We start from the raw sequence: 576716 nt of genomic DNA, 5'->3' as shown, positions 1-576716 counted from the left end.
CAAGCTATGGTTGGACAGAATGGAAATCAGAACGGTCATCACTCAAAGCTGTCGGATTTTCAAAGGACCAAGCCACCTAGTTTCAGTCAGATTCTTGACCCATTGGATGCAGACGATTGGTTGCGTACCATTGAGAAAAAGCTTGAGATTGCTCGTACTGAAGAAAATGATAAAGTTCCATTTGCAACTCATTACCTTGAAGGCGCAGCTGCCATATGGTGGGAAAATGCAAAAGCCATGTGGCCTGTTGATGAAGAAATCACCTGGGAAAAGTTTAAGGATCAGTTCCGAAAATATCATATCCCTACTGGAGTTATGAAGACTAAGCAGCGTGAATTTCTCGCACTCGTCCAAGGAAATCAGTGTGTGGGTGAATATTAGCAAAATTTCAATCATCTGGCCCGTTACTCTCTTTATGACGTGGCCACCGAAGAAAGGAAGATTGACAGATTTCTTGGCGGCTTAAATCCGCAACTCCGGTGTACTCTCAGTATGCTTGATTTCCCAGATTTCCAAAGTCTGGTGAACAAGGCTTTCATTGCTGAACGGGAGCACAAGCTTATATCAGATAATAGGCCTGTTAACAACGACAACAAGCATAAGTTCGAGCCAAAGAAGGATGGGCAACCAGTGCAAAAGGCTCGTACCTGGCAGCAGACTCAGGTGGAATACAAGCCAAATTGGCAACAAAATGTTAACAAGACCATCACTCAAGTCAAGAATGTCGTGACCAACCCAATGCATGAGGAGTGTCAGCGCAATAATTCTTGCTTCAGTTGTGGGCAGAACGGACATTATGCCAGACAGTGCCCCAAGAACAACAAGGCGGATGCCCTAATCAGGCCACAAGTCAACTTTATGGAGTCATACCCGACCCAGCAAAACTTCACTGGGCACGTGCGTCATATCTCAGCCGATGAAGCCCAAGAGAACCCAGAAGTCGTCATCGGTATGTTTTCTGTTAATGACATACCTGCCGTAATTTTATTTGACTCAGGGGCTTCCCATTCTTTTATTTCTCGGAGTTTTGCTGCCCAAAACAAATTTCCTTGTACGCTTTTGGGCAAAAATATGCTGGTACTGATACCTCCATTTTGCATCATGCTTTTATATCGATATTTATTGCATTATGGGCTGTTATTACACATTTTGTCACAATACTTATGCCTATTCTCTCTTATTTTACAAGGTTTACATAAGGAGGGAGAATGCCGGCAGCTGGAAGTCTGGGCTGGAAAAGGAGCAAATATTAGAGACCTATTCTGCACAACTCCAAAAGTCCTGAAACTCCAGGAAAGTCATTTTTGGAAATAATAAAAAATACTGAGCGGAAGAAATACGTCAGGGGGGCCACCACCTGTCCACGAGGGTGGGGGCGCGCCCTACCCCCCAGGGCGCGCCCCCTGCCTCGTGGGCCCCCTGTTGGCTCTCCGGTGGCCATCTTTTGCTATATGAAGTCTTTCGTCCAGGGAAAAATAATAAGCAACCTTTCGGGACGAGACTCCGCCGCCATGAGGCGGAACCTTGGCGGAACCAATCTAGGGCTCCGGCAGAGCTGTTCTGCCGGGGACACTTCCCTCCGGGAGGGGGAAATCATCGCCATCGTCATCACCAACGCTCCTCTCATCGGGAGAGGGCAATCTCCATCAACATCTTCACCAGCACCATCTCCTCTCAAAACCCTAGTTCATCTCTTGTATCCAATTCTTGTCTCCAAGTCCGGGATTGGTACTAGTAGGTTGCTAGTAGTGTTGATTACTCCTTGTAGTTGATGCTAGTTGGTTTATTTGGTGGAAGATCATATGTTCAGATCCTATATGCATTTTAATACCCCTCTGATTATGAACATGAATAGGCTTTGTGAGTAGTTACGTTTGTTCCTGAGGACATGGGAGAAGTCTTGCTATTAGTAGTCATGTGAATTTGGTATTCGTTCGATATTTTGATGAGATGTATGTTGTCTATCCTCTAGTGGTGTTATGTGAACGTCGACTACATAACACTTCACCATTATTTGGCCCTAGAGGAAGGTATTGGGAAGTAATAAGTAGATGATGGGTTGCTAGAGTGACAGAAGCTTAAGCCCTAGTTTATGCGTTGCTTCGTAAGGGGCTGATTTGGATCCATATGTTTCATGCTATGATTAGGTTTACCTTAATACTTTTGTTGTAGTTGCGGATGCTTGCAATAGAGGTTAATCATAAGTGGGGTGCTTGTTCAAGTAAGAACAGCACCCAAGCACCGGTCCACCCACATATCAAATTATCAAAGTACCGAACGCGAATCATATGAACGTGATGAAAACTAGCTTAACGATAATTCCCATGTGTCCTCGGGAGCACTTTTCTCTATATAAGAGTTTGTCTAGGCTTGTCCTTTGCTACAAAAAGGATTGGGCCACCTTGCTGCACTTTATTTACTTTTGTTACTTGTTGCTCGTTACAAATTATCCTATCACAAAACTATCTGTCACCTATTATTTCAGTGCTTGCAGAGAATACCTTGCTGAAAACCGCTTATCATTTCCTTCTGCTCCTCGTTGGGTTCGACACTCTTACTTATCGAAAGGACTACGATAGATCCCCTATACTTGTGGGTCATGAAGACTCTTTTCTGGCGCCGTTGCCGAGGAGTGAAGCGCCTTTGGTAGGTGGAATTTGGTAAGGAAAAGTTTATATAGTGTGCTGAAATTTACTGTCACTTGTTACTATGGAAAGTAATCCTCTGAGGGGCTTGTTTGGAGTATCTTCACCCCGACCAGTAGAGCAAAGAGTTGCTCCTCAACCTACTGAACCTACTGAAAATGAAAATGTTCCCTTTGAAGTTCCTTCGGGTATGTTAGAAAAACTGCTAGCTAATTCTTTTGCAGGAGATGGAACAAAGCATCCTGATGAGCACCTAATATATGTGGATGAAGTTTGTGGATTATTTAAGCTTGCAGGTATACCCAGTGATGTTATTAAGAAGAAGGTCTTCCCTTTATCTTTGAAGGGAGATGCATCGACATGGTATAGGCTATGTGATGATACAGGGTCATGGAACTACAAACGATTGAAATTGGAATTTCATCAGAAGTTTTATCCTATGCATCTTGTTCATCGTGATCGCAATTATATATATAATTTTTGGCCTCGCGAAGGAGAAAGCATCGCTCAAGATTGGGGAGGCTTAAATCAATGTTATATTCATGCCCCAATCATGAGCTCTCAAGAGAAATAATTATTCAAAGTTTTTATGCTCGGCTTTCTGATAACAATCGCACCATGCTCGATACTTCTTGTGCTGGCTCTTTTGTGATGAAGACTATTGAATTCAAATGGAATTTATTGGATAGAATTAAACGCAACTCTGAAGATTGGGATCTCAACAAAGGTAAGGAGTCAGGTATGCCACCTAAGTTTGATTGTGTTAAATCTTTTATGGATACCGATGTTTTCCGGAAATTTAGCACTAAATATGGACTTGACTCTGAGATAGTAGCTTCATTCTGTGAATCTTTTGCTACTTATGTTGATCTCCCCAAGGAGAAATGGTTTAAATACCATCCTCCCATAGAAGTAAAAGTAGCTGCACCTACTAAAGTTGAAGAAAAGACTATCACTTATAATGATCCTGTTGTTCCCACTTCTTATGTTGAGAAACCACCTTTCCCTGTTAGGATAAAGGATCATGCTAAAGCTTCAACTGTGGTTCGCAAAAGCAATATTAGAACTTATACACCTCCTGAGCAGATTAAAGTTGAACCTAATATTGCTATTGTTAAAGATCTCTTGGTTGATAATATTGATGGGCATGTTATTTATTTCTGCGGTGAAACTGCTAGAATTGCCAAACCTTGTGCTAAAGATAAACATAGACCTGTGGTAGGCATGCCTGTTATTTCTGTTAAAATAGGAGATCATTGCTATCATGGCTTATGTGATATGGGTGCTAGTGCTAGTGCTATACCTCATGACATATACAAAGAAATTATGCATGAAATTGCACCTGCTGAAATAGAAGGTATTGATGTTACCATCAAACTTGCTAATAGAGATACAATATCACCCATTGGAATTGTTAGAGATGTTGAAGTCTTGTGTGGGAAAACTAAATACCCTGCTGATTTTCTTGTTCTTGGTTCCCCACAAGATAGCTTTTGTCCCATTATATTTGGTAGACCCTTCTTGAACACAGTTAATGCTAGGATAGACTGTGAAAAGAGTGTTGTTACTATTGGCTTGGGTGATATGTCTCATGAGTTTAATTTCTCTAAATTTTGTAGACAACACCGTGAAGAAGAATTGCCTAGTAAGGATGAAAGTATTGGTCTTGCTTCTATTGCCATACCTCCTAGTGATCCTTTAGAACAATATTTGCTAGACCATGAAAATGATATGTTTATGAATGAAAGAAGGGAAATAGATGAAGTATTCTTTAAATAGGAACCCATTCTGAAACACAATTTGCCTGTTGAAATCCTAGGGGATCCTCCTCCACCCAAGGGTGATCCCGTGTTTGAGCTTAAACCGTTGCCTGATACTATTAAATATGCTTATCTTGATGAGAAAAAGATATATCCTGTTATTATTAGTGCTAACCTTTCAGAGCATGAAGAAGAGAGATTATTGAAAACTCTGAAGAAGCACCATGCTGCTATTGGATATACTCTTGATGATCTTAAGGGCATTAGTCCCACTCTATGTCAACATAAAATAAATTTGGAAGAAGATGCCAAACCAGTTCGTGATCATCAACGACAGCTGAATCCTAAGATGAAAGAAGTGGTAAGAAATGAAATACTAAAGCTCCCTGAGGCAGGTATAATTTATCCCGTTGCTGATAGTCAGTGGTTAAGTCCTGTCAATTGTGTCCCTAAGAAGGGAGGTATTACTGTCGTTCCTAATGATAAAGATGAATTGATTCCACAAAGAATTATTACAGGTTATAGGATGGTAATTGATTTCCGCAAATTAAATAAGGCTACTAAAAAGGATCATTACCCCTTACCTTTTATCGATCAAATGCTAGAAAGATTATGTAAACATACACATTTTTGCTTTCTAGATGGTTATTCTGGTTTCTCTCAAATACACGTGTCGGCCAATGATCAATCAGAGACTACTTTTACTTGCCCTTTTGGTACTTTTGCTTATAGAAGTATGCCTTTTGGTTTATGTAATGCACCTGCTACCTTTCAAAGATGCATGATGGATATATTCTCTGACTTTTGTGAAAAGATTTGTGAGGTTTTCATGGACGACTTTTCCGTCTATGGATCCTCTTTTGATGATTGCTTGAGCAACCTTGATCGAGTTTTGCAGAGATGTGAAGAAACTAATCTTGTCTTGAATTGGGAAAAGTGCCACTTTATGGTTAATGAAGGTATTGTCTTGGGGCATAAAGTTTCTGAAAGAGGTATTGAGGTTGATAAAGCTAAGGTTGATGCTATTGAAAAGATGCCATGTCCCAAGGACATCAAAGGTATAAGAAGTTTCCTTGGTCACGCCGGATTTTATAGGAGGTTCATTAAGGACTTCTCAAAAATTCTTGGCCTCCGACTAATTTATTACAAAAAGATATACCATTTGTCTTTGATGATGATTGTGTAGAAGCATTTGAAATACTTAAGAAAGCATTGATCTCTGCACCTATCGTTCAGCCACCTGATAGGAATTTACCCTTTGAAATTATGTGTGATGCTAGTGATTTGCTGTAGGTGCTGTTCTAGGGCAAAGAGTTGATAAGAAATTAAATGTTATTCAATATGCTAGTAAAACTCTAGACAATGCTCAGAGAAATTATGCTACTACTGAAAAAGAATTCTTAGCAGTTGTATTTGCTTGTGATAAGTTTAGACCTTATATTGTTGATTCTAAAGTAACTATTCACACAGATCATGCTGCTATTAAATATCTTATGGAAAAGAAAGATGCTAAACCTAGACTTATTAGATGGGTTCTCTTGCTACAAGAATTTGATTTGCATATTGTTGATAGAAAGGGAGATGAGAACCCCGTTGCAGACAGCTTGTCTAGGTTGGAAAATGTTCTTGATGACCCACTACCTATTGATGATAGCTTTCCTGATGAGCAATTAAATGTCATAAATGCCTCTTCGTAGTACTCCATGGTATGCTGATTATGCTAATTACGTTGTTGCTAAATTTATACCACCTAGTTTCACATACCAGCAAAAGAAAAAGTTTTTCTATGATTTGAGACATTACTTTTGGGATGACCCACATCTTTATAAAGAAGGAGTAGATGGTGTTATTAGACGTTGTGTACCTGAGCATGAACAGGAATAGATCCTACGCAAGTGTCACTCGAGGCATATGGAGGGCACCACGCTGGAGATAGAACTGCACATAAGGTATTGCAATCCGGTTTTATTGGCCTACTCTTTTCAAGGATGCCCGTAAGTTTGTCTTATCTTGTGATGAATGTCAAAGAATTGGTAATATTAGTAGACGTCAAGAAATGCCTATGAACTATTCACTCGTTATTGAACCATTTGATGTTTGGGGCTTTGATTATATGGGACCTTTTCCTGCCTCTAATGGATATACACATATTTTAGTTGCTGTTGATTACGTTACTAAGTGGGTAGAAGCTATTCCAACTAGTAGTGCTGATCATAACACCTCTATTAAGATGCTTAAGGAAGTTATTTTTCCGAGGTTTGGAGTTCCTAGATATTTAATGACTGATGGTGGTTCACATTTTATTCATGGTGCTTTTCGTAAAATGCTTGCTAAGTATGATGTTAATCATAGAATTGCATCTCCTTACCACCCGCAGTCTAGTGGTCAAGTAGAATTGAGTAATAGAGAGCTCAAATTAATTTTGCAAAAGACTGTCAATAGATCTAGAAAGAATTGGTCCAAGAAACTTGATGATGCATTATGTCCCTATAGAACTGCATATAAAAATCCTATGGGTATGTCTCCGTATAAAATGGTTTATGGAAAGCATGTCACTTACCTCTCGAACTAGAACATAAGGCATATTGGGCTATTAAAGAGCTCAATTATGATTTCAAACTTGCCGGTGAGAAGAGGTTATTTGACATTAGCTCACTTGATGAATGGAGAACCCAAGCTTATGAAAATGCCAAGTTATTTAAAGAAAAATTTAAAAGATGGCATGACAAAAGGATACAAAAGTGTGAGTTTAATGTAGGTGATTATGTATTGCTATACAACTCTCGTTTAAGATTTTTTGCAGGAAAACTTCTCTCTAAATGGGAAGGCCCCTACGTTATCGAGGAGGTCTATCATTCCGGTGCCATAAAAATCAACAACTTCGAAGGCACAAATCCAAAGGTGGTGAACGGTCAAAGAATCAAACATTATATCTCAGGTAATCCTATAAATGTTGAAACCAATGTGATTGAAACCGTAACCCCAGAGGAATACATAAGGGACACTTTCCGGAACGTTTCAGACTCCGAGAAGGAATATGTATGTGGTACGGTAAGTAAACCGACTCCAAAACAGTTTTTAAGGCAATATTTCTCCGTTTTGGAATATTTAGAAAAATAGAAAAATAAGAGGCAGTCCGGGAAGGACACGAGGCCTCCACGAGGGTGGAGGGCGCGCCCTACCCTACTGGGCGCGCCCCCCTACCTCGTGGGCACCTCGTGTGCTCTCCGGACTCCGTTTTCTTGCACGATACATATTTTGGTCGGTAAAAATTCATTATATAATCTCCCGAAGGTTTTGACTCCCGTATCACGCAATTATCCTCTATTCTTGTTTCGAGCTGTTGCTACTGCAGATTAGAGCAAGATGTCTTCTCAAGAGTCAGTCGGGGAGAGCCGAGTGTCTCATCCAGCATCGGAACCAAGGGCAAACAGTGATGCTGACCAATTTGGGCCAGCAACGGGGGAAGAGATGGAGGCTGACTTGATGAGGATAGATGCCATGGAGGATCAAGAAGTCACTTCTCGCTTCCGAGCTGGGTTCACGATGGGGGAACTACAGAGCTCAACTATTCCAAACTCGGTTATCCCTTCCAATGTTAGATTTCTTTCTTATGAAAATATGAAGAAAAGTACTACTTGTTCTCCCGCAGCTATGCAACACCCTTGGGTGCAAGGAGCTTTAGCCATTACAGGGAAGCTTCGTAAGGAGATAATGGATCTCAAGCAGCAACTCAATAAGCTCGAGGAAGAGAATCGTATCCTGAGGGGCATTATCACCAAGAATATCACATCACCATCACCAAAGAAGGAGACATAATCACATGGGTATGGGCACTCCCCTTGGCAACTGCCAAGCTTGGGGGAGATGCCCCGGTATCATATCACCATCACACTCCTATCTTTACCGTTTTCCTTAGTTTGATCCTATTAGTAGTATCTTGATCTAGTAGAATAAAGTTTATGGCATGATCTAGTTTTGAGTTTTGCTTTATGATCCCTCTTTGTAATCGAGTCCGTGAGCTATATATAATAAAGATTAGTGTTGACTCAAGGGCTTGATTATTTTTCTATGATCTTGAGTGAATAAGAGAAAAAGAATAAAAAGAAATAAAGAGATCGTATTGATCTTATTGAGAGTAATGACTTCACATAGAAAGAGTATGATGATTAAAAGTTGTTGAGAGTTGGCAAACATAGCTTTGGTCATCGTTGCAATTAATAGGAAGTAATAAAGAAAGAGAGGTTTCACATATAAATATACTATCTTGGACATCTTTTATGATTGGGAGCACTCATTAAAATATGACATGCTAAAGAGTTGATGTTGGACAAGGAAGACAACATAATGGGTTATGTTTTCTTATATCTGAGATAAAGTATATTGTCATGGATCATACAACATGTTGAGCTTGCCTTTCCCCCTCATGCTAGCCAAATTCTTTGCACCAAGTAGAGATACTACTTGTGCTTTCAAAAACCCTTAAACCAGTTTTGCCATGAGAGTCCACCATATCTACCTATGGATTGAGTAAGATCCTTCAAGTAAGTTGTCATCGGTGCAAGCAATAAAAATTGCTCTCTAAATATGTATGATTGATTGGTGTGGAGGAAATAAGCTTTATACGATCTTGTGATGTGGAAGAAATAAAAGCGACGGACTGCATAATAAAGGTTCATATCACAAGTGGCAATATAAAGTGACGTTCTTTCGCATTAAGATTTTGTGCATCCAACCCTGAAAGCGCATGGCAACCTCTACTTCCCTCTGCGAAGGGCCTATCTTTTACTATTATCTTCTACCTTATGCAAGAGTCATGGTGATCTTCACCTCTCCTTTTTACATTTTATCCTTTGGCAAGCACAGGGTGTTGGAAAGATCCTGATAGATATATCTAATTGGATGTAAGTCAGCATGAGTTATTATTGTTGACATTACCCTTGAGGTAAAAGGTTGGGAGGCAAAACTATAAGCCCCTATCTTTCTCTGTGTCCGATTAAAACTCCATAACCATAAGTATTGCATGAGTGTTAGCAATTATGAAAGACTAAATGATAGTTGAGTATGTGGACTTGCTAGAAAGCTCTGACATAGACTCTTTCCGATGTTATGATAAATTGCAATTGCTTCAATGACTGAGATTACAGTTTGTTAGTTCTCAATAAAGTTTCTGATTCATACTTTTGCATTGTGAGTAGATTATTACTTGAGCATAAGAAATCATATGACAATATTCATATATGTTGCTGTTATGAGAATAATCATGATGCCCTCATGTCCGTATTTTATTTTATCGACACCTCTACCTCTAAACATGTGGACATATTTATCGTTATCGGCTTTCGCTTGAGGACAAGCGAGGTCTAAGCTTGGGGGAGTTGATACGTCCATTTTGCATCATGCTTTTATATCAATAATTATTGCATTATGGGCTGTTATTACACGTTTTTTCACAATACTTATGCCTATTCTCTCTTATTTTACAAGGTTTACATAAGGAGGGAGAATGCCGGCAGCTGGAAGTCTGGGTTGGAAAAGGAGCAAATATTAGAGACCTATTCTGCACAACTCCAAAAGTCCTGAAACTCCAGGAAAGTCATTTTTGGAAATAATAAAAAATACTGAGCGGAAGAAATACGTCAGGGGGGCCACCACCTGTCCACGAGGGTGAGGGGCGCGCCCTACCCCCCAGGGCGCGCCCCCTGCCTCCTGGGCCCCCTGTTGGCTCTCCGATGGCCATCTTCTGCTATATGAAGTCTTTCGTCCAGGGAAAAATAATAAGCAACCTTTCGGGACGGGACTCCGCCGCCACGAGGCGGAACCTTGGCGGAACCAATCTAGGGCTCCGGCAGAGCTGTTCTGCCGGGGACACTTCCCTCCGGGAGGGGGAAATCATCGCCATCGTCATCACCAACGCTCCTCTCATCGGGAGAGGGCAATCTCCATCAACATCTTCACCAGCACCATCTCCTCTCAAAACCCTAGTTCATCTCTTGTATCCAATTCTTGTCTCCAAGTCCAGGATTGGTACTAGTAGGTTGCTAGTAGTGTCGATTACTCCTTGTAGTTGATGCTAGTTGGTTTATTTGGTGGAAGATCATATGTTCAGATCCTATATGCATATTAATACCCCTCTGATTATGAACATGAATATGCTTTGTGAGTAGTTACGTTTGTTCCTGAGGACACGGGAGAAGTCTTGCTATTAGTAGTCATGTGAATTTGGTATTCGTTCGATATTTTGATGAGATGTATGTTGTCTATCCTCTAGTGGTGTTATGTGAACGTCGACTACATAACACTTCACCATTATTTGGGCCTAGAGGAAGGCATTGGGAAGTAATAAGTAGATGATGGGTTGCTAGAGTGACAGAAGCTTAAACCCTAGTTTATGCGTTGCTTCGTAAGGGGCTGATTTGGATCCATATGTTTCATGCTATGGTTAGGTTTACCTTAATACTTTTGTTGTAGTTGCGGATGCTTGCAATAGAGGTTAATCATAAGTGGTATGCTTGTTCAAGTAAGAACAACACCCAAGCACCGGTCCACCCACATATCAAATTATCAAAGTACCGAACGCGAATCATATGAACGTGATGAAAACTAGCTTAACGATAATTCCCATGTGTCCTCGGGAGCGCTTTTCTCTATATAAGAGTTTGTCTAGGCTTGTCCTTTGCTACAAAAAGGATTGGGCCACCTTGCTGCACTTTATTTACTTTTGTTACTTGTTGCTCGTTACAAATTATCCTATCACAAAACTATCTGTCACCTATTATTTCAGTGCTTGCAGAGAATACCTTGCTGAAAACCGCTTAGCATTTCATTCTGCTCCTCGTTGGGTTTGACACTCTTACTTATCGAAAGGACTACGATAGATCCCCTATACTTGTGGGTCATCAGTACAAACCCCGGGATCTATAATCAAGAGCAATCTGGTCTGCCGTGACCTGGAAATCAATATCAACGGAGTCTATTTTCCAACCTCTCTGATAATCATTGAGTCTGAAAAGTTGGATATTATATTGGGTATGAATTGGTTGACCCAATATCAAGTTTGCATAAACTGCGCAACACGAGAATTCACTTTTTGACTAGTCTGAATGGGCAGACTACCAAATTCTATGCTCGCAAGAATATACCCAAGCAAGAATTGGTTTTCACCGCTGTGGCTGAGTTGGAATTAATTCCTGTGGTCAGCGAGTACCCTGATGTATTTCCAGAAGAACTGCCAGGCATGCCACCAGATCGGGAGCTGGAATTTGCAATAGATGTTGTGCCCGGAACTGCACGTTATACAAGAAGTACTGCCAGATGCCCTCATCAGAATTAGTGGAGCTAAAGAAACAGCTTGATGAACTGCGCCAGAAAGGATATATTCGTCCCAGCTCTTCACCATGGGGATCACCTGTTATTTTCGTGGACAAAAAGGATGGCAGTCTCCGCATGTGCGTAGATTACTGCCAGCTGAATAAGGTCACCATCAAAAATAAATATCCGCTGCCAAGGATTGATGATCTGTTTGATCAGCTCAGTGGGGCTAAAGTATTCTCTAAGATCGATTTACGGCCGGATATCATCAGCTCAAGATTAAAAAGGAGGATATTCCTAAGACCGCATTCACTACCCGGTACGGTCTTTATGAATATACCGTGATGTCCTTTGGTCTCACCAATGCCCCTGCCTTCTTCATGCATACGATGAACAGAGTATTCATGGACTTCCTCGACAAATTCATGGTAGTCTTGATCGATGACATCCTCATTTACTCCAAGGGTGAAGAAGAGCACAAGGACCACCTCCGAGCAGTGCTACAATGACTCCGCAACCATCAACTATACGCCAAATTCAGTAAATGCGAATTTTGGCTCAAGCAAGTTGGGTTTCTCGGACATGTACTATCCGCTGAAGGTATAGCCGTGGACCCGAGCAAAGTAAAGGATGTACTCGATTGGGTGCCGCCCACGACCGTGACGCAGATCCGGAGTTTTCTCGGATTAGCTGGATATTACCGTCGTTTCATTGAAGGGTTTTCCAAGATTGCTAAACCCATGACGGAGCTGCTCAAAAAGGATAAGAAGTTTGAATGGACGGAGGATTCTGAGAAAAGTTTTAATGAGCTAAAGATACGTCTGACAACCGCACCTGTATTGACTCTTCCAGACATTTATCGCAGTTTTGATGTGTACTGTGACGCCTCCAGGCAAGGCATTGGTTGCGTACTTATGCAAGACAGCAAGGTAGTAGCATATGCATCGCGAAAGCTACGACCCCACGAGGGAAATTATCCTACTCATGATTTGGAATTGGCTGCGGTGGTTCATGCGCTAAAAATTTGGAGACACTACCTCATTGGAAAAAGGTGCCAAATTTTTACCGACCACAAAAGTCTCAAATACATCTTTACTCAGCCAGATTTAAATCTCTGTCAACGAAGATGGCTAGAGTTGGTCAAGGATTATGACTTTGGAATAAATTACCACCCGGGTAAGGCCAACGTGGTTGCCGATGCACTCAGTCGAAAACCCGTCAGCTTAAATGTCATATTGAAATCCTTGCCTCCCGAACTCCAAGAGGAGATCGCTCAGCTCAACCTGGTCATAGTGGATGTTGGCCTCGCTAATTTTTTGGAAGTTACCCCCACACTTGAGGTAGAGATCCGCAAGGCCCAGCCAGCTGATGCCGAGCTGCAAAGACGTGCCAAGGGCCAGATGGCAGAGCAGACCCCAGATTTCTCCAAGGACAAATTCGGTACCCTCCGATTCCGTGGACGGATTTGTGTACCCAATCAACCAGACTTAAAGAAGAAAATCCTGTCAGAAGCACACGAATCCTCATATTCCATTCACCCGGGAGGTACGAAAATGTATGAGGACCTTAGACAAATATTCTGGTGGGATGGAATGAAGAAAGACATTGCCTATTTTATGGCCTGTTGCGACATATGTAACAAGGTGAAGGCAAAGCATCAGAAGCCAGCCGGACTCCTCCAACCGCTGCCAGTTTCACAATGGAAATGGGATGACGTTTGTATGGATTTCATTACAGGATTGCCTAAGACTCAACGAGGCAATGATGCAATCTGGGTCATAGTGGACACCCTAACCAAGGTTGCTCACTTCATTCCGATCAGCACCAGATATAGAGCAGATCAACTTGCACAGTTGTATGTATCCAGGATAGTCAGTCTGCATGGAGTACCCCGAACTATCACTTCTGACCGAGCTTCCCTGTTCACCTCCGCTTTTTGGTCACGCCTCCATCAAGCGTTGGGGACAGCACTGAAATATAGTACTGCTTATCATCCTCAGACGGATGGACAGACAGAACGGGTAAATCAAATACTTGAAGATATGTTGCGAGCCTATGCTTTAGCACAAGGACCTAAATGGGAAGAGTGCTTGCCATATGCCGAGTTTTCCTATAACAACAGCTTCCAGGCCAGTCTAAAAATGTCACCGTATGAAGCTCTGTATGGCCGTAAGTGCCGCACTCCTTTAAATTGGTCTCAAACTGGAGATAGCCGTATCTTCGGAACAGATCTCATGATGGAAGCTGAGAAACAAGTTAGGGAAATCAGAGACAGATTGCAATTGGCCAAATCTCGACAGAAAAGTTATTATGACGCAAAGCACCGACAGATCAATTTTGAACCCGGAGAACACGTATACCTCCGAGTCACTCATATGAAAGGAGTCAAGAGATTTCAGACTCGTGGAAAGTTGGCACCCAGATTTATTGGTCCATTCCCGCTTATGTCTCGAGTGGGTACTGTTGCATATCAATTGGAACTACCCGCTGAATTGGCAGACGCGCACAACGTGTTTCATGTTTCACAATTGAGATGATGCATATCCCCGCCTGAGAAAAGGACTGGTGGCTGAGGTAGAGTTGGCAAATGATTTAACTTATGAAGAGAGACCGTTTAGAATTTTGGATCAGATGGAAAGGGTCACTCGCAGTAAAGTAAGGAAATTTTACAAAGTTCAGTGGGAGCATCACACAGAGTCAGAATCAACTTGGGAGCGGGAAGAATTTCTACAGTCACATTATCCAGAGTGGTTTTCCCAAGCAACCGAATCTCGAGGACGAGATTCATTCTAAGTGGGGGAGGTTTGTGACAGCCTGGTTTTTGCCCTCTCTCATTTGCTTGATTTTTATTTGGAGTCAATTTGAAATTTGGAGTTTTTGAATCTTTTCATATGGACTTAAACACTTGGGTACCATTGGCTTTCACCCAAGTGCTTCATTTCCCTCCCTAATCATCATTCCCCTTCTGATCCACCCCAAAATAATCTTTGGAATATTTTTCTTAAATGAAAAATATTCATTTTTCTCCCAAAAACCGTAGCTAGATCAATATGCTCCAAAGCAACCCCAATTTTTATGGCCCAGAAAAAACTGAGATAATTCACAAATATTCTTTGAACCCTAGGGCACCTTCTTGAGCAAAAATATTTCATCACTTTTTGGAATATTTTTGCTACAGAAAATATTTTCTGTTCTGGACAGAAATGGTGGTTTCTACAGCAACTACCATTTTACTTGCTCCATTGTGCCTGGGTTTTCTTGTGCATTTTCACCTTAGTAGATCATGGCTAACCTCCAAAGCACAGCCCCCAACTCCCAGCCGTTTGGCCTCAGTAACCTCTCAAAGTTACTGACCAGAAACTTACTTGGCATGTAAAAACTCCTCTGCTGCACCTGGATCCAAACCAAAGCGTGGTAAACTTCAAAACCACCACGAACAACATGCCAGATATGATTTTTGGATGTAGGCTGGCCTGAGGGAAGAGTTCGCGCGGTGACCACGCGTGTCCACCATGTCATGCCTGCGTGTCGACGCACTTTGAGTGCCGCCGAGCGCTCTGTTCGCGCGTGCTCGCTTCCCCCGTCTGCCCGAGCGTGCCAAACCTCACCACCATCCATGTCTCAACACCACTAACTCCCCTCTGGCGCTCGCCGACGCCGGAGCTCGCCGCAGCAAGCACGGGCACGGTCCGGCCAACCCAACAATGCGGTGCGCACTGTGCTCGTCGCCTTCTCCTCGTTCCTGTGCTCGTCCCCATTTGCCAGCAGTTGCCGCGTGAGCTGTGTTGCCTTCTCGCCCTCTCACTGATGCCGCTCGTCGCCGGGCGCCATGGACAGGTGTCCACCGGCGGAGCCCGAACCCCCCTCTCCGCTCGCCTATAAATGGAGCCGCCCCCAGCCTCCTCGAGCCCCATCCACCACTCCCACACACCCCACAAGCGCGTAGGAAACCGTAGCCCGGCCGGGCAGGCCGCGGGCCGCCACCCTCGAGCTCGAGCTCGCCGGCGATCCTCTCTGGTCGCCGCGGTAGCTCCAGCCCCTCCCAGGCTAGGGCGACCCTTCCAGGGCCTCCGCCTCTCTCTGGTGAAGCCATCCCGACACCCTGGAGCCCCTGGAGTTGCCTCTGCTCGCCGTCTTCCTCATCTCCGGCGACCACCGCGTTCTGCCTCCGCTTGCGAGGTCGATTCCGGCGCCGTCCGACCACCCCTAGCCACGCTACAGGTACGGGCAGGTGCGCCTCCGTCCCCTCTTGCCATCCCTCCCTCTCGTTTTGGCCAAGGGGCCCTCGTCGCCGGTGAGAGCTCCGGTGAAGCCGCGACTCCCTCTGTTTTCTTCTCCCCCTCCTCGTCACCTGACTAGCGGGGCCCGCTAGTCAGCCACTCTGTACGTGCGCGAAGTGGTACGAGTGGTGGCGCCCCTGGGCTTTACGCCTTCGACGTCACCCCCCCAGTTTTTTTATTTTTATTCAAATTCATTTGAATTTACAGAACACACTTAAAGTTATTTTCTTGCATAAATAAAATAGTAAAATATTCTAGAAAATATTCTATTAAGTACTTGTTTAGTCATTTTACTTGCCTTACAGAATGTTTGAACCTAACTTGGTTGGTAAAGAAATGAGGATTTGTTTATGGTATCATCTTTGCTATGCATATGAGAAATTAATCGAAGTTACTTTCTTGCATGAGAAAATAGTAAAACTTGCTGCAAAATATTTTGGTTAAAGTGTAAGCTACCCTGACCAGGAAAGTAATATAAGTTGTTGATGTTTATGCTTAGTGTGAATATGGTTGACATCAGTCATTTTCGTTAATAAGTGATGCATGTGTAGTTTTGCATTTCATGGCATGCTATGACACCGGTCATTTTCATTTTAAGTTGAACCTGAATATAACTCAACTTGAATATATCGTTGACTGGGTCATGGTGCCGCTGAATCGAGTTTTTCCTAGTGCAACCACATTTGCCTTTGTGGGAAGGCCTTGATTCGGTCCATTGACATTGCCTCTGGTCGGTGCCTCCAACTAGGGAAGGTTATGGCATGCTTACCCTGGCCCGGTAAGCAGGCATAACCTTGTGTGCCCGTTGTTGAGATTATGGTACCGGGTCCCCGAGTGGGATCGTTTTGGCCACGACGGTGGTCGTTGTGTCTTTGGTAGACACGGGGCCACCCAGGACTAGCCCGTTGGGGATTGGGTCGGAGTGGCCGGGAGAGTGTCATGGCAATGGAAGGGTTTTGTCAGAATGTTGTTGGTCCACCCGAATGGGAGTGCGAGGCCATGGGTTCCGTGGTGTGGGTACAGTGTGCTACCTCTGCAGAGTGTATAATCTATCGATAGCCGAGTCCACGGTCACGGACACCTCGTAGTAGGTCCCACCATGAGTCAACGTTTAATAAAATTTGCACACTAAGTTATGAACTTTGCACTGTTGATGATGGCGGAAAGGCCATCGAGATGTTCGGGACCAAGTATTGGTCGTGGTTGTGATCGCCGTAAGGATCACGAGTTACTCTTATCAAGACCACGATGGTGGTTTGTTTGTGATCCGAGAATGATCACGGTTGGTAAGTCCGTCCCGAGGGACGTTCGAGCATGAGCACAGCATTTTGGACATATAGTGTTGCATTTTATTATTAATTGGTTAATTATCATGATATTGTTTGCCATTATGATTATGCCTATTGTGAGCTTGCAAGTACATTCAATGTACTGACTTGGCGTGTCATGCCAGATTTCAGGAAAGTCTCGTTGGAAAGGAGTGCTGCTCGAGTCTAGATCGTGTCCACATCGGTGTCCCTGTGATATGGAGTTTCCGCTACGACGTTGTTCCGCTGCCGCGTAGTTGTTATGATCGAGGCCCCTTTATGTTCACTAAATAATGTACATATTGTTCAGCCGCACCCGGCGTGCCGCTTGGCCTCGACAACTGTTGTAATATAAACTCTGGTTCGCTAGCATCAATAAAGCGGTTGTTTTTGTACCAAGATGTTGTGTGTTGCCAGAAGACATGGTCTCTGGGCTGGCAATGCATGGTAAACTAGTCGCTTTGAGCCGGGGTGCCACAAGCGTCCCGTGCGTCAGGTACTCCTTGAATTCCTTGGTCCAACATTCCTCCTGGGGCTCGAGCGCCAAGATCAGCCGAGCTCCTGAGGTCGGGCCACAGGCTGGGGCTCCCGTGGCTGGAGGCTGTGGGAGCTCCTCCCGAGGCTGGGTCGTGCTTGAAAGTGGCGGTGTAGCCGATGGCCTGAAGAGCCGCTGCTCAAAGACGCCGGGTTCTTGCGGCTGCCGCTTGGATGCCCTTCTGGCAATGTCGTCGGCTTCCTTGTTGGTGCCCCGTGGCACGTGCTGCAGCTCCAGGCCCGAGAACTGCTTCTCCATCTTACGCACCTCCGCGAGGTACGCCTCCATGTGCTCGTCCTTTGGCTCGACTTTGTTGGAGAAGTTGACGAGGAGTTGCGAGTCGCCTCTGACGGTAAGGCGCTTCACCCCTAGAGCCGTCGCAGCCTTTAGGCCAGCTATGAGGCCTTCGTATTCTGCGATATTGTTGGAGACCTTCTCACCGTGCTGGAAGCAGAGTTGCACGGCATAGTAAAGCTTGTCCTGAGTGGGCGAAATGAGCACTGCTCCAGCCCCCGCGCCTTGGTGCATGAAGGCGCCATCGAAGTACATGACCCAGCCGTCTGGAGCCCCGCTCCCTGGTGAGGTGGATCGGTCTTCGCCTTCTTCAAGCGTCGGGGCATCCGTCCATTCTGCCAAAAAATCAGCGAGCGCGGCCCCTTTGATGACCCTGGTAGTGCTGAACTCCAACTGGAATGCTTGCAGCTCGATGTTCCACTCAGCGACCCTTCCAGCCGAGTTGGGGCTCCTGAGCACCCTCTCCAATGGGTAGGCCGAGACGACCTTGATGGGGTGGCCCTGGAAGTAGTGTCGCAGCTTACGTGAGGCCACCAAGAGTGCGAGCAGGAGTTTCTGAGGCATGGGGTAGCGTGCCCTCGCGTCCCGCAGCATGGTGCTAACAAAGTACACCGGGTGTTCGACGAGAGCTGGCACACTGTCGAGGCCCATGTCCTGCGGAGATTGGGGCATCTCCTGAGGTGGAGGGGTTCCTAAGACATGACCGCCCTTAGGAGTTTCTGCGACGTTGACCTGCTGAGCTTGGTCTTCTGCCGCTGAGGCCTTTGCTGCGCCTTCCTGACCCTGCACCACCTTGGCTCCGTCTTGGCGCAGCGTGCCCTCGGCTTGGTGCTCCTCCCGAACCGCCACCAGCGCCGCGCTGGCGGAGTACGGGGTGGCGGCAAGGTAGAGTACTAGGGGCTCGAGAGGCCGTGGTGCCACCATCACCGGTGGCTGGTAAGGTATTTCGTGAGGTCTTGGAAGGCCTGGTCGGCCTCCGGGGTCCACTCGAACGGGCCCTTCTTCTTCATGAGCTTGAAGAAAGGTAAGGCGCACTCTCCCAGTTTGGAGATGAAACGCCCTAATGCGGTCACCCGCCCTGCTAGCTTCTGCATCTCTTCCAGGGTCTGTGGTGGGCTCATGTCCTCGATGGCCTTGATCTTCTCCGGGTTCACCTCGATCCCTCTATGGGATACGAGGAATCCCAGCAGCTTGCCGGAGGGGACGCTGAACACGCACTTCTCCGGTTTAAGCCTCAAGTTCACTTGGCGCAGGCTCTCGAAGGTCTCCTCCAAGTCTTGAATCAATGTTCTCGCCTCGCGAGACTTTACCACTATGTCGTCGACGTAGGCCTCTGTGTTTCTCCCGAGCTACCGCCCCAGGGCGATGTGCATCAGCCACTGAAAGGTTGCGCCCGCGTTGTGCAGCCCGAAGGGCATGTAGGTGTAGTAGTACACCCCACATGGTGTCAGGAAGGCTATCTTCTCCACATCTTCCACCGCCATCTTGATCTGATGATACCCTAAGAATGCATCCAGGAAGCACAGCAGGTTGCACTCAGCGGTGGAGTCGACAATCTGGTCGATGCGCGGGAGCAGGAATGGATCTTGTGGGCAGGCTTTGTTAAGTTTGGTGAAATTGACGCACATCCGTTCCTTCCCGCCTTTCTTCGGCACTACGACGGGGTTCGCCAGCCATTCGGGATATCGAACTTCGCGAATGGCACCTGCCGCCTCTAGCTTACGTGTCTCCTGGACGATGAAGGCCTGCTTCTCGACTGCCATCTCGCTTGCTGCTTCACGGGGCGTACGTTGGGGCATACCCTCAGATGATGCTGAATCACCTCCCTCGGGACCCCTACCAGCTGATTAGGCTCCCATGCGAATATCTCCTTGTTCGCGCGCAAGAACCTCACCAAGGCTTCTTCTTGTCCCGGGTCAAGGCTGGCCCCTATGGTAAAGGTGGCTCCTGAAGACCCATCCTTGTTGACCGACATCTGCTTGGTTTCCGCCTTGTCTTGGGTGAATAGCTGCTTCTTCTTGGTAGGCGCGGTCTCCTTGGCCTCGGGGGTACCGGCGTCGGCTGGCTGTGCTGCTGTGCGGTCTTGAAGGCGAGCCTGAGTGCCTTCACGGCCTCCTTAGTGTCCCCCTTGATGGCAAGGACGCCCTTGCTCCCTGGCATCTTCATGAGGTTGTAGGCCGGGTGAGTCGCCGCCATGAACTAAGCGAGAGCTGGGTACCCGAGGATGGCGTTGTACGGGAGACCGATGCGGGCGATGCCATAGTCCACAAGCTCGGTGCGGTAGTTGTCGCGTGTGCTGAAGGTGACAAGGAGGCGGATCTGCCCCAGAGAGTGGGCAGCTCCACCACCCACTCCCGAGAAGGGCTTGCTGAGGATGAGCCACTCGAGCGGCACGTGAAGAAGGCTGAAGGCTTCTATGGAGAGCAAGTTGAGGCTGGCACCGCCATCGATGAGGGTCTTGGTAATGGCCACGTTGCAGATGGTGGGCGTGCAGAGCATTGGGAGCATGCCGGAGCCAGCGGTGGAGTCGGGATGGTCTTCTGAGCCGAAGGTGAGGTCGGCCTCTGGCGCAGCCCAACCCGGCGGAGCCCCCGGGCGCTTGGAGGTGGCCCCGATCTGACGGAGGAACGGCTTGACGTGGCGATCTGAAGGCGGTGCTTGAGAGCCGCCCAGCAGGGCCGCGACTGCGTGGTGCACCGGCACCGCGTAGCGAGCGGTGAAGAGGTCGCGGAGTTCCCCCCAGGAGGCCACCGTGGATCCCAGGAGGTTGAGCAGCCAGGCGCGCGGCTCGCCGGCGAGGGCCATGGGGAACCAGTTGGCCATGATCTTGTCGTCGCCTCCGGCCTTGAGGACAGCCTCCTCGTACGCCAGCAGGAATGACGATGGGTCTGCCGCGCCGTCGTAACGCGGCGGCATCTCTGGCTTGAACTTGGTCGACCATCGCACCCGCCGTAGGGCGGGTGCCAGGGCTCGGTACCCAGATGCTCCGCTGTCGATGTCGGCCACGGAGGTGGATGGCGGGGCACCTGCCATGGGGGTAAAGTGCGGCGGCGCGGGGCGTAGGCTGGTGGAGAGGAGCTACGACGTACCCCTACCTGGCGCGCCAAATGTCGGATGTGGGGTTCCGGCAAACCCTTAAGGTTCGAACTCTGGGGTGCGCGCGAAGTCTTTCCCTCCTACCGATCTACGCCCTAGCTCGCTAAGATCTCGCGGACGAACTCGACGAACTATCAGCACAGAAAGACACGAGATTTATACTGGTTCGGGCCACCGTTGTGGTGTAATACCCTACTCCAGTGTGGTGGTGGTGGATTGCCTCTTGGGCTGATGAAGAACAGTACAAGGTGGAGAACAGCCTCCTGAGGTTGAGGTGTTCTTGTGCTTGGTGAACTTAGCGGGTGAGAGCTGGGTGAACTGCTCGACCCCCCTACTGTGGTGGCTAGCTCTACTTATATAGGCCCTGGTCCTCTCCCCAAATGTTGAGCGGGAAGGGAGCCAACAACGGCGGGCAAATTTGAAGGGGGACAGCTAGTACAAGCTATCCTTACAAAAGCGGTCTTCGCCTGCTAAAGGCTCTGGTGCTGACGCCGTCTTGGGCTCCACGATGACCTCCGTCTTGCCGTCCTCCTAGTCTTGGTCTCGTTGCACCAATAAGGCAACCTTTGCCTGATGCCTCGGTACTCCTCGCCTGCGCTGGCCTCCTTAGCACCAAAGAGGAAACAAGGACGCTGCGCGCGCTGGCGCCCGCCTGGTACCGATCGTCATGGCTCACGTCACGAGAGCCTCGTGAGGTTTGCCCCGCCTTGATATCTCTGCTCCTCGTGAGACTGCCTAACTAGGCCACTCCTGAGGTCTTGCGTCATCCGCCTCGCGAAGCTTGGCCCCTCGTGAGGGTCTTGGATGTCTTGTTGATGAAGATGGGCCATACAGCCCGCTGGCCTGGCCACACCGTGGGCCACAGGCAGGCAAGTCTGGGGACCCCCGTTCCCAGAACGCCGACAACTGCTACCTCTTAAGCACTGCGTCGGTTTTCCCTTGAAGAGGAAAGGGTGATGCAGCAAAGTAGCGTAAGTATTTCCCTCAGTTTTTGAGAACCAAGGTATCAATCCAGTAGGAGACCACACACAAGTCGCCTCGTACCTACACAAACAAATAAGAACCTTGCAATCAACGCAATAAAGGGGTCGTCAATCCCTTCACGGCCACTTGCAAAAGTGAGATCTGAAAGAGATAATAAGATAATATTTTTGGTATTTTTATGATATAGATTGAAAGTAAAGAGTGCAAAATAAACGGCGACAGAAATAGCTAGTTGACAGGAGATTAATATAATGGAAATTAGACCCGGGGCCATAGGTTTCACTAGTGGCTTCTCTCAAGATATCATAAGTATTACGGTGGGTGAACAAATTACTGTCGAGCAATTGATAGAAAAGTGCATAGTTATGAGAATATCTAGGCATGATCATGTATATAGGCATCACGTCCGCGACAAGTAGACCAAAACGATTCTGCATCTACTACTATTACTCCACACATCGACCGCTATCCGGCATGCATCTAGAGTATTTAGTTCATTAGAACAGAGTAACGCATTAGGCAAGATGACATGATGTAGAGGGATAAACTCAAGCAATATGATATAAATCCCATCTTTTTATCCTCGATGGCAACAATACAATACGTGTCGTTTCCCTTTCTGTCACTGGGATCGAGCAACGCAAAATTGAACCCAAAGCTAAGAACTTCTCCCATTGCAAGAAAGATCAATCTAGTAGGCCAAACCAAACTGATAATTCGAAGAGACTTGCAAAGATAACAAATCATACATAAAAGAATTCAGAGGAGATTCAAATATTGTTCATAGATATTCTTGATCATAAACCCACAATTCATCGGATCTTGACAAACACACCGCAAAAAGAGTTGCATCAAATAGATCTCCAAGAAGATCGAGGAGAACTTTGTATTGAGATCCAAAGAGAGAGAGAGAGAAGAAGCCATCTAGCTAATAACTATGGACCCGAAGGTCTGAGGTAAACTACTCACACATCATCGGAGAGGCTATGGTGTTGATGTATAAGCCCTTCGTGATCGATTCCCCCTCCGGCGGAGCGCCGAAAAAGGCCCAAGATGGGATCTCATGGGTACAGAAGGTTGCAGCGGTGGAAATAGGGTTTCGTGGTGCTCTCGGATGTTTTCGGGGTATATGAGTATATATAGGCGAAAGAAGTCGGTCAGGGGAGCCACGAGGGTGGGGCGCGCGCCTCCCTGCCTCGTGGCCTCCTCGCTTCTTTATTGACGTCCACTCCAAGTCCCTTGGATTGCGTTTGTTCCAAAAATCACTCTCCCGAAGGTTTCATTCCGTTTGATATTCCTTTTCTGCGAAACACTAAAATAGGCAAAAAAACAGCAATTTGCACTGGGCCTTTGGTTAGTAGATTAGTCCCAAAAATAATATAAAAGTGTATAATAAAGCCCATTAAACATCCAAAATAGATAATATAATAGCATGGAACAACCAAAAATTATAGATACGTTGGAGACGTATCAAGCATCCCCAAGCTTAATTCCTGCTCGTCCTCGAGTAGGTAAATGATAAAAACAGAATTTTTGATGTGGAATGCTACCTAGCATATTTTTCAATGTAATTTTCTTTATTGTGGCATGAATATTCAGATCCGAAAGATTCAAGATAAAAGTTTAATATTGACATAAAACTAATAATACTTCAAGCATACTAACTAAGCAATTATGTCTTCTCAAAATAACATGGCCAAAGAAAGTTCATCCCTACAAAATCATATAGTTTGGTCATGCTCCATTTTTGTCACACAAGAATGCTCTCATCAGGCACAACCCTGATGACAAGCCAAGCAATTGTTTCATACTTTAGTAATCACAAACTTTTTCAACCTTCACGCAATATATGAGCGTGAGCCATTGATATAGCACTATGGGTGGAATAGAGTATGATGATGGGGGTTATGTGGAGAATACAAAAAAGGAGGAAGTCTCACATTGATGCGGCTAATCAACGGGCTAGGGAGATGCCCATCAATTGATGTCAATGCAAGGAGTAGGGATTGCCATGCAACGGATGCACTAGAGCTATAAATGTATGAAAGCTCAACAAAAGAAACTAAGTGGGTGTGCATCCAACTTGCTTGCTCACGAAGGCCTAGGGCATTTGAGGAAGCCCATTGTTGGAATATACAAGCCAAGTTCTATAATGAAAAATTCCCACTAGTATATGAAAGTGACAAAACAAAAGACTCTCTATCATAAAGATCACGGTGCTATTTTGAAGCACAAGTGTGGAAAAAGGATAGTAGCATTGTCCCTTTTTATTTCTTTTCCCTTTTTTGGGCCTTTCCTTTTTTTATTTGGCCTTTCTTCTTTATATATATATATATATATATATATATTGGGACAATGCTCTATTAATGATGATCATCACACTTCTATTTATTTACAACTCAATGATTACAACTCGATACTAGAACAAAATATGACTCTATATGGATGCCTCCGGCGGTGTACCGGGATGGGCGATGAATCAAGAGTGACATGTATGATAAATTATGCATGGTGGTTTTGCCACAAATACGATGTCAACTACATGATCATGCAAGGCAATATGACAATGATGAAGCGTGTCATAGTAAATGAAACGGTGGAAAGTTGCATGGCAATATATCTCGGAATGGCTATGGAAATGCCATAATAGGTAGGTATGGTGGCTGTTTTGAGGAAGATATAAGGAGGTTTATGTGTGATAGAGCGTATCATATCACGGGGTTTGGATGCACCGGTGAAGTTTGCACCAACTCTCAAGGTGAGAAAGGGCAATGCAGGGTACCGAAGAGGCTAGCAATGATGGAAAGGTGAGAGTGCGTATAATCCATGGACTCAACATTAGTCATAAAGAACTCACATACTTATTGCAAAAATCAACAAGTCATCAAAAACCAAGCACTACGTGCATGCTCCTAGGGGGATAGATTGGTAGGAAAAGATCATCGCTCGTCCCCGACCGCCACTCATAAGGATGACAATCAAAGAACACCTCATGCTTCAAATTTGTTACACAATGGTTACCATACGTCCATGCTACGAGACTTGCAAACTTCAACACAAGTATTACTCAAATTCAAAATTACTCAACTAGCACAACTTTAATATCAATATCTCCATATCTCAAAACAATCATCAAGTATCAAACTTCTCATAGTATTCAATGCACTTTTTATGAAAGTTTTTATTATACCAATCTTGGATGCCTATCATATTAGGACTAATTTTATAGCCAAAGCAAATTACCATTCTGTTCTAAAGGACTCTCAAAATAATATACGTGAAGCATGAGAGATCAATAATTTCTATAAAATAAAACCACCACCGTGCTCTAAAAGATATATGTGAAGCACTAGAGCAAAATTATCTAGCTCAAAAGATATAAGTGAAGCACATAGAGTATTCTAATAAATTATGAATCATGTGTGTCTCTCCCAAAAGGTGTGTACAGCAAGGATGATTGTGGTAAACTAAAAAGCAAAAACTCAAATCATACAAGACGCTCCAAGCAAAACACATATCATGTGGTGAATAAAAATATAGCATCAAGTAAAGTTACCGATAGACGAAGACGAAAGAGGGGATGCCTTCCGGGGCATCCCCAAGCTTAGGCTTTTGGTTGTCCTTGAATTTTACCTTGGGGTGCCTTGGGCATCCCCAATCTTAGGCTCTTGCCACTCCTTATTCCATAATCCATCAAATCTTTACCCAAAACTTGAAAACTTCACAACACAAAACTCAACAGAAAATCTCATGAGCTCCGTTAGCGAAAGAAGACAAACCACCACTTTATGGTACTGTAATGAATTCATTATTTATTTATATTGGTGTTAAACCTACTGTATTTCAACTTCTCTATGGTTCATACCCCCCGATACTAGCCATAGATTCATCAAAATAAGCAAACAACACACGAAAAACAGAATCTGTCAAAAACACAACAGTCTGTAGTAATCTGTATCAAACGCAAACTTTATGTAACTCAAAAATTCTACAAAAATAGGAAAACATAAATAATTTGATTATTGATCTACTGCAATTGGAATCAGTATTTTATCACGCTCTGGTGATTTTTAACAATTGTTTTCGTGAGCAGAAAGTTTCTGATTTTTCCAGCAAGATCAAATAATTACTATGCAAGAAGATCCTATAGGTTTTACTTGGCACAAACACTAATTAAAACATAAAACCACATATAAACAGAGGCTAGATCAAATATTTATTACTAAGCAGAACCAAAAAGCAAGAAACAAAAATAAAATTGGGTTGCCTTCCAACCAGCGCTATCGTTTAACGCCTCTAGCTAGGCATAAAGGCAAGAATAGATCTAGGTATTGTCATCTTTGGTATGCAATTCTTCAGTTGAACACTTATAAAATTTAGGAGTTTCTTTCTTTTTATTGATGATCAAACTCCTAGGCAAGAAATCAAGAAATTCATTTGTAGCGAAAGGTTCCTTAATGATAGCGAAAAAATTGGGGTGAACACTTATTGATTTGAGATCCGCAGTTTCCTTGCTAGAAGATTCACCCTTATTTTTAGGAACATACATAAATTTGGAAACTTTGGTAGTAGGAGGATTTGAAGTATTTCTCACGGCAGAAAAAGCAGACCCTAAGTTGGTAATAATATCCTCAAGTTTATCAATTCTAGTGGAATCTTGATCTATTTTTTCATTAACTATGGGTTCTTTTTCTTTAAAACTTTTCAGAGTAACTCCTACCTTAGATCCGTATTGGGTAATTTGGTTGTGGATCTTTTTATCCAGATTCTCAATCAACTCCATAGTGGCAACTTTATTTTCAATAATTTCAAGCCTTTGCATCACATGTTCCAAAGTTAACATAGTTCCATTAACCAAAAGAGGTGGCGGGCCAAACAAATCTATCATAGCATTATAAGAATCAAAAGTATGGCTACCCAAAAAATTCCATACGTAATGGTATCAAGAGTATATCTATTCCAAGGAGTGATGCCTACATGAAAATTGCGAAGAAGAACGGAAGTAGATTGCTTCCTAGTAGATCTATTTTGAGCATTGCAAATTCTGTACCAAGCATCTTTTAGACTTTCTCCCTCCCTTTGCTTAAAATTAAGAACTTCATTCTCGGGAGTACTAATAACGGTAAAAGGACTGGCCATGACGGCGAAACAAGCGATCTTAACACAAGATAAAAGGCAACGGAAAGAGGGCGAATAAAACGACAAAGGTGAAGTGGGGGAGAGGGAAACGACAGGCAAATGGCGAATAATGTAATGCGAGGGATAATAGTTTGTGATGGCTACTTGGTATGTCTTGACTTGTGCGTAGACTCCCCGGCAATGGCGCTAGAAATCCTTCTTGCTACCTCTTGAGCACTGCGTTGGTTTTCCCTTGAAGAGGAAAGGGTGATGCAGCAAAGTAGCATAAGTATTTCCCTCAGTTTTTGAGAACCAAGGTATCAATCCAGTAGGAGACCACACGCAAGTTGCCTCGTACCTACACAAACAAATAAGAACCTTGCAACCAACGTGATAAAGGGGTTGTCAATCCCTTCGCGGCCGCTTGCAAAAGTGAGATCTGAAAGAGAAAATTAGATATTTTTTTGGTATTTTTATGATATAGATTGAAAGTAAAGAGTGCAAAATAAACGGCGACAGAAATAGCTAGTTGATGGGAGATTAATATAATGGAAATTAGACCCGGGGGCCATAGGTTTCACTAGTGGCTTCTCTCAAGATAGCATAAGTATTACGGTGGGTGAACAAATTACTGTCGAGCAATTGATAGAATTGAGCATAGTTATGAGAATATCTAGGCATGATCATGTATATAGGCATCACGTCCGTAACAAGTAGACCAAAACGATTCTGCATCTACTACTATTACTCCACACATCAACCGCTATCCAGCATGCATCTAGAGTATTAAGTTCATAAGAGCAGAGTAATGCATTAGGCAAGATGACATGATGTAGAGGGATAAACTCAAGCAATATGATATAAACCCCATCTTTTTATCCTCGATGGCAACAATACAATATGTGTCGTTTCCCTTTCTGTCACTGGGATCGAGCAACGCAAGATTAAACCCAAAGCTAAGCACTTCTCCCATTGCAAGAAAGATCAATCTAGTAGGCCAAACCAAACTGATAATTCGAAGAGACTTGCAAAGATAACAAATCATACATAAAAGAATTCAGAGGAGATTCAAATATTGTTCATAGATAATCTTGATCATAAACCCACAATTCATCAGATCTCGACAAACACACCACAAAAAGAGTTACATTGAATAGATCTCCAAGAAGATCGAGGAGAACTTTGTATTGAGATCCAAAGAGAGAGAAGAAGCCATCTAGCTAATAACTATGGACCCGAAGGTCTGAGGTAAACTACTCACACATGATTGGAGAGGCTATGGTGTTGATGTAGAATCCCTCCATGATCGATTCCCCCTCTGGCGGAGCGCCGGAAAAGGCCCCAAGATGGGATCTCACGGGTATAGAAGGTTGCGGCGGTGGAAATAGGGTTTCGTGGTGCTCTCGGATGTTTTCGGGGTATATGAGTATATATAGGCAAAAGAAGTCGGTCAGGGGAGCCACGAGGGGCCCATGAGGGTGGGGGGCGCGCCTACCCCCTGGGCGCGCCTACCCCCTGGGCGCGCCTCCCTGCCTCGTGGCCTCCTCGCTTATTTCTTGACGTCCACTCCAAGTCCCCTGGATTGCGTTTGTTCCAAAAATCACTCTCCCGAAGGTTTCATTCTATTTGGATTCCGTTTGATATTCTTTTTCTGCGAAACACTGAAATAGGCAAAAAACAGCAATTTGCACTGGGCCTTTGGTTAGTAGGTTAGTCCCAAAAATAATATTAAAGTGTATAATAAAGCCCATTAAACATCCAAAACAGATAATATAATAGTATGGAACAATAAAAAATTATAGATACATTGGAGACGTATCAGGCACAACCCACCTTGGCGTGCCTGGGCCCCTAGGTGCGCCCTGGTGGGTTGTTCCCCCCTCGGGGCACCCCCGAGGTGCTGCCTTGGCCCATCTTGGGTGTTCGGGTCCATAAAAAATCTCCAACAAGTTTCGCGGTGTCTGGACTCCGTTTGATATTGATTTCCCGCGATGTAAAAACAAGAAAAAAACAACAACTGGCACTAGGCACTGGATCAATAGGTTAGTCCCAAAAAATGATATAAAGTTGCTAAAAAATGATTGTAAAACATCCAAAAATGATGAAATAATAGCATGAATACTTCGTAAATTATAGATACGTTGGAGATGTATCAGCATCCCCAAGCTTAATTCCTACTCGTCCTCGAGTAGGTAAATGATAAAAGAAATAATTTATGAAGTGTGAATGCTAGCAAAGTGCATAAGTTTGATCAATGAAAATTTCAATCACTTTTCCCAGCATCATAACAACAATTCTTTCTTATAAAACTTCTCATGTTATAGTGGCAACCAATTCACATGTTAAGGTTCAAACAATGAATTCTCTTGAAACTCAACAACCTATGTTCTCATTCACCAAGAAATTGTAATTCAACTTATTCAATAGAGTTTAAGTAAGAGCTCCACATACTCAACCATCTTATAGTCTTCTATGATTGCTAACACTCACTGCATACACATGAACAAAACGTTTCAACTGGACACATAGAAAGATAGGGGCTTATTGTTTTGCCTCCCAACGTATTCACCTCAAGGGTGATGTCAACAATAATAACTCATGCTACCCATATTCAACTGGACATATGTGCCTAGATCTTTCCTCACCACATGATTCTTGCCAAAGGATAAAAATAAAAAGGAATAGAGAGAAAAACTTTGACTCTTTGCATAAAAGTAAATACATAAAAGTAAAAGATAGGCCCTTCGGAGAGGGAAGCAGAGATTGCCATGCGCTTATTTGTTTGTATGCTCAAACCCTTAGTGCAAAAGAACGTCACGTTATATTTCCCCTTATGATAGCAACATTTATTATGCAGTCTGTCGCTTTTATTCTTTGCCACCACAATTTCGTACAACACTCAATTTTCTCTTACACTAAATGATCTAACACTTTTAGAAGAAATTTTTATTGCCTTATTGCACCGATGACAACTTACTTGAAGGATCTTGCTCAATCCTTAGGTAGGTATGGTGGACTCTTGAAAATAAGATTTGGGTTTAAGGGTTTTTGGATGCACAAGTAGTATCTCTACTTGGTGCGGAATTTTTTTGCTAGCAAAGATGGGGGGCAAGCACCACATGTTGAAGGATCTATGACAATATAAATTCTACGTGAATATGAACAAACATAAATCATTATGTTGTCTTCTTTGTCCAACGTCAACAATTTTGGCATATAATATTTTGATGGGGGCTCACAATCACAAAAGATTTCCAAGATAGTGTATTTGCATGTGAAAGTTCTCTTCCTTATACTAATTATTCGTGAATTGCTTGTATGACCAAAATTGTGATTGTCAAGCCTCAAAAGATTTCACTTTCTAAACCCAATGTGAAGCTACCACTAGGCATGATATGATATCAACTCCATGACATTCAATTTATTCAACAATTTACTCATAGGATATAAGTGAAGCACAAGAGCAATTCCAAAGAAAAGAGCTTCGTTGACGGGATGTGAATGCCGCTTACTTAGCCTCCTTGGCAACTATTTGAGGACTCTATTTTATTTTAGAAAAACATTCAGATCTAAGTATTTTATTGAAACAGCAAGTAAAACAAAAATAAAATTACACTCTAAGAATAGCACAACTCATGTGAAGAAGCAAAAACTTAGGCTCAACCGATACTAACCGATAATTGTTGAAGAAGAAAGGTGGGATGCCTACCGGGGCATCCCCAAGCTTAGATGCTTGAGGCTTCTTGAAATATTATCTTGGGGTGCCTTGGGCATCCCCAAGCTTGAGCTCTTGTGTCTCCTTAATTCCTCTCATATCACGGTTTTCCTAAATCTCAAAAGCTTCATCCACAAAAAACTCAACAAGAACTCGTGAGATAAGTTAGTATAAACCAACCTTATCATTCTCTACTTTAGCAAATCACTAAAATTATTATTCAACATTGAATACTAAATGCCTTTGCATATTTAATACTTCTATCCTCAAATAGAATCATTAAACAAGCAAACATATGCAAACAATGCAAACATAACAGCAATCTGCCAAAACAGTACAGGCTGTAAAGAATGCAAGAGTATCAATACTTATTCAACTCCAAACATTATGAAATTCTACCACACTGTAGAAAATTTATCAGAGCTTATTATGCAAAAAAGATTCAACATTTTATCACATTCTGACTTTCCTCGGGAATTTTTGCAACAGTGGTAAACTTTCTGTTTTTAAACAGCAACATGTAGACTTGCAAAATAAGCATAGTAAAGGCTATCAATGCCACTTTTATTGAAATAAAAGATGAAAAACATTATTATAAATAACAGCAAGCAAATCCTAACAAAATAAATTGACGCTCCAAGCAAAACACATATCATGTGACGAATGAAAACATAGCTCCAAGCGAGATTACCGATAATGTTAGAGACGAAAGAGGGGATGCCCTCCGGGGCATCCCCAAGCTAAGTGGCTTGGATATTCCTTGAATATCACCTTGGGGTGCCTTGTGAATCGCCAAGCTTAGGGTCTTGTCACTCCTTATTCTCCTCATATCGACATCTCACCCAAAACTTGAGAACTTCAATCACACATAACTTAACGGAACTTCATGAGATAGGTTAGTATTGTTGGAAATATGCCCTAGAGGCAATAATAAATAGGTTATTATTATATTTCCTTGTTCATGATAATCGTTTATTATCCATGCTAGAATTGTATTGATAGGAAACTCAGATGCATGTGTGGATACATAGACAATACCATGTCCCTAGTAAGCCTCTAGGAGACTAGCTCGTTGATCAATAGATGGTTACGGTTTCCTGACCATGGACATTGGATGTCGTTGATAACGGGATCACATCATTAGGAGAATGATGTGATGGACAAGACCCAATCCTAAGCCTAGCACAAGATCGTGTAGTTCGTTTGCTCAGAGCTTTTCTAATGTCAAGTATCACTTCCTTAGACCATGAGATTGTGCAACTCCCGGATACCGTAGGAATGCTTTGGGTGTACCAAACATCACAACGTAACTGGGTGGCTATAAAGGTGCACTACAGGTATCTCCGAAAGTGTCTGTTGGGTTGGCACGAATCGAGACTGGGATTTGTCACTCCATATAAACGGAGAGGTATCTCTGGGCCCACTCGGTAGGACATCATCATAATGTGCACAGTGTGACCAAGGAGTTGATCACGGGATGATGTGAGTTACGGAACGAGTAAAGAGACTTGCCGGTAACGAGATTGAACAAGGTATAGGGATACCGACGATCGAATCTCGGGCAAGTAACATACCGATGGACAAAGGGAATTGTATACGGGATTGATTGAATCCCCGACATCGTGGTTCATCCGATGAGATCATCGTGGAACATGTGGGAGCCAACATGGGTATCCAGATCCCGCTGTTGGTTATTGACCGGAGAACGTCTCGGTCATGTCTGCATGGTTCCCGAACCCGTAGGGTCTACACGCTTAAGGTTCGATGACGCTAGGGTTATAGGGAAAGTATGTACGTGGTTACCGAATTTTGTTCGGAGTCCCGGATGAGATCCCGGACGCCACGAGGAGTTCCGGAATGGTCCGGAGGTAAAGATTTATATATGGGAAGTCCTGTTTTGGTCACCAGAAAAGTTTCGGGTGAAATCGGTAATGTACCGGGACCACCAGGAGGGTCCCGGGGGTCCACCAAGTGGGGCCACCAGCCCCAGAAGGCTGCGTGGGCCAAGTGTGGGAGGGGACCAGCCCCAGGTGGGCTGGTGCGCCCCCCCCCACCAAGGCCCAAGGCGCATGGGAGAGTGGGAGGGGGCAAACCCTAGGTCCAGATGGGCCTTAGGGCCCATCTAGTGGGGCGCCCCCCTCTCCTCCCCTTGGCCGCCCCCTTGATGGGATCTAGGGCTGGCCGCCTCCTCTTGGGGGTGGAAACCCTAAAGGGGGCGCAGCCCCCTCCCCCCTATATATAGTTGAGGTTTGGGCTGCCCAACACACAAGAACATCTCTCTTTCGGTGCAGCCCTACCCCTCTCCCTCCTCCTCTTCTCCCGCGGTGCTTGGCGAAGCCCTGCGGGATTGCCACGCTCCTCCATCACCACCACGCCGTCGTGTTGCTGCTGGATGGAGTCTTCCCCAACCTCTCCCTCTCTCCTTGCTGGATCAAGGCGTGGGAGACGTCACCGGGCTGCACGTGTGTTGAACGCGGAGGCACCGTTCTTCGGTGCTTAGATCGGAATCAACCGCGATCTGAATCGCTACGAGTATGACTCCCTCATCCGCGTTCTTGCAACGCTTCCGCATCGCGATCTACAAGGGTATGTAGATGCACTCCCCTTCCCCTCGTTGCTAGATTACTCCATAGATTGATCTTGGTGATGCGTAGAAAATTTTGAATTTCTGCTACGTTCCCCAACAGTGGTATCAGAGCTAGGTCTATGCGTATTTTCTATGCACGAGTAGAACACAAAGCAGTGGTGGGCATCGATGTTGTCAATTCTTCTTGCCGCTACTAGTCTTATCTTGTTTCGACGACATTGTGGGATGAAGCGGCCCGGACCGACCTTACACGTACACTTACGTGAGACAGGTTCCACCGACTGACATGCACTAGTTGCATAAGGTGGCTAGCGGGTGTCTGTCTCTCCCACTTTAGTCGGAAAGGATTCGATGAAAAGGGTCCTTATGAAGGGTAAATAGAAATTGGCATATCACGTTGTGGTTTTACGTAGGTAAGAAACGTTCTTGCTAGAAACCTATACAAGCCACGTAAAAACTTGCAACAACAATTAGAGGACGTCTAACTTGTTTTTGCAGCATGTGCTATGTGATGTGATATGGCCAGAAGATATGATGAATGATATATGTGATGTATGAGATTGATCATATTCTTGTAATAGGAATCACGACTTGCATGTCGAGGAGTATGACAACCGGCAGGAGCCATAGGAGTTGTCTTTATTTTTTGTATGACCTGCGTGTCATTGAATAACGCCATGTAAGTTACTTTACTTTATTGCTAAGCGCGTTAGCCATAGAAGTAGAAGTAACCGTTGGCGTGACAACTTCAAGAAGACACAATGATGGAGATCATGATGATGGAGATCATGGTGTCATGCCGGTGACAAAGATGATCATGGTTCCCCGAAGATGGAGATCAAAGGAGCAAAATGATATTGGCCATATCATGTCACTATTTGATTGCATGTGATGTTTATCATGTTATGCATCTTATTTGCTTAGAACGACGGTAGTAAGTAAGATGATCCCTCACTAAAAATTTCAAGAGACGTGTTCCCCCTAACTGTGCACCGTTGCGAAGGTTCGTTGTTTCGAAGCACCACGTGATGATCGGGTGTGATAGATTCTAACGTTCGAATACAACGGGTGTTGACGAGCCTAGCATGTACAGACATGGCCTCGGAACACATGCAAAACACTTAGGTTGACTTGACGATCCTAGCATGTACAGACATGGCCTCGGAACACAAGAGACCGAAAGGTCGAACATGAGTCGTATAGGAGATACGATCAACATGGAGATGTTCACCGATGATGACTAGTCCGTCTCACGTGATGATCGGACACGGCCTAGTTTGACTCGGATCATGAATCACTTAGATGACTAGAGGGATGTCTATCTGAGTGGGAGTTCAATAATCAGATGAACTTCATTATCATGAACATAGTCAAAAGGTCTTTGCAAATTATGTCATACGCTTTAGTTCTACTGTTTAAGAAATGTTCCTAGAGAAAATTTAGTTGAAAGTTGATAGTAGCAATTATGCGGACTGGGTCCGTAAACTGAGGATTGTCCTCATTGCTGCACAGAAGGCTTATGTCCTTAATGCACCGCTCGGTGTGCTGAACCTCAACGTCGTCTGTAGATGTTACGAAACATCTAGCATACACGTTTTGATGACTACGTGATAGTTCAATGCGTAATGCTAACGGTGTAGAATTGTGGCACAAGAGACGTTTTAGAAACGTCGCAGAACATATGAGATGTTCTGAAGACTGAAATTGGGATTTCAGACTAGTGCCCACGTCAAGAGGTATGAGACCTCTGACAAGTTTCTTAAGCCTGCAAACTAAGGGAGAAAAGCTCAATCGTTGAGCATGTGCTCAGATTGTCTGAGTGCCACAATCGCTTGAATCGAGTGGGAGTTAATCTCCCAGATGAGATAGTGATAGTTCTCCATAGTCACTGCCACCAAGCTAGTAGAGCTTCGTGATGAACTATAACATATCAGGGATAGTTATGATGATCCTTGAGCTATTCGCGATGTTTGACACCGCGAAAGTAGAAATCAAGAAGGAGCATCAATTGTTGATGGTTAGTAAAACCACTAGTTTCTAGAGGGGCAAGGGCAAAAGGGATACTTCATGAAACAGCAAATCGTTTGCCGCTCTAGTGAAGAATCCCAAGGTTGAACCCAAACCCGAGACTAAGTGCTTCTGCAATGAGGGGAATGGTCACTGAACCAGTACTACCCTAGATACTTGGTAGATGAGAAGGCAGGCAAGGTCGACAGAAGTATATTGGATATACATTATATGAATGTGTACTTTACTAGTACTCCTAGCAGCACCAGGGTATTAGATACCGGTTCGGTTACTAAGTGTTAGTAACTCGAAATAAAAGCTGCGGAATAAACGGAGACTAGCTAAAGGTGAGATGACGATATGTGTTGGAAGTGTTTCCAAGGTTGATGTGATCAAGCATCGCATGCTCCCTCTACCATCGAGATTTGGTGTTTGCGTTGAGCATGATTGGATTATGTTTATCGCAATACGGTTATTCATTTAAGGAGAATAATGGTTACTCTGTTTATTTGAATAATACCTTCAATGGTCTTGTACCTAAAATGAATCTCGATCGTAGTGATACACATGTTCATGCCAAAAGATATAAGATAGTAATGATAGTACCACATACTTGTGGCACTGCAATTGAGTCATATTGGTATAGAACGCATGAAGAAGCTCCATGTAGATGGATCTTTGGACTCAGTCATTTTTGAAAAGATTGAGACATGCGAACCATGTCTGTTGGTATATATGCATGAAGAAACTCCATGCAGATGGATCGTTTGGACTCACTTGATTTTGAATCACTTGAGACATGCAAATCATACCACATGGGCAAGATGACTGAAGGGCCTCGTTTTCAGTAAGATGGAACAAGAGAGCAACTTATTGGAAGTAATACATTTTGATGTATGCAGTCCAATGAGTGCTGAGGCATGCAGTGGATATCGTTATGTTCTTACTTCACAGATGATTTGAGTAGATGCTGAGTGTATTTACTTGATGAAACACGAGTCTGAATTATTGAAAGGTTCAAGTAATTTCAGAGTGAAATTGAAGATCGTCGTGACAAGAGGATAAAATGTCTGTGATATGATCATAGAGATGAGTATCTGAGTTACGAGTTTGGCACACAATTAAGACATTGTGGAAAGTGTTTCACAATTAATACCGCCTGGAACACCATAGTGTGATGGTGTGTCCGAACATCATAACTGCACCCTATTGGATATGGTGCATGCCATGATGTCTCTTATCGAATTACCACTATCGTTTATGGGTTAGGCATTAGAGACAACCGCATTCACTTTAAAAGGGGCACCACGCAATTCCGTTGAGACGACACCGTTTAGAGAAACCTAAGTTGTCGTTTTCTTAAAAGTTTGGGGCTGCGATGCTTATGTGAAAAAGTTTCAAGCTGATAAGCTCGAACCCAAAGCGGATAAATACATCTTCATAGAAAACCCAAAACAGTTGGGTATACCTCCTATTTCAGATCTGGAAGCAAAAGTAATTGCTTCTAGAAACAGGTCCTTTCTCGAGGAAAAGTTTCTCTCGAAAGAATTGAGTGGGAGGATGGTGGAGACTTGATAAGGTTATTGAACCGTCACTTCAACTAGTGTGTAGCAGGGCACAGGAAGTTGTTCCTGTGGCACCTACACCAATTGAAGTGGAAGCTTATGATAGTGATCATGAAACTTCGGATCAAGTCACTACCAAACCTCGTAGGACGACGAGGATGCGTGCTACTTCAGAGTGGTACGTGATCCTGTCTGAGATATCATGTTGTTGGACAATACTGAACCTACGAGCTATGGAGAAGCGATGGTGGGCCCATATTCCGACAAATGGTTAGAAGCCATAAAATCCGAGAGGATCCATGTATGAAAACAAAGTATAGACTTTGAGAGTACTACTTGATGGTCGTAAGGCTGTTGAGGTAAATGGATCTTTAATAAGAAGACGGACATGGACGGTAATGTTACCGTCTATGAAGCTCGACTTGTGGCAAAGAGTATTTCCACAAGTTCAAGGAGTTGACTACGATGAGATTTGCTCATCCGTAGCGATGCTTAGGTCCGTCGGAATCATGTTGGCATTAGCTGCATTTATGAAATCTGGCAGATGGATGTCAAAACAAGTTTCCTTGCCAGTTTTCGTAAGGAAAGGTTGTATGTGATACAATCAGAAAGGTTTTGTCGATCCTAAGGATGCTAAAAGGTATGCTAGCTCCAGCGATCCTTCTAAGGACTGGAGTAAGCATCTCGGAGTTGGAATGTACGCTTTGATGAGATGATCAAAGATTTTGGATTTATACAAAGTTTATTAGAAACTTGTATTTACAATAAAGTGAGTGGGAGCGCTACAACATTTCTGATAAGTATATGTGAATGACATATTGTTGATCCGAAATGATGTAAATTTCTGGAAAGCATAAAGGGTTGTTTGAAAGGAGTTTTTCAAAGGAAGACCTGGATAAAGCTGCTTACACATTGGGCATCAAGATCTATAGAGATAGATCAAGACGCCTGATGATACTTTCAAAGAACGCACACCTTGACATGATTTTGAAAGAGTTCAAATAGATCAGCAAAGAAGGAGTTCTTGGCTGTGTTACAAGGTGTGAGTATTGAGTAAGACTCAAGACCTGACCACAGCAGAAGAAAGAGAAAGGACGAAGGTCGTCCCCTATGCTTCAGACGTAGGCTCTATAGTATGCTATGCTGTGTACCGCACATGAAGTGTGCCTTGCCATGAGTTGGTCAAGGGGTACAATAGTGATCCGGGAATGGATCACATGACAGCGGTCGAACTTATCCTTAGTATCTAGTGGACTAAGGATTTTCTCAATTATGGAGGTGAAAAGGAGTTCGTCGTAAAGGGTTACGTCGATGCAAACTTTGACACTAATCCGGATGGCTCTGAGTAGTAAACCGGATTCGTATAGTAGAACAATTATTTGAAATGGCTCCAAATAGCGCGTGGTAGCATCCACAAGATGACATAGATATTCATAAAGCACACACAGATCTGAAAGGTTCAGACCCATTGACTAATAACCTCTCTCACAAGCATAACATGATTAAACCAGAACTCATTGAGTGTTGATCACATAGTGATGTGAACTAGATTGTTGACTCTAGTAAACTCTTTGGATGTTGGTCACATGGTGATGTGACCTGTCAGTGTTAATCACATGGTGATGTGAACTAGATTATTGACTCTAGTGCAAGTGGGAGACTGTTGGAAATATGCCCTAGAGGCAATAATAAATAGGTTATTATTATATTTCCTTGTTCATGATAATCGTTTATTATCCATGCTAGAATTGTATTGATAGGAAACTCAGATGCATGTGTGGATACATAGACAACACCATGTCCCTAGTAAGCCTCTAGGAGACTAGCTCGTTGATCAATAGATGGTTACGGTTTCCTGACCATGGACATTGGATGTCGTTGATAACGGGATCACATCATTAGGAGAATGATGTGATGGACAAGACCCAATCCTAAGCCTAGCACAAGATCGTGTAGTTTGTTTGCTCAGAGCTTTTCTAATGTCAAGTATCACTTCCTTAGACCATGAGATTGTGCAACTCCCGGATACCGTAGGAATGCTTTGGGTGTACCAAACGTCACAACGTAACTGGGTGGCTATAAAGGTGCACTACAGGTATCTCCGAAAGTGTCTGTTGGGTTGGCACGAATCGAGACTGGGATTTGTCACTCCGTATAAACGGAGAGGTATCTCTGGGCCCACTCGGTAGGACATCATCATAATGTGCACAGTGTGACCAAGGAGTTGATCACGGGATGATGTGAGTTACGGAACGAGTAAAGAGACTTGCCGGTAACGAGATTGAACAAGGTATAGGGATACCGACGATCGAATCTCGGGCAAGTAACATACCGATGGACAAAGGGAATTGTATAAGGGATTGATTGAATCCCCGAAATCGTGGTTCATCGGATGAGATCATCGTGGAACATGTGGGAGCCAACATGGGTATCCAGATCCCGCTGTTGGTTATTGACCGGAGAACGTCTCGGTCATGTCTGCATGGTTCCCGAACCCGTAGGGTCTACACGCTTAAGGTTCGATGACGCTAGGGTTATAGGGAAAGTATGTACATGGTTACCGAATGTTGTTCGGAGTCTCGGATGAGATCCCGGACGTCACGAGGAGTTCCGGAATGGTCCGGAGGTAAAGATTTATATATGGGAAGTCCTGTTTTGGTCACCGGAAAAGTTTCGGGTGAAATCGGTAATGTACCGGGACCACCGGGAGGGTCCCGGGGGTCCACCAAGTGGGGCCACCAGCCCCAGAAGGCTGCGTGGGCCAAGTGTGGGAGGGGACCAGCCCCAGGTGGGCTGGTGCGCCCCCCCACCAAGGCCCAAGGCGCATGGGAGAGTGGGAGGGGGCAAACCCTAGGTCCAGATGGGCCTTAGGGCCCATCTAGTGGGGCGCCCCCCTCTCCTCCCCTTGGCCGCCCCCCTTGATGGGATCTAGGGCTGGCCGCCTCCTCTTGGGGGTGGAAACCCTAAAGGGGGCGCAGCCCCCTCCCCCCTATAAATAGTTGAGGTTTGGGCTGCCCAACACACAAGAACATCTCTCTTTCGGTGCAGCCCTACCCCTCTCCCTCCTCCTCTTCTCCCGCGGTGCTTGGCGAAGCCCTGCGGGATTGCCACGCTCCTCCATCACCACCACGCCGTCGTGTTGCTGCTGGATGGAGTCTTCCCCAACCTCTCCCTCTCTCCTTTCTGGATCAAGGCGTGGGAGACGTCACCGGGCTGCACGTGTGTTGAACGCGGAGGCACCGTTCTTCGGTGCTTAGATCGGAATCAACCGCGATCTGAATCACTACGAGTACGACTCCCTCATCCGCGTTCTTGCAACGCTTCCGCATCGCGATCTACAAGGGTATGTAGATGCACTCCCCTTCCCCTCGTTGCTAGATTACTCCATAGATTGATCTTGGTGATGCGTAGAAAATTTTGAATTTCTGCTACGTTCCCCAACAAGTATGATAAAGAGCAAACCATTTCACTTTGGTACTGTCAAAGACAAGATTCATAATTGTTTCCACACAATTCCTACTGTAGCATATCATTTCTGCAATTTATATTGAGCAATATAAGCCATAGAAACTAGAAAACAAGCAAACTATGCATTGAAAACAGAATCTGTCACAAAAAGAACAGTCTGTAGTCATCTGTACTCAAACCATACTTCTGATACTCCAAAAATTATGAAAAACTTAGGACCACGTGAGCAATTTGTATATTAAACTTCTGAAAATAATCAACTCAAAATAACTCTTTTGTTAAAAATAAGAATTATTTCCGTGAGCGCAAAATTTTCTGTTTTTCAGCAAGATCAAATCAACTATCACCCAACATGATCCCAAAGACTTTACTTGGCACTTTATTGAAATAAAAGCAATAAAACATGATCAATATAGTATCATAATCATGTGAACACACAAAAAGTAGGTAAAAGTGTTGGGTTGTCTCCCAACAAGCGCTTTTCTTTAATGCCTTTTAGCTAGGCATGATGATTTCAATGATGCTCGCATAAAAGACAAGAATTGAAACATGACGAGAGCATCATGAAGCATATGACTAGCACATTTAAGTCTAACCCTATTCCTATGCATAGGGATTTGGTGAGCAAACAACTTATGGGAACAAGAATCAACTAGCATAGGAAGGCAAAACAAGCATAACTTCAAGATTTTCAACACATAGAGAGGAAACTTGATATTATTGCAATACCTACAAGCATATGTTCCTCCCTCATAATAATTTTCAGTGGAATCATGAATGAATTCAATAATATAACTATGACATAAAACATTCTTTTCATGATCCACAAGCATAGAAATTTTGTTACTCTCCACATAAGAAATTTATTTCTCATCAATAGTAGTGGGAGCAAACTCAACAAAATAACTATCATGAGAGTGAAAGTTAAAATCATGATGACAAGTTTCATGGTTATCATTATTATTTATAGCATACATGTCATCACCATAATCATCATATATAGGAACTTTGTTGTCACAATCAATTGCAACCTCCTCCAAAATAGTGGATTCATCATTAAATAAAGTCACGACCTCTCCAAATCCACTTTCATCATTATAATAGTCATAAATAGGAGGCATGCAATCATTATAACAAATTTGCAAATCAAATCTTGGGGGACTAAAAATATCATCGTCATCAAACATAGCATCCCCAAGCTTATGGCTTTGCATATCATTAGCATCATGGATATTCAAAGAGTTCATACCAGCAACATTGCAATCATGCTCATCATTCAAAGATTTTTTGTCAAACATTTTATAGAATTCTTCTTCTAACAACTGAGCACAATTTTTCTTTCCATCATTTTCACGAAATACATTATAGAGATGATCAATAATATGATGCAACCTCAATTCCATTTTTATGTTGTTTTCTTTTATAAACCAAACTAGTGATAAACAAGAAATTAAAAGATTCGATTGCAAGATCTAAAGATATACCTTCATGCACTCACCTCCCCGGCAATGGCGCCAGAAAAGGGCTTGATGTCTACTATGCAACTTTATTCTTGTAGACACGTGTTGGGCCTCCAAGCACAGAGTTTTGCAGGACAGTAGCAATTTTCCCTCAAGTGGATGACCTAAGGTTTATCAATCCGTGAGAGATGTAGGATGAAGATGGTGTCTCTCAAACGACCTTGCAACCAAATACAAGAAATATCTTGTGTCCCCAACACACCCAATACAATGGCAAATTGTATAGGTGCACTAGTTCGGTGAAGAGATCGTGATAAAAATGTAATATGGATGGTAGAAATATATTTTTATAATCTGAATAAATAAAAACAGCAAGGTAGCAAATAGTAAACGGGCACAAAAACGGTATTGCAATGCTTAAAAATGAGTCCTAGGGTCCGTACTTTCGCTAGTGCAATCTCTCAACAGTGCTAATATAATTGGATCATATAATCATCCCTCAACGTGCGATGAAGAGTCACTCCAAAGTTCCTATGTAGCGGAGAACATAAGAATAAATTGTTTTTAGGGTACGAAACCACCTCAAAGCTATTCTTTCCGATCAATCTACCCTAGAGTTCGTACTAAAATAACAACAAGCTATTCTTTCTGATCGATAACTAAGAGTTCGTACTAAAATAACACCAAAGCAAATTCAGATTCATAATACTCAACCCAACACAAAGAACTTCAAAGAGTGTCCCAAGATTTCTATCGGAGAAACAAAAGAAGAGAACGTGCATCAACCCCTATGCATAGATTACCCCAATGTCACCTCGGGAATCCGCAAGTTGAATGCTAAAACATATATCAAGTGAATCAATATGATACCCCATTGTCACCACGAGTATTCATATGCAAGACATATATCAAGTTCTCTCAAATCCATAAAAGTATTCAATCCAATAACAACTAAATCTCAAAGGAACAAACTCAATTCATCACAACAAGATAGAGAGGGGAAAACACCATATGATCTGACTATATTAACAAAACCCGCGATACATCAAGATCGTGACATCTCAAGAACACGAGAGAGAGAGAGAGAGAGCGATTAAACACATAGCTACTGGTACAAATCCTCAGCCCCGAGGGTGGACTACTCCCTCCTCATCGTGGTGGCCGCTGGGATGATGAAGATGGCCACCGAAGATGATTCCCCCCTCCGGCAGGGTGCCAGAACGGGGTCTAGATTGGTTTTCGGTGGCTACAGAGCCCTGCTGCAGCAGAACTTCTGATCTAGGGTAACCCCGAAGGGTTTTGGAATATTTGTGAATTTATAAGGTAAAGAGGGGGTGCGGGAGGCCAACGAGGTGGGCACGCCTGGGCCCCCCGGCGCGCCCTGGTGGGTTGTGCCCCCTCGGGGCACCCCCAGGTGTTGCTCTGGCCCATCTTGGGTGTTCTGGTCCATAAAAAATCTCAAACAAGTTTTGCGGTGTTTGGACTCCGTTTGATATTGATTTCATGCGATGTAAAAAACAAGCAAAAAACAGCAACTGGCACTGGGCACTGGGTCAATAGGTTAGTCCCAAAAATGATATAAAGTTGCTAAAAAATGATTGTAAAACATCCAAGAATGATAAAATAACAGCATGAATACTTCATAAATTATAGATACGTTGGAGACGTATCAGTTGCGCCGACGCCTTTCCTAGAACTCCTTTGCAGTCATCTCTGTCACAGACATGGCCCTAGGCTTGGGCTTATTCGCAATAGTCTTCTTGGGCTGAGAAGGAGGGGGAACACTTGAGGATGCAGCCCCTGACTCAGAAGTGCGATAGCGCTTTGAAGTAGAACGCCAGGGGTTGACATGACGGATAGGTTGCTCTGAAGGGCCATCACCTGAAACCAAACACATGAACACAAGAAACAACACGAAAGAACGAGCATAAGCCACCAGAGAAAGCAACAAGGATCAATAGTTGGTACGGGTATGATGGAAGTTGGCCTCCAGCGGTAGTACCGTGATCAGGCAGCGGTAGTTCCGCTCAAGCGGTAGTACTGCTCTAGGCGGGGAACGGCGGTTCCTCTACCGCCGCTACCAAATCCGGTACTACTGAGATGCCAAGTTCGAAAATAGACCTACCAAACATCAATCCAAACGGTCTAGTAGCCTTCACCATCCTACTCAAGCCTCGATTTGGCCAAAAATCGATGAATACAAAGCCTATTGCCCCTAAAGCCTAGATTTGAAACCTAGGAGCAAAGAGGAAGAGCAGGGCAATACCAGCATCCATGGCTAGAGGAAGGGGTGGGGACTGATCCCACCGGAGGAAAAGGTGAAGAACAACCCGGAAGAGGCGGCCCACCGGCACCCTCCCGTGGTGAGTTCCTCGCTGGCGCACGAAGAGGACGAGACAGTCGAGTGAATGGGTATGGCGGAGAAAGAAACTCCCCCCGCCCCGACATAACCCCCTAGTCCTGCCTCGCAACGGTAGTACCGCTCGGGTGGGCGGCAGTACCGCTTGATGTACATAAGCGGTAGTACCACCCAGCCAACAACTCAAAGACTAGACAAGGAAAACGGACTTAGCTCAAGCAAGGAGAACACACGAAGAAGTGAGGGAGCAAACACAAAGGCAGATAAACGCCCACGAGAGGACAAGAAACAAAAACCACACAACTCTCAAAGAGAGGGCGGTGGCTACCTATGTTTGAGTCAAGTGGTATGGCACTGCGAAGATTTTAACCTTGGGCCCATGACGAAAACTCATCTTTGAAGCACAGGTACCATAAAAAATGGCTAATGTGAAAGAGGTGATCAATTTATGCATAATGGGGGGAGGAAGAGTTCATTGAGAGAACAATACTCCCCCTATGTGCATGCCCACACCTAAACAAGACATCACGATGAGTATGGTGGGGTGTGCAAAGGTTCAAGCCACATTGCTCGAATCAATGATATTTAGCTCATGCCTTAACTCGTGAAATCTAGCTTCATCCAAGGGCTTCGTGAAGATATCAGCAAGGTTATCATGAGTGTTGACATAGTTGAGCTCGATCTCCCCTCGCCTAATGTGATCCCGGATGAAGTGATACCGAATCTTAATATGCTTCGTCTTGAAGTGTTGCACCGGGTTGAGAGAAATCTTGATGGCACTTCATTGTCACACCAAAGAGGCACTTTCTCACAAATGACACCATAATCCTTTAAAGTTTGCCTCATCCATAGAAGTTGAGCACAACAACTACCGGCGGCCACACACTCTGCTTCGGTGGACGAGAGAGACACACAACTTTGCTTCTTAGAAGACCAACTCACCAAAGAGCAACCAAGAAATTGGCACCCTCTGGAAGTTGACTTCCTATCCACTTTGTCTCCCGCCCAATCCGAGTCCAAAAATACCACAAGGTTGAAGTTTGCTCCTCTTGGGTACCATAAGCCAAAGTTTGGGGTATGAGCCAAATATCGAAAGATTCGCTTGACCGCCACATAGTGGCTTTCCTTAGGTGCGGCTTGAAACCATGCACAAATTCCCACACTCAACATGATATCCGGTCTAGATGCACAAAGGTAAAGCAAGGAGCCAATCATGGAACGATATACCTTTTGATCCACCGCTTTACCATTGGGATCTATGTCAAGTTGGCATTTGACGGGCATTGGAGTGGAAGCCGGCTTGACATTACTTAGCTTGAATCTCTTGAGCATGTCTTGAGTGTATTTGGCTTGGTTGATGAAGGTTCCTTCTCTTCTTTGTTTGATTTCGAACCCGAGAAAGAACTTCAACTCTCCCATCTTGGACATCTTGAACTTCGAGGTCATGAGAGCGGCAAACTCCTCATTGAAAGCTTTGTTAGGAGAACCAGAAATAATATCATCAACATATAATTGCCATACAAACAACTCCCCTTTGACCTTCTTAGTAAAAAGAGTGGGGTCGATTTTCCCAATTTCAAACCCATGATCTTGCAACAACTCGGTAAGGTGCTCATACCACACACGTGGGGCTTGTTTAAGGCCATAGAGTGCCTTATCGAGTTGGTACACATGATTGGGGAACTCGGGATCCTCAAACCCCGGGGGTTGTTTGACATACACCAACTCATTAATAGGACCATTAAGAAAAGCACTCTTCACATCCGTTTGTTGCAACTTGAAGTTATGATGAGAAGCATAGGCAATCAACAAACGAATAGATTCAAGGTGAGAAACGGGAGCAAATGTTTCACCATAGTCGATACCCTCGACTTGGGAGTAGCCTTGTGCTACCAAACGAGCCTTGTTGCGAACAATAATCCCATGAGCATCTTGCTTGTTCTTGAATATCCACTTGGTTCCAATAACATTATGGTTCTCCTTTGGCCTTGGTACCAATCTCCACACCATGTTGTACTGGAAGTTGTTGAGTTCTTCATGCATGGCATTAAGCCAATCCGGATCCTCGAGCGCCTCATAGACCTTTTGGGGTTCAACACAAGAAACAAACGCGTGATGTTCACAATAGTTTGCTAATTGCCTACGAGTGCTTACCCCCTTTCTTAAGCTTCCAAGCACATTCGTCATGAGATGATCTTTGGTAGTGAGCTTGGATGCAATCTTGGCGGCACGACGCTCCAATTCCTCCTCAGGAGAGAGTTGAGGAGCGGTAACTTGATCATCTTGAGCGTCGTCTTGAGCTTGTTCTTGATCTTGAGCTTGCTCTTGATCTTGAACTTGCTCGGTGGTGAGAACTTGACCTTGGGCATCACTTGGTGGTTCACCACCATCTTGAGGTTGATCTTGCCCTTGATCTTGTTCATTTGGTTGAGGGCCTTCACTTTGTTCTTCGGAAGCGTGTGGGTCTTGGGTTGGTGATGGTTCCACCTGAGTGGAACATTGTCCTTCTCCTTCGGCCACAAGGGGTTCCTCAATGGGTAGGATATGACCAACACCCATTATTCTTATGGCTTGGGGAGGAATTTCATCACCTACATCACAAGTACCACTTTGCTCCACTTGGGAACCGTTATTCTCATCAAACTCCACGTTACACGTCTCAATGAGTCCGGTGGACTTGTTGAGGACACGGTAAGCATGAGAGTTTGTAGCACAACCAACAAATATGCCCTCATGAGATCTAGCCTCAAATTTAGACAAACGAACACCTTTCTTGTGAATGAAACACTTACACCCGAACACCCGGAAGTACTTGAGGTTGGGCTTGTTGCCGGTGAGTATCTCATATGGAGTCTTGTTCAAGCCTTTGCGGAGATAGAGCCGATTGGATGCATGACAAGCGGTGTTGATGGCTTCGGCCCAAAAGTTGTATGGAGACTTGAACTCCGCCATCATGGTCCTTGCCGCATCCATCAACGTTCGGTTCTTCCTCACCGCTACACCATTTTGGTGAGGGGTGTAAGGTGCGGAATATTGATGCTTGATCCCCTCATCACTAAGAAACTCATCCAAGGTGTAGTTCTTGAACTCGGTGCCGTTGTCACTTCTTATTGTCAAGATCTTTGCATTGTGTTGACGTTGATCTTCATTTGCAAAGTCGATGACAATTTGTTGGGTCTCACTCTTCCTCTTGAAGAAATATACCCAAGTGTATCTTGAATAATCATCCACAATCACCAAGCAATACTTTCTACCCCCAAGACTATCAAAGGATGGAGGCCCAAAGAGATCCAAGTGAAGGAGCTCCAAGGGCCTCTTCGAGTAGATGATAGTCGTGGGAGGGTGAGCCTTCTCATGTAGCTTTCCTTCGATACAAGCACTGCAAGTACGATCTTTGGCAAAACTAACATTTGTTAGTCCACGGACATGGTCCCCCTTGACAATACTTTGCAAAGATCTCATATTGACGTGGGCTAAATGGCGATGCCAAAGCCATCCCATGTCAACTTTAGCCATTAGGCATGTCGCGGTCTTAGTGGGTCGCTCTGAAAAGTTAATCACATATAGACCGTTCTCGACATGCCCAACAAAGGCTACTTTAAGAGTCTTGCTCCACAAGAGGGCCACTGTATCAATATCAAAGAAAGTGGCAAAGCCAATGAGTGCAAGTTGATGAACGAAAAGTAAGTTGTATGCAAGGGACTCAACAAGCATGACTTTCTCGATCGTGAGATCATGATAAATGACAACCTTGCCAAGACCCAATACCTTAGAAGATGAGGCATCACCCCACTCAACATTGGTGGGCATAGATGAAATCTTGTGCATGTCCACCACCAAGTCCTTGCTTCAGGTCATATGATTTGTGGCTCCACTATCGAGCAACCATGATCCCCCACCGGAAGCAAACACCTACAAGAGATCAATGCTTGGTTTTAGGTACCCATTTTGTAATGGGTCCTTTGATGTTAGTAACAAGGGTCTTAGGAACCCAAATAGACCATTCAATGTACTCATAAGGAGAACCAACAAATTTGGCATAAACATGCCCATCACTAGCACGACATAACACATAAGAAGGGTTAAAGTCGTTGGCTTTGTTGGAAGGGGTGGCATTGTCCTTCTTGACACCACCACCCTTCACATTGTTCTTCTTCTCCTTAGAAGCACCCTCCCCCTCCTTCACAAAAGTTTGCTTGAGAGGAGGAGGTCGTTAGGCTTTGCCATTCTTCTTCTTATTCTTGGACTTGGGTGCAAACCCAATTCCCTCCTTGCCCACAACTTCCTTTTGATTGCTCAAAAGGTCGTTGAGGTTCTTCTCACCTTGTATGCAAGACACAAGGCCTTTCTCAAGTTGCTCCTTCAACTTGGCATTCTCCTCCTCAAGATGCACATGCTCACAACACGGGTTAGTAGCATTTGCATTATCAATTAAAACCATATGAGGAAATGTGGCTTTCTCCTTTGTTAGCTTCACTTGGAGTTGATCATGAGACTCTTTGAGGTTAACATGAGCACTATTGTGAGCCTTGTCAAGTATATCAAACTACTCCTTGAGTCTAGCATGGTCAACCCCAAGTTTAGCCTTCTCGGAATTGAGCACACGAGATACAACAAGAGCATGATCAAGATCTTTCTTTAATTTAGCATGATCATCGTTGTGTGACTCCTCAGGAGCCAAATGATGACCACGCTCTTCCTCAAGCGCATTAGAGAGATCCGATATCTCATCAGCATAGTCACGACTATGCCCTTCCATCTTAGAGATGGTTTCTTCGTGAGCCTCAATCATGTCATTGCTTCACCAAGTTGTTCCTAGAGAGCAACAAAGTGCTTCTTGGATTTACCCTTGAGCTTACTCATAAAAGACTCAAATTCATTTTTCTCCTCCTTCGCCCCCTCACTTTCATCAATGCAATCCGCCAAGGAAGGATTAGTAATGATGGTAGTTTTGATGTTGGGGGTTACCTTGTTGGTGGCTTTAGCCATGAGGCACTTGGCGGTGATGTTCTCATTGTGTGAATCGAAGAGGGACACCCGTGGAGTTGTTGCAATGGCAACAGAGGCCATGGCAACCGTCCCACCGTCTTCTTCATCATCATCATCCTCATTGTACTCTTTTTTTGCCACCAACCCCTTGGGAGGAGTCTTCTTGGTGAAGTTGTTCTTGTTGGGGAAGGACTTGGCCTTGTCTTTTCGGATAAGCTTGCCACCATTGTCTTCCCTCTTCTTGTATGGGCACTCCGCAACAAAGTGGCTCACATTGCCACAATTATAGCATGTCCTCACACGTTGCTTGCCCTTGGCGCCACTTGAGTTGTTCTTGTTGAAGTTGGTCCTTGTGTTCTTCTTGCTCCAAAATTGCCGTGAAGCGAGAGCCATGTGCTCATGATAAGCATATTTTGTATCGTCGGGGCAACACTCTTCTTCTTCCTCTTCACCCTCTTATTCCACACTAGCCTTGGCCTTCAAAGCAAGGTTGGGCTTCTTTACTCGTTGAGAATGCAACACCGCATTGTCGGCAGTCTTGTCCAATATCCTCATTGCCACAAACTCATCCAACACTTCACTTGAGGACAAGGCGTGGAAGTCCGGACTTTGACGGATGACGGAGGACATGGCCTTATGGTAAGGCATCATGGCGTTGAGAAACTTGCGCTTGATCCAATTGTCATCCGTATTCTTTCTCCCATGATCTCGGAGTGAGACTGACGATGACATGTACCTAGGGTAGGGTAATAGACCTGATCTAGACACCCTTCCCAAGGACACTGCCTTACAGTCAAAGGCATTCAAAGAACAACAATTACCGACTGAAATCACCTCTGAGTGCAGTCCACTCGACCAGAAGCATTCCACTCGGAAACCCAATTCCATTCGACCAGGATATAATCATTTGACCATATCAGAAATCACTCGGAGTACAAAAGATCTAAAGCCACTCTGGATGGCAACGGTCGGGCGTTCACTCCGTAGTCTTAATGATCATTTATATGACTTTAATGCCAACGTTACCAGTAGCGTCCCCTGTTTATGTACATTGAACCCTATGTAACGGGGGATGGCTGGGGTCCTGGCGCACTCTATATAAGCCACCCCTCCTCTGGGACAAGGATTCGCACCCCCTGTAACTTCACGCATAATCCAATCGACCAAACCTCCGGGCACCAAGACATAGGGCTGTTACTTCCTCCGAGAAGGGCCTAAACTGATAAACCTTGCGTGCACAACCTCATCGCAGCTAGGATCTTGCCTCCTCATACCTACCCCCATTCTACTGTCAGACTTATAACCACGACAGTTGGCACCCATAGTGGGGCCGGTGTCTTAGCAACTTTCCGGTGAGGTTGCGATTTTTCTCATTCCCATCTGGTGGAATGGCTGAGGGCCGCGAGATCCGTCTCGGCGCGCTCGTCTTCATTGCCGATGACTCCGCCTGGCTCCAGGAGGCCCCCCTCGATGTCGAGACACTCCCCGTCCGCGTGGCGACGCACTTTCGCGCGTGCGTTCGTGGCGTCCTTCTGCGGCAGCCGTCGACCCAGTATCGGTCGGCTCCCGCGGTGTCTTCGCTCCCCGCTGTTCGCCGGCGCAAGCGATCTAGTCGATCACGGCTTCAGCGGTGGGTGAAGCATGCGGTGGCACGTCAGTCGGCCACCCCTCAAGTCGCAGCAATCGAGCCCGACGAATCTCTCTAGGGCATGTTCGACTGGCTCCGTCGAGACGCTTTCCGAGTGCGACAGCAGCGACCCTGCGGCGGAAGTCTTGGTAGTCAACGCGCCGCACAGCCCACCTGGTTTTCGTCGCAACAACGGCGGCGACGGCGGTGGCGATCCATCGCGTGTTCATGAGGAGTATCATCCCGAAGCCCTCACCTCACAGCAGAGGGAGGAACTTCACCGCCGCAACGTGGAGGTGCTCCACACGCCCATCATCGGAGAGACCTATGAGGCTTGGGCCTTGGAGGTGGCGCGCCTGGCCACTTTGGCTGAGCGCACTCGACTGGAGAACCTTCAGCATGCACTCGACGAGCGTGCTTGGCGGCAGATCCCTGAGTCCAGTCGACGGCAGTGACAACTATTTCCGCCTGAACCACAGGTATACCGCACTCCGATTCAGAATCTTACAACTGCAGCCCGTATAGCAGAGTCTATTCAGCCGTCCCAGTCGGAGGCTGGAAGAGGTTTGATGCAGATCAGAGCGTTGCTCCGGGCAGCAGGAGAGCAAAACACGGCAGTATCTCGGTCTTGTAACATAATCCATAGCAGATCTATAGTGGCTGACACAGTTCAGTCGGCTCACAGCCCAAGATCGTCCCTGCAGCATGAGGGACGCGGGCATCGCGAAGAGCAGTACGTGGGTCGGAACCATGAGCAGTATGATCACCGACTCAGCCGCGATGACCGTCGTCGAGTGCCTACTCCTCCTCCGAGGAGTGGATCGTATGTGCCTCGGCAATATGATGACAGACGCCCGCACAGTGGCGAGCGGAGGGTACCAGTCGACCCAAGAGAGCCAGGTTTTGATGTGAGGTCGATCCTCGTTCAAGGTCTGGTCGACAGGAACAGAGCACACAGAGCAGGACTCGACAAAGATCGTCCGACTGGCAGTAGAGTTCATGTTTCCGGTCCAGAATGTTTCAGCAGAGCCATCAGGGCAGCTGAGATCCCTCCCAAATTCAGGTTGGCTACTAGAGTTAGTAAGTTCACCGGTGAGTTGAAGCCTGACACTTGGCTTGAGGATTACCGAGTGGCTGTGCAGATCGGTGGTGGTAATGATGGGGTGGCTATGAAGCACCTCCCCCTGATGCTTGAAGGATTAGCTAGAGCTTGGTTGAATCAGTTGACTCCAGGCAGTACATTCAGCTGGGAAGAGTTAGCCCGAGTGTTTGTCAGAACGTTTGAGGGTACATGCAAACGACCTGCAGGGTTGGCAGAATTACAGCATTGTGTGCAAAACCGAATGAAACTTTGAGAGATTACATCCAGAGGTGGACCACTTTGCATCACACAGTGGAGAATGTGTCTCAGCATCAAGCAGTGTGCACCTTCAAGGAGGGCGTTCGGTATCGAGAGTTTAACCTGAAATTCGGTCAAAGAAGAGCACTACAAAAAAAGACACATCCGTGACATTTTGGGCCGAACGAATTTTTTTTCTGTCATACATATGACACTTCATGATGATAATTGTGACAAAACCCGGTATCATCATAGATGTGGTGGGCTCCTACTTCTATGACAAAAAATCATGACAAAAAATGGGCTTTTCGTCCTGGGCGGGCCGGAGACGCAGCTGCATGACATTCTTTGGGCCGTCCATGACGGAAAAAACCATGGTAGAAGCGAGGGGGAAGAAAATTTCGGGGAGTTCCCGGTTACGGTGGGAGGTCGGGGGCCGAGCGATGCGCATTTCTCTCGTACACGTACGCGCTTGTGTGCGAGGCGTTGGCTCTAACTGAACCCGAGCGAGGCGTTGGACTCTAACTGAACCCGAGCGATTGCACTGCAGGCTACGCGTTACTGAACTCGAGCGATCGATCGATGGCTGTTAACGGAACCCGATCAAACGATTCCTTCGCTACTGTTGCTAACTGAAGCCGATCGATTGGATGAACAGTGAGTGTTGCGGGGGGAGGGGGGCTTGGATGAACAGTGAGCGGTGGCATTGCCTCTGGATGAACAGGACCCCGTGGTGGTGGATGGCTGGATGAACAGTAGACGATAGAGGGGTTCCCGTGGAGGGGTGGTTGAACAGGACCCCGTGGTGTGGAGGGCTGGATGAACAGTAGATGGTGGAGGGGTGCCCGTGGAGGGGTGGTTGAACAGTAGCCGGTGGAGTAGCGCGCGGTGGAGGCTGGATGAACACGAGCCCGTGGAGGCTGGAGGAGGTCGACGGTAGCCCGTGGAGGCTGGAGGAGGTCGACGGTGGAGATGAACATTATCCCATGGAGTCCCGTTTTGCGGTACGCCACACCCCTCCCGATGAACAAGACCCCCGTTTCGACCGTAGGAGGTCCGTTTCGTCCGTTTTGCGGTACGCCACACCCCTCCCGATCAACAGGACCCCCGTTTTGACCGTAGGAGGTCCGTTTCGTCCGTTTTGCGGTACGCCACACCCCTCCCGATCAACAGGACCCTCGTTTCGAACGTAGGAGGTCCGTTTCGTCCGTTTTGCGGTACGCCACACCCCTCCCGATCAACAGGACCCCCATTTCGACCGTAGGAGGTCCGTTTCCTCCGTTTTGCGGTACGCCACACCCCTCCCGATCAACAGGACCCCGTTCTAAATGTAGGAGGTCCGTTTCCTCCATTCTGCGGTACGCTAGGCCTCGTTTCCATCGCCTGTTCCGTCCAAGCCCTCCCGATGAACACGACCACGCATTCCGTTCCGACCCAGCCGGTTGGCTCCCACGCATTCCGTTGCCTCCCAATGAACACGACGCATTCCGTTGCCTCCCGATGAACATGACGCATTCCGTTGCCTCCCCATGAACACGACGCATTCCGTTGCCTCCCTATGAACACGACGCATTCCGTTGCCTCCCCATGAACACGACGATGACACTGTTTCTCCGTTCCGACCCAGCCATGTACACGAGCCATGGCCGTACGTATGCGCGAGTAGGCGTTCGAGACCCTGCCCGTATGTACACATACGTGGCCGTATTTTCTTTCTTGCACCCTGGCCGCTGTACGTACGTGTACATGCTACGTGCGCGCCTCTACTACGACACGTGCGCGCCTCTACTACGACACATGCGCGCCTCTACATCGACCAGTATGTACGTACACATTCGCGACCAGAATGACAACGCTACGAACGCTTCGACCTGGTGGGTCCCGACTGTCAGGCACTTCCTTGCCTGCGAAGATGTAGCTAGTGGGTCCCAGCAGTCAGGGGGTGAATCATTTTGTTTTTTTGCCCGGACGCACTTCCTTGCGTGCGAAGGTGTAGCTGCTGGGTCCCAGCAGTCAGGGGGGCGAATCGTTTTTTTGCCCGAACGCACTTCCTTGCGTACGAAGGTGTAGCTGGTGGGTCCAGCAGTCGGGGGGCGAATCGTTTTTTTTTCGGACGCACTTCCTTGCGTGCGAAGATGTAGCTGGTGGGTCCCAGCAGTCAGGGGGGCGAATCGTTTTTTTCGGACGCACTTCCTTGCGTGCGAAGATGTAGCTCGTGGGTCCCAGTAGTCAGGGGGCGAATCATTTTTTCGCGAAATACGATGTCCCGTCCGATGGGTCCCCGCTGTCAGGTGGAGGAATAATTATTTTGCGCGTAATAAGGAGGCACTTCCTTGTGGCTGCCGTGGACCCAGCTGTTAGCCTCTCCATGTACAGTCCACGTCCGATGGAAGTCGTCCCTTGACCACGTTTACCACGCCGCGCCGAGAGCACCAGGGCGGTGGACGATGGTGAGGCCAAGGAAGGGGACGACGCGGAGCCGGGGAAGACGCGGCAGTGGATGCACACGCGGAGAGGAGTACGAGGGTTCACTGGTTCGGCTGCGCTGCCGTCGCCGCCGAATAACAGGGGGTGTGGGTGAGTGGAGGGATGGCCTGGCCAGCGGTGGGACTAGTAGGGGGCGGTGAGGCCTCCGCGGCAGCACAGCCAGCCACGGGAGGCAGGAGCAGGCGGCACGACCGGCGCTGCTTTGGGCGGCTGGAGCAAGAAGACTAGAGGTTGAAGAAGCACGACGGCCGTTGGATGGACATCGTACGGTCACTACAGCTAGAATCGTTTATATTGACTAAGTTGACAAAGCCCTTGGTACGTCAACTTAGTAGGCCCACAGGTCAGCTTCCGAAACGGTGCGCCCCAGATGTTAGGGGGAGGAATCATTTTTTGAGCGGGTGAAGCTAGAATATCCGAGATTGAAGAAGAAGCACGACATCCGTTGGATGGACATCCAACGGCCACTGCTGCTAGAACCGTGTGTTGACTATAAGTTGACAAAGCCTTGCATATGCGTCAACTCTGTTTTTTTAGGGGACGCGTCAACTTAGTAAGGCCAGAAGTGTGTGGCAGAGAACTTATAGCCCATTTGAGATTTGTAAGAATGTGTAGCCCATTTTTGAATTCTAATGGAATTTACTACAGCCCATTTACAGTTTGTTAAAAGTACAACCCATTTCAACCAACCATTCAAAACAGAATTCAATAAAATTTCCCACATTTTGATGGGATCCGAAATATTTTTATCCCGAAATTTCTAGTCAGATTAAATACAATTTCAACATAAATTTATATTACGTAAAAATGCAACAAAACATTACGCTCGCAACAATTAATGAAATTAAAATTTTCAATATCCAAAAATAATATTTTATAAAGTAATCACGTGTTTGGTGCATTTTTTATAGTTACTGCGCAGTTTTTATAATTACATCCCATTTATTATTTTTAAAGCCCATTTTCTTGTTAAGCCTAATGCATACCTCCTAGGAAAGATTTGCAGCCCAGCGGGGCGGAGAATAACAACTTGACCTTGCCTGGGTATTCCTAAAAAAAAGTATAGTTGGGCTAGCCATTTTCAGCTTGAAAAAAAATTAATATCTGGGCTGGATATCTGGCCTGGGCTAGACGGGCCACAGCCCGCCCAGTTAATACCTGCAGCGATGTTTTCGTTGTTGTTCAGAGGAGAAAAATTAATGTCTGGGCTAAACATCAAAAAACTCTGCAGTGCTCACACCTCAAAAACACAAATACTGCTCGAGCTGCTTGGTCCCAACTGTCGGCTGCTTCTTGTGCAATTCTCTCGTTTATTGACTACTACATAGGTTGACAATGGTGTGGGACTGTGATGTTAGGAAACCAGAAGGAAGCAAAATAAATTATAGTTATATATATATATATATAATAAGGAGGCACTTGCGTACGTGAGGCTATGGACCTGGTGGGTCCCCATTGTCATCCTCTCCAAGTAAAGTCATCTCCTCGCCCGCGCGCGCTTTCCGCCCGAAACAGTCAGCGCCGCCCGCCCCGCTTCCCGGTGCAGGCGATTGCTCCGCCTTCAAACGACACAAGTGCCGTCCGTTCATCCATCTGCCACCCACATTAATGATACGCGGTTGCCGAGGTGGCTACTCCGGCGCCACACGTCCGTCCCTCCGCCCGCCCACCATTGCTATATAAACTGCTGTGCCGGCCATAGCCGCAGTCATCCACATCCGTTCCCTTTCTCCTGTCCACACCACTACTGCCCACCATGGCTTCCTCGCGCTCCAGCGCTCTTCGGGACGGGCGGACGATGGACCACAAGGAGATGGCAGCCATTGCTGCCGACCGGCTGGCCGGCAGGCAGCTGGAGGACGACGACGTCCCAATGGAGAACATGGTAGTTGACGATCCGGTGCCAACCCCCTCCTCCGTGCCATCCTCGCCGGTGCATTGCACCATGACCATCGGCGAGGCCCGTGCCCAATATATGGACAGGGTGAGGCAGATGCGTGAGGAGCAGTTCCGGGAGGCGCAGGCCGACGCCGCCTACAACCACCATCTCCTCCAGGAGCACCTGCAAGCGGAGGAGCAGATCGCCGCGGAGCGGGCGGAGCAGGAGGCGCTGCTCGACTCATACCGCTCCGCCCGCAAGGGCCGCCTCGAGCGCTGGCGGTACCGCATGCGGGTGGCGGAGGCTGCGGCCGCCTACAAAGAGGCTAGCAAAGAGGGCGATGAAGCGGGCGAGGCGCTGTTTGGAGAGACCGAGGACGAGGCAGAGGACAATGCCGGCTCCGACGAGTCCCCGCTCCGCTAGCGTCGACGAGGCCCTGCTTCGCCGAGGCCCCGCGGCGCCAACAACGAGGCAGAGGACACCGCCGGCTCTGCCGAGGCCCCGCCCCGCCAACAACGAGGCAGAGGACATCGCCGGCTCAGCCGAGGCCCCACCCTGCCGGCAATGTGGGGGAGGGTTTCCACCGCTCCGCTGAGGCGCCGCCCGCCGGCAACGAGACAGAGGACATCGCCGGCTCCGCCGAGGCCCCGCCCCACTGCCAACGAGGCCGCGCCACACAGAAAACGAGGAAGAGTAGAACACGGTAGGTCGCCGCCGCTCGGGCCCAAGTAAGGCCACCGCTGCTACCCTCCGGTTGAAGCCAAGCTAGGCGGGTTGACCATTGACGGCCGGTTAGCTTCTTGGCGGCGCCGTGGAGTCGGAGAGCTACGCTGGAGAAGAACGCTGCTTCTACTTAACTGCTGGTGCAGTTGGCTGACTAACACGTGGGCCCAATAGGCCACATGTCAGTTACGCAACTGCACCTGCAGTTAAGTCACTGAAGCTTCTGTTCGGCTCAGCGGGACACAGGTGGGTAGCTTCAGTTAATTAATTATACCTCCAGCGCACCCCTTTTTAGTTGAAGAATGTATGAAATGTAATGAAATCTGGCATGTTTATATGAAATCCGACCATGTATGAATGAATTTATTTCGATTAGTTCGAATTCCTGTATCACTGGCATCGGATGAACATGCAAAACAATACGTACTAGCATTATTCCCAGGGTGATCACCTCGTTTGCAGCAGTTTCACATGTACTCCCTCCGGTCCTTTGTAGTCGTGCATACAAGTTTTGTCTGTAGTCAAAGTATCTCTACTTTGACCAATCTTATACAAAAAAGTATGCACTTTCACAAGGTGCGAAGTAAAAAGGAATAGAAGGAGTACAAAGAGTTTGAGCAGCTTTTTAGCATTTCTGTACATTGCAATCAAACACACAGGCCTGGCAATTCATAGAGAACATTCAAAACAATCGATGATTATGCATCTCAGCGACTCACATGTCAGAGGCAATATTTACTTCACAACTAAAGAATAAAGAAAAAATTGATCGACGCTGCTGACAGCAAAGGGCGTTCCATTCGAAAATATCAAACGCATGTCTTGCTAAAATCAATGAGCAAAATTTGACAAGGTTGTCCCATTCCAAAATATCAAATGCCTACGATTGTGGAATGGGCAGGGTTTGCCATCAGTTCGGACATTGACATGGCACCTCGTGCTAAATAAACCAGCTGTTCTTTTTGTGCAGTTCCACCAAAATCAACCAAATTCGCGCGTAGCTCGTATGATTTCGCCCTTATATGTTGCAACGCCTTGAACTTATCGGCACCTCCTTTCTTGTGGTGGAAATGAATGATTCGATGTATTCATGAACATTTTGTGCAGTTCCCATTGAAATCAAGCTGAGCACCCCTGTTTGCACAAATACAAAAAAGTGATTAGTATAAAGCAAACTGTACTATGAATTGACAGTTTCAACAGGCACATACATGGTCCATGTAGAGCACACTTTTAGAAAAATGGAACTCACCAGAAAGAATCCTAGAACAACATTGTACTCGCGCATCACAGCAAAAAAATGGAGATTTTTCAGTCCTTCTGAGCTGAAGTTAGTTTGGTCTTGTGGGGAGTAATGTAACCATCCTTCAACTGCTCCTTCTGATGAGAAGATAGACAGGGCTTCTTCATCCTGGCATAATCGGAACTAGTCACTTCACGTACTCCATATTCATCTTCAGAGGAAGATGATCCTATTGTGCAAAGACAAGAGGACTACTAAATGCTAGCATCCTTGTTTGCTCGAAAAAAAGGAAAGGAATATTTAAAACAGCACAGATGAAGCACTTCTCAAGGACAATACCACTTTTTCATGACAGTATCTAAACAGTAGCACAACACCGATAGAGATGACAAAGCTCAATCATATGGATGAAATCAGTGGGCGAGTACCAACCTTTGTTAGGAGGCTTATTGTGTAGAGCATACAGATGAAGCACTTCTCCGGAACCATCTGTTGCTATCTACGGTGGTGGCCATGCTTACTATATACTCCTCGATTAGTTTAATGTTTCCAACATCTTCTTGTGCAGTTCCACTAAAATATATGGTATCTTCAAAGAAGATCCCTGTTTGCACAGGTAGAGATAATTACATATGACATTAAGAGTGGCATCAAATCAGTGGCAAAACAATTGCTCGTTCCAGCCATAGCAATAAATTAAGATGCAAAACTATATCATTACTCGTGTCATCACAGTTCCAGTGCTTCATTAGAGCACCAGGAGTTGATTTTTGTTTTTCTTCCGCTTGTTCTTCCCCTTCATCACTTGGTTCAATAACAGACAAGCTTCGCCTTCAATGTAAGATTTGGCATGTCAATTAGGGAGCACAAGTATAGTACTAAACTTAATTTTCTGATGAAAGTGGAAAAATACAGGCCAGCAGTTGTGAAATATCCTTATCTTACCTCAATGGGATATTACGGTGCACATACAGATTGGAAGTCTTGTCTCCATTTGTGCAGTTCACTAAAATCAAGCAACATTATCGTACAAGTAGCACAACATATGAAAGCAAACTGCAGAATCATGTGAAAGAAGGCTAGTACTGACCTCTCATGATGCAGAATTCAAACAACTCACAAGAAGAAGATCTGAACCAAATTCGCCTTAACGGATAGGAAGTAAGATCTCCTCTTGTGCAGTTCCACTAAGATCAAGCAATCAAGCAACGTTGTCGGTGTGACATTTTGGTTGAACTGCACAAAACACTCTTAAAACAAAAGTGTTTTGTGCAGTGCAACAAAAGGTCACAATGGCAACGAGGTGAAGTAGATAACCTTGTTTACACAGAGGTGCAAAGGAAACAATTAGTGGTCAATAACGGTGGATGACACAGAAGCCAACAAAAAGAAGCATCTACCTTATCTAAATGGGAAAGAAAGCAAGACAGTAGCATTTCTCAAACGGTGGCATTGATTAATATTAACATAGAGATTATATTAACAGTAAAATTCATTAAACATGTAATTTGCTTTTAACTGTGGCATTGCATCAATTTTCCAGCGGCATTATTAGAGGGTGTTTGTTTACAGGGACATTTTGGTGTAGGGACTAAAAAAACTCCGTGTCAGTGCCATCTAAACCAAACAGGAGGGACTTTTAGGGACTAAAAGTGGGCATTTGGGACTAAAGAAAGAAGACCCTGAGGGAGTCTTTTTGGGACTTTTTCCAACAGTTGCCCCTGCCACGCATCACACCTTGTCTCTATTAGTTCATTACTAGGGGTAACATGGTCTTTTAGCATGTCATTTAATAACCTCTAGTCCATGTTTAGTCCCTGGAACCAAGAAGGTAGGGACTAGGGAGTTTTTAACCAAACAGGGCCTTAGATTAACAACAACTAATGAGTTGCACGGGATAGTGGATGCACCAGCACCATGTGCATCTACCGATGTACTGTGGTCATGCACAGTCTGTTGCAACAAAGAACAAACAACCAAGGAGCATATTTGTGTTGGTCCCAGTTTTGTTATCTTTAGACACCTTTCCCTATGTGAGCGCAGCAAATCTAGTCCTGCTCAAACTCTACAGCCTTGTCCCTTCCTTTCCTTTTTGAACTAGTACTTTCGCCCCTTCCTTTCCTCTTTGAACCACGTCCTAGATTTATGCGATACAACTTTCCCCACTACTTTCCCCCATTCCTTTCCTCTTTGAACCACGTCCTAGATTCATGCAATACAACTTTCCCCCTTCATTTCCTCTTTGAACCACGTCCTAGATTCATGCTATATACAACTTTTCCCACTACTTTCCCCCACTCCTTTCCTCTTTGAACCACGTCCTAGATTCATGGTATACATGCAGCTAGAGCAATGCATGTGGAGTAAGTAAATTATACCTTAAGGTTCTTGGGGCGTGGTTCGGTGGGCGACGGGACGACGGTGAAGAAGAAGGGGTCGGATGCCCTCCCGCGCCGCCGTTGGGTGGAAAGTGAACAGCTGCACCGGTAGTCCCTCGCCGACAGCGACAACGTTAAGCCTCCTTCCCTTCCCGGCGGACGGATCCTGCCGGCTCTTTGAGCAGCAGTGAGGGGAGAGAGAGAGGCCAACGAAGTCGTGTTTAGATCTGGAGAGGTCGAGAGAGTGTGAAGAGAGCAACTACAAGCGCTGAGACTCCAGCGGGAGAGAGCGAGAGAGTGTTAAGAGAGCAACTACAAGCGCTGAGGCTCCAGCGTGTATAGATATACCGGAGAGAGAGTGTGAAGCGTGCAAACCCTAGAAAACATTTTGACCAGTCAAAGAATCCTCCTGGCACAAATTATGCTCAAGTGTAGTTATCGAACCCGAGACCTCAAGTTTGATGAGCGAACATGCTAACCAGCTACACAACCCTCCCGTTATGTTCAACGAGAGGGAAATAACCTTTTATACATTCCTGCATTCGTGTGACAAGCATGCCGTGTTTTTTTTGTGTGTGTGGGAGTCATTGGGATTTCAATCATAATCGTGTCATGTGGCTTTGGTGGTAAGACTATCCACAGTGGTGCAGAAATAATGCAGCCTTAGTCACCTTACCTCTCTCCACGTAGTACGTTGGGTCCCACCAGTCAGAGGGTGAAACAAACAAATTAATAAGAAAAATTAAAAGCGCCAGCGGTGTATCTTACCTCACACATCTCGCTACTGCTCGGGAACATTGTCCAATTGATCCCTCTGTTCGCTCACGTACTATTTTAAGTGAATCCTTATTATAACATGTACACAAATTTTGGGCACTTGTATTCGACTTAAGTCAGTGTGCCACCGTATCTCGTATACTTACTACTCCCTCCGTCTAGGTGTAACAAGTCACGTTAGAAGGTGCAACGGGACCAAGGTGTGTGTGTGTGTGTGTTTAACAGCATGTGTGTGTTAGAGAGAGCGACAGATCGACCTACTCCTACAGAGAGATGTTTTGTAGTGTATGATTTTAGCCGCGAGAGTCGGTGCATCCTCTCGTTTCCGGGCGTGTCCGGTAGGGACATGCGGACAGCTGCCACGCCCGCTCCTGACCAGCCTGACCCACCCAAAGCCCCTCCATCGCCCGCGCGCGCTTCCCGCCCGAAACAGTCAGCGCCGCTCCAAAGAATCGGTGCCGCATTCATGCCCGGGCAGAGCGGACGCGACCTCTCACTGGCGCAAGAGTGATGGTTGCTTCGTCCGTCCAACTTACTGCTGGGTCTATGTGATTTGACGGCTCATTGGTCTTTATTACTGAGGTGGTAGGACTGCTCGATGTCCCACGCTTTCGGCGAAAGGAGGTACTACTACTAGATTACAATTTTCTCCATTCTTACAGCGGAGGCGTGGAAGAGCAGTCAAAACACGCAGGCTCAGTGATTACATGGCCCACCTCACACTATCACCGTGCGACACCTAACTCTTTACATAGTACTCCCTCCGTTCCTAAATATTACTAGATGAGTCCCCGCGCGTTGCCGCGGAACAGCGGTATATCTCTCTGCGCAAAATTATAGATTTCATAGAACTAAAAAAAACTCTATAACCGCATGAAAAATGTGGTAGCCAAACTAAATAAACTCCCATCATCATTTAGATCATCCCACGTAAGGAAAAAAGATCAGCCAACTCCTACTGCATAATGGGACTATATTTTTCTTTTTGACATGTTAATGGGACTTAAAAGCTCACTTACATGCATGCTACCGGTGCATGCTTGCATGCAGACATGTTGATGTGATTTAAAGCCCACTCACATGCATGTGCCACGGTATTTCTGCATGCTTGCATGTGGCTTAGTGGGGAGCCTCTCAACGTCTAGATCAGACGGCTATTATGGATTGATTTACTTCATCTAACGGCTACATCAATTTTGATGATGTGGCTCAAGGAGAGGATAGAGAATTCCTAGTAGTGGGGGCTAGCTATTACTAGTAGATAAGTCTTTGTAGAGATTCCACTACATACGGAACAAAATGAATGAATCTACACTTAAAATGCATCTATATACATCCGCATGTGGTTCATGGTGAAATCTCTACAAAGACTTATATTTAGGAATGGAGGAAGTACTAGTATAGTATGTACTGTAATTTATCAGCGAGATAAATTTGTACAATGCTATGAAGCTTCCAGCTTCTGTTACATGTATCTTGCGTCCAAGGTTGCCCGTTGCAACATTTCATCAAATACAAAGGAGACTAACATGCATGCTATTGCATCTCAATGATTGACAGATCATAGCAAATATGTACTCCCTCCATTCCAAAATAAGTGTCTCAACTTTGTGCAAACTTTAGTACAAAGTTGTACTACTACTAAAGTTGACACTTATTTTGGAACAGAGGCAGCTAAAGAAAAAAACGATCCATGCAGTCCCTAGCCCTTGAACCATGAACCCTGACCAGGCTTCAATTTGCTGGCAACGTTCGAGCTTCCTAATAAATGAAGTTTGCAACCTTTTGACCATCGGATCATTTTATGCAGTTTCACCAAAATCGAGATGAGCATGCCTGTGGCAAAGAAATTGAAGAAGTGTGATTAGAATAAGATTACTGGGACTAGTTGATGAGACATAAACTCATCACAAATACAGTATGTAGAAGACAGTAGAGGTATGTGCGGGGCAAAGAAGTAGAGAAATATCCACAGGGAGTGATGTGGGCAGCTGGAGCAGTGGTGCAAGCCGACTGTAAAGGGAGTTGTACCTGAGGGATGTAGCTCAACCTTGAGGAGGGCGGCGGGAGGCGGCCACTCCCCACATCGCGGCATTGAGCAAGGGACGAAGGCAACCTCACTGGCTTTGTGAGAGAGAACGGCGGGGACCCCTGATCGGGACATGCCGACAGTGGGTTTTCGCCGTCGGCGACGGCCACCGCATCTACACTAAGCATCCACCCCTTCCCCAAGCGGACGTGATCCGCCGGGATGTTAGAGATGTGGCCACAGTCGTTTTGTGCGAGAGAGTGTGAAGAGAGCAACCCCACCAAGCAACCATGTAGGCTGGCCCGTCCTGACTATGTATATAGTGCAGCGGTTTCCTTTTCTCTCCATATGAACCTATCATATTGCGTACGTGCCACTGAAGAAAAAAAACTTTATTTATAAATGACGCGGCACCTACTACTCGTTCTCCTATAACCTTGCGCTTGGCATCTCCAAAATATTAACCTTGCGATTGGCTCTTCGCCTCTTCGGGAAGTCGAGCAATAATGGTAGTGCAGTATATATCGTTCTAGCTATATGAGACCGAATGAATTGCTGCACATCCACCACGTGGGCGAGGGTCGAGGGGCGAGGGAGAGTGCTACATACGGAGCAAAATGAGTGAATCTACACTCTAAAATACGTCTATATACATCAGTGTTTGGAGTATGTACTAGTAGTTCATATTGAAATCTACTAAAGGACATATATATTCCAAAACAATATGATATAATCTCTATAACCAAGGTAGTAGGGACGAGGAGTAAACAGAGGGAGTAGTAAATTTTTCTCCTCGTCCTGCGAGCCACCGCTCGCATGGGCGAGGGAGCGGGCGTAAGGCAGAGCAAGCTTCACCTCATCCTGCGAGCCACCGCGCCCGTGGGCGGGGGAGACGGTGTACTAAGCAAGCTTCTCCTCGTTCTGCGAGTTGACGGGACACATCAAAAGTACTCCAGTGTATAGAGCCTTGCCTCTAAGGTAGGCCCCACATGGTTTGCCTCTTTTTTTAACATAACACGTCAAGTCGCAATTTGTTTGTTCACCCGTGGTAGATGATCCTCCCTCCACCAAGTGGACAACCAGTACACGTGCCAAATTACCACGTGGGCTGCCTTTTTGCACAGAAATGAGCTCCACCGTGTACCCGTGCGGGTGTGGTTGGGAAAGAGACGGGAGTACGTGTGCCGTGCATGCACCTCTTCTCTTCGTGCACGTCCCCCACCAACGTGTGTGTGTGTGAGAGATACAAACCGCGTTCGTGAGTGTTTTTTGTTTTGGGGTGGGGGTTGATTTCGTGAATTATTTGTGGGAATATGTGTCGATGACATCTCAAACAAAATTTTGCATGCAATGTGTGTGAAATGGAGGCCTATCCATATCATACATAGAGGGTCGGGCAATCCACGAGAAGAGAGGGAGCGGTCATAGCTATCGATAGAGTCGAAGAGAGGATCAAGTGGGTGGGTGCGAGATCGATGAAGAGGTCCATCGAAATTGTGTGTGTGTGTGTGCAAGTCAAAGATATAGGGCGACTGGCCTACCGGAACGTTAGAGGGCACATGTCAAGTTTGTGTGTGGCAGGGAGACATGACTAGAGCACTCGATGTATCGGTGTGTGTGGGGGGAGGGGTAGGCAGAGGCCTAACTATAGAGGTAGAATGACTCGTATATGTGTTGAGAAGGAGAGACCCAGCTATGTCTTGAGGGAGATCGGTCGACATCCATACATAACTGAAGGACGGGAAATATGATGGGACAGAGAGAGAGAGAGGAGAGAGAGGGAGGGAGAGGGAGGGAGAGGGGTAGAGTGCTGGATGGGTGATGGAGTTGCTTCTCGAAGATGGTGGGAGAGGCCTACTAGACAAACTGAGGGTGGAACTGCAATGTTATCAATAAGAGTGGGGATGTGTTTCTGTGTGTGCCCGTGCGTGATAGATCTGTCGGGACGCATCCATGGATGATGAAGGGGAACCATGTGTTTGGTAAGCAAACCTAACTAGATCGGTAGATCAATTGTTGTTTGTGGAGGAAGGGAGAGACACAACTAATGAGGTAGATCGATTGACGTGTGGGTAAAAATGAGTTATAGGGACCTAGCTAGCTATATGTATAGCGAGAGATCGGTCGGTGTACGTCCATTTGTTAGAGGCAAATAAGGCCCAGCGAGACGGATAGACAGAGAGAATGGAGCTAGGAGGTGGTGCGAGAGGCCCAACTACTAGCTAGATAGGGGGAGGAGTGTGCGGTTGTGAGATCGATGAAAAGAGGGGCGAGAGTTTACACGTGTGTCTGACCGTATGAGAGACACGAGGCAAGGACACATAAAGGAGGAGATTGAAGGTGTGTGTGTATGTTGTAGGCATGCATCGCTGGAGAGGTTTATCGATCGGTGTGTGTCGGAAAGGAGTTGTGGAGACTCTGGGAGAACGACCTAAAGAAAAAAATGAATGTGCCCGGTGGATAGAATGCCGAGGGAGGGGGAGTGCGAGGAGGGCGTGTGCATGCACGAGAGAAAGTTAGTGGTAGCTACAAAGGTTAGAGGATTGTGTGGGTGTAAGAGACTAACAAATATCATAATTTGATATGAAAGTGGATTCATATATTTGAATAGGAGATCATAGTGTTTTAAACATTGCATGCATGAATATAGCGGTGATACACGTGTTGTGCACATGTTATACCATAATGTGATAATGCATGGCGTTTGCAACTCACAGCTAAATGCCGAACAATCTAAACCATACTATACATCAAACAATCTCACATTTTATTTGAATTTGTGATAATGTGTGGCGTTTGCAGCTTACAACTAAATATCGAACAATCTAAACAATACTATATATCGAACATTCTCACATTTTATTTGAATTTGTGGTAATGTGTGGTGTTTGCAACTCACATCTAAATACTTGTAGGCGTAGGGGGCGGGGCACCATACATAATGTGATAAACACATTATACATATGAGACATGGTTTAGATTATGAAGATCTAGCTAGAGCTAGAAATGTAATGTGATTTGAAATCAAAATAAAGTGGATTCAAAAAATCTAGTTCGAGTTCATATAGTACACATAGTTCATATGTAACTCGAGACTAATCATGTGGTGTGCTGTGAAGATAATACATAAACGATGGTTTAACTTGACAATAATGATGATTGTAGATCTTATTAAAACAGAGAAACGAATTCAAATGCTTTGACCTCACAACAATCATTACTGTAGATCTTATTCAAATAGAGAAACGAATTCAAATTTAGTTCATATTGAAGCGGTAGTATATACGTTTGGAATGCACTAAAACGTTCATTTGAGTAGTAGGTTGCATGCATTATACACGTAGTGAAATATTTTAATTGAACATAACATGAATTCAAAGTTTAGAATGACTACAGTACACGTTAGGCTTGTCCGGAAATTTCAACCCGCGCCTTGTTAGCCCGAAATATTTAAGATATATCTTTGTCTCGTTGTGCTCCGACAACTCCCTCCATCTCAACCCGCGCCTTGCTATTCCGAAATTACAACGCGCGCGAAAACTCCCACCTCCTGTGAAATCCCGACACGCGAAATGCCTGTGGTACCCCTGAATCGAAAGAACCACCTCAAATTGGTGGGGGTACTTTCGTAACTTACCCCACATTTCGGACAAGCGCGTCTCTAAGCCATGGTTCCCCACTTCCATCCCATCCGCCCACCCATTCGTACACCGAGGCCGTGAAAACCCGCGACGAAACCCCACACCCTGCTCCGTCCGCCACCCAGCCAGAGCCTCTTCCCCGACGACGTCGTCCACAGCAACACCTCGACGTCCCTCATCCACCGTACCGGATGAGGATCCTTCGTCGATCTCATCGTCCCGCCGGTTCAGCCACCCCGTCCTCCACCTCCAAGGAGCTGCCCCGACGTTCCCCTCGTCTTTCATGCCACCTCCATTCCCACACCGCCGTCTTCACCTGCACCACCGGAAGAGCATCATCATCACCATTTCCTCAGATGAAGCTGCGGCCTAATCGGCGCCACCAAAGAGGTTGTACATTAATCGCCGCATTTTCTTCTTGATTCGATCTCACGGTGCTGCCGGCGCTCGGTCCCGAGCCGACACGGCGCGGCTCCATCCACGGCGGCGTCGCCGGCCACTTCCTCCACGGCGTCGCTCCCTCGGCGGCGACGTCCACATCAGTAGGAGCTGCTGCTGCTTTAGCTCTCGCTCGCGCTGCTGCTCTGCTCTTGCTCTCGGTCCCCTGCCTGGTCTGCTCTTGCTATTGCTCTTGCTCGCGCTGCTGCTCTCGCTCTTGCTCTTGCTTGCGATGCTGCTCCGATTTAGCTACACTTCAGTCGACTGAATCGACTTTTGGGTCAGTCGATTTTCAGGGGGTGGGGGGGGGGGGCTCGCCGGGGTGAAGGAAGAACCAGCCACAACGGGGAGGGGGGCTCGCCGGAGAGGTACCCCACTATCTATCTTAGGGTTCAGGATGGGGGCGGTGGTCATCGGCGGTGGCGGGGCGGTGGCGTGGGGATCGCCGGAGAAAAATCTCAGCACGGGGGGGGGGGGGGGCTAGAGGGATGGCCGGGGCGGCAGCGGACCGGCGATGGGGAGTGTTTTTGGGGCGGGCGGGGCGGTGCACCGCCGGCCGCGGGCGGCGGGGGGCTGCTGTTTGGCCGGTGGTGGCTGGCGGCTCAGGGGGTGGAGGTTGAAGATGAACCGCAGGCCCTTGATTTCGTATCCAACGGCTGCAAAATCGACTGACCAGAGATGAAAAAGTCAGTCGACCGACGTGTAGCCTCACCTTGCTAGTGCGTTCAGTTTCGACAGCAAAATTTAGTTTTGACAGCAAAATTCAGTTTCGACAGTTAAGTTCAGTTTCGACAGTTAAGTTCAGAGATGAGCGGCTGATGTATTTTACATCTAGCACTTTGTGGTTATGTATTTTACGTCATGTATTGGAGATGCTATTAGAATTCCACTTAGGTTAACGTTGTTCGTTGTCTCTCTTGTCCTGCTTCAGCCTCGGCGTCGTACAACTCACCGGAGCTGCTCCAACGATGAAACCCTCCATCACAGCAGAGCAGTACCTCGGGCTCCATCTCCAGACGCCTAAGATCTTATTCCCCTCCTCCGACAGCAAAGTCAGCCGGAGCATCCTCACTGGCCAACCCAATCACGCTGAGATCGACATGGCTTCGCCAAAGAGGTTGTACACTTGTTGCATCTCTTTTTTACTCTACATGTTATATATATTGTCCACTGAGCACACAGATTTGTTCCTTTAGTGTCTCCTTGAAAGAAAAAACGTAGGAATTTTAATTTTCACTTGTCCTCCTTTTCAAATTCCTATTCATGAAGCACAAGACTAAGAGATAGTAGCATAATAGCATTATAATCGTACATTTTCTTGTGGTTTGACTTAATCTCGCCATGCTTCTTTGCATCCCGTGATCTTCCAATTGTTGTGAATCAAACACCCAGATTGGGAGAAATCCTGTGTTTTTAAATTCTCTGTTTTGCACGTGCATTCCTATCCTATTCCTGTCTATTTCCTATCCCTGCATTGTTGGAATCCTCCAATTCAAACGAGCCCTTATAGAATTACTTCTCTTACAGATAGTTGTCAAAGAAAACCTTGCATGGTTTGTCCCGCTCCTGCTGCGCCGTCGTCCACCCCAGCTCAGCTGCTCCAACGACAGAAGGGTCCAGCACAGCAGGGATCCGGCCTCCAGACTGTCTTTCGCCGCCTCAGATCTTCTTCCCCGCCGCTGGCAGCCATGAAAACTGCATTACCATCATCAACCGAGCAGATGACCTCGAGGATTACACGGGTCCGCAAGAGAGGTCGCACTCTTTCGTGTCTGCTTATGTTATGCATCGCTTAATATTACATGCTACTTTATCGTCCTGTTCACCAATTAGACTCTGAGTCAGCTCCAAACTAATGGTCAAACTTGAGTTTTTAAATGGGTGTGGGGTACATATCGGGGCCGCTATCAACAGTATCTATCTACTATCTAGTTAATCTCCGGTGTCTACTATGAGTTTCATGTTGGGTGGGAAACAAACAGTAAAGAAGCCATTATCTGTATTTTTTAACTGAAGCCATTATCTGCCTGCTATTATTGGTTTTGGGTAAATTATTCCTCCACCTGACAGCAGGGACCCACCGGACGGGCCACCGTATTTGGCGAAAAAAACGTTTCCCCCCTGACTGCTGGGACCCACCGGACAGGCCACCGTATTTTGCGAAAAAAAGTTCCCCCTGCTGTCAGCTCAGACCCACCGGAAGTGCCGGCTTATTACGCACAAAAAAATGAATACTCCCCCTGCTAGTTGGGACCCACCTTGGTGGGTGGCTGACTTGTGGGCCTACTAAGTTGACGGAGATGGAGTGCTTTGTCAACTTAGTCAATATGAATGATTCTAGCTCCAGTGACCGTACGATGTCCATCCAACGGCCGTAGTGCTTCTTCAACCTCTGGTCTTCTTGCTCCAGCCGCCCAAAGCAGCGCCGGTCTTGCCGCATGCTGCTGCCTCCCGTGGCCAGCAGTGCTGCTGCGGAGGCCTCACCGCCCCTACTATTCCCACCGCTGGCCAGGCCCTGCAGCGACGGCAGCCTCACACCGCAGCCGAACCAGTGAACCCTCATACTCCTCTCCGCGCGGGCTTCCACTGCCGCGTCTTCCCCGGCTCTGTGTCGTCCCTTTCCTAGGCCTCGCCGTCGTCCACCACCCTGGTGCTCTCGGCGCGGCGTGGTCAACGTGGTCAAGGAATGACTTCCATCGGAAGATTACTGTACGTGGAGAGGCTGACAGCTGGGTCCACGGCCGCAGCAAGGAAGTGCCTCCTTATTACGCGCAAAATAATTATTCCTCCACCTAACAGCGGGGACCCACCGGACATGCCACCGTATTTCGTGAAAAAAACGTTTCCCCCTGACTGCTGGGACCCACCAGCTACATCTTCGCACACAAGAAAGTGCGTCCGGGCAAAAAAAATGATTCGCCTCCCTGACTGCTGGGACCCACCAGCTACATCTTCGCACGCAAGCAAGTGCCTGACAGTCGGGACCCACCTGGTCAAAGCGTACGTAGCGTTGTCATTCTGGTCGCGAACGTGTACGTACATGTTGGTCGATGTAGAGGCAAGCACGTGTTGTAGTAGAGGCGCGCACGTAGCATGTACACGTACATACAACGGCCAGTGTGCAAGAAAGAAAATACGGCCACATCGTACATATAGGCAGGGTCTCGAACGCCTACTCGTGCATACGTACGGCGAGGGCTCGTGTACATGGCTGGGTCGGAACGGAGAAACTGCATCATCGTCGTGTTCATGGGGAGGCAACGGAATGCGTCGTGTTCATCGGGAGGCAACGGAACGCATGGGAGCCAACCGGCTTGGACGGAATAGCCAATGGAAACGAGGCCTGGCGTACCGCAGAATGGAGGAAACAAACTTGTGTTCGACCGGCCATGTTCGAAACGGGATCCTGTTCATCGGGAGGGATCTGGCGTACCACAAAACGGAGGAAACGGACCTCCTACGGTCGAAACGAGGGTCCTGTTGATCGGGAGGGGTGTGGTGTATCGCAAAACGGAGGAAACGGACTTGTGTTGGAGCGCTACGGTCGAAACGGGGGTCCTGTTCATCGGGAGGGGTGTGGCGTACCGCAAAACGGGACTCCACAGGATACTGTTCATCTCCACCGTCGACCCCCTCCAGCCTCCACAGGCTACTGTTCATCCACCGTCGACCTCCTTCAGCCTCCACCTGCGACTGTTCATCCACGGGCTCCTGTTCATCCAGCCTCCACCGCGCGCTACTCCACCGGCTACTGTTCAACCAGCCCTCTCGACGGGCTCCTGTTCAACCACCCCTCCACGGGCTACTGTTCATCCAGCCCTCCACTGTCTACTGTTCATCCTGCCCTCCACGGGGTGGTCCTGTTCATCCAGCCCTCCACGGGGTCCTGTTCATCCAGCCCCAAGTGGCTCGATCGATCGGGGTCCTGTTCATCCAGAGGCAACACCACGGGGTCCTGTTCATCCACCCCCACCGGGAACTGTTCATCCAAACCCCCCAGCAACACTCACTGTTCATCCAGAGGCAGCATCGATCGGCTTCAGTTAGCAGTAGTAGCGAAGGAATCGCTCGATCGGGTTCAGTTAACAGCCATCGATCGATCGCTCGGGTTCAGTAACGCGTAGCCTGCAGTGCAATCGCTCGGGTTCAGTTAGAGCCCAACGCCTCGCTCGCGTTCAGTTAGAGCCCAACGCCTCGCACCCACACGAGTGCGTGTACGAGAGAAACGCGCATCGCTCGGCCCCGACCACCCACCCTAACCGGGAACACCCCGATATTTTCCTCGCCCTCGCTTCTACCATGGTTTTTTCCGTCATGGACGACCCAAAGAATGTCATGCAGCTGCGTCTCCGGCCAGCCCAGGACGAAAAGCCCATTTTCTGTCATGATTTTTTATCATAGAAGTAGGACCCCACCACATCTATGCTGATACCGGGTTTTGTCACAATTATCGTCATAGAAGTGTCATAAGTGACAGAAAATTTTTCGTTCGGCCCAAAATGTCACGGATGTGTCTTTTTTTTGTAGTGATGCTTGCGTCATCCCGCGGTGAATAGTAAAGAGGCGGCTCACGTCTTCCCGATAAAAAAAGGAAAACTGCAGGCCCGCTGCTCGTTTACTCTCCCCGCCTTGGAACCGCCGTTCCACGTTTCCCACCATGCCCGCCCTTTTCACCACATACGCCGCATGCACGGCGTGGGGTAGGTGGTAGACTCGCCTTCCCATATCACGGCGCGCTATGGCCAACACTCATGCGCCTTTGATTGGGCGGAGAGGGCGGTCGACGACCTCACCCGTCGCCAACCTAATGAGCCGGTCTCAAAAGGGCTCTTCGTAGGCGTAGCGCCAGTCTTGAGCCTTCCCTGCTTGGCTATAAAAATGAACTCAGGAAGAGGAGGAGAGGTATCCTCTCGTGTCCTCCCTGCTTCCCCATTCTCCATCCACTGCCATGCCGAGAGGGCGTGGCCGCGACCATTCTTCTGCGGAGGCGACCAGGTCCTCCTCTCGCCAGAGAGCCGCGGCTATAAAAAGGAAGAGCCAGCCGCCCAAGGCGAAGGCCACGCTCAAGGCGAAGGTGCCGGACAGGGCCGCGGTCGGTGAGGCAGTCGAGGCAGAGGTGGGCGCAGAAGGGGGACACCTGCGACGTCACCATCTCCGCCACCATTTCCTCCCGCTTCGTTGAGTGGCCATGTCGGGGGCTGGAGTTCATCCTGCAGCTGCGCGAGCCACCGCGTAGCCGCCTTCGCCTTCCCAAGCGTTCACGAGGGTGCTGGAGATCGACCAGCCGCCGAGGCTGAGGCTTCACATGAAGGGGTGTTGCAACGGCGACATGTGGGCGAACACAAGGTTCCCCGTCCCTCATGTAATGCTCCTCTGTCAGGGCTGGAAAACCTTTGCACGCGCCCATTGCTTGATGAAGGGGCACATTCGCCTCTTCAAATTAGTGGAGAGTGACCTGCTCTCCGTCAAGGTCTTCGGGCACTCGGGACACAGGTTAGGGTGTTGCGCGGAGAGCTCGACCGACGACGAGAGCTCCTCCTCGAGCGACAGAGACGAGGAGGGGATCAGTGGGGAGGACGACGGGGACGGGTCCGACTAAACGTCGGACGCCCCGTCCCTAGGCGGAGCCGGCAGCAGCACCATCTGCACGTGGCCTTCTCTCCGGCAGGACGACTTGCCGGGGGGCAGTTCTTGGCGGTGGCTCCTCGAGCCAGCTCCTTAAACTTCTCAGGGCCGCCGCTTCTGGCGGCTGGCGCTGGAAGGCCGGACAAGACGAAGAAGGCGGGTGGCGGGCCGTCAAGTCAGAGTACGATGGCATCGACGCCTTCATCGCGTATTGCCGGCCCGCTGCCTCATCTTTCGGCTTCTTCCCCGTCACCGTCATCACCAGCCTTCTTCTGGACGGCCACCGGGATGTTATCTTGGTGTCTTATGCTGCTCGTACCTCACCTAGGCACTCCTTTTGCCCCCCTGCTATCCTGATCCGCTTCCTGAGGAGAGGGACAAGAAAGGGATTACAGGCATCTTATCTTTTTTTAGATCTTAAGCCCGCGGGCACTTGTTGAATTTAGACTTTGTAACCGCTTGCTTGTGTTTATGTTTCGTATGAAATGTACTTGTTTGACCAACGTATTAATGAAAAAAGGGTGTTTGCCGGGTTCTTTTGTGCGTGAGTGAGGCCCACACCAAGGAGCGAGCCCTTGTTATTTTAAGCAAACAATGTCGCTCGGCAACAAACCTCGCCGTCCTCCCGCTTTATAGCCCGACCACACTCACGCCCTTGGCGGAGGCAGGGGCAAAGTAGGATTAGGCCCTTCGCTCGTTCCCCTTCCACCGCAACTACAACCATATTCTAGCCTGGAAGGGATTTTGGGCATAGGAAGAAAGGAGCACAGTGGCATAGGAACGAACAAAGCTTCGTATGTTTAAGTTTCATACGGAAGTAAACAACGGGGGAGCAAAGACTTATCTGAATCTTCAGCCCCCGGCAACCTTGGCTTGCCAGGGTCAGGGTGTCGATCCATCTTCTTTTCTCCAAATGGTTCTGCAGAAACACGTGTGCAGCCTGCGAACCAAAGAGAGGACCGGAAGAGACAGAAAGACATGCACTCGACCTCTATGCTAGAGGTTAGTTGCCGCTATGCACTACCAACCCTAACAGAGAGAGACTCAACCTAGCATGCATGCTAATTCTAGGGTGCCAGCGCTTCATTTATTTATTTGTTGCTCAGGGTCTGCGCCTGGCTTTGTACAAAGGGTTACATGCCTTGCCGGCAAGGCTTGTACAAAAAGTGGTCTGCCGGGAGGCCCGGCAACCGCGCCCTATGGGTAAAACTTACGGAGATGTTCGATGTTCCAGGAGTTGCTCACTGGAATTCCATCTTCGGTCTCCAGGCGGACTGCGCCAGGCCTGGTGACTCGTATTACCCGATAGGGGCCTTCCCACTTTGGCGTCAACTTGTTGGAATTCTTGGCGGACTGAACTCGCCTAAGAACAAGGTCGCCTTCCTCAAGGCTTCGGGCATGAACCTTGCGGCTATGGTAGCGGCGCAAGGCTTGCTGGTAGCGAGTAGCTCGCACAGCGGCCCGAAGACGATCTTCCTCAAGGAGCGTTGCATCATCTTGGTGCAACTGCTCTTGCTCAAGCTCATCATAAGCGAGCACTCGAGGTGAACCGTATATGAGTTCCATGGGGAGAACTGCTTCTGCCTCGTATACCAAGGCAAAAGGTGTCTGGCAGGTGGCTCAATTTGGCGTCGTTCTGATCGACCAAAGAACCGTTGGCAACTCATCAATCCAGCACCTTCTGCACTTGTGTAGCCTATCAAAAGTCCTGGTCTTGAGGCCTCGCAACACCTCTGCGTTTGCCCTCTCAGCATGGCCGTTACTTCTGGGATGAGCAACAGAAGCAAAACAAACCTTGCTGCCGAGGTCTTGGATATACTGCATGAAGGTGCAGCTCGTGAACTGCGTGTTGTTGTTGTCGGTGATGACTCTGTTCGACACACCAAAACGGTAGACTAGCCGCTTGAAGAACTTGACGGCTGATTGTGCTGTCACCTTTCTCACCGGTTCTACTTCCGGCCACTTTGTGAACTTGTCGATCGCGACGTACAAGTACTCAAAGCCCCCGACAGCACGGGGAAAGGGGCCCAGTATGTCGAGCCCACAGACCAAAAATGGCCAAGAAAGAGGGATTGTCTGGAGAGCCTGGGCTTGTTGATGAAGCTTCTTCGAATGGAACTGGCACGCTTCACACTTGGTTACTAGTGCTGTCACATCCTGGAGAGCGGTGGGCCACAAGAAACCTTGCCGGAACGCTTTTCCGGCAAGGGCTCTCGCCCCTATGTGGGAGCCACACATGCCTCCATGTATCCCTGCCAACAGCTCCACTCCATCCTCCCGAGGAATGCACTTCAATTTCACGCCATTCGGTCTCCTTCTGTATAGGGCATGACTGGTACATGCTAGACCGACGGGCTACTTTCTCCGCTTCTTCCTGTTCCTCAGGGAGCTCCCCCGTTTGGAGGAAACGGACGGTGTGCTGTGCCCATGCCGGAGCCTGGGGCTTGACGGCAAGGACCAAAGGCTCATCTTCGGTCGTACGGGCAGCCGCCTCTACGGTTAGGGCTTGGGGCCCTGCCGGAGGTTGCTGCTCTCCGACAAGCTTGGAGCATCCGACAACGTCTTTGTCGGCGGGTCCTGGGAGCTCGGCGGGAAAGTACTTGCCGGGGCCTGCCTTCCTTCGCTTGTTTTTCCCTGCTGGCGGATCAACGGATGGTTGAGTTAATAGAAGCACAAAGGTACCTAGTTCCACAGGCAACTTGAGGGCAGCGCGTTTTGACAGGTTGTCGGCAATGCTGTTCTCTGCTCGGGGAAGATGCTATGCTTGCAGTCCGTCAAAATGCTCTTCCAACTTCCTCACTTCATCCACGTAAGCCTACATCAACGGGCTCTGGTAATCCTTCTTAACTTGCTTAACGACGAGCTGCGAATCACCTCTGATGATGAGCTTCCTGATCCCGAGGTCTACCACGATCTTGAGACCGGCAAGCAATCCCTCGTACTCCGTTGTGTTGTTCGTTGATTTTTCCCGGGGAAACTGCATCTGGACTACGTACTTGAGGCGCTCTCCGGTGGGTGCAACGAGTAGCACGCCGGCACCAGCACCTTGCAGTGAGAAGGCTCCATCAAAGTACATAATCTAATCACGGGTGGCCTCCTTGCCGGGAAGGGTGGATTCTTGAATCTCTTCGTCGGGCGTTGATGTCCACTCTGCTATGAACTTTGCCAAGGCTCGACTCTTGATTGTCGAAGTGCTTTCAAACTTGAGGCCAAAGCTCGACAGCTCCAACGCCACTCCACAATCCTCCCAGTCGCATCTGGGTTGTGCAGGATTCGTTGCAAAGGGAGGCGGGTGACGACGGTGATCTCATGTGCTTGGAAATAGTGGCGTAGCTTTCTCGAGGCCATAAGGAGGCCAAAACGCAGCTTCTGCAAACTAGAATATCTTGATCTAGCCCCCTGTAAGAGGGAACTGACAAAATAAACCGGGTGGTGCACCACCTTCATCTTCTGTTCAACTTCGTCCATCTGTGCAGACTCTGTCTTGCCGGGACCGGGCCTTGCCGGGGGTTCCGCCTTGCCGGCGTCAGGCTCTGTCGGGGAGGACTCCGACCCATCATCCGACGGCTCCGCTGCCACTGCCGCTTCTTCCTTAAGTTCCCTCTCTGCTACCAGCGCAGCACTGACCACTTGATTCATTGCTGCTAAGTATAGCAGCAACGACTCTTGTGGTTTAGGCGTGACTAGTATTGGCGTGGAGGAGAGGTACCTCTTCAAATCTTGCAGTGCTGCCTCTGCCTCGGGAGTCCATTTCACTGGACCCGCCTTTTTCAAAATTTTGAAAAAGGGGAGGGCGCGCTCAACAGATTTGGAGATGAACCTACTCAGGGCAGCAATGCAGCAAGCGAGCCTACGGACGTCTTTGACCCATTTGGCGCCTCAATCTGCTCAATTACTTTGATCTTGTCGGGATTCGCTTCGATTCCGCGTTGAGACACAAAGAACCCAAGAAGTTTGCCAGATGGGAAACCGAACATGCACTTCTCTAGGTTGAGCTTGAGGTTGATCTTGCACAGATTTGCAAATGTTTCTTCTAGATCCTGCACGAGCGTGGCTCTGTCCTTGGTTTTGACCACTATATCATCCATATAAGCTTCCATATTTCTATGCAGCTGGGGTTCAAAACCAATTTGGACCGCTCGGGCAAACGTCGAACTGGCGCTCTTCAACCTGAAAGGCATTCATACAAAATAGTACGTACCACATGGGGTGATGAACGCGGTCTTTTCTTTGTCTTCCTTCACCATGAAGGTCTGGTGGTATCCTGAATAGGCGTCTAGGAATGACAGCAGGTCACGCCCGGCAGAGGCTTTATTGATATCTGTGTAATCAATACACATCCTCCACTTCCCATTTACCTTACGCACTACCACCAGATTGGCCAACCACGTGGGGTGGAGCACTCCTCTAACCAGGCCTGTCGCCTCCAACTTCCTGATCTCCTCGATGATGAACTCTTGCCGCTCCAAAGCTTGCTTCCTGACCTTCTGCTTGACGGGCCGCGCATGAGGACAAACAAAAAGATGGTGCTCAATCACCTCCCTGGGAACGCCGGCGATGTCGGATGCTTGCCATGCAAACACGTCGACATTCGACCGCAGGAAGGCGACGCGCGCGCTTTCCTATTTGCTGTCAGGGTGGAGCTTATAGTAAAAGCCCCGCCTATGCCGTCCTCCTTGATGGGCACCTTCTTGGTCTCTGGTGATGCTGCCTTGGATCTCTTGCTCTTGCTGGTGGAGCTCTCTAGCATGTCCTCGACGGGAGCACTGCACTTCGAAGAAGCGCGCTTGCCGGAGGGGTGCAAGAGGTCTTGCCGGTCTTCTTCCCTCCCAAGGCTTGCTACCTCTTGAGCACTGCGTTGGTTTTCCCTTGAAGAGGAAAGGGTGATGCAGTAAAGTAGCGTAAGTATTTCCCTCAGTTTTTGAGAACCAAGGTATCAATCCAGTAGGAGGCCACGCACGAGTCCCTCGCACCTACACAAACAAATAAATCCTCGCAACCAACGCGATAAGGGGTTGTCAATCCCTACACGGTCACTTACGAGAGTGAGATCTGATAGATATGATAGGATAATATTTTTGGTATTTTTATGATAAAGATGCAAAGTAAAGAAAGTAAAAATAAAAACGGCGCCAGAAATAGCTTGTTGTCGGGAGATTAATATGATGGAAAATAGACTCGGGGGCCATAGGTTTCACTAGTGGCTTCTCTCAAGAGCATGAGTATTTACGGTGGGTGAACAAATTACTTGTAGCGACCCGACCCGAATGGATCAAGTCTCTGTGCTTAAGTGTCATCCCTGGATCGGTATGCTGACACACACAGTACTCGAGGATTTATAACAGAGGTAATTCACATGCATAAAGTAACGTAAATACTATTACCTCAATCCAAATAGCGGAAGTAACAAGGTTGTGGATTCCCATCAACACCAACGGCAAAGTTGAGTGTAGAAATCGTAACCCTAACGTATCACTTACTCGTCCTAAGATATCCTGCAACATGAAACGTTGCAGCCCGAAAACGGGTCAGCACATGGAATATGCTGGCAATGTAACACATAGAGAGTAATGAACAGAATAATGCTATACTACATGCATATATGGCTGGTGGAAAAAGCTCTATGGTTATGGTTTTGCGAAAAAGCCAATTTTTCCCTACTTCAAAGGAATAAATTTTATTTAACTATCATGGTGGTTGTGAAACATTGAGATGGTTGACAGCATCTCAATCCCAATTAAGAACGTGATTAAACCCAAATCAAATTTAAATTAAGTAACATGATGAGATCAACGGGATAATCCAAGAACTAGATACTCAAGATGTCCATAACCGGGGACACAGCTAATCATGATTAGTTTGTACACTCTACAGAGGTTTGCGCACTTTTCCCCACAAGACTCGATCGCCTCCGCTTGATTCTCGCACTACGTGATGTTTGAGAAACGGATGACCGAGACACAGCCTTTCAGGAACAATCACTCTTTACTCCGGGTGGACAGTTACACCTACTTTCCCCTACATCTGCTAGCCCACCTCTTCAAGAGATCATGTAACCTACTCAACTATGCTAGAGCCCATAATAGCTTGTGGCTGCACACGGAAGTTTCTAGCATGAATAATCTTATGATCCCTTTGAGCCTGGGTGGCGGTCATTATACAAACAGACAACACTGGATTCTCCAGGTGCCTCAATCCACCCATATGTGATTTTTAGTTGCCACCTTAGGTAAACCATTATTAACATTCTCACATCTGTCATGAATTTCACTCAACCCAATCCACGTCTACAAGCATAGCATGGCAATATAATAGCAACGTAGAAGTAACTCCCAAGGGTTTGATAAATAACACAGGTAATGGGTACTACCTCAACTACTTCCCAATTCCCACAATTTAATTAGATCCTAATCATGCAATGTTTGAGGAAATAGATCTAATGCAATAAAAACTGGGTATGGAACGTATGATCAAGGTGTTACTTGCCTGCAATGTTGATGAAGATGATTTGCACTCAATACGCAGGATAGATCTACTCGTCACACTCCGGTCAATCTATCGTAAGCAAGCAACGGTAACCACACATAAGCAATCACTCAAAAGATCAGAAAGAACGAGGAAAACAATTCGGAAAACTTCAAAACCAAGCAAATAACTCTTGCAACATAAGACAATTTCTAACAGTACCAAAATTATGTCAATTTGGCCTTATCAGAAAGTTTAGGTCAAGAGCTTCGATTAGCAAAAAGAATCAACTCAAACGGAGCTACGAAACTTAAGTTATGAACAAAAGAAGTTTGAATACAAATCTGTTTGAATTTCAAATTTTAAAACTTTCAAAAACATGTTTAAGTTGTTTTACTGGATAGAGGGGATCATAACGAAGACGTGGGCGTTGGTTTCGTTGGATTTGGACCAACGAGCAAAAAGTTGTAGACGTTTGAAGATCAGGGGCTAATCTGTAAATAAATTATTCACAGATGGGTCCCTGGCCGAAAATAACAGAAAAAGAAAAAGCTAAATAGTGAACGTTCGTTTATAGGATCTAAACAGTGGACGTTCGCTGTTTAATAAAACCTAAAAAATCAGATCTAGGTTTTCTTAATAAAACCAAAACGAATAAAAAAATAAACCGGGGCGGTTCACGGTTTATACCGGTTGGGTTTTCATCGAAAACCGGCGGTTTTCGGCGGCGGATCAGTTCCGGCGAGGTCGGGGCAGTGGCGTGCTCCCGCGAGGGCGGCGCGCGGGGAAGGCGAGGGCGGCGAGCTCCGGCGCGGCGGCGGCAGCGGGCGGAGGGAGCGGCGCAGGCGACGGCAGCGAGCGGCGCGGTGCAGCGGCGGCGGCGGCGGCGTGGTGCAGCGGCAGCGGCGAGATGCGGGAGCGGGCGGCGGCGGGAGCAGAGGGAGAGGCGGGGCCCGGGCGGCGCTATTTATAGGCGTGGGAGGCGAGGCCTGCCGTGGGCGAGGGGCAGTAATGGCGTGGCGGCGCCGGACTCCGGGAGGAGTCCCGGTCGGGGACGATGGGCGAGGCGGCGCGGAGCTGGGCCTTGGCCAGGCTTCGGTAGGGCCGACCCAATTCGCAGGAGAAGTTTTTTTTTAAACATACAGAGAAAGAAATAATAAAACAAAAGAAAATGGAAATATTATATAGGCATATAATATATGAAAATTTTCAGAAAAAGATTTCCTACAGCGTGAACATATTTGTAAAATCAAATAAAATCCACACAAATTTTAATAAATCAAACAGTGCTACTGCCTTAATAAAATCCAATAAAAATCATTTTAAAAATACCAAAATGATTTCAAATTTATTTTTCTCCAATTTTCTGATGTAGGGAATCATGTTACCCTATTTTCTGTATATTTTTATTTTGGAGAAAAATAATTTGAATAAGACTCAATTAACTCCAAATTAAAAATAATTTCCAAAAGGACTTTGAATTTGACCTTTGAAACTCCAAACTCATATTTCATTCGTTTTGAAGAAGTCATTTTATCTTCTCTCGTGAAAATCATTGAGTTGCATAAAGTTTCAGAAATGGGAAATATTTTCAAATGAAATTTAAATATTTTCAACACCCCTTTTCATTTAAATAAATGGAAGAAGTCATGTCATCTTCTCTCCAGGGTTTTGTGATGAAAAGAATTTGAGTTCATGGAGATCATAAAAACAAAAATGAAAGTTTGGGAAAGTCCTTTTATTCCCTCTCATTTAACTTTCAAAAAGTTTCGAATTCCACTCACTTTCAGCCAATCAATGAAACAATCAATCCAATCTATCTGTTATTATAACATTCCAAAATTTAGAATTTTGGGATGTTACAAATCTACCACCCTTAAAATGAATCTCGTCCTCGAGATTCGGAGAGGCTAGCAAGAAATAGGTTAGGGTTTGGGGTCTTCTCAAAATCCATCGATTATCACCGGGGTCTGGGGTGCTACCACCCTTAGAAGCATGGTTATGGTCGCATCAATACTCATATACTCCATCCTTATCCTTGACAGGGTCGGTCTTCTCAGATTCTCGGAAAAATTCCTTCTCTGGCTCTTTGGGTAGCGGCATAACCTTTTCCTCAATTCTTCCGTCTTTCATCTTGGTAAGGTTCTTCCATGACTGGGCCTTCTTAGCTGACGGGTCTGGCGCCAAAACTAAACAACTATCGATATCTCATGGTGGTCAACGATTTATGGTTTCTCCTGCAGGAAATGGGTCTGGTTGATCCTCACCGTATAACCTACGATTGGCATCAACTGCCGTGTACAAGGGAAACATTCTTATACCATTCTAAGGTTCAAACAAGGTTTAATACCGTCGTCTCTCTACTATAGGTAGGTCACTCAGATTTACCATCCCACATAGCAAAGCGAACAATAAGAGTAAGTCGGTATGGTGATCAATCCATCCCGCACCCAAATCATTACCTTGTATATGGTTTAGCGAATCTCGCATACTAACACTCGGTCATCCTCGCAAGCATTGCAGAATTTCTCTTGTCGACGAACCAAGTTCGGATAAATCCATGGATTCTGCAAGCCAAACAAACATCTATCGTTCCTTCCCAACCCTCAGGTTTTGCGTAACTCCTATAAGATCGTCTGTCGATAAAAATCGTAACTTCTTCCAGGGTCTTTCCTTCGGCAAGAAAATGCTTGCTTCTTGGCAGGTCCTGGGGCCTGTGGGTTATGGCCCATCTCATCACTTGTAGTTCCTTGAACTTATCATCGGGCAACTGATCCTTAATCCAACATCCAACTTCCTAGTATTTCTTAAATCCATCCAATTGTATTGTCTTCCTTCCTTCTATTGGCACCAAATTAAGACATGATTACTCAGACTCATCATGGAATTTCCATTGATCCATATTTCCAACATCATACCTCCTTTATATCCAATAGTAATTCATCTCTTCATCCTCGGGGAATATCCCACATATCGAGATAAAAAACTTATACTTATGAAGTCCATACTCCACTTCGTGGAACATCATTATCCTTTCCAGGGTCAAGCATCCTTACAGGGAAATATTGGCCATCTCTGCATGGCACTTCTTCAACTGGGAAACGTGAAACACATCATGAACTCCTGACAGTCCTTCGGGTGACTCCAGCTTGTTGGTCACTTCTCCCATACGCTCCAAAACTCGGTATGGTCCTACAAATCTCGGGGCTAACTTTCCCTTAACTCCAAATAGTTTAACTCCTCGCAGAGGGAACAGACGAGGACATGCTCTGTCTCCAATTTCTTAGACTACCTCCTTTACATCCAATAATACTCCATACCCTCATATTCTTGGGGTATCCAACATATCGAGATAAAACTCATACTTATTTTGTTTGAAATCCACTTCGTGGAATATCATTACCTTTTTCCAAGGTTCAAGTTTCCTCACAGGGTACTACCACCTTTAAAATGCACAATATTCCATAGACCATATTTCTCATATCCTCGAAAATGGTCAAAATCTTTCTTCATAGAGTAACAACTCATAAAATCCAAATCAATACCAATGATGCTAACTTTATTGATTCTCAAATTATTACAATCTCCTGCATTCCATTACATGCCTCAACCCGACACCTCACTAATAAAAGAAATGTCCACACTACTACTACTATTTTTCTCGTTGCACTCAACTATTTGTCACAAGTCTCCGTCTCCTTGGGGCATTCTCTGGCAAAGTGCCCTGCTTCATCACAACGGAAACATATTACTTCTGACATATCTCGGGGTTTCCTTGTGATTATATAGCCTCCTGGGGTCCTCATCTTCCCTTTTGGGCAATAATTATGGTAGTGTCCTGAATTTTTGCACCTGAAACATGTGATATGACTCAGGTCTCTCTTTGTAGAAATTGGGTTGTTCCTGGGATCCAATCTACTTCTCTTCCTGCACTTTTCCGTTCCAATCAGGGCTTCTATTTCCTGTGGGTCATACTCTACTTCCTCTGTCGGGAATTCTACTAAATCCCATTCAGACAATTTTGGGAGATGTGTCCTTCTTCTCCACATGAATAGCATGACTTGGTGCAGGGTTTATTTCGTTCTTCTTTGGGTGTGTCCTCCACCTCTTCCTTCATCACATATTCCTCTAATATTTCCATGAGGGCTCTTTTCATTGCTTCTTTCTTCTGCTGGATAGTCCTTTGTACCATGGGGTAGATGTGACACTGAGCAGGGTAGTGGGTAGTCCGTTCACACAAGAAACAAGTGATCTGCCTAGTTCGGCATTCCTCAGCTGGGTGACTTCCTTCACAATTAGGGCATTCTTCCTTGTGTTCCTTATGGTTGTGTCCTATTTCTCCACAAGGCTTGCATGCACAAGGTTTCTTCATATCCTTTCCATAAGGCTTCAATTTCTGGGACACAAGACGAGATCTTTGTAGAGTCCACTTAAATTCTTTCCAAGTGGTTACTCCTTGCCATCCATTGATGGTTTGGTACATCCTCCACCAAGTAGCAGCACCTCTTTCAAAACATTGAAGAGCATGCCGGGTCATATCCTTTCCGACCATAGGGTTATTCTCCATGTGATCCTCCATGTTCTGAATCCATCGGTCCGTCTCCAATTGACTCATCGGTCCATAAAATACAAGCTCATCTCCATTCATCCTCTATTGGGTCCATGGGTTTGGGGTGAGATAAGAGAGGTCGAGAGGGATACACACAATGCAAACAATAGTTTTGAAAAGAAAGATTTTATTGTGGCTGTCGGAAAAACAACAAACAAATGACAGCTCACAAACGTCGCATCTAACGTAGGTATAACAGGGGTTTGGTCTTCTAAAGGTCAAAAATCTTCAAAGTCGCCAAACTCTTGAAGTCTTGTTAATGTCTCCGATGGCTTCTTCCAATCATGCTTGTCCTTCTCAAGTTCTTTTGCCAAATCATCTCTGTTGACGCGAAGTCTCTCGTGACGTCCTTTAATATTTCTGGAGTTGCGCTCCAACTTCTGGGTCTCAACATCCTTGGCATGAACCATGGTACTACTGCCCTTCAGTTCCTGACGAGCCTCCGTTATCTCGAGGTTTTGCTTTCCCAGCTTGGCTACTTTCAGTTTCTGGGTTCTGAGTTCTTCACAAAACACTTCTTTGTCAAAAACTTCTTGATGTAATACTCCAGATCCTGGTGATACACCGGTCTAAAATTAAAACTTCATCTTGCTGATAGGTGCTCCATCAGCCTTCTACCATCCAATCCTTCCATGCATATGCATGCTTAACTCGACACGGTGACAATAGCATAAGCGGACGATAACATCATGGATAGCCGTGTTTATGCCCATGTTACTGCCATGAGCTTTCATTCCATAACGGATATCTCCTGTCTTTGGGTTTTCTTAACAAAAACTTTGAGTTTCTAACTCTCCATGTTTCGGTTTTTCTCCGATACACCTTGATCTCTGGCATTGACGGCTTCCATAGTCTGCCAACTTCCATAGAGGTAGCCATTCCTAGGTCATAAAAAAAATCTGGGAATTCTTCAGAGCCTTCAAATTCTCCCAGTCTTCGGAGTCTTCAACCGTTGTAGTTTCCATCATAATGCACGGTAAAATCCTCTTCATTCCGAATGGTCTTAGTTGTCCAATATCCTGTACTTCTTGCAGTGGTCTTATCCGTCAAATCTTCGAGTGGTCCAAAAGGAAAAAGGGTATGGTCTCACTTAAAGGGAATATTTGAATAAGACTCGGAAAAGAAGAGAGGTAAAAGATCTTTTTTGAAAAGGAAAGTTTTAGGGAAATTCCTTCCTATGGGCTTGCCAGTTTCTAGGGTCACGTCCTACAGTCAACATGTGCTCTGATACCATCTTGTAGCGACCCGACCCGAATGGATCAAGTCTCTGTGCTTAAGTGTCATCCCTAGATCGGTATGCTGACACACACAGTACTCGAGGAATTATAACAGAGGTAAATCACATGCAGAAAGTAACGTAAATACTATTACCTCAATCCAAATAGCGGAAGTAACAAGGTTGTGGATTCCCATCAACACCAACGGCAAAGTTGAGTGTAGAAATTGTAACCCTAACGTATCACTTACTCGTCGTAAGATATCCTGCAACATGAAACGTTGCATCCCGAAAACGGGTCAGCACATGGAATATGCTGGCAATGTAACACATAGAGAGTAATGAACAGAATAATGCTATACTACATGCATATATGGCTGGTGGAAAAAGCTCTATGGTTATGGTTTTGCGAAAAAGCCAATTTTTCCCTACTTCAAAGGAATAAATTTTATTTAACTATCATGGTGGTTGTGAAACATTGAGATGGTTGACAACATCTCAATCCCAATTAAGAACGTGATTAAACCCAAATCAAATTTAAATTAAGTAACATGATGAGATCAACGGGATAATCCAAGAACTAGATACTCAAGATGTCCATAACCGGGGACACAGCTAATCATGATTAGTTTGTACACTCTGCAGAGGTTTGCGCACTTTTCCCCACAAGACTCGATCGCCTCCGCTTGATTCTCGCACTACGTGATGTTTGAGAAACGGATGACCGAGACACAGCCTTTCAGGAACAATCACTCTTTACTCCGGGTGGACAGTTACACCTACTTTCCCCTACATCTGCTCGCCCACCTCTTCAAGAGATCATGTAACCTACTCAACTATGCTAGAGCCCATAATAGCTTGTGGCTGCACACGGAAGTTTCTAGCATGAATAATCTTATGATCCCTTTGAGCCTGGGTGGCGGTCATTATACAAACAGACAACACTGGATTCTCCAGGTGCCTCAATCCACCCAGATGTGATTTTTAGTTGCCACCTTAGGTAAACCATTATTAACATTCTCACATCTGTCATGAATTTCACTCAACCCAATCCACGTCTACGAGCATAGCATGGCAATATAATAGCAACGTAGAAGTAACTCCCAAGGGTTTGATAAATAACACAGGTAATGGGTACTACCTCAACTACTTCCCAATTCCCACAATTTAATTAGATCCTAATCATGCAATGTTTGAGGAAATAGATCTAATGCAATAAAAACTGGGTATGGAAGGTATGATCAAGGTGTTACTTGCCTGCAATGTTGATGAAGATGATTCGCACTCAATACTCTGGATAGATCTACTCGTCACACTCCGGTCAATCTATCATAAGCAAGCAACGGTAACCACACATAAGCAATCACTCAAAAGATCAGAAAGAACAAGGAAAACAATTCGGAAAACTTCAAAACCAAGCAAATAACTCTTGCAACATAAGACAATTTCTAACAGTACCAAAATTATGTCAATTTGGCCTTATCAGAAAGTTTAGGTCAAGAGCTTCGATTAGCAAAAAGAATCAACTCAAACGGAGCTACGAAACTTAAGTTATGAACAAAAGAAGTTTGAATACAAATCTGTTTGAATTTCAAATTTTAAAACTTTCAAAAACATGTTTAAGTTGTTTTACTGGATAGAGGGGATCATAACGAAGACGTGGGCGTTGGTTTCGTTGGATTTGGACCAACGAGCAAAAAGTTGTAGACGTTTGAAGATCAGGGGCTAATCTGTAAATAAATTATTCATAGATGGGTCCCTGGCCGAAAATAACAGAAAAAGAAAAAGCTAAATAGTGAACGTTCGTTTATAGGATCTAAACAGTGGACGTTCGTTGTTTAATAAAACCTAAAAAAACAGATCTAGGTTTTCTTAATAAAACCAAAACGAATAAAAAAATAAACCGGGGCGGTTCACGGTTTATACCGGTTGGGTTTTCATCGAAAACCGGCGGTTTTCATCGAAAACCGGCGGTTTTCGGCGGCGGATCGGGTCCGGCGAGGTCGGGGCAGTGGCGTGCTCCGGCGAGGGCGGCGCGCGGGCAAGGCGAGGGCGGCGAGCTCCGGCGCGGCGGCGGCAGCGGGTGGAGGGAGCGGCGCAGGCGACGGCAGCGAGCGGCGCGGGCGGCGGGCGGCGCGGTGCAGCGGCGGCGGCGGCGGCGTGGTGCAGCGGTGGCGGCGAGATGCGGGAGCGGGCGGCGGCGGGAGCAGAGGGAGAGGCGGGGCCCGGGCGGCGCTATTTATAGGCGCGGGAGGCGAGGCCTGCCGTGGGCGAGGGGCAGTAATGGCGTGGCGGCGCCGGACTCCGGGAGCAGTCCCGGTCGGGGACGACGGGCGAGGCGGCGCGGAGCTGGGCCTTGGCCTGGCTTCGGTAGGGCCGACCCAGTTCGCAGGAGAAGTTTTTTTTTAAACATACAGAGAAAGAAATAATAAAACAAAAGAAAATGGAAATATTATATAGGCATATAATAGATCAAAATTTTCAGAAAAAGATTTCCTACAGCGTGAACATATTTGTAAAATCAAATAAAATCCACACAAATTTTAATAAATCAAACAGTGCTACTGCCTTAATAAAATCCAATAAAAATCATTTTAAAAATACCAAAATGATTTCAAATTTATTTTTCTCCAATTTTCTGATGTAGGGAATCATGTTACCCTATTTTCTGTATATTTTTATTTTGGAGAAAAATAATTTGAATAAGACTCAATTAACTCCAAATTAAAAATAATTTCCAAAAGGACTTTGAATTTGACCTTTGAAACTCCAAACTCATATTTCATTCGTTTTGAAGAAGTCATTTTATCTTCTCTCGTGAAAATCATTGAGTTGCATAAAGTTTCAGAAATGGGAAATATTTTCAAATGAAATTTAAATATTTTCAACACCCCTTTTCATTTAAATAAATGGAAGAAGTCATGTCATCTTCTCTCCAGGGTTTTGTGATGAAAAGAATTTGAGTTCATGGAGATCATAAAAACAAAAATGAAAGTTTGGGAAAGTCCTTTTATTCCCTCTCATTTAACTTTCAAAAAGTTTCGAATTCCACTCACTTTCAGACAATCAATGAAATAATCAATCCAATCTATCTGTTATTATAACATTCCAAAATTTAGAATTTTGGGATGTTACAAACCTACCACCCTTAAAATGAATCTCGTCCTCGAGATTCGGAGAGGCTAGCAAGAAATAGGTTAGGGTTTGGGGTCTTCTCAAAATCCATCGATTATCACCGGGGTCTGGGGTGCTACCACCCTTAGAAGCATGGTTACGGTCGCATCAATACTCATATACTCCATCCTTATCCTTGACAGGGTCGGTCTTCTCAGATTCTCGGAAAAATTCCTTCTCTGGCTCTTTGGGTAGCGGCATAACCTTTTCCTCAATTCTTCCGTCTTTCATCTTGGTAAGGTTCTTCCATGACTGGGCCTTCTTAGCTGACGGGTCTGGCGCCAAAACTAAACAACTATCGATATCTCATGGTGGTCAACGATTTATGGTTTCTCCTGCAGGAAATGGGTCTGGTTGATCCTCACCGTATAACCTACGATTGGCATCAACTGCCGTGTACAAGGGAAACATTCTTATACCATTCTAAGGTTCAAACAAGGTTTAATACCGTCGTCTCTCTACTATAGGTAGGTCACTCAGATTTACCATCCCACATAGCAAAGCGAACAATAAGAGTAAGTCGGTATGGTGATCAATCCATCCCGCACCCAAATCATTACCTTGTATATGGTTTAGCGAATCTCGCATACTAACACTCGGTCATCCTCGCAAGCATTGCAGAATTTCTCTTGTCGACGAACCAAGTTCGGATAAATCCATGGATTCTGCAAGCCAAACAAACATCTATCGTTCCTTCCCAACCCTCAGGTTTTGCGTAACTCCTATAAGATCGTCTGTCGATAAAAATCGTAACTTCTTCCAGGGTCTTTCCTTCGGCAAGAAAATGCTTGCTTCTTGGCAGGTCCTGGGGCCTGTGGGTTATGGCCCATCTCATCACTTGTAGTTCCTTGAACTTATCATCGGGCAACTGATCCTTAATCCAACATCCAACTTCCTAGTATTTCTTAAATCCATCCAATTGTACTGTCTTCCTTCCTTCTATTGGCACCAAATTAAGACATGATTACTCAGACTCATCATGGAATTTCCATTGATCCATATTTCCAACATCATACCTCCTTTATATCCAATAGTAATTCATCTCTTCATCCTCGGGGAATATCCCACATATCGAGATAAAAAAACTTATACTTATGAAGTCCATACTCCACTTCGTGGAACATCATTATCCTTTCCAGGGTCAAGCATCCTTACAGGGAAATATTGGCCATCTCTGCATGGCACTTCTTCAACTGGGAAACGTGAAACACATCATGAACTCCTGACAGTCCTTCGGGTGACTCCAGCTTGTTGGTCACTTCTCCCATACGCTCCAAAACTCGGTATGGTCCTACAAATCTCGGGGCTAACTTTCCCTTAACTCCAAATAGTTTAACTCCTCGCAGAGGGAACACACGAGGACATGCTCTATCTCCAATTTCTTAGACTACCTCCTTTACATCCAATAATACTCCATACCCTCATATTCTTGGGGTATCCAACATATCGAGATAAAACTCATACTTATTTTGTTTGAAATCCACTTCGTGGAATATCATTACCTTTTTCCAAGGTTCAAGTTTCCTCACAGGGTACTACCACCTTTAAAATGCACAATATTCCATAGACCATATTTCTCATATCCTCGAAAATGGTCAAAATCTTTCTTCATAGAGTAACAACTCATAAAATCCAAATCAATACCAATGATGCTAACTTTATTGATTCTCAAATTATTACAATCTCCTGCATTCCATTACATGCCTCAACCCGACACCTCACTAATAAAAGAAATGTCCACACTACTACTACTATTTTTCTCGTTGCACTAACTATTTGTCACAAGTCTCCGTCTCCTTGGGGCATTCTCTGGCAAAGTGCCCTGCTTCATCACAACGGAAACATATTACTTCTGACATATCTCGGGGTTTCCTTGTGATTATATAGCCTCCTGGGGTCCTCATCTTCCCTTTTGGGCAATAATTGTGGTAGTGTCCTGAATTTTTGCACCTGAAACATGTGATATGACTCAGGTCTCTCTTTGTAGAAATTGGGTTGTTCCTGGGATCCAATCTACTTCTCTTCCTGCACTTTTCCGTTCCAATCAGGGCTTCTATTTCCTGTGGGTCATACTCTACTTCCTCTGTCGGGAATTCTACTAAATCCCATTCAGACAATTTTGGGAGATGTGTCCTTCTTCTCCACATGAATAGCATGACTTGGTGCAGGGTTTATTTCGTTCTTCTTTGGGTGTGTCCTCCACCTCTTCCTTCATCACAGATTCCTCTAATATTTCCATGAGGGATCTTTTCATTGCTTCTTTCTTCTGCTGGATAGTCCTTTGTACCATGGGGTAGATGTGACACTGAGCAGGGTAGTGGGTAGTCCCTTCACACAAGAAACAAGTGATCTGCCTAGTTCGGCATTCCTCAGCTGGGTGACTTCCTTCACAATTAGGGCATTCTTCCTTGTGTTCCTTATGGTTGTGTCCTATTTCTCCACAAGGCTTGCATGCACAAGGTTTCTTCATATCCTTTCCATAAGGCTTCAATTTCTGGGACACAAGACGAGATCTTTGTAGAGTCCACTTAAATTCTTTCCAAGTGGTTACTCCTTGCCATCCATTGATGGTTTGGTACATCCTCCACCAAGTAGCAGCACCTCTTTCAAAACATTGAAGAGCATGCCGGGTCATATCCTTTCCGACCATAGGGTTATTCTCCATGTGATCCTCCATGTTCTGAATCCATCGGTCCGTCTCCAATTGACTCATCGGTCCATAAAATACAAGCTCATCTCCATTCATCCTCTATTGGGTCCATGGGTTTGGGGTGAGATAAGAGAGGTCGAGAGGGATACACACAATGCAAACAATAGTTTTGAAAAGAAAGATTTTATTGTGGCTGTCGGAAAAACAACAAACAAATGACAGCTCACAAACGTCGCATCTAACGTAGGTATAACAGGGGTTTGGTCTTCTAAAGGTCAAAAATCTTCAAAGTCGCCAAACTCTTGAAGTCTTGTTAATGTCTCCGATGGCTTCTTCCAATCATGCTTGTCCTTCTCAAGTTCTTTTGCCAAATCATCTCTGTTGACGCGAAGTCTCTCGTGACGTCCTTTAATATTTCTGGAGTTGCGCTCCAACTTCTGGGTCTCAACATCCTTGGCATGAACCATGGTACTACTGTCCTTCAGTTCCTGACGAGCCTCCGTTATCTCGAGGTTTTTCTTTCCCAGCTTGGCTACTTTCAGTTTCTGGGTTCTGAGTTCTTCACAAAACACTTCTTTGTCAAAAACTTCTTGATGTAATACTCCAGGTCCTGGTGATACACCGGTCTAAAATTAAAACTTCATCTTGCTGATAGGTGCTCCATCAGCCTTCTACCATCCAATCCTTCCATGCATATGCATGCTTAACTCGACACGGTGACAATAGCATAAGCGGACGATAACATCATGGATAGCCGTGTTTATGCCCATGTTACTGCCATGAGCTTTCATTCCATAACGGATATCTCCTGTCTTTGGGTTTTCTTAACAAAAACTTTGAGTTTCTAACTCTCCATGTTTCGGTTTTTCTCCGATACACCTTGATCTCTGGCATTGACGGCTTCCATAGTCTGCCAACTTCCATAGAGGTAGCCATTCCTAGGTCATAAAAAAAATCTGGGAATTCTTCAGAGCCTTCAAATTCTCCCAGTCTTCGGAGTCTTCAACCGTTGTAGTTTCCATCATAATGCACGGTAAAATCCTCTTCATTCCGAATGGTCTTAGTTGTCCAATATCCTGTACTTCTTGCAGTGGTCTTATCCGTCAAATCTTCGAGTGGTCCAAAAGGAAAAAGGGTATGGTCTCACTTAAAGGGAATATTTGAATAAGACTCGGAAAAGAAGAGAGGTAAAAGATCTTTTTTGAAAAGGAAAGTTTTAGGGAAATTCCTTCCTATGGGCTTGCCAGTTTCTAGGGTCACGTCCTACAGTCAACATGTGCTCTGATACCATCTTGTAGCGACCCGACCCGAATGGATCAAGTCTCTGTGCTTAAGTGTCATCCCTAGATCGGTATGCTGACACACACAGTACTCGAGGATTTATAACAGAGGTAAATCACATGCAGAAAGTAACGTAAATACTATTACCTCAATCCAAATAGCGGAAGTAACAAGGTTGTGGATTCCCATCAACACCAACGGCAAAGTTGAGTGTAGAAATCGTAACCCTAACGTATCACTTACTCGTCGTAAGATATCCTGCAACATGAAACGTTGCATCCCGAAAACGGGTCAGCACATGGAATATGCTGGCAATGTAACACATAGAGAGTAATGAACAGAATAATGCTATATTACATGCATATATGGCTGGTGGAAAAAGCTTTATGGTTATGGTTTTGCGAAAAAGCCAATTTTTCCCTACTTCAAAGGAATAAATTTTATTTAACTATCATGGTGGTTGTGAAACATTGAGATGGTTGACAGCATCTCAATCCCAATTAAGAACGTGATTAAACCCAAATCAAATTTAAATTAAGTAACATGATGAGATCAACGGGATAATCCAAGAACTAGATACTCAAGATGTCCATAACCGGGGACACGGCTAATCATGATTAGTTTGTACACTCTGCAGAGGTTTGCGCACTTTTCCCCACAAGACTCGATCGCCTCCGCTTGATTCTCGCACTACATGATGTTTGAGAAACGGATGACCGAGACACAGCCTTTCAGGAACAATCACTCTTTACTCCGGGTGGACAGTTACACCTACTTTCCCCTACATCTGCTAGCCCACCTCTTCAAGAGATCATGTAACCTACTCAACTATGCTAGAGCACATAATAGCTTGTGGCTGCACATGGAAGTTTCTAGCATGAATAATCTTATGATCCCTTTGAGCCTGGGTGGCGGTCCTTATACAAACAGACAACACTGGATTCTCCAGGTGCCTCAATCCACCCAGATGTGATTTTTAGTTGCCACCTTAGGTAAACCATTATTAACATTCTCACATCTGTCATGAATTTCACTCAACCCAATCCACGTCTACGAGCATAGCATGGCAATATAATAGCAACGTAGAAGTAACTCCCAAGGGTTTGATAAATAACACAGGTAATGGGTACTACCTCAACTACTTCCCAATTCCCACAATTTAATTAGATCCTAATCATGCAATGTTTGAGGAAATAGATCTAATGCAATAAAAACTGGGTATGGAAGGTATGATCAAGGTGTTACTTGCCTGCAATGTTGATGAAGATGATTCGCACTCAATACTCTGGATAGATCTACTCGTCACACTCCGGTCAATCTATCATAAGCAAGCAACGGTAACCACACATAAGCAATCACTCAAAAGATCAGAAAGAACGAGGAAAACAATTCGGAAAACTTCAAAACCAAGCAAATAACTCTTGCAACATAAGACAATTTCTAACAGTACCAAAATTATGTCAATTTGGCCTTATCAGAAAGTTTAGGTCAAGAGCTTCGATTAGCAAAAAGAATCAACTCAAACGGAGCTACGAAACTTAAGTTATGAACAAAAGAAGTTTGAATACAAATCTGTTTGAATTTCAAATTTTAAAACTTTCAAAAACATGTTTAAGTTGTTTTACTGGATAGAGGGGATCATAACGAAGACGTGGGCGTTGGTTTCGTTGGATTTGGACCAACGAGCAAAAAGTTGTAGACGTTTGAAGATCAGGGGCTAATCTGTAAATAAATTATTCATAGATGGGTCCCTGGCCGAAAATAACAGAAAAAGAAAAAGCTAAATAGTGAACGTTCGTTTATAGGATCTAAACAGTGGACGTTCGTTGTTTAATAAAACCTAAAAAAACAGATCTAGGTTTTCTTAATAAAACCAAAACGAATAAAAAAATAAACCGGGGCGGTTCACGGTTTATACCGGTTGGGTTTTCATCGAAAACCGGCGGTTTTCGGCGGCGGATCGGGTCCGGCGAGGTCGGGGCAGTGGCGTGCTCCGGCGAGGGCGGCGCGCGGGCAAGGCGAGGGCGGCGAGCTCCGGCGCGGCGGCGGCAGCGGGTGGAGGGAGCGGCGCAGGCGACGGCAGCGAGCGGCGCGGGCGGCGGGCGGCGCGGTGCAGCGGCGGCGGCGGCGGCGTGGTGCAGCGATGGCGGCGAGATGCGGGAGCGGGCGGCGGCGGGAGCAGAGGGAGAGGCGGGGCCCGGGCGGCGCTATTTATAGGCGCGGGAGGCGAGGCCTGCCGTGGGCGAGGGGCAGTAATGGCGTGGCGGCGCCGGACTCCGGGAGCAGTCCCGGTCGGGGACGACGGGCGAGGCGGCGCGGAGCTGGGCCTTGGCCTGGCTTCGGTAGGGCCGACCCAGTTCGCAGGAGAAGTTTTTTTTTAAACATACAGAGAAAGAAATAATAAAACAAAAGAAAATGGAAATATTATATAGGCATATAATAGATCAAAATTTTCAGAAAAAGATTTCCTACAGCGTGAACATATTTGTAAAATCAAATAAAATCCACACAAATTTTAATAAATCAAACAGTGCTACTGCCTTAATAAAATCCAATAAAAATCATTTTAAAAATACCAAAATGATTTCAAATTTATTTTTCTCCAATTTTCTGATGTAGGGAATCATGTTACCCTATTTTCTGTATATTTTTATTTTGGAGAAAAATAATTTGAATAAGACTCAATTAACTCCAAATTAAAAATAATTTCCAAAAGGACTTTGAATTTGACCTTTGAAACTCCAAACTCATATTTCATTCGTTTTGAAGAAGTCATTTTATCTTCTCTCGTGAAAATCATTGAGTTGCATAAAGTTTCAGAAATGGGAAATATTTTCAAATGAAATTTAAATATTTTCAACACCCCTTTTCATTTAAATAAATGGAAGAAGTCATGTCATCTTCTCTCCAGGGTTTTGTGATGAAAAGAATTTGAGTTCATGGAGATCATAAAAACAAAAATGAAAGTTTGGGAAAGTCCTTTTATTCCCTCTCATTTAACTTTCAAAAAGTTTCGAATTCCACTCACTTTCAGACAATCAATGAAATAATCAATCCAATCTATCTGTTATTATAACATTCCAAAATTTAGAATTTTGGGATGTTACAAACCTACCACCCTTAAAATGAATCTCGTCCTCGAGATTCGGAGAGGCTAGCAAGAAATAGGTTAGGGTTTGGGGTCTTCTCAAAATCCATCGATTATCACCGGGGTCTGGGGTGCTACCACCCTTAGAAGCATGGTTACGGTCGCATCAATACTCATATACTCCATCCTTATCCTTGACAGGGTCGGTCTTCTCAGATTCTCGGAAAAATTCCTTCTCTGGCTCTTTGGGTAGCGGCATAACCTTTTCCTCAATTCTTCCGTCTTTCATCTTGGTAAGGTTCTTCCATGACTGGGCCTTCTTAGCTGACGGGTCTGGCGCCAAAACTAAACAACTATCGATATCTCATGGTGGTCAACGATTTATGGTTTCTCCTGCAGGAAATGGGTCTGGTTGATCCTCACCGTATAACCTACGATTGGCATCAACTGCCGTGTACAAGGGAAACATTCTTATACCATTCTAAGGTTCAAACAAGGTTTAATACCGTCGTCTCTCTACTATAGGTAGGTCACTCAGATTTACCATCCCACATAGCAAAGCGAACAATAAGAGTAAGTCGGTATGGTGATCAATCCATCCCGCACCCAAATCATTACCTTGTATATGGTTTAGCGAATCTCGCATACTAACACTCGGTCATCCTCGCAAGCATTGCAGAATTTCTCTTGTCGACGAACCAAGTTCGGATAAATCCATGGATTCTGCAAGCCAAACAAACATCTATCGTTCCTTCCCAACCCTCAGGTTTTGCGTAACTCCTATAAGATCGTCTGTCGATAAAAATCGTAACTTCTTCCAGGGTCTTTCCTTCGGCAAGAAAATGCTTGCTTCTTGGCAGGTCCTGGGGCCTGTGGGTTATGGCCCATCTCATCACTTGTAGTTCCTTGAACTTATCATCGGGCAACTGATCCTTAATCCAACATCCAACTTCCTAGTATTTCTTAAATCCATCCAATTGTACTGTCTTCCTTCCTTCTATTGGCACCAAATTAAGACATGATTACTCAGACTCATCATGGAATTTCCATTGATCCATATTTCCAACATCATACCTCCTTTATATCCAATAGTAATTCATCTCTTCATCCTCGGGGAATATCCCACATATCGAGATAAAAAAACTTATACTTATGAAGTCCATACTCCACTTCGTGGAACATCATTATCCTTTCCAGGGTCAAGCATCCTTACAGGGAAATATTGGCCATCTCTGCATGGCACTTCTTCAACTGGGAAACGTGAAACACATCATGAACTCCTGACAGTCCTTCGGGTGACTCCAGCTTGTTGGTCACTTCTCCCATACGCTCCAAAACTCGGTATGGTCCTACAAATCTCGGGGCTAACTTTCCCTTAACTCCAAATAGTTTAACTCCTCGCAGAGGGAACACACGAGGACATGCTCTATCTCCAATTTCTTAGACTACCTCCTTTACATCCAATAATACTCCATACCCTCATATTCTTGGGGTATCCAACATATCGAGATAAAACTCATACTTATTTTGTTTGAAATCCACTTCGTGGAATATCATTACCTTTTTCCAAGGTTCAAGTTTCCTCACAGGGTACTACCACCTTTAAAATGCACAATATTCCATAGACCATATTTCTCATATCCTCGAAAATGGTCAAAATCTTTCTTCATAGAGTAACAACTCATAAAATCCAAATCAATACCAATGATGCTAACTTTATTGATTCTCAAATTATTACAATCTCCTGCATTCCATTACATGCCTCAACCCGACACCTCACTAATAAAAGAAATGTCCACACTACTACTACTATTTTTCTCGTTGCACTAACTATTTGTCACAAGTCTCCGTCTCCTTGGGGCATTCTCTGGCAAAGTGCCCTGCTTCATCACAACGGAAACATATTACTTCTGACATATCTCGGGGTTTCCTTGTGATTATATAGCCTCCTGGGGTCCTCATCTTCCCTTTTGGGCAATAATTGTGGTAGTGTCCTGAATTTTTGCACCTGAAACATGTGATATGACTCAGGTCTCTCTTTGTAGAAATTGGGTTGTTCCTGGGATCCAATCTACTTCTCTTCCTGCACTTTTCCGTTCCAATCAGGGCTTCTATTTCCTGTGGGTCATACTCTACTTCCTCTGTCGGGAATTCTACTAAATCCCATTCAGACAATTTTGGGAGATGTGTCCTTCTTCTCCACATGAATAGCATGACTTGGTGCAGGGTTTATTTCGTTCTTCTTTGGGTGTGTCCTCCACCTCTTCCTTCATCACAGATTCCTCTAATATTTCCATGAGGGATCTTTTCATTGCTTCTTTCTTCTGCTGGATAGTCCTTTGTACCATGGGGTAGATGTGACACTGAGCAGGGTAGTGGGTAGTCCCTTCACACAAGAAACAAGTGATCTGCCTAGTTCGGCATTCCTCAGCTGGGTGACTTCCTTCACAATTAGGGCATTCTTCCTTGTGTTCCTTATGGTTGTGTCCTATTTCTCCACAAGGCTTGCATGCACAAGGTTTCTTCATATCCTTTCCATAAGGCTTCAATTTCTGGGACACAAGACGAGATCTTTGTAGAGTCCACTTAAATTCTTTCCAAGTGGTTACTCCTTGCCATCCATTGATGGTTTGGTACATCCTCCACCAAGTAGCAGCACCTCTTTCAAAACATTGAAGAGCATGCCGGGTCATATCCTTTCCGACCATAGGGTTATTCTCCATGTGATCCTCCATGTTCTGAATCCATCGGTCCGTCTCCAATTGACTCATCGGTCCATAAAATACAAGCTCATCTCCATTCATCCTCTATTGGGTCCATGGGTTTGGGGTGAGATAAGAGAGGTCGAGAGGGATACACACAATGCAAACAATAGTTTTGAAAAGAAAGATTTTATTGTGGCTGTCGGAAAAACAACAAACAAATGACAGCTCACAAACGTCGCATCTAACGTAGGTATAACAGGGGTTTGGTCTTCTAAAGGTCAAAAATCTTCAAAGTCGCCAAACTCTTGAAGTCTTGTTAATGTCTCCGATGGCTTCTTCCAATCATGCTTGTCCTTCTCAAGTTCTTTTGCCAAATCATCTCTGTTGACGCGAAGTCTCTCGTGACGTCCTTTAATATTTCTGGAGTTGCGCTCCAACTTCTGGGTCTCAACATCCTTGGCATGAACCATGGTACTACTGTCCTTCAGTTCCTGACGAGCCTCCGTTATCTCGAGGTTTTTCTTTCCCAGCTTGGCTACTTTCAGTTTCTGGGTTCTGAGTTCTTCACAAAACACTTCTTTGTCAAAAACTTCTTGATGTAATACTCCAGGTCCTGGTGATACACCGGTCTAAAATTAAAACTTCATCTTGCTGATAGGTGCTCCATCAGCCTTCTACCATCCAATCCTTCCATGCATATGCATGCTTAACTCGACACGGTGACAATAGCATAAGCGGACGATAACATCATGGATAGCCGTGTTTATGCCCATGTTACTGCCATGAGCTTTCATTCCATAACGGATATCTCCTGTCTTTGGGTTTTCTTAACAAAAACTTTGAGTTTCTAACTCTCCATGTTTCGGTTTTTCTCCGATACACCTTGATCTCTGGCATTGACGGCTTCCATAGTCTGCCAACTTCCATAGAGGTAGCCATTCCTAGGTCATAAAAAAAATCTGGGAATTCTTCAGAGCCTTCAAATTCTCCCAGTCTTCGGAGTCTTCAACCGTTGTAGTTTCCATCATAATGCACGGTAAAATCCTCTTCATTCCGAATGGTCTTAGTTGTCCAATATCCTGTACTTCTTGCAGTGGTCTTATCCGTCAAATCTTCGAGTGGTCCAAAAGGAAAAAGGGTATGGTCTCACTTAAAGGGAATATTTGAATAAGACTCGGAAAAGAAGAGAGGTAAAAGATCTTTTTTGAAAAGGAAAGTTTTAGGGAAATTCCTTCCTATGGGCTTGCCAGTTTCTAGGGTCACGTCCTACAGTCAACATGTGCTCTGATACCATCTTGTAGCGACCCGACCCGAATGGATCAAGTCTCTGTGCTTAAGTGTCATCCCTAGATCGGTATGCTGACACACACAGTACTCGAGGATTTATAACAGAGGTAAATCACATGCAGAAAGTAACGTAAATACTATTACCTCAATCCAAATAGCGGAAGTAACAAGGTTGTGGATTCCCATCAACACCAACGGCAAAGTTGAGTGTAGAAATCGTAACCCTAACGTATCACTTACTCGTCGTAAGATATCCTGCAACATGAAACGTTGCATCCCGAAAACGGGTCAGCACATGGAATATGCTGGCAATGTAACACATAGAGAGTAATGAACAGAATAATGCTATACTACATGCATATATGGCTGGTGGAAAAAGCTTTATGGTTATGGTTTTGCGAAAAAGCCAATTTTTCCCTACTTCAAAGGAATAAATTTTATTTAACTATCATGGTGGTTGTGAAACATTGAGATGGTTGACAGCATCTCAATCCCAATTAAGAACGTGATTAAACCCAAATCAAATTTAAATTAAGTAACATGATGAGATCAACGGGATAATCCAAGAACTAGATACTCAAGATGTCCATAACCGGGGACACGGCTAATCATGATTAGTTTGTACACTCTGCAGAGGTTTGCGCACTTTTCCCCACAAGACTCGATCGCCTCCGCTTGATTCTCGCACTACATGATGTTTGAGAAACGGATGACCGAGACACAGCCTTTCAGGAACAATCACTCTTTACTCCGGGTGGACAGTTACACCTACTTTCCCCTACATCTGCTAGCCCACCTCTTCAAGAGATCATGTAACCTACTCAACTATGCTAGAGCACATAATAGCTTGTGGCTGCACATGGAAGTTTCTAGCATGAATAATCTTATGATCCCTTTGAGCCTGGGTGGCGGTCCTTATACAAACAGACAACACTGGATTCTCCAGGTGCCTCAATCCACCCAGATGTGATTTTTAGTTGCCACCTTAGGTAAACCATTATTAACATTCTCACATCTGTCATGAATTTCACTCAACCCAATCCACGTCTACGAGCATAGCATGGCAATATAATAGCAACGTAGAAGTAACTCCCAAGGGTTTGATAAATAACACAGGTAATGGGTACTACCTCAACTACTTCCCAATTCCCACAATTTAATTAGATCCTAATCATGCAATGTTTGAGGAAATAGATCTAATGCAATAAAAACTGGGTATGGAAGGTATGATCAAGGTGTTACTTGCCTGCAATGTTGATGAAGATGATTCGCACTCAATACTCTGGATAGATCTACTCGTCACACTCCGGTCAATCTATCATAAGCAAGCAACGGTAACCACACATAAGCAATCACTCAAAAGATCAGAAAGAACGAGGAAAACAATTCGGAAAACTTCAAAACCAAGCAAATAACTCTTGCAACATAAGACAATTTCTAACAGTACCAAAATTATGTCAATTTGGCCTTATCAGAAAGTTTAGGTCAAGAGCTTCGATTAGCAAAAAGAATCAACTCAAACGGAGCTACGAAACTTAAGTTATGAACAAAAGAAGTTTGAATACAAATCTGTTTGAATTTCAAATTTTAAAACTTTCAAAAACATGTTTAAGTTGTTTTACTGGATAGAGGGGATCATAACGAAGACGTGGGCGTTGGTTTCGTTGGATTTGGACCAACGAGCAAAAAGTTGTAGACGTTTGAAGATCAGGGGCTAATCTGTAAATAAATTATTCATAGATGGGTCCCTGGCCGAAAATAACAGAAAAAGAAAAAGCTAAATAGTGAACGTTCGTTTATAGGATCTAAACAGTGGACGTTCGTTGTTTAATAAAACCTAAAAAAACAGATCTAGGTTTTCTTAATAAAACCAAAACGAATAAAAAAATAAACCGGGGCGGTTCACGGTTTATACCGGTTGGGTTTTCATCGAAAACCGGCGGTTTTCGGCGGCGGATCGGGTCCGGCGAGGTCGGGGCAGTGGCGTGCTCCGGCGAGGGCGGCGCGCGGGCAAGGCGAGGGCGGCGAGCTCCGGCGCGGCGGCGGCAGCGGGTGGAGGGAGCGGCGCAGGCGACGGCAGCGAGCGGCGCGGGCGGCGGGCGGCGCGGTGCAGCGGCGGCGGCGGCGGCGTGGTGCAGCGGTGGCGGCGAGATGCGGGAGCGGGCGGCGGCGGGAGCAGAGGGAGAGGCGGGGCCCGGGCGGCGCTATTTATAGGCGCGGGAGGCGAGGCCTGCCGTGGGCGAGGGGCAGTAATGGCGTGGCGGCGCCGGACTCCGGGAGCAGTCCCGGTCGGGGACGACGGGCGAGGCGGCGCGGAGCTGGGCCTTGGCCTGGCTTCGGTAGGGCCGACCCAGTTCGCAGGAGAAGTTTTTTTTTAAACATACAGAGAAAGAAATAATAAAACAAAAGAAAATGGAAATATTATATAGGCATATAATAGATCAAAATTTTCAGAAAAAGATTTCCTACAGCGTGAACATATTTGTAAAATCAAATAAAATCCACACAAATTTTAATAAATCAAACAGTGCTACTGCCTTAATAAAATCCAATAAAAATCATTTTAAAAATACCAAAATGATTTCAAATTTATTTTTCTCCAATTTTCTGATGTAGGGAATCATGTTACCCTATTTTCTGTATATTTTTATTTTGGAGAAAAATAATTTGAATAAGACTCAATTAACTCCAAATTAAAAATAATTTCCAAAAGGACTTTGAATTTGACCTTTGAAACTCCAAACTCATATTTCATTCGTTTTGAAGAAGTCATTTTATCTTCTCTCGTGAAAATCATTGAGTTGCATAAAGTTTCAGAAATGGGAAATATTTTCAAATGAAATTTAAATATTTTCAACACCCCTTTTCATTTAAATAAATGGAAGAAGTCATGTCATCTTCTCTCCAGGGTTTTGTGATGAAAAGAATTTGAGTTCATGGAGATCATAAAAACAAAAATGAAAGTTTGGGAAAGTCCTTTTATTCCCTCTCATTTAACATTCAAAAAGTTTCGAATTCCACTCACTTTCAGACAATCAATGAAATAATCAATCCAATCTATCTGTTATTATAACATTCCAAAATTTAGAATTTTGGGATGTTACAAACCTACCACCCTTAAAATGAATCTCGTCCTCGAGATTCGGAGAGGCTAGCAAGAAATAGGTTAGGGTTTGGGGTCTTCTCAAAATCCATCGATTATCACCGGGGTCTGGGGTGCTACCACCCTTAGAAGCATGGTTACGGTCGCATCAATACTCATATACTCCATCCTTATCCTTGACAGGGTCGGTCTTCTCAGATTCTCGGAAAAATTCCTTCTCTGGCTCTTTGGGTAGCGGCATAACCTTTTCCTCAATTCTTCCGTCTTTCATCTTGGTAAGGTTCTTCCATGACTGGGCCTTCTTAGCTGACGGGTCTGGCGCCAAAACTAAACAACTATCGATATCTCATGGTGGTCAACGATTTATGGTTTCTCCTGCAGGAAATGGGTCTGGTTGATCCTCACCGTATAACCTACGATTGGCATCAACTGCCGTGTACAAGGGAAACATTCTTATACCATTCTAAGGTTCAAACAAGGTTTAATACCGTCGTCTCTCTACTATAGGTAGGTCACTCAGATTTACCATCCCACATAGCAAAGCGAACAATAAGAGTAAGTCGGTATGGTGATCAATCCATCCCGCACCCAAATCATTACCTTGTATATGGTTTAGCGAATCTCGCATACTAACACTCGGTCATCCTCGCAAGCATTGCAGAATTTCTCTTGTCGACGAACCAAGTTCGGATAAATCCATGGATTCTGCAAGCCAAACAAACATCTATCGTTCCTTCCCAACCCTCAGGTTTTGCGTAACTCCTATAAGATCGTCTGTCGATAAAAATCGTAACTTCTTCCAGGGTCTTTCCTTCGGCAAGAAAATGCTTGCTTCTTGGCAGGTCCTGGGGCCTGTGGGTTATGGCCCATCTCATCACTTGTAGTTCCTTGAACTTATCATCGGGCAACTGATCCTTAATCCAACATCCAACTTCCTAGTATTTCTTAAATCCATCCAATTGTACTGTCTTCCTTCCTTCTATTGGCACCAAATTAAGACATGATTACTCAGACTCATCATGGAATTTCCATTGATCCATATTTCCAACATCATACCTCCTTTATATCCAATAGTAATTCATCTCTTCATCCTCGGGGAATATCCCACATATCGAGATAAAAAAACTTATACTTATGAAGTCCATACTCCACTTCGTGGAACATCATTATCCTTTCCAGGGTCAAGCATCCTTACAGGGAAATATTGGCCATCTCTGCATGGCACTTCTTCAACTGGGAAACGTGAAACACATCATGAACTCCTGACAGTCCTTCGGGTGACTCCAGCTTGTTGGTCACTTCTCCCATACGCTCCAAAACTCGGTATGGTCCTACAAATCTCGGGGCTAACTTTCCCTTAACTCCAAATAGTTTAACTCCTCGCAGAGGGAACACACGAGGACATGCTCTATCTCCAATTTCTTAGACTACCTCCTTTACATCCAATAATACTCCATACCCTCATATTCTTGGGGTATCCAACATATCGAGATAAAACTCATACTTATTTTGTTTGAAATCCACTTCGTGGAATATCATTACCTTTTTCCAAGGTTCAAGTTTCCTCACAGGGTACTACCACCTTTAAAATGCACAATATTCCATAGACCATATTTCTCATATCCTCGAAAATGGTCAAAATCTTTCTTCATAGAGTAACAACTCATAAAATCCAAATCAATACCAATGATGCTAACTTTATTGATTCTCAAATTATTACAATCTCCTGCATTCCATTACATGCCTCAACCCGACACCTCACTAATAAAAGAAATGTCCACACTACTACTACTATTTTTCTCGTTGCACTCAACTATTTGTCACAAGTCTCCGTCTCCTTGGGGCATTCTCTGGCAAAGTGCCCTGCTTCATCACAACGGAAACATATTACTTCTGACATATCTCGGGGTTTCCTTGTGATTATATAGCCTCCTGGGGTCCTCATCTTCCCTTTTGGGCAATAATTGTGGTAGTGTCCTGAATTTTTGCACCTGAAACATGTGATATGACTCAGGTCTCTCTTTGTAGAAATTGGGTTGTTCCTGGGATCCAATCTACTTCTCTTCCTGCACTTTTCCGTTCCAATCAGGGCTTCTATTTCCTGTGGGTCATACTCTACTTCCTCTGTCGGGAATTCTACTAAATCCCATTCAGACAATTTTGGGAGATGTGTCCTTCTTCTCCACATGAATAGCATGACTTGGTGCAGGGTTTATTTCGTTCTTCTTTGGGTGTGTCCTCCACCTCTTCCTTCATCACAGATTCCTCTAATATTTCCATGAGGGATCTTTTCATTGCTTCTTTCTTCTGCTGGATAGTCCTTTGTACCATGGGGTAGATGTGACACTGAGCAGGGTAGTGGGTAGTCCCTTCACACAAGAAACAAGTGATCTGCCTAGTTCGGCATTCCTCAGCTGGGTGACTTCCTTCACAATTAGGGCATTCTTCCTTGTGTTCCTTATGGTTGTGTCCTATTTCTCCACAAGGCTTGCATGCACAAGGTTTCTTCATATCCTTTCCATAAGGCTTCAATTTCTGGGACACAAGACGAGATCTTTGTAGAGTCCACTTAAATTCTTTCCAAGTGGTTACTCCTTGCCATCCATTGATGGTTTGGTACATCCTCCACCAAGTAGCAGCACCTCTTTCAAAACATTGAAGAGCATGCCGGGTCATATCCTTTCCGACCATAGGGTTATTCTCCATGTGATCCTCCATGTTCTGAATCCATCGGTCCGTCTCCAATTGACTCATCGGTCCATAAAATACAAGCTCATCTCCATTCATCCTCTATTGGGTCCATGGGTTTGGGGTGAGATAAGAGAGGTCGAGAGGGATACACACAATGCAAACAATAGTTTTGAAAAGAAAGATTTTATTGTGGCTGTCGGAAAAACAACAAACAAATGACAGCTCACAAACGTCGCATCTAACGTAGGTATAACAGGGGTTTGGTCTTCTAAAGGTCAAAAATCTTCAAAGTCGCCAAACTCTTGAAGTCTTGTTAATGTCTCCGATGGCTTCTTCCAATCATGCTTGTCCTTCTCAAGTTCTTTTGCCAAATCATCTCTGTTGACGCGAAGTCTCTCGTGACGTCCTTTAATATTTCTGGAGTTGCGCTCCAACTTCTGGGTCTCAACATCCTTGGCATGAACCATGGTACTACTGTCCTTCAGTTCCTGACGAGCCTCCGTTATCTCGAGGTTTTTCTTTCCCAGCTTGGCTACTTTCAGTTTCTGGGTTCTGAGTTCTTCACAAAACACTTCTTTGTCAAAAACTTCTTGATGTAATACTCCAGATCCTGGTGATACACCGGTCTAAAATTAAAACTTCATCTTGCTGATAGGTGCTCCATCAGCCTTCTACCATCCAATCCTTCCATGCATATGCATGCTTAACTCGACACGGTGACAATAGCATAAGCGGACGATAACATCATGGATAGCCGTGTTTATGCCCATGTTACTGCCATGAGCTTTCATTCCATAACGGATATCTCCTGTCTTTGGGTTTTCTTAACAAAAACTTTGAGTTTCTAACTCTCCATGTTTCGGTTTTTCTCCGATACACCTTGATCTCGGGCATTGACGGCTTCCATAGTCTGCCAACTTCCATAGAGGTAGCCATTCCTAGGTCATAAAAAAAATCTGGGAATTCTTCAGAGCCTTCAAATTCTCCCAGTCTTCGGAGTCTTCAACCGTTGTAGTTTCCATCATAATGCACGGTAAAATCCTCTTCATTCCGAATGGTCTTAGTTGTCCAATATCCTGTACTTCTTGCAGTGGTCTTATCCGTCAAATCTTCGAGTGGTCCAAAAGGAAAAAGGGTATGGTCTCACTTAAAGGGAATATTTGAATAAGACTCGGAAAAGAAGAGAGGTAAAAGATCTTTTTTGAAAAGGAAAGTTTTAGGGAAATTCCTTCCTATGGGCTTGCCAGTTTCTAGGGTCACGTCCTACAGTCAACATGTGCTCTGATACCATCTTGTAGCGACCCGACCCGAATGGATCAAGTCTCTGTGCTTAAGTGTCATCCCTAGATCGGTATGCTGACACACACAGTACTCGAGGATTTATAACAGAGGTAAATCACATGCAGAAAGTAACGTAAATACTATTACCTCAATCCAAATAGCGGAAGTAACAAGGTTGTGGATTCCCATCAACACCAACGGCAAAGTTGAGTGTAGAAATCGTAACACTAACGTATCACTTACTCGTCGTAAGATATCCTGCAACATGAAACGTTGCATCCCGAAAACGGGTCAGCACATGGAATATGCTGGCAATGTAACACATAGAGAGTAATGAACAGAATAATGCTATACTACATGCATATATGGCTGGTGGAAAAAGCTTTATGGTTATGGTTTTGCGAAAAAGCCAATTTTTCCCTACTTCAAAGGAATAAATTTTATTTAACTATCATGGTGGTTGTGAAACATTGAGATGGTTGACAGCATCTCAATCCCAATTAAGAACGTGATTAAACCCAAATCAAATTTAAATTAAGTAACATGATGAGATCAACGGGATAATCCAAGAACTAGATACTCAAGATGTCCATAACCGGGGACACGGCTAATCATGATTAGTTTGTACACTCTGCAGAGGTTTGCGCACTTTTCCCCACAAGACTCGATCGCCTCCGCTTGATTCTCGCACTACATGATGTTTGAGAAACGGATGACCGAGACACAGCCTTTCAGGAACAATCACTCTTTACTCCGGGTGGACAGTTACACCTACTTTCCCCTACATCTGCTAGCCCACCTCTTCAAGAGATCATGTAACCTACTCAACTATGCTAGAGCACATAATAGCTTGTGGCTGCACATGGAAGTTTCTAGCATGAATAATCTTATGATCCCTTTGAGCCTGGGTGGCGGTCCTTATACAAACAGACAACACTGGATTCTCCAGGTGCCTCAATCCACCCAGATGTGATTTTTAGTTGCCACCTTAGGTAAACCATTATTAACATTCTCACATCTGTCATGAATTTCACTCAACCCAATCAACGTCTACGAGCATAGCATGGCAATATAATAGCAACGTAGAAGTAACTCCCAAGGGTTTGATAAATAACACAGGTAATGGGTACTACCTCAACTACTTCCCAATTCCCACAATTTAATTAGATCCTAATCATGCAATGTTTGAGGAAATAGATCTAATGCAATAAAAACTGGGTATGGAAGGTATGATCAAGGTGTTACTTGCCTGCAATGTTGAAGAAGATGATTCGCACTCAATACTCTGGATAGATCTACTCGTCACACTCCGGTCAATCTATCATAAGCAAGCAACGGTAACCACACATAAGCAATCACTCAAAAGATCAAAAAGAACGAGGAAAACAATTCGGAAAACTTCAAAACCAAGCAAATAACTCTTGCAACATAAGACAATTTCTAACAGTACCAAAATTATGTCAATTTGGCCTTATCAGAAAGTTTAGGTCAAGAGCTTCGATTAGCAAAAAGAATCAACTCAAACGGAGCTACGAAACTTAAGTTATGAACAAAAGAAGTTTGAATACAAATCTGTTTGAATTTCAAATTTTAAAACTTTCAAAAACATGTTTAAATTGTTTTACTGGATAGAGGGGATCATAACGAAGACGTGGGCGTTGGTTTCGTTGGATTTGGACCAACGAGCAAAAAGTTGTAGACGTTTGAAGATCAGGGGCTAATCTGTAAATAAATTATTCATAGATGGGTCCCTGGCCGAAAATAACAGAAAAAGAAAAAGCTAAATAGTGAACGTTCGTTTATAGGATCTAAACAGTGGACGTTCGCTGTTTAATAAAACCTAAAAAAACAGATCTAGGTTTTCTTAATAAAACCAAAACGAATAAAAAAATAAACCGGGGCGGTTCACGGTTTATACCGGTTGGGTTTTCATCGAAAACCGGCGGTTTTCGGCGGCGGATCGGGTCCGGCGAGGTCAGGGCAGTGGCGTGCTCCGGCGAGGGCGGCGCGCGGGCAAGGCGAGGGCGGCGAGCTCCGGCGCGGCGGCGGCAGCGGGCGGAGGAAGCGGCGCAGGCGACGGCAGCGAGCGGCGCGGGCGGCGGGCGGCGCGGTGCAGCGGCGGCGGCGTGGTGCAGTGGCGGCGGCGGCGGCGAGATGCGGGAGCGGGCGGCGGCGGGAGCAGAGGGAGAGGCGGGGCCCGGGCGGCGCTATTTATAGGCGCGGGAGGCGAGGCCTGCCGTGGGCGAGGGGCAGCAACGGCGTGGCGGCGCCGGACTCCGGGAGGAGTCCCGGTTGGGGACGACGGGCGAGGCGGCGCGGAGCTGGGCCTTGGCCTGGCTTCGGCAGGGCCGGCCCAGTTCGCAGGAGAGGTTTTTTTTAAACATACAGAGAAAGACATAATAAAACAAAAGAAAATGGAAATATTATATAGGCATATAATATATCAAAATTTTCAGAAAAAGATTTCCTACAGCGTGAACATATTTGTAAAATCAAATAAAATCCACACAAATTTTAATAAATCAAACAGTGCTACTGCCTTAATAAAATCCAATAAAAATCATTTTAAAAATACCAAAATGATTTCAAATTTATTTTTCTCCAATTTTTTGATGTAGGGAATCATGTTACCCTATTTTCTGTATATTTTTATTTTGGAGAAAAATAATTTGAATAAGACTCAATTAACTCCAAATTAAAAATAATTTCAGAAAGGACTTTGAATTTGACCTTTGAAACTCCCAACTCATATTTCATTCGTTTTGAAGAAGTCATTTTATCTTCTCTCGTGAAAATCATTGAGTTGCATAAAGTTTCAGAAATGGGAAATATTTTCAAATGAAATTTAAATATTTTCAACACCCCTTTTCATTTAAATAAATGGAAGAAGTCATGTCATCTTCTCTCCAGGGTTTTGTGATGAAAAGAATTTGAGTTCATGGAGATCATAAAAACAAAAATGAAAGTTTGGGAAAGTCCTTTTATTCCCTCTCATTTAACTTTCAAAAAGTTTCGGATTCCACTCACTTTCAGCCAATCAATCAAACAATCAATCCAATCTATCTGTTATTATAACATTCCAAAATTTAGAATTTTGGGATGTTACAACTGTTGTGCAATTGACAGAATTGAGCATAGTTATGAGAATATCTAGGTATGATCATGTATATAGGCATCACGTCCGAGACAAGTAGACCGACTCCTGCCTGCATCTACTACTATTACTCCACACATCGACCGCTATCCAGCATGCATCTAGAGTATTAAGTTCATAAGAACAGAGTAACACTTTAAGTAAGATGACATGATGGAGAGGGATAAATTCATGCAATATGATATAAACCCCATCTTGTTATCCTCGATGGCAACAATACAATACGTGCCTTGCTGCCCCTACTGTCACTGGGAAAGGACACCGCAAGATTGAACCCAAAGCTAAGCACTTCTCCCATTGCAAGAAAGATCAATCTAGTAGGCCAAACCAAACTGATAATTCGAAGAGACTTGCAAAGATAACCAATCACACATAAAAGAATTCAGAAGATTCAAATATTGTTCATAGATAAACTTGATCATAAACCCACAATTCATCGGTCTCAACAAACACACCGCAAAAGAAGATTACATCGAATAGATCTCCACAAGAGAGGGGGAGAACATTGTATTGAGATCCAAAAAGAGAGAAGAAGCCATCTAGCTAATAACTATGGACCCGAAGGTCTGAGGTAAACTACTCACACATCATCGGAGAGGCTATGGTGTTGATATAGAAGCCCTCCGTGATCGATGCCCCCTCCGGCGGAGCTCCGGAACATTCCCCAAGATGGGATCTCACGGGTACAGAAGGTTGCAGCGGTGGAATTAGGTTTTTGGCTCCGTATCTGGTAGTTTGGGGGTACGTAGGTATATATAGGAGGAAGAAGTACGTCAGTGGAGCAACAGGGGGCCCACGAGGGTGGAGGCCGTGCCTGGGGGGGGGGGGGGCGGGGTAGGGGCGCGCCCTACCTCGTGGCTTCCTGGTTGATGTCTTGACGTAGGGTCCAAGTACTCTGGATCACGTTCGTTCCGAAAATCACGTTCCCGAAGGTTTCATTCCATTTTTACTCCGTTCGATATTCTTTTTCTGCGAAACTCTGAAATAGGAAAAAACAGCAATTCTGGGCTGGGCCTCCGGTTAATAGGTTAGTCCCAAAAATAATATAAAAGTGTATAATAAATCCCAATAATGTCCAAAATAGAATATAATATAACATGGAACAATAAAAAATTATAGATACGTTGGAGACGTATCAAGCATCCCCAAGCTTAATTCCTGCTCGTCCTCGAGTAGGTAAATGAAAAAAACAGAATTTTTGATGTGGAATGCTACTAGGCATAATTTCAATGTAATTCTTCTTAATTGTGGTATGAATATTCAGATCCGAAAGATTCAAGATAAAAGTTCAATATTGACATAAGAACAATAATACTTCAAGCATACTAACTAAGCAATTATGTCCTCTCACAATAACATGGCCAAAGAAAGTTCATCCCTACAAAATCATATAGTTTAGTCATGCTCCATTTTCGTCACACAAGAATGCTCTCATCATGCAAAACCACGATGACAAGCCAATGTAACATCCCAAATTTTCAATTTGGAATGTTACACATAGATCATTCCGGCATATCATATTTTGCTGCATTTTGTTTCGCGATCCTCGAAATTCTAACAAACTCAAGGACCCTCAGAGAGAGTTGGGGATTTCACTGTTTTCATATTTGAATTCTATCAAATATTGAAACGAGGATTTTTGGTTTTAATTATTTTTCTCTCCGAAAATATTTCATATTAAAATATATGAGAGGAGATGAAATGACTTTTCCAAAATAAATGAACTATTGGAGGAAAAATATTAAAATCAAATATTTGTTTTTATTCGGAGTTTATTTCTATTTTATTTACATTAAAAAATTGCACATTTTTCAAAGTTGTATTTTCGGGCCAAGAAAATGTTCATCTCGTTCTAAATATTTTATTTAGACGGTGAAAATTTGTTTTGGCAATTTTTAGATTTTATTTTATTTTCTAGGATTTATTTTAGTTTCGGCGAAATTATTAAAAAAACTTCAGCGCCCGACTCGGCCAAGGCCCAGCCGAGCCAGGCCGCTAGCCCGCACCACCGCCTCCCCGTGCCCGAATCCAGCCAGGACACGGCCGCCGCCGCCGTCGCCGCCCGGGACTCCTCCCGCCCCCTCCCGCAAGCCACCCGCCCCCTCCCCTTGATAAGCCGCCGCCGCCGCCCCCAAATCGCCACCCCGCCGCCGCAAGCAAGAGTTGCAGCAGTCGCTGCCGCACGGCGCCGCCTGCCGCGCCTCGCCTCGCCGCCAACCGCGCCGCCGCCACACCACCGCCGCCGCGCCGCACCACCGCCGCCGCGCCGCACCACCCGCAGCCCCACCCCGCCCCGCCGGAGCCGCCGTTTTTTTTCGGTTTAGGTAAAAACCGTCGTTTTAAAAAAAACCCTAGTTATGTTTTTTCTTCGGTTCGCCGGTTTTCTCGGTTTAGTTTATTTAGTGGACGTTCGTCCGTACGTTCGCTTTTACGAACGGTGTTCACTCGTTAGCCGCAGACAGCGAACGTTCGTTCGTTAGCCTGTTCGTCATTTTTTCTTTTTCTCGGGTTTTCACGATTATTTTTGATCGTGATTTCTGATCCGATTTTCGTTTCAGTTTATCTTTTCGCTCGTTTATCGGAATCAGGCGATTCAAGTGCCTAGATCTTCTTCTCGAAACCATCTTTCTGTTTAATCAACTTGAACAAGATTTTGGTACTGTAAAATTTGAATTTAGTCCAGATTAGTAAACAGATCTTGTTTCTTTCGCAGTTTGAGTTTCGTTGCTCCGTTTGATTTGATTCTTTTTGCAAACCAGAGTTCTTAAGTTGAACTTTCTGGTTAGTTCTTCTTACTTGAGTTTTACCCGTGCTTCTTTTCTTGATTGCTTATGTATGCTATTGTTTGTTTGCGATAGAATTCCCGGAGTGCGAAGCGTGCTACTACGAGTCCCTAGGTTTTGCGGATCGCCAGCAAGGCAAGTAACACATTGATCATACTCTTTTCATACCCAGTTTTTATGCATTAGCTCCAATCCTCAAACATTGCATGATTAGGATGTGATTAACATGCGGGTTGGGAAGTAGTTGATGAGGTAGAACCTATTGCCCTGTTATATTCAAACCCTTAGGAGTTACTTCTACGTATTGCTTATATTGCTATGCTATGCTCGTAGACGTGGTTTGGGTGAGTGAATCCATGATAGATGTGAGATGATTAATTAATGGTGCAACTTAAGGTGGCAACTTTAATACACATCTGGGTGGATTGCTTGTCGGGCACCTGGAGAATCCAGTGTTGTCCTAGGATATCCCGGAGTACCCGTGTGATCATCCTAAGGTCCGCCACTCGGCTCAAAGGGAACTGAGATATTTTCATGCTAGAAACTTCCGTGTGCAGCCACAAGCTATTATGGGCTCTAGCATAGTTGAGTAAGTTGCATGAGCTCTTGAAGAGGTGGATCAACAAGTAGAGGGATGTAGGTTGGTATGGTCTACACGGAGTAAAGAGTTAATGTTTCTGAAAGACTGTGTCTCGGTCATCCGTTTCTCAAACACCATGTAGTGCGAGAAATCCAACAGAGGCGATCGAGTCTTGTGGGGAAAAGTGCGCAAACCTCTGCAGAGTGTACAATCTAATCATAGTTAGCCGTGTCCCCCGGTTATGGACATCTTGAGTATCTAGTACTTGGAGTATCCTATGTATCTCATCACTCTAAGTTAATATTGTTGGGTTGATAATTACTTTAATTGGGATTGAGTTGGAGGAACCTTCTCAATGATGTTTCAACTACCATGATAGTTAAAATAAAACTTATTCCTTTGTTGTAGGGAAAATTTGGCTTTTCGCAAAACTGTAACCATAGAGCTTTCCACCAACCAAATATGCATGTAGTGATAGCATTATTTTGTTCTTGCTCTACTGTGCTATATTGCCAGCATATTCCATGTGCTGACCCGTTTCCGGGCTGCAACGTATTATGTTGCAGACTTTTCAGACGAGGAGTAAGGTTCGTTAGGTCGTTGCCGTGAAGCTCAGCTATGCCGTTGGAGTTGATGGACTCACTTTATCTTCCAAGCCTTCCGCTGTTATCGTATTAGATGGCCTTAAGCCATATTTATTGTAATAAATTCTCTTTTGAGACATTCGATGTAATAAGTGTGTGATTGCTACTCTGTTATAAATCCTTCGAGTACTGTGTGTGTCAGCATTACCGATCCAGGGATGACACTGAAGCACAGAGACTTGACCGTTTGAGGTCAGGTCGCTACAGCCAAGCAATTGTTTCATACTTTAGTAATCTCAAACTTTTTCAACCTTCACGCAATAAATGAGCGTGAGCCATGGATATAGCACTATGGGTGGAATAGAATATAATGATGGGGGTTATGTGGAGAAGACAAAAAGTAGAAAGTCTCACATCAACGAGGCTAATCAATGAGCTATGGAGATGCCCATCGATTGATGTTAATGCAAGGAGTAGGGATTGGCATGCAACGGATGCACTAGAGCTATAAATATATGAAAGCTCAACAAAAGAAACTAAGTGGGTGTGCATCCAACTTGCTTGCTCACGAAGACCTAGGGCACTTGAGGAGGCCCGTTGTTGGAATATACAAGCCAAGTTCTATAATGAAAAATTCCCACTATTATATGAAAGTGACAAAACAAGAGACTCTCTATCATGATAATCATGGTGCTACTTTGAAGCACAAGTGTGGAAAAAGGATAGTAGCATTGTCCCTTCTCTCTTTTTCTCTCATTTTTTGGGCCTTCCTTTTTTATGGCCTTTCTCTTTTTTATTTTATTTTACCTCACTTGGGACAATGCTCTAGAAAATGATGATCATCACACTTCTATTTATTTATAATTCAATGATTACAACTCAATACTAGAACAAAGTATGACTCTATATGAATGCCTCCGGCGGTGTATCGGGATATGCAATGAACCAAGAGTGACATGTATGAAAGAATTATGAATGGTGGCTTTGCCACAAATACTATGTCAACTACATGATGATGCTAAGCAATATGACAATGATGAATGTGTCATGATAAACGGAACGGTGGAAAGTTGCATGGCAATATATCTCGGAATGGCTATGGAAATGCCATAATAGGTAGGTATGGTGGCTGTTTTGAGGAAGATATAAGGAGATTTATGTGTGAAAGAGCGTATCATATCACGGGGTTTGGATGCACCGGCGAAGTTTGCACCAACTCTCAATGTGAGAAAGGGCAATTCACGGTACCGAAGAGGCTAGCAATGATGGAAGGGTGAGAGTGCGTATAATCCATGGACTCAAAATTAGTCATAAAGAACTCACATACTTATTGCAAAAATCTACAAGTCATCAAAAACAAGCACTACGTGCATGCTCCTAGGGGGATAGATTGGTAGGAAAAGACCATCGCTCGTCCCCGACCGCCACTCATAAGGAGGAAAATCAAAGAACACCTCATGTTTCAAAGTTGTTACATAACGTTTACCATACGTGCATGCTACGGGACTTGCAAACTTCAACACAAGTATTTCTCAAATTCACAACTACTCAACTAGCACAACTTTGATATCACTACCTCCATGTCTCAAAACAATCATCAAGCATCAAACTTCTCTTAGTATTCAACACTCATAAGAAAGTTTTTACTAGTCTTGAATACCTAGCATATTAGGATTATTTAAGAAAATTTCCATGCTATTTAAGACTCTCAAAATAATCTAAGTGAAGCATGAGAGATCAATAGTTTCTATAAAACAAAAGTTACCACTGTGCTCTAAAAGATATAAGTGAAGTACTAGAGAAAAAACTATATAACTCAAAAGATATAAGTGAAGCACATAGAGTATTCTAATAATTTCCGAATCATGTGTGTCTCTCTCAAAAGGTGTGTACAGAAAGATGATTGTGGTAAACTAAAAAGCAAAGTCTCAAATCATACAAGACGCTCCAAGCAAAACACATATCATGTGGTGAATAAAAATATAGCTCCAAGTAAAGTTACCGATGGAAGTAGACGAAAGAGGGGATGGCTTCCGGGGCATCCCCAAGCTTTGGCTTTTTGGTGTCCTTATATTATGGGGTGCCATGGGCATACCCAAGCTTAGGATATTGCCACTCCTTGTTCCATAATCCATCAAATCTTTCACCCAAAACTTGAAAACTTCACAAAACAAAACTTAACAGAAAATCTCGTGAGCTCCGTTACCGAAAGAAAACAAAAGACCACTTCAAGGTACTGTAATGAACTCAATTTTTATTTATATTGGTGTTAAACCTACTGTATTCCAACTTCTCTATGGTTTATAAACTATTTTACTAGCCATAGATTCATCAAAATAAGCAAACAACACACGAAAAACAGAATCTGTCAAAAACAGAACAGTCTGTAGTAATCTGTAACTAACGCAGACTTCTGGAAATCCAAAAATTCAGCCAAAATAGGAAGACCTAGACAATTTGTTTATTGATCAGCAGCAATTGGAATCAATATTTTATCACGTTGTGGTGATTTTTAACAATTATGTTCGTGAACAGAAAGTTTCTGGAATTTTCTGCAAGATAAAATAACTATCATCCAAGAAGATCCTATAGGTTAAACTTGGCACAAACACTAATTAAAACATAAAAACATATCTAACCAGAGGCTAGATCAAATATTTATTCCTAAACAGAAGCAAAAAGCAAAAAACTAAAAATAAAATTGGGGTACCTCCGAAGAAGCGCTATCGTTTAACGCCCCTAGCTAGGCATAAAAGCAAGGATAGATCTAGGTATTGCCATCTTTGGTGGGCAATTATTCAATGAGACATCTATCATCCTTAGGAGTTTCTTTCTTTTTATTAATCATCAAACTTCTAGGCACATAACCGAAAAATTCATTTGTAGCAAATGGTTCCTTAATGATAGCGAAAAGATTGGGATGAATACTTATAGATTTGAGATCCGCAATTTCCTTACTAGAGGATTCACCCTTATTTTTAGGAACATACATAAGCTTGGCAATTTTAGTTGGAGGACTTGGAGTATTCTTTACGGAAGAAAAAGCGGTTCCCAAGTTGGTAATGATACCCTCAAGTTTATCGATTCTAGTGAATCCTGATTTATTCTTTCATTAACTATGGGTTCCTTCTCCTTAATATTTTTCAAAGTGACTCCTACTTTAGATCCATATTGGGTAATTTGGTTGTGGATCTTTTTATCCAAATTTTCTATTAAATCTATGATAGCAACTTTATTTTCAATAATTTCAAGTCTTTGCATTACATGCTCCAAAGTTAACATAGTTCCATTAACCAAAAGAGGTGGTGAGCCAAACAAATCTATCATAGCATTAGAAGAATCAAAAGTATGGCTACCCAAGAAATTCCCTCCGGTAATGGTATCAAGGATATATCTGTACCAAGGAGTAGCGCCTACATAAAAATTGCGGCGAAGAACAGAAGTAGATTGCTTCCTGGTAGATCTATTTTGAGCATTGCAAATTCTATACCAAGCATCTTTTAGATGTCCCCCCTCCCTTTGCTTAAAATTTAGAACTTCATTCTCGGGAGACAACGGAGAAGATAGAGGACAAGCCATAATGACCAAGCAAACGAAAAAGAGGCGAACGGAAAAGAGAGGGCAAATAAAATGGCAAGGGTGAAGTGGGGGAGAGGAAAATGAGAGGCAAATGGCAAATAATGTAATGCGGGAGATAAGGGTTTGTGATGGGTACTTGGTATGTTGACTTTTGCGTAGACTCTGGCAACGTCGCCAGAAATCCTTCTTGCTACCTCTTGAGCACTGCGTTGGTTTTCCCTTTAAGAGGAAAGGGTGATGGAGCAAAGTAGCATAAGTATTTCCCTCAGTTTTTGAGAACCAAGGTATTAATCAAGTAGGAGGCCACGCACGAGTCCCTCGCACCTACACAAACAAATAAATCCTGGCAACCAACGCGATAAGGAGTTGTCAATCCCTACACGGTCAATTACGAGAGTGAGATCTGATAGATACGATAGGATAATATTTTTGGTATTTTTATGATAAAGATGCAAAGTAAAGAAAGTAAAAATAAAAACGGCGCCAGAAATAGCTTGTTGTCGGGAGATTAACATGATGGAAAATAGACCCGGGGGCCATAGGTTTCACTAGTGGCTTCTCTCAAGAGCATAAGTATTTACGGTGGGTGAACAAATTACTGTTGAGCAATTGACAGAATTGAGCATAGTTATGAGAATATCTAGGTATGATCATGTATATAGGCATCACGTCCGAGACAAGTAGGCCGACTCCTGCCTGCATCTACTACTATTACTCCACACATCGACCGCTATCCAGCATGCAAATAGAGTGTTAAGTTCATAAGAACAGAGTAACACTTTAATTAAGATGACATGATGGAGAGGGATAAATTCATGCAATATGATATAAACCCCATCTTGTTATCCTCGATGGCAACAATACAATACGTGCCTTGCTGCCCCTACTGTCACTGGGAAAGGACACCGCAAGATTGAACCCAAAGCTAAGCACTTCTCCCATTGCAAGAAAGATCAATCTACTAGGCCAAACCAAACTGATAATTCAAAGAGACTTGCAAAGATAACCAATCATACATAAAAGAATTCAGAAGATTCAAATATTGTTCATAGATAAACTTGATCATAAACCCACAATTCATCGGCCTAACAAACACACCGCAAAAGAAGATTACATCGAATAGATCTCCACGAGAGAGGGGCAGAACATTGTATTGAGATCCAAAAAGAGAGAAGAAGCTATCTAGCGAATAACTATGGACCCGAAGGTCTGAGGTAAACTACTCACACATCATCGGAGAGGCTATGGTGTTGATGTAGAAGCCCTCTGTGATCGATGCCCCCTCCGGCGGAGCTCCGGAACAGGCCCCAAGATGGGATCTCACGGGTACAGAAGGTTGCGGCGGTGGAATTAGGGTTTTGGCTCCGTATCTGGTAGTTTGGGGGTACGTAGGTATATATAGGAGGAAGAAGTACGTCGGTGGAGCAACAGGGGGCCCACGAGGGTGGAGGGCGCGCCTGGGCGGGGGGTCGGCGTGCCCCCTACCTCGTGGCTTCCTGGTTGATGTCTTGACGTAGGGTCCAAGTCCTCTGGATCACGTTCGTTCCGAAAATCATGTTCCCGAAGGTTTCATTCCGTTTGGACTCCGTTTGATATTCTTTTTCTGTGAAACTCTGAAATAGGCAAAAAACAGCAATTCTGGGCTGGGCCTCTGGTTAATAGGTTAGTCCCAAAAATAATATAAAAGTGTATAATAAAGCCCAATAATGTCCAAAATAGAATATAATATAGCATGGAACAATAAAAAAATATAGATACGTTGGAGACGTATCAGGGCTACAGCGGCAGGAGCAAGTGCCTTAGCGGCAGTCGCTGCAACTGCCTCCCGGTAGAGTTGATCGACGCAGATGAGTGCGTCTTTCTTGTCAGAGGGGACGGTGATGATGCTCAGTTGTCCGGGCATCTTCAACGTGTTGTAGGCGTACCAAGGAGGATAGAGATCACCTCTTCTTTCAATGTAACTTTAGTTGCAGGGTTTGGAATTATCTTCAAATCAATTGGATGGCAGGAGATGATATGCTTGCCATTGCTTATCATGCAAGAAGGGATTTTGGCAAGCCTTTCTTCTCTGAAGTGGTTTTCCTGGCATGCTGGAACATCTAGAATGTTAGGAATGATAGGGTTTTCAGGAATATTAGACCTTCTTTTCGTACGTGGAGGTCTTCTTTTATTTTGGACATTTCCCTTTTGGTTCATAGGATTAAGCCTAAGTTCAAAGAGGAACTGCTTAGATGGATTTCCTTTTTGCCACCTTGAGGTTAGCATGTTATTTTTTCCTATTTTTCCTTTTTGGGTGTCTTGGACCTTGTAAGTTTTGTACATATGTAAACTCTTTATGGGAGGAATAAAATTGCTGTGGGGTCCATACCCTACAGTTTTAGGTTAAAAAAACGTGTTGTAGGCGTAATGTGACGCCACCATAAACTTGGTAGCACTGGGCGACCAAGGATCCCATTGTAGGGCAAGGGGATCTCGGCGACATAAAAACAATCTTCTCCGTCCTATAGTTCAGCTCGCCCCTGAATGTAACGGGCAACATGATTTTACCTTTCGGCTGACTCCTCCCCAGGTTGACCCCTTGAAACGTGCCCGCCTCCGTGAGGTCTCCATTGGGGATTTAAAGCCTCTTGATCACGGTAGGCGAGATCAAGTTCAGTCCCGCCCCACCATCAACTAGCACTTTTGTTATCGTGAGGTTGCGTATTGTTGGTGAAACCAACAACGGCAAACACCTGACCGCAATTGTGCGATCAGGGTGGTCCTCGGTGTAAAAAATGATAGGGGTGTTGGACCACTTCAGTGGCTTCTGGGCGTCGAACGATGGCTCTGCCGCAGTGATCTCACGCGCCCACTACTTTAGTTGGCGGTGAGAGGTGTGCAGCGAGGCTCCACCATCGACGCACATGGCCTCCGTAGCTTTCTAGAACTCGCGCTCGCCGGACTCGTCGTCCTCATCATGATCATCTCTTCCTCCTTCTTATCACGGCCCTGAGTGGGCCTCTCTTGTTGATTGTCTTTGCCGCAGTGACCTCCTTGGCCACCACGCTTCTTGCCGGACCCCTCAATACCATCCTGGCCCTTCTCCTTGTCCCGCCTTTCATATTCAGCTTTCTGCTTTTCTGCAAGCAGCTCGACCTATTGGCAGTTCTGGAGGTCATGGCCCTTGGTGCGATGGATCTTGCAGTACTGCTTGTCGGAGCCTCCTGGCTTGTCGGCAGCCGCCAAGCCCCGGCAGGCAACACACCCGGCAACTTCTTTGCTGGGGTCGTCTGCCTTGGCATTCTTGGCGGCGCCGGGGTCGCCAGATCCCTCAACGGCAAGCACGGACTTGCCCTTACGCTTCCTGTTGCTGCGTCGGCCCTTCTCCGTTGGGGCGATGGCGTCCTCATCCGTGGAGTCGGTTTCCGCGCCGGCGTCCTCGCCGGGGTATTTCCTTCCTTCCTCAGCTCGAGCACATCTATCAGCCAGAACATAAAGTTCGGCTACATCCTTAACCTTGTTCATCGCTAGCTCTTCGCGCATCTTGCGGTTGCTTACATTCTGATGGAATGCACTGATGACAGTGGCGGGGTGAACATCTGGGATGGTGTACTGTACACGACTGAACCTTTGTATATATTTGCGCAGGGTCTCGCCGTCCTTCTGGGGGATGACATGCAAATTGCTTGCCTGGCCAGGAGCTTGGTGGCCTCCGGTAAAGGCGCCAACAAACTCGTGGCACAAGTCCGACCAAGAAGAGATGGAATCCACTGGCAGGTGCATCAACCATGACATGACGTTGGGCTTAAGTGCCAACAGAAAGTAGTTGGCGAGCACCTTGTCATCGCGAGCCTCGGCGGCTTGCATCGCGATGGTGTAGATGCCGAGGAACTCCGACGGGTGAGTCTTGCCGGTGTACTTTTCCCCAACATCAGGCTTGAACATGCGGTGGGAGGGCCACTGGAACTGCCGCAGTTCTCGGGTAAAGGTCGGACAACCCACCACGTAAGGCAGGCCGCCGGAGCCCCCCAGCGCTGGGTGGTCCAGGGTAGGCCCTGCGCGCTGATCTGACTAACGGCGCGCGTCCCGCCGCCGCTCGATGGTGGTTCGAGCGTCTTCCTGAGCTCGCTCTCGAAGAACTCGACGTTGGTCGCAGCGGGTTCGTGGGTCGGAGGACGCCGTAGAAACGTTGTCGCGGGCGTCGGCCCGGTGAGCCAGCGGCTGTTGTCGCGGCCGTGGAGGAGGAGAGTGCACCGTGGTCGCAGCATCCCCGGTCCTCCCACCACCAGCATGCACCGATTCGACAGAACACCGGCACGAGGGTCCCGCTGGGAGCGGCTCGTCTTTGTTGGCGAAACTGATAAGGCTTCGGATGGTTGCCCTCCACTCGTCGAGCTTCTCTGCAGCGGGAGGGAAGTCGAGGAGCAGTTGCACACGCGCCAACGCTTCCGCTGGCGTGGGTGGCGGCAAAAGCTGCATGGACCGTGACGTGCTCCGACTTCTAACTATGTTAGAAGGGGCTCTGTCACGGTCTCGCGGTCGCACGCCGCTTCCGCCAGCGTTAAGGTGCGCCAGCCTGGTGCGTCCTGAGAGTGACACAAAGGGCTCTTCCCGCGGCGGCGCTCAGGGGTACCGACGTCGCGGTGTTGCCCGTCGCACACAGCCTGAGAAGCTCGCGGCACGGATGCTGGCTGGGGCGTCCGGGAGGTCGCGGCGCTGCCTGTGGGCAGCACAGCCCCGTCCCCGGGCCCAGCGGCGTGTGACTCGTCGTCTTGGGCCTGAACGACGTTGCTCGTTTGGCTCCGATTGCCAGAGTGTTGTGGATGCTCGCGGGCCGCGCCTCCGGCACCATCCGTGGCCACCCCGTCGCCCGCCTGTGCTGGTGCGTACGGGCCAGCTCCGGACGACCCGATCGCTGTGATCCCATTCTTCTTGGGGGCCATGGTGATGATGAAGTCGATGCGCTAACTTCCAAACTGGATTTTCACAGCTTGCGCCCCCTACCTGGCGCACAAAGATGTCGGTGGAAACGACACCTATGGGATCACAGGGAATCCCTACAACAGTTGACAGGGCGCGGGGCTATGGAAAGAGCGGGTTTAGAAGATCAACACGGGGGTATTTTATCCAGGTTCGGGCCGTAAGCGATGCGTAATACCCTAATCCTGCTTTGGTGTATATTTGGTGTTCTTGAGCTCTTGAATTAGATACGGTGCGTGCGTAGTCCAAAAAGTCAGAATCCTTCCTCAGTATGCCTCGGGCCTCCTTTTATAGTCAAAGGGGTCGCCAGAGTGGCACACAGGAGGTGGAGAGTATGTACTGTATACAAGCCTATCGCCTGGCACCGTAGGACAAACGCATTTAATGCGCTGCCGACGTGCCCTCTTGCTTTATCGGGGACGGTAAGGCAGCTTGTCCCATCTGTCGCCGCTTCGCCTCGCTCCAACGAGCGTCCATGATGACGAGGCGTGCTGCGCCACGCTGGCTGGCTGGCTGCTGAGCTGGTGCGGTGGCAGGGTCTTCACGAAGATCTGCATGCCACCACGCAGGGCCTAGAAGCTGCATGCTGCCACGCAGGCGTTTGTCTAGTTGGCGAGCTGATCACTGTGTTGGAATGGCCCCGGGGCGGCGGAGCCTTGGTAGGTGTGGGCCTAGCTGTGGCCCTGTAGATGTCCGTGGTAAGGGTCTTGCCGGGGTCTCGTGGGCATCCCCGGCAAGGGTCTTGCCGTGGGCCTTCGTCTTCTGGTTCTAAACTAGTCTTGCAGGCCTCTGGTCTTTCACAAAGATCTGCATGCCACCATGCAGGCACCTCCCGAGCCTTGGTTCCAATGCTGTCGATGGTTTCGGAAGTCTTAGGCTCAAGGGTGGAGGCCTTGCTGGGCAAGTTTCCCTGGCAAGGCTCTTGCCGGGGCTTCGTAGGCAGCCCCGGCAAGGCTCTTGCCGGGGCTTCGTAGGCAGCCCCGGCAAGGCTCTTGCCGGGGGAAGCCCATCTTGTCCCTTTGCTCCTTGCGCCTCTGGCTTGGGCGCTGCTCTGGTAGCCTTGTGTCTTCACTTCCTCTGCCCTGCCAAGCATGGCCGCAGGTGTGGCTACAACTGCCCGTGCACAAGTAAAGGGGTACAAAAAGGGCCCCTACTTTTGTACACCGACAAAGAGAGGAGCACGGGTACCGGCAGTGTTTCTGTGCCCTTCCGACACTAGTAGAAAACAGGGCACCTGTCCCGGTTCCAGTGGGCCTTTAGTCCCGGTTCTGCAACCAGGACAAAACGAACAAGATTAATACCCACCACTTTTAGTCCCGGATGGCTTACGAACCGAGACTAAGGAGCTCCATGTGCCCGCTGTGGGGCGCCCAGGAAGGAGGACCTTTAGTCCCGGTTGGTAACACCGACCGGGATTAAAAGGTAGCCACACGTCAGCAACTGCCAGTCGCTGGGTTTTTTTATAAAGGAGGGGTTTAGGGGTTTTGGAGGGTTTAGGGGTTTTCATATTGTTTCTACCCCTTTTATTTTTGTGTTTACCCTTAACTTCTTTTACATTTAGGGTTTCATTTTTATTTAATGTTTTCCATTCAACTCGACGCTAGCCACTACATATAGCAATGAAGGAACCATTACACAAGATCGTCATGCATGAACATATATAGAGAGAAGTGACCTCTCTTTCTCTGTGCTTGGTCGAACAACAATTTTTCGTATATCTATCCGATAGTACTACATATATACAATATAACATCTCTTACGATCCCTGACATCATCTACCCAAATCATGCAATTCCGCATGGTATTCTCCGTCTTTAGGTATGACGTGGTCAACAAAGAATCCCGCCAAGTCCTCTTGAATTGCTCGTATGCGATCATGTGGTAGGAGTTCGTCCCGCTTCTCCCAGATCTAATTTAAAGAAGGAGGTCAATACATATATATGAATGAAACTCAACACAACTGATGGCTATAAAATAAAATTGTGAATATTGTTTACGTACTTCAAATTGTTTGTTAGATAAGCCCTGCTCAGAGGTCGAGTGGCGAATGAACTCGCAAACGTAGTATCCACATAAATTATTCCCGGGTGCCTACCACAAGCACTTTATGAGAATAGAGTTCAATGAAACTGATAAACAAGCATGATAATGGTATTGATGAAACTAGAATCAATGAGAGATGCACGGAACTAGCTAGTACTACTTACTTTTGGGGTGTGTAAATCGCAGCTCCTTCTTCTGTAGACCCGGAACCATTCCAGTGAACTTGTTCCAAACCCTGCCCGACAAAGAAAATGATTACTTGATATCAGTAAATGAACAAAAGTTGCCAATATGATGCGATAATGATTGAACTTACTTCTGGAGCATTTGACTCATGTCATCCCACAGCTTAGGCTCTTTACGTCTCGAGTCTAAGACAATTACTACTCCCGCGTCAAGCTTAATGGATAGTAGAATAAAGTGGAAGCTACATATGCATAACTCAACAATTACAATACTTAACCTCGAGTAAGCGAAACAGAATATGCACAAGGTAGTAACACTCACTTGAAGTTGTAAGGAAAGAGTATTTCCCTTTTGTTTTGATGTCGAAGGAACGCGTTTAGCAAGTTTTCCTCAGTATCTTTGGCCCTGTTTTGTACTGCCCATTCATTTATGATATTTGGGCTAATGAACCCAATGTCATAGATTTGTCCTCTTTTGCATTCGACGATCTTCAATCTGCATAATATAGTGAGGATAATTATATATACATGCAATGAACGAGCTGAGCTAGAGACTTAATTACAGAAATAATACTTACAGACAGTAGCAAGTCACGAGAGTTTTGTCGATGGCGTCTTGATTGAATAACTGAAATAATTCCACAAATTCAATGTACATCATGTCGACTCCAATGAAGTCGTTATCGTGTTTAATTCCCATCAAAAAACTGTCGATCCTATCCTTGCTGCAGGTTTCCAAGTACCAGTTATGCAATGTTCGCATCATCGTTGGTAGATGCGGGAGCTGATCAGGTTTGGCGAGAGGCTTCCCGTGCTCGTATATAAAGGGCGCTACTACCTCAGCCATTTCAAACTGTACATCATCGCTCACGTAATCACCAAGAGTGGTACCGTGCGCTAGCTCCGGATGATTAGCGACATCGGTAAACACCTTGAGCGGGGGGGGGGGGGCACGATTACTTGTCCTGTTCGCCGAGCTTGGGAATTTTTTCCCACTTCGTCTTGCAGCACTCTTAGTACTTCCCGACTGCTGTGCTTCATCAAATGTCTTTTTAATACAGCGGTCATAGTGTGATATCGGCGAAGGCGGCGGCGGTCGCCTAAGGGCATCCAGAGAGCGCTTCGCTTTTACCGATTCTATTATTTCCTTTGGAGGTGGAGGTTTCCGTTCAAAATGGGCCTTCACTTTGGTAGCCATGTGTCCTTGTTTTCTTCGTCAATCCTCTCATATGGTAATTTGGCAGGAGCCTTGAGGCTTGGAATAGCTCTGAATTTCTTTCCTGTTATACTACTAGCCACCGGAGCGACAGCGGCTCTCTTCCATCGTTGCAGAGGCGGCAGAGGAGGCGGAGTACGTTGACGCGGTGGAGACAGCTGAGGCGGAGGCGGATTCTGCTGAGGGGCCTCCTTCGTCGGAGTGCGCTGACGCGGCAGAGACGGCTGAGGCGGCGGAGACAGCTCACGCGCCGGACATGACTAAGGCAGCGGAGATAGCAGAGCTGGACTGTGAGGAGTCTGCTAAGGGGCCTCCTCCGGCTGAGTCTGCCGAGGCGGCGACATCTAGTTTGGAAGCACAATGTTTTCCTTCCTCCATAGACAGGTAGTCCTTAAGGCATTTTCCAGAAAAATCTCCCCTTCACCTGTAGGGTACTCAAGCTCCAGCCCCTCAAATCCGTCCATTATTTCATCCACCCCTACAATAGCAAAGCCATGTGGAATCAGACGGCAATGGAAAGTTCCCTCAGGTCGAGGAGGTAAGACATAGCCAACCGCCACCTTCAAGTTCAAGTTATGGCATTTCGCCATTAGGACACAATGTTCATTCTCCGTGATACCATCCACGGGGTAGCGAGGAGCCGTGATATCAGGCTGAACAAGCTTAGTGGAGGCCACACCCCTTCTCCGCTGAGATGGTGGGGTAGCTTCATGGGTAGTGTCGAATGAAGGATCTTCATGCCGATGAGATGGTGGGCCGGTAGCTCGTTGGCTCTCAGGTTCCTCTAGTTTCGCTATTCTTTCTTTTATCATCTTCATCTGGTCTGCTTCCTCTTTCTTCTTTCTCCCTCGGCTTCTATAACCAGTGCTGCCGGGAAACCCATGCACCCACGGAACGGAGCCTGATGTGCCTCGTGTTTGTCCAGGGTGTTCAGGATTCCCGAGGGCTTTTGACAGCTCGTCCTTCTCTCTGTCAGGATGGAACCTCCCTTCCTGTGCTTTCTTGATTGCTTCCTCAAGCTTTTTGATGGGTGTTTCAAGTTGAGCTTTCATGAAAACACACTTCCCTGATTCTGGGTCGAAAGTTCCCCCAACCACGAAGAACCATGTCCTTGCCCGATCTGGCCAGTTCAATGTCACTGGTTGGACCCCTTTAGCAAGCAGGTCATTCTCAAGTTTGGCCCATGTAGGCCGGGCTTTGCTGTAGCCACCTGATCCCATAACATGGTGATACTTCTTCTTTGTAGCATTTAGGTCATTTGTCTATGACCTTTGCTTAGCTTTCTCAGATTTCTTGTACGCCACAAATGCGGGCCAGTGATCTTTTATCTTCGCATATATACCGGTGAATTCTGGAGTCTCCTCTTTGTCCACAAACTTTGTGTTCAATGTTTTCTTCTAGTTCTTTAATAGTTCTGCCATCTTCTTAAGAGCCACGTCTTGACCTTTGGGAGAATAAATGGGTTATTCGGATCCTCCTCTAGCGGTAGGCTAAAATTTGTCATCACACAGTTCCAAAGGTCATCTTTCTGTCTATCGTGGACATAAGAAACTTTAGAGTCCTTCTTCTTATTCCATTCTTGGATACTGATCAGGATGATGTCCCTAACAAAAACTTCGCACTGACATACAAATGTGTCTTTGCTCCGCTTGGGAGCAATCGGTTGGCCATCTGGAGCGACTTCTTCGATCATGAACCTTTCGTCCTGGCCCAACTTTTTCTTTGGGCCACGTCTCGTTACAGAAGTTTGGCTCGATCCGGAGTGCTAAAAGAAGAAAGAAGCGTAATATTTGTACATACCAAACAATTAATGCATCTAGTCAGCAGAGGCTTAATTAATATATATATACCTCGCCGGACTTTGCAACAGTTAAGGCTCCCTTCTCAATTCGATCACCGGAGCCGTCATGATCTCCTTCCTCCTCCATTGGATCACCGGAGCCGTCATGATCTCCTTCCTCCTCCAGTCGATCACCGGAGCCATCATCCTCTCTTTCCTCACCATCGGTGTCGTTGAGAAACGACAAGGTGATATCACCTCCATCGCGGATTATATCCCCCAACAACTCTTCTTTTTTAAGTCTTTGTCCATAGTTTCTGCAAATACTACAACATGGCAATATACAACCATGATCGAGATGGATTAGTGGCAAACATAGACCTAATCACAACAAGGAATCATATGCATATGTGTAATGGATTAGTGGTAAACATCATGCAAAGTTGACAAGTTTTATAACAGTCGGTTTCACACGATCGTCGAGGACTCCTCCGCCCTCATGTCTGATGAGTCATCCTATCTTTAGGAAGAGGATACTTTGCGGACCGCCTCTCTCATGCCTGTCCGACGTGCAAATCATGTTTTCATATGCCTCAAATCAAAGTTATCGGGGTTATGTTTTAACGAACCACCCCCCTGCCCCCTCATGTCAAAGTTATCAGGGTTATGTTTTAACGGCCCCCTCCCTCATGTTTTCATATGTCCCAAAATCACAGTTATCGGGGTTATGTTTTAACGACAAGATGAACACAAGATTTATACACAAGATGAATACACGATTTATACACAAGATGAATACACAATTCAACAAATGAATGAACCATCATCCTATGAACAAAACTCAACATACAACAAATGGACACCTTTTGTCGAACATGGAGGGACGATCAGGGACCAACTCCACGGAGATGCCACACCACAACCTGTAATTCCACCGAGCGAAAAAAATTAGGCAGACTTAGTGATATTTGCATAGTGGCAGAAAATAAATTCATGATGCAACCTTTGTGGCAAGGAAAATATATGCTACAACAGTTTTTCATGGCAACAAAGAGCATGGCAAGCATGTACTAATTACCCTCAATAAAACACCATTACTGATCATGATCCAAAGATGCGCAGATTTGTTGCCAACCTCAAGGAAAAATGCAAAGTGTTAATACTGCCAGTTTCAGACTTGGAGAAAGATAGCATGTCACTTCAAACTAGGTTACACATAAAGCATTGACACTTCAAACTAGCTATCACATAAAGCAAAAGAGAAGTATATTTGTCACCAAAATACAACACTTGACAGAGTTTCCTCTATTTCAAAAATAGTTCTCTGTTTTCAAAAATCATTCCCTCCATATAGAAACTTTTTGTAAAATAATGTGGGTTTTAAAATTTTCTCCCAATCCTTTTAGTTATCTTATAAACATCAGTAGTACTCATTTTCATAATGATTTGGCCTAAAAAATTCTTTTATTAGTATTTTCAAACTCTAGAATGACCCTGTTGCACTAGAACTATTTCAAATAATTCTTTTCAAATGCCACATTTTAAGAAGTCCTCTAGATCATTTTTATGCAAAAACCCACTTTGGTCATTTGAAAATTCTGAGCACAACTTCCAATTTTTTATTTTGGTCCAATCTTGGCATTGAACTACAACCCTTTTTTTCTTGCTCAAATAATTCTGATTTTTTTGCATCTTATAGTCCTTCCAAATAAACCCTTAAGTCCAGATGGGCAGCCCCAATATCATCTTGCAAGTCCACCAAAAAATTCCCTACAGTTTCTGTCCAGAACTAAATTCTAATAAAACTTGCACTAACAAGTTTTTCCTTATATCAAACCAACTTGACCATCATCACTAACATCCAAGGAGACATCATCCTGCCAAGTTTCACATACAACAAAGTTCCCTAGCTAGCCCTAGCATTTCATCAAACACCTTGTGGACATGGCTGAAACCATGCAACTCTCTGAACCAACTTGACCATCATCACATACATCCAAGGAGGAAGGAGGGAGGAGAGGGGTGGGAGGGTGGAGGGAGTACCTGGCTGGCCGGCTATGGAGTGGCGGTGTCGGGGGCAGGGCAGGGACGCGGCGGCGTCGGGGCAGGGCAACGTCGAGTTAGGGCAGGGGTGCGGGGAGCGGCGACATCGGGGTAGAGGGGCAGGGCGCGGTGAGGGCGTCGACGGTGAGGTCCGGCAGCCTAGCGGCGTCGAGGTTGTCGTCAGCGCTGTCGGGGAGAGGAGGATCGAAGAAACTGAATGGGGTTTGAAATTTTTCACAATTGCTGCTTATATACACAACTCTTTAATTCAGGTTGGTGGCTTCAACCGGGACTAAAGGCCCCCCTTTAGTCCCGGTCCGAGCCACCAACCGGGACTAAAGGGTTGGTGCTGCCGCAGCAAAAAGTTTAGTCCCACCTCGCTAGTTGAGAGGAGCTTGGAGTGGTTTATAAGTGCTGATGTCGCCACCCTCTCGAGCTCCTCTCTAATGCAGGCAGCACATGCCTATCCCACGCCCTGTTGGGCCTGCTTGCACCGCGGGCCTGCATCCTGGCCCATTTGTAGGGTTTCTAGTCGTATGTAGGTCGTGGTGGCTAGTAGGCGGGCTTTTTTGCATATGTTATGTTTTTTTTAAATTTTAGTGTTATTTTTGCATATGTTATTTTTAGTTATATAATTTTAGTTGCATAAATTTCATATAATTTTAGTTGCATAAATTTTATATAATTTTAGTTGCATAAGTTTTATTTTTTATTGATTCTTTTTAGTTGATTCCTTTTCCTATTAGAGTTTTATAAAAGCTTTTTAGTTTGCTATTAAAGTTTGTAACAAAAAATACTTTATGAAAATTCTTTTTACTATTAAAGTTTGTAACAAAAAATACTTTATGAAAATTCTTTTTACTATTAAAGTATTTAACAAAAAAAATACTTTGATAATTTTAGTTAATATATTTTGATTCTTTTTCCTATTGAATAATATTATGTTTTAATTGATTCTTTTTAGTTCATTCTTTTTGCTATTAGAGTTTTATAAAAGCTTTTTAGTTCATTCTTTTTGCTATTAGTTCATTCTTTGAGCTAAATGACCCTGAAATTGAAAAGAACTACAAATGAACTCTGAAAAGGTTGAAACTTGGCATGGTATCATAGTTTCACCCACATAGCATGTGCTGAAAAGTTAAGAGGGTTACGGGAAAAACTGGATGCACTTTGTGTACAAACTGGACAATCTCCTTCGAGGTATCAGGGTTTCAGACGAAAACTCATCTATTACAAAAGGGATTTCATTTTTAATGTATTTTAACTCCAGACATTTTGTGCATTCAATATGCACCATTCAAAGGCACATCATCAATTTGCAGCCCTTTTCTCACTTCATTTGCTATTTTCCATGCATTTAATGATTTATTTTGAGCTAAATGACCTTGAAATTGAAAAGCACTACAAATGAACTCTGAAAAGGTTGAAACTTGGCATGGTATCATAATTTCACCCACATAGCATGTGCTAAAAAGTTGAGAGGGTTATGGGAAAAACTGGATGCACTTCGTGTCGTTGCAACAAACCCTGGGTCTGTTGCCCAGACTGTGCACAGGCACGACGACAAGATTGAAGCACCAACCTGAGTCAGAGTCCAAGAAATCAAGATCTCCAAAGGACCAACATGCAGATCAGAGGGACCAAGACCAAGCCAAAGAAGCAAGACACCATCAGGAGAAGGGCCTCCTTTGCCAGGCAGGTGAGCTCGGCAAGGGGCAAGGCCACCCCCGCAAGAAGACGTCCAAGACGTCCCGGCAGGCCCGCTGGGACACACGAAGGCAAAACCACCTCACTGACTACTCCGCCACAACCCACGTCGTCAATCAGTGCGGTGTCAAGCCGCAAAGTGACTAAGTGGCAACCATTCACCACATGGCAGCCTCTCCCTATAGGAAATACCTGCAGATAACACCCGTCCTGCAACATGTCAAGCGAGCAGGCGTGGAGTTGGCGAGATAGCCCGGCAACCCTTGCCAAGTAACCAATGATGCGACGTTGAGCGGTGCATTTAGTGCGCCCTGTCAGCCTGCAGAGTTTGGTATGATAGCACTGTTTGCTATCATATCAGTGCATAATGACTACTTTGCCATTATGGTAACCCCTTGATCTATAAAAGGAGGCCCATGGCAACCATAGAAAGGGTTAGAAGATTGGATAACTCACACCCATACGCGTGTAGCCACTGCCCCCCTGAGGCAACCTTTGCCGGGCAAATGTACTGCGCTCCATCACCACCTTTCCACCATCTATCCACCAAAGCAGGAGTAGGGTTTTACGCCTCACGGCGGCCCGCACCTGGGTAAAAATGCCTGCGTGATCTCTGCCGTGCTGCCACATGCTCGTCTGCTCTTTGTGCAACGCGACACCCCCCTGCCGAACTAGCAAGGGGCCTCCTGGTCCCATAGGTGGCCGTGGTTTCCCGTGACATCATTGGTGCGCCAGGTAGGGGGTTCGCTTGCGCGAACCTAAAGACGTGTGCAGCACGTCACCTTCATCACCATCTTCATCTTTGGCGACGCCATCGACCATGGCGCCCAAGAAGAGACCCGCTTCTTTGGCTCATCCCTCCACCTCGAAGGCTCCGCCGCCCGCAGCCTCTAATGCTGCGGGGGGTGCGGAGGCACGCGAGGACGCGGACACTGCTGGGGATGTGGTCGGAGTAGGTGGCACCGTGACCACTTCCCTTGTGGCCGATGCAGGAGACATCGAGGGAGAGCAGCATCAGCAACATCCCGGCGGCCACGCTCCACAAGGTCTGGGCGGACGGGCTACTCCATCTGCACCCCTTTCTCCTACCGACGGGCACAGCTGCAGCAACGGCGCTCAGACCGGGACGAATCGTCGCCCTCCGGCCGCTCCCACCACGGGTGCGGCCACAACACGTGCACCTCCCCCGAGACGGGTCGATCAAGCCGCTGCGCCCGATGGAGCCAGTGGCCCTCGAGCACCTTCGCCGCACCACCCTACCATCCAGGTGGTCGCCTCGCAACAGCGGGGGCGCAGTGCTGCCGCCGCTGGCACCATCAGGAGCCGAGCGACGGTGCGATCGACTTCACCATCACCCATGCCAAGTACAGCCTCGGAGGCCATGGCGCGGGCTCAGCTGCTACTGAGGTTTTCGCCAGCGGCCGAGCAGATGGATGAATGGCGTGCCACCATTCAAAGTCTGCTCGGTTTTGCCGAAGCTGGGGGCTCACGGCAAGCTGACCCGCCACAGCCTCCCGAAGCGACAATGACGGCTTGTGCTACTGACCGTACGAAGGGAGCCGTCCCCACGGTGCATTCCCCGCCACGGTAGCCAGCGCGGCCGAAACAGAATCAAGACCCCGACGATGTTTCGATGGCCTCTTCTGACCCTCGAGCGCGTCCGAGCCAACGACGAGCCCCGCAGGATAGGCAGAGAGGAGACGTGCGTGTCGCCATTGAGTAACGACGGGATGACCTCCGCCGAACCGATGGGTACGGTGGCCCCGACGTCGACGAGCCCGCGCTCGGTATTGGCGGGTGCCTACCTTTTGAGGTTGGCTGCCCTACCTTTACCCGTGAGCTGCGACAAGCCCGTTGGCCGTCTGTTCGCACGTTCAAGCCAGAGATACCTCAGAAGTACGATGGGAGGCTGAACCCGGCAGAGTTCCTGAGCATCTACACCATCGCTGTTCTGGCTGCCGGGGAAAGAGATGAGAAGGTGTTCGCCAACTACTTCCCTTTGGCTCTCAAGTCCAATGTGAGGTCTTGGCTGATGCACCTACCGGAGAACTCCATTTCGTCGTGGGCAGACCTGTGCCATGAGTTCATCAGTGCCTTCACCGGTGGCCACCAAGAGCCGGGACGACCCAGCAACTTGCAGCTTCTCCAATAGAAGGAAGGATAAACCCTCCGTAAGTATTTACATAGATTCAGCAAAGTTCATAGAAACATCCCAAATATCCATCCGACAGCCGTGATAGCCACCTTCCAGTCCAATGTGCGCAACCGCCGGATTCATTCCAAGATGAACGTGCGGTTGCCCAAGACTGTGAAGGAGCTTTACACTTTGGTGGATAAGTGTGCTCAGATGGAGGAGGGAAGAAAGTTGCCCGGAGAGGAAGATTGCACCAATGTTGATTCAGAGGATGAGGTGAATCAACCCGTCAGAAGAAGAGCAAGAAGCGCATTAAGAAGCGGAGGGATAAGGCAGTGAAGACTGTTGAAGGATCGGGTACACCTAGTACCGGCAAGAAGGCCAAAGCTGAGGCCCCCGACAAGGAAGCTGTCATGTGCACTGACTGCCGAGAAGCCGCTGCTGCCGAGAAAGCCGGGAAAGGTGATGGGCTATATTGCAAGATTCATCGGACCAAAGGCCACGACCTTCAAGAGTTTTATTAGGTTGAGCAGCTTGTCAAAAGGCAGAGAGCAGAGTAGGAGAAGCGTGAAAAGGAAAAGGGTCAGAATGTTGCTGGCGGTAAGGGCCGAGGTGGTGAAGTAAATTGCCCCGGCAAACCCCTTCGGTACCAAGGAAAGCCCGCCAGAGGTCGAGAGAAGTAAGCCTGTGATGATGAGAGTGATGGAGGGGATGAAGAGGAAACCAGTGAGCAAGAGTTTCAGAAGGCCACTGACGCCCTGTGCATTGACGAGGGTGCATCTCTACACACCTCTCACTGCCAGCCCAAGCATTGGGCGTGAGAAGTCAATGCCATAGAACCAGTGCCCGAGGCCCGAAAGCCGCTCAAATGGTCCTGTACGCCCATCATCCTTGACGAGGAGGATCATCCTAGCCACATCTCTGCGGTAGGGTGTTTGCCATTGTTGGTCTCCCCAACAATTCGCAATCTCAAGGTCTCAAAGATGTTGGTGGACGGCGGGGCCAGGTTGAATCTGATTTCCCCAGCAGTTATTACTAAGCTTCATATAGTAGAGGAAGAACTAGAGGTTACTGACACGTTTCAAGGAGGTAATCCCGGCAGGAGCCATCCTAAGGGAAAGATCACGTTGCCGGTAACGTTTAGGGGAGAACTGAACTACCGGACTGAGAGGATTGTGTTCGACGTGGTCGATCTCCCCCTGCCATACAATGGGATTCTTGGACGCCCGGCTCTGGCTAAATTCATGGCGTTATCCCACTATGCCTACAACACCTTGAAGATGCCTGGGCCACTGGGAGTCATCACCATCCCATCAGATGAGAAGGATGCTATCATTTGTGTGGACAAGTGCTACCTCTTGAGCACTGCGTTGGTTTTCCCTTGAAGAGGAAAGGGTGATGCAGCAAAGTAGCGTAAGTATTTCCCTCAGTTTTTGAGAATCAAGGTATCAATCCAGTAGGAGGCCACGCACGAGTCCCTCGCACCTACACAAACAAATAAATCCTCGCAACCAACACGATAAGGGGTTGTCAATCCCTACACGGTCAATTACGAGAGTGAGATCTGATAGATATGATAGGATAATATTTTTGGTATTTTTATGATAAAGATGCAAAGTAAAGAAAGTAAAATAAAAACGGCGCCAGAAATAGCTTGTGGACGGAAGATTAATATGATGGAAAATAGACCCGGGGGCCATAGGTTTCACTAGTGGCTTCTCTCAAGAGCATAAGTATTTACGATGGGTGAACAAATTACTGTTGAGCAATTGACAGAATTGAGCATAGTTATGAGAATATCTAGGTATGATCATGTATATAGGCATCACGTCCGAGACAAGTAGACCGACTCCTGCCTGCATCTACTACTATTACTCCACACATCGACCGCTATCCAGCATGCATCTAGAGTATTAAGTTCATAAGAACAGAGTAACGCTTTAAGCAAGATGACATGATGTAGAGGGATAAACTCATGCAATATGATATAAACCCCATCTTGTTATCCTCGATAGCAACAATACAATGTGCCTTGCTGCCCCTACTGTCACAGGGAAAGGACACCGCAAGATTGAACCCAAAGCTAAGCACTTCTCCCATTGCAAGAAAGATCAATCTAGTAGGCCAAACCAAACTGATAATTCGAAGAGACTTGCCAAGATAACCAATCATACATAAAAGAATTCAGAAGATTCAAATATTGTTCATAGATAAACTTGATCATAAACCCACAATTCATCGGTCTCAACAAACACACCGCAAAAGAAGATTACATCGAATAGATCTCCACAAGAGAGGGGGAGAACATTGTATTGAGATCCAAAAAGAGAGAAGAAGCCATCTAGCTAATAACTATGGACCCGAAGGTCTGAGGTAAACTACTCACACATCATCGGAGAGGCTATGGTGTTGATGTAGAAGCCCTCCGTGATCGATGTCCCCTCCGGTGGAGCTCCGAAACAGGCCCCAAGATGGGATCTCACGGGTACAGAAGGCTGCGGCGGTGGAATTAGGTTTTTGGCTCCGTATCTGGTAGTTTGGGGGTACGTAGGTCTATATAGGAGGAAGAAGTACGTCGGTGGAGCAACAGGGGGCCCACAAGGGTGGAGGGCGCGCCTTGGGGGGGGGGGGGGTTTAGGCGTGCCCCCTAACTCGTGGCCTCCTGGTTGATGTCTTGACGTAGGGTCCAAGTCCTCTGGATCACGTTCATTCCGAAAATCACGTTCCTGAAGGTTTCATTCCGATTGGACTCCGTTTGATATTCTTTTTCTGTGAAACTCTGAAATAGGCAAAAAACAGCAATTCTGGGCTGGGCCTCCGGTTAATAGGTTAGTCCCAAAAATAATATAAAAGTGTATAATAAATCCCAATAATGTCCAAAACAGAATATAATATAGCATGGAACAATCAAAAATTATAGATACGTTGGAGACGTATCAAGCATCCCCAAGCTTAATTCCTGCTCGTCCTCGAGTAGGTAAATGATAAAAACAGAATTTTTGATGTGGAATGCTACTAGGCATAATTTCAATATAATTCTTCTTAATTGTGGTATGAATATTCAGATCCGAAAGATTCAAGATAAAAGTTCAATATTGACATAAAAATAATAATACTTCAAGCATACTAACTAAGCAATTATGTCCTCCCAAAATAACATGGCCGAAGAAAGTTCATCCCTACAAAATCATATAGTTTAGTCATGCTCCATTTTCGTCACACAAGAATGCTCTCATCATGCACAACCCCGATGACAAGCCAAGCAATTGTGTCATACTTTAGTAATCTCAAACTTTCTCAACCTTCACGCAATACATGAGCGTGAGCCATGGATATAACACTATGGGTGGAATAGAATATAATGATAGGGGTTATGTGGAGAAGACAAAAAGGAGAAAGTCTTACATCAACGAGGCTAATCAATGAGCTATGGAGATGCCCATCGATTGATGTTATTGCAAGGAGTAGGGATTGCCATGCAACGGATGCACTAGAGCTATAAATATATGAAAGCTCAACAAAAGAAACTAAGTGGGCGTGCATCCAACTTGCTTGCTCATGGAGACCTAGGGCATTTGAGGAAGCCCATTGTTCGAATATACAAGCCAAGTTCTATAATGAAAAATTCCCACTAGTATATGAAAGTGACAAAACAAGAGACTCTCTATCATGAAAATCATGGTGCTACTTTGAAGCACAAGTGTGGAAAAAGGATAGTAGCATTGTCCCTTCTCTATTTTTCTCTCTTTTTTTTGGGCCTTCTTTTTTATGGCCTTTCTCTTTTTTTATTCCTCACTTGGGACAATGCTCTAGAAAATGATGATCATCACACTTCTATTTATTTACAACTCAATGATTACAACTCAATACTAGAACAAAGTATGACTCTATATGAATTCCTTCGGCGGTGTACCGGGATATGCAATGAACCAAGAGTGACATGTATGAAAGAATTATGAATGGTGGCTTTGCCACAAATACTATGTCAACTACATGATTGTGCTAAGCAATATGACAATGATGAACGTGTCATGATAAACAGAACGGTGGTAAGTTGCATGGCAATATATCTCAGAATGGCAATGGAAATGCCATAATAGGTAGGTATGGTGGTTGTTTTGAGGAAGATATAAGGAGGTTTATGTGTGGAAGAGCGTATCATATCACGGGGTTTGGATGCACCGGCGAAGTTTGCACCAACTCTCAATGTGAGAAAGGGCAATGCATGGTACCGAAGAGGCTAGCAATGATGGAAAGGTGAGAGTGCGTATAATCCATGGACTCAACATTAGTCATAAAGAACTCACATACTTATTGCAAAAATCTACAAGTCATCAAAAACCAAGTACTACACGCATGCTCCTAGGGGGATAGATTGGTAGGAAAAGACCGTCGCTCGTCCCCGACCGCCACTCATAAGGAGGACAATCAAAGAACACCTCATGTTTCAAATTTGTTACATAACGTTCACCATACGTGCATGCTACGGGACTTGCAAACTTGAACACAAGTAATTCTCAAATTCACAACTACTCAACTAGCACAACTTTAATATCACTACCTCCATGTCTCAAAACAATCATGAAGCATCAAACTTCTCTTAGTATTCAACACACTCATAAGAAAGTTTTTACTAGTCTTGAATACCTAGCATATTAGGATTATTTAAGCAAATTACCATGCTATTTAAGACTCTCAAAATAATCTAAGTGAAGCATGAGAGATCAATAGTTTCTATAAAACAAAAGTTACCACCGTGCTCTAAAAGATATAAGTGAAGTACTAGAGCAAAAACTATATAACTCAAAAGATATAAGTGAAGCACATAGAGTATTCTAATAATTTCCGAATCATGTGTGTCTCTCTCAAAAGGTGTGTACAGAAAAAATGATTGTGGTAAACTAAAAAGAAAAGACTCAAATCACACAAGACGCTCCAAGCAAAACACATATCATGTGGTGAATAAAAATATAGCTCCAAGTGAAGTTACCGATGGAAGTAGACGAAAGAGGGGATGCCTTCCGGGGCATCCCCAAGCTTTGGCTTTTTGGTGTCCTTAGATTATCTTGGGGGTGCCATGGGCATCCCCAAGCTGAGGCTCTTGCCACTCCTTGTTCCATAATCCATCAAATCTTTCACCCAAAACTTGAAAACTTCACAACACAAAACTTAACAGAAAATCTCGTGAGCTCCGTTAGCGAAAGGAAACAAAAGACCACTTCAAGGTACTGTAATGAACTCATTCTTTATTTATATTGGTGTTAAAATTACTGTATTCCAACTTCTATATGGTTTATAAACTATTTTACTAGCCATAGATTCATCAAAATAAGTAAACAACACACGAAAAACAGAACCTATCAAAAACAGAACAGTGTGTAGTAATCTGTAACTAACGCAAACTTCTGGATCTCCAAAACTTCAGAAAAGATAGGAAGACCTAGACAATTTTTTTATTGATCAGAAGCAATTGGAATCAATATTTTATCACGTTCTGGTGATTTTTAACAATTATTTTCGTGAACAGAAAGTTTCTGGAATTTCCTGCAAGATCAAATAACTATCATCCAAAAAGATCCTATAGGTTAAACTTGGCACAAACACTAATTAAAACATAAAGACATATCTAATCAGAGGCTAGATCAAATATTTATTCCTAAACATAAGCAAAAAGCAAAAAACTAAAAATAAAATTGGGTTGCCTCCCAACAAGCGCTATCGTTTAACGCCCCTAGCTAGGCATAAAAGCAAGGATAGATCTAGGTATTGCCATCTTTGGTGGGCAATTCTTCAATGAGACATCTATCATCATTAGGATTTTCTTTCTTTTTATTAATCATCAAACTTCTAGGCACATAACCGAAAAATTCATTTGTAGCAAATGGTTCCTTAATGATAGCGAGAAGATTGGGATGAATACTTATAGATTTGAGATCCGCAGTTTCCTTACTAGAGGATTCACCCTTACTTTTAGGAACATACATAAGCTTGGAAATTTTAGTTGGAGGACTTGGAGTATTCTTTACGGAAGAAAAATCGGGTCCCAATTTGGTAATGATACCCTCAAGTTTATCAATTCTAGTGGAATCCTGATTTATTCTTTCATTAACTATGGGTTCCTTCTCCTTAATATTTTTCAAAGTGACTCCTACTTTAGATCCATATTGGGTAATTTGGTTGTGGATCTTTTTATCCAAATTTTCGATTAACTCTACGGTAGCAACTTTATTTTCAATAATTTCAAGTCTTTGCATTACATGCTCCAAAGTTAACATAGTTCCATTAACCAAAAGAGGTTGTGAGCCAAACAAATCTATCATAGCATTATAAGAATCAAAAGTATGGCTACCCAAGAAATTCCCTCCGGTAATGGTATCAAGGATATATCTGTACCAAGGAGTAGCGCCTACATAAAAATTGTGGAGAAGAACAGAAGTAGATTGCTTCCTGGTAGATCTATTTTGAGCATTGCAAATTCTATACCAAGCATCTTTCAGTTCCCCCTCCCTTTGCTTAAAATTTAGAACTTCATTCTCGGGAGACAACGGAGAAGATAGAGGACAAGCCATAACGACCAAGCAAGCGAAAAAGAGGCAAACAGAAAAGAGAGGGCAAATAAAACGGCAAGGGTGAAGTGGGGGAGAGGAAAATGAGAGGCAAGTGGCAAATAATGTAATGCGGGAGATAAGGGTTTGTGATGGGTACTTGGTATGTTGACTTTTGCGTAGACTCCCTGGCAACGGCGCCAAAAATCCTTCTTGCTACCTCTTGAGCACTGCGTTGGTTTTCCCTTTAAGAGGAAAGGGTGATGCAACAAAGTAGCGTAAGTATTTCCCTCAGTTTTTGAGAACCAAGGTATCAATCCAGTAGGAGGCCACACACGAGTCCCTCGCACCTACACAAACAAGTAAATCCTCGCAACCAACGCGATAAGGGGTTGTCAATCCCTACACGGTCACTTACGAGAGTGAGATCTGATAGATATGATAGGATAATCTTTTTGGTATTTTTATGATAAAGATGCAAAGTAAAGAAAGTAAAATAAAAACGGCGCCAGAAATAGCTTGTTGACGTGGATTGAGAGGATTGAGAGGATTTTGTTCGACGTGGTCGATCTCCCCCTGCCATACAATGGGATTCTTGGACGCCCGGCTCTGGCTAAATTCATGGCGTTATCCCACTATGCCTACAACACCTTGAAGATGCCTGGGCCACTGGGAGTCATCACCATCCCATCAGATGAGAAGGATGCTATCATTTGTGTGGACAAGTGCTACCTCTTGAGCACTGCGTTGGTTTTCCCTTGAAGAGGAAAGGGTGATGCAGCAAAGTAGCGTAAGTATTTCCCTCAGTTTTTGAGAATCAAGGTATCAATCCAGTAGGAGGCCACGCACGAGTCCCTCGCACCTACACAAACAAATAAATCCTCGCAACCAACACGATAAGGGGTTGTCAATCCCTACACGGTCAATTACGAGAGTGAGATCTGATAGATATGATAGGATAATATTTTTGGTATTTTTATGATAAAGATGCAAAGTAAAGAAAGTAAAATAAAAACGGCGCCAGAAATAGCTTGTTGACGGAAGATTAATATGATGGAAAATAGACCCGGGGGCCATAGGTTTCACTAGTGGCTTATCTCAAGAGCATAAGTATTTACGGTGGGTGAACAAATTACTGTTGAGCAATTGACAGAATTGAGCATAGGTATGAGAATATCTAGGTATGATCATGTATATAGGCATCACGTGCGAGACAAGTAGACCGACTCCTGCCTGCATCTACTACTATTACTCCACACATCGACCGCTATCCAGCATGCATCTAGAGTATTATGTTCATAAGAACAGAGTAACGCTTTAAGCAAGATGACATGATGTAGAGGGATAAACTCATGCAATATGATATAAACCCCATCTTGTTATCCTCGATGGCAACAATACAATACGTGCCTTGCTGCCCGTACTATCACTGGGAAAGGACACCGCAAGATTGAACCCAAAGCTATGCACTTCTCCCATTGCAAGAAAGATTAATCTAGTAGGCCAAACCAAACTGATAATTCGAAGAGACTTGCAAAGATAACCAATCATACATAAAAGAATTCAGAAGCTTCAAATATTGTTCATAGATAAACTTGATCATAAACCCACAATTCATCGGTCTCAACAAACAAACCGCAAAAGAAGATTACATCGAATAGATCTCCACAAGAGAGGGGGAGAACATTGTATTGAGATCCAAAAATAGAGAAGAAGCCATCTAGCTAATAACTATGGACCCGAAGGTCTGAGGTAAACTACTCACACATCATCGGAGAGGCTATGGTGTTGATGTAGAAGCCCTCCGTGATCGATGCGCCCTCTGGCGGAGCTCCGAAACAGGCCCCAAGATGGGATCTCACGGGTACAGAAGGTTGCGGCGGTGGAATTAGGTTTTTGGCTCCGTATCTAGTAGTTTGGGGGTACGTAGGTATATATAGGAGGAAGAAGTACGTCGGTGGAGCAACAGGGGGCCCACGAGGGTGGAGGGCGCGCCTGGGGGGGGGTAGGCGCGCCCCCCTACCTCGTGGCCTCATGGTTGATGTCTTGACGTAGGGTCCAAGTCCTCTGGATCACGTTCTTTCTGGAAATCATGTTCCCGAAGGTTTCATTCCGTTTGGACTCTGTTTGATATTCTTTTTCTGCGAAACTCTGAAATAGGCAAAAAACAGCAATTCTGGGTTGGGCCTCCGGTTAATAGGTTAGTCCCAAAAATAATATAAAAGTGTATAATAAAGCCCAATAATGTCCAAAACAGAATATAATATAGCATGGCACAATAAAAAATTATAGAGACGTTGGAGACGTATCAACAAGATGTACCGGGACGCGGTCGCGGCAGCGGCAGCTCCTGCCAAGGAAAGCAAAGGAAAGAAGAGGGATTGTACGGACTCCGGCAAAGAGTCCGGGAAGCGTGCCCCCACCGAGTGCACGTCACCCGTTGACGTCGTGCCGGAGTGTTCCAACAACAAGAGATCTAAGGTCGCTGCACCCCAAGTGAAGAAGGTCCCGGCAGGGCTGGCTAGCGTTGATGGTACTTTCACTATGAGCGCCACCCTCGATGACAAATAGGAAAGTGCACTCGTTGCCTTCCTGCGGGCGAATATTGATGTGTTTGCCTGGCAACCATCTGATATCCCCAGTATTCCCAGGGAGGTAATCGAGCACCACCTTGCTGTCTGCCCACATGCCCGACCTGTCAAGCAGAAAGTCCGGAAGCAGGCCTTGGAGAGGCATCAGTTCATTGCAGAAGAGATCAAGAAACTTGAGGCAGCTGGTTTGATCACAGGAGTGTTGCATCCCACGTGGTTGGCAAATCCAGTGGTGGTCCAGAAGGCTAACGGGAACTGGAGGCTTTGCATAGATTTCATAGATCTCAACAGGCTTGCCCGAAGGACCCGTTTCCCTTGTCGCGTATCGATCAGATTGTGGATTCCACTTCAGGTTGTGATTTGCTCTCCTTTCTGGATGCATATTCTGGGTATCACCAAATCTTCATGTCCAAGGAAGATGAAGAGAAGACGTCGTTCATCATTCTGTGTGGTACGTATTGCTTTGTCCGCATGCCATTCAGATTAAAGAGTGCCGGGTCCACTTTTGCAAGGGCAGTCCAGATTGGTTTTGAGCCACAACTGCACAGAAACATAGAAGCGTATATGGATGACATTGTGGTCAATACCAAGGATAGGAGCACCCTTATTCAAGATTTGGAGAAGACATTTACTAATCTGCACAAGATCAATTTGAAGCTCAACCCGGAGAAGTGTGTGTTTGGTGTTCCCTCCGGCAAGTTGCTTGGGTTCTTGGTGTCCCATCGCGGGATCAAAGCCAACCCCGACAAGATCAAAGCTATCGAGCAGATCCAAGCACCAAGGACAGTTAAGGATGTGAGGCGTCTGGCAGGATGTGTTGCCGCGCTAAGCAGATTCATCTCCAAGTCTGCCGAATGCGCCCTGCCGTTCTTCAAAATTTTGAAGAAGGCAGGGCCCATGAAGTGGACCCCGGAAGCAGATGCAGCTTTGCAAGAGTTGAAGGCCTACTTGTCCTCTGTGCCTACCTTGGTTTCTCCCAAACCCCAGGAGCCATTGCTGCTATACTTAGCGGCAACCAACCAAGTGGTCAGTGCGGCCTTGGTAGCGCAGCGAGAAGTGGATGAGGCAGAGAGTGAGCAGCGACCGGCAGAATCAGAGAAGGATCAGGACAGCAATGAGCACGGCAACGAGAGCAACCCCAAGGACGAGGAAAGGAAGAAAGTGGTGCAGCGCCCAGTGTACTTCGTCACCTCCTTATTACCGGGGGCTAGATCGAGGTACTCTGGCGTGCAAAAGTTGATTTTTGGTCTCATCATGGCTCAAGGAAACTGCGCCACTACTTCCAAGCCCATGAGATCAAGGTTGTCACTCGTTTCCTGTTGCAAAGGATACTCCGAAACCCTGAGGCTACTGGCAGAATAGTGGAGTGGGCTTTGGAGTTATCCGGTTTTGGTTTGAAGTTTGAGAGCACATCAACTATTCCGAGCAGGGCATTGGCAGAGTTTATTGCAGAATGGATGCCAAACCCTGATGAGGAAGTGACAGAGATAGTTATCCCCGGCAAGGAATCACCCCAAGAATGGATTATGTATTTTGATGGTGCTTTTTCCCTACAAGGTGTAGGAGCTGGCGTGCTTCTTGTCGCCCCCTCCGGGGAGCACTTGAAGTACGTCATCCAAATGCATTTTGCCCGGGAAGAAGCAACCAACAACACAACAGAGTATGAAGGGCTCCTTGCCGGACTCAGGATTGCAGCTGAATTGGGAATTAAGAAGCTAATCATTCGAGGAGATTCACAGCTTGTGGTGAGACAAGTCAACAAGGATTACCAAAGTCCATTGATGGACGCATACGTCGAGGAAGTGAGGAGATTAGAGGAACGCTTTGACGGATTGCAAATAGAGCACGTACCCCGTGCGGAAAACAGTATAGCTGATCATCTATCAAGGTGTGCTGCGCAGAAGCTTCCCATGGAACCAGGGACTTTTGTTCTCCATCTCACTCAGCCCTCCGTATCGCCAACAAGAATGGCCCAAAAAAGGAGAAAGTTGGACTCCGGTAAGCCTCTCCTGGTAGAGCTGTCCGCTCCTGCTAGAGACCCTGCCAGAAATAACTCCTCGCAGCCTGCCGGACCGCACCCTCCAGCCAGGCCCATGGACCCAGCGATCAAGGCTTGCGCGCCCGCAGCAGAGGAGGTGCCGCTAGTCCTCATTGCCGAGCCCTAGGCTCCAACTTGGGCAAGGCACATGGTCCACTTCCTCCAAACTGGAGAGCTTCCCGATGACCAAGATGAAGTAAAAAAGTAGCCCGGCGGGCCAGTTTGTCGATGACACTCTATACAGAAGGAGGCCCAACGGTGTGAAATTGAAGTGTGTCTGCCGAGAAAAAGGAAAGGAACTGCTGGCTGAGATACACAAAGGCATGTGCGGCTCCCACATCGGATCAAGGGCATTAGTTGGGAAAGCATTCTGGCAAGGATTCTATTGGCCCACAGCCCTCCAAGATGTGGTCGAGCTAGTCACCAAGTGTGAATCCTTCCAGTTCCATTCCAAGAAAACCCACCTGCCTGCCAAAGCTCTTCAAACAATCCTTTTATCATGGCCATTTTTCGTCTGGGGGCTCGACATCCTCGGGTGAGGGAGTCCTGGACTAAGGGGTCCTCGGGCGTCCGGCCTGTTAGCCATGGGCCGGACTGATGGGCTGTGAAGATACAAAGACCGAAGGCTGCACCCGTGTCCGGATGGGACTCTCCTTGGCGTGGAAGGCAAGCTTGGTGACCAAATATGTAGATTCCTTTCTTTGTAACCGACCTTGTGTAACCCTAGATCCTCCCGGTGTCTATATAAACCGGAGGACTTAGTCCAGAGGGGAGAGATTCATTATCATAGTCATACAGGCTAGACTCCTAGGGTTTTAGCCATTACGATCTCTTGGTAGATCAACTCTTGTAATACTCATATTCATCAAGATCAATCAAGCAGGAAGTAGGGTATTACCTCCATAGAGAGGGCCCGAACCTAGGTAAACATTGTGTCCCCTGCTTCCTATTACCATCGACCTTAGACGCACAGTTCGGGACCCCCTACCCGAGATCCGCCGGTTTTGACACCGACATTGGTGCTTTCATTGAGAGTTCCACTGCGCCATCCCCAAAAGGTTTGATGGCCCCTTCGATCGTCAACAACAATGCTGTCCAAGGAGAAACCTTCCTCCTCGGACAGATCTTTGTGTTCGGCGGCTTCGCACTGTGGGCCAACTCACTTGGCCATCTAGAGCAGATCGATAGCTATGTCCCTGGACATCAGGTCAGATTCGGAAGCTTGAACTACGTCGCGGACATCCGTGGAGACTTGATCTTCGACGGATTTGAGACCGCGGCGACCGCCCCTTGTCGCCCCGATGAACATGACTTAGATCTGTCATCGGACCAGGAGATGGCTTCCGTAACTGCTCTGGCTTTAGATCCGGAGCAGACCGCACCCTCCGAAGACGCGAGGCTCAATCCCGCCACAGAGGTCGCAGATTCCGCGACGTTGGAGCCGCACATAGTCTTGACATCACCCGATATCTGTGTTACCGGGATTCCGGACTCGTCTCCGGCTATGAGTTCCGAACCACGTGAGTTCGCGGACACCGAACTTGATCGATTACCGATCTTCGAATTCAGCGCCACAGACATCTTCCAGCATTCGCCCTTGGGTGATGTGCTAAATTCCTTAAGAAATCTGTCCTTGCCGGGGGACTCACAGCCGAATTACGTCCGGTTTGAACTGGAGGCTGATGATGGGGGAGAATTTCGCTTCCCACCCGCCACCCACTTCATAGCCACTATCGAAGACTTAATCGACACACTTGACTATGACTCCGAAGATATCGATGGTATGGGCGACGACGCCGGAGACGAGGAGGCCCAAAACCCGCTGATCACTGGACGATGGACGGCCACTTCCTCGTATGACATATACATGGTAGATACACCGAAAAATAACAACGGTGATGACAAGGAAAACCCAGCGAAGGAGGACCCTCCTAAGAGACAACCAAAGCGCCAGCGTCAGCGGCGCTGCTCTAAACCACGCCGCGGTGGAGACAGCAACACCGACACAGGAAACGACAACACTCCGGATGATGCCGAAGACACAGAGGAACCCGATGAACAAACTGCCGAACGAGACAATCGGGAAGATGGGCAAGTCAGCCCCGACGAACAGGCAATAGAAGAAGACTCGGAGGACGGTAGTTACCATCCACTCTCTGAGGAGGAAGTGAGCCTCGGCAACGAAGACTTCATCGTGCCTGAGCAACCTCTCGAGCAGGAGCGCTTTAAGCTTCAGCAAATAGCCACTGCGAGGAGCCTGAATAAGAAGGAGTAGCAGCTTCAAGCTGATCAAGACATGCTCAATGACAGATGGACCGATGTCCTGGCAGCCGAGGAATACGGCCTTAAATGCCCAGCCAAAAGTTACCCGAAGCACAAATTGCTACCTCAGTTCGATGATGAGGCGCCAGAGCCTGCACCAGCGTCACGCAATGCGGTTGATCGGCCACCGCGCGGTCGGGATAAAACGGCAACCTGAGCCGAAAACTAGACTGTCCCACCTCGCTGTAAAGGCATGGATAAGACAGCTCGGAGCGATACATATGACCTTCATCAAGACCTGGACAATAGAGCAGGACATACAAGATCAATCTACGGATCGTGAGGACGGGCCTTGACATACGAGGACGGCTATCTATTCAGATGTGACAAACCCAGTCACGCCCGGGCCGAAAACCGCAGATGGACTCCATCGGAGCTACGCCGCGATGCGGCCCGATATAGAGGCGCCGCACACCCTCTTTGCTTCACTAACGAAGTAATGGATCATGAATTCCCAGAAGGATTCAAACCTGTAAACATCGAATCATACGATGGCACAACCGATCCCGCGGTATGGATCGAGGATTTCATTCTCCATATCCACATGGCCCGTGGGGATGATCTTCACGCCATCAAATACCTCCCACTAAAACTCAAAGGGCCAGCTCAGCACTGGCTAAACAGTCTGCCTGAAAATTCCATTGGCAGGTGGGAGGACTTGGAAGAAGCTTTCCTTGACAACTTCCAAGGTACTAATGTCCGGCCACTAGACGCCGATGACTTAAGCCACATAGTCCAAAAACCTGGAGTGTCAGCCAGGAAATTCTAGACTAGGTTCCTAACTAAAAAGAACCAGATCGTCGACTGTCCGGATGCCGAAGCCCTAGGGGCCTTTAAACATGGCATCCGTGACGAATGGCTCGCCCGCCACCTCGGCCAGGAAAAGCCAAAATCCATGGCAGCCCTCACGACACTCATGACCCACTTCTGTGCGGGAGAGGATAATTGGCTGGCCCATAGCAAAAACACAGCAAGTGATACGGGCACCTCCAAGGCCAAAAATAGCAACAGGAAGCTCCAACACAGCAGACACGAACGCCGAAGTAATGGTGACAACACCGATGACATGACAGTCAATGCCAGATTCAGTGGTTCCAAGTACGGTCAGCGGAAGAAGCCATATAAAAGAAAAAAAATTAGGGACCATCAAGCTTGGATCGCATACCCGATCGTTCGTGCCAAATCCATGGCACCTCTGATAAACCAGCCAATCATACCAACAGAGATTGTTGGGTTTTCAAATAGGCCGGCAAGTTAAATGCCGAGAACAAAGAAAAGGGATCGCAAAGCAAGGACGATGATGAGGATCCCCGGCAACCGAACACAGGGGGACAAAAGAAGTTCCCCCCCAGGTCAAATCGGTGAACATGATATATGCTACACACATCCCCAAGAGGGAGCGCAAGCGCGCGCTCAGGGACGTCTATGCGATAGAGCGAGTCGCCCCAAAATTTAATCCATGGTCGTCATGCCCGATCACTTTTGATCGACGGGACCATCCGACCAGTATCCATCATGGCGGTTCAGCCGCATTGGTCCTTGACCCAATAATCAACGGATTCCACCTAACGCGAGTCCTTATGGACGGCGGCAGCAGCCTGAACCTGCTCTATCAGGATACAGTGCGCAAAATGGGCATTAACCCATCACGGATCAAGCCCACAAAGACCACCTTTAAAGGAGTCATACTAGGGGTAGAGGCTCGCTATACGGGCTCAATTACGCTAGAGGTTGTCTTCGGATTCTCAGACAACTTCAGAAGCCAGGAGTTAATCTTCGACATCGTCCCTTTTCGCAGCGGCTATCACGCACTGCTCGGACAAACCGCATTTGCTCGATTCAATGCGGTGCCTCATTATGCCTACCTCAAGCTCAAGATGCTCGGGCCACGCGGCGTCATAATAGTTAATGGAAACACGGAGTGCTCCCTCCATACAGAAGAACACACCGCTGCCTTAGCAGCAGAAGTACAGAGCGGCCTTCTCAAGCAGAACCTTAATTCGGCGGCCAAGCTCCCGGACACTGTCAAGAGAGTCCGGACCATCCTGGAGCATGATAGCTCGGCTCGTCAGGAGCTTGATTAGCAATTCGGCCTCCGTCCCAGTCCCAATCAGGTGGCGGCACTAGTACCGCGCGTACATAACTATGCACTCAAAATACCATGGGCATAGACAGAGGCATAACTAGCCGGTGACCCACAATACGGCTCGACCGCTCCCGGACACATATACTTTAATGGTTTGCTTTTTTCAGGTTTCTTTGCCGCAGACCTTCCCTGATGGCTAGATCACCGGTCCTCTCGAAAGACAAATACGCCAGGATGGCAAGAAGCACAAGCGTATTGGGGAATCTCAAGGTGGTTTCGTTAACAATCACCCTACGTGTTTTCAGGACCCACATGCAGCTCTTCGTTGGTTTTTGGCATGTTAAATAGCATGTTGCTTAACGCACTATTTGTATCAATGCGCTTTGACGTATTAATAAAATTGCAATGAAAACAGTTCGCGGCCCAAATTCTGCAGCCCTAGCTCATTAAATTTGCTCATTTTCCGTTTTCCTTTATTCTTTGTTAATAAATCTTATCTTCTAGCACCCGTAGACTTTGGTACATTTCATATTTGCCAGGGGCTCCCTAGCGCCCCTCAATATGACAACAAAGTCCGAACACTTCTTATGGAAAAGTTCGGCACCCCGAATTTAGCATTATATGCATTGGCTCCGAATCATGTCTTTGGTCAATAGTTGGGTTGCCCGGCTCCTGTGCTTACTACCTTACGTTCCGCTATATCGGCTAGGGTAGTAAAGGGAGAACTACTGCGATTGTGCCCTGGTTCATCCGGATGAGCACCTCAGTAGAGAAAGCCGAAAACTGAGTGTCATGATGCGGTGAGAGCCGGTCAGTTGTTCGGAGGTTGCAAATCGTTGGAGATTTCTTCCACATTACGTGAAGGATCGGTACTTCCCGATCAGACGCTAATAGCACTCTAGTACGGATACTAGGGGCTACACCCATGTTTTTATTGTCGAACTCCTATGGCTAAGTGAGGGCGTTAAAGCTGAATAGTCTGTTTGCCTGGTTCGTTGCGCTAAACAACTCCTTTAAGGACCATATAATTGGATCAAGATTGTTTAGATTCCACCCCGAACATCTCCATACTACCTACGTGGGGGCAGAATCCGACGACTGGCCAACCCTCAGATTTCATACGACACGGCCGCATAGGAGGTAAAATTAAAAACATAACAAGCATTATATCACAAACCCGCTTTGTTTTATCATACAAGGTAGAGGCAACTTGAATACATTCATTCAAAGATCATGTCTTTCGCATAATGGTCCGCAACAATGCGGGACCCCTCCAAGACGTCGCCAAAGTATCGCTCGGGTGTGCGGTGCTCCTTGCCCTCAGGCGGCCCTTCGGTCGCTAACTTGACGGCGTCCATCTTCGCCCACCAGACCTTGACATAGGAGAAGGCCAGACGCGCGCCCTCGATGCAGACGGACCACTTGACGATGTCCAACCGAGGACAGGCATCCACCAGCCGCTTCACGAGGCCGAAGTAACTGCTGGGTATAGCTCCGGCTGGCCACAGCTGGATTATTAAATCCTTCATGGCTAGTTTGGCCACCCTGTGCAGCTCGACCAATTGTTTTAGCTGATCGGTGAAGGGCACCAGATGTTCTGGCGCAAGATATTGCGACCAGAACAGCTTCTGCGTGGAGCTCCCTTCTTCGGCTCGGAAGAACTCCGCGGCGTCGGACACACTACGTGGAAGATCGGCAAAATCCCCTGGAGAACTCCGAATCCAGGTTAGTAAAAGATACTTCTTCCTCACACATTTGCTTTACATACTGAAGGCCTTACCCGCCACGATCTTCCTGGCCTCCTGGATCTCTTGGAGGGCTCCCTGGGCCTCATTCCGGGCCGTCTCCGCATTCTGACGAGCCTTGGCGAGTTCGGTCTCTTGAGCCGACGCATCACGCTCCAAGGTCTCGCACTTCCTCACCGCGTCCTGGAGCTCCTGTTGGACTTCGTTGACCCGGGCCTTGAGCTTTTTACAGGCGTCCCGCTCCTTGACAGCCTTCCCCTCGGCTTCTGCCAGGGCCTTTCTCAAGGCCTCGATCTCGGTCGTCGCTTCTATACATATCATGACACTTCGGTCAGTGCATGTCATTTTACCTTTTTCGAACATATATCACATACCTTGCTTCTCCTGGAGCTGTCTCCTCACCTGGCCGAGCTACTCCTCGGCCCGCTCCAGTTTCTGCTTCAGTCCGGAGACTTCGGCTGTGTGTGAGACCGCGGCCAGCAGCGACACCTATGTAGTTATTTAATACAAATTTCGTTAGTTCCCTGCAATAAAGGATTGATCCTATGTCCGGCTTTTCTTTCTGAACACCGGACAGTGTCTCAGGGGCTACTGGCTATATTGGGATTTTTATGCCGCTTACCTCAAAACTTGTCAGCAGGCTGCTGCAGGCTTCGGTCAGTTCGCTCTTGGCGGACTGGACCTTCTCAATCACCGTACCCATAAGCACAAGGTTCTTGTCCACAATGGAGGCGCCTCGAAGCGCTTCCATCAGATTATCCGGTACCCCGGGTTGGACAGGTGTCACCGGAGGAATTGGCGCACCCCCCTCTTTCGGAGGAGGTTGTTCGCCGGATTCCGGAGCCATATTGGTCTCCGGAATCGTATCCGGATGAGGGCTGAACTGAATGGACTCCAACCCCTGATGAGGAAGTGACAGAGATAGTTATCCCCGGCAAGGATTCACCCCAAGAATGGATTATGTATTTTGATGGTGCTTTTTCCCTACAAGGTGTAGGAGCTGGCGTGCTTCTTGTCGCCCCCCGCCGGGGAGCACTTGAAGTACGTCATCCAAATGCATTTTTCCCGGGAAGAAGCAACCAACAACACAACAGAGTATGAAGGGCTCCTTGCGGGACTCAGTATTGCAGCTGAATTGGGAATTAAGAAGCTGATCATTCGAGGAGATTCACCGCTTGTGGTGAGACAAGTCAACAAGGATTACCAAAGTCCATTGATGGAGGCATACGTCGAGGAAGTGAGGAGATTAGAGGAATGCTTTGACGGATTGCAAATAGAGCACGTACCCATGCGGAAAACAACATAGCTGATCATCTGTCAAGGTGTGCTGCGTAGAAGCTTCCTATGGAACCAGGGACTTTTGTTCTCCATCTCACTCAGCCCTCCGTATCCCCAACAAAAATGGCCCGGAAAAGGAGAAAGTTGGACTCCGGTAAGCCTCTCCTGGTAGAGCCGTCCGCTCCTGCCAGAGACCCTGCCGGAAACAACTCCTTGCAGCCTGCTGGACCGCACCCTCCAGCCGGGCCCATGGACCCCGCGAACGAGGCTTGAGCGCCCGCAGCAGAGGAGGTGCCGCTAATCCTCATTGCCAAGCCCCAGGCTCCAACTTGGGCAAGGCACATTGTCCACTTCCTCCAAACCGGAGAGCTTCCCGATGACCAAGATGAAGCTAAAAAAGTAGCCCGGAGGGCCAGTATGTATCAGTTTGTCGATGACACTCTATACAGAAGGAGGCCCAATGGTGTGAAATTGAAGTGTGTCTGCCGGGAAGAAGGAAAGGAACTGCTGGCTGAGATACACAAAGGCACGTGCGGCTCCCACATCGGATTAAGGGCATTAGTTGGGAAAGCATTCTGGCAAGGATTCTATTGGCCCATAGCCCTCCAAGATGTGGTCGAGCTAGTCACCAAGTGTGAAGCCTGCCAGTTCCATTCCAAGATAACCCACCTGCCTGCCCAAGCTCTTCAAAAATCCCTTTATCATGGCCATTTTTGGTCTGGGGGCTCGACATCCTCGGCCCCTTCCCCCGAGCAATCGGGGGCTTTAAATTCTTGTTCATTGCATCGACAAGTTTAGAAAGTGGCAGGAAGTGATTGCCGTGAGAAAGGTGACTGCTCAGTCAGCTATCAAGTTCTTGAAAGAATTGGTGTGTCGTTTTGGAGTTCCGGCAAGGATCATTACTGAGAATGGCACCCAGTTCACGAGCCGCACCTTCATGCAATATGTTCATGCCCTCGGATGCAAGATCTCATTTGCCTCTGTGGCACACCCCTGGAGCAATGGACAAGCTGAGAGGGCCAACGCTGAAGTGCTGTGTGGACTCAAGACAAGAACCTTTGATACGCTGCAGCAGCACGGTAGGCGGTGGATCGAGGAGCTGCCGGTTGTTCTCTAGTCCCTCAGAACGACACCAAACCGAGCTACCGGGCATACTCCCTTCTTCCTGGTCTACGGGGCAGAAGCAGTTATCCCCACGGAACTCATTTACGGGTCGCCTCGAGTGCTTGCCTACGATGAAGTAGCGCAAGATCAGCACCGGCATGACGACTCTATGCTACTCAAGGAGAACCGTCTCCGGGCTGCTACGCGTGCTGCACGCTATCAGCAAGCCCCGCGTCACTATCATAGCCACAGGGTTCACGCCCGGTGTTTGAGGAAGGTGACCTTGTCCTTAGGCGCGTTCAGTCCGCCAAGGGTATAAACAAGTTTTCACCAAAGAGGGAAGGCCCTTACCAGGTAGTACGAGTCACCAGACCTGGCGCAGTCCGCCTGGAGATCGGAGATCGCATTCAGTTTCCAAACTCATGGAATATTGAGCATCTCCGCAAGTTCTACCCGTAAGGCGTGGCTGTCGGGCCCTGCCCGGCAGCCACCCTTTTGTACAAGCCTTGCCTCAGCTGCATGTAACCCCTTGTACAAAGCCGGGGTGATGACCCCGTGCAAGAGAAAATAAAGAAGCGCTGTGGGGGGCCCCCAACCAAGATTGCATGCATGCATGAGCATTCGAAGATCACTGCATAAGCATTTCATGAGCATTTGCATATGCATATAGATAGGGTCGCATCCTGCATTCATTCTCATCTGCATGAAGTTGCAGGTTCCTGCCGTGAACTTGGCTTTGACAAGGAGTTGTGAAGATTGCCCGGCACTGTGATCCCCGGCAAGCCAAACAGATGAGTTCTACCTCTTGCCCATTAGTGTTCTGTAAGCTATGACTTGTGCATAAGAAAACCTCACCGTTCTTTTGTGACTTAGATGCTCCCAACCCTGGCTCGAACATTGCTTCGGCGGGATGGTTGTAGTGGCCTTTGGTAGGAAGAAGTTGGCGGGGGGCTGGTCCCCTTTGTCTGTTCCCCAGTAGATGTAGCTCTCCGGCAGACAAAAAGGGTGTCGGCAGGATAGCCTGCCGGGGAAAACTCATTTATTTACATTAAAGAGGCATCTCAACTCTGCATGGACATACAGATGCACGGGTTCCCGGCAAGGTTTGTCTTTTTCATTAATATGCTAATACAAGTACAAGCATTACAGAGCACAAACATGGACTCGAGGGATTACATTATTTGAATTAAAATTTGGCAAGTGCCTACATAGATAAGATTGAAAAAAGATAAGTGCCCCGTGATGCCCTGTCTTGTCCCTCTCCTCCTAGGCACGGCCGTCGAAGGCGAGGAGGGCAAAAGGAGCGCCTGGCAGGAGCCCAGCGCACCCCCCTCGGGCTCCAGGAGAGGTAGCCTGACGGAGGCGGGAGCGCCGGGGAACGCGTCGATGGAGAGCACGGCGGAGGCAAACCGTCGACCACCGCCATCAGGGCCAGCAGGACACGGCAGGGCTAACAGAGTTGCAGCCCGAGAGGAAGCCTACCGAGATCCAGCTGGAAGACTGCTCGAGGAGCCCTGGAGCACCATCCCCACCTCTGCATCCAACTCCCCGGCAAATCGCGCTGCCGAGAAGGAGATGCGGATGCAGATGATGGTGCTGCCGCCTGATGAAGATGGTGCGGGCGGCAGTCAGCCAGAGTCAGAGTCGTCGCTCTCCCGCCCGCTACCGTCGTCATCACCGTCACTGTCCTCCTCGTCACTCCCGCTCGAGGAGGAGCTTTCGTCGTCGGTCGAGCTCTCCGCGCAGCACCCTAAGCGATCTCCCGAGCGCCCAAAGATCTTGACAGATAGCAGGCCGCTCTCCATTAATTTGAACTGGAGAATGTGTCCTCTGAGAAGCCATGAGCACGGGCGAAAGTCTTCCAGCCATGGCGGAGGTACATGACGTGAGGGGTAGGGACGCCGACATCAACCCGCATGCTGCTGTTCCCACTGCCCCTCATGTGCAACCTGAGAGCGCGTGGTTGTTCAAGCTCCATATCCCGCGCAAAGGGAGTCGGAAGGCGAAGATGACCACACAAGGGTTTGTACAGCCTGATGATGAACTCCCAAGGTTGGTCCCCGACGTGGCCTTCCATCGGGGGAGGAGCCGCGGCGGGGGCGCAGCCAAGGCGCCGCCCTGCCCTCCTCCTCCTCGAGCACCGTGGCGACCTCGACCTCATCCCCTTCCTCCTCCCCTCGCGGCGAGTTCTGCCACTACGGGATCCGGAGGAGGAGGGATGCACTATCGAGTAGAAGCCCTCGTCGCCGCCGCTGGGACACCACCGCACCCGCGCCCTCTCACCATGGCTAGAAGGGAAAGGTTGCGGAGAAGAAGAAGAAGAAGAAGAAGAATTGCGTGCAGAGAGGCACCGCCCCTGCCCCTTTTTATAGGGGGACGAGGCTGGGGGCTGGCTCCTCATACAGGAAATGGCCGCCCCGCTCCTCCAATATGGCCTCTCTTCACCCTCTATGGCTCTAAGAATCAAGGCCGACCCTCTACTCCAACCATCAGCATCGGTTTTCGGCTGTGTTACTCCTCCCTGTGCCCTCCGCATCCACCACCTACCACACCCAATGCATGCGGAACACGTGGCAGGTGCGTGCAAAATGGGAGGCAAGTGGGATGACAGTTTCCACCCCATGATCATGGGGCAAGGAGAATCTGCAGGCCACGATCAAAGTTCTTCCACAGCGTTGCACACGACGCGGGGAGAAACCGGAAACTGGCCTGGAATCAAGGCTAATGAAGAAGCAAAGAAGACCTCGAGAGACCAGCCTCTTCGGTAACCACGCCTGTGCACTTATTAGGCCCTACCCCGACGACGCTCGGCAGCACATTCGGGGCAGGCCCAGGGGCTTCTGTCGGTGCAACAAACCCTGGGTCTGTTGCCCAGACTATGCATAGGCACGAGGACAAGATTGAAGCACCAACCCGAGCCAGTCCAAGAAACCAAGATCTCCAAAGGACCAACATGAAGATCAGAGGGACCAAGGCCAAGCCAGAGAAGCAAGATACCATCAGGAGAAGGGCCTCCTTTGCCGTGCAGGCGAGCCCGGCAAGGGGCGAGGCCACACCCACAAGAAGACGTCCAAGACGTCCCGGCAGGCTCGTCGGGACACACGAAGGCAAAACTACCTCACCGACTACTCCGCCACGACCCCCGTCGTCAATCAGTGCGGTGTCAAACCACAAAGTGACTAAGTGGCAGCCATTCACCACATGGCAGCCTCGCCCTACAGGAAATACCTGTAGATGACACCCGTCCTGCGATGTGTCAAGCGAGCAGGCGTGGAGCTGGCGAGATAGCCCGGCAAGCCTTGCCAAGCAACCAACGATGTGATGTTGAGCCATGCATTTAATGTGCCCTGTCAGCCCACAGTGTTAGGTATGATAGCACTGTTTGCTATCATATCAGTGCATAATGACTACTTTGCCATTGTGGTAACCCCTTGATCTATAAAAGGAGGCCCATGGCAACCATAGAAAGGGTTAGAAGATTGGATAACTCACATCCATACGCGCGTAGCCACTGTCCCCCTAAGACAACCTTTGCTAGGCAAGTGTACTGATACGCCTCCGTCGTATCTACTTTTCCAAACACATTTGCCCTTGTTTTGGACACTAACTTGCATGATTTGAATGGAACTAACCCGGACTGACGCTGTTTTCAGCAGACTTTCCATGGTGTTATTTATGTGCAGAAACAAAAGTTCTCGGAATGACCTGAAACTCCATGGAGCATATTTTTGGAAAATATTAAAAATACTGGAAGAAGAATCCACGTCAGGGGGCCCACACCCTGTCCACGAGGGTGGGGGCGCGCCTGCCCCCCTGGGCGCGCCCCCTACCTCGTGGGCCCCCTGACGCTCCACCGACCTCAACTCCAACTCCATATATTCGTGTTCGGGGAGAAAATATCAGAGAGAAGGATTCATCGCGTTTTACGATACGGAGCCACCGCCAATCCCTAAAACCTCTCGGGAGGGCTGATCTGGAGTCCGTTCGGGGCTCTGGAGAGGGGGATTCACCGCCGTCGTCATCATCAACCATCCTCCATCACCTATTTCATGATGCTCACCGCCGTGCGTAAGTAATTCCATCGTAGGCTTCCTGGACGGTGATGGGTTGGATGATATTTATCATGTAATCGAGTTAGTTTTGTTAGGGTTTGATCCCTAGTATCCACTATGTTCTGAGATTAATGTTGCTATGACTTTGCTATGCTTAATGCTTGTCACTAGGGCCCGAGTGCCATGATTTCAGATCTGAACCTATTATGTTTTCATGAATATATGTGAGTTCTTGATCCTATCTTGCAAGTCTATAGTCACCTACTATGTGTTATGATCCGGCAACCCCGAAGTGACAATAATCGGGACCACTCCCGGTGATGACCATAGTTTGAGGATTTCATGTATTCACTATGTGTTAATGCTTTGTTCTGGTACTCTATTAAAAGGAGGCCTTAATATCCCTTAGTTTCCATTAGGACCCCGCTGCCACGGGAGGGTAGGACAAAAGATGTCATGCAAGTTCTTTTCCATAAGCACGTATGACTATATTCGGAATACATGCCTACATTACATTGATGAATTGGAGCTAGTTCTGTGTCACCCTATGTTATGACTGTTACATGATGAACCGCATCCGGCATAATTCTCCATCACCGATCTAATGCCTACGAGCTTTTCACATATTGTTCCTCGCTTATTTACTTTTCCGTTGCTACTGTTACAATCACTACAAAACCCAAAAATAATACTTTTGCTACTGTTACCGTTACTTCCATATTACTTTGCTACTAAATACTTTGCTGCAGATACTAAGTTATCCAGGTGTGGTTGAATTGACAACTCAACTGCTAATACTTGAGAATATTCTTTGGCTCCCCTTGTGTTGAATCAATAAATTTGGGTTGAATACTCTACCCTCGAAAACTGTTGCGATCCCCTATACTTGTGGGTTATCAAGACTATTTTCTGGCGCCGTTGCCGGGGAGCATAGCTCTGTTCTTTGAGTCACTTGGGATTTATATCTGCTGGTCACTATGAGGAACTTGAAAGACAAGAAAACAAAAATTTATCCCTCAACTATGAGGGGAGGTAAGGAACTGCCATCTAGCTCTACACTTGATTCACCTTCTGTTTTGAGTAAGCTTGCGACACCTAAACCTGCTTCTGCTATTCATTCTGATATGTCGCATGTTATTGATGATGAAACTACTTCTATGCTTGATACTACTGTGTCACTCGGTGAATTTCTTGATGAACAACTTGCTAGGGCTAGAGAGAATGAAATTATTGAAACTGATAATATTGAAGATAGTGATGATGAAGACTCTCCCCCTAATAAATATGAATTACCTGTTGTGCCTGAGGGTTATGTTCTGGATGAAGAATCTGCTAGAGCTATTTTAGCCTGCAATGATAGAAGTGATCTTAAGAAGTTATTAGCTAAATGGAAGCAGCAATCTCTTAATGCTAGAATGAAACATGACCCTACTTTTGCTACTTCACCTATCTGTGTTACTGATAAGGATTATGAATTCTCTGTTGATCCTGATATAATTACTTTGGTTGAATCTGATCCTTTTTATGGCTATGAATCTGAAACTGTTGTGGCACATCTTACTAAATTAAATGATATAGCCACCCTGTTCACTAATGATGAGAGAACTCACTACTTTTATATCCTTAAAATATTTCCGTTCTCATTAAAGGGTGATGCTAAGATATGGTTTAATTCTCTTGATCCTGGTTGTGTGCGTAGTCCCCAGGATATTATTTATTACTTCTCTGCTAAATATTTCCCTGCTCATAAGAAACAAGCTGCTCTAAGGGATATATACAACTTTGTGCAATTTGAAGAAGAGAGTCTCCCACAAGCTTGGGGGAGGCTTCTCCAATTACTTAATGCTTTGCCTGATCATCCTCTTAAGAAAAATGAAATACTTGATATATTTTATAATGGACTAACCGATGCTTCCAGAGATTACCTGGATAGTTGTGTTGGTTCTGTTTTCAGGGAAAGAACACCGGATGAAGCTGAAATTCTATTGAATAATATGTTGACAAATGAAAATAATTGGACACTTCCTGAGCCAGCTCTTGAGCCACTTCCTGAGCCTATTCCTAAACCAACTTCAAAGAAGAGGGGTGTTCTATTTCTCAGTCCTGAAGATATGCAAGAGGCAAAGAAATCTATGAAAGAAAAGGGTATTAAAGCTGAACATGTTAAGAATTTACCTCCTATTGAAGAAATACATGGTCTTAATTTACCGCTTGCTGAGGAAACATATGATCTTAATCCATTACCTATTGAAGAAACTCATGGTCTTGATAACCCGACACAGGTAGTAAAGGTAAATTCTCTCTATAGATATGATAAAGGTGATATACCTCACTATAAGTCTGCTAGACAATGCTTAGAATAGTTTGAGAATTTTATGTTCAAACAAGAAAACTTCAATGCTTATTTTGGTAGACGATTGAAATACAACTCCGATATGCTTGAACACTTGGGTGATTATATGTCTAGAGTTAAAGGTGAACTTAAACTCATTAGTAAACATGCTTCTATGGTTACCACTCAAGTAGGACAAGTACTTAAAGCTAAGAATGATTTGCTCAATGAATTCAATAGTAAGAATAATGATTATGCTGTTAGAGTGGCTACTAGAACTGGTGAAATGACTCAGGAACCTTTGTATCCTGAAGGCCACCTAAGATAATTGAGCAAGATTCTTAGAGAAATAATATTGATGCACCTAGTCCTTCTAAAAAGAAGAAAAAGAAAAATGATAGGACTTTGCATGCTTCTAGTGAACCTATTGCTAAACCACCTGAGAATCCAAATGATATTTCTATTTCTGATGCTGAAACACAATCTGGTAATGAACATGAACCTAATGAAAATGTTAATGATGATGCTCAACCTAGCAAAGATAATGATATAGAAACTGAACCTGTTGTTGATCTTGATAACCCACAATCAAAGACTCAACGTTATGATAAGAGGGACTTTGTTGCTAGGAAACATGGTAAAGAAAGAGAACCATGGGTTCAGAAACCCATGCCTTTTCCTCCCAAACCGTCCAAGAAAAAGGATGATGACGATTTTGAGCGCTTTGCTGAAATGATTAGACCTATCTTTTTGCGTATGCGATTAACTGATATGCTCAAAATGAATCGTTATGCTAAGTATATGAAAGAAATTGTTACTAATAAAAGAAAGATACCGGAAGCTGAAATTTCCACCATGCTTGCTAATTATACTTTTAAGGGTGGAATACCTAAGAAACTAGGAGATCCAGGAGTACCAACTATACCATGCTCTATTAAAAGAAATTATGTTAAAACTGCTTTATGTGATCTTTGGAGTCGGTGTTAGTGTTATGCCTCTCTCTTTATATAGTAGACTTGACTTGAATAAGTTGACACCTACTGAAATATCTTTGCAAATGGCTGATAAATCAACTGCTATACCTGTCGGTATTTGTGAGGATGTGCCTGTTGTTGTTGCAAACGTTACTATTTTAACGGATTTTGTTATTCTTGATATTCCCGAGGACGATAGTATGTCTATTATTCTTGGAAGACCTTTTTTGAATACTGCAGGGGCTGTTATTGATTGCAATAAAGGCAATGTCACTTTTCATGTTAATGGCAATGAGCATACGGTACACTTTCCGAGGAAACAACCTCAAGTTCATAGTGTAAACTCTATTGGAAAAATTCCATCGATTATTTTTTGAAGGTTTTGAATTTCCTCTACCTACTGTCAAGAAGAAATATGATATTCTTATTATTGGGGATGTGCATATCCCCGTTGAGGTAACATAGTGTTATTCGAAATTTCTTCGGTTCCATGTTATTCGGAATGAGATTGTTAACAAGACCTCATCAACCTTGTTAGTGGATTCCTTTTGATGAGCATGAGATGGATGAAACTAGAAGGCACAACCTTCTGTACCCTCCTTCTACTTTCTGTTATTTAGTTGAAATAAAGTAAAAATAGTATTTTTCTGTCCATTTTCTGATTTATCCGTGCAATATAAAAATACCCCGAAAATAAAAGTTCTCCAAATGCCCTGAAATTAAAATATGATTTTTTCTGGAATATTTGAGAACATCTGGCACAGAAAACACAGCAGGGGGAGCAAGCACCTGGCCACGAGGGTCCAGGGCGCGCCCCCCTGCCTCGTGGGCCCACGGTGGCTCCCCTCCACTTATTCCTGCACCCACACACTCCTTCCTCCCAAAAAAAGTCACCATCCAGCTCAAGCACGAGTTCTAGCTCATTTTGCTGCGATTTTCGATCTCCTTGCTCAAAGCACCTCTCATAAAACCCTTGGGGGGGTTGTTCCTTGGTATGTGACTCCTCCATTGGTCCAATTAGTTTTTGTTCTAGTGCTCTATTCATTGCAAATTTGTGCTGCCTAGGTGACCATGTTCTTGAGCTTGCATGTCAAATTTATATGGTTCTATGTAGTTCTAATGTATGATATAGGCTCTAGGCACTTGTAGGAGTAGTTGCTATCAATTTTGTTGAGCTTGGTTCACTTTTGTTTGAAGTTACTAAAAATTTCAGAATTTTTCAGAAAATAATGAAGAGATTTTTGAGGGGCTCGTCGAGCCGGAGCTCGAAGGAAAAGCAGAGTGAAGAAGCACAGAGGCCCAAATATAATTTGCCTCGCACCGCGGAGGTTCGGCCGTGTGAATAGCCTTCCGATGATTTCTTGAGAGCAGCCGGGATATATGATGATTTTTATGAATTGGCTGAGAATGCAGGCCTCACCGACTTCCTCCACGACCAACGCGAGCAGTATCTCTTACTCACCAATACTTTTGTGCAAAACTTCTACTATTATCCTAAGGAAACACCTCCTTCAGTAGAGTTTCATTTATATGATGTGGTTAAGAAGATGCCACTAGATGAATTTTGCAAGGTTTGCAAAATACCTTTCGAGGGTAGTTTAGAGGAACCACATCGTAAAGATGTGGACGGGTTTATTGACACTATTACTGTAGGGGAAACTAGGAAGGTTTCCGATGCAATAATCACTAGCATACATTTTCCTGTTTTACGCTAGTTTACCATATTTGCTAGTCGTTGCTTAATTGGTCGCGGAAACTGTGCAAACCTTAGTGTTCCTGATATTATGATTTTGTTCCATGGTTTATTCTGCGATAACACTGTTACTATGGGCGGTATTATTGCTAAACGGTTAAGTTTGAACCGTACAAAGGGCCCCATCTTTGGAGGTATTTACGCTTCACGCCTTGCTGCACATTATAACATACCTATTAGGCACTATGAAAAAGAAGAAAAATTGTTGCCCACTGCTTATTTAGATTATAAGAGTATGGTAGCGCATGACTTTATTGTTAAGAATAGGGAAGGGGCGCTTAAATACAAATTGTTCTTTGATAAACATCACCCTGAGACTATTACCTTGCCTGCTCCCTCCTTGTTTAATTTATCTGCAGGTCTGTATCTCGTTCCGCTAGCGGCCATTCATGCCTACCGGAACCCTACACCAGCCACGGAGCCGGAACCACAATTTGAACCTCCACGACAGTCTAATTACCAGTGGGATCCGGAGACGATTGCCAACCAGTGGCAATCAGGGTCTTCTTCATCGAAGTACGACCCCAACTACAACTATGGATATCCGCCAGGCCATCCGTGGCAATAAACCAACTTAGGCCAAAAGCCTAAGCTTGGGGGAGTACGTATTTCCCATCGACATTACATTCATGTTCACACACTCACTGCCAGATGTCGGTGCTCATACTTTTTCACTGTAATATCCATGCTAGTTTATTTTCTTTTTCCTGCTTCCTTCTTGTGTGTTTAATAAACCTTAAGAAAAACAAAAAAAATTAGTGTAGCTTTTAGTTAGTTTACTTTTCTTGCTGTAGTAGTAATAATTAAAAAGAAAACCCAAAAAGATTTCCTATTCTTCTTTTTGCTTGTTGGGAGCTTTCCCGTGTAAATAGTTTTATTTCTTTTCTTTTCTTTGGGGGTCGATAGGAGAAGACCATAATTAAATTGTTGAAGTGGCTCTTATATGCATTATTGTTGATTTAACCAAGAGCCCATATTGCCTTGTCTTCTCCTGTTTATTGGATGCTCGCAGATTCCAGCTTAGTCCAATGCACGTGCACTCTTATTATTATTCACATCATTCGGTCGTGCAAGTGAAAGGCAATTATGACGATATATGATGGACTGACTGAGATGAGAAAAGCTGGTATGAACTCGACCTCTCTTGTTTTTGTAAATATGATTAGTTCATCGTTCCTAATTCAGCCTATTATGAATAAAAATGTTTGCAATGACAATTAGAGATTATAGTTGCTCGTGCCATGCTTGATTAGCTATGAGTTATAATGGTTTACCTTGCGTGCCAACATGCTATTAAAATGGTTGTGATGTGGTATAGTGGGGTGGTATCCTCCTTTGAATGATTTAAGTGACTCGACTTGGCACATGTTCACACATGTAGTTGAAACAAATCAACATAGCCTTCACGATATTTATGTTCATGGTGGAGTATATCCTACTCATGCTTGCACTCAATGTTTATTAATTTTAATGCATGTTCATGACTGTTGTCGCTCTCTAGTTGGTCGCTTCCCAGTCTTTTTCTAGCCTTCACTTGTACTAAGTGGAAATACTGCTTGTGCATCCAATCCCTTAAACCCCAAAGTTATTCCATATGAGTCCACTATACCTTCCTATATGCGGTATCTACCTGCCGTTCCAAGTAAATTTGTATGTGCCAAACTCTAAACCTTCAAATGAAATTCTGTTTTGTATGCTCGAATAGCTCATGTATCAACTAGGGTTGTCCGTATCTTCCATTCTAGGCGGGTTATTCTCAAGAGGAGTGGACTCCGCTCCTCACTCACGAGAAAATGGCTGGTCACCGGGATGCCCAGTCCCATGCTTTATGCAAACTAAATGAAAATAATTGCAAACAAAACTCCCCCTGGGACTGTTGCTAGTTGGAGGCACTCGTTGTTTCGAGCAAGCCATGGATTGATGCTTGTTGGTGGAGGGGGAGTATAAACTTTACCATTCTGTTTGGGAACCGCCTATAATGTGTGTAGCATGGAAGATGTCGCCATCTCTTGGTTGTTATGTTGACAATGAAAGTATGCCGCTCAAAATATTATTTATCTCTGCTTTAAAACCGAGCTCTGGCACCTCTACAAATCCCTGCTTCCCTCTGCGAAGGGCCTATCTATTTACTTTTATGTTGAGTCATCACCCTCTTATCATAAGCACCAGTTGGAGAGCACTGCTGTCATTTGCATCCATTACTATTAATTTATATTGGGTATGACTATGACTGGATCTCTTTTACCATGAATTACAATGTCTAGTCAGTACTTGATCTTTAAAGGTGCTCTGCATTTATGTTTTACGGTCTCAGAAAGGGCTAGCGAGATACCATCTTGTTATATCATATAATGATTGTTTTGAGAAAGTGTTGTCATCTGAGATTTATTATTATTGCTCGCTAGTTGATTATGCCATTGACATGAGTAAATATGAGACCTAAATGTTAGTGTGAATGTGGTTAGTCATAATCTTTGGTGAAAACTTGAATGCTGGCTTTACATATTCACAACAACAAGAGCAAACAGAGTTTGTAAAAGTTTTTCTTTATCACTCTCAGTTTATCAACTGAATTGCTTGAGGACAAGCAAAGGTTTAAGCTTGGGGGAGTTGATACGTCTCCGTCGTATCTACTTTTCCAAACACTTTTGCCCTTGTTTTGGACTCTAACTTGCATGATTTGAATGGAACTAACCCGGACTGACGTTGTTTTCAGCAGACTTTCCATGGTGTTATTTATGTGCAGAAACAAAAGTTCTCGGAATGACCTGAAACTCCACGGAACATATTTTTGGAAAATATAAAAAATACTGGAAGAAGAATCCGCATCAGGGGGCCCACACCCTGTTCACGAGGGTGGGGGGCGCGCCTGCCCCCCTGGGCGCGCCCCCTGCCTCGTGGGCCCCCTGACGCTCCACCGACCTCAAGTCCAACTCCATATATTCGTGTTCGGGGAGAAAAAAATCAGAGAGAAGGATTCATCGTGTTTTACAATATGAAGCCGCCGCCAAGCCCTAAAACCTCTCGGGAGGGCTGATTTGGAGTCCGTTTGGGGCTCCGTAGAGGGGGATTCGTCGCTGTCGTCATGATCAACCATCCTCCATCACCAATTTCATGATGCTCACCGCCGTGCGTGAGTAATTCCATCGTAGGCTTGCTGGACGGTGATGGGTTGGATGAGATTTATCATGTAATCGAGTTAGTTTTGTTACGGTTTGATCCCTAGTATCCACTATGTTCTGAGATTGATGTTTCTATGACTTTGCTATGCTTAATGCTTGTCACTAGGGCCCGAGTGCCATGATTTCAGATCTGAACCTATTATGTTTTCGTGAATATATGTGAATTCTTGATCCTATCTTGCAAGTCTATAGTCACCTACTATGTGTTATGATCCGGCAACCCCGAAGTGACAATAATCGGGACCACTCCCGGTGATGACCATAGTTTGAGGAGTTCATATATTCACTATGTGGTAATGCTTTGTTCCGGTACTCTATTAAAAGGAGGCCTTAATATCCCTTAGTTTCCATTAGGACCCCGCTGCCACGGGAGGGTAGGACAAAAGATGTCATGCAAGTTCTTTTCCATAAGCACGTATGACTATATTCGGAATACATGCCTACATTACATTGATGAATTGGAGCTAGTTCTGTGTCACCCTATGTTATGACTGTTACATGATGAACCGCATCCAGCATAATTCTCCATCACCGATCCAATGCCTACGAGCTTTTCACATATTGTTCCTCGCTTATTTACTTTTCCGTTTCTACTGTTACAATCACTACAAAACCCAGAAATATTACTTTTGCTACTGTTACCGTTACTTCCATATTACTTTGCTACTAAATACTTTGCTGCAGATACTAAGTTATCCAGGCGTTGTTGAATTGACAACTCAACTGCTAATACTTGAGAATATTCTTTGGCTCCCTTTGTGTTGAATCAATAAATTTGGGTTGAATACACTACCCTCGAAAACTGTTGCGATCCCCCATACTTGTGGGTTTTTTTGACAGAAAGACTGTAAGGGAACCCCCTACAGTATAATTGGTGCAACAAACCCAAATTGCAAGTACCTTGCCTTGAACCTGGGTGGGTGGGAAGGCATCAGCTTGTGGGTTATCATGTATTGCGCTCCATCACCACCTTTCCACCATCAATCCACAAAAGCAGGAGTAGGGTTTTACGCCTTACGGCGGCCCGAACCTGGGTAAAAATGCATGCGTAATCTCTGCCATGCTGCCACACGCTCGTCTGCTCTTTGTGCAACGCGACGCCTCCTTGCCGAACCAGCAAGGGGCCTCCTGGTCCCATAGGTGGCCGTGGTTTCCCGCGACACTTCGTGTACAAACTGGACAATCTGTTTCGATGTATCAGGGTTTTGGACGAAAACTCATCTATTACAAAATGGATTTCATTTTAAACATATTTTAACTCCAGACATTTTGTGCATTCAATATGCACTATTCAAAGGTACATCATCAATTTTCAACCCTTTTCTGACCTCATTTGCTATTTTTCATGCATTTAATGATTTATTTTAAGCTAAATGACCTTGAAATTGAAAATCACTGCAAATGAACTCTAAAAAGGTTGAAACTTGGCATGGTATCATAATTACACCCACATAGCATGTGCTAAAAAGTTTAGAGGGTTACGGGAAACACTGGATGCGCTTCGTGTACAAACTGGACAATCTCTTTCGAAGCAAGAGGGTTTCGGACGAAAACTCATCTATTACAAAAGGGATTTCATCAGTCTTCACTTTTTCTTCACTAGAGAGAAAGTCTTTACTTTCTACTTGCGTGTGTCCCTTGCTTATTATTACGCCGTAACCATGGATAATCTTCATCGTGTAATAGGATGCTTGGGTCAGCCTCCACTTTGAAGGAAGGAATTTCATGAAAATTTTCATAATCTTCAGACATGTCTGTCTTTCCCTCCACTCCCACGATGTTACTTTCCCTGAAAGAACTATGTGGCGCTTTGGCTCATCATATGATGTATTCGCTTCCTTATCTTTTCTTTTTGTCGGTTTGGTAGACACGTCCTTCACATAGAAAACCTGCGCCACATCATTGGTAGGACAAATGGTTCGTCTATGTACCCAAGATTGTTGAGATCTGCTATTGTCATTCCGTACTGTGGGTCTACCTGTACCCCGCCTCCTGACAGATTGACCCATTTGCACTGAAACAAAGGGACCTTAAATTCATGTCCATAGTCAAGTTCCCATATCTCCTCTATGTAAGCGCAATATGTGTCATTTCCCCTATTGGTTGGTGCATCAAAGCGGACACCATTGTTTTGGTTGGTGCTATTTTTATCTTGGGCGATCGTGTAAAATGTATTCCCATTTATCTCGTACCCTTGGTAAGTCAATACAGTCGAAGATGGTGTCTTGGCCAACAAGTACATCTCATCTCCAACAATGTTGTTACCCATGAGGTGTGTTTGCAACCAACCGCCGAAAGTACTGATGTGTTCACATGTAATCCTGTCGTCAGACTGCTCCAGGTGTTTGGAGTGTAGAATATTCTTGTGTTCATTGATATATGGGGTCACCAAGGTAGAATTCTGTAGAACTGTGTAGTGTGCTTGAGCCCAAGAATGCCCGTCCCTACATATTATTGAATCCGCTCCTAGCGTTCCTTTTCCAGTCAGTCTCCCCTCATAACGCGATTGAGGGAGACCAATCGTCTTAAAGTCAGGAATAAAGTCAACACAAAACCCAATGACCTCCTCTGTTTGATGGCCTGTGGAGATGCTTCCTTCTGGCCTAACACGGTTATGAACATATTTATTTAAGACTCCCATGAACCTCTCAAAGGGGGACATATTGTGTAGAAATACAGGACCCAGAATGGCAATCTCGTCGACTAGGTGAACTAGGATGTGCGTCGTAATATTGAAGAAGGATGGTGGGAACACCAACTCGAAACTGACAACACATTGGACCAAATCATTCTGTAACCTTGATAGGATTTCTAGATCGATTACCTTATGAGAAATTGCATTGAGGAATGCACATAGCTTCACAATGGCTAATCGAAAATTTTCTGGCAGAAGCCCCCTGAATGCAACCGGACGCGGTTGCGTCATAATCACATGGCAGTCATGAGATTTAGGTTCTGGAATTTTTTCTCTGGCATATTTATTATTCCCTTTATATTCGACGAGAAGCCAGACGGGACCATGATACTGAGCAGGCATTCAAAGAAGATTTCCTTCTCTGCTTTCGTAAGAGCGTAGCTGGCAGGACCTTCATACTGCTTTGGATCCATGCCGTCTTTTTCGTTCACATGTTGTTGGTCCTCCCATGACTCCAATGTATCTTTTGTCTTCTCGTACATGCCCAACAAGCCTAGAAGGATCACACAAACATTCTTCGTCACGTGCATCACGTCGATTGAAGAGCGGACCACTAGGTCTTTCCAATAGGGTAGGTCCGAAAATATAGATTTATTCTTCCACATGGGTGTGCGTCCCTCAGCGTCATTTGGAACAGATTGTCCGCCAGGACCCTTTCCAAAGATTACTTGTAAATCCTTGACCATATCAAGTATATCAGCACCAGTACGGAGGACAGGCTTCTTCTAGTGATCTGCCTCACCTTTGAAATGCTTGCCTTTTTCTCTTAAGGCATGTTTGGTCGAAAGAAATCGACGATGTCCCAGGTACACATTGTTCTTGCATTTGTCCAAATATATACTTTCAGTCTCATCTAAACAGTGTGCGCATGTGTTGTATCCCTTGTTTGTGAAGGAAATATGCCCTAGAGGCAATAATAAAGTTGTTATTTTATATTTCCTTATTCATGATAAAGGTTTATTATTCATGCCAGAATTGTATTGATTGGAAACTTAAATACATGTGTGAATACATAAACAAATACCGTGTCCCTAGTGATCCTCTACTAGACTAGCTCGGTGATCAAAGATGGTTAAGGTTTCCTAACCATAGACATGTGTTGTCATTTGATAACGAGATCACATCGTTAGAAGAATCATGTGATTGACAAGACCCATGTGTTAGCTTGGCATATTGAGATTATGAGATTATGCAACTCCCAGATACCGAAGGAATACCTTGTGTGCTATCAAATGTCACAACGTAACTAGGTGATCATAAAGATGCTCTACAGGTATCTCTGAAGGTGTTTGTTGAGTTGGCATAGATTGAGATTAGGATTTGTCACTTCGAGTATCGGAGAGGTATCTCTGGGCCCTCTCGGTAATACACATCATAAGAGGCCTTGCAAGCAAAGTGACTAAGGTGTTAGTTGCAAGATGATGTATTATGGAATGAGTAAAGAGAGTTGCCTGTAACGAGATTGAACTAGGTATGAAGATACCGACGATCAAACCTCACGCAAGTAACATACCGAAAGACAAAGGGAATTACGTATGTTGTCATAAGGTTCGACCGATAAAGATCTTCATAGAATATGTAGGAGCCAATATGGGCATCCAGGTTCCGCTATTGGTTATAGACCGGAGAGGTGTCTCGGTCATGCCTACATAGTTCTTGAACCTGTAGGGTCCACACGCTTAATGTTCGTTGACGATATAGTGTTATATGATTTGGTGACCGAATGTTTTTTGGAGTCCTAGATAAGATCACGGACATGACGAGGAGTCTCGAAATGGTCGAGAGGTAAAGATTGATATATAGGACGATGGTATTCGGACACCGGAAGAGTTTCGGGATGCACCGGTTAGTCACCGGAAGGGGTTACGCACACCCCCGACAGGTATATGGGCCTATTGGGCCAAGGGGGGACAGACCAGCCCAAAGGGGGCTGGTGCGCCCCTCTCCCTAGCCAGCCAGCCCTAGGGAAGGAAAGGGGGAGGGCTAGCCCCTCCTGCCTTTCCCTTCTCATGGGAGAAAGGAAAGGGGGGGCGCCTCCCTCCCCTGCCTTTCCCCCACACCTATATGTTGGGAAACGTTGCAGGGAAAACAAAAAAATTCTACGCACATGCAAGATCTATCCACAGAGATGCATATCAAGGGGAGAGTGTGTCTACGTACCCTCGTAGACCGTAAGCGGAAGCGTTTGACAACGCGGTTGATGTAGTCGAACTTTCTTCGCGATCCAACCAATCGAGTACCGAACGTACGACACCTCCGCGTTCAGCACATGTTCATCTCGCTGACGTCCTCCGCCTTCTTGATCCAGCAAAATGACGAGGTAATGGATGAGTTCCGGCAACACGACAGCGTGGTGACGGGGATGATGAAGCTATCTCCGCAGGGCTTCGCCTATGCACTATGAAAATATGACCGGGGGAGTAAGCGGTGGAGGGGGCGCCGCACACGGCTAGGCAATTGTCTGTCGTGTGCTAGGCGCCCCCCTCCCAGAGGCCAAGGGGCGCCCCCCTTCCTTCCTCAAAATGGCGCCCCTTCTTTATTTGGAGTGCAGGAGGAAGGAAGGAGGAGGTGGCGCCCCCCTTTCTTTTCTCTCCCGAGGAGGGAAAAGCAGGAGGGGCCACCCGTCCCCTTTCCTTACCCTAGGGCTAGCCACCCAAGGGAAGGGGTGCACCAGCCCTCTTGTGGGCTGGTCTGTCCCCCCCTTTGGCCCATAAGGCCCATACACTTGTCGGGGGGCCCGGAACCCCTTCCGGTGACCCGATGAGTACCCGGTGCACTCCGAAACTATTCCGGTGTACGAATACCATCGTCCTATATACCAATCTTTACCTCTTGACCATTTCGAGACTCCTCATCATATCTGTGACCTCATCCAGGACTCCGAACAACATTCGGTCACCAAATCATATAACTCATATAACACTATATCGTCAACGAACGTTAAGCATGTGGACCCTACGGGTTCGAGAACTATGCAGACATGACCAAGACACCTCTCTGGTCAATAAGCAATAGCAGAACCTGGATGCCCATATTGGCTCCTACATATTCTATGAAGATCTTTATCGGTCGAACCGTTATGACAACATACGTAATTGCCTTTGTCCATCGGTATGTTACTTGCCCGAGATTCGATCATCGGTATCTTCATACCTAGTTGAATCTCGTTACCGGCAAGTATCTTTACTCATTTCGTAATACATCATCTTGCAACTAACTCCTTAGTCACTATGCTTGCAAGGCTTCTTATGATGTGTATTACCGAGAGGGCCCAGAGATACCTCTCCGATACTCGGAGTGACAAATCCTAATCTTGATCTATGCCAACTCAACAAACACCTTCAGAGATACCTGTAGAGCATCTTTATGATCACCCAGTTACGTTGTGATGTTTGATAGCACACAAGGTAATCCTCCGGTATCCGGGAGTTGCATAATCTCATAGTCGAAGGAATATGTATTTGACATTAAGAAAGAAATAGAAATAAACTGAACGATCAATATGCTAAGCTAACAGATGGGTCGTCTATCACATCATTCTCCTAATGATGTGATCCCGTTATCAAATGACAACACATGCCTATGGTTAGGAAACCTTAACCATCTTTGATCAACAAGCTAGTCTAGTAGAGGCTTACTAGGGACACGGTATTTGTTTATGTATTCACACATGTATTTAACTTTCCGATCAATACAATTCTAGCATGAATAATAAACCTTTATCATGAATAAGGAAATATAAAATAACAACTTTATTATTGCCTCTAGGGCATATTTCCTTCAGTCTCCCACTTGCACTAGATTCAGTAATCTAGTTCACATCGCCATGTGATTAACACCCATATTTCACATTGCCATGTGACCAACACCCAAATAGTTTACTAGAGTCAATAATCTAGTTCACATCGCCATGTGATTAACACCCAAAGAGTACTAAGGTGTGATCATGTTTTGCTTGTGAGAGAAGTTTAGTCAGCGGGTCTGACATATTCAGATCCGTATGTATTTTGCAAATTTTCATGTCTACAATGCTCTGCATTGAGCTACTCTAGCTAATTGCTCCACTTTCAATATGTATCCAGATTGAGACTCGAGTCATTTGAATTGGTGTCAAAGCTTGCATCAACGTAACTCTTTATGATGAACTCTTTACCACCTCCATAACCGAGAAATATTTCCTTAGTCCTCTTAGGTAACTAAGGATAATTTTTACCACTATCTAGTGATCTACTCCTGGATCACTATTGTACCCCTTTCCAAACTCAGGGCAAGGCACACAATATGTCTGGTACTCAGCATGGCATACTTTGTAGAACCTATGGCTGAGGCATAGGGAATGACTTTCATTCTCTCTCTATCTTCTGTCGTGGTCGTGCTGTGTGTCTTACTCAACTTCACACCTTGCAACACAGGCAAGAACTCTTTCTTTGACTGATGAACTTCTTCAAAACTTTGCCAAGGTATGTACTTTGTGAAAGTCCTATTAAGCGTCTCGAACTATCCCTATAGATCTTGATGCCTAATATGTAAGCAACTTTACCGAGATATTTCATTGGAAAATTCTTATTCAAGTATCCTTTTATGCTATCCAGGAATTCTATATCATTTCCAATCAACAATATGTCATCCACATATATATATATCAGAACCGCCATAGAGCTCCCACTCACTTTCTTGTAAATACAAGCTTCACCATAAGACGGTATAAAACCATATGCTTTGATCACCTCATCAAAGCGTATATTCCAACTCCGAGATGCTTGCACCAGTCCATAGATGGATCGCTGGAGCTTGCACACTTTGTTAGAACCTTTAGGATCGACAAAACCTTCTGGTTGCATCATATACAATTCTTCTTTAAGAAATCCATTAAGGAATGCAGTTTTGATATCCATTTGCCAGATTTCATAATTATAAAATGCGGCAATTGCTAACATGATTTGGACTGACTTAAGCATCGCTATGGGTGAGAAGGTCTCATTGTAGTCAACTCCTTAACTTGTCGAAAACCTTTTGTGACAAGTCGAGCTTTGTAGATGGTGACATTGCCATCAGCGTGTGTCTTCTTCTCGAAAATCCATTTATTCTCAATGGCTTGCTGATCATTGGGCAAGTCCACCAAAGTCCACACTTTGTTCTCATACATGGATCCTATCTCGGATTTCATGGCCTTAAGCCACCTGTCTCAATCTGGGCTCATCATAGCTTCTTCATAGTTTGTAGGTTCGCCTTGGTCTAATAACATGACTTCCAAAACAGGATTACTGTACCACTCTAGTGCGTATCGTGCTCTGGTTGACCTATGAGGTTCAGTGGCAACTTGATCTAAAGTTTCATGATCATTATCATTTGCTTCCTCTCTAGTTGGTGTAGGCTTCACGGGAACAGATTTCTCTGATGTGCTACTTTCCAATTCGAGAGAAGGTACTATTACCTCTTCAAGTTCTACTTTCCTCCCACTCACTTCTTTCGAGAGAAACTCCTTCTCTAGAAAGGTTCCATTCTTGGCAACAAAGATCTTGGCTTCAGATTTCTGGTAGAAGGTGTACCCAATTGTTTCTTTAGGTTATCCTATGAAGATGCACTTCTCCGATTTGGGTTCGCTCTTATCAGACTGAAGCCTTTTGACATAAGTGTCGCAAACCTGATCTTTAAGAAACGATAGCTTAGGTTTCTTGCCAAACCATAGTTCATATGGTGTCGTCTCAACGGATTTAGATGGTGCCCTATTTAACGTGAATGCGGCTGTCTCTAATGCATAACCCCAAAACAATAGTGGTAAATCAGAAAGAGATATCATGGAACGCACCATATCTAATAAAGTACGATTATGACGTTCGGACACACCATTACGCTGTGGTGTTCCAGGTGGTGTGAGTTGTGAAACAATTCCACATTGTTTTAAATGAAGGCCAAACTCGTAACTCAAATATTCGCCTCTGCGATCACATCGTAGAAACTTCATTTTCTTGTTACGATGATTCTCCACTTCACTCTGAAATTCTTTGAACTTTTCAAATGTCTCGGACTTTTGTTTCATCCAGTACATATACCCATATCTACTCAAATCATGTATGAAGGTCAGAAAATAACGATACCCGCCGCGTGCTTCAACACTCATTGGACCGCATACATCGGTATGTATTATTTCCAATAAGTCATTAGCTCGCTCCATTGTTCTGGAGAACAGAGTTTTAGTCATCTTGCCCATGAGGCATGGTTCGCAAGTATCAAATGATTCATAATCAAGTGATTCCAAAAATCCATATGCATGGAGTCTCTTCATGCGCTTTACACCAATATGACCTAAATGGCAGTGCCATGATGACCCACAAGTATAGGGGATTAATTGTAGCTCTTTTCGATAAGTAAGAGTGTCGAACCCAACAAGGAGCAGAAGGAAATGACAAGTAGTTTTTAGTAAGGTAATGTCTACAAGTGCTGAAATTGTTAGTAGCAGAGTAGTTTGCTAGCAAGATAATTTGTAACGAGAAAGTAACAATAGTAGTAACAAAAGTGCAGCAAGGTAGCCCAATCCTTTTGAGGCAAAGGACAGGCCAAAACGGTCTCTTATGATAAGCAAAGCGTTCTTGAGGGTACATGGGATTTTCATCTAGTCACTTTCATCAAGTTGGTTCGATTTGTGTTCGCTACTTTGATAATTTGATATGTGGGTGGACCGGTGCTTAGGTGCTGTTCTTACTTGAACAAACCTCCTACTTATGATTAACCCGCCCGCAAGCATCCGCAACTACGAGAAAAATATTAAGAATAAATTCTAACCATAGCATTAAACTTTTTTATCCAATCGGTCCCTTACGGAATAGCGCATAAACTGGGGTTTAAGCTTATGTCACTCTCGCAACCCATCATCTAATTGCTACTCCACAATGCATTCCCTTAGGCCCAAATATGGTGAAGTGTCATGTAGTCGACGTTCACATGACACCACTAAGGGAATCACAACATACACACTATCAAAATATCGCACACCCATCAAGTTCACATGATTACTTGCAACATCATTTCTCCCGTGACCTCAAGAACAAAAGTAACTACTCACAAATGATAAACATGTTCATGATCAGAGGAGTATTAAATAGCATAATGGGTCTGAACATATAATCTTTCACCAAATAAACCATATAGTAATCAACTACAAGATGTAATCAACACTACTAGTGACCCACAAGCACCAATCTATAGTTCCGGTAACAAGATTGAACACAAGAGATGAACTAGGGTTTGAGATGAGATGGTGCTGTTGAAGATCTTGATGGAGATTGGCCTCCCCAAGATGGGAGAGTTTTTGGTGATGACGATGAAGATGATTTCCCCCTCCGGGAGGGAAGTTCCCCCGACAGAATCGCTCCGGCAGAAGGCAAAAGTGCTCCTGCCAAAGTTCCGCCTCGAGGCGGCGGCGCTTCGTCCCGAAAGTCCTCTCCTTATTTTTTATAGGTCAAAATGACATATATACCAGAAGATGGGCACCAGAGGTGGGCCTGGGTGAGCACAACCCACCAGGGCACGCCTGGGCTCCCTGGCGCGCCCAAGTGGGTTGTGCCCAACTGGTGGGCCACCTCTGGTAGTTATTTTCTCCAATAATTCTTTAAATATTCCATAAAAAATCCTCGTGAAGTTTCAGCTCGTTTGCAGTTGTGCAGAATAGGTGGCCTGACGTAGCTTTTCTAGGTGCAGATTTCCAGCTACCGGAATTCTCCCTCTTGGTGTGTACCCTGCAAATTATGAGAGAAAAGGCATTATAATTACTCGAAAAAGAATTATTATGGATAAAAACATCATAAATAACAGTAAGAAAACATGATGCAAAATGGACGTATCAACTCCCCCAAGCTTAGACCTCGCTTGTCCTCAAGCGAAAACCGAAATCGAAAAACATGTCCACATGCTTTGAGAGAGAGGTGTCGATAAAAATGAAATACGGACATAGAAGCATCACGTTGATTATTATAACAACAACAAAATAAAACATAGGACTTTTATCATAGAACTTTTATCATATACTTCTCATGAATAAGTAATAGTTCATCCCACAATCGAAGTATAAAGCAAAAACTCTATTAGAAACCAACAAACTATGTTCTCAGTCAACTTTGCAACTACAATTCATCATGTTTTCAGGAAGGGTCACATATCGGAGCCTTTAGGCAAGTCCACATACTCAACCATCATATAGTCTTCTATGATTTCTAACACTCACCTCGTACCCATGAGCAAAACATTTCAACCAGACACATAGAAAGATAGGGGCTTAAGGTTTCGCCTCCCAACTTATTCACCTCAAGGGTGATGTCAACAATAATAACTCATGCTATCTATATTCAACTGGACATATGTGCCTAGATCTTTCCTCACCACATGATCTTGCCAAAGGAGAAAAATAAAAAGGGATAGAAGGAAAACTTTGACTCTTTGCATAAAAGTAAATGCATAAAAGTAAAAGATAGGCCCTTCGCAGAGGGAAGCAGAGGTTGCCATGCACTTATTTGTTTGTATGCTCAATCCCTTAGTGCAAAAGAACGTCACGTTGTATTGCCCCTTGAGATGACAACCTTTATTATGAAGTCCGTCACTTTTATTCTTTGTCATCCAAGTTCGTACAACGCTCAATTTTCTCTTAAACTAAATGATCTCACACTTTTAGAAGCAATTTTTATTGCCTTTTTGCACCGATGACAACTTACCTGAGGGATCTTGCTCAATCCCTAGGTAGGTATGGTGGACACTTGAAAATAAGATTTGGGTTTAAGGGTTTTGGATGCACAAGTAGTATCTCTACTTAGTGCGGAATGTTTTGCTAGCAAAGATAGGGGGCAAGCACCACATGTAGAAGGATCTATGACAACATGACTTCTATGTGAATATAAACAAACATAAACCATTAAGTTGTCTTCCTTGTCCAACGTCAACAATTTTGGCATAAAATATTTTGATGAGGGCTCACAATCACAAAAGATTTCTAGGATAGTATATTTATATGTGAATCTTCCCTTCCCTTATTAATTATTTCATGAGTTGCATCATTGACTAATGCTATGTTTGTCAATCTCTAATAAAATTTTCTGCTTATACTTTTCCTTATGTGGTGCCATCACCTACCATAGGATTAGTATATGATCTTATTGATTCATTTACTTTCTTTTATTTATTTCCTTTCGCTTTTTCTTTCTTATTTCTTTTCTTTTATTTGCAACATGAAAGTAAAGAAAGCAAAAACTCAAACTAAAATTTATTATATAACTTGCACATGATTAAATGGATAGATCACTAAGCAAACTCTCAAGGAAGAAAGGATCGAACTAACTTTTATTCATCTAAAGCAAAAGATCGAACTAAAATAAGTAAAAGCAAAAAGATAGTGGGATGATACGATACCGGGGCGCCTCCCCCAAGCTTGGCGGAAGCCGAGGGGAGTGCCCATACCCGATACTCAATTCTCCTTTGGTGGTGAAGAAGATGGTGGTGATGATGACAATTGTGCCTTCAACTTTTTCATATTGCAGTTGAGGAGAGCAATTTCCTCCTTTAAATCATCGACTTCCAACTCCAGCTTCAAGATCTTGTCACATAAATCCCCTTTGCTTTTCTCCCGAAAACGAGAAGGAATAGATTGATTTTTAGAACAGTTAGCTCTCTTAGGGATACTTGACTTCTTAAACTCCACGTGCATATCCCCAGGTTCAGGTAGAGGAACATCCTCCTCCTCTGAGCTTGAATCATCAATCCTCATCAAGTGAGCATCCTCCTCGTCATCTGTAGTTCAACCATAAGGGGAGAGGTCCCCATAGGTCTTTGGGTCAGCAATGAGATGTGAGACATAGCTCTCTCCGTCAGAGTATTGGGACGACATATTTTCAGAACTGCCCAGAAAACAACAAGAGAAGAGAACAGAGGATTTCTCTGCCATACGGTGATCAACAGGTTCGGGAAGTATATATAGAATTTTTTATCTTGGGGGACAAGCATACGGAAGAAAAATGGAGTACTGTAGGTGTCCCAGGTGGGCACAACCCACCTTGGCGCGCCAGGCTGGTGTCTTGTGCCCACCAGGGGACGCTTCCTGGAAGTTTCTTTATTTTCAAAATTCTTAAATATTCCATAACTGATAAAAAATATTTTGCGGTTTTTTCGGAGTCCGTTTACTTACCGTATCACGTACCTCCTTATTTTCACGATTCTGGAGTGTTCCGAAAGGACTCTTTTATGTGTTCTTCCGGTGTCAAAGTTTGGATAATATTACTTTCAACATTAATGGGCGTACCTGAGATATAATGTTTTATTCGTTGCCTATTGACAACCTTCAGGTTAGTACCTTCGGAATTATTTATTTTGATGGCTCCAGACCGATAAACCTCCTCGATGACATATGGGCCTTCCCATTTTGAGAGGTGTTTTCCTGCAAAGAATCTGAAACGAGAGTTGTACAAAAGAACATATTCTCCGACTTTAAACTCACGCTTTTGGATTCTTTTGTCATGCCATCTTTTAACTTTTTCTTTGAATAATTTGCATTTTCATAAGCTTGGGTTCTCCATTCATCTAATGAGCTAATATCAAATAACCTCTTTTCACCAGCAAGTTTGAAGTCATAATTGAGTTATTTGATTGCCCAAAATGCTTTATGTTCTAACTCAAGAGGCAAATGACAAGCTTTTCATAAACCATTTTATAAGGAGACGTACCCATAGGATTTTTATATGCTGTTATATAAGCCCAAAGTGCATCATCTAATTTCTTAGACCAATTCTTCCTGGACCTATTAATAGTCTTTTGCAAAATTAATTTTATTTATCTATTGTTAAATTCAACTTGACCACTAGACTGAGGATGATAGGGTGATCCAATTCTATGGTTAACATCATACTTGGCAAGCATTTTACGAAAAGCACCATGAATAAAGTGTGAACCACCATCAGTCATTAAATATCTAGGGACTCCAAACCTTGGGAAAATAACTTCCTTAAGCATTTTAATTGAGGTGTTGTGATCAGCACTACTAGTTGGAATAGCTTCTACCCATTTAGTAACATAATCAAGAACAACCAAAATATGTGTATACCCATTAGAGGAAGGAAAAGGTCCCATGTAATCAAATCCCCAAACATCAAATGGTTCTACAATAAGTGAATAACTCATAGGCATTTCTTGACACTTACCGATATTACCTATTCTTCGACATTCATCACAAGAAGAGACAAACTTACGAGCATCCTTGAAGAGATTAGGCCAATAAAATCCAGACTACAATACCTTATGAGCAGTTCTATCTCCAGCATGATGGCCCTCCATAAGCTTCAGAGAGACATTTCCGTAGGATTTGTCCCTGTTCATTCTCAGGTACACAATGTCTAATAATACCATCTACTCCTTCTTTATAAAGATGCGGGTCATCCCAAAAGTAGTGTCTTAAATCATAGAAGAATTTTTTCTTTTGTTGGTAAGTAAAGCTAGGTGGTAATATTTTGCAACAATGTAATTAGCATAGTCAACACACCAAGGAGTACTATGAGCAACATTTATTGCAGCTAACTGCTCATCAGGAAAACTATCAGCAATGGGTAGTGGGTCATCAAGTACATTTTCAAGCCTAGACAAATTATCAGCTACCGGGTTCTCAGCTCCTTTTCTATCAATGATATGTAAATCAAATTCTTGTAACAAGAGAACCCAACGAATAAGTCTAGGTTTAGCATCTTTCTTTTCCATAAGATATTTAATAGCAGCATGGTCTGTGTGAACAGTTACTTTGGAATCAACAATATAAGGTTTAAATTTATCACAAGCAAACACCACTTCTAAAAATTATTTCTCAGTAGTAGCATAATTTCTTTGAGCACTGTCTAGAGTTTTACTAGCATAATGAATAACATTCAGTTTCTTATCAACTCTTTGTCCTACAACAACACCAACAACATAATCATTAGCATCACACATAATTTCAAAAGGCTAGTTCCAATCAGGTGGTTGAACGATAGGTGCAAATATTAAGGCTTTCTTGAATGTTTCAAAGGCTTCTAAACAATCACCATAAAAAACAAAGGGAATATTCTTTTGCAAGAGACTAGTGAGAGGCCTAGAAATTTTAGAGAAGTCTTTGATAAATCTCCTATAGGAACCAGCATGACCTAGGAAACTACGAATACCTTTTATATCTTTAGGACATGGCATTTTCTCAATTGCGTCAACCTTTGCTTGGTCCAGTTCAATACCTCTTTCAGAAATTTTATGACCCAAGACAATGCATTCATTAACCATAAAGTGGCACTTCTCCCAATTCAAGACAAGATTTGTTTGTTCACATCTCTGCAAAACTCGCTCAAGATTGCTTAAACAATCATCAAAAGACTTCCCATAAACAGAAAAGTCATCCATGAAAACCTCAACAATATTTTCACAAAAATCAGAGAATTTAGCAGTCATACATCTTTGAAAGGTAGCAGGTGCATTGCATAAACCAAAAGGCATACGTCTATAAGCACAGGTTCCAAAGGGACAAGTAAAAGTGGTCTTTTCTTGATCAGGTTGAGAAACAGGTATTTGTGAAAAGCAAGTATATCCATCAAGGAAGCAAAAGTGTGTGTGCTTAGATAAACTTACAAGCATTTGATCAATAAAAGGCAAAGGGTAACGAATTTTCTAGTTGCTTTGTTTAATTTTCTAAAATCAATTACCATTCTATAGCTTGTAACAATTCTTTATGGAATAAGTTCATTCTTATCATTAGGAACAACAGTAATACCTCCTTTCTTAGGAACACAATGAACAGGACTTACCCATCTACTATCAGCTATAGGATAGATTATACCTGCTTCCAGGAGTTTTAATATTTTCGTTCTTACCACTTCTTTCAACTTTGGATTTAACCGGCGTTGGTGATCAACAACGGGTTTAGCATCAGGTTCCATATTAATTTTGTGCTGACATAGAGTGGGAATAATGCCCTTTAAATCATCAAGAGTATATCCAATAGCAGCTCGGTGCTTCCTTTGAACTTTCAATAATGTTTCTTCTTCATGTTCTGAAAGGTTAGCACTAATAATTGCAGGATATATCTTCTTTTCATCAAGATAAGCATATTTCAAAGTGTCTGGCAATAGTTTTAATTCAAAAATAGGATCACCTTTAGGTGGAGGTGGACCTCCCAGAGTTTCAATAGGCAAGTTGTGTTTAAGTAGAGGACATTGTTCAAAGAAATTTTTATCTATTTCATTTCTTTCATGCATATGCAAATCATTTTCATGATCTAGCAAATATTGTTCTAAAGGATCAATAGGTGGTACAACAATAGAAACAAGACCAATTAATTCATACTTACTAGGAAATTCTCTTTCATGAAGCTTTCTACTAAACTTGGAAAAATTACACTCATGAGACTCATCCCCAAAACTAACACCGACGGTTCGTTTCTCACAATCTATCTTAGCATTGACGGTGTTCAAGAAAGGTCTACCAAAGATAATGGGACAAAAGTCATCTTGCGGGGAATGAAGAACAAGAAAATCAGTAGGGTATTTTATTTTCCCACACAAGACTTCAACATCTCTAACAATCCCAAATGGTGATATGGTGTCTCGATTAGCAAGTTTAATAGTAACATCTATGTCTTCTAACTCTGCAGGTGCTATGTCTTTCATAATTTCTTGATAAAGGGTGTAAGGAATAGCACTCACACTAGCACCCATGTCAAATAAACCATGATAACTGTGATCTCCTATTTTAACTGAGATGACAGGCATGCCAACAACAGGTCTATGTTTGTCCTTTTTATCAGGTTTGGCAATTCTAGCGGCTTCTTCACAGAAGTAGATAACATGACCATCAATATCTTCTTCTAAGAGATCTTTAACCATAGCTATGCTAGGTTCTACTTTAATTTGTTCATCAGGTTTAGGTGTTCTAATATAGCTTTGGTGAACCACAATTGAAACTTTAGCATGTTCCTTTATCCTAACAGGGAAAGGTGGCTTCTCAATATAAGCAGAAGGAACAACTGGATCAACATTATAAAGTATAGTTTCTTCTTTAATTGGTACTGGTTCTTTGATTTCATCTTTAATAGTTGGGTGATATTTAAACCACTTCTCTTTAGGGAGTTCAACATGAGTAGCAAATGATTCACAAAAGGAGGCTACTATCTCAGAGTCAAGTCCATATTTAGTGCTAAACTTTTGAAAATCATCGGTATCCATAAAAGATTTAACACAATCATACATAAGTTTAATACGTGACTCTTTACCTTCGTCGAGTTCCCAATCTTCAGAGTTGCGTTTAATTCTTTCCAAAATATCCCACCAGAATTCAATAGTCTTGTTCATAAAAGAACCAGCACAAGAAGTATCAAGCATGGTTTGATTATTACGAGAAAGCCGAGCATAAGAATTCTGGATAATAATTTCTCTTGAGAGCTCATGATTGGGGCGTGAATATAACATTGACTTAAGCCTCCCCCAAGATAGAGCGGTACTTTCTCCTTCATGAGGCCAAAAATTATATATATAATTCCGATCACGATGAACTAGATGCATAGGATAATTTTTTTGGTGGAACTCCAATTTCAAACGATTCCAATTCCATGATCCAATATCATCGCATAGCCTATACCATGCTAATGATTTTCCCTTCAAAGATAAAGGGAAAACCTATTTCATCACTTCATCTCCGGGTAAATGTGCAAGCTTAAACAATCCAAATATTTGCTCCACATATATCAAGTGCAGATGTTCGGTTCCATCTCCTGCATAAGGATTAGCTAGCAGTTGTTCTATCATACCCGAAGGAATTTCATATTAAATATTTTCAGTAGGTGCAGTAGGTTGAGGGGTAGCTAATTGTGGTTCCGGACGAGGTGAAGATACCCAGAGCAAACACCTCAAAGGATTGTTTTCCATAGTAACAAGTGACAATAAGTTTCAGCACACTATATAAATGTTTCCTTACCAAATTCCACTTACCAAAGGCGCTTCACTCCCCGGCAACGGCGCCAGAAAATAGCCTTGATGACCCACAAGTATAGGGGATCAATTGTAGCTCTTATCGATAAGTAAGAGTGTCGAACCCAACGAGGAGCAGAAGGAAATGACAAGTAGTTTTCAGTAAGGTAATGTCTGCAAGTGCTAAAATTGGAAGTAGCGGAGTAGTTTGATAGCAAGATAATTTGTAACGAGCAAGTAACAATAGTAGTAACAAAAGTGCAGCAAGGTAGCACAATCCTTTGGAGGCAAAGGACAGGCCAAAACGGTCTCTTATGATAAGCAAAGCGTTCCTGAGGGTACACGGGATTTTCATCTAGTCACTTTCATCATGTTGGTTCGATTTGTGTTCGCTACTTTGATAATTTGATATGTGGGTGGACCGGTGCTTAGGTCTGTTCTTACTTGAACAAACCTCCTACTTATGATTAACCCGCCTGCAAGCATCCGTAACTACGAGAAAAGTATTAAGAATAAATTCTAACCATAGCATTAAACTTTTGGATCCAATCTTTCCCTTACGGAATAGCGCATAAACTGGGGTTTAAGCTTCTGTCACTCTCGCAACCCATCATCTAATTGCTACTCCACAATGTATTCCCTTAGGCCCAAATATGGTGAAGTGTCATGTAGTCAACGTTCACATGACACCACTAAGGGAATCACAACATCCATATTATCAAAATATCGAACACCCATCAAGTTCACATGATTACTTGCAACATGATTTCTCCCGTGACCTCAAGAACGAAAGTAACTACTCACAAATGATAAACATGTTCATGATCAGAGGAGTATTAAATAGCATAATGGATCTGAACATATAATCTTTCACCAAACAAACCATATAGTAATCAACTACAAGATGTAATCAACACTACTAGTCACCCACAAGCACCAATCTATAGTTCCGGTAACAAGATTGAACACAAGAGATGAACTAGGGTTTGAGATGAGATGGTGCTGTTGAAGATGTTGATGGAGATTGCACTCCCCAAGATGGAAGAGTTGTTGGTGATGATGATGACGATGATCCCCCCCCCCCCCGGGAGGGAAGTTCCCCCAGCGGAATCGCTCTGTCTGAGGGCAAAAGTGCTCCTGCCCATGTTCCGCCTCGAGGTGGCGATGCTTCGTCCCGAAAGTCCTCTCCTTATTTTTTTCTAGGTCAAAATGACTCATATACTAGAAGATGGGCACCGGAGGTGGGCCTGGGTGAGCACAACCCACCAGGGCACGCCTGGGCTCCCTGGCGCTCAGGTGGTTTGTGCCCACCTGGTGGGCCCCCTCTGGTAGTTATTTGCTCCAATAATTCTTACATATTCCATAAAAAATCCTCGTGAAGTTTCAGCTTGTTTGGAGTTGTGCAGAATAGGTGGGCTGACGTAGCTTTTCCAGGTCGAGATTTCCAGCTGCCGGAATTCTCCCTCTTGGTGTGTACCTTGCAAATTATGAGAGAAAAGGCATTAGAATTACTACAAAAAGCATTATTATGGATAAAAACATCATAAATAATAGTAAGAAAACATGATGCAAAATGGACGTATCATGCGACAAGTATGTTGCACTATCATTGTCAACTTTGCATCTTTTGGCATCAATATTATGAATATGTGTATCACTATGATCGAGATTCAATAAACCATTCACATTGGGTGTATGACCATAGAAGGTTTTATTCATGTAAATAGAATAACAATTATTCTCTAACTTAAATGAACAACCGTATTGCAATAAACATGATCTAATCATATTCATGCTCAACGCAAACACCAAATAACATTTATTTAGGTTCAACACTAATCCCGAAGGTAGAGGGAGTGTGCGATGGTGATCATATCAACCTTGGAATCATTTACAACACATATCGTCACCTTGCTTTTAACTAGTTTCTGCAACTCCTGTTTCGAGCTACTAATCTTAGCAACTAAACCGGTTCAAAATACCCAGGGGTTACTTCGAACATTAGTAAAATACACATCAATAACATGTATATCAAACTTTGTTCACTTTGCCATCCTTCTTATCTACCAAGTATTTGGGGCAGTTCCACTTCCAGTGACCATTTTCTTTGTAGTAGAAGCACTCAGTTTCAGGCTTGGGTCCAGCTTTGGGTTTCTTCCCGGTTGTGGCAACTTGCTTGCCATTCTTCTTCAAGTTCCCTTTCTTCCCCTTGCCCTTTTTATTGAAACTAGTGGTCTTATTAACCATCAACACTTGATGCACTTTCTCGATTTCTACCTTCGCCAATTTCAGCATCACGAAGAGCTCGGGAATCGTTTCGTTATCCCTTGCTTATTATAGTTCATCACAAAGTTCTAGTAGCTTGGTGATAGTGACTAGAGAACTCTGTCAATCACTATCTTATCTAGAAGATTAACTTCCACTTGGTTCAAGCGATTGTAGTACCCAGACATTCTAAGAACATATGCTCATTGGTTGAGCTATTCTCCTCCATCTAGTAGGCAAAGTACTTGTCAGAGGTCTCATACCTCTCAACACGAGTATAAGTCTGAAATACCAATTTCAGCTCTTTGAACATATCATATGTTCCATGGCGTTCAAAACATTTTTGAAGTCCCGGTTCTGAGCCGTAAAGTATGGCGCACTAAAATATCAAGTAGTGATCATATCGAGCTTGCAAAACGTTCATAACGTCTGCATCTGCTCCTGCAACAGGTTTGTCACCTAGTGGTGTGACGGTGTCCTCGACTAGGGGGTACTCACCACGTCGTGTCCCAACCAGTGGGTCGGGCCGAGGACCCCCATGATGATTCACTAATGGGCCACTTCGGGCAGCCCATGCCAAATACAAGGAGGATTCCACAAGACTTGGCGCACAAGACAAGGACTCTCCTAAACCCCAGGCCTCTGGTGTGTTATATAAACCGAGGCCAGGCTAGTCAATAGACAATCTCATATTCATTACTACAATCTCGTGGTAGACACATGTACTCTGCACTACACCTATATCAATACATTCAAAAGCAGGATGTAGGGTATTATCTCTTTGAGAGAGCCCGAACCTGGGTAAAACCCTGTGTCCATGTTACCATCGCTCCAAGACGCCTAGCTTTGGACCCCTACTACGAGATACGCCGGATATAGAACCGACATTGGCGCTTTCATTGAGAGCCTGCTAGGTGTTCGTCATCGTTCTATGGGAATCAAAATCAATGCCAAATCAGGTGACATTTTTTCAATTAGATGCGTTCCGCGTAAACTATCTTGTTTTTGAAAAATTAGGGCTGCTTCCTCATGCTACCATATTTGCAGTCAGATCGAGATCAGGGAGAAGTGTCCGGCTTCCGGCACGTCAGGTCGGAACTCCGCTGTGGCTTCCACGCGCCATGGACGTAAGCGGCATGCCGTGGAAGGTCTGCGTAAAAAAATCCATCAAGGAGCACTCCAACTGAGGGAACCACGCCGGAGTATTTACGCACGGCAGCGCACGTGAGGCCAACGCAAGCAGATCGGCAGCCATCAGGGAGCTCTCCCTTCTCTCTTCCTTTTTTTCTTTCTTTTCCTTTCTTTATTCGGCACCTAGGCAGTCACTGATCGTCCACTAGCGGTGTCTTTTACTAATGGCATGCGTAGGCCTAACAAAGTACTACTGATCCATTTAACTACTAGTATTCAGCACGATACCCTAGATTCGGTCAGTGGATTGTAGTAATTCAAGTACTACTACTTCACATAGATCAGAAACGAGTCTTTTCTTGGTACTAGCTTATACTAGTTGGTACAGACCGCTTCTTTTTATTTGCTTCGGTCTACTACGGTCATCGCTCGTTAAAACAGGTTTTTTTTCTTGACTATTCGTTTACCACATGAAATTATTACACATAGAATATTTTCTGTCCATTTGTACTGCATTATTTTTTGCAGAGATATTTTGTTGACGCTTATACATGCGTTTTCCATCTGCGTCAATCGGGCGAGCCGACCTACGCGTCAGAACCTTCGCGTTCGGATCGATGCAGTCTTGAGTCACTCCGGCCAGGACATCCCACGTGCATAATCACCTCATCCACCATCAGTTCAGATGTTGTCGGATAAATCATCAGGTGCAATTGTTCTAGTTATTCGTGATGCGCCTATTAATAATATTTCAAAGAGTATTTTCTGCTCGTGAGCGATTTTTGGTGCGGCAGGTTTTACAGTCTGGTCTACACTGAGGCCGATATTTTAGGGTGATCCGATATGCCATCGCTGTCCCTGCGAATTCGGATTTTGTCACCTCCTCGTGCCAATGCCCTGTAATCAGCTTTGACTGCGTCATGCGGTCAACTCTATGAGCCAACATCGTCGTCCTGCCTGCGGCGATCAAGTTGTGGCGTCGCCTCGGCGCACGTCTCTGTGTCAGCATCTTCGTGCGGCCACTCCGTTGGGATGACCGTTCTCATAATCAATTGGAACCTCTTCCGAAATAGTGGATTCATCACTAAATAAAGTAATGACCTCTCCAAATCCACTTTTATCAATATTATGAAAAGATTCAACACCCTCCAAAATAGAAGGATCATTAGTACCTAGAGTTTACACTCTTCCAAACCCACTTTCATCATATAATCATCATAAATAGGAGGCATGCTATCATCATAATAAATTTGCACATCAAAACATGGGGGACTAAAAATATCATCAAACATAGCATCCCCAAGCTTATGGCTTTGCATATCATTAACATCATGGATATTCAAAGAATTCATACTAATAACATTTCAATCATGCTCATCATTCAAAGATTTAGTGCCAAACATTTTATTGACTTCTTCTTCTAACACTTTGGCACAATTTTCCCTTCCATCATTTTCAAGAAAGACATGATAAAGATGAAGCATATGAGGCAAACTCAATTCCATTTGTTTTTGTGGTTTTCTTTTATAGACTAAACTAGTGATAAAACAAGAGACTAGAAGATTCAATTGCAAGATCTAAAGATATACCTTCAAGCACTAACCTCCCCGGCAATGGCGCCAGAAAAGAGCTTAGTTGACGGGGCGTGTGTTGACATATAATGTGCTGCTCTTGAGAGACCCCCAACTCTCTCAACAGAGACTATACCCAAATGAGCTCAGCTGTGGCATTGGCAACCACCTTATACTCTGCTTCAGTGCTACTCCAAGACAATGTGGCCTGCTTGCGCGCACTCCAGGCAATCAAGTTGCGACCAAAGAAGACAACATAGCCCCCCGTTGATCGCCAGTCATCCAGACTCCCAGCCCAATCTGCATCAGAGAACGCCGAGAGAGCACTCGAAGAGGTATACCGAAGATGCAAGCCATATGAGACAGTATGAGTGATATAGCGCAGGATACGCTTCATAGCTGACCGGTGTGAAGTCTGAGGAACATGAAGATACTGGCACACGCGATTTACCGCATAGGAGATGTCCGGCCGTGTGATAGTCAAGTACTGCAAGCCACCAACAATATTGCGGTACTCAGTAGCATCATCTGAAGGAAGCAAAGCACCATCCAAGACCGATAACCGATCAGTTGCAGACATAGGAGTGGTAGCATGCTTGCACTGCAACATACAAGCATGGCGCAGCAAGTCCAAGGAATACTTATGCTGAGTGAGAGTCAGGCCAGCAGGGGACCGTGAAACCTCCAGACCAAGGAAGTAATGGAGAGCACCCAGATCCTTGACAGCAAAATGACAACTCAGAGTAGACAGCAGACGATCAGCGGCGGTCACTGAGGAGCTGATAAGAATAATGTCATCAACATAAACCAGCAGGTACATAGTTACCTCAGTACGATGGAACATGAACAGAGACGTGTCAGCAGTGGACGGAGCAAATCCAAGACATCGAAGAACTGAGCCAAGTCGGGCATGCCATGCACGAGGAGCCTGCTTAAGTCCATAAAGCGCCTTAACAAGATGGCACAAATGATGTGGACGAGCAGGATCAACAAAGCCTGGAGGTTGCCGCATGTAAACCTCTTCCTCCAAGACCCCATGGAGAAAAGCATTCTGAACATCAAGCTGACGCAGAGACCACCCTTTGGCAGCAGCTAATGACAGAAGCAGACGAATGGTGGTAGGTTTGACAACTAGATTGAAGGTATCCTCATAATCAAGACCATATAGTTGTTTAAACCCTTTGGCCACCAACCGTGCCTTGTATCGCTCAATAGAATCATCAGCATGCTTCTTTACCTTCAATACCCACTTGGAATCAATGATGTTGACACCAGGCACATGAGGAACCAAGCGCCAAGTATCGTCCCTTTGTAGTGCCTGAAACTCCTGCTCCATGGCACCGCGCCAATGAGGAATCCGAAGAGCCGCCTGAAAATGCCGAGGCTTGGCAGTGGGGTCAGCATCTATCTGTGCCATACACGCCGCAATCCACGCAACCGTGCCGTCAGTGCGCTCCTTCGGCCGAACAATACCGCTCTGACTGCGCATACGAGGATGCAGAATAGCGGGAGGCGGCGGAGGTGGCGGCGGAGAAGGGGTTGATGAAGATGGCGATGACGACGCAGACTGATCCCCAGACGCAGAGCCAATCACGCCAAGCGACCGGCCTGGCGAGGAAGGCATGGACGTTGGCTCGGCCCTGCAACATAGGCTGGCTCGGGTAAAACTAGCTCGGCCACCTCGACCGGCTCGGCAGGCGCATGAGCCAGCTCGACTAGCTCGGCCGACGCGTGGCCAGCCCCATGCTGGACCAAGGTGGCAGGGCCCGGGTCGGCCAACCCCGTCGGCAAGCCAGGTGACGGAGCGGCGTCGCGAGCGGGCTCGGCGGATGTCCGAGGGGACGCGTGCGGCTACTCATCGAGAAGATCGAGGCATGCTCCGCACCCAGTACCTACACCATGGTTAGGTAGCAACAAGGGGGTATATGCAGCATCAACAAATTGACCAGGCAAAGGTAAAACAGATTTCTCAGGTGTAGTGGGAGTGGTGGAGGTGACCGGAAGTGTGGAAAATGGAAAAACATTCTCATCAAACACCACATCACGTGTGATGTAGACGCGGTTAGAAGGGACATGAAGACACTTGTATCCTTTATGAAGAGAACTATAACCAAGAAACACACACTATTTAGACCGAAACTCCAACTTTCATTGGTTATATGGACGAAGATGTGGCCAACACGCACACCCAAAGACCTTGAGAAACGTATAATCAGGAACTTCATTCAGCAAGAGCTCAAGTGGTGTTTTCATCTGACGAAGTCATGTAGAGAGTCTGTTAATGATAAAGCATGCTGTGGAAAACACATCATTCCAAAACCGGAAAGGAACGGAGGCATGGGCAAGCAAAGCATGACCAGTGTCAACTATATGGCGGTGCTTACGCTCAGCTACACCGTTTTGCTGATGTGTATGAGGACAAGACACACAATGTGTAATTCCAAGCTTATTAAAGAATGCATTGAGGTTGTGATACTCACGCCCCAATCGGATTGGACATGAATGATTTTGTGACTGAGCAGACGCTCAACATGCGGTTGGAATTGCAAGAAAACATTAAACACGACAGACTTGCGTTTAAGAAGATAAAGCCAAGTGAACCGACTGTAAGCATCAATAAAACTTACATAGTAATTATGACCACTAACAGAGGTTTCGGCATGGCCCCATACATCCGAAAACACAAGTTCAAGCACTTTATGGACTACATGACTCGACTCAGAAAAAGGAAGCCGATGACTCTTGCCTTGCTGACAGGCATCACAAAATGCATCAACATGTTTATTGGACACGACTGGAAGCTCATGATGATGAAGTACATGGCGAACGATGGGAGTGGTAGGATGACCAAGGCGTGCATGCCAATGTGATGGAGACACACGAACAACACTGGAAGCACTAAGAGCTGGTGGCAGATCAAGTGCATATAGACCATTATTGCGCAATCGACCTCTAAGGAGTACGTCCCTTGTGTCCCGGTCCTTAACAAAAAAATGAAAAGGATGAAATTCGGCAAGAACATTATTATCACAAGTAAGTTTCGGAACTGAAAGAAAACTACATGAAACACAGGGAACCCGAAGAAACATTAAGAAGACGTAATTGTGTGGACCGACGGGTAAGAAGTGATGCCTGACCAATATGTGAGATGTGCATACCTTCCCCATTAGCGGTGCGAACCTGATCATGTCCACGGTACGGCTCCTGTGTAGAGAGCTTGCCCATCTCACTCCTCAGGTGATTGGTAGCGCCCGTATCCATGTACCAAGATGCATCAACTAGATAGGAAGGATTATGTCCCTGCTCATGACTCTCCATAGAAGCCTGCTTCTCATTACCCTTGCCATTGTTCCCGATCCCCAAGAAATCCTGTTTGAAGAGACGATGACAATAGGAGGCAAGGCGACCATCAAGTCCACATAACTGGCAGGGGACCTGCGCACCACATGAAGGGCAGCAGGCATGGACTCGACCTCCCATGGAGGTAGTGCTGTTCTGCGAATTAGGCACGGGCGGCAGAGGTTTGCCACCAGTTGGTGGCTTGTAGCGCTTGCCCTTCCCATGCGTTGCAGCGCTGGCAGAAGGGAAACTCGGTGTAGAACAAAGAGTCTGGATGCGCTGTTCTGTGGCAAAAAGACGCACATACAACTCATGCGGCTGGATGGGAGTGTCACGACGATTGACATTCTCCACCAAATTATCATAGTTGTCACTTAGTCCATTGAGCACATAAGAGGTGAACTCCTCCGGATCAAGAGCCTTGCCGATGGAGGCAAGTGTGTCAGCCATACCCGTCACCTTGTTGAAGTAGTCAGTGACGGTGAGGTCATGAAGTTTCACCTCCCCAAGCGCAGTGCGAATAGCATGAGCACGCGCCTGGGACTGCGAAGCAAAACTATATGAAGAGCCGTCTACACGTCTCGAGACATAGCGGTGAAGATGACCAGCGACGAGACTCCCTCCGTGAGAGAGGACTGGATAGCGGAGAGGATGGCTTGATCTTGAGCCACCCATGGATGATGACCCGGATGATAGGGCAGAGGGCATGACAGAGTACCATCAACAAAGCCCTCCAAGTAGCGACTGCGGAGAAGCGGCAGCACCTCTGCATGCCATGACAGGTAGTTATCCGTCGTGAGCTTCACCGGGATGAGGTGCGCGAAGTAGAACGGTGCAGCAACGGCGGCATGATCCGGCAGAGGTGGCGTATAGTAGCCCTGATGCAGACCACCTGTCGGGGATATACCCCGCGGTATGACCCAGCCGTATATATGACCCGGCTGAGACTTGGCGATTCATCGGTAACCCGCCTGAAGTCTGGCGACTCACTGGTCTGGCGATTCACCGGTCTGGCGACTCACTTATGACCCCGATGGCGGGTCAAATAGATGACAAGGCCCAAGGCCCAGAAGGCCGGCTCATGCTATGGTGGGCCGGCTTACGATGAAAGGCATAAGGAGTTTTACCTTAAGGGGGCAAGACTAGGATTCCGCTTGTTATAGAATATTCCTAGTCCTTCTAGGACTCCACATGTAACCCGCCCCGCCAACTTATATAAGGAGGGGCAGGGCACCCCAAGAAGGGGACGAAAAATAATCTAAAGGGATAGATACAAATCGAGGAGAGCCGGCTTATACAGCAACTCCCTCATGAGCATAATGAGACCTAGCCACAAACAACATGTAGGGCTGTCAAAACTCTGTCTTGTGTGTTAATCCGCTTCACATCTCTCATCCAGATCAACCCCTCTCAAGCTACCACATAGATGCGTTGGCCTCACGACTAAGTCCTCACACTAGGACATCTGCCGTGACAAATCCACGATGGCTTGCGATATTTTTTTATGCAGGACAATTGTTCACTACAGAGCGATGGTTGTGTCATGGATATATAGCTCACGCCACCATTGTCATGCACTAGCATCTAACTGTGCCATAAATGAATATATGTGCAAATCACTGTCTGGGCGGCCCAATTTACATCAATATGATGCAGTTGCCTTGCCTATCCGCATGGCTTACCGCGCCTATGATTGACTCGCCCGTCCGCACCGGCTTACAACGTCGCGGCCGGCTCATCCATCTGTTCCCGCGGCCGACTCGCCCGTGATTGATTTCAGGTTCACCATAGTGATCATCAACTCCGCGGTAGATAATTTCCAGCCTGACATATCAGGTGAAATCCATCCGTTGTATATTTATATTACATATTAATTTCTTTAAAAGAACAAGTAATCTGGCTTGTGATATTTTTTGATGCAGGACAATTGTCTACTTCCAAAGTGACCATCATTTTATGGGGTTTTTTAAATGATTTATGCTGGGAATATGCATTGAGCATTGCGAGGATGGTCAATTCACCTCAAGCCTCTGGTTTACATAAAATTTCAGCATTCCGCTGTTTAACTATATGCCGGTTTATATCACGGTCAAGTATGGAGAATCTCAAGCCAACTCCTTGAGTTGTCTTTAGACTCGGGGGCTACATGGACATGACTCAGTAAATGTTGCCAGTTTCAGCAATATACAAGAACCCCGGGTCATTGGAGGGAAAAATAACCCGGCCCTGGCTACTGTCCTATTGGTGAAAATTTGAAGGCCGTCAGAAAATTTCCGGCTTAAAAGAAGAAAAGTGTTTGGCAATCAAAAAAAGTTCCGGGTCAATAGAAGAATTCCGGGTTATCATGAATGATTCCGGTTCAAGATTTGGTTCAGGGGAAAATCTGTCTCCCATAAAGCTTTGAAGCTCTCAATATCCGGTTTAAAATTCCGGTTCAAAAAGAATCTATCTCTTGCAAGTTCGAGTTCTCAGGAAAAATTAAAGGTTGCCAAAGGGAACTTGCTGCCATGATGCGTGGTTCAAACATGGGTATCCTGCCTTATGGGCTTATCTTATTGGTCACTTGGGGGCTTCCGGCTCACTGAGCATAGCTATGTCTACCCTTTTGATCCGGCTTATACGCCTTGTTACAAATAACATGGGGGCTTCCTCCTCACTGAGCATAGCTATGACTACCCTTTTGATCCGGCTTGTACGCCTTAATTGCAAATAAACTTGGGGGTTTTCTGCCCAAGATGAATTGTTGCCAAAGAGAACTTGGTATAATGTGCAGTTCAAACATAGGTAACCTGCCTTGATGGCTTGTTAAAGGTCACTTGGGGGCTTCCTGTTTAATGAACATAGCTATATTCACTCTTTTGATCGGCTTGGATGCCAGGTGTATTCACCAAAAATCCGGGTTATCCTTTCTTTGTATGTCTGCCACTCCGCCCAGGTAATCCTGGAATGACTCACCGTACTCTTGACAGTCAATCTTATAAAGACCCTGAACTTGTCAAAGTTAAAATGACGATTGGTCATGTGAGGCCCAGCTTACAGGTTTGAATAAATGACTAACTCAGTGGCTGTGCAGCCCTTGAATAGCACTTGACATTGAGGCTTGGCAGCCTATGAATGCCTTGGTTTTTTCTGATTCATATTGACTTTGAACATTGTTTGGGTTCATCCTTTGTGCCATATTGATATATGGTTGAATGTTGGTTAGGGCCATGTCGCCTTAATCCTTATGATTCATATTTGAGTCTATCCGGAGTTTTGCTAACCCAGCCTGGCTTTGGACGTTAAAGTCAACAGTGTGTGATGAATATGCACTTAGAGTTCTGCACTCTAGGTTTTGGGATGTTACCCTTTGCTGCGTCTGGCATTGTAAGCCGGCAGTATGAATAAATTGAACAAAGCACTGTGCTCTAAATTTTTGGGTTGTTACCCTTACTGCATATGGCGCTGTAAGCCGGCAGTATGAACCAATTTCACAGGCCATGTAGCCTTGATTATATGACTCTTCATTAAGCATCTTTGGGTTTGATAACCCGCCCTGATAAGCAGACTTTAAGTCGCCAGGATATTTTTCCTTGAGCAATCAAAATGATGATATTTCATGACTTCGGGTTGATACTGGCCCCAGATTATAATTATGACGGCATCACCATGGTAATAATCTACAGGTATGTCTTTCAATAATGATATGAATATTTTGGGTTTGGTAAACCGCCATGGCTATGGACTTTAAGTCGCCAGTATACTTTGGATTGCGCAATTCAGATTATGCGCTTATGAATATTTGGGTTGTCACCCTCACTGGATGTGGCGATGTAAGCCGGCAATATGAGCCAACTTTCTAGGTATATTTTTAAATTGTTGGATGAATATGCGAGGTTTGATAACCCGCCCTGGCTTTGGACGTTAAGTCGCTAGTAGATTTTGGATTGCGCCATTGGAATCATGCGCTTATAATTCATTGAATTATTGCCCTCATTGGATATGACGATGTAAGCCGGCAGTATGAGCCAATTCTACAAGTATGTTTTCCTGGTTATATAAATATGCGAGGTTTGATAACCCGCCCTGGCTTTTGACTTTAAGTCGCCAGTATGTTTAGGCTTGAATGGCCTTCATTCTAGTCTTTTCCATAATTGCGTAAGGCTGTATTATGTTTGGGTTGTTGCCCACCCTTGGCTTTTGACGTTAAGTCGCCAGGGCATATGTTGTTTAAACTTTGTGTAGGAAATTCAGAGCTTTACACATAAGAATACTGCTATTGCTCATATGAATCATTGCGTTTAAACCCATCATCTAGCCATCTGAAGCTATTGCCGGGTTATCCAGCTCCGCGTTATAATGTTCAATATTGAATTTATGGACGCTATGAGTTGCCAGAGTGATCTTTCAAAAAACTGGACATGACTATGAGCCGCCATGGATGGGGTTATCAATTCCTGATCTTTGCAAAGGTTATAAGCCGCCAGGTTGCATCCCGAAGGACAATGGATGCACATTAAGTCGCTATTGGCCAAGAGCCCTCGGATTTTATTATTTCAATCTTTAATAGCCAACTTGTGTGGATTTTCATTATGATATTGAATGATTGAGGTTTTCAAAGTCGCTTCAGCGCAATGGCTATTATTTCTTTATCAATGGATATGATTTATTCTGCACTGGAAGGAATAGTCCCGAGTCGCTGCAGGCTTACGACCCGGCACTTGGGGGCTACATTATTCAACTCATGATTATATCCAATATGGAGGTCCCATGTCGCTGCAAGCATGCACCATGACACTTGGGGGCTAATGCAAGGTCATTTTTTACTTGCCTTATTGAAGACACGACTCATCACATCGTAATGAGCCGGCCCTTGGGGGCTACCAATTGCTCCTGTCAAAAATTCAAAGTACACAAGCCTCAATCCATTATATTGAAGGGTCCATTGCTCAGTTGGTAGAAAACAAGGCTCTTAACCTTATGGTCGTGGGTTCGAGCCCCATGGTGGGGGTTACATCATATGATGTTATTTTCAATGAAGTATATATAAAGTCCCAACTCAGTATTATCTTACTGAGCCAGCCCTTGGGGGCTACAGGTGATATGCATATATGGGAGGTGAACTTTCAAGCTTGGTGTTAGCAATAATTTTGACCCGGTGCCATCAATATTTACAAACCGACAATTTTGGCAACCATAAATCGCCAAGATCAACATCTTTAAGCCGGCTAAATATCAGTTGATTATTTCAAGACCAATATTTTTGTCAAGTCAGAGCATTGAAGGCCGACTCAAATGGATTCTTTTTTACAATATTTCTTCTACAAGCAAATTGACTATGAAGTTGGTCTATTGACCCGGACTTTCCAGAAGGAGGAAATAACAAGGACTTAAGGATGATTAGTTTAACATGGATAAATCCAAATTAAATAGGGGGCTAATGTCGGGGATATACCCCGCGGTATGACCCGGCCGGATATATGACCCGACTGAGACATGGCGGTTCATCGGTAACCCGCCTGAAGGCTGGCGACTCACTGTTCTGGCGACTCACTGGTCTGGCGATTCACTGGTCTGGCGACTCACTTATGACCCCGATGGCGTGTCAAATAGATGACAAGGCCCAAGGACCAGAAGGCCGGCTCATGTTATGGTGGGCCGGCTTACGAGGAAAGGCATAAGGAGTTTTCCCTTAAGGGGGAAGACTAGGATTCCGCTTGTTATAGAATAGTCCTAGTCCTACTAGGACTCCACATGTAACCCGCCCCTCCAACTTATATAAGGAGGGGAAGGGTACACCAAGAAGTGGGCGAGAAATAATCTAAAGGGCTAGATACAACTAGAGGAGAGCCGGCTTATACAACAACTCCCTCTTGAGCATAATGAGACCTAGCCACAAACATCATGTAGGGCTATTACCGGATGATGTTTCCCGGGTCCCGAAGCTGTCGGAACCCTTGTCTTGTGTGTTAATCCACTTTCCGTCTCTCATCCCGATCAACCCCTCTCAAGCTATCACATACATAAGTTGGCCTCATGACTAAGTCCTCAAACTAGGACATCTGCCGTGACAAATCCACGACACCACCACCAGGTGTCGGCGAGATGTGAACGAGCTCTGTCGAAGAAGCTACTGCCAGTGGAGGATACGGTGTCGGGGAAGCACCATAGTACGGCGCGATCGGAGGAGCCGGCTGGTACCCGCCGTAGATCGCCGGTGCAGCATCGTAGGGCACCACAGCAACCACATGTGCGTTGTAAGAGGCCACGGACGACGCGTCGTGTGGAGCCGATTGAGATGGCGCGTAAGGCACAGATGACGCGGGCGCGGGCGCTGCACCGTATGCAGTCGCGCGCGCTGCGCGGTAATCGGCCGCAGGCCACGCCCCGTATACGTCCATGGGCGACGTCCCGTGCGCAGCCGCATGCACAGCCGCATATGGATCGGTCGATGGATGAGGCACGACGTTGGGCTCCGCAGGAGATGGCACCTGCGGCCGTGAGGCCAGGAATGGAGAGGCCGGGACGGCCTGGGCAGCGGCGTCCGGGCCGGCGGCCCGGGCGGCGTAAGCGGGGACAGATGCCACTGGGACGTGAGCAGCGGCGGCGACAGCGGCTTGCGGCAGCGCTAGCGTGAGGAGTAGAAGTGCATGCTCTAGCCAATGCAACCAAAAGACCGATCTAATGGAAGAGACTAGGCAGCACATTATATGTCAACACTCCCCCTCACGTGTGGCTCCCTGAGGCCTAAACATGGACCGAAAGTGGGCTGCAATTTAATTGCGCCAGCCGGTCTTGAACTCAATACCTCTTGGCTCTGATACCATGTAGAACTGCATGCTCTAGCCAATGCAACCAAAAGACCGATCTAATGGAAGAGACTAGGTAGCACATTATATGTCAACAGTGTGAGTGCCACTTACCTAGCCTCCCCGGCAACGGCGCCAGAAAAGAGCTTGATGTCTACTATGCAACCTTCTTCTTGTAGACGTTGTAGGATAGTAGCAAATTTCCCTCAAGTGGATGACCTAAGGTTTATCAATCCGTGGGAGGCGTAGGATGAAGATGGTCTCTCTCAAACAACCCTGCAACCAAATAACAAAGAGTCTCTTGTGTCCCCAACACACCCAATACAATGGTAAATTTTATAGGTGCACTAGTTCGGCGAAGAGATGATGATACAAGTGTAATATGGATGGTAGATATAGGTTTTTGTAATATAAAAATACAAAAACAGCAAGGTAGCAAGTGGTAAAAGTGAGCAAAAATGGTATTGCCATGCTTGGAAACAAGGCCTAGGGTTCATACTTTCACTAGTGCAAGTTCTCTCAATAATGATAACATAATTACACTAGTACACGGTGGTGCTATACAAACGGTTTTTAACCCCTTTCCGCAACGGCATTTGGAACCGTTGCCAAGTGAGTGTGGACAATAGGGGGGTCCTTCCCACACGACCTAGAAATCGTCGGGGATAGGCACTCCTGGGACACAGGCTGGGGCCATGTGCAGCCGGGCGAGGCATCGAAACCCAATAATTTCCGTTCGTATGTACATCCCGCACGGTGAATCCCAGAAAAATATTTCCGTTCGTATGTATATCACACACAGTCAATCCAAGGAATACGTTTATGTTCTTATATACATCCCACACAGTCAATCCATGGAAAACGTTTCTGTTCATATGTACATCCCACACAGTTTTATGTATACACTCGTGTGTGAAAGGTGTAACTATCACACACGCTCTGCCTTGGTTAACTATTTGCTTTCATGAACTACATCACACATGATTTGATGTAGAAAACTGTGTGGCATTGGGCTATACATCACAAGCACTTTTACTGCTAGAATCATTTGCAAAGTTCCATGACCATCTGTTCTCTTTTTATTTTTGCCTGTAATTTATTATTCGAATTGGAAATTTTGAAATATGAAACGTGCAATTCAAATTCTCAGCACAATGGTTCAACAACGAATCCATAAATAAATTGCCAGTACAATATGTTCAGTAATTACAGGATTAGGCAGCAATTAACTATGATGAACCACAATATTTAAAGGCGGTAAAGGTGAAGAGACAAGTGTAAATCATTTTGACTGCCGGCGGTGTTGAAGAAGCGGAATGCCCATAATGTGCCTTCCTGCATGCCATCGGCACGAACCACTTTTGTCCAACCCCTTGTGACGATCGCCCGCCCATCATTCACCGCCTTCAGGAAGACTTCTAGAGCATCATCATGGTAGCATGAATTATATACTTTAACCTTAGTTGCCTCAACTCCGGTCATGTAATTTGCAAGGTAATCATTAGTAAATAGCTTCGGAAACCACTGAAAAGAGAAAAATATCAGATATTGAGGTCTAATAGAGTAACTTGTTGTGGGCAGGGGGAAATGCAACACATTACTTACCATCCTAAAGTTCACTGTTGTCTTCGACAAAGTGTAAATAAAGAGCTTAATTCCAATCACCCGTTTCTTTCGCCTAACAATCTTTCTTAGTTTCCTCACTTGACGCTTGTTCATGAATATCTCATTGCCCCATATGCAAAAGGGATCGAAGCGTGGATCAGTACCGCTCATATATGTACCTACAAGCAACTAGTAAATGTTAGAAGCTAAACTGAGATTGAACAAATGATGTAAAATACAACTACCTATGTTCCTAAGTACAAGTATTTTTTTAGATTTCAATATGAACTACATACGGATATATATAGAATTATAGATATAGTTTAGATTAGAATCTAGATTCACTCATTTTGCTCCTTATGTAGTCTATATTGGAATCTCTAAAAATACTTATATTTAGTAATAGATGGTGTATAAGACATGGGATGCAGCTAACCTCGACGGCAAACAACAGTATCGCCCATTGTAGCCCTGTGTAAGTACATGGAAAGTCCATCTTAACTACAACAGGGTTAACATCCACCAAAAATAGCAAATGGTAATAAAACGGCAGCATGTGTAGTGATATCTTCATTGCGAAAGAGTAGCACGGTAGCAAAGGGACGGATTAAAAATGGATACAACTCTTAATTGCAATAGGCTTAACAACATCCTAATTCATGTTTTGTAAGTTTGTAGCCATTGAAATAAAACTCTTTAAAAATGGATACAACTGTTAATTGCAACAGGCTTAATGGCCATTGAAACGGGTACTGATAAAAATGCAATTGGCAGAGTTAAACATCATAGGGCAGGTGCTGCCAGAGAAGATAACGGCCCAGTTGTCTATAATAAGGTAGGGAAAATAGCTAAAACGTGTTAGGCATGTCTACTACAACCTGCTTAATACATCGACCGTACGAAACATAGGCATTAATTGCAACTGGTATTGGTAACATTGAACTGGTGAGTACATACTTGGTAAGTCCTAAGAGGAAGTTGCTGGGGCAGTTCGTCTTGGCCAGAGCCTGCCCAAAGTCAGCGGCGGTGGAGGCGAGATGTTCCTCCGGGTCGAAGCGTGGATCAGTGCCACTGACATGTGAACCTACGGGCAACAAGTAAATGGTAGAAGTTAAACTGCAATTGCACAAATGATGTGAAATACCGTAAGACATGGGATGAAGCTAACCTCGACGGTGTCGGGTGGTAGGTGCGACATATGCCAACGGGTGGCTTATCATTGTGGGAGCCAGTAAGACGTCGCCGGTGCCTGGAAACGGGATGAGGCGAAGACATGCACGCCAGCGGATCTTACCCAGGTTCGGGGCTCTCCATGGAGATAACACCCCTAGTCCTGCTCTGCGGGGTCTCCGCATGATCACTAGATCAATACAAGTAGCTACAAGTGCTCCTTGAGCTGTCTGGCTAGGGGAAGAAGAACGACAAGGCTAGCTCTCCTTTTTCCCCTATGTGGTGTGCGAAACTCTATGACATCAACCCTTTGCATGGGTGCCCTAGGGGGTTTATATAGGCCTACCCCACAGGGGTACAACGGTAATCCGGCTGGACGCGGGTCCCAGCCGTCAGTGCCTATGCTCCCCGGCTTCTCCGCCGGTCATTGGGCCCGCCGACTGGTGGGTCCCGCCGGCTGCCGGCTTCTTGGCCGGCAGGCCGGCCCCACCGCTTGGGGGCTTTGTCGGCGGCTGGTTACTGTTGCCTCGCCTCTGATGACGAGGGCTTTGTCGAGGTAAGCGTGGCCACAATATCGCCACCTTGCGAGCTCTCACTGTAGCCTTACCTCGTCTTGTCTCCTTAATGGGGCGCACACTTTGAGGGTGGGAGGTAGCCGGCTATTGGGTGCCAGCCACATCCCTGGCCGGCTAGAGGAGGCCAGGCCGCCTTTGGATGTCTCTCTAGCAAAGGGGCCCGCCACCTACGGGCCATACTGGCACCTGTCGTGGGTGACATCGAGGCCAACATGGCTACAGTGCCGCGCCGGACGGGAGATGGCTGGTGCGTACGGCGCCCTATGGCCATGCCTGTTCCGGGATTCGGGGGTAGTGGGATGTACTTTGGCTACACCCCATCGTACCGCCGCTATGTGGGTACAGTCTTGGTGGGTGCAGTCTTGGCCGGCTTCTGGGAGCCGGCTTTCTTCGTGGCCGGCTTCTGGGAGTCGGTCTTCTTGGGGCCGGCTTCCTGGAGTCGGCCATCTCGTATCTTTCTTGGAGGAGGTTTCTGAGGCTGGGTCGCCTTCTGGTAGTCGGCCCCGGGGATAGCCTGCCGGGGGAAGGCGGCCCTATGCTTTGTATGCTTGAAGGCTCGAATGGCCTGATAATTTTTCCAAGAGCCAGGGGGAGCCGGTTAGGCTACCCGTGGCCATTATCTCTGACAATAGTCCCCGAAGCTGGTTGGGCTTCGAGGCTGAGAGGAGGTCGAGAAGCTCGGTCAGCTTCTTATCTTGACGAGTCCGCAGCTGGGAGCCGGCTTCAGTTGGGCGCGCCGTCTTGGCGAAATTTTTAATGTCCGAGGGCGGGAGTCTGTTGGCGCGCGTGCCGGGCTGTGGGCGGGCCGCTCGCCGCCTGCGAACCACGTGGCGTCCCTTGGCTGAAAAGACCCTGCCAACCCACGCGCGCGATAAGACGGCGCCGCAGGCCGAGGGCCCGCCACTCCCATGCCTAGGCCCAGGCGCGGATTCTTTGCGGCCCACAACTGTCCGCACGTCTTCCGGCGGCGGTTTCCACTTGCTGTTTAGGGCGTAACCATCGCGAGTCGTGGGGGAGTGGGTGCAGTTAATCCCACGTTCCTCCCCATGCCTCACCTCCTCGGCTTCGCCACACGGGGCTATAAGTAGGGGAAGGAGGGGAAGCGGCGGACGCTCGCACACTCCTCTCCTTTCCGCCATCTTCTTCCTCCTGCTTTCCCTCATAGCAGCGACTCACCGCCGCGCCGTACCACCAATCTTCACTTCGCCCCGCAGCTTTGCCGCCGCGAGGCCGTGCTTTCTCCGCCGCTGCACTCTTCCTTGCTGGCCTCTTGCCACCATGCAGTACGGCGGGGATTGGGACGCCTCCAATGTCCATATGGACCACATCGAGTTCCTCCGCAAGACGCGGCGGTTGCCCGGCGCGGACCAGGTGCGGGTCCGTCTCGCGTCTGCGAAGGAGATCACGCCGGAGCCGGAGGAAGGCGACCGGGTAGTCTTCCGCTCGCATTTCCTGCGCGGCATCGGCTTGCCGGCGAGCACTTTCTTCCGCTCCTTCCTCGACTTCTATCAACTCCAGCCGCACCACCTCACTCCGAACACGGTGGTGTTGTTGTCCGCCTTCGTCACCTTGTGCGAAGGCTTTCTTGGCGTTCTCCCCAGCCTCGAGTTCTGGGGGGAGTTCTTCCAATCTAAGCTGGGAACCCGCGTGCAGGGCGTGCCGGCCCAGAGCGGCGCTTTCATCGCAATGCGGAGGCCGGCGGCCGACAACCCCTTCCCCGTCATCACGTTAATCCAGTCGGTGAAGCTCTGGCAGAAGTCATATTTCTACGTGAAGAACGTCGCCCCACAAGGCGACTACGTCAACTTGCCGGCTTTCGTAGCTGGCCCGCTGGCTGGGAGGCGGCCCCAGTGGTCCTATCGGGCCGTGACGCTGTCGCAGGCTGGAGCCGCGGCCGTCGCCCGACTGCGGGTGATGATCCAGTCGGAGGGCCTGACTAGGTCCGACTTGCTGGCCGCCTTCGTCGCGCGCCGGGTGCTTCCGCTTCAGAGCCACCCTCACCTGATCTGTCAGATGAGCAGCCAACTCGATCCGAGTCGGATGTGCACCAAGGACATGCCGCATGACGAGGTGGCCCATCTGGTGAATTATCTTGCAAACTGCAAGCTCTCCGCGGAGTGGCGGTTTGGCAAGGAGCCATATTCCCGTGCACATCCTCCGCCCACGGTATGTTCTCTTTTTCCCCTTCTTCTCTTAGTTTTGTCGCCGAGTTTGTCTTTTATCTCACGTGGGGGCGCGTCAGCGCACCCACAGGGTGTAGTCCCCGAGATTCGGGCCGACTGCTAAGCAGTCGGGTCGGATCTTCCTCGACGACTTCTTCCTTATTGCTTTTTTCTTTTCTGACATCCCTGCAGCGGCCAACGCCAGTCTGAGGGAACAGCTGGGCGGGGCTCAGGCCGTCCTCCGTGCTAAGGAGGCCAAGTTTGACGCCTTGGCACAGGAGCGTGACCGCCTGGCCAAGAGGTTGGCCGACCAGGAGAAGAGCCACAAGGCGGCCCTGAAGGCGGTGCAGGACAGCGACGTTGCCCTCCAAGCCGAGTATGAGACAGAGGCGGCCAGCTGGGCCGAAGTGAAGCAGGCGCTGATCAACGGCTATGGCCAGATCGAAGACTTGGTTGACGGTAGGCCGCCTTCTTCTTCGTCCTTGCTTGCCGCTTGCCATTTAGCTCATTTTCGGACTTGGTGTTTTTCTCTTCTTTCTCTTTCTTCCTTGTGCAGAGTACTTCCCTGGCTACTCTACCGCCGCCAACCAGGTCGTCGAGGCCCACCGTGAGGCACGAAGGCAGGCTGGCGCCGAGATCGTACCAAACGCTCGCCGGTCGCTGGAGGAGCAGCTCTTGGCGATTCAGGCCCGCTTCCAGCCGGCTCATCGCATGCTCTGCCGGCTTCAGCGTGCTGGGGCACAGGTGTTGGCCGCTCTCTGGCCTGGTGAGGTGATTCCCCGCACTCCCAGTCGGACTGCCGACTGGCTGGAGGTGGCGGTCGGCCGCTTCGAGGCCTGGAAGGCTTCTGCGGCTCGGTCCGGCGCCAGGCGGGCGCTGGAGTTCGCCAAGGCCTGGTATCCCGAGCTGAGTCTGGACCAGCTGGCCACCTGGCGGCAGGAGGCCGACACAGAGCTGGAGCCGGCGTGGCCGGCTATCATCCAGCGGGCTTCGGTGATTGCCGATTACACAGACACCAGCGCCTTCGCTCCTGAGGTGGACAACAACGGTGTTGCCCAGCCGGAGGAGTGGTTGGGGCTGAACCCGGCAGACGGCGAGGACTCGGCGGAGGAGATCGACTCCAGCGACGAGGGCGAGGAGGAGGAGGAGGGTGAAGACGCCGCGCCGGATGGTGGAGCGGCCGGTCAGCCTCAGCTTGACCGTGCCTCCAGCAACAAGGCACGCGTGGGTGCGCCGCCTGCAGCCGGCGATGAACAAGCCGAGACCCGCCAGCCGGCCACTCCTCCAGCCGGCGGCGCCGTCTCCCCCGACCAGCCCGGCTCCCCTCCTGCGCCTTTAGTCTAGTCTGCTGCCTCCACTTTCCTGTTTCACCATTCTTGGAACAGTGTTTTGTTAAGTTTGCACAATTCCACCCACTGGGGGTGTATTCGAACTATATTGACTGCCGGCCTGTTTGGGGCCTTATGTGTAAATATAATTATGCATGCGTTTGGCTTTCCCTTGTTCTTTGCTTTTCATCCTTCGGCTGTTTCCTTTGCCGCCCTCCCTTTGTTGCCGCCTTCCCAGCCGGGCAGCTCCTCTGCAATCTTTGGCTGGGGAAGTGCTTGGGAGGGCAAGTACTCTAGCTTTGTTGGATTATAGCGAAGTGATTGGGAGGCCTGCTAGCCAGCTGTTTCGACAGCCGATAGGCGTGGTTGGAGGCCGTTTTTGCGTTATATAAGTTCTTTTTTTCTTAGCCGTTTTTCGTGTGGGCATCCTTTCTGCCTTTGGCTCTTGCCAGTCGGACAGTCGGTTCTTCGAGCTGCGACTTTCAACAAGAGAGGGCTCGGGTGCCGGCACACTACTTGTCTGACTTCAGGTAGAACTTTTAATATAACTTAAGGCGGCCAGTCCCCGGGCCGACTAGTCGAACCCGGTGCCAGACAGAAAATCGAATGTAATAATACATTCATGAGTATGACGCTCGTCATTCATAGATAAAGGAGGGCAGTCCCCGAGTGCTCCTCGGGGGGCCCGTTTGTCTCATATTTAATAAAAACGGTAGCATGGTACATACTGCTTTCAACTGTAAAATCTTCTCAGGAGGTTCGCGTTCCATGGTCGCTCCGACTCCTTGCCGGAATCATCCCTCTTGCGTACTCTTGGTTTTTGTGCGTCGATCAGGTAGTAGGAGTCGTTGCCTAGTGCCTTGCTGATGACGAAAGGGCCTTCCCAAGGGGCCGAGAGCTTTAGCTGGCCGGATGTTCGCTGGATCAGCCGAAGCACAAGGTCGCCCTCTTGGAAAGATCTTGGCTTGACCTTTCGGTTGTGGTAACGGCGCAAACCCTGCAGGTAGATGGCGGACCGACTGAGTGCTAACAGCCAGCCTTCTTCCAGCAGGTCGACGCCGTCTTCTCGCGCTTCCTTGGCCTCCGCCTCCGTGTACATGGTAACCCGAGGCGAGTCGAACTCGATGTCAGTTGGGATGACAGCCTCGGCACCATATACAAGGAAGAACGGAGTGAAGCCGGTTGACTTGTTTGGGGTAGTACGCATACTCCAGAGGACAGCCGGCAGTTCATCGAGCCAGTAGCCGGCCGATCGCTCCAGTGGTACGACCAGTCGGGGCTTGATGCCGGAGAGGATGAGTCCGTTTGCTCGCTCGACCTGGCCGTTTGACTGCGGGTGGGCAACGGATGCTAAGTCCAGTCGGATGCCCTGTGTCGCGCAGAAACGTGCCAGTGCTCCTTTGGCAAAGTTTGTGCCATTGTCGGTGATGATGCTGTGCAGCACGCCATACCGAGTAGTGATGTCAGCAATGAATGTCAAGGCAGTCGGCCCGTTCAGCTTCTTGATCGGCTTCGCTTCGATCCACTTGGTAAATTTGTCCACGGCGACAAGCAGATGTGTCAAGCCACCGCGGGTTGTCTTGAATGGGCCCACCATGTCCAACCCCTAGACGGCAAAGGGCCAGGTGAGGGGGATGGTTTTGAGTGCAGAAGCCGGCAGGTGTTGCTTGGAACTGAAGACTTGGCATCCTTTGCAGCTTTTGACTATCTCTTTGGCATCTTCCAAAGCAGTCGGCCAAAAGAAACCATGGCGGAAAGCTTTGGCCACAAGTGATCTTGAGGCTGCGTGGTGGCCGCATTCGCCTTGGTGGATATCCTTGAGGATTGCTACGCCTTTCTCTTGCTCGACGCAGCGCTGGAAGACTCCAGTGACGCTGCGCTTGACAAGTTCTCTGTTTATTATTGCATATGCTCCGGCTCGGCGTTGCACTAGTCTTGCCAAGATCTCATCACTCGGCAACTGTCTGTTGACTAGGAAGTTGAGGATGGGCTGGGCCCATGATGGAGCTGTGACTTCTTCTATTGTTAGTACGGCCACTGTGACTCGGGTGGGTGGGTTGGGTGGTGGGGAGCTGGAGTCGGCCACCGCTTCTTGTGTCGCTGCAGTCCTCGGGCCGATTGCTGCAGTCCCCGGGCCGGGTTCTGAAGTCCCCGAGCCGAGTGCGACTACGGCAGTCCCCGGGTCGCTTGTCGAAGTCCTCGAACCGCCTGCTGGGTTCCTCCAGTCGGATCCGGCTGCATCAGGGGCGGGCGGTACAAAGATAGAGTGCAACTCTAGAGACGGCTTGATAGATGGTTTGAGGAGGCGCTGGAGAGAGACACCGGTTGGTATAGCCTGTCGGGTGGAGCCGATCCGTGCCAGGGTGTCTGCTTGGTCGTTGTCGGCCCGTGGTACGTGAAGGAACTCACACCCTTCAAAGTACCCACTGATCTGCTGGACGAGGAATCGATAGCTCGCCATGTTTGCATCCTTGGCGTCCCAGTCGCCAGATGACAGCTGGACCACCAAGTCCGAGTCGCCATAACACAGGATCCGGCGTATGCCGAGCTCTTTGGCTAGCCGGAGTCCGTGTATGAGCACCTCGTACTCAGCCACGTTGTTGGAGGCGGCGAAGCGGATTTGCAGCGTGTATCTGAGCTTGTCGCCTTTGGGAGAGGTGAGGACGATGCCGGCTCCCAAGCCGGTGCGCATCTTGGACCCGTCGAAGTGCATCCGCCAATGAGTAGAGTCGGGAGCCGGCGGTAGGTATTGGGTCTCGGCCCAGTCGACAAGGAAGTCGGCCAATGCTTGGGACTTGATGGCGGTGCGGGGCTGATAGAAGATTGTGTAAGGTGCAAGCGCAATGGCCCATTTAGCCACCCGGCCGGATGCATCCCGGCTGCCTATGATCTCGGCAAGCGGGGCGGTACACACGACCGTGATGGGATGCTCTTGAAAGTAGGGCTTCAGTTTCTTGGCGGCGAAGTATACTCCATAGCACATCTTCTGGTAGTGTGGGTAGTTTTGCTTTGAGCTGGATAGTACTTCGCTTAGATAATATACCGGCCTCTGGACTAGCTGGGCTCGGCCTTTTTCTCGGCGCTGGACCACGACGACTGTACTGACCACTCGGCTAGTTGCGGCAATGTAGAGGAGCATGGGCTCCTTCTCAGTCGGCGTCGCCAGGACAGGTGGAGTGGTCAGCATCTTCTTCAACTCATGGAGGCTTGGTCTGCTTGGTCATTCCACTCGAAATGTGTGGATTTCTTCATGAGTCGGTACAAGGGGAGAGCCTTCTCTCCTAGCCGGCTGATAAAGCGGTTTAGGGAGGTCAGGCACCCGGTGAACTTCTGAACATCTCGCAACTTGGTGGGAATCTCCATTCTCTCAATGGCCTTGATCTTCACAGGGTTGCACTCAATGCCGCGTTCGGAGACCAGGAAGCCTAGAAGCTGGCCGGCTGGTACTCCGAACACGCATTTCTCGGGGTTGAGCTTGATCTGGAATCGGCGCAAGTTGGCAAATGTTTCTTTGAGGTCTTCCAGCAGGGTGCCGTGCTTTTCTGTCTTCACCACAATATCGTCTATGTAGACGTGGGCATTTCTGCTGAGTTGCTTGAGTAGGCATTTCTGCATGCAACGCTGAAATGTGGCACCGGCATTCCTCAAGCCGAATGTCATAGTCAGGTAACAGAAACCTCCGAATGGTGTGATGAAGGCGGTCTTCAGGCGGTCTGCTAGGTCCAACTTAATCTGGTGGTATCATGAGTAGGCATCCAAAAAACTTAACAGCTCGGATCCGGCTGTGGAGTCTATTACTTGATCAATCCGTGGCAGAGCAAACGGATCTTTAGGGCAAGCCTTGCTGAGGCTAGTGTAGTCTATACACATACGCCATTTGTTATTCTTCTTCAACACCAAGACTGGGTTGGCAAGCCACTATGGGAAAAACACTTCCATAATGAAGCCGGCGGAGAGGAGCCGGGCTATCTCTTCTCCTACGATTCTTCAATTCTCTTCTGACAGTCTGCAGAGGGGCTGCTTGACCGGCTTCGCGTTCGCTCAGACGTGTAATTTGTGCTCGGCGAAATCCTTCGGAACACCCGGCATGTCCTTTGGGGACCATGCAAAGATGTCTCGATTCTCACGGAGGAAGTCGACGAGCTCGCCTTCCTATTTACTGTCCATGTTTGCACCAATGACTGCAAACCTCTCCGGGTTCTCCGGGTCCAGAGGTATCTTCTTCGTCTCCTTGGCCGGCTGGAAGGAGCCCTGCGCATCATACTCCTTGGGGTTGGGGGACAGGGCCGGCTGCTTGCCGGCCATGGCCACAACTCGATCCAGCATCTTCTTCTCTTCTGCCACCACGAGGGACTCGGCCAGTCGACTGCTGGCTGTAGCGCACTCGATGGACTTCTTGTAGTCGCCGGCCACTGTGATGATCCCGTTTGAGCTCGGCATCTTCATCTTCAGGTAGGCATAGTGGGGCACAGCCATGAACTTGGCTAGAGCAGGTCGGCCGAGCAAAGCGTGGTAAGGGCTTTCCAGATCCACTACCTCGAACCAGATCGCTTCTCAGCGAAAGTGATCCTTGTCTCCGAAGAGAACATCCATCTTGATCTTGCCGATCGGGGAACAGGACAGGCCGGGTACGATGCCATGGAAAACGGTCCGGCTCGGCATAAGCTGCTTCGCCTTGAGGTTCAACTTCTCCATGGTGTCGCGGTACAGTGTGTTGATACTGCTCCCGCCATCAATCGGAACGCGGGAGAATCGGGCAGCCTGCCTCTCTGTTGCGAGAGTGACATCCAACACCAATGCGTAGGAGCCAGGGGATGGCATCACATCTGGGTGATCGGCCCGGCTCCAGTTGATAGGCCTTTCGGACCAATGCATGAACTCGGGGCTGTTGGAGGCGACTGCGTTGACCTCTTGATGCTGTCGGCGCCGGCTGCGCTTGACTTCAACCTGGCTCGTGAAGACGACGTAGGCGGCGTGCTCATCAGGGAACTCATCTTGAATGGCTCCAACTGTTGGTCGAGCAGCTGGCTGCTGGGGGGCTGGAGGCGGCGGGCCGGGAGGCGGAGGCGGCACCAGCCCCTCGCCCTTGGAGATCTGGGTGAGCCAGTGGCACTTTCGGGTCGTGTGGTTGGATGGCTTCGCGCCGCTGTGGAACTTGTAGGGGGCATCGAGAGTCTGCTCGTAGGAGAAGGCCGGCTGCCAAGCCGGCCTGCCACCCTTCTTCTTGGGAGCGGGCCACTCTTAGGGCTGCTCGTCTTCGACCGTGGCCACCTGCCGACTGGTGGAAGGCGGCATAGGGGCCTTGCGCTTGTGGTCGTTCTGGTAGGGGCGCCGATTGGAGTCGCCAGCCGCCGTCTTAGGAGCCGGAGCGAGCACCTTCCCAGAGGCGCCTACTCGGAGTTCGGTCTTCATCGAGGAGTCAGCTGTGGCGTACTTGTCTGCAATGACCAGTAGCTCGTCGAGGGTAGCCGGCTCATCGCAGAGGAGTCGGTGCTTGAGGAGGGTGCCCTCTTGGCACCCGGCGGTGAAGTATTCGATGGCCTGCACCTCGTGCACCCCCTCGCAGGAGTTGCGGAGCTCGGCCCACCGCGTGAGGTAGTCGCGGGTCGACTCGTTGGGCCCTTGGACGCATAGGGAGAGCTGGCGGGGCTTGGGAGGCCGCTTGTACGTGCTGGTGAAGTTGCGGACGAAGACTTCCGTGAAGTCCAGCCAGCTGTTGACGCTGTAGGGCTTGAGGCTGTTGAGCCAGGTGCGTGTCGTGCCTTGCAGCATGAGAGCGACGTACTTCACGGCTATGCGCCTGTTGCCGTTCGCTATGCTGACAGCGGTGGAGTAGTCGATGAGCCAATCTTCCGGCTTCACAGTGCCGTTGTACTTGGGCGTGTCTCTGGGGAGCGAAAACCCTTTGGGGAAGGGCTCGTCGTGGATGCGGGGGCCAAAGCATGGCGGGCCGACATCGTCTTCTTCTTCTAGCGCCAGGGATCGAGCTAGGCGGTCGATCCGGTGGCGGGCGTCGTTCTCGCTGACTCCTTCGCGGTGGCCTAGTCGGCCACCAAGAGTCGGATGTGTGACAGGTGGCGGGGTGGGATATCTCTCGCCCCCAGGCAGGGGAGGAGGCAGATTGCCTTGGCGCTCCACTGCTCGAGGGCGGCCTTTCGCATCGCGCTCGATGGTGATCCGAGTCCGGCTGCGGCTAGCAGCCGGCTCCTTGTCTTTCCTTGCGCGGGCGCCGCTCGCAGTCGGCGACCGGGATGTTGCGGCGTTTTCTCGGCGTGGGGGAGGACTCTCAGCGAGAGCGCCGGCTTCATGCCATTCTGCGGCCGCGTCGATCAGCTGCTAGATGCGCCTTGTCATGTAGGGGAGCTCATCAGCCCCCAGCCCATTTAGCTCTTCAGCGGCCGCCTGAGCGGCTCGCAGATTCTCGAGCGGTGTGGCGTAGACGGGGCGGTCTGCCGCTAGCATGCTGGCGATGGTCGCGTCGCGCTTCTTGATGAGGCCGGCTCGGCTCGGCCCGTCATGAGGCGGCGTAGCGAAGGTGGCGCGGTCGACTTCGCGCTGGTGAGCCTCGGTGAGGCATCTCATGCAGGCTATCTTTTGACCCTCCGCGATGAGGGCAAGGCGACGTGCCTCCAGGGTCTCGGCGTCGGCGTCGGCCGGGATGGGGACGGACAAGTCATGCATCGCCGCTTGTAGGGCATTGTGGGCGTTCTCGTCCGAGTCGGCGATGTGGCTGATGACCAGCACCTCAGTGACAGCGCTGCTGCCGCTGTCAGCTCGAGGGAGAGGGTCGTTGAAGACTACCACGTCGGAGGGGTAGGCGTCGAGCGATGCCGTGTCGGAGTCGACAAGCATCGGGTCGGTGGAGCCGACCGACTCCAAGTCTACAGCAAGCTCGCTGGAGACGTGAAGTTGGTCGAGGAGGCTGACCAGGCGACTCTCGGGGTAGTCCGTGCCCGCGTCGGACGCGGGCTCGTCGGAGATGCGAATCTCGCCAAGAAGATCGGCGAGGCAGCTCGTTGTGCAGGCGTCGTCAACGCATTGCAGCGCGTCGGGGCAAGCGCCATCGGGTGCAGCAGGCTGGCTGCGCTCGCGAGGGAGGAAAAGGGTTCCCGTCCAGAATAGGTCTCCAGACGACGGTGCACCTAGCCCCATGGTGGGCGCCAAATGTCGGGTGGTAGGTGCGACATATGCCAGCGGGTGGCTTATCATTGTGGGAGCCAGTAAGACGTCGCCGGTGCCTGGAAACGGGATGAGGCGAAGACATGCACGCCGGCAGATCTTACCCAGGTTCGGGGCTCTCCGTGGAGATAACACCCCTAGTCCTGCTCTGCGGGGTCTCCGCATGATCACTAAATCAATACAAGTAGCTACAAGTGCTCCTTGAGCTGTCTGGCTAGGGGAAGAAGAAGGGCAAGGCTAGCTCTCCTTTTTTCCCTATGTGGTGTGCGAATCTCTATGAGATCAACCCTTTGCATGGGTGCCCTGGGGGGTTTATATAGGCCTACCCCTAGGGGTACAACGGTAATCCGGCTGGACGCGGGTCCCAGCCGTCAGTGTCTATGCTCGCCGGCTTCTCCGCCGGTCATTGGGGCCCGCCGACTGGTGGGTCCCGCCAGCTACCGGCTTCTTGGCCGGTAGGCCGGCCCCACCGCTTGGGGGCTTTGTCGGCGACTGGTTACTATTGCCTCGCCTTTGATGACGAGGGCTTTGTCAAGGTAAGCGTGGCTACAGTGTCGCCGCCTTGCGAGCTCTCACTTTAGCCTTACCTCGTCTTGTCTCCTTAATGGGGCGCACGCTTCGAGGGAGGGAGGTAGCCGGCTATTGGGTGCCAGCCACATCCCTGGCCGGCTAGAGGAGGCCAGGCCGCCTTCGGATGTCTCTCTGGCAAAGGGCCCCCCACCTACGGGCCATACTGGCACCTGTCGTGGGTGACATCGAGGCCAACATGGTTACAGTGCCGCGCCGGACGGGAGATGGCTGGCCCGTACGACGCCCTATGGCCATGCCTGTTCCGGGATTCGGGGGTAGTGGGCTGTACTGTGGCCACACCCCATCGTACCGCCGCTATGTGGGTACAGTCTTGGTGGGTGTAGTCTTGGCCGGCTTCTGGGAGCCGGCTTTCTTCATGGCCGGCTTCTGGGAGTCGGTCTTCTTGGGGCCGGCTTCCTGGAGTCGGCCATCTCGTATCTTTCTTGGAGGAGGATTCTGAGGCCGGGTCGCCTTCTGGTAGTCGGCCCCGGGGATAGCTTGCCGGGGGAAGGCGGCCCTATGCTTTGTATGCTTGAAGGCTCGAATGGCCTGTTAATTTTTCGAAGAGCCAGGGGGAGTCGGTTGGGCTACTCGTGGCCATTATCTCCGACAGATGGCAAACAATAACATCGGCCATTATGAGCCTGCATAAGTACATGGACACAGCATGTTAAGTAGAACAGGGTTAGCATCCAGCAAAAATAGCAAATGGGAAGCATCTCTAGTATATCTTCATTGCGGAGAGTAGAATGGTAGCAAATGGACAGATTAAAAAATTGATACAGCTTGTCGGTGTACAAAAGTAGGGGCTCTCCTTTTGACCCCTTTACTTGTGCGCAGGCAGTCAGAGCCGCGCCCATGGCCACACTTAACATGGCAGAAGAGGGAAGCCGAAGACACAAGGCAATCGAAGCAACGCCAACACCAGAGGCACAAAGAGCAAGAGGGCGAGGTGGACTCCCCCGGCAAGACCCTTGCCGGGGAGCCCCCCCCCCCCCCCCCCGCCCCGCAGCCCTGGCAAGATCCTTGCCGGGGCATCTTGCCCTGACGCCAACAGAGCGCGCCACCCTTGAGCCCAAGGGTTCCAACACCATCGACCACATTGGAACCACGGCTCTGGAGGCACCTCCGTGGTGGCATGGAGATGTTTGTGAAGATCATAAATACACAAGATCAGATGAGGACCCGAAGACGACGATCCTCGGCAAGATCCTTGCCGAGGATATCCACGAGCCCCCGGCAAGACCCTTGCCGGGGACGACCATGACGGCACGGCAAGACCCTTGCCGGGGCCCCGGAAAGACCCTTGGCGAGGACATCAGCGGGACCCCCGGCAAGACCCTTGCCAGGGACGACCATGACGCCACGGCAAGACCATTGCCGCAGCCAGGCCCACGCCAGCCAAGACTCCACCGCCGTCCCCATACAGCTGCCAGCCCAACTAGCTGGGCAGGCACCTGCGTGGCAACGTACAGCTTCCAGGCCAGCTCAGCAAGCACCTGCGTGGTGGCATGCAGATCTTCGTGAAGACCCTACCACCACGCCATCTCAGCAGCCTGCCAGCTTACATGGCGCTGCATGCATCGTTGGCCTAGACGCGTGTCGGAGCAAGGCGGGGCGGCGACAGGCGGGAAGGGCCTCGTTGCCATCCCCAAGAAAGCAACAGGACACCTAAGGGATCGCATTCAATGCGTCTTGTCCCGTAATGACATGCGATAAGCTTACGCACTGTACTCCTTTCCACCTCCTTTATGCCACTATGGCGACCCCTTTTTCCTATAAAAGGAGGCCCGAGGCGTCCAGGAGAGGGATTCGGATCTTTTGGGCAAGTTACACCCCGTAGCTAGTTCAAGAACTCAAGAACACTCAAATACATACACCAAAGCAGGACTAGGGTATTACGCATCCTCGCGGCCCGAACCTGGGTAAATGATCCTTGTGCTTCCTGCCAGGCCCGCTCTTTGCACAACCCCACGCCTGCCAACCGTAGAAAAGATCCCAGTGATTCCATAGGTGTCGATTTCCCCCGACATCTTTGGCGCGCAAGGTAGCGGGTGCGAGTTGTGGAAATCCGGTAGCAGTTAGCCTAGCAATTCTTCGTCGCCATGGCTCCCAAGAAGAAGACGATCACAATGATCAGTTCATCCGGAGCCGGACGGCCCGTACCAGTGCGGGCGAACTGCGGGGCGGTCACGGACGGAAGCCGAGGCGCGGCCTGCGAGCACCCACATCGCTCTGGCAGCCAGAGCCTGGCGAGCGGCATCGTTCGTGTGCGAGACGACGGGCCGCGCGCCGCCAAATCCAAAGACGGAGCTGGGCCCCCCGCAGGCGGCGCGGGGCCCTCCAAGGGCGGCGCCGTGCCACCTACAGGCGGCGCGGCGACCTCCAAGACGCCCACACCGGCACCCACGGCGCGCTCTTCCCAAGTTGTGCGCGACGAGCAGCATCGCCACGCTGGTGACCCCGGACGCCGCCGTGGGAAGAGTCATGTGCATCATTCGCGAGACGAAGAAGGCCAACATGCCCACCGAAGCGCTCGCGGAAATGGCGCGCAGCCGCAAGGCCGTGATGGAGCTCCTTCTAACATGGTTAGGAGTCGGAGCGCGTCGCGGTCCACGCAGCTTTCGCCGCCGCCCACGCCAGCAGAATCTTTGGCGCGCGCGCATAGTTGCTCCTCGACTTTCCTCCCGCTGTGGAAAAACTCGACGGGTGGAGAGCCACCATATGGAGCCTCGTCGGCGTCGCCAAGAAAGATGAGTCACGACCAGCGGGGCCCTCAGGCCGGCGCTCCGTCGAACCACCGCATGCCAGAGGTGGAAGGACCGGGGGTGCTGCGGCCACGGTGCACTCTCCTCCTCCACGCCAGCCACCGCGGGTGTCGATCCGTCGTGATGATGCTTGTGATAACATTTCCATAGTGTCGTCCGACCCACGGACCCACCGCGATCAGCGCCAAGTTCTTCGGGAAAGAGCCATGAAGATGCTCGAACCACCATCAAGCGCCACCGTGATGCACGCCACCAGTTAGATAGGCGGGCAGGGCCCACTATGGACCACCCAGCACTGGGAGGCTCCGGTGGCCTACCCTATGAGGTGGGTTGCCCAACCTTTACCCGTGAGCTGAGGCAGTTCCAGTGGCCGTCCCACCGCACGTTCAAGCCCGACGTCGGCGAGAAGTACAATGGCAAGACCCACCCGTCGGAGTTCCTCAGCTCTACACCATCGCGATGCAAGCCGCTGGAGCTCGCGACGACAAGGTGCTTGCCAATTACTTCCCGTTGGCACTTAAACCCAATGTCATGTCATGGTTAATGCACTTGCCGGCGGATTCCATTTCTTCTTGGTCGGATCTGTGTCATGAGTTCGTTGGTGCCTTCACTGGAGGCCACCAAGCTCATGGCCAGGCAAGCGATTTGCATATCATTCCCCAGAAGGAAGGTGAAAACCTGCGCAAGTACATACAGAGGTTTAGTCGAGTGCAGTACAACATCCCAGATGTTCATCCCGCCGCCGTGATCAGCGCATTCCATCAGAATGTGCGCAACCGCAAGATGCGTGAAGAGCTGGCGATGAACAAGGTCAAAGATGTGGCCAAACTTTATGTTCTGGGCGACAGATGCGCTCGGGCTGAAGAGGGAAGGAGGTACCCCGGCGAGGACGCCAGTGCGGAAACCGACTCTACGGACGAAGACGCCGCTGCCCCGACGAAGAAGGGCTGGTGTCACAACACGAAGCGCAAGTGCAAGGTCATGTGTGCCGTCGAGGGATCCGACGACACCTACGCTGCCAAGACGGCCAAGGGAGATGACCCCGGCAAGGAGATTGCCGGGTGCACCGCTTGCCGGGCCTTGGCGGCTGCCGACAAGCCAGGAGGCTCCAACAAGCAATATTGCAAGATCCACCGCACCAAGGGCCACGACCTTCAGAACTGCCGACAAGTTGAGCTGATTGCTGAAAAGCAAAAAGCCGAGTATGAGAGGCGGGACAAGGAGAATGGTCAGGATGGCGCCGAAGGGTCCGGTAAGAAGCGTGGCGGCCAAGGAGGCCGCCGCGGCAAGGATAACCAGCAAGAGAGGCCCGCTCGGGGCCGTGACAAGAAGCAAGAAGATGATGGTCATGATGAGGACGACGAGTCCGGCGAGCATGAGTTCCAGAAGGCTACAGAGGCCATGTGCGTCGACAGTGGCGCCTCGCTGCACACCTCTCACCACCAGCTCAAGCAGTGGGCGCGTGAGATCACGGCAGCAGAACCATCCGTCGATGCTCGGAAGCCACTGAAGTGGTCCAGCACGCCTATCATCTTTGACATCGAGGACCACCCTGATCGCATAAGTGCGGTCGGGTGTTTGCTGTTGTTGGTTTCACCAACGATACGCAACCTCAAGGTGACAAAGATGCTAGTTGATGGCAAGGCCGGTCTGAACTTGATCTCGCCCGCTGTGATCAAAAGGCTGCAGATCCCTGATGGAGACCTCGAGGAGATGGGCATGTTTCAAGGGGTCAACCCGGGAAGGAGTCAGCCGAAGGGTAAGGTCACACTGCCTGTGACGTTTGGAGGTGAGTTGAACTACAGGACGGAGAGGATTGTTTTCGATATAGCCGAGATCCCCTTGCCCTACAACGGGATCCTCGGCCGCCCGGCACTTGCCAAATTCATGGCGGCATCACATTACGCCTACAACACGTTGAAGATGCCTGGGCCGATGACCATCATCACCGTCCCCTCCGACAAGAAAGACGCGCTGATCTGCGCCGACCAACTCTACCGGGAAGCGGTTGCAGCGACTGCCGCCAAGGCACTTGCTCCTGCCGCTGGAGCCCTGGGAGGGAAGAAGACCGGCAAGACCTCTGGCACCCACTCCGGCAAGCGCACCTCTTTGGAATGTTGTGCTCCCGTCGAGGACGTGCCAGAGAGCTCCACCGGCAAGAGCAAGAAATCTAGAGCAGCACCACCAGAGACCAAGAAGGTGTCCGTCAAGGAGGATGGCATGGGAGGGGCTTTCACCATAAGCTCCACCCTCGACAGCAAATAGGAAGGCACACTCGTCACCTTCCTGCGGGCGAATGTCGATGTGTTTGCATGGCAAGCATCCAACATCCCCGGCGTTCCCAGGGAGGTGATTGAGCACAATCTTGCTGTCTGTCCTCATGCGCGGCCCGTCAAGCAGAAGGTCAGGAAGCAAGCTTTGGAAAGGCAGGAGTTCATCACAGAGGAGATCAGGAATCTAGAAGCGGCATGCTTGGTGAGAGGAGTGCTCCATCCAACGTGGTTGGCCAATCCGGTGGTGGTGTGCAAGGCAAATGGGAAGTGGAGGTTGTGTATTGATTACACGGATATCAATAAGGCATGTCCAAAGGAACCTTTCCCGTTGCCGCGCATTGACCAGATTGTTGACTCCACGGCCGGGTGTGACTTGCTATCATTTCTTGACGCCTACTCGGAATACCACCAGATCTTCATGACGCGAGAAGACGAAGAGAAGACAACGTTCATCACCCCAGGTGGTACGTATTGCTTTTTGCGGATGCCTTTCGGGCTGAAGAGTGCTGGATCAACGTTTGCAAGAGCAGTCCAAATTGGTTTTGAGCCCGAGCTACATAGAAATATGGAAGCTTATATGGATGACATAGTGGTCAAAACCAAGGATAGGGCAACACTTGTGCAAGATTTAGAAGAGACATTTGCAAATCTGCACAAGATCAACCTCAAGTTGAACCCTGAGAAGTGTGTCTTCGGCGTTCTGTCCGGCAAACTTCTCGGGTTCTTTGTGTCACAGCGTGGGATCGTGGCGAACCCAGACAAGATCAAGGCTATTGAACAGATTGAGGCACCCAAGCGGATCAAGGATGTGCGTCAGCTCACCAGCTACGTTGCCGCCATGAGCAGATTCATCTCCAAGTCCGCCGAGCGTGCCCTTCCCGTTTTCAAAATATTTAAAAAGGCGGGCCCAATGGAATGGATCCCAGAGGCTGAAGCAGCACTGCAGGATTTTAAGAAATACCTCTCCTCGACACCAATACTAGTTGCACCTAAGCCACAAGAGCCATTGCTGTTGTATCTAGCGGCAACGAATCAAGTGGTCAGCGCCGTGCTAGTGTCGCAGAGGGAGGTCGACGAAGAGGCAGTGGCAATGGCATGGCTGGCGGATGGCGAGCTGGAGCTCCCCCCGGCAGGGCCTGGTGCCGGCAAGGCAAGGCCCCCGGCAGAGCCTAACGCCATCGGGACGGGGCCCGTGCGACCAAATGAAGTGGTGCAGAAGAAGAAGATGATGCAGCACCCGGTTTACTTTGTTAGATCCCTCTTGCAGGGGGCTAGGTGATGGTACTCCGGTGTGCAGAAGTTGCTCTTCGGCCTCCTTATGGCCTCGAGGAAGCTGCGTCATTACTTCCAAGCCCATGAAATCACCGTTGTCACCCGCCTCCCGTTGCAACGGATACTGCATAACCCAGACGCAGCTGGGAGGATCGTGGAGTGGGCTTTGGAACTGTTGAGCTTTGGTTTGAAGTTCAAAAGTACTTCGACAATCCAGAGCAGAGTCTTGGCAGAGTTCATTGCGGAATGGACCACAACGCCCGACGAAGAGATCCAGGAGACCACCCTCCCCGGCAAGGAAGCAAGTCACAACTGGATCATGCACTTTGACGGGGCTTTCTCGCTACAAGGCGCCGGTGCTGGTGTACTGCTTGTTGCGCCCACCAGAGAGCACCTCAAGTACGTAATCGAGATGCACTTTCCCAGGGAGATGTCCACGAACAACACTGCTGAATACGAGGGGATGCTTGCCGGTCTTAGGATCGCGGCAGACCTCGGGATCAAGAAACTCACCGTCAGGGGCGATGCACAGCTTGTCGTCAGGCAAGTCAACAAAGACTATCAAAGCCCGTTGATGAAGGCCTACGTAGATGTGGTGAGGAAGCTGGAGGAGCGCTTTGACGGTATACAGGTGGAGCATGTCCCCCGAGTGGAGAACGACATTGCCGACTACCTGTGGAAGCGTGCTGCTTTCAAACTACCTGTGGAACCAGGTACCACTACAAAACAAAGACACATCCGTGACATTTTGGGCCGAACGAAATTTTTTTCTGTCATACATATGACACTTCTATGACGATAATTGTGACAAAAACCGGTATCATCATAGATGTGGTGGGCTCCTACTTCTATGACAAAAAATCATGACAGAACATGGGCTTTTTGTCCTGGGCGGGCCAGAGACGCAGCTGCATGACATTCTTTGGGCCATCCATGACGGAAAAAACCGTGGTAGAAGCGAGGGGGAGGAAAATTTCGGGGAGTTCCCGGTTACGGTGGGAGGTCGGGGGCCGAGCGATGCGCGTTTCTCTCGTACACGTACGGGCGTGTGTGCGAGGCGTTGGCTCTAACTGAACCCGAGCGAGGCGTTGGGCTCTAACTGAACCCGAGCGATTGCACTGCAGGCTATGCGTTACTTAACCCGAGCGATCGATCGATGGCTGTTAACTGAACCCGATCGAGCGATTCCTTCGCTACTGCTGCTAACTGAAGCCGATCGATTGGATGAACAGTGAGCGTTGCGGGGGGTGGGGGTGGGGGTGGATGAATAGTGAGCGGTGGCTTTGCCTCTGGATGAACAGGACCCCGTGGTGTGGAGGGCTGGATGAATAGTAGACGGTGGAGGGGTGCCCGTGGAGGGGTGGTTGAACAGGACCCCGTGGTGTGGAGGGCTGGATGAACAGTAGACGGTGGAGGGGTGCCCGTGGAGGGGTGGTTGAACAGTAGCCGGTGGAGTAGCGCGCGGTGGAGGCTGGATGAACAGGAGCCCGTGGAGGTTGGAGGAGGTCGACGGTAGCCTGTGGAGGCTGGAGGAGGTCGACGGTCGAGATGAACAATATCGCGTGGAGTCCCATTTTGCGGTACGCCACACCCCTCCCGATGAACAGGACCCCATTTCGACCGTAGGAGGTCCGTTTCGTCCGTTTTGCGGTACGCCACACGCCTCCCGATCAACAGGACCCCCGTTTCGACCATAGGAGGTCCATTTCGTCCGTTTTGTGATACGCCACACCCCTCCCGATCAACAGGACCCCCGTTTCGACCGTAGGAGGTCCGTTTCCTCCGTTTTGCGGTGCGCCACAGCCCTCCCGATCAACAGGACCCCTGTTTCAACTGTAGGATGTCTGTTTCCTCCGTTTTGCGGTACGCCACACCCCTCCCGATCAACAGGACCCCGTTCCGAACGTAGGAGGTCCGTTTCCTCCGTTTTGCGGTACGCCAGGCCTCGTTTCCATCGCGTGTTCCGTCCAAGCCCTCCCGATGAACACGACCACGCATTCCGTTCCAACCCAGCCGGTTGGCTCCCACGCGTTCCGTTGCCTCCCGATGAACACGACGCATTCCGTTGCCTCCCCATGAACACGACGCATCCGTTGCCTCCCCATGAACACGACGCATTCTGTTGCCTCCTCATGAACACGACGACGACGCTGTTTCTCCGTTCCGACCCAGACATGGAGCCCTGGCCGTACGTATGCGCGAGTAGGTGTTCGAGATCCCGCCCGTATGTACACATACGTGGCCGTATTTTCTTTCTTGCACCCTGGCCGCTGTACGTACGTGTACATGCTACGTGCGCGCCTCTACAACGACACGTACGCGCCTCTACTATGACACGTGCACGCCTCTACATCCACCAGTATATATGTACGTACACGTTCGCGACCAGAATGACAATGCTACGTACACTTCGACCAGGTGGGTCCCGACTGTCAGTCACTTCCTTGCGTGCGAAGATGTAGCTGGTGCGTCCCAGCATTCAGGGGTGAATCATTTTTTTTGCCCGGACGCACTTCCTTGCGTGCGAAGATGTAGCTGGTGGGTCCCAGCAGTTAGGGGGCGAATCGTTTTTTTTGCCCGGACGCACTTCATTGCGTGCGAAGATGTAGCTGGTGGGTCCCAGCAGTCAGGGGGAAATGTTTTTTCGTGAAATATGGTGGCCCGTCCGGTGGGTCCCCGCTGTCAGGTGGAGGAATCATTATTTTGCGCGTAATAAGGAGGAACTTCCTTGCTGCGGCCGTGGACCCAGCGGTCAGCCTCTCCATGTACAGTCCACGTCTGATGGAAGTCGTTCCTTGACCACGTTGACCACGCCGCACCGAAGCACCACGGCGGTGGACGACGGCGAGGACTAGGAAGGGGACGACTCGGAGCCGGGGAAGACGCAGTAGTGGATGCCCACGCGAAGAGGATTACGAGGGTTCACTGGTTCGGCTGCGGTGTGAGGCTGCTGTCGCCGCAGAATAACAGGGGGTGTGGGTGAGTAGAGGGATGGCCTGGCCAGCGGTGGGAGTAGTAGGGGGCGATGAGGCCTCCGCGACATCACAGCCGGCAATGGGAGGCAGGAGGACGTGGCACGACCGGTGCTGGTTTGGGCGGCTGGAGCAAGAATACCAGAGGTTGAAGAAGCACTACGGCCGTTGGATGAACATCGTACGGTAACAGGAGCTAGAATCGTTCATATTGACTAAGTTGACAAAGCCCTCCGTCCCCGTCAAGTTGGTAGGCCCACAAGTCAGCCTCTCACTATGCTGGGTTCCAGCTGGCAGGGGGAGTATTCATTTTTTTGTGCGCAATAAGGAGGCACTTCCTTGCGTGCGAAGATAGCTGGTGGGTCCGACCTATCAGCGGGGGCACCTTATTTTCACGAAATACAGACGCCCTTCCGGTGGGTCCCAAATGTCAGGTGGAGGAATCATTATTTTGCGCGTAATACGGAGGCATTTCCTTTTGTGCGGCCGTGGACCCAGCTGTCAGCCTCTCCACGCACAGTCTACTTCCGATGGTGTCGTTCGTTGACCACGTTGACCACGTTGACCACGCCGCGCCGAGCGCATCCAAGGTGGTGGACGACGGCGAGGCCCCGGACAGCAACGAGCCGGAGATGGGAAGACGCGGGAGTAGAGTCGCAGATGGAGAGGTGTACAAGGGCTAACTGGTTCTAGTGTGGTGTGGTTCGGCAGTCGGTGGAGAAGAACAGGAGGTGTGGAAGGGTGGAGGGATGGCCTGGCCAACGGTAGAGTAGCGCTTCATAGCGAAGCGTGCTAAGCAGAGCTGCTAGCAGCAGCAGGCGGGAGGTGGTCCCGGCGGCGCTGGAGGAAGAAGACGAGAGATTGAAGATGGATGCCGGTCGTTGGATGTAAATCCAACGGCTAACATGTCAGAATCATTTGTTGACTAAATTGACAACGACTTGCGTTAGCTTCGACCTATTGGCCCACATTTCAGCCTCCAAAAATGTGGCACGTATTCAACCCATTTTTTCAGAATTTACAGTCTTTTTTTTGCGCGGTAGAATTTACAGTCAATTTGATCTTTTTTTGAATTACAGCCATTAGCTGGGCTGGGTGAACAAATAATGTAGCGTCCATGCGGCCCATTTATTTTATTTCCTAAAAAATTACAGGCCATTTGCACTTTCTCGAAATACACGATTTTGCTGGGCTGATTCTAATTATAATGTTGGGTTGGGCCAGCAATGTTATAAAAAAAATAAAAAGGGGCTGAGCATTTTGTTATAAATATATTTAAATAATAAGTGATATTATTACATTCGTCCTTAAATCTTACCAAGCTTTTGTACACAATCACTAGGATTTCCGTTCCAAAACAATCCAGGATTTTATTTGTTAAGAAATTATTTTTATAAGTTAATAAGATGTGGGATATTTTTTTCTTACATATGTAAGTATCTGTTAAATATATGATGACAATAAAAATAATATATAATAACATATAAAATAATTTAAATATATATAATATAGTTAGAAGGGAAACATAAGTTGGACCTGGCGTTCCTATTCTTATATAGAAAATAGAACAGACCTCTGCATTTTCTTCAAAAAATACATAAATTGGGCTGCCAAAAATAAAACCTCGGATGGGAGGTCCATAGGCCGATCGATACATGATGGCCCTAAGAAAATACAAACATGCCTATGGACCTCCCATCCGAGGCCGTGGGCTGCGCAAGTTAAAAATGAAAGCCTAGACGGGGCAGCCCAAAACCACGTCCAACACTTGCCAAAACTTCGTCCCTCGTTTTCTGTGTGTTTCGCACACTCGACATTGTGTGGGCATTTGGACTGTGCATCATATGAAGATGTGCTATGCACGAATGTTGATCAGCATGATGTTAACTGGCTGGTAGTTCCATTTTCGACCATGAATAAAACTTGCAACATGATGTTAACCCTGTTTGAAAAGGCCGTATTAATACTAATGCTCTGCCTCTAAAAGTTGAAGTTTCTTATCTGAAACTGAACTTGTAGTTTCTTATCTGAAACTGAACTTGCAGTTTCTTATCTGAAACTGAAACTTGCAGTTTCTTCTCTGAGAATCACATTGTCTGCACTTTTATACTCCTATGAAACTACATTTTTTTAAGTGCTAAAAATAGATCTCTAGAATTCATAAAATACTTCATATGCTCAATACTGCAAATCTGAAATTCGAAAGACATTCATATTTGAAAGTACTCTCAAAATACACAACACAAAACACAATTCACAACCTGCAAATACTGACAACCCTAAGCTACTCCAGACAATTCACAACCTGCCCGACTATTGGGCTGGGGGGGGTAGCCCCCTCCTATTCCTCAGCGGCAGACAGCCGCCCCGTGAGACGATGTGAACGGCGAGGGAGACGATGGCGGGGAAGCGTCATCGGGCCAACTGCTTTTCTCGTCTTGCAGTTGGGTTCGGTCGACGAAGAGTCCACCGGCTCGCTCTGGCAGGACACCCGCACAAACGGCACCATGTAGATGCTCGATCCTTCAACCTCTGGTGGATGCTCCATCTGGGATCGATACTCCCACCACCGCTCCGTCACGATCGGATTCGGTGAATCAGTTTACTCCATGACCCAGAGGAGCAGCTCTATGTACTCCGGCGCGACTCCCTCCGGGAGTATCGCCGCCTTTTCACTCTGTTGCAGATATTTGGCCATGGATGTCGCCGTCGCCGCTAGTTGGTCCTTGTTGTCAAACCAAGACTGTATCTCCAACATCCTAGCTAGCTTCACAGGGTCACCGTCTGTGATCCTCACGCATCGGTTGTACTCCTCCATCGATCTACTTCTCCACAGCACCTTCACTCGCCGGCGGTGGTTTTTGAATGGAAGAGGAGAGGAGCAGCGCTGGTTTTGGATTAGAACGGGAGAGGAGCGACGCTGGTTTTGGACTGGAACAGGAGAGGAGGGGCGGTGGTTTTGAAATGGAAGAGGAGAGGAGCGGCGCTGCATTTAGATTGGAATAGGAGAGGAGCGGCGGTTGTTTAAGAGGAGAAGAGCGGAAGAGCGGCGCTGGTCTTGGAAGTATTTTTTTGTTGTTTTGCGTATTTTGGGTCAAAGTTTGACCACGTACTATATTTGACAAGCAAAATGTGAATGCATGTCACCAAAAATTGTATCGCTTGGTTCGTATCTAAATGTACTTTCAAATTATATTATTCTTGCAACGTATAACATATATTTTATGTGCGAAAATCATGGTCAATTATGACCCAGAATAAAAGGGAGACTAGTTAATGTGGGGTCGCTTTCTTAATTGAAGGGTAAATTGATTTGATTTTGATCCAGTCACAGCGCGCCGGCCCTCTCGTCCAATCCTAAATCGCTGCCGCACGCTCCTCTCCCTCTTCTCCATTGCAAAACCACCTCCTCTCCTCTCCATCATCTCCATTCCAAAACCATCGTCTCGCCTCTCCCTCTTCTCTATTGCAAGACCACCGTCTCTCCTCCCATCTTCCAAAGCTAGCACCGGACCACTCAGAAGGACATCTATGGAGAGGATGCAGCAGCGAATCAGGCAGATCGCCAGCGGCGACCAGGAAAAGTTAGTCAGGTTGAAGGAGATCCTTAGTTGGTTTGACAATGAGTGGGAGATTTCGTGGACGGTGCGGGCCATGTGGCAATGTATGCGAAAGAGCGAGACGGCGGCGATGAGGGCGGCGATGTACATGTACTCCTCGGCGGCAGTCACGCCGCAATCCTCCGAGTTCATCGAGTATCTCCTTTGGGCGATGGAGCAGATAGATTCGCCCGAGGCGACAGTCAGGCGGAGGTGGTGGGCGTACAGGTCGAAGGTCAAGCACCTAGAGGATAACGAATCGATCGAGTATGGTGCGCCGTTCGTGAGGGTGCAGGGCCAGCCAGAGCCATAGGAGTATTCATTCTCCCACCGCAAGAGGAGTTCGGATGGCGCGGAGTCTCTTCCCCGCCGTTCTCCACGGTTCCCTCGACACTCGCCTCGTTTCAACGGCGGCGGTAGGGTTTAAGGTAAGCTTCGCACTAACCTAATCTTCCACCTGCTCATGCTTACAATCAGTGTGACAGCTAATGAAAATCATGGTTACAATCAGTCTCCGAGTACTATGCCAATCACCCTAAAATAGCTCTGGACCTTTGGGTCAAAGTTGTGACACAGTGTACAAATAAAGAAAAATAGATTGGTGCTTCTTTCAGAAAAGAGTACTCCCTAGAAAACTGCCAATATAAGCTACTAGTATTTGGTTAGATGAGTTGCTACCGAGAAAGATCCGTCCACAGAGAGCGCCACACATCCCACTGGTGGTGGTGGATGCCAATGCGTGCATGCAGCATGCTTGGTGTCGGTAATTTTTACTTGGCACACCTCGCACTCTGCATATATGCCGGTTCCATACGTACATTTGTGCAGTTCCACCAAAATGTAGCTGAATAACCCTGTTTGCACAGATAATGAAAAAGCGTGATTACATTATAGTGGCACTAGTTGATGAAACACACAAAATAAATAGAAGAAAATATTGCGATATTATCATAGTATGCCATGCTGCGAGGGCGAGATGGGCCCTGCGACGCCTCATACGGTATGCCTCATACTGGACATCGTCCCAAGTCTCCCAGATACACCTTCTGCCAGTGATGAACATCAGTGTACAGCGGTAGTACAAGGAGGCGCCTTGAGACATTCAAATCTCTATTTTTGTACATATAAACTAAAATTAAGCACCCCAGTTTGCAGAAACGCTTAAACATTAACAATGGGACTAGTTGATGAAACATACATTAAGAAAGAGAAGCACTTTTTTTATCTACATTGGAAATGAAATGATAGAGATGACACTCGCTCTATTTTAACTGTATTATTACTTCATTTTATTAGTGACACTAGGGTCGAGCAGGTGGCAAACGAGGTGTACCGTGCGTCGCAAGGATGGAGGCCGGGGGTGCTTAGACTGGGATGCTGAAGCTGGCTCTTTTAGTTACCAACATGGATGATTCCATTCATGGGACCTTTTGGTGCATTTCACCTAAGATGAAGCAATGTCCCGTGAGCTAGCAGCTTCTTCAATTTTTTTTAAGAAAAGGGCTCCAGCCCCGGTTCCATTTCCATCAGAAAACGAAACCCACCGAGCTTCTTCTTCATTAGTTGCAATAAAATTGAGCAACATCAAGGTTGGTTGTGAAGCTCCTGGAATGCTCAACTATAATTTCGATATCATTTGTGCAGTTCAACTAAGATCGAGCGTGAAATGTATATCTCTGTTTGCACAAAAAAGGTGGAAAGGAGGGTGACTAACAAGTGATGAAACATGCATCAAATGAAAAGAAGCACGTTCCTTATCTGAATGGCAATCCTACAAGGTAGAGAGCAATTTCTAAAGCACTGGCATTGCTAGATATTAGTGTGGGCATTAGGATTAACAATGACAACCGTTAAATATGACATTACTTTGGGCACGGGAGAGTAGGCGGACCAGGACAGTTGCATTTCTAATGAAAAGAACCAACTTATCTTAATGGGAAATTTTAGCAAGACATGTAAAGAAGTGCCATTGATTCATATTACTGGAGGCATTACATTGAAAACAACATTGGTTTAACGTGTCCTTACTTTTAACAGTGCGACTGCTACATTTTACCAGTGGCATTACATAAGAGTGGCTCGGGGCAACAAACATCAGAACAGGATATCTGGGTTGGTCCCATTTTTGTTCGGTATGGCTACCTTATACTGTGTGAGGCTAGCAAATCTGGTGCTGGATTTACTCTGTTGACTTGTCCCCCAGTCCCCACTTTCTTTCCTTTTTCAACCAATAGATCGGGTTTATATTGAGTTTGTACTGCGTTTCCCTTTATTTCCCTATTAGCCCTAGAGACCAGTTGGATAGCCAGTCTCTGCTACTTTTCGCCCCCATTATTTCCTCTTTCGACCAAGTCCTAGATTCAGGTAACAAATCCTCCCCCACCCCACCCCCTTTCTTCCTTGTTTGAACCAAGTAGTACTAGATTCAAGTGCATGAACTAGTTTTACCTCTTAGACGTAAAAAAATTGGTGGTTTTCGAACAGCCGATCGATCCTATCTACGAGGGGGCCTGAGAAATAGTAAAAGATACAAATGCAGCGACATTAGGAGCTCGGGAAGTAGAGCAAGGCCGGTTTCGAAGGAAGTTATACCTGATGGTCGCCGGGATGTTGCTAGGTGGGCGGCGGGAGGCCAGATCTGCCCACACTACGGCAGCGAGGAAGAAGGGGTCGGAGGCCCTCCCTCGCTAGCGGTGCTTGGGAGAGAACGGCAAGGCAGGCTGATCGGGACGCGCCCAGCAGTGGGTAAGAGCCGTCGCGAAGGACGACCGCGTGAACGTTGCACCTTCTCACCTTCCCCAGCGGAGAGGATCCGGCTGGATCTGTGACCAGGGGTGAGTAGAGAGAGAGAGAGTGTGTGTGACCACCGCTATCGTGCTTAGATCTGGAGAGGCCGAAATAGTGTGAAGAGAGCAACACTAGCAAGCAAGCGTGGAGGCTCCTACCTATATAGTGGAGTAGTACTAGTTTTCTTTTGTCCACCGGAGCCGGCTTGACCTCGTCAATGACTGTCGAGAAGTCTTCATGCACGTGGCCCGGAGGCGCAGTTGTCGTCATTTTGATCTGAAGCGCCGGATTATAACATATAACACAAAAAAATGCCACATGACAAGAAATCATAACCTCACTGCCCAAAGGAGACAACATGAATCCCGACGGACAAACTATACGAGGAACAAAGCTCAAATTAAAGATAAACTCGTAGAAAAGGGGTCCGTCGATAGATGTCCTAATTAACATAGCCGGCTTGACCTAGATGGCAGCCGAGTAGTCACTGTTCGTGCATGTGCCCCCAATGACTAGCCCAACTCAGTTGTCGCTGTTTAACCCTCGCAGTGATCCAAAGCACATGACACCTAATTTTGCGAGATGACAAGAAACCTTTTTTAGATTTCTCACCACAATTACAGCCATGTACAACATAGCCTGCATGATATGTACACGATAGCCAATCCAGGCGTGTCTGCTGGAGTCTGGTCACATGCATGGACGAACTGATCTTCCGTGTCTTGCAGGGATCGTGAAGGCACCAACATAGTACAACACTTCTCTAGTACTATCGCTCGTCTCCCTCTTCTATTAAGTCACCCGACTTGCGGGGCCGGGGAGTGTGCCTATGATCGGTTCTCAATTGCCGTCCCACATGTGTGTGCAAACGCAATATGACGCATGTTCCATTCGGAGAGCAGCATACCAGACCGACCGACCGTCTGGGGTGCGACGCGAACGCGACGGGCGTGCTGTATACTCCGTACATGTGTACCGCTGTTTTCTAGATGCTTTGCTCCATAGCGCGGGCGCAATCCATGGATACAAAATTAGTATACTATGTACTATTTAAAAGTCGAGGGCGGTACTTTTCCTGCGCGGTAGGCGGCGGGGCAGTTCCGCCTAGTCGGTTCGACAGAGATGCAAGAAGACGAGGGAGTAGGCTGCTGCAAACGTAGGGCTGTGTGATTTGACAGCGAGTTACTGCTGGACAGGTGGAGCCCCGTGATTTGACTTGCCATTATCATTTTAACTGCGGCGCTACGACCGGCGTGAGTCTCCTGATTCCTGACCACCTCCATACAGGTGCCTCTCCCAATGCTCCACCATGTAGTAGAGGCTGGCTCTTGCATGAGAGCCCACTTCTCCACTTTTTCCTTGCCTCTCTTTCCTCCACATATGCAAAAATGCCATGTAAAGCGCACTATTGTACTTATTTTTACTTGCTCCTACAGGTGCTTAAGCTTGCCACATAGGCATAAAGTCTGATGTGGCAAGTTAATCAAGAAGAGAGAGAGTAGTTTGGTGTCCCAAGGAAGAAATGGTGCTAAGCACGTGTACCTAGGTGAAAAGACAATTTTGAGTCTATAGCTAATTAAATGAAGAAAACTTAGCAACACCATTTCATTGGAAGAGGTCACTCCTTGGCAAATTCAATAAATACTAGTACTCCCTGTGTCCCATAACATAAGAACGTTTTTGGCACTACACTAGTGTCAAAAACGTTCTTATATTATGGGACAGAGGGAGTACGAAGAAAGAGATAGAGAGGAGTAAAAAAAATACACTTATAGCCAACCTTATAGCCAACCTTGTTGTAGTATGAGTGACTAAGTGATGACTATGTATGACATGCCAACATCAGATAGCCCAACGCACCGTGTTAAATCTCCAAGGGCGCGACCGCGCGAGCGACGCGACGGTTGTGGTAGGCACGACCATGATACGGGCTGCTGGCAGCCCTTGGATCTGAGATCAAACGGTCGCATGCTAAGTTGCTGAAAATTTGCAGAATAACCCTCCAGGATAGGATATTCACCCATAGGTCTAGAATCACGCCATGCAACCGTTCGATCTCAGATCCAAGGGTTCTCGGAAGCCCGTATCATGGGAGAATGGAAAGCCACTACCCTTCCATTCGCACGCTGGCAGTTCGCTCCTACTCGTCCCCGCACGTCCTTCAATACTACGACGGTTCGCTCCTAGTCGTCCCGTCCATTCACATTACGGTAGTTCCACTAATCCTAACCCTCCTCCCAAATCCATGGCGTCCCAAATCTCCATGATCGGCGGTGAGTACAAGGTTAGAACCATCACCGGCGATGAGTTCGACGTCATCTACACCCGTTCTTCCGCGACGGTGAAAGGATGCCTTTCTCGCTTCAGACGCATGTTCGAAGACTCAGATGATGAGTGGGTCACTGGGCTAGATGTTGAGTATACCACAGTCCTGGGATGAGAGAAGGATCTAAAGGATGAAGAGAGGAAGAAGCCCGCCGTGATCCAGGTTTGCGTGCATCACTTATGATTGGTCTACCACATATGCCATGCCGACGTTGAGTGCCAGGATTTTAAGGACTTCCTCGAGAGCAACCTAGTCAAATTTTTTACTGTAGACTTTGGTAACGACAAAGAAGTCCTGCGTCGGATAGGCCTCGTTGTAGGCAACACCTTCGACCTCCAGAAGAATCGGCTGGTGTCCTCTCGTCAGCCTTCAATGCTGACCCTGGCAGGAGCCATGGTTCATCCTTCGTGCGGTAAAGTGTAGAAACCTCCATACACGTTTCATCGTCATGCATGGCAGCGGAATGTACTAGATATAGACCACATCCATTACGCTACAATGGATGGCTACCTTTGCTTCAATATCTACAAGGGTTGGATGAAGAGCAACAACCAAGTGTGCGGTTCAAGCAAAGAAGTATCGGCCAAGAGGAAGAGGGACAAGGACGAAGTCGAGGACATGGACGAGGACTCCGAGTAAGGTGGCAGTGTCGTTGCTCATGGTGGTTCTAATGCAGTGTCTACCGGAATAGTTGCAAAGTTTAATTTCAGGTGTGCTTAATTTAATTTGAGGGGTGTGTTGTGCTCAGCCCCCAGCAGAACTATGTTATGTTTCTTCTCGTTACTTTAACTCTTCAGTACGTACATACTAGTATTTCTTACATTTCATCTTTTAGTTGGTATAGTACTACCACTCGTTTCTTCACATTATATACGTACAATATATATGGCCAACATCATATACCCAGCAGTTTAGTTGTCAAAGAATTTCAGGGTGCTTAGTTTTGTCAAAGAATTCCAGGATGCTTAGAGGGTGCTTGGATCCAAGGGACTTATTTTAGTCTGACTAAAAATAGTCTCTTTAAGAGGCTAAAGTTCCAAGCACCGCTGACTAAAGAGGGGCTAAAACTAGTTTTGAGACTAAATTTTTTTAGTCAGGGGTACCCCTACTAAAATGTGGATTAGTCCTCTCTCTACGCATTTACCTCCTCTCCTTTAACACAGGCGAGCTCTAGATTGGAGGGTTTGGAGAATAATAAATGCTCACTAACTTGATTTTAGCCTTTTTAGTATTTGGATCCAAGCATGGGTGAGGCTAGCATGTTTTAGTCCCTCTACTTTTAGTCATGGGACTAAAACGTATCCAAGCACCCTTTTAGTTTTATTTGAGGGGTGGGTTGTGCTGGACACCATTATTGTGACTAGCCTTTTTAATAGTACTATATGCATAATTTGGCGACGAGCGCTCTCTATATGTACCACCTTTTTTAATTTCAAGTTTTGCTCCATGGCGCAATCCATCGATACTACTGCTGTACAAAAGTATACATTTTTTAAAAGGCTAGAGGGCGGGGCAGTCTAGCTTGGTCGGTTTCACGAGAGGCGAGGGCCTTTGTGATTTGACGGCTCGTTACTGCTGGAAGGCGGGGCCTTGTGATTTGACAGCTTGTATAAATGCGCCGATGACCTGATCGAGGAGGAGCAAAGAACCGTGCGGTATACTCAAGTTTTCCACTGGAGTAGTACTGCGACGGAGGAGCACGAAACACGGCAGCCCAGTGCCATATGGCGATAAAAATGATCTAATTTGCTAGTCATCTCATTGTTAGCATTGTTCTATTCATTCCCTAAAAAAACCATTGTTCTATTCATGCCTCGCAGAGAACGTGACACGTGCAGCGAAACACCCGAAGCAAAAGATGAAACACAGGAGCAAAAGAAGAAGGAAGATTATCACCCCAAATGATCTAATTCGCCGCGTAGTCATAACTGCTTCTTCATCGCCACCACGACCTCCATCTCCTTGCGCGTCTCCTCCGCCATCTTCTTCATTCTGTCCATGACGCGGGATTTCTCGACGCGAGCCTTCATCATCTGTTCCACGGCGGCATTACGTACCTTGACAGCAGCCGGGTGCTCGATGCGGAGCTTCGCTAACTCCTCCTTCTGTTCCATGACGAGGGCCTGCAGCATCTTCATCGAGGAACTACTATTCTCATGCAGCTTCTTCCAGCCGGCGTTCTTCTCCTTCAACAGGTCGATCTCATGGCAGAGCTTCGCCTTGTCCTCCTGAAGTCACAGGATTTCGCCGGTCGCCTTCTTCTCCGAGGCAATGCTCTTCTTCTGCAGCATCACCAAGCCGGCGGTCAACTCCCCCTGCTGATTGAGCTCAGCGGGCATGTCGTCGAGGCTCTCCTTCAGCAACTCCATCAATCTTTGGATGTACTCCTTCTGCTTATTGAGCTGATCGGGCATGCCGTCAAGGGATAACGACTCCAGCTCCGCCGGCTCGGCATGTTCGCCTCCGTGGCTAGGGCGCTCCTGGGAGCCATCGCCTGCCCGTGAAAGATCTTTCGAGGTCTCTGCGTGGCGGTGAGCCCTCTCTTTTTTCCGCAGCCTTGGTTGCCGCTCCCTTGTTATGAGTAGTTCTCGACCTAGAGCTCTGCTCACCGGCCATGGCAACGACGGATGAAGAAGAAGCACTTATGAGGAGGAAAGGTAGAGTAATTTTCGGTTAGGTAGTTCCCCTTTTTATAACCTAAGTACTAGCACTAGTACTAATACCTGCATAGTGGGAACACGTTCAGGTTTGGAACGTACTAGTAGGTGTGAGCAGGCTTTCGAATGTGATGGGAACAAGGTAAAGATTAATTGATGGTTTTGGTTTCGAGGCCCGAAACGGCTCCCGAGGAGTTTAGCGGAACATAAATTTCAAGTACTACACTACTCAAATGCGGAAATATTATGTTACTCTAAAAAATTGGCACAAAATACGAAGGAGACCAATGGAAGTACTACTAGCAACCCACGATTTAACTACTCGCATGCGCGCAGTGGAGTAATAATGTCTTTCTTCCGCCCTCACGTCCACTCAATTTGCATGCGCTGTATTAATTGACCATCAATGAAGTGAACGACTTTACACGCGTCAAATTATCACATGGGGTGGATCTTGGTACAAAATTGCGTCCGCCCGTGTACCCGCGTGTGCATGCGAGGGAATGAGTGCGTGCATGGCGTGCGTGCACATCTTCGCTTCGTGCATGTACCGCCAGTATGGCTCAGGGAGGATGAGTACATTCTTCTAGAACCAGCAACACGTCACTATGATCAATCCACGCAAGGAGGTCGCGACAACGCCTCCACATGTGCCACGTGGCTTCATGAACTGTACGAGAGACACTGTGTAGCGTGCCATTGGTATTCTAATTTACGTGTTTTGCACAAACTCGAAGTACTAGTAAGGTACACAAGCATTGCACGCATCAAATTTTGCAACCAAATTATGAATAAATACCACACTATAGCATGTAAGCTCTGAGTCATATATGCCTGATGTAGCCCTTCGTTTAATTCTTATAGTTCATCTCATTCAGAATCAATTAGTTTTTATAAAAAAGCTAAGAACGCGGGAATAGGAAAAACATGGGATTATAGTGGAATGTCGTCTTGAATCATACAGGATTGTATGAGTGTTTGATTGTGCATAGAAAAAACGCAGAATTCTTTCAAAGAGGTTTGAGTGGATGGGATGTTTCCTAAGAAATCTAGTGCAAATGAATCATATGAAACAACTCCTATGGTTTACAATCCTACGAATCAAAGAAAACCAAGATAGGAAAAATTCCTAATGATTAGAATCCTCCAAAATTCCTTTGAGAATCCTTTGAATCAAAGAAGCCCTTAATCTATTTTATGATTCATGGAATTGTGCGTTGTAAAGCATAAAGTAAAAACAAATAATGGCAATTCAACTAGATAAAAAGTTTGGGCAGTTATGATACGGAAGATTCTGGAACAAAAGAGAACCACTGTTGTTTTGAGGTTTGTGCATTATGCTTAAGTTCAACCATGGAGTCTGCTAGATTGTACATGTGCCAAAATCCGGTGGTGGGCTAGAAGATGGTGCGAGGGGCCGAGTGGAGGGAGACTATGAAGGAATGCACAAGTGCGAGATCGATATTTAGAGAGAGGGGGCGAACACGTGCGCTGTTGCGCGCAGTGGCGGAGCCATGAAAAATAAATGAGCTAGGGGGCGAAGCATTGCTAATCCTTTACGAGGAGGGTCAATTCATGAACTTAAACCATTCTTAGCAGCCATTGTCTAATGATCACATTCATATTAGCCTCGATATATAGTGATGTTAGGGGGGAGGGGTGCAGGGCCCTTACAGCCCCCTGTCTTCGCCATTGTGCACGCGTCTGAGAGATGAAGCGGGAGGCATGGATGATGAGAGGGGGGCGTTGGATATATAATTAATGTGGGTGTATTAGCTATATATGTTAATCCTATATAGAGAGGTATAGATTGATCGATGTGGACGTGGGAAAGAGGGTGAGACCTCACTGGATATATCGATTGATCGGTTTGTGTGGAAAACTATGAAAGACCTAGCTATATACACAAATACATAGAGGAACATCGATCGTTGCGCATGCACGCGTGAGAGATAAAGAATGCCCGATATGATGGAGAGGGGGATGTGTGTGGGTGTGTGCCTTCATGCGAGACCGACCTGAAGAAAAAGATTGCATGCGTGCGATGGATAATGCCGACTGGTAGTGTGTGTGCATGCATGCACGAGAGAAAGTTAGTAGTACAATTATAAAGAGAAGACTACTGTATGGGTGTAAAAGAATAGGTGAGGTCATAATCAATTAAAGTTGAATTCAAATATTTGAATAAGAGATCCTGATGTTTGAAACCCATGCATGCATGAATATAACAGAGATCTGCGCGGTGTGGTTTGGAAACGAGCATGTTGTAATGTATACACATTGAACAAGGTGAGACTGATTTGAATTTGAGATACCGATGGCAGACATCATTTGGCCACATCGCATCTGTGCATGGACACACTATTCTAATTGGAGATGATGGGCGGCTTTCGCATGACATATCTATATCTATACACCTATATATATTATATTTTATATTTTTTTATATTGTGTGTGGGTAACTTTAACTTTGAAAGATGGTCGTTGGATGAGGCAAATCCGATGGTCCAAAGATGGCAAATTTGAGCACTACTGGTCGTTGAATATCATCTAGATTCCACCAGATTTTGCCACATGTATAATCTAGAAGACTCCATGGTTGAACTTAAGCATAATGCACAAACATCAAAACACAAGCACTTCTTATTTGTTCTAGAATCTTCCGTATCAGAATTTCCCAAATGTTTTCTACATGATTTGCCATTATTTGTTTTACTTTATGTCTTACGACTCACAATTCCATGAATCTTAAAATAGATTAGCTTTCTTATAAAAACTAGATGATTTTGAATGAAATGAACTATAAGAATTAAACGAACATCTACATCATGCATATATGACTCAAAGCTTGCATGCTATAGTGTGGTATTTATTCATAATTTGGTTGCCAAATCTCATGCGTGACTTGCACGTGTACCTTACTCTAGTCTAAATGGTGTTTGTGTGTGTGTTGTGCGTGTTGAGGTGCAAATTGTCTTTTTTTGGGTACACGTTAAGCTTGTGTTCTTCCGAAATTTCAAGCCGCGCCTTGTTATGCCGAAAATTCAAGCTAGCGTCTCTGCCTATCGTGCTACGAAACTGTAGCGACCAGACCTCAGACGGTCAAGTCTCTGTGCATCAGTGTCATCCCTGGATCAGTAATGCTGACATGCACAGTACTCAAAGGATTTATAACTGAGTAGCAATCACACACTTATTACATCGAATGTCTCAAAAGAGAACTTAATAGAATAAATATGGCTTAAGGCCATCTAAAAACAATAACAGCGGAAGACTTGGAAGATAAGCGAGTCCATCAACTCCAACAGCATCACTGAGTATAGAACCACGACCTAAGGCACCTTACTCGTCGTCTGAAAAGTCTGCAACATGAAACGTTGCAGCCCGAAAACAGGTCAGCACATGGAATATGCTGGCAATGTAACACATAGAGAGTAATGAACAGAATAATGCTATACTACATGCATATTTGGCTGGTGGAAAGCTCTATGGTTACAGTTTTGCGAAAAGCCAATTTTTCCCTACTGCAAAGGAATAAATTTTATTCAACTATCATGGTGGTTGTTAAACATTGAGAATGGGTGACACCATCTCAATCCCAATTAAGTTTCAACATTAATCCCAACAAAATTAATTAAAGTAACATGATGAGATTCACATGATAATCCAAGTACTAGATACTCAAGTTGTCCATAACCGGGGACACGGCTAACCATGATTAGTTTATACACTCTACAGAGGTTTGCACAATTTTCTCCACAAGACTCAATCTCCTCCGTTGGGATTCTCGCACTACATGATGTTTGAGAAACGGATGACCGAGACATAGTCTTTCAGAAGCGTTTGCACCTTACGATCGGGTAGACAGTACCACCTACAACCCCTACATCTGCTAGTCTACCACTGTATGAGTTCACACAACTTAATCAACTATGCTAGAGCCCATAATAGCTTGTGGCTGCACACAGAAGTTTCTAGCATGAATAATCTCATGATCCCTTTGAGCCTGGGTGGCGGTCCATAAAAAAAACAGACAATCGCTGGAATACCCTGGTGCCTCAATCCACCCAGATGTGTGTTTAAGTAGCCACCTTAAACTGAACCATTAATAAACAATCGCACATCTGTCATGGATACACTCACCCAATCCACGTCTACTAGCATAGCATAGCAATATAAGCAAACATAGAAGTAACTCCCAAGGGTTTGGTAATAAACAGGGCAATAGGTTCTACCTCATCAGCTACTTCCCAACCCACAATTTAATCAGATCCTAATCATGCAATTGTTTGAGGATTGATCTAATGCAATAAAACTGGGTATGAAAAGAGGTATGATCAAAGTGTTACTTGCCTTGCTGATGATCCGTGAAACCTAGGGATTCGAAGTAGCAAGCGGCGCACTCCGGGTACTCTATCGCAAACAAACAAGCATACAATAAGTACTCGTCTAATGCACAGGTAAAACTCAAATAAGAGATCTAACCAGAAAGTTCAACTTAAGAACTCCGGTTTGCCAAAAAGAATCAAATCAAACGAAGAAACGAAAGTCAAACGGCGAAAGAAACAAGCTTCATTTACTAATCTGGACCTAAGTCAAATTTTACAGTAGCAAAACCTTGTTTGAGTTGGTTAAACAGAAAGAGGGTTTCGAGACGAAACTCTAGGCGCTTGAATCGCCTGATTCCGACAAACGAGCGAAAAGTTAAACCAAAACGAAAAACAGATCGGAAATCGCGATGAGAAATAATCGCGGAAAATCCGAGAAAAAGAAAAACTGACGAACAGTTTAACGAACGTTCGTTAACTGTAACTAAACGATGAACGCGTTCGTTAAAACGAACGAACGAGCGAACGCTCGCTAAATAAGAAAACCGAAAAAACAAAACAAAACCGATCTAAAAAAAACCTAGGGTTTTCTAAAAAAACCGAATCGGTTTTCTGACCGGGCGGCTGGCGGCTACCTCAGCTCGGGGCTCCGCAAAATCCGGCGGCTCCGGCGGGGCGACAGGAGGCGGTGTGGGGCTGCGGGCGTCGGCGGCGGCGGCGACCTTGGGCGGCGGGGCGGCTCGGCGGTGGTGCGGCTCTGGCGGCGGGGCGGGTTCCGGCGGCGGGGCTGCGGGTTCGGTGGCGGGGTGAGGGGCGGCGGCGGCGGCTATTTAAGGAGGGGGGTGGCGCAGCTTGGGGAAGGGGGCGCCTTGGGAGGCGGCGGCGGTCTCCGATCCGGAGACGGCGGCGGGAGGCGGTGGCGCGGGCGGGCCGGCCTAGTTTGGCTGGGCTTCGGCCCAGTCGGGCGCGTGGGAGTTTTTTTTAACAATTCCGCCGAAACTGAGAAAAATTCTAGAAAATAAAATAAAATTCTAAAAAATGCCAAAATAAATTTTTCACCGTCTAAATAAAATATTTAGAACAAGATGAACATTTTCTTGGCCCTAAAATGCAATTTTGAAAAACATGCAATTTTCCTAAATTCAAATAAAATAGCAAAACTCCAAATAAAATAAGATTTGATTTTTTTATTAAATCCTCAATATTTCTTATTTTTGGGAAAGTCATTTTATTCCCTCTCTCTTATTTTTATAAATGAAATAATTGAAGATAAAATAAATAAAATCAAATGATCCTATTTTCGAAAATTGAGAAAACCCAAATATGAAAATAACAAAATCCCCAACTCTCTCCGTGGGTCCTTGAGTTGTGTAGAATTTCTACGATCAAACCAAAAATGCAATAAAATATGATATGCAATGATGATCTAATGTATAACATTCCAAATTGAAAATTTGGGATGTTACAAACCTACCCCCCTTAAGATGAATCTCGCCCTCGAGATTCGGGTTGGCTAGAAAATAGGTGAGGGTGGTCCTTCCGTAGATCTTCCTCTCGCTCCCAGGTGGCTTCATCCTCGGTATGGTGGCTCCACTGAACTTTGCAAAACCTGATAACCTTGATGCGGGTGACTCGGCTGGCATACTCAAGAATCTTGACTGGTTTCTCCTCATAAGTCAAATCACTATCCAACTGAATCGCCTCCAGTGGCATTGTATCTCTCAGCGGTATATCAGCCATCTCTGCGTGGCACTTCTTCAACTGGGAAACGTGGAACACATCGTGAACTCCTGACAATCGTTCGGGTAATTCCAACTTGTAAGCAACTTCTCCCATACGCTCCAAAACTTTGTATGGTCCTACAAAACGTGGCGCTAACTTTCCCTTAACTCCAAAGCGCTTAACTCCCCGAAGTGGAGATACACGAAGATAAAATATGTCTCCGATTCCGTAAACTGTCTCCTTACGTTTTGAATCCGCATAGCTCTTCTGTCTGGATTGGGCTACCTTGAGCCTATCGCGAATCAACTTCACCTTCTGTTCAGACTCCTTAATCAAATCTGGTCCAAACAACTGGCGGTCTCCAACTTCGTCCCATAACAACGGTGTTCTACACCTCCTTCCGTACAAAGCTTCGAAAGGGGCCATCTTCAAACTGGATTGATAACTGTTGTTGTAAGAGAACTCTGCATATGGCAAGTTATCGTCCCAACAAGATCCATAATCTAGCGCACAAGCTCTCAGCATGTCCTCCAGAATCTGATTGACTCTCTCGGTCTGTCCATCTGTCTGTGGATGAAAGGTTGTACTGAATTCTAGCCTGGTACCCAAAGTTTCATGTAACTGATGCCAGAACTTTGAGGTAAACTGGGTTCCTCTATCTGATACAATGCTCCTTGGAACTCCATGCAGACATACAATTCTGGTCATGTATATCTTTGCCAACTTAGCACTGGTGTAAGTGGTCTTCACTGGGATGAAATGAGCTACCTTCGTCAAATGATCGACTACAACCCATATTGAGTCATAGCCCGAACGAGTCCTGGGCAATCCCATGATAAAATCCATGCCTAGTTTAGCCCACTTCCATTCGGGTATCGGCAATGGCTGTAGCAATCCTGCTGGCTTCTGATGCTCTGCCTTCACTCTCTGACATACATCACAAACTGCTACATACTCCGCAATATCCTTCTTCATTCCGGTCCACCAGAAAGTATCATTCAAATCCAAATACATCTTGGTATTTCCTGGGTGAATTGAATACGGCGAGTCATGAGCCTCCTGCAGAATCAACTTCCTGATCTCCGGGTCATTAGGCACATAAATGCGGTCCTCAAACCATAAGGTATCGTGCTCGTCCTCACGAAATCCCTTGGCTTTTCCTTTGCTCATCCTTTCCTTTATTCCGGCAATCTCCTTGTCTGTCTTCTAAGCTTCTCTGATCTTATCCATCAGAGTAGACTGTATCTCCAATGCTGCAACATAGCCTCTCGGAACTATTTCCAAACATAGCTCGCGAAGATCCTCGGCTTATTCCTTCGGTAACTCTCCGGTCATGGTGTGTTGACATGGCTCTTGCGGCTCAACGCATCTGCTACTACGTTAGCCTTTCCGGGGTGATAATGCAATCTCATATCATAATCCTTTATGAGCTCCAACCATCTCCTTTGCCTGAGATTCAACTCCTTCTGCGTGAAGATGTATTTCAAACTCTTGTGATCTGTGTACACCTCACAGTGGTTTCCGATGAGAAAATGTCTCCATGTTTTCAACGCATGTACTACGGCTGCTAACTCCAAATCATGCGTAGCGTAATTCATCTCATGGGGTTTAAGCTGTCGTGAAGCATATGAAACAACTCTTCCTTCCTGCATAAGCACTGCTCCAAGTCCTCGACGAGAAGCATCACAGTATACTTTATAATCCTTGCGCTGATCTAGCAGAATCAACACTGGTGATGTAACCAAACGTTTCTTCAACTCTTGGAAACTAGCTTCACATTCCTCAGTCCAGTTGAACTTGGTGTCCTTCTTCAACAGCTCCGTCATGGGCTTAGCAATCCTTGAGAAATTCTCAATGAATCTCTGGTAGTATCCTGCAAGTCCAAGAAAACTCCGGATCTCTCCAACTGATGTGGGTGATTCCCAGTTTGTCACAGTGTCAACTTTGGTGGGGTCTACTGCTATTCCTTCTCCGGATATAACATGTCCGAGGAATCCAACTTCCTTCAACCAAAACTCACATTTGCTCAACTTGGCGTATAACTGATGTTCTCTGAGCTTCTCAAGTACCAAACGCAAATGTTCCTTATGCTCCTCTTCATTCTTGGAGTAGACCAAAATATCATCAATGAACAGCACGACGAACTTATCCAAAAACTCCATAAACACCTTGTTCATCAGGTTCATGAAATAGGCAGGTGCGTTAGTCAGACCAAATGACATAACAGTATACTCGTACAACCCATACCTAGTGGTAAAAGCCGTCTTAGGTATATCCTGCTCTCGAACTTCAATTGATGGTATCCTGACCGCAGATCGATCTTGGAAAATACCTTAGCTCCTTGTAAGCGGTCAAACAAATCATTGATCATCGGCAGTGGGTACTTGTTTTTGATGGTCACTTCATTCAGTCCTCGATAATCAACAACCATCCTTAACGATCCATCCTTCTTCTCCACTAGAAGCACTGGCGATCCCCAAGGTGAAGAACTTGGGCGAATATAGCCTTTATCCAGCAACTCCTTAAACTGCTTCTTAATCTCCTCCAAATCCTTTGCGGGCATCCTGTACGGTCTCTTAGATATTGGCCCTGTGCCTGGCAAAAGCTCAATCAAAACTCAATGTCTCTATCCGGTGGCTTGCCTGGCAACTCCTGTGGAAATACGTCAGGGAAATCCTTCACCACTGGTACTTCCTCCTGTACAACTCCTGATAAAGAATTCACCTGAGTCCTCTTCGGCACATGCCGGGATACATACTTGATCCTTCTTCCTTCTGGGGTGGTAAGCAAAATCGACTTACTAGCGCATTCAATGTTCCCTTCATACTTCAATAACCAATCCATGCATAATATCACATCCATTCCTTGCGATTCCAATACTATTAGGTCCGAGGGAAACACGTAGTTACCAATCCTTAAGGGTAACCTATCACACCATAGACTAGCCATATACTCTGCTCCTGGCGAGGTTACTAACATGGGTGACCTAAGGGCTTGGGTTGGCAATTTATACTTATCCACAAATCCCCTTGATATGTATGAATGCGATGCACCAGTATAAAAAAGAACGAGTGCAGTAAATGACATAACCAAAAACTTACTTATTACTGCATCTGGCTGGGCTTCAACCTCCTCCACGCTAACGTGGTTCACATGTCCTTTGTTGAAAGGGTTGGGCTTCTTCCCAGAGCTTCCATTACCATTTCCATTCTTAGCTTCAGGACACTCATTAGCATAATGTCCAGTCTTCTGGCACTTGTAGCAAGTGATTTGGCTCAGATCTCTCTTAGCTGGGGTCGATGGGTTGGTACGGTTCTGTCCGTTGCTTCCTCCATTCCCATTACCATTCTTGGGTCCACTATGGTTGTGCGAACCTCCTGCTCCATGGGTATGCTGAAAAGGTGTAACACCCCGCATTTAACTTGCCATATTTGTAACTCCGACTCTTGCCATTTTCGGCTATGTGTTATGATATTCCCTCCGTGGTCGCGTTTTGTCTTTCATTTTGCATTTTTTTCATGTCACGCATATCATATCATGTCATCATGTGCATTGCATTTGCATACGTGTTCGTCTCATGCATCCGAGCATTTTCCCCGTTGTCCGTTTTGCAATCCGGCGCTCCTATCTCCTCCGGTGCACCCCTCTTGTTTTCTTTCGTGTGCGGGTGTCGAACTTTCTCGGAATGGACTGAGGCTTGTCAAGTGGCCTTAATATACCACCCGGAGACCACCGGTCAAGTTTCGTTCCATTTGGAGGTCGTTTGGTACTCCAATGGTTAACCGGGCATCCGCAAAGTCCATTTGTGTGTGCAGCAAAAACTCCCCTAAAAACCATCCCAAAACCCAACAAACTCTCTTCCATTCTCTAGTTCGTTCGATCACGGTCGTGTGGGCGAAAACCGCACCTCATTTGGAGCATCCTAGCTCCCTCTACCTATAAATATGTGAGACCCCCGAGATTTTCGCGCAGTCCAACCCTAGCTCCGTTCCCTCTCCGCCGCCTCCGCCGCCGCGCCCCGACGAATCAGAAGCCGCCACGTCAGCGCTCCGGCCTCCCACCGCCGCCGGCCCGGCGAGCCCGAGGAGGGCCCGCCCGAGCCCGCATCGCCGCCGCCTGGCCGCGCCTTCGCCTCCTGCCCGCGCCGCCGCGGCTCCCCGCCGGCCGGCGCCACCCGCCGCCCCGCCGCGGCCGGACCCTCCGCCGGCACCGCACCGCTGCCGTCGCGCCCGAGGTCGCCGCGCCGCCCGGCGCCTCCTCCTCCGCCGCCTCTCCCCCGCACGCCGGCCTCCTCCTCCATCCTCTCCCTCCTCTGCTCGGGTCGCCCTCCATCGCCGGCGACGAGCTCCCTCGAGGACTCCCCGATCCAGATCCACTGTTTCGAGCGAAGGTTGACTTTTCCCGATTCCAAAATTCTTCCAAGTCTTTTTCTTTACAGCATATGCTCATGTTCATGAGTGCATAACTCCTTGCATGTAGGTCCGTTTCGCGCGTGTAATATGTCAAATTGTTCTTATCGTGATTCTCTACATTTTGTTCAATTGCACCATGTTCATTAGAGGTCATCTTGATGCCCAAAGCTCTGTTGCAAGAGGGCTAGTTGCTGTTATCTGCTGGTTCTTAACAGAACTTGGAGATTTGTCATTTTTGTATCATTAAATCTGTGCATCTTATGGGCATGAGCTCTACATGTGTTTTGTTGTATGCCATGCCATCTTTCCAAGGGTGTATGCCATGTATTTTTGTGATCTCTGTGGTGACTAGCACAAGCATGCAAACTAGGCCCCGTAATGTTTCTGATTTCAGGGACTTGGTGATTTCTCTAAGTCCTTGTCTGCTGTTATTTTGTTGCCATGTAAACTTGATTCTACAGAGAGATCCATGCATATTTTGGAGATGTTCAGTAAGGATGTTTTGTAGCTATAGTTGTAATTGATCCATTCTTGCCCTTGTTTGCAATTATGGAGTACCATAGCATGACTCAATCTTGCTCTACTTTTGCTATAAAATATTTCTGGCAGATTCTTAACATGATATGCAATATTGCCAAGCTTGTTGTAGTTGGTCCATTCATGGTATGCTTTTGTTCTTGCCATGGATAGCTTTATAAACATGCCATCTTGCTGTAGGTATGCTTGTTTTGTCATGCATTGCTTTGTGATGAGTGCATCAAGCTCACAAAGATGCCCTCATATTATTGTTTCTACCATGCTCTGTTTTCTGCCAAGTCTGAAACCTGATAACGAAACTTGCTATGTTTACATGCTTGCCATCATATCTTCTGATCCTTTTTGGCTTATGGTCAGTAAGGTACTTTTGTCATATGCATTTAGTAGAACAATGCCATGCCTTTTTGTGCTATGTTAAATTCCTGAAGCATGTTGATTTCGTGCTCTGAACATTGCCGAAGTCTGTGATCCTGTTATCTTTTGCACTTTTTCCATGCTTGTTTGAGCTTGATATGTTGTGATCTAGCCGTAGCTCAGTGTTCATCTTTTATCTAGCATCTCCTGTGGATTACTGTCATATGCTTTCTTGCTATGTTGGAGTGCTGCAGCTTTGCTACTTGTTGCATTTTAAGTGCTATCATGCTGTTAATCGCAGATTCGTGTCATTCTTGTTTTGCTTGCCATTTGCAAACCGTGCATCCGTTTCCGGTGATCTTTATATCGATTTCGACCGAAATCATCTCATGTTTCCAGTGGCATGCTTGGTTTGCCAAGTTACTGCCTTGTTCCTCATTTTCCTTCCGGAGCACGCATATGCATCGCATATCATATCTCACATATCATACATGTTTTGCATCATGTTGCTTGTGCATTTCTCGTGGTTGATTGTGGTTCCGTTTGTTTGTGTTCTTGTCTTGGGTAGAGCCGGGAGAAGAGTTCGTGAACGAGGAACCTGTTGAGTACGCTTACGAGGATCAAGCTCTCGACAACTCTGAGATCCTTGCAGGCAAGATGACCACCCCTCGAAATCACTTCTATCTTTGCTTTGCTAGTTGTTCGCTCTATTGCCATGCTGCGCTACCTATCACTTGCTATATCATGTCTCCCTTTTTGCCATGTCAGCCTCTAACCATCCATTCCTAGCAAACCGTTGTTTGGCTAAGTTACCGCTTTTGCTCAGCCCTTCTTATAGCGTTGCTAGTTGCAGGTGAAGTTGAAGTTTGTTCCATGTTGGAACATGGATATGTTGGGATATCACAATATCTCTTATTTAATTAATGCATATATATATATTTGGTAAAGGGTGGAAGGCTCGGCCTTATGCCTGGTGTTTTGTTCCACTCTTGCCGCCCTAGTTTCTGTATACTGGGATTATGTTCCTTGAGTTTGCGTTCCTTACGCGGTCGGGTGATTTATGGGACCCCCTTGACAGTTCGCCTTGAATAAAACTCCTCCAGCAAGGCCCAACCTTGGTTTTACCATTTGCCACCTAAGCCTTTTTCCCCCGGGTTTTCTAGAGCCCGAGGGTCATCTTTATTTTAAACCCCCGGGCCAGTGTTCCTCTGAGTGCTGGTCCAAACTAGAGCCCTTTGCAGCGCCACCTTGGGGAAACTCGAGGATTGGTTTTAGTTGTACGGACTGCTCATCCGGTGTGCCCTGAGAACGAGATATGTGCAGCTCCTATCGGGATTTGTCGGCACATTCGGGCGGCTTTGCTGGTTTTATTTTACCATTGTCGAAATGTCTTGTAAACCTGGATTCCGAGACTGATCGGGACTTTCCGGGAGAAGGTTTATCCTTCGTTGACCGTGAGAGCTTATGATGGGCTAAGTTGGGACACCCCTGCAGAGTATTATCTTTCGAAAGCCGTGCCCGCGGTTATGAGGCAGATGGGAATTTGTTAATGTCCGGTTGTAGAGAACTTGTCACTTGACCCAATTAAAATACATCAACTGCGTGTGTAGCCGTGATGGTCTCTTCTCGGCGGAGTCCGGGAAGTGAACACAGTCTGAGTTATGTATGACGTAAGTAGGAGTTCAGGATCACTTCTTGGTCATTGCTAGATGACGACTGTTCCGTTGCTTCTCTTCTCGCTCTCTTTTGCGTATGCTAGCCACCATATATGCTTATTGCCGCTGCAGCTCCACCTCTCTACACCTCCCTTTCCTATAAGCTTAATTAGTCTTGATCTCGCGGGTGTGAGATTGCTGAGTCCCCGTGACTCACAGATTCTACGAAAACAGTTGCAGGTGCCGACGATGCCAGTGCAGATGATGGGGTCGATTTCAAGTGGGAGTTCGACGAGGAACGTTGTCGGGACCCCAATTCTAAGTCACACCGATCTAGCCTTTAACACCTCATATCACTTTGCGGCCTCACACACGGTATTCCCACGGGTGTCGCCTTACCATGGCCCGGGACCAGTTGCGCCTTTTGGCTCACGTATATGATAATGTCGCTAGCATCCATATGACAGAGAACCCGGGCCGACATGACTACTCGTGAACCCAAAGTGGCACTAACTTACGGGGACAGGCATACATGAATCAACATCGAGCATGTCGATCGGCAGCGTGTAGCTCTGGGCTAACAGGACTCCGGGAACCCGGGCTGTAGCAGGCTAGGCAGGACTCCGGATGTCACTGCGTCACATTTCCCCGAAGGGACAGACACAGGAACGAAGTGAATCACATGCTGGCCAGTCAAGTGTTCCGGAGCAGTAGTGCTGGGCTAGCAGGACTCCGGTGAACCGGGCTATAGCGGACTACTATTGCTCATGGAAGCACAAGACTACATTTCCCCATAAGAGAGGCTACCAAGGATAAACAACTAGGTTGTCGGATCCCACACATACCAAGCATTTCAATCATACACACAATATGCTCGATATGTGCAAACACAACATGGCATCACAACAAGACTCTACGACTCAGAGTATTTATTCATTAGGCTCCGAAGAGCGACATATTACAAACATGGGTCTCATGACCCAACATTCAGAGCATACAAGTCAAAGCACATGCGGAAGGTTAACATGTCTGACTACAGACATCTACAAAAGAAAAAGGCTGCGAAGCCTGACTATCTACCAGATCCTGCCGAGGGCACAAGATCGTAGCTGAGGTATCAAGCTAAACTTCGAAGTCCACACGGAACTACTAGCGAGACTGACGTCTCTCTGCAAAACATAAAATAAGCAAACATGAGTACAAATGTACCCAGCAAGACTTACATCAGAACTATCTACATATGCATCGGTATCAACAAAGGGGGTAGTGGAGTTTAACTGCAGCAAGCCAGCTTTGACTCAGTGGCTATCCTGAACTACGACTGCAAGCAACTCTTTTGAGGTGGCGCACACGAGTCCACATATTCTCCATATCAATACACCACTATGGATCCGCTCCCGTCTCCCTACGAGAACGCCATCCATAGCACTCACGCTTATCTTGCGCATTTTAGAGTATCCACTTTCACTTGTCTATGAACTGTACAGGCAACCCAGAAGTCCTTTACCACGAACACGGCTATTCGAATAGATCATATTAACCCTGCAGGGGTGTACTTCGTCACACACGCTCTCGCCACTTACCACCATGTACACGTCGTGTACCTCGGCAACCTTCAAACGGAAGCCTGGCGAGGGAGTCGGCCACGACCTGACTAACCACACAAGTCTCTCGTCCAGGTTTATCGCCTATTTGGGTTCCATCCGCAAGGAGATCCGGCCGGGGTGTCGCTCACGGCCCCAAACGACGTGTGCAGGGTTCCCGAGCCCACCATCCGGGTGCCACTCGGTACACCAGGCCACGTGTGCCTAGTCTGTCCGAAGCCCACCTGTACCGGGTGCCACTTGGTAGACTACTAACACTACCTACAAACACCAGAAACTAGTTGCAACTCCTGGACAGAGATCAAGTTGATTAATAAGTCGAGAGGGGCACTTAAGCATTCCAATGTGTGGTAGTAACTGTTCATGGATCACAAACACAGAACTCAGTTCCTGAGGACGGCTGCAATGAGACAACCCACCATGTACTCCTACATGGACTCTCACCGCTACCTTTACCAAATCGTGTTCACACACTTAGCTCTCAACAGTAGGAAATTTTCACCACATTACAATTCATCCCCGATGAATCATACCTGACACAACTCTAAGCAATAGCAGGCATGACAAACAAGCATGAATGAGTAGGCACATCAGGGCTCAAACAACTCCTACTCATGCTAGTGGGTTTCATCTATTTACTATGGCAATGACAGGTCATGCAGAGGAAAGGGGTTCAACTACCGCAGCATGTAACAGATGAATCGTTGTTGTCCTAATGGAGTAAAAGAGAGCAGGAGCGAGAGAGTGGGATTGTATCAGAATGAACAAGGGGGTTTTGTTTGCCTGGCACTTCTGAAGATATCATTGAGTCTTCATTAGTGTCAACGATCACAACGCCGGAACATCGTCTACCGGGAGGGGACAAATACCGGCAACAGAGAGGAAACACAATCAATGCAATGCAACAATACGATGCATGAATGTGACATGGCAATATGCTGTGAATTGAGCTAATGCAGCTGGCAACATGTTAAATGGAGTTGGTTTGAACCCTAGGTTCAAATTCAAACTCCATATCTGAGGGTTTAAATGCCATTTATATGATTTGGCCTAAACAGCAGCCATAAGTTGTTCTAACATGCATGAAAATGGTACAGATGGATAGATTGGATTTTTCTGATAATTTTTCATATATAACTTATTTCATTTGGAGCTATGGTTGAATTTCTATGAATTTTAGAAGTTTAGGCAAATTTCTGAAAATAAATAAATCATTTAGATTTATTTAAAATCCAGAAACAATTTACTACGTCACCATTACATCATGCTGACCTCAGCAGGTCACACAGACCTGGTCCAGGTCAAACCTGACGCGTGGGGTCCACACGTCAGTGACAAGGTTAACTAACAGAGTTAATTAGAATTAAACTAAACCTAATCTAGATTATTTAAGGCTTGGGCCCACATGTCAGTGGCACTTGCTCTAGTTAGTGATTAAGTTAAAACTACTAGGGCGCTGGGCCCACTTGTCAGTGACTATAGGTTGGTTAGCTGGCAGTGATTAGCACTAATCACGCGGCCACGTCGGCACGCCGGAGTTTGGCCGGCGACGACCAACGGGACGGCGGAGACGCGTCGGGTTCATGCTACAGGGCACCGTTTAGGGCCCGGTTGGGTTCTACGGCGAGCTGGATGGGTGCCGCATCCAGTGGTGCAAGCGGTTGGGTGCGGGGAGGCCGGGAACGACGGCGATGACGACAACCGCGGTGGCCGGAGTTCGGACCTCAGGGAGGACGGCGTTGCAGCGCACAGCAGGAACAGTGGGTGAGTGCTATGGACTCCTGACGGCGTGCTGAGCACGGTGACACGCTCAGTTGCGGCCATAGGTGACGGTGGCCACGGCGGCGACATGGCCGGCGGAGCCAAGCTCCCGGCCGTGGTGGCCAACGGGGTTAGGGGCAGCTAGATTGACGTGGCTAAGGGGAGAAGGAAGAGAAGCTCACGGGGAGTGCATGAGTGGCCTCGGCGTGCTCGGGGAAGCACCGGAGCGAGCGGAGCGGCGAGGGGGATCTCCGGCGGCCAGCGACAAAGATGATGAAGATGGCGACGATGCAGGGCCTCCAGCGGGGCGTGGCTGGACCGAGAGGACGAGGGAGGCACAGCAATGCTTGTGGACACGTCGGGGAGGCGAGGGGAGCACGGAGGCTGCGGTTACGGCGAGCGGCGGTGGCGAGCGGCGGTCGGGCAGAGAGGGATAGAGAGCAGAGAAGGGGGTCGAGCTCGCGAGAGAGTGAGAGGCGACCAGGGGGGATGCGTGGCATCGTGAGGGAGATCCAGGGCGACGAGGGAGCACCCAGGCAGGGTGGAGGTGGCCGGTGTGTGGCTGCGCGCGCCGGGCACGCGCCCCTGCCTACTGGCGTGAGGAGAAGGCGACAGAGGGGCTGCGGTGGTGGGCTGGGCCGACTTTGCCCAGCTGCGCTGCTACAGTGGTGGGCCGGTTGGGGTGCCAGGTAAGTGCTCTCTCTTTCTCTTTGAATTCCTGTTTTCTATTTATTCTGTAACTTTAGGGCTTTATTAAAAATACCAGAGCACTTCTAAAAATCCTGAAAATAATTGTGGGCACCTTCTAAAATATTTACGGTAGCCCTCAACTGCTTCCAGAATTATTTGAGCATTTAAGATAATTATAGTATTTAAATGCCCAAAGTCAAATACCTCATGATTTAATTCAAAAATCCAGAATGGCCTAGAAATATGTGCATCATTTTTGGCAGAGGTTTTCACCTTTAACAAAAATCATGAACTTTTCTAAAGGGCATTTGGGTTCGTTGAAAATATTTTTATTGAACCTAGTTGAATTCATTTGGTGCTAGGGTTTGAACATCCCCATTTCAAGTTTAAATGAAATTTAGACATGATGCAGCAACCAAGCTAGTCCAAGTGCATAGCAAGGCTAGGGACGTGACAACTCACCCCCACTAAACAAAAATCTCGTCCCGAGATTCAAGCGTAGGGTAAGATGAAAGGGGAACGCAAAGTAACATAATCTTCACGATCCAATAGTTCTTCTCGAAGATGTTGATTCATTGCATCATCTTGATCTTGACATCTTTTCTTTCGAGAGCTTCATCCAACTATGATGACGGAAGAGAGGGAAACTCTATAGGATTGATCTTCTCGAAGATCGAGCTATACAAGATCAACTTGCGGAATGAGATGTTGAAACATCTCGAGTTGAGACACAAAACACATCGAGAGGGATGGAAGAACAAACGATGAGATTTGATTTGGTGGGCAACAATCCCACGCTTAGGTAGGATGGTGCATGGTTTCAAAGTAGCGAGGAGATAATTGCCATGATTCCATAACGGGGCACCTTAGGGAAGGTGGCTCGTAGAAATATTCCCTTAAGTGGCAAAAAGAATTACTTTTGATTCAGAGATCATTGAAACTCTTCATACCAGCCTAAGGCAATTCGCCAACGACCGTTTGAAGGAGTTCGGAGGAACGACACACTCGGGCTAGAATGGACGACGTGGACTACCTTGTTGAAGACAACACAAGGGATGATTTTGCTTGCGCGTGCGCTCAAGAACTTGAGCAATTCCATATTCATCAAGGTTCTACCGACATCCGTGTCAAGGATCCTGGCAAGACATCATACTACCATGATGAACGGTGATGGGGGATGCAGGTGCAAAGGAGATAACACTTTCTCAGATTTTTCCTTAGCAATGCCAAAGAAACAAATCTGGATGATCAACCGAGAGACATTTAGCACTCCGCTTCTAATGTTCTCCTTGATGCACTAGCATACCCATTCATAGATATGGTTTGATATCTAGAACATCAAGTAAAAGGTCGGACTTCGGAAAATATAAAAATCCATAAGGAACAACTAGGGAGCAAATCCTACGAAATCCTTATGGGGAGGTGGCCAACTTCCTCAATCAAGTTACTACAATAATAGGTCTTCCGGCTGGGTGTGTTGGCCACGACATCCACTTACCGGGTTACGAAGACCAATATTATAGCTATTGGGAGATGTTCCAACCATCATATCTTCCTGAGATTCAGATCTGGTTGGTAAGAGGATATTTCAGACAGCATGTCCGGAAAAGGAAAGTTTGCAACACAAACCGATGAGATGGCGTTGCGAGATTCTCGGGAGATGAACTTTGGTAGCAAGCTCCAAAACATGAGCTGGTTCTGCTACAAACATGTGAACACGTTGACCCAGACAAGCATGCCCACATGGTAGTCTTACAATGAAACACTACCGAGTTCTGGTTGGGAACCATTAACGAGGATATCGAAGTTCTTTCATAAGTCCGGATTAGCTCTTATGAAGGAACTTCTTATCCTTGAAAAATTCAATCAGTGGCTTGGTGTCCTAGGGACACATATAGAATGGAGGTAGCGAGCCTATCAAACCATAGCATACTTCGCACATGCATGACTGACTTGGGATGGTTCCAAAGAAAACAAAAACAATCTTTCTCGGATCCACGGCGACAACTTACATCATGTGCACGTGAATTAAAGAAAGCCACTTCTTTCATCCAAGCATAAGCTTTATGATCGGAACACAAAGGCATTGCTTACAAAGTTTTCAACACTAGGTTGATGTTCAACATGAATCATGGGGGAGACAAAATGCTACTAATGGGCTCAACAGCAACTCATCGGAATTTCCATATCACTGGACTTCCACCATCATGTGAACACGGTGATAGCATTGGTCAGACCAAAAGATGTAATGGTGTATGCTCGAGGGATCAACCACGAGTAAGACAACATTACGAACATCGTTGGTTCTGATTTGACTTGACGATAGCCCATACTCAAATCAAAGATTGGACAAGACAATAGATCCAACAACTGATCATGGGGATAAATCGATGAAGATATCATCTTTCTTCAACACACACCAAAGGATATCCCTTTGGAATGAACTAAGTCAGATAAAGCTTTTATCTTCCAACTCTCCAAGTTATTGTTTAGCTTAACCAACTAGCTCAGGGGTACCCAACACGGATTCTTGGAGAAGGGGTGGTTTACAGGACACCAACTTGATCACGAATTCAACATAGCAGTCAGGTGACAACCTGGTGATACTTCCGAGAAGATATTCGGAAAATCACGTACCACCGATATGTTGCTAAGTTTGAGAACAATCTTGCTTTTAAGGGCAAGACGATATGACCGAATAAGCAAGGACTGACACTATCCTAACTCATTGATCGAAAAGTGCACCGGAAATAAGGACTAGGTAGCGCGATCAATCTTAGGATGATGATTAAATAACCAGCACGCTAAGAATGAGAGTATTGCCATTAACTACCAAGCAATGAGTTGCTCAGAGTATTGATTCCACACATCACGGTTCACTTGTCGGTATTCCGATTGTGACAACACGGGACCGAGGGATGAATAATGATGGCGAGAAGTATCACTGCGTCAAGAATTCATAAGAGGTGGTGCAATTCTCATGACACTCTTGACATAAAGATGGTAATGCTCCAAGGTAGAGCAGAGCAAAAGCTGGATTGGCATTTTGGTCTGCGGAGTACAATTTCTTTGACCCAATCCTAGATATGGACGAGGTTCTGGAGTTTGTTTCTCCTAGTCATTGTGGAATAGAATGGCTTGACAGACCACAAGAGTAATATACATCGATGAACGAATGGACACATACTCTTGACTATCAATTGATAGACGAAGGTCAGAAAACAACTAAAGAGGGACAACTCAAAGAAACATACGATTTTCTGAGTTGTGGGTGCATAGATTAGCATGTCGAATGAGGTCAACATATTTCTTCTGGATAACCCATGCAGAAAGGTAGAACTGGCAGAGTCACAATATGAATGGAGTACTCCTCAAGAGCGCCCTGGTTGTGATCTTTTGGTTAAAAGAACTTCTGCCATAATGGTTCATGGTATTGGAAGAATGAGATACCACGGAACTATCGCAAAGGTTACTAATATCCTAAAGGAACTAGCAAACACTACCAATATGAATGAGTAGAGTGAATCTTGGGTTCAAACCCAGGAATAGAATACCTACTAACTAAATGGCATCACGGGATGCTTTCGAGAATAATGGCCAGAATCATCACACTGGGGATGCAAGCATTGATAGATTACCAAGGGGTCCTCTAAGACACCTAGGGTCATAATAATAACTCCAACATATATGTCGAGGCAACAGAGTGCCTCAACGCACCAGTAGTGTGCTTAATCTGGCCCAAAGGGATGCAAAAACAGAGGGAAAGGATTTTGCAAATGCATCAGATTGTTTAGAAACCTGGGATGACTCGGACAACATAACGGCTGTAAATGCTCAAAAAGATTTGAGACATCCTGCAAAATGGTGGCATAACCACTCAACAACATCATAATATCAAGGTTCTGGTTCAACTGACAACATACTAAAAGTAGTAGAAACTGAACTGAGGCCTGGAACCAACAATCTTACGAGTCTACGAAGTAGTAACACGTGATCCTGATAGAAAGATGAGAAGCCTAGTTCTTAATCCCCGTAGAAGAGAACAGGATGACTCAGATCAGAAGGCTATAAGGTAAAGGAGTAAAAAGAGCCTTACGTTCCCATCCACAATCAATTCCCTTATATAACTAAAGCATTTCTAGACTCAACTTCGACCAGTTTGGCTTGGTAATCCTACAGGCAGTCAGGCTCTGATACCAAAGCTGTCGGGACCCCGATTCTAAGTCACACCGATCTAGCATGTAACACCTCATATCACTTTGCGGCCTCACGCACGGTATTCCCATGGGTGTCGCCTTACCATGGCCCGGGACTGTTTGCGCCTTTTGGCTCACGTATATGATAATGTCGCTAGCATCCATATGACAGAGAACCCGGGCCGACATGACTAGTCGTGAACCCAAAGTGGCACTAACTTATGGGGACAGGCATACATGAATCAACATCGAGCATGTCGGTCAGCAGCGTGCGAATCCGGGCTGTAGCTCTGGGCTAACAGGACTCCGGGAACCCGGGCTGTAGCAGGCTAGGCAGGACTCCGGATGTCACCGCGTGACATTTCCCCGAAGGGACAGACACAGGAACGAAGTGAATCACATGCCGGCCAGTCAAGTGTTCCGGAGCAGTAGTGCTGGGCTAGCAGGACTCCGGTGAACCGGGCTGTAGCGGACTACTATGGCTCATGGAAGCACAAGACTACATTTCCCCATAAGAGAGGCTACCAAGGATAAACAACTAGGTTGTCGGATCCCACACATACCAAGCATTTCAATCATACACACAATATGCTCGATATGTGCAAATACAACATGGCATCACAACAAGACTCTACGACTCAGAGTATTTATTCATTAGGCTCCGAAGAGCGAGATATTACAAACATGGGTCTCATGACCCAACATTCAGAGCATACAAGTCAAAGCACATGCGGAAGCTTAACATGTCTGAGTACAGACATCTACAAAAGAAAAAGGCTGCGAAGCCTGACTATCGACCAGATCCTGCCGAGGGCACAAGATCGTAGCTGAGGTATCAAGCTAAACGTCAAAGTCCACACGGAACTACTAGCGAGACTGACGTCTCTCTGCAAAACATAAAATAAGAAAACGTGAGTACAAATGTACCCAGCAAGACTTACATCAGAACTATCTACATATGCATCGGTATCAACAAAGGGGGTAGTGGAGTTTAACTGCAGCAAGCCAGCTTTGACTCAGTGGCTATCCTGAACTACGACTGCAAGCAACTCTTTTGAGGTGGTGCACACGAGTCCACATATTCACCATATCAATACACCACTATGGATCCGCTCCCGTCTCCCTACGAGAACGCCATCCATAGCACTCACGCTTATCTTGCGCATTTTAGAGTATCCACTTTCACTTGTCTATGAACTGTACAGGCAACCCAGAAGTCCTTTACCGCGGACACGGCTATTCGAATAGATCATATTAACCCTGCAGGGGTGTACTTCGTCACACATGCCCTCGCCACTTACCACCATGTACACGCCGTGTACCTCGGCAACCTTCAAACGGAAGCCTGGCGAGGGAGTCGGCCACGACCTGACTAACCACACAAGTCTCTCGTCTAGGTTTATCGCCTATTCGGGTTCCATCTGCAAGGAGATCCGGCCGGGTGTCGCTCACGGCCCCAAACGATGTGTGCAGGGTTCCCGAGCCCACCATCCGGGTGCCACTCGGAACACCAGGCCACGTGTGCCTAGTCTGTCCCAAGCCCACATGTACCGGGTGCCACTTGGTAGACTACTAACACTACCTACAAACACCAGAAACTAGTTGCAACTCCTGGACGGAGATCAAGTTGATTAATAAGTCGAGAGGGGCACTTAAGCATTCCAATGTGTGGTAGTAACTGTTCAAGGATCACAAACACAGAACTCAGTTCCTGAGGACGGCTGCAATGAGACAACCCACCATGTACTCCTACATGGCATCTCACCGCTACCTTTACCAAATCGTGTTCACACACTTAGCTCTCAATAGTAGGAAATGTTCACCACATTACAATTCATCCCCGATGAATCAGTCCTGACACAACTCTAAGCAATAGCAGGCATGACAAACAAGCATGAATGAGTAGGCACATCAGGGCTCAAACAACTCCTACTCATGCTAGTGGGTTTCATCTATTTACTATGGCAATGACAGGTCATGCAGAGGAAAGGGGTTCAACTACCGCAGCATGTAACAGATGAATCGTTGTTTTCCTAATGCAGTAAAAGAGTGCAAGAGCGAGAGAGTGGGATTGTATCGGAATGAACAAGGGGGTTTTGATTGCCTGGCACTTCTGAATATAGCATTGAGTCTTCATTAGTGTCAACGATCACAACGCCGGAACATCGTCTACCGAGAGGGGACAAATACCGGCAACAGAGAGGAAACACAATCAATGCAATGCAGCAATATGATGCATGAATTTGACATGGGAATATGCTGTGAATTGAGCTAATGCAGCTAGCAACATGTTAAATGGAGTTGGTTTGAACCCTAGGTTCAAATTCAAACTCCATATCTGAGGGTTTAAATGCCATTTATATGATTTGGCCTAAACAGCAGCCATAAGTTGTTCTAACATGCATGAAAATGGTATAGATGGATAGATTGGATTTTTCTGATCATTTTTCATATATAACTTATTTCATTTGGAGCTACGGTTGAATTTCTATGAATTTTAGAAGTTTAGGCAAATTTCTGAAAATAAATAAATCATTTAGATTTATTTAAAATCCAGAAATAGTTTACTACGTCACCATTACATCATGCTGACCTCAACAGGTCAACAGACCCGGTCCAGGTCAAACCTGACGCGTGGGGTCCACACGTCAGTGACAAGGTTAACTAACAGAGTTAATTAGAATTAAACTAAACCTAATCTAGATTAGTTAAGGCTTCGGCCCACATGTCAGTGGCACTTGCTCTAGTTAGTGATTAAGTTAAAACTATTAGGGCGCTGGGCCCACTTGTCATTGACTATAGGTTGGTTAGCTGGCAGTGATTAGCACTAATCACGCGGCCACGTCGGCACGCCGGAGTTTGGCCGGCGACGACCAACGGGACGGCGGAGACGCGTCGGGTTCACGCTACAGGGCACTGTTTAGGGCGCGGTTGGGTTCTACGGCGAGCTGGATGGGTGCCGCATCCACTGGTGCAAGCGGTTGGGTGCGAGGAGGCCTGGAACGACGGCGATGACGACAACCGCGGTGGCCGGAGTTCGGACCTCAGGGAGAACGGCGTTGCAGCGCACAGCAGAAACAGTGGGTGAGTGCTATGGACTCCTGACGGCGTGCTGAGCACGGTGACACCCTCAGTTGCGGCTATACGTGACGGTGGCCACGGCGGCGACATGGCCGGCGGAGCCAAGCTCCCGGCCGTGATGGCCAACGGGGTTAGGGGCAGCTAGATTGACGTGGCTAAGGGGAGAAGGAAGAGAAGCTCACGGGGAGTGCAGGAGTGGCCTCGGCGTGCTCGGGGAAGCACCGGAGCGAGCGGAGCGGCGAGGGGGATCTCCATCGGCCAGCGACGAAGATGATGAAGATGGCGACGATGCAGGGCCTCCAGTGGGGCGTGGCTGGACCGAGAGGACGAGGGAGGCACAGCGATGCTTGTGGACACGTCGGGGAGGCGAGGGGAGCACGGAGGCTGCGGTTACGGCGAGCGGCGGCGGCGAGCTTCGGTCGGGCAGAGAGGGAGAGAGAGCAGAGAAGGGGGTCGAGCTCGCGAGAGAGTGAGAGGCGACCAGGGGGGATGCGTGGCATCATGAGGGAGATCCAGGGGATGAGGGATCACCCAGGCAGGGTGGAGGTGGCCGGCATGTGGCTGCGTGCGCCGGGCACGCACCCCTGCCTACTAGCGCGAGGAGGAAGGCGACAGAGGGGCTGCGGTGGTGGGCTGGGCTGACTTTGCCCAGCTGGGCTGCTACAGTGGTGGGCCAGTTGGGGTGCCAGGTAAGTTCTCTCTCTTTCTCTTTTAATTCCGGTTTTCTATTTATTCTGTAACTTTAGGGCTTTATTAAAAATACCAGAGCACTTCTAAAAATTCTGAAAATAATTGTGGGCACCTTCTAAAATATTTACGGTAGCCTTCAACTGCTTCCAGAATTATTTGAGCATTTAAGATAATGATAGCATTTAAATGCCCAAAGTCAACTACCTTATGATTTAATTCAAAAATCCAGAATGGCCTAGAAATATGTGCATCATTTTTGGCAGAGGTTTTCACCTTTAACAAAAATCATGAACTTTTCTAAAGGGCACTTGGGTTCGTTGAAAATATTTTTATTGAACCTAGTTGAATTCATTTGGTGCTAGGGTTTGAATATCCCCATTTCAAGTTTAAATGAAATTTATACATGATGCAGCAACCAAGCTAGTCCAAGTGCATAGCAAGGCTAGGGACGTGACAAACGTGGTCGTTACTATGTGTCTTTTCCTGATGATCAGTAGTGGAGCCCAGTTGGGACGATTGGGGATCTAGCATTTGGGGTTGTCTTATTTTCATTTGGATCTTGACCGTAGTCGGTCTATGTTTGTATTTTGGATGATGTATGAATTATATTTATGTATTGTGTGAAGTGGCGATTGTAAGCCAACTATTTATCCCATTCTTGTTCATTACATGGGATTGTGTGAAGATGACCCTTCTTGCGACAAAACCACAATGCGGTTATGCCTCTAAGTCGTGCCTCGACACGTGGGAGATATAGCCGCATCGTGGGCGTTACAAGTTGGTAATCAGAGCCATCCCCAACTTAGGAGCCCCTGCTTGATCGAATCGCTGGCGTTGTTGAGTCTAGAACAAAAATGTTTTGAGTCTTAGGGTTATATATATCGGAGAGTAGGATTCTTTTTACTCCTCAGTCCCTTCGTCGCTCTGGTGAGGTCTCCTGACGTAGAAGTTTTGACTATTCTCTCCTCAAATTTCACAAAAAAAAATTTAGGATCACGCGGGTATCTTGGAATCGTTCCGATGGTTTTGTGACGAGAACATTGTTCTTGGTGCCTCCTGACATTTAGGGGTTGTGGCAGTGTCCCGGGGAGTTGAGCTCCGAGGTGTTGTCGTCACAATTTTATCGTTGCAGTTCTGGAATACCTGAGTTTCGCCGACATCGAAATCTCTTTTATGCAGTTGTTGGTGAGATCACCTCGACGCCACCCAGTACTGGGGCGGGAGTTCGGGAGTATTGCTATAACTTGTATAACAGATGTTTTTCGAAGGTTGAGGTAAACGATTTCCGAAGGTTTCTTGGTTATGTGTTGACGGATGGATACAACTGGATCTAGGGATTGCTAGTTTGGGTGATATATTTTGTGTCCCCTGTATCCCCAACACCAGATTGCATAACCAGAAAGTTTCGGGAGTTTATAAGTGGGAATTCTAGTAGCTTTAGGATATCTTTTCGATAGATGCATGATATGAGATTGGGGTTCGACGTCTAGTGGTCCGCCTGTACACGGTTGGTTTTATAGTGGTCTCGCAGTGTCTTAAAGAGTCCTTGGCTATGCCGACTCGGGGACGCTTCGTATGTCATGTGCACAGCCTTGTACATGATGGTGCTGTACGATCGAGCCCGTGTGGGCCCCACCACGAAAACTTCGGACGAAATCTCTATCATATGTTTGTTCCGGCTTATTCTGCAAGCCAATACTTTGTTTTTGTTTTGAATTGTGATATTCGAGTTGCTTCGAAGTCATATGTTGATTCCATATCTTTTTCTAAGTGGCTTCTCAACTTATGGTAGTGTGATGATTTACTACAGAATTCATTCGTTCATCTTCGTTCGAATGTTTATTGTGAAGACTATATGTTGCAATTTCTATCCGTTGATTCTACTTATCTATTTGTCTATCAAGATGCTAACGGATGTCACCCTCTTCAGGATGGCTCCGCCAACGCGTCAGAATCCGGATCGCAATGAAGGGAGTCAAGCGAACCCTCCGCCACCACCTCCACCTCCGGAGGCATGGCAAGCTATCATGGCAGCCAGCAACGCCAATGCCCAGATGATTCTGCAACTCTTGCAAGAACGCACCCAAGGGCAAGGCAATCAAGGCAATCAAGGTCAAGGCAACAATCAGCCTAACTTCGCTACACTCAACCAGTTTCTCGCAAATCAGCCCAAGTATTTTAGCTACTGTGCCGAGGCCACGGATGCCGATGATTGGCTCGTGGACATCAACAAGCATTTTGAATGTAGCAATGTCAGGCCTGAGGACTATGTCAAGTTCGCTTCTTTCCAGCTCAAGGACCAAGCTGCTGATTGGTTTCAGCAATACAAAAGATTCCAGAGGAGGTCGTGTGATCACTTGGACTGACTTCTGTCAGGACTTCAAAGCGCACCACATTCCACAAAGTGTTGTTGAGAGCAAGCGTGAGGAGTTCCGCAATCTCAAGCAAGGAAACATGTCTGTGTATCAATACAACATCCAGTTTCAGAAACTTGCTCACTTCGCTAAACAAGACGTTCCTGATGAAAAGAGCATGATCTATCACTTCAGAGGTGGCCTTAAAGAGGATCTACAGTTAGCTCTCGTTCTTGTTGAGCCTACTCAGTTTGATCAATTCTATAACATGGCACTGAAGCAAGAGGCTGCTCAGCTCAAGTGTGAGGCTTCCAAGAAGAGAGTCAGGGACGCAGTTCAGTCTTCTTCTTCCTCACTTGTGACAGCTAAGCAACATAAGTTCTGGTTGCCTCCTCCTCCTCCGTTTCGTCAGCCTTACCAGCAGAAGAGCAAAGGTGGCCATGGTTCTTCCAACTCTGGCTATCAGAACAAGTCTCAGAATCAAGCTCCAAAGTCCAATGCTCCTTATCACCGTCCACTCTCAGAGGTGACTTGCAACAAGTGTCAGCAGAAAGGTCACTATGCTAACAAGTGCTTCAACCAAAGGCGCCTGCCTCCTCCTCCTCTTGTCAGATCTTCCAGCAATGCAGTGGTCAAGCATAATCCAAAGTCTGCAAAGGTGAACATGATGAATGCAGCTCAAGCGGAGGAATCTACTGATGTGATAATGGGTAATCTTCCTGTTAATGATATTCCTGCAAAAGTTCTTTTTGATACTGGTGCATCGCATTCTTTCATTTCTAGACCTTTTATGGCTATGCATGATCTGGTTACTGAAGTATTGCCGAGTCCTCTGTCTATTGTTTCTCCGGCTCGACAACTGACTTCTTGAGCATTCGTTCGGGATTCCGCAATCAAGATGGGCGACTATGAATTTCTGTCTTCTCCAATTGTTCTTGGTGACTCGGATATTGATCTTATTCTCGGGATGGACTGGCTTTCTAAGCACAAAGCTCAACTTGATTGTGCTGCCAGGGAAATTCAATTGACACACTCTTCTGAGGATGTAATTATTTATGCCGCTCGTGATGAAACCATTCGGTTATTTTCTCTCAATGAGAAGGGCGAATTAAATGCCATCTCCCAAATTCCAGTCGTTTGTGAGTATCAAGATGTCTTTCCAGAAGAGCTTCCGGGTATGCCTCCTCATCGGCCAGTTGAGTTCGTTATCGAACTAGAGCCAGGCACTGAACCCGTTTGCAAGCGTCCATACAAGCTTGGACCCAACGAGCTGAAGGAATTGAAGAAACAACTCGATGAACAAGAGCGTCTGGGTTTGATCAGACCGAGTTCTTCTCCATGGGGTTGTGGTGTTCTTTTTGTCAAGAAGAAGGATGGCACGGACCAACTTTGTGTCGACTACCGTCCATTGAACAAAAAGACAATCAAGAACAAGTATCCACTTCCCAACATCAATGAGCTATTTGAGCAACTCAAAGGTGCTAAAGTTTTCTCCAAGCTTGACCTTCGTATGGGTTATCATCAGATTCGCATTCGTGAAGAAGATATTCCCAAGACAGCATTCAGAACAAGCATTGGTTCTTATGAATATACTGTCGTGTCTTTCGGCCTTGTCAATGCTCCTCAAGTGTTCTCTCGGATGATGAATTTCATCTTCAACCCCTATACCAATGAATTCGTCCTGGTGTATCTCGATGATATCTTGGTCTTCTCCAAGAATAAGAAGGATCATGCCAAACATTTGCGATTGGTGCTCGACAAGCTCAGAGAGTATCAATTCTATGCGAAGTTCTCTAAATGTGAGTTTTGGCTCGATGAAGTTCTTTTCCTTGGTCATGTCATCTCTGCCAAGGGCATCGCTGTTAACCCCGAGAAGGTGTCCGCAATTGTGAATTGGGAACCTCCTCAGAATGTCAAGCAGCTCCGCAGTTTTCTTGGTCTTGCAAGCTATTGCCGAAGATTCGTTGAGAATTTCTCTAAGATTGCAAAGCCTCTTTCCAACCTCCTCCAGAAGCATGTGAAGTATGTCTGGTCTCCTGAGTGTGACGTTGCTTTCAACACTCTCAAAGAGAAACTAGTCACAGCTCCTGTCTTGACTCCTCCTGATGAATCCAAGCCTTTTGAAGTTTTCTGTGATGCTTCTCTCCAAGGTCTCGGTGCTGTGTTAATGCAAGAGAAGAAATTTGTGGCCTATACCTCTCGTCAGTTGAAGCCCAACAAGAAGAACTACCCCACTCACGATCTTGAGTTGGCGGCAGTTGTCCATGCATTAATAACATGGAGACATCTCTTGTTGGGAAGACAAGTGGACATATTCACCGATCACAAGAGTCTCAAGTATATCTTCACTCAGCCCAACCTCAACCTCAGGCAGACTCGATGGGTCGAAATGATTCAAGAGTACAATCCGAGTATTGAATATACTCCAGGCAAGGCCAATGTCATTGCAGATGCTTTAAGCAGGAAGGCTTATTGCAACAGCTTAATTCTCAAGCCTTTCCAACCGGATCTTTGTGAAGCTTTCCGCAAGCTGAATCTCCAAGTTGTTCCTCAAGGCTTTCTTGCCAACCTCATAGTCTCTCCTACTTTGGAAGATCAGATTCGTGAGGCACAACTTCTTGATGCCATGGTGAAGAAGGTGAAACGTGGTATCGACAAGGGTCTTTCCAAATACAAGTGCTACCACATTGATGACAGAGACACTTTATTCTTCGAGGACCGGATTGTGGTTCCTAAAGGTGATCTAAGGAAAGTCATAATGAATGAGGCGCACAATTCTCTCCTTTCCATTCATCCTGGAAGTACGAAGATGTATCATGACCTCAGGCAGTCGTATTGGTGGACTCGAATGAAGCGAGAAATTTCTCAATTCGTGAATGAATGTGATGTCTGTCGAAGAGTGAAAGCAGAACACCAACGACCAGCTGGTCTCCTCCAACCTGTTGCTATCCCAGAATGGAAGTTTGATCATATCGAAATGGACTTTGTGACTGGTTTTCCAAAGTCCAAGCGCGGAAATGATGCTATCTTCGTTGTCATCGACAAGCTGTCTAAAGTGGCTCATTTCCTTCCAATCAAAGAATCCATCACAGCAGCTCAGCTGGCAAAGCTTTACACCTCCAGAATTGTCTCCTTGCACGGCATTCCACAATTGATTTCTTCAGATCGTGGAAGCATCTTCACATCTAAGTTCTGGGACTCCTTCCAGAAGGCCATGGGCACAAACATTCGCTTCATCACAGCTTTCCATCCTCAAACTAGTGGCCAAGTCGAGCGAGTCAATCAAATTCTTGAAGATATGCTCAGGGCTTGTGTCATTTCCTTTGGCATGAAATGGGAAGATTGTCTTCCATATGCTGAATTCTCCTACAACAACAGCTTCCAAGCGAGTTCGGGCAAGGCCCCATTCGAGATTCTCTATGGCAGAAAGTGCCGTACTCCTCTCAATTTGTCAGAGACTGGTGAACGCCAACTTCTTGGCAATGACTTAATCACTGAAGCTGAAGAAATGTGTAAAGTCATCCGTGATAATCTCAAAGCCGCGCAATCGCGTCAGAAGAGTTACTATGATAGTAAGCACCGTGATGTGGCTTTCGAGATCGGAGACCATGTCTACCTCCGCGTCTCTCCAATGAAAGGCACTCGTCGCTTCGGTATCAAAGGGAAGCTTGCCCCTAGATATGTGGGTCCTTTCAAGATCATTGGCAAAAGAGGCGACCTTGCCTATCAACTTGAGCTTCCTTCCAACTTCACGAACGTGCACGATGTGTTCCACGTGTCACAGCTCCGCAAGTGCTTCAAGACGCCTGAGCGCACTATCAACTTTGAAGAGATTGACCTCCAAGAAGATTTGTCTTATCATGAGCACCCCGTTGCTATTCTTGAAGAAACTGAGCGCAAGACTCGCAACAAGTCTATCAAATTCCTGAAAAGTGAAGTGGTCGCACCATTCCGACCGGGAAGCCACCTAGGAACGCGAGGACCATCTCCATTCCGAATATCCGGAGTTCTTTCAGTCCAGGATCTCGGGACGAGATCCTCTCGTAGTGGTGGAGTGTTGTAACACCCCGCATGTAACTTGCCATATTTGTAACTCCGACTCTTGCCATTTTCGGCTATGTGTTATGATATTCCCTCCGTGGTCGGGTTTTGTCTTTCGTTTTGCATTTTGTTCATGTCACGCATATCATATCATGTCAACATGTGCATTGCATTTGCATACGTGTTCGTCTCATGCATCCGAGCATTTTTCCCGTTGTCCGTTTTGCAATCCGGCGCTCCTATCTCCTCCGGTGCAACCCTCTTGTTTTCTTTCGTGTGCGGGTGTCGAACTTTCTCAGAATGGACCGAGGCTTGTCAAGTGGCCTTAATATACCACCCAGTGACCACCGGTCAAGTTTCGTCCATTTGGAGGTCGTTTGGTACTCCAACGGTTAACCGGGCATCCGCAATGTCCATTTGTGTGTGCAGAAAAAACTCCCCTAAAATCCAGCCCAAAACCTAGCAAACTCTCTTCGATGCTCTAGGTCGTTCGATCATGATCGTGTGGGCGAAAACCGCACCTCATTTGGATCCTCCTAGCTCCCTCTACCTATAAATATGTGAGACCCCCGAGATTTTCGCGCAGTCCAACCCTAGCTCCGTTCCCTCTCCGCCGCCGGACACGTCTGGACCGGACCGGACGCGTCCGCCGCCGCGCCCCGACGAATCAGAAGCCTCCACATCAGCGCTCCGGCCTCCCACCGCCGCCGGCCTGGCGAGCCCGAGGAGGGCCCGCCCGAGCCCGAGGAGGGCCCGCCCGAGCCCGCAACGCCGCCGCCTGGCCGCGCCTTCGCCTCCTGCCCGCGCCGCCGCGGCTCCCCGCCGGCCGGCGCCACCCGCCGCCCCGCCGCGGCCGGACCCGCCGCCGGACCTCGCCGCCGGCACCACACCGCGCCGCCGCCGTCGCGCCCGAGGTCGCCGCGCCGCCCGGCGCCTCCTCCTCCGCCGCCTCTCCCCCGCACGCCGGCCTCCTCCTCCAGCCTCTCCCTCCTCTGCTCGGGTCGCCCTCCATCGCCGGCGACGAGCTCCCTCGAGGACTCCCCGATCCAGATCCACTGTTTCAAGCGAAGGTTGACTTTTCCCGATTCCAAAATTCTTCCAAGTCTTTTTCTTTTACAGCATATGCTCATGTTCATCAGTGCATAACTCCTTGCATGTAGCTTCGTTTCGCGCGTGTAATATGTCAAATTGTTCGTCTCGTGATGCTCTACATTTTGTTCAATTGCACCATGTTCATTAGAGGTCATATTGATGCCCAAATCTCTGTTGCAAGAGGGCTAGTTGCTGTTATCTGCTGGTTCTTAACAGAACTTGGAGATTTGTCATTTTTGTATCATTAAATCTGTGCATCTTATGGGCATGAGCTCTACATGTGTTTTGTTGTATGCCATGCCATCTTTCCAAGGGTGTCTGCCATGTATTTTTGTGATCTTTGTGGTGACTAGCACAAGCATGCAAACTAGGCCCCGTAATGTTTCTGATTTCTGGGACTTGGCGATTTCTCGAAGTCCTTGTCTGCTGTTATTTTTTTGCCATGTAAACTTGATGCTACAGAGAGATCCATGCATATTTTAGAGATGTTCAGTAAGGATGTTTTGTAGATATAGTTGTAATTGATCCATTCCTGCCCTTGTTTGCAATTATGGAGTACCATAGCATGACTCAATCTTGCTCTACTTTTGCTATAAAATATTTCTGGCTGATTCTTAACATGATATGCAATTTTGCCAAGCTTGTTGTAGTTGGTCCATTCATGGTATGCTTTTGTTCTTGCCATGGATAGCTTTATAAACATGCCATCTTGCTGTAGGTATGCTTGTTTTGTCATGCATTACTTTGTGATGAGTGCATCAAGCTCATAAAGATGTCCTCATATTATTGTTTCTGCCATGCTCTGTTTTCTGCAAAGTCTGAAACCTGATAACGAAACTTGCTCTGTTTTGGCTTATGGTCAGTAAGGTACTTTTGTCATATGCATTTAGTAGAACAATGCCATGCCTTTTTGTGCTATGTTAAATTCCTGAAGCATGTTGATTTCATGCTCTGAACATTGCTACCGGATGCTGATTTCTGCCATGTCCAGTAATTTCACCAAGTCTGTGATCCTGTTATCTTTTGCACTTTTTCCATGCTTGTTTGAGCTTGATATGTTGTGATATAGCCGTAGCTCAGTGTTCATCTTTTGTCAAGCATCTCCTGTAGATTACTGTCATATGCTTTGTTGCTATGTTGGAGTGCTGTAGTTTTGTTACTTGTTGCATTTTAAGTGCTATCATGCTGTTAATCGCAGATTCGTGTCATTCTTGTTTTGCTTGCCATTTGCAAACCGTGCATCCGTTTCCGGTGATCTTTATATCGATTTAGACCGAAATCATCTCATCTTTCCAGTGGCATACTTGGTTTTCCAAGATACTGCCTTGTTCATCATTTTCCTTCCGGAGCATGCATATGCATCGCATATCATATCTCGCATATCATACATGTTTTGCATCATGTTGCTTGTGCATTTCTCGTGGTTGATTGTGGTTCCGTTTGTTTGTGTTCTTGTCTTGGGTAGAGCCGGGAGACGAGTTCGTGAACGAGGAACCTGTTGAGTACGCTTACGAGGATCAAGCTCTCGACAACTCTGAGAACCTTGCAGGCAAGATGACCACCCCTCGAAATCACTTCTATCTTTGCTTTGCTAGTTGTTCACTCTATTGCCATGCTGCGCTACCTATCACTTGCTATATCATGTCTCCCATTTTTCCATGTCAGCCTCTAACCATCCTTTCCTAGCAAACCGTTGTTTGGCTAAGTTACCGCTTTTGCTCAGCCCTTCTTATAGCGTTGCTAGTGGCAGGTGAAGTTGCAGTTTGTTCCATGTTGGAACATGGATATGTTGGGATATCACAATATCTCTTATTTAATTAATGCATCTATATATATTTGGTAAAGGGTGGAACGCTCGGCCTTATGCCTGGTGTTTTGTTCTACTCTTGCCGCCCTAGTTTCTGTATACCGGGATTATGTTCCTTGAGTTTGCGTTCCTTACGCAGTCGGGTGATTTATGGGACCCCCTTGACAGTTCGCCTTGAATAAAACTCCTCCACCAAGGCCCAACCTTAGTTTTACCATTTGCCACCTAAGCCTTTTTCCCCCGGGTTTTCTAGAGCCCGAGGGTCATCTTTATTTTAAACCCCCGAGCCAGTGTTCCTCTGAGTGCTGGTCCAAACTAGAGCCCTTTGCAGCGCCACCTTGGGGAAACTCGAGGATTGGTTTTAGTTGTACGGACTGCTCATCCGGTGTGCCTTGAGAATGAGATATGTGCAGCTCCTATCGGGATTTGTCGGCACATTCGGGCGGCTTTGCTGGTTTTGTTTTACCATTGTCGAAATGTCTTGTAAACCAGGATTCCGAGACTGATCGGGTCTTTCCGGGAGAAGGTTTATCCTTCGTTGACCGTGAGAGCTTATGATGGGCTAACTTGGGACACCCCTGTAGGGTATTATCTTTCGAAAGACGTGCCCGCGGTTATGAGGCAGATGGGAATTTGTTAATGTCCGGTTGTAGAGAACTTGTCACTTGACCCAATTAAAATACATCAACTGCGTGTGTAGCCGTGATGGTCTCTTCTCGGCGGAGTCCGGGAAGTGAACACGGTCTGAGTTATGTATGACGTAAGTAGGAGTTCAGGATCACTTCTTGGTCATTGCTAGATGACGACCGTTCCGTTGCTTCTCTTCTCGCTCTCTTTTGCGTATGCTAGCCACCATATATGCTTATTGCCGCTGCAGCTCCACCTCTTTACACCTCCCTTTCCTATAAGCTTAAATAGTCTTGATCTCGCGGGTGTGAGATTGCTGAGTCCCCGTGACTCACTGATTCTACCAAAACAGTTGCAGGTGCCGACGATGCCAGTGCAGATGATAGGGTCGATCTCAAGTGGGAGTTCGACGAGGAACGTGGTCGTTACTATCTGTCTTTTCCTGATGATCAGTAGTGGAGCCCAGTTGGGATGATCGGGGATCTAGCATTTGGGGTTGTCTTATTTTCATTTGGATCTTGACCGTAGTCGGTCTATGTTTGTATTTTGGATGATGTATGAATTATATTTATGTATTGTGTGAAGTGGCGATTGTAAGCCAACTCTTTATCCCATTCTTGTTCATTACATGGGATTGTGTGAAGATGACCCTTCTTGCGACAAAACCACAATGCTGAAAAGTTCCTCCCAAATTCAGGGTAAAATATGGCTTCTGATGAGCTCCAGAATTGTACTTCCCTTGTCCATACTTCCTCTTGCGGCTTTCAATCTGCTGCTGCTTCCCTTCAATCATGAGAGCTCTATCTACCAACTCCTGGTAGTTGTTGAAGGTTGCTACCATCAACTGCATGCTCAGCTCATCATTCAGACCTTCCAGAAACTTCTCCTGCTTGGCTGCATCTGTAGCAACGTCATCTGGGGCATAGTGTGCTAACTTACTAAAGTCCTCCACATACTGACATACGGTGCGTCCTCCTTGGCGTAAGTTGCGAAACTCACGCTTCTTCATGGCCATTGCTCCTGCTGAAACATGGGCAGTATGGAAAGCTTGCTGAAACTGGTCCCATGTGACAGTGTCGATGGGGTGAGTGGCTGTGTAATTCTCCCACCATGATGCTGCGGGTCCATCCAGCTGATGTGCGGCAAAACGCACTCTCTCCGCATCTGTGCATCCTGCAGTGGTCAACTCCCTTCCAACTTTGCGGAGCCAATCATTTGCAACAATCGGCTCGATGCTACTGGAATACACCGGCGGATTTAGCCTCAAGAAATGGGTCAAATGATCAACAGGTGGTGGTGGTGGTGGGTTGTTGTTGTTGTTGTTGCCTTGGTTCTGTACTAGCGCTTGCATCAAGACATTCTGCTGCTGAATCAATTGAGTGATCTCCGGTGGGAAAACAAATCCGGTGTCGCGTCTCGGAAACATCTGATGGGTTTAGAGAAGATGAGAATTTAGAATAGAATGAGGTCTAGAGAGAAAACACTACCCATATGCACATGAGACAAACACAATCAACATCATTCGAATCAATTCAAACAAGGCATACAATCGATCTAACTATCGTCACAAAGTGCTCGGACTATACTATATACATGGGGGAATACTACTACTGATTATGGTGGTCTACTAGAAATTTTGATCGGTCGAAGACTCCAAGATATCTGCTCTAGCTTCATCAACAAAGTCCTCTTCACTGGGGTCCGAGTCGGTGTCGTCGATGATGATGTAGTTATCCGGGCAAGCGCAATCATCGTCTTCTCCTCCTGGTGCTGGGTCTCCCATGAATACTCCGATCTTCTTTTCCCGGTCGTCATTCTTCTCCAACAACGTGGCGATCTCCTCCTCATATCCATCGCGCGTATACTTGAGTTCTTCCTCCAACTCCGTGATGTTGGTCAATGCCTTCTTTAGATCTATCGTGCCTGTGCACATTTGGTTCTCCTGGCGACGAATGTGTTGGTTTAACTCCTGGATGAAAGCTGCAATTGATCTATCCTTCTTGGTAATGATCATCTCCCATTGCTCATCTTGGCGCCCACAAATCTGGTAAATGGTATCCTTAAGCTCCTTGTGGTAAACTTCTCCAATGCGTCCCATGGTGATGTGGGCTGCCATGCTCTTTCCTAGACTCCAGGTTGGTGCATCAAAGGAAAACTCTATGGGATCGGTGACGGGCATGAACGTTCTTCCTGGAACTTGAACTTGAATCATCCAACGCTCCTGTTCTGGTAGTGTGGCGTTGTAGGTTCCGGTGAAGCTTGGTATTCCGATGTTCAGGTATCTAGTGACTTCCTTCAAGTGGCGTCCAAAGGGTGTATCTTCATCTGGTTGCATGAACTTGTTCCTGGCATCCGCCATCCTAAAAGAGTGGAAAATGGAGAGGAGTCAGAAATCAGAAGAGAATAGTGATCTAGCGTTTAAGCTTAGTGGTCGCATCCTACAGTCAGCGTGTGCTCTGATACCATCTTGTAGTGACCAGACCTCAGACGGTCAAGTCTCTGTGCATCAGTGTCATCCCTGGATCAGTAATGCTGACACGCACAGTACTCGAAGGATTTATAACTGAGTAGCAATCACACACTTATTACATCGAATGTCTCAAAAGAGAACTTAATACAATAAATATGGCTTAAGGCCATCTAAAAATGATAACAGCGGAAGACTTGGAAGATAAGCGAGTCCATCAAGTCCAACGGCATCACTGAGTATAGAACCACGACCTAAGGCACCTTACTCGTCATCTGAAAAGTCTGCAACATGAAACGTTGCAGCCCGAAAATGGGTCAGCACATGGAATATGCTGGCAATGTAACACATAGAGAGTAATGAACAGAATAATGCTATATTACATGCATATTTGGTTGGTGGAAAGCTCTATGGTTACAGTTTTGCGAAAAGCCAATTTTTCCCTACTGCAAAGGAATACATTTTATTCAACTATCACGGTGGTTGTTAAACATTGAGAATGGTTGACACCATCTCAATCTTAAGTTTCAACATTAATCCCAACAAAATTAATTAAAGTAACATGATGAGATTCACATGATAATCCAAGTACTAGATACTCAAGTTGTCCATAACCGGGGACACGGCTAACCATGATTAGTTTATACACTCGGCATAGGTTTGCGCACTTTTCCCCACAAGACTCGATCTCCTCCGTTGGGATTCTCGCACTACATGATGTTTGATAAACGGATGACCGAGACATAGTCTTTCAGAAGCGTTTGCACCTGACGATCGGGTAGACAGTGAAGGAAATATGCCCTAGAGGCAATAATAAAGTATTATATATTTCCTTATATCATGATAAATGCTTATTATTCATGCTAGAATTGTATTAACCGGAAACATAATACATGTGTGAATACATAGACAAACAGAGTGTCACTAGTATGCCTCTACTTGACTAGCTCGTTAATCAAAGATGGTTATGTTTCCTAGCCATAGACATGAGTTGTCATTTGATTAACGGGATCACCTCATTAGGAGAATGACGTGATTGACTTGACCCATTCCGTTAGCTTAGCACCCGATCGTTTAGTATGTTGCTATTGCTTTCTTCATGACTTATACATGTTCCTATGACTATGAGATTATGCAACTCCCGTTTACCGGAGGAACACTTTGTGTGCTACCAAACGTCACAACGTAAATGGGTGATTATAAAGGTGCTCTACAGGTGTCTCCAAAGGTACTTGTTGGGTTGGCGTATTTCGAGATGAGGATTTGTCACTCCGATTGTCGGAGAGGTATCTCTGGGCCCACTCGGTAATGCACATCACTATAAGCCTTGCAAGCATTGTGACTAATGAGTTAGTTGCGGGATGATGTATTCCGGAACGAGTAAAGAGACTTGCCAGTAACGAGATTGAACTAGGTACCGAGATACCGACGATCGAATCTCGGGCAAGTAACATACCGATAACAAAGGGAACAACGTATGTTGTTATGCGGTCTGACCGATAAAGATCTTCGTAGAATATGTGGGAGCCAATATGGGCATCCAGGTCCCGCTATTGGTTATTGACCGGAGACGTGTCTCGGTCATTTCTACATAGTTCTCGAACCCGTAGGGTCCGCACGCTTAACGTTACGATGACAGTTTTATTGAGTTTTGATGTACCGAAGGAGTTCGGAGTCCCGGATGAGATCTGGGATATGACGAGGAGTCTCAAAATGGTCGAGACGTAAAAATCGATATATTGGACGACTATATTCGGACTTCGGAAAGGTTCCGAGTGATTCGGGTATTTTTCGGAGTACCGAAGAGTTACGGGAATTCGTATTGGGCCTTAATGGGCCATACGGGAAAGGAGAGAAAGGCCTCAAAAGGTGGCCGCACCCCTCCCCATGATCTGGTCCGAATTGGACTAGGGAAAGGGGGCGCCCCCTTCCTTCTTTCTCCTTCTCCCTTCCCTTTTCCTACTCCAACAAGGAAAGGAGGAGTCCTACTCCCGGTGGGAGTAGGACTCCCCCCTTGGCGCGCCCTCCTCCTAGGCCGGCCGCCTCCCCCCTTGCTCCTTTATATACGGGGGCAGGGGGGCACCCCATGGACACAACAATTGATCCTTGAGATCTCTTAGCCGTGTGCGGTGCCCCCCTCCACCATATTACACCTCGATAATACCGTTGCGGAGCTTAGGCGAAGCCCTGCGTCGGTGGAACATCATCATCGTCACCACGCCGTCGTGTTGACGAAACTCTCCCTCAACACTCGGCTGGATCGGAGTTCGAGGGACGTCATTGAGCTGAACGTGTGTAGAACTCGGAGGTGCCGTACGTTCGGTACTTGATCGGTCGGATCGTGAAGACGTACGACTACATCAACCGCGTTGTGATAACGCTTCCGCTGTCGGTCTACGAGGGTACGTGGACAACACTCTCCCCTCTCGTTGCTATGCATCACCATGATCTTGCGTGTGCGTAGGAATTTTTTTGAAATTACTACTTTCCCCAACAGTGGCATCCGAACCTGGTTTTATGCGTTGATGCTATGCACGAGTAGAACACAAGTGAGTTGTGGGCGATATAAGTCATACTGCTTACCAGCATGTCATACTTTGCTTCAGCGGTATTGTGAGATGAAGCGGCCCGGACCGACATTACGCGTACGCTTACGCGAGACTGGTTTCACCGTTGCGAGCACTCGTTGCTTAAAGGTGACTGGCGGGTGTCTGTCTCTCTCACTTTAGTTGAACCGAGTGTGGCTACGCCTGGTCCTTGCGAAGGTTAAAACAGCACCAACTTGACAAACTATCGTTGTGGTTTTGATGCGTAGGTAAGAACGGTTCTTGCTAAGCCCGTAGCAGCCACGCAAAACTTGCAACAACAAAGTAGAGGACGTCTAACTTGTTTTTGCAGGGCATGTTGTGATGTGATATGGTCAACACATGATGTGATATAATTTGTTGTATGTGATGATCATGTTTTGTAACCGAGTTATCGGCAACTGGCAGGAGCCATATGGTTGTCGTTTTATTGTATGCAATGCAATCGCCATGTAATGCTTTACATTATCACTAAGCGGTAGCGATAGTCGTAGAAGCATAAGATTGACGAGACGACAACGATGCTACGATGGAGATCAAGGTGTCGCGCCGGTGACGATGGTGATCATGACGGTGCTTCGGAGATGGAGATCACAAGCACGGTGCTTCGGAGATGGAGATCACAAGCACAAGATGATGATGGCCATGTCATATCACTTATATTGATTGCATGTGATGTTAATCCTTTATGCATCTTATCTTGCTTTGTTTGACAGTAGCATTATAAGATGATCCTTCACTAAATTATCAAAGTATAAGTGTTCTCCCTGAGTATGCACCGTTGCGAAAGTTCTTCGTGCTGAGACACCACGTGATGATCGGGTGTGATAGGCTCTACGTTCAAATACAACGGGTGCAAAACAGTTGCACACGCGGAATACTCAGGTTAAACTTGACGAGCCTAGCATATAACAGATATGGCCTCGGAACACGAAGACCGAAAGGTCGAGCGTGAATCATATAGTAGATATGATCAACATAGTGATGTTCACCATTGAAACTACTCCATCTCACGTGATGATCGGACATGGTTTAGTTGATATGGATCACGTGATCACTTAGAGGATTAGAGGGATGTCTATCTAAGTGGGAGTACTTAAGTAATATGATTAATTGAACTTAAATTTATCATGAACTTAGTCCTGATAGTATTTTGCAAATTATGTTGTAGATGAATAGCTCGCGTTGTTGCTTCCCTGTGTTTATTTTTGATATGTTCCTAGAGAAAAATTATGTTGAAAGATGTTAGTAGCAAAGATGCGGATTGGATCCGTGATCTGAGGATTATCCTCATTGCTGCACAGAAAAATTATGTCCTTGATGCACCGCTCGGTGACAGACCTATTGCAGGAGCAGATGCAGACGTTATGAACGTTTGGCTAGCTCAATATGATGACTACTTGATAGTTTAGTGCACCATGCTTAATGGCTTAGAATCGGGACTTCAAAGACGTTTTGAACGTCATGGACCATATGTGATGTTCCAGGAGTTGAAGTTAATATTTGAAGCAAATACCCGAGTTGAGAGATATGAAGTCTCCAACAAGTTCTATAGCTAAAAGATGGAGGAGAATCGCTCAACTAGTGAGCATGTGCTCAGATTGTCTGGGTACTACAATTGCTTGAATCAAGTGGGAGTTAATCTTCCAGATAAAATAGTGATTGACAGAATTCTCTAGTCACCATCACCAAAGTTAGTAAAACTTCATGATGAACTATTGTATGCAAGGGATGACGAAAGTAATTCCCGAGCTCTTCGTGATGCTGAAATCAACGAAGGTAGAAATCAAGAAAAACATCAAGTGTTGATGGTTAACAAGACCACTAGTTTCAAGAAAAGGGCAAAGGGATAGAAGGGGAACTTCAAGAAGAACGGCAAGCAAGTTGCTGCTCAAGTGAAGAAGCCTAAGTCTGGTCCTAAGCCTGAGACTAAGTGCTTCTACTGCAAAGGGACTGGCCACTGGAAGCGGAACTACCCCAACTATTTGGTGGATAAGAAGGATGGCAAAGTGAACAAAGGTATATTGGATATAGATGTTATTGATGTGTACTTTACTAGTGTTTATAGCAACCCTTCGGTATTTTGATACTGGTTCAGTTGCTAAGAGTAGTAACTCGAAACGGGAGTTGCAGAATAAATAGAGACTAGTAAAAGGAGAAGTGACGATGTGTGTTGGAAGTAGTTCCAAGATTGATATGATCGTCATCGCACACTCCCTATACTTTCGGGATTAGTGTTGAAACTAAATAAGTGTTATTTGGTGTTTGCGTTGAGCATGAATATGATTTGATCATGTTTATTGCAATACGGTTATTCATTTAAGTTAGAGAACAATTGTTGTTCTGTTTACATGAATAAAAACCTTCTATGGTCATACACACCAACGAAAATGGTTTGTTGGATCTCGATCGTAGTGATACACATATTCATAATAATGAAGCCAAAAGATGCAAAGTTAATAATGATAGTGCAACTTATTTGTGGCACTGCCGTTTAGGTCATATTGGTGTAAAGCGCATGAAGAAACTCCATACTGATGGGATTTTGGAATCACTTGATTATGAATCACTTGATGCTTGCGAACCGTGCCTCATGGGCAAGATGACTAAAACGCCGTTCTCCGGAACTATGGACAGAGCAACAGATTTGTTGGAAATCATACATACAGATGTATGTGGTCCGATGAATATTGAGGCTCGTAGCAGGTATCATTATTTTCTGATCTTCACAGATGATTTGAGCAGATATGGGTATATCTACTTAATGAAACAGAAGTCTGAAACATTTGAAAAGTTCATATAATTTCAGAGTGAAGCGGAAAATCATCGTAACAAGAAAATAAAGTTTTTACGATCTGATCATGGAGAAGAGTATTTGAGTTACGAGTTTGGCCTTCAGTTAAAACAATGTGGAATAGTTTCACAAATTCCTGCCACCTGGAACACCACAGCATAATGGTGTGTCCGAACGTCATAACCGTACTTTATTGGATATAGTGCAATCTATTATGTCTCTTACCAATTTACCACTATCATTTTGGGGTTATGCATTAGAGACAGCTACATTCACGTTAAATAGGGCACCATCAAAATCCGTTGAGACGACGCCTTATGAACTGAGGTTTAGCAAGAAACCAAAGTTGTCGTTTCTTAAAATTTTGGGGTTGCGATGCTTATGTGAAAAAGTTTCATCCTGATAAGCTCAAACCCAAATCGGAGAAATATGTCTTCATAGGATACCCAAAGGAGATTGTTGGGTACACCTTCTATCACAGATCCGAAGGCAAGACATTCATTGCTAAAGTATGGATCCTTTCTAGAGAAGGAGTTTCTCTCGAAAGAAGTGAGTGGGAGGAAAGTAGAACTTGATGAGGTAACTGTACCTGCTCCCTTATTGGAAAGTAGTTCATCACAGAAATCTGTTCCTGTTACTCCTAGACCAATTAGTGAGGAAGTTAATGATGATGGTCATGTAACTTCAGATCAAGTTACTACCAAACCTCGTAGATCAACCAGAGTAAGATCCGCACCAGAGTGGTACGGTAATCCTGTTCTGGAAGTTATATTACTAGACCATGACGAACCTACGAACTATGAGGAAGCGATGATGAGCCCAGATTCCGCAAAATGGCTTGAGGCCATGAAATCTGAGATGAGATCCATGTATGAGAACAAAGTATGGACTTTGATTGACTTGCCCAATGATAGGCGAGCCATTGAGATTAAATGGATCTTCAAGAGGAAGACGGATGCTGATAGTAGTGTCACTATCTACAAAGCTAGAATTGTCGCAAAAAGGTTTTCGACAAGTTCAAGATGTTGACTACGATGAGAGTTTCTCACTCATATCTATGCTTAAGTCTGTCCGAATCATGTTAGCAATTGCCGCATTTTATGAAATCTGGCAAATGGATAAACAAAACTGCGTTCCTTAATGGATTTATTAAAGAAGAGTTGTATATGATGCAACCAGAAGGTTTTGTCAATCCTAAAGGTGCTAACAAAATATGCAAGCTCCAGCGATCCATCTATGGAGTGGTGGAAGCATCTCGGAGTTGGAATATACACTTTGATAAGTTGATCAAAGGTTATAGTGTTATACAGACTTGCGGTGAAGCCTGTATTTACAAGAAAGTGAGTGGGAGCACTACAACATTTCTGATAAGTATAAGTGAATGACATATTGTTGATCAGAAATAATGTAGAATTATTCCGGAAAGCATAAAGGAGTGTTTGAAAGAAGTTTTTCAACGAAAGACCTCGGTGAAGCTGCTTACATATTGAGCATCAAGATCTATAGAGATAGATCAAGACGCTTGATAAGTTTTTTTCAATGAGTACATACCTGAACAAGATTTTGAAGTAGTTCAAAATAGAACAGTCAAAGAAAAAGTTCTTGCCTGTGTTACATGGTGTGAAATTGAATAAGACTCAAAGCCCGACCACGGCAGAAGATGGAAAAAGAATGAAAGTCATTCCCTATGCCTCGGCCATAGGTTCTATAAAGTATGCCATGCTGTGTACCAGATCTATTGTATACCCTACACTGATTTTGGCAAGGGAGTACAATAGTGATCTAGCAGTAGATCACTGGACAGCGGTCAAAATTATCCTTAGTGGAATAAGGATATGTTTCTCGATTATGGAAGTGACAAAAGGTTCGTCGTAAAGGGTTACGTCGATGCAAGTTTTGAGACTAAATCTAGATGACTCTAAGTCTCGGTCTAGATACATATTGAAAGTGGGAGCAATTAGCTAGAGTAGCTCCGTGCAAAGCATTGTAGACATAGAAATTTGCAAAATACTTACGGATCTGAATGTGACAGACCCGTTGACTAAAATTATCTCACAATCAAAACATGATCACACCTTAGTACTCTTTGGGTGTTAATCACATAGTGATGTAAACTAGATTATTGACTCTAGTAAACCCTTTGAGTGTTGGTCACATAGAGATGTGAACTATGGGTGTTAATCACATGGTGATGTGAATTATTGATGTTAAATCACATGGCGATGTGAACTAGATTATTGACTCTAATGCAAGTGGGAGACTGAAGGAAATATGCCCTAGAGGCAATAGTAAAGTATTATATATTTCCTTATATCATGATAAATGCTTATTATTCATGCTAGAATTGTATTAACCGGAAACATAATACATGTGTGAATACATAGACAAACAGAGTGTCACTAGTATGCCTCTACTTGACTAGCTCGTTAATCAAAGATGGTTATGTTTCCTAGCCATAGACATGAGTTGTCATTTGATTAACGGGATCACCTCATTAGGAGAATGACGTGATTGACTTGACCTATTCCGTTAGCTTAGCACCCGATCGTTTAGTATGTTGCTATTGCTTTCTTCATGACTTATACATGTTCCTATGACTATGAGATTATGCAACCCCCGTTTACCGGAGGAACACTTTGTGTGCTACCAAACGTCACAACGTAAATGGGTGATTATAAAGGTGCTCTACAGGTGTCTCCAAAGGTACTTGTTGGGTTGGCGTATTTCGAGATTAGGATTTGTCACTCTGATTGTCGGAGAGGTATCTCTGGGCCCACTCGGTAATGCACATCACTATAAGCCTTGCAAGCATTGTGACTAATGAGTTAGTTGCGGGATGATGTATTCCGGAACGAGTAAAGAGACTTGCCAGTAACGAGATTGAACTAGGTACCGAGATACCGACGATCGAATCTCGGGCAAGTAACATACCGATAACAAAGGGAACAACGTATGTTGTTATGCGGTCTGACCGATAAAGATCTTCGTAGAATATGTGGGAGCCAATATGGGCATCCAGGTCCCGCTATTGGTTATTGACCGGAGACGTGTCTCGGTCATTTCTACATAGTTCTCGAACCCGTAGGGTCCGCACGCTTAACGTTACGATGACAGTTTTATTGAGGTTTGATGTACCGAAGGAGTTCGGTGTCCCGGATGAGATCGGGATATGACGAGGAGTCTCGAAATGGTCGAGACGTAAAAATTGATATATTGGACGACTATATTCGGACTTCGGAAAGGTTCCGAGTGATTCGGGTATTTTTCGGAGTACCGAAGAGTTACGGGAATTCGTATTGGGCCTTAATGGGCCATACGGGAAAGGAGAGAAAGGCCTCAAAAGGTGGCCGCACCCCTCCCCATGATCTGGTCCGAATTGGACTAGGGAAAGGGGGCGCCCCCTTCCTTCTTTCTCCTTCTCCCTTCCCTTTTCCTACTCCAACAAGGAAAGGAGGAGTCCTACTCCCGGTGGGAGTAGGACTCCCCCCTTGGCGCGCCCTCCTCCTAGGCCGGCCGCCTCCCCCCTTGCTCCTTTATATACGGGGGCAGGGGGGCACCCCATGGACACAACAATTGATCCTTGAGATCTCTTAGCCGTGTGCGGTGCCCCCCTCCACCATATTACACCTCGATAATACCGTTGCGAAGCTTAGGCGAAGCCCTGCGTCGGTGGAACATCATCATCGTCACCACGCCGTCGTGCTGACGAAACTCTCCCTCAACACTCGGCTGGATCGGAGTTCGAGGGACGTCATCGAGCTGAACGTGTGTAGAACTCGGAGGTGTCGTACGTTCGGTACTTGATCGGTCGGATCGTGAAGACGTACGACTACATCAACCGCGTTGTGATAACGCTTCCACTGTCGGTCTACGAGGGTACGTGGACAACACTCTCCCCTCTCGTTGCTATGCATCACCATGATCTTGCGTGTGCGTAGGAATTTTTTTGAAATTACTACGTTCCCCAACAGACAGTACCACCTACAACCCCTACATCTGCTACTCTACCACTGTAAGAGTTCATACAACTTAATCAACTATGCTAGAGCCCATAATAGCTTGTGGCTGCACACGGAAGTTTCTAGCATGAATAATCTCATGATCCCTTTGAGCCTGGGTGGCGGTCCATAAAAAAAACAGGCAATCGCTGGAATACCCAGGTGCCTCAATCCACCCAGATGTGTGTTTAAGTAGCCACCTTAAATTGAACCATTAATTAACAATCTCACATCTGTCATGGATACACTCACCCAATCCACGTCTACTAGCATAGCATAGCAATATAAGCAAACGTAGAAGTAACTCCCAAGGGTTTGGTAATAAACAGGGCAATAGGTTCTACCTCATCAGCTACTTCCCAACCCACAATTTAATCAGATCCTAATCATGCAATTGTTTCAGGATTGATCTAATGCAATAAAACTGGGTATGAAAAGAGGTATGATCAAAGTGTTACTTGCTTTGCTGATGATCCGTGAAACCTAGGGATTCGAAGTAGCAAGCGGCGCACTCCGGGTACTCTATCGCAAACAAACAAGCATACAATGAGTACGCGTCTAATGCACAGGTAAAACTCAAATAAGAGATCTAACCAGAAAGTTCAACTTAAGAACTCCGGTTTGCCAAAAAGAACCAAATCAAACGAAGCAACGAAAGTCAAACGGCGAAAGAAACAAGCTTCGTTTACTAATCTGGACCTAAGTCAAATTTTACAGTAGCAAAAACTTGTTTGAGTTGGTTAAATAGAAAGAGGGTTTCGAGACGAAACTCTAGGCGCTTGAATCGCCTGATTCCGACAAACGAGCGAAAAGTTAAACCAAAACGAAAATTAGATCGGAAATCGCGATCAGAAATAATCGCGGAAAATCCGAGAAAAAGAAAAACTGACGAACAGTTTAACAAACGGACGTTCGTTAACTGTAACTAAACGATGAACGCGTTCGTTAAAACGAACGAACAAGCGAACGCTTGCTAAATAACAAAACCAAAAACAAAACAAATCAAAACCGAATCGGTTTTCTTCAGAAAACCGGGCGGCAGGCGGCTACCTCGGCTCAGGGCTCCGACGAAGTCCGGCGGCTCCGGCGGGGCGACGGGAGGCGGCGTGGACGGCGGGGCTGCGGGCGTCGACGGCGGGGCGGCTCGGCGGTGGTGCGGCTCCGGTGGCGGGGCGGGTTCCTCCTGCGGGGCCGCGGGTTCGGTGGCGGGGTGAGGGGCGGCAGCGGCGGCTATTTAAGGAGGGGGGCGGCCCGGCTTGGGGAAGGGGGCGCCTCGGGAGGCGTGCTCCTCCCGGACTCGGGCGGCGGCGGCGGTCTTCGATCCGGAGACGGCGGCGGGAGGCGGTGGCGCGGGCGGGCCGTCCTGGTTCGGTTGGGCTTCGGCCCAGTCGGGCGCGCGGGAGTTTTTTTCAACAATTCCGCCAAAACTGAGAAAAATTCTAGAAAATAAAATAAAATTCTAAAAAATGGCAAAATAAAATTTTCACCGTCTAAATAAAATATTTAGAACAAGATAAACATTTTCTTGGTCCTAACATGCAATTTTGAAAAACGTGCAATTTTCCTAAATTCAAATAAAATAGCAAAACTCCAAATAAAATAAGATTTGATTTTTTCAATAAATCCTCAATATTTCTTATTTTTGGGAAAGTCATTTTATTCCCTCTCTCTTATTTTTATAAATGAAATAATTGAAGATAAAATAAATAAAATCAAATGATCCTATTTTCAAAATTTGAGAAAACCAAATATGAAAATAACGAAATCCCCAACTCTCTCCGTGGGTCCTTGAGTTCCGTAGAATTTCTAGGATCAACCCAAAAATGCAATAAAATATGATATGCAATTATGATCTAATGTATAACATTCCAAATTGAAAATTTGGGATGTTACAGAAACTCCCGCCTCTTCAACCCGCGCCATGTTACCCCGAAATATTTAAGATATATCTTTGTCTCGTTGTGCTCCGACAACTCCCTCTATCTCAACCCGCGCCTTGCTATTCCGAAATAACAACGCGCGCGCAAACTCCCACCTCCTGTGAAATCCCGACACGCGAAATGCCCATGGTACCCCTGAACCGAAAGAACCGCCTCAAATCGGTGGGGGTACTTTCGTAACTTACCCCACATTTCGGACAAGCGCATCTCTAAGCCATGGTTCCCCACTACCATCCCATCCGCCCACCCATTCGTACACCGAGGCCGCGAAAACCCGCGACGAAACCCCACACCCTGCTCCGTCCGCCACCCAGCCGGAGCCTCTTCCCCGACGACGTCGTCCACAGCAACACCTCGACGTCCCTCATCCACCGTACCGGATGAGGATCCGTCGTCGATCTCATCGTCCCGCCGGTTTAGCCACCCCGTCCTCCACCTCCAAGGAGCTGCCCCGACGTTCCCCTCGTCTTTCCCGCCACCTCCATTCCCACATCGCCGTCTTCACCTGCACCACCGGAAGAGCATCATCACCGTTTCCTGAGCCGACACAACGCGGCTCCATCCACGGCAGTGTCGCCGGCCACTTCCTCCACGGTGTCGCTCCCTCGGCGGCGACGTCCACATCAGTAGGAGCTACTGCTGCTTTAGCTCTCGCTCGCGCTGCTGCTCTGCTCTTGCTCTCGGTCCCCTGCCTGGTGTCCTCTTGCTATTGCTCTTGCTCGCGCTGCTGCTCTCGCTCTTGCTCTTGCTTGCGATGCTGCTCCGATTTAGCTACACTTCAGTCGACTGAATGGACTTTTGGGTTAGTCGATTTTCAGGGGGTGGGGGGGCCCGCCGGGCTGAAGGAAGAACCAGCCGCATCGGGGAGGGGGGCTCGCCGGAGAGGTACCCCACTATCTATCTTAGGGTTCAAGATGGGGACGGTGGTCGCCGGCGGTGGCGGGGCGTTGGCGGGTCGGTGGCGTGGGGATCGCCAGAGAAAAAGCTCGGCACGGGGGGGCCTAGAGGGATGGTCGGGGCGGCGGCGGACCGGTGGTGGGGAGTGTTTTCGGGGCGGGCGGGGCGGCGCATTGCCGGCCCCGGGCGGCTACTGTTTGGTCGGTGGTGGCTGGCGGCTCAGGGGGTGGAGGTTGAAGATGAACCGCATGCCCTTGATTTCGTATCCAACGGCTGCAAAATCGACTGACCAGAGATGAAATAGTCAGTCGACCGACGTGTAGCCTGACCTTGCTAGTGCGTTCAGTTTCGACAGCAAAATTCAGTTTCGACAGCAAAATTCAGTTTCGACAGTTAAGTTCAGTTTCGACAGTTAAGTTCAGTTTCGACAGTTAAATTCAGTTTCGAGAGTTAAGTTCAGAGATGAGTGGCTGATGTATTTTACATCTAACACTTTGTGGTTATGTATTTTATGTCATGTATTGGAGATGCTATTAGAATTCCACTCAGGTTAACGTTGTTCGTTGTCTCTCTTGTCCCGCTTCAGCCTCAGCATCGTAGAACTCACCGGAGCTGCTCCAACGACGAAACCCTCCATCACAGCGGAGCAGTACCTCGGGCTCCATCTCCAGACGCCTAAGATCTTCTTCCCCTCCTCCGACAGCCAAGTCTGCCGGAGCATCCTCACCGGCCAACCCAATCACGCTGAGATCGACATGGCTTCGCCAAAGAGGTTGTACACTTGTTGCATCTCTTTTTTACTCTACATGTTATGTATATTGTCCACTGAGCACTCGTAGTAACGGGAAATACGACTATTTTATCCTACTATATGACAAGCAGTGAGGTACCAGGCAACTTAGCTATCCGTGATGGACTCTCTTGAACGCCATCAGTATTTATCTCTGCGCGTTTGAGCTGTGCATTTGTCGATGGGCCTCGGAGTTGAGCTAGTATGGTAGTGGCCTGGGTCCAAAGTAATAGAAGTAGCACAACAACATTTTTTAGTGTAGGATTTTCCTTGCTCAAGCCTGCCTACTAGAATCGCCAGTGCTTGAAAGGAAAAGTGAATGAAAAACATTGGAATTGGAAAGTTTCCTATGGTACTACTTTTCATGAATTTGGTGCAAAGGAATGGAGCAAAGGAAAAATATAGGATTTGTTCCTTTAGTGTCTCCTTGAAGAAAAACCGTAGGAATTCTAATTTCCACTTCTCCTCCTTTTCATATTCCTATTCATCAAGCACAAGACTAAGAGATAGTAGCATAATAGAATTATAACCGTACATTTTCTTGTGGTTTGACTTAATCTCACCATGCTTTTTGGCATCATGTGATCTTCCAATTGTTGTGAATCAAACACCCAGATTGGCAGAAATCGTGTGTTTTTAAATTCTCTGTTTTGCACGTGCATTCCTATCCTATTCCTGTCTATTTCCAATCCCTGCATTGTTAGAATCCTCAAATTCAAACAAGCCCTTACTCAATTACTTCTGTTACAGATATGTGTCAAAGAAAACCTTCTGTGGTTTGTCCTGCTCCTGCGGCGCTGTGTTCCACCCCAGCTCAGCTGCTCCAACGACGGAAGGGTTCACCACAGCAGGGATCCGCTCTCCAGACTATCTTTCGTCGCCTCAGATCTTCTTCCCCGCCGCTGGCAGCCACGGCAACTGCATTACCATCATCAACTAAGCAGATGACCTTGAGGACTACACGGGTCCGCAAGAGAGGTCGCACTCTTCCGTGTCTGCTTACGTTATGCGTTGCTTAATATGATGACATGCTACATTATCATCATGTTCACCTATTAGACTCTGAGTCAGGTCCAAACTAATGCTGAAACTTGAGTTTTTAAATGGTTGTGGGGTACATATTGGGGCAGCAATCAGTACTATCTGTCTACTATCTGGTTAATCTCCTGTGTCTACTATGAGTTTCATGTTGGGTGCAAACAAACATTAAAGCAACCATTATCTGTATTTTTTAACTAAAGCTATTATCTGCCTGCTATCATTGGTTTTGGGTCTATCCACAGTTTGCTACCATCACTCTGGATTTGTGCATGCACTCCTTACATAATCTCACTATGTTTTATTCCTATGCATGCCAGTTATTGTACACAATGGAACTGATCATGTAGAGCAAAAGAGACGAGCCTTGCGTGGCAATAAAATTTCATGCAGGCATCGTTCCATGGTGGGTGCAAAGGCAGCCCCCCTCCACCCATTTCGGATCGTAATCAAGAGGAAGATAACTGTTTTGAGGGGGATTCAGAAGGAGAAGACCACTCCTATTTACCCCATGAGGTCTTCGCTCTAACTTGGCATGCTGATGTTGGTAATATCATGCATATGGTGCCCTGCATTGCTTACTGTATACATTAAAGATGTCATCTGCTTAGTTTAGACATGCTTTGTGTCAATGCCATCTGTTTAGTTTCTTTATCGTATATGTGAATCATGCAATGCCATCTTGTCTGGCCAGGCATCATATATGTGAATTTTGCAATGCCACCCTGGTTAGCCAGTCATCTTATATGTGAATTATATCATGCCATCATTTTTTATTACGTGTTAAATTTGTCAACAATTTTAGTACATTCAATTACTCTTCCTGTGCATCAGCCATTCGGCATGGTCATGGAAAAATCTAGAGTGCAAACAAGGTCTTCAGAGCAGACAATGCTATCTGACGAAACACATGTCTTGCTAGTTACCGATAGCTCCTCAGAGGAGGATTCAGAGGCAGATGACCAGTCATATTCCCCTCCCCCCCGAGGTGCATGCCCTAACTTGGCAGGGTTATGTTGCTCATATCGTGCGTATGGTATCTTGCATTGCTATGTCATTTGCTTAGTTTAGACATGATTTGTGTGAATGCCACCTGTTTAGTGTCTAATTACCATATATGTGAATTATGCAATGCCATCTTGTTGCAAGACATTATATATGTGAATTATGCAATGTTATCTTGTTGCAGGGCATTATGTATGTGAATTATGCAATGCAATGCTGTTTAGGCAAGCGTCATATATGTGAATTATATCATGCCGTCCTTTTTTGTATTTCTCATTGCTTTTGTCGACAATGTTTGTATATTCAACTGCTCTTCTTGTGCATCAGCCATTTGAATTGGTGATGGAGAAATCTGGAGTGAAAACAAGGTCTTCAGAGCAGACAATGCTACCTGCTGAAGCAGATATCTTGCTGGTTACAGATAGCTCTTCAGAGGCAGATGACCAGTCCTATTATCCCCCTGAGGTGTATGCTCAAACTTGGCAGGGTTATATTACTCATATAATGCATATGTTGTATTGCAATGCTTAGTTTTTACATCATATACACAATATTGAATGCCATCTCCTTAGTTGACACATCATATATGCGATTGCCCTCTGCTCACTTCCTTAGTATATAAATCATATATTTGAATTATGTCATGCCATGATGTTTACATAGACAGCATGTATCTGAATTATGGCATGCCAACCCATTTTCTAAAGACATAATATAGTTATATCATCTCATCCTATTTACATAGTCATCATATTTTAAATTATGTCATTCTATCCATGAATTATATCATGCAATCATGTTTCCATCGACGGCATGTTTGTGATTTATGGCATGCCAACCACTTTAATAGACACATCGTATAGTTATATCATGTCATCCTGTTTACATAGTCATCATATTTGGAAGTATGTCATTCTATCCTGTTTAGTTAGCCATCATACATGTGAAATTGTGTCATGCTATCCTGTTTAATTAGCCATCATATATGTGAAATTATGTCCTCCTATTCTATTTGCTTAGACAACATAAATGTGAATTATTTCATGCCCTGTTTTCTTCCCTACTATCCATTGCACCTGTCTATCTTACAATGTTTGTAGATTCAATTACTTTTCTTGTTTATCAGCCATTTCAATTGGAGGGAGTGATGGCAGTATCAGTGGGAGTAAAAACACGGTCTTCAGAAAAGATCGTGCTACCTGTGGATGCAGATAGAACCATGGTTGTACTTGCCTAAGAACCAGCCCCACCACACATAACCCACACTCATGCAGATTGTACCCCTACCCAGTTGGACAGAGAACCAGCTACACCCCTTCTAACCCCAACCTCAGCAGATAGACACCCAGTTCCCGTTGACACAGCACCGTCTCCACCACAGAGCACCCAAACACGAGCAGTTAGTAAGGCAACTGCAGTTCCCAAATCACGAGGACCACCACTCCGAACCCGAAGTCAACGCTTAAAGCAGAAGAAGAATTTTTCTCAGGTCAGGTTCCGTAGCTATGGTTCATACTACTTTGCTCATGCATCACTGTATTTACTGATACCAACTAATTTCAAATTTGAAGGATGCAATTGAAACTCCAATGGCGCAACAGGTATGTTTTAAACCTGTTTCTTCAACGTGTTTGGCTATTTGCTGTTGTAACTTGCTCTATGTTGATTTCAGTTTCAATTGAATAAACAGTTATGTTCTCATGCCATGCACATTACAAGTGTTGTAATTGCTGTGTAGTTTCCCACACTTATATTCTGTCTATGGTGCCTTGTCTGAAATAGATATGATTCGAACTGTATCTATCTTGATTTGGCAACATAAACTAGAATGATATAGACCATACAGTGACCATACTACATAGATATATGTTTGTTTCATGCTGTTATCCATCCACCTTACTACTGAACTGGTTTACCAAAATGAGTTTCATATACTACATTGTAAACCTGAGATGTGTTTGTTTGTTTCTCTTTTAGAACACGGATAAAATATTGGAGAAGAGTACCCTGTTATGCAATGGTAAAGGAAGTAATGCAGATAAGGTTCAAGATAGTGAGACATCCCTTTTGGTCTCCAAGAAAGCTGATACAAACTATATTGAAGACACTGAGACAACCCCAAAGTCATGTCTTGATGTAGTGTTCGAGTTACTGGCTACCACTGCTGGCACCAGTTCTTCGAACTCGTTGCCTGAATCAGTTCGGCTTCTTGAGTCTCAACTTCAAGTTGAAAGACATCGATCAGATGTTATGCGACAGGAAGCCGAAGGACTGAGGAAGTCCCTGCAGAATTCAGATGCATACTTTCTGGTGCAACAACAAGCGCTGGAGGACTTAAGCGCCAAACAAGAGAAAGTTAATAAGCTTGCTAAGCATCTTGCCAGCATTATGGGTACCCAGGATATTGTTTCTTGAGCTCTTCTGAAGTGGTTTCGGTTCTGGACTTGTTTTGCTGCGGCGTTTATATGCTGATGTGTTCCCTATATTTACACTGGTGGCGAACTTTGATGCCCAGTGGATGTAATATGTGTAATAGCCGTGATAGCCTAGTGTAAGTTGCTTGCTTATTTATTTCCTTGTTGTCTTGTTTATTTGTTTGCTTGTAGTGAGTGCAGTTCTTTTTCTGTGGTTTGCTAGTGGCTGCAATAACCTATTTTTTAAAACTAGGCCACAGTAACCATGGGCTAATATTTACTGTAGTGACACTGGGCCTCCTACGGGCCGTAGAAACAATGGGCCTTCTACGGGCCGTATAAACAGTGGGCCTTCTACGGGCCGTAGAAACAGTGGGCCTTCTACGGGCCGTAGAAACAATGGGCCTTCTATGGGCCATAGAAACAATGGGCCTTCTACGGGTCGTATCATCAATGGGCCTTATACGGGCCGTATGATCGATTGGCCAAACATGGGCCAAACAGACCACATTCTGGCCGTAAATGGGCTAGAGTTGGAATCATCCGTTCATGGGCCGACCATAATGGGCCATCGTTAATAGGCCGTATTTGATGACACTATGAAAACGACCCAATGTATTAACGGGCCACAAATGGGCCGACTGTAACGACGGGCTGAATTTGGCCCATAAGCAGAAAATGACAGTAACGGGCCGTAAGTAAACGAATGCTGGAAAATAGCCCAAGATTAAATGGGCTCTGAGAAGGCCGAAAGATAACATGGGCTGGAAATGGCCCAACGGAATAACGGGTCGTTAATGGGTATAAAGTGATACACTGTTCATTACGGGCCAGTTTCACCATGGGCCGTTAATGGGTGTAAAGTAATACACTATTCATTACGGGCCAGTTTCAGCACGGGCCGTCAATAGGCCAAGAGTTACATAGGGCCTCATATGGGCCAAAAGACGTCATGGGCCATACATGGGCCAGAAGTGAAAACGGGCTGGAATCATATTGGATGGCCCAGATGACGCTACTGGGCCTAATTCGAATAGGGCGTAATGGGCCTTGGGTTAGCGGGCTGTAAATGGGCTATATGCGAACAGGCCGTTAACAGGCTTTCCATGGGCCGGCCTGCTAGCTTTTGACCAAGTCAAACGGGCTGGCCTTTTCACAGGAATGGGCCACTGTTGGGCCGTGCCACGTGTCGACGTATCATAGGCTCCTTCTGTCCAATGAGTGGATGACATCTGTCCCAGCGATGAGCCAACACGTGTTTCCTCCAGCCAATGATGATTTTACACGTGGAAAATCCCCATTGGTCGGGGCTGTTAACGGGATATCGGATCCAAAACCCGACCCGATAGCTGAACGGCGTTCTGTTACGGTGGATGCCACGTGTCGGTCACCCTTGACGAAAGCACTTCTGTGACGCACGATTTATCGTCATGGAAGTGGACACTTCCGTGATGATAATTTTGGTAATGTCATGGAACACTTCTACGATAGCACAGGTATGACTATCTTGATTCTGTCATAAATTTGTCATGGATGTACATGCATGACAAAAAACGCGACCTACTGTGACAAGCACGTATCATCACGGAAGTGTATTTTTTTGTAGTGTACTTTTGTGCTCCGGTTAACTCAACCATCCGTTGAACCATCAAAAGAGCATAATAAGCGAAGGAAGTCAGGCCCCGGCAAGTACTTTCCCGCCGAGCACCCGGGGCCGCCGGCGAGGACGTTGCCATGGACACTGAGCCTGCCAAGGGGCAACCGACTCCGGCAGGGCGTCAAGCCCTGGCCGTAGAGACGGACGCTCCCATGGTAGAGGAAATGCCTTTAGTCCTTGCCGTCGAGCCCCAGGCTCCGGCATGGGCACAGCATACCGTCCGATTCCTCCAAACACGGGAACTCCCTAAGGAGGAGGAAGAAGCGGAGAAAGTAGCCCGTCAGTCTGCCATGTATCAGTTCGTCGACGACGTCCTGTACAGAAAAAGACTGAACGGTGTGAAATTGAAGTGCATTATCCGGGAGGAGGGACTGGAGCTGTTGGCAGAGATACACAGAGGCATATGTTGCTCCCACATAGGGTCGAGGGCCCTTGCCGGCAAGGTTTCTTCTGGCCCACTACCCTCCAGGATGCAACGACACTAGTAACCAAGTGTGAAGCGTGCCAGTTCCATTCGAAGAAGCTTCATCAACCAGCTCAAGCCCTTCAAACAATTCCTCTCTCCTGGCCATTTTTGGTCTGGGGGTGTCGGAGTATATGGCCACGGGTAGCCTAACCGACTGCCCCTGGTTCTTCTGAAAAAATTATCAGGCCTTCTGGCCTCCAAGCACTCCGAGCATTGGGCCGCCTTCCCTGGCCGGCTACCTCTGAAGCCGACTCCCGGAAGGCGACCCAGCCTCACCAACTCCTCCCCAGGACAACTACGGGGTGGCCGACTCCAAGAAGCCGGCCAAGAAGGACGCCGACTCCTAGGAGCCGGCCGAGACCTCAACCACCAAAGCCATTCCCACATAACGACGACAAGACGGGGAGTGGCCACAGTGTGGCCCACTACGCCCGAAGCCCTAGGCGGGCATGGCTACAGGAAGCCGTATGGGACGGCTGTCTCCCGTGCGGCTTGGCACTGTAGCCATGCTGGCCTCGACGTCACCCACGACCGACTCCCGTACGGCCCGCGGGCGGCGGGCCCCTTCAGCCAGAGAGAGGCGTGAAGGCGGCCCGGCCTTTCCCAGTCGGCCAAGAGCGTAGCCGGCCTTCAGAAGCCGGCTACTCCCTTCCTCGAAGCAGGAGCCCCATTAAGGAGACAAGACGAGGTAAGGCTACAGTGAGAGCCCCCGAGGCGGCCCACTGTAGCCACGCTTACCTCGACAAAGCCCTCGTCATCAGAGGCGCGGCTACAGTAAGCAGCCGCCGACAAGACCCTAGGCGGTGGGGCCGGCCTATCGACCAAGTAGCCGGCAGCCGGCGGCACCCAGCAGCTGGCAGCCGGCGGGACCCAGCAGCCTGCGGGACCCAGCAGCCGGCAGAGAAGCCAGCGAGCGTAGACACTGACGGCTGGGACCCGAGCCCAGCCGGATTACCATTGTACCCCCGGGGGGTAGGCGTATATAAACCCCCCGGAGCACCCATGCAAAGGGTTGGCCTCTGAGCATAGTTTGCTTCTAAGCATAGCACACGCACACACCATAGATAGAGAGAAGCAGGAGCTAGCCTTGTTCTTCTTCTCCCTTGATCTCAGCAGCTCTAGGAGCGATTGTAGCTACCTTTCATCGATCTAGTGATCATGCGGAGACCCCGCAGAGCAGTACTAGGGGTGTTATCTCCTCGGAAAGCCCCGAACCTGGGTAAGATCCGCCGGCGTGCATGTCTTCGCCTCATCCCGTTTCCAGGCACCGGCGACGTTTTACTGGCTCCCACAATGATAAGCCATCCCTTGGCATATGTCGCAGCAACCACCCGACAGGGGGCTCGACATACTAGGCCCTTCCCCCCGCGCTGTCGGGGGCTTTGATTACTTGTACGTTGCAATCGACAAGTTCACAAAGTGGCCAGAGGTGGAAGCAGTAAGGAAGGTGACAGTGCAGTCAGCTGTCAAGTTCTTCAAGGGGCTAGTCTGCCATTTTGGTGTGCCAAACAGAGTCATCACCGACAACGTTATGCAGTTCACAAGCCACATCTTCATGCAATAAATCCAAGACCTCGGCAGCAAGGTCTGTTTCGCTTCCATGGCACACCCACGGAGCAACGGCCAGGCGGAGAGGGCAATTGCTGAAGTACTGCAAAGCCTGAGAACAAAGACTTTTGACAGGCTGCACAAGAGCGGAAGGCGCTGGATTGATGAGTTGCCGGTGGTTCTTTGGTCGATTAGAACGACGCCAAATCGAGCCACCATCCAGACACCATTTGCCCTGGTATACGGGGCAGAAGCAGTTCTCCCCACGGAACTCACGTACTGGTCACCTCGAGTGCTCGCTTATGACGAGCTTGAGCAAGAGCAATTGCGGCAAGATGACGCAACACTCCTCGAGGAAGATCGTCTTCGGGCAGCTATGAGAGCAGCGTGCTACCAGCAAGCCTTGCGCCGCTACCATAGCCGCAAGGTTCATGCCTGGAGCTTTGAGGAAGGCGGCCTTGTTCTTCAGCGCGTTCAATCAGCCAAGAATTCCAACAAGTTGACGCCAAAGTGGGAAGGCCCTTATTGGGTAATACGAGTCACCAGGCTCGGCGCAGTCCGCCTGGAGACCGAAGATGCTATTCCAGTGAGCAACTCCTAGAACATTGAACATCTTCGCAAGTTTTACCCATAAGGCGCGGTTGTCGGGCTCCTCGGCAAACACCTTTTGTACAAGCCTTGCCAGCAAGGCATGTAACCCTCTGTACAAAGCCAAGCGCAGACCCTAAGCATAAATAAATGAAGCGTTGGCGCCCTAAGTTTTAGCATGCATGCTAGGTTGAGTCTCTCCCTCGGTTAGGGTTGATAGTGCTTAGCAGCGACTAACCCCTAGCATAGAGGTCGAGTGTGCGTCTGTCTGTTCCTTTCCGTCCTCTTTGGTTCGCAGGATACATGGACGTTTCTGCTGAGCTGTTTGGAAGAGAGAGAACAAACCGGCACACCAGCCTCGGCAAGCCAAGGTTGCCGGGGGCTGCAGACACAAGAATCCAACCACAGCAAGCCAAGGCTGTGTCACGACCGGTTTTTCAAAAATATAATTATTGAGAGACCAATCCCTTTTACGGACCAGTAAGGAAGAATTCCTTCTCACTGGTAGACAATATCATGGTCACAGAAGAAAAATACCAGGAGTACTGAATATAATACAAAGTTGAGCGGAAACTGCCCAACAATTTATTACATGCACGCCGCTAAAACAAGACGGCGGATAGGGTGGCATACTACTAACTCACGATAATGACGGTGGTGGAAATATCACTGCGAAGCGAGTGATATGACTCCTGAAGACTACAGCTCTTCGAGCGTCGGAGTGAGGCTCGAGGAGACTTATTGCGGGTGGCGGAAGTGTATATAATACAAGTGACCAATATCCGGGATCGCGCAGGACTGACTGGGACTCCTCTAGGCGTCGGACGCGCTATCAAACTCTTCATCCAAGAGATCGCCTTCGTCAACATCTGGCCAAATCAACAAGCCAGGTGAGTACTATGAAAGTACTCGCAAGACAGCTCGGACAAAAGATATAACAAATGCAAACATGAAGCATGAGAACAATTTAACCAGTGCGATCAGACATAGAGATAATAAATACTGGGTGCCAAGCGAGGGTCTGAATGACTCCTCGAGCGGAAACTGCAAGAATAGTAATACTGGTGCCAAACGAGGGTCTGAATGACTCCTCGAGCGGAAAATGCAAGAATAGTAATACTAGTGCCAAACGAGTGTCTGAATGACTCCTCGAGAGGAAACTGCAAGAATAGTAATACTGGTGCCAGACGATAGTCTGAATGACTCCTCGAGAGGAAACTGCAAGAATAATAATAATGCCACAGTCGGACGTCTGAGCGACATCACATAAAGGGCTTATAACAGAAAATAAAAGACGAACATGCCACAGTCGGACGTCTGAGCGACATCACCTAAAGGGCTTATATTTAATGTAAGAAACAAAAACACGCCATAGTCGGACGTCTGCGCGACGTCACATAAAGGGCTTATATTGTAGCTCAATAATACAATAGTTCGGGAACATAAATTATCACAAGTACGAGACAAATATAAAGTTAGTCCATCCACAGGAATAATAATTTAACTGGATTTACCACTTGAGCTTGTTCACCTGGGACAAGTTTTTTTCACGCGGATAGATATGGGTATACTGATTTCACTACGTGATCATGGATACGATGACTTGGAAGAATTTGACTCTGCAGAGTTTGTACTTAACCACAGCCAACGGATTTCAGTAGTCACAGGGACTAGTTCCGTTTACGGTGTTTTGGAAGAAACACGTCTAACCAGTACACACCCAATTCAACATTCCGAAGCCAGGGATCACCCTCAGAAACGTTCAAGAAAAACCTTGAGACGGGGAGGCTACAACCTCGCGTAGCATGGGATCAAATTTCTATACGCGCGCTCTAAGGGGGTGCCCCCCCTCTTGGTCCCAACCGGAAACACGCATGCCCCCTGACCGGATGACTGGTTTTAATCCTGGGCCAAGGTACCATCATCCCGGCCTCTCTGTTTGGTGTGTACACGGAAAGAGGTTACCAACTTACTAAACCGTATCCTGGCAAATGAAACATGTGGTAGCACGGAAGGGGGAAAGAACGATAACGTGACTCCATCCACGTTAACGTCGGAGAAAGTCGGATGACGCAAGGTTGGTATGCTACAACATTACCACCTCGCTGCCCTTCATGTCACCACATGATTAGGCCATCTCTCATCAGAGATCATCGCAACTTTGGAACATGCGGTTAGTTGCCTTACAAGCAACGAGGTATTTACCGACACTCATACGCCACGCACAAACTTTCAAGCAAACATGCAAAACACTTATCATATCAAATTTTCAAACATGCTTGCCTGGTTCGGAGAAGTCGGAGTCTAGCTCGGCGAAGTTCGCGGCTCCGTCACATCTTCCGGAACCTACGGCAATCACGAAAACTGGTACTAACGTGAAAACCAAAACGTGCACAGAAACATCTACAAAGTTTTTCCAAATAAATCTCATAAAAAACTAGACAAAAATTTAAGACTGTCAGAAAAAGAATGACTCAAAAATCTCTTTTCATTTAAAAGTTATAAAGGTTTCTGTCCAGGGACTTATCTGTAATGAAACAGAAAAGTTCCAGGGTTTAAACTGAGAAACCAGAAAACGCTTCGGAAAGAAATGCGCTAGCTAAAGGAAGAAAACGTATTTTGCCCGAAGGCGCCAACAGAAAACGGTTCGCGAAAGAATAGAACAGAGGCTGACATGCGGGGTCCACATGTCAGGTTTGAAAAGCTCGCCGGCGCCCGAAGACTGCAGTGGACGCCGGCGTCGAACCACGGCGAGTCAGGAGGATCGGAGGGTACCAAGAGTTTCAGCGTGTTCTTCCGCGTCGGTGGGTGGTGGACTCGACCAACGGGGAGCACCACGTCGACGGCGACACTATCTCCGGCGGACGGCGGTTCGGGTGATAGTGGGGAACTCCGGTGGAGGGCTGCAAACTTCGAATTGAAGCGCGGGTCAGAAGGAGGGATGCATAGTGAAGCTACTGGCAAGAGATGGGAGGCGGAGGTGCACGCACGGGGGCGAATCGAGCTGGATCCCATGGCGGGTCGCGGCGGCCGGAGTCGAGGAAGGAGACCTCCTCGGGGCTCTTCCAGTGGCTAGGCGTGCTCTAGGTGGAGTGCAGGGATGGTGTGTGCTCGAGTTGAAGCTCGGGGCCTCTATTTATAGGCAGATCGACGGGGTGGCCGCGAACGGAGAATCTCCGGCGAGCGATTACGGCGATGCAGTGGATTGGCAGGAGGTTTGAGTGGCCAGGCAGCATCAGTGCAAGTTACTGGTGTCATTCCACTACTAAACGGAGTTGGTCTTGGCGTAATGGCGTCGGTCCACGGTGAGATGGCCGCACGGGCTCGACGGCGGCAGAGAGCGCGCTCCGTGCCTTGCGGTTCACGACGAGAGTAGCAACGCATTCGGGGGAGTGGAAGGCCACGCGGCGAGCTCCGGTGGCTTGGGCGGCGCTGGGTGGCGCCGTCAGCGCCGTGCCTCCCGCTGGCGGCCGCTGGCGGCGGTCACGGGGCGGCGCACCTTCTGCTCCTCGTCTCCGACGTCCGCAAGGTGCCTGACGCTCGTGCGGTGCAGGAACAAGGGGGAGGGGACGAGGAGCAAGGCGACACAGTGGCACTGGCGAGATCGACAACCATCTCTGAAGAAAACGACAGTAAGCCACTGAACTGTTCTCTGAATTTTTCTGAACCTGAATTTGACCATGCACTGCAGGTGCTCGACAGAATGATTTGGCAATGAGATAATTTTTTTCTGGAGCTGGTACTTGGTGAGGTGACCACTCAATGCACCCAGAGGCTGCCTGATTTTACTTGGAATTTTTGGAAAAGGATTTGAATGAATTTCACCAAATTTGACAAATCTGGTCCAAACTTGCACCAAGTGTAGTTTGAAAAATTTGAACTGAAGACCAGTGGATCTTCATGGATCTTGGTTGAAGGTTCAAAGGACTAGGAGGGGAAAAAGGTTTGGGGGGAAAAATCAAGACAGAAAATGGAGTTCCTTTGTAAATCACCAATGGCTAGAATGGAAGACAGAAATTTATTTGAATGAGATTTAAATGGAAAATAAACATAGGGGAGGTTCAACTTGCTGGATTAGATGCCAAACATGATCCAAAGATGAGGGGAGGGTTAGGAGAGAGAATTTGCACTAAGGCCATGGCAAGAGGGAATTGTTGAAAGTGGTAAAGGATTATTCCAAAAGCCATAGTGCAAATTTCAAAGAGATTTTCAAAAGGCATTTTTCCAAGTGAAAAGTATTTTGTCTTGAGTCCAAAAGAAAAGCAAGAACCTCCAAGACCAAAAACAGATCTTGGGTGAATCCAAATAAAACTTTTGCCATAAAAAAATATTTGAAAGGGAGAGTTCTTTTGAAGAAAAATTTAGATCACCTCCCTCAAGTCAAATAAAATCTTCTGAAAAATCCAATTAAAAACTTGGGTGTCACAACACCTACCCCCTTAGGAAAAATCTCGTCCTTGAGATTTCTGCTGATCCTCAAATAGATATGGATACTCTGCCCGGAGAAAATCTTCCCTTTCCCATGTAGCTTCATCCTTAGTGTGGTTGCTCCACTGAACCCTGAAAAATTTCGTCGTTTTCTGACGGGTCCTCCTTTCAGACTCTTCCAATATTTTTACTGGCCTCTCTCTGTAGGTGAGATCTGGTTTCACATCAATGTTCTCATGAGGTACATGCTTATCCGGGTTACTCACACATTTCCTCAACTGTGAGACGTGAAATACGTCATGGACGTCTGACAGTTCCTTGGGTAGGTCTAGTTGGTAGGCTACCGTGCCTCTTCGTGCCTTTACACAAAATGGCCCAATAAATCTTGGGGCTAGCTTCCCCTTAATTTTGAACCGTTGTAGACCCCTCATAGGAGATACTCGGAGGTATACGGAATCACCGGGTTTAAAGCTGACCTCACGATGTTTCTGATCATAGTAGCTCTTTTGTCGGCTCTTTGTTGTCCTGAGTCTGTCCCTGATTTGTTTAACTTTCTCCTCGGCCTCTTTAAGCATGTCTGGGCCGAAGATACGGCTGTCACCTGTTTCTGACCAATTCAGTGGGGTACGACACCTCCGTCCGTACAATGCTTCAAAAGGTGCCATTTGCAAGCTGGCTTGGTAACTGTTGTTGTAAGCGAATTCGGCATACGACAAACTCTCTTCCCAACTGGATCCATAGGTGAGCACACAGGCTCTTAGCATATCCTCTAGGATTTGATTTACACGTTCCATTTGTCCATCAGTCTGAGGGTGGTACGCTGTACTGAAAGCCAGTTGCGTGCCCAGAGCTTGTTGTAGGTGATCCCAAAATTTGGAGACGAATTGTGTGCCTCGGTCTGATATTATAGTCTTTGGGACTCCATGCAAGCAAACTATACGGGAGAGATAAAGTTTGGCCAGTCTTTGTGTGGAGTAGGTAGTCTTCACGGGAATGAAATGAGCAACCTTGGTTAGTCGGTCTGTGATGACCCATATGGCGTCATTCCCGCGTTGTGATCGGGGTAATCCGACAATGAAGTCCATTCCTATTTCATCCCATTTCCACTCCGGTATCCTGTTTGGCTGGAGTAGCCCTGCTGGCTTTTGATGCTCGGCCTTGATGCGCTGACATGAATCGCAACAAGCAATAAATGTGGCTATATCTCTTTTCATACCGTGCCACCAAAATCTTTCCTGAATGTCCTTGTACATTTTGGTTTCTCCAGGATGGATCGAGTATGGAGCGGTGTGGCTTTCGGTTAAGATTTGTTGCTTGAGTTCCTCAATGTTAGGTACGCAAAGTCTGTCTCCGTACCATAGTGTTCCTTCACTGTCTGTGACGAACTCTGAAGCCTTACCAAGGTTCATTTTCCTCTTTATACCCTCGATGCTGGGATGCCCTTGTTGAGCCTTCTTAATTTGTTCCACCAGGGTGGGTTGTATCTCCAGATTTGATACGGTGCCCTCAGAGACTAACATCATGTTGAGCCTAGCGAACTCTTGCTGAAACTTAGGCCTCAAGTTTTGCGGACCGTCATTGTCCGGGCTGGGGTTTCGACTAAGGGCATCGGCCACTACATTTGCTTTCCCTGGATGGTAGTGAATACCGACATCATAGTCCTTGACCAGTTCCAACCAACGTCGTTTGGCGTAAATTTAGCTCTGGCTGTGTGAAAATATATTTGAGGCTCTTATGGTCCGTGTATATTTCACAGCGATTTCCCAACAGAAAGTGCCTCCACTCCTTGAGTGCATGTATAACTGCTGCTAGCTCTAAGTCATGTGTTGGGTAATTTTCCTGATGTTTTCGCAGCTGCCTGGAGGCATATACGACAACTTTGCCATCCTGCATTGGTACACATCCGAGACCTTTTCGGGATGCGTCACAATACACTTCAAAACTCTTGTGAATGTCTGGCACAGTTAATACCGGTGCGGTTGTCAGCTTCTTCTTTAGTTCTTGGAAGCTCCGCTCGCATGCTTCCGTCCATACAAATTTCTTGTCCGTCTTGAGCAACTGTGTCATAGGTTTCGCCACAGTGGAGAATCCTTCAATAAATCTTCTGTAATATCCGGCCATTCCTAGGAAACTCCGCACATCACTAACGTTGGCGGGTGGCTTCCAGTCAAGTATGGCCTTGAATTTTTCTGGGTCTACGGCCACGCCTTCTTGGTTCAATATATGGCCTAAGAAACCAACTTGTCTTAGCCAAAATTCGCACTTACTAAATTTGGCATACAACTGATGTTTCCTCAATTCTCCCAAAACAATTCTGAGGTGCTCAGCATGCTCTTCTGGTGTCCTTGAGTAAACAAGAATATCGTCAATGAATACCACAACAAATTTGTCCATGAATTTCATGAACACTTTGTTCATGAGGTGGACGAAATATGCGGGGGCGTTCGTTAGTCCAAAAGGCATCACTGTAAACTCGTATAACCCATATCTGGAAGTGAATGTTGTCTGCGGGATATCTTCTGTCCGTACTTTCAATTGGAGATATCCCGATCTCAAATCAATCTTTGATAATACCTTGGCTTGTGCGAGCTGGTCAAACAAATCATTTATCCGTGGCATCGGATATTTGTTTTTGATGGTGACCATATTGAGGGCTCGATAGTCTATACACAGTCTCAGTGTCCCATCCTTTTTCTTTGCGAACAACACAGGCGAACCCCATGGTGAGGAGCTGGCTCGAATAAATCCTTTGTCCAATAATTCCTTTATCTGCTTCTTCAACTCCACCAATTCTGAGGGTGCCATTCTATAAGGCTTCTTATAGATGGGGGCGGTGCCAGGTGCTAGTTCGATGCTGAATTCTATCTCTCAGTCTGGTGGCATACCTGGTAGTTCTTCAGGGAACACATCAGGAAACTCACATACCACTGGAACTTTTCTCAGTTCTGCAATGTCCACTTTGTTCAGTTTTGGTTGCTGTGATCGTGGCCTTTCTTGAGCGGAAACCCTTATTGTCTTGCCATGATGGTGAGTGAGAATCACTGTCCGATTGAAACAGTCAATGAATCCTTTGTTGGTGGTCAACCAGTCCATCCCTAAAATGACATCCAGTCCTTTACTCTCCAACACGATGAGATTTGCTGGGAATTGTAGTCCTTCGAACTCAATGACCACTCCTTGGCAGTAACCCTGAGCGATTTGCTTATTTCCGGGGGACTTGATGATCATAGATTTTTCCAAGGGAAGTATCGGAAAACCATGTTGCAAAACAAAACTGTTCGAAACGAACGAATGGGAAGCTCCAGAATCAAACAAAACCATGGCAGGTACTGTGTTGACAGGGAACGTACCGAGCATGATGTCTGGGGCATTCTGCGCCTCTTCCCTGGTCACATGGTTCAGGTGACCCTTCCTGTGGTTGTTGTTGGGGTTGAAATTGTTGCGCTTGGGGGCTGGATTGTTTCCACCATTGTTTGGCTTGGGTGCCGAGTTCTTTCGCTTTGGGCACTGTTTAGCATAGGTGTCCTTCTTGACCACAAGCATAGCAGGTGACCCCTGGACGGTATGTGTACTCCTTATCCCTGGCATGAAACTGTCCGACGGGCTTCAGGTCATCAAACTCTCTCTTCTTGATTTTTATGATGCTCCTGGGGATGTGCGCCCCACGGAAGCCTTCCTTGAACTCTTCCCAGGTGATGTTGTGTTCACTGGGATGCATGTGTAGGAAATTTTCCCACCATGCTGCAACTGCTCCAGTAAGGTAGTGTGGTGCATAAAGCACCTTCTCATGATCTGAACACTGAGCAATGATCAGCTTCCTTTCAATGTCACAAAGCCAATCATCGGCTTCCAGCGGCCTATCGGTGTGAGAAAAAGTTGAGGGGCGAGTCTTCTGTAACTCAGATAACTTGGAATGCTGTTGATAGGGCTCACGGTGGTTTCCCATATTGATGACATGGTTCATCATCTCTTGGTGCTGTTGCTAGCTTTGCTCGAAGAGACGGCATACTTGAGACAGGGCTGGTTCGCTGTCTTGTTGACTGGACTGACCCTGAGTGAAATTGTTGCTAGTCTGAGTCCCATAAACCTCTTCTGGCTGATTGGGCATGGAGCGAGTCCACGGACGAGACATTTTTCCAGTCTGGGGTATTATTTTGCAAAACCCATGAGAAAAAAACTGTGTAGCACAAGGAAAACTTTGCAAAGGCAACAATTTAAAAGACCTCAAGGTTTTTCAAGAAAACATAAACGATTTTGCACGGAGAAGAACTGCTTAGCATATATCTTACACGCGAAGAGCAAACACACAATACAGCACTCAGGATGCGCGTACACATTCCTGACCTGTTATTTAAGCTAGCGAACTACTCCGGAAGGCAGCAAACACACCAATACAAACTAGCGTACAGATTAAAACAACACATCATACAAGCAGGCATAACGCGCGGCTACTCGGTGCTCTCAGTCGGAGATGGTGAAGATTTCCTTTCCCTTGCCGATGGCAAGACTCAGCGGTCCAGGAGAATCCACCTCCACCTCCTCCCTAGCTGGCTCCTGGCGCGTAACGCTGCGCTGCGGTGACGGTGCGGGAGCGACGGGCGGCAGAGCAGGTGCGGCAGGCGAATGCATAGTGACTGGTGTATGGTACATGGCATGGGAGGTAGCGGTAGCGACGAGTCTTCATCATAGGAAGGATGTCCCGAAGACGAGCTATCGCCTCACGGGCAGCCATCTGCATGGCATGCCTCTCCGTAGGCATGGCCCTTCCCACAAAACGGAAGTGGCGAGCTGCAGAGCGTCCTCCCTTGAATTGCAACACAGCTTGGTGCATAGACACGTCGTCGCTGAGCTTGTGCTGATAGAGTGTGAACTCCGGGCGAGCTGCTGGCCCGATCGCGAGCTTGGTGATGGAGACGAGGAGCTTGACAAACCCCTCAGGCATGTTCGTGAACACTCGATTCTCACAGCTGCTGCCAGCCATCTACAAAAGTAGGCAAAAAATCTGAGTAGTCATGTCATAAATTTATGATGACCAATAGAAAATAGCTACAATTGTAAAATGCTGAAAAAGCACAAAAGACGCTAATAACCGATTAGCGATCGCACCTAGTGGCTTCCTACAGTCAGCCTGGCTCTGGTACCAAGCTTGTCACGACCGGTTTTTCAATAATATAATTATTGAGAGACCAATCCCTTTTATGGACCAGTAAGGAAGAATTCCTTCTCACTGGTAGACAATATCATGGTCACAGAAGAAAAATACCAGGAGTACTGAATATAATACAAAGTTGAGCGGAAACTGCCCAACAATTTATTACATGCACGCCGCTAAAACAAGACGGCGGATAGGGTGGCATACTACTAACTCACGATAATGACGGTGGTGGAAATATCACTGCGAAGCGAGTGATATGACTCCTGAAGACTACAGCTCTTCGAGCGTCGGAGTGAGGCTCGAGGAGACTTATTGCGGGTGGCGGAAGCGTATATAATACAAGTGACCAATATCCGGGATCGCGCAGGACTGACTGGGACTCCTCTAGGCGTCGGACGCGCTATCAAACTCTTCATCCAAGAGATCGCCTTCGTCAACATCTGGCCAAATCAACAAGCCAGGTGAGTACTATGAAAGTACTTGCAAGACAGCTCGGACAAAAGATATAACAAATGCAAACATGAAGCATGAGAACAATTTAACCAGTGCGATCAGACATAGAGATAATAAATACTGGGTGCCAAGCGAGGGTCTGAATGACTCCTCGAGCGGAAACTGCAAGAATAGTAATACTGGTGCCAAACGAAGGTCTGAATGACTCCTCGAGCGGAAAATGCAAGAATAATACTGGTGCCAAACGAGTGTCTGAATGACTCCTCGAGAGAAAACTGCAAGAATAGTAATACTGGTGCCAGACGAGTGTCTGAATGACTCCTCGAGAGGAAACTGCAAGAATAATAATAATGCCACAGTCGGACGTCTGAGCGACATCACATAAAGGGCTTATAACAGAAAATAAAAGACGAACATGCCACAGTCGGACGTCTGAGCGACATCACCTAAAGGGCTTATATTTAATGTAAGAAACAAAAACACGCCATAGTCGGACGTCTGCGCGACGTCACATAAAGGGCTTATATTGTAGCTCAATAATACAATAGTTCGGGAACATAAATTATCACAAGTACGAGACAAATATAAAGTTAGTCCATCCACAGGAATAATAATTTAACTGGATTTACCACTTGAGCTTGTTCACCGGGGACAAGTTTTTTTCACGCGGATAGATATGGGTATACTGATTTCACTACGTGATCATGGATACGATGACTTGGAAGAATTTGACTCTGCAAAGTTTGTACTTAACCACAGCCAACGGATTTCAGTAGTCACAGGGACTAGTTCCGTTTACGGTGTTTTGGAAGAAACACGTCTAACCAGTACACACCCAATTCAACATTCCGAAGCCAGGAATCACCCTCAGCAACGTTCAAGAAAAACCTTGAGACGGGGAGGCTACAACCTCGCGTAGCATGGGATCAAATTTCTATACGCGCGCTCTAAGGGGGTGCCCCCCCTCTCGGTCCCAACCGGAAATACCCATGCCCCCTGACCGGATGACTGGCTTTAATCCTGGGCCAAGGTACCATCATCCCGGCCTCTCTGTTTGGTGTGTACACGGAAAGAGGTTACCAACTTACTAAACCGTATCCTGGCAAATGAAACATGTGGTAGCACGGAAGGGGGAAAGAACGATAACGTGACTCCATCCACGTTAACGTCGGAGAAAGTCGGATGACGCAAGGTTGGTATGCTACAACATTACCACCTCGCTGCCCTTCATGTCACCACATGATTAGGCCATCTCTCATCAGAGATCATCGCAACTTTGGAACATGCGGTTAGTTGCCTTACAAGCAACGAGGTATTTACCGACACTCATATGCCACGCACAAACTTTCAAGCAAACAAGCAAAACACTTATCATATCAAATGTTCAAACATGCTTGCCTGGTTCGGAGAAGTCGGAGTCTAGCTCGGCGAAGTTTGCGGCTCCGTCACCTCTTCCGGAACCTACGGCAATCACGAAAACTGGTACTAACGTGAAAACCAAAACTTGCACAGAAACTTCTCCAAAGTTTTTCCAAATAAATCTCATAAACAACTAGACAAAAATTTAAGACTGTCAGAAAAAGAATGACTCAAAAATCTCTTTTCATTTAAAAGTTACTGGTGTCATTCCACTGCTAAACGGAGTTGGTCTTGGCGTAATGGCGTCGGTCCACGGTGAGATGGCCGCACGGGCTCGACGGCGGCAGAGAGCGTGCTCCGCGCCCTGCGGTTCACGACGAGAGTGGCAGCGCGTTCGGGGGAGTGGAAGGCCACGCGGCGAGCTCCGGTGGCTTGGGCGGCGCTGGGTGGCGTCGTCAGCGCCGTGCCTCCCGCTGGCGGCCGCAAAGCCGCCGCTGGCGTCGGTCACGGGGCGGCGCACCTTCTGCTGCTCGTCGCCGACGTCCGCAAGGTTCCATACGCTCGTGCGGTGCAGGAACAAGGGGGAGGGGACGAGGAGCAAGGCGACACAGTGGCACTGGCGAGATCGACAACCATCTCTGAAGAAAACGACAGTAAGCCACTGAACTGTTCTCTGAATTTTTCTAAACCTGAATTTGACCATGCACTACAGGTGCTCGACAGAATGATTTGGCAATGAGATAAAAAAAATTCTGGAGCTGGTACTTGGTGAGGTGACCACTCAATGCACCCAGAGGCTGCCTGATTTTACTTGGAATTTTTGGAAAAGGATTTGAATGAATTTCAACAAATTTGACAAATCTGGTCCAAACTTGCAGCAAGTGTAGTTTGAAAAATTTGAACTGAAGACCAGTGGATCTTCATGGATCTTGGTTGAGGGTTCAAAGGACTAGGAGGGGAAAAAGGTTTGGGGGCAAAAATCAAGACAGAAAATGGAGTTCCTTTGTAAATCACTAATGGCTAGAATGGAAGACAGAAATTTATTTGAATGAGATTTAAATGGAAAATAAACATAGGGGAGGTTCAACTTGCTGGATTAGATGCCAAACATGATCCAAAGATGAGGGGAGGGTTAGGAGAGAGAATTTGCACTAAGGCCATGGCAAGAGGGAATTGTTGAAAGTGGTAAAGGATTATTCCAAAAGCCATAGTGCAAATTTCAAAGATATTTTCAAAAGGCATTTTGTCTTGAGTCCAAAAGAAAAGCAAGAACCTCCAAGACCAAAAACAGATCTTGGGTGAATCCAAATAAAACTTTTGCCATAAAAAAAATATTTGAAAGGGAGAGTTCTTTTGAAGAAAAATTTAGATCACCTCCCTCAAGTCAAATAAAATCTTTTGAAAAATCCAATTAAAAACTTGGGTGTCACAGGCTGCCGGGGGGCTGCAGATCTAGATAAGTCTTTTTATCCCCTATTGTGCATTTCCGATGGAGTTGAAACGTATGAAACCTCATTTTATTCCTAGGCCACCATGCTCCCCCTTCTTCCTATACCCAAGAACTATTCCCTGGGTCGGAACTGGGCCGTAGTCGCGGTGGCAAGGAAATAAACGAAGGGCCTAACCATACTTCGCCCCTGCCTCCGCCAAGGGCGTGAGAATGGTCGAATGAAGTAAGGGGATGGCAAGGCCTATTGCCGGGCGACAACGTTTATCTTAAAAATAACAAGGATTTACTCCTTGGCATGGGTCTCGCTCACGCACAAAGAACCCGGCAAGCACCCTTTTTCGTTAATAACATCCCATACAGGTACAGTTCATACAGAATGAAAAACATGAGCAAAGGGCTTACAAACTAAAAGAGATAAGACGCCCGTAATCCCTTTCTTGTCCCTCTCCTCATAAGGTGGAACGAGATAGTGGGAGGGCAAAAAGAACGCCCAGGCGAGGTATGAGCAGCAGAAGACACCAAGAGAACATCCTGGTACCGGGAGAGGAGCCGAAAGATGAGGCAGCGGGCTGACAATACGCGATGAAGGCGTCGGCGCCTGCTTACTCCAACTTGACGGCCGCCACCCGCCTTCTTCGTCTTCTCCGGCCCTCCTACGCTAGCCACCCAAGGAGGCGACGGGGAACGCCCCGATGGAGAGCTTGACGAGGAAGGCCCTCGGCAGGGCGCGTGGCCGAGGGAGGGGCAGCATGGTCAGTCGGAGTCGAGGTCGGCATCCCCCCGCTCGACGCCCTCGTCGTCGCTGTAGCTGTCCTCCTCGTCACTCCCACTCGAGGAGGAATCTTCATTGTCGGAGGAGCTCTCCACGCAGCACTTCAGGCGAGTTCCAAGGTCCCCAAAAACCTTGACGGAGGGCAGGTCGTTCTCCATTAACTTGAAGTAGAGAACGAGCCCCGCCGTCAGGTTGTGGACACGAGCAAAAGTTTTCCATCCGCGACGAAGGTACTTGACGTGAGGGGCGGGAAAGTCGACGTCGACCCGCGTGCCGCCGTTCCCACAGCCCTTCATATGCAGCCTCAGGGTCTGGGGCGGATCGAGCTCCATCTCCCGGGAAAATGGAGCAGGGAGACGAAGGCGACGGCGCGGCGGCCGGCGCAGCCTGATAAAGAACTCACGGGGCTGGTCCCCGACGTGGCCCTCCATTGGGAGAGGCATCGCTGGCGGAGGCAAGGCCGGTGCGCCGCCCCGTACCCCTCTCCCCCGAGCACCACGGCGACCTCAGCCTCGCCCCCTCCCCCTTCCTCTCGTGGCTAGCTCCGCCATCACGAGCTCTTGGCGAGGAGGGACGCGCTGTCGAGCAGAGACCCTCGCCGCCACCGTCGAAGGGCTGGCGCCTCCTCTCGCCATGGCAGATGGAAGAAAAGAGCCGAAGTAGAAGGACATGGAGGATGAAAGAATGTGGGATGCCATCCCCCTCCCCCTTCTTATAAAGGGGCGAGGTCAGGGCTCGGCCGCGCACTCAACCAATCCAGCCATCTGGGGGCGCAGGGAATCGAGACCGACACGCTGCTCTAATCAGCGATGGCCCCGTTTCCCGCCTCCACTGCCTGCCACCTTGAAGGCAGGGGGACACATGGCGAGCAAGCAGAATCGAGGGGACGGGTGAGGCGACCGTTCCCCACCCCGTGATCGTGGGGCGTGGACGCCTTGAAGACCACGACCCGAGTCCACTCAGTAAATGAGTCGTGCCTCTGCGTTTTCCTCTTTTTATGGGGAAGGCGCGAGCCGCCTCTTTATCACGATGTGACGCATGCGTGCGGGAACCGCCCCACGCATGACCCCCATGTCATGCACGACCATCCACGACGCGCATTCAACTCGGGTCGTGGGTAAGCGCAAGCGAGCTAAGGAGTTACCGCGGTAAAAATCCGCCCCGCCTGCCCGTGCACCATTCTGGGCCTAGCCCAACAACGTGTCACGCTTATGTGTGGCCCAGGCCCGGGGGCTCCTGTCGGTGTACAAAAGTAGGGGCTCTCCTTTTGACCCCTTTACTTGTGCGCGGGCAGTTAGAGCCGCGCCCATGGCCACACTTAACAGGGCAGAAGAGGGAAGGTGAAGACACAAGGCAATCGAAGCAACGCCAAGACCAGAGGCACAAAGAGCAAGAGGGCGAGGTGGACTCCCCCGGCAAGACCCTTGCCGGGGCCCCCCCAGCCCCCCCCCCCCCCCCCCCGCAACCCTGGCAAGATCCTTGCTGGGGCATCTTGCCCTAACGCCAGCAGAGCGTGCCACCCTTGAAACCAAGGGTTCCAACACCATCGACCACACTGGAACCAAGGCTCGGGAGGCACCTCCGTGGTGGCAGGCAGATCTTTGTGAAGATCATAAATACACAAGATCAGATGAGGACCTGAAGATGACGATCCTCGGCAAGCTCCTTGCCGAGGAAATCCATGAGACCCCCGGCATGACCCTTGCCGGGGACGACCACGACGCCACGGCAAGACCCTTGCCGAGGACATCAGCGAGGCCACAGCCAGGCCCACGCCAGGCAAGACTGCACCGCCGTCCCCATACAGCTGACAGCCCAACTAGCTAGGCAGGCACCTGCGTGGCAACGTACGGCTTCCAGGCCAACTCAGCAAGCACCTGCGTGGTGGCATGCAGATCTTCGTGAAGACCCTACCACCACGCCATCTCAGCAGCCTGCCCGCTTACATGGCGCTTCATGCATCTTTGGCCTGGACGCGTGTCGGAGCAAGGCGTGGCGGCGATGGATGGGACGGGCCTCGTTGCCATCCCCAATAAAGCTACAGGACACTTAAGGGGGCGCATTCAATGCGTCTTGTCCCATAATGACAGACGATAAGCTTACGCACTGTATTCCTTTCCACCTCCTGTATGCCACTGTGGCGACCCCTTTTTCCTATAAAAGGAGGCCCGAGGCGTCCAGGAGAGGGATTCGGATCTTTTGGGCAAGTTACAACCCGAAGCTAGTTCAAGAACTCAAGAACACTCAAATACATACACCAAAGCAAGACTAGGGTATTACGCATCCTCGCGGCCCGAACCTGGGTAAACGATCCTTGTGCTTCCAGCCAGACCCGCTCTTTGCACAACCCCGCGCCCGCCAACCGTAGAAGGGATCCCAGTGATTCCATAGGTGTCGATTTCCCCTGACACAACTGTTAATTGCAACAGGCTTAACAACATCCTAAGTCATGTTTTGTAAGTTTGCAGCCATTGAAATACAACTATTTAAAAATGGATTCAACTGTTAATTGCAACAGGCTTAATGGACATTGAAACCGGTACTGATAAAAATGCAATTGGCATAGTTAAACATCACAAGGCAGGTGCTGCCAGAGAAGAGAATGGCCCAGATGTCTAAAAAGGTAGGGAAAGTAGCAAAAATGTGTTAGGCATGTTTACTAGAACATGCTTAATACATCGACTGTACAGAACATAGCCATTAATTGCAACTAGTATTGGTAAGATTGAACTGGTGAGTACATACTTGGTAAGTCCTGAGAGGTAGTTGCTGGGGCACTTCATCTTGGCCAGAGCCGGCCCAAAGTCAGCAACGGCGAGCTGTTCCTCCGGGTCGAAGCGTGGATCAGTGCCACTGACATGTGTACCTACAGGCAACCATTAAATGGTAGAAGTTAAACTCCAATTGCACAAATGATGTGAAATACTGTAAGACATGGGATGCAGCTAACCTTAACGGCAAACAACAGCATCGGCCATTATGACCCTGCATGTTAAGTAGAACAGGGTTAGCATCAACCAAAAATAGCAAATGGGCAACATCTCTAGTATATCTTCATTGCGAAGAGTAGCATGGTAGCAAATGGATAGATTGAAAAATGGATACAACTGTTAATTGCAACAGGCGTAACAGCATCCTAAGTCATGTTTTGTAAGTTTGTAGCCATTGAAATACAACTGTTTAAAAATGGGTTCAACTGTTAATTGCAACAGTCTTAATAGACATTGAAACCGGTACAGATAAAAATGCAATTGGCATAGTTGAACATCACAAGGCAGGTGCTGCCAGAGCAGAGAATGGCCCAGATGTCTATAAAAAGGTAGGGAAAGTAGCAAAAACATGTTAGGCATGTTTACTAGAACATGCTTAATACATCGACCGTACAGAACATAGCCATCAATTGCAACTGGTATTGGTAAGATTGAACTGGTGAGTACATACTCGGTAAGTCCTGAGAGGTAGTTGCTGGGGCACTTCATCTTGGCCAGAGCCCACCCGAAGTCAGCGACGGCGGAGGAGAGCTGTTCCTCCGGATCGAAGCGTGGATCAGTGTCACTGACATGTGTACCTACACAGTAAATGGTAGAAGTTAAACTGCAATTGCACAAATTATGTGAAATTCTATAAGACATGGGATGCAGCTAACCTCGACGGCAAACAACAGCATCGGCCATTATGACCCGGCGTAAGTACATGGACAGGCATGTTAAGTACAACAGGGTTAGCATCCACTAAAAATAGCAAATGGGCTGCATCTCTAGTGATATCCTGAGTCATGTATTGTAAGTTTGTTGCTGGTACTGCTGAAATTGAGCTGGACACGGTATATTTGAACATCACACGGTGTGCAGTACTAAAATAAACAAGGCACGAACATGCTTAATACATCAACCATACAAATCATAGCCGTTACAAGTGGTATTGGTAAGATTTAGTTGGTCAGAACCTACATGTTAAGTCCTGGGGGGGTAGTCGCTGGGGGACTTCATCTGGGCCAGAGCCTGCACCATGTCGTCGGCGGTGGCGGAGGCGATGTGTTCCTCCGGGTCAACACGCATAGCGGCCATCGCGCCATGGACCGCCATTAGCTCCTAGCGGTGGGGATTTGGAGGCATGAGGATGTTTCGCGGGCGCCATTTAAGCAATTAGACCGGGGCCGTGATAAAGATCGGTGGGTTACCTGACTGGATCCGAGCAGAACGTAGATGTGGTTGAAGCTGTGGTTGCGGCGGCGACGGTTTGAGATGCCGGTAGGGGGAGGCGTGAGGGGGGATAATGAGGGTAGGGATGTGGTTGGAGGAATAAATTCTGAAATCGCGCGCCTAATGGAAATTTCACTACGAAACTTGAAACTTGGGCGAACGAAGCGCGTAAAATACCGCTGCAAAACTTGAAACTTGGAAACACACAACACAGAAGAAGCGCGTAAAATACTCGTGTGCGAGTAAAAAAAAGTTGGCAGATCCCGTCTCCAAAAAAATGTACACGTGTACTTGATTTTTTTGGTCAATGGTACGCCTGGTTTATTAGGATACATCGCACAGGTAACTGACTTATGGGTCATTAACGCAAAAAAACGCAGATGGGTACGGCATAGAAACCGTTTGGTTTGTGATCTTCTAATGATTAATGCAAAAAAATGCACATGGGCACACATGCTAATCAATGCTCAAAGCCCTCAAAGGATGCTCTTACCGACATTGGATGTTAATACTACAAACTTAAAGTACTACTGGTAATTTGCTCTAATACTACAAACTTAAACTACTTCTCACATGCTGCCATCGGGGCATGCTGGCCAGATGCCGGCGTTCTCCTTCCCGGCCATGTAGGCGGCATTCGACCGTGCTTCGATCTCCGGCAAGCTCTCCTCACCACGGTGTGCGACCTCTTTTTTCTTGCGGTGGCGGGACTCTCTTTTCTTGATTGCTTTCTGCCTTTTCCGCTCCTTCTATGCGGCTTTGGACGCCTCTAGATCCACCACCCATTCGGCCATGGCAGCCTCAAAGTCCACCCATGTAACTGTCTGGCCGCCGGTGGTGATGAACTCGGTGCGGCGAGATGCCATCGCTTCCTTACCATGTGTGTGGTCTCGGGCGGCGAGGAACGCGGCGCGGCTGGACGCCATCGCTTCCTTACCAGTTACTGTGTGCCGTAGTGCCATGGACGACGCCTGGAGAGAGCTCTGGGACAGAGGGGCCGGGCAGCCGTACAGTGCGGTGGTATTTAAGAGCTCAACGACAAACAACAATAGAAATTTGGCTTCCCTTACAATTTTGCTTGTTCATTATCGCACACGGTTCAGCTCCTTCGCTTCCGGAAATAGTGTGCGTGCTACCTCTTGAGCACTGTGTTGCTTTTCCCTTGAAGAGGAAAGGGTGATGCAGCAAAGTAGCGTAAGTATTTCCCTCAGTTTTTGAGAACCAAGGTATCAATCCAGTAGGACACCACACTCAAGTCCCTCGTACCTACACAAACAAATAAGAACCTTGCAACCAATGCGATAAAGGGGTTGTCAATCCCTTCACGACCACTTGCAAAAGTGAGATCTGATAGAGATGATAAGATAATATTTTTTGGTATTTTTATGATAAAGATTGAAAGTAAAGAAACCAAAAAAAGATAGATCGGAAACTTAGATGATGGAAAATAGACCCGGGGGCCATAGGTTTCACTAGTGGATTCTCTCAAGATAGCATAAGTATTACGGTGGGCGAACAAATTACTGTCGAGCAATTGATAGAATTGAACATAGTTATGAGAATATCTAGGCATGATCATGTATATAGGCATCACGTCCGTGACAAGTAGACCAAAACGATTCTGCATCTATGACTATTACTCCACACATCGACCGCTATCCAGCATGCATCTAGAGTAATAAGTTCATAAGAACAGAGTAACGCATTAGGCAAGATGACATGATGTAGATGGATAAACTCAAGCAATATGATATAAACCCCATCTTTTTATCCTCGATGGCAACAATACAATACGTGTCATTTCCCCTTCTGTCACTGGGATCGAGCATCGCATGATTGAACCCAAAGCTAAGCACTTCTCCCATTGCAAGAAATATCAATCTAGTAGGCCAAACCAAACTGATAATTCGAAGAGACTTGCAAAGATAACCAATCATACATAAAAGAATTCAGAGGAGATTCAAATATTGTTCATAGATAATCTTGACCATAAACCCACAATTCATCGGATCTCGACAACCGCACCGCAAAAATAGTTACATCGAATAGATATCCAAGAAGATCGAGCAGAACTTTGTATTGAGATCCAAAGAGAGAGAAGAAGCCATCTAGCTAATAACTATGGAGCCGAAGGTCTGACGTAAACTACTCACACATCAACGGAGAGGCTATGGTGTTGACGTAGAAGCCCTCCGTGATCGATGCCCCCTCCGGCGGAGCGCCGGAAAAGGCTCCAATATTGGATCTCACGGGTACAGAAGGTTGCGGTGGTGGAAATAGGGTTTCGTCGCGCTCCTGGATGTTTTCAGGGTATATGAGTATATATAGGCGAAGGAAATCGGTTAGGAGAGCCACGAGGGGCCCACGAGGGTGGCGGCGCGCCCAGGGGGCAGGCGCGCCTCCCTGCCTCGTGGCCTCCTCGGTTGTTTCTTGACGTCCACTCCAAGTCCTCTGGATCATGTTTATTCCAAAAATCACGTTCCCGAAGGTTTCATTCCGTTTGGATTCTGTTTGATATTCCTTCTCTACGAAACACTGAAATAGGCAAAAAAACAGCAATTTGCACTAGGCCTTGGGTTAGTAGGTTTGTCCCAAAAATAATATAAAAGTGTATAATAAAGCCCATTAAACATCCAAAACAGAATATATAATAGCATGGTACAATAAAAAATTATAGATACGTTGGAGACGTATCAAAACTACAAAAATAAGACACATCCGTGACATTTTGGGCCGAACGAATTTTTTTTCTGTCATACATATGACACTTCTATGACGATAATTGTGACAAAACCCGGTATCATCATAGATATGGTGGGCTCCTACTTCTATGACAGAAAGTCATGACAGAAAATGGGCTTTTCGTCCTGGGCGAGCCGGAGACGCAGCCGCATGACATTCTTTGGGCCTTCCATGACGGAAAAAAACATGGTAGAAGCGAGGGGGAGGAAAATTTCGGGGAGTGACCGGTTACGGTGGGAGGTCGGGGGCCGAGTGATGCGTGTTTCTCTCGTACACGTGCGCGCGTGTGTGCGAGGCGTTGGCTCTAACTGAACCCGAGCGAGGCGTTGGGCTCTAACTGAACCCGAGCGATTGCACTGCAGGCTACGCGTTACTGAACCCGAGCGATCGATCGATGGCTGTTAACTGAACCCGATCGAGCGATTCCTTCGCTACTGCTGCTAACTGAAGCCGATCGATTGGATGAACAGTGAGCGTTGCGGGGGGGGGGGGTGGATGAACAGTGAGCGGTGGCGTTGCCTCTGGATGAACAGGACCCCGTGGTGTGGAGGGCTGGATGAACAGTAGACGGTGGAGGGGTGCCCGTGGAGGGGTGGTTGAACAGGACCCCGTGGTGTGGAGGGCTGGATGAACAGTAGACAGTGGAGGGGTGCCCGTGGAGGGGTGGTTGAACAGTAGCTGGTGGAGTAGCGCGCGGTGGAGGCTGGATGAACAGGAGCCCGTGGAGGCTGGAGGAGGTCGACGGTAGCCCGTGGAGGCTGGAGGAGGTCGACGGTGGAGATGAATAGTATCCCGTGGAGTCCCGTTTTGCGGTTCGCCACACCCCTCCCGATGAACAGGACCCCCGTTTCGACCGTAGCGCTCCAACACAAGTCCGTTTCCTCCGTTTTGTGGTACGCCACACCCCTCCCGATCAACAGGACCCCCGTTTCGACCGTAGGAGGTCCGTTTCCTCCGTTTTGCGGTACGCCAGACCCCTCCCGATGAACAGGATCCCGTTTCGAACGTGGCCGGTCGAACACAAGGCCGTTTCCTCCGTTTTCAGGTACGCCAGGCCTCGTTTCCATCGCCTGTTCCGTCAAAGCCCTCCCGATGAACACGACCACGCATTCCGTTCCGACCCAGCCGGTTGGCTCCCACACGTTCCGTTGCCTCCGGATGAACACGACGCATTCCGTTGCCTCCCTATGAACACAACGCATTCCGTTGCCTCCCCATGAACACGACGACGACGCTGTTTCTCCGTTCCGACCTAGCCATGTACACGAGCCCTGGCCGTACGTATGCGCGAGTAGGCATTCGAGACCCTGCCCGTATCTACGTACGTGGCCGTATTTTCTTTCTTGCACCCTGGCGGCTGTATGTACGTGTACATGCTATGTGCGCGCCTCTACTACGACACGTACGCGCCTCTACTACGACACGTGCGCACCTCTATATCGACCAGTATATATGTACGTACACGTTCGCGAACAGAATGACAACGCTACGTACGCTTCGACCAGGTGGGTCCCGACTGTCAGGCACTTCCTTGCCTGCGAAGATGTAGCTGGTGGGTCCCAGCAGTCAGGGGGGTGAATCATTTTTTTTTGTCCGGATGCACTTCCTTGCGTGCGAAGGTGTAGCTGCTGGGTCCCAGCAATCAGGGGAGGAATCGTTTTGTTTTTTTGCCCGGACGCACTTCCTTGCGTCCGAAGATGTAGCTGGTGGGTCCCAGCAGTCAGGGGGGTGAATCGTTTTTTTTTCGGACGCACTTCCTTGCATGCGAAGATGTAGCTGGTGGGTCCCAGCAGTCAGGGGGCGAATCGTTTTTTTGGATGCACTTCCTTCCGTGCGAAGATGTAGTTGGTGGGTCCCAGCAGTCAGGGGGGAAATGTTTTTTTTCGCGAAATATGGTGGCCCGTCCGGTGGGTCCCCGCTGTCAGGTGGAGGAATAATTATTTTGCGCGTAATAAGGAGGCACTTCCTTGCTGCGGCCGTGGACCCAGCTGTCAGCCTCTCCACGTACAGTCCACGTCTGATGGAAGCCATTCCTTGACCACGTTGACCACGCCGCGCCGAGAGCACCAGGGCGGTGGATGAAGGAAATATGCCCTAGAGGCAATAATAAAGTATTATATATTTCCTTATATCATGATAAATGTTTATTATTCATGCTAGAATTTTATTAACCGGAAACATAATACATGTGTGAATACATAGACAAACAGAGTGTCACTAGTATGCCTCTACTTGACTAGCTCGTTAATCAAAGATGGTTATGTTTCCTAGCCATAGACATGAGTTGTCATTTGATTAACGGGATCACCTCATTAGGATAATGACGTGATTGACATGACCCATTACGTTAGCTTAGCACCCGATCGTTTAGTATGTTGCTATTGCTTTCTTCATGACTTATACATGTTCCTATGACTATGAGATTATGCAACTCCCGTTTACCGGAGGAACACTTTGTGTGCTACCAAACGTCACAACGTAAATGGGTGATTGTAAAGGTGATCTACAGGTGTCTCCAAAGGTACTTGTTGGGTTGGCGTATTTCGAGATTAGGATTTGTCACTCCGATTGTCGGAGAGGTATCTCTGGGCCCACTCGGTAATGCACATCACTATAAGCCTTGCAAGCATTGTGACTAATGAGTTAGTGCGGGATGATGTATTACGGAACGAGTAAAGAGACTTGCCGGTAACGAGATTGAACTAGGTATCGAGATACCGACGATCGAACTCGGGCAAGTAACATACCGAGGACAAAGGGAACAACGTATGTTGGTATGCGGTCTAACCGATAAAGATCTTCGTAGAATATGTGGCAGCCAATATGGGTATCCAGGTCCCGCTATTGGTTATTGACCTGAGAGGTGTCTCGGTCATGTCTACATAGTTCTCGAACCCAAAGGGTCCGTACGCTTAAAGTTACAATGACAGTTATATTATGAGTTTATATGTTTTGATGTACCGAAGGTTGTTCAGAGTCCCGGATGTGATCACGGACATGACGAGGAGTCTCGAAATGGTCGAGACATAAAGATTGATATATTGGACGACTATATTCCGACACCGGAAGTGTTCCGGAGAAGTTTCGGATTAAACTGGAGTGCCGGAGGGTTACCGGAACCCCCCGGGGAAGTGTTGGGCCTTAGTGGGCCTTGAGGGGAGAGAGAGGGCAGCAGCCAGGAGGTGGTGCGCCCCCTCCCAGGAGGAGTCCTAGTTGGACTAGGAGAGGGGGGCGCAGCCCCCTTTCCCTCTCCCTCTCTTTCCTTCCCCCCTTCTTTTCCTAGTAGGACTAGGAAAGGGGAGTCCTACTCCTACTAGGAGGAGGACTCCCCCTCTCTCCTTGGCGCGCCTAGGGCAGCCGGCCTCCCCCTTGCTCCTTTATATACGGGGGCAGGGGGGCACCTCTATACACACTTGATATATGATATTTTAGCCGTGTGTGGTGCCCCCCTCCACCATATTACACCTCGATAATACCGTTGCGGAGCTTAGGCGAAGCCCTGCGTCGGTGGAACATCATCATCGTCACCACGCCGTCGTGCTGACGAAACTCTCCCTCAACACTCAGCTGGATCGGAGTTCGAGGGACCTCATCGAGCTGAACGTGTGTAGAACTTGGAGGTGCCGTACGTTCGGTACTTGATCGGTCGGATCGTGAAGACGTACGACTACATCAACCGCGTTGTGATAACGCTTCCGCTGTCGGTCTACGAGGGTACGTGGACAACACTCTCCCCTCTCGTTGCTATGCATCACCATGATCTTGCGTGTGCGTAGGAAATTTTTTGAAATTACTACGTTCCCAACAGTGGCATCCGAGCCTGGTTTTATGCGTTGATGCTTTGCACGAGTAGAACACAAGTGAGTTGTGGGCGATATAAGTCATACTGCTTACCAGCATGTCATACTTTGGTTCAGCGGTATTGTGAGATGAAGCGGCCCGGACCGACATTACGCGTACGCTTACGCGAGACTGGTTTCACCGTTTGGAGCACTCGTTGCTTAAAGGTGACTGGCGGGTGTCTGTCTCTCTCACTTTAGTTGAACCGAGTCTGGCTACACCCGGTCCTTGGAAAGGTTAAAATAGCACCACCTTGACAAACTATCGTTGTGGTTTTGATGCGTAGGTAAGAACGGTTCTTGCTAAGCCCGTAGCAGCCACGTAAAACTTGCAACAACAAAGTAGAGGACGTCTAACTTGTTTTTGTAGGGCATGTTGTGATGTGATATGGTCAAGACATGATGTGATATAATTTGTTGTATGAGATGATCATGTTTTGTAACCGAGTTATCGGCAACTGGCAGGAGCCATATGGTTGTCGCTTTATTGTATGAGATGCAATCACCATGTAATAGTTTTACTTTATCACTAAGCAGTAGCGATAGTCGTAAAAGCAATTAGTTGGCAAGACGACAACGATACTACGATGGAGATCAAGCTGTCACGCCGGTGACGATGGTGATTATGACGGTGCTTCGGAGATGGAGATCACAAGCACAAGATGATGATGGCCATATCATATCACTTATATTGATTGCATGTGATGTTAATCCTTTATGCATCTTATCTTGCTTTGATTGACGGTAGCATTATAAGATAATCTCTCACTAAAATTTCAAGATAAAAGTGTTCTCCCTGAGTATGCACCATTGCGAAAGTTCTTCGTGCGGAGGCACCTAGTGATGATCGGGTGTGATAGGCTCTACGTTCAAATACAACGGGTGCAAAACAGTTGCACACGTGGAATACTCAGGTTAAACTTGACGAGCCTAGCATATGCAGATATGGCCTCGGAACACAGAAACCGAAAGGTCGAGCGTGAATCATATAGTAGATATGATCGACATAGTGATGTTCACCATTGAAACTACTCCATCTCACGTGATGATCGGACATGGTTTAGTTGATTTGGATCACGTAATCACTTAGATGATTAGAGGGATATCTATCTAAGTGGGAGTTCTTAAGTAATATGATTAATTGAACTTAAATTTATCATGAACTTAGTACCTGATAGTATCTTGCTTGTCTATGTTAATTGTAGATAAATGGCCCGTGCTGTTGTTCCGTTGAATTTTAATGCGTTCCTTGAGAAAGCTAAGTTGAAAGATGATGGTAGCAATTACATGGACTGGGTCCGTAACTTGAGGATTATCCTCATTGCTGCACAGAAGAATTATGTCCTGGAAGCACCGCTAGGTGCCATGCCTCCTGCAAGAGCTACGCCAGAAGTTATGAATGTCTGGCAGAGCAAAGCTGATGACTACTCAATAGTTCAGTGTGCCATGCTTTACAGCTTAGAACCGGGTCTTCAACGACGTTTTGAACGTCATGGAGCATATGAGATGTTCCAGGAGTTGAAGTTAATATTTCAAGCAAATGCCCGGATTGAGAGATATGAAGTCTCCAATAAGTTCTATAGCTGCAAGATGGAAGAGAATAGTTCTGTCAGTGAGCATATACTCAGAATGTCTGGGTATAATAATCACTTGATTCAACTGGGGGTTCAACTTCCGGATGATTGCGTCATTGACAGAATTCTTCAATCACTGCCACCAAGCTACAAGAGCTTTGTGATGAATTATAACATGCAAGGGATGGATAAGACAATTCCCGAACTCTTCGCAATTCTAAAGGCAGCGGAGGTAGAAATCAAAAAGGAGCATCAAGTGTTGATGGTCAGTAAAACCACTAGTTTCAAGAAAAAGGGCAAAGGGAAGAAGAAAGGGAACTTCAAGAAGAACAGCAAGCAAGTTGCTGTTCAGGAGAAGAAATCCAAGTCTGGACCTAAGCCTGAAACTGAGTGCTTCTACTGTAAGCAGACTGGTCACTGGAAGCGGAACTGCCCCAAGTATATGGCGGATAAGAAGGATGGCAAGGTTAACAAAGGTATATGTGATATACACGTTATTGGTGTGTACCTTACTAATACTCGCAGTAGCACCTGGGTATTTGATACTGGTTCTGTTGCTAATATTTGCAACTCAAAACAGGGGCTACGGATTAAGCGAAGATTGGCTAAGGATGAGGTGACGATGCGCGTGGGAAATGGTTCCAAAGTCGATGTGATCGCCGTCGGCACGCTACCTCTACATCTACCTTCGGGATTAGTTTTAGACCTAAATAATTGTTATTTGGTGCCAGCGTTGAGCATGAACATTATATCTGGATCTTGTTTAATGCGAGACGGTTATTCATTTAAATCAGAGAATAATGGTTGTTCTATTTATATGAATAATATCTTTTATGGTCATGCACCCTTGAAGAGTGGTCTATTTTTAATGAATCTCGATAGTAGTGATACACATATTCATAATGTCGAAGCCAAAAGATGCAGAGTTGATAATGACAGTGCAACTTATTTGTGGCACTGCCGTTTGGGTCATATCGGTGTAAAGCGCATGAAGAAACTCCATACTGATGGAATTTTGGAATCACTTGGTACTTGCGAACCGTGCCTTATGGGCAAGATGACCAAAACACCGTTCTCCGGAACTATGGAGAGAGCAACAGATTTGTTGGAAATCATACATACAGATGTATGTGGTCCGATGAATATTGAGGCTCGTGGCGGATATCGTTATTTTCTCACCTTCACAGATGATTTGAGCAGATATGGGTATATCTACTTAATGAAACATAAGTCTGAAACATTTGAAAAGTTCAAAGAATTTCAGAGTGAAGTTGAAAATCATCGTAACAAGAAAATAAAATTCCTATGATCTGATCGTGGAGGAGAATATTTGAGTTACGAGTTTGGCCTACATTTGAAACAATGCGGAATAGTTTCGCAACTCACGCCACCCGGAACACCACAGCGTAATGGTGTGTCCGAACGTCGTAATCGTACTTTGTTAGATATGGTGCGATCTATGATGTCTCTTACTGATTTACCGCTATCGTTTTGGGGTTATGCTTTAGAGACGGCTGCATTCACTCTAAATAGGACATCATCGAAATCCGTTGAGACAACGCCTTTTGAACTATGGTTTGGCAAGAAACCAAAGTTGCCGTATCTTAAAGTTTGGGGTTGCGATGCTTATGTGAAGAAACTTCAACCTGATAAGCTCGAAAATAAATCGGAGAAATGTGTCTTCATAGGATACCCAAAGGAGACTGTTGGGTACACCTTCTATCACAGATCCGATGGCAAGATATTCGTTGCTAAGAATGGATCCTTTCTAGAGAAGGAGTTTCTCTCGAAAGATGTGAGTGGGAGGAAGGTAGAACTTGATGAGGTAACTGTACCTGCTCCCTTATTGGAAACTAGATAATCGCAGAAATCAGTTTCTGCGACACCTACACCAATTAGTGAGGAAGATAATGATAATGATCATGAAACTTCAGATCAAGTTATTACTGAACCTCGTAGGTCAACTAGATCTAGATCCGCACCAGAGTGGTACGACAATCCTGTTCTGGAGGTCATGTTACTAGACCATGATGAACCTACGAACTATGAAGAAGCGATGGTGAGCCCAGATTCCGCAAAATGGCTTGAAGCCATGAAATCCGAGATGGGATCCATGTATGAGAACAAAGTATGGACTTTGGTTGACTTGCCCGATGGTCGGCAAGCCACTGAAAATAAATGGATCTTCAAGAAGAAGACTGACGCTGATGGTAATGTCACTGTCTATAAAGCTTGACTTGTTGCGAAAGGTTTTCGACAAGTTCAAGGGATTGACTACGATGAGACCTTCTCACCTGTAGCGATGCTTAAGTCTGTCCGAATCATGTTATTGACTGCCGCATTTTATGATTATGAAATTTGGCAAATGGATGTCAAAACTGCATTCCTGAATGGATTTCTGGAAGAAGAGTTGTATATGATGCAACCGGAAGGTTTTGTCGATCCAAAGGGAGCTAACAAAGTGTGCAAGCTCCAGGGATCCATTTATGGACTGGTGCAAGCCTCTCAGAGTTGGAATAAACGCTTTGATAGTGTGATCAAAGCATTTGGTTTTATACAGACTTTTGGAGAAGCTTGTATTTACAAGAAAGTGAGTGGGAGCTCGATAGCATTTCTGATATTATATGTGGATGACATATTACTGATTGGAAATGATATAGAATTTCAGGATAGCATAAAGGGATACTTGAATCAGAGTTTTTCAATGAAAGACCTCGGTGAAGCTGCATATATATTAGGCATTGAGATCTATAGAGATAGATCAAGACGCTTAATTGGACTTTCACAAAGCACATACCTTGACAAAGTTTTGAAGAAGTTCAAAATGGATCAAGCAAAGAAAGGGTTCTTGCCTGTACTACAAGGTGTGAGATTGAGTAAGACTCAATGCCCGACCACTGCAGAAGATAGAGAGAAGATGAAAGATGTTCCCTATGCTTCAGCCATAGGCTCTATCATGTATGCAATGCTGTGTACCAGACCTGATGTGTCCCTTGCTATAATTTTAGTAGGGAGGTACCAAAGTAATCCAGGAGTGGATCACTGGACAGCGGTCAAGAACATCCTGAAATACCTGAAAAGGAATAAGGATATGTTTCTCGTTTATGGAGGTGACAAAGAGCTCATCGTAAGGGGTTACGTTGATGCAAGCTTCGACACTGATCCGGACGATTCGAAATCGCAAACCGGATACGTATTTACATTGAACGGTGGAGCTGTCAGTTGGTGCAGTTCTAAGCAAAGTGTCGTGGCGGGATCTACGTGTGAAGCAGAATACATAGCTGCTTCAGAAGCAGCAAATGAAGGAGTCTGGATGAAGGAGTTCATATCCGATCTAGGTGTCATACCTAGTACATCAGGACCAATGAAAATCATTTGTGACAATACTGGTGCAATTGCCTTAGCAAAGGAATCCAGATTTCACAAGTGAACCAAGCACATCAGAAGATGCTTCAATTCCATCCGGGATTTAGTCCAGGTGGGAGACCTAGAAATTTGCAAGATACATACGGATCTGTATGTTGCAGACCCGTTGACTAAGCCTCTTCCACGAGCAAAACATGATCAGCACCAAGACTCCATGGGTGTAAGAATCATTACTATGTAATCTAGATTATTGACTCTAGTGCAAGTGGGAGACTGAAGGAAATATTCCCTAGAGGCAATAATAAAGTATTATATATTTCCTTATATCATGATAAATGTTTATTATTCATGCTAGAATTGTATTAACCGGAAACATAATACATGTGTGAATACATAGACAAACAGAGTGTCACTAGTATGCCTCTACTTGACTAGCTCGTTAATCAAAGATGGTTATGTTTCCTAGCCATAGACATGAGTTGTCATTTGATTAACGGGATCACCTCATTAGGAGAATGACGTGATTGACATGACCCATTACGTTAGCTTAGCACCCGATCGTTTTGTATGTTGCTATTGCTTTCTTCATGACTTATACATGTTCCTATGACTATGAGATTATGCAACTCCCGTTTACCGGAGGAATACTTTGTGTGCTACCAAACGTCACAACGTAAATGGGTGATTATAAAGGTGCTCTACAGGTGTCTCCAAAGGTACTTGTTGGGTTGGCGTATTTCGAGATTAGGATTTGTCACTCCGATTGTCGGAGAGGTATCTCTGGGCCCACTCGGTAATGCACATCACTATAAGCCTTGCAAGCATGGTCACTAATGAGTTAGTTGCGGGATGATGTATTATGGAATGAGTAAAGAGACTTGCCGGTAACGAGATTGAACTAGGTATCGAGATACCGACGATCGATTCTCGGGCAAGTAACATACCGATGACAAAGGGAACAACGCATGTTGTTATGCAGTCTGACCGATAAAGATCTTCGTAGAATATGTGGGAGCCAATATGGGCATCCAGGTCCCGCTATTGGTTATTGACCGGAGAGGTGTCTCGGTCATGTCTACATAGTTCTCGAACCCAAAGGGTCCGCACGCTTAAAGTTACGATGACAGTTATATTATGAGTTTATATGTTTTGATGTAACGAAGGTTGTTCGGAGTCCCGGATGTGATCACGGACATGACGAGGAGTCTCGAAATGGTCGAGAAATGAAGATTGATATATTGGACGACTATATTCAGACACCGGAAGTGTTCCGGAGAAGTTTCGGATTAAACCGGAGTGCCGGAGGGTTACCGGAACCCCCGGGGAAGTATTGGGCCTTAGTGGGCCTTGAGGGGAGAGAGAGGGCAGCAGCCAGGAGGTGGTGCGCCCCCTCCCAAGAGGAGTCCTAGTTGGACTAGGAGAGGGGGGCGCAGCCCCCTTTCCCTCTCCCTCTCCCTCTCTTTCCTTCCCCCCTTCTTTTCCTAGTAGGACTAGGAAAGGGGAGTCCTACTCCTACTAGGAGGACTCCCCCTCTCTCCTTGGCGCGCCTAGCGCAGCCGGCCTCCCCCTTGCTCCTTTATATACGGGGGCAGGGGGGCACCTCTATACGCACTTGATATACGATATTTTAGCCGTGTGCGGTGCCCCCCTCCACCATATTACACCTCGATAATTCCGTTGCGGAGCTTAGGCGAAGCCCTGCGTCGGTGGAACATCATCATCGTCACCACGCCGTCGTGCTGATGAAACTCTCCCTCAACACTCGGCTGGATCGGAATTCGAGGGACGTCATCGAGCTGAACGTGTGTAGAACTTGGAGGTGCCGTTCGTTCGGTACTTGATTGGTCGGATCGTGAAGACGTACGACTACATCAACCGCGTTGTGATAACGCTTCCGCTGTCGGTCTACGAGGGTACGTGGACAACACTCTCCCCTCTCGTTGCTATGCATCACCATGATCTTCCGTGTGCGTAGGAATTTTTTTTGAAATTACTACGTTCCCAACAGTGGACGACGGCGAGGCCTAGGAAGGGGACGACGCGGAACCGGGGAAGACGCGGCAGTGGATGCCCAAGCGTAGAGGAGTATGAGGGTTCACTCGTTCGGCCGCGGTGTGAGGCTGCCGTCGCCGCAGAATAATAGGGGGTGTGGGTGCATAGAGGGACGGCCTGGCCAGCGGTGGAAGTAGTAGGGGGCGGTGAGGCCTCTGCGGCATCACAGCCGGCCACGAGCGGCAGGAGCAGGCGACACGACCGGCGCTGCTTTGGGCGGCTGGAGCAAGAAGACCAGAGGTTGAAGAAGCACTACGGCCGTTGGATGAACATCGTACGGTCACTGGAGCCACTACTAGAAAAAGGCTTACTAGTGGCGCACCAGTTTTGCCTACTAATGGCGCACTACGCCACTAGTATTTTTTACTAATGGCGCACCACTGGTGCGCCATTAGTATCTGGTATACTAATGGCGCACCAGGCAGTGCGCCATTAGTATAGGCCACGGTGCGCCATTAGTATGCCTCCCAGTGGGCATGTGCTTTGCCATACTAATGGCGCACTGCTAGGTGATGCGCCATTAGTATCCTTTGGCATACTAATGGCGCACATTTGGGCGATGCGCCATTAGTATGTATATTAGGGATTTTTTTCTTTTCTAATATTTGCACAGATTACAAAATATATTATTGGACAGAATATAAACAGCACCACACAGCAACAGTAGATTCATCGAATACAATAGAAGATTAGTCTCCGAATACAATTCATCATATAAGTCTCTGAATTCAAAAGACCGAACAAAGATAGAACATTACAAGTCTCGAGACCGCGAGTAGCGAGTTTGTCGAAAGTAATACTAATCCTAACAAGTCCTACTAATCATCATCATACAACTTCTACTCGTTATTAAGGACCTAAAATACCCTATTTAAGGTAAAATAGCATAAAACAATATAGACCCTGACTCTCCATTATGGAGAAAGGAGATAATCCTTTCTCCAATTCTTGCGCGGCGCTTCCTGTTGCTTCCAAGAACCTCCTTACGACTGTCCATACATTTTTTCCATTCTCTGATTAGCATGTCTCCAGTTCTTCTAGAAATCCGGTATGGACAGTTGAGATTCGTAGGATGACCTGGATATAAGTTCAAAACTTGAAGGCTGCCATTCTGATACATCAAATGAGGCACACAATCCTCTGGGATTCTCTGTTGAAAAACATAGTAATAACTTCATAGTTAGCAATGATGTACTAGTTTTAGAAGTATGCAAAAGATGCACGGATGTCGTAATAGTAAAAAATCTTACCAGGGTATCTCCATGGTAGTTACCGTAGTTCAACACGTGCACTAGTGGCACGTATTGACCATAATGTTGAGGAGTTTGATTGTAGATATTGTAATTCTCAAGATCAGTACAAAATCCGACCAGATGATTTTTCTCCTGATAAGTTAACTCGGAGCCATCGGTGTAGTGGGTTTTGTCTACCATTTTCCGCACATTTTTTGAACAATCAAAATAAGCTGTCAATGGAAATAAGTTGTCAACTATTTTGAAATAAACAATATAGATTAGTTAATAATTAACTATGTTTGACAAACTCACATAGCGGTAGAACTGGAGGCGTATCAACAAGGACCCAAATGTCCATATTGTCTTGGTCGATGCCAAGATCACCAAGATCCATGGTGACAAGCATACCCTCATCAAAACCATACATCTTGCAAAATGCTTCCCAATTTTTGCAACCAAAATGGGTTACGCTCTCAGCATTATACAGATTTACTTCAAAATCCACATCATGATGTGTCCTTAGGTGAATTTTCTTCGTTTCAAAATTTTCATGATCTTCAAAATCCATCCTCTCCAAGACATAGCGTCTTGCATGGCATGGGATAAACTATACTCGAATTGTAAAAGATGAAATTACATGTTGGAATAGTTGAAGTCATGCTTAATTATGAAAAAAACACTTGTCGTCGTTGCGTACCGTTTCAACTTCGAAGGTCTCCTCGAGCTTAATGCTGAAGCGCCGATCATCGTCCAGGTGAGGCCTGTCGCACAGACCTCGACCGTCGTGGCACCAGTCGCACTCCCCCGAGAGACTTTCGTCATCCGATGACGACATTTCCTATGTTCATAATTCAAAACTACATCATCTCTGTTGGGTCCAATAAGATAATCCACAGTGTGGTGAAAACACACCCATCCAAATAGAATATGTGGTATGGGCTTTTTTAGTAGGTCATTCTACCAGATTAGGGTTTATCGATGACGAGCAACTGACATTAGTAATAACTATGAGTAGATATCACACTTCTATATGTATAACACAAGAGGCAGTTGATCCTACTTAATTAAGTACTAAGATACCCCGGCCCATGCATTAGTCGGAAGTGCCCCATATGTCCTATTTTTAGCAAAGTCATGCTAAAATTCACGGAAAATTTCAGCATGACCTTTGCTGAAAATAGGACATATGGAGTACCCGAATTTGCCGGAACGGAAGTTAATCGACATTCCGGCAAACTCAAGGGCCTCTCGGGGTACCTGCAAAATCATCACGACACGATGGTCGGAGACAAAACCCAGCAAACTAGCACCACAATGTGCCTCTACTTTCATATGGATGAAAAGGCCACAGACCATATGGTCCTCTACTAGCATATCTTCAACACTCCAATTTCTTTCAGTTTTGGCAGTTTATGTGCCTTTGGTAAGCATTATATTACAAAAAAACAAGATATGCAGTACTATACAATATCCATAACCAGGAAACAAGACATGCATAGGCTATATTTGAAACAAGATATTCTGCCACATCACAAAATACTACTACTGCTGCTGCATATGATTCATGCCCTAAGCACAATATACTACTACTACTGCTGCATCATATCATAGGAAATAATTGCCACTGATATCATTCCAGCCTCTCAAGTGGAAGATGACCCAGCTAACTGAATTTAGTTTCAGTAAGGTTTTCAGTAAAGCCAAATTAATTGCCACTGATATCATTCCAGCCTCTCAAGAGGCTTGACTATATGTCTGTGTTCTGTCTACTCCATTGTCTCTAGCTGAACTTGACAGTTGACACAGATGCAACTTCATATAAAATATGTGTTGGAAACACTTGAGCTTTATTACAAAGTAGAAGATTTTGCAACATAACCACTTATATTCACTGAAATAAACACTGAAATAACCACCACTTATATTCATCAACATAACCACTGCCAATCAGAGATGGGGGACAGGGGAGAGGGAGGGCGGACGCCGGCAGCCGGAGGGGCGGGAAGGGGATGAGCATACCTGCGCTGGACGCAGGTGGGTAGGGCTGGAGCTCGCCCCGGTTCTGCTCGATGATGGAGTTCGTCTGATCCTGCAGAGAGAAGGGAAGGTGGAGGAGTCAGGAGGGAATGGAGGGGAGGAGGGAGGTCGAGGTGGACGCCGGCGGGTCAGGAGGGATTTACCTGGCCGCCGCTCGATTTGGCGCGTGGAAGGCGAGGTGGGGCGGCGGGTAGACGCGGGGGCGTCGACGCGGGGGAGCTGCAATGGTGGGGGGCGTGGGGGCGCGGGGGAGCTGCAGTGGTGGGGGGCGCGGCGGCGGCGGCGCGGGGGAGCTGCAGTGGTGGGGGAGCGCGGGGGCGGCGGGGGTCAGGGCGACGGGGGTCGGGGCGGCGGCGTCGTGGGTCAGGCCGGTGAGCGCGCGGGTGGACTGGCGAGGGAGAGGGAGGAATTAGCTAAGGGGGGAAACTTACTAATGGCGCACCCGGAAGCGGTGCGCCATTAGAATGTTTTTTTTACATAGCAATGGCGCACCCACGACGCGTGCGCCATTAGTAAAAAAAATTTTACGTAGCAATGGCGCACCAGCCAGAGGTGCGCCATAAGTAATTTTTTTATTATTTTTTGTTGCATCTAATAATTTTTTAGAAATTGAATATGAATATGAAACAGTAATAATTTATTATTTAAAAATATCATCAAATTTATTATTTGAAAATATCATCAAATTTGTTATTTAAAAATATAATCAAATTTGTTTTTTTGCAATTTTAGTTGCATTCATTTGTGACGGTGGAGCGGGCCGGGGAGGGTGCGGGGGGTCGTTGGCGGCGGTGGAGCGGGCCGGGGAGGGTGCGGTGGGTCGTTGGCGACGGTGGAGCAGGGGAGCTAGGGTGCGGTGGGTCGTCGGCGGCGGTGGAGCAGGGAAGGGTGCGGTGGGTCGTCGGCGACGGTGGAGCAGGGAAGGGTGCGGTGGGTCGTCGGCGGCGGTTGGAGCGAGGGTCCGGGGGGTCGGCGGCGGCGGCCGGAGGAGCGGGGTAGAGGGTGCGGGGGGTGCTCGGCGGCGAGGGGGACCAGATCTGGCGAGGTGATAGCGATCGAGATGGAGGGGGATCGAGATAAAAGTGTCCATGAAATATACACTAATGGCGCACGAGGGAGCAGTGCGCCATTACTAGCTTAAACTAGTAATGGCGCACTGCCCCAGGTGTGCCATTAGTAGTTTTGCAAAAAAGTAAAAAATAAAAAAATATTGTATTGGCGCACTATGTTGCTGGTGCGCCATTACTAGTTAGAACTAGTAATGGCGCACTATGGCCTGGTGCGCCATTAGTATGTCTGGAAAAATAAAAAAAAATAAAATTTGTTACTAATGGCGCACCGTGTGTCCGGTGCGCCATTAGTGTATTTCACACTAATGGCGCACCAGCACATGGTGCGCCACTGCTACATCGCAATGGCGCACCACATGTCTGGTGCGCCATTAGTGGCCATTCCATCTATAGCCCTTTTCCTAGTAGTGAGCTAGAATCGTTCATATATTGACTAAAGTTGACAAAGGCCTCCGTCCCAGTCAACTTAGTAGGCCCACAAGTCAGCCTCCCACCAAGGTGGGTCCCAGCTAGCAGGGGGTATTCATTTTTTTGTGCGTAATAATGAGGCACTTCCGATGGATCCGAGCTGACAGTGGGGGGAACGTTTTTTCGTGAAATACGGTGGCCCGTCCTATGGGTCCCAGTAGTCAGGGGGAAACGTTTTTTTCGTGAAATACTGGTGGCCCGTCCGGTGGGTCCCTGCTGTCAGGTGGAGGAATAATTATTTTCCGCGTAATAAGGAGGCACTTCCTTGAGGCTGCCGTGGACCCAGCTGTCAGCCTCTCCACGTACATTACTCTTCCGATGGAAGTCGGTCGTTGACCACATTGACCACGCCGCGCCGAGAGCACCACGGCGGTGGACGACGGCGAGGCCTAGGAAGGGGACGGCGCGAAGCCGGGGAAGACGCGGCAGTGGAAGCCCGCACGGAGAGGAGTACGAGGGTTCACCGGTTCGGCTGCGGTGTGAGGCTGCCGTCGTCGCAGAATAACAGGGGGTGTGGGTGAGTAGAGGGATGCCCTGGCCAGCGGTGGGAGTAGTAGGGGGCGCTGAGGCCTGCGCGGCAGCACAGCCGGCCACGGGAGGCGGGAGTAGGCGGTCCCGCCGGCGCTGCTTTGGCGGCTGGAGCAAGAAGATCAGAGATTGAAGAAACACGACGGCCGTTGGATTGACATCCAACGGTTTCGTCTGCTAGAATCGTTTGTTGACGTATATAATAACTAAAAAAATCTTGCATATGCGTCAACTAAAGAGGCCCACAAGTCAGACCACTCCCTCTTTTTTTAATCATTTATATATAGCTCATGGCAACTTCTTATGCAATTTATTGCAGTCTTTTTTTTGGTTGGCCAGGGCCAATTTCGCATATTTCTGTGGGTTCCAAACTATTTTTAATACCGAAATGTCGAGCCAGATTTAAAGTACTTTGAAGATATATTTAAATTAGGTTAATACCCAGTGAAATAGGAATCTGAAAATGTGAAAAAATTCAAAAATTATAAAGTAATTGCCAATTTGTCATCTGTTTTTATATTTACAACCCATTTCATATTACTTTCAAGATTTGCAGGCGTCTTGAAAGAATTGCAACCCATCTGGGCGTAGAAAAATAAGTAGGACTGGATTGGGTATTCTTCAGAAAAAATAAACTGGGCTCATTTTCACAAAGAAAAAGTAGCTGGGCTGGTCACATGGTGAACATAAAATATAAGCCTGGGCTAGACGAGCCATAGCCCAGTTCAAACCCTGCTCTGTCTCAACAATACCAAACAAAAAAATACTGCTCGAGTAGCTACGTCCCAGGTGTCAGCCGGTCTTGTGTTGTTCTCTTGTCTATTGACTATATACGCTCACAATGTCGTGGGTCCCAGATGTCAGGAAAACACTAGGAGGAAGCATTTTATTTTTCCATACGCTGACGTGGTGGGCCCCTACTGTCATCCTCTCCACGTACTTCTACCGATTCCTATTGTTTGTTGACCATCTTGACAACGCGAGAGGGCGGCGCCACGGCGAGCGCACCAAAGCGCGCGGAGGACGTCCGCGTTAACGATTTAGGAGACGGTGGGGCGGCGATGCGTGCGCTGAGGCGCAGCCAGCCGTGGGAGGCGGAAGTAGGCGGCCCCGCCGGCGCTGGTTTGGTTTTGGCGGCTGGAGGAAGACAGGACTGAAGAAACACGACAGACTGTAAAAGCAGCAGGAGTACTTAACAACCTTAACTGAAACCAGCAATGGCACTGAACAACCAAAGCTAAAAGCAGTATGAGTACTTATACAGGTTCAACCGTACAAAGCATGCCTCGAACAGTGCTACTTTGCCTACAGTTAACCAAGGGTGAGGCCGCCAAGCCCCAGGACCAGGCCCAAGCGCCACCCCGCGCATCCACAACCTTCTGAAAGCGACTTCATCTCGCAACGTGGTCAATAAACAGGATATTCGCTTTAGAGCCATGGAAAAGCATGAACATAATCTTCTGTCCTATTCTCCAAGATGGACGGGCCTTCATTATTTGAGACCACCCATGAATAAGTATCTTTTCACATCCAAGGGGAATTGAGTAGGTCGACATAAACATCATGTTGTGACCAAGCGCAAGTCTGACCCGACCGTGGTCAGGCATCTGTATAGGAACAATAGAACTCGGCAGTTCCTGTTTCAAGAAGATCACAGCTGTAAAACTGTGTATAAGCAATAGTTTATGAACAACATATATAATAGAAAACAGCTTGTACCATAAGTTTCTCGACACAGTTGGACCTGTTCAACGAGTGCAGCAGTGGCACACATATCCCACGTGGCCTTCCACCATTGAAATGCCCCACAAGGACCTCAAGACGATCAATAAAGTGTAGGAACTTGTGGATGTCGATCCAGTCAACTTCTGTGCCATTAGTAACAGCCGAGTTCTAACAGAGTAACAAACGAGCAGACTGCTTAACTCTGAAAAAACCTACACGTGCCACCAATTATAAGAAAATATTAGTTAGAAGTAGCATCTTCGTGAGAGATTCGTTGCTACTTCTAAAGTTAAATTGTGATTAGTTAGACAACATAGGTGGATTAAGAAGTAATCGAGGCAACAAGCAAGAACCAGATACAAAACTAACATGGATGAACAATTGGAATGACGTCGGGGTGGAAGATCGCAGTGAAGATGAGACCAGGTTCTTCTATTTCCATCAACATTCGTGCGCCAACTTTCAGTCTGTAAGACTTGAGAAAGTTTATCCAAGTTCGGCCATAAAAAAGCAGCGATTTTCTTGGTTCATGAACCCAACTCGGAACTTATATCCATGGCTTGTCTTCACTGTGACCATTAAACTAGTGTATTCAGTTATGGCAAGGCCGAGCATCTTGAGTACATGTGTTCTGGCAGAGCAAATAATACACTAGAGGAAAAATAATATGAGAACACAGCATGTTAAAAAAAACCCACCCTCCCAGATAGAAAAGAGGATTCTTGGAACATACTGTGCGCGTTTCAAAATGCTGTGTTAGGATGAGAAGGAACAAGTGTGGCGTCTCGCCGAGGGCGCAGAAACCTGTAGGGTACTCGCACTTTGGGCACTGCAAATGAAACACACTAGATTCAGTAGGAAGAAAAATACATGAACGGCGGCGCCTGCCATCCTAGGATTACCTGCGACCAAGGGACTTGGATTTATCGGGGATGGATGAAGAATTCGTACCTGGTTCTCCATGAGAAAACCCTATGCAATCGCCGAGAGGGGGTTTTCTCTGAACGAGCAGACGAGGGAGAAGGGGATTCAGGCCCAGTGAAATATTGGCGCTTCGTCCGTCCATCATACTGCTAAAGCTGGAAAGGGGAGGTTGTGATTTGACGGCTCATTGGGCATTACTGCGGCGCTACGACCGGGGTGTGTCTACCGTGAAGTTGTGCACTCTAATTTGTGCATATGGCACCTGGACCCCGTTGCCGGTTGCCCCACATATCAGCGAAAGGAAGTAGAAAGACAGGAGTAACTAGTTACACATAAATATATTTTTTGACAGAGAGATACTCCCTCTGTAAAGAAATATACAAATCTTTTATATCACAGGCTCACCTTGCCGAGAAATATATTCCCTCTGCAACGCACGGGCATTATGGGGGTTTAGCTTTTTTTTGGGGGGTTCAGCTGAGAATATAATATTCAGATAGGCTCACGGTTCTGGATTTTGGGCCGCAGGCCGACCCTGCATGTTTGGGGGCCCATGTGTTCTACCTCAGCGCTTTTCATATTGCAAGCGATCGGTACGGCGCTGGTTTTAGATGCTGTCGCAAGACGAATACACAAAATTGAATAAAGCACGACAGCTGTTGGAATGAAATCGAACGACAATTCCTAACCAGCAATCAGAGTTGCAATTCTATCAACGATATACCATGTGATAAATAATACTGTCCTACTATGTATACACACAGGACACTTGTTTGACCATGCCAGATTATTACATCAAAATCTCTAGGAGGATAGATCAGTTCGGCAGTTGCGTGCTGCTACTGAAGAATTTCAAAGTTGATTTGGACCAGCTCTCCTTGCTGAGAAAGCTCGATTTTGACATCATCCCCTACTGCAAGATATGATTTAGATTTGAACCTTGACCATCCTTTAGCATCAATCATCATGCGACCATCCTTTGTACTTACGGTATATTGAGCAGGTTCATTCACACCAAGGCTGCGCATGGTAAGAGAAACTTGGCCGCGGTCGCCCGGATTGTTGAACGACTCCGTCGTTGCTCTAGGAATTCTCTGTTTGCAAACAATAAGACATACCCAAACAGCTAGATCAACACAGTGAATCATGTGAAACAACATGGAAAGAAAAAAGAACAAAGCACTTAGGCGACCAATGCTTACCAAGAAGGTGGACATGTCGGTTTTTGTAAGGACTTTGGTATATGAAGTGCGAACTGCAGCCTATCTGTTGCCAGTGCAACTGCACGGGCCGGAGCAGATGTAAGAGCAAGTGTTGGTGCAGGTGCCGAAGCCGCTGCTGCCGCCGGAGATGGTGCTCCTTGTAGAGCTAGTGCCGGTGTCGGAGCAGGTGCCGGTGTCGATGCCCGATCCTCTGGTAGATCAGACTGATCCGCTGACGCGGTCGGTGCCCAATCCTCAGCTGGATCAGACTGAGCTGCTGCCGCTGTCAGTGCTAGAGCAACTGCCGGTGCTCGATCTGTGCGAGACAGCGGCGATCATGTCTGGTCTGCTATGATCAGCTTTCTAACTTGACTAGGATCCGTGACCGTGATCCAATTTTTTTCTTCATTTCTTTTAAACGCGAGAAGGACTAATTGTGGCGTTTTTGTTAAACCAAACTACAGTTCATCATAGGGATTCAGCTTGTACTCAGACAACAGACTGATCCAATTTTTTCCAGTAATATAAGTGATGGACAGTGGCTTCGTTACTGACATGACATAAGAAGTGAAACCTGCAAAAATAGCAATCCTAGAGCAACCCAAACGGTTTATTTTGTGATGAATGTCACATGGCAAAACCTGCATCGTAAAATTGCAGGAAAAGAAAGAAAACATGACATTAAATCAATAAGATTTAGACAGTAAATCAATAAGATTTACTTGATGTGACACCAGTGAATCCTTACCAGGAAATCACTATGTTGAAGTACTAAACAGAAGATTGATCGTCCAACTACGCGTGGCATGCAGGGGCCCCACCTACTTCCACTAGCAGGACAGTCCAAAGGTCGTGACAAATCGTGTGGACCGAACATCCATGGGACTGGAAATCCTGGTGGGTGCGATAAACCCTGCAATGCATACAAATATTGGAGTGTAACCATAATTGATAAACCGTCCTCACAAAAAATATGATCTGGATACTTCAAAATATACAGACTGAATTGAGTGGACAGACATTAACATAAACATTAACATAGACCGTTCACACACCAAAAGCGGCAGTACTAATAAACAATACAGGGTTCACAAACACAAATCAAGTACTGAACAACAGTACTTACAACAGACAAGCAAAGTTGCACTAACTAAACTCTGCAGACTATTTCTTGCCACCGACCTACGGGATGAACCCCGCATAACTGACGAGGCCATGGACTTCGTGTGAGATGTCTACATGCACCATCACCATCTTGTCAACCTTGGAGAACCTAACAGAGTGGTCTTTCCACTCATAAACATGATGATGAAGATAGGCCGCATCAGATTTGTTGGGAAGCTTTACAAGAACCACACCCTTCGTAATCGAAGGCACAACCAGGAAATTGTTGTGGTCAAGTACAACCTTGAGAACACGCCTGACAACAATGCTACAGGAAAACACTAGTTCAGGACATGTGGCGACAAGGACACAACGGCTGGATAGTTCAGCAGTAGAACTCATCATCAGGTCTTCCAGTTCACACGGCATGACTTTGAGAACTTCATCTCCACCGCGGACCTGGTTCTAATTCAAACAGAAACAATATTTTATTACTACCTCCGTTCAGAAATATAAGATGATTTTCGATATTATACTCCATATAGGACTACATATATGCACAGAAATGAGTGAACAAAGACACTAGAACATGTCTTCAAAGGCATGAGAGCAGAGGGATTACATGCAATATCCATAACACAAGTTACTGAGGCAAATATACCCTCTTAAAAGGTAGCATTGATGTTCATAAAGTACTCCCTCCGCCCCAAAATTCTTGTCTTAGATTTTTCCAGATACGGATGTATCAAGTCACATTTTAGTATTAGATACATCCGTATCTAGACAAATCCAAGACAAGAAATTTGGGACAGAGGGAGTAGTTGAATGTAATCTATAAGAAATCAGTGTCAACCTCTCGCATGTTTTGGTCAAAAGAGAAATTTAGAACCATCATTTGGCACACTAAAATCACATGCATGATCACCTAGAAAGTTGTACTACCAGTACTAGTACTGCGTGTTCGATGAAAAAACACGATCAAGATCGAGAAAAAGATCGTCAACAAGAGACATTACCTGGACTTGCTTAATGAGGGATCCCGGAGAGGGGGGCTTGGACAGGGCGATGGCTTTGAGCTTGTCTGCGGTAGTCTCGGCGGGGTGCTTGCGCTTCTTCGTACCATGAGCCTCGACAATTTTGGCCAGAGCCATGGACATCACGTCGGCCGGTGCTCCGGCGTCCATCCAAGAGAGGAAGCTGAGAGAAGAGTGAAAGGAGGAACGAGATGAGGGAGAAGCGAAGCGAGTGGGGGTTTTCTTCAAGAGAGGAAGCTGAGAGAGAAGAGTGAAATGATGGTTGCTTCGTCTGTCCAACTTACAGCTGGAAAGCAGGGGGTTTGTGATTTGACGGTTCATTGGGCATTACTGCGGCAGTTCGATCGGGGTAGTCTACCGTCACTCTACTATGGAGTAATTTAGTGCATGGCTGGTGGCCCAGGTGCTGGCTGTCCCACACGTCAGCGAAAGTGAGTAATTTAGTGCATGGCTGGAGGAGGATCCTCACGGTAGAGCGTGTCCACTTTTTTTCTGAAGAAAAAAAGATTACAGCAAGCGTTTCCACTCTTACGACGGAGGAGTGCGAAACACGGCAGCCACTTGAACATACACAGTGCTCCTACTACTAGGCATGTGCAGTGGTTCATACGTCAGTACTACACAATCTTGTTGCTAGTGTAGTAAGATATGACGATAACAAATGATGTTGTGCGCATGTCAACTACTCCTATATGTAACATAGTACCGCTTTTTCGACTGTCCGGTCGAGAATGAACGGTGAGATCAATGTTAACAGAACTAGGTCCACAGCGCACGGAGAGTACGGTGCTACAGTACTCCACGAAACATGAACCATATGAAGCACGAATAGTGTTAGGCAGGGTGTATGAAGGGTGCACGGGATGGGAGCAAAAGATCCCTTCTCGACCCACTTTTGGGTGTTTGGCAGAGTGCATGAAGGGTGCATGAGTCCACACTAGTAGGTTGACAAAAATACACGAAGAGGAAACAACTATATTGAGATGAGAATGCAACCAAGCACACCCACACGCTTTGTGCTACAGTGACTGATCTGCACCGTCTGAGTTTGATCCAATGGTCATGTTGCGTCGAGAGATGGACATGCCCATGCAGAGGGCGCCTAAACACCACCGAAGTCCCTCTGCTTCTCGAGGCGCACGACGTTGGTGATGCAGGGTGCAACCGCCCACAGAGCCCGCTCCCGGTCGACGGGAGCCAGCTCGTCAAAGACGGCGTCCAATGGCACGAATGGATTCCGGTGACGGAGCCCTGAAAGGATTCGCCCGGCAATGGCGACGGCAGTCCGCAACCCCTCCTTGTCCAGCTCAGCCCCCACCATCGCGCGGAGACGGCTCAGATCCTCAGAGATATAGGTGAAGAAGGAGACCAGGTCAGGAAGCCGCAGCTCATTGAAGTCGACCGGGTGGTCGAACGGGTTTAGCCCGACGGCCGGCATCGTCGCGCTGGCATGACGGTAGGCATCGCGTAGCCGCAACACGTGCGTGGCAACTTGGTTCACCAAGTGGCTGAGGCAATCCTGGACCTCGTCACGATCGGCCCGCTCGCGCTCCAGCCAGCTCCCCTGACGGCCTATCGTATCTCCCGCTTTCTGCAGCAACGCCGCTAACGCCTCGAGCATCTTTGTGGTGGACGCCTGCCGCTTTGGAAGCTCCGTGAACTCCCGCACATAACGGAGGAGCATGGCACTCCTCTCCTCCTTGAGCTCACGGAGCTCCACGTCCTTGGCCCTGAGCTCTGCATCCTTGGCATGGAGCTCATCTGTCAGGCGCCTCACCTCGGACTCCGTGATCTGCTGCGCCGCCAGGGCACCAGGTAGAAGCAATGGGGAGAGGAAGCAAAGGGGGCGAAACGGCTGAAAGGCAATGCAATCTACGGGAAGGCAGAGGGAGCGGGGAATCTTTTGGTTTTCACCACGGTAACACACCAGTGAACGACTTCTCACATCAGGGAGCAGTGGGTTTTTACAGGCGGAGTCATCATGACTAATTGCTGCCACGCCGGCTCCTGTCAATCAAAAAATTAAAAATCCTGCCACGCCTGCTCCCGTCAATCAAAAAATTAAAAATCCTGCCGCACCCAAACACCAGAGCAACGCCGCGGTGGATATTGAAATTTACCTGCCGGCAAGTAGATAAAAAAGGGGTGAAAAAACAAATGTGGCGGCAGCCTAGCTAATCGGTCGAACTAGCCCAACTAGCTAGCCACCGTGCTTCACTGATGTACTCGGCGGGAAAGGTGGTCTTTCATGATTTGACGACTCATTTACTTGCTTTGGCGCTACGACCGAGGAGGACCCAGAAAACGCGCGGTAGGGTGTCCCACGTCAGGAAGAATACATGCGTGCACCACCCGGGAGGACCCCGAAACAGTGCGGTAGGGTGAGCCACGTCTCGGCACGGAGGAAAAATGTGTGTGTAAAAATATACTATATCAGACGTAGTACCTATGGTTCGACCTCGGGACCCAGCCAGTCGGTCGAAAACACCCCACTAGCCACACAGCTTCATCATGCAAACGTGGCACGGAGGATAGATGTGGTTAGCTCCGTCTCGACCAGCCACCACGTCTCTTGTTCTAGGCGATTCTTCTATTTTCCAAGCTTTTTTTAGTTGTAATAACACCACGGCAAGCTAGCGCTGCTCTTCGTGTGTGCCCGTGCAAAGGATAGACGATGGAGAGAAGAGAGATTGAGATCGCAGACCTAGAACCCACCAATAAGTAAGACAACGGTCATGCACGTGTTGACAAGGCACTCCCTCTACCCTACTCAACGCAAGTACCGTATAAAATCAAGTTATGGGACAAAGCCAACAACTGTTCATTTTTTCAGGCTATCGACTTACGCTTTATAGTCCAGGTAGCCAGTTCGAATCTCGTCTTTCAGATTTGTTAGTTTTAGGTCCAAATTTGATTAATGACAAGTGGGACCCCCGTGTGTTGTTCCGATATTTCAGTGTAGGATGGTTTTCTTGAACAAACACTTTGCGCGGTTAGACAAGTAACGGCACGAGTTACACGTATTTTGCAAGTTTACGAACAAAAATGACAGCGGCATCGAATATCACATCCACCCCGCAGCTTAGATACTATGGTGACGAGGTTTTACACCGTTGGAAGTGAGATCCAATGGCTTGGGAGTAGTCTTTGTAATTATGCGCAATTTCCAAACTCCCCAAAGGTTTTTTTGCAAATAAAACATTCAGGCCTCGTGTGTGCCGCTGCATCTTCGATCCAACGGCTCCCCGGTGCTCATATTAGGTGCTCCCCGTAGCTTAATTACCCGCTATGGTGATATGAGCATCTAGGTCGTATGATTAGTGATCAGATGGCACATGCGTAGTACTTGTACTTTCTGCGCATTTCCCAAACTCTATCAGCCATATATTGCAAAAACATTCAAACCTCCTACCGTGGGCCATTAGATCTCAGTGAACTCGTATCACCATAGAATCTACGGTGCGGGAGCACCTCATACTCTCCCGTGCGAGAAAACATAAGGTGCTGTCGCAGCTTGGATGCTACGGTGATACGAGCTTGGAGGTCGTTTGATCTGAGATCCAATGGCGTCTGAGCAGTCTTTGTGCTTGTAAGCAGTGGCCGAACTCTTTTGGGGCTTTTCTGCAAAAAACCATTCGAACCACCGAGGAGGTGTTGGGTCACAAATCCAACGCCTCCGAAGAGCTTGTATCACCAAAGCATCTAAGGTGTGGTAGCACATGATATTCTTACATAAAGGAGAATATGATGTCCTCCTTCATCTTAGATGCTACGGTGATACGAGCTTAGAGGTCGTTGTATATGGGATCAAAGGGCATCTAAGTAGTTTTTGTACAAATTGTGTGCAATTCTCAAACTTATCAAGGTTTCCTGCAAAAATATTAAGACACATCATGTGAGCAGCTATATCTCAGATCTACAAGCTCCAAGCAACTCATATCGGCATATAGCATCTAAGGTATGGGGGCACATGATATTCTCCCGGGGAGGAGGGGTGGGGGGTGCACAACCAATTGGTGGTTGGGAAGGTGGGGACAAATATAATCTAAACAACCCTAAACACAGCTCCACAATTTTATCTAAGGTCGAGGGGTTGACCCCCGACAATCATAGCTCCGCCTAAACACAACATTTGCATGTACTGTAGTACTAGACTTAATATTCATGTTTCAGTTTCATGTTCATTCTAAATATTGAACTGATGACCATGGATGTCTTACATTTTACTCCCTTCGTTCCTAAATATTAGTCTTTTTAGAGGCTTCAAATGGACTGGCACATACGGATGTATATAGACATATTTTAGAGTCTAGATTCACTCATTTTGTTCATCTTTTAAATTTGAATTTGCATTGATACATACAAAGTTTTCTCACATCCATATTGTTCATCTTTTAAATTTGAATTTGCATTGGAAAACTAACTAGGGATACCATGAAATGTGAAATCCACGTTGAGATCACTATATCACAAACTCACTCTAATTCAACAACTCATCATAAATCAATTACCAGGTTGAGATTAGTATTTGCAAGGAAAATACGGGTATTGTAATACACATAGATTCATTCGGCAATTTAAAAGGTTCTTTCGTATTCTCGAATGGTAGGACCCAACAGCGTACCAGCCAGACCTTGGCTCGTGTTGATCCTAAAAAAACCGGGCTCGTGTCCTTCGGTGGCGTGCGTGGTACGCACATTAGGCAACCCCAACCAGTCGAGCCTCAGCGTTTCAAGTCGAAATATCTGGCGGCCAGAATTCCAGCCCTAGGAAATTCCCCTCATGTCCCCGGTCCATAATGACTACCGATGAACAACGGAGGGATGCTTTAGTAACTAGACAATGTACCTACCGTGCCGAGCACGGTTCAATTCCCTCGGTCGCCGCTCGTCAAGGTCACCCGTCAACTTCATTGCCTAGTACTACTACTACTACACCAGGATGAGCACATAATTGAGCCCGTTTGTTCGTGCCTAGTACTTGAGTTAATATATCAGGCAATGCACTGGTACGGAGGGATTATCCTTTTACTCTGCATATATAACTTGTCTGAAGTCTAAATAAGCAAAATGTTTGACCAAATCATTTCTTAAGAAATACAACAGGACAAATGTACGGCTTGAAAATTTATTGCATGATGCAGGTTATGATATTGTTTCGAATCCTAGATCTTAAATTTCAGAAAATCCAAAAGTGAGCATAAATTCTTGAAATTAAGCATGGTCACGTGATATGGCACAAATATTACTTCGTAAGTTTTTTCTTCAATTTGAGACAAGCTGCTTATGACAAGTTGCACAAATGAAGAGGCATGGTATTTTGGAACAAAGATCTGTCACGTTAAGGCGAACGTTTTCACTATTGAAACCGTGGGCGATTACGTGCCGCCACGAGTCCCCGCTTCTCATCGGCAGGTGCCGTCCGAGCAAGCATGTGAGTCGACGGGTGGCGTGCGAGCACCGCTGCGCCGGCTGTCAGGGAGGCGTGCGAGCAGACCGCTGTGCAGGCTCACTGGGAGGCGAGCCCTTTGACCAGGCTCCACCGCCCACCGTCGTCCCAACTGCTCCCACTTTTAATGTCGTAGGCGCCGCAGTTTAAAATCAACCCCGCACTACTTGGTATCGCTACAATCCTCTCTCTTCCTCTCCGATTCTCCTGTCGTCTACCTCCAACTAGCCTGACCTAAACGTACGCCATGCCGCATCATGATGGTCTTCCCTTAGTGTTCCAGTTTCCTAAGGAAGACACCTAGCCGGAGTCTCAAGAACATAAGGCGCTTTGGGACGAGCTTGAACTGGCCTTGCGGGAAGACGCCGCGCCTGTCCCCGCTCCCGTTCCGGCTCCCGTCGCCCCGATTGCGCCAGCGCCCATCCCCGTGGCATTGATGGGCTGGGAGCCGCACATTGTCGCCGAGCTTGATCCCACGGGGTTCCACGAGGTCCCCGCCGACTTTCACGCGCCCGTGCACCTGCCAGCGCATGCGCCTGCGCGTGCACTGACGCGCACGCCCTTGCCGGTGCCCGTGCACCTACCAGCGCATGCCCTGACATGCGCGCCCGTGCACACAAATGTCTTTGCCGCGCCGTTGACAGCGCATGTCCCCGCGCGGGTGCGAGTGCCCCCCTCAGCGGCATGGATGGCCGCCGTCGACCGCTTCCTTGCACCAACGCTAGTCGCCTCCTCCCGCCAGTTGAGTCGCTCCGAAGTCTAGAACATTTTGGCCTTCCTTGAAGCTAGGCCAACGTCCAGGAGTACGCCAACAACGGCGCAAGACGCCGCCGTCGCCGTCGGTCAGTGGCCCGACGACACACAGAGCACGGCAGAGGAGCCGCTTCCCACCGCAAGACGCCCCCGCCGCCGCTGTGTAATCTAAATTTGCCATGAAAAATGTTCGGATTGCCATGCTTAAAATCCGAACGTTTATCATTTCCGTTTATTTTATAGCGATAGTCGTATAATTTAAAGTCGGAGTCAGACTGAACGAAATGTATGGTTTGATCGATTGAATGTTCTGCTAGAGCCGTATCAAATTAAATACAAAACGTCATCAAGCCACATGTATTCCTTGTCATCCAACGACCTAGACTGCTTCAATGTCGAGCGCTCAACGCGTTTAGCGTGCAGTTAATTTCATGCCAAAAATAGTGCTAATCACATGACAACACGCAAATAATATCCTAGTAGTTAATATCCGCATGCACTTAATATACTTCCAAATTAACGTCCATTGCACGTACACACTGACTAGTGCTGCTAGTACGTGAAACTGGTGCCGTGACTTGTGAACACGTCCAGATATGGTCAACGGCAACATCGCCCGTGAGTTCTTCCTGTTTGCCCGTGCGTCTAAACGCAGAGGGGAGGAGAGAGAGAGCACACATGGAACCCACCAATAAGTGAAGGTGAATAGTACTAAAAATAATATTACATGTTATCCATTAATAAGGCTGTGGTAATATAAAAACATTATGTGAACAAAGGGGGTACAACAAACATTGCTATCAACGTATGTTGCCTATTGACGTGCGGCTTGAAGGCCCGGTCGCATGTTCGATCCTCGTCCTTTTTTTTAATTTGTATATGGGTCCAAATTTGTTTCAGGACATGTGGGCCCCTCGGTGTGTAGTTTGTAGCACTTTAATTTGTGGGTCGAAATTTGTTCCATTCCAGGTGGACTATCGGTATGTAGTTTTGTAGCTTATTTATAATAATTGAAGAGAACAACATAGTTTTTTCAATAATACCATGGTGCGACGTTGAAGGCGAGAAAGGACGTGCGAGAGAGCGATGACCGAGCCAGAGGGAAATCAACTAGGGGAGTTGCGTGGGTTGCAACGGTGTTTGGAGTAGTTGTGGGCCGAATGCTACGAAATATAATCTAAACCGACTGGAATAAATGCCTACACAAATTAATCCAAGGTTGGAGTGCCCCTCGCAATGTAAATAGCTCCGGCTTTGCGAGGGATGGAGAGGTAGTAGCTTCAACGTGTGGAAGATACGGTGTGAGAAAGCGAGGTCAATCGAGAGACATATAGATAGAGAGACAAAGTGAGTGTGGTCCGACATTTATTGAACAAATATATATGCTCTGGAGAGATATTGTCCGGTTGAGCTTTTTGGCAAGGGTGAGGGCTGTAAGATAGAGCTTGAGAGATGATACAGTCACAGACGTGTAGATATATTTTGTGCGTGGGAGGAAGCAAGGTCAACCGATCACATAGGGTCGCCGTGCGATCGAAAGAGTGAGACGGGTTGGAGAGAGTGACCTAGATAGACGATGTGCGTGAGAGAGTATACAATGTGAATAGGTCGAATTGGGCTCAAACATGGTGATATATCGTTTTTGTCCGAGAAAGGGCGAGGTCAATCGAGACATACGGAGAGAGAGAGAGAGAGAGATTGAGTGAGTGTGGCCCACCATGAGGTCGAAAGAGTGGCGGCGGCTTGGATGGACTGACCTAGATAGACAATCTGCGTGAGATAGTATAGAGTGTGTCGATCGAGGCCCGAACAGGGAGATATATCATTTGTGTGTGAAAGAAAACGAGGTTAGACGAGCCTCAGATAAAGATAGTGAGATTGAGCGAGTGTGGCCCGCCGTGCGGAAGAAAGAATGAGACAGTCTCGAGGCAGTGACCTAGATATACAACGTGCGTGCGTGCGCACGAGAGGTTGGGGGGCTAGATAGGCAATGCATGTATTTAGCGCGAGAGGCTGAGAGGGAGAGGGGGGGAGAGAGAGCTTGGCATGGGGTGCAATGGCGGGTGTGTGAGGTAAATACATTTGGTAACAGAGTGAAAAGGGGGTTGTGTAGTTGAGAGACTTAGAGATCGAAACATGGAGAGAAAGAATGAACGTGTGTTGGAAACCGATAGCTTCCTAAGGTGGTTAGGAGAGGAAGATTGACCGATACAGGAAGTATGTAGCGTTTGTGCGGGGGGGGGGGGGCTAAAAACAACATTTGAATGTACATAGTACGAGACTTAATATCGATGTTTCAATTCGTTGTATATTGTAAGATTTGAACAGAGGACCAGGCATACGGGTAATTATTTCGAATTCGTGCCATACTAAGTTTCGAAAAGTTGACATTGACTCAGTTTGTTGTGCTATTTTGTAGGTCATATGTTTGAATCCATCCAAAAGTTTTCTCACTACCATGGTGTTCATCATATACATATGAATTTGTATTAAAAGTAGCGTGGATACAGTGAAATGCGAAATCCATGTTAGAATTGGAGATCGCTACGTGACACACACTCTAATTCAAATAACTAACTACGTGACACACACTCTAATTCAAATAACTAATTATGTGACACACACTCTAATCCACGTTAGTGTGGGTACCGTTTCGATTTTTTTTCAAATAACTCCTCATTAATTAATTTATAGTACTCCCTCTGTTCACTTTTATAAGACCTCGAAGACATTTCAGACAATGTGCAAAACAATTCATTTTAAGTTGTCTGAAACGACTTACAAAAGTGAACGGATGGAGTATCTCGTTTCGAATGACTAATTATTGCAAGGAAAACACGGGCATGGTAATAGATACAGATTCGTTTGCAAATGAAAGAAGATTCATTTGCATTATCAAATGTAGGCGCACCAGGCAGACCAGGGTCGTCTCGGGGTGGACGTTGCTTCGGTGCCTTATAGGCAACCGCCTTTGGGTCACTGACATGTGAGCCAGCCACCTGTTGGGGCCACATGTCATGGACACAAAGGTAGGTGCCTTAAGGCACCGAAGCAAAGTCCTGTCAGGGTGGTCGCGTGTGTCGGACGGACGCGTAGCACCCAGCCACCCACCCCACCTCCCCCCCAAAAAAAGGACGACGACAATATAAGTTCGCGCTTCCACGTTTCGGATTGAAATATTTGGCGGCCCCAATTCCAGCCCTGCAAAATCTCTCTTCTCTAATTCGCCACCAACCCTCGAATCGCCCCTCGTCTCGTCTCTTTCCCCACCGTTCCCCACCTCTGTGCCGGACGACGAAGACGACGGTCGCGCTTCACCACCGCATCGGAGCTACCTCATCTACGCCCTCGTCCACCATCACACTTCCCTGGGAACGCCGGGGATGTCAGATGCTTACCATGGAGACACATCGACATTCGCCCGCAGGAAAGTGACGAGCGCGCTTTCCTATTTGCCGTCGAGGGTGGAGCTTATGGTGAAAGCCCCTCCCGTGACATCCTCCCTGACGGACACCTTCTTGGTCTTTGGTGGTATAGCTCTGGATTTCTTGCTCTTGCCGGTGGAGCTCTCTGGCACGTCCTCGACGGTAGCACAACAGTCCGAAGAGGTGCGCTTGCCGGAGTGGGTGCGAGAGGTCTTGCCGATCTTCTTCTTCGCTCCCGGGGCTTCAGCGGCAGGAGCAAGTGCTTGGCGGCAGCTACTGCAACTGCTTCCCGGTAGAGTTGGTCAGCGCAGATTGATGACCCACAAGTATAGGGGATCTAGTCCTTTATATAAGTAAGAGTGTCGAACCCAACGAGGAGCAGAAGGAAATGATAAGCGGTTTTCAGCAAGGTATTCTCTGCAAGCACTGAAATTATTGGTAACAGATAGATTTGTGATAAGATAAATTGTAACGGGTAACAAGTAACAAGTGTAAATAAAGTGCAGCAAGATGGCCCAATCCTTTTTGTAGCAAAGGACAAGCCTGTACAAATTCTTATATAGAGAAAAGCGCTCCCGAGGACACATGGGAATTATCGTCAAGCTAGTTTTCATCACGTTCATATTATTCGCGTTCGGTACATTGATAATTTGATATGTGGGTGGACCGGTGCTTGGGTGCTGTCCTTACTTGGACAAGCATACCACTTATGATTAACTCCTATTGCAAGCATCCGCAACTACAAAAGAAGTATTAAGTTAAACCTAACCATAGCATGAAACATATGGATCCAAATCAGCCCCTTACGAAGCAACGCATAAAGTAGGGTTTAAGCTTCTGTCACTCTAGCAACCCATCATATAATTATTACTTCCTAGTGCCATCCTCAAGGCCCAAACAATGGTGAAGTGTCTTGTAGTCGACATTCACATAACACCACTAGAGGAGATACAACATACATCTCATCAACATATCGAACGAATCCCAAGTTCACATGACTAGTAATAGTAAGACTTCTGCCATGTCCTCAGGAACAAACGTAACTACTCACAAAGCATATTCATGTTCATAATCAGAGGGGTATTAATATACATAATGGATCTGAACATATGATCTTCCACCAAATAAACCAACTAGCATCAACAACAAGGAGTAATCAACACTACTAGCAACCTACAGGTACCAATCTCAGACTATAAGACAAAGATTGGATACAAGAGATGAACTAGGGTTTGAGAGGAGATGGTGCTGGTGAAGATGTTGATGAAGATTGACCCCTCCCGATGAGAGGATCGTTGGTGATGACGATGGCGATGATTTCCCCCTCCCGTTGGGATGTGTCCCCGGCAGAACAGCTCCGCCAGAGCCCTAGATTGGCTCCGCCTCATGGCGGCGGAGTCTCATCCCGAAAGCTTGCTTATGATTTTTTTCTCGGACGAAAGACTTCATATAAGAGAAGATGGGCACCGGAGGGCCGCTACGGGGCCCAAGAGGCAGGGGGGTGCGCCCAGGGGGGTAGGGCGCGCCCCCACCCTCTTGGCCAGGGTGTGGGCCCCCTCTGGTATTTTCTTCGCTCAGTATTTTTTATTATTTCCAGAAATAACTTCCGTGGAGTTTCAGGACTTTTGGAGTTGTGTAGAATAAGTCTCTAATATTTGCTCCTTTTCCAGCCCAGAATTCCAGCTGCCGGCATTCTCCCTCTTCATGTAAACCTTGTAAAATAAGAGAGAATAGGTATAAGTATTGTGACATAATGTGTAATAACAGCCCATAATGCAATAAATATTGATATAAAAGCATGAGGCAAAATGGACGTATCAACTCCCCCAAGCTTCGACCTTGCTTGTCCTCAAGCGGAAGCCGATAACGATAAATATGTCCACATGTTTAGAGGTAGAGGTGTCGATAAAATAAAATACGGACATGAGGGCATCATGATCATTCTTATAACAGCAACATATAAGGATATTGTCATATGATTTCTTATGCTCAAGTAATAATCTGTTCACAATGCAAAGTATGAATCAGAAACTTCATTGAGAACCAACAAACTATAATCTCAGTCATTGAGGCAATTGCAATTTATCATAACATCAGAAAGAGTCTATGTAAGAGCTTTTCAGCAAGTCCACATACTCAACTATCATTTAGTCTTTCACAATTGCTAACACTCACGCAATACTTGTGGTTACGGAGTTTTAATCGGACACAGAGAAAGATAGGGGCTTATAGTTTCGCCTCCCAACCTTTTACCTCAAGGGTAATGTCAACAATAATAATTCATGCTAACTTACATCCAATTGGATATATATATATATATATATATATATATATATATATATATATATATATATATATATCAGGATCTTTCCAACACATTGTGCTTACCAAAGGATAAAATGTAAAAAGAAAAGGTGAAGATCACCATGACTCTTGCATAAAGTAGAAGATAATCGTAAAAGATAGGCCCTTCGCAGAGGGAAGCAGAGGTTGTCATCCGCTTTCAGGGTTGGATGCACAAAATCTTAATGAGAAAGAACGTCACTTTATATTGCCACTTGTGATATGGACCTTTATTATGCAGTCCGTCGCTTTTATTTCTTCCACATCACAAGATCGTATAAAGCTTATTTTCTCCCACACTAATAAGTCATACATATTTAGAGAGCGATTTTTATTGCTTGCACCGATGACAACTTACTTGATGGATCTTACTCAATCCATAGGTAGATATGGTGGACTCTCATGGCAAAACTGGGTTTAAGGGTATTTGGAAGCACAAGTAGTATCTCTACTTGGTGCAAAGAATTGGCTAGCATGAGGGGGAAAGGCAAGCTCAACATGTTGGATGATCCATGACAATATACTTTATCTCAGATATAAGAAAACATAACCCATTACGTTGTCTTTCTTGTCCAACATCAACTCTTTAGCATGTCATATTTTAATGAGTACTCACAATCATAAAAGATGAACAAGATAGTATATTTATATGTGAAGCCTCTCTTTCTTTATTACTTCCTATTAATTGCAACGATGACCAAAACTATGTTTGTCAACTCTCAACAACTTTTAATCATTATACTCTTTATATGTGAAGTCATTACTCTTCATAGGATTAATATGATCTCTTTATTTCCTTTTATTCTTTTCTTTTTCTTTTATTCCCTCAAGATCATAGCAGGATAATCAAGCCCTTGACTCAACACTAATCTTTACTATATATAGCTCACGGACTCGATTGCATAGAAGGATCATAAAGCAAAATTCACAACTAGATCATACTAAAACTTTATTCTACTAGATCAATATAATACCAAAAGGATCGAACTAAGAAAAACTGTAAAGATAGGAGTGTGATGGTGATACGATACCAGGGCACCTCCCCCAAGCTTGGCAGTTGCCAAGGGGAGTGCCCATACCCATGTGATTATATCTCCTTCTTCGGGGGTGGTGATGTGATATTCTTGGCTATGACAAGATATGATTCTCCTCCTCGAGCTTGTTGACTTTCCGCTTAAGATCCATTATTTCCTTACGGAGCTTACCCGTGACGGTTAAAGCTCCTTGCACCCATGGATGCTGCATAGCTGCGGGAGAAGTAACACTCCTTTTCATATTTTCATAAGAGAGAAATTTAACATTGGAGGGGATGACCGAGTTTGGGATAGCTGAGCTCTATAGTTCCCCCATCGTGAATCCTACCCGGAGACGAGAAGTAACTTCTTGATCCTCCTCCATGGCATCTATCCTTTTCAAGTCAGCTTCCATCTCTTCCTCCGTTGAGGGCCCAAAGTGATAGGCATCGCTGTTTGTTCCTGATCCCGGTGTCGGATGAGACACCCGGCTCTCCCCGACCGACTCTTGAGAAGACATCTTGCTCTAATCTGCGGCAGAAACAGCTCGAAACAAAAACAGAGGATATTTGTGTGATACGAGAGTCAAAACCTTCGGGAGATTATATAATGAATTTTTATCGACCAAAATATGTATCGTGCAAGAAAACGGAGTCCGGAGAGTACACGAGGTGCCCACGAGGTAGGGGGCGCGCCCAGGGGGTAGGGCGCGCCTCCCACCCTCGTGGAAGCCTCGTGTCCTTCCCGGACAACTTCTTATTTTTCTTTTTTTAAATATTCCCAAACGGAGAAAAATTGCCATTAGAACTGTTTTGGAGTCGGTTTACTTACCGTATCACGTACCTATTCCTTTTTGGAGTCTGAAACGTTCTGGAAAGTGTCCCATATGTATTCCTCCGGGGTTACGGTTTCAATAATATTAGTTTCAACATTTATGAGATTACCTGAGATATAATGTTTGATTCTTTGACCGTTCACCACCTTCGGATTTGTGCCTTCGAAGTTTTTGATTTTTATGGCACTGGAACGATAGACCTCCTCGATAACAAAAGGACCTTCCCATTTAGAGAGATGTTTTCCTGCAAAAAATCTTAAACGAGAGTTGAATAGCAACACATAGTCACCTACATTAAACTCACGCTTTTGTATCCTTTTGTCATGCCATCTTTTAACTTTTTCTTTAAACAACTTTGCATTCTCATAGGCTTGGGTTCTCCATTCATCAAGTGAGCTTATGTCAAATAACCTCTTCTCACCAGCAAGTTTGAAATCATAATTGAGTTCTTTAATAGCCCAATATGCCTTATGTTCTAGTTCGAAGGTATGTGACATGCTTTTCCATAAACCATTTTATACGGAGACATACCCATAGGATTTTTATATGCAGTTCTATAGGCCCATAATGCATCATCAAGTTTTTTGGACCAATTCTTTCTAGATCTATTGTCAGTCTTTTGCAAAATTAATTTGATTCTCTATTACTCAATTCTACCTGACCGCTAGACTGTGGGTGTTATGGAGATGCAATTCTATGATTAACATCATACTTAGCAAGCATTTTACGAAAAGCACCATGAATGAAATGTGAACCACCATCAGTCATTAAATATCTAGGGACTCCCAACCTCGGAAAAATAACTTCTTTAAGCATCTTAATAGAGGTGTTATGATCAGCACTACTAGTTGGAATAGCTTCTACCCACTTAGTAACGTAATCAACAGCAACTAAAATATGTGTATATCCATTAGAGGCAGGAAACAGTCCCATATAATCTAAGCCCCAAACATCAAATGTTTCAATAACAAGTGAATAATTCATCGGCATTTCTTGACGTCTACTGATGTTAGCAATTCTTTGACATTCATCACAAGACAAGACAAACTTACAGGCATCTTTGAAGAGAGTAGGCCAATAAAAACCGGATTGCAATACCTTATGTGCCGTTCTATCTCCAGCATGGTGCCCTCCATAAGCTTCGGAGTGACACTTGCGTAGGATCTGTTCCTATTCATGCTCAGGTACACAACGTCTAATAACACCATCTACTCCTTCTTTATAAAGATGTGGGTCATCCCAAAAGTAATGTCTTAAATCATAGAAAACTTTTTCTTTTGCTGGTATGTGAAACTAGGTGTTATAAATTTAGCAACAATGTAATTAGCATAATCAGCATACCATGGAGCAGTACAAGAAGCATTTATGACATTTAGTTGCTCATCAGGAAAGCTATCATCAATAGGTAGTGGGCCATCAAGAACATTTTCTAACCTAGACAAGTTATCTGCAACGGGGTTCTCACCTCCCTTTCTATCAATAATATGCAAATCAAATTCTTGAAGCAAGAGAACCCATCTAATAAGTCTAGGTTTAGCATCTTTCTTTTCCATAAGATATTTAATAGCAGCATGATGAGTGTGAATAGTTACTTTAGAATCAACAATATAAGGTCTGAACTTATCACAAGAAAATACAACTGCTAAGAACTCTTTTTCAGTAGTAGCATAATTTCTCTGGGCATTGTCTAGAGTTTTACTAGCATATTGAATAACATTTAATTTCTTGTCAACTCTTTGCCCTAGAACAGCACCTACAGCATAATCGCTAGCATCACACATAATTTCAAAGGGTAAATTCCAATCAGGTGGCTGAACGATACGTGCGGAAATCAAAGCTTTCTTAAGTATTTCAAATGCTTCTACACAATCATCATCAAAGACAAAAGGTATATCTTTTTGTAAGAGATTAGTCAGAGGCCGAGAGATTTTTGAGAAGTCCTTAATGAACCTCCTATAAAAACCGGCATGACCCAAAAAACTTCTTATACCTTTGATGTCCTTAGGACACGACATTTTTTCAATAGCATCAACTTTAGCTTTATCAACTTCAATACCTCTTTCAGAAATTTTATGCCCCAAGACAATGCCTTCATTAACCATAAAGTGGCACTTCTCCCAGTTCAAGACAAGATTAGTTTCTTCACATCTCGGCAAAACTTGATCAAGGTTGCTCAAGCAATCATCAAAAGAGGATCCATAGAGGGAGAAATCATCCATGAAGACCCCACAAATGTTTTCACAAAAGTCAGAGAATATAGCCATCATGCATCTTTGAAAGGTAGAGGTGCATTGCATAAACCAAAAGGCATATGTCTATAAGCAAAAGTACCAAAAGGGCAAGTAAACTTTGTCTTTGCTTGATCATCAGGTGACACAGGTATTTGAGAGAAGCCAGAGTAACCATCTAGAAAGCAAAAATGTGTATGTTTGGATAATCTTTCTAGCATTTGATCAATAAAAGGTAAGGGGTAATGATCTTTTTAGTAGCCTTATTTAATTTGCGAAAATCAATTACCATCCTATACCCTGTAATAATTCCTTGCGGGATCAATTCATCTTTATCATTAGGAACGACAGTAATACCTCCCTTCTTAGGGACACAATGGACATGACTTACCCACTGACTATCAGCAATGGGATAAATAATACCTGCTTCAAGGAGCTTTAATATTTCCTTTCTTACCACTTCCTTCATCTTAGGATTTAGTCGTCGTTGGTGATCAATAACTGGTTTGGCGTCTTCTTCCAAATTTATTTTGTGTTGACATAAAGTGGGACTAATGCCCTTAAGATCATCAAGAGTATATCCAATAGCAGCTCGGTGCTTCTTCAGAGTTTTCAATAATTTCTCTTCTTCATGCTCTGAAAGTTTAGCACTAATAATAACAGGATATATATTCTTTTCATCAAGATAAGCATATTTAAGAGTATCAGGTAATGGTTTAAGCTCAAACACGGGATCACCCTTGGGTGGAGCAGGATCCCCTAGGATTTCAACAGGCAAGTTGTGTTTCAGAATAGGTCCCTGTTTAAAGAATACTTCATCTATCTCCCTCCTTTCATTCATAGACATATCATTTTCATGGTCAAGCAAATATTGTTCTAAAGGATCGCTAGGAGGCACGGCAATAGAAGCAAGACCAATAATTTCATCCTTACTAGGCAATTCCTCATCACAAGGTTCTCTACGAAATTTAGAGAAATTAAACTCATGATACATATCATCCAAACCAATAGTAACAACATCCTTCTTGCAGTCTATCTTAGCATTAACAGTATTCAAGAAGGGTCTACCAGATATAATGGGACAAAAGTTATCTTGTGGGGAACCAAGAACAAGAAAATCAGAAGGATATTTAGTTTTCCACATAAAACTTCAACATCTCTAACAATCCCAATTGGTGAAATAGTATCTCTATTGGCAAGCTTAATAGTAACATCAATATCTTCTAACTCAGCAGGTGCAATATCATGAATAATTTCTATGTATAAAGAAATAGGTATTGCACTAGCATTAGACCCATATCACGTAAGCATGATAACAATGATCTCCTATTTTAACAGAAATAGCAGGCATGCCTACAACAGGTCTATGTTTATCTTTAGCACCAGGCTTAGCAATTCTAGCAGTTTCCTCACAAAAGTACATAACATGCCCATCAATATTATCAGCCAAGAGATCTTTAACAATAGCAATATTAGGTTCAACTTTAACTTGCTCAGGAGGTGTATAAGTTCTAATATTACTTTTATGAACCACATTTGAAGCTTTAGCATGATCCTTTATTCTAACAGGGAAAGGTGGTTTCTCAACATAAGTAGTACGAACAATAGGATCATTATAAGTGATAGTCTTTTCTTCAACCTTAATAGGTTCAACCACTTTCACTTCTATGGGAGGATGGTATTTAAACCACTTCTCCTTAGGGAGATCAACCTGAGTAGCAAATGATTCACAAAAACTAGCTACTATCTCAGAGTCAAGTCCATATTTAGTGCTAAATTTACGGAAGACATTGGTATCCATAAAAGATTTAACACAATCAAACATAGGTGTTATACCTGACTCCTTAACTTCGTCGAGGTTCCAATCTTCAGAGTTGCGTTTAATTATTTCCAATAAATCCCATTTGAATTCAATAGTCTTCATCATAAAAGAACCAGTACAAGAAGTATCGAGCATGGTGCGATTGTTGTCAGAAAGCCGAGCATAAAAATTCTGAATAATCATTTCTCTTGAGAGCTCATGATTGGGGCATGAATATAACATTGACTTAAGCCTCCCCCAAGCTTGAGCAATGCTTTCTCCTTCGCGAGGCCAAAAATTATATATATAATTACGATCACGATGAACAAGATGCATAGGATAAAACTTCTGATGAAATTCCAATTTCAATCGCTTGTAGTCCAATGATCCCATATCATCACATAGCCTATACCATGTCAATGAATCTCCCTTCAAAGATAAAGGGAAGACCTTCTTCTTGATAACATCATTGGGCATACCTGCAAGCTTAAATAATCCACAAACTTCATCCACATAGATTAGGTGTAAATCGGGATGCAATGTTCCATGTCCTGCAAAAGGATTAGCTAGCAGTTTCTCTATCATACCCGAAGGAATTTCAAAGTAGACATTTTCATTTTTAGTAGGTTCAGTAGGTTGAGGAGCAACTATTTGCTCTACAGGTCAGAGTGAAGATACCCCGAAAAAGCACCTCAAAGGATTACTTTCCATAGTAACAAGTGACAGTAAATTTCAGCACACTATATAAATTTTTCCTTACCAAATTCCACCTACCAAAGGTGCTTCACTCCCCGGCAACGACGCCAGAAAAGAGCCTTGATGACCCACAAGTATAGGGGATCTATCATAGTCCTTTCGATAAGTAAGAGTGTCGAACCCAACGAGGAGCGGAAGGAAATGATAAGCGGTTTTTAGCAAGGTATTCTCTGCAAGCACTGAAATTATCGGTAACAGATAGATTTGTGATAAGATAAATTGTAACGGGTAACAAGTAACAAGTGTAAATAAAGTGCAGCAAGATGGCCCAATCCTTTTTGTAGCAAAGGACAAGCCTAGACAAACACTTATATAGAGAAAAGCGCTCCCGAGGACACATGGGAATTATCGTCAAGCTAGTTTTCATCACGTTCATATGATTCGCGTTCGGTACTTTGATAATTTGATATGTGGGTGGAGCGGTGCTTGGGTGCTGTCCTTACTTGGACAAGCATCCCACTTAAGATTAACTCCTATTGCAAGCATCCGCAACTACAAAAGAAGTATTAAGTTAAACCTAACCATAGCATGAAACATATGGATCCAAATCAGCCCCTTACGAAGCAACGCATAAACTAGGGTTTATGCTTCTGTCACTCTAGCAACCCATCATCTAATTATTACTTCCCAATGCCATCCTCAAGGCCCAAACAATGGTGAAGTGTCTTGTAGTCGACGTTCACATAACACCACTAGAGGAGAGACAACATACATCTCATCAAAATATCGAACGAATCCCAAGTTCACATGACTACTAATAGTAAGACTTCTGCCATGTCCACAGGAACAAACGTAACTACTCACAAAGCATATTCATGTTCATAATCAGAGGGGTATTAATATACATAATGGATCTGAACATATGATCTTCCACCAAATAAACCAACTAGCATCAACAACAAGGAGTAATCAACACTACTAGCAACCTACAGGTACCAATCTCAGACTATAAGACAAAGATTGGATACAAGAGATGAACTAGGTTTGAGAGGAGATGGTGCTGGTGAAGATGTTGATGAAGATTGACCCCCTCCCGATGAGAGGATCGTTGGTGATGACGATGGCGATGATTTCCCCCTCCCGGAGGGAAGTGTCCCCGGCAGAATAGCTCCGCCGGAGCCCTAGATTGGTTCCGCCTCGTGGCGTCAGAGTCTCGTCCCGAAAGCTTGCTTATGATTTTTTCTCGGACGAAAGACTTCATATAGCAGAAGATGGGCACCGGAGGGCCACTAGGGGGCCCACGAGGCAGGGGGCGCGCCCAGGGGGGTAGGGCGCACCCCCCACCCTCGTGGCCAGGGTGTGGGCCCGCTTTGGTATTTTCTTCACTCAGTATTTTTTATTATTTCCGAAAATAACTTCCATGGAGTTTCAGGACTTTTGGAGTTGTGCAGAATAAGTCTCTAATATTTGCTCCTTTTCCAGCCCAGAATTGCAGCTACCGGCATTCTCCCTCTTCATGTAAACCTTGTAAAATAAGAGAGAGGCATAAGTATTGTGACATAATGTGTAATAACAGCCCATAATGCAATAAATATCGATATAAAAGCATGATGGAAAATGGACGTATCACACATTAGCGCGACCTTGTTGTCGGAGGGGACGGTGATGATGTTTATTGGCCGAGGCATCTTCAGCGTGTTGTAGGCGTAGTGCGACGCCGCCATGAACTTGGCCAGTGCTGGGCGGCCGAGGATCCCGTTGTAGGGCAAGGGGACCTACAACGGGATCTCGGCTACGTCGAAGACAATCCTCTCCGTCCTGTAGTTCAGCTCGCCTCCAAACGTCAAGGGGAACGTGACCTTCCCCTTTGGCTGGCTCCTCCCCGGGTTGACCCCTTGAAACGTGCCCGTTTCCACGAGGTCTCTATCAGGAATTTGCAGCCTTTTGATCACAACGGGTGAGATCATGTTCAGATAGGCCCCGCCGTCAACCAGCATCTTGTTCACCTTGAGGTTGCGTATCGTTGGTGAAAGCAACAACGGCAAACACCCGACCACAGTAGTGCGGTCAGGGTGATCCTCGGTGTCAAAGATGAGGGGCGTGCTGGACCACTTCAGCGGCTTCTGAGCGTCGAACGAGGGCTCCGGCGCTGTAATCTCACGCGCCCACTGTTTGAGCTGACGGTGAGAAGTATGCAGCGAGGCACCACCGTCGACGCACATGCCCTCTGTAGCCTTTTGGAACTCTTGCTCGCTGGACTCGTCGTCCTCGTTGTGATCATCATCTTCTTGCTTCTTGTCGCGGCCCCGAGCGGGCCTCTCTTGTTGGTTATCCTTGCCGAGGCGACCTCCTTGGCCGCCACGCTTCTTGCCGAATCCCTCGGCACCATCCTGGCCCTTCTCCTTGTCCCGCCTCTTGTACTCAGCTTTTTGCTTCTCAGCAAGCAACTCGACTTGCCGGCAATTCTGTAGGTTGTGGCCCTTGCTGTGGTGGATCTTGCGGTACTGCTTGTCGGAGCCTCCTGGCTTGTTAGCAGCCGCCAAGGCCCGGCAGGCGGCGCACCTGGCAATCTCCTTGCCGGGGTCGTCTGCCTTGGCCTTCTTGGCGGCGCCGGCGCTGTCGGATCCCTCGACGGCAAGCACGGTCTTGCCCTTGTGTTTCCTGTTGTGACGCCGGCCCTTCTTTGTCGGGGCGGCGGTGTCTTCATCCGTAGAGTCGGTTTCCACGCCGGCGTCCTCGCCGGGGTACTTCCTTCCCTCTTCGGCCCGGGCGCACCTATCGGCCAGGACATAAAGTTCAACCACATCCTTAACCTTGTTCATCGCCAGCTCTTCGCGCATCTTGCGGTTGCGCATGTTCTGATGGAACACGCTAATCACGGCGGCGGGTTGAACATCGGGGATGTTGTACTGCACCCGGCTGAACCTCTATATGTACTTGCGCAGGGTTTCTCCATCCTTCTGGGGAATGATATGCAAATCACTCGCCTGGCCGTGAGCTTGGTTGCCTCCAGTGAAGGCACCAACGAACTCATGACACAGGTCTGACCAAGAAGAGATGGAATCCACCGGCAAGTGCATCAACCAAGACATGACATTGGGCTTCAGTGCCAACGGGAAGTAATTGGCAAGCACCTTGTCGTCGCGAGCTCCAGCAGCTCGCATCGCGATGGTGTAGAAGCTGAGGAACTCCGACGGATGGGTCTTGCCATTGTACTTCTCGCCGACGTCGGGCTTGAACGTGCGGTGGGATGGCTACTGGAACTGCCGCAGCTCACGGGTAAAGGCTGGGCAAACCACCTCGTAAGGTAGGCCGCCGGAGCTCCCCGGTGATGGGTGGTCCATAGCGGGTCCCGCCCGCTTATCCGACTGGTGGCGTGTATCGCGCCGACGCTTGATGGTGGTTCGAGCGTCTTCATGGGCTCGTTCCCGAAGAACTTGGCGCTGGTCGCGGTGGGTCCGTGGGTGCGACGACGCTATGGAGATGTTATCACAAGCGTCGTCACGACGGGCTGACATCCGCGGTGGCTGGCGTGGAGGAGGAGAGTGCACCGTGACCGCAGCACCCCCGGTCCTTCCATCGCTGGCATGTGGTGGCTCGACGGAGCGCCGGCCCGAGGGCCTGGCCGGTCGTGGATCATCTCTGTTGGCGATGGCGCCGAGGCTCCGGATGGTGGCTCTCCATTCGTCGAGCTTCTCCCAGCAGGAGGGAAGTCGAGGAGCAGTTGTGCGCGTGCCAAAGCTTTTGCTGGCGTGGGTGGTGGCGAAAGCTGCGTGGACCGTGGCGCGCTTCGACTTCTAACCACGTTAGAAGGAGCTCTGTCACGGCCCAGCGGCTGCGTGCCATTTTCGCCCGCGCTTCAGCGGGCATGCCGACCTTCTGCGTCCGGCGGACAGTGCACGAGACACTTTCCGCGGCGGCGCTCGGGGTCTTCAGCGTGGTGACGCCATTCGTCGGGCGCAACCTGGGAGGAGCGCGCCGTGGGCGCCGACGTGGGCGTCTTGGAGGTTGCTCCGCCGCCCGTGGGTGGCACAACGACACTCCTGGAGGGCCCCGCGCCGCCTGTGTGGGGCCCAGCCTCGTCTTTAGATTTGGCGGCGTGCGGCCCGTCGCCTGGCGCACGAACGACGCCGCTCGCCAGGTTCTGACTGCCAGGGCGATGCTGGTGTTCGCGGACCGCGGCCCGGGTCCTGTCCGCGACCGGCCCGCTGCTCGCCCGCACTGGCACGGGCCGTTCGGCTCTCGACGAGCCGATCGCCGAGATCGTCTTCTTCTTGGGAGCCATGGCGATGAAGAACTGCTAGGTTAACTACTAGACCAGATTCTCACAATTGCGCACCCTACCTGGCGCGCCGAAGATGTCGGTGGGGAACGACACCTATGGGATCACAAGAATCCCTACTACAGTTGCCGGGGCGCAGGGTTGTGAGAAGAGCAGGAATAACAGTCAACACAAGAATCGTTTACCTAGGTTCGGGCCGCGAGGATGCGTAATACCCTAGTCCTGCTTTGGTGGATGTATTGAGAGAGTTCTTGAGCTCTCGAACTAGATATGGTGGCTGCGTAGTTCAAAAGAGCCGAATCCCTCTCCAGTATGCCAAGGGCCTCCTTTTATAGTCGAAAGGGGCTCCCACAGTGGCACACAGGAGGTGGAAAGGCCTACAGTGCTGCGAGCTTATCGCTCGTGTTACAGGACAAGACGCATTTAATGCATAGCTTAGGTGTCCCTTAGCTTTATTGGGGACGGGAACGAGGCCCGTCCCGTCCGTTGCCGCCTCGCCTTGCTTCAACACGCGCCCAGGCCAGCGATGCATGCGGCGCCATGTAAGAAGGCAGGCAGCTGAGGTTGCGTGGTGGTAGGGTCTTCACGAAGATCTGCATGCCACCACGTAGGTGCTTGCCGAGTCGGTGTAGAGGCCGCCCATCGCCACGCAGGTGCCTGCCCAGCTGGTTGAGCTGGAAGCTGCTTGGGGACGGCGGTGGAGTCTTGGTCGACGCGGGCCCGGCTGTGGCCCCGCTGACGCCCTCGGCAAGGGCCTTGTCGGTGGCCCGACAAGGGTCTTGCCATGGTGTTGCAGTTGTCCCCGGCAAGGAGCTTGCCGGGGGTCTTGTGGATCTCCTCGGCGAGGATCCTGCCGAGGGTCGCCGTCTTCTGGCTCTCATCTGATCTCATATCTCTATGGTCTTCATGAAGATCTGCATGCCACTACAGAGGTGCCTCCCGAGCCTGGGTTCGAACACAGCTGTTGGTGATGCTTGGAATGCCTGGGCTCAAGGGTGGCTCGCTCTTCGGGCGTTGGGCAAGTTTCCCCGGCAAGGCTCTTGCCGGGGCCGCGAAGGCCGCCCCGGCATGGATCTTGCCGGGGGAGTCCACCTCACCCCTTTGCTCTCAGTGTTTCTGTTCTTTGCGTTGTCGTGGTTGTCTCGTGCTTCGGCTTCTCTCCGGCTGCCCTCCTCTGCCCTGCTAAGTGTGGCCGTGGCGCGCGACCCCGACTGCCCGTGCACAAGTAAACGGGTACAAAGGTGTGCCCCTACTTTTGAACACCGACACCTATCATATTAGGACTAATTTTATAACCAAAGCAAATTACCATGCTGTTCTAAAGGACTCCCAAAATAATATAAGTGAAGCATGAGAGATCAATAATTTCTATAAAATAGAACCACCACCGTGCTCTAAAAAGATATAAGCGAAGCACTAGAGCAAAATTATCTAACTCAAAAGATTTAAGTGAAGCACATAGAGTATTCTTATAAATTTCGATCCATGTGTGTCTCTCTCAAAAGGTGTGTACAGAAAGGATGATAGTGGTAAACTAAAAATCAAAGACTCAAATCATACAATACGCTCCAAGAAAAACACATATCGTGTGGTGAAAAAAAATATAGCATCAAATAAAGTTACCGATAGACGAAGATGAAAGAGGGGATGCCTTCCGGGGCATCCCCAAGCTTAGGCTTTTGGTTGTCCTTGGATTTTACCTTGGGGTGCCTTGGGCATCCCCAAGCTTAGGCTCTTGCCACTCCTTATTCCATAATCCATCAAATCTTTACCCAAAACTTGAAAACTTCACAACACAAAACTCAACAGAAAATCTCAAGAGCTCCGTTAGCGAAATAAAACAAACCACCACTTTAAGGTACTGTAATGAACTCATTCTTTATTTATATTGGTGTTAAACCTACTGTATTCCAACTTCTCTATGGTTCATAACCTCTATTACTAGCCATAGATTCATCAAAATGAGCAAACAACACACGAAAAACAGAATCTGTCAAAAACAGAACAATCTGTAGTAATCTGTATCAAACGCAAACTTTCTGTAACTCAAAAATTCTACCAAAATAGGACGACCTAGATAATTTCTTTATTGATCTACTGCAATTGGAATCAGTATTTATATTGGTGATTTTTAACAATTGTTTTCGTGAGCCGAAAGTTTCTGACTTTTTCAGCAAGATCAAATAACTATAATCCAAGAAGTTCCTATAGGTTTTACTTGGCACCAACAGTAACTAAAACATAAAACCACATCTAACCATAGGGTAGATCAAATTTTATTACTAAATAGCCACGATAAATATTGGGTTGTCTCCAAACAAGCGCTTTTTTAAAGCCTTTTTAGCTAGGCATTGAGATTTCAATGATGCTCACATGAAAGATAAGAATTAAAGCGCAAAGAGAGCATCATAAAACACATGACAAACGCATCTAAGTCTAACATACTTCCTATTCATAGGCATTTTATAAGCAAACAAATTATCATAGCAAGCAAAAATTAGCATATACAAGGAAGAAGAAAGAGACGATAGCAATCTCAACATGACGAGAGGTAATTTAGTAAGATAAAAATTTCTACAACCATATTTTCCTCTCTCATAATAATTACATGCAGGATCATAGGCAAATTCAACAAAATAGCTATCACATCACATATTCTCAACACGATCCACATGCATGCGAAGTTGACACTCTTCCAAAATAGTGGGATTATCATTAGCTAAAGTCATGACCTCTCCAAACCCACTTTTATCAAAAATACCATAAGATTGAACATTCTCCAAATATGTGGGATCTAAAGTTGACACTCTTCCAAACCCACTTTCAATATAATTGCAAACACTATTATCAATCTCATATTCATCATGGGGCTTAAATAAATTTTCAAGATCATAAGAAGAATCACCCTTATCATGATCATTGCAACAAGTAGTGGACATAGCAAAACAAGCATCCCCAAGCTTAGGGTTTTGCATATTATTAGCACAATTGACATCAAGAGTATTTATTGTAACATCATTGCAATCATGCTTTTCATCAAAGGAACTACCAAGTATGGGTGCAATAGCAACGATCTCATGTTTAACATAAGGAACTACAACAAATTCATCTTCATAAATATTGGCATCATGGCCAGAAGAATAGCAAGCATTATGTTCATCAAGGGATATTTCAATCAAATCATCGGAATCATCATTATCTATAAATTCAGGCATATCATTATTTTCTTCCGAAGCAACGGTCATTCTTTCAATAAATTCTTTGACATAGGCGTTATGAGCATAGTTTTCATAGCAATATTTAAGTATGTCAAAATTTTCAGATTCGTAGAGAGTAATATCATATTTTTCAATCAAATAAGCAACTTCATAAGCACCCTTAAAAGCAACAAATTCTTCAATTTGTTCGATATCGTAGTAATTATAAACACCCTTTGCATAAGAAGATAATATTTCATGATCATTAAACTCACATAGGTAGGGAAGGAGTTTTTTAGGGTTCTTAGAGCAACAAGTAAAGTCACAAATTTCACAAAGATTCCAAGCATAACATAGCAATCTGTTTATTTGATCCCATAAGAGTTTCTGTTTTTCAGACAAACGGTGACGCACAAAATGAGCATGCTCATCTAAAGATTTCCCATCAACTAGGCTAGTTGGGGTTTCAGCACGAGCGCATATGGATCAAAGATGATCCAAGTAGAGCACTTTAACTGGATCCATATCAATAGATTTTTAGCAAGAAAAGATGCAAGCAAATAGAAGGCACATGGTAACACAAGCAAACAATAGATCTGGCGAAAAAAGGGAAACGAAAAAAGAAGGTGGATAAAACGGCAAAGGTGAATTGGAGGAGAGGAAAACGAGAGGCAAATGGGAAATAATGTAATGCGAGGGATAAGAGTTTGTGATGGGTACTTGATATGTCTTGACTTGAGCATAGACTCCCTGGCAACGGCGCCAGAAATCCTTCTTGCTACCTCTTGAGCACTGCGTTGGTTTTCCCTTGAAGAGGAAAGGGTGATGCAGCAAAGTAGCGTAAGTATTTCCCTCAGTTTTTGAGAACCAAGGTATCAATCCAGTAGGAGACCACACTCAAGTCCCTCGTACCTACACAAACAAATAAGAACCTTGCAACCAACATGATAAAGGGGTTGTCAACCCCTTCACGGCCACTTGCAAAAGTGAGATCTGATAGAGATGATAAGATAATATTTTTAGTATTTTTATTATAAAGATTGAAAGTAAAGAATGCAAAATAAAATAGATCGCAAACTTATATGATGGAAAATAGACCCGGGGGCCATAGGTTTCGGCTTATCTCAAGATAGCATAAGTATTACGGTGGGTGAACAAATTACTGTCGAGCAATTGATAGAATTGAGCATAGTTATGAGAATATCTAGGCATGATCATGTATATAGGAATCACGTCTGATACAAGTAGACCGAAACGATTATGCATCTACTACTATTACTCCACACATTGACCGCTATCCAGCATGCATCTAGAGTATTAAGTTCATAAGAACAGAGTAACACCTTAGGCAAGATGGCATGAAGTAGAGGGATGAATTCAAGCAATATGATATAAACCCCATCTTTTTATCCTCGATGGCAACAATACAATACGTGTCGTTTCCCCTTCTGTCACTGGGATCGAGCACCGCATGATTGAACCCAAAGCTAAGAACTTCTCCAATTGCAAGAAAGATCAATCTAGTAGGCCAAACCAAACTGATAATTCGAAGAGACTTGCAAAGACAACCAATCATATATAAAAGAATTCAGAGGCGATTCAAATATTGCTCATAGATAATCTTGATCATAAACCCACAATTCATCGGATCTCAACAAACACACCGCAAAAAGAGTTACATCGAATAGATCTCCAAGAAAATCGAGGAGAACATTGTATTGAGATCCAAAGAGTGAGAAGAAGCCATCTGCGAAACACTGAAATAGGCAAAAAAACAGCAATTTGCACTGGGCCTTGGGTTAGTAGGTTAGTCCAAAAAATAATATAAAAGTGTATAATAAAGCCCATTAAACATCCAAAACAGAATATATAATAGCATGGAACAATTAAAAATTATAGACACGTTGGAGAAAAAACTCATGGATGAAGGACAAAGGAAATTTGGATTCCCATTCAATCTCGGTGATTTACTATCGCACACGATTCATCTCCGTCGCCTCTACGAACCATGTGTGTTCACTCGCACATGCAAAAGGAAAAAAGAAAACCCTCGCCCACTTCGTCCCCACTCACTCGCCGCGGACTCCTCCATAACTCTGCACCCTAAGCTCGCCGGCTGTTGGCGGCGGGCGTAGGTCGCGCTCCAAACGGCACAGGATTTTGCCCCTACCGCTTTCCGCCGCTTATCTGCACCGACATTCTAGATTCTGGTCGATTGGGGTTTTCTACGGGATTGGGCAGGGATTTTTCCCATGGAGAAGGTAATCAACTTAATTAGCAAAATATTCACTCATCTCTTATGGAGATAGATCAAGACGCTTAATTGGACTTCAACAAAGCACATACCTTGACAAAGTTTTGAAGAAGTTCAAAATAGATCAAGCAAAGAAAGGGTTCTTGCCTGTACTACAAGGTGTGAGATTGAGTAAGACTCAATGCCCGACAACTGCAGAAGATAGAGAGAAAATGAAAGATGTTCCCTATGCTTCAGCCATAGGCTCTATCATGTATGCAATGCTGTGTACCAGACCTGATGTGTCCCTAGCTATAAGTTTAGCAGGGAGGTACCAAAGTAATCCAGGAGTGGATCACTGGACAGCGGTCAAGAACATCCTGAAATACCTGAAAAGGACTAAGGATATGTTTCTCGTATATGGAGGTGACAAAGAGCTCATCGTAAGGGGTTACGTTGATGCAAGCTTTGACACTGATCCGGACGATTCGAAATCGCAAACCGGATACGTATTTACATTGAACGGTGGAGCTGTCAGTTGGTACAGTTCCAAGCAAAGTGTCGTGGCGGGATCTACGTGTGAAGCGGAATACATAGCTGCTTCGGAAGCAGCGAATGAAGGAGTCTGGATGAAGGATTTCATATCCGATCTAGGTGTCATACCTAGTACATCGGGACCAATGAAAATCTTTTGTGATAATACTGGTGCAATTGCCTTAGCAAAGGAATCCAGATTTCACAAGAGAACCAAGCACATCAGAAGACGCTTCAATTCCATCCGGGATTTAGTCCAGGTGGGAGACATAGAAATTTGCAAGATACATACGGATCTGAATGTAGCAGATCCGTTGACTAAGCCTCTTCCACGAGCAAAACATGATCAGCACCAAGACTCCATGGGTGTAAGAATCATTACTATGTAATCTAGATTATTGACTCTAGTGCAAGTGGGAGACTGAAGGAAATATGCCCTAGAGGCAATAATAAAGTATTATATATTTCCTTATATCATGATAAATGTTTATTATTCATGCTAGAATTGTATTAACCGGAAACATAATACATGTGTGAATACATAGACAAACAGAGTGTCACTAGTATGCCTCTGCTTGACTAGCTCGTTAATCAAAGATGGTTATGTTTCCTAGCCATAGACATGAGTTGTCATTTGATTAACGGGATCACCTCATTAGGAGAATGACGTGATTGACATGACCCATTACGTTAGCTCAGCACCCGATCGTTTAGTATGTTGCTATTGCTTTCTTCATGACTTATACATGTTCCTATGACTATGAGATTATGCAACTCCCGTTTACCGGAGGAACACTTTGTGTGCTACCAAACGTCACAACGTAACTGGGTGATTATAAAGGTGCTCTACAGGTGTCTCCAAAGGTACTTGTTGGGTTGGCGTATTTCGAGATTAGGATTTGTCACTCCGATAGTCGGAGAGGTATCTCTGGGCCCACTCGGTAATGCACATCACTATAAGCCTTGCAAGCATTGTGACTAATGAGTTAGTTGCGGGATGATGTATTACGGAACGAGTAAAGAGACTTGCCCGTAACGAGATTGAACTAGGTATCGAGATACAGACGATCGAATCTCGGGCAAGTAACATACCGATGACAAAGGGAACAACGTATGTTGTTATGCGGTCTGACCGATAAAGATCTTCGTAGAATATGTGGGAGCCAATATGGGCATCCAGGTCCCGCTATTGGTTATTGACCGGAGAGGTGTCTCGGTCATGTCTACATAGTTCTCGAAGGAGGGTTACCGGAACCCCCCGGGGAAGTATTGGGCCTTAGTGGGCCTTGAGGGGAGACAGAGGGCAGCAGCCAGGGGGTGGTGCGCCCCCTCCCAGGAGGAGTCCTAGTTGGACTAGGAGAGGGGGGCGCAGCCCCCTTTCCCTCTCCCTCTCCCTCTCTTTCCTTCCCCCCTTCTTTTCCTAGTAGGACTAGGAAAGGGGAGTCGTACTCCTACTAGGAGGAGGACTCCCCCCCTCTCCTTGGCGCGCCCATAGGCAGCCGGCCTCCCCCTTGCTCCTTTATATACGGGGGCAGGGGGCACCTCTATACACACTTGATATACGATATTTTAGCCGTGTGCGGCGCCCCCTCCACCAGATTACACCTCGATAATACCGTCGCGGAGCTTAGGCGAAGCCCTGCGTCGGTGGAACATCATCATCGTCACCACGCCGTCGTGCTGACGAAACTCTCCCTCAACACTCGGCTGGATCGGAGTTCGAGGGACGTCATCGAGCTGAACGTGTGTAGAACTTCGGAGGTGCCGTGCGTTTGGTACTTGATCGGTCGGATCGTGGAGACGTACGACTACATCAACCGCGTTGTGATAACGCTTCCGCTGTCGGTGTACGAGGGTACGTGGACAACACTCTCCCCTCTCATTGCTATGCATCACCATGATCTTGGGTGTGCGTAGGAATTTTTTTGAAATTACTACGTTACCCAACAGTGGCATCCGAGCCAGGTTTTATGCGTTGATGCTATGCACGAGTAGAACACAAGTGAGTTGTGGGCGATATAAGTCATACTGCTTACCAGCATGTCATACTTTGGTTCAGCGGTATTGTGAGATGAAGCGGCCCGGACCGACATTACGCGTACGCTTACGCGAGACTGGTTTCACCGTTCGGAGCACTCGTTGCTTAAAGGTGACTGGCGGGTGTCTGTCTCTCTCACTTTAGTTGAACCAAGTGTGGCTACGCCCAGTCCTTGCGAAGGTTAAAACAGCACCAACTTGACAAACTATCGTTGTGGTTTTGATGCGTAGGTAAGAACGGTTCTTGCTAAGCCCGTAGCAGCCACGTAAAATATGCAACAACAAAGTAGAGGTCGTCTAACTTGTTTTTGCAGGGCATGTTGTGATGTGATATGGTCAAGACATGATGTGATATAATGTGTTGTATGAGATGATCATGTTTTGTAACCGAGTTATCGGCAACTGGCAGGAGCCATATGGTTGTCGCTTTATTGTATGAGATGCAATCGCCATGTAATAGTTTTACTTTATCACTAAGCGGTAGCGATAGTCGTAAAAGCAATAAGTTGGCGAGACGACAACGATACTACGATGGAGATCAAGGTGTCGAGCCGGTGACGATGGTGATCATGATGGTGCTTCAGAGATGGAGATCACAAGCACGGTGCTTCGGAGATGGAGATCACAAGCACAAGATGATGATGGCCATATCATATCACTTATATTGATTGCATGTGATGTTAATCCTTTGTGCATCTTATCTTGCTTTGATTGACGGTAGCATTATAAGATGATCTCTCACTAAAATTTCAAGATAAAAGTGTTCTCCCTGAGTATGCACCGTTGCAAAAGTTCTTCGTGCTGAGACACCACGTGTTAATCGGGTGTGATAGGCTCTACGTTCAAATACAACGGGTGCAAAACAGTTGCACACACGGAATACTCAGGTTAAACTTGACGAGCCTAGCATATGTACAGATATGGCCTCGGAACACAGAGACCGAAAGGTCGAGCGTGAATCATATAATAGATATGATCAACATAGTGATGTTCACCATTGAAACTACTCCATCTCACGTGTTAATCGGACATGGTTTAGTTGCTTTGGATCACGTAATCACTTAGATGATTAGAGAGATGTCTATCTAAGTGGGAGTTCTTAAGTAATATGATTAATTGAACTTAAATTTATCATGAACTTAGTACCTGATAGTATCTTGCTTGTCTATGTTAATTGTAGATATATGGCCCGTGCTGTTGTGCCGTTGAATTTTAATGCGTTCCTTGAGAAAGCTAAGTTGAAAGATGATGGTAGCAATTACACGGACTGGGTCCGTAACTTGAGGATTATCCTCATTGCTGCACAGAAGAATTACGTCCTGGAAGCACCGCTAGGTGCCAGGCCTCCTGCAATATCTACGCCAGAAGTTATGAACGTCTGGCAAAGCAAAGCTGATGACTACTCAATAGTTCAGTGTGCCATGCTTTACGGCTTAGAACCGGGACTTCAACGACGTTTTGAACGTCATGGAGCATATGAGATGTTCCAGGAGTTGAAGTTAATATTTCAAGCAAATGCCCGGATTGAGAGATATGAAGTCTCCAATAAGTTCTATAGCTGCAAGATGGAAGAGAATAGTTCTGTCAGTGAGCATATACTCAGAATGTCTGGGTATAATAATCACTTAATTCAACTGGGAGTTCAACTTCCAGATGATTGCGTCATTGACAGAATTCTTCAATCACTGCCACCAAGCTACAAGAGCTTCGTGATGAACTATAACATGCAAGGGATGGATAAGACGATTCCCGAGCTCTTCGCAATGCTAAAGGCAGCGGAGGTAGAAATCAAAAAGGAGCATCAAGTGTTGATGGTCAGTAAAACCACTAGTTTCAAGAAAAAGGGCAAAGGGAAGAAGAAAGGGAACTTCAAGAAGAATAGCAAGCAAGTTGCTGTTCAGGAGAAGAAATCCAAGTCTGGACCTAAGCCTGAAACTGAGTGCTTCTACTGTAAGCAGACTGGACACTGGAAGCGGAACTGCCCCAAGTATTTGGCGGATAAGAAGGATGGCAAGGTTAACAAAGGTATATGTGATATACATGTTATTGATGTGCACCTTACTAATACTCGCAGTAGCACCTGGGTATTTGATACTGGTTCTGTTGCTAATATTTGCAACTCGAAACAGGGGCTATGGATTAAGCGAAGTTTGGCTAAGGACGAGGTGACGATGCGCGTGGGAAATGGTTCCAAAGTCGATGTGATCGCCGTCGGCATGCTACCTCTACATCTACCTTCGGGATTAGTTTTAGACCTAAATAATTGTTATTTGGTGCCAGCGTTGAGCATGAACATTATATCTGGATCTTGTTTAATGCGAGACGGTTATTCATTTAAATCAGAGAATAATGGTTGTTCTATTTATATGAATAATATCTTTTATGGTCATGCAACCTTGAAGAGTGGTCTATTTTTAATGAATCTCGATAGTAGTGATACACATATTCATAATGTTGAAGCCAAAAGATGCAGAGTTAATAATGACAGTGCAACTTATTTATGGCACTGCCGTTTGGGTCATATCGGTGTAAAGCGCATGAAGAAACTCCATACTGATGGAATTTTGGAATCACTTGATTTTGAATCACTTGGTACTTGCGAACCGTGCCTTATGGGCAAGATGACCAAAACACCGTTCTCCGGAACTATGGAGAGAGCAACAGATTTGTTGGAAATCATACATACAGATGTATGTGGCCCGATGAATATTGAAGCTCGTGGCGGATATCGTTATTTTCTCACTTTCACAGATGATTTGAGCAGATATGGGTATATCTACTTAATGAAACATAAGTCTGAAACATTTGAAAAGTTCAAAGAATTTCAGAGTGAAGTTGAAAATCATCGTAACAAGAAAATACAATTCCTACGATCTGATCGTGGAGGGGAATATTTGAGTTACGAGTTTGGTCTACATTTGAAACAATCCGGAATAGTTTCGCAACTCACGCCACCCGGAACACCACAGCGTAATGGTGTGTTTGAACGTCATAATCGTACTTTATTAGATATGGTGCGAACTATGATGTCTCTTACTGATTTACCGCTATCATTTTGGGGTTATGCTTTAGAGACAGCTGCATTCACTCTAAATAGGACACCATCGAAATTCGTTGAGACGACGCCTATTGAACTATGGTTTGGCAAGAAACCAAAGTTGTCGTATCTTAAAGTTTGGGGTTGCGATGCTTATGTGAAGAAACTTCAACCTGATAAGCTCGAGCCTAAATCGGAGAAATGTGTCTTCATAGGATACCCAAAGGAGACCGTTGGGTACACCTTCTATCACAGATCCGAAGGCAAGATATTTGTTGCTAGAAATGGATCCTTTCTAGAGAAGGAGTTTCTCCTGAAAGATGTGAGTGGGAGGAAAGTAGAACTTGATGAGGTAACTGTACCTGCTCCCTTATTGGAAAGTAGATCATCGCAGAGGTCATTTTCTACGACACCTACACCAAGTAGTGAGGAAGTTAATGATAATGATCATGAAACTTCAGATCAAGTTATTACTGAACTTCGTAGGTCAACTAGATCAAGATCCGCACCAGAGTGGTACGGTAATCCTGTTCTGGAGGTCATGTTACTAGACCATGGCGAACCTACGAACTATGAAGAAGCGATGGTGAGCCCAGATTCCGCAAAATGGCTTGAAGCCACGAAATCCGAGATGGGATCCATGTATGAGAACAAAGTATGGACTTTGGTTGACTTGCCCGATGGTCGGCAAGCCATTGAGAATAAATGGATCTTCAAGAAGAAGACTAACGCTGATGGTAATGTTACTGTCTATAAAGCTCGACTTGTTGCGAAAGGTTTTCGACAAGTTCAAGGAATTGACTACGATGAGACCTTCTCACCCGTAGCGATGCTTAAGTCTGTCCGAATCATGTTAGCAATTGCCGCATTTTATGATTATGAAATTTGGCAAATGGATGTCAAAATTGCGTTCCTGAATGGATTTCTGGAAGAAGAGTTGTATATGATGCAACTGGAAGGTTTTGTCGATCCAAAGGGAGCTAACAAAGTGTGCAAGCTCTAGCGATCCATTTATGGACTGGTGCAAGCCTCTCGGAGTTGGAATAAACGATTTGATAGTGTGAACAAAGCATTTGGTTTTATACAGACTTTTGGAGAAGCCTGTATTTACAAGAAAGTGAGTGGGAGCTCGATAGCATTTCTGATATTATATGTGGATGACATATTACTGATTGCAAATGATATAGAATTTCTGGATAGCATAAAGGGATACTTGAATAAGAGTTTTTCAATGAAAGACCTCGGTGAAGCTGCATATATATTAGGCATTAAGATCTATAGAGATAGATCAAGACGCTTAATTGGACTTTCACAAAGCACATACCTTGACAAAGTTTTGAAGAAGTTCAAAATGGATCAAGCAAAGAAAGAGTTCTTGCCTGTACTACAAGGTGTGAGATTGAGTAAGACTCAATGCCCGACCACTGCAGAAGATAGAGAGAAAATGAAAGATGTTCCCTATGCTTCAGCCATAGGCTCTATCATGTATGCAATGCTGTGTACCAGACCTGATGTGTCCCTAGCTATAAGTTTAGCAGGGAGGTACCAAAGTAATCCAGGAGTGGATCACTGGACAGCGGTCAAGAACATCCTGAAATACCTGAAAAGGACTAAGGATATGTTTCTCGTATATGGAGGTGACAAAGAGCTCATCGTAAGGGGTTACGTTGATGCAAGCTTTGACACTGATCCGGACGATTCGAAATCGCAAACCGGATACGTATTTACATTGAACGGTGGAGCTGTCAGTTGGTGCAGTTCCAAGCAAAGTGTCGTGGCGGGATCTACGTGTGAAGCGGAATACATAGCTGCTTCGGAAGCAGCGAATGAAGGAGTCTGGATGAAGGAGTTCATATCCGATCTAGGTGTCATACCTAGTACATCGGGACCAATGAAAATCTTTTGTGATAATACTGGTGCAATTGCCTTAGCAAAGGAATCCAGATTTCACAAGAGAACCAAGCACATCAGAAGACGCTTCAATTCCATCCGGGATTTAGTCCAGGTGGGAGACATAGAAATTTGCAAGATACATACGGATCTGAATGTAGCAGATCCGTTGACTAAGCCTCTTCCACGAGCAAAACATGATCAGCACCAAGACTCCATGGGTGTAAGAATCATTACTATGTAATCTAGATTATTGACTCTAGTGCAAGTGGGAGACTTAAGGAAATATGCCCTAGAGGCAATAATAAAGTATTATATATTTCCTTATATCATGATAAATGTTTATTATTCATGCTAGAATTGTATTAACCGGAAACATAATACATGTGTGAATACATAGACAAACAGAGTGTCACTAGTATGCCTCTGCTTGACTAGCTCGTTAATCAAAGATGGTTATGTTTCCTAGCCATAGACATGAGTTGTCATTTGATTAATGGGATCACCTCATTAGGAGAATGACGTGATTGACATGACCCATTACGTTAGCTTAGCACCCGATCGTTTAGTATGTTGCTATTGCTTTCTTCATGACTTATACATGTTCCTATGACTATGAGATTATGCAACTCCCGTTTACCGGAGGAACACTTTGTGTGCTACCAAACGTCACAACGTAACTGGGTGATTATAAAGGTGCTCTACAGGTGTCTCCAAAGGTACTTGTTGGGTTGGCGTATTTCGAGATTAGGATTTGTCACTCCGATAGTCGGAGAGGTATCTCTGGGCCCACTCGGTAATGCACATCACTATAAGCCTTGCAAGCATTGTGACTAATGAGTTAGTTGCGGGATGATGTATTACGGAACGAGTAAAGAGACTTGCCGGTAACGAGATTGAACTAGGTATCGAGATACCGACGATCGAATCTCGGGCAAGTAACATACCGATGACAAAGGGAACAACGTATGTTGTTATGCGGTCTGACCGATAAAGATCTTCGTAGAATATGTGGGAGCCAATATGGGCATCCAGGTCCCGCTATTGGTTATTGACCGGAGAGGTGTCTCGGTCATGTATACATAGTTCTCGAACCCAAAGGGTCCGCACGCCTAAAGTTACGATGACAGTTTTATTATGAGTTTATATGTTTTGATGTACCGAAGGTTGTTCGGAGTCCCGGATGTGATCACGGACATGACGAGGAGTCTCGAAATGGTCGAGACGTAAAGATTGATATATTGGACGACTATATTCGGACACCGGAAGTGTTCCGGAGAAGTTTCGGATTAAACCGGAGTGCCGGAGGGTTACCGGAACCCCCCGGGGAAGTATTGGGCCTTAGTGGGCCTTGAGGGGAGAGAGAGGGCAGCAGCCAGGAGGTGGTGCGCCCCCTCCCAGGAGGAGTCCTAGTTGGACTAGGAGAGGGGAGTCCTACTCCTACTAGGAGGAGGACTCCCCCCCTCTCCTCGGCGCGCCCATAGGCAGCCGGCCTCCCCCTTGCTCCTTTATATACGGGGGCAGGGGGGCACCTCTATACACACTTGATATACGATATTTTAGCCGTGTGCGGTGCCCCCTCCACCAGACTACACCTCGATAATACCGTCCCGGAGCTTAGGCGAAGCCCTGCATCGGTGGAACATCATCATCGTCACCATGCCGTCGTGCTAACGAAACTCTCCCTCAACACTCGGCTGGATCGGAGTTCGAGGGACGTCATCGAGCTGAACGTGTGTAGAACTTCGGAGGTGCCGTGCGTTCGATACTTGATCGGTCGGATCGTGAAGACGTACGACTACATCAACCGCGTTGTGATAACGCTTCCGCTGTCGGTCTACGAGGGTACGTGGACAACACTCTCCCCTCTCATTGCTATGCATCACCATGATCTTGCGTGTGCGTAGGAATTTTTTTGAAATTACTACGTTACCCAACACAAATCGGGCAACTTTGGTCGTGGCCAGTCGGAAAGGAACTTCTATCTCACCATTCCGGATGACTTCAGGGAGCACTCGGTATGTTCAATCTCAACCTACCACGATCGGCATGGCCTAAATTTGTGAAAGTATACCGTCTATTGCTACATTATCTATATATTTGCATCAAATCTTTGTTACATTACCTATTTTTAATTCTATATTTTTGTACTTTGCTTTCATCTATATATTGATCTGTTCTATCAGTAACTCCCATATTTGCATCTTGCTCTGTTATTTCAATACATCTAATTTATGATCTTAATTTTCATTTCAAGCAGTACATCCCTTGCTTTGCAAGAATAGGAGTAGAAGGAAATCTTGGGCTTTACTTTGCTGATGACTCCCAGGATGTCATATTGACAACGCAACATGGATTTACAATGACGGTTAGCGTAAAACTTGATAAAGATGGTCACTCTTATTTTAATGCGGACCTTTGGAGAAAATTGTCTAAGTGCTATGAACTGAAAGCTGGCAATAAAATTCTAGTGCGTGCACCACAGCCTGGTCTAATTAACCAATTGCTCACTAATTAAGCAGTCAATTAATCACTACTTAAGCAAGCAATTGTGATATCATATTCTGACTCCGTTTCTAGGCAGTAACAAATTCTATTTACCAATTTATGCGCACTATATATTCTTCTGCCATCTTCTGAATAAATAATACCTTTCCACCTTTTAAGCAGGATATGTTGGATGCATGTGAACAATCTGTATGTTACTAAGCGTACCAAATTTCACTGGAAGGACTTGAAGCATGTCATAAACTTTGTTGATAATCTGACAGAGATAGCACAACATATGAACGCTGGATTTTGGATGGGATTAATCAGACCTACGGTGCACACACTGAACAAGACCAGTTGTGTGCACAAAACGCTGGTAAAAAGTTTTATTTTAATGTTGATGCTCATAAACTATATATATCTTCAACGATATGTTACAATTGTTTTTTATTCTACTTGTCAACACAAATTTCCCCATGTAGCAGTTCCTGGATAGATTTCCCGGCGTGGTCAAATTACACTTGTGCCTGCTAATAAAGCCAAAGTGATTGCAAGGTACTGCATTTCCCGCAGAAATGGAACCATTCAAATTAACAAGTTCTCGCTTCTCGTGGCAATGCATCCATATTGGAAAATTGGAGACACTTCTACTCATGCTCTACCAAGGCACAGGAGGGCTCTTCCTTTTCATTGACGAGATGCCGAGTCACCGTGATCAAGCTGCTTCTAGTGGATAGTTGTGGTTGTTGGCCCTCAGCCTCTTAAAATGTGCTAGCTGTTACTATATATGTTAAGTATGTAGATATGGACCATATGGTTGTTGGCTCTTAGCCTCTTAAAATGTGATAGTTGTTACTATGTTAAGTATGTAGATATGGACCATATGGTTGTCAAAACCGTGTTACGAAGATCCTCCTTTTGTCGAATAATGTAACCACTATATATATGTTACTCAAATGCTGTTACCCAAGTTCATAAATTTTCACGGAAAGTATTAGTATCGTACACAGTTCATTGAGTTTAAGCGTGTGACCGATGTCCAGAAGGCATTTGCATATTAACTGTCCATATTGCAAATTCACACACATGTTAACAAAAGGAAACATATGTGTAACATACTAATTATCGCACACGAGTACTCGCAGACGCATAGTGTGCGATACTCCTCGCCACCGCAAGCAACTAGTTTGCATTTTCAAAGTTTTTTGTACACACAGAATCGCACACGAAGTAACTGTATTGACCGTCTGTGTTGTAATTTCTCATCGCAAATAGTTCATCCGGGTCGGCTTTTTGCGACGTATCACACACATCTTGTTTACACGACTCGTTTGTGTTCTTTTGGCTCGTCGCAAACAGTTCATCCATGTGAACTGTATGCCGCATATCACACACATCTTGTTAAGTTGAACCGTTTCTGTTGTGTTCCCTAATCGAAAACAGTTCGTCCGAGTGAACCGTATGCCGTATATTGCACACACATTGATATGGCTACCTGTTTCTGTTGTTCTACCTCATCGCAAACAGTTTGAATGGATTAACCGTGTGTCCTGCACCGCACACACATTGATATGGCTGCCCATTTTAGTTATGCTGCCTCATCGCAGACAGTTTGAATGGATTAACCGTGTGCCCTGCATCGCACACGCAACTAAAATCTGAACCGTGTTTGATGGCTCCGCCATCGCAAACTTTTTGCACCTTTTTTGACGGGTTTTTACACCACCATTTGCGATTATTGCATCGCACACAATTTTGGCAAAGGGTCTCTGATCGTAGTGTCGCGTTAGTAGTATCCTGCAGTAGTGTTAGATCATATGGCAATCGCTCAATGTGCAACAAAGAATCACTCCAAAGTTTCTATCGGAGAACGTAGGACGAAAACGTATGTGCATCAACCCCTATGCATAGATTACCCCAATGTCACCACAGGAATCCGCAAGTTGAGTGCCAAAACATACATCAAGTGAATCAATAGAACATCCCATTGTCACCACAGATATTCCATCGCAAGACATACATCAAGCGTTCACAAATCCAATACTCAATCCAACATAACGAAACCTCAAAGAGCAAGACTCAATTCATCACAAGAAGGTAGAGGGGGACAAACACCATATGATTCAACTATAGTAACAAAGCTCGCTGTCGGGTGGTAGGTGCGACGTATGCCAACAGATGGCTTATCATAGTGGGAGCGAGTAAAACATCGCCGGTGCCTGGAAACGGGATGAGGCGAAGACATGCACGCCGGCGGATCTTACCCAGGTTCGGGGCTCTCCGTGGAGATAACACCCCTAGTCCTGCTCTGCGGGGTCTCCGCATGGTCACTAGATCAATACAAGTAGCTACAAACGCTCCTGGAGCTGTTTGGCTAGAGGAAGAAGAAGGGCAAGGCTAGCTCTCCTTTTCTCTCTATGTGGTGTGTGGAATTCTATGAGATCCACCCTTTGCATGGGTGTCCCGGGGGATTTATATAGGCCTACCCCCCAGGGGTACAATGGTAATCCGGCTGGGCGCGGGTCCCAGCCGTCAGCGTCTATGCACGCCGGCTTCTCCGTCGGTCATTGGGGCCCGCCGACTGGTGGGTCCCGCCGGCTGCCGGCCTCTTGGCCGATAGGCCGGCCCCATTGCTTGGGAGCTTTGTCGGCGGCTGGTTACTGTTGCCTCGCCTCGGATGACGAGAGCTTTGTTGAGGTAAGCGTGGCTACAGTGTCATCGCCTTGCGGACTCTCACTGTAGCCTTACCTCGTCTTGTCTCCTTAATGAGGCACATGTTTCGAGGGAGGGAGGTAGCCGGCTATTGGGAGCCGGCCACACCCCTGGCCGACTGGAGGAGGCCAGGCCGCCTTCGGGTGTCTCTCTGGCAAAAGGGGCCTGCCTCCTACGGGCCGTACTAGTGCCTATCATGGGTGACATCGAGGCCAACACAGCTACAGCGCCGCGCCGGACGGGGGATGGCTGGCCCGTACGGCGCTCTGTGGCCATGCCTGTTCCGGGATTCGGGGGTAGTGGGTTGTACTGCGGCCACGCCCCATCCTATCGCCATTATGTGGGTACAGTCTTAGTGGGTGCAGTCTTGGCCGGCTTCTGGGAGCCGGCTTTCTTCATGGCCGGCTTCTGGGAGTCGGCTTTCTAGGGATAGCCGGCCGGGGGAAGGCGGCCATATGCTTTGTATGCTTGAAGGCTTGAATGGCCTGATAGATTTTCGAAGAGCCAGGGGGAGACGGTTAGGCTACCCGTGGTCATTTAATCCGACAGTAGTCCCCGAAGCTGGTTGGGCTTCGAGGCTGAGAGGAGGTCGAGAGGCTCGGTCAGCTTCTTATCTTGACGAGCCAGCAACTGGGAGCCGGCTTCGGTTGGGCGCGCCGTCATGGCGAAATTTTTAATGTCGGAAGGCGGGAGTCCGTTGGCGCGTGCACCGGGCCGGTCGCTTGCCGCCTGCGAACCACGTGGCGTCCCTTGGCTGAAAAGAGCCTGCCAACCCACGCGCGCGACAAGACATCGCCGCAGGCCGAGGGCCCACCACTCCCACGCCTGGGCCCAGGCGCGAATTCTTTGTGGCCCAAAGCTGTCCGCACGTCTTCCGGCGGCGGTTTCCGCACGCCGTTAGGGCGTAGTGATCGCGGGGCGTGGGGGAGTGGGCGCTGTTAATCCCACGTTCATCCCCACACCTCGCCTCCTCGGCTTCGCTGCACGAGGCTATAAGTAGGGGGAGGAGGGGAAGCGGCACGCGCTCGCATGCTCCTCTCCTCTCCGACATCTTCTTCCTCCTCCTTTCTCTCGCAGCAGCGCTTCGCCGCCGCGCCGTCCCACCAATCTTCACTCCGCCCTGCAGCTTTGCCGCCGCAGGGCCGCGCTTTCTCCGCCGCCGCACTCTTCCTCGCTAGCTTCTCCCCACCATGCAATACGGTGGGGACTGGGACGGCTCCAATGTCCATATGGACCACATTGAGTTCCTCCGCAAGACGCGGCGGTTGCCCGGCGCAGACCAGGTGCGGGTCCGTCTCGCACCTGCGAAGGAGATCACGCCGGCGCCGGAGGAAGGCGAGCGGGTAGTCTTCCGCTCGCACTTCCTGCGCGGCATCGGCTTGCCGGTGAGCGCTTTCTTCCGCTCCTTCCTCGACTTCTATCAACTCTAGCTGCATCACCTCACTCCGAACACGGTGGTGCTGCTGTCTGCCTTCGTCACATTGTGCGTAGGCTTTCTTGGCGTTCTCCCCACCCACGAGCTCTGGGGGGAGTTCTTCCAATCGAAGCTGGGCACCCGCATGCAGGGCGTGCCGGCCCAGAGCGGCGCCTTCATCGCGATGCAGAGGCCGGTGGCCGACAACCCCATCCCCGTCATCACGTTAATCCAGTCGGTGAAGCTCTGGTAGAAGTCATATTTCTACGTGAAGAACGTCGCCCCACAAGGCGACTACGTCAACTTGCCGGCTTACGTAGCCGGCCCGCCGGCTGGGAGGCGGCCCCAGTGGTCCTATCGGGCCGTGACGCTGTCGCAGGCTGGAGCCGCGGTCGTTGCCCGACTGCGGGTGATGATCCAGTCGGAGGGCCTGGCTGGATCCGACTTACTGGCCGCCTTCGTCGCGCGCCGGGTGCTTCCACTTCAGAGCCGCCCTCACCTGATCTGTCAGATGAGCGGCCAACTCGATCCGAGTCGGATCTGCACCAAGGACATGCCGCATGAAGAGGTGGCCCATATGGTGAATTATCTTGCGAACTGCAAGCTCTCCGCGGAGTGGCGGTTTGGCAAGGAGCCATATTCCCGTGCACATCCGCCGCCCACGGTATGTTCTCTTTTCCCCTTTCTTCTCTTAGTTTTGTCGTCGAGTTCCTCTTCGCCGACTCTGACCAGTCGGCACGTCTTGGCAGAGCCCTCTCCTTCGATCGGCAACCGGGTCGGAGACTGAGGGACGATTCCTCCCCGACCGGGAGGAGCATGACCAGGAGGACCACAACTTAGGGGCGGCCGCCATGGATGAAAACACCAAGGCGTGTGGCGGCGAAGCAGGCGGCTCCGGGCTCGGTGCCAGCTTCGACGACTGGCTGGATGACGACGAGGCGGAAATCGTCCCACGCCGCCAGCCGGCGCCCGGCCATGGTGCGGGTTCCTCCACCGCGCCGCCTGCTCGGGGCGGCGGGCAAAAGCGCCGGGCCGCGTCGGGCTTGTTCGGCAGTCGGCCGAAGCAGCCCAAGGGCGGAGCGGCCGCGACCAGGCGGGATGAGGCGGCCGCGAAGGCGGCCCGTTTTCGCAAGGTGGTGAAGCAGCCGCAGACGGTGTTGGCGTAAGTGTATATTCCCTTGTACATTCTTTCTTCTTTTCTTGGTGATTTCTGAATCCTTGTCCTTTCTCAAAAATCAGGACTCCGCTTTCGCTCGAGCGGGTTGCTGCCGCCTCCATCGTTGGATTGCCGGGAGGATCCGGGAGCACCAGCCGCATGGACCCCCGCGCCGAGCTTCAGGCGGCGACGGTGCGAAACGCGCGGGAGGCGCGGGAGGAGCGGGAGGCGGAGGAGTTGAGGGCGGCTGCCGCCAAGGCGGCACAGGAGGAGGAGGAGGCGGCGAAGGCGCGCGCCGACGTAGCGGCCAAGGCCCAAGCGGAGGCCGCGGCCGCGGCAATAGCGGAGGGGGCCTTGCTCATCACCCCTCTGCGTGTCGCGGCGCCCGAGGCCCCGGATCCCCCGCCGGAGGAAACCAGCGGCGACCAGCCGGGGTTGGAGAGGGACGACGACGTCGTCGTCCCGGAGAGGGAGGCGGCACCGGCCCCGCCGACTGGGGCGGCTCAAGGCAGCCGGCCTAACGTGCCGCATGCGCAATCGGCCGGGGGCGAGCTGGCCGCAAGGACGGACCTGGTGGTCCAGTCGCCATCGCGCCAGAAGGCCGCGGGCTCCGGCTCGTCGGCCCGGAACGCCGGGTGGAGGGACGGCCGTGGTGAACGTGGCGGCGCAGGACGTCCGGAACCGGCTTCAGTCCCAGGCTTCGGCGTTGAGGAAATACAACGACGAGTTCCTTGCGACGCGAGCGGCCATTCGGGTTAGTCTTCCTATTTTTGCTTTTTTGATCTTGGTTTCTTCCGTGGGGGTGCATCAGTGCACCCAGTGGGTGTAGTCCCAGAGTTCCGAATCGGCTGCTGAGCAGGCGGCTTGGAACTTCTTAGCGGGCTTTGTTTTGCTATCTTGTTCCCATTCGCTGCTCTGCCTGACTTGCAGGACTACCACAACCTCTGCGCGGTTGCCTTCAACTCCCAGGCTCGGAGGCTGACCTAGAAGAATGCTGACCTAGCTGAGAGCCGGGGCAAGTTCTTCGTCCTTTATCTCACGTGGGGGCACGTCAGCGCACCCACTTGGTGTAGTCCCCGAGATTCGGGCCGACTGCTGAGCACTCGGCTCGGATCTTCCTTGATGACTTCTTTCTTATTGCTTCTTTCTTTTCTGCCCTGCCTGCAGTGGCCAACGACAGACTGAGGGAGCAGCTGGGTGGGACTCAGGCCGCCCTCCGCGCTAAGGAGGCCGAATTTGACGCCTTGGCCCAGGAGCGTGACCGCCTGGCCAAGAGACTGGCCGACCAGGAGAAGAGCCATAAGGCGGCCCTGAAGGCGGTGCAGGACAGCGAGGCCGCCCTCCAAGCCGAATATGAGACAGAGGCGGCAAGTTGGGCCGAAGCGAGGCAGTCGCTGATCAACGGCTACGGCCAGATCGAAGACTTGGTTGGCGGTAGGCCGCCCTCTTCTTCGTCCTTGCTTGCCGCTTGCCGTTTGGCTCATTTTCTGACTTGGTGTTTTTCTTTTCTTTCTCTTTCTTTCTTGCGCACAGTACTTCCCTGGCTACTCTACTGCCGCCAACCAGGTCGTCGAGGCCCACCGCGAGGCACAAAGGCAGGCTGGCACCGAGATCGCGCCGGATGCTCGCCGGTCGCTGGAGGAGCAGCTCTTGGCGATTCAAGCCCGCCTCCAGCCAGCTCACCGCATGCTCCGCCGGCTTCAGCGTGTTGGGGCGCAGGTTCTGACCGCTCTCTGGCCTCGGGAGGTGATTCCCCGCACCCCAGTCAGACTGCCGACTGGCTGGAGGTGGCAGTCGGCCGCTTCGAGGCCTGGAAGGCTTCTGCGGCTCGGTCCGGCGCCAGGCGGGCGCTTGAGTTCGTCAAGGCCTGGTATCCCGAGCTGAGTCTGGACCAGCTGGACACCTGGCGGCAGGAGGCCGACACGGAGCTGGAGCCGACGCGGCCGGCTATCATCCAGCGGGCTTCGGCGGTTGCCGACTACACCGACACCAGCGCCTTCGCTCCTGAGGTGGACGACAACGGCGTTGCCCAGCCAGAAGAGTGGTTCAGGCTGAACCCGGTAGATGGCGAGGACTTGGCGGAGGAGATCGACTCCAGCGACGAGGGCGAGGAGGAGGAGGAGGGTGAAGACGCCACGCCAGATGGTGGAGCGGCCGGTCGGCCTCAGCTTGACCGTTCCTCCAGCAACAAGGCACGCGCGGGTGCACCGCCTGCAGCCGGCGATGATCAAGCCGAGACCCGCCAGTCGGCCACTCCTCCAGCCGGCGGGGCCGTCTCCACCGACCAGCCCGGCTCCCCTGCTGCGCCCTTAGTCTAGTCTGCTGCCTCTACTTTCCTGTTTTACCACTCTTGCAACAGTTTTTTGTTAAGTTTGCACAATTCCACCCACTGGGGGTGTATTCGAACTATATTGACTGCCGGCCTGTTGGGGGCCTTATGTGTAAATATAATTATGCATGCGTTTCGCTTTCCCTTGTTCTTTGCTTTTCATCCTTCGGCTGTTTCCTTTGCCGCCCTCCCTTGGTTGCTGCCTTCCCAGCCGGATAGCTGCTCTGCAATCTGTGGCTGGAGAAGTGCTTGGCCAGTTGGGAGGGCAAGTACTCTAGCTTTGTTGGATTATAGCGAAGTGACTGGGAGGTCGTCCAGCCAGCTGTTTTGACAGCCGGTAGGCGTGGTTGGAGCCGTCTTTGCGTTATATAAGTTCGTTAGTCCTTAGCCGTTTTTCGTGTGGGCATCCTTTCTGCCTTTGGCTCTTGCCAGTCGGACAGTCGGTTCTTCGAGCTGCGACTTTCAACAAGAGAGGGCTCGGGTGCCGGCACACTACTTGTCTGACTTCAGGTAGAACTTCTAATATAACTTAAGGTGGCCAGTCCCCGGGCCGACTAGTCGAACCCGGTGCCAGATAGAAAATCAAATGTAATAAAACATTCATGAGTATGACACTCGTCATCCATAGATAAAGGAGGGCAGTCCTCGAGTGCGCCTCGGGGTGCCCGTTTGTCTCATATTTTTTAAAAAAGAACGGTAGCATGATACATACTGCTTTCAACTGTAAAATCATCTCAGGAGGTTTGCGTTCCATGGTCGTTCCGACTCCTTGCCGGAATCATCCCTCTTGCGTGCTCTTGGGTTCTGTGCATCGATCAGGTAGTAGGAGTCGTGGCCTAGTGCTTTGCTGACGACGAAAGGGCCTTCCCAACGGGCCGAGAGCTTGTGCTGGCCGGCTGTTCGCTGGATCAGCTGGAGCACAAGGTCGCCCTCTTGGAAGGATCTTGGCTTGACCTTTCGGTTGTGGTAACGGCGCAAACCCTGCTGGTAGATGGCGGACCGACTGAGTGCTAACAGCCGGCCTTCTTCCAGCAGGTCGACGCCGTCTTCTCGTGCTTCCTTGGCCTCCGCCTCCATGTACATGGTGACCCGAGGCGAGTCGAACTCGATGTCAGTTGGGATGACAGCCTCGGCACCATACACAAGGAAGAACGGAGTGAAGCCGGTTGACTTGTTTGGGGTAGTACGCAAACTCAAGAGGACAGCCGGCAGCTCATCGAGCCAGCAGCCGGCCGAGCGCTCTAGTGGTACGACCAGTCGGGGCTTGATGCCGGAGAGGATGAGGCCGTTTGCTCGCTCGACCTGGGTGTTTGACTGCGGGTGGGAAACGGACGCTAAGTCCAGTCGGATGCCCCATGTCGCGCAGAAACGTGCCAGTGCTCCCTTGGCAAAGTTTGTGCCGTTGTCGGTGATGATGTTGTGCGGCACGCCATACCAAGTAGTGATGTCGGCAATCAATGTCACGGCAGTCGGCCCGTTCACCTTCTTGATCGGCTTCGCTTCGATCCACTTGGTAAATTTGTCCACGGCGACAAGTAGATGTGTCAAGCCGCCGCGGGCTGTCTTGAATGGGCCCACCATGTCCAGCCCCCAGACGGCAAAGGGCCAAGTGAGGGGGATGGTCTTGAGTGCAGAAGCCGGCAGGTGTTGCTCGGAACTGAAGACTTGGCATCCTTTGCAGCATTTGACTATCTCTTTGGCATCTTCCAAAGCAGTCGGCCAGAAGAAACCATGGCGGAAAGCTTTGGCCACAAGTGATCTCGAGGCTGCGTGGTGGCCGCATTCGCCTTGGTGGATATCCTCGAGGATTGCTGCACCCTTCTCTGGCTCGACGCAGCGCTGGAAGACTCCAGTGACGCTGCGCTTGACAAGTTCTCTGTTTATTATTGCATATGCTCAGGCTCGGCATTGTACTAGTCTTGCCGAGATCTCATCAGTCGACAGCTCTCTGTTGACTAGGAAGTTGAGGATGGGCTGGGCCCATGATGGAGCTGTAACTTCTTCTACTGTTAGTACGGCCACTTTGACTCGGGTGGGTGGGTTGGGTGGTGGGGAGTTGGAGTCGGCCACCGCTTCTTGTGTCGCTGAAGTCCCCGGGCCGACTGCTGCAGTCCTCGGGTCGGGTTCTGAAGTCCCCGAGCCGGGTGCGACTACGGCAGTCCCCGGGCCGCTTGTCGAAGTCCCCGAGCCGCCTGCTGGGTTCCTCCAGTCGGGTCCGGCTGCATTGGGGGCGGGCGGAACGAAGATAGAGTCCGACTCTGGAGACGGCTTGATAGACGGCTTGATAGACGGTTTGAGGAGGCGCTGGAGAGAGACACCGGTTGGTATAGCCTGTCGGGTGGAGCCGATTCGTGCCAGGGCATCTGCTTGGTCGTTGTCGGCCCGTGGTACGTGAAGGAACTCGCACCCTTCGAAGTACCCACTGATCTGCCGGACGAGGAACCGATAGCTCGCCATGTTTGCATCCTTGGCGTCCCAATCGCCAGATGACCCATTTAGCCACTCGGCCGGATTCATCCCGGCTGCCAATGATCTCGGCAAGCGGGGCGGTGCATACGACCGTGATGGGATGCTCTTGAAAGTAGGGCTTTAGTGTAACGCCCACGATGCGGCTATATCTCCCACGTGTCGAGGCACGACTTAGAGGCATATCCGCATTGTGGTTTTGTCGCAAGAAGGGTCATCTTCACACAATCCCATGTAATGAACAAGAATGGGATAACGAGAGTTGGCTTACAATCGCCACTTCACACAATACATAAATATAATTCATACATCAACCAAAATCCACACATATAGACCGGCTACGGTCAAATCCAAAAGAAAATAAGATAACCCCAAATGCTAGATCCCCGATCGTCCCAACTGGGCTCCACTACTGATCATCAGGAAAAGACACATAGTAACGGCCACTTTCCTCGTCGAACTCCCACTTGATCTCGGTTTCGTCATCTGCACTGGCATCGTCGGCACCTGCAACTATTTTGGTAGAATCTGTGAGTCACGAGGACTCAGCAATCTCACACCTGCGAGATCAAGAATATTTAAGCTTATAGGAAAGGATGGTATAATGAGGTGGAGCTGCAGCAGGCACTAAGCATATATGGTGACTAACATACGCAAATGAGATCAAGAAGAGAAGCAGCGGAACGGTCGTCAACTAGTAATGACCAAGAAGTGATCCTGAATTCCTATTTACGTCAAACATAACACAAACCGTGTTCACTTCCCGAACTCCGTCTAGAAGAGACCATCACGGCTACACACACGGTTGATGTATTTTAATTAAACCAAGCGACAAATTCTCTACAACCGGACATTAACAAATTCACATCTGCCTCATAACCGTGGGCACGGCTTTCGAAAGATAATACCCTGCAGGGGTGTCCCAACTTAGCCCATTATAAGCTCTCACGGTCAACGAAGGGTAAACCTTCTCCCAGGAATACCCGGTCAGTCTCGGAATCCCGGTTTACAATAACTTTCGACAATGGTAAAACAAGACCAGCAAAGCCACCTGAATGTGCCGACAAATCCCGATAGGAGCTGCACATATCTCGTTCTTAGGGCACACCGGATAAGCGAAGCGTACATGTACCAACATAACCCAAGTTGCCAAGGGACGGTCCCGCACGGTGCTCTAGTTTGGACCAGCACTCAGAGGAACACTGGCCTGGGGGTTTAAATAAAGATGACCCTCGGGCTCGCGAAAACCCAAGGGAAAAGGCTTAGGTGGCAAATGGTAAAACCAAGGTTGGGCCTTGCTGGAGGAGTTTTATTCAAGGCGAACTGTCAATGGGGTCCCATAAATCACCAATCGCGTAAGGAATGCAAACTCAAGGAACATAATACCGGTATGACACAAACTAGGTCGGCAAGAGTGGAACAAAACACCAGGCATAAGGCCGAGCCTTCCACCCTTTACCAAATATATAGATGCATTAATTAAATAAGAGATATTGTGATATTCCAAAATATCCATGTTCCAACATGGAACAAACTTCAACTTCACCTGCAACTAGCAACGCTATAAGAAGGGCTGAGCAAAAGCGGTAACTTAGCCAAACAACGGTTTACTAGGAAAGGATGGTTAGAGGCTGTCATGGCAATATGGGAGGCATGATATAGCAAGTGGTAGGTAGCGTAGCATGGCAAAAAGAGCGAACAACTAGCAAAGCAAAGATAGAAGGGATTTCGAGGGTATGGTCATCTTGCCTGCAAGGTTCTCAGAGTTGTCGAAAGCTTGATCCTCGTAAGCGTACTCAACCGGTTCCTCGTAAGCGTACTCGTCTGCCGGCTCTACCCAAAACAAGAACACAAGCAATGGAACCACAATCAATCACGGGAAATGCACAAGCAACACGATGCAAAAACATGTATGATATGCGGGATATGATATGCGATGCATATGCGTGCTCCGGAGGAAAAATGATGAACAAGGCAGTAACTTGGCAAACCAAGCATGCCACTGGAAAGATGAGATGATTTCGGTTGAAATCGATATAAAGATCACCGGGAACGGATGCACGGTTTGCAAATGGCAAGCAAAACAAAAATGACACGAATCTGTGATTAACAGCATGATAGCACTTAGAATACATCAAAAACTATGCTACCGCACTCCAACATAGCAACAAAGCATACGGAAGTAATCTACAGGAGATGCTTGACAAAAGATGAACACTGAGCTATGGCTAGATCACACCATAACAGGCTCAAACAAGCATGGCAATAGTGCAAAAGATAACAGGTTCACAGACTTGGTGAAATTACTGGACATGCCTGAAACAGCATCAGGTAGCAATGTTCAGAGCATGAAATGAACATGCTACAGGAACTTAACATAGAAAAACAATGCATGGCATGAATCTACTAAAAGCATATGACAAAAGTCCCTTACTGACCATATGCCAAAAAGGAACAGAAGATACGATGGCAACCATGTAAACATAGCAAGTTTCGTTAATAGGTTTCAGACTTGGTAGAAAACAGAGCATGGCAGAAACAGTATTACGAAGGCATCTTGGTGAGCTTCATGCACTCACCACAAAGGAATGCATGACAAAACAATCATAACTACAACAATATGGCATGTTTATGAAGCTATCCATGGCAAGAGCAAATACATAGCATGAAAGGAACAACTACAACAAGCTTGGCAAAATTGAATATCACCAAAATAAGCATGGATCTCTCTGTAGCCACATAGATACATAGCAACAAAATAACAGCAGTCACAGACTTAGTGAAATTACAAAGTCCCTGAAAACAGAAACATTACGAAGCCTAGTTTGCATGCTTGTGCTAGTCACCACAGAGATCACAAAAATACATGGCATACACCTCTGTAAAGATGGCATGGCATACATCAAAACACATGTAGAGCTCATACTCATAAGATGCATAGATTAAATGAAAAAAAATAACAAATCCTCAAGTACTGATAAGTAACAGCAGATAACAGAAACTAGAACTCTTGCACCAGAGATTTGGGCATCAAGATGGACCCAAATGAATATGGTGCAATGGAACAAAATGAAGAGCATCACGAGGCGAACATCTCGATATAGTACACGCGCAAAACGGAGCTATATGCAGAGAGTTATGATGCGATGAACAGGAGCATATACTGTGAAAACTTCGGGAGTTAGAGAATAGTCGAAGGGATTTCGGGTCAACCTTCCGTTCCAGATCGGATCTAGGCACGGTTCGCAGGGGCAGCGGGCTCGTCGCCGGAGCTCAAGGGCGGAGGAGACCGGAGGAGGGACGGGGCCGGTCGGGGCTCGGGCGGAGAGGAAGGAGGCACCGACGTCGAGGAAGGAAGCGGCGGCGCGGGCTCGGGCAGAGGACGCCGGGCGCGCTGGGCGCGGCTTCCGCGGCGGTGCGGGCTGCCGGAGACGACGACGCCGGCGAGGGCGCGGGAGAGGCCAGGGGCGGCGGCGGGGAGGCGCGCGGGCCGGGAGGGCCTGACGCGGGCTCTCCGAGCCGGCGGCGCGGGCGGCGAAGGGGGCGCGGGTGGCGGCGAATTCGGAGGCGACACGTGGCGGCGGCGGTGGGAGGCGGACACGTCCGTCGGTGGGAGTTTTGTCCGGCGGCGCGGAGGGGACGAGGTTAGGGTTTGATCTGCGAAGATTTCGGGGGACTCACATATATATAGCTAGACGGAGCTAGGAGACTCCAAATGGAGTGCGGTTTTCGCCCACACGATCGTGATGGAACGACCTAGAGCATGGAGATGACTTAGAGGGGTTTTGGGCTGTTTGGAGGGGGGTTTTGCGGCAACACACAAAAGGACTTTGCGGTTACCCGGTTAACCGTTGGAGTTCCGAACGACCTCCAAATGGAACGAAACTTGACCGGTGGTATACCGGTGGTATACCAAGGCCACTTGACAAGACTCGGTCCATTCCGAGAACGTTCAACACCCGCTCACGAAAAGAAACGAAAAGGGGTGCGCCGGAGGAGGTGGGAGTGCCGGATTGCAAAACGGACAACGCAGAAAATGCTCGGATGCCAGAGACGAACACATATGCAAATGCAATGCACATGATGACATGATATGAGATGCATGACATGAACAAAATGCAAAACGAAAAAACAAAACCCGACCACGAAGGGAATATCATAACACATAGCCGAAAATGACAAGAGTTGGAGTTACAAATATGGAAAGTTACATCCGGGGTGTTACAACACTCCACCACTACGAGAGGATCTCGTCCCGAGATCTAGGACTGAAAGAACTCCGGATATTCGGAACGGAGGTGGTCCTCGCGTTCCCAGGTGGCTTCTCGGTCGGAATGGTGCGACCACTTCACTTTCAGGAATTTGATTGACTTGTTGCGAGTCTTGCGCTCAGTTTCTTCAAGAATAGCAACGGGGTGCTCATGATAAGACAGATCTTCTTGGAGGTCAATCTCTTCGAAGTTGATGGTGCGCTCAGGAGTCTTGAAGCACTTGCGAAGCTGTGACACGTGGAACACATCGTGCACGTTCGCGAAGTTGGAAGGAAGCTCAAGTTGATAGGCGAGGTCGCCTCTCTTGCCAACGATCTTGAAAGGACCCACGTATCTAGGAGCAAGCTTCCCTTTGATACCGAAGCGACGAGTGCCTTTCATTGGAGAGACGCGGAGGTAGACATGGTCTCCGATCTCGAAAGCCAAATCACGATGCTTACTATCATAGTAACTCTTCTGGCGCGATTGCGCGGCTTTGAGATTTTCACGGATGACTTTACACATTTCTTCAGCCTCTTTGATTATGTCATTGCCAAGAAGTTGGCGTTCACCAGTCTCTGACCAATTGAGAGGAGTACGACACTTTCTGCCATAGAGAATTTCGAATGGGGCCTTGCCCGAACTCGCTTGGAAGCTGTTGTTGTATGAGAATTCGGCATATGGAAGACAATCTTCCCATTTCATGCCAAAGGAAATGACACAAGCCCTGAGCATATCTTCAAGAATTTGATTTAGTCGCTCGACTTGGCCACTAGTTTGAGGATGGAAAGTTGTGCTGAAGCGAATGTTGGTGCCCATGGCCTTCTGGAAGGAGTCCCAGAACTTAGAAGTGAAGATGCTTCCACGATCTGAAGAAATCAATTGTGGAATGCCGTGCAAGGAGACAATCCTGGAGGTGTATAGCTCTGCCAACTGAGCTGCTGTGATAGATTCTTTGATTGGGAGGAAATGAGCCACTTTAGAGAGCTTGTCAATGACAACGAAGATAGCATCATTTCCGCGCTTGGACTTAGGAAATCCAGTCACGAAGTCCACTTCGATATGATCAAACTTCCATTCTGGGATAGCAAGAGGTTGGAGGAGACCAGCTGGTCGTTGGTGTTCTGCTTTCACTCTTCGACAGACATCACATTCATTCATGAATTGCGCGATTTCTCGCTTCATTCGAGTCCACCAATACGACTGCTTGAGGTCATGGTACATCTTTGTACTTCCAGGATGAATGGAAAGAAGAGAATTGTGCGCCTCGTTCATAATGACTTTCCTTAGATCACCTTTAGGAACCACAATCCGGTCCTCAAAGAATAAAGTGTCTCTGTCATCAATGTGATAGCACTTGTATTTGGAAAGACCCTTGTCGATACCACGTTTCACCTTCTTCACCATGGTATCCAGGAGTTGTGCCTCACGAATTTGATCTTCCAAAGTAGGAGAGACAGTGAGGTTGGCAAGAAAGCCTTGAGGAACAACTTGGAGATTCAGCTTGCGGAAGGCTTCAGAAAGATCCGGCTGAAATGGCTTGAGAATTAAGCTGTTGCAATAAGCCTTCATGCTCAAAGCATCTGCAATGACATTGGCTTTGCTTGGAGTATATTCAATACTCGGATTGTACTCTTGAATCATTTCGACCCATCGAGTTTGCCTGAGGTTGAGGTTGGGCTGAGTGAAGATGTACTTGAGACTCTTGTGATCGGTGAAAATGTCCACTTTTCTTCCCAATAAGAGATGTCTCCATGTTATTAATGCATGGACAACTGCCGCCAACTCAAGATCGTGAGTGGGGTAGTTCTTTTCATTGGGCTTCAACTGACGAGAGGTATAGGTCACAACTTTCTTCTCTTGCATTAACACAGCACCGAGACCTTGAAGAGAAGCATCACAGAAAACTTCAAATGGCTTGGATTCATCAGGGGAAGTTAAGACAGGAGCTGTGATGAGTTTCTCTTTGAGAGTGTTGAAAGCAACGTCACACTCAGGAGACCAGACATACTTCACATGCTTCTGGAGGAGGTTGGAAAGAGGCTTTGCAATCTTAGAGAAATTCTCAACGAATCTTCGGCAATAGCTTGCAAGACCAAGAAAACTGCGAAGCTGCTTGACATTCTGATGAGGTTCCCAATTCACAATTGCGGACACCTTCTCGGGATTAACAGCGATGCCCTTGGCAGAGATGATATGACCAAGGTAAAGAACTTCCTCAAGCCAAAACTCACATTTGGAAAACTTCGCATAGAATTGATACTCTCTGAGCTTGTCGAGCACCAATCGCAAATGTTTGGAATGATCCTTCTTATTCTTGGAGAAGACCAAGATATCATCGAGATACACCAGGACGAATTCATTGGTATAGGGGTTGAAGATGAAATTCATCATCCGAGAGAATGTTGGAGGAGCATTGACAAGGCCGAAAGACATGACAGTATATTCATAAGAACCAAAGCTTGTTCTGAATGCTGTCTTGGGAATATCATCTTCACGAATGCGAATCTGATGATAACCCATACGAAGGTCAAGCTTGGAGAATACTTTAGCACCTTTGAGTTGCTCGAATAGCTCGTTGATGTTGGGAAGCGGATACTTGTTCTTGATTGTCTTCTTGTTCAATGGACGGTAGTCGACACAAAGTCGGTCCGTGCCATCCTTCTTCTGGACAAAAAGAACACCACAACCCCATGGAGATGAAGTCGGTCTGATCAGACCCAGACGCTCTTGTTCATCGAGCTGTTTCTTCAATTCCTTCAGCTCCTTGGGTCCCAGCTTGTAAGGACGCTTGCAAACGGGTTCAGTGCCCGGCTCAAGATCGATAACGAACTCAACTGGCCGGTGAGGAGGCATACCCGGAAGCTCTTCTGGAAAGACATCTTGATACTCACAAACGACTGGAATTTGAGAGATGGCATTCAATTTGCCCTTCTCATTGAGACAAAATAACCGAATGGTTTCATCTCGAGCGGCATAAATGATAAAATCCTCAGAAGAGTGTGTCCATTGAATTTCCCTGGCAGCACAATCAAGTTGAGCCTTGTGCTTAGAAAGCCAGTCCATCCCGAGAATAAGATCCATATCCGAGTCACCAAGAACAATTGGAGAAGACAGAAATTTATAGTTGGCCATCTTGATGGAAACATCAGGAAGGGTAGCGAAGTGAGGCTGATTGTTGACTTGACCTTGATTTCCTTGATTGCCTTGCCCTTGGGTACGTTCTTGCAAGATTTGCAGAATCATCTGAGCATTGGCGTTGGTGGCTGCCATGATAGCTTGCCATGCCTCCGGAGGCAGAGGTGGTGGCGGAGGGTTCGCCTGACTCCTTTCATTGCATTCCGGATTCTGACACGTTGGCGGAGCCATCCTGAAGAGGGTGACATCCGTTAGCATCTTGATAGACAAATAGACAAGTAGAATCAACGGATAGAAATTGCAACATATAGTCTTCACAATAAACATTTGAACGAGGATGAACGAATGAATTCCATAGTAAATCATCACACTTCCATTAAGTTGAGAAGCCACTTAGAAAAAGTTATGGAATCAACATTTGAGTTCGAAGCAACTCGAATACCACAATTCAAAACAAAACAAAGTATTGGCTTGCAGAATAAGCCGGGACAAACATATGATAGAGATTTCGACCGAAGTTTTCGTGGTGGGGCCCACACGGGCTCGATCGTACAGCACCATCATGTACAAGGCAGTCCACATGACATACGAAGCGTCCTCGAGTCGACATAGCCAAGGACTCTTTAAGACACTACGAGACCACTGTAAAACCAAACGTGGAAAGGCGGACCACTAGACGTCGAACCCCAATCTCATATCATGCGTCTGTCGGAAAGATATCCTAGGAGCTACTTGAATTCCCACTTATAAACTCCCGAAACTTTCTGGTTATGCAATCTGGTGTTGGGGATACAGGGGACACAAAATATATCACTCAAACTAGCAATCCCTAGATCCAGCTGTATCCATCCGTCAACACATAACCAAGAAACCTTCGGAAATCGTGTACCTCAACCTTCGAAAAGCATCCGTTGTACGAGTTATGGCAATACTCCCGAACTCCCGCCCCAGTACTGGGTGGCGTCGAGGTGATCTCACCAACAACTGCATAAAAGAGATTTCGATGTCGGCGAAACACAGGTATTCCAGAACTGCAACGATAAAATTGTGACGACAACACCTCGGAGCTCAACTCCCCGGGACACTGCCACAACCCCTAAATGTCAGGAGGCACCAAGAACAATGTTCTCGTCACAAAACCATCGGAACGATTCCAAGATACCCGCGTGATCCTAAAATTTTATTTTGTGAAATTTGAGGAGAGAAGAGTCAAAACTTCTACGTCAGGAGACCTCACCAGAGCGACTAAGGGACTGAGGAGTAAAAAGAATCCTACTCTCGGATATATATAATCCTAAGACTCAAAACATTTTTGTTCTAGACTCAACAACGCAAGCGATTCGATCAAGCAGGGGGCTCCTAAGTCGGGGATGGCTCTGATACCAACTTGTAACGCCCACGATGCGGCTATATCTCCCACGTGTCGAGGCACGACTTCGAGGCATAACCGCATTGTGGTTTTGTCGCAAGAAGGGTCATCTTCACACAATCCCATGTAATGAACAAGAATGGGATAACGAGCGTTGGCTTACAATCGCCACTTCACACAATACATAAATATAATTCATACATCAACCAAAATCCACACATATAGACCGGCTACGGTCAAATCCAAAAGAAAATAAGATAACCCCAAATGCTAGATCCCCGATCGTCCCAACTGGGCTCCACTACTGATCACCAGGAAAAGACACATAGTAACGACCACGTTCCTCGTCGAACTCCCACTTGAGCTCGGTTTCGTCATCTGCACTGGCATCATCGGCACCTGCAACTGTTTTGGTAGAATATGTGAGTCACGAGGACTCAGCAATCTCACACCCGCGAGATCAAGACTATTTAAGCTTATAGGAAAGGATGGTGTAATGAGGTGGAGCTGCAGAAGTCACTAAGCATGTATGGTGGCTAACATATGCTAATGAGAGCGAGAAGAGAAGAAGCGGAACGGTCGCCAACTAGTAATGACCAAGAAGTGATCCTGAACTCCTATTTACGTCAAACATAACACAAACCGTGTTCACTTCCCGGACTCCGCCGAGAAGAGACCATCACGGCTACACACACGGTTGATGTATTTTAATTAAACCAAGTTACAAATTCTCTACAACCGGACATTAACAAATACCCATCTGCCTCATAACCGCGGGCACGGATTTCGAAAGATAATACCCTGCAGGGGTGTCCCAACTTAGCCCATTATAAGCTCTCACGGTCGACGAAGGATAAACCTTCTCCCAGGAAGACCCGATCAGTCTCGGAATCCCGGTTTACAAGACATTTCGACAATGGTAAAACAACACCAGCAAAGCCACCCGAATGTGCCGACAAATCCCGATAGGAGCTGCACATATCTCGTTCTCAGGGCACACCGGATAAGCGAAGCGTACAGGTACCAACATAACCCAAGTTGCCAAGGGACGGTTCCGCACGGTGCTCTAGTTTGGACCAACACTCAAAGGAACACTGGCCCGGGGGTTTAAATAAAGATGACCCTCGGGCTCGCGAAAACCTAAGGGAAAAGGCTTAGGTGGCAAATTGTAAAACCAAGGTTGGGCCTTGCTGGAGGAGTTTTATTCAAGGCGAACTGTCAAGGGGGTCCCATAAATCACCCAACCGCGTAAGGAACGCAAACTCAAGGAACATAATACCGGTATGACGGAAACTAGGTCGGCAAGAGTGGAACAAAACACCAGTCATAAGGCCGAGCCTTCCACCCTTTACCAAATATATAGATGCATTAATTAAATAAGAGAAATTGTGATATTCCAAAATATCCATGTTCCAACATGGAACAAACTTCAACTTCACCTGCAACTAGCAACACTATAAGAAGGGCTGAGCAAAAGCGGTAACTTAGCTAGGAAAGGATGGTTAGAGGCTGTCATGGCAATATGGGAGGCATGATATAGCAAGTGGTAGGTAGCGCAGCATGGCAAAAAGAGTGAACAACTAGCAAAGCAAAGATAGAAGTGATTTCGAGGGTATGGTCATCTTGCCTGCAAGGTTCTCAGAGTTGTCAAAAGCTTGAGCCTCGTAAGCGTACTTGTTGAGGATATAGACCTTAGAGTCACCCGCCAGGAGGGGCCGGGTTACTCATATGGTCATTGCCAGAAGCCCGGCACCGAGCTTAAAGATGGTGGGCCAAAGACGGGCTTAGGACCCGGATATGGCTTAAGGCCCGTAGTTACAATCATTATTATGGTAGAACTTGTAGTGTAAGGCAAGAGTAGTCGAGAGTCCGAGCCGGACACTCTTCTGAGCCGGCCGGGACTCTGAGAACTGCTGGGCGTCAGCCTCCCTATATAAAGGGACGACCCGGCAGCGGTTTGGGGGCGAGAACAATCTCATCGAGAGCCGGGCATAGCAGTTTAGCTCCCTGGTGATCGTAACCTTAATCAATACCACCTCAAACTGGACGTAGGCTTTTACCTTCACCGTAAGGGGCTGAACCAGTATAAACCCTCGTGTTCCTTGTCCCGCATTAACCCCTTCAAGCTTCCTAGCTGCAATGGCTGCATGACTAAGTCCTAGCTCGAGGACATCTGCCGTGACAATTCCACGACAGTTGGCGCCCACCGTGGGGCCAGCGCACGGTGGATTTGAGTTCTTGAAGGGCGGCTTCGAAGGGCTCAAGGGATACGCTGTGGTCCGGATGACCAAGAGTCGTCGCAGCAAGCTCTACATCGACGATGCAAACTGGGGCCCCGACGCCGGCTCAATTGAGTACGGGTACCGGGTCCCCTTCGGCGGAATTCATGTTTTCATTGGCAAGATTGGTGAGCCGGGCCCTGAGCCGGGTCTCTGCGCCGATCTCGTCGAGACGGCTCAGCGTGCACGACCCGCCCGGGCCCGGCCTGCCTTAAGGCATGCTTTTGTGGGATGTATCCATGGAGGGCCCTCTGATCGATCTGGATCTGGTGATGTGGCGGCCGCCGGCTCTGACGGCGAGTCGTCCACCGACGAGTCAAACTCGTTGTATCAACTTCAATATGGCAGGCTCATGGGTTGTTCCGATGGTCACAGTATTCCGGACCCGTTTGAGCTGCCAAGTCAGGTTGGAGTCTTTATGGCCGGTGCACAGTCTGTTCAGAACCCCGCTGCTGGAGCGGGAAACCCGGTGCCCTCGCCGGCTCAGGTACTAATGAAGCTCAGCATGATGCGGAGGTGGCGCAGTTAAAATTGGATCTAGTGAAAGCTAAGGAGGATCTGGCAGCAGAAGGGATCAGGATGGCTGCGGAAAGGGCGGCTCTCGACGCCCAAACCCAGTTAATTCAAGCGCAGTCCTTCCGGCTCACGATGGATCAAAACGCGTCCAATGAGGTCCTGAGAAGGAGGCATCAAAAGGCCCAATCCCGACTCCCTCCGGTTTACGATCCACGAAACCTCTTCAACACGCCAGGTGCAGGATCTAGTAGCCCGCCAGGGGCCATAGTGCCCGGGTCTGGGACCCCTATTCAGCCACAAGTGATGGGGCCTCCCCAGGTGCCCCCAGCCCCGCCTCAGTACGTGCCAATACCCCCGGGTCATTATAATAACCCGCTGAAGAACATGGTCGCCGCGGCGGCACGGCTGACGGCTCTCCCGGTTGACGGCGACTCTCCGACGGCTATTGAAACCCGCCGGGTCAGGGAACTCCTTCAGACAGCACTGGCGCAGCAAGAGGCGTACTCCTATAGCCGGAACAGGATCCACTCGACCCCTCGCCCAGGCCGGAGCCCGAGTTACAGCAGGCACATGGTCTCAGCGACCGGCTCAAGTAATGTCCGACGCCATGACCCGCCCCCTGGCCATGGCCCGGCTCATAACGGAGCCTTTCACGCAGCAGACCAAGACAGAGCACGGCGAGAGGCGGAGCAGGTGCCCCAGCTGACGGCTTACCAGACTCCCCCAACTTATCCGACGGCTTCCGTCGACGTGGGTATCCCTACCAGGACTGGGGGTGTCCCTTGTTTAGTGTCAGCTATCCGCAACGAACGTCTACCCAAGGACTTCAAAGGCCCTAGGAAGGTGCCTAATTACACAGCAGACTTACAACCCGCAGCCTGGATCGCGAGTTACGAGATGGCTATGGAACTGCTGGAGGTCAGTGAGGCGGCCATGGCTAAGTACTTCACCATGATGTTAGATGGGACTGCCCGCACTTGGTTGAAAGGGCTACCACCGAATTCCATTGGGTCTTGGGCTGAGCTGAAGGCCCGGTTCATCCAAAACTTCAAGGATACCTGTAGGCAGTCTATGTCAATCGTGGATTTGACTAACTGCAAGCAGCAGGAGGGTGAGTCTACGACACATTGGGTTCGCCGGGTTAAGGAGATAATACATTCCTCGGATAAAATGGATGCCGGCTCTGCAGTCTTAATGTTGGAGCAGAATTCTCGTTTTGTGCCCCTGAAGATGAAACTCGGGCGGCTTAAGCGCGACTGCAATGATATGGGTACACTGATGGCGGCTCTTGTCAAGTACGCCGATTCTGATGGTACCAAGGACCCCGCTTCAGATGATGAAAGGACAGGGAAGGGAAAGAAGAACGGCAATGTCAAGGGTCCTCAGCGTAACCCGGGAAACCAAGGAGGAGGCAAGCACAAGGCCGATGGCAGCCTAGAGTTTGTAGCCAACGCCAGCTCGCAAGGTAGTAACCAGCGACGCAAGGGGAGGCCCCCTCCCCGAGGCGGCAGGTCCGGTCCGACGCTGGAACAACTGTTGAATGAGCCTTGTCCAAGGCATGGCTCTAGAGAGAAGCCAACAACTCATCTATGGAAGGATTGTGCAATCATGAAGGCCTTTAAGAATTACAATGGCCCGGGCGGCGGCTCAGGCGCCGGCGGCTTTCATGGCCCGGGCGGCGGCTCAAATTCTAACCCTCAGAACGGTCAAGGGGGCTTTAATCAGCAGTCTGGCCAGGGTCATCAACAACAGCAGGGAGGTTATCAGACCAATCCAAAGCAGCTTAGCGGTGGGCAGTATCATGTGTTTACCACCAGTCTGTGCAAGAGAGATCAGAAGCTTCATAAGAGGGCTGTGAACGCTGTTGAGCCGGCGGTTCCACGCTACTTGCGGTGGTCAGAGCAACCTATAGTGTGGAGTAGGGAGGATCACCCTCCCCGGGTGGATAATCCGGGTCACTTGGCCCTGGTGGTGGCTCCTCAGGTGAGAGGATATAAGTTCACTAAGGTGCTCATGGATGGGGGCAGCAGCATCAACATCCTCTATTATGAGACATTTCGTCGTATGGGGTTGATTGATAAGAATCTCAGCCAATCAAACACTATTTTCCACGGTGTGGTACCTGGTAAGTCGGCTTACCCAGTCGGCAAGATCGAGTTGGAAGTAGCCTTCGGAGATGAGAACAACTACAGGGTGGAAAAATTGACCTTTGAGGTGGTCAAGATAAGAAGTCCGTACCATGCCATATTTGGGCGGCTGGCTTACGCCAAGTTCATGGCACGGCCGTGTTACATATATTTACAGCTCAAGATGCTGGGTCATAATGGGACCATTACGGTTCACGGCAGCCGGAAGGTGGCCTTGGAATGTGAGGAAGGCGATGCAGCTTATGCAGAATCTGTTTGTGCAACAGAGGAGTTGATGTTTTACAAAGACAACGTCGACCCAACAGATATGAACTCTCTGAAAAAGCCGACTACGGAGCATGAGCCGGCAATGAAATTTAAGTCGGCTGATGAGACTAAACTTGTTGATTTCGTTCCAGGAGATTCATCTCAACAATTGAGCATCAGTGCCAATCTGGATCCAAAATAGGAAAGCGCGCTCATCGAGTTCATCCCTGAGAATAGGGACATCTTCGTATGGAAACCTTCTGACATGCCAGGTGTACCTAGAGAACTCGCTGAGCACAGTCTAAATGTTGATCCGAAATTTAAGCTGGTTAGACAGTTCCTTCGGCGGTTTAATGAAGAGAGGCGGAAAGCCATTGGCGAAGAGGTGGCCCGGCTCTTGGCGGCCGGGTTTATTGTTGAAGTCTTCCACCCAGAATGGTTAGCTAACCCGGTGCTCGTACTCAAGAAGAACGGCACTTGGCGGATGTGTGTGGACTACACGGACTTAAATAAAGCATGTCCGGCTGATCCTTTTGCCCTTCCCCGTATTGTTCAAATTATTGATGCTACGGCCGGTTGTGCGCGCTTAAGTTTCCTGGACGCTTATTCTGGATATCATCATATTAAAATGGCGGTTAAGGACCAGGAGAAGACGGCGTTCATCACTCCCTTTGGAGCCTTCTGCTATGTATCCATGCCCTTTGGGCTCAAGTGTGCACTAGCGACTTATCAGCGTTGCGTGCAGAACTGTCTTCATAAACAGATTGGGCGCAATGTTCATGCTTCTGTGGACGATATTGTGGTTAAATCCATAAAGGAGGAAACCCTGATAGATGATTTGAGAGAAACCTTTGATAATCTCCGGGTCTACAAGATGATGCTTAACCCGGCCAAGTGTGTCTGTGGTGTCCCTGCAGGCAAGCTCTTGGGTTTTTTGGTTTCTGACAGAGGCATCGAGGCTAACCCGGAGAAGATCAAGGCCATCACCTCCCTAGCTAAGACGGCATGTATAAATGACGTTCAGCGTTTGGCGGGTCGCATCGCTGCTTTAAGCCGGTTTATAAGCCGTTTGGGTGAGAAGGCCATGCCATTATATCAGTTGAGGAAGAAAACTGATAACTTTGTCTGGAATGATGCAGCTAATACCGCTTTTGAGGATTTGAAGAAGCAGCTGGCAGAGCCCCCAGTCCTTGCTGCTCCGGTGGATAAGGAGCCCTTATTACTGTACGTGGCGGCAAACACACGAGCCGTCAGTGTGGCTGTGGTGGTGGAACGCAAGGAAGAGGGTAAGGAGCATCCGGTTCAGCGGCCGGTTTATTATGTCAGCGAAGTGCTTATCGAGTCCAAACAGCGGTATCCACATTGGCAGAAGCTTGTTTATGGTGTGTTCATGGCAAGCCGGAAGCTTAAGCATTATTTCCAGGGTCATCCCATAACCGTGGTCAGTTTTGCCCCTCTTGGTGATATCATTCAAAACAGAGAGGCCACAGGGAGAGTGGCTAAGTGGGCTATTGAGCTCGGACCTCATGGTCTCAAATATGTGCCACGCACTGCTGTTAAATCTCAGGCCCTGGTGGATTTCATCAATGATTGGACAGAGTCACAAGTGCCCGAGCAAAAGCCGGATAACACATATTGGACTATTCACTTCGATGGGTCCAGGCAATTGGAGGGCTCGGGGGCTGGAGTTGTATTGGCTTCCCCTAAAGGTGACAAGTTCCATTACGTGCGACAGTTGATGTTTCCTTGCACTAACAATGCGGCTGAGTACGAGGCCTTGCACCACGGTCTTCGGATGGCTAAGGAGATGAGCTTGAGCCGGGTAAGGTGTTTCGGTGACTCAGATTGGTGGCTCAACAAGTATCAGGCAAGTGGGACTCTAAGGACCCTCTCATGGAGGCTTATCGCCGCGAAGTTGATGCCATTGCTGGGCACTTTCAGGGCTACCAAGTAGAGCACATTGATCGCAGGAAGAACGAGGCGGCTGATGCTTTAAGCCGGCTAGGCTCTCAGCGAAAGCCGGTGCCGCCTAATACTTTCCTGGATGTCCTATATAATCCTTCTTTTAAGTTGCCTACAGAGGAAAACTTGGTTATCCCCGACCCGGAGGCACGACTGGTGGCGGCTCTCCATATCATACCAGACTGGACAATGCCCTATATGGCTTACATGACCCGGGGCGAGTTGCCTGAGGATGAAACTTTGGCCAGGCAAATAACCCGGCGGGCTAAGTCAATGATTGTTATCAATGGTGAGTTGCACCACCGCAGTGTTACGGGAGCGTTTCAGCGTTGTGTTTCCCCTGAGGAAGGGCAAGAGATCTTGCGTGAGATCCATGAACGGGATTGTGGCCATCACACCGGCTCAAAGTCTCTTGTGGCCAAGGCTTTTCGTCATGGTTTTTATTGGTTGACGGCTCATGCTGATGCAGAGGACTTGGTCAGTAAGTGTGATGGTTGCCAAAGGTTCACGCGACGGGCTCATGTACCGGCTCAAGAGCTGAGGATGATCCCAATTACTTGGCCCTTTGCCGTCTGGGGGCTGGATATGGTTGGGCCTTTCAAAAGATCCAAGGATAAGAAGACCCACCTTTTGGTGGCAGTTGACAAGTTTACCAAGTGGGTTGAAGCGGAGCCAGTTAGCAAGTGCGATGCAGCCACGGCGGTTCAGTTTATGAAAAAGGTGATCTTTCGCTTTGGTTTTCCACACAGCATTATAACTGACAATGGCACCAATTTATCCAAAGGCGCCATGGAGGAGTTTTGTCAACGAGAGCATATCCGACTTGATGTTTCCTCGATGGCTCATCCTCAATCCAATGGTCAGGCGGAGAGAGCTAATCAGGAGGTTCTGAAGGGCATCAAGCCCCGGCTTTTGGTCCCTTTGCAACGGACACTGGGTTGTTGGGTGGAGGAGTTGCCCTCCGTGTTATGGAGCATCAACACTACTCCTAACAAGTCTACAGGTTTTACGCCTTTCTTCATGGTTTATGGGGCAGAAGCAGTCCTCCCCAGTGACATCCGTCATGACTCACCTCGAGTGGCAGCTTACGTTAAGGCGGATAATGAACAGGCGCGCCAGGATGCTCTTGACTTGTTGGACGAACAGCGTGATGTGGCAGCAGCCCATTCAGCGATTTACCAACAAGACCTGCGCCGTTATCATAGCCGCCGGGTTAAATCCTGGGTCTTCTAGGAAGGTGATCTCGTGCTCCGGCTCATCCAGGATCAAACAGATGCGCACAAGCTATCCCCGCCTTGGGAAGGACCCTTTGTGGTCAGCAAGAATTTGCACAATGGGTCATATTACCTCATTGACATTCGGGAGCACAAAGATTCACGTAAGTCAGAGGAAGAGACCCGACGGCCGTGGAACATAGCTCAGCTTCGGCCTTACTACACTTGAGCCACCGGCTCTCATGATGTACATACTTCTCTAAGCCATGTATATATTATGATAAGCAATAAAGCAGGACCTCTGTCCTTTTTTCTCCTCCAAATGTGCACGTGTTGTTTTCATCGCCAGATTACATGATAACTTGAAGGAGGATCCGGCTTATGATCGTATTCGAATCTAGCCGTAGGCGATAATGTCACTTGGGGGCTTCCTGTTCAAACATAGGTCGTATTCGAACCAAAGAGAACACAGCTGTCGATACCCATTTGATTGGCAAAGTGCCGAGCTCATTGGGGAGTTTTCTTTGATCATATTTGAATCTTAGTTTAACCCCTTTGAGAACCGATGTGGATCGTATTCGAATCAGCGTTGTTAAACAATTCTTAAAGTCATTTGGGGGCTTCCTGTTCAAACATGGGTCGTATTCGAACCAAAGAGAACATAGCTGTCGATACCCTCTTGATTGGCATCGCCACACCCACTGGGGGCTATATGATCGTATTCGAATCCTAGCATAACCCCTTTGGGCCGGGTCTCTGGTCGTATCTGAACCGGAAGCCCCTAAGTTCCTCTGCCTTATAGCAAGTTCCGTCTGCTTCTTTCCAAGTGTGTACGGCCGGGTCTCACTTTGCCGGCTTAACTTTGGTTTACAGTATTAGCTGAACGCAATGGGTGTTATTAAGACAGGTAAACCGGAATTTCGGTACCAACCTTCCTACCCGGGTTATCTAAACCGGAAGTATGCTTGCAGGCCGCTAAGTATGTTATTACGGCTGTATTCACGATATTATTGAAGACCAGTCCTTTTTGATTCATATTCCGGGTTATCTGAAACCTATGATTCTCAGGGCGGTCAGCCTCCTCGAGGCTTGTGATTTGTCTTTCTCTGCAGGATAGTTACAGGCAACTATTTTGAGGGTAAGGAAAACAAATGATTAATTATGACCCGGAGAAACATAAAGGAGACAATTTCAACAGACTTCAGAATTCAAGGCGTGCACGATGGCACGACAAAGATAAAGTATTGGTCCTACTCTATTACAAGACTCATTGAGTCCAAAAGGGTGAGGCATTGTTTGCTAAGCCGCCAGCCAAGTTACGACGTTTGTTGAGTTGAAGTCTCCGGCTCGTTCCTATCTTCTCCTCCGGCTGATCCCAAGACCTGGAAAGTTGATGACTTCCAGTCGATGCCGCTGAGAGCTTCGAATTGGGCTTCCTCGTCAATTAACCCGGCCGGGTCAATCTCCGGGGCGAAGGTGTGCTGACGAGCCGGCGGGATCAAGTTAAGGGCTTCATAGCGCGGAGTAGGGATCCTCTGATTTTCTGCATCGTAGCCCGGCTGATACTTAGTCAGATATGTATCGTTGCCAATCAGAGTGGCCACCGGGCGTACGGCTTTCACGCAAGCTGCAAAGTCCTTCTAATCAAAAGCGGAGCCGTCTTCCTTCAGGCTTGGATAGCCAAGGGCGATGTCCGCCGGGTCTAACTCCGGCAAGAAGGCCTTGGCCCGGCTCAGCGCGGCGATCGCTCCGGCTCTTGCAGAGGCCCGTCGCAGCTCTTGGATCCGCTGAGGCAGAACGGCGAGCCGGCGAAGGACTTATGCCAGGTGAGTCGGTACCTCATTGGATAGGGCCACCACAGCCAAGGCACGCTGTGACCCGGTGTAGAGCTGCTCCACCAGGGTATACACGGCCTTCAGCTTGGTTACCACGCTCTGGTTGAGATTGGCACTTCTGGGACCTGTTTAACAGAATCAGATAAGCCGCCGACAAGGATGAATTATGAGATATAAAAATTCTAAACTTGATGAAAGCCGGTGAGGCGACTTACCAAAGATTGCGGCCACCATCTGGGACACCTGGCGCTTTAGGCCGGAGAGCTCGGCGGTCATCTCGGAGAGAGCCTTCTCCGCCTGTTCAGCCCGGTTCACCAATGCGGCCTTCTCTTCGGCCCACGCCTTCCGCTCAGCGTCAAACTCCGTCTTCAGCTTCTCTTGAGCGGCGATACTGGACACAAATTTGGCATTTGCCTTCCGGGTCTCCATCTCTTGCATCTTCAGCCGGTTCTTGAGATCGACCATGTCAGCCTCAAGCTTCTTGCCAGCAGCCTGCATAAATTTCCGGGTTATGACAGGAACGGTTACTATACAAATTTAAAAGTCCCAAGCGTTTTCCAAGCAAAGACACTTGGCACTTGGGGGCTAATGCATATTGAACGTATCTGTCTACAAACTGCCGGTTCAATTGAGTAAGCCGGAACCTAAGTCTACAACATATTCAATCATAAGTCGTCGACTTGGGGGCTAGCATGGTAAAGGTACCTATGCAGTAAGTAAGAGGACAGCAGAATGATACCTCAGATTTTTGCTGGATCTGGTTCACCATGGCAACCTCTGCGTCCCGGCTCTTGTGCACTTGGCTGATGTAGCCAGAGACGAGCTCTCCAATGCTCAGGTTGGCGTAGTCGGAGAGGTCCAGGTTCACCCGGTGGGGCTGCAGCAACTCCCCCTTAGCGGAGCACTTGGCCAGTGCGGTAGGTCTCCCCGGCTCAACAAATTCCGTCCGGGTGATTACCACGTCCGGATCATTTGCTGGTTGAGCCGAGCCGGAGGCCTCCGGGTTAGCAGAAGCTTCGGCAGCTGCCTTGTTGTTTGGAGCGGCGGCTTCGGGAGCGGAGGCAGCTGGCGGTTCTTGATCTGCTGCCTCCGGCTCAGGCAACTCTGGCTCTTCGATTGGCTTGGCCTTCTGCGCCCTCTTGGTGAGTTTGGCTTGGGCACTGAAAGGACAGAAACGTTAAGCACAAAAGGGTAAGTAAAGACAAGTATAGCATGAGATGGTTATCATTACCCGGGCGCGGTCTTGAAAGCCGGCAGACTCGACTGCATAGAGTCGCCCGAAGAGGGGGAGGTCTCCTGATAATTTGAGTCAGAAGAATTGAGTGGCTGACGGATAACACCCGCCAACGGATGAAAAGGGTACAAGTGGGAAATAACCTCAGTTCGGCGCTTCCTCGATGCGTCAGGTAAACCGGAGGAGAGGTCGGTGTCCTTGTTGGTCCGGGTGTGACGCCGGCTCTCATGAACCTGTCGCTTCAAAATAAATTGAGGATCTTGATAAGCTAAAGGATGTGAAAATCTTACTTTCCGGGTTACCCTTCGGACTTTCAGCCTTGGCAAGGGCTCCGAGTCGGAGGAAAGTGACATTACCTCTTCAACCACCGGGTTACTGGCTCCGGTGTCATCCTGTTGATGAACAAGTGTTGGTAAGGCGGACAGAAATAAACAATAAAACATAACAAAGAGCTTACAGGTTCAGTGGTTACCTCTGACTCGGAGCTGTCGCTTAGTTGCATCAGCTCCGAAGCAGTTGGCCTACTTCCCTTCTTACGGGGAGCGGCTTTTTTGGCGGCTTTCTTCGCCTTTCTGGCCTTCTTGGCCGCCTCATGGTCATATTTGACCCGCCAGAACTTGTCGTCAGCCTGAAAAATACAATGATGATTTCTTCAAATGATTCAGATGAAAGTTATATAGAGAAGAAGATAGGATGTTCAGATTGGTGGCTTACCGCTGGGGCTGGGTTGGTCTTGCAGAAGGGGGCTAACCCGGTCCTTCCACAGTCTGCCAGGCTCTCGTTTAAAAGAGCCTTGGTCATCTCCTCTGCAACATCTTCAGGAAGATCGTTGTGGCTGTGTCTCTGAGGGTCATCCTTTCGGCCCGTGTACTCGCACATTAAGCCAGGGCGGCGGCTCAATGGGATCACCCGCCAGGAGATCCAGACCCGGACCAAATCGATTCCGTTGAGACCATTGCCCAGGAGAGCCTTGATCTTGTTTATGGTGGGGAGCAGAGGCTGGCGCTCCGCTGGAGTCAGCTTGTCTGACAGTGGGTGTGTTGACTCCAGACGCGATGGGCGAAAGCCGGGCAACGGACTTTCATCAGCCGGTGACGTGTCTTGGCAATAGAACCAAGTCATGTTCCAGTCCTTTGGGTGACTCGGCGGCTCGGCATAAGGGAAAAGACAGTCTCTCCGTCTCTGAATGGAGATGCCGCCTAGCTCCAAACTTGGCCCGTTGGCGCACTCGTTCTGGCGATTCAAGTAAAAAAGCTCTCTGAAGAGCAGCAGACTAGGTTCTTCTCCAAGGAAAACCTCGCAGAACACTTGGAAGTTGCAGATATTGGACACTGAGTTGGGTCCTATGTCCTGAGGCCGCAGATCGAAGAAATTCAGTACGTCTCTGAAAAACTTTGAGCCGGGCGGTGCGAAGCCCCGGCTCATGTGATCCGCAAAAATGATCACCTCCCCGTCCTTTGGCTGTGGTGTCTCTTCTGACGGGTCAAGGGCGCGGTAGGACATGACATCCTTCTTTGGCAGGTGGCAGGACTTGACAAACTCTGCTAGCGTTTCGTTGGTGACATTGGACCTCATCCAATTGCAAGTGATAGAGGCTTTAGGAGCTTTGGGAGGCATGGTGAAAGTCGGCAGCCTATGATAAAAGGAAACGTCCGGTTTAAGTATAAGCCGGAGGAAAGTTGTAATTCAGTATTAAGTGGCGGCTTACGGAGGGGACTAATGACATATATCTAAGTGCACTAGGCTATTTAAGCCGCCTGAAGTATTGAGAGTAATTCGATTGTCTACGGCCTTATCACAGATGAGCCGGAAAATTCTATGGTGCATGGTCTCCTTTAAGTCGGAAGGTTCTACGGCGCATGGTTTCTTTAAGCCGGAAATTTAAACCGCCATGGCTCAATGGGGGCAGTTTTTTACTAAGTGTGGTGAAAACAGGTTTCACACTTTACGGTAAATATTTTGGATCAAAATGGTCGGGTAAAAAGAAAATCTCTAGACCTAAAGCAGATGCAGGGGAGTTCTTGAGCTCGAATGAGGCCTTTATGCAGTGAATATAAGTCTACCTGTGTTTGAAATGGGTGCTAAAACATCTACCGCAGTGGTTCCATACGGGCTAAGATCAAAAAGGAGCAGTAAAAAAGAAAACTACCGGAGCTTGTGGGCGATGGCGACGAACACGAAGAACGCGGACGAACCCTACGGCAGATCTATTCTACAGGACAAGCAGGACTTACAGGGGCTGGAGAGTCGCGGAGGTCGTCGCGTTTCTCTGGTCAGATCAGGGTGATGCAGCGGCCTGAGCTGGTGATGACGAGAAGACCCGCGGCGGCGACGGCGGCGGAGCTCGAGCAGCACGGGGCAGTGAGAGGAAGGAGACGACAGAGGAAGGAGAGTGAGAAAGGCCCGTCGGGCCGGCCTATTTATAAGGGCGAGCTCATAAGTGGGCGCGAGAATCAAGGAGACCACGGCGTGGTTATCTCCCCACGAAACGCCTCGATTTCTGGGATGACAGTAAAGGTAAAGATCCATTACGGATCTGGCGGAGTAAAAAACGGGCTTAATGGAAGATGACGTCACGGCGGATTATCCGGAGTCCAGAGGATGATGTCACGCCGGGTTATGGCCTTCACACAATTGTAAGCCGGAGGTTTTCTGTCGAAAGAATGGAAGATTGACATGAGCCAGCTCAAATCAATCTGGGGCCTAATGTTGAGGATATAGACCTTAGAGTCACCCGCCAGGAGGGGCCGGGTTACTCATATGGTCATTGCCAGAAGCCCGGCGCCGAGCTTAAAGACGGTGGGCCAAAGACGGGCTTAGGACCCGGATATGGCTTAAGGCACGTAGTTACAATCATTATTATGGTAGAACTTGTAGTGTAAGGCAAGAGTAGTCGAGAGTCTGAGCCGGACACTCTTATGAGCCGGCCGGGACTCTGAGAACTGCTGGGCGTCAGCCTCCCTATATAAAGGGACGACCCGGCAGCGGTTTGGGGGCGAGAACAATCTCCTCGAGAGCCGGGCATAGCAGTTTAGCACCCCGGTGATCGTAACCTTAATCAATACCACCTCAAACTGGACGTAGGCTTTTACCTTCATCGTAAGGGGCCGAACCAGTATAAACCCTCGTGTTCCTTGTCCCGCATTAACCCCTTCAAGCTTCCTAGCTGCGATGGCTCCACGACTAAGTCCTAGCTCGAGGACATCTGCCGTGACAATTCCACGACAGTACTCAACCGGTTCCTCGTAAGCGTACTCGTCTCCCGGCTCTACCCAAAACAAGAACAGAAGCAATGGAACCACAATCAATCACGTGAAATGCACAAGCAACACGATGCAAAAACATGTATGATATGCGGCATATGATATGCGACGCATATGCGTGCTCTGGAGGAAAAATGATGAACAAGGCAGTAAATTGGCAAACCAAGCATGCCACTGGAAAGATGAGATGATTTCGGTTGAAATCGATATAAAGATCACCGGGAACGGATGCACGGTTTGCAAATGGCAAGCAAAACAAGAATGACACGAATCTGTGATTAACAGCATGATAGCACTTAGAATACATCAAGAAACTATGCTACAGCACTCCAACATAGCAACAAAGCATATGGCAGTAATCTACCGGAGATGCTTGACGAAAGATGAACACGGAGCTACGGCTAGATCACACCATAACAGGCTCAAACAAGCATGGCAAAAGTGCAAAAGATAACAGCATCAGGTAGCAATGTTCAGAGCATTAAATGAACATGCTACAGGAACTTAACATAGAAAAACAAGGAATGGCATGAATCTACTAAAAGCATATGACAAATGTCCCTTACTGACCATAAGCCAAAAAGGACCAGAAGATACGATGGCAACCATGTAAACATAGCAAGTTTCATTAACAGGTTTCAGACTTGGCAGAAAACAGAGCATGGCAAAAACAGTATTACGAAGGCATCTTGGTGAGCTTGATGCACTCACCACAAAGCAATGCATGACAAAACAATCATACCTACAACAAGATGGCATGTTTATGAAGCTATCCATGGCAAGAGCAAATACATAGCATGAAAGGAACAACTACAACAAGCTTGGCAAAATTTAATATCACCAAAATAAGCATGGATCTCTCTGTAGCCACATAGATACATAGCAACAAAATAACAGCAGTCACAGACTTAGTGAAATTACCAAGTCCCTGAAAACAGAAACATTACGAAGCCTAGTTTGCATGCTTGTGCTAGTCACCACAGAGATCACAAAAATACATGGCATACACCTCTGTAAAGATGGCATGGCATACATCAAAACACATGTAGAGCCCATACTCATAAGATGCACAGATTAAAATGAAACAAAAATAACAAATCCTCAAGTATTGATAAGTAACAGCAGATAACAACAACTAGCACTCTTGCACCAGAGATTTGGGCATCAAGATGGACCCAAATGAATATGGTGCAATGGAACAAAATGAAGAGCATCATGAGGCGAACATCTTGATATATTACACGCGTGAAACGGAGCTATATGCAGAGAGTTATGATGCGATGAACAGGAGAATATACTGTGAAAACTTCGGGACTTGGAGAATATTCGAAGGGATTTCGGGTCAACCTTCTGTTCCAGATCGGATCGAGGCACTGTTCGCCGGGGCAGCGGGCTCGTCGCCGGAGCTCGAGGGCGGAGGAGACCGGAGGAGGGACGGGGCCGGTCCGGGCTCGGGCGGAGAGGAAGGAGGCGCCGGCGTCGAGGAAGGAAGCGGCGGCGCGGGCTCGGGCAGAGGACGCCGGGCGCGCTGGGCGCGGCTTCCGCGGCGGCGCGGGCTGCCGGAGACGACGACGCCGGCGAGGGCACGGGAGAGGCCCGGGGCGGCGGCGGGAGAGAGCCGGTCGGCGGGGAGGCGCGCGGGCCGGGAGGGCCTGAGGCGGGCTCTCCGGGCCGGCGGCGCGGGCGGCGAAGTGGGCGCGGGCGGCGGCGAATCCGGATGCGACATGTGGTGGCGGCGGTGGGAGGTGGACATGTCCGTCGGTGGGAGTTTTGTCCGGCGGCGCGGTGGGGACGAGGTTAGGGTTTGATCTTCGAAGATTTCGGGGGGACTCGCATATATATAGCTAGAGGGAGCTAGGAGACTCCAAATGGAGTGCGGTTTTCACCCACACGATCGTGATCGAATGACCTAGAGCATGGAGATGACTTAGAGGGGTTTTGGGCTGTTTGGAGGGGGTTTTGCTGCAACACACAAAAGGACTTTGCGGTTACCCCGTTAACCGTTGGAGTACCAAACGACCTCCAAATGGAACAAAACTTGACCGGTGGTCCTCGCGTTCCCAGGTGGCTTCTCGGTCAGAATGGTGTGACCACTTCACTTTCAGGAATTTGATAGACTTGTTGCGAGTCTTGCGCTCAGTTTCTTCAAGAATAGCAACGGGGTGCTCATGATAAGACAGATCTTATTGGAGGTCAATCTCTTCGAAGTTGATGGTGTGCTCAGGAGTCTTGAAGCACTTGCGAAGCTGTGACACGTGGAACACCTTTCCAGAGGCGTCGACTCGGAGCTCGGTCTTCATCGAGGAGTCAGCCGTGGCGTACTTGTCTGCAATGACCAGCAGCTCGTCGAGGGTAGCTGGCTCGTCGCAGAGGAGTCGGTGCTTGAGGAGAGTGCCTTCTCGGCACCCGGCGGTGAAGTATTCGATGGCTTGAACCTCGTGCACCCCCTCGCAGGAGTTGCGGAGCTCGGCCCACCGCGTGAGGTAGTCGCGGGTCGACTTGCTGGGCCCTTGGACGCATAAGGAGAGCTGGCGGGGCTTGGGAGGCCGCTTGTACGTGCTGATGAAGTTGCGGACGAAGACTTCCGTGAAGTCCAGCCAGCTGTTGACGCTGAAGGGCTTGACGCTGTTGAGCCAGGTGCGTGCCATGCCCTGCAGCATGAGAGGGACGTACTTCACGGCTACGCGCCTGTTGCCGTTCACTATGCTGACAGCGGTAGAGTAGTCGATGAGCCAATCTTCCGGCTTCACAGAGCCGTTGTACTTGGGCGTGTCTCTGGGGAGCGAGAACCCTTTGGGGAAGGGCTCGTCGCGGATGCGGGGGCCAAAGCATGGCGGGCCGACATCGTCTTCTTCTTCTAGTGCCAGGGATCGAGCTAAGCGGTTGATCCGGTGGCGGGCGTCGTTCTCGCCGACTCCTTTGCGGTGGCCTAGTCGGCCACCGAGAGTCGGATGTGTGACAAGCGGCGGGGTGGGATGTCTCTCCCCACGAGGCGGGGGAGGAGGCGGATTGCCTTGGCGCTCCACTGCTCGAGGGCAGCCTTCCGCGTCGCGCTCGATGGTGATTCGAGTCCGGCTGCGGCTAGCAACCGGCTCCTTGTCTTTCCTTGCGTGGGCACCGCTCGCAGTCGCCGACCGGGATGTCGCGGCGTGCTCTCGGCGTGGGGGAGGACTCTCAGCGCAGGCGCTGGCTTCATGCCGTTCTGCGGCCGCGTCGATCAGCTGCTGAATGCGCTTTGTCATGTAGGGGAGCTCATTAGCCCCCAGCCCATTTAGCTCTTGTGCGGCCGCTTGAGCGGCTCGCAGATTCTCGAGCGGTGTGGCGTAGACGGGATGGTCTGCCCCCAGCATGCTGGCGATGGCCGCGCCGCGCTTCTTGACGAGGCCGGCTCGGCTCGGCTCACCATGAGGCGGCGTACCTAAGGCGACGCGGTTGACTTCGCGCTGGTGAGCCTGAGTGAGGCGTCTCATGGAGGCTATCGTCTGGCCCTCCGTGATGAGGGCGAGGCGGCGTGCCTCCAGGGTCTCGGCGTCGGCGTCAACCGGGATGGGGACGGATAAGTCGTACATCGTCGCTTGTAGGGCGTCGTGGGCGTTCTCGCCCGAGTCGGCGACGTGGCTGATGACCAGCACCTCAATGACAGCGCTGCTGCCGCTGTCAGCTCGAGGGAGAGGGTCGTCGAAGACTACCACATCGGAGGGGTAGGCATCGAGCGATGCCGTGTCGGAGTCGACAAGCATCGGGTCGGTGGAGCCGACCGACTCGAAGTCCACAGCAAGCTCGCTGGAGACGTGAAGCTAGTCGACGAGGCTGACGAGTCAGCTCTCGGGGCAGTCCATTCCCGCGTCGGACGCGGGCTCGTCGGAGGTGCGAGTCTCGCCCAGAAGATCGGCGAGGCAGCTCGCTGCGCAGGCGTCGTCGACGCCTAGCAGCGCGTCGGCGCAAGCGCCATCGGGCGCAGCAGGCTAGCTGCGCTCGCAGGGGAGAAAAAGGGTTCCCGTCCAAAACAGGTCTCCGGACGACGGTGCACCTAGCCCCACTATGGGCGCCAAATGTCGGGTGGTAGGTGCAACATATGCCAACGGATGGCTTATCATAGTGGGAGCGAGTAAAACATCGCCGGTGCCTGGAAAAGGGATGAGGCGAAGACATGCACGCCGGCGGATCTTACCCAGGTTTGGGCTCTCCATGGAGATAACAACCCTAGTCCTGCTCTGCGGGGTCTCCGCATGGTCACTAGATCAATACAAGTAGCTACAAGCGCTCCTGGAGCTGTTTGGCTAGAGGAAGAAGAAGGGCAAGGCTAGCTCTCCTTTTCTCTCTATGTGGTGTGTGGAATTCTATGAGATCCACCCTTTGCATGGGTATCCCTGGGGGTTTATATAGGCCTACCCCCAGGGGTACAATGGTAATCCGGCTGGGCGCGGGTCCCAGCCGTCAGCGTCTATCCACGCCGGCTTTTCCGCCGGTCATTGGGGCCGGCCGACTGGTGGGTCCCGCCGGCTGCCGGCCTCTTGGCCGACAGGACGGCCCCACCGCTTGGGAGCTTTGTCGGCGGCTGGTTACTGTTGCCTCGCCTCGGATGACGAGAGCTTTGTTGAGGTAAGCGTGGCTACAGTGTCGCCGCATTGCGGACTCTCACTGTAGCCTTACCGCGTCTTGTCTCCTTAATGAGGCACATGTTTCGAGGGAGGGAGGTAGCCAGCTATTGGGAGCCGGCCACACCCCTGGCCGACTGGAGGAGGCCAGGCCACCTTCGGGTGTCTCTCTAGCAAAAGGGGCCCGCCGCCTATCGGCCGTACTGGTGCCTGTCGTGGGTGACATCGAGGCCAACACGGCTACAGTGCCGCGCCGGACGGGGGATGGCTGGCCCGTACGGCGCCCTGTGGCCATGCCTGTTCCGCGATTCGGGGGTAGTGGGTTGTACTGCGGCCACGCCCCATCCTATCGCCATTATGTGGGTACAGTCTTAGTGGGTGCAGTCTTGGCCGGCTTCGGGGAGCCGGCTTTCTTCATCACCGGCTTCTGGGAGTCGGCTTTCTTCATGGCCGGCTTCTGGGAGTCGTCTTTCTGGGGATAGCTGGCCGGGGGAAGGCGGCCCTATGCTTTGTATGCTTGAAGGCTTGAATGGCCTGATAGTTTTTCGAAGAGCCAGGGGGAGTCGGTTAGGCTACCCGTGGTCATTTACTCCGACACTCGCGGTACATCAAGATCGTGCCAAATCAAGAACACTAGAGAGAGAGAGAGAGAGATCAAACACATAGCTACTGGTACATACCCTCAGCCCCGAGGGTGAACTACTCCCTCCTCATCATGGAGACCGCCGGGATGATGAAGGTGGCCACCGGTGATGTTTTGCCCCTCCGGCACGGTGCCGGAACGGGCTCCTGATTGGTTTTTCGTGGTTATAGAGGCTTGTGGCGGCGGAACTCCCGATCTAGGTTTATTTCTGGGGGTTTCTATATTTATAGGAATTTTTGGCGTCGAGAACAAGTCAGGGGGGTCCACGAGGAGCCCACAAGACTGGCGGGCGACCCCAGGGTAGTAGGGCGCGCCCTCCACCCTCGTGGAGACCTCGTGGCTCTTCTGGCCCAACTCTTTTGCTTCGGGGGATTCTTCTAGTCCATAAAAAATCACCGTAAATTTTTAGCTCATTTGGACTCCGTTTGATATTCATTTTCTGCGAAACTCAAAAACAAGGGGAAAAGCAGAACCTGGCACTGGGCTCTAGGTTCATAGGTTAGTCCCAAAAATCATATAAAATAGCATATAAAACATCCAAGACAAATAATGTAATAACATGGAGCAATCAGAAATTATAGATACGTTGGAGACGTATCAGATGCCTACAACAACTAGAGACGACGCTAATAATGATGATCAAGAAACTTCAGATCAAGTTCCGACTTGACCTCATAGGTTGAACAGAGCACGTTCCGCACCAGAGTGGCACGGTAATCCTGTCCCGGAAGTCATGTTATTAAACCATGGCGAACCTACGAACTATAAAGAAGCTATGATGAGCCCAGATTCCGATAAATGGCTTGAGGCCATGAAATCTGAGATAGGATCCATGTATGAGAACAAAGTGTGGACTTTCGTGGACTTGCCCGCTGATCGGCAAGCCATTGAGCATAAATGGATCTTCAAGAGGAAGACAGACGTTGATGGTAATGTCACTATCTACAAAGCTCGAGTTGTCGCGAAAGGTTTTCGACAAGTTCAAGGAGTTGACTACGATGAGACCTTCTCACCGGTAGCGATGTTTAAGTCAGTCCGAATCATGTTAGCAATTGCCACATTTTATAATTATGAAATCTGGCAAATGGACGTCAAAACTGCATTCCTTAATGGATTTCTTAAAGAAGAGTTGTATATGATGCAACCAAAAGGTTTTATCGATCCTAAAGGTGCTAACAAAGTGTGCAAGCTCCAGTGATCCATCTATGGACTGGTGCAAGCATCTCGGAGTTGGAATATACCCTTTGATGAGGTGCTCAAAGCATATGCTTTATACAGACTTATGGTGAAGCCCGTATTTACAAGAAAGTGAGTGGGAGCTCTGTAGCATTTCTGATATTATATGTGGATGACATATTGTTGATCGAAAATGATATAGAATTTCTGGATAGCATAAAAGGATACTTGAATAAGAATTTTTCAATGAAAGACCTCGGTGAAGCTACTTATATATTGGGCATCGAGATCAATAGAGATAGATCGAGACGCTTAATAGGACTTTCACAAAGCACATACCTTGATAAAGTCTTGAAGAAGTTCAAAATGGATCAGTCAAAGAAAGGGTTCTTGCTTGTGTTACAAGGTGTGAAATTGAGTCAGACTGAAAGCCTGACCACTCCAGAAGATAGAGAGAAAATGAAAGTAATTCCCTATGCCTCAGCCATAGGTTCTATCATGTATGCTATGATGTGTACCAGACCTGATGTGTGCCTTGCCATAAGTTTGGCAGGGAGGTACCAAAGTAATCCAGGATTGGATCACTTGACAACTGTCAAGAACATCTTGAACTACCTGAAAAGGACCAAGGATATGTTTCTCGTTTATGGAGGTGACAAAGAGCTTGTCGTAAATGGTAACATCGGTGTTAGCTTCGACACTGATCTGGATAACTCTAAGTCACAAACCGGATACGTATTTATATTGAATGTTGGAGCTGCCAGTTGGTGTAGTTCCATGTAGAGCATTGTGGCGGGATCTACGTGTGGAGTACATAGCTGCTTCGGAAGCAGCTCATGAAGGAGTCTGGATGAAGGAGTTCATATCTGATCTAGGTGTAATACCTAGTGCATCGGGTCCAATGAAAATATTTTGTGACAACGCTAGAGCAATTGCCTTGGCGAAGGAATCCAGGTTTCACAAGAGAGAACCAAACACATCAAGAGACGCTACAACTCTATTCGTGAAAAGGTCAAGGATGGAGACATAGAAGTTTGCAAAATACATACGGATCAAAATGTAGCAGACCCGTTGACTAAGCCTCTTCCACGAGCAAAACATGATCAACACCAAGACTCCATGGGTGTTAGATTCATTACTATGTAATCTAGATTATTGACTCTAGTGCAAGTGGGAGATTAGAGGAAATATGCCCTAGAGGAAATAATAAAGTTGTTATTTTATATTTCCTTATTCATGATAATGGTTTATTATTCATGCTAGAATTGTATTGATTGGAAACTTAAATACATGTGTGAATACATAAACAAATACCGTGTCCGTGGTGAGCCTCGACTAGACTAGCTCGTTGAGCAAAGATGGTTAAGGTTTCCTAACCATAGGCATGAGTTGTAATTTGATAACAAGATCACATCATTTGGATAATGATGTGATGGAGAAGACCCATCCGTTACCCTAGCATATCTATCGTTCAGCCTATTGCTATTGCTTTCTTAATGTCAAATACATATTCCTTCGACTATGAGATTATGCAAATCCCGGATACCAGAGGAATACCTTGTGTGCTATCAAACGTCACAAAGTAACTGGGTGATCATAAAGATGCTCTACAGGTATCTCCAAAGGTGTTTGTTGAGTTGGCATAGATCAAGATTAGGATTTGTCACTCCGAGTACGGAGAGGTATCTCTGGGCCCTCTCGGTAATACACATCATAAGAAGCCTTCAAAGCAAAGCGACTAAGGTGTTAGTTGCAAGATGATGTATTACGGAAAGAGTAAAGAGACTTGCTGATAACGAGATTGAACTAGGTATGAAGATACTGACGATCGAATCTCAGGCTAGTAACATACCGAAAGACAAAGGGAATTACATATGTTGTCATAAGGTTCGACCGATAAAGATCTTCGTACAATATGTAGGAGCCAATATGGGCATCCAGGTTCCGCTATTGGTTATTGACCGGAGAGGTGTCTCGGTCATGTCTACATAGTTCTCGAACCTGTAGGGTCCACACGCTTAACGTTTGTTGATGATATAATGTTATATGAGTTATATTATTTGGTGACCGAATGTTGTTCAGAGTCCCGGATGAGATCACAAACATGACGAGGAGTCTCGAAATTGTCGAGAGGTAAAGATTGATATATAGGATGATGGTATTCGGACACCGGAATAGTTTCAGGATGCACCGGGTAGTCATCGGGTCACCGGAAGGGGTTCCAGACACCCCCGGTAGGTATATGGGCCTATTGGGCCAAGGGGGGACAGACCAGCCCACAAGGGGCTAGTGCACCCCTCTCCCTGGCCGGCCAGCCCTAGGGAAGGAAAGGGGACGGCTAGCCCCTCCTGCTTTCCCCTTCTCATGGGAGAAAGGAAAGGGGGCTCCCTCCCCCCTCTTTCCCCCGCACCTATACATGGCAGGAGGGGCGCGGCTTGGGGCAGGACCCCAAGTGGGATTCGGCCCCACTTGGGGCACCTCCAGGCTGCCTCCTCCCTCCACCACCTATATATATATGTGGGAGGGGGCGCCTAGCACAAGCACAACATTGTCTTAGCCGTGTGCGGTGCCCCCTCCACCGTTTACACCCCCGGCCATATTTTTCGTAGTGCTTAGGCGAAGCCCTGCGGAGATAGCTTTCACCATCACTATCACCATGCCGTCGTGTGGCCAGAACTCATCCACTACCTCGCCATCTTGCTGGATCAAGAAGGCGGAGGTCTTCACCGAGCCGAACGTGTGCTGAACGCGGAGGTGTCGTACGTTCGGTACTCGATCGGTTGGATCGCGAAGAAGTTCGACAACATCAACCGCGTTACTAAACGCTTCCGCTTACGATCTACGAGGGTACGTAGACACACTCTCCCCACTCGTTGCTATGCACCTCCTTGGATAGATCTTGCGTGTGCGTAGAATTTTTTTTGTTTTCCATGCGACGTTTCCCAATAGTTTGTCTGTCCTGATTGGTTACTAAGAGCACGCAAATCATTCATGGTTACAAATAGCAATGTTCGTAGGTCAAATTCCTGCTGTTTGTGCTCATCCCACACATGTACACCTTTTCCATTCCACAACGATAAAAGTTCTTCAACTAATGGCCTTAGGTGCACATCAATGTCATTCCTGGGTTGCTTAGGGCCTTGAATGAGCACTGGCAGCATAATGAACTTCCGCTTCATGCACAAACAAGGAGGAAGGTTATAGATACATAGTCACGGGCCAGGTTCTATGATTGCTGCTCTGCTCTGATACGCCTCTAATGTATCTATAATTTTTGATTATTCCATGCTATTATATTATCTATTTTGGATGTTTTATATGCATTAATATGCTATTTTATATTATTTTTGGGACTAAATAATTAACCTAGAACCCAGTGCTAGTTTCTATTTTTGAGATCCCTAGAAAAGGAATTCCAAACGGAGTCCAAATGGAATTAAACTTTCGCAGTGATTTTTCCTGGACTAGAAGACACCCAGGAGACGTGGAGATCAAGTCGGAGGAGCCACGAGGCGGCCACAAGGGTGGAGGGTGCTCCCCCTGCCTTGTGGGCCCCCCGTGAATCCCCTGACCTAATTCCTTCGCCTATTTATTAACATATATTCCCAAACCACCAGAGTATCCACGAAGACACTTTTCCACCGCCGCAACCTTCTATACCCGTGAGATCCCATCTAGGGGCCTTTTCTGGCATCCTGCCGGAGGGGGATTTGATCACGGAGGGCTTCTACATCAACTCTATTGCCCTTCCGATGAAGCGTATGTAGTTTACCTCAGACCTACGGGTCCATAGCTAGTAGCTAGATGGCTTCTTCTCTCTATTTGATTCTAAATACCTTGTTCTCCTCGATGTTCTTGGAGATCTATCTGATGTAATACTCTTTTGTGGTGTGTTTTCCAAGATCCGATGAATTTTGGATTTATGATCAGCTTATCTATGAATATTATTTGAATCTTCTCTGAATTCTTATATGCATGATTTGATATCTTTGTAATTCTCTTCGAACTAGCAGTTTAGTTTGGCCAACTAGATTGGTTTTTCTTACAGTGGGAGAAGTGCTTAGCTTTGGGTTCAATCTCGCGGTGTCCTTTCCGAGTGACAGTAGGGGCAGCAAGGCACGTATTGTATTGTTGCCATCGAGGATAAAAAGATGGGGTTTACATCATATTGCTTGAGTTTATTCCTCTACATCATGTCATCTTACTTAATGCGATACTCTGTTCTTCATGAACTTAATACTCTAGATGCAGGTAGGAGTCAGTCGATGTGTGGAGTAAGAGTAGTAGATGCAGAATTGTTTCGGTCTACTTGACATGGACGTGATGCCTATATTTCATAATCATTGCCTTAGATATCGTCATAACTTTGCGCTTTTCTATGAATTGCTCGATAGTAATTTGTTCACCCACTGTATTATTTGCTATCATGAGAGAAGCCTCTAGTGAAACCTATGCCCCCCGGGTCTATTTTCCATCATATAAGTTTCCAATCTTCTATTTTCCATCGTATTAGTTTTCGATCTACTATTTTGCAATCTTTTACTGTCCGATATATAAACCAAAAATACAAAAAATATTTACTTTATCATTTGTTTAGTTTCATCAATCTCTATCAGATCTCACTTTTGCAAGTAGCCGTGAAGGGATTGACAACCCCTTTATCGCGTTGGGTGCAAGTTGTTTGATTGTTTGTGCAGGTATTGATGATATGTGCGTTGTCTCCTACTGGATTGATACTTTGGTTCTCAAACTGAGGGAAATACTTATCTCTACTTTGCTGCATCACACTTTCCTCTTCAAGGGAAAAGCCAACGCAAGCTCAAGAAGTAGTAGGAAGAATTTCTAGCGCCGTTGCCAGGGAGATCTACGCCAAGTCAAGACATACCAAGTACCCATCATAAACTCGCATATCTTTCATTAAATTATTCTCCATTTGCCTCTCGTTTTCCTCTCCCCCACTTCTAAAATGATTTTCGAAAAAGATTTGCCCTTTTTCGCCCTTCTTTCGTTCGTCTTTGTGTTTGCCCTTATGTCTGACTTGGTTTGTTTGCTTGTTTGGTTGGAATAATTGTGTATTTATTGAAAATTAGAAACCAAAGAGTTTATGGATCCTCATACACTGGCTAATCTTTTTGAGAGATGCAATTATGATGAACCTATTGCGAGTGAGGTTTGTGCACTAGATTATCTTTAGGAAGTTTTGCTTGAAATTCGTGAACCTGAAAATTGTGATGAAGAAATTTATGAAGTGATTCACGATAGCTCCTTGAATAAAAAGCATGATTGCAATGGTTTTAATATAAATTCTATTAATGTCAGTTATGTTAATGATATGCAAAACCCTAAGCTTGGGGATGCTAATTTTGCTATGTCTAGTACTTGTTGCAATGATCATGATTGGGGTGATTCTTCTTATGATCTTGAAAATTTATTTAAGCCCCATGATGAATATGAGACTGATAATAATTTTGCAATAATAATGCAAGTGGGTTTGGAATATTGTCAACTTTAGATCCCACATATTTGGGGAATATTCAATCTCATGAAATTTTTGATAAAAGTGGGTTTGGAAAGGTCATGACTTTAGTTAATGACAACCCCACTATTTTGGTAGAGTGTCAACTTTGCATGCATGTGGATCATGTAGAGAATAATTTATGTGATAGCTATATTGTTAAATTTGATTATGATCCTACATGTAATTATTACGAGAGAGGAAAATATGGTTGTAGAAATTTTCATGTTACAAAATTACCTCTCGTTATGTTGAGATTGTTATTGTTTCTTTCTTCTTCCTTGCATATGGTGGTTTTTGCTTGTCTTGATAATTTGTTTCCTTATAAAATGCCTATGCATAGGAAGTATTTTAGATTTAGATGTGTTTGTCACGAGTTTTCATGATGCTCTCTTTGTCCTTCAATTCTTCTCTTTTATGTGAGCATCATTAAAATTATCAACGTCCAGCTAAAATGCTTTAAACAAAAGCGCTCCTTGGGAGACAACCCAATATTTTTCTTTCCTGTTTTCGAATAAATAATTCATCTAGCCTCTGTTTAGATGTGGTTTTGTGTTTTAATTAGTGTTTGTGCCAAGTAAGACCTTTGGGATGGCTTACGGTGATAGTTGATTTGATCTTGCCGAAAAACAGAAACTTTTGCGCTTAGCAAAACCATTCTCATATTTAACAAAAGCGTGATAAAATACTGATTCTTTTTGAAGAAGATTAATAAACAAATTTCTTAGGTTGTCCTATTTTTTAATAATTTTTGGAGTTACAGAAGTACTCGAGAGTTACAGATTACTACAGACTGTTCTGTTTTTGACAGATTCTATTTTCTATGTGTTGTTTGCTTATTTTGATGATTCTATGGGTAGTATGGGGGGTATGAACCATGGAAAAGTTGGAATAGAGTAGATATTACACTACTATAAATAAAGAATGAGTTCACAACAGTACCAAAAGTGGTGATTTATTTTCTTATACTAATGGAGCTTATGAGATTTTCTGTTGAGTTTTGTGTTGTGAAGTTTTCACGTTTTGCGTAAGGATTTGATGGACTATGGAATAAGGAGTGGCAAGATCCTAAGCTTGGGGATGCCCAAGGCAATCCAAGGTAATATTCAAGGACAACCAAGAGCCTAAGCTTGGAGATGCCCCGGAAGGCTTCCCCTCTTTCATCTTCGTCTATCGGTAACTTTACTTGAGGCTATATTTTTATTCACCACATGATATGTGTTTTTCTTGGAGCGTCTCGTATGATATGAGTCTTTTATTTTTAGTTTTCCAGAATCATCCTTGCTGTACACACCTTTTGAGAGGGACACGCATGAATCGTGATTTATTAGAATACTCTATGTGCTTCACTTATATCTTTTGAGCTAGGCATTTTTGCTCTAGTGCTTCACTCATATCTTTTTAGAGCACGGCGGTGGCTTTATTTTATAGAAATTGTTGAACTCTCATGCTTCACTTATATTATTTTGATAGTCTCTAAGCAGTATGGTAATTTGCTTTGGTTATAAATTTAGTCCTAATATGATAGGCATCCAAGAGGGATATAATAAAAACTTTCATATAAAGTGCATTGAATACTATGAGAAGTTTGATTCTTTATGATTGTTTTGAGATATAAATATGGTGATATTAGAGTCATGCTAGTAAGTAATTGTGTATTGTAGAAATACTTGTGTTAAAGTTTGTGATTCCTATAGCATGCACGTATGGTGAACCGTTATGTGATGAAGTCAGAGCATGATTTACTTATTGATTGTCTTCCTTATGAGTGGCGGTCGGGCCGATGGTCTTTTGCCAATCTATCCCCCTAGGAGCATGCGCGTACTTCATTTCGATAACTAATATTTTTTTGCAATAAGTATGTGAGTTCTTTATGACTAATGTTGAGTCCATCGATTATACGCACTCTCACCCTTCCACCATTGCTAGCCTCTCTAATACCGCGCAACTTTCGCCGGTACCATACACCCACCATATACCTTCCTCAAAACAGCCACCATACCAACCTATTATGGCATTCCCATAGCCATTCCGAGATATATTTCAATGCCACTTTCCACCATTCTGTTTATTATGACATGTTTCGTCATTGTCATATTGTTTTGCATGATCATGTAGTTGACATTGTATTTTTGGCAAAGCCACCGTTCATAATTCTTTCATACATGTCACTCTTGATTCATTGCACATACCGCCGGAGGCATTCATATACAGTCATATTTTTTTTCTAAGTATCGAGTTGTAATTCTTGAGTTGTAAGTAAATAAAAGTGTGATGATCTTCATTATTAGAGCATTGTCCCATGTGAGAAAAGGATGATGGAGACTATGATTGTCCCGCAAGTCGGAATGAGACTCCGGACGGAAAAAAAGAGGCCATAAAAATGAGAGAAGGCCCAAATAAAAAATGAGAGAAAAGTGAGAAGGGGCAATGTTACTATCCTTTTACCACACTTGTGCTTCAAAGTAGCACCATGATCTTCATGGTAGAGAGTCTCCAATGTTGTCAATTTCATATCCTAGTGGGAGTTTTTCATTATAGAACTTGGCTTGTATATTCCAATGACGGGCCTCCTCAAATTGCCCTAGGTCTTCATGAGCAAGCGAGTTGGATGCACACCCACTTAGCTTCTTTTCGAGCTTTCATCAACTTATAAGCTCTAGTGCGTCCGTTGCATGGAAATCCCTACTCACTCACATTGATATCTATTGATGGGCATCTCCATAGCCCGTTTATACGCCTAGTTGATGTGAGACTATCTCCTTCATTTTGTCTTCTCCACAACCACCATATTCTATTCCACCTATAGCGCTATGTCCACGGCTCACGCTCATGTATTGCGTGAAAGTTGAAAAAGTTTGAGAACATAAAAAGTATGAAACAATTGCTTGGCTTGTCATCGGGGTTGTGCATGATTTGAATATTTTGTGTGATGAAGATGGAGCATAGACAGACTATATGATTTTGTAGGAATAAGCTTTCTTTGTCCATGTTATTTTGAGAAGACATAATTGCCTTGTTAGTATGCTTGAAGTATTATTGTTTTTATATCAAAATTAAACTTTTGTTTGTGAATCTTATGGATCTGAACATTCATGCCATGCCACAATAAAGAAAAATTGCATGGATAAATATGTTTGGTAGCATTCCACGTCAAAAATTCTGTTTTTACCTACTCGAGGACGAGCAGGAATTAAGCTTGGGGATGCTTGTTACGTCTCCAACGCATTTATATTTTTTTATTGTTCCATGCCATTATATTATCTATTTTGGATGTTTTATATGCATTAATATGCTATTTTAGATTATTTTTGGGACTAACCTATTGACCTAGAGCCCAGTGCCAGTTTTTGTTTTTTCCTTGTTTTTGAGTTTCACAGAAAATAAATACCAAACGAAATAAAACCTTGCGATGATTTTTCTTGGACCAGAAGACACCCTGGAGACTTGGAGATCAAGTCGGAGGCGCCACGAGGCGGCCACAAGGGTGGAGGGCGCGCCCCCTGCCTTGTGGGCCCCCCATGACTCTCCTGACCTAATTCCTTCGCCTATATATTCACATATATTCCCAAAGCACCAGAAGTATCCACGAAAACACTTTTCCATCCCCGCAACCTTCTGTACCCGTGAGATCCCATTTAGGGGCCTTTTCCGATATCCTGTCGGAGGGGGATTCGATCACGGAGGGCTTCTACATCAAATCTATTGCCCTTCCGATGAAGCGTGAGTAGTTTACCTCAGACCTACGGGTCCATAGCTAGTATCTAGATGGCTTGTTATCTCTCCTTGATTCTAAATACCATGTTCTCCTCGATATTCTTGGAGATCTATCCGATGTAATACTCTTTTGTGGTGTGTTTGCCGAGATCCGATGAATAGTGGATTTATGATCAACTTATCTAAGAATATTATTTGAATCTTCTCTGAATTCTTATATGCATGATTTGATATCTTTGTAATTCTCTTCGAACTATCGGTTTAGTTTGGCCAACTAGATTGGTTTTTCTAGAAGTGGGAGAAGTGCTTAGCTTTAGGTTCAATCTTGCGGTGTCCTTTCCTAGTGACAGTAGGGGCAGCAAGGCACATATTGTATTGTTGCCATCGAGGATAAAAAGATGGGGTTTACATCATATTGCTTGAGTTTATTCCTCTACATCATGTCATCTTACTTAATGCGATACTCTGTTCTTCATGAACTTAATACTCTAGATGCAGGTAGGAGACGGTCGATGTGTGGAGTAATAGTAGTAGATGCAGAATCGTTTCGGTCTACTTGACACGGACGTGACGCCTATATTTCATAATCATTGCCTTAGATATCGTCATAACTTTACACTTTTCTATCAATTGCTCGACAGTAATTTGTTCACCCACCATATTATTTGCTATCATGAGAGAAGCCTCTAGTGAAACCAATGGCCCCGGGTCTATTTTCCATCGTATAAGTTTCCGATCTTCTATTTTCCATCGTATTAGTTTCCGATCTACTATTTTGCTAAATTTTACATTCTGGTCTATAAACCAAAAATACCAAAAATATTTACTTTATCGTTTGTTTAGTTTTATCTATCTCTACCAGATCTAAATTTTGCAAGTAGCCATGAAGGGATTGACAACCCCTTTATCGCGTTGGGTGCAAGTTGTTTTATTATTTGTGCAAGTATTGGTGATTTGTGCATTGTCTCCTACTGGATTGATACCTTGGTTCTCAAACTGAGGGAAATACTTATCTCTACTTTGCTGCATCACCCTTTCCTCTTCAAGGGAAAACCAACGCAAGGTCAAGAAGTAGCATGCTCCCCAAAAGGATTAATGCCATCTGCACTTAAACCAAACCATATGTTCCTTGCGTCACCTACAAAGTCCCCCCACTTTCTCTCGATTTTTCTCCACTGCGACCCATCAGCGGGTGCTCTCAACTTCCCGTATTTCTTACTGTCTTCCTTGTGCCATCGTATCAACATGGCATGCTCTTTGTTTCTAAACAAACATTTCAACCATGGTATTATAGGAGCATACCACATCATCTTGGCAGGAACCCTCTTCCTGGGGCGCTCGCCCTCAACATCACCAGGTTTATCTCGTTTGATCTTATACCGCAATGCACCACATAACGGCCATGCGTTCATATCCTCGTACTCATCGCGGTAGAGGATGCAGTCATTAGGGCATGCATGTATCTTCCGCACCTCCAATCCTAGAGGGCAGAGAACCTTCTTTGCTTCGTACGTACTGTCAGGCAATTCGTTATCCTTTGGAAGCTTCTTCTTCATAATTTTCAATAGCTTCCCAAATCCGTTGTCAGATACACCATTGTCCGCCTTCCATTGCGTCAATTCCAGTGTGGTACCGAGCTTTGTGTTGCCATTTTCGCAATTTGGGTACAACCCTTTTTTGTGATCCTCTAACATGCGCTCGAACTTCAACTTCTCCATTTCACTTTCGCATCCTCTCCATGCATCCACAATGACCCGGCAAAGATCAACATCGGGCACATCGTCTGGTGCCTCTTGATCTTCAGCTTCCCCCATTGCAGTATCACCTTATTCAGGGAACATAGGATAGATGTCATCATCCTCTTCTTCTTCGTTGTCTTCCATCATAACCCCTCTTTCTCCGTGCTTGGTCCAAACATTATAGTGTGGCATGAAACCCTTCTCAAGAAGGTGCAAGTGAAGGGATTTCGAGTTAGAGTAATCCTTCGTATTCTCACAGATAGGGCATGGACAAGACATAAAACCATTCTGCTTGTTTGCCTCAGCCACTTCGAGAAATTTATGCACACCCTCAATGCACTCGGAGGTGCGTCGGTCACCGTACATCCATTGTCGGTTCATCCGCGTGCATTATATAACTAAGTGTATCAAAAACCATTACAGAACATCATGAATAGAGAAGTGACCAAATTAATACAAGTTCATGATCACATTAAAACCAAAGTTCAGTAGTGATCAAATGTTATTACTGAAAAAATAAATACATATAGTTCATACATAGTTCTCATAGAACAACATACAACTCTCTAGAGCATCTAATTAAAACATACATTGAAACTAACATACAACTATGTAAAACATTTAAATGCAACAACAAATGCGATCATAATCGCAACTAAGGTAACAATTGATCCAAAAGCATTATGATACCAAGCCTCATTATCAATGACATATTTTCTAATCTTTCTAATCTGCACGCGCATTGCATCCATCTGGATCTTGTGATCATCGACGACATCGGCAACATGCAACTCCAATTTCATCTTCTCCTCTTCAATTCTTTTCAATTTTTCTTTCAAATATTTGTTTCCTTTTTCAACTAAATTTAACCTCTCGACAAGAGGGTCGGTTGGAATTTCCGGCTCACATACCTCCTAGATAAAAACATCTTTGTCACGTTGGTTGGCATAATTGTCATAAATACTAAATGAAACAAATAGTTATAAAAGATAATATACCACATCTGAATCATAGACCGGACAAGGGCCGACGAGGGCGGATACCAAAACCATGGCACAATATAATAATAAACAATAATAAAAGTAAGAAAATTATACAAGAAGCTATCTAAATCATGTAAGTAAGATTTTATTTATTTTAAAAAGAAGATAAGAACAAGAGGCTCACCACGGTGGTGCCGGTGACGAGATCGGCGCGGGCGATCGACAACGGTGAGGATGGGGACGTGCACTACAAAAAAAGACACATCCGTGACATTTTGGGCCGAACGAATTTTTTTCTGTCATGCTTATGACACTTCTATGATGATAATTGTGACAAAACCTGGTATCATCATAGATGTGGTGGGATCCTACTTCTATGACAAAAAATCATGATAGAAAATGGGTTTTTCATCCTCGGCGGGCTGGAGACGCAGCTGCATGACATTCTTTGGGCCCTCCATGACGGAAAAAATTGTGGTAGAAGCGAGGGCGAGGAAAATATCGGGGAGTTCCGGTTACGGTGGGTGGTCAGGGCCGAGCGATGCACGGAGGTTTGCGTGTTTCACTCGTACACGTACGCGCGTGTGTACGAGGCGTTGCGCTCTAACTGAACCCGAGCGAGGCATTGGGCTCTAACTGAACCCGAGCGATTGCACTAGCTACGTTACTGAACACCGATCGATCCCTTGCTGTTAACTGAACCCGAGTGATTCCTTCGCTACTGCTGCTAACTGAAGCCGATCGATGCTGCCTCTTGATGAACAGTGAGCGTTGTAGGGGGAGGTGGATGAATAGTTCCTGATGGGGGGTGGATGAACAGGACCCCGTGGTAGTAGAGGCCGTTGCCGCTGGAGGAACATGACCCCGATCGATCGAGCCGGTTGGGGGTGGATGAACAGGACCCCATGGAGGGCTTGATGAACAGGACGACCCTGTGGAGGGCTGGTTGAACAGTAGCCGGTGGAGGGCTGGTTGAACAGTAGCCCGTGGAGGGGTGGTTGAACAGGACCCCCTGGAGAGGGCTGGTTGCACAGTAGCCGGTGGAGGCTCAATGAATAAAATCCCGTGGATGAACCGTCACAGGTGGAAGCTAGAGGAGGTCGACGGTGGATGAACAGTAGCCCGTGGAGGCAGTGAATGGTGGAGATGAACAGTATCCCGTGGAGTCCCGTTTTGCGGTACACCACACCCCTCCCGATGAACAGGACCCCCGTTTCGACCGTAGCGCTCCAACACAAGTCCAATTCCTCCGTTTTGCGGTACAACACACCCCTCCCGATCAACAGGACCCCGTTTCGACCGTAGGAGGTCCAAGAGAAGTCTGTTTCCTCCATTTTGCGGTACGCCAGACCCCTCCCGATGAACAGGATCCCGTTTCGACCATGGCCGGTCGAACACAAGGCTGTTTCCTCCGTTCTGCGGTACGCCAGGCCTCGTCTCGAACGGTTGTTTCATCCAAGCCGGTTGGCTACTGATGAACACGACGCAGTTTCTCCGTTTTGGCCCAGCCATGTACACGAGCCCTGGCCGTACGTATGCGCGAGTAGGCGTTCGAGACCCCGCCCGTATGTACTTACGTGGCCGTATTTACTTTCTTGCATCCTGGCTGTACGTACGTGTACATGCTACGTGCGCGCCTCTACTACGACACATGCCCTTCCTTAGTTGGCCACGGTTCATCGTTGCAGCCTGCAGACAGACCGATTGACCAGTATGTACGTACACGTTCGCGACCATAATGACTACGCTACGTACGCTTCGACCAGGTGGGTCCTGACTGTCAGGCACTTCCTTGCGTGCGAAGATGTAGCTAGTGGGTCCCAGTAGTAAGGGGGGAAACATTTTTTTTTGCAAAATACGGTGGCCCGTCCTGTGGGTCCCTGCTGTCAGGTGGACGAATCATTATTTTCCGCGTAATAAGGAGGCACTTCCTTGCTGCGGTCGTGGACCCAGCTGTCAGCCTCTCCATGTACAGTCGTTCCTTGACCACATTGACCATGCCGCGCCGAGAGCACCAAGGCGGTGGATGACGAGGAGGCCTAGGAAGGGGATGACGCGGAGCTGGGGAAGACGCGGTAGTGGATGCCCACGCGGAGAGGAGTATGAGGCTTCACTGGTTTGGCTGCGGTGTGAGGCTGCCGTCGCCGCAGGGCCTGGCCAGCGCTGGGAAAAGTAGGGGGTGGTGAGGCCTCCGCGGCAGCACAGCCGGCCACGGGAGGCAGGAGCACGCGGCACGACTGGCGCTGGTTTGGGCGGCTGGAGCAAGAAGACCAGAGGTTGAAGAAGCACTACGGCCGTTGGATGGACATCGTACGGTCACTAGAGCTAGAATCGTTCATATTGACTAAGTTGACAAAGCCCTCCGTCCCCGTCATCTTAGTAGGCCCATAAGTCAGCCTCCCACTATGGTGGGTCCCAGCTAGCAGGGGGAGTATTCATTTTTCTGTGCCTAATAAGGATGCACTTTCTTGCGTGCGAAGATATAGCTGGTGGGTCCGAGCAGTCAGCGGGGTGGACGTTTTTTCGCGAAATACATAGGACCTTTCGGTAGGTCCCAGCTGTCAGGTGGAGGAAACATTATTTTGCGCGTAATAAGGAGGCATTTCCTTGTGTGTGGCCGTGGACCCAGCTGTCAGCCTCTCCATGTACTGTCCACTTCCGATGGATGTCATTCGTTGACCACGTTGACCATGCCGCGCCGAGAGCACTAGGGCGGTGGACGACGGCGAGGCCTAAGAAGGGAACGACACGGAGCCGGGGAAGACGCAGAAGTGGATGCCCACGCTAAGGGGAGTACGAGCGCTGACTGGTCGGCTGTGGGGTGAGGCTTACGTCGCCGAAAAATAACAAGATGTGCGGGTGGGTTGAGGGATGGCCCAGCGGCAGCACAGCCATCCACGGGAGGAGGGAGCATGCAGTCCCGCCGGCGCTGGTTTGGGTGGCTGGAGCAGGAAGATCAGAGATTGAAGAAGCATGGTGGCCGTTGGATGGACATCCAACAGTCACTGCTCTGTGTTGACTAAGTTGATAAAGCCTTGCGTACGCGTAAAAAAATTAGGATAGCGTCATCATCAACCTAGTAGGCCCAGAAGTCAGCCCCCAAATCTGTGGAAAATAGCATACAACCCATTAGCCATTATTTTCAATAATCTACAGCCCATTTGCTAATTCTTAAGGATATTTTGAAGCCCATATTCTTTTTATTAGCATTATAGACCATATATTCTGGGCACTGCTAAAACATTCAACGAAATTTTTCATGTTTTGGTGGGGTCCAAACTCTTTTAATCACGAAATTTCGAGTCACGTTAAGAATAATTTTAAAAAAATTATACCAAAAAAATTCAAAAACAATTCTCCGCAAAAAAATAATGAAATTTAAAATATTTACTAGCAAGATGCCCGTGCATTGCACAGAACATGAAGATGCATTTGTATGAGTAGTTTATCTTGTGGGAGGGCTGTTAACTTGGCATATTCTGTTGGCCATAGATTAATTAAAAAATGTAGTATGCAACTTATAGTCATATAGGACTGTTTTATGATCGGAAATGTTCTTCCTTTTTTTTGTTTGGGAAAAAATATAGCATCATCACCCACCGTCCACCAAAATATCCATTTTTTGTTTTTCTCGCAGCATCATGAAGTTGCCTTGTAAACACACCAGGCCTCATGTTAAAGCCGTTTCTTATTCTTTCTATTAATCGTTGCTTTGTAAAGATTTCAGAGCATTTTTTGATGATTTGGGTGATTTGATTTCATTGCTTGTTTGTAATATATGAGGACTAAAGGCTCTGTTAAAAAACGATATTTTAATGTAATTGCCGGTTGGCTTTGGTTTAAAAATTTACAACCCATTTCATCCAACTTATAGACCATTTTCTGGGGAAGCCCATTTCTTACTACTTACATCCCTCCTCGGCTTGAAAGATTTGTGGCCCAGCAGGGCTGAGAAAAGCAAGTAGGCCTCGGTTGGGTATTCTCCAAAGAAAAGAACTGGGCTAGCCATTTTCAGAAAGAAAAAAGATATCAACTGGGTTCGTCATGTGCTTAAATAAAAGCGTGAGCGTGGGCTAGACGGGCCACAACCCCCGCACAGCGCGCAGTTGAGCTCCATCTCTAAAACTAAAAACAACTGGGCGAGCTGCTGCGTCCATGGTGTTATCCGCTCGTTGTGTAATTTTCTCGTTTATTGACTACATTGATAATGGTGTGGGACCTACTTGTCAAACAATTAGGAGGAAGTATTTTTTTGGCTTATAGGAGTAATAACGAGGCACCTTCTTGTGTAATGCAATGACCCTAGTGGGTCCCTACTGTCAGCCTTTCCACGCACAGTCATCTCCTGATTTCTCTCGTTTGTTGACCATGTTGACAACGCCAGACGACGGCGAGGCCTCGGACGGGAACGAACCGGAGCAGTGGAAGGTGCGGCAGTGTCGTGGCAGGTGGAGGGGAGTACGAGGGCAACAACATGTAACTGAAGCTTACAAACAGTACAACAAGCCCAAGAATTAATTGTTCATCAAATTTAGACAAGACCCAGATTGAACATGGCAATAACATCAAACCCAACCACTCTTTTTCGCAGTCACAAAAAAATGGATCGGTCTGATCCATAAAAGCAACATCCTGTGCCGAAAAAATTATTGGAGGATGACTACAAGTTGTTGTAAATAAAGCCGAGCACTTTCAGAAGCCCATTTGTCCACCTGAAACTTCTTTTTTGCTGTTCAACATGTCCGTCCGTGAGAAATCTCTTTAGGAAAAACTTAAGCCCCATGGACAATAGTAACCTCGCATTCAACAGGAAGAATGTGACAAAGCTTCTGTTTGCCTGGTTGGATGCATATCCATCCATCGTTATTGTCCTCAAACGAATGTCATGAGAACTGAGAAAATCCTGGTGCTTATTACGCCACCGCTTGGTTATATGATTTGCTCCATGTGGTTGTGCCTAAGTAGACATGAAGATTGAAAATATTTAAGGTCTGAAAAAGAGTATGTCGAAAGAGCGACAGCTGAACGGTTAATTCTAGTACAATATGTACGGGCTTTCAATGTGCATGAAATCATCACCTTTATATATAAATTCTCCAGAGATCGAAAGCATAGCAGCAAGCCAATAATTATGTTCAGATCAAAACTAAATATTCCGATATATAAGATCTCGACAGAATCCAGCAGCATTGATAGGCTATCCATGGACGAACTCTTCATTGAGCATATAACATAATATTAGTACCCAAAGTGTACTCCAAGATGATATAAAACTTATGTGCACAGATGAAAAATGCATCTTATGATTACAAATGTGTATATGATAATATACGGTACCTGAAAAAGTGAGGAGCCAAACACCAACTTCCTATGATCATTAAATGGATCACGAATTACACCCAAGGTCTCCAGTTTCGGCACAGAGACGACAGTTATTTGCGAAGGTTTATAACAATCATCAAGGCGCAACCTTTGAAGTGCAGGGGTATCTTCGATGATGAGCTGCTATCCTTCAAAACAAATTCCAATGCTTTTAAGGTGAGGTGACTTTATTTGGAGACAACTGATAGGGATTCTATTCCCAAAACAATCAGCAAGCGCTCCAGGGTAGGGCAACTGGAGTGGATGATGCTATGCAGTGAGGCCTCCGACAGATAAACCATCACAAGCGAAAGTTTTTTTAGCAGTGGGAGTCGAAGCGTTTGTACCAGATCGTGTGGTAGATGGCACTGGGCGAAGGAGGCGGTGTGGAGAGAGAAGGAAAACCGCGAGATGGACAATGGTGATGTGGGCACAAATTCTTGGTGTGTTCGTGGTAATTGTAGAACTCAAACTGATGGAGTTTTCCGAATTCAGGGGATGTTAGCCAAGCGTCCACCATGCAGGGTATGGATAGCAGGTAGCGTGTCGAGATGCAGAGGCGTTGAACAGGGCCCTGCTGGTGAGAGGAGATGATGGCTCCGAGGAGATCAAATTCAGGAAGGACAGAAATCTAACGATAGTCGAGATTGAGGGGCGCGGTGCGCCATATCAGGCACCACCAAGTTGTGAGGACTTGTGTGCGGCAGCAATCCTTGGTGGGGAGAAGCGTGATGATCTCCTCGAGGATGACGTCCGGGAGATCGCGGATGCGGTCCACCAGAGATTCTACCGGTTCCTTAGATCCGGGTGGGGTGGGGGGGGGGGGTGTCGTTGCTTCTCCCCACGCTGCCGGGTGCGGGATCTACAACCGGCGTCGCCGCTAGCGGGAGCCTCATCTTCTTGGCAATGGGGCCAGCCTATTCCATTTTCCTTGCGGCGTCGCGCCGAGCTCACAGGTTTGAGCAGAGTAGCCAGAGACGAGCCTAGTGGCAGTGTGAGTGGGGAAGAAGGAGGGCTGGGGTTTTCTGTACGAGTGGAAGAAGAGGAGCAGGCGTTTTCTGTACGAGTGAGGAAGAAGGTGAGCGGGGTTTTCTGGATGAGTGAGGAAGATGGGGAGCGGGGGGGGATTGGGGGGAGACGGAAGCAGGAGAGTCCAGCGAGCTACAGTATAAGTGGAAGCAAGGAGGAAGGAGGGTTTTTCTGGGATCGCCCCCTCTTCAAGAAATATGGCCTTCTCCTCGCAAAAAACAAAAACAAATGGGCTTTAAGATGGATAGGCTTTTGTATCGACCCAGTCGGCTGCCCGTGTTTTGTACTGGAGGGCCTCGTGTTAGAGGCAACCCGAGACACTCTCCAGCTTATTGCCCATTCGAAAGAAAAAAGGAGACGCCTCCAGCTTATGGCTACTCATTGCTAACCTTTTTCAACTTGGCATCCACCAAATTAGAAGATGCGGTACTGGATGCAGACACTCACACTGGTCGCGTAGCGTGGCAAAGTGAAGTGTCAAATAACAGGCCTACAATATACTTACTAGATTGTGAAGGTTCACAGGCTAGTCAACATTCACATTAAACTAAGCTTCAGAAGATACGGTATGCATACTAACATTCAGAAGAACAAAAGTTCTTCATGTTTATGCATCTCAATGATTCACCATACTATAACCAATACAAAGCTATGAGAAGGTGTGGAAATAAAGAAAATCGGTCGATGCTTCTCTGAGCAAAGGGCCTCCCTGCACACGCATTAATTTCCTGGGCATGCTTGTTTCTTCTCAATGTTGCGAGCACTTTGAGCATGCTGGCAAGTCCATGGCTAGCTAGCTGCCTCATCTTGCAATTGGTGGTGACACATTTGCAGCAAACACATTTGAAGGAATAGAGATGACTCAACATTAGTCCATATTGTGTAGTTCCCCTGAAATCATCTTCATTGTCCTGAATCTGAAAAGATAGGAAAACAATAGCTATAGTTAAACGGTGTTGCAAAACAGTAGCACATATCAATAGCTCGGCATGACAAAACACGATCATCTGGACGAAGGGGACACTGACCTGCCTGAGGAAGATTATATATAATTTCATAAGTCCTTAGTTGATTTCCACCTTCGGCTGCACTGCTTGTTTACTCCTCCACACATGACAGGATCGTTCCGCACTGCAATCAGCAAGTCAACGTACGAATAAGCTTATTTCATCTTGCGGTGGTCATTATACCTAGTTACGAATGTAGGAATACCTGGAGCACCATGAGGTTAGCTGACAGCAGGTAGATGCAGCCATATAATTTTGTGCGGTGCTACCAAAATTGAGGTTTGTGTCCCTTCCCATTATGAGAATTCTTATAGAAGTTGGTAGAAAGTGACGGCTTGTTCTTTGCATCAAACTTGCCTTTCCCCTGAGATTTGTTCTTGTTGTTTTTGGGGTTGGTTGGGCTGGAAGTTCTTCTCGTGTACCATGTGGGCACTAGAAGCTCCCTCAGCGACCGGGCACGTGTGTCCTTTGCTCTCACCTTCTCTTCAAAATCAAGGGTGCTAATGAGATCCGAAACGGAAAACTCATGTCTCTTGTTTTTCAGAGAAGTAGCAAAATTGTTCCACGAAGGTGGAAGCTTGGCAATGATGGTCCCAGCAACAAATTTTTCTGGCAACACACACTTAAAGTACTCAAGTTCCTTAGCGAGTGACTGTATCTCATGAGTCTGCTGAACAATAGACCACTCATCAGTCATCTTGTAGTCATAGAACTGCTCCATGACGTACAACTCGTTGCCAGCGCCCGAGGCCCCAAACGTGGCCTTGAGCGCAGCCCACATGTCTTTGCCGCTGTCAAACGACATATATGAATCCACAATGGAATCGTCAAGAACACTCAACAGGGCGGCTTTGAAGAGGGTATCCATGTTCTCAAAAGCTTCCTGCTGTGCAGGATTAAGATCGCCCTCAGGCTTACCCTTAGTGGCGTCATAGAAGTACATGATCTGAAACCAATATATTGCTCTTGTGCGCCACCTTTTATATTGCACCCCCTTAAAAGTAGGTGGCTTCAAAAGTGTATTAAAACCACTCGGAGTAAATTGCCTATAATCAGGTTTTTGGATTGGATTGTTGAATGTATGAGGAATTTACTATGAGATTTAATCTGAATCAACAGTAAATAGATCATGACGACAATTTCAAAGATCAAAGTAATGATGCGGACTAAACCAGGAGGACAGAATCACATACTGTATAGCGGGAGCAGAACCGCTGTGGTTGATGTTGTCACTCATGTCGTTGATGAAGAGGTTACTGAGGTCGGGGAAGAAGGTTGTCGTTGAGGAAGTCGTCGCCGGCAGTAGTCGCAGGAGTGTGCTCCCCAAAAACCTGATCGCCCCTCTCCCGTATAGGATCACGAAAGGCGGGGTTCGTAGGACTGTTGTCCCTTTTCGTGGTGCACGCCGGAAGGAGGGATGGAGAAGAATTGCGGGGCGGCGCTATGATCTGGAACGATGCGAAACCATATGATACAGCGGCGGCTAGGGTCGAGCCTGTCAGGTCGGTCGTGCGAGTGAGACCAAATATAATAGTAGGCCTTTGGCGCAAACCCCACATCCAAGTCAATAATATCCCCACTATCCAAAAGAATCAGAAACGGCTGAGTAATTAAGGCATCCGTTAATTATTAATTAATGACTTAATAAATTTTCCGACAAACAAAAATAAGTACCACGTGCATAGCTTTTGTCCTTGGACAAGCTCATTCCCGAACAGCGCGCGTGTAGGTTTCCTATTATCGTGCTCATGCAAATGCTAGAATAGATCACATTATAAATTGGTGCAACTCACACTCACCTAGCAGTATGGGACTAAACTTTAGTCCCACTCACACCACACTCAGAGCATGGTTAATAGTATAGCCAACATCCGGCTATATGAAGTTGACACATTATCTAGAGCCAACCTAATAGCCTGCTAGTACAATAGTTAGTCCCTTTAGTATAATACTATATCATTAATAATGGCCCCACCTTTTGTCTCACAAAGTATGTTGGAGCTCGTGCTACAACCGGCTAGAAGTTTACAGCCCGCTTCTCTCTCTCTCCTCTTCTCTCTCCTTCAAATAAGCACAAATACTATATTTAAATCCTTATAGCCTGCTTATCTCACCTAATTGTAGTACTTGCTCTAAAGTTACTCTCCAATGTGTAGTCTGAAATGTCGGGCGTGCAGCGGGCGGTGACCTCGGTCGGCATGCCGCTTCAATGGAGAAAGTAGTGAGAGGTTGCGTCGCCCTGACTTGCCATCAATGTGGAGTGGCGGGCTCAGCTGGCGCCGGGCGGGAAGCGCGCGCGGGAGGGGGGGGCTTGGTGGGCCAAGAAGGTGAGAAGCCAACTTGGGATTAGTCCGGATGGGGAAATATCATGTGCTCCCATACTCACTAGTTTCATGCATATGACACTAGTCTATGTTACTACCTTCATAGTGCAAAGTAACATAGTAGTAATGTTATAGATGGCTTCATTTATTAGCTTGTAGACTCATCTTGTCTTGGGAAACGCTATGTTAGAGTAACATTATATGTTACCACTTCTCATTAACTACTTGCCACATAAGCAAAATTTTCTTGGACTGCGCTAAGTTACTCCCACTATAACTAGTCGTACAAACTGTGGGCTATGTAGAGAGCGTAGTAAGCAAGCTTCTCATCATTCTGCGAGTTGACATGACACATCAAAGTAGTTGTTTTTTCTTGAAATGTACATCAAAGTACCAGTGTAGTAGTCTCCAAAAAGGGCCGACCATGTCCATGGCTACCATCACGTCCCGTGCTTCGTCATTGAGTATGTGCACGATTCACGTGCCATTCAAGAAAAAAACACGTACGTTCCTTTGAAGAAAAAAATTTAAAAACAAACACGCCACCGCGTCATGGTAGAACTTTGATTCGTCGACGCGTGGTTCCTGACCCTCCACTAAGTGAACAACTACCAAACGCGTCAAATTATTATGTGACCTGCCTCTTCATTCAGAAATGAGCTCCACCGTGTACCTGCACGCGTGTGTTAGGGAATTAGGCGCAGAGTATGTGCGTCCGTGCGTGCAATTTTTCTCTTCGTGCACGTACTCCTTTTTTTGTGGGTGATTTGTGCACGTACTCGGCCTACGTTGGTGACCGTTGGTGAGTCTCACTTATCTCTACATCTCAACATGTACGTCTACATCTGCATCTACATGTACATCTACATCTTCTATAGTACAACAAGTTTTAAACATGAGACCAGCCATTTTCTTGCATGACACGAGCAGCCCGTATCGCTTCTTGCTCCTCGTCTCTCTCAAAGTGCGTCCGGCAGGCGATTTTGCCGTCGATTGAGGTCGGTTTGCTCACGCTCGGTCCCACATGTTATAAATCTAAAAAGAATACTCTGACCGGCGGACCATTGAAACAAGTTATTTTCACCCTCAAATGTAATTGATGTACAAATAACCCCCCCAAAGTCAATTTTGGTACAATTTTTACCCTCAAATCTCTAAAACCAGGTATATCACCCCCTTGAGCGGTTTTAGTGTTCACATGTTAGAGTTTAGGCGGTTTTGATTGTTGACTAGGAATTGTCGTGCAGCTCACGGTGGCGCTCATTTGCAGGTGGGTGCTGCTAGCTAGGAGACATAGTTGAGTTAATCGAGCCCTCACTACCAAAAAAATACACTTCTGTGTTGATACGTGTTTGTCACAGTAGGTCACGTTTTCTGTCATGCATGTACATCCATGACAATTTTATGACAGAATCAAGATAGTCATACCTGTGATGTCGTAGAAGTGTTCCATGACATTACCAAAATTATCATCACGGAAGTGTCCACTTCCATGACGATAAATCGCGCGTCATAGAAGTGCTTTCATCAAGGGTGACCGACACGTGGCATCGACCGTAACGGGTCGCCTTAAGCTATCGGGTCCGGTTTTGGATCCGATAACCTGTTAACAGCCCGGACCAACGGGGATTTTCCACGTGTAAAATTCTCATTGGCCAGAGGAAACACATGGTGGCTCAACGTTCGGACAGATGTCATCCACTCACTGGACAGGAGGCGCCTATGATACGTCGACATGTGGCACGGCCCAAGAGAGGCCCATTCTGATGAAAAGGTCGGCCCAACTAAAGGCCCACCATGTTTTTCCAGACACTAGTGGGCTGGCCCGTTAATAGCCTACCGTGTTTTGGGTCAAATTGAGGCCCATACTAGATCAGGCCTGTTCACAGCCTGTCGTGGTTTGGGCCAAATTACGGCCCATATCAGATCAAGCCCGTTAACAGGCCACTGTTCTTTTGGGCCCATACTAAGATAGGTTTTGTATATCAGCCTGTTAAATGCCCGTTTACCAGTACGGCTCGATAATAGTTTCGGCCTGTTAGTGGCCCATGGTGCATCTGGGACGTTGTCGGCGCGGTTTATCTTTAGGCCATTTAACGGCCCATGCAAAAATTGGGCTATTTCTTGTCCGAAGTAACTTTAGGCCTCTTAAAGGCCCGTTGTCTTCGTGGATGAATTTCAGCCCAACTGGCCTATCGGCCTGTTAATGGCCCGTGTAACAGTCGGGCCTAATCACAGCCCGCGTTGAATCCGGCCTGCTTACAGCCCATCTGATAATGGCCCGTGACACTTCTAGGCCTATGGCCCATGTAGATACCGGCCTACTTAAAGCCCAGAATTTTATTGGGCGAAATAGGCCCGAGATATTTTTTGGCCTGTTAACTACTCGTCCTATTTGGGCCAAACATGGGCCTTATGCAATTTTGGTCTGTATTGGCCCACGATTTTTTCGGCTCAACGCTAGCCCAATCTAGGTTTTAGCCTGTTAAAAGTCCATGGTATTCTCTGGCCCAGCGGGGCAGAACTTTACTCGGCCTATTAAAGGTGGGAAACAACTATAGGTTTAGACCTGCTAATGGCCCAAGATGATTATAGGCCCAGGTTTTCGCCCATATGACTAACGGGCCGGCCTGAAGACCAACAACACTGAGATACACTGAACCTTCCGGCCTGAATTACAGCATACCGACCAAGAATAAACCTAGACTATACAACAAAGAAATTACAGCATATTACATCCCCTCGGCATCAAAGTTCGGCGCCAGTGATAATAAAGGGCAACCAGACAGCAAATTACATAAACTGGGCAGGTCGCCACCAGTGGAAGTTAACAGGCGGACAAAATAATAGACAGAACCGACAACACTTCAACAGAGTTCAAGAAAGGTTAGCCCGGCCCAGGAGCTACAGCGCAAGCAGCTTAGCAACCTGATGAGACTGCGCTTCTTTCGCGCTCAAATCCACCAACTTAAGCTGCATAGCATCAATAAACGTCCTACTTACGGTTAATATTGCATAGAGATTGGAGTTCTAGTCGTATTTGAGCGGAAGCATGTATTTCTGCTTGAATTTTAGACTGAAGAAGTCGAACAGATTCAGGCGGCTACTTCATCGAGCTTGTGTCACTGAGTAAGTTTGACACTACATCAAGATGTGACTTCGTGGTTGTATCCCTACCCTCAAAATGTGTTGCCTTCTCCTCTGGAATATGTTTTAGAGGGACAAACAATGGGTTCGTCTCACTATCATTGTGGCAGTTCTTCCTAGCAGCATTGTTGTCACCCTGAAAGAGAAACAAGTAGGTAGATAACAGGTTTAACACATATAAGCATCAGCGCTATCAATTGATCTCATTTCTTTGTCAGAAATAAAGAGACACGGTTTAAAATAGCATTAACATAATAGGCATTGTTCATAGTTAAGACGGTAGGAAATGGCATTGTGCAGGAGCGGCCAGCTTCACCAGACCACTGGATTACAGATCAAGAACACAAGCATAGATGTAGTTCTAAACAACGTATAAGCATGAATGGTGAGTGCACTATCAATTTATACCATTTCAGATTGGTAAATAAAGAGACACGATTTAAATAACATTAATATAATATGGCATTGTTCATAGTTGAGACATAGCAGGATATGACATTGTGCTGTTGTTGGTAGTCTCACAACATCACTGCACTACAGATCAAGAACACAAGCATACACATAGTGCTAAAGAAGATAACTTGCTATGTTTAGTTTAATTTACATGGTACGAATAAGGAACTAGATTGTACAACTAAAGACTGCAATTGAGAAGGACAAACTTATGTTTATGTACTTCTACTTTATAAACTTTGAACAAGAAATTTGATGCAGATGACAAAAATAAATAGCATTTGCACTCATAGCTATCCAAATATAAACAACAAAGTTTGAAGGCCCGAGGAGGACAAGCTTACATTAGTAGTGTAGATAGGCTCTATAAAGGCCTTGTCCATATTGATGGGGGGGAATTCAAGAAGTTTACCGCACACTCTTCTTCAAGAGTATTGCCGTTATTCTACATTTTGTTAAGAGTAAATATAGATGTGAAAATATAGGAACAAATGGCGATTATGTAACTTAAGATGCAGAGTACCATTTTAAATACAACATACAGGCAGAAGGCACTGACAAGAGCAATGCGGAGCTAAACTTCTTCAGTAACATTGGTTTTATTCAATATTTTGGCAAGAGTAAATGTAGATCTGATGTGTAGAAAAATGGAGGACAAGGGAAAATAAGCTTCAAAGTGTACATGGAGAACTAGCTAACAAATATAAGTACAGTGATGAAGGACAACAGATACTTACAAGAACAATGCAGAACTAAATTTCTTCATAGGCATTGGGTTTATTCTACATTAATTTAAGCATTAATATAGATTTGATAATTTGGAGCAAATAGTGGATAAGCAAGCTATAATGCACAATGATGTCACATAATCCACCAGTTATGAATGTAAGGACAACGATAGGAAAATAGGTACTCACAAGAGCAAAGCGGCGACCAGCATAGTTGCGATATCCTAGGTTTTGCAGCACTAGCTCGATCGCCAATATAGGTCAGGTGCTATGTCATTTCTCCGGTAGCACCACCTTTTTCAAGGACTTTGCTTGTACTCCTTCAGGTTCTGCAATCACGCTCTTCCTTTTGGATGTCTGAAATACAAGAACAACATTTGAATGGAAAAACATGGTATGACGACAAATGGAATAGGTGTTGATAATGGATGGGCATGGCATCTTCACATATATCATGAGTAAACTAAGCAGATGGCGGTGCAACGAAGCAAAAGAAATGCAAGACACCTTATGCAAGATATGTGCAACTAATAAAACCTTCCGAAATTAGAACAGGCACCTTATTGGGTGAACAGGATAGGCCATCTGCCTTTGACTCCTTGAGTTCAGAATAGTCATTAGGATCATATTCTGAATACAAATCTATAGGTCGGGAGCATGTGGGTTTCATTGCATCCACAATGGATCTCAATCCCTTGATGCCAAGTTTGTTACCCATTGAACTGTTCCGCAATATTCTTCTGATGTGCGCATTCTTATATTCATTGTGATTACGTACAATATCTGTAAAGCATGAAAACACAAATAGTAGTGAGATTATCTTTGTAATGCAGAGGATATTGTAATATAATAGAGGCTTCCTGTAAACCCTTGTGTGCTATCACTGGATTCTGATGAGAGAGCCCATGTGTGTTGTAATATGGTGAGTAGATTAATATAATCTGGCACAACTAAACAAAAAAATAAGCTCCCTGTTGGGGGCCCCAGATGTAAGGATAGTTGGCAGATGATAGGTTCATAATATATTGTATGGAAAGTCTATTGCCCAACCAAGATAACGAGAGCGCAGAGCCAGTAGGAAGATCGTAGTGTAGATAATAGGGGTACACCATAACCACCATAAATAAATCGGGAAAGCGGAACTAGCTGGAAAACATAGGGTTTTGCCGCTACTAATATGCAGTCTATCGGTCACCTACATGCTAGCTCTATTCATCTGAAGGCGCACAACTGTTACTATCAGTTTAGTCTATCAAATACCGCGCGGCTCCCACCATTTCCGGGGTATTATGGCAGACCAAATCAAAGTGCGAAATCATTTAGCTGAACCGGGCCAATAGAGGTGTCGACGGAAGATGTCCCTGCTCCCCTTCCTGACAAGGAACATACTTTGCTTACTAAAGAAGAACAAAAGAGGAACATGTTAAAGAACAGAAGAGGAAGCATATTCTGCATGTCTACATGCAACTCGCGTGACTTTTGTCATTTGGGTCAGTCGACCATTTCAGGCGGTTGGATGAAGATCCTACGTCTCCTAACCCATCTTCTTCCTCATCTCTAATTCTTTCCATACAGAACACTGCACGGGTCGCCGGCCGAACCACCAGCCCCCATCGCCTATGTTCCTCCGCCACCCCCACCCCCCCACCCCACCCCACCCGCGTTGAGTTTTCTTCCTTCGGCGAGGCCCCACCATCGCCCCCCACAACCACCGTCCCCACCCGAGCCCCTTCCATCGCACCGACGAACTCTGGCGATCTCTCATAAATCGACTGACCCAATTTTGAAATTTAGTCTATTATCATTTAACTAGTGTGGAATATAAAAGGGGAAAACAATAAGGATTGCGACTATAGTGTTGAGCGTGCCATGGCGGATCTGAAGGTGCAAACCGGAGAAAGGCAACTTCGCAACCAATGTTTGCTTTCAACTAGCAAATAAGTGATGGACAAGAAATCAGAGTAAAGCAGTGGCGATCTATTTTCTTGCTGCGATAAATGAGTTGAGAAGGTACGAAAGAGTACCACCTCTGGTGCGGCGCCGTGTATGCATCTTCTGAGAATTCGACGGTGTTGCGGTAGCGATGGCTGTTAGCGGCGTGGAAGCAGATCAAGGAGGGTAGATGGTGGCGGCGGGGAGCGGTGGACGAGAAGGTCGTAGGAGCGGCACTGGCAAGGTGGACGATGGCGGGGATGAAGCGAGAGGACGGGATGCAAGGATCCCGGTCCGAAGCCATGGATGAGAGAGGTCGATCTCTTGTAATGGCCGACGGCTTCGGGGTATCAGCTCCGGCATGGTGGAGGAGGACGGCGGTGGATATGGTGGCGGACGGAGGAGGCTAGGGTGGAGAGGGTGTTTTGGCACCCACGGAATACGAATGGGAAAATGGAGGGAGAGAGGAAGGGGGGAACCATGTCTTCAGGGCGCGCTTGTCTCAAATGCGAGGAAATTTACAAACTTAGCCCCCGTTTAAAATTTCCTACAACACAACAATATTAGTCGGTTGGGGAGAGGATGGTAATCTCGCATACTCCGAATATTTGTCGACGAGAGTGTGTTTTTAGCGCCCACCGTGTATGAATCGGGGAGGGAGTTGATTTCGGCCGAGAAGACACTGTGTTTTGGCGCCCACCGTGTATGATTCCAGGTGAGAGGCGGTTATGTCACGTTTGAGTGAAATTACAAACCTACCCCTATCAAAACCTATAGAAATCGAGCCGATATGCTTTGCGTGGCAGGGATAGGCAATAATTTCCATCTCGCAGATTTTGGTTTCGGGCGGTTACTGTGACTTTCCACGCTTCGTTCAAATTTTTGCCGAGCAAGAGTGCACGTTTACCGTGCCAACCCAATTCGAACTAGTATGTATTCTATTTTTGTTCAGGCAGGATCCATTTGCGATTGGAATAAAATTCTATATACATCATTTTTTATATATACTTTCAAAAGCACAACACCCTTTGTACATAAATATGGTTTATAGATGGCATGATCTTAGATTCATAAGGCTGTATCCATCTTAATTTGGATTTCCAAATATTTTAAACCACTTTATGTTAAAATCCAATGTATGCATTCCTCGCTAACTGTCTCCAATTAATGTGTGTTTCATGCGGTTTTTTTACTTCTCAAACATGTATAATGTGTTTCACACACACAACATATAGTGTAATCCCATTTAGACATTAATTTCATATAAATCATGCATTGTCTCTAATTAAAGAATCTATGGATCACTAATATGGATAAACTATATAACATTACACGTGTCCCCAAATTCAAATGAATATGCATGTTTCATACACCAATTTGCGTTATGATATTCTCGATGTTGTTATCTCCAGTTTAAATATTTGAATCCCCTTCAATCTAGATATTCGTCTCATATAGCTATCACTCATGCTTATATAGGAGTATCTCTCCAGACCTATACGTGTTCATCATCTCTCGGGTATCTCTCGTGCTACCTGTATGTCAACAATGATCTTTTATCTTCGCAACACACTGACGGTACTCTCTCCCTCGACCTTCATCACTCTATCTCTCTCTAAGTATATCTCGCTCCCTGCTATGTGTCTCTAACTATGATTCTCCATGTGAAATCTCTTTCTCTCACACAAACACATACTTCGTCTCCGAGGGTCTCATTTCTCTCTACTATTCCCCTGTGTGCCACTCGCACACCCCCTCTCACACAGAGACATCTTTTGCTCCTTAGATATGAGAAGCTATGACTCTTCCTCTTAAATATCTCTTTCTCACACACAAACACAAACTCTGTCTCCTAGGGCCTCATATCTCTCCACCATTCTCTTGTATGTCGCTCACACACACTCTCTGTCCCTACAGATATCTTGTGTTCCCTCATATGTCTCTCTAACTATCACTCTCATTGTGAAATATATTTCTCTATCGCAGACATAAAACTCTGTCTCTCGGGATCTCATTTCTCTCTGATATTTGTTTGTATGTGACTCACATGCACACTCTCTCTATCTCTCTGACACCCACACACATAACTCGGCCTTCTGATCCACTCGACTCCTATCTCTAACACACACTAGCTAGCTAGCATCTTTATCTTTCTATTTATCTGTTTCTCCATCAACCTTCTTTCTCGCCCTCACTCTTGCTTCCTAACACGCACACTATATATGTTTCTCTCTACATCCAGTGAAGTGCCATCTTTTTATCTTTCTCTCACACACACATAACTTCACCCTCTGAACCACCCAGCGGTCATCTCCAACACTCAAACTAGCTGATGTCCCTCTATCTAGCATCTCTATCTCTATATCTATTTGTCGTTTCTCCATCAACATTTCTTTCTCGCACGCACTCTTGCTTCCTATCACCCACACTATATATGTCTCTCCATACATGCATTTATAGGTTGATCTCTTTTGCACAATCATTGTGTCTCGCTCCCTCTGCTCGCCATAGATGCATGCTCCAGCCCACGCCACTATCTCTTAAAGACAAAAACACATGCTCAATTATTGAGCCTTCTTCCCTACACTCTCACATGCATGCATATTATCATACAGATCTCTCCCATATCGTTGATCTTATGAATTATGTCTTCTTTCTTTTATCTCGAACATGCTCGCGAGCACACACACACACACATCCCACGTATACATGTATAGCTCTCGCACATGCACGTTCAAGGTCTCCTATGTCTCCATACATAGTTAATTACCCTCAACCCTAACGCCACATCGAATCGTTCTCTTCTTGTGTGCACATGACTTCCACCTCGATGGATAAAACACGAACTCACACTTAACAATCTCCTTCTAGCTACCCCCCTCTCTCACTCTTCCCCTATATCCCCGAAACCAAGAAGACCATCCCTTCATTTAATTCCCGCCTACATGCACCATCGATATATAGTAGTCTTCCTCGGTGTCTCTCGAACAAACACGTTTTCTCAATGTCGACTCCTCTCACGCGCACACGCCTTCTCTTCCATCTCTACGGGCCTTTTCTCTCTCGCACCCCCTCGTTGGTGGCCCCTGTCATACACTATGATGAAGCCACACACACTTAAATTACATCCGCCACCAAGGACCCCGCGTCACACACACACGCGCGCACCCACCCCCACCCCATCCCCCCACACACACTAAGACTCCATTTGACACACACATGCTCTACGCAGAGCATTTGTTCCTACCACCCTTCGTCCAACCTTACCCGTACGATAAGCAATCACCTTAATTTACTTGTATAACATGGCTAAATTCCACTTTACCTTAGTAGTTAGCAAACTTGTCATCTCTACTCTTATGAGAAAACGAGTTGGTGATGATGGTGTGCATGCCATCTTGTAATATAGACCGTCCAATCTATATCTGACGGATAGAAAGCAAACTATGACAATTTTACAAAAGATACCCGCACCTCTCTCCACATTTACACACAAGGACTTGCCTCGTTCATCGTCCTTATCTCCCACAACCTCATTGCTGAGCAGTTAAAAAAGGAAGTCTCTGGAACAATCTAGCATGGTGGTCGCTGCCACCTGCCGGTGCCGTCCATCCCCATGCCTCCGCCCAGTCCGACCACCAATCACCACCACGCTCCACTCCACCTCACCTTATCTATCATCTTCCATTTTTTCGATGAAATTGTTGAGATACCAGTTTTCCGATAAAATTCTTGAGATATCATTAGTTTTTACACATGGGACTACTCCTGCATGGGTCAATCACAACAGGTGTTTTGCAAAAAAATGCATATTTATGTTCCGTGCAATGCACGAGCATCTTGCTAGTTATTATATAACACAAATCACGAGCAGGAAGTGACATTTTTTTACACAACCACGTTAACATGGCCACACAAATCACTAGCTAAAGTGTAATATCATTATACTTATATCCCGATGCAAAAGGTTGAGTACATGTCCGAAGAGTAGAGTCGCACACACGTACTCTCTCTCTCAGAATCTCTCACACACACCAGTTACGTGACGCAGACTTAAGCAGACACGTATGTTACAATTTGTGCACCCGCGGGTACACGTGATGGTGCGCATTTATTTAAGCCGGACGGCGAATCCAAACAGTAGCTGCATTCATTCCCCTCCCACCGCCTCTTCTCTGGTCGCCATAGCCTGGTAGCCATGGCCTGGCCGAAGGTAATGACATACGCCATACTCCCGCTGGAGCGATGCTTTAATCTGGAAATTTTAGATGTCATGCATGCATCTTTTTGTGCTAGCACTCCTATATAAGGATTGACCGGTCGCTTCCCGCGGACGTGCGCGGGCGGTGGAAGAGGAAGGAGAAGGGAAGCGGGCTGTGGAGTCACATTTTTTACCACATTTTCTTAGGAAACTGAGTGCAATAATTGAGTAGTTTTGCAAACTACCAGTACTACACCTGAACGGTTCAAAACCAATACCACCACCACGCCCGCGTCTGACCGCCCTGGCCGACCCAACCCCCCTCCCTTGCCGACGCGCACTTCCCGCCTGAAACGGTCAGCGTCGCCCCGGAATGTCAGTGCCGCATTAATGCCCGGCCAGAGCGGAGGCGACCTCTCACTGGCGCCGGCTTTGAAGTAGCGCGACGGCCGAGAGGGCGCCGCTTCCCAGTGCACACGACTGCTCCGCGTCGAGGCTGGCCATAGTTTGGATGAGTCTCCATCGTGGGGCCACACTAACTGCGATGATATGGACTCCTGTTGCCCACAGTTATGGATCGTTCCATCTATGAACAACACATGGGACTGGAACTACGAGACGGACATGTACCCAGGAGTGGACGTACGAACCTGAGTAATGTAGCGCAGTAAGTGAAGTAGAAAGGCACAAATAGTATGAACATGCATGGCATATAGGCATTTGTCTCTTACTACCACTAAATGTTGTACATGCAATGCCAGGTGATGTTATGGAGTACGTGCGTAAGTACTCTACTACTACTATATTAATTGGAGGCACATATTAGGTTTTATATTTGTTTATGTGTATGCCTTGAGACCTTCCAACTAGACGTGTCTTTCTCTCTGGGTCTCACTTTGTATCGTTCATACCACTAGTACTACTACGTGTGGTCTCCGACCCAGAAGTGAAGACGCTCTACCACATTGTTCATGTCCCACTCCTTTCGCTGACGTGTTGGACATCCAGCACGTGCCGTGTTTGGCACTCCTTTGTCGTAAGAGTTGAAACGCTAGCATTCATCAGAAATAAAAAATAAATATAAATCAGCAGTGATACTATACCACGCGGTTTCCTTGCTCCTCGATATCGGAAAGAATACTTCTGTTCGCCGACATGTGGGACGTCGACCATCCTGGTCCCCTTGCCATGCCCGCGGAACTCCAAGGGAGAGTCACCCCGGTCATCGCGCCGCAGTAATTACTAATGAGCCGTCAAATCACAGGCCCAACCTTTCGCACTGTGAAGTTGCTCGGATGAAGGAACCATTCGTTGAATTCCGCTTCTTGAAGAAAACTATTGTACCAGCAGTACTGCTAGCTACAGTAGTTACTCCAACAAAGGCCTCCTTTGGTTCATAGGATAGGAATTTTATAGGAATATGAAAATCATAGGAAGTGAGATGACATGCATCTCAATTCCCATAGAGAAAGAGATGCCATTTGATGCATAGGATAGGAATTTTTTCATTGAGTCTAGGCTAATGTACTGGTAATTTGCTCTAAAAACTATAGTAGTAACTAGTAGTACTAGTACATGCTCGTAATTAATTAAACAAACATACGGGCGACGCACGCACACACACACTAACTACTAGTACTACTACTTCTCACATGCTGGCCAGACGCCGTCTCCTTCCCGGCTTTGTCGGCGACACCCCACCGTGCTTGGATCTCCGCCGACTGATACATCTCCAACGTATCTATAATTTTTTATTGTTCCATGCTATTATATTATCTGTTTTGGATGTTTAATGGGCTTTATTATGCACTTTTATATTATTTTTGGGACTAACCTATTAACCAAAGGCCCAGTGCAAATTGCAGTTTTTTGCCTATTTCAGTGTTTCATAGAAAAGGAATATCAAATGGAATCCAAACGGAATAAAACCTTCGGGAGAGTTATTTTTGGAACAAACACAATCTAGGAGACTTGGAGTGGACGTCAAGGAAGCAACGAGGCAGCCACGAGGTAGGGAGGCGTGCCCCCACCCTCGTGGGTCCCTCGTGGCTCCACCGACCTACTTATTTCGCCTATATATAATCATATACCCTGAAAACATCCGAGAGCACCACGAAACCCTATTTCCACCGCCGCAACCTTCTGTACCCGTGAGATCCCATCTTTTCCGGTGCTCTGCCAGAGGGGGAATCGATCACGGAGGGCTGCTACATCAACACCATAGCCTCTCCGATGATGTGTGAGTAGTTTACCACAAACCTTCGGGTCCATAGTTATTAGCTAGATGGCTTCTTCTCTCTCTTTGGAACTCAATACAAAGTTCTCTCCTCGATTTTCTTGGAGATCTATTCGATTTATTTCTTTTTGCGGTGTGTTTGTCGAGATCCGATGAATTGTGGGTTTATGATCAAGATTATCTATGAACAATATTTGATTCTTCTCTGAATTCTTATATGTATGATTTCATATCTTTGCAAGTCTCTTCGAATTATCAGTTTGGTTTGGCCTACTAGACTGATCTTTCTTGCAATGGTAGAAGCGCTTAGCTTTGGGTTCAATCATGCGATGTCCTTTCCCAATGACAGCAGGGGCAGCAAGGCACGTATTGTATTGTTGCCATTGAGGATAAAAAGATGGGGTTTATATCATATTGCTTGAGTTTATCCCTTGACATCATGTCATCTTGCCTAATGCGTTACTCTGTTCTTATGAACTTAATACTCTAGATGCATGCTGGATAGAGGTTGATGTGTGGAGTAATAGTAGTAGATGCAGAATCGTTTCGGTCTACTTGTCGCGGACGTGATGCCTATATACATGATCATGCCTAGATATTCTCATAACTATGCGCTTTTCTATCAATTGCTCAACAGTAATCTGTTCACCCACCGTAGATTATACTATCTCGAGAGAAGCCACTAGTGAAACCTATGGCCCGCTGGTCTATTTTCCATCATATAAGTTTCTGATCTATTTTATTTTGCAATCTTTACTTTCCAATCTATATCATAAAAATACCAAAAATGTTTATCTTATTATCTCTATCATATCTCACTTTTGCAAGTGGCCGTGAAGGGATTGACAACCCCTTTATTGTGTTGGTTGCAAGGTTCTTAACTGTTTGTGGAGGTACAAGGCGACTTGCGTGTAACCTCCTACTGGATTGATACCTTGGTTCTCAAAAACTGAGGGAAATACTTACATTGCTTTGCTGCATCACCCTTTCCTCTCCCAGCAACTAGCCATTTCTAGCGCCGTTGCCGGGGAGATCTACGCACAAGTCAAGACATACCAAGTAGCCATCACAAACTCTTATCCCTCGCATTACATTATTTTCCATTTTCCTCTTGTTTTCCTCTCCCCCACTTCGCCCTTTGCCTTTTCTTCGCCCTTCTTCTGTTTGTCTTTTCGTTTGCCTTGATGTCTTACTTGGCTCGTTTGCTCGTTTGGTTGGAATAGTTGTATATTTATTACTAAACAGAGAACCTAAGATCTATGGATCCTCATCCGCTTGCCAATATTTTTAAGAGATCCAATTATGATGAACCAATTTCTAGTGATTTGAGTGCACTAGATTATCTTTATGAGGTTTTGCTTGAAATTCGCGAATCTGAAAATTGCGATGAAGAAATTTATGAAGATATTAACGATAGCTCCTTGAATAAAAAGCATGATTGCAATGATTTTACTTTAAATTCTCTTGATGTCAATTGTGCTAATAATATGCAAAACCCTAAGCTTGGGGATGCTAGTTTTGCTATGTCTACTATTTGTTGCAATTGTCATGATTGGGGTGATTCTTCATATGATCTTGAAAATTTGTTTAAGCCCCATTATGAATATGAGATTGATAATAGTGTTTGCAGTAATATTGAATGTGGGTTTGGAAGAGTGTCAACTTTAGATCCCACATATTTGGAGAATGTTCAATCTTATGGTATTTTTGATAAAAGTGGGATTGGAGAGATCATGACTTTAGTTACTGTTAATCCCACTATTTTGGAAGAGTGTCAGCTTCGCATGCATGTAGATCGTGTTGAAAATATTTTATGTGATAGCTATTTTGTTGAATTTTCTTATGATCCCACATGTAATTATTATGAGAGAGGAAAATATGGTTGTAGAAATTTTCATGTTACTAAATTACCTCTCTTCTTGTTGAGATTGATCTTATTTCTTTCTTCTCCTTTGCATATGCTAGGATTTGCTTGCCTTGATAATTTTTTTGCCTATAAGATGCCTATGCATAGGAAGTATTTTAGACTTAGATGTGTTTGTCACATGTTTTATGATGCTCTCTTTGCACTTCAATTCTTGTCTTTCATGTGAGCATCATTAAAATTATCAATGCCTAGCTAAAAGGCTTTAAACAAAAGCACTTGTTGGGAGACAACCCAATATTTTTACTTGCTGTTATTTAATAAATAGCTCATATAGACTCTGTTTAGATGTTGTTTTATGTTTTAATTAGTATTTGTGCCAAGTAAAACCTATAGGATCTTCTTGGGTGATAATTATTTGATCTTGCTGAAAAAGTCAGAAACTTTCTGCTCACGAAAACAATTGTTAAAAATCACAAGAAAGTGATAAAATACTGATTCCAATTGCAGTAGATCAATAAACAAATTATCTAGGTGTTCCTATTTTGGCAGAATTTTTGATTGAATAAAGTTTGCGTTTGATACAGATTGCTATAGACTGTTCTGTTTTTGACAGATTCTGTTTTTCGTGTGTTGTTTGCTTATTTTGATGAATCTATGGCTAGTATCGGGGGGTATGAACCATAGCTAATTTGGAATACAGTAGGTTTAACACCAATATAAATAAATAATGAGTTCATTACAGTACCTTAAAGTGGTGATTTGTTTTCTTATACTAACGGAGCTCATGAGATTTTCTGTTGAGTTTTGTGTTGTGAAGTTTTCAAGTTTTTGGGTAAAGATTTGATGGATTATGGAATAAGGAGTGGCAAGAGCCTAAGCTTGGGTATTCCAAATGCACCCCAATTTAAAATTCAAGGACGACCAAAAGCCTAAGCTTGGGGATGCCCCGGAAGGCATCCCCTCTTTCGTCTTCGTCTATCGGTAACTTTACTTGAGGCTATATTTTTATTCACCACATGATATGTGTTTTGCTTGGAGCGTCTTGTATGATTTGAGTCTTTGATTTTTAGTTTACCACAATCATCCTTTCTGTACACACCTTTTGGGAGAGACACACATAAATCGGAATTTATTAGAATACTCTATGTGCTTCACTTATATCTTTTGAGCTAGATAATTTTGCTCTAGTGCTTCGCTTATATCTTTTAGAGCATGGTGGTGGTTTTATTTTATAGAAATTATTTATCTCTCATGATTCACTTATATTATTTTGAGAGTCCTATAAAACAGCATGGTAATTTGCTTTGGTTAAAATTTTAGTCCTAAAGTGATGAACATCCAAGATGGGTATAATAGAAACTATCATATAAAGTGCATCGAATACTATGAGAAGTTTGATACTTGATAATTGTTTTGAGATATGAAGATGGTGATATTAGAGTCATGCTAGTTGAGTAGTTGTGAATTTTAGAAATACTTGTTCTAAAGTTTGTGATTCCCGTAGCATGCACGTATGGTGAGCCGTTATGTGATGAAGTCGGAGCATGATTTCTTTATTGATTGTCTTCCTTATGAGTGGCGGTCGGGGACAAGCGATGGTCTTTTCCTACCAATCTATCCCCCTAGGAGCATGCGCGTAGTACTTCGTTTCGATAACTAATAGATTTTTGCAATAACTACGTGAGTTCTTTATGACTAATGTTGAGTCCATGGATTATACGCACTCTCACCCTTCCACCATTGCTAGCCTCTCTAATACCGCGCACCTTTTGCCGGTATAATACACCCACCATATACCTTCCTCAAAATAGCCACCATACCTACCTATTATGTCATTTCCGTAGCCATTCCGAGATATATTGCCATGCAACTTTCCACCATTCCGTTTGTTATGACACGTTTCATCATTGTCATATTGCTTTGCATGATCATGTAGTTGACATCGTATTTGTGGCAAAGCCACCTTTATAATTCTTTCATACATGTCACTCTTGATTCATTGCATATCTCGGTACACCACTAGAGGCATTCACATAGAGTCATATTTTGTTCTAAGTATTGAGTTGTAAGTAAATAAAAGTGTGATGATCATCATTATTAGAGCATTGTCCCAAGTGAGGGAAGGATGATTGAGACTGTGATTCCCCCACAAGTCGGGATGAGACTCCGGACGAAGAAAAAAAAAAGAGGCCATAAAAAAGAGAGAGAAAAAGGCCCAAATAAAAAAATGAGAGAAAAAGAGAGAAGGGACAATGTTACTATCCTCTTACCACACTTGTGCTTCAAAGTAGCACCATGATCTTCATGATAGAGAGTCTCCTATGTTGTCACTTTCATATACTAGTGGGAATTTTACATTATAGAACTTGGCTTGTATATTCCAATGATGAGCTTCCTCAAAATGCCCTAGGTCTTCGAGAGCAAGCGAGTTGGATGCACACCCACTTAGTTTCTTTTGTTGAGCTTTCATACACTTATAGCTCTAGTGCATCCGTTGCATGGCAATCCCTACTCACTCACATTGATATCTATTGATGGGCATCTCCATAGCCCGTTGATACGCCTAGTTGATGTGAGACTATCTTCTCCTTTTTGTCTTCTCCACAACCACCCTTCTATTCCACATATAGTGCTATGTCCATGGCTCACGCTCATGTATTTCGTAAAGATTGAAAAAGTTTGAGAACATCAAAAGTATGAAACAATTGCTTGGCTTGTCATCGGGGTTGTGCATGATTTAAATATTTTGTGTGATGAAGATAGAGCATAGCCAGACTATATGATTTTGTAGGGATAACTTTCTTTGGCCATGTTATTTTGGGAAGACATGATTGCTTTGTTAGTATGCTTGAAGTATTATAATTTTTATGTCAATATTAAACTTTTATCATGAATTTTTTGGATCTGAGCATTCATGCCACAATAAATAAAATTACATTGATAATTATGCTAGGTAGCATTCCACATCAAAAATTCTGTTTTTATCATTTACCTACTCGAGGACGAGCAGGAATTAAGCTTGGGGATGCCTGATACGTCTCCAACGTATCTATAATTTTTTTATTGTTCCATGCTATTATATTATCTGTTTTGGATGTTTAATGGGCTTTATTATGCACTTTTATATTATTTTTGGGACTAATCTACTAACCAAAGGCCCAGTGCAAATTGCTGTTTTTTGCCTATTTTAGTGTTTCGCAGAAAAGGAATATCAAACGGAATCCAAACGGAATGAAACCTTCAAGAGGGTTATTTTTGGAACAAACGCAATCCAGGAGACTTGGACTGGACGTCAAGGAAGCAACAAGGTGGCCACGAGGTAGGGAGGCGCGCCCAGGGGGGTAGGCACGCCCCCCCACCCTCGTGGGTCCCTCGTGGCTCCACCGACCTACTTCTTTCGCCTATATATACTCATATACCCTGAAAACATCCGAGAGCACCACGAAACACTATTTCCACCGCCGGAACTTTCTGTACCCATGAGATCCCATCTTGGGGCCTTTTCTGGCGCTCCGCTGGAGGGGGAATCGATCACGGAGGGCTTCTTCATCAACACCATAGCCTCTCCGATGATGTGTGAGTAGTTTACCACATACCTTCGGGTCCATAGTTATTAGCTAGATGGCTTCTTCTCTCTCTTTGGATCTCAATACAAAGTTCTCCTCGATTCTCTTGGAGATCTATTCGATGTAATTCTTTTTGCGGTGTGTTTGTCGAGATTCGATGAAGTGCGGGTTTATGATCAATATTATCTATGAACAATATTTGATTCTTCTCTGAATTCTTATATGTATGATTTGAAATATTTGCAAGTCTCTTCGAATTATCAGTTTCGTTTGGCCTACTAGATTGATCTTTCTTGCAATGGGACAAGTGCTTAGCTTTGGGTTCAATCTTGCGGTGTCGTTTCCCAGTGAGAGCAGGGGCAGCAAGGCACGTATTGTATTGTTGCCATCAAGGATAAAAAGATGGGGTTTATATCATATTCCTTGAGTTTATCGATCCCTCTACATCATGTCATCTTGCCTAATGCGTTACTCTGTTCTTATGAACTTAATACTCTAGATGCATGCTGGATAGCGGTCGATGTGTGGAGTAATAGTAGTAGAAGCAGAATCGTTTTGGTCTACTTGTCGCAGACGTGATGCCTATATACATGATCATGCCTAGATATTCTCATAACTATGCTCAATTCTATCAATCGCTCGACAGTAATTTGTTCACCCACCGTAATACTTATGCTATCTTGAGAGAAGCCACTAGTGAAACCTATGGCCCCCGGGTCTATTTTCCATCATATAAGTTTCCGATCTATTTTATTTTGCAATCTTTACTTTCCAATCTATATCATAAAAATACCATAAATATTTATCTTATTATCTCTATCAGATCTCACTTTTGCAAGTGGTCGTGAAGGGATTGACAACCCCTTTATCGCATTGGTTGCAAGGTTCTTAATTGTTTGTGCAGGCACAAGGCGACTTGCGTGTAACCTCCTACTGGATTGATACCTTGGTTCTCAAATACTGAGGGAAATACTTACATTACTTTGCTGCATCACCCTTTCCTCTTCAAGGGAAAACCAAGGCATGCTCAAGAGGTAGCACCGACCTCTCCACAGCAGCGCGTGCGTCCTCTTCTTTCTTGCGGCGGCGGGCCTCTCTTTTCTTGTGTGCTTTCTGACTTTTCCGCTCCCTCTGTGCAGCTTTGGCCGCCTCTTGCTCTACCGCCCATTTGGCCTTGGCAGCTTCAAATTCCGCCCACATAGGTGTGTGGTCCCGAGCGGTGATGAACTCGGCACAGCGGGATGCCATCACTTCCCTACCATTCTGTGTGCGGTCGTGGGCGGCGAGGAACTCGGCTCGGCGGGATGCCATCGCTTCCTTACCGGTTAGTGTGCGGCGCGATGGCATGAACGATGCTTGGTGACAGCTCTGGGGTGGAGTGGCCGGACAACCGTAAAGTGCATTGGTTTGTCAAGAGCTCAAGGATAGAAGACGAAGGAAATTTGGATTCCCCTTCAATCCTGGTCATTTATTACCGAGTAAAATGCATTGGCGGTCATCGAACTTGTCTTGATAGCTCACTTTGATCATTGTATACGAGATATGGTGATTATACAGTTACGGGCTTAGCGTATAGCTCCGTATTTGTCTGGTTGACTAGTCAAACAGTCCGCATGCGCCTCATCAGCTCGTGTTCTTTATCTATCTATCTATGCGGGCCTACCTGTCAGAGGAGAAAGAAATAAAAACCAAAATTATGCTTATGTGAGGAATCAAACCACGGACTCGTCGCTGCAACGCACACCCGTCAGCCAAATGAAAATGAAATACTTTGCGTTAAATGCACAAACGGAATTTTTTATACTATACGTGATGCACACATTAGCGCACACCGTCCATAGAGGCAACTAACATGTACGTGTGCAGACAACTAGAAACTCACGCTCACGCTTGTAGCGACCAGACCTCAAATGGTCTGTGCTGCTGTGCACCAGTGTCATCCCTGGATCAGTAATGCTGACACGCACAGTACAAATGGAGGATTTATAACAGAGTAGCAATCACACACTTATTACATCGAATATCTCCAAAGAGAATAAGTATGATAAACATGGCTTAAGGCCATCTAAAAACGATAACAGCGGAAGACTTGGAAGATAAGTGAGTCCATCAACTCCAGCGGCATCACTGAGTACAAGACCATGACCTAAGTCACCTTACTCGTCGTCTAAAAAGTCTGCAACATGAAACGTTGCAGCCCGAAAATGGGTCAGCACATAGAATATGCTGGCAAAGTAACACATAGAGAATAATGAACAATAATAAGGCTATACTACATGCATATATGGCTGGTGGAAAGCTCTATGGTTACAATTTTGCGAAAAGCCAATTTTCCCCTACTTCAAAGGAATAACTTTTATTTAACTATCATGGTGGTTGTGAAACATTGAGATGGTTGACAGCATCTCAATCCCAATTAAGAAATCATCATTAACCCAACAAAATTAATTAAAAGTAACATGGTGATGAGATTCACATGATAATCCAAGTACTAGATACTCAAGTTGTCCATAACCGGGGACACGGCTAACCATGATTAGTTTGTACACTCTGCAGAGGTTTGTGCACTTTTCCCCACAAGACTCGATCGCCTCCGTTGGATTACTCGCACTACATGGTGTTTGAGTAACGGATGACCGAGACACGGTCTTTCAGAAGTGTTTGCACCTTACGTATGGGTAGACCGTTACACCTACTTTCCCCTACATCTGCTAGTCTACCACTGTAAGAGTTCACACAACTTAGTCAACTATGCTAGATCCCATAATAGCTTGCGGCTGCACACGGAAGTTTCTAGCATGAATAATCTCATGATCCCTTTGAACCTGGGTGGCGGTCGAAAAGAAAAACAGGAAATCCTGGAATACCCAGGTACCTCAATCCACCCAGATGTGAGTTTTAGTTGCCACCTTAAGTAAACCATTAATTAACAATCTCACATCTGTCATGGAACTCTCTCAAACCCAATCCACGTCTACGAGCATAGCATGGCAATATAATAGCAAACGTAGAAGTAACTCCCAAGGGTTTGATAATAAAACACGTAGTAGGTACTACCTCAACTACTTCCCAATACCCACAATTTAATTAGACCCTAATCATGCAATTGTTTGAGGAAAATAGATCTAATGCAATAAAAACTGGGTATGGAAGGTATGATCAAAGTGTTACTTGCCTTGCTGATGATCCGCAAAACCTAGCGATTCAAAGTAACAAGCAGCACACTCCGGGTACTCTATCGCAAACAAACAAGCAAACAATAAGTACTCATCTAATGCACAGGTAAAAGTCGAATGAAAGATCCAACCAGAAAGTTCAACTTAAGAACTCCGGTTTGCAAAAAGAATCAACTCGAAAGAAGCAACGAAAGTCAAACGGCGAAAGAAAGAAGCTTCATCAACTAATCTGGATCTGGGTCAACTTTTACATTAGCAAAAACTTGTTTGAGTAGGTTAAACGGAAAGAGAATTTCGAGACGAAACTCTAGGCGCTTGAATTGCCTGATTCCGATAAACGAGCGAGAAGTTAAACAGAAACGAAGATTCGATCAGAAATCGAATCTGAGAAAATTAGCGGAAAAATCCAACGAAAAAGAAAAACGGACGAACGGTTAAAGAACGGACGTTCGTTAACAGAGAAAAACCGACGAAAGCGTTCGTTAAAACGAACGGTTCGGTGAACGCTCGCAAAATAATAAAACCGAAAAAAAAACAGATCTAGGGTTTTTTTTTACAAACGGTTTTTTTTAAAGAAAGCCGGCAAAACCGAACGGCATCGAGGTATACCTCGTCGGGGCGGCCTCGGCGGGGTTCCAGCGGGGCTCCGGCGAGGGCGGCGGGTGCGGCGGGGGTGCGGGGGCCTCGGGGAGGGCGAGGGGCGGCGAGGGGGCGGCGCACGGTGACGTAAGGCGGCGGCGGCACGGCTCCGGCGATGGCGGGGTGCGGGGCAGGCGGCGGCGGCGGGGTGAGGTGAGAAGGGGGGTGCGGGGTATAAATAGGAGGGGGGTGCTCCCGTGGGTTGGGGGAGGGGGCAAGCCGAGCGGGAGGCGGCTCCCGTGTCCATGGCGGACACGGCGGCGTGCTGGGGAAGGGGAGGGGAGCGGGGTGGGCCGGCGGCCTGGCGCGGCTGGGCTCGGCCCGGCGGGCGCGCGCATTTTTTTTTAAACGTTCCGTGGAAAAATATTCGTAGAAAAATAATAAAAGTCCAAAAAATATAAAGTAAATTTTCCCCGTGCAGTTAGAAAATCTAGAATAGGGTGAACATTTTTTTAACACAAAATAAATATTTTCAAAACATGCAATATTTTTAATGCAATAAAAATTGCAAATAAAATCCAAATAAATTCCAATAAATGATTTTAACATTTTACCTCCAGTATTTCAATAGTTTTGGAGAAGTCATATTTTCTCCTCTCATTTATTTTTAAAATGAAATATTTTTCCGGAGAGAAAACAATTAAAACCAAAATCCTCGTCTTATTATTTGATGAAAATCAAATATGAAAATTCGAGAAAATCCCCAACTCTCTCCGAGGGTCCTTGAGTTGCTTAGTATTTATCGAGGATTTGTCAAAATGCAATAAAATATGATATGCAATGATGATCTATGTATAACATACCAAATTGAAAATTTGGGATGTTACAAACCAACCCCCCTTAAGATGAATCTCGCCCTCGAGATTCGGGTTGGCTAGAAAACAGGTGGGAGTGGTCCTTCCGTAGATCTTCCTCTCGCTCCTAGGTGGCATCATCCTCCGTGTGGTGACTCCATTGGACTTTGCAAAACTTGATAACCTTGCTGCGGGTAACTCGGCTGGCATACTCAAGAATCTTAACTGGTTTCTCCTCATAGGTCAATCACTTTCCAGCTGAATCGCTTCCAGTGGCACAGTATCTCTCAGTGGTATCTCAGCCATCTCTGCGTGGCACTTCTTCAACTGGGAAACGTGAAATACATCATGAACTCCAGACAATCCTTCGGGCAATTCCAGCTTGTAAGCAACCTCTCCCATACGTTCCAAAACTCTATATGGTCCGATAAAACGGGGCGCTAACTTTCCCTTAACTCCAAAGCGCTTCACTCCTCGAAGTGGTGATACTCGAAGATAAACTTGGTCTCCGACTTCGTGAACTGTCTCCTTTCGTTTAGAATCGGCATAACTCTTCTGCCTGGACTGGCCTACCTTGAGCCTATCTCGAATCAACCTCACTTTCTGTTCAGACTCCTTAATCAAATCTGGTCCAAACAACTGACGGTCTCCAACTTCGTCCCATAACAACGGTGTTCTACACCTCCTTCCGTACAAGGCTTCGAAAGGGTCCATCTTCAAACTGTCTGATAACTATTGTTATAAGAAAACTCCGCATATGGCAAGTTGTCGTCCCAACTAGATCCATAATCTAGGGCACAAGCTCTCAACATGTCCTTCAAAATCTGGTTGACTCTCTCGGTCTGTCCATCTGTCTGCGGGTTAAAAGTTGTACTAAATTCCAGCCTGGTTCCCAATGTTTCATGTAACTGCTTCCAAAACTTCGAGGTAAATTGGGTTCCTCTGTCTGATACAATGGTCCTCGGAACTCCATGCAAACATACGATCCTGGTCATGTATATCTTTGCCAACTTAGCACTGGTGTAAGTGGTCTTCACTGGAATAAAATGAGCCACTTTCGTCAAACGGTCGACTACAACCCATATCGAGTCATAGCCTGAACAAGTCCTGGGTAATCCTGTGATAAAATCCATGCCTATTTTATCCCACTTCCATTCGGGTATCGGCAATGGTTGTAGCAATCCTGCTGGCTTCTGATGCTCTGCCTTCACTCTCTGACACACATCACAAACTGCTACATATTCTGCAATATCCTTCTTCATTCCGGTCCACCAGAAAGTATTCTTCAAATCCAAATACATCTTGGTATTCCCTGGGTGAATCGAGTACGGTGAATCATGGGCTTCTTGCAAAATCAACTTCCTGATCTCCGGATCATTTGGCACATATACTCGGTCCTCGAACCATAAGGTATCGTGCTCATCCTCACGAAATCCCTTGGCTTTACCTTTGCTCATCTTCTCCTTTATTTCTTCAATCTCCTTGTCTGTCTTCTGAGCTTCTCTGATCCTTTCCATCAAGGTAGACTGAATCTCCAATGCCGCTAAATAGCCTCTTGGGACTATCTCCAAACATAGCTCGCGAAGGTCCTCGGCTAACTCCTGAGGTAACTCTCCTGTCATGAGGGTGTTGACATGACTCTTGCGGCTCAACGCGTCTGCTACTACGTTAGCCTTTCCAGGGTGATAATGCAATCTCATATCATAATCTTTAATGAGCTCCAACCATCTCCTCTATCTGACATTTAACTCCTTCTGCGTGAAAATATATTTCAAACTCTTGTGATACGTGTACACCTCACAATGGTTTCCGATGAGAAAATGTCTCCATGTCTTCAACGCATGCACCACGGCTGCTAACTCCAAATCATGCGTAGCATAATTCTTCTCATGGGGTTTAAGTTGTCGTGAAGCATATGACACAACTCTTCCTTCCTGCATAAGCACTGCTCCAAGTCCTCGACGAAAAGCGTCGCAATAAACTTCATAATCCTTGCGTTGATCTGGCAGGATCAACACTGGTGATGTAACCAATCGTCTCTTCAACTCTTGGAAACTAGCTTCACAATCCTTAGTCCAATTGAATTTGGTGTCCTTCTTCAATAGCTCAGTCATGGTCTTAGCAATCTTCGAGAAATTCTCGATGAATCTCCGGTAGTATCCTGCAAGTCCAAGAAAACTTCGGATTTCTCCAACTGTCGTGGGTGATTCCCAACTTGTCACTGTGTCAACCTTGGCAGGGTCCACTGCTACTCCTTCTCCAAAAATAACATGTCCAAGGAATCCAACTTCCTTCAGCCAAAATTCACACTTGCTGAACTTGGCGTATAACTGATGTTCTCTGAGCTTCTCAAGTACCAATCGCAAATGCTCCTCATGCTCTTCCTCATCCTTGGAAAAGATTAAAATATCATCAATGAACACCACGACGAACTTATCCAGAAATTCCATAAACACTTTGTTCATCAGGTTCATGAAATAGGCAGGTGCGTTAGTCAGACCAAATGACATAACGGTATACTCATACAATCCATATCTGGTGGTAAAGGCCATCTTGGGTATATCCTGCTCTCGAATCTTTAACTGATGGTATCCTGATCGTAGATCGATCTTGGAAAATACTTTAGCTCCTTGTAGGCGGTCAAACAAATCATTGATCACCGGCAGCGGGTACTTGTTTTTGATGGTCACTTCATTCAATCCACGGTAATCAACAACCATCCTCAGCGATCCATCTTTCTTCTCCACTAGAAGTACTGGTGATCCCCAAGGTGACGAACTTGGGCGAATATAGCCTTTATCCAGTAACTCCTTGATCTGCTTCTTAATTTCCTCCAAATCTTTTGCGGGCATCCTGTACGGTCTCTTAGATATTGGCCCTGTGCCTGGCAAAAGGTCAATCAAGAACTCAATGTCTCTATCTGGTGGCATGCCTGGCAACTCTTCTGGAAATACATCTGGATAGTCCTTCACCACTGGTACTTCCTCCTGTACAACTCCTGATAAGGAATTTACTTGAGTCCTCTTCGGCATATGCCGGGATACATACTTGATCCTTTTTCCTTCTGGGGTGGTAAGCAAAATTGTCTTGTTGGCACAATCGATGTTTCCTCCATACAACGATAGCCAATCCATTCCCAAAATCACATCCAAACCTTCCGACTCCAAAACTATGAGGTCTGAGGGGAAAACATGCCTACCAATGGCCAATGGTATCTGAAAACATCCTTGGGTTGCCATATACTCTGCTCCTGGCGAGGTTACTAACATAGGGGTTCTGAGAACTTTGGTGGATAGCTTAAACTTATTCACAAATCCCCTTGATATGTATGAATGCGATGCACCAGTATCGAAAAGAACGGTTGCAGTAAATGACTTAACCAAAAACTTACCTATTACTACATCAGGCTGAGCTTCAACCTCCTCCACGCTCACGTGGTTCACATGCCCTTTGTTGAACGGGTTCGGCTTCTTCCCAGAGCTTCCATTGCCATTTCCATTTTGGGCTTCAGGACATTCATTGGCATAATGTCCATTCTTCTGGCACTTAAAGCAAGTGACTTGGCTCAGGTCCCTCTTGGCTGGGGTAGATGGGTTGGTGCGGTTCTGTCCGTTGCTTCCTCCATTCCCATTACCATTTTTAGAGCCATTATGGTTGTGCGAACTACCTCCTCCATGGGTATGCTGAAACTGTCCTCCCGGCTTCGGGGCAAAATGAGGCTTCTGTTGAGCTCCTGAGTTATACTTCCCTTGTCCATACTTCCTCTTACGATTTTCAATCTGCTGTTGCTTTCCTTCAATCATGAGAGCTCTATCTACCAGCTCCTGGTAGTTGTTGAAAGTTGCTACCATCAACTGCATACTCAGCTCATCATTCAGTCCTTCCAAAAACTTCTCCTGCTTGGCTGCATCTGTAGCAACGTCATCTGGTGCATAACGTGCTAACTTACTGAAATCCTCCACATACTGGCCTACGGTACGTCCTCCTTGGCGTAGGTTGCGAAACTCACGCTTCTTCATAGCCATAGCTCCTGCTGAAACATGAGCTGTACGGAAAGCTTGCTGAAACTGGTCCCATGTGACTGTGTCAATAGGGTGCGTGGCTGTATAATTCTCCCACCATGATGCTGCGGGTCCATCAAGCTGATGTGCGGCAAAACACACTCTTTCCGCATCTGTTCATCCTGCAGTGGTCAACTCCCTTCCAACTTTGCGGAGCCAATCATCTGCAACAATCGGCTCGGTGCTACTGGAAAACACCGGCGGGTTTAGCCTTAAGAAACGGGCTAAGTGATCAACAGGTGGTGGTGGCGGTGGGTTGTTGTTGTTGTTGTTGTTGCCTTGGTTCTGCACTAACACATGCATCAGGGCATTCTGTTGCTGAATCAACTGGGTGATCTCTGGTGGGAAAACAAATCCGGTATCGCGTCTCGGAGGCATCTGATAGGTTAGAAGAGATGAGAGTTAAGAATAGAATGAGGTCTAGAGAGAAAACACTACCCATATGCTCATGAGACAAATACAATCAATATCACTCAATCAATTCAAACAAGACAAAACAATCGATCTAACTAGCGTTACAAAGTGCTGGAACTATACTATTAAATGGGGGAAAACTACTACTGATATGGTGGTCTAATAAAATTCTAATCCGTTGAAGACTCCATGATGTCCGCTCCAGCTTCATCAACAAAGTCATCTTCACATGGTTCCGAGTCGGTGTCGTCGATGATGATGTAGTTATCTGGACAAGTGCATTCGTCAACTTCTGCTTTTGGCACTGGATTTCCCATGAATACTCCAATCTTCTTCTCCAGGTCGTCATTCTTTCCTACTAGTGCGATGATTTCCTCCATATAATCCTCGCGTGTAGCCTTGAGTTCTTCTTGGAGCTCCTTGATCTTCGTTAATGCCTTCTTCAGATCTTCCTTGTCCGTGCACATCTGGTTCTCCTGGCGACGAATATGTTGGTTCTGCTCCTGGATGAAAGCTGCAATTGATCCATCCTTCTTGGTTCTGATCATCTCCCATTGCGCGTCTCGGCGTCCACAAATTTGGTAAATTGTATCCTTAAGCTCCTGGTGATAGACTTCTCCAATGCGTCCCATGGAGATGTGTGCGGCCATGCTCTTCCCTAAACTCCAGGTTGGGGCTTCGAAAACCAATCTTATGGGTTCAGTAACTGGCACAAACGTCCTTCCTGGAATGTGAACTTGAATCTTCCAGCTTCCCTCTTCAGGTAATGTGGCGTTGTAGGTTCCGGTGATGCTTGGTATTCCTATGTTCAAGTACTTGGTGACTTCCTTCAAGTGTCGACCAAACGGCGTGTCTTCATCTGGTTGCATGAACTTGCTCCTTTCATCCGCCATTCCTAAAAGAGTAGAAAGTGGAGAGGGGTCAGAAATGAGAAGAGAGAAGCTTTCTAGGGCTTAAGCTTAGTGGTCGTGTCCTACAGTCAGCGTGTGCTCTGATACCAACTTTGTAGCGACCAGACCTCAAATGGTCTGTGCTGCTGTGCACCAGTGTCATCCCTGGATCAGTAATACTGACACGCACAGTACAAATGGAGGATTTATAACAGAGTAGCAATCACACACTTATTACATCAAATATCTCCAAAGAGAATAAGTATGATAAACATGGCTTAAGGCCATCTAAAAACGATAACAACGGAAGACTTGGAAGATAAGTGAGTCCATCAACTCCAGCGGCATCACTGAGTATAAGACCACGACCTAAGTCACCTTACTCGTCGTCTGAAAAGCCTGCAACATGAAACGTTGCAGCCCGAAAATGGGTCAGCACATAGAATATGCTGGCAAAGTAACACATAGAGAATAATGAACAATAATAAGGCTATACTACATGCATATATGGCTGGTGGAAAGCTCTATGGTTACAATTTTGCGAAAAGCCAATTTTTCCCTACTTCAAAGGAATAAATTTTATTTAACTATCATGGTGGTTGTGAAACATTGAGATGGTTGACAGCATCTCAATCCCAATTAAGAAATCATCATTAACCCAACAAAATTAATTAAAAGTAACATGGTGATGAGATTCACATGATAATCCAAGTACTAGATACTCAAGTTGTCCATAACCGGGGACACGGCTAACCATGATTAGTTTGTACACTCTGTAGAGGTTTGTGCACTTTTCCCCACAAGACTCGATCGCCTCCGTTGGATTACTCGCACTACATGGTGTTTGAGTAACGGATGACCGAGACACAGTCTTTCAGAAGTGTTTGCACCTTACGTATGGGTAGACCGTTACACCTACTTTCCCCTACATCTGCTAGTCTACCACTGTAAGAGTTCACACAACTTAGTCAACTATGCTAGAGCCCATAATAGCTTACGGCTGCACACGGAAGTTTCTAGCATGAATAATCTCATGATCCCTTTGAACCTGGGTGGCGGTCCAAAAGAAAAACAGGCAATCCTGGAATACCCAGGTACCTCAATCCACCCAGATGTGAGTTTTAGTTGCCACCTTAAGTAAACCATTAATTAACAATCTCACATCTGTCATGGAACTCTCTCAAACCCAATCCACGTCTAGGAGCATAGCATGGCAATATAATAGCAAACGTAGAAGTAACTCCCAAGGGTTTGTAAAACAGGTAGTAGGTACTACCTCAACTACTTCCCAATACCCACAATTTAATTAGACCATAATCATGCAATTGTTTGAGGAAAATAGATCTAATGCAATAAAAACTGGGTATGGAAGGCATGATCAAAGTGTTACTTGCCTTGCTGATGATCCGCAAAACCTAGCGATTCGAAGTAACAAGCGGCACACTCCGGGTACTCTATCGATCCAACCAGAAAGTTCAACTTAAGAACTCCGGTTTGCAAAAAGAATCAACTCGAAAGAAGCAACGAAAGTCAAACGGCGAAAGAAAGAAGCTTCGTTTACTAATCTGGATTTGGATCAACTTTTACATAGCAAAAACTTGTTTGAGTAGGTTAAACGGAAAGAGAATTTCGAGACGAAACTCTAGGCGCTTGAATCGCCTGATTCCGATAAACGAGCGAGAAGTTAAACAGAAACGAAGATTCGATCAGAAATCGAATCTGAGAAAATTAGCGGAAAAATCCGACGAAAAAGAAAAACGGACGAACGGTTAAAGAACGGACGTTCGTTAACAGAGAAAAACCGACGAACGCGTTCGTTAAAACGAACGGTTTGGTGAACGCTCGCAAAATAATAAAACCGAAAAAAACCGATCTAGGGTTTTTTTTACAAACGGTTTTTTTAAAGAAAACCGGCAAAACCGAACGGCATCGAGGTATACCTCGTCGGGGCGGCTCCGGCGGGGTTCCGGCGGGGCTCCAGCGAGGGCGGCGGGTGCGGCGGGGGTGCGGGGGGCTCGGGGAGGGCGAGGGGCGGCGAGGGGGCGGCGCACGGCGACGTAAGGCGGCGGCACGGCTCCGGCGACGGCAGGGTGCGGGGCAGGCGGCGGCGGCGGGGTGAGGTGAGACGGGGGGGTGCGGGGTATAAATAGGAGGGGGGGTGCTCCGGTGGCTTGGGGGAGGGGGCAAGCCGAGCGGGAGGCGGCTCCCGTGTCCATGGCGGACACGGCGGCGCGGTGGCGTGCTGGGGAAGGAGAGGGGCGCGGGGTGGGCCGGCGGCCTGGCGCGGCTGGGCTCGGCCCGGCGGGCGCGCGCGTTTTTTTTTAAAACGTTCCGCGGAAAAATATTAGTAGAAAAATAAATAAAAGTCCAAAAAATATAAAATAAATTTTCCCCGTCTAGTTAGAAAATCTAGAATAGGGTGAACATTTTTTAACGCAAAATAAATATTTTGAAAACATGCAATATTTTTAATGCAATAAAAATTGCAAATAAAATCCAAATAAATTCCAATAAATGATTTTAACATTTTACCTCCAGTATTTCAATAGTTTTGGAGAAGTCATATTTTCTCCTCGCATTTATTTTTAAAATGAAATATTTTTCCGGAGAGAAAACAATTAAAACCAAAATCCTCGTCTTATTATTTGATGAAAATCAAATATGAAAATTCGAGAAAATCCCCAACTCTCTCTGAGGGTCCTTGAGTTGCTTAGGATTTATCGAGTATTTGACAAAATGCAATAAAATATGATATGCAATGATGATCTATGTATAACATACCAAATTGAAAATTTGGGATGTTACAACGCTGTCAAACCATGCTAATGCATGCACGTCGCCCTCTCAATCAAAGTCCTGCTCATGGCGCAACGCAAACGGCGAGTCTGTCACCTCCGCGCCCCCGTGGTGCGTGACATTACTTTTTAGACGTTTGCTAGAGGCCTCCGCGAACACCGAGCATGCATTCACCTGGCTCAACACTAACGATCATACTCGTGACTCGGCGCCTTGGCTCATGTACTCCATCACAACGACAATCTATAAAATAGCCTAGCTAGAGAGGGTACTATGGTATGGAGTATGTACTATCGGGAGCAACCGATCATAGTGCCACTGCACACGAGTGTGTGCTGATCGATTCATCCATTATTCGTAAGTTATGCATGGTTGTGTGGTGTCTAATGGTGGTCGCCGGAGGCTAGCGACAAGAGCGGTTGCATGGACGCCTAGCTGTCAATACGTGCCGCATACGCTTCAAAGGCTCGTCATCCATGAGTTCACACTTTACCACCACGCCAGCGTCTGACCGCCCTGGCCTACCGAAACCCCTTCCATCGCTAGCACGCGCTTCCCGCCTGAAACGGTCACCATCTCTCCAGAACGTCAATGCCGTATTCACCGGACTTAACTACAGGTGCAGTTGGTGTGTCACTAACATGCGGGCCAGATGCCCATTGGGCCCACATGTCAGTGATCCAACGCACCTGTTGTTAAGTCACCGAAGCAGCATCCGCATTCACGCCCGACGTGACCTCTCACTAGCGTCGGCATTGCAGCAGCGCGAAAGCCGAGAGAGCGCCACCCGCGCGGTATCCCGGTGCAAGCGACTGTTCTGCGTTAACGACTCCACGGCTATCCTTCTGTCCGCCGCCCAAAGTGACACACGGTTGCCGACGAACCTACTCCAGCGCCAGCCGTCCATCCGTCTGCCATGGCTCATTGCAATTCGCCCGCTATATTAACTTGAGCCCCAGCTCCCAGCCATAGCCAAAGACCCACACTCATTCTCCTCAAGTCCCTTCCTTCTGTCAGCACCACTCCAACCATGGCCTCCTGGCGCTCCAAAGCTCTCTTGGACGTACTGTCGCAGGAGCAGATGAAGGACATCGGCGGCTCCGCTCCGGGCGTGCTCCAAAGCTCTCTTGGACGTACTACTGGCTCCCCCCAGCCAGAACCACAAAGCCGGCGCGCGTGCGCGGGCGCAGCCGGCAGCGAGGAAGAGAAGTACACCGAAGGTGACCGCCGCGCTAGTCCCAGGAAGGCCACCGCTCCTCTAGTCAGTCAACGCCAAGCTTGGTGGGATAAACATCGGCGGCCGATTAGCCGCTTGACAACGACGTGGAGGCGGAAATCTTCAGAACCTTGTGCTCCAGAGGAGGAGGTTATTATCGAGGCGGGTGAGGAGGAGGCAAAGGCAATGGCCGGCTTTCTCGGGTTCATGGCCGGACATGGTGGTCGGGCGTCGGCGATCGTTTAGATTAGGTTTATAGTAGGTTTTAGTATGGTTTGTGCGAAATATGTAATGAATTTCATCCAGTTTATAGGAAAAGTTTTCAAAATGTAATGAATTTCATCCGGTTAATTTGAAATTTGCTTTGTTTGCATGAATTTCGTCTGGTTGGTTCATATAGTTGTCGAAAGGTATGCGGGCAGCATTGGATGGTATCCTTCAGTGTCCTCGGACAGATGCCGGTGTAAATTTGAGGGCCAGCGCTAGAGATGCCCTAACTATCATGCTATAATCACTAATAGTGCTCCATTATTTCACAGGGAACAGTTATCCCTCGATCAAAATCAGATCCTCCATGTTTGGCACTCCTCCCACGTAAGAGTGTAGACTCTTGCTTACATAAAAATGGAGCAAGTGGACGGCACTGTAGCATGTCATATCACTCAAACTAGCCCGCCTAACACGCGGGAAAGCACCGCCCTCATCATTTTGTTCTAGATTTCCAGGAACGATCGCAGGAAAATGTTACGCTTTGCAAGTTCAAAAGGAAAAGGTGGCACACTTACGACTCGTACGCGTCGCACCCCCGACAGTCCGGCTCGCAGGCCGCTCACCAAAGGGGACACGCGTTGTCTTGCACTTTTCACTGACATGTGGGACAGCAATTGAATAAATCGGTGGGCGTCGCCTGAAAAGAGAGAGAGAGGAGAGGGAGGAGAGATCGCTCGTCCGCCGCGCACGGACTCCAAGAAATATATATGGTGATAATGTGAGGTGGGCCATGCAGGAGTCCGGACCGCTTCCAAGCCCGCTTCTGACCGCCCTGGCCCACCAGAACCCCCACCCCCCACTCCAACACCTCCCCACGCGCGCTCCCCCCTCAGACGCCAGCTGCCCACATTCATAGCAAGTAGTACCAGTAAAATTCTGGGCAATAAGGTCATGTACAATGGTTGATAAGATAGTCTTATCATAAGTCTTGCATGTAATTTACAGATGAGAAAAAAACATGTGTACAATGGATCATCTCTTAGCCTTATCTTCAATAACTAGTTATTCCTAAAAACATGGTGAAACATGTTGTGATAAGAGAGAAGACAAGCCTTTTCTTATGATTTCTCTTTCCTCCACCTCATCATTTATCCTATCTGGCATCCCTATAATAGAACCATTATTCACGCCCTAAGCCCGCTTATGTGGAGGAGAGAGAGGCATTGACAAAGTCAAGGAGTGGGATCTGCAGGAGCCCGTCTCTACACGTGCTCCTAGGTATAAAAAGCTAATTCTATAAAAAAGAGGCATAAAAACAATTGTGTCCAAAAAAAGAAAGGTAAAAAACATTTGAGAGGAAATAGATAGAGAGAAAGTGAGAAAAATTTGTAACCTTACAGCCAACCTTATAGTTAACACTATGGTAGTATTACATGAGGAAGGAGGTCATGGTGCACATGCCAAGTTCACTGGGCTGCCGTGTTTCACACTCCTCCGTCGTAACAGTGCAGACAATAGCTTTCATAAAAAAATAAACAATGAATACTCGTTGCGCGTCCACTATATCGGAAAGAATACTTTCATTCGCCGACATGTGGGACGTCGACCATCCTAGTCCACCTACCATGCACAAAATTATCCTGATCTACCCCGGTCATAGCGCAGGTCCAACCTTTCCCACTGTAAGTTGGTAGGACGAAGGAACCATCATGACTTTGTTGAATTCTGCTTCTTCAAGAAAACTTACTGTACCCGCAGTACTGCTACCACACGCGAAGATGGACGGCACTGTACCACGTCATATCACTGAAACCCACTAGGCCAAACTAGCCCGCGTAGGATTTGTACTCCTCTATTTCAAAGTTAGTAGTACAAAGTTGAGTCATCTATTTTGGAATAGAGGGAGTACGTCTCTGTACTGCTATGATTTTGTGTTGTACGTCTTTGTACTTTTGCTATGATTTTCCTACCCTACGAACCAAATGAGGCCTGAATGTATCCGTGTCGACTATTGTCTGATCGATCGCTAAGCCTACAATTTTAGGAGCTTGGGCTATTGGCCGATCGACGACAGATCAGTATAAGCGTACCACGAGCTCATCAGCCCCAATGTTTCTCTTCGGTGAGTGTTTTGCATGTACCATAGCTCGCACAGTAGCTAGCCTACTAACACCAAGAATCATCAAACAAGCCCCGCCGATATGATAAACAGTTCAAACTTACATCTAAGCATGCCATATATTACATAAAAATCTGGTGAGGTTAAATCTGTTTCCACAACTCGGAGAGGGTTCGCATGATTCACTATCAAACAAAAGTAGCAAGTACCGCCCACACAAGACAGTGCACTAGCCCTAAGAGGTTTGATAACATGCATGGTTCTGCTAATTAAACACGATGCAAACTACCCTGAAGGATTAGTGTGACCAACTATTTCTTGTCATCGATCTCTCGGGCAAATGAGCACAGCACGGACAACGGCATGGGAATCGATCTCTGGGGCGATGTCCACCACGACATCGGAATTAATCTCTAGGGCGATGTCCATGGGATAGACAGCGGCATCGGAATCGATCTCCGGGGCGATGTCAAAAGGACCGACCGCGACATCGAAAATGATCTCTGGGGCGTTGTCCACAGGACGGGCCGTGACATCGGAATCATTAAGGACGTCCACCGGCACCTGCACAACCCTAACATATTAGCAAGCACATTGCAAATAATCAGAAACCACAACTATGGTAAGCCATTATTTTTTACCTTGTGCAGCTCACCGGGGGATCCCATCCCTCCGGGGGCCATCTCCTCGTCCTCGATGGGGGCCATCACCTTGCCAGGGGAATACTGCTTCTCAACGGTGACTATCTCCTCAAACTCGGCCTTGAGCCTCGCATAGGTGGCCATTAGAGTTTCTGGGGTAGGCATGGTGGGGCCCTTGCTGTTCTTCTAGCTTTCTTTGAGGAGTTCGTCCGCCAACGTCGTGAACTCTTTGGCCAGTGCTTGTTTCTTGGAGTTCTTCGTCTCCATGGGTTGGCCCGCCAACATGGTCAACTCGTTGGTCGATTCTTGCTTCCTAGAGAGCGCTGTCTCCAGTGGGTTGTCCGCCGGCTACTCTTTGCCTAGTGCTCCAGGATCCATCAATGAACTGACAAACAAAAAGCAATCAAAAGGAAACCACAATCGCAACGAAAAAGGGAAAAGAATAGGCTGTGAGAATCGGTCGGTGCTTCACAAAAAGAAGATTCTTGGAATGAAAATATAGTAGCATCACTGATTCGCCCACCTTTCCATCGTCGGTACAGAAGAAAAATGGCAGAAGTGAGTAGCCTGGAGTGAGGTTTTCTTCAAGAAAGGGGAGAAAGGGCTTCAACGAGCGTTCCAGTGAAATGATGGTTGCTTCATCCAGTCCTTCGAGGCCACTTTACCACTGCTGGTAAAGGTGTGGGTTTTGTGATATGATGGGTCATGACGGCCACACCGGGGTAACCGGTGAGTCTCGACTATAGCACCTCGTTGTGATTTGGTGGATGGCACGCGGGCCCGGATGCTTTGTGATATGCTTTGATGTTTGGTAGGGTGTATGAAGGGTGCATGAGTCCACACTAGCTTAACACAAATACACTAGGAGCATGCATGAGAAGAGCATGCATGAAGAGGGGTGCTGGGATGAGCATGCACGGAGAGGGAACAACTATGCTGAGATGAGAATGCAACCAAACACACTGTGGCGAGCGTTCGCAACTGCCACGTTCGGGTTGCGCTTGGCTCTTTGCCTCTTTGAGAAGACGAACAATGATGTTACTACTACTTCTACAGTATCAAATCCACTGCTGCATGTCCGTCCAGCACGTGCGGGAGGGATAGCTTGTTGTATACTCTATATTTGCTGCAACCTCTAACATTTACCCGGCCACAAATTAAAATATATATTCCTGTCTTGACCAGATGAGCGTGCAAACTAAAATCACCAGGATGACAGGTTGGGCCAGAAGATTATTTTAACCAAAAAAAGCATGGAGCTGAGTCAGCGGGCTATAAGGAATAAACTAGTATATTTCTGCTTAGTTGGAGGAACGATAATATGAGAGAGAAGGTAAGTGGGCTCTTCGTGAAGTGCCAGCTCTAGCACGTGCTCCTAGGCACTATGTGAGAATGAAAGGTGGGCCACATAATAAAAAAGTAGTACACTCTTTTGATCTACTATTGTACATGTTGGCTATAAGATGGGCTGTAGATGACATGGCATTGGCTTATAGCCAGCAGCTAGCTATACTATTAACCATGCTCTTACAGGCACGGTACACGCTATCCTAGAATACTCTACACATGAAACTGCCACACGAGCGTCCGGGCTGCGCTTCGCTCTTCGCCTCTTCGGGAAGTCGAACAATGATGGAGTACTACTGCAGTGGCGGAGTACTACAATATGCTTCTAACCATCTGACACCGATTCAACTGTTGCATGTCCACTACGTGTGGCAGGGAGAGCGTGTTGCGAACGAAAGCTTCTCCTAGTCCTGCCAGCCACCACGCTCATGGCTGAGGGAGGGACGTAGCTTCATTGACTTACTGCTCCTGCCTTTGCGTGCATGACAGGTGGGCCCAACAGGCGGATGGCCCACCTGTCATGCAGCCAAAGGCAGGTGCAGTTAAGGCACCGAAGCTCAGTCTACGAGGGAGAGAGCGTTGTAGTAATCAAACTTCTCGGTCTTGTATGAGTTGACGCGACACAACAAAGCACTGCACTCGACATATTTCAATAATTTGCGTTTATTGATGCATGTCGTGACTCTCCTTTTGATACTTGCATGTGTTGCTTTAATGCACCTTGCCAAATTTTGACTATAAATTTAACTAACCAAATGTTCATGCATGTCACTAAAAATTACATAATTGAAAACTAACATTTTGTCAGTTAAATCTTTGGTCAAAATTTAGCACCAATTACAAAGAGGCCCAATAAATATTGTACTCTCACATTTTCTTTTGAGGATACTCCCACATAGAAAATATAAATAATAATGCATGTTGGGGCAGCCCACGTTTCCGATAATTTTAGCCGTGGGCTTGTTCACAAATTTTACGAGGGGGTGGTTATTAATTTAATGGAGGGTCTTGTACCAGACTTGAACGATACAAAGTGCGACCTGGCACGTACACAATTTTAAACGATTGTTTTGATGGAGTTAAAAAGGAAAACTACCCCACTACGTATATATAGGCCGGAGCCTCCGCGCTTGCTTGCTAGGGTTGCTCTATTGACACACTCTCGTCCTCTCCAGAGCTAAACAAGATAGCGGTGCTAACACTGTCTTTCTATCCTCACCGTTGGTTACAGATCCGGACGTATCCCCCTCTGTCGGTGAAGGGGAGGAGGGGCAGCGTTTAGGCCGTCATCGACACTGAGGGAGGAGACCCACTGTCGTCCGCACCATTATCTCTCGCCGAGCGCCAGCGCGGGAGGTCCTCCGAATCCTTCGTCGTTGCCCTAGTGTGGGCGGATCCGGCCTCCCGCCGCCCACCTATCCACATCCTGATGACCTTCAGGTATATCTTCCTTCAAAACCGCCCTAGCTCTACTTCCCCAGCTCGCTACGTCACTGCATGTGCATCATTTTCTACATCTCAGCCCCTCTCGATCGGATGGTCAAACGACACATATTTTTCTTCTTCTATTGTTAGAGGTAAAGCTACTTCATGGAGTCGAATCTTGTACTTGGTTCAAACAAGAAATAAAGTGGGGGTGGGGGATTTAGTATGTACATCGGACTTGGTACAAACAGGAAGGATAGGGGGTGAAAGTAGTACAGACTGGTCATCCAACTGGTCTCTTGGTCGAAAAGGGAAATATAGGGGGGAAACGCTGTACATAGTGGTATGACCAGGACTAGATTTGCTATCCACACATAAGATGGCTGCATGCATCATTATGATGCAGAGGCCGGGGGCACGCCTCCATTTCCATAAAAAACATAGGAGCAGGTGGCTCGAGTGAACAAAAATGGGACCAACCCAGATATGTTTCTTGGCTGTTTGTTTCTCAGGGCAACAAACTCTAAATCACCACTTTATGCCCCGGTTTAGGTACATGGTGTTGGACTGCTGGTGCACCCACAGTCCCATGCCCTTATACCAAATATTTAGTAGTTCTTAATCTAATGCCGCTAGTAAAATGAAGCCATGCCACTTCTATAAGCCATGACAAGTTTAGCCAAATGTTTTTGCCTGTAATTGTTTGAGACTCTTACTGTTTCCTCTTTAGCTATTTGTGCAAACAGGGAAATCCATTTCACCTGGTTGCTATTGTGACCTTTTGGTGCACTGCACAAAACACTTCTTAAAAGAACTGACTTTTGTGCTGTTTAACTGGAATGTCAGAATGGAATAGTTGGTTCATTTCGGTGGAACTACACTAAGGGAGATCTGTGTTCCAATCCTCATCATCCATATTAGCACCATAACCTTCCTTTAGGTAAGAATGATATTTAATGCATGTGTTCATCTCTATTTTGCAATTGCCATGAGTAAATAATGATATTGTTTATTGGTACACTTGTACTCCCTCACTAACAAAACCAATTCTGAAATAGAACGCCAATCATGTACTTGGTTTCACCAACTAGTGAGGAGAAAGAGAAACAGAGCATGAAGAGGAAGAATAAGAAGAATAAACAGTGCCAAGGTGATACTGCTGAAGTCGAGGCCTCAGTCGATGCCATTCAAGGGCTCCGGCAACATCTACCTTACATGTGAGACGATCCTCCAGGGAGCCCTTCCACTTCTGCATATTTGATGAATTTGATGCTACTATTAGAGTAATATGCTAATGTCTTTCTATCCTTTCTCACTAAGAAAATGAAGGTTTCACCTTGTTCCTACTTGTGCAAACAGGGATCATGTTGTGCCAATCATACATTTTAGTGGAACTACACAAGACAATACAATGAACTGTATCTCAGCCAGTGCTTTAACTCTCTTGGAAGTTCTTGATAGTCTTTCGATATAATCTCAGCACTGGTAAACAAGAGTGATTTGAACAATACATTTGAAGTGCACAAAAATATATACTATTGAGTGATTCCAGTGAGTGCTTTATCATCTCTTCTGGGACTACATGAATAAGCTTTTTTGCTCAGGTTGGTACCGGCCTAAGGCCTTCATCCATATTAGTTTGCTGTCATCTCTATTTGTATCGTGCTACTGTCATGAGAAACTCCTTTATCTTTGCACGTTAAAGTTTTGCAACCTATGATACATGGCAATGCTTTGAGTGTTGAGCTAATTGGCACTTATTAAATAAACTAATACCTCTCTTTAAGCAAGACTACTATGTTGCTAACTTTACCCATTAAGATAATTAGGGTGCTTCTATTTGTTAGTGTATGTTTCATCAACTAGTCCCACTATTACAGTAATCTCACTCTCTCAATATATGTGCCAACAGGGATGCTCGATTTTGGTGGAACTGCACAAAAACTTTGGGTGCTTCATTGCCTCGACAGCTTCCTTCCTTTCCTGTCAGTCGCTAAGCTAGGCTTGCTTCCTTCCTTTGCTGTCAGTCGATTGGCTTATATCGGCTTCCAGTCAAAGGAAATAGTAATTGATATGCTACCTCACACAGGTTGGTACTGGTCTTTATCCTGATTATTGTGCTTGTCATATGTATTGGTAATTTGGTATTGTGCTACTGTTTTCCGATTTCATAAAGGAGTAACTTGGAGCTAGAACTCGAAGGCAAATCATTACATTGGGTGATTTCAGTAGAACTGCACAAAAAGATCAGATGGACACGTACTTATGCTGCTGCTATATACTCCAAAGTTCACTCGGACATGCATCGATGTTGACAATAAGAAGTGCCTATATTCATTCGAGTATCAACCGACGTCAACCAGTTGTCAAACTCCAAGTATTAGGAGAGTGAACGCCAAAAATATTGCTTGGCGCATAGCCCAGAAAAACGCAGTCCAGTCTTTGGTCCCAACTTGTGCCTTTTGGTTATCGGCACATATGGTAGCGAATTGTATGGCATGGAGTCTAAAGGTTCCAGACAAGTTGGTTGACGCGTATATTCATCTGGCACTTAATCAGTCTGCATGACAGGGATGCTCCATTTCAGTTGAACTGCACAAAAAATTTGGGTGGTTCATTTTCTCAACCGCCTCCTTTCTTGTCTGCAATGTAGAATTTTGGCGAGCTACAGGACCAAGATGAGCTAGTAAACTAGTTGGATGAAAGTAGTTGCAAAGTTGCTCAAACCTCCCTTGGCACGAGGCCACTATTTGAGGATAAACCTACAAGCAAAGTTTAGATTGTCTGTGCTGCCTCTTATGTACTCGAAAGTTTACTCGTACAAGCATTAATTTTAGCAAGAAGTACCTCCGACTGAACACCATCTACCAGTCTGTACCCTAGGTAATTAAAGTTCGTCCATGGATGATATTGGCTGTGATCTCAATCATTTGGTTGCATAAACATACTGAACATGTGTATATCTGAATCTTTTTGTGAATTATCTATGAATATTGCCATGTGATCTATCAATCATTTGGATGCATAGACATGCTGAACTTGTGTATATATGAATCTTTTGAGTTGTAGATTGTGAATGTTGGCTATGAATATGAACATGTCCTGTGAACCTGAGTTTGATACGAATGTTTACCTGTTCTGTTGTACTTGTGTGTGAACTTGTTAGTATGTCTACTGTGGGATTTATGACGTGTGGGTGTCAATGGCACACCTTCTTCCCGAGAAGAATTGCACCTGCTTTGTTAGGGTAGCAACGGCGCATCAGCTCTTTTTAATATTTTTGCTCTGTATTCCCCCTCCCCCGCTCAACCCCTGCCGTAATGTTTTTGGCCTCAAAACAAGCATAGTACTACATTGTTTTGGGGGCTTGATGAAAAATCGAGTGCCGGTTTCTATAGGTTAGCCTGCCCAGCAAATGGGCTGCTCGTCCACCACGGACTGGGAGGCTAAAAATACAAGTTGTCTGGTGCAGAGGCAAGTAAAAACGCCATCGAGAGCCATCCACTGAAGAAAAAAACGCGTCTGATGTGCTTCTTCACTCGGGCCGCCGGCCCCCTCTTTAATCCAGTTCGCTCGGGGATCTAGGTGGTACTATCATTTTTTTCCAGAGGGCGAACAAGTATCGGCTAGGCCTAGGTATGCGCAACCCACGACATACGGAGACAGTGGTTTCAACTTATTTTTTGAGGTCCATACCGGCCTATGGGCCTCCCAGCGTAGGTTTTACTTTTTCTTAAAGATCGGCAGCCCAATGTATTTTCTTAATAAAATGCATATCTCTGTTCTATTTATCTATATATAAGAATAATAATGATGTGTCCAATTTATGTTTTCCCTTCTAACCACATTATATATATATTTATATTATTACTATTATTGTATATTTTATAGAGACTTATATATAAATTATAAAAACATCCCACGTGTTATTAACTTATAAAAGTAAATGTTTAACAGAAGTTGGCAAGGAAAATCCTCGTTGTTTTTGACTCAGAGGTAGGAAAATCCTGGCGATTGCGTACAAAAGCTTGCGAAGATTTTAAGGACCAATGTAATAATAATGCGCTCATTTTTATTTTGAGCAATAACTCGCTAATTTGTTAATTATATATATATATATAATGTGTCGCAACGGTTTATTTTTTAATATTAATTCATCCTTCTAACCTAACATTATATATACAACGAGCCCAGCTAATTCGTGTATTTCAAGAAAGTGCAATGGGCTGGGATTTCTTAGAAAATATTAAATGGGCCGCATTGACGCGAAATATTTGTTCACCCAGCCCAGCAAATGGACTGTACATTCTAGAAAACATGGGTTAAATATATGCCACGTTTTTGTAGGCTAATATGTGGGACAATAGGTCGAAGCCTACGCAGGGCGTTGTCAGCTTGGTCAACAAATGATTATGACATCCACAACCATTGCATTTGTATCCAACGGCTGGCATGCACCTTCAATCTCTCGTCTTCTTCCTCCAAGGTCGCCGGGACCGCCTGGTCCGGCCTCCGGCGGCTAGCGGCTCTGCTTAGCACGCATCGCTGTGAAGCGCTTCCCCACCGCCGGCCAGGCTATCCGTCCACCCCTCCACACCTCGTGTTATTCTCCACCAACTGCAGCCCCACGCCGCACCAGAACCAGTTATAACCCTTGTACTCCTCTCAATCTGTGACTCCACTGCCGCGTCTTCCCATCTCTGGGTCGTTCCCATCCGGGGCCTCGCCTCGTGCACCGCCTAGCTGCGCTCGGCACGGCGTGGTCAACAAACGAGAGTCAGCGGAAGAGGACTGTACGTGGAGAGCCTGACGGCTAGGACCCACGAGGTCCATGGTCGCACGCAAGGAAAGTTCCTTCTTATTAAGCTGAAAAAAATGTTTCCTCCCCCTGACAGTTGGGACCCACCGGCTGTATCTTCGCATGGAAGGAAGTGCCTCCTTGTTATGCGAAAAAACTATTCCTCCCGTTGACAGCTGGGACCCGTCAGATTTGGTGGCTGACTTGTCGGCCTACTAAGCGGACGTGTACGCAGGGCTTTGTCAACTTAATCAAGAAATGATTCTGGCAGCTGGACCGTTGGATGTTAATCCAACAGCTGTGCTCCTTCTTCAACCTCTGTTCATGCTCCTGTCTCTCGTGGGCGGCAGTGCTGCCGCGCAGCCGAACTACTCAAGTTTCCCACTCCTCTCCATATGCGACTCCACTGCCGTGTCTTCCCCATCTCCGGGTCGTTCCAGTCTGGGGCTTTGCCGTCATCCACCGGCCTTGGTGCGGTCGGCACGGTGTGGTCAACGTGGTCAACAAACGAGAGTCATCGGAAGATGACTGTATGTGAGAGGCTGACAGTGGGGATGCACCACGCCCATGGACGCATGCATGCAACTGCATCCTTTTTACCCTGAAAAGTAATGTTTTCAACCCCTGACTGCTGGGACTCACCAGCTACATATTTGCACGCAAGGATGTGCGTCCTTATTACGCCAAAAAGAATGAATACTACCGCTGACAGCTCGGACCCACCAGCTATATCTTCGCATGCAAGGAAGTGTCTCCTTATTACGCACACAAAAAATGAATACTCCCCCTGCTACCTGGGACCCACCATAGTGGGAGGCTGACTTGTGGGCCTAGTAAGTTGACGTGGATGGAGGGCTTTGTCAACTTAGTCAATATGAATGATTCTAGCTCCAGTGACCGTACGATGTCCATCCAACGGCCGTAGTGCTTCTTCAACCTCTGGTCTTCTTGCTCCAGCCGCCCAAACAAGTGTCGGCCGTGCCGCCTGCTCCTGCCTCCCGTGTCTGGCTGTGCTGCCACAGCTGGCCATGCCATCCCTCTATACTCACCCACGCCTCCTATTATTCTTCGGCAACGGCAACCTCACACCGCAGCCGAAGCAGTCAACCCATGTACTCCCCTCCGCACGGGCATTCACTGCCGCGTCTTCCCCGGCTCCGCATCATCCCCTTCCTAGGCCTCACCGTCGTCCACCACCCTGGTGCTCTCGGCGCGGTGTGGTCAATGTGGTCAACGAACGACTTCCATCGGAAGAGTACCGTACGTGGAGAGGCCGGCAGCTGGGTCCACGGCCGCAACGAGGAAATGCCTCGTTATTACGCGCAAAATAATGATTCCTCCACCTGACAGCGGGGACCCACCGGACGGGCCCCCGTATTTCGCGAAAAAAACATTTCCCCTGACTGCTAGGACCCACCAGCTACATCTTCGCACGCAAGGAAGTGGCTGACAGTCGGGACCCACCTAGTCGAAGCGTACGTAGCGTTGTCATTCTGGTCGTGAACGTGTACGTACATATGATTGGTCTGTCTGCAGGCTGCAGCGATGAACCGTGGCCGTGTAAGGAAGGGCACGTGTCGTAGTAGAGGCGTGCACATAGCATGTACACGTACGTACAACGGCTAGGGTGCAAGAAAGTAAATACGGCCACGTACATACATACGGGCGGGGTCCCGAAAGCCTACTCGCGCATACGTACGGCCAGGGCTCGCGTACATTGTCGGAACGGAGAAATTGCATCGTTGTCGTGTTCATGGGGAGGCAACGGAATGCGTCGTGTTCATCGGGAGGCAACGGAACGCGTGCTGTTCATCGGGAGCCAACCGGCTTGGACGGAACAGCCGATGGAAACGAAGCCTGGCGTACGGCAGAACGGAGGAAACGGCCTTGTGTTCGACCGGCCACGGTCGAAACGGGATCCTGTTCATTGGGAGGGCTCTGCCGTACCGCAAAATGGAGGAAACGGACCTCCTACGGTCGAAACGGGGTCCTGTTGATCGGGAGGGGTGTGGCGTACCGCAAAACGGGGGAAACGGACTTGTGTTGGAGCACTACAGTAGAAACGGGGGTCTTATTCATCGGGAGGGGTGTGGCGTACTGCAAAATGGGACTCCACGGGATACTGTTCATCTCCACCGTCGACTGCCTCCACGGGCTACTGTTCATCCACCGTCGACTGCCTCCACGGGCTCCTGTTCATCCACCGTCGACCTCCTCCAGCCTCCACCTGCGACTGTTCATCCACGGGCTCCTGTTCATCCAGCCTCCACCGCGCGCTCCTCCATCTGCTACTGTTCAACCAGCCCTCTCCACGGGGTCCTGTTCAACCACCCCTCCGCGGGCCACCGTTCATCCATCCCTCCACCAGCTACTGTTCATCCAGCCTTCCACGGGGTCGTCCTGTTCATCCAGCCCTCCACGGGGTCCTGTTCATCCACCGGCTCGATCGATCGGGGTCCTGTTCATCCAGCGGCAACGGCCTCTACTACCACGGGGTCCTGTTCATCCAACCCCCCACCGGGAACTGTTCATCCAAACCCCCAACAACGCTCAATGTTCATCAAGGGAAGGAGGCAATAGTGTTCGATCGGCTTTAGTTAGCAGCAGTAGTGATGGAATCACTCGGGTTCAGTTAACAGCAAGGGATCGATAGATCGCTCGGGTTCAGTAATGCGTAGCCTGCGGTGCAATCGCTCGGGTTCAGTTAGAGCCCAACGCCTCGCTCGGGTTCAGCTAGAGCCCAACGCCTCGCACACACGCGTGTACATACGAGAGAAACGCGCATTGCTCGGCCCCCGACCACCCACCGTAACCGGGAACTCCCCGATATTTTCCACGCCCTCGCTTCTACCACGGTTTTTTCCGTGATGGACGGCCCAAAGAATGTCATGCAGCTGCATCTCCGGCCCGCCCAGGACGAAGAGCCCATTTTCTGTCATGATTTTTTGTCATAGAAGTAGGAGCCCACCACATCTAAGATGATACTGATTTTTGTCACAATTATCGTCATAGAAGTGTCATAAGCATGACAGAGAAAAATTTCATTCGACCCAAAATGTCACGGATTTGTTTTTTTTTTGTAGTGCCTACTTGAAAATCAATTGTGTCCTTGGCCTAAGCTCCGCCACTACTAGAAGAAAACTCCTGCAGAGGAGGTCGATGAGAGGCAGCACCGTGCTACCTACGTTGGTCGTTCGATTCATAGGATAGAATACTATATGATTTTTTCACATGTAATCATGTGTTAATTGGCAATCTAGGATCCACCCAACTTTTTTTCACTTCCATTGTTTTTCCTGTGTCAAACACTCTGGGTTTTTTTAGGGTAACACTATGTTAATGCTATGGGATTCAAGTGGACATGCCACTCCAATCCTTTATTTTTCTTTACAAAGAGAGTACTTTCTGCTGCAAGAGCACTGTGTTAATGATGTGCCGCTGCAAGAGCCGCCTATATTAATTAACCTTGCTCTTAAAAGGGTGGACCAGCTTTGGCTATACTAGTAGTACTAGGTTAGTAGGTGACCTTGCGCTTGGCTCTTCTCCTCTTCCGGAAGTCGGACAATAATGATGGTACTATAGTAGTACTTCTGGCAATCGGACACCAAATGAACTGATGCACGTCCACCGCTTGTAAGCAAAAGTTTCTCCTTGTTCTACGAGCCACCGCGCACGCGTTGGCGAGGGAGCTCGTCGTTCTGCGAGTTGACGGGACACATCAAAGTTATTTAGTAGTAATCTCTCCAAAAAGGGCCGACCATGTCCATTTCTACCATCTCGTGCTCCGTCATTGAGTATGTGCACTATTCACGTGCCATCTAGGAGAAAAAATATTGCGTAGTACTAGGTGCCATCGAAGTGGATGACTCAATTATGCACTGATTATCTCCATTTTCCTGCATGACACATGCACCTTGATGCTAGTTGTCCCGCGTGTTGGCAAAAGGATGAAAAAAGCTCACGTAAAAAAGAGTGGAAGAACATAGGGCCTATTTAGTTCCCAGCCTAAGGTTGCCACGTCTAACCTTAGTCATGCCACGACATCTTAGACATGTGTTTGGTTCATTGCCACACTTCTCTAGTTATATGGTCCACATGTCATAGGCTTACTTTTTTGCCAAATCTTGCCACACTTGTGGTGGACGTAGCCACACTTTTTGTGGCGGCCACACTTTGCCTAAGGTTGGTTCTGGCAAAGGGGATGTTTGGTTCTAGGCCTAGCATTGCCACACTTTGCCACACATTTTTGCCAATCTTGCCTAAGGTTAGTTCATCAAAGTGAGAGCCACAAGTTGGCAAGCCTAAGGGAATCTTGCCTTATTATTGTGTGTATGCCATGTGGGGTCCAAGTGTGGCTTGACAAAGGTGTGGCTTGAACCAAACACTCACCTCATAGATTCTACTTGGTGTGGCCATGAACCAAACATCCTCATAGATTCCCGACGACCGAGAAGGAGCAAGGAACCTTGCAGTAGAGCGTTTGCACTCATAATATTTTATATTACTCCCTCCGTCTAGGTGAATAAGTCATCTTTGGTTGTGCACCGTGACCAAGAAGGAGCGAAAAACAAGAGAACTTAATGTTTATTTGCTAATTAATAGTATTGCATGCAATGAACTAACCATTGCATGTCGTGTTTGGTAGTCTCGAGTCATTGAAAACATGGACGCCTACATCTCTTATTGATTGATATGTCAAGAAACAAGAAACGAGGTGGGAGTTAATGCACCATGCCTAAGTGTTTTGGGATTATTTAGTTTCCGTAAAGTGACTTATACACCTAGACGGAGGGAGTACCTTGCTCATGCAAATATTAAATGCTTAGAGCCAACCTCATAGCCATTCTAGGAGCCAACCTATTATATGAGTATTTTTTATGATGACTCTAAGTGAGGTGGCATCTCCTTATAGCCAACAGCCGGCTACATTGGAGCACTCCGGAAAAGGCTAGAGGTTAATTTCAGAACAAGTACCTCGAGGTTAATTTGACAGACATGACCTATAAGTTGACAGAGCTCATATGACCATTTTTGGAAACATGTCGTAAAGTAACGCGATAGACCTTTCAAGTCAATTAGCATGTGTTCAAAATATAAAAATTATTAAAAAGTAACACAATAGAACTCCGATTAACATGTGTTAAAAAACAAAAAAATACAAAACAAAGACCTCGATATTAACTAGATGGATGGGTCACTATAAGGTTTATTATAATAAACCTTTATAGTGGCCCATACCATCTAGTTAATATGCACTGGTACGCGACGGCATTTGGATACATCGCCTAGTGAGTGACGGTGATAGGGGGTCCTTCGCACACGACCAAGAAACCTTCTGGGATTTGCCCTCCTGGCACACACGCTCGGCAAAATGAGTTCGTGTGCGACCGGCGCGCGAGCGCTCAAATAAGGAAATACATACAGTAGAGCTAAAAAAATACAATTATACAAGCGAAATTGTTTCGGATCACTAGTACATCCCACACAGTCAGTCCCCGCTAAACGTTTCCGTTCGTATGTACATCCCACACAGTCGCTCCAAGGAAAATGTTTCCGTGTTCACAGGTACATTAAACACAATTTTCCCCGTTAAATCGTTTGTGATAGCGTTGCCATTGCACACGATATTAACAATTTTATCGTTTGCATTATTGAATGCATCACACACGGTGCGTAGAAGAAACCGCGTGGCAAAGGTTTTCCATCACACACAGTTTTATGTGGTAAAGGTTTGCGCAAGGTGGCCGAACGCAAACAGTTTTTAAGAGAAGGTCGTGTGTGATTGTTCATTGATCCAACACAGTTTATTCCTAGAAACTATGTGCGTTGACTGAGGTCATCACCCAAGGTATTTTCTGAATAAGTGTTTGCAATAGCAAAACCCAATTAGCAGGCTAATTCGCCATTAGGAGGCTAATTCGCCATTAGCAGGCTAATTTCCCTATTATTAATAATCCATTTATTAATCTAATTGACATTCATATTAAGCACATAATATATTTCATTTCCATATTAAGGAAGCAGGATTTCATAATTGAAATACATCAGAGTACAACATGATATAGCTTCGCACTCAGCTACCCCATTACACAACTGCACCAGCACCAAGTTTCACATGCAACATGTAGAACCTTTCAAAATTAGCATCATAGACGGTATATAGACAGATGCATCTCATCTGGAAAACTGCTGAAGCGGAAGACGAATATTGAGCTTTCATTCATGTTGAAGGTCTTTGCATCTTTAGGCCAGTGCCTGTGGATGATTGACCGTCCGTCCTTCGTCCTCTTTAGGAACACTCCAATATTGAACCATGGGTGTTGTATGAAAACCTTCCTCGCCTCCTGACCATACAGGTGGTTTGAGAGGTAATCATTAGTGAACTGCTTTGGAAAGGCCTGAAAACAAGGATGTGCCTAAATATCTTCTCTATATTGGGAATGGGGCAAAGGAATAAAAAAGGCAAGGTATAATAGTTAGTACCATCTTGTAGTGAACTGATGTCTTCTTCATTGTGCAGACAAAGATCTTGTTGTTTTTTGTTGCTAATTTCTTTATCCTAACAATCTTTCTGAGTTTCTTGACTTGATATTCATGGACAACTCATTTCCCCATATGCAAAAAGGGTCGAACAGTGGGTCAAAACCTCTGACAGCTAGACCTACATGTGCAAGACCAAATTTTTAAAAACATTAATATTAGAATGGTTCCTGCAATTGCACAATAATGTGCTATTAGACAACAGACCATGCACGTGCTAACCTCGATTGTAAACCTCAGTGCTTCCCATTGTTTCCCTGCAACACATATAAGGTAGTTAGTCATCAGGTTAAGTAAGGGTCTGCATGCTATCAGTAAAATATGTTGATGAAAAATAAGCACGTTGCAGCTTCATCAGATTAATTCAAGCCACACGGAAAACCCATTTATCCAAACCAAGCATGATTAAGAACTAGGAAATATAGCACCTGTATATGTTTCTCATGTATTAAGTGCAGCCAAATTCGATTTATTCCTCACATGCACAACAATACAAAATTCTACCCACAACAATTGGACATCGCATTGCAGAATTGAACCAAACAGTTAACTAAACACCACAACAAATGAACCAAACATTAACTGAGCACCACATTGCACAATATAACATACTCCTAATAGAAGATCAGACAGTTAACCAAACAAAGCATGCTTAACAACTTGGCAATATAGCAATTGTATTTGTTTCTCATGTATTTACTATAGCCAAATTCAATTTATTGCTCACATGGTATATAATAACAGAATGCACCCACAACTATTGAACATCGCATTGCAGAATTGAACCAAACAGATAACTAAACACCACAACACAAATGAACCAAACGTTAACTGAGCATCACATTGCACAATGTATAACCAAACCAAGCATGCTTGACAACTTGGAAATATAGCAATTGTATTTGTTTCTCATGTATTTTGTAAAGATAAATTTGATTTATTTCTCACATGGAAGACAATACAAAATTGCAGCCTGAAGAATTAACATCACATTTGAAGAATTGAACCAAACAGTTAACTGAAGACGACAACTATGTAACAAAATAGTTAATAAGTGAGCACCACACTGCACGACATATACAACATATACACTAGAGCAACAGATTGCATGGTAAAATTAGATAACACAATTCACTAGAATTTGTGAAGGAAAGGCAGGAGCAGCACACGCAACGGGTAAACCGAGCATGCTTAACCGGCGTAGCTAGCAAATGGCAAGGTGCTCCTCCAAGATCTGGGGGGCGGCACGAATGGCAGCCATCGCGACCTCATCCGCGCGTGCGGACGCGATTTGCTTCTCCGCTGCCAAATGCTCCTCGAGATCCTGGCTATACTGTGTGCACCATGGCTTAGGGCGGCGCATATCGTGAAGGGGTCGGTGATTTGGGTGGAAGGTGTCGCACCGGCGGTCGGGGCATGCGGGATGTGGAAGGAGGAGGAGGATGGGCGTCGGGTGTGGATTACCTGCCGGGATAGACGAGGCCGAGCAGCGTGAATGAGGGTCGCCGGCTAGGAGGCGGCGCTGCAAGCAAGGAGTGAAGGTTTCAACTTGCAAAGGGAGGCGGAAACAGGGGAAATGTGGCTTTTGGTAAGGTGGAGGGGGCGGGGAGGTAGATATTTTCGCGGAAGCCGAAAATTTGGAATCGCTTCAGCGAAAAAACTGGCGCACAAAGTGTCATCAGACACGGTCCCTTATTCAGAACTGTGTACGATATGTGAACGTCACAAATGATTCAGATAGCTTAACCCGTGTGTCATGAGTTTGAACGTCAAACATTTTGGTTCGAATTTCCCAGGTTACAGTGGTCATCCATGTCATTGCATAATTTGGGTACACAAAGGAGACTACAGCACACCCACACTTCTTAATAAAGCAAGTTTAGCAATTAAAGAGAGCTAGCTGACCTAAACATTACTCTAAAAAATTAAAGACCGGTGCTCTTAATTAAACAAAACAAAGAGTACTACTACGCCTGGTGCTCGTTGATCTCCGCCGCTACCTCCATGTCTAGCTCGTGCCCGACGGTCTCCTGGGGAAGGGGCTCCATGGCATCCATCGTACCATACTCGACAAGCATCTCGCCATCCGCGTCCGCCATCTCTTTGGAAAAGGCCGCCACGAGCTAGGCGTGGGCGGCCATGATCTGGCTTGGCCAGGCTCCATCGTCGCAAGGTATGCGGCGGAGGAACGGACGGCTGCTCGAACGCTCTCGGCGATTGCCAACTCTTAGGTCGTGGGTTGCTGACCGTTGTCGGAGAAGCTTCGTTCGATTTGTGCGGTGACTGCCATGAGCTGGGCGTGGGTGGCCTCGACATGGTCGTGGGCGGCCTCCATCAGGGCTAAGGCCGCCGCTGCGGAACGGACAGCTGTTGTGCCGCTCTCGCCAGTTGCTATCCCTGAGGCAGATGTTGCTGCCGCCACTTGAGAAGCAACAGCGGCCGTTTGGGCTGCTTGGCTGCCCGGTCGCAGATTGCGGCTGCGCTCATGCACCTTGTTAGCATGCGCATGGCGGCTGCGGCCGCGCTCTCACCGGAGTGGGCCACCGAAGTTGCCGTCACGACGCAGGTCCACGTGCCCATCTTTCACCGGCGACGATTGAACAATGAAATGATATTTGGGGAGCGAGCTAGTGTGCTTGAGACACCGGCTGTGGACTGTAGCGATGAACCTTCTCACGTAAGCCATAGGCGTACTATACACCGACGGTGCTCCATGATATTTTGTGCTGCATCTCACACGGTTGGTGATAATAAACTGTGTGGGATCTACTTAATTTTTCATCTTGATTTGAATTACATAATGGGGTCACAGCGGTAATGGACGGTGTTTGACTTGATAGACCTTTTATCTGTAGTGAATATGCAACTATATGTGTGTCATAAAAGAATTGGAATTATTCAGGATTCGTTTGAACATTTTAGATATTAAATTGGTTTTCTAGCCATATCGGGTGCACAATAGAAAATTAAACTACATGCACATGCTCCGGTGCACCAAAATGGGTTGTAAAATCATATATGTGTCCATGGGTTTATGCTTATGTCGATCCCATGCAAGAAAATGGGGATGCAATTCGAACACCACGGCACCGTGGCTCTCCGGCAAACGTCGACGTACTTGCTTTTGTAATTTTAGTAAATCCAAAATTCATGAAACTTGGCATGCTATCATAGAGCGGCATCAACATGTCGTGGTAAAAATTTTGTCCCATTTGGGGTAGGTTTGGGTATAAGCTTCTCATAAACCAGAGCTTCTCACAACAAGTGTGATGGTTTCGGTAGGGAACATTTCACCTTTCTGGACGAAACGATATCCGTAGCCTCTTCTCGATTTCATTTTTTTCCTAGTGTCAACATAGAACAACAGGACTGTTGTGTCAATTTTTGGGATTTTTCGGTGTTCGCTTGGACATTTTTATGCATTAATTGAGTTTTCAATATATTCATCTGCATAATTCAAATTTGAACTACAGGCACATGCTCTAATGCATATAAATTAGTTGAAAATTCAAATTTATGTCCTTGGTTGCATGCTTAGGTCCCATGCAAGAAATGGGAATGAATGTCAAACACCCTGCCGCCGTCACTCGGCCGCAAACATTGAGATACCTGGTTTTTAGATTCTAGTAAATCCAAAGCTCGTCTGAAATTCATGAAATTTGGCATGCTGTCATGGAGCAGCATCAACATGCCGTGGTAAATTTTTTGTACCATTTGGGGCAGGTTTGGGGATATGCTTCTCACATACCAAAGCTTCTCACAACAAGCCTGATGGTTTCGGTAGGGAACATTTCACCGTTCTGGACGAAACGATATCCATTGCCTCTTCTCGATATCAATTTTTTTCCAAGTGTCAACATAAAACAACATGAGTGTTGTGTCAATTTTTGGGATGTTTCGGGGTTCGTTTGGACATTTTTATGCATTAATTGAGTTTTAAATTCATTTATGTGCATAATTCAAATTTGAACTACATGCACATGCTCTAACGCATATAAATTGGTTGAAAATTCAAATATGTGTCCTTGGTTGCATGCTTAGGTCCCATGCAAGAAATGGGAATGAATTTCAAACACCCTGCCACCGTCACTCGGCCGCAAACATTGAGATACCTGGTTTTTAAATTCTAGTAAATCCAAAACTCATCTGAAATTCATGAAACTTGCATGCTATCATGGAGCGGCATCAACATGCCATGGTAAAAATTTTGTCCCATTCGGGGCAGGTTTGGGTATATGCTTCTCACAAACCAGAGCTTCTCACAACAAGCATGATGGTTTTGGTAGGGAACATCCCACCTTTGGGGACGAAACGATATCTATTGCCTCTTATTGCTTTCAAAAAATTCCTAATGTCAACGTAGAACAACAGGAGTGTCGTGTCAATTTTTCGGATTTTCAAGGTTTGTTTGGACATTTTTCTGCATTAATTGAGTTTGCAATGCATTTATGTGCATAATTCAAATTTGAACTACATGCACATGCTCTAATGCATATAGATTGATTGAAAATTCAAATATGTGTCCTTGGTTGCATGCTTAGGTCCCATGCAAGAAATGGGAATGAATGTCAAACACCCTGCCACCGTCACTCGCCCGCAAACATTGAGATACCTTGTTTTTAAATTCTAGTAAATCCAAAACTCGTCTGAAATTCATGAAACTTGGCATGCTATCATGGAGCGGCATCAACATGCCGTGGTAAATTTTTTGTCCCATTTGGGGCAGGTTTGGGTATATGCTTCTCACAAACCAGAGCTTCTCACAACAACCATGATGGTTTCGGTAGGGAACGTCCCACCTTTGGGGACAAAATGATATCCATTGCCTCTTATTGCTTTCAAAAAATTTCTCGTGTCAACGTAGAACAACTGGAGTGTTGTGTCAATTTTTGTGATTTTTCGGGGTTCGTTTGGACATTTTTATCCATTAATTTAGTTTTCAATGCATTCATGTGCATAATTCAAATTTGAACTACATGCACAAGCCCTAATGCATATAAATTGGTTGAAAATTCAAATATGTGTCCTTGGTTGCATGCTTTGGTCCCATGCAAGAAATGGGAATGAATGTCAAACGCCCTGCCACCGTCACTCGGCCGGAAACATTGAGATACCTTTTTTTTAAATTCTAGTGAATCCAAAACTCGTCTGAAATTCATGAAACTTGGCATGCTATCATGGAGCGGCATCAACATGCCATGGTAATTTTTTTGTCCCATTTGGGGCAGGTTTGGATATATGCTTCTCACAAACCAGAGCTTCTCACAACAAGCATGATGGTTTCGGTAAGGAACGTCCCACCTTTGGAGACGAAACGATATCCATTGCCTCTTATTGCTTTCAAAAAAATTCTCGTGTCAACGTAGAACAACAGGAGTGTTGTGTCAATTTTTGTGATTTTTCGGGGGTCTGGACATTTTTATGCATTAACTGAGTTTTCAATGCATTCATGTGCATAATTCAAATTTGAACTGCATGCACATGCTCTAATGCGTATAAATTGATTGAAAATTCAAATCGGTGTTCTTGGTTGCATGCTTAGGTCCCATGCAAGAAATGGGAATGAATGTCAAACACCCTGCCACCGTCACTCGGCTACAAACATTGAGATACTTGGTTTTTAAATTCTAATAAATCCAAAACTCGTCTGAAATTCATGAAACTTGGCATGCTATCATGGGGTGGCATCAACATGCCGTGGTAAACTTTTTGTCCCATTTGGGGCAGGTTTGGGTATATGCTTCTCACAAACCAGAGCTTCTCACAACAAGCATGATGGTTTCGGTAGGGAACGTCCCACCTTTGGGGACGAAACGATATCCATTGCCTCTTATTGATTCGAAAAAATTTCTCGTGTCAACATAGAACAACAGGAGTGTTCTGTCAATTGTTGTGATTTTTCGGGGTTCATTTGGATATTATTATGCATTAACTGAGTTTTCAATGCATTCATGTGCATAATTCAAATTTGAACTACATGCACATGCTCAAGTGCATATAAATTGGTTGAAAAATCAAATATGTGTCCTTGGGTGCATTCTCAGGTCCCATGCAATAAATGGGAATGAATTTCAAACAACACGGCACCGTTGATTGCCGGCAAAACGTTCAGATGCTTTGTTTTTAAATTCTAGTAAAATCAAAAATCATCTGAAATTCATGAAACTTGGCATGCTATCATGGAATGGCACCTGACATGTTGTGGTATTTTTCGTGTCCAATTTGAGAGAAGGCGCACTCTAATAACAGCCAACAAAGGCATTTTGGAAAAATAGCTGCCACTTTAATATCTCAAACATTTGTATAATTCAAACCATGTGCGTTCTGTTGACCATTCACGTGACGCCATGTGTCTTGGTTTTAATGGCTATAGGAGTTGCCGTGCGGACAGCTGCTTGACCTTGACTGAACAGGAGGCGTGCAAGCGCAGTCCGGTACGCAGGCTGACCAGGAGGCATGCAAGTTGTCCTCCAATGCGCAGGCTCACCGGGAAGCGTGCGAGCTCTACGCTGTGCAGGCTCACTGGGAAGTGAGCCCTTTGACTTCCATGGACACCCACCTTCCTCTCCATTAATGGTGCCCGAGCCGCTGCTTAATACGGGCGGCCTTACTGTTCGCCTCCCATTCCTCTCCCTCCCACGGACCTCCATCAACGCCATGCCGCAGAAGGATCATATGCCACTAGACTTCAAGTTTGGTGAAGTCGACTCTGAGCCAGAAGAGAAAGAAAATAAGGAGGAATGGGGCCTCATGGACATGGCCCAGAATGAGCTAGCCGCGGCGGTTGCTTCCCCCGCTCCCGTCCCAGCTCCCATCCCCGCGCCCGCGCCAGCGACCATCCCCATAGTTTTGACGGGCTGGTCACTGAGCACTATCACAGAGCTGGAAGCCGCGGGCGTCAGCGAGGTCTCCGCGGACCTGCGCGAGCTCATGTACACGCCAGTGCCAGCGCCCTTGCCCGTGCCCGTGCGCGACCCTCCACCCACCCTGGACGTGCCCGTGCGCGCCCCCCCTCGGCGGCATGGGAGGCTGCCGTCAACAGCTACCTCTCAGCGCCGCCAGCTGCCGTCCTCCCACGCCCCGCCCGTCGATCACACGATGACATGATGTTTGATTTACATGTGAAGAACATTATGTGCTGCATTGAAGACTTCAACAACGGCGTCCCGGAGGACGATAACGACGGTGCGGCACGCCGCCTCCGTCGCCACCGGAAATAGTTTTTTTCTTGTGTTTAATACTGTATCTCGATCATATGAACATAAATTTGCAGAATGACTGAATGAAAGATAAGGTTCGAGCAAACTTGCGTTTTTCTCTCTTAATGTACAGACTTATCAAACGATTTTCTTTTGAAAAAACGCCAATGGTTTTTAAATATAAAACACTCATCGCGAACGTTTTAGTTAGAACACTCGTATGCAAACAGACAGCTGCCCCAGGAAGCCAAGGGAAAATGTGCCGAGCAGGATTTGTGCAGCACTTGATCGCAAACGTTTTAGATAGAACACCCGTATGCAAAGTGAGAGCAGGATTTGTGCATCTCTTCAACGCAAATGGTTCTTTTGGATGACCCATGTGCAACGAGTTACAAACAATTTGGGTATGTTGCCATTTGTCAAACTGGAAAGATTGACATTTGTTGATCTAGTAAGATTGCCATTTGTCAACCTTGTAACACTGCGATTTGTCAAAATATGAAGCTAAAAATCACTAGCAGTATCTAATTTTTGCAACTAAAATTCAGTAATTAAGCATATATTTCATTCATAGATTAAGTAGTCGTTCTTAATTTATACAAACAGTTCAACTCGACAGCTGAACCGACCAAACTTTTCCCCAATTGTTGCCAACCACATACTGAAATAGCTAGTTCAACTATATATACTAGCTATTTTAAGTACGTTGTACAATTCCACCACATCTATCATCAGATGAACTGAACAAAATAGCCCCTAAATACTACTACTACGGAGGGGCTTTGTATTACTTACGGCTACCTCTCCTCTGCCGAGCGTGCTCAGTAAGAGGCAGAGGAGGAGGAGCCTACCGACGAGCTGGGCAACCGCGATATGGTGCCTGCCGTTGCTGCAGCTTCAGCGACGCTCACCTCGAATGCCCTCTGCCGCTCCAGACGACCCCTCTCGAAGCGGTGGTTCTCCTTGTAGATATCCCAATTCCTCGCCTCTGAGGTGGCATGGCGGCATGTGCCGCAGCCACAGCGGCGGTAAGGCTCTTTGCGTCAACGATGAGGCGCTCCTCCTCCTCCCGCAGGAACTCGATGTAGCGTGCAAGGTTGCTGACGCACGTGCGAGCATCCACCTCCGCCTCCTGCCTTCGGGCGGCGGTGGCGGAGCGGCTGATGACCCCGGGGGTCGATGGTGGGCCGGAGGCCACGACCACCACCTCCCGCCTTCGGGCCGCGGTGGCAGAGCGGGTGATGGCCACGGTGGCAGGCAGTGCGGTGGTGGCCACGACGGCCACCTCCCGCCTTCGGGCCACGGCGGCGGAGCAGGCGATGGCCCTGGCTTTCAATGGTGGTGTGACAGAAACGGCGGCCGGCAACAGCTGCCGACGGGCAGCGACGGCGGAGCATGTGATGGGTGTTCCGCGCACACTGCTACCTCTTGAGCACTGCGTTGGTTTTCCCTTGAAGAAGAAAGGGTGATGCAGCAAAGTAGCGTAAGTATTTCCCTTAGTTTTTGAGAACCAAGGTATCAATCCATTAGGAGACCACACGCAAGAAGCCTCGTACCTACACAAACAAATAAGAACCTTGCAACCAACGCGATAAAGGGGTTGTCAATCCCTTCACGGCCACTTACAAAAGTGAGATCTGAAAGAGATAATAAAATAAATATTTTTGGTATTTTTGTTATAGATTGAAAGTAAAGAGTGCAAAATAAACGGCGACATAAATAGCTAGTTGACGGGAGATCAATATAATGGAAAATTGATCCGGGGGCCATAGGTTTCACTAGTGGCTTCTCTCAAGATAGCATAAGTATTACGGTGGGTGAACAAATTACTGTCGAGCAATTGATAGGAAAGTGCATAGTTATGAGAATATCCAGGCATGATCATGTATATAGGCATCACGTCCGCGACAAGTAGACCGAAACGATTCTGCATCTACTACTAGTACTCCACACATCGACCACTATCCAGCATGCATCTAGAGTATTAAGTTCATAAGAACAGAGTAACGCATTAGGCAAGATGACATGATGTAGAGGGATAAACTCAAGCAATATGATATAAACCTCATTTTTTATCCTCGATGGCAACAATACAATACGTGTTGTTTCCCTTTCTGTCACTGGGATCCAGCAACGGAAGATTGAACCCAAATCTAAGCACTTCTCCCATTGCAAGAAAGATCAATCTAGTAGGCCAAACCAAACTGATAATTCGAAGAGACTTGCAAATATAACAAATCGTGCATAAAAGAATTCAGAGGAGATTCAAATATTGTTCATAGATAATCTTGATCATAAACCCACAATTCATCGGATCTCGACAAATACACTGCAAAAAGAGTTACATCGAATAGATCTCGAAGAAGATCGAGGAGAACTTTGTATTGAGATCCAAAGAGAGAGAAGAAGCCATCTAGCTAATAACTATGGACCCGAAGGTCTGAGGTAAACTACTCACACATCATCGGAGAGGCTATGGTGTTGATGTAGAAGCCCTCCGTGATCGATTCCCCCTCCGGCGGAGCGCCGGAAAAAGGCCCAAGATGGGATCTCACGGGTACAGAAGGTTGCGGCGGTAAAAATAGGGTTTCGTGGTGCTCTCGGATGTTTTCGAGGTATATGAGTATATATAGGCGAAAGAAGTCGGTCAGGGGAGCCACGAGGGTGGGGGCGCGCCTACCCCCCTAGGCGCGCCTCCCTGCCTCGTGGCATCCTCGCTTCTTTCTTGAAGTCCACTCCAAGTCCCCTGGATTGCGCTCGTTCCAAAAATCACTCTCCCGAAGGTTTCATTCCGTTTGGATTCCGTTTCATATTCCTTTTCTGCGAAACACTAAAATAGGCACAAAAAACAGCAATTTGCACTGGGCCTTTGGTTAGTAGGTTAGTCCCAAAAATAATATAAAGTGTATAATAAAGCCCATTAAACATCCAAAACAGATAATATAATAGCATGGAACAATCAAAAATTATAGATACGTTGGAGACGTATCAAGCATCCCCAAGCTTAATTCCTGCTCGTCCTCGAGTAGGTAAATGATAATAATAGAATTTTTGATGTGGAATGCTACCTAGCATATTTTTAAATGTAATTTTCTTTATTGTGGCATGAATATTCAGATCCGAAAGATTCAAGATAAAGGTTTAATATTGACATAAAAATAATAATACTTCAAGCATACTAAGTAAGCAATTATGTCTTCTCAAAATAACATGGCCAAAGAAAGTTCACCCCTAAAAAATCATATAGTTTGGTCATGCTCCATTTTCGTCACACAAGAATGCTCTCACCATGCACAACCCCGATGACAAGCCAAGCAATTGTTTCATACATTAGTAATCTCAAACTTTTTCAACCTTCACGCAATATATGAGCGTGAGCCATGGATATAGAACTATGGGTGGAATAGAGTATGATGATTGGGGTTATGTGGAGAAGACAAAAAAGGAGAAAGTCTCACATTGACGCGGCTAATCAACGGGCTAGGGAGATGCCCATCAATTGATGTCAATGCAAGGAGTAGGGATTGCCATGCAATGGATGCACTAGAGCTATAAATGTATGAAAGCTCAACAAAAGAAACTAAGTGGGTGTGCATCCAACTTGCTTGCTCACGAAGACCTAGGGCATTTGAGGAAGCCCATTGTTGGAATATACAAGCCAAGTTCTATAATGAAAAATTCCCACTAGTATATGAAAGTGACAAAACGAAAGACTCTCTATCATAAAGATCACGGTGCTACTTTGAAGCACAAGTGTGGAAAAAGGATAATAGCATTGTCCCTTTTTATTTATTTTCTCTTTTTTTGGGCATTTCCTTTTTTATTATTTGGCCTTTCTTCTTTTTTATTTTTTTTATTTGGGACAATGCTCTATTAATGATGATCATCACACTTCTATTTATTTACAACTCAATGATTATAACTCGATACTAGAACAAAATATGACTCTATATGGATGCCTCCGGCGGTGTACCGGGATGGGCGATGAGTCAAGAGTGACATGTATGATAAATTATGCATGGTGGCTTTTCCACAAATACGATGTAAACTACATGATCATGCAAAGCAATATGACAATGATGAAGCGTGTCATAGTAAATGAAATTGTGGAAAGTTGCATGGCAATATATCTCGGAATGGCTATGGAAATGCCATAATAGGTAGGTATGGTGGTTGTTTTGAGGAAGATATAAGGAGGTTTATGTGTGATAGAGCATATCATATCACGGGGTTTGGATGCACCGGCGAAGTTTGCACCAACTCTCAAGGTGAGGAAGGGCAATGCACGGTACCGAAGAGGCTAGCAATGATGGAAAGGTGAGAGTGCGTATAATCATGGACTCAACATTAGTCATAAAGAACTCACATACTTATTGCAAAAATCTACAAGTCATCAAAAACCAAGCACTACTTGCATGCTCCTAGGGGGATAGATTGGTAGGAAAATACCATCGCTCGTCCCCGACCGCCACTCATAAGGATGACAATCGAAGAACACGTCATGCTTCAAATTTGTTACACAACGGTTACCATACGTGCATGCTACGGGACTTGCAAACTTCAACACAAGTATTTCTCAAATTCACAACTACTCAACTAGCACAACTTTAATATCATTATCTCCATATCTCAAAACAATCATCAAGTATCAAACTTCTCATAGTATTCAATGCACTTTTTATGAAAGTTTTTATTATGCCAATCTTGGATGCCTATCATATTAGGACTAATTTTATAGCCAAAGAAAATTACCATGCTGTTCTAAAGGACTCTCAAAATAATATAAGTGAAGCATGAGAGATCAATAATTTCTATAAAATAAAACCACCACCGTGCTCTAAAAAGATATAAGTGAAGCACTAGAGCAAAATTATCTAGCTCAAAAGATATAAATGAAGCACATAGAGTATTCTAATAAATTCTGAATCATGTGTGTCTCTCCCAAAAGGTCTTTACAGCAAGGATGATTGTGGTAATCTAAAAAGCAAAAACTCAAATCATAGAAGACGCTCCAAGCAAAACACATATCATGTGGTGAATAAAAATATAGCATCAAGTAAAGTTACCGATAGACGAAGACGAAAGAGGGGATGCCTTCCGGGGCATCCCCAAGCTTAGGCTTTTGGTTGTCCTTGAATTTTACCTTGGGGTGCCTTGGGAATCCCCAAGCTTAGGCTCTTGTCACTCCTTATTCCATAATCCATCAAATCTTTACCCAAAACTTGAAAACTTCACAACACAAAACTCAACAGAAAATCTCATGAGCTCCGTTAGCGAAAGAAAACAAACCACCACTTTAAGGTACTGTAATGAACTCCTTCTTTATTTATATTGGTGTTAAACCTACTGTATTCCAACTTCTCTATGGTTCATACCCCACAATACTAGCCATAGATTCATCAAAATAAGCAAACAACACACGAAAAACAGAATCTGTCAAAAACAGAACAGTCTGTAGTAATCTGTATCAAACGCAAACTTTCTGTAACTCAAAAATTCTACCAAAATAGGAAGACCTAAATAATTTGATTATTGATCTACTGCAATTGGAATCAGTATTTTATCACGTTCCGGTGATTTTTAACAATTGTTTTGGTGAGCAGAAAGTTTCTGACTTTTTTCAGCAAGATCAAATAATTACTATCCAAGAAGATCCTATAGGTTTTACTTGGCACAAACACTAATTAAAACATAAAAACACATCTAACCCGAGGATAGATCAAATATTTATTACTAAGCAGAACCAAAAAGCAAGAAACAAAAATAAAATTGGGTTGCCTCCCAACAAGCGCTATCATTTAACGCCCCTAGCTAGGCATAAAGGCAAGAATAGATCTAGGTATTGTCATCTTTGGTATTGGGAAAGAAAAGAGAAAATTTCTTATCTATAGAATTTATCTTCCAATTTTTAGAAAGCACATGGCCATTAATGGTGGAAGAAAGGTTAAGCACGCTACGGAAATTTGCATCTAAACTAGCCTTCATCTCTTTGATAATTTCATTTTGATAAAAGCACAAAAGAGAGGTGGATTCAACCTTCTCACTCATGGGGTGCCCAAATATAGTTTTCATCTTTTCATAGGTATCTATGGGATCCCCCTCAAGAAAACCTTCTTCAAAAATAGAATCAAAAACTTGCTTGAACGAAGAGGGTAAGCCAACATAAAAGCTTTTTAGGTAGATCTCAATTTGATATTGGGGCACATAGCTAGCTCGGATCCTTAATAGCCTATCCCATGCATCTTTCAAAGACTCATCAAGTAAATAACGAAAGATTCCGGGATCATCTTCATCGAAATTGTTCAACCTCTCATTGATAACCCCCGTAGGTCTTTCCATAGCATCATTATTTATGAGCTTAGAGAGGACAGAGGGACAATCCAAGGTACAAAAACCCGGGAGAGAACCCTTAACCCTTTTTGATTCGGCCATGGTGAAAGAAAGGAAAACGGGAAAGAAAAAAGTAAAATGGCAAGGGTGGAGTGGGGGAGAGGAAAATGAGAGGCAAATGGCGAATAATGTAATGCAGGGGATAAGAGTTTGTGATGGGTACTTGGTATGTCTTGACTTGTGCGTAGACTCCCCGGCAACAGCGCCAGAAATCCTTCTTGCGACCTCTTGAGCACTGTGTTGGTTTTCCCTTGAAGAGGAAAGGGTGATGCAGCAAAGTAGCGTAAGTATTTCCCTCAGTTTTTGAGAACCAAGGTATCAATCCAGTAGGAGACCACACGCAAGTCGCCTCGTACCTACACAAACAAATAATAACCTTGCAACCAACGCGATAAAGGGGTTGTCAAATCCTTCACGGCCACTTGCAAAAGTGAGGTCTGAAAGAGATAATAAGATAAATATTTTTGGTATTTTTTGTTATAGATTGAAAGTAAAGAGTGCAAAATAAACGGCGAAAGAAATAGCTAGTTGACGGGAGATTAATATAATGGAAAATAGACCCGGGGGCCATAGGTTTCACTAGTGGCTTCTCTCAAGATAGCATAAGTATTACGGTGGGTGAACAAATTACTGTCGAGCAATTGATAAAAAAGTGCATAGTTATGAGAATATCTAGGCATGATCATGTATATAGGCATCACGTCTGCGACAAGTAGACCGAAACGATTCTGCATCTACTACTATTACTCCACACATCGACCGATATCCAGCATGCATCTACAGTATTAAGTTCATAAGAACAGGGTAATGCATTAGGCAAGATGACATGATGTAGAGGGATAAACTCAAGCAATATGATATAAACCCCATCTTTTTATCCTCGATGGCAACAATACAATACGTGTCGTTTCCGTTTCTGTCACTGGGATCGAGCAACGCAAGATTGAACCCAAAGCTAAGAACTTCTCCCATTCCAAGAAAGATCAATCTAGTAGGCCAAACCAAACTGATAATTCGAAGAGACATACAAAGATAACAAATCATACATAAAAGAATTCAAAGGAGATTCAAATATTGTTCATAGATAATCTTGATCATAAACCCACAATTCATCGAATCTCGACAAACACACCGCAAAAAGAGTTACATCGAATAGATCTCCAAGAAGATCGAGGAGAACATTGTATTGAGATCCAAAGAGAGAGAAGAAGCCATCTAGCTAATAACTATGGACCCGAAGGTCTGAGGTAAACAACTCACACATCATCGGAGAGGCTATGGTGTTGATGTAGAAGCCCTCCGTGATCGATTCCCCCTCCGGCGGAGCGCCGGAAAAGGCCCCAAAATGGGATCTCACGGGTACAGATGGTTGCGGCAGTGGAAATAGGGTTTCGTGGTGCTCTCGGATGTTTTCGGGGTATATGAGTATATATAGGATAAGGAAGTCGGTCAGGGGAGCCACGAGGGGCCCACGAGGGTGGGGGCGCGCCTACCCCCCCTTGGGTGCGCCTCCCTGCCTCGTGGCCTCCTCGCTTGTTTCCTGACGTCCACTCCAAGTCCCCTGGATTGTGTTTGTTCCAAAAATCACTCTCCCGAAGGTTTCATTCCGTTTGGATTCTGTTTGATATTCCTTTTCTATGAAACACCGAAATAGGCAAAAAAACAGCAATTTGCACTGGGCCTTTGGTTAGTAGGTTAGTCCCAACAATAATATAAAAGTGTTTAACAAAGCCCATTAAACATACAAAACAGATAATATAATAGCATGGAACAATCAAAAATTATAGATACGTTTGAGATGTGATATGTCCATTTTGCATCATGCTTTTATATCGATATTTATTGCATTATGGGCTGTTATTACACATTATGTCACAATACTTATGCCTATTCTCTCTTATTTTGCAAGGTTTACATGAAGAGGGAGAATGCCGGCAGCTGGAATTCTGGGCTGGAAAAGGAGAAAATATTGGAGACCTATTCTGCACAACTCCAAAAGTCCTGAAACTCCACGGAAGTTATTTTTGGAAATAATAAAACATACTGAGCGAAGAAAATACCAGAGGGGGCCCACACCCTGGCCACGAGGGTGGGGGGCGCGCCCGACCCCCTGGGCGCATCCCCCTGCCTCATGGGCCCCCTGGTGGCCCTCCGGTGCCCATCTTCTGCTATATGAAGTCCTTCGTCTGAGAAAAAAACATAAGCAAGCTTTCGGGATGAGACTCCGCCGCCACGAGGCGGAACCAATCTAGGGCTTCGGCGGAGCTGTTCTGCCGGGGAAACTTCCCTCCGGGAGGGGAAATCATCGTCATCGTCATCACCAACGATCCTCTCATCGGGAGGGGGTCCATCTTCATCAACATATTCACCAGCACCATCTCCTCTCAAACCCTAGTTCATCTCTTGTATCCAATTATTGTTTCTAAGTCTGGGATTGGTACCTGTAGGTTGCTAGTAGTGTTTATTACTCTTTGTAGTTGATGCTAGTTGGTTTATTTGGTGGAAGATCATATGTTCAGATCCACTATGCATATTAATACCCCTCTGATTATGAACATTAATATGCTTTGTGAGTAGTTACGTTTGTTCCTGAGGACATGGGAGAAGTCTTGCTATTAGTAGTCATGTGAATTAGGTATTCGTTCGATATTTTGATGAGATGTATGTTGTCTCTCCTTTAGTGGTGTTATGTGAACGTCGACTACATGACACTTCACCATTGTTTGGGCCTAGAGTAAGGCATTGGGAAGTAATAAGTAGATGATGGGTTGCTAAAGTGACAGAAGCTTAAACCCTAGTTTATGTGTTGCTTCGTAAGGGGCTGATTTGGATCCATATGTTTCACGCTATGGTTAGGTTTACCTTAATACTTCTTTTGTAGTTGCGGATGCTTGCAATAGGAGTTAATCATAAGTGGGATGCGTTTCCAAGTAAGGACAGCACCCAAGCACCGGTCCACCCACATATCAAATTATAAGAGTACCGAACTCGAATCATATGAACGTGATGAAAACTAGCTTGACGATAATTCCCATGTGTCCTCGAGAGCGCTTTTCTCTATATAAGAGTTTGTCCAGGCTTTTCCTTTGCTACAAAAAAGATTGGGCCATCTTGCTGCACTTTATTTACATTTGTTACTTGCTACGCGTTACAATTTACCTTATCACAAAAATACCTGTTACCTATAATTTCAGTGCTTGCAGAGAATACCTTACTGAAAACCGCTTGTAATTTCCTTCTGCTCCTCGTTGGGTTCGACACTCTTACTTATCGAAAAGGCTACGATAGATCCCCTACACTTGTGGGTCATCAAGACTCTTGTGTGGGAAGGCTAAATATTATGCATGATATTGGGAAATTATGCATGATTTTGCACCTGCTGAGTTAGAAGAAATTGATGTCACCATTAAGCTTGCCAATAGAGATACTATTTCACCAATTGGGATTGTTATAGATGTTGAAGTCTTGTGTGGGAAGGCGAAATATCCTGCTGATTTTCTTGTTCTTGGTTCCCCACAAGATAGCTTTTGTCCCATTATATTTGGTAGACCCTTCTTGAATACTGTCACTGCTAGGATAGACTGCGAAAAGGATGTTGTTACTATTGGTTTGGATGATATGTCTCATGAGTTTAATTTTTCTAAATTTCGTAGACAACCTCGTGATGAGGAATTGCCTAATATTGATGAAATTATTTGTTTTGCTTCTATTGTCGTGCCTCCTAATGATCCTTTAGAACAATATTTGCTTGACCATGGAAATGATATGTTTATGAATGAAAGAAGGGAAATAGATGAAGTATTCTTTAAACAGGGACCTATTCTGAAACACAATCTGCCTGTTGAAATCCTAGGGGATCCTCCTCCACCCAAGGGTGATCCCGTGTTTGAGCTTAAACCATTACCTGATACTCTTAAATATGCTTATCTTGATGAAAAGAAGATATATCCTGTTATTATTAGTGTTAACCTGTCAGAGCATGAAGAAGAGAAATTATTGAAAAATCTGAAGAAGCACCGAGATGCTATTGGATATACTCTTGATGATCTTAAGGGCATTAGTCCCACTTTATGTCAACACAAAATAAATTTGGAAGAAGACGCCAAACCAGTTATTGATCACCAACGACGACTAAATCCTACGATGAAAGAAGTGGTAAGAAAGGAAATATTAAAACTCCTTGAGGCAGGTATTATTTACCCCGTTGCTGATAGTCAGTGGGTAAGTCTTGTCCATTGTGTCCCTACGAAGGGAGGTATTACTGTCGTTCCTAATGATAAAGATGAATTGATTCCGCAAAGAATTATTACAGGTTATAGGATGGTAATTGATTTCCGTAAACTAAATAAAGCTACTAAAAAAGATCATTACCCTTTACCTTTTATTGATCAAATGCTAGAAAGATTATCCAAACATACACATTTTTGCTTTCTAGATGGTTACTCTGGTTTCTCTCAAATACATGTGTCAGCGGATGATCAAGCAAAGACCACTTTTACTTGCCCTTTCGGTACTTTTGCTTATAGACGTATGCCTTTTGGTTTATGCAATGCACCTGCTACCTTTCAAAGATGCATGATGGCTATATTCTTTGACTTTTGTGAAAAGATTTGTGAGGTCTTCATGGATGATTTCTCCGTCTATGGATCCTCTTTTGATGATTGCTTGAGCAACCTTGATCGAGTTTTGCAGAGATGTGAAGAAACTAATCTTGTCCTAAACTGCGAGAAGTGCCATTTTATGGTTAATGAAGGCATTGTCTTGGGGCATAAAATTTCTCAAAGAGGTATTGAAGTTGATAAAGCTAAAGTTGATGCTATTGAAAAAATGTCGTGTCCTAAGGACATCAAAGGTATAAGAAGTTTTCTGGGTCATGCCGGTTTTTATAGGAGGTTCATTAAGGTGTAACGACCCGACCCGAAATCGGTCAAGTCTCCGTGTAGCTGTACCATCCCAAGATCATGCTGGCACCCACATTACATTGATGCAAAGATTCAAAGTTCAATCACACCTGAATTTATTACACGATTCTCATATCGAGTCTTTATTACATCATAATAAATTCGGCCGAAGGCCAACTCATGAGAAATAAACTAAATAAAGCTGCGGAAGCGTAGACGAATAACGAGTCCATCCGACTCCATAGGGCAATCGCCAAGCATGGATCGTAGCCTCACTCCTGATCGGAATACTCCTCTGCAACATAAGACATTGTAGCCGTGTAGGTCAGCATTTTGAATATGCCGGCAAGTCATGAAGAGAGAACAACAATAAAATTACTAATACTATATGCAATTTGGCTGTGGGGCTCTAAGTTTCATTGTTTTGCGAAAAAGCCAGTTTTTCCCTACAACAAAGGACTTGTCTGCAATTGCTACAAAATGTTGGTTGTTATTGAGATGGTTCCGCCAACCAATGTCTCATTCCCAAATATTAAATAACCCCTCAATTAATTAATTAAGTTCGGTGTTGAGATTTCTGAAATACTCCAATTCCAGAGGCTCATTAGTCTGTAATCAGGGACACGGCTAACCGATTAGGTCTTCACTCTGCAGAGGTTTGTGCACTTTACCCGCAAGAATCGTTCCCTCCTTTTTAAGTCTTCGCACTGCCTGGTGTTTGAAGATGGGACGAACGAAACAGGGTCTTCCGAAGAGTTCTTCTGGGCCATTGCCGGTGCCCATCCAATCCTACCGTTCTTCTACATCTCGTAGCACCGTCCGGCCAGAGTAACGCCTAGGGTCGACCAAGCCAGAGCCCATAATGGCTTGGGGCTGCACAGGTAAGCTTCCGGTCAATGGGGTATCCATCCGTCTCTTCGTGGCTGGGTGAAGCTTTCCGCAAGATGTCATGGCGCTTCTCCATGCATCCTGGCCATCCGCTAGTTTCTCCAGGGTGCCCGTCAACCGTCCTCCACCTAGTAGTGAATTTTGAAGTCCATCTTGAGCTTGACGTCATGGGGTCTTCATCATCTCCACTCGGAAAAAGGTCTTCTCCCAGGTCCATCTTCTCCTCCACTGGGGCAATATATTTATCCCGGTCCTTGATTCTATCCATAAAATCCTTGATTTCTTCTTCATGTTCAAGGAAGTCCGCGCGTGCCTTCTCCTCCAGTTCTAGTTCATGGAACAACAGCCTCCTATGTACCTTCGAGTTTCGGCGCGCCTGGATTTCCCGGTTCCTGATGAGACTCTCCAAGTCTTGGACATATGAAAGAATGGAGTCGTCCTCTACGGTACGGATGATATCTCCATTCCTAGCTCTGCGAGAAATCATGGCGAGGTCTGATGGGTCGAGCTCGGCCCTGTATTCTTCTCGGAGATGTCCAAGTGCACGATAAATTGCAATGTCTCTTCCGAGGATCCAAGTGAAATCGGTAAACTCAAAGTCAATGGGCTCTGAATGTCCTCCGAAGGTCCTCCCTGGAATGTGCACCTTAATCCTATAGCGGGTATCCGTCGGAAGTGCATTGGTAGGCTTCCCGGTGATTGAGGGCAGAGCAATCTTCAGCTTCTTCACGATCTGAACCAGCTTCTTGCCGAGAAGCATCGTCTCATCTGGCTGGGAAAACTCCGGTAGCAGAACTGGGGTGAACTCGGCGGCCATCTAGAATGTTGAAAATCGGAGAGAAGTCAGAAATGAACAGGGGAGAATTACGGAATGATAAGGACATAAAATAAAATAGTCTCTTCCTATGGATTTCCGATCCTAGGGGTTACGTCCTACGGTCAGCGTGTGCTCTGAATACCATCTCTGTAGTGACCCGACCCGAAATCGGTCAAGTCTCTGTGTAGTTGTACCATCCCAAGATCATGCTGGCACACACAGTACATTGATGCAAAGATTCAAAGTTCAATGACACCTGAATTTATTACACAATTCTTGTATCGAGTCTTTATTACAAGATAATAAATTCGGCCGAAGGCCAACTCATGAGAAATAAACTAGATAAAGCTGCGGAAGCATAGACAAATAGCGAGTCCATCCGATTCCACAGGGCAATCGCCAAGCGTGGATCGTAGCCTCACTCCTGATCGGAAAACTCCTCTGCAACATAAGACGTTGCAGCCGTGTAGGTCAGCATTTCGAATATGCCGGCGAGTCATGAAGAGAGAACAACAATAAAATTTCTAACACTATATGCAATTTGGTTGTGGGGCTCTAAGTTTTATGTTTTGGGAAAAAGCCAATTTTTCCCTATAACAAAAGGACTTGCTTGCAATTACTACAAAATGTTGATTGTTATTGAGATGGTTCCGCCAACCAATGTCTCATTTCCAATTATTAAATAACCCCTCAATTAATTAAGTTCGGTGTTGAGATTTCCGAAATACTCCAATTCTAGAGGCTCATTTGTCCGTAACCGGGGACACGGCTAATCGATTAGGTTGCTACTCTGCAGAGTCTTGTGCACTTTACCCGCAAGAATCATTCCCTCCTTTATGTCTTTGCACTGCCTGGTGTTTGAAGACGGGACGAACGAAACAGGGTCTTCCGTAGAGTTTCTCTGGGCACTGCCGGTGCCCATCCATGTCCTACCGTTCTTCTACATCTGCTGGCATCGTCCGTCCAGAGTCATGCCTAAGGTCAACCCAGCTAGAGCCCATAATGGCTTGTGGCTGCACAGGTAAGCTTCCGGTCAAGGTGTATCCATCCGTCTCTTCGTGGCTGGGTGAAGCTTTCCGCAAGATGTCATGGCGCTTCTCCATGCATCCCGACCATCCGCTGGTTTCTCCAGGGTGCCCGTCAACCGTCCTCCACCCATTAGTGAATTTGAAGTCCATCTTGAGCTTGAAGTCATGGGGTTGTCATCATCTTGACTCTCACATCTCCCTTATGAATCTCTCAACCTACCCCGTCTACGAGCATAGCAAAATAAACTACATCGTCCCGGGCAATGGTAACAAGGGGAATTGGGTTCATCCTACCTCATGATACTACTCAAGAACATAACTAAAAATTCTCCTACTTCATGCATGGTGGGGAGGAATAATTCTAATGCAACAAAATCATAGGTATTGTAAAACATGATCAAATGACTTGCCTGGCTGACGGTCTTTGAAAGCTAGCGACTCATAATAGCAGGCTTCGCACTCCGGAAATTCTACCGAGTCAAACAATAGCACAAATAAGAATAGCACAATATAACATAACAGCAAGCTAACATAAATCACACAAAAGCAATCAAACCAAAACCAAAGAAAACTCGAAGAACTCCAAGCCAACAACTAGCAAGAAAATAAAATAAACATTTTCTTTTCTGTAAATAAAAGTTCACCCTCTGTAACTACAGAAACTAATCTAAAATAAATTATAACAGAGGTAAAATAAAATCTTAAATTAACTAGAACAACAGAAAACAGCAGCAAGCAAAAAAACTAGAAAAGCTTATTTTCGAGTAAAACTATTTTTAATAAAGACTAAAAATACCCAAATAAAATCCTACTGCTAGGCAAGGTCAAAACAAAGCAGTTACAAAAAGAATGACTAAAAAAATAATCCTAGCTCAATTTATAGCAGAAATACTATTCTGACTAAAACTAATATAAGACTATTTTTATAAACTTAAACATAGCCGAATCTATTTTCTACAGAAACTATAGGAAATTTTTAAACTAACAAAAAAAGAATCAACTAAAAATAATAAATAACCTAAAAGATATAGTTTTTTCTAGATTGGAACTATTCTGTTTTAAAACAGAAACGAAAATAAAATGAAAAAAATAAAACTAACGTGCTAACGGGCCGAAACAGTGTCCGTGCTAAGCTAAACAGCGCCTAGGCGTTAAATAACTTATACGTCTACGGGCTAACAGAAATAAACCATTCGACCGGTCCAACTAAACCGCAACTTAAAATAAACCAATCTAAACCGATCCACTAAAGAAAAACCAAACTCTTCGATCCAATATAATCTAACGCGCCGGTTTGAGATCGGACGGCTGCGGGTAACTCTGGCAACTTACAGAGAGTTCGACGGCGACGGCGACTCGGGAGACGACGGCGCGGCGGCTCCGGCGATCGGGGAGGAAGGAGGAGTGGCCGGGGCGGTGTGGCGGAGCAAGGGCGTAGTCGGGGTGGTCTTGGTGGAGCTCGGGGCGACTGGAGCGACGGGGACGAGGCGTTGCAGAGCCCGGTGCTCTGCAGCTCTGGCGGGCGGCGAACGAGCTCAGGGGCGATGGCTTCGGGGGCTCCTGGACAGGGAGATGATGTCATGGAGGTGCGTCACGAAGTTTAGGTTCGGGTGAAGATGCTTGGAGGGGCAGAGGGTGCTCACCAGCGTCGGGAGTGGCGGCGAACCGAGGCGGCGGCGGTGAGATGCGTTCGGCGAGGGCGCGAGCTACGGGTGGAGTTGAGCTTAGGGTTTTGGGGGGATCGAAAGAAGAGGGAGCTGGGTTTATATAGGGCATCAACTTGGGCAAGGGGGCGTCTCGGGATCACGATCCCAGGAAGATCGGAACCGCGGCGGCGCTCGGGCGTGCTCCGGAGCGGCATAGCGTGGGCGAGGGGAAAGAGAGAGGGCGGGCCCGGGGCGTCAGCAAGACAGAGAGGGGAAATGCGCGACGAGCGACCGAGGGGGAGAGGAAATCGGGTGCGGGGCGCTGGGAGCAGGCCGGCTCGGGCGCTGGTGGGCTGCGCCTGGCCCGCTGGTGTGGGCTGCGCTTGGCGCTGGCTAGGCCGGTTGGCCTGGCTCGCACTTGAGGCTTTTTTTGGAATTAGAGAGAAGAAGAAAAAAATATAGAAAAAAATATATATTATTTTTATATAGGACATATATATATATATCAAAATTCTCACGGGAATTAATCCTACAACGTGGACATTTTTCCAGGGGCAAAACTCAAACTAAGAAAAACATTTTCTGGAAATCCCAAATAAAATTCAAATTTGAATTCAAACTTTTTGGCAATATTTTTCTTCTGACATTTTTGGAGTGTCATGTTTACTCCTCTCATACTTTTGCTCCAGTATTTGTCAGGCATTGTTTGAAATAAATTCAACTGCCAATTTGAATCCAAATTCCAACAAACTCAAAAGCCTCTGAAATAATTCAAATGTCACTCAATTCAAACAATATGCATAGATGCTTAGCTATAATTGTAGAACATTCCAAATGGGAAATTTGGGATGTTAAAAACCTACCCACCTTAAGATGAATCTCGCCCTCGAGATTCGGTGCGGGTGGTCTCGGCGGAGGTCTTCTTCTCGCTCCCAGGTGGCTTCCTCCTCGGAATGATGACTCCACAGAACCTTGCAAAACTTGATGATCTTCCTGCGGGTGACTCTGTTCGCAGTCTCGAGAATTCGGACGGGTTTCTCCTCATAAGTCAGATCACTGTCAAGCGGTATGGCCTCTTGGGGCACTGTGTCTCTCAATGGAATATCGGCCATCTCGGCATGGCATTTCTTCAGCTGAGAAACATGGAAGACATCATGAACTCCTGACAATCCTTCTGGCAATTCCAGCTTGTATGCAACTTCTCCTCTGCGTTCGAGGATTATATAGGGGCCAATAAACCGGGGTGCTAACTTTACTTTAACACCGAACCTCTTGATTCCTTGAAGTGGGAACACACGGAGATATGCTCGGTCTCCAACTTTATACGTTATCTCCTTGCGTTTACTGTCGGCATAACTCTTCTATCTTGACTGGGCTATCTTGAGTCTATCTCGAATTAGCTTGACCTTCTCTTCGGAGTCTCTGATAAGATCGGGACCAAAAAGTTTTCGGTCTCCAACACCATCCCACAGCAATGGTGTTCTACACCTCCTTCCGTATAGACCTTCGAAAGGGGCCATCTTCAGACTGGTCTGATAGCTGTTGTTGTACGAGAACTCTGCGTATGGCAGATTGTCATCCCAGCTAGATCCATAGTCTAGCGCGCAAGCTCTCAATATTTATAGGAGGTTCATTAAGGACTTCTCAAAAATCTCTCGGCCTCTGACTAATCTCTTACAAAAAGATATACCTTTTGTCTTTGATGATGATTGTGTAGAAGCATTTGAAATACTAAAGGAAGCTTTGATTTCTACACCTATCGTTCAGCCACCTGATTGGAATTTACCCTTTGAAATTATGTGTGATGCTAGCGATTATGCTGTAGGTGCTGTTCTAGGGCAAAGAGTTGATAAGAAATTAAATGTTATTCAATATTCTAGTAAAACTCTAGACAATGCCCAGAGAAATTATGCTACTACTGAAAAAGAATTATTAGCAGTTGTATTTGCTTGTGATAAGTTCAGAACTTATATTGTTGATTCTAAAGTAACTATTCACACTGATCATGCTACTATTAAATATCTTATGTAAAAGAAAGATGCTAAACCTTGACTTATTAGATGGGTTCTCTTGCTTCAAGAATTTGATTTGCATATTATTGATAGAAAGGGAGCTGAGAACCCCGTTGCAGATAACTTGTCTAGGTTAGGGAATGTTCTTGATGATCCACTACCTATTGATGATAGCTTTCCTGATGAACAACTAAATGTCATAAATGCTTCTTGTACTGCTCCATGGCATGCTGATTATGCTAATTACATTGTTGCTAAATTTATACCACCTAGTTTCACATACCAGCAAAAGAAAAAGTTTTTGTATGATTTAAGACATTACTTCTGGGATGACCCACATCTTTATAAAGAAGGAGTAGATGGTGTTATTAGACGTTGTGTACCTGAGCATGAACAGGAACAGATCCTACGCAAGTGTCACTCCGAGGCTTATGGAGGGCACCACGCTGGAGATAGAACTGCATATAAGGTAATGCAATCTAGTTTTTATTGGCCTACTCTCTTCAAGGATGCTCGTAAGTTTGTCTTATCTTGTGATGAATGTCAAAGAATTGATAATATTAGTAGACGTCAAGAAATGCCTATGAATTATTCACTTGTTATTGAAACATTTGATGTTTGGGGCTTTGATTATATGGGACCGTTTCCTGCCTCTAATGGATATACAGATATTTTAGTTGTTGTTGATTACGTTACTAAGTGGGTAGAAGCTATTCCAACTAGTAGTGCTGATCATAACACCTCTATTAAGATGCTTAAAGAAGTTATTTTTCCGAGGTTTGGAGTCCCTATATATTTAATGACTGATGGTGGTTCACATTTCATTCATGGTGCTTTTCGTAAAATGCTTGCTAAGTATGACGTTAATCATAGAATTGCATCTCCATATCACCCACAGTCTAGTGGTCAAGTAGAATTGAGTAATAGAGAACTCAAATTAATTTTGCAAAAGACTGTTAATGGATCTAGAAAGAATTGGTCCAAGAAACTTGATGATGCATTATGGGCCTATAGAACTACATATAAAAATCCTATGGGTATGTCTCCGTATAAAATGGTTTATGGAAAAGCATGTCACTTACCTCTCGAACTATAACATAAGGCATATTGGGCTATTAAAGAACTCAATTATGATTTCAAACTTGCCGGTGAAAAGAGGCTATTTGACATTAGCTCACTTGATGAATGGAGAACCCAAGCCTATGAGAATGCCAAGTTGTTTAAAGAAAAAGTTAAAAGATGGCATGACAAAAGGATACAAAAGCGTGAGTTTAATGTAGGTGACTATGTGTTGCTATTCAACTCTCGTTTAAGATTTTTTGCAGGAAAACTTCTCTCTAAATGGGAAGGTCCTTACGCTATCGAGGAGGTCTATCGTTCCGGTGCCATAAAAATCAACAACTTCGAAGGCACAAATCCGAAGGTGGTGAACGTTCAAACAATCAAACATTATATCTCTGGTAATCCCATAAATGTTGAAACTAATATTATTGAAACCGTAACCCCGGAGGAATACATAAGGCACACTTTCCAGAACGTTTTAGACTCCAAAGAGGAATAGGTACGTGGTACGGTAAGTAAACCGACTCCAAAACAGTTCTAATGGCAATTTTTCTCCATTTTGGAACATTTAGAAAAATAGAAAAATAAGAAGCAGTCCGGGAAGGACACGAGGCTTCCACGAGGGTGGGAGGCGCGCCCTACCCCCCTGGGCGCACCCCCCTGCCTCATGGGCATCTCGTGTACTCTCCAGAATCCGTTTTCTTGCATGATACGTATTTTGGTCGGTAAAAATTCATTATATAGTCTCCCGAAGGTTTTGACTCCTGTATCATGCAAATATCCTCTGTTCTTGTTTCGAGCTGTTTTCTGTCAGAGTCGTGAAGGCCAGGCATCATGTCGTCCCCCTCCTCCAACAATCAGGGCAACGATGCTTGGCTGATGAAGATAGAGCTGAAGAGAGAAGAACCCGAGGAGATCAACAAGGATGATGGGATCAAGAAGACTATGGAAGATCAAGCTCCGACAGCAGAAGAAGAAGACACCCTTCCACATCTCTTTACCCCAACTGAGATTGAAGCTTTCAAGATGATTGTGTAAGCTCATATGCAAAACAAGTACCTCACACATGAAAATATTTTGTTGAGGGACCATATCATCGCAATCAAAGGGCATTGTCCGCAAGTTGGAGGATCTCTTACGCTCGATGTGCGACTATCCGTCATCACCATCATCCTCTTCACCAGCAAAGGAGACATAATCACATGGGTATGGGCACTCCCCTTGACAACTGCCAAGCTTGGGGGGAGGTGCCCCGGTATCGTATCACCATCACACTCCTATCTTTACCGTTTTTCTTAGTTCGATCCATTTGGTAATATCTTGATCTAGTAGAATAAAGTTTTACTATGATTTAGTTTTGAGTTTTTGCTTTATCATCCTTCTATGTAATCGAGTCCGTCAGCTATATATATATATAATAAAGATTAGTGTTGAGTCAAGGGCTTGATTATTTTGCCATGATCTTGAGGGAATAAAAGAAAAAGAAAGAATAAAAAGAAATGAAGAGATCATATTGATCTTATGAAGAGTAATCACTTCACATAGAGAGAGTATGATGTAAAATTTGTTGAGAGTTGACAAACATAGTTTTGTTCATCGTTCCAATTAATAGGAAGTAATAAACAAAGAGAGGTTTCACATATAAATATACTATCTTGGACATCTTTTATGATTGTGAGCACTCATTAAAATATGACATGCTAAAGAGTTGATGTTGGACAAGGAAGACAACGTAATGGGTTATGTTTTCTTATATCTGAAATAAAGTATATTGTCATGGATCATCCAACATGTTGGGCTTGCCTTTCTCCCTCATGCTAGCCAATTCTTTGCACCAGTAGAGATACTACTTGTGCTTCCAGTTACCCTTAAAACCCAGTTTTGCCAGGAGAGTCCACCATATCTACCTATGGATTGAGTAAGATCCTTCAAGTAAGTTGTCATTGGTGCGAGCAATAAAAATTGCTCTCTAAATATGTATGACTTATTAGTGTGGGAGAAAATAAGCTTTATACGATCTTGTGATGTGGAAGAAATAAAAGCGACGGACCGCATAATAAAGGTCCATATCACAAGTGGCAATATAAAGTGACGTTCTTTCGCATTAAGATTTTGTGCATCCAACCATGCAAGCGCAAGACAACCTCTGCTTCCCTCTACGAAGGGCCTATCTTTTACTATTATCTTCTACTTTATGCAAGAGTCACGGTGATCTTCACCTTTCCTTTTTACCTTTTATCCTCTGGCAAGCACATTGTGTTGGAAAGATCCTGATATATATATCCAATTGGATGTAAGTTGGCATTAACTATTATTGTTGACATTACCCTTGAGGAAAAAGGTTGGGAGGCAAAACTATAAGCCCCTATCTTTCTCTGTGTCCGATTAAAACTCCGTAACCACAAGTATTGCGTGAGTATTAGCAATTGTGAAAGACTAAATGATAGTTGAGTATGTGGACTTGCTGAAAAGCTCTTATATTGACTCTTTCTGATGTTATGATAAATTGCAATTGTCTCAATGGCTGAGATTATAGTTTGTTAGTTCTCAATGAAGTTTCTGATTCATACTTGACATTGTGGATAGATTGTTACTTGAGCATAAGAAATCATATGACAATATTTATATATGCTCCTGTTATAAGAATGATCATGATGCCCTCATGTCCGTATTTTATTTTATCGACACCTCTATCTCTAAACATGTGGACATATTTATCGTTATCGGCTTCCGCTTGAGGACAAGCAAGGTCTAAGCTTGGGGGAGTTGATACGTCCATTTTGCATCATGCTTTTATATCAATAATTATTGCATTATGGGCTGTTATTACACATTATGTCACAATACTTATGCCTATTCTCTCTTATTTTGCAAGGGTTTACACGAAGAGGGAGAACGCCGGCAGCTGGAATTCTGGGCTGGAAAAGGAGCAAATATTGGAGACCTATTCTGCACAACTCCAAAAGTCCTGAAACTCCACGGAAGTTATTTTTGGAAATAATAAAAAACACTGAGCGAAGAAAATAGCAGAGGGGGCCCACACCCTGGCCACGAGGGTGGGGGCGCGCCCTACCCCCCTGGGCGCGTCCCCCTACCTCGTGGGCCCCCTGGTGGCCCTCCGGTGCCCATCTTCTACTATATGAAGTCCTTCGTCCGAGAAAAAATCATAAGCAAGCTTTCGGGATGAGACTCCGCCGCCACGAGGCGGAACTTTGGGGGAACCAATCTAGGGCTTCGGCGGAGCTGTTCTGCCGGGGAAACTTCCCTCCGGGAGGGGGAAATCATCGCCATCGTCATAACCAACGGTCCTCTCATGGGAGGGGTCCATCTTCATCAACATCTTCACCAGCACCATCTCCTCTCAAACCCTAGTTCATCTCTTGTATCTAATTCTTGTCTCTAAGTCTGTGATTGGTACCTGTATGTTACTAGTAGTGTTGATTACTCTTTGTAGTTGATGCTAGTTGGTTTATTTGGTGGAAGATCATATGTTCAGATCCATTATGAATATTAATACCCCTCTGATTATGAACATGAATATGCTTTCTGAGTAGTTATGTTTGTTCCTGAGGACATGGGAGAAGTCTTGCTATTAGTAGTCATGTGAATTTGGTATTCGTCCGATATTTTGATGAGATGTATGTTGTCTCTCCTCTAGTGGTGTTATGTGAACGTCGACTACATGACACTTCACCATTGTTTCGGCCTAGAGCGCATTGGGAAGTAGTAAGTAGATGATGGGTTGCTAGAGTGACAGAAGCTTAAACCCTAGTTTATGCGTTGCTTCGTAAGGGGCTGATTTGGATCCATATGTTTCATGCTATGGTTAGGTTTACCTTAATACTTCTTTTGTAGTTGCGGATGCTTGCAATAGGAGTTAATCATAAGTGGGATGCTTGTCCAAGTAAGGACAGCACCCAAGCACCGGTCCACCCACATATCAAATTATCAAAGTACCGAACGCGAATCATATGAACGTGATGAAAACTAGCATGACGATAATTCCCATGTGTCCTCAGGAGCGCTTTTCTCTATATAAGAGTTTGTCCAGGCTTGTCCTTTGATACAAAAAGGATTGGGCCATCTTGCTGCACTTTATTTACATTTGTTACTTGCTACCCGTTGCAATTTACCTTATCATAAAACTAAGTGTTACCTATAATTTCAGTGCTTGCAGAGAATACCTTACTGAAAACCGCTTGTCATTTCCTTCTGCTCCTCGTTGGGTTCGACACTCTTACTTATCAAAAAGGCTACGATAGATCCCCTACACTTGTGGGTCATCAAGAAGTATCACACACCCAACTGGGACGCCACGCGCACTACACTACGCCGGGGACTGGGCCGCCGCCGCAGTGTAGCCTCCCAGCTGGAGCTGTCCTCTGATGACGGCGGAGTGGCTAAGCAACGACGACGGACCGGTGCCATTGGCGATTGTGGGAGAAGGAGACGAGATAAGCTACAGGGGGGAGGGGAAAATGCGACGCAGTACTCGCCGACCGTGAGGGTTTATATAGTAGGCCGGTAAGCATTGGGATTTTGGGGGATTTCACCGAGTCGGGCGGGAAGCTTGTGCGGGAACCTGCGAGGTTGCGCGGGAACGGGCTCACCGACGATTCACTGGCTCCACCGTTTGGCCAAAAAAACAACCCCGCGCGGTGCACAAGCTTGCGCTGTAAGCCGTCTGCGCCAGCGGGGTGACAAGACGTGCGAGAGGAGGACGAAAGGCCACGTACACAAACGGTTAATAAAAAATATTTGTGAGAAATTACCTACTATACCCCCGTCCTGGTTTATAAGTATGATTTAACTAATAAAATATGAATGCATGTCGCCAAAGATTACATAGTTTTATTCGTATTTGAACATAGTTTCCAATTATATAATTTTTATAACATGCATTAACATTCTGTTGGTTAAATTTGAGGACAAAGTATGGCACAGAATATAAAGGGGACTATAGACTAGACGGAGGTAGTAGCACACAGCCGCTCTCTACGTAGCGACGCAACTGTCGGCCGGCTTGTAGGCGACCATTTCCTGCGTGTTCAACTGCTCTATGCGTGTGGTTGCTTGCGGTCAAGGCGGCCACGGCGCGCTGTGCTCACGTCCCGCCGCGCACGGTCTGCCATCGTGCCTCCATGCGCACTGCCAGTGTTTGGGGCCGGCGCACGATCACGCACGTTCGTGTGCATGCGGTTGCGCCGGGCGCGGCACGATAATGTAGTTACCCGCTGCAAAAACTGCCATGCGGACGCGAAGAAAATCCAGGCCGCCCGGCCCCCATTTATTCCTGCGGCCATTTACCTTCATCCCTCGCGTCACAAGGCACAAATAAGCACACCCACGACGATACATACAGAGAGGACATCCAGCGGTTCCAATGGCGCTCCTCGTGGCTCCAATGGCGCTCCCAGCGGCCGACGACGACAATGGTGGGCAGTTCACCACGCATCACGTAGTGGACACCCACATGAGGGGGAAGGCCCTCTCGGTGGTGTACACGAACGATTCGGTCTCGGTGGAGAGCTCCATCCAAACTATGGAGCAGTTTCTTGCCGAGGACAAGTATCGAGTGGTCGGCTTCGACCTCGAGTACACCATCGGTCGTGCCGGGCACGATCAGAAGGTTGTCATCGCCCAGTTGTGTGTGCGACATGACGTCCTCGTCTACCACTACCACCTTGCCACAAGGCCTTGCGAGCATTTCTCCAGGTTTATCAACAGCTCCGACTACAGTTTCGCTATGGTGGACACCACCAACGATCTAAAAGCGCTCAAGGTTTCGGACTTGAAATGCCCGAATCTTGCCAACATCCAGCACCACTACAAGGTCTGGGGCAGCGACAAAAACAAACTGAACTCCCTGGTTGACCTCGCCTCAGCCATCATTGAACCCTACTACATGAAGATGAAGAATGAGAGCAAGAAGGACAAGAACGCCTGGCACAGTGTTTGGCATGAGAGATGATACGTCCCCAACGTATCTATAATTTATGAAGTATTCATGCCAATATATTACCATTCTTGGATGTTTTACAATCATTTTATAGCAATTTTATTTCATTTTTTGGGACTAACCGATTGACCTAGTGCCAGTTGCTGTTTTTTGCTTGTTTTTTACATCGCAGGAAATCAATACCAAACGGAGTCCAAATGCAACGACACTCCACGATGATTTTTTATGGACCAGAAGACACCCGTTGGGCCAAAGCAGCACCTAGGGGGTGCCCCGAGGGGGCACAACCCACCAGGGCGCATCAGGCCCACCTGACGCGCCCAGGTGGGTTGTGCAAATCTTGGTGGCCTCCCGTACCCCTTCGGTCGTGGAATTGTCACGGCAGATGTCCTCGAGCTAGGACTTAGTCGTGGAGCCATCGCAGCTAGGAAGCTTGAAGGGGTTTAAACGGGACAAGGAACACAAGGGTTATACTGGTTCGGCCCCTTACGGTGAAGGTAAAGGCTACGTCCAGTTGAGGTGGTATTGATTAGGGTTTCGATGACCAGGGAGCTTAACTGCTATGCCTGGCTCTCGACGAGATCTTTCTTGTCCTTAAACCGCCGCCGGGTCGTCCCTTTATATAGAGAGGTTGACGCCCAGCAGCTCTCAGAGTCCCGGCCGACTCATAAGAGTGTCCGGCTCGGACTCTCAACTATTCTTGCCTTACACTACAAGTTCTACCATAATAGCGGTTGTCACTACGGGCCTTAAGCCACATCCGGGTCTTAAGCCCATCTTTGGCCCGCCGTCTTCAAGCTTGGCGCCGGGCTTCAGGCGGTGACCATTATCAGTAACCCGGCCCCTCTGGGCGGGTGACTCTAAGGCTTACATCCTCAACATTAGGCCCCAGATTGATTTGAGCCGGATCACGTCAATCTTCAATCCATTCGACAGAAAATCTCCGGCTTACCATTGTGTGAAGGCTATAACCCGTCGTGACGTCATCTTCTGGATTCCGGGTAACCCGCCGTGACGTCATCTTCCATTAAGTCCATTTTTTACTCCACCATATCCGCAACGAATCTTATCTTTACTGCCATCCCGAAAATCGAGGCGTTTTTATGGTGAGATAACCGCGCCGTGGCCTCCTCGTTTCTCGCGCCCACTTATGAGCTTGCCCTTATAAGTAGTCCGGCCCGATGAGCCTCCAGCCACTCGTCTTCCTCCTCTCGCCACTGTTCTTCCGCTCGAGCTCCGTTGCCGCCACCACCGCGGGTCTTCTCGTCCTCACCGACTCCGGCCGCTGCATCAACCTGTTGTGTCCAGAGAAAACGGCGGCGACCCCCGCGACTCACCTGCACCCATAAGCTCTCGCCACTCCATAGAGTAGATCCACATTAGGCTCCTGCTGTTCTTCCCGTGTGCTTCGCCGTTCCTCGCGAGTTCTCGGTAGATTTTATTTTTACCACCTTTCTTGATCTCTGACTGCATAGGACTGCTGCGGTAGTTGTTTCACGCCCGTTTCCAATGTTCATAGATCCTTTCTTACTGCATAAAGGCTCCGTTCAAGCTTATGAACTTCCTCTGCGTCAGTTTTAGGTCTAGAAACCTTTACTTTTAGTCGACCATTTTGATCCAAAATTTTCACTGCGATCTGTGAAACTTGTTTTCACCACACTTAGTAAAAAACTGCATCTGCTGAGCTATGGCGGCTTACATTTCCGGCTCAAAGAAGCCACGCGCCGTAAAACCTTCCGGCTCAAAAGAAACCACGCGCCGTGAAATTTTCCGGCTTATTTATGATAAAACTGTAGACAATTAAATTACTCTAAATACCTCCAGCGGCTTAGATAACCCGATGCACTTAGCTATATGTCATTGGGCCCCTCCATAAGCCGCCACTTTAAACATTGAACTGAAAATTTCCTCCGGCTTATAATTAAACCGGACATTTCCTTTTATCATAGGCTTCCGACTTTCACCATGCCTCCCAAAGCTCCCAAAGCACCCATCACGTGCAACTGGATGAGGTCCAACGTCACCGACGAGACCTTAGCGGACTTTGTGAAGACGGGTTACCTGCCCAAGAAGGACGTCATGTCCTACTGTGCCCCCGACCCATCCGAGGAGAGACCACAGCCAAGGGACGGGGAGGTGGTAATTTTTGCTGATCACATGAGCCGGGGCTTCGCACCGCCCGGCTCAAAGTTCTTTAGAGATGTGCTGAATTTCTTTGATCTGCGGCCACAAGACATATAGGACCCAATTCCGTGTCAAACATATGCAACTTCCAAGTATTCTGCGAAGTCTACCTTGGAGAAGAGCCCAGCCTTCTGCTCTTTAGAGAGCTATTCTATTTGAACCGCCAGAATGAATGTGCCAACGGACCGAGCCTGGAACTTGGCGGAATCTCCATTCAACGCCGGAGAGACTGCCTTTTTCCTTACGCCGAGCCGCCAAGCCACCCAAAGGACTGGAACCAGACGTGGTTCTACTGCCAGGACACTTTGCCGGCTGACGAGAGCCCGCTGCCCGGCTTTCGTCCCTCTCGTCTGGAACCAACTCACCCTCTGTCAGACAAGCTATCTCAGGCGGAGCGCCAACCTCTGATCCCCACCATCAACAAAATCAAGGCTCTCCTGGGAAATGGCCTCAATGGCATTGATCTGGTCCGGGTCTGGATCTCGTGGCGGGTGATCCCCTTGAGCCACCGCCCCGGCTTGATGTGTGATTACACGGGCTGGAAAGATGACCCCCTGCGACACAGCCGCAACGATCTTCCTGAAGACGTTCCTGAAGACATGACCAAGGCCCTCTTAAATGAGAGCTTGGCTGACTGCGGGAGGACCGGCTTAAGCCCCTTCTGCAAGACCAACCCGGCCCCAGCGGTAAGCCGCTGATCTGAACATCTTATTTTCTCCTTTAGATAATTTTCATCTGAACCTTAAGAAATCGTCATTGTATTTTTCAGGCTGATGATAAATTCTGGAAGGTCAAGTATGACCATGAGGCGGCCAAGAAGGCCAGGAAGGCTAAGAAAGCCGCCAAGAGAGCCGCTCCGCGCAAGAAGGGAAGCAGGCCTACTGCCTCAGAGCTGCTTCAACTGAGTGACAGCTCCGAGTCAGAGGTAACCCCTGAACCTGTAAGCTCTTGTTGTATTTCTTGTTTATTTCTGTCCACCTTATCAATACTGTTCATCAACAGGATGACACCGGAGCAAGTAACCCGGTGATTGTAGAGGTAATGACACTTTCCTCCGACTCGGAGCCCTTGCCAAGGCTGCAAGTCCGAAGAGTAACCCGGAAAGTAAGATTTTCACATCCTTTAGCTTATCAAGATCCTCAATTTCTTTTGAAGCAACAGATTCATGAGAGCCGGCGGCACACCCGGACCAACAAGGATGCTGATCTCTCCTCCGGTTTACCTGAGGCGTCAAGGAAGCGCCGGACCGAGGTTATATCCAACTTATATCCTTTTCATCCTTTGGCGGGTGTTATACGTCAACCGCTCAATTCTTCCGATTCAAATTATCAGGAAACTTCACCCTCCTCTGGCGACTCTATGCAATCGAACCTTCCGGCTTTCAAGACCGTACCCGGGTAATGATGATCCTCTCTTGTTGTGCTTATCTTTACTCATACTTTTTGTACTAACCTTGTGCCCTTTCAGTGCTCAAGCAAAGCTCAGTAAAAGAGCAAAGAAGAATAAGCCGGTCGAAGAGACGGTCTTGCCTGAGCCGGAGGTTTCAGTTCAAGAGCCGCCAGCTGCTTCTGCTCCTGACGCCACCATTCCAACTGATGAGCCGGCCATGGAGACTTCCACCAACCCGTCTCCAGCCCGGCTCAGCCGGCCGATGACCCGGACGTGGTAATCACCCGGACGGAGTTTGTCGAGCCGGGGAGACCCACTGCGCTGGCTAAGTGCTCTGCGAAGGAGGAGTTGCTAGAGCGCCACCGGGCCAAGCTAGACGTCACCGACTACACCAACCTGAGCATTGGAGAGATCCTCTCCGGCTATGTCAATCAAGTGCATAGCAGCCGGGACTCGGAGAACGACATGGTGAAGCAGATACAGCAGAAGTCTGAGGTACCACTCTACAGCTTACTGCATAATCCTCTTTACCGTACTCTAGCCCCCAAGTCTACTACTTATGATAGAATGTGTTGTAGACTTAACTTCCGGCTTACTTCCATGAACCGGTAATTTGTAGATAGAGACTTTCAACATGCATTAGCCCCCAAGTGCCAAGTGTCTTTTCTTGGAAAGCGCTTGGGACTTTAAAAATGCATAGTAACTGTTCATATTATAACCCGGAAATTGTGCAGGCTGCTTGTAAGAAGCTTGAAGCTGACATCTTTGATCTGAAAACCCGCCTGAAGATGCAGGAAACTGAGACCCGGAAGGCCAACGCCAAATTTGTGTCCAGTATTGCTACTCAAGAGAAGCTGAAGAAGAACTTTGAAGCTGAACGGAAAACTTGGGCCGAAGAGAAGGCTACTCTGGTGAACCGGGCCGAACAGGCGGAGAAGGCTCTGACGGAGAGAACCGCCGAACTCTCCGGCTTAAAGCGCCACGTGTCACAGATGGTCGCCGCAATCTTCGGTAAGTCATTCCACCGGCTTTCGTCAAGTTTATAATCTTTATCTCTTGTAACTCCCATCATTGCCAGCGGCTTATCTTACTCTGTTAAACAGGCCCCAGAAGCGCCAACCTCAACCAGAACATGCTGACCAAGCTGAAGGCCGTGTACACCCTGGTGGAGCAACTCTACACCGGGTCACAGCGTGCTTTAGCCGTGGTGGCCCTATCCAACGAGGTTCCGACTCACCTGGCGGAAGTTCTTCGCCGGCTTGTCATTCTTCCTCAGCGTGTCCAAGAGCTGCGACGGGCCTCCGCAAGAGCCGGAGCCATAGCTGCTCTGAGCCAGGCCAAGGCTTTCCTTCCAGAGCTAGACCCGGCGGACATTGCACTTGGCTATCCCAGCTTGAAGGAAGACGGCACCCCTTTGGACCAAAAGGACTTTGCTTCCTGTGTGAAGATCGTGCGCCCGGTGGCCACCCTGATTGGGAATGACACTGATCTGACCAAGTACCAGCCGGGCTACAATGCAGAGAATCAGAGGATCCCCACTCCGCGTTATGAAGCCATCGGCTTAGTCCCGCCGACTCGTAAGCACACTTTTGCCCTGAAAATTGACCCGGCCGTGTTAATTGACGAGGAAGCTCAATTTGAAGCGTTGAGCGGCATTGACTGGAAATCGTCAACCTTCCAGGTCTTGGGAACAGCTGGAGGAGCGGAGAGGGATGAGCCGGAAGCTTCGACCCGGCAAGCATCTTGACTTCTCAGGCGGCTTTTTAAACAATGCTTCACCCTTTTGGACTCGGGGAATCTTGTAATAGAATAGGACCAACATTTTAACTTTGTCGTGCCATCGTGCACGTGCTGAATGCTTAATTCCATTGAAGTTGCTTCCTTATATTCCTCCGGGTCATAATTGGTCATTCATTTTCCTTAAGCTCAAATAGTTGTCTTTAACTATCCTGCATAGAAAAACAAATCGCAAGTCTCTAGGCGGCTTACCGCACTGAGAATCATAGTCTCATACATATAACCCGGAATATGAATCTAAGTCACGAAAGACTGGTCCTCAATTATGTACTTGATATAACTGTAACAACTCACTTACAGGCTTTCAAGTACGCCTCCGGTTTACATAACCCGGATAACAAGGTTGGTACCTCAACTCCGGTTTACCAGCCTTGATAACGCCGATTGTGTTCGACTAGCACAGTGAATCAAAGTTAAGCTGGCAGAATAAGAACCACCGTGTACACTATTGATATCATCAGAAGAACTCGTTGTAAATCAGAAAATCAAAACTCAGGGGCTTCCGGTCGAATACGACCAGAGACCCGTCCCAAAGGGGTTAAGCTAAGATTCGAATGCGATCATATAGCCCCCAGTGGGTTTGGCGATGCCGATCAACAGGGTACCGACAGCTATGCTCTCTTTGGTTCGAATACGACCCATTTTTGAACAGGAAGCCCCCAAATGACCTTAGGAGTTGTTTAACGACGCTGATTCGAATACGATCCACGTCGGTTCCCAAAGGGGGTTGAGCTATGATTCAAATATGATCAAAGAAAAACTCCCCAATGAGCTCGGCACTTTGCCAATCAAATGGGTATCGACAGCTATGTTCTCTGTGGTTCGAATACGACCTATGTTTGAACAGGAAGCCCCCAAGTGACTTTATTGCGTACGGCTAGATTCGGATACGATCATAAGCCGGATCCACCTCCAAGTTGCCATGTGATCTTGTAACAACACAGTTACCTTTTGGGGGAGAAAAAAGGACAGAGTTCCTGCTTTATTGCTTATCATAATATATACATGGCTATAGAAATATGTACATTATCAGAGCCGGTGGCTCAAGTGTAATAAGGCCGAAGCTGAGCTATGTTCCACGGCCGACGGGTCTCCTCCTCTGACTTACGTGAATCTTTATGCTCTCGAACGTCAATAAGGTAGTATGACCCATTGTGCAAGTTCTTGCTGACCACAAAGGGCCCTTCCCAAGGCGGGGATAACTTGTGCGCATCAGCTTGATCTTGGATGAGCCGGAGCACCAGATCACCTTCCTGGAAGACCCGGGACTTAACCCGGCGACTGTGATAACGGCGCAGGTCTTGTTGGTAAATCGCTGATCGAGCTGCTGCCACATCACGCTGTTCGTCCAACAAGTCAAGAGCATCTTGGCGCGCCTGTTCATTATCCGCCTCAACATAAGCCGCCACTCGAGGCGAGTCATGACGGATGTCACTGGGGAGGACTGCTTCCGCTCCGTAGACCATGAAGAAAGGCGTGTAACCCGTAGACCTGTTAGGGGTAGTATTGATGCTCCATAACACGGAGGGTAACTCCTCCACCCAACAACCCGGTGTCCGTTGCAAAGGGACTAAAAGCCGGGGCTTAATGCCTTTTAGAATCTCCTGATTAGCTCTCTCAGCTTGACCATTGGATTGAGGGTGAGCCACTGATGAAACATCGAGCCGAATATGGTCTCGTTGACAAAACTCCTCCATAGCACCCTTAGATAGATTGGTGTCGTTGTCAGTTATAATGCTATGTGGAAAGCCAAAACAAAATATCACCTTTTTCATGAACTGAACCGCCGTGGCTGCGTCACACTTGCTAACTGGCTCTGCTTCAACCCACTTTGTGAATTTGTCAACTGCCACCAAGAGGTGGGTCTTCTTATCCTTGGACCTTTTAAAAGGCCCAACCATATCAAGCCCCCAGACCGCAAACGGCCAAGTGATTGGTATCATCCTCAGCTCCTGAGCCGGCACATGAGCCCGCCGTGAGAACCTTTGGCAACCATCACATTTACTGACCAAGTCCTCCCCATCAGCATGAGCCGTCAGCCAATAAAAACCATGACGAAAAGCCTTGGCCACAAGGGATTTTGAGCCGGCATGATGGCCACAATCCCCTTCATGAATCTCACGCAAGATCTCTTGACCTTCCTCAGGGGAGACACAACGCTGGAACGCTCCTGTAACACTGCGGCGATGCAGCTCACCATTGATAACAACCATTGACTTAGACCGCCGGGTTATTTGTCTGGCCAAAGTTTCATCCTCAGGCAAATCTCCCCGGGTCATGTAAGCCAGATAGGGCACTGTCCAGTCCGGGATGATGTGGAGAGCCGCCACCAATTGTGCCTCCGGGTCAGGGAAAGCCAAGTCTTCCTCTGTAGGCAACTTGACAGAAGGGTTATGCAAAACGTCCAGGAAAGTATTAGGCGGCACTGGTTTTCGCTGAGAGCCCAGCCGGCTTAAAGCATCAGCAGCCTCGTTCTTCCTGCGGGTGATGTGCTCTACTTGGTAACCCTGAAAATGTCTAGCAATGGCATCAACTTCACGGCGATAAGCCGCCATGAGAGGGTCCTTGGAGTCCCACTTGCCTGATACTTGTTGAGCCACCAAGTCTGAGTCGCCGAAGCACCTTACCCGGCTCAAGCTCATCTCCTTAGCCATCCGAAGACCATGGAGCAAGGCCTCATACTCGGCCGCATTGTTAGTGCAAGGAAACATCAACCGTAGCACATTATGAAACTTGTCACCTTTAGGGGAAGCCAATACAACTCCAGCCCCCGAGCCCTCCAACTGCCTGGACCCATCGAAGTGAATGGTCCAATATGTATTATCCGGCTTTTCCTCGGGCACTTGTAGCTTTGTCCAATCGTTGATGAAATCCACTAAAGCTTGAGATTTAACAGCAGTGCGTGGTACGTATTTTAGACCATGAGGCCCGAGCTCTATAGCCCACTTAGCCACTCTTCCTGTAGCTTCTCTGTTTTGGATGATATCTCCAAGGGGAGCAGAACTAACCACAGTGATAGGGTGACCCTGGAAGTAATGCTTAAGCTTCCGGCTCGCCATGAACACACCATAAACAAGCTTCTGCCAGTGTGGATACCGCTGTTTGGCCTCGATGAGCACTTCGCTGACATAATAAACCGGCCGCTGAACCGGATGCTCCTTACCCTCTTCCTTGCGCTCCACCACCATAGCCACACTAACGGCCCGTGTGTTAGCAGCTACATACAGTAATAATAAAGGCTCCTTGTCAACCGGAGCAGCAAGGACTGGGGGCTCTGCCAGCTGTCTCTTCAAATCCTCAAAAGCAGTATTAGCAGCATCATTCCAGACAAAGTCATCAGTTTTCTTCATCAACTGGTACAATGGCATGGCCTTCTCACCCAAACGGCTTATAAACCGGCTTAAAGCAGCAATACGACCCGCCAGGCGCTGGACGTCGTTTATACAGGCCGGCTTAGCCAGAGAGGTGATTGCCTTGATCTTCTCCGGGTTAGCTTCAATGCCTCTATTAGAAACCAAGAAACCCAAGAGCTTGCCTGCAGGAACACCAAAACCACACTTGGCCGGGTTAAGCATCATCTTGTAGACCCGGAGATTATCAAAGGTTTCCCTTAGATCATCTATCAAAGTTTCCTCCTCCCTGGACTTAACCACAATATCATCCACATAGGCATGAACATTGCGCCCAATCTGGTTATGAAGACAGTTCTGCACGCAACGCTGATAAGTTGCCTGTGCACTCTTGAGTCCAAAGGGCATAGACACATAGCAGAAGGCTCCAAAGGGAGTGATGAACGCCGTCTTCTCCTGGTCCTTAACTGCCATTTTAATCTGATGATATCCAGAATAAGCATCCAAGAAACTTAAGCGCTCGCAACCCGCCGTAGCATCAATGATTTGATCAATACGGGGAAGCGCAAAAGGATCAGCCGGACATGCCTTGTTCAAGTCCGTGTAGTCCACACACATCCGCCAGGTGCCATTCTTCTTGAGCACGAGCACCGGGTTAGCTAACCACTCAGGGTGAAAGACTTCAACAATAAACCCGGCCGCCAAGAGCCGGGCCACCTCTTCACCAATGGCTTTCCGCCTCTCTTCATTAAACCGCCGAAGGAACTATCTGACCGGCTTAAATTTCGGATCAACATTGAGAGTGTGCTCAGCGAGTTCTCTAGGTACACCTGGCATGTCAGAAGGTTTCCATGCAAAAATGTCCCTATTCTCATGGATGAACTCGATGAGCGCGCTTTCCTATTTCGGATCCAGATTGGCACTGATGCTAAACTGCTGAGATGAATCACCTGGAACGAAATCAACAAGTTTAGTCTCATCAGCCGACTTAAATTTCATTGCCGGCTCATGCTCCGTAGTCGGCTTCTTCAGAGAGGTCATATCTGTTGGGTCAACATTGTCCTTGTAAAATTTCAGCTCCTCTGTTGCACAAACAGACTCTACATAAGCTGCATCGCCTTCCTCACACTCCAAGGCCACCTTCCGGCTGCCGTGAACCGTAATGGTCCCATTGTGACCCGGCATCTTGAGCTGTAAATACACGTAACACGGCCGAGCCATGAACTTGGCATAAGTCGGCCGCCCAAATATGGCATGATACGGACTTCTTATCTTGACCACCTCAAAGGTCAATTTTTCCACCCTGTAGTTGTACTCGTCTCCAAAGGCCACTTCCAACTCGATCTTGCCAACTGGATAAGCCGACTTACCAGGTACCACACCATGGAAAATAGTGTTTGACTGGCTGAGGTTCTTATCAATCAACCCCATAGGACGGAAAGTCTCATAATAGAGGATGTTGATACTGCTGCCTCCATCCATGAGCACCTTAGTGAACTTATATCCTCCCACCTGAGGAGCCACCACCAAGGCCAAATGACCCGGATTATCAACTCGGGGAGGGTGATCCTCCCTACTTCACACAATAAGCTGCTCAGACCATCTTAAATAGCGTGGAACCGCCGGCTCAACCGCATTCACAGCCCTCTTATGAAGCGTCTGATCTCGCTTACACAGACTGGTGGTAAATACATGATACTGTCCACCGTTAAGCTGCTTTGGGTTGGTCCGATAGCCCCCCTGCTGCTGTTGATGTCCCTGGCCAGACTGCTGATTAAAGCCCCCTTGACCGTTCTGAGGATTAGAATTTGAGCCACCGCCCGGGACATGAAAATCACCAGCGCCTGAGCCGCCGCCCGGGCCATGGTTGCCATTAAAGGTATTGGAATTCTTAAAGGCTTTCATGATTGCGCAATCCTTCCATAGATGAGTAGCTGGCTTCTCTCTAGAGCCATGCCTTGGACAGGGCTCATTCAACATCTGCTCCAGCGTCGGGCCTGACCCGCCGGCTCGGGGAGGTGGCCTCCCCTTGCGTCGCTGGTTATTACCCTGTGAGCTGGCGTTGGCCACGAACTCTAGGCTGCCGTCGGCCTTACGCTTGCCACCTCCTTGGTTCCCCGGGTTATGCTGAGGACCCTTGCCATTGTCGTTCTTCTTTCCCTTCCCTGTCCTTTCATCATCTGAAGTGGGATCCTTGGTACTATCAGAATCGGCGTACTTGACGAGAGCTGCCATCAGCGTACCCATATCATTGCAGTCGCGCTTAAGCCGCCCGAGTTTCATCTTCAGGGGCAGGAAACGACAATTCTGCTCCAACATTAAGACTGCAGAGCCGGCATCCATCTTATCAGATGAATGTATGATCTCTTTGACCCGGCGAACCCAATGTGTCGTAGACTCACCCTCCTGCTGCTTACAGTTAGTCAAATCTACAATTGACATAGACTGCCTGCAGGTGTCTTTGAAGTTTTGTATGAACCGGGCCTTCAGCTCAGCCCAAGACCTGATGGAATTCGACGGTAGCCCTTTCAACCAAGTGCGGGCAGTCCCATCCAACATCATGGTGAAGTACTTGGCCATCGCCGCTTCACTGACCTCCAGCAATTCCATGGCCATCTCATAACTCTTGATCCAGGCTCCAGGTTGTAAGTCAGCCGTGTAATTAGGCACCTTCCTAGGTCCTTTGAAGTCCTTGGGTAGACGTTCATTACGGAGAGCTGGCACTAAACAAGGGACACCTCCAGTCCTCGTAGGGATACCCACGTCGACGGAAGTCGTCGGATAAGCTGGGGGTGTCTGGTAAGCCGTCAACTGAGGCACCTGCTCCGCCTCTTGCCGCGCTCTGTCTTGGTCTGTTATGTGAAAGGCTCCGTTATGAGCCGGGCCATGGCCAGGGGGCGGGTCATGGCGTCGGACATTACTTGAGTCGGTCGCAGAGACCATGTGTCTGCTATAACTCGGGCTCCGGCCTGGACGAGGGGTTGAGTGGATCCTGTCCCGGCTGTAAGAATACGCCTCTTGCTGCGCCGGCGCTGTCTGAAGGAGTTCTCTGACCCGGCGGGTTTCGATGGCCGTTGGAGAGTCGCCGTCAATTGGGAGAGCCGCCAGCCGTGCTGCTGCGGCGACCATGTTCTCCAGCGGGTTAGCATAATGACCCGGTGGTATTGGCACATACTGAGGTGGGGCAGGGTTCACCCGGGGAGGCCCCATCACTTGTGGCTGAACAGGGGTCCCAGATCCTGGCACTATGGCCCATGGCGGGTTACTAGACCCTGCACCTGGCGTGTTGAAGAGGTTTCGAGGATCGTAGACCGGAGGGAGTCGACATTGGGCCTTTTGATGCCTCCTTCTCATGACCTCATTGGACGCGTTCTGATCCATCGTTAGCCGGAAGGACTGCGCCTGAATCAACTGAGTCTGGGCATCGAGAGCCGCCCTCTCCGCAGCCATCCTGATCCCTTCCGCCGCCAGATCCTCCTTGGCTTTCACTAGATCTAACTTTAACTGTGCCACCTCCGCGTCATGCTGAGCTTGATCCGCCAGGTCAACCGTGGCGGTCAACAGAGTCGTCATCTTGTTCGTGAGATCCATCAGCACCTGAGCCGGCGAGGGCACCAGGTTTCCTGACCCAGCGGCAGGGTTCTGAACAGGCTGTGCACCGGCCATGAAGATTCCAACCCGGCTCGGCGGCTCAAACGGGTCCGGAATACTGTCACCATCGGAACAACCCCTAAGCCTGCCATCTTGAAGTTGATACAACGAATTTGACTCATCTGTGGACGAATCGCCGTCAGAGCTGGCGGCCGTCTCACCACTAGATCCAGGTCCATCAGAGAGCCCTTCATGGACACATCCCACAAAAACATGCTTCAAGGCAGGTAGGGCCTGGGCGGGTCGTGCACGCTGAGCCGTCTCGATGAGACCGGCGCTGAGATCGGCTCAGGGCCCGGCTCACCAATCTTGCCAATGAAAACATGAATTCCGCCGAAGGGGACCCGGTACCCGTACTCAATTGAGCCGGCGTCGGGGCCCCAGTTTGCATCGTCGATGTAAAGATTGTCGCGACGACTCTTGGTCATCTGGCCCACAGCGTATCCCTTGAGCCCTTCAAAGCTGCCCTTCAAGAACTCAAATCCACCGTGCGCTGGCCCCATGGTGGGCGCCAACTATCGTGGAATTGTCACGGCAGATGTCCTCGAGCTAGGACTTAGTCGTGGAGCCATCACAGCTAGGAAGCTTGAAGGGGTTTAAACGGGACAAGGAACACGAGGGTTATACTGGTTCGGCCCCTTACGGTGAAGGTAAAAGCCTACGTCCAGTTGAGGTGGTATTGATTAGGGTTTCGATGACCAGGGAGCTTAACTGCTATGCCTGGCTCTCGACGAGATCTTTCTTGTCCTTAAACCGCCGCCGGGTCGTCCCTTTATATAGAGAGGTTGACGCCCAGCAGCTCTTAGAGTCCCGGCCGGCTCATAAGAGTGTCCGGCTCGGACTCTCAACTATTCTTGCCTTACACTACAAGTTCTACCATAATAGCGGTTGTCACTACGGGCCTTAAGCCACATCCGGGTCTTAAGCCCATCTTTGGCCCGCCGTCTTCAAGCTTGGCGCCGGGCTTCAGGCGGTGACCATTATGAGTAACCCGGCCCCTCTGGGCGGGTGACTCTAAGGCTTACATCCTCCACACCTTCTTTGCACTATAAATTCGCAAACATTCCGAAACCCATCGGGGTTAACCTAGACGAGAAGTTCCGCCGCTGCAAGGCCTCTGTATCCACGAGATCCAATCTAGACCCGTTCCGGCACCCAGCCAGAGGGGGAATCATCCCCGGTGGCCATCTTCATCATCCTGGTGGCCACCACGATGAGGAGGGAGTAGTCCACCCTCGGGGCTAAGGGTTTGTACCAGTAGCTATGTGTTTGATCTCTCTCTCTCTCATGATCTATATCATGGGCTTTGTTAATATATTCAAAGCATATGATGTTTCTCCCGTCTATACTCTTGTTATGATGAATTGAATCTTTGCCCTTCAAAGTTTTGTCTTGTCGGATTGAATATTCAGAGATGAGAACACATGATATATGTCTTGCAATATGAATACTTGACGTGACAATGAGGTATCCTATTGATTCCCTTGATATGTGTTATGGCATTCAACTCGTGGATTCCCGCGGTGATATTGGGGTAATCTATGCATAGGGGTTGATGCACGTTTTTCTCTGACGGAAACTTTGGGATCTCTTTATAGTTCTTTGTGTGGATGGAATATTATGAATATGAATTTGCTTTGGTGTTATTCTAGTACGAACTCTAGGATAGATCGAACGGAAAAAATAGCTTTGTGTTATTTTAGTATGAACTCTTGAATAGATCGAACGGAGAGAATAGCTTTGAGGTGGTTTCGTGCTCTACAAGCAATTCCTATCTTTTGTCCTCCGCTAATAGGAACTCGGGAGTGATTCTTTACTGCACTTTTAGGGATAATCATATGATCCAACTATGTTAGCATTGTTGAGAGGTTGCACTAGCAAAAGTACGGACCCTAGGCCTCATTTTTAAGCATTGCAATACCTTTTTGTGCCCGTTTACTATTTTCTACCTTGCTGTTTTTATTTATTCAGATTATAAAAATATATTTCTACCATCCATATTACACTTTTATCACCATCTCTTCGCGTAACTAGTGCACCTATACAATTTGCCATTGTATTGGGTGTGTTGGGGACACAAGAGATTTCTTGTATTTGGTTGCAGGGTTGTTCGAGAGAGACCATCTTCATCCTACGCCTCCCACGGATTGATAAACCTTAGGTCATCCACTTGAGGGAAAATTGCTACTGTCCTACAAAACTCAGCGCTTGGAGGCCCAACACGAGTCTACAAGAATAAATTTGCGTAGTAGACATCAAGCTCTTTTCTGGCGCCGTTGCCGGGGAGGTGAGTGCTTGAAGGTATATGTTTAGATCTAGTAATTGAATCTTTTAGTTTCTTGTTTATCACTAGTTTGGTCTATAAAAGAAAACTACATAAAAAATGGAATTCAGGTTGCATCATATTATTGATCATCTTTATAATATCTTTCTTGAAAATGATGGTTCGGAAAATTGTGCTCAATTGTTAGAAGAAGAAGTCAATAAAATTCTTGGCACAAAATATTTGAATGATGAGCATGATTGCAATCTTGTTGGTATGAACTCTTTGAATATCCGTGATCCTAACGGTATGCAAAGTCATAAGCTTGGTGATGCTATGTTTAATGAACATGATATTTTTTGTCCCCCAAGTTTTGATGTGCAAATTTGTTATAATGATAGCATGCCTCCTATTTATGATGATTATATTGATGAAAGTGGATTTGGAGAGGTCATGACTTTATTTAATGATGAATCCACTATTTTGGAAGAGGTTGCAATTGATTATGACAACAAAGTTCCTATATATGATGATTATGATGATAACATGTATGCTATAAATAATAATGATAACCATGAAACTTGTCATCATGATTTTAATTTTCAATCACATGATAATTATTTTGTTGAGTTTGCTCCCACTACTATTGATGAGAAGAAACTTGCTTATGTGGAGAATAGCAAAATTTATATGCTTATGCATCATGAAAAGAATGCTTTATGTAATAATTATATTGTTGAATTCATTCATGATGCCTCTGAAAACTATAATGTGGGAGGAACATATTCTTGTAGAAATTGCAATAATATCAAGTTTCCTCTCTATGTGTTCAAAACCATGAAGTTGCGCTTGTTTTGCCTTCCTATGCTAGTTGATTATTGTTCCCATAAGTTGTTTGCTCACAAAATCCCTATGCATAGGAATTGGGTTAGACTTAAATGTGCTAGTCATATGCTTCATGATGCTCTCTTTGTGTTTCAATTCTTATCTTTTATGTGAGCATCATTGAAATCATCATGCCTAGCTAAAAGGCATTAAAGAAAAGCGCTTGTTGGGAGACAACCCAACACTTTTACCTCCTGTTTTTATGTGTTAACATGATCAAGCTACTGTAGTGATCATGTTTTATAGATTTTGTTTCAATAAAGTGCCAAGTAAAGCCTTTGGGATCATGTTGGGTGATAGTTGAGTCGACCCTGCTGAAAAACAGAAACTTTTGCACTCACGAAAATAAGTCTCATTTTTAACAGATGACTGATTCTGAGTTTATTATTTTTGAAGAAGTTTAATATAAAAAATTTTCACGTGGTCCATTTTGTTTCATAATTTTTTTAGTAGCAGAAGTATGGTTTGAGTACAGATTACTACAGACTATTCTGTTTTGACAGATTCTGTTTTCAATGCATAGTTTGCTTGTTTTCTAGTTTCTATGGCTTATATTGCTCAATATAAATTGTGGAAATGTTATGCTACAGTAGGCATTGTGTGGAAACAATTATGAATCTTGTCTTTGACAGCACCAAAGTGAAATGGTTTGCTCTTTATCATACTAACCTATCTCATGAAGTTTTGTTAAGTTTTGTGTGATTGAAGTTTTCAAGTTTTGGGTGAGATATCGATATGAGGAGAATAAGGAGTGACAAGAGCCTAAGCTTGGGGATTACCAAGGCACCCCCAAGGAAATATTCAAGGAAGATCCAAGCAACTAAGCTTGGGGATGCCCCGAAAGGCATCCACTCTTTCGTCTTCAACATTATCGGTAACCTCACTTGGAGCTATGTTTTCATTCGTCACATGATATGAGTTTTACTTGGAGAGTCAATTTATTTTGTTATGATTTGCTTGCTGTTATTTATAATAATGTTTTCCATCTTGTATTTCAATAAAAATTGCAATGATAGCCTTTGCCATGCTTATCTTGCAAGTATACATGTTGCTGTTTGAAAACAGAAAATTTATCGACGTTGCAAAAATTCCCTAGAAAAGTCAGAGTGTGATAAAGTGTTGAAACTTTTTGAAAATTAAGCTCTGATAAATTTTCTACAGTGTGGTAGAATTTCATATTGTTTGGAGTTGAATAAGTATTGATACCCTTGCATTCTTTACAGACTGTACTGTTTTGGCAGATTGTTGTTATGTTTGCATTGTCTGCATATGTTTGCCTGTTTAATGATTCTATTTGAGGATAAGAGTATTAAATATGCAGAGGCATTTAGTATGAAATGTTGAGTAATAATTTTAGTGATTTGCTACAGTAGAGAATGATAACGTTTTTGCATTGGTTTATACTAACTTATCTCACGAGTTCTTGTTGAGTTTTGTGTGGATGAAGCATTTGAGATTTAGGTAAACCGTGATATGAGAGGAATTAAGGAGACACAAAAGCTCAAGCTTGGAGATGCCCAAGGCACCCCAAGATAATATTTCAAGAAGTCTCAAGCATCTAAGGTTGGGGATGCCCCGGTAGGCATCCCACCTTTCTTCTTCAACAATTATCGGTTAGTACCGGTTGATCCTAAGTTTTTGCTTCTTCACATGATGTGTGCTATTCTTGAAATGTCATTTTATTTTATTTTGCTTGCTGTTTTAATAAAATACTTAGATCTGAAAGTTTTAAATAAGAGAGAGTCCTCACATAGCTATCTATTTACTTAACTACCCATTTGATCTTCCCTTATATCTTTTTGGAGTAGCTTGTCATTTACTCTTGTGCTTCACTTATATCCTATGAGTAAATTGTTGATTAAATTGAATGTCATGAAGTTGAAATCATATCATGCCTAGTGGTAGCTTCACATTTGGGTTTAGAAAGTGAAATCTTTTGAGGCTTGACAATCACAATATTGGTCATACAAGCAATTCACGAATAATTAGTATAAGGAAGAGAACTTTCACATGCAAATACACAATTTTGGAAATATTTTGTGATTGTGAGCCCCCATCAAAATATTATATGCCAAAATTGATGATGTTGGACAAGGAAGACAACGTAATGATTTATGTTTTCTCATCTTCACATAGACGTCATATTGTCATAGATCCTTTAACATGTGGTGCTTGCCCCCCATCTTTGCTAGCCAAAAATTCCGCACCAAGTAGAGATAATACTTGTGCATCCAAAAACCCTTAAACCCAAATCTTATTTTCAAGAGTCCACCATACCTACCTATATGCAGTATTTCCGTGTTGTTCTAAGCAAATTTGTATGTGCCATCTCTAATTTTCAAAAATAATTTTCTCTTTTGTGTGCTCGTACCGCTCGCGAGGCGGTGAGGGGTGGCCAATATTTTCCATCCTAGATGTGTTATTCTCATGATGAGTGTTTATTCACTTGTCATTGCACTAGAGTAAGGCAAAGGTTTTAGGGATGCCCAGTCCCGAAATGAAAATGAATTTACTTTATGTTGTCAAATAATAAATTCCTTGGAACGTGTTGGTATGGAGGGCACCCGTGGATACGGCTAGCCATAGAAAGTGAAAGTATGGTGGAAAAAGGAATAAACTTTATTTTCTGTTTGGGAACCGCCTATGATATATCTAGCATGGAAAGTGTTGGGAGCTCTAAGTCGTTTTTGTTGGTGGGAAAAGTATACCTCTCAAAATGTTTTATCTCTCAATTCTCGCTTTGAGCTCTGGCACCTCTACAAATCCCTACTTCCCTATGCGAAGGGCCTATCTTTTACTTTTATGTATTTACTTTCATGCAAGAGTCAAAGTTATTCTCTCTATTCCTTTTTTTTCTATTTTGGCAAGCATCATGTGGTGAGGAAAGATCTTGGCTCATATGTCCGGTTGAATATGGGTAGCATGAGTTATTATTGTTGACATCACCCTTGAGGTGAATACGTTGGGAGGAAAAACAATAAGCCCCTATCTTTCTATGTGTCCGGTTGAAACGTTTTGCTCATGTGTATGCGGTGAGTGTTAGCAATCATGGAAGACTATATGATGGTTGAGTATGTGGACCTCTTACTTAGACTCCGTTGAATAAGTTGAATTGCAATTGCCTGGTGACTAAGAACATAGGTTGTTGGGTCTCAAGAGAGTTCATTGTTTAAACATTAACATGTGAACTGGTTGCCGCTATAACATGAGAAATTTTATGAGAAAGAAATGTTGTTATGATGCTAGGAAAAGTGATTGAAATTATCATTGATCAAACTTATGCACTTTGCTAGCATTCACACTTCATAAATTATTTCTTTCATCATTTACCTACTCGAGGATGAGTAGGAATTAAGCTTGGGGATGCTGATACGTCTCCAACATATCTATAATTTATGAAGTATTCATGCCAATATATTATCATTCTTGGATGTTTTACAATCATTTTATAGCAACTTTATATCATTTTTTGGGACTAACCTATTGACCCAGTGCCTAGTGCCAGTTGTTGTTTTTTCTTGTTTTTTATATCGCAGGAAATCAATACCAAAAAGAGTCCAAATGCAATGAAACTCCACGGTGATTTTTTAAGGACCATAAGACACCCATTGGGTCAGAGCAGCACCTAGGGGGTGCCCCGAGGGGGGCACAACCCACCAGGGTGCGCCAGGCCCACCTGGCACGCCCAGGTGGGTTGTGCCCACCTCGGTGGCCTCCCGTACCCCTTCTTTGCACTATAAATTTCCAAATATTCCGAAACCATCGTGGTTAACCTAGACGAGAAGTTTCGCCACCGCAAGGCCTCTGTATCCACGAGATCCAATCTAGACCCCGTTCCGGCACCCTGTCGGAGGGTGGAATCATCTCCGGTGGCCATCTTCATCATCCCGGCGGCCACCGTGATGAGGAGGAAGTAGTTCACCCTTCGGGCTGAGGGTTTGTACTAGTTGCTATGTGTTTGATCTCTCCCTGTCTCTCTCTCTCTCGTGATCTATATGATGGGCTTTGTTAATATAGTCGGATCATACGATGTTTCTCCCCTCTATACTCTTGTTATGATGAATTGAATCTTTGCCCTTCAAAGTTTTGTCTTGTCGGAATGAATATTCAGAGATGAGAACACATGATATATGACTTGCAATATGAATACTTGAGGTGATAATGAGGTATCCTATTGATTCCCTTGATATGTGTTATGGCATTCAACTCGCGGATTCCCGCAGTGATATTGGGGTAATCGATGCATAGGGGTTGATGCACGTTTTTTCTGACGGAAACTTTGGGGTCACTTTATAGTTCTTTGTGTGGATGGAGTATTATGAATATGAATTTGCTTTGGTGTTATTCTAGTACGAACTCTAGGATAGATCGAACGAAAAAAATAGCTTTGTGTTATTTTAGTACGAACTCTTGAATAGATCGAACGGAGAGAATAGCTTTGAGGTGGTTTCGTGCTCTACAAGCAATTCCTATCTTTTGTCCTCCGCTAATAGGAACTCGGGAGTGATTCTTTACTGCACTTTGAGGGATAATCATATGATCCAACTATGTTAGCATTGTTGAGAGGTTGCACTAGCGAAAGTACGGACCCTAGGCCTCATTTTTAAGCATGGCAATACCGTTTTTGTGCCCGTTTACTATTTGCTACCTCGGTGTTTTTATTTATTCAGATTATAAAAATATATTTCTACCATCCATATTACACTTCTATCACCATCTCTTCGCCGAACTAGTGCACCTATACACTTTGCCATTGTATTGGGTGTGTTGGGGACACAAGAGATTTGTTGTATCTGGTTGCAGGGTTGTTCGAGAGAGACCATCTTCATCCTACGCCTCCCACGGATTGATAAACCTTAGGTTATCCACTTGAGGGAAAATTGCTACTGTCCTACAAAACTCAGCGCTTGGAGGCCCAAAACGAGTCTACAAGAATAAAGTTGCGTAGTAGACATCAAGAGACTGGATGAACAACATGTCAAGTACGCGGCCATGGACGTGTACACAAGCTACGAGATGTACAGGTCGATTGTTGACATGAGGAAGTGTCTTCTTCCTGCCCCAGACGAGGGATCGAGGCACAGAGCAGTGGCGGGAGCGTCACAAGAAGTAGATGACTAGACGATCGTTTCTCCTACTTTAGAATGCGTGCAATTGTTTATTGAGGTGTGTGCGAATGATTTGTATAGTAACTTATCTAATTGGATGTTTATTTCAGTTATATATATATACACTTGTTATTCTTCTGTAGACAAAGCAAATCACATGGCTTATTAGCAGCAATCGTCTGTGTTATTATTGGTCTTCGCACACATTTCTGATTATAGACTTGTTTGCCGTGTATCACACACATCTTGTTCAGTTGAACCGTTTCCATTGTGTTGCCTAGTGAACCGTATGTTGTATATCGCACACACCTTCATCTGGCTGTCCATTTCTTTTGTTCCTCCTCATCCCAAATAGTTAATTGAATTGAACCGTATGCCCTGCATCGCACACGCAACTAAAATCCGAACCGTGTTTGATGCATCCGTCATCGCAAACGTTTTGCACCTTTTTTGACGGGTTTTTTACACCACCGTTTGTGATTATGGCATCGCACACAGTTTCGTCGAAGGGTCTCTGATCGTAGTGTCGCATTAGGACCATCCTACAGTAGTGATCAAGTCCACTTCCCATCCGGTCACCCATCTCATGACTACTCCAGCCTCTGCACAGTTAACTTGGGAGTTCTGTTAGATGAGCTATCGGTAGGGAAGTTGGTCCTTGCTGATATAGGATGCCTCTTTGTACCATTTATGGCGTACCTGGATGATCGCCTGGTGCCACCCAATAGCCAATGCCACGTCCCCTGCGAATGTAGAAGCTTACTTCCCTCGTCTAGCTGGTTCGCGCGTTTTCCCCTATTTTTTGCCGCCTGCCCACCTATAGAACCGCCTCGCGCTGGCCAATTCCTCACCAAACACCTAGGGAGGCGGTTGAACCAAACAAGTATAACTTGTTTCTAGTGGGTACATTGACGTGGCATGCTCTCGCCCCTCCCATGCCATGGAGGCCAAGGACCAGAGGGGAAACCCTTCTCCCATCTAGGGAGGAGGTCAAGGAAGAAAAGAAGAAGAAGGGGCCCCCTCTCCCCTTCTCTTCCGGTGGCGCCGGAACGCTGCCGTGGCCATCATCATCATCACCGCGATCTTCACCAACACTTCCGCCATCTTCACCAACATCTACATCACCTTCCCCCCTCTATCTATAGCGGTCCACTCTCCCGCAACCCTCTGTACCCTCTACTTGAACATGGTGCTTTATGCTTCATATTATTATCCAATGATGTGTTGCCATCCTATGAAGTCTGAGTAGATTTTCGTTGTCCTATCAGTGGTTGATGAATTGCTATGATTGATTTAATTGCTTGTGGTTATGTTGATGTCCTCTGGTGCCCATCATATGAGCGCGCGCGTGGATCACGTCATAGGGTTAGTTGTATGTTAATAGGACTATGTATTGGAGGGCAAGAGTGACAGAAGCTTCAACCTAGCATAGAAAATCATGCATACGGGATTGAAGGGGGACCAATATAACTTAGTGCTATGGTTGGGTTTTACCTTAATGAACGTTAGTAGTTGCGGATGCTTGCTAATAGTTCCAATCATAAGTGCATAGAATTCCAAGTCAGGGATGACATGCTAGCAGTGGCCTCTCCCACATAAAACTTCCTATCGGTCTATTAAAGTAGTCAATTGCTTAGGGACAATTTCGCAATTCCTACCACCACTTTTCCACGCTCGCTATATTTACCTTATTGTGTCTTTATCTAAACAGCCCCTACTTTTTATATACATGCTCTTTATTATTCTTGCAAACCTACCCAAAAACACCTACAAAGTACTTCTAGTTTCATACTTGTTCTAGGTAAAGCGAACGTTAAGCGTGCGTAGAGTTCCAAAGGGAATATTTGTTCTACCTTTAGCTCCTCGTTGGGTTCAACACTCTTACTTATCGAAAGAGGCTACAATTGATCCCCTATAATTGTGGGTTATCAATGATTTTCGTAAGGTGACTTACACACCTAGACGGAGGGAGTAGTACTTACTGTGGGAAAGGTGAAGTGATGGTTGGTTCGCCCAAGCAACTTATTACTCTGGGAATATGGGAGTACCAGCGGATTCAACAAACAGAGAAATGATGGTTGCTTCGTCCGAGCAACTTACTGTGGCGAAGGTGGGGCTCTGTGATTTGACTGCTCACTAGTCATCACTACTGCGGCGCAACGACCAAGGTGAATCTTTCCTGCAGTTGTGCACTCAATATTGCTGCATGGCAGGTGGATCCGGATGAAGGATGTCCCACATGTCGGCGAAACGAAGTTGAATTGTTTCTGGCATTGCTATCAATCCTTCAGGATTTGCTTATATGTACGCATAATTTTAATGAAATTGTACTGTGATGCTATGAAGGTTTCAACTTTGGTTCCCGCTGGAAAAAAAGGTTTCAACTTAGGATTCATGTGTCCTCTTGCCTCAAGATTATCTCCTTACAACTTTCCATCAAATACAAATGAAACTACCATGGCTGCTAATGCATCTCAATGGTTCGCAGATCAGCGCCAATATTCACATCACAACTGAAGACAAAGTTGTGAGAAGGTGTACAAATAAAGAAAAATATATAATTGATCGATGTTGTTCGTAGGCATGTCTCCATTTCCTGGGCACAGTGTTCATTGGTTGGCAGCTAGTTTCACCCAGCTCTGTAGCCAAAAAAGAGGTGTATGGAGGACATCACAATCTGATCATTTTGTGCAGCTCACTAAAATCGGGCTGACCATCCCTGTTTGCAAAGATATCCACTCAGTGCGATTACAATAATAGTGGAACACTACTAGGAAAAGGCCTACTAATGGCGCACCTAATTTGGCCATTAATGGCGCATTAGTGTTGCGCCATTAGTGCCACGCCATTAGTATATTTTACTAATGGCGCACCACTGGTGCGCCATTAGTATATGCCATGGTGCGCCATTAGTATAGGCCACTGGTGCGCCATTAGTATAGGCCACGGTGCGCCATTAGTATTTTTGAATTTTGAAGGCGGGAAAATAGTAGTGGTGCACCGTCTAACCCCCACCGTGCGCCATTGCTATTTTTGAATTTTGAATTTGGATCTGGATCGCGATTTTTTTGCCCATTTGTTGCCCGTTCTTTTGGCTCGTTTTTTTGCACGATATTATTTCAAATTTTGTTCCTGTTTTTGGATCTTGTACGTTCTTTTGCCGTGTTCTTTTGCCGGAGAGGAGTTCGCCGGAGAGGAGGAGGAGGAGGTCGCCGGAGAGGTGCTCGCCTACATCGCCGGAGAGGAGGAGGAGGTCGCCGGAGAGGAGTTCACCGGAGCATCGGAGAGGAGGAAGGAGAAACCATGAGGGGAGTTCACCGAAGAGGAGGGAGGAGGAGCTCACCGAAGAGGAGGGAGGAGGAGCTCACCGGAGAGGAGGGAGTAGGAGCTCACCGGAGAGGAGGGAGGAGGAGCTCACCGGAGAGGAGGGAGGAGGAGCTCACCGGAGAGGAGGGAGGAGGAGCTCACCGGAGAGGAGGGAGGAGCAGCTCACCGGAGAGGAGGGAGGAGGAGCTCACCGGAGAGGAGGGAGGAGGAGCTCACCGGAGAGGAGGGAGAAGGAGATGAAGTGGAGGAGAGGTGGAGTGGAGGAGAAGAATGAAGAGGTAAGGAGGAGAGGACACGCCCAGCCATATATACGGCATAGTAATGGCGCACCGTGGGCAGGTGCGCCATTACTATTTTTTTTTGATTTATTTTGAATTTTGAAGGCGGGAAGATACTAATGGCGCACCATGGGAAGGTGCGCCATTAGTAACTTTTTTTTTATTTTTTTTATTTATTTTGAATTTTGAAGGCGGGAAGATACTAATGGCGCACCATGGGCAGGTGCGCCATTAGTAACTTTTTTTTTATTTTTTTTAATTTATTTTGAATTTTGAAGGCGGGAAGATAGTAATGGCGCACCATGGGCAGGTGCGCCATTAGTAAGTTTGATTTTTTTTTTGAATTTTTTTGCCTCTCCAGATCTTAAAAGCCCCGTATCTTTTTTTTTGGTTAGGTTTTTGAGGATTTTGAAAATGTTTAACGGGGTTCCCCCAGTTAAATTCGGATGTAACTTTTCGAGTAGATGATTTTTCATATAAAAAACTTTTTCATCCGAGTTCGTATGCAAAAGTTATGCCCATTTTAAGAAATTCCAGAGAGATTTTGCAAATAAAGTCCAAATTCATATTTGTTAATTTTCCCAACAACTAGACCACATATCACATGGGAAACTTGTTTTATTTTATTTTTTTGACATTTCCATCATTTTCTTTTATTTTTTTAAAACTGAAAAGGCGGTCCACGGGGGGGGGGGGGGGGGTGCATTCGGTGGAATGGGCCAAGTTACTAATGGCGCACCGTGGGGGTGGTGCGCCATTAGTAGTTCAACTAGTAATGGCGCACCGTGGGTGTGGTGCACCATTAGTAGTTGAACTAGTAATGGCGCACCGTCCCACGGTGCGCCCTTAGTAGTTTAAAAAATAAAAATAAAAAAATTTGAAAAAAAAATTTGAAACATAATTACTAATGGCGCATCGTGGGATGGTGCGCCATTACTAGTTGAACTACTAATGGCGCACCATCCCACGGTGCGCCATTAGTAGTTTTGAAAAAATTAAAAAAAAATTTACTAATGGCGCACCGTGGATGTGGTGCGCCATTAGTATTTTCACACTAATGGCGCACCAACACATGGTGCGCCATTAGTATATAGTAATGGCGCACCAACACATGGTGCGCCATTAGTATATAGTAATGGCGCACCACATGTCTGGTGCGCCATTAGTGGCCATATCATCTATAGCCCTTTTCCTAGTAGTGGAACTAGATGATGAAGCATGACACACACAAATAGAAGCCGATCACCTCTGTGATCTCTCTTTAGGACTAACTAATTGTTGGAGAAGATTAGGCACGGAGTTGGATAAGGAGGATAGCAAAACAAATCTCCCTTTTTGCAGTCCCACGGAAATGTAAAAATGTTGCATGTGTGACATTTTGGCGGAACTGCACAAAACACTCTTAAGAAAAAAGTGATTTGTGCAGTTCACCAAAAGGTTGCAATAGCGACGAGGGGAAATGGATAGCCCAGTTTGCAAAAGGAGGTAGAAAGGAAACAATTACTGACCAATAACACGAGTTGAAGACACATACGCCGACAAAAAAGAAGCATATTCCATGTATAAGGGAAAGATGGCACCATGGTGGTTTATCAAAAATGGTTTAAGGACGAGATTGCAAGATGGAAAGTACGCCGGCCGAGATACATTTTAAGCAAACAACTAAAGAAGATCCACATGCAGGATTTTCCACATGCAGCAACGTGGGAAGATGGGCAGTGGAGAAAGGCCGGAGGAAGCTGTACCTGAGGGTCATAGGGATGTTACTAGGAGGGCGCCGGTGGCCGGGATCTACCCATACTGCGGCAGCAAGCAAGTGGCGAAGGCCCTACCGTGCCGGAGCTTGGTCGGAGAGAACGACAGGTACCGCAGATCTGGACGTGCTGCCTCAACGCCATCGAATGGAGAAACGATGCACATCCTCCCTTTCCGCCGACAGACGGGATGCGGCCGGATCACTGACCAACGGTGAGAGAGAGAGGCCACTGCTGCCTTGTGTGAGATGGTGTGACGAGAGACAAACCCCGGCAGGCAGGCTCCGTTGTATATAGTGGAGCGGATGATTCCATTTCCCCAAGACAATCGTTTTATATTTTATACGGGCCATTGAGGAATATAACTTTATTTTAATACTAATGCGTCAAGTCGACCTTTGTTCCGTCTAAGCGTGGTACACGACCCTCCTTCAAGTAAACAACCGCTACACGCGTCAAATTATCATGTGGGCTGCCTTTTCGTACAGAAACGAACTCCACCGTGTACCCGCACGGGTGTGGCCGGGAACGAGACGTGAGTACGTGCGTCCTGCATGCACCTCTTCTTTAGGTGCAGGTACGTACGTGGGTGGGTGTGAGAGAGATGGTTTGTGCGAAACAGAGGCAATGTGTCGATGATATCTCAAACAAAAAAATGTAACATATGCAATGTGTGTGAAACAGAGTCATGGATATATCATATATAGAGGGAGCGATCCACGAGAAGAGAGTGGAGGGATCATCGGCGTGAGATATCGATAGAATCGAAAACAGGGGTGAAGTGTCTGGCTGCACAATCGATAAATAATGCCATCGAATTTGTGTTTGCCCACGTCAAAGATACAGGGCGGCTGGCCTACTGGAATTCGAGAGGGCAGAGGTGCAGTTTTTCTCGATGGCATGGATACCTACCTACAACGTTCGACTATCGGTGTGTGTGGCGGGGGGAGGGGGCAGAGACCTAACTAAAGAGAGGTACATCGACTAGTATATGTGTGGAGAAGGAAGAGACCTAGCTATGTGTTGAGGGAGATCAATCGGCATCCATGCATATGTGTAGTAGAGGAATAAGGTTGGGAGAAAGACAAAGGTAGAGTGTCAGAGGGTTGGTGGTGGAGTGGCTTCTCACAAATGGTGGGAGAGGCCTGCTAGACAAACGGAGGGTACGAGTGCAATATCAATAAGAGAGGGCCGGGGATGTCTGTCTGTCTATGCACGTGCGTGTGAGAGATGGGTCGGGAGGTATGCAAGGATGATGAGGGGAGATGATATGGTTGTGGTAAGCATACGTAACTACATAGGAAGATCAACCGTCGTGTGTCCGAGAAAGGGAGAGACATAACTAGTGAGGTAAGTCTATTGGTGCGTGGGGAAAAAGAATTATATTCGACCTAGCTATATGTAGGGAGATCGGTACGTATACATGCATGCATGTGTTAAAAGCAAATAAGGTCCGGAGAGACAGACAGGGGGAGAGGGGTGCGGCTAGGAGGTGGTGCGAGAGGCCTACTATGTCAAGGGGGAGGAGTGTGCGAGTATGAGATCGATGAAAAGAGGGGTGGGAGTGTGCACCTGCGTGGAACCGTATTGGACAAAGGGGGCATGGACGGTGAGAAGAGAAGAGGGGAAGTATGTGTTTGTGGTAGGCACACTTGGCTAGAGAGGTATATCGACCGGTGTATGCCGGAAAGAAGGAGTCGGGGGGCCTACACAGACCGCGGGTGAACGACCTAAAGAGAAATAACGAACATGCGCGATGGAGGGGACGCTGAGGGAGGGTGAGAGGGGGGCAGGCGTGTGCATGCACGATAGAAAGTTAGTACTAGCTAGCTACAAAGAGAAGAGGATCGTGAAGGTGTAAAAGACGAATAGAGATCATAATTCATTATAAAAAAGTGGATATGGATACTTGAAGAAGATATCATAATGTAGAACATTGATTATAATTTGGGCTAATGTGTGGCTTTTGCAGCTCAGGGCTAAATACTTGTCATAATGTAGGGGGCGGGCACTATACTTTGTGTGATAAACACGATGTACGTATGGAACATGGTTTAGCTTATGAATATCTAGTTAGTACATCAAATGTACAATTATTTGGAATCAACATCAAGTGTATTCAAAAAATTGAATTCGAGTTCATATAGTACACATAGTTCATATCTATCTCTATAGTAATCATGTGGTGTGTTGTTAAGGTAATACACGAATGATGGTTGAAGTTGGCAACAATCATGATTGTAGATTCTTATTCAAATAGAGAAATGAATTCAAATTTAGTTCGAATTGCAGCGGTAGTATACACATTTGAAATGTACTAAAATGTTGGTATGAGTAGGTTACATGCATTATACAGCCAGCAAAAAAATTTAGTTGGACATAACATGGATTCATAGCTTTGAATAGCATTTGTATCGTAAAACGGGACAAGACTCTCTCTTTGTGTGGTGTGAATAGTTTTTATCTTTTCATTTTTTTTTTGGTGAGGGAAGTGCAAATTGATTTGGTACGTACAAGTACAATATTACACGTCAGGTTTGTCCCTAAAATTCAACCCGCACCTTGTTATATCGCGAAAATTCAGATATCGTGCTCCCAAAACTCGCGCCTTCACAACCCGCGCCTTGCTATCCCAAAATTACAACACGCGTGAAAACTCCCTCCAGCTGCCAAATCCTGACATGCGAAATCCCCCTTCTAACCCTGAGCCGAAAGGGCCGCTAGTTCAAATCGGTGGGGGCACTTTTGTAACACACCCTACACTTTGGACAAGCGCGTCCCTAAGTCATGGTTCCCCCTCCCAGCGCCTCCTTTTCGCCATTCGAAATCCCAGGCCGCCATAACCTCTCCGCTCCAGCCGCGAAACCCCACCCTCCTTCGTCCGCCACCTCACTGCTGCCCAGCCGGAGCCTCTTCCCTGACGATGTCGTCCATCGCAATAGCTCGACGTCCCTCATCCACCTTCCCGGATGAGGATCCGTCGTCCATCTCGTCGTCCCGCCGGTTCAGCCACCCCGTCCTCCACCTCCAAGGAGCTGCTCCGACGATCGCCTCATCTATCACGGCTGCTCCATCCCACAGTGCCGCCTTAACCTGCTCCACTAGAACCGCAACATCCTCACCGACTCCTTGGACGAAGCCGAGGCCTACTCGGTGCCACCAAAGAGGTTGTACACTCATCACATCGCACCTTCTCCTTAACTCGACCTCCCGGCGCCGACGGTGCTCCATCCCGCACCCCCATGGCGTGGCTACCTCGAAGCCGGCGTCGCGGGCGACATCTTCACGTCAGCTCTCCCCCAGTGCAAGGCCCCTTCGGCGGCGGCGTCCATACCAGCCGGATTTGCTGCTGCTACTCCGGCTGTCGCTCGCTCGCGCTGCTGCTGCTGCTCTCCCCCTTGCTCGTGCTGCTGCTCTGCTCTGATTTAGCTACACTTCGGTCGACTGAATCGAGTTTTGGGTAAGTCGATTTTCAGGGGGTATGGGGGCTCGCCGGAGTTAAGGAAGAACCACCCGCAGCGGGGAGGGGGACTCGCCGGAGAGGTACCCCACTATCTATCTTAGGGTTCAGGGTGGGGGTGGTGGTCGCCGGCAGAGGGGGCGCGGTGGTGTGGGAATTGTCGAAGAAAAAGCTCGGCGGGGGCAGGGCTAGATGGTTGGCCGGGGCGGTGGCGGACCAGCCGTGGGGAGTGGTTTCAGGGTGGCGAGGCAGCACGGGAGCGCCGCCGGCCGAGGGCGGCGGGGGCCGGCGGTTCGGCCGATGGTGGCTGGCGGCTCAAGGGGGTGCGGGATGAAGATGAACTGCAGGCCCTCCCTAAACTACATGTGAAGTGCCTCTCTGCTACCATTGCATTCAGTTTCGACAGTAACATTCAGATTCCACAGTAAATTTCAGTTTCGATAGTTAAGTTCAGAGTCAACATTTTTTACCTCATCTATTGTAGTCAGATGGTTTTTGGTGATGTAAATTTTACATCTATCACTTTTTGGTAATGTATTTTACATCATCTAATGGAGATGCTATTAGAATCCCACTTGAGATTAACGATGTCTGTCTTGTGCTGCTTTAGCCTCGACGTCTTACGGCTCACCGGAGCTACTCCAATGATGGAACGATCCATCACAACACCCTGGACGCCGTCTACAGATTCCTCGGATCTTCCTCCACACCTCCGACAGCCACCTCTGCCTCAACTTCTTCAGCGACCAACCCAATGATGTTGAGGTCGACACGGCTACGGCAAAGAGGTTGTACACTTGTCGCATCACTTATTACTCTACATTCATGTCGATCCATTAGGGCTATTTTGGTTCAACGGAAAAACATAGCAACAGGAAATTTTCCTATGGCACTCTACTATTCAATTATTCATGCATTTTGTTGAAAGGAATGGAGCAAAACATCCACCTAGACCTACTTTTCAAAATCCTATGCATGAAAACAAGACCAAGTGCATTAGTGGGAGAATAACATTCTAACTATACATGCTTTCATATGGTTTCACTTTATTTTGGCCATGTTTTTTGCATTCCTCTGCTCTTCCAATTCCTGTGAACCAAACATCCAAGTTGACAGAAATCCTGTGTTTACAAATGCTCTGTTTACCATGTGCATTCCTATCCTATTCCGGTCTTCCTTCTATCCCTGCATTTTTAGAATCATGCAAGACAAATGAGCCCTTATAGAATTACTTCAGTTATAGGTAGGTGCCGAAGAAGACTTTGTGTGGTTTGTCCTGCTCCTGCCGCGACATCGTCCACCTCACCTGAGCTGCTCCATCGACAGAAGCATCCACCAAACCAAACATCACGACTCCTGACCGTCTTTCGCCGCCTCAGATCTCCTTCCCTGCCGCCGGCACCCACCGCAACGGCATCACCATCATCGACTCAGCAGATGAACCTGAGGAGTACACGGGTCCACAAGAGAGGTCGCACTCTTTTGTTTCTGCTTATGTTATGCATTGCTTAAAATTACCTGCTACTTTATCGTCCTGTTCACCTCTTAGACTCCAAGTCAAGTCGAAATTAATGTTCAAACTTGAGTTCTAAATTAGTTGTGGGGCACATATCGAGGCAGCAATGAATAGTATCTCTGTCTAATATCTGGTTCACCTAGGGTATGCCTATGTTGTTCATCTTTGGTGGGAAACAAATAGTAAAGCAATCATCATCTGTCTTTTTATTAAATTAAAGCAATCATCAGCCTGCTATCATTATTTTTGGATCCATCCACTGGTTGTTACCATCACTCTAGATTTCTGCGTGCTCTCCTTACATAATCTCACCATATTTTTTCATATGCATGTTAGAAATTGTACACACAGTCATGCTGAACATGTAGAGAAAAAGAGAAGAGTTTTGCGCGGCAATACAATGTCATGCAGACATCGCTCCATGGTGGGTTCAATGGCAAACCCTCCCCCCCTCTCTAGATTGTAATCTAGAGGAAGATATCTTTTCTGAAGCGGATTCAGACGCAGCTGACCACTCCTATTTACCCCCCAAGGTGTTTGCTCCACCTTGGCATGATGATGTTAGTCATATCATGCATATGTTGCCTTGCAGTGCCTACTTTCGACATCATATATGTCATCTGCTTAGTTTAGACATGTTCTGTAATGCCACCTATTTAGTTTCTATATCATATATGAGAATTATGCATTCTCATGTCTTTTAACTAGCCATAATATATGTGAAATGTGCAATGCCATCCTGTTTAACCAGGCATCATATATTTGAAAGATATCTTTCCCATCCTTTTCTTCATTACATTTCCATTTGTTGACAATTTTTATACATTAAACTACTCTTCCTGTGAATCAGCCATTTGAGTGGGAGATGGAAAAATCTGGAGTGAAAACAAGGCCTTCAGAGCACACAGTGCTACCTGTCGAAGCAGATCTCTTGTTGGGTCCTGATAACTCCTCAGAGATGGATTCAGAGACAGATGACCAGTCCTAGTCCCCCACCGAGGTGTATGCTCTAACTTGGCACGGTTATACTGCTCATATCATGCATATGGTGTCTTGCATTGCATAGTTTAGACATCATATACACAATATTCAACACCATGTTCTTATTTCAGACAACATATATGCGAATGCCCTTTGCTTAGCATATAAATCACATATGTGAATTAAATCATGCGATCCTGATTACTTAGATAACATATATGTGAATTATGTCCTGCGATCCTGTTTAGTTATTCATCATATCTTTGAATTATGGTATGCTATGCTATCCAGTTTAGATAGACATCATATATGTGAAATTATGTCATGTTATCCATTTTAGTTAAACAATATACATGTCAACTATTTCATGCCCTCTTTTTTCCACACTGTCTATTGCATCTGTCTCTCATGCAATGTCTGTACACTCAACTATGTTTCCTGTTTATGAGCCATTTGAATTGGAGCGGGTGATGCCAGTATCTAGCGGAGTAAAAACATGGTCTTCAAATAAAACAGTGCTACCTCTTGGTGGAAATAGCACCCCGGTTGTACATGCACAAGAACCAGCCCTACCACACATAACCCAGACTCTCGCAGATTGTACCCCTACTGCGATGGACAGAGAACCAGCTCCACCCAGTCTAACCCCAACCCCAGCAGATAGTAACCCAATTCCTGTTGACACAACACCATCTCCACCACAGAGCTCCCAAACAAGAGCAGTTAGTAAGGCAGCTCCAGTGCCCAAAGCGCTAGTACTACCACGGCGAACCCCAACTCCACCAGTTAGTACACCTATTCTTGTGGAGGAAGCACAACCAGCCAGTCGTAGTTTAGCATCTATCGCATTTGATGTTGTTAAATCCTATGTGCGTATCTTCCCATCATGGAAATATTATAATGAAGATGAAGGAAAATGCCAGTTGCAGGTGTTTGTCCAGGAGTTATGTGTAAGTAATGTTATTCATGGCAATTACTTTGCTTTGTCCCATACATTCTACCTCCTTGATGGATATAATACAGCAAAATTTCTCATTTTTCTCTATAGAGAAGGACCGATTTGGAAAATCAGGATGAGGTAACCTGTGCTAATACCTCTGCTATCTTCAAGAATGCTTGGTGGCGGTATCGGAATTACCTGAAGAAAACGTACTTCACTGGCAAAGAAACTCATCAAATTCCCTTATGTTCTCCTGAGACACATTTACTGGACGATGACTGGGAACGCCTTGTTCTGTACTGGTCCCAAACCAAGAATGTGGTATGGTCTATGAGCTAATTTTCTATTTTTAAGTACTATATTCTTGCATCGTAATGTACTTTGTTCATGTAGAACAAGTGCTTAAACCTAAAGAACAAATGTTCTCATTTAAGATTCCATTGCTATCGTGCATACTGCTTTGCTCTTGTATCACTGTATTTTCTCATACAAACTTATTTTTAAATTGAAGGATCCAATCGAATCTCCAATGGCACAACAGGTATGTTTACGCATGTTTCTTTAACAGGTTTGCTCTTATCAATAGCTCTGTTGATTTCAATTTCAATTGTGTATACAGTTGACTTCTCATATCATGCACATTACTAGCATCACAACAGAGCCAATAGTGTTGTTGTACATGTAGACCCGTGGTACCCATCTGAAATCTTATTGTGCCGTTTAGTTTCCCACGCTTTGTATTCTTTCAGTGCTGCTTTGTCTTGAACTGATATGATTTGAACCGTGTCTCTATTTGATTTAGCAAGACAATGCAGTGACCATAGGACATAGATATATGTTTGTGATACGTCTCCGTCGTATCTACTCTTCCAAACACTTTTGCCCTTGTTTTGGACTCTAACTTGCATGATTTGAATGGAACTAACCCGGACTGGCGCTGTTTTCAGCAGACTTTCCATGGTGTTATTTATGTGCAGAAACAAAAGTTCTAGGAATGACCTGAAACTCCACGGAACATCTATTTGGAAAATAAGAAAAATACTGGAAGAAAAATCCACGTCAGGGGGCCCACACCCTGTCCACGAGGGTGGGGGCGCGCCTGCCCCCCTGGGCGCGCCCCCTACCTCGTGGGCCCCCTGACGCTCCACCGACCTCAACTCCAACTCCATATATTCACTTTCGGGGAGAAAAAATCAGAGAGAAGGATTCATCGCATTTTACTATATGGAGCCGCCGCCAAGCCCTAAACCCTCTCGGGAGGGCTGATCTGGAGTCCGTTCGGGGCTCCGGAGAGGGGGATTCGTCGCCGTCATCATCATCAACCATCCTCCATCACCAATTTCATGATGCTCACCGCCGTGCGTGAGTAATTCCATCGTAGGCTTGCTGGACGGTGATGGGTTGGATGAGATCTATCATGTAATCGAGTTAGTTTTGTTAGGGTTTGATCCCTAGTATCCACTATGTTCTGAGATTGATGTTGCTATGACTTTGCTATGCTTAATGCTTGTCACTAGGACCCGAGTGCCATGATTTCAGATCTGAACCTATTATGTTTTCATGAATATATGTGAGTTCTTGATCCTATCTTGCAAGTCTATAGTCACCTACTATGTGTTATGATCCGGCAACCCCGAAGTGACAATAATCGGGACCACTCCGGTGATGACCATAGTTTGAGGAGTTCATGTATTCACTATGTGCTAATGCTTTGTTCTGGTACTCTATTAAAAGGAGGCCTTAATATCCCTTAGTTTCCACTAGGACCCCGCTGCCACGGGAGGGTAGGACAAAAGATGTCATGTAAGTTCTTTTCCATAAGCACGTATGACTATATTCGGAATACATGCCTACATTGCATTGATGAATTGGAGCTAGTTCTGTGTCACCCTATGTTATGATTGTTACATAATGAACCGCATCCGGCATAATTCTCCATCACCGATCCAATGCCTACGAGCTTTTCCCATATTGTTCTTCGCTTATTTACTTTTCCGTTGCTACTGTTACAATCACTACAAAACACCAAAAATATTACTTTTGCTACCGTTACTTTTGTTTACGTTACCGTTACTTCCATATTACTTTGCTACTAAATACTTTGCTGCAGATACTAAGTTATCCAGGTGTGGTTGAATTGACAACTCAACTGCTAATACTTGAGAATATTCTTTGGCTCCCCTTGTGTCGAATCAATAAATTTGGGTTGAATACTCTAACCTCGAAAACTGTTGCGATCCCCTATACTTGTGGATTATCAAGACTATTTTCTGGCGCCGTTGCCGGGGAGCATAGCTCTACTCCTTGAGTCACTTGGGATTTATATCTGCTGGTCACTATGAAGAACTTGAAAGACGCTAAGACAACAATTTATCCCTCAACTACGAGGGGAGGTAAGGAACTGCCATCTAGCTCTGCACATGATTCACCTTCTGTTTTGAGTAAGCTTGCGACACCTAAACCTGCTTCTGCTATTCGTTCTGATATGTCGCATGTTATTGATGATGCCACTTCTGCTATGCATGATACTTATGATGAAACTACTTCTATGCTTGATACTACTGTGCCACTTGGTGAATTTCTTGATGAACAACTTGCTAGGGCTAGAGAGAATGGAATTATTGATAATATTGATGAAAGTGATGATGAAGACTCTCCCCCTAATAAATATGAATTACCTGTTGTGCCTGAGGGCTATGTTATGGATGAAGCGATTGCTAAAGAAATTTTTGCTTGCAAAGATAGACATGATGTTAAGAAATTATTAGCTAAATGGAAGCAGCAATCTCTTAATGCTAGAATGAAACCTGATCCTGCTTTTGCTACTTCACCTATCTGTGTTACTGATAAGGATTATGAATTCTCTTTTGAACCTGATATAATTACTTTGGTTGAATCTGATCCTTTTCATGGCTATGAAACTGAAACTGTTGTGGCACATCTTACTAAATTAAATGATATAGCCACCCTGTTCACTAATGATGAGAAATCTCGCTACCTTTATATCCTTAAAATATTTCCATTCTCATTAAAGGGTGATGCTAAGATACGGTTTAATTCTCTTGATCCTGGTTGTGTGTGTAGTCCCCAGGATATGATTTATTACTTCTCTACTAAATATTTCCTTGCTCATAAGAAACAAGCTGCTTTAAGGGAAATATACAATTTTGTGCAAATTAAAGAAGAGAGTCTCCCACAAGCTTGGGGGAGGCTTCTCCGATTACTTAATGCTTTTCCTGATCATCCTCTTAAGAAAAATGAAATACTTGATATCTTTTATAATGGACTAACCGATGCTTCCAGAGATTACCTGGATAGTTGTGCTGGTAATGTTTTCAGGGAAAGAACACCGGATGAAGCTGAAATTCTATTGAATAATATGTTGACAAATGAAAATAATTGGACACTTCCTGAGCCAGCTCCTGAGCCAATTCCTAAACCAACTCCGAAGAAGAGAGGTGTTCTATTTCTCAGTCCTGAAGATATGCAAGAGGCAAAGAAATCTATGAAAGAAAAAGGTATAAAGGCTGAAGATGTTAAGAATTTACCTCCTATTGAAGAAATACGTGGTCTTAATTTACCGCATGTTGAAGAAACATATGATCTTAATCCTCCACCTATTGAAAAAGCTCATGGTCTTGATAACCCGACACAGGTAGTAAAGGTAAATTCTCTCTATAGATATGATAAAGCTGAAATCCCTCCTACTAAAATTGCTAGCGAATGCTTGGATGAGTTTGATAACTTTGTGGTTAAGCAAGAAGATTTCAATGCTTATTTTGGCAGACAATTAAAACAAAATGCTTATATGATTGAACACTTGGGTGATTATATGGCTAATGTTAAAGGTGAACTTAAACTTATTAGTAAACATGCTTCTATGGTTACCACTCAAGTAGAACAAGTACTTAAAGCTCAAAATGATTTGCTCAATGAATTGAATAGTAAGAATAATGATTATGCTGTTAGAGTGGCTGTTAGAACTGGAAAGATGACTCAGGAACCTTTGTATCCTGAAGGCCACCCTAAGAGAATTGAGCAAGATTCTCAGAGAAATAATATTGATGCACCTAGTCCTTCTAAAAAGAAGAAAAAGAAAAATGATAGGACTTTGCATGCTTCTAGTGAACCTATTGCTGAACCACCTGAGAATCCAAATGATATTTCTATTTCTGATGCTGAAACACAATCTGGTAATGAACATGAACCTGATGAAAATGCTAATGATGATGCTCAACCTAGTAATGATAATGATGTAGAAATTGAACCTGCTATTGATCTTGATAACCCACAATCAAAGAATCAACATTATGATAAGAGAGACTTTGTTGCTAAGAAACATGGTAAAGAAAGAGAACCTAGGGTTCAGAAACCCATGCCTTTTCCTCCCAAACCATCCAAGAAAAAGGATGATGAGGATTTTGAGCGCTTTGCTGAAATGATTAGACCTATCTTTTTGCGTATGCGATTAACTGATATGCTCAAAATGAATCCTTATGCTAAGTACATGAAAGATGTTGTTACTAATAAAAGAAAGATACCGGAAGCTGAGATTTCCACCATGCTTGCTAATTATACTTTTAAAGGTGGAATACCAAAGAAACTTGGAGATCCAGGAGTACCTACTATACCATGCTCCATTAAAAGAAACTATGTTAAAACTGCTTTATGTGATCTTGGAGCCGGTGTTAGTGTTATGCCTCTCTCTTTATATCGTAGACTTGATTTGAAGAAGTTGACACCTACTGAAATATCTTTGCAAATGGCTGATAAATCAACTGTTATACTTGTCGGTATTTGTGAGGATGTGCCTGTTGTGGTTGCAAACGTTACTATTTTAACGGACTTTCTTATTCTTGATATTCCTGAGGACAATAGTATGTCTATTATTCTTAGAAGACCTTTTTTGAATACTGCAGGGGCTGTTATTGATTGCAATAAAGGCAATGTCACTTTTCATGTTAATGGTAATGAGCATACGGTACACTTCCTGAGGAAACAACCTCAAGTTCATAGTATCAATTCTACTATAAAAATGCCATCGATTATCTTTGGAGGTTTTGAATTTCCTCTTCCTATTGATTGCAATAAAGGCAATGTCACTTTTCATGTTAATGGTAATGAGCATACGGACACTTCCCGAGGAAACAACCTCAAGTTCATAGTATCAATTCTACTATAAAAATGCCATCGATTATCTTTGGAGGTTTTGAATTTCCTCTTCCTATTGTCAAGAAGAAATATGATCTTCTTATTATTGGGGATGTGCATATCCCCGTTGAGGTAACATAGTGTTATTCGAAATTTCTCCGGTTCCATGTTATTCGGAATGAGTTTGTTAACAAGACTTGATCAACCTTGTTAGTGGATTCCTTTTGATGAGCATGAGATGGATGAAACTAGAAGGCACAACCTTCTGCACCCTCTTTCTACTTTCTGTTATTTAGTTGAAATAAAGTAAAAATAGTATTTGTCTGTCTGTTTTCTGATTTATCCGTGCAATATAATAATACCCCGAAAATAAAAGTTCTCCAAATGCCCTGAAAATGGAATATGATTTTTTCTGGAATATTTGAGAATATCTGGCACTGAGAACACAGCAGGAGGGGCAAGCACCTGGCCACGAGGGTGGAGGGCGCGCCCTACCCCCTGGGCGCGCCCCCCCTGCCTCGTGGGCCCACGGTGGCTCCCCTCCACTTATTCATGCACCCCCACACTCATTCTTCCTCCCAAAAAAATCACCATCCATCTCAAGCACGAGTTCTAGCTCATTTTGTTGTGATTTTTGATTTCCTTGCTCAAAGCACCTCTCACAAAACTGCTTGGGAAGATTGTTCCTTGGTATGTGACTCCTCCATTGGTCCAATTAGTTTTTGTTCTAGTGCTCTATTCATTGCAAATTTGTGCTGCCTAGGTGACCATGTTCTTGAGCTTGCATGTCAAATTTATATGGTTCCAAGTAGTTCTAATGCTTGATATAGTCTCTAGGCACTTATAGGAGTAGTTGCTATCAATTTTATTGAGTTTGGTTTACTTTTGTTTGAAGTTACTAAAAATTTCAGAAATTTTCAGAAAATAATGAAGAGATTTTTGAGGGGCTCATCGAGCCGAAGCTCGAAGGAAAAGCAAAATGAAGAAGCACAGAAAACCAAATATAATCTGCCTCGCACCGCGAAGGTTCGGCCGTGTGAATGGCCTTCCGATGATTTCTTGAGAGAAGCCGGGATTTATGATGATTTCTATTCATTGGCTGAGAATGCAGGCCTCACCGACTTCCTCCGCGACCAACGTCACCAGTATCTCTTACTCACCAATACTTTTGTGCAAAACTTCTACTATTATCCTAAGGAAACACCCCCTTCAGTAGAGTTTCATTTATATGATGTTGTTAAAAAGATGCCACTAGATGAATTTTGCAAGGTTTGCAAAATACCATTTGAGGGTAGTTTAGAGGAACCACATCGTAAGGATGTGGACGGGTTTATTGACACCATTACTGTAGGGGAAACTAGAAAGGTTTCCGATGCAATAATCACTAGCATACATTTTCCTGTTTTACGCTAGTTTGCCATATTTGCTAGTCGTTGCTTAATTGGTCGCGGAAACTGTGGAAACCTTAGTGTTCCTGATATTATCATTTTGTTCCATGGTTTATTTTCCGATAACACTGTTAGTATGGGCGGTATTATTGCTAAACGGTTAAGTCTGAACCGTACTAAGGGTCCCATCTTTGGAGGTATTTACGCTTCATGCCTTGGTGCATATTATAATATACCTATTAGGCACTATGAAAAAGAAGAAAAATTGTTGCCCACTGCTTATTTAGATTATAAGACTATGGTAGCGCATGATTTCATTGTTAAGAATAAGGAAGGGGCGCTTAAATACAAATTGTTCTTTGATAAGCATCATCCTGAGACTATTATCTTGCCTGCTCCTTCCTTGTTTAATTTATCTGCAGGCCCGTATCTCGTTCCGTGGGCGGCCATTTACGCCTACAGGAACCCTACACCAGCCACGGAGCTGGAACCACAATTTGAGCCTCCACGACAGTCTAATTACTTTTGGGATCCGGGGATGACTGCCAGCCAGTGGCAGTCAGAGTCTTCTTCATCTCAGTACATCCCCAGCTACAACTATGGATATCCGCCAGGCCATCCGTGGCAATGAACCAACTTAGGCCAAAACCCTAAGCTTGGGGGAGTACGTATTTCCCACCGACATTACATTTATGTTCACACACACTCATTGCTAGATGTCGGTGCTCATACTCTTTCACTGTAATATCCATGCTAGTTTATTTTCTTTTTCTTGCTTTCTTCTTGTGTGTTTGATTAAACCTTAAGAAAAACAAAAAAATTAGTGTAGCTTTTAGTTAGTTTACTTTTCTCGTTGTAGTAGTAATAATTAAAAAGAAAACCCGAAAAGATTTCCTGTTCTTCTTTTGCTTGTTGGGAGCTTTCCCGTAAATAGTTTTATTTCTTTTCTTTTCTTTCGGGGTCGATAGGAGAAGACCATAATTAAATTGTTGAAGTGGCTCTTATATGCACTATTGTTGATTTAACCAAGAGCCCATATTGCCTTGTCTTCTCCTGTTTATTGAATGCTCGCAGATTCCAGCTTAGTCCAATGCACGTGCACTCTTATTATTATTCACATCATTCGGTCGTGCAAGTGAAAGGCAATTATGACGATATATGATGGATTGACTAAGATGAGAAAAGCTGGTATGAACTCGACCTCTCTTGTTTTTGTAAATATGATTAGTTCTTCGTTCTTGATTCAGCCTATTATGAATAAACATGTTTGCAATGACAATTAGAGATCATAGTTGCTCGTGCCATGCTTGATTAGCTATGAGTTATAATGGTTTACCTTGCGTGCCAACATGTTATTAAAATGGTTGTGATGTGGTATAGTGGGGTGGTATCCTCCTTTGAATGATTTAAGTGACTTGACTTGGCACATGTTCACACATGTAGTTGAAAACAAATCAACATAGCCTTCACGATATTTATGTTCATGGTGGATTATATCCTACTCATGCTTGTACTCAATGTCTATTAATTTTAATGCATGTTCATGACTGTTGTCGCTCTCTAGTTGGTCGCTTCCCAGTCTTTTGCTAGCCTTCACTTGTACTAAGCGGGAATACTGCTTGTGCATCCAATCCCTTAAACCCCAAAGTTATTCCATATGAGTCCACCATACCTTCCTATATGCGGTATCTACCTGACGTTCCAAGTAAATTTGTATGTGCCAAACTCTAAACCTTCAAATGAAATTATGTTTTGTATGCTCGAATAGCTCATGTATCAACTAGGGTTGTCTGTATCTTCCATGCTAGGCGGGTTATTCTCAAGAGGAGTGGACTCCGCTCCTCACTCACGAGAAAATGGCTGGTCACCGGGATGCCCAGTCCCATGCTTTATGCAAACTAAATCAAAATAATTGCAAACAAAACTCCCCCTGGGACTGTTGCTTGTTGGAGGCACTCATTGTTTCAAGCAAGCCATGGATTGATGCTTGTTGGTGGAGGGGGAGTATAAACTTTACCATTCTGTTTGGGAACCGCCTATAATGTGTGTAGCATGGAAGATATCGCCATCTCTTGGTTGTTATGTTGACAATGAAAGTATGCCGCTCAAAATATTATTTATCTCTGCTTTAAAACCGAGCTCTGGCACCTCTACAAATCCCTGCTTCCCTCTGCGAAGGGCCTATCCATTTACTTTTATGTTGAGTCATCACCCTCTTATTAAAAAGCACTAGCTGGAGAGCGCAGCTGTCATTTGCATCCATTAGTATTAATTTATATTGGGTATGACTATAACTGGATCTCTTTTACCATGAATTACAATGTCTAGTCAGTCCTTGATCTATAAAGGTGCTCTGCATTTATGTTTTGCGGTCTCAGAAAGGGCTAGCGAGATACCATCTTGTTATATCATATCATGATTGTTTTGAGAAAGTGTTGTCATCCGAGATTTATTATTATGGCTCGCTAGTTGATTAAGCCATTGATATGAGTAAACATGAGACCTAAGAGTTATTGTGAATGTGGTTATTCATAATCTTTGCTGAAAACTTGAATGTTGGCTTTACATATTTACAACAACAAGAGCAAACAGAGTTTGTAAAAGTTTATCTTTATCACTTTCAGTCTATCAACTGAATTGCCTAAGGACAAGCAAAGGTTTAAGCTTGGGGGAGTTGATACGTCTCCGTCGTATCTACTTTTCCAAACACTTTTGCCCTTGTTTTGGACTCTAACTAGCATGATTTGAATGGAACTAACCCGGACTGACGCTGTTTTCAGTAGACTTTCCATGGTGTTATTTATGTGCAGAAACAAAAGTTCTCGGAATGACCTGAAACTCCACGGAACATATATTTGGAAAATAAGAAAAATACAGGAAGAAAAATCCATGTCAGGGGGCCCACACCCTGTCCACGAGGGTGGGGGCGCGCCCAGGAGGGGCAGGCGCGCCCCTACCCTCGTGGGCCCCCTAACGATCCACCGACCTCAACTCCAACTCCATATATTCACTTTCGGGGAGAAAAAATTCAGAGAGAAGGATTCATCGCGTTTTACGATACGGAGCCGCTGCCAAGCCCTAAAACCTCTCGGGAGGGTTGATCTGGAGTCCGTTCGGGGCTTCGGAGAGGGGGATTCGTCGCCGTCATCATCATCAACCATCCTCCATCACCAATTTCATGATGCTCACCGCCGTGCGTGAGTAATTCCATCTTAGGCTTGCTGGACGGTGATGGGTTGGATGAGATCTATCATGTAATCGAGTTAGTTTTGTTAGGGTTTGATCCCTAGTATCCACTATGTTCTGAGATTGATGTTGCTATGACTTTGCTATGCTTAATGCTTGTCACTAGGGCCCGAGTGCCATGATTTCAGATCTGAACCTATTATGTTTTCATGAATATATGTGAGTTCTTGATCCTATCTTGCAAGTCTATAGTCACCTACTATGTGTTATGATCCGGCAACCCCGAAGTGACAATAATCGGGACCACTCCCGGTGATGACCATAGTTTGAGGAGTTCATGTATTCACTATGTGCTAATGCTTTGTTCCGGTACTCTATTAAAAGGAGGCCTTAATATCCCTTAGTTTCCACTAGGACCCCGCTGCCACGGGAGGGTAGGACAAAAGATGTCATGTAAGGTCTTTTCCATAAGCACGTATGACTATATTCAGAATACATGCCTACATTGCATTGATGAATTGGAGCTAGTTCTGTGTCACCCTATGTTATGATTGTTACATGATGAACCGCATCCGGCATAATTCTCCATCACCGATCCAATGCCTACGAGCTTTTCCCATATTGTTCTTCGCTTATTTACTTTTCCGTTGCTACTATTACAATCACTACAAAACACCAAAAATATTACTTTTGCTACCGTTACTTTTGTTACCGTTACCGTTACTTCCATATTACTTTGCTACTAAATACTTTGCTGCAGACACTAAGTTATCCAGGTGTGGTTGAATTGACAACTCAACTGCTAATACTTGAGAATATTCTTTTGCTCCCCTTGTGTCGAATCAATAAATTCGGGTTGAATACTCTACCCTCGAAAACTGTTGCGATCCCCTGTACTTGTGGGTTATCAGTTTGTTTGATGCTTTTATTATGTACTACTTGGCAATAGAAGACTTGGTAGTTTAATCCTGTCCACCTTACTAATGAACTGATTCACCGAAATGAGTTTCATATACTAGTACATGCTAAACATGTTATGTGTCTGCTTGTTTCTTCTTTTAGAATGCTGACAGAATATTGCGGAAGAGTGCCTATTAAGCAATGGTAAAGGAAGTAATGCAGATAAGGTTCAGGATAGTGAGACATCCTTGTTGGTCTCCAACAAAGGTGATAAAACAGCTAAGGAAAACTATCTTGAAGACAGTGAGACAACCCCAAAGTCCTGTCTTGGTTTAGTGTTCGAGTTACTGGCCACTACCGCTTGCACAAGCTATTCAAACTCATTGTTTGAATCAGTTCGGTTTCTTGAGTCTCAACTACAAGCTGAAAGACATCGATCAGCTATGCTGCGACAAGAAGCCGAAGGATCGCGGAAGTCCCTGGAGCATTCAGATGCATACTTTCTGGAGCAACAACAAGCGTTGGAGGATTTTAGCGCCAAATAGGCCAAAGCTTATAAGATTGCTAAGCTTATTGCCAGCATGGTGGATACCCAGGATAACGTTTCTTGAGCTATTCTGAAGTTGTTTCAGTTATGGACTTGTCTTGCTACCGCGTTTATTTGCACTGGTGGCCAATTTAGACGGCCAGTGTATGTAATATGCTGCTTTATTCCCTATATTTGCACTGGTGGCGAACTTTGATGCCCCGTGGATGTAATATGTGTAATAGCCTTAATAGCTTAGCTTTAGTTCCTTGCTTATTTATTTCCTTATTGTCTTGTTTAGTTGTTTGCTTGTAGTCATTGTAGTTCTTTTTCCGCATTTTTCTAGTGGCCACAATAAACTAGGCCACAATAACCATGGCAACACACGGACTGTTGTGACCATGGTCCTGCTACCTGGTGTACTGATCATGGCCCTCCACGGGCTGTACGATCCATGGGCGTTCCACGGGCCGTAGGATCCATGGGCCTTCTGCGGGTCGTCTCATCTATGGACCTTCTATGGGCCGTATAATCGTTTCTCCAAACATGGGCCGTACTATTCGTGGACCAATGACGGACCGCAAAATGGGCCGTAAACAGGCTAGAGTGTAAATCGTCTGTTTTATGGCCCGACCATAACTGACTGTTAATAGGCCGTAATTGATGACGCTACGAAAACAGCCCAATGTGTTAGCGGGCCACAAGCAGGCCGACTGTAACCACGGGCTGAATTTGGCCCACAAGCTGAACAGGCCAGTAATGAACCGTAAGTAATCGAATTCTAGAAATGAGCCCGAGAATACATGGGCCCTTAGAAGGCCGAAAGTTAACACGGGCTGGAAACGGCTGACGGATTATGGGTCGTTAATGGGTATAAAGCGATACACTGTTCATTACGGGCCAGTTTACCACGGGCCGTTAATGGGCTAAGATTTACAAAGGGCCTCATATGGGCTAAAAGACGTCATGGGCCATACATGGGCCGGAATTTACAACGGGCTGGAATCATACTGGACGGCCCAGATGATGCTACTGGGCCTAATTCGGGTAAGCCGCAACGGGCCGTGACCTAGCGGGCTATAAATGGGCTATATGCTAACATGCCATTAACAGGCTTTCCGTGCGCCGGCCCGCTACCTCTTTGACCAAGTCAAACGGGCCGGCCTTTTCATCAGAATGTGCCTCTGTTGGGATGTGCCACGTGTCGACGTATTATAGGCGCCTCCTGTCCAATGAGTGGATGACATCTGTCCCAACGGTGAGCCAACACGTGTTTCCTCCGGCCAATGAGAATTTTACACGTGGAAAATCTCCATTGGTCCGGGCTGTTAACGGGTTATCGGATCCAAATCGGACCCGGTAGCTTAACAACGACCCGTTACGGTGGATGCCACGTGTCGGTCACCCTTGACGAAAGCACTTCCATGACGCGTAATTTATCGTCATGGATGTGGACACTTCTGTGATGGTAATTTTTGTAATGTCATGGAACACTTCTACGACAGCACAGGTATGACTATCTTGATTCTGTCATAAAATCATCATGGATGTACATGCATGACAGAAAACGTGGCCTACTATGACAAACACGTATCATCACGGAACTGTATTCTTTTTGTAGTGGGGACGGCACCCTACACATGTGCAGACTCTAAGAAGTTAATTTGAGCTCAAATTGTGCATCTAAATTAAAAGAACTCCCACATACACTCCTCCACTAAAACCCACAAACCACTCTACTTCTAGAGCATTTGAAATTAGCTAAACTAGCAGTGAGAGATGAAAGGATGAAGTTGCTAACCTTTTAGAACACTTGTGTAGTTGGTGCACCGCCAAACCTAGACAAATCTTGGAGAAATGGAGTTGGAGGTCGAGCTTGGAGTGGAGAAAGCTTAAATGTGGCTCGTGCATTTCATCGAACACCTATTGTGCATAAGAGATGAAAACAGAGAGCAGCACACCTCCCACACGCCGGCCGGCCAAAAAATAGAGGAGTGAGCGGGCAGGGGCGAGCATATGTATAGGCATCTCTTTAGTCCCGATTGGTGGCTAGAACCGGGACAGAAGACTGACCTTTAGTCCCGATTCGTGTCTGGAACCGGGACTAAATGGGTCAGACAATCCGGGACTGGTGCCTGCCGAGGCCTGGCCGGCGTCCTGGCCTCACGAACCGGGACTAACGCACCTACTAGTCCCGGTTCGTAACACGACCAAAGCCCTGTTTTCTACTAGTGTGAGTTGCCCGTGTGCGCGATGACGCGAGGCTGATGATGTGTGCGATTTATTTTTTGAAGAAGGCTGGGCTTGAGGTCTCACCTCCTTCAAGTATATGAGACACCACAATTTTCCTGCCCCTACGTGCAAATTTACAGGCCTGCTATCGTCTGTCGTTTTAGTGTTGACAATAATCTTGTTATTAGTGCTAGGTTTAGATTATTAGATCATGTTTAATTTGTAGCTGAGTTGTACTTTCAAATTACTTGACCCATATTTATCTAGAAAGGAATGAATCTACACACTAAACAAATATAGATACATTCATATTTAGGCAAATTCAAGTCAATTAATTTGAAATGGAGGTATCCGCAAAAAAAAAATTGAAATGGAGGGAGTAACACTAAAGGCTGCGGCTGTGTGCATATTGCCCATGTGTACGCATGCAAAGCTAGTAGTGTTAGTTAGGTACATGCATTTCTATGTTGCCAGGAAATCATTAGTGCACGTAGTGAAGAGGTGGCCTACGCACACATGTACTGGTGGTCAAGGAAGTGTTAGTGTAGTTAGTATGCATGCTAATGACTCACTTATTTTTGTTTGCTTATGCCTACCTTATTTTGATAAGAGCGACAGATCATTTTAACATATAAGCTTGCTAGCCGACCCGCTCTCCTGAGGCCTCCTCGATTTCGCGCCGGTCGTGTTCGTCCGATTGGCTCTGGTCAAGTCAACGAGCTTGTAGTTGTCGTTGGATTTTCATATTGCTAATACTCTGAAGAGAATTCTAGACACGTGTTGTGCAAGCTCAGGCCAGCAAAGTCAAGTATTTTCTTTAGCTTTAACACTGGAGTCTTAGGTAGGGAAGGAGTTTGTGGCACTTTGGACATTCTAACAGAAGCTCTGTCAGACAAATATCTAGGTCTCTCAACGATGGTTGGTATGGACAGAAGTGACTGTTTTCAGCATTTATTGGACAGAGTTTGTCATGGGTTAAAAAGATGGAAGGAGAATATTCTATCAGTGCAAGGTAAAGAAATTTTATTAAATCAATGGCTTAAGCTATTACGTCATATGCCATGTTTGTCTTCAAATTACCAAAAGGAGTATGCAAGTCAATTACTGATAAGATAGCCGGTTTTTGGTGGGGAGACGGGAAAGAAAAGAAGAAAATGCATTGGTTTGCGTGGTGGAAAATGCGCGTTCCAAAGAAGGGTGGTATGGGGTTTAGGGACCTTCACAGCTTGAATCTTGCTATTTTAGCAAAGCAGTGCTGACGACTTCTTCAGAATCTTGAATCTTTATGTGCGTGAGTTTTGAGTGCTAAGTATTATCCGGATGGTGACATAGTAAAAGCAGGGACAAAGAAGGGTTACACATGGCAAAGCATTGTTGCAGATATCCAGACTTTCAAACGAGGATGTGTTTGGCAAGTAGGAACGGGCTCACAAATTAATATTTGTAAAGATCCCTGGACTCCCTCAAGTGAAACAGTATTATTACCCGGGGGGACAATGCTATATCTAAGGGCATCTCCAAGGAGGACCTGTAAACCGCCTGCATCCGTTCAGATCACGCTGTCTGGACCGCGGAAGCCATCCGACGCGGTCCTGTATCGGTCCGCGGGGCGGCCCAAACGTACTTTCTTCCGCAAACCAGATACAAATGTGGTGGAGCTTTGCGGGAGTCCGGACACCAGACACGTAGGACTGCAACACCCCGGCCCACCCAAAACCCTTCCTGAACCCCGAGGCTCCTTCCGTCCCATTTTCTCTTCTTCCTTCTTTCTCTCTTGCCTCTATCGCCGCTTCTCCACCCCGGCCGCCATGACACACCCCTGCCGGAACTCTACTTCTCCGTCACCTCCAGCGTCCAGCCGGACTCGACCCCACTTCTCCTCCATCGCCGTTCAACCCCTGTCCTCAGAACGCCTCGCCAGGCACAATCCGCTACTGCTATACTCACCATGCCCGGCAACTGTTCGATGAATTGCCGGAACTAAAAACTGTTTCCCCTTCTTCTTTCTAGCAATGGATTCCGATTTGGAGTACATATACGAGCACTATGTTGAGTCGTCCAACGGCTCATCCAACGAGGAGTACTCAAATGAGGTAGCGATGATGCAGGCGGTCCTTGAAGACGCAGAGCGTGCGGAGGAGCATGTTCTCAATTTCAAGGGCTCGATCAAGGGTCATCGAGTGCTCAACCGCGATAGGGCACGCGGCCATTTGACACTGATGGCTGACTACTTTGCCCAGGCTGCACTCTTCGCTGACCATTTTCGCCGGCGTTTTCGGATGCGCAAGATTGTGTTTGATCGTTTGTACCATGGCGCCCGGTCCTATGATGGCTACTTAATCTTGAAGAAGGACGCCATGGGAACGATTGGCTTCTCTGGTTACCGGAAGTGCACGACCGCAGTACGGATGCTTGCATATGGCACATGCGGAGATGCCATGTGGTCGAGGTGTTGGGATGTAATATTTGAACTAGTGCTGCATGCGGCTATTTGAACGTCCACACTCTATGTATGCGGCTATTTGATCGTGCAGATTTAAAAAAAAAGAGGGGATGCTGGATATATGCGGCTACGGTTGGATGACTGCTTCCCGCATCCGTGTCTGCGGAAGGAAATTTGCAGGTTGCCATTGGAGATGCCCTAAGGTGGAAGAAATTGTTGAGCCCCACATCAGACAGTGGGATGAGGTGCTTATTCGCAACGTGTTCTCACCGGTTGATATTCATTGAATCATGCAAAACCCACTCCATGTTGAAGCTCTAGAAGATTTTGTGGCTTGGCAATTCACAAAGTCAGGAACCTTTTCAGTTAGATCGGCCTATCATGTTGAGTTCAACCATCAATTCGGGTACCACTTTTCTAGAGCAAATAGCCATAGTATGTCTCATATAAATCCAGTTTGGAAGGATCTATAGCAGCTAAGGATTCCTGGAAAAATAAAATATTTTGGATGGAAGGTTTTGAAGGGCGTGTTACCATGGGTGTGCTAGCTGGACGGCACATCCCTCTTATACCCCAATGACCATTGTGTAAGATTGGATTGGAGGACATCCAACATTGCCTATTCACTTGTGCTCGGGCGAATGAGGTATGGACCGAACTAAATCTTGTTGATGCAATCCATCGTGTAGTGGCCGAGGACTGCTCGGGCTCTATCAACCTTGAAGCTCTTCTCCAACTTCACTCGGTGGTGCATGAACTACCAGTAGCGGAGCTGATTCTTGTAGCTATGTGGTATATTTAGTGGCAGAGATGGTAAGAAGCAAAATATGAAAGCATCCAGAACCCAGAGAGAATAGCGATAACCATCCAAGTTCTAGCTACAAATTCGTTCGGAGCTATACACCAAACCAGCCTATCCTAAAATCTGAGCATGTGTGGAAGAAATCAAATGCAGGGTATGTTAAAGTCAATGTTAACGCGTCATTTCATACAGAAACATTGGCAGGGGCATGTGTTGTTATGGCTTGTGACGATCACAATAACTTCATCGCAGCGGAACATGAACCTTGCCTCATGTATCGAATGTGGACTCAGCAGAGATCAACACCATTCGCAATGGACTGATCCTAGCGGCTAATATCGGCTGCACTAAAGTTGTCATCGAATCAGGCAGTATGACTGTGTTGGATGCAACTTAGAATCCAGAGGCATATATATGGGCTCGAACTTGCCGATCATTACAGATGCTACTCTCCCGGCGTTGGATTTTTCAAGTGTAATTTATGTTCATTGTTGTAGGGAAGAAAATCTAGTTGCTGGTAGTCTAGAAAACATTGTAATGTTTAATGTTAGCTTACCTGAGTCTCGGGATTCTAATACCCCTGACTTTACTTTGACTCAAATTGTAAACGATATTGCTGTCGTTTGAGGAATAAAGTTTTGATGATAAAAAAGGTTAGTATGCATGCACGCATTAGTTGTTAGTTGTACACGGCTGGGTTGTCTGTGGCTATTGAGGAATAGTGGGCAGGTTGGACATGGGCGTACGTGCATGCGTTAGTGCCAATCTGACCGCTAGTCCCCTTCTGGGTTTGCACAATTTGAAGCAAATCAAAGCCTGACGCGGGGCTCCAGTTTTGGTGGAACGCATTCCTAACCGCGCTCCACGCAAATCTTGCTAGAACATAATAAAAAAAGACATGGTTCGCGTCCTCTTGATTTCCACACAGCATACATGTGCCATTGGAAGGTCCATTCATTTTGGCCACATTGTCCGCCGTTGGGAGGCGATTTTTAAACATTTGCCACAAGAAAATTTTTATCTTCAGTGGGATCCCGGCCTTTCATAGCCCCCCAATGTGTTGCCTTCCGTCAACTTGGTATACAAGGATTTAACTGATAATTTTTTTGAGGCGGTTAAGCCCCACGAGACCGAGTCAACTCCTAAGCTAAGCGGGCCAGTCCCAATTTTAGAGATCAACTCATTCCAACTCCCTTGTTCAATCGCAGACAGAGGGCGCATGAAATGAATTGCCGGTGGCGACGTCCTAAGAGCCTCCCCAACTAGCACGTTAGTATCCATAGCTAGTTGGAAGAGCGCAGGGTAAGCCTGCCAAAGCGGCCTCGAGTCGATCCAGCTATCGAGCCAGAACCTCGTGGACAAACCATTGTGGACAGAAAACTGGGCTCCGACCGTAAAGGCTGGTCGGACCGCCTGGATCCCATTCTAGAATGTCGAGCCCCTGTGTTTGGCCTTAAACAAATTTCCGTCAGGGAAGTATTTTTCCCTAAGGATTTCTGCCCAGAGCCCCGACTCATTTTGGGCAAGGCGCCACCACCACTTCATTAGGAGGGCCACATTCATCAACTTGGAGTTGATAATCCCCAAGCCGCCAAACTTTTAGGTCTACAAACTACCGCCCACCTAACTAAGTGATATTTCCTTTTGATTCCAGTTCCTTCCCAAAAGAACCTAGAACGGGGAGTGTCAATCTTCGCGTGAACCCCATCCGCTAGAAGAAACATTCCCATGGTGAAGAGAGGCAGGCAGGATAGACTAGTGTTAGTAAGAATCAGCCTAGCCGCCGAAGACATGAACCTCCCTCTCCATGGACTCACCCGATTTGCCACCTTGCCATATAGGGGTTGCCATTCAGAAATCGAAAGTTTTCGATGAGAAATCGGGAGGCCAAGGTACTTAATTGGGAAGCCCCCAAGCTTACAATTAAGTAAATTGGCCGCATGTCTACTTTCTTGTTGACCCATCCCTATGGTAATGACCTCGCTCTTTAGGAAGTTTATTTTCAGCCACTAGAGGAGTTCGAAAGTAATTAACAGCAGCTTAATCGACGTGATACTATGCAAGTCAGGCTCGAAAAGGAGCATCGTGTCATCGGCGTATTGTAGGTGCGTAACCCCACCGGGAATGAGGTGGGGTACCAACCATTTGATGTGACCAGCCGCCCGGGCTTTGTCGAGCATTGCCGAGAAGACGTCCGCCACAAAATTGAATATGAGTGGCGAGCCCGGGTCCCCCTGACGAAGTCCCCTTTTGTTATGGAAAAACTTCCCAATTTCTCCATTGATCGTGACCGCCGTTTTCCCACAACTAAAGAGGTGCATAATCCCATGCACGAAGCCCGCCTCAAAACCCTTCTTGAGGAAGACCTCCCGAACAAACTCCCGGTTTACTCAGTCATAGGCTTTTTCAAAGTCTAGTTTAAGCAATACCCCTTTCCCCTTAGTGCGTTTGAGCTCGTGCACTATCTCTAGAAGCGCGATCGGTCCCTCGAGAATATTGCGGCCTTTGAGAAAAGCGGTTTGGCTCTTGAGGATGACGCGTTGGGCCACCGGGCGAGTAGCGTAGGCTTTTGCGCAGAGCTTAAAGGGGACGTTAATAAGGGTGATTGGGCCTGAATAGTCTAATGTTATCCGCGCCTTTCACCTTTGGGATAAGGCTAATGGCTCCATAATTGAGTCGCGACAGGTCAACCGAGCCAAGCGCAAACCCATTCACTAAGTCGTGGAAGACATGTTTGAAGCACGACCTAAACCGTTTGAAGAACGCCACAGGACAGCCATCGGGCCGTGGTGCCGTATCAGTCTTCATGTCAGCCAAAGCCTTATCGATCTCTTCGGGTAAAAAGGATAGGGCCAACCCATCATTTTCCGCCTGGGAGACCCTATCGGCCGGATCCCAAAAATCCTCCTGGAGGCACATGACTTTCTCCTCGGCCGTCCCCAACAAGCCAATGGAAAAGTCGTAAATGTGACTAACGATATCTGATTGGGTGAGGAGCAACACATCCTCTGAGTTGAGGCGCAGGATTAAACTTTTCCTTTTCCTGCCGTTCGCGAATGCATGAAAGTATCCAGTGTTCGCGTCTCCCTTAGTCACCCAATTGACGCTGCCCCTACGACGCCAGTATTCTTCTTCGGCTCTTAAAATGGCAAGGACTTGGTTTTCAAGGGCATAACGGAGCGCCCACTCACTTTCTGCCAGAGGCCTAGCATCGGCTTGTAAATCCATAGCCGCTATCTCCTCCACTAGCCTACCCCTCTCTTTCTTGGCCGCACTGCCATGGTTGGCACCCCACCCTCTAAGGAAAGTGCACAGTGCCGCAGCCGCCACCGTCTAGAACTCAGTCGAACCCCGTTGGAACCCAAGCTGCGAAATAATAGCCACCCAGCGCTCCTGCACCATGGGTTCAAAGCCCTCTGCCTTGAACCAGGCCGTTTCGAAATAAAAACGGTTGTTCCTCCGCACGGAATCCTCTCCGGAGGAGAAGATAAGGGGGAGGTGGTCAGAACCAATCCGTGTCTCCGCCACCAGGGAATAGAGAGGGAAAAGCACCTCCCATTCCGAAGTAAAGAACACCCTATCAAGGACGCTGCAAACTGGCCGCAGTTGTTTATTAGTCCAGGTGTATCATGCTCCCGTGCATGCCGCCTCGCACAGAGCCCCTGCCGCAATCGCATTGTTGAACATGTTCACCCGAGCCTAGTCCACGTTGTCGTTGTTCTTGTCCGCACCCGGGCGGATCAAGTTGAAATCCCCTCCCACAATAAGAGGCAAGAGGAGCGCTCGTTTGTTCCCTACCAAACTAAGCAGCTCAGCAAGGAAATCAGCTGACCTAGCATGATCTACCAGTCCATAAACACACACCACCACCCAAATCCTACCGGAGACACGATGCTTAATCGTAGCCGCAATAAAAAACACACCTTGCTCCCATAAGATTACATCACAAATATCACAATTACAACCCAACAATAAGCCACCAGAAAGGCCGAAGGACAGCACCCATTGCCATTCGAATCGTTGTAACGGGTCTAGAGCACAAAGATCGCTGAAAGTAAAGTCAGATTTAATCGTCTCTTGCAAGGCCACAACGTCAATGCGCTCTCTGGCCATATACTCTCGCAGCTGTGTACGTCGCCCCAGTGTCCGCAACCGCGAATATTCCAAAACAAATATTTCAATAAATAATGCGATTCCGGAGGCGAACTCCTCTAGAGCTCACCACTTTTGCCACTCGCTTCCTAGCCAGGGCACGGATGGAAGAAGGAAGGACAGAGGCATCCCTCTCCTCTGTTTCCTCTTCGGGCACGGAACCTGCAACAACCCCTGTTGTTGCCAAGGAACCATCGGCAGCAGCAATGCATCCGGCCGCCACCTCTGCCAGCGCGGCCTGGGCCTCTTCCCGCGCACGAACCAGTGAAATGATATCTACGTTACTAGCTGTGAGCGCCACACCACTATCGCTTAAAATAGAGGCCAGATGATCGTCGAAGAAAGCATTTAAGATATGGAAGGAAGGGAGAGGATTACCTAAGGTCTCCAAGTTCTTGTCAGCGAGGCGGAGTTTGGCGCTCTCCAAGGACGACATGTCGCCCAGCTTGGCCTTGGCTCGAGCGCTGGGCGCCCGCGGCTCCACCGGGGTCACCCTGGATCTCTTGGCCTTGGCACCAGTCCCCGCCGCCACCAGCTCCGCGCCCAACACCCTGCGCAGCCCCGTCGAGGGCAATGGCTTCCTCGCCGTCATCTCCTTAGCCGCTGGCTTCCTCCCCGCCGTCTTCTTGGGCGGCCTGCCCGACCCGCTCGAGCCACGACGGCCAGACGTGGGGGTCAGACCAGCCCCTTCGTTCAGAACACAGCCAGAGTCTGCCCCAATCACCGCAGGAGAGGAGGGGAAGAGCGCTCCCTCCTCCTGGGCCCGAGGTGTCTCCACCACCATAGGATCAGAGACCAGCGACGTCATCGGCAGTGCCAGGTTCGAGCCATACTAATCAAACGCACCTACCAGCGCGTGGGCCAGCAAAGGGACACTGACCGCGGTGTCTTGCGTCGCCACCACATGAGTCCCACCGCTCATAGAACCCAGTTTGTTCCCATGTCTCAGTGTCGATAGAAGTGTCATGAATGTTGTCTTCTTGCTCCTCCTCCTGCTCGCCCATATGCACATCACCCTTCGGGGCCGCGTCACTGTTCCCAGTAGCCACGGCTTTGCCCGTCCCTGGACCTCCTCCACTTTTCTTGCTATTGCCACCCGTGGGCCCCTGGCGATCATACTTGTCGCCCTCATTTGGGAGGCGAGGGTCAGAGGGCCCAGGCCCCAGCGCACCTCCGTCACCCCCGTGTTTGGGCATGCGCTCGAGTTCCACTTTGACTTGCTATCCCTTGTGATTGAACCAGACCTCCACCACGCCATTGAGCTTGTTCGGGGCTTTGCAAGTAATCTTCATCCTCACAGGCCCCAACCTAATGAGGGATAGTTCATCCACCACAATTTGTGTGCCCAGCATCTTGAAACCCTCCTTGATCCGGTCCTCCCTGCGATGTTTCTTCGGGATCCCATGTAGCCTCACCCAGGCTTCTGGCATCACCATGGGCTGGATCTCCTCGTGCAACATATCACGCACCCTAGCCGTGATATCGTTGCGAGGGAGGAACAGCTTGCCACTTGATTTGGCCATGTGCAAGAGATATGCCGAAGGAAACACCACCAGGAAGTCATTGTCACCCACCTGAGAGACCTGCCAGTCCCAATCGCCAGCCACGATGTGCTTGAGCTCCTGTTGTAGAATGCGAAGGGAAAGCTTGTCGGGCTCTGCCGACAAAATGGTTGCATTCTCAATTCGGGCATCCACCAGCGCATCCACCTCCGCATCGTCCTCGAACTGCAAGCAGAAGAAACCCTCCCCCGAGATGGCGCTCCCCAAGATCTGGAGGTTGAGGGAGCGGCCCCAGGTGGGGCAGTGAGCCGAAGCTTGGACCTCCTCTTTGCACAGCACACACAGTGGGTTGAAAGTGCACTTAGATTGGAAATGTCCCCAGCGCCCGCACTTGAAGCATTCCACTTCGGCCTCCGGGGCATCTTCCATTGGGATGGGCTCGCCTGCCGTGCCCTTGGACGAGGATGGGAGCGCCATCGCCAGCGGCTCAGCACACGCCCGCGGCCTCTTGGCAAGGGGATCCCTATGGCCACCACCACAGTTCGGATGCTCCATGAATTTGCGCTCAAGCTCACGGCGGCGCTGATCCGCCTTCTTCTTCCTCTTCTTTTCCTGTTGCTGGATCCACCAAGGGGGAGGAGGACCCCAATCCCCCTCGCGCCCTGCCTGCTCCGAGGCGTAGCCGCGCGGCGCACGCTCGTCGCGGCTACCCTGACGAGCCCTCGCAGAGATCTTGGCCTTGCCGCGCAGCTCCCTTACCCGACGCTGCTCCGCTTCCAGGTCCGGCGCCTCCATGGGCCTCTTGTCCGCACGTCGGTCCCCCATCACCGCCGCCACGTAGCAGATCGGAAGGGGTGAGAAGGAGGCGAGATCTGGAGAGTGCGGGCGGAGAGACCGAAGCGCCGCACCTCCCAAGCGATGGCTGGAAACCCTAAACTAGGGTCCCAGACTCCGCGTCTCAACCACATATAGCCGGTGACGGGCCGAGCCGCGTGGGGCTGCTTAGTTGGGCCAGGCCCAATCGCACCCACAGCGCCTGCCGACACCCAACTCACAGCCTCCCCAGAAGCCTGGGCCCCACCAGGCCCTCCCGCCTCCACTGGCCCAGAAACAGCCCCGGCCCATGGCCCAGCAGCCGAGCCTGCGTCCCCCAACGACGCCACGTCAACCCTCGACTCCGGAACGGGCTCCCCAGCAGGAGCCCCGCACCTCCGGCGCCACCACCACCAGCCGCAGGTCCGGCGACGGCAAGCGGGGCCACTTCTCGGCCTGCCCCGACGTCTCCGAGGGGGGCAGCAGCTCCGCCGCCGCCCGCGAGCGAATCGCGCACGCGACTTCCGCCGCCCTGTAGCAGCTCACCGGCGACGACGGGCGCCAGACACGAGACGCCACCGGCCTCGGGCCCCTACCCCCAGGAGCAAAGCTACGGCCATGGCCCTGAGCACCGCGCCGCGACCTCGCCGCGAAGGCCAGGAAATCACTTACCAACGGCCCCGACGGCGCCGGCTTCCACGCCCAAGCTCCTTCTTCCTCGCCCTCGTCCCCCGAGTGCTCGGCCGCCAGAGCCCAGAACCAGCCCCCACACGGTACCAGGGCCAACGTAGGGGACGGGGCAGCAGGCGCACACTATGGTGAGCCGCCCGAACCCCGGCAGACAAGGGTCCATCCCTCCGGCGAAGCCCACGGCGTGGGCCTGGCTGAGTCGCCAAGGCAGTCGCCCGAGCGCTCCTCCAACAGTTCACTCATTTCAAAACCTGGGCAAGTCCAAGGTTCACCCAGCCCCTTGCCTTAGTGGTGTGGGGTGGATTAACGAGCTGCTCGGCTCATTAAGCTCGTGAGCTTTTATTAAAAGCTCGTTAAGCTCGTGAGCGCTTGTTAACATACTACAATGTGTTAAGGCGTATGGGACAAGAGTGTGCGTGTAATTTTGCCCAAGGAATATGGTGAATATAAGATGAGGGGCGCTAGTTTGTTGCTTGCTATGGGTTGGTTTGGGTTGATTATGTTGAATAGATGGGATGATGTGAGGTGTTTACGTAAAATAGAAATATGTGTTGTGTTGTACTATTAGCTCGTTCGTCAAGCTTATTAAGTTTAACAAGCTAAAATCAGTGCTTGGCTATGTTCATTAAAAAGTGTGCTACGAGTTTAACGAGTCGAACTACCGAGTGCTTATTAAACTCACGAGCTTCGAGCTTTTGGTCCAGCCGGTGTTACTGACCAGGCTAGGCCGGCCGTGTGCGTGAGTCTATTTAAGCAGTGTAAATATGATGGTTTCAGTTGAGACAAAAGAAACAGAAAGAGAAAAGTCCGGCTGTGTGAGGCAGTGGCACCAAATACTTGTGCTCATCCTTGGTCTTGGGAGGGTGGTGAGAGGCAACGTGAGGAAGAAGGAGCTTCGCAGCTCCAACATTTAGCTCGACCAACAACTTGCAGAGCCGGATACAGTTCAAGAAGTACCAGGGCACACCAAAGCTGGGGCCCGTCTCCGGCGATCGACGATCAGCACGGGCACTGCTGCCCTCCGTGCACATGCAGCTCCATACAGTTGCCAGACATCGACGTCTGGAGGGTGCGGGGGCGTGCAGCGTGTGTTGAATTTCTCACAGTTGCCCTAGGCAGACACCGCACCGGCAGCGAGCGCGGCTGTGGCGGGATGGCGACCAGACGAAGCCTAAACCCGGCCGGTGGACGGGAATGTCCCCCGCCGCGTCGCTGTCCCACGAATGGCTCGCGCTGCCGGTCGACGCAACGTACTAGCGACCCGCGACTGTCCCTGAAAGCGCCGCCGAGCTCAGACGACGTCGCCGCGTTCTATCCCACGAGAACTAGCTACCATGCCATGCGGCCGCACAGTGCTTAATGCATGGTTCGAGCAGGAGCCATCGCATCGCATGCATGGTGCCTGGCTGGCTGTAATGGAGTGACTGAAGCAACCAGATTTTCTGCCATTTACCAGTCCAATCCAACATCAGTACTAATGCTCTTTTGGCCAGTACCTCGCGGCCTGGAATCGGAAAGGAAGCTGGCCATCGAACGTATCGGACAAAGGAGTAAATTGCAGCTTGACTTCCTGCCTCCTATGCTCCTTGTTGGTAGCCGGCCGGCCATGAATGCGCACGGGAAGGATGGGCCTTCTCTGTCGCGGTAGGAGGCATGCACGGGCTGCGGTATCTCCGGCCCTGACGGAGCGATGTGGGGGGGATCGCCGAACCTCCGGATTGACCTACTTGGCTTGGGCTGGACTAGCTACCTCATCACCAGCCTGGTGCAAGAACCCAGGTCTGCTCTCTGCTGTGCTTATTTCCAAAGGTCTTATCGAAAATTTTGTAGGGTAGTAACATTATGGGTTTGATTGGCGTGCACCTGGTTGTTGACTTGGTCTTTCTGAAGAGGTAGACTAGATTCGGGAGCAATGCTACACGTACAAATAATTACAGGCTTTTACAGGGGAGGATTGACTTGTGTATTTGTGATTGGTCAATAGGTTGTGGAGCCGGCCCACCCCCTCAAAATCAGGGAGGGGGCAAGTTTGTGATTGGTAAGTAGATAAAAAGAGCCTGTAGAATTCTGTAATTGTCTGTACGTCTAGCATTTTTGCTAGATTCGGTGATGGGCTCGCTGTATGGACGGCGCCGGATTTTGGGCACGTAGCACCTGGCATGTGAGATGCGAGAGGTGCCTCAGAAATGGCGTTCATCAGCCAGAGTCTAGAGCTGGCTGACTCGATGAATCCCTGGCCGGGTCCTCGTCCGCGCTTGTGCGCACCCCAGTAGTGAGTGTCAGACCAGGTCGCTGCTCTTCTCCGTACATCCGTGCGCGCGCATGCCGGCTCGCTCCGGCGCGTCCCAGGTGCGAGACCGCCGAGATTTGTGGCCAGCACGGACGCGCAACGGCGCACGCTGGTAGGCTGGTGCCTGGTGATCACACGTGCTGCCGGCACGCGCGACCCCAGCGGCCGTGCGCGCGGCGGAGTCGGAGATTCAAGAAACCGCCAAGCCGCGGCACCGCGCCGGGCGGGCCCCGATGTCCGATTTGTACCGTGCCGATCACATGCATGGCTCAGCTTTCCTGCTTGTTTGCTTCTCCGCGGCTCTGCCTCTCTCCGGTGCGGTATGCTCTATCCATCGGCGATCATCTGTTCCGCAGTAAGGGCTTCTTTGATTTGCAGGATCTGAAAAACACTTTGGTAGGAAAATAGCAGTAATAGGGTCTCATGACGCATAGAATTGTAAAGGAACTGGAAACACATGAATCGCCAATAGATGCTGTATAGTTGCACCACATGTAAAACACAGAATTTTCATGAAGATTGAGTGGATGCCATAGCTGTGATAGACTCAAAGGAATATTTCCAATATTTCTAATAGGTGTGTCCTCTTGCAAAGGTCAAATAGAACCGAAGAGTTAGAGAAACTATATGTTCATAGCTATATCTATGTCTATACTACTATATACTGGATAATTTTTTAAAATATTTTTTTATTAATTTGCAGAAATAATGCATGGTTTAGATATATTACACAAATAATACGGCAAGGGTCTGCTTCTCTGCTTCTCCGCCCAGGTCTGCTTCCCTGCTCGACTAATCATCTTGCAGGAGGACGATTAGTTCCAGTCGTCTTGCCCCAAGACTATGCCGTATTATTTGTGTAATATATCTCATGCATTATTTCTGTAAATTAATAAAAAATGTATTATTAAAAAAATAGCTATATAGTGTACGAGTTTTGAATTGTAGCTAGATCATCAATCCTAGCCATTGGTCTCCTAAATCTAATGGT

At 46.5% G+C, this 576716-nt stretch overlaps 1 pseudogene; it reads right to left on the bottom strand.

Moving 5' to 3' along the window:
* Window positions 1-167579: 167579 nt before the first annotated feature.
* On the bottom strand, window positions 167580-425098 carry LOC141043016 (uncharacterized; annotated as a pseudogene).
* Between the last annotated feature and the right edge of the window lie 151618 nt (window positions 425099-576716).

This window comes from Aegilops tauschii, chromosome 3 (assembly GCF_002575655.3).
Source record: "Aegilops tauschii subsp. strangulata cultivar AL8/78 chromosome 3, Aet v6.0, whole genome shotgun sequence".
Classification (NCBI taxonomy): Eukaryota; Viridiplantae; Streptophyta; class Magnoliopsida; order Poales; family Poaceae; genus Aegilops; species Aegilops tauschii.
This window is presented reverse-complemented; position numbering and strand designations above follow the sequence as displayed.